General features: G+C 40.8%; 6 protein-coding genes and 1 long non-coding RNA gene across 17 annotated transcripts; 2 read left to right on the top strand and 5 right to left on the bottom strand.

Moving 5' to 3' along the window:
- Positions 1 to 79,651: 79,651 nt before the first annotated feature.
- Positions 79,652 to 89,963, bottom strand: AMER2 (APC membrane recruitment protein 2). Its single transcript, XM_071434050.1, has 2 exons — positions 89,021 to 89,963; positions 79,652 to 88,846 (listed from the first exon to the last, which is right to left on the bottom strand). The coding sequence occupies exons 1-2, from the start codon at positions 89,826 to 89,828 to the stop codon at positions 87,951 to 87,953; spliced, it is 1,704 nt and encodes a 567-aa protein (XP_071290151.1). The 5' UTR covers positions 89,829 to 89,963; the 3' UTR covers positions 79,652 to 87,950.
- A 20,028-nt stretch (positions 89,964 to 109,991) lies between these two features.
- On the bottom strand, positions 109,992 to 115,499 carry LOC139593286 (uncharacterized). Its single transcript, XR_011680240.1, has 2 exons — positions 111,514 to 115,499; positions 109,992 to 111,361 (listed from the first exon to the last, which is right to left on the bottom strand). It is a non-coding gene; the product is annotated as an uncharacterized lncRNA (long non-coding RNA).
- A 5,038-nt stretch (positions 115,500 to 120,537) lies between these two features.
- Positions 120,538 to 147,507, bottom strand: MTMR6 (myotubularin related protein 6). 2 transcript variants are annotated; one of them, XM_071434048.1, is made up of 14 exons: positions 147,367 to 147,507; positions 143,356 to 143,472; positions 141,328 to 141,490; positions 140,256 to 140,413; positions 139,423 to 139,551; positions 138,255 to 138,389; positions 136,998 to 137,130; positions 132,312 to 132,421; positions 131,167 to 131,292; positions 129,901 to 129,950; positions 128,905 to 129,105; positions 128,248 to 128,382; positions 128,043 to 128,169; positions 120,538 to 126,251 (listed from the first exon to the last, which is right to left on the bottom strand). In XM_071434048.1, the coding sequence occupies exons 1-14, from the start codon at positions 147,388 to 147,390 to the stop codon at positions 125,991 to 125,993; spliced, it is 1,869 nt and encodes a 622-aa protein (XP_071290149.1). In that variant the 5' UTR covers positions 147,391 to 147,507; the 3' UTR covers positions 120,538 to 125,990. The 2 variants fall into 2 exon arrangements, with proteins under 2 accessions (XP_071290149.1, XP_071290150.1); XM_071434049.1 differs by lacking the exon at positions 131,167 to 131,292.
- Positions 147,508 to 149,690: 2,183 nt separating this feature from the next.
- NUP58 (nucleoporin 58) lies at positions 149,691 to 186,008 on the top strand. 2 transcript variants are annotated; one of them, XM_071434046.1, is made up of 16 exons: positions 149,691 to 150,014; positions 153,660 to 153,799; positions 155,148 to 155,183; positions 156,604 to 156,756; positions 157,790 to 157,924; positions 158,439 to 158,549; positions 161,177 to 161,201; positions 161,642 to 161,707; positions 162,487 to 162,661; positions 163,950 to 164,029; positions 164,662 to 164,780; positions 166,928 to 167,010; positions 169,786 to 169,987; positions 175,854 to 175,952; positions 178,749 to 178,844; positions 184,070 to 186,008. In XM_071434046.1, the coding sequence occupies exons 1-16, from the start codon at positions 149,902 to 149,904 to the stop codon at positions 184,237 to 184,239; spliced, it is 1,803 nt and encodes a 600-aa protein (XP_071290147.1). In that variant the 5' UTR covers positions 149,691 to 149,901; the 3' UTR covers positions 184,240 to 186,008. The 2 variants fall into 2 exon arrangements, with proteins under 2 accessions (XP_071290147.1, XP_071290146.1); XM_071434045.1 differs by having other exon boundaries at positions 149,692 to 150,014; positions 155,145 to 155,183.
- Positions 186,009 to 197,141: 11,133 nt separating this feature from the next.
- Positions 197,142 to 202,897, top strand: SHISA2 (shisa family member 2). Its single transcript, XM_071434044.1, has 2 exons — positions 197,142 to 197,853; positions 199,921 to 202,897. The coding sequence occupies exons 1-2, from the start codon at positions 197,559 to 197,561 to the stop codon at positions 200,472 to 200,474; spliced, it is 849 nt and encodes a 282-aa protein (XP_071290145.1). The 5' UTR covers positions 197,142 to 197,558; the 3' UTR covers positions 200,475 to 202,897.
- A 7,829-nt stretch (positions 202,898 to 210,726) lies between these two features.
- Positions 210,727 to 530,859, bottom strand: ATP8A2 (ATPase phospholipid transporting 8A2). Of its 4 annotated transcripts, XM_071434041.1 has the most exons (38): positions 530,597 to 530,858; positions 504,628 to 504,781; positions 494,238 to 494,382; positions 482,063 to 482,162; positions 481,355 to 481,453; positions 480,434 to 480,479; positions 476,252 to 476,292; positions 474,329 to 474,402; positions 471,161 to 471,230; positions 469,639 to 469,766; positions 468,521 to 468,632; positions 467,828 to 467,993; positions 465,391 to 465,518; positions 464,103 to 464,180; positions 459,998 to 460,086; positions 459,248 to 459,292; positions 457,866 to 457,941; positions 450,024 to 450,129; positions 448,608 to 448,690; positions 446,942 to 446,991; positions 444,775 to 444,844; positions 443,008 to 443,092; positions 441,685 to 441,824; positions 438,310 to 438,448; positions 432,026 to 432,090; positions 407,742 to 407,914; positions 359,557 to 359,740; positions 355,373 to 355,483; positions 322,369 to 322,443; positions 319,642 to 319,764; positions 318,539 to 318,617; positions 314,832 to 314,893; positions 314,449 to 314,505; positions 309,953 to 310,060; positions 245,539 to 245,627; positions 239,618 to 239,722; positions 224,275 to 224,366; positions 210,727 to 217,025 (listed from the first exon to the last, which is right to left on the bottom strand). In XM_071434041.1, exons 2-38 carry the CDS (start codon positions 504,695 to 504,697, stop codon positions 216,928 to 216,930), a joined length of 3,561 nt encoding a protein of 1,186 aa, XP_071290142.1. In that variant the 5' UTR covers positions 504,698 to 504,781; positions 530,597 to 530,858; the 3' UTR covers positions 210,727 to 216,927. The 4 variants fall into 4 exon arrangements, with proteins under 4 accessions (XP_071290142.1, XP_071290141.1, XP_071290144.1 ...); XM_071434040.1 differs by lacking the exon at positions 504,628 to 504,781 and having other exon boundaries at positions 530,597 to 530,857; XM_071434043.1 differs by lacking the exons at positions 504,628 to 504,781; positions 530,597 to 530,858 and adding an exon at positions 494,519 to 494,606.
- A 13,180-nt stretch (positions 530,860 to 544,039) lies between these two features.
- On the bottom strand, positions 544,040 to 552,819 carry RNF6 (ring finger protein 6). Of its 6 annotated transcripts, none has more exons than XM_071434035.1 (5): positions 550,292 to 552,153; positions 549,664 to 549,905; positions 548,766 to 548,975; positions 548,162 to 548,269; positions 544,040 to 546,860 (listed from the first exon to the last, which is right to left on the bottom strand). In XM_071434035.1, exons 3-5 carry the CDS (start codon positions 548,953 to 548,955, stop codon positions 545,152 to 545,154), a joined length of 2,007 nt encoding a protein of 668 aa, XP_071290136.1. In that variant the 5' UTR covers positions 548,956 to 548,975; positions 549,664 to 549,905; positions 550,292 to 552,153; the 3' UTR covers positions 544,040 to 545,151. The 6 variants fall into 6 exon arrangements, with proteins under 6 accessions (XP_071290136.1, XP_071290137.1, XP_071290139.1 ...); XM_071434036.1 differs by having other exon boundaries at positions 549,664 to 549,878; XM_071434038.1 differs by lacking the exons at positions 549,664 to 549,905; positions 550,292 to 552,153 and adding an exon at positions 552,689 to 552,819.
- Positions 552,820 to 554,317: the final 1,498 nt, after the last annotated feature.

Below are 554,317 nucleotides of genomic sequence, written 5' to 3'. Positions count from 1 at the left end.
GAAAATTCAGAAGAAGAAAGGAAAAAGAGAAACTATGCATGATATCCACAATTAATAGTGTTTGACTGCATGCACAGACTGTGCTACAGGATATGGGAGATGCTACACAAGGGAAACACTATCCCCATGGGCACAGCAGATGCAGTCATCTCTCACTGACACCATCACATCGTAGCACCAACATGTAAAGAAGAGACTTAGTTTGGGTAACTTGTCTCTTATCTACATCCATCTTTTCAAAAATAGGTCTCTAGTTCATTAGTCACCTAATTTTCTCCTTTGCCAATAGAGAAACATAGGTGTGATCAACTGTCTGAAACGACCTTTTTCTCAGCGTTACTGGAAGGAGGGAGTGTATGTACTGACATTTCAGGATGCTGCGGTAACCAGAGATTAATATTGAAAACTGCTACTGAATGTTTTGACCAAGTTCAAAGATGCATTGACTTTCTCCTGCTTGCTCTGTGAGTCTGGTCTGTGGCTCTGGACAGATGTTCACTCCTGAATGAGGAGGCCATCAAAATGTCCTGAATGTGCTTCCTTCTACTAGTCAGTAACTGTGCTGTGAGTAACAATTTTGCAATATTGGAAAGAGGCCAGACTTCAAACCCTTTCTTCTTGCCAACAAATACCTACTCATCCAAAAGTTGCACTGACATTGGACAGATTAGACTCACCAAGGGGAGTCATAAGTGTATTGACAATCTGACTGGGTAAAAATTCATTTATTCCAATAATCTAAGTGCTGTGGCCAGAAAAAGCCAAGCATCATGCAAGAGGCAAGCAATGCTCCAAACCTGCAGATGACAGCATATGGCTGGATTCCTGTACATTAGTGCCTGCACTGGCAAAAATTAAGCCCACAGAGTTTACAGGGGACAAAAGCCACAGCACAAAACCATTATTAGAAATCCTAACAAAGGAACCCCATAGTTCAACTCCCAGTACCAGGATCTTTTCCAAGAAGTTCAACAAACCAAACACCCAGTGTCCAAATATCCTCAACCTGAATACAACAGGAAAATAGAATTTCATAGGGGCCTACAGATCTGATGCACATTTTTTAAGGACAGAACAATATATGCTGTCACTTCAGCCAGGTTTAACTGAACAGACAGAAGTTATCTGTTTCCTGTGATTAGGCCATAAGGGAGATTTGTTATTTTCATTTGGATAAAATAAGAATGATCTCCCTGTAAATATATACTGATAGTAACATATTTGTGTGTTTCTAAAGAGACTCATGCACAGTGAAAGGTGTTTCTTTCCGCAACTGACTTCTTACTGTCTGCTTTCATTTACTTGTGTCTTTAGGTTCTTTTAGGACTATTCAAGCACCAGCTGATGTAGGAGAGGCAAAATAAGTATCTTATTTCTTATGAAGTATCTTATTTCTATCTTTCTAATTCAGTAAAAGCTATTTTTCTTTCTTTAAAGTGTATGTTTATGGACAATCTAATGGAGAAAGTTTTCTTTGTGAGAAAAGATTGAGTTTCCAAGACTGGAAACTGTTTTCTGTGTGGTAATGATGCTGTTATTCCTATGTGATTGTTGCAGAAAATCAGGCTCAGGTTGAGACAGGTCCTCTGGTAGTTTGTGCTACAATGACAGAGCTCTGGGGATGAAAATCCATAGCACAACGATATGTGGTTTTTTGGCTGATATGGTCTCAGTGCCCACTGTGCTGCTGAGCACAGATTGGTGGCTGTTTCCAATTTTAATCAAAGCAACAGCCCCATAACTCCAGAAAATTGTCAATAGTCAGGGTATAAGGTCATTACAGATGCATAGCCACATCTAAGTAGTTCCCACTTCCCAAGAAAAAGAACACAGGGCATGTTGATCTGGTTTTTGGAAGAAGAAATCTTTGTGAGCTACTGTTACAAAGAAAAAGTAAAAGTATTTATAAATTTATAAAGAGTTTTTGACATGTAACTCATTGCCTATAGTACCTATTTTTGTAATAGTTTTCCAACCATCTTTTCCTAGATCTCAATCACACAGATTAAATCTCAGACAGGAACCACCTTCAATTTACACCTTAGCACAGCAAAATATCTAGCCCAAGATCATCACTCCTGAAAAGGGCCACTGGACATTATCATGGTATTAAAAAACAAAGAGCAAGCCCAAAATATGAGACTTCCAAAATATATATGCCCAGTCAATATACCTTTTCTTCCTTTTCACACCATTATTCTTCAGTTCCTCCCTGCTCCTTGCTCTCCTGTTACTTTATTATATATTTTTCATATCTAGTTACCATTTGTACTATAAGCTTCCCAGAGCAATACTTGATTTATTGTGCTTATATGCCCAAACTTATGCCTGAGTACTAGCAGAGTGTCATGAGAACAAGTGCATTATAAAGTAAGAAAGTCAACATAAAGAAAAGCCAGTGCTGAGATCAATCAGCCTGAACAACTGCCTGAAGGTATTTAGAAAAAGTTATTCCTCAGACACATTTTCACTGTGTGTCAATCCAAAGACATGCATAATACACATGTTTAAAACAAGTACTCTTTTAATATGCTGGAAACACTGACTTAGCAAATTGTATAGCACATTCCAAATTGAAACTTCGTGACAAATGGTATTTTATTAATTAGGAATTAATTAAACATTATTTTAAACACTCATTCAAAGCTACTCACACACTCACACAGAATGCAACACCTTCAAACAATCATCACAGATTTTCAGGCTGCTGTCAGACAAAAAAGGTATAAATGGAAGACAGGCCAAAGCAAAATAATACTTTTTCTGTTAATGTATGGAGTTTTTTGTCAAATATAAAGAGCAAACTCATAGAAGGTAGGCTATAAATGTCATGCCTCACTTTATCAATCTCATCATGAGACACAGTAAATAATTGCACATCTTCATATCACCTCGGAAAACACTCAACACATAGCCAATGCATTTTGATTGCCAGTCAGTATGGATAAGATAAACTTCAGGTTTCATTTATCCTTACAGACATTGCCATTAGCTCTCAAGTATTTCACAGGTCTGTTAGCCTAACATTTTGGAGCTGTGACCTAACGGAAAATGATAGGTTCTACACTCTCTGTGGAAAAATGTATGGGTAAACCTGCCTCAATAGATTTCCCATCTCTTTGGATCTTAAACCCTGTAAAATCAGTTTTGATTCTACAACACAGTGAATCAGAAAAAGATGCAGATCCTAAGTGAGAATCTGCTCTTTGGATTGACTTCCAAGGAAGACAGTGTGTCTGCTCTATTATTCTATTGGTTGCTCTGCTGTGCTAGGAGTTCCTGCTTTGAGGGAAAGGCTTTTTAAATTCAATAGCTCCTTCTGGTGGTGTGAAAGAAAATGCTCCATTACAGTCAGCTCACAGTAATGCAGGATCAATGCACCGTTCATTGAGTAAATCATATGTACCAGCAACAGCTAGAAGTTATGCCAGGAGTAAAACAGACATTGAATTTATGATTCAAGAAATATGTCATGCCAAGTATATTCTCCATAACTGTTGCAAAGGAGACAAAGTTTCTAGGAAATCCTCCTTTTCTCCCATTCAACCACAATATTGTTGCAAATTTTCTTCCATATGGTAACCAAGGAAACACAAAGAAAGGTGATTGAATGCAAAGTGGCAGAAGTCACAATTCTGGGCTACTGGCTCAGCAAGTTTAAGAGAAGTCCTTAATGAAGGCACATCTTGGAGCCAGTCGTTCTAATTTTGAATCAATGATCAACTTTAAAGACAGGGATTTGATCCAAACCTTGCTTGAGCAAGAGGAATATGCATGTGGTCAGGCTCAAGGACACCATCTTCAAGAGGGAAAAATGCATTGAAAAGTCTCTGATCAACAGACTTTGAGATGCTCAAGAGCTTTTCATTGTTTTCTTTCCCCCTTCAGAATGTCCAGTGTTAAGATAAATACTATCTTCTTCTAAGCTCACCTCTTAAAGTGTAACAGCCAGAGAGCATTTGCAAGGAATGCGTTCTGTGCTAGGCAGTCTCATGGCTCATTCCCCAGCTGTACAAACAAGACATTGTCTTGGGAGATAAAAGCAGCACTCCCAGCCTTGGGTCTAAACGATGCATTGTTCTTAATTAACAAAATTCACTGGCAGGGTGCTACACTGTATTTCCTATCTGATGGTCCTTTTAAGACTTATCTGGTGAGACATTCATGGCTGCTGTCAAAGAAGACCTTTCACATCCTACCTCCAGCATGGTACTCTGGATAACTCCACTCAGTTAGACCTCTGTTGCCTTTGAGTCTGCTTAAGTGAAGCATCATGCAGAGCTTCAAGTTAAACCAATGTTATTCAAAAATATAACTGAGTTACCATCTGCCCACTCTTTCACTAAATTTGATACTTGGCAAAATCCAAGATTTTATAAAAATAATAAGACAGGTGTCTAAATGAACTTTAAAACCACAACACATACCTTTCTAATACAATTTCATATGTATGATTGTAAATATAAAATATTTACAATCCAGATTTTATTCAAAGCCAATACAGTATAAACTAAAGTGAAACCAATCTATTTTTGCTTAAATACATAGTAAAAACAGTACTAATGGCAAAGAGAAAACCCAAAAATCAGATTCTAAGCAATAAAATCAATCCTTCTTATCCATATATCTTTGTAGTCAACAGCCCTCATTGATGTCAGTGTGAATTTTAGAAAACGGCCTGATTGGTACCATCACTGAGTTACCAAAGGAAACCTAATCTCACACATTAAAAAGGGGTTATTTTTTAGCTTGATATTTGGTCTAGAGCCTACTCAGAATGCTGGGGGAAAATTGGTTTGGAGTTGGCTGCTGATGCTCTACTACCAAGTGATTCAAACTCTTCTGAATGTTTCAGCATGAGCTGTTATTCAGTACAAAGGCATTTCACATTATACCATCAGCAGGAATATTCCTGGACAGGGGCACTAGAAAGAAAAAGACAGAGAAGCCATCTCTGGGAGAGCCAGGGAATGGTTCTGTGCTAGGACTTATCTTCTCCCTTCCTCCATGGCACATTGTATCTCTGGGACACTGGAAGACATGAGAGGGAGATTTTGAAGGAAAAATCTTGCAGGCAGAGTGCCTTGTGCTAGTTAGGATGTACTTTGTGGACACAGAACTGTGCAGCTCCAAGTGAGAGTCTTGTGAAAGTAGAAGTGTTAGAGGAAGGAAAAAGTGTGTCAGGATTCCATGTAAATAACTGCAGAGCTTTAGCTGAGGGATGAGCATGTCAAACTAGATTCTCTGTTTACTGTGCACATTTTCAATTGGTTCTTGCCTAACTTTTAATTATAATGTGTATGAAAGTAGCACATGAAGCCCCGGGGAACAATTAGGGACCCATCCCTCTCCATTAGAGACTGAACATCCATAGAGCAAGAGAAATCTCTGTCTCCAGCAGCTTTCAGTGAATAAACACATAAAACTAAAACCAACCAGAATACCAAAGGCCTGAGTCTGCAGTAACTGTAAGAATACAGAAACAGACACTGGAGTTCAAAAAGATCTGCCTAGCCAGCCTTTAGATTTTTAGGATAGACTTTGCTGGACACTTTGGAAAAAGATGTGGGCAAGTTTACCATAGTTTTTTCACACATTCCAAAGCCAAAATGGCGATATTGGATGGACCTTCTGACTTTGTCTATTTCATAAAGCCATTGACATTTGTGGGTGCTATGTGTCTGTGTAGTAACAAGTGCTGTAATTGAACTGTGGGACTGTATAATAAAGTACTCAGCCTTGAATATTTTCTTGTCTGCATACCTGGTAATTTCATTGGACACTAAATCATGTTTGTCTATTCCACCTCCACATGACATCCATAACTCCATACATTACTGTCACTCCCTCACTCTGTTTATTCATTTCCAGCCTAAAGTTGAACGCATTTTTCTCATAGAGACACTTCTCTATCTTAATGCACATCTAATGACACAGAGGTCTGGAGCTAAAGGGACATTCAGTAGGCCATTTCTTCAGTAAGGTGAGAGGTTATTTGCCCTCTCCTGATTATTCCAAACTATTCCAAGAGCGGTGGCCAAGCCTGAGACCGCTGGGTTTTGTTGCCCCCACTGAGACACCCTACTCCTTTTAATTTGTCATTGAAAGATGTTTAATTGGTGTCAATGACATAATTATTGTCTGATCCATCAGGTAATAAATCCAGATTATACTTACCTCTCTATCATGAAAACTGACCATTTATTCATAACTCTTTGATTCCTTAATCAGTTATTTAACCACTTTGGTCCTTAAAGAGCTTCTGGTAAGACAGGAAAATATCAAGTAACTTTTGGAAAAGTATGTTTAACTAATCAAATCATTCTTTTTCATGCAGTCATTGACTCCAGTGCCATGCTATATTTATGAAGTCTGATTTCCCATTATAAATCCACCACAGCACTTTTCTCCTATACTGAATTTACTTGTCTGTTCACCAAAGGCACACCAGAGTGCAGGGGCAAAAAGTAAAATTCTGTTTAAGAAGATCATACAAAACCAGTTATCTATATAAAAAAACAAACATGTATGACAATTCAAATGAGAGGAAACAAGCCATATGTTAACTGGGAAGCTGTTAAAGTGAGCTCAGTAATAACACACATCACAGACTACGATTTTGTTCCTCTCCCTACTGCTGACCTGGTAGAGGAGCTAAAATAAGCCATTTTGCAACTTTGTGTTTCCCTCCCACTTCTTTCTGAAACTTTTTTAGAGGTTAGGATTCTTTCTTGTACAATGCCTCTCTGCTGTCATGCTATGATGTTTAACTCAAGGCCATGAGCTTCAACAGACTGAGCAGAAAGTCTCCTGTCCATGTATTTCCAAAAGTAGGTCCATGAGCCATGCTGTCATATTGCTGAAGGGAGAGAGACCCAGTGGGAAAAAAGGATTTGGTGAGGTGTAGACTTGTGTTTTTTGACAGACTGACTTGCCTGTGGCCATAGAGGAAGTTTGTAGCAGCTATAGAGGGGAATCCAGACACCTTCCACCGCTCAGCTGAGTTCTTTGCCTGCAAGGCGTTATTCCTTCCCTGCACAGCATGTGCAAGAGGGAACCTGTGTGTCAAAACAGCTCTGTTCTGAAACCAGACATCTGGTGTCATGTTCTTAGAAGGTTAATAATTCCACTAGCAGCTGAATTAAGTAAATGACAGTATATATGTTAGAAAGATGACTGGGACCCTATGGAGAATTAATACGTCAAAGCACATTTATGTCATATCAGTGGAACTATAATCAACAGAAATGTTAACTCTTATTTGAACAAGTTATTTCTATAACGTTGGAAAAGGTTTTTATCCTGCTTGTTCTATCACTTTTTCCACTGTCAGTGGTAGAAAAGGGTCTCTGGAAAAATTTTTCAGTCAAAAAACCATTACGAATTCTAAACTCTTTTAAATAGAAATAAACAAACAAAAAAATTATGTTATTTCCTAAGACCTGATAACATTTAAAATGTATTAAGTACTATCAGGCACTGGCCTCTGGGATATGACTATGGTTTGTTCCAGCTCAAGGACTAAGTCTGGGGTGTACAATTGTTTATTACAAAAGTGTTAAAGTAGGCACTAGGCACAAGAAGCTTGTATATAGAATTGCCAAAACTGTTCAACTGAATGGCTTGGGATTGTTAATTGATAAGCAGATAAGTAATGGACTAATGATCAAGATGTCTGCAGGCCATCAAAGAACTACCAGAAGTTTACACAAGATACCTTTAGTGTAGGCTTATCTCATCCATTAAAGTGTAAGTATGATAAGGGCAACAGACCAGAAAACATATTAGAGTTCGGGTGCATAGTTAGTACATGGATAAATATGTACCACTAAAAATATACAACACACATATGTCATCAGGTAAATGATGATCTGCCTAAATATTTATAGAGAAGAAATCTGTCTCATGGTTTTCCAGATGTCCCTGGGAACGATTTGATCAGCAAAAGAAAGTTGTCTTTGCTACTTACAGGCTGAATAAAAGAACCTGAGTGGTAGCATCAGTCCCCAAACTACTACAAATTCTGAGATAGGGATGCAAGTATAAAAGATTCTGGTAGCAAATTATTGCCCATCCCTAGTCTAGAACCCCTTTGCTGGAAATGCTGAAGTGCCTGGAGTAGCCTAAACTACCCCACAAAACTACAATGACTGGGAATGAAAATCCAGTCATTATAGTTTCAACTTTACTGTCCTTACCTGATAATCAATACCTGGAAATGGAGAATTGAGGTGGTTATCTGCAAGAACTGCTGTGGCTTTTGGTCAAAGGCGTGCACAGTGTCCTCTGTGTTAGCAACAGATAGGAAATGTGTAGGTGGGATAGCATTTATTGCTGTGTAATAAGATAGTGACTGTTGTCAAAGAGTTCACTGCCCAGATATTTGGATAAACAGAGCAACATGCAAACCATGTTAAATCTTATTTCTAATTTCCCACTCTTTCCTCAGCCCAGTCTGACCCAAATTTCTTCCATCCTGCTTCACCTTTCCCGTGCTGTTCTTTGTTAATGTACACTGAGCCATCTCTTCAGGCCTCATTTACACCCCCAGCTAATTTGCTTTGTGTCTCATCCTTCTCCCTGTTTTTCTGTCTGTTTCTTCCAACTTCTCATTTTTCTTTCCTGCACACATTTTTCAGCATCAGCATGATGCTGGAAGGATCTCATCTTCACTTTTCTTATAAGCCAGAAAAACTCTCTGCCAGCTCAATTCACTTTTTATCCTCATCAGAAACCTTTCCTGTCTTGTGCCTCTTGCCATTCCTGCAGTGGTTGCATAACTACTCTTACTAGAAACAAGAAGACAGGGTTTGACTTAAAGATGATGTCCTAAATACAGCTGCACCAAACGTGGATACATGTGCTATTTTCATCCCCACTGTGCAGCTCAGCTGGTGGTGGCAGTCTCACAAGGCACAAACATAAACACACTCTCAACATTAAAGATCCTCTGATAGTCTCTGCTGCTGTTACCTTTGTTCTCACCACCTATGCACTGTGCATAGCAGACATCTCTAGATCTCTCTCCTGTACTGCATAATTCCACATACATCAGTACCTTTCCCAGGTCTCACTCCAGGGCACAAAATCTCACATGTTCCACTGCTGTGATGAAGTAAAATCACATGCTGGTACTTAGAAGTTTCAGGCAGGGCAAGACACAATAAAGACAAAACTCATATGGCTTACAGTTGGGCCAAATTAGTTTTGGAAAACCTTACTCTGCAGTCTTACACAAAGAAAGTCACTGAGCTGGTGAAAGAATTCCTGTCACAGAACCTAAGTCTGTGAAGACGTTCCTGGTACAAGACAGTGAAACTATTTAGTACATCTGCTGGATGTGAGAGTCATGCCCTTCTTCCCTCCACCAGTAGACATTTTGTACTGTTGTTTCCCAGAGCTTGTTTAAGTCATCATTACAGACATATGATGTCTGTATTGTTCTACCAACCACTGTGTTCTTTGTCTTCATTACAGGAGACAAGCTTAAGAAAGAAATTTGATAGAAAGGTTTATTATAATCCTACAGAGACAGAGAGCAGAATTCCCAAACCTGCTTAAGCCATTGCCTGTATGATTTAAATCAGACTGATTTATCTTGTTCTTGGTTTTGTAATTCTTAAAAGAGCATGGTAAAGACGTTGAGAGCAGTTTGGCAGTCTGTAGCCTGCTCTGAATCAGGCCTGGAATTTTTCCTGCTGTTGCCTACTATTGTAACTTTCCCAGAAATTTTCACACCTCTATTTCTTTGCAAAGGCAAACCAGCTGCACTACAACTCTCCACTCTGCCATCAGCTGGTAAGAATACCCTGTTTGTCCTTATGTCAATACACAGTTCTTGAAACGTCCTTGTCATGATAATAAAGCAATATATTCAAGACCAACAAGTCAGCCTTGAAAACTTGCAAGCAAGGCTGTGAGTTTGGCATGTGAACTGGTCTGTGAGAATGCTGAACTGCCTAAGCAAAAGCCAGCCCTGCAGCATCACATCCTGCTTCCACCTGCAGGACAGACAAAGAATCCTTCAGACACTCCTGTTGCTGTAAAGACACGACATCCTGGGTTTCTTGAACCTCACTGTAGGACAGAAATACAAAGACCTCTGCCGAGTGATTTCCATGCCTGTTGGAGGCATTGAATACAGCACCACTTCTCTCAAGTCATTTACTCTTCTATCAGACCACAGTTTCCCTTCAAGTGAACTGCAAAAAATTACTGTTTCGCTCTGAACATATTTAATCTATCTAAAATATAAATGTTCTTTAACTGAAAAGTTATTACTTGCTCAGGAAACATCCCCCGCACCTCCATAGAAATATATTTAGTTATAACCCTACAGCTTAAAAAGCAAACACTAGCTGCAGGATTTTGAGGTATTGGTTAGGTTGTCAATTTCTTTATATGAGAATTTATTGATTCAAAAATCCTGTAATCTGAAAAAAGCCTCAAAAGCCTTGGATTACCCAGTAGCTTCCCAGTAATTTAGATCTCTGTGTAATGCTGTAATTTTGCAGTGTGAGAAACACTGTTTCAGTTTCTAACTGATCTGCATCAAATTAATTTTTAAAGTTGTTGAATTATGCTAACAAGATCACAATAATTAAAAGAGCTTCAGGGGGAAGTGGATAGAGTTGGGAGTTAGTTCTGCCATCCCTGTGAGAGAAAAGATTTGTGCTTCCTCTTGAGTTACTCTAAGCTAGCAATACAAGTCCTCAGAGCTCACATTAATGCAAGCCTGACTGACAACCTACCATTCAGAGCAACCATCTCAGATTTCTGCAATTAGCATGTGCTCTAAAATTTCTGATTCTTTAGGCTTGGTCTCTAATTTACATTTTGAAAAGGCTCTTAAGAATGAAGATGCCAAGACTGAGCAAATTCACTGCTCTTGAGACACATTCTGCATATCTGCAAGCTCAGTAAAAGTGTGTTTCTGTTAAAATCAACAGGATAAGTATCATGGGAAAAAAAATGATTCTTCTTACCAAGCTGGGAGTACTGAAGGCTTTCATGGAGAAACTCTGGAAAGACACAAAAGAAACTAGTCAATGTACTGCAATAGGGACAGTGTATTAAATAATGCAGAAAGTTGCAGGCAGTACTTGCTAATCCCTGAAAATCTCTTCATGGCCTTAATAGCAGCTTTTTATATGGAAAACTGTATATTCAAGAGATCTACATACAACTTAATCACAGAAAAAAGAGAAAGCAGGGATATATTAGACATATCATCCCATCTGCTGCTAGTGACTGATTTTTCTCTTTGTCAAGGATTGCTTTAGAAGACCCAAAAAATCAGATTACTTATTATTTATCCAGAGAGATTATTTCACATTTTAAGAACGTTCTCCTGAAGAATAGGAGGCTTGAAAATCAATGAGATACAATCTGTAAGCATGAGTGCCTGAATAGGTCCCATATTAGAATGCTGGAGCCAGCACACAATGGGTAAAACAATATTGCTGAGATCAGTTACTGCCATTTTCATCATGGATTAGACAAATGTCACACACCTGGAGTTTCAGCAATTGTGTTCTAGTTTGTATCTAAGATACAATTTGTTTTATGTCAGCTTCTCAACAAATAAAGACATATTTTCTAGACCATTTATAATAATGATATCTTCATTGTGTGAGTTTAGGTCACTAATTATACTATTTTAAACTATCCATTTATGCTGGATGACTTGGGGATTTTGGGTGTTTTTTTTGGAAAATTAATAAAAAATTTTAAAAGGCCCATTTAAGTGGTGTTTTGCAAAACAATAACATTACCTATTCTCTTACTTCCAACTCAAAAAGCCATCAAGAATTTAACTATGTCTGAGTGAAAAACATTTGATAGTGTGCAGATGTTCACTACTCTGACATTTGCTTCGCTGTATCTGATAATAAATTTAAATGCTGGCATTTATTATTAGACTAGATGAATGCATTAACAGGATAGCATTTTCCTCATTCTGAAAATCATCTAAAATATTTACTTTTATTGCTTTCTTCTTCCTCCTCTCCTTTGCAAGAAGCTTATGTTTTAACTCTCTGATTAAAACACCTTAGAAACTGCACTGGCATGCACAGCCCCAGCAAGAGAAGGGGCCTGACTTTGGTCAAAGCCAGCTCCCACTTTCAGCACACCAAGGGGAGACAGCAGAGGAATAATGCCTGATAAGCACTGTGGATGAAGATGTCCAGGCTTGGGAGGGGGGCTGGAGAGCTTAGTTGCAGGAATGGAAGCTGAGTCTCACCAGCTGCCCTGCAGACAGAGAGCCTTGTCCCATTCCATTCACAGGTACAGATGTTGCCATCAGACCAATAAAGCCTGAGTTATGAACAGCACCTCTCAGCTTTACACTTGTGCTAACTAAAGAACCACAGCAGGATTTTTATCTCCAGGCTTTAACTCAGCACTATGCTAATTAACATTGATTTTTATCCCACATAGTGAAAATTAAGAAAATAACCTAAGAATATTGAATATGCCTTGGAGCTTTAATGAAGAAGGCATGAAAATCATCTGATACATTTAAATACAGCTTCTGCAATTCAGGGAAAGTCTCACTGAGTACAGTATAGGATCTTAGCTAGTCTGCCAGTTTATTTTTGCAGTTTTAATAATTTTGACATTAACACCACATTACCATTAAGGACTAGACAAACCTTACATAAGGTTTAGAATTATAAATACTAAATTTTTATTATAATTTTTAATATTATTTATAATAAAGTATAAATAATTTATAAATACAGAAGATCTCAATCAGAAATAAGGATTTCACTGTATCTATGATTTCACTGAATCTTCTTTAGGTTAAAGCTATCACATATATCACTGAACATTAAAACTGATGAACAGCTTTTATTCTTTTGTGTCACTATAGTTAATTTCCAGTAAAGGGACAATAGCAGAGCTGTTCTTCACTCCCTATGGCTCCCTGCCTGTAACCCGGCAGCCCAGCTTATCTGTACCAGTCACAGGCAGACTGGATTGAGACACCAATAAACAATGGAACCAGCAAAGGCAAGGGAGGGCAGAAGGAGGAAGAGAGAAAGCAATGGTTGGTTTCTATCAAGCCACTCATGAGTTTGAATAATTCAGGCCAATTCACCGCAAGCCAAACTTGGCGATCTCTGCACTGCAACCTCCCAGCTGCCATATCAGGTCTACATACAAGCTACTTTCTGGTGTTTAAGAAATAATAAAGCTACTGAAACAAGACTCTGAGCAAAAGTGTGGTCTCAGTAATTTCAGTTGGCATACACCATTTTTTTAAACCAATGATGCTTTGTATTTGTAATGCAATCTTCTTGTAGTTTGCATGTTCCAAGGATATAAACAGGACTGTGTATAAATGCAACTGATTGCCAAAGCTGAAAAACCTTAGGAACTCTCAAGCACATAAGCCTTTTGTCAGTTCTAAATCTCCAAGCAAAACCAAGACCATGAATCATTACACTGACTTTAGTGTAATTGAATTGCTACAGTTGGTAGCAAGGGAACTGAAGAGAACTTTAGCAGAAACACAGTGATAATATTTTATGCTCTGTGGGAACAGAAATCAGTAATTACTGCTTACAGAACAGTGAGCTCTTAAAAGAGGATACTGAATGGAGGAAACAAAACAAATTAGTTTTTTTACTGAGTCCATGAGTTTTACTATACACTGAAATTGTGCATTTTAGTTCCCCTGCTAATTTCTCAAGGAATTTTTCATACCTGACTTAAGTTTGAGAGCTCAAACTGTCTTTTCTTATATCTATATTTCCATACATTTCACTGAAGATTTCTGGCGCTTTTTTATCACTTAGCTATGTGAATTAATTCTGCTGCTTATTTCTTGTTTCATTTAATTTATACAATCTTAATTTGGCACTCTGGATAAGGTATATCATCATGTCCTGGGACAGAAGATCCATACATCCAGTACTGGGAAGAGAGCTGATGGGAAGCTCTGTTGCAAGGTATAGTCATCTTCCAAGGGAGTGTTGGCTAACAGTAAGATGTGATGTCATCCTGTACATAATATTATGCAATGATCTTGGGTTCAGATCTCTTATTGCAGAGAGGAGGTAATTTTTTTTATGTACAGCATACCTTATAACCTGCCAATGAGCTGAAAGAATTAGAGTTACTGTAGCAGTACTAATCTATTTCCACAGTAATTCTGAAGCTGATCTGACAGGCACTAGAACCAAGCAAGCATGCACTTGCTTTATTAGACTTTAAAGAAGTTGAATTTAACACTCTTGTGAGCTTTTCTGATATGAAAAGTTCTTTAGTCACAAGAAGGGAGATAGAAAAGTGCTAACAAGTTTAAAGGGTGCCATTTAAAATGTACCAACTTGTATTTATCTGTGGTGCACAAGGTGCATGGGCTGTGGAAAGAGCACCACCACCCTTCTTAGTACATTCTTTTTTATAAAATCAAAATTCCTAGAGGCAAGTGATTGTAACACTCCACATTATGCCCTATGGGCTTCTTCATTAACAACAGGTGTTGTGTGTCTAGGTAATGCTGCATGCTCCCATTCCTGCAATGGATTTTTCTTTTGCAAGCATGATCTGCTTTGCCACGCTCTGGAGTGGGCAAGAGGAGGCAGCAACAAATGAACTCCAGTCACATCCACTCACATCAAACTGCTCCCATGACCTTGATTGACCCCAATGGGCTCTGCATGCAAGAGAACACTTATGTAACAAGCTGAGCAGGCAGTCCCCCACCAATAATGTGTTAAATAAATCACCAAGTGCTTTGCAGCACTAGGCATATTTTCCAAGCTAGCATATAGCTAGATCCAGCTTTTAAAAGACAAGCAGTTTTCCTGAATGCCCTATGACACGGCATGCCCAGCTCCTCCCTGGAGAAGGATGAGGAATGTGCTGCCTTTTCCCCAAGCCTCCCAGCCTGCAGATCTGTCAGTCCCTTCCTGAGGTCAGGGTAAGGAGGATGCAGCTCCCAGCTAAAAAGGAGGGGGGTCAGCAGGCAGCTGGCTCCCTGCTCCCACCCCTATCACCCTGACCCTGTGTGCCAGTGGTGTGCTGGCTCTGGAGAGGAGCTCAACACTCCTCTCTCATCCCTGTGCCTGTGTGAAGCATGACATTGAGCAGAAAATGTGCCAAAATAGTTTTTGTATAAAATTTTTAGAAACCAAAAGCTTTGAATAAGGTATGTATTAATCTAAATGAATTTTGTTCAACCAATTGTAAATTAGTGTATCTTAAGCCCATTATTGCATGCCAGTTTTGCATTTCAAATTAGCCAGGATGCTAGAGACTGGATGGGAAAACTCTAGTGCTGGAGCACACCTCTGTGGTATGCAATATAGCAGCTGTAGGTGATACAAAACCTCCCTTCAGGGCAACACCTGTGGATTATACAAAAATTAGGTGCATAAATGCAATCCAGAAGTGTGTGCATGAACTAGCACCACTCAGTGGGGCTCATGGCACCGAAAATTCTTCTGGAGCAGCATGGGGGCAAACAAAATGTGTTTAACTGCTCAGGTATAAACTTGATGGTTTGGAGATGATTAGTGCATGTGTCTTTGTTTTCTCTCAAAAGAGAGTAACAGCTTCTATCAGCACATAACATAACATAACCTAACGTGTTAGGTGTTTAAAACCCTTGAGGAAAGGACAATCAGATTTTAGTCAGGTAAGAATGAACATTATTTCTCTGAATTTCCCTCTTTTTTTCCCCCTTTAAAAATATTTACAAATGAATTTTTTTTCTAAAGGTACTTTTAATTAAGATTACTTATAATCTGCTTTATCTCTGTAATAAACTGATAAAATATCTTTCAGTTACTTGTTTTTGAAACTCAGCACTAAAACAATACAACTTTTTTCCCTGACTCTTCAATACAGATTCAAAAGGTAAAAAACACAGCTGAACACACAATCTCTAAATTGTTTATCATCTGCCCCAAAGGTTTAAATCTTCCTATCTATATAAACAGTTGAGACCAAAGGAGTTGTCTCGAGGCAAATGAAAATAATAATTTGTTTTTCAAGTACTTATGGGGAAAAAATCTTCCATTTGTCTCTAGTTAGTGTACTGTGTAGTCACTGCCCATGATAAACCAGGAGAATTCAAAGAAAATTATCACAATTTTATTTGCAAGAAAAATCTCCAGTGCAATTGTTTTTGTTCACTTAGCAGTTTCTAAATTACTTTTATATAATGCATGAAAGTGTAAGAAAGAAAAACATTGTAATGTTAGATGTTGTGGTGTGTTTTATGCTTGTTCAGTTTTCCCTCCATTGTTCTCTCAGAAAGTCCTGTCCTGTTACCAGTTTGTGTCAATCCCCAAACCCCTCCCCAGTTGTCTTGGATACCAAATGTATCTTTCTTGTTCCCCACCCCTGGCAGCCTGCCTGTCACTCGACACCCCTGCCTCTTTTTCTAGAGAGTTCGGGCCAGGGTGTCGAGTGATTGGGTTAGGGGCCAGGGTCCCTCCCGCAACTGTGTTTGATGGGTTCTCCGATCATGCCAATCCTTAATGTATCCCTCTCTGATTTGCTATCTTTCACCCCTCCCACCCTCAGTAAAACCGAGGCTTTTTCCCTGCCTCGGGGCTCTCAGCTTCTTCCACCGAACCTGCACGTTTCCCTACCAATAAAACCACCCCCCCGAAGAAACTGAGGGTCGCCTCTTCATTTCATCCTGCGACTTCGGAGCTCTTTACTGCGGCCACACGTCCGCAAGGCCTGACATCGCCTTGGGCACAAAGCCCTGACTCCGGGTTGGGGAAGTGCCTTACTGGCTGGAGGTTGGCTGGACACTTATCTAGCCTGGGCGTTTCACTTTTCACCGGCCACTGCTCCAGTTTTGGCGCCCGGCGCGGGGCCCCCCCTTTTCTCGGATTCGTGGACCCCACGGACGGGATTTCGAGAATCCCAGCGGTCGCGGAACTACCCTGTGGTCGAGCAGACCTTGTGCGCGAGGTAGCGCTCCCCGGGGACCCTGGACGGCAGCTCCTTGCACCTGGGAGTCGTCCTGTCGCAGGAAACCCCTCGTTCCAGCTTTTCGTTTGTCGCCTCCGGACTTCGTGAGTATTCTGCTACTCTCCCTGTCGCCTTCCCCTCTATTGGTGTTTCGTCACCACCCTTCTTTTTCTCTAGACAGGGGCCGGGGGTGGGCACCCTTATTTTTTTTCTTTCGCGTTTACTGGAACGGGGGGGGCTTTTCCGCAGCTGCCACTTATAACATCGAGCGATGGGTGCAAAGTTTTCGCTCTCGGCAGCTCAGAAGGGGCTGTTTTACCAAGTTGTGGGTATCCTAGTTGGGGGGGGTTGTTCCGTTGATAAAAAGGAAGTTAAAAAATTAATCCGATGGCTTTTTTCTGAGTTTCCCGAAGTCTCCCCCGATCTAATTAAAGATCCTGCCTTTTGGCAGAGGGCAAATGCCAAGTTATCAAACTTGATTAGATCACGAGACACCTCGCTTTCTCCGTTAGCTTTTTGGATTTCACAAATTCGATCTATCTTGAAAGCAGGAGGAAACTCAGAAAAACCTTCGGTCAGTTTTAGTTCGTGCCCCAGTTCTCCCGCCTCTCCCTCTACCCCTAACCCTTCTTCCCGTCCCCACAAATGTAAAACCGGGATTCTGAAAGGTGCAGCGCGCTCCAGCCCCGCGCAGGGTGACCATTCGTCCCCTAGCCCCCTTCAAAATCCTCGGCCCCCCCGCCCTAAGAGTCCTGGCCAGTCTCTTAGGGGCTCCTCGTCTTCCCCTACCTCTCCTGTTCCCGCCCCCAGGTCCTCAGTTTCTAAAACCCCAAAATCCAAAACCCTAATTTCTAAGTCCCCAGTTTGCTCCCAGTCGCCTCCAATTCCCCAAAATGGCTCCTATGGGGCCCAAGATGGAGGCAACCACATGGCTGAAATGGCGGGAAAGCCCTCTTCTTCTCCCCAGAATCCCTTTTTCCCAAGCTCCAACCCTTTCCTGCCAGTCGGCCACTCCCAGTGTTCTACCCCCTCGTCCTTCCCCCCTCCTGGTCCCTCCTCCTTTCCAGAAACCTCCTCTTCAGTAGTCCCTCCCCTTTCTCCTCCCACATCCCCGCCCATAGCTCCTCCCTCGGTCCCTCCCATACCACCTCCCATCTCTCCACCCCCCGCCAGTCAAAAGGTTCCACCCCTTGTCTCCGCCTCCTGGGAGGGTCCCTCGATATCGGATCGCCCTGCTCAAGTTCCCAGCCACGCCCCTACCTCCTCCTCTCCCGGTTCCCACGCTCTCCCTGCCGGCTCCCGCGCTTTGGGTTCCGGTGGGGGGGCAGCAGTTGGGAACCGGGAACCGGGGTCTGCTGCGATACCATCCGCAGCCCCGGTTGTTTACCATCCAGAGGGAGATGGTGGGGTGCGTCGCCAGTGGGTCCCCTTACACCATTCACAAATTAAGGAGCTGTGCAAGGCACAGAAAGATTACGGCCGGGACAGCGAATACTTTCGGGGAGTGTTGCAGGCAACACTTACCGAAGCCGATGTCACCCCCTCTGACATCCGGCGCCTCTTCACGTGTCTGCTCAATCCCACCGAGCGGGCTATGTGGGAGGCAGCCTGGAAGAGGAGAGTGACGGAGGCCCTCCCGAGCCTGTGGGAACAGCCCCACACGGGGCTGGACCTAACAGGCAATGTCCTGGCCATTGATCAGCTCCTAGGGACCGGCAACTGGGCAGATGGGCACTCGCAGGCGAGTGCCATCCCCCAGGAAGCACTCCGAGAGTCAGCGCGGGCAGCCGAGAAGGCGTTCCTGGCGCTGCCGGGGGCGGCTCCTCTCCTTTCTTTTTCCAGAATCTTTCAGGGCGCCGAGGAATCTTTCCTCGATTTTGTCGAACGTCTTCGAAAAGCTGTCGAGCAGCAAGTGGCGGACGAAGTTGCCCGGGAACATATCCTGAAGGAAGTAGCATCCACGAATGCAAACTCTGCGTGTAGGGATGCCATCCTCAGCCTCCCGATGCACCCACCCCCCTCGCTGCACGATATGCTCGAAGTCTGCACCCGGAAAGTCCTAATCATGCCATCTAGGGAGGGAGAGAAGAGAAAACAGCTGCCACCCCGAGTCAGCGCTGCAGAAGAAGCGCCTGAAAACACCTTCTCTGAAGCCACCTGCCGCTCGCCTGCTCCCGGTCCTTCCGCCGCCAAATCACCCTGCCATCTGTGCGGAAAGCTCGGGCATTGGATGCCCGACTGCCCGCTGCGGCGGGAATTTTATGAATTCAAAAGGGGGCAGGGACTCCTGGGGAAAACCCAGACAAAAAACTAACATCTGAGCGCAGTTCCCCCCTGCGCCATGATAAAAATAGGGCGGGACAACTAACACCACGCAGGGAGGGGAGATCTCAGGGACCGCCGCCTGCCAAACAAGACATATTCTCACCGGACTTGTCACATGTTGCATGTCTCCAACCTAGACCCGTGCTAACTACCTTTTCTGCTTTCAGACCCTTCCGGCTGCAGCTGACGGAGCCACTACATCTTAAGAACTCCGATTTTCAACTCGTGTCAGCCAGCCCGGAATGCCCAGGAAACTGGGGGCGGATAAGGTGTAAGTACGTCGTTGTCGGAGACACTAAGCACACACCTTTAGAGGTGAACATAATCCCAGGTCTTCTGCCATCTGACCCAGGACTGTTCGCCGTGGGGCTGCACTGTGTCCAACCCCCCACTTTCCTGCCCAAGGGACAGGTGATCGCACAAGCGATCCCTGTTCCCGAAATAACTTGGGCCCTGGGGTTTCCTCCGGCTGAACTCCAAAATCCAACAGTAGCTTGGGCCCAGGTCCTGGGGCGGGAAAGGCCTCATGTCACCTGTCATATCTCAAAAGGGGGAGAGGGCAAGCCTCTTAAAGGCTTGTTGGACACAGGAGCAGATGTAACGATCATTCCTTCCCGGGAATGGCCGTCACATTGGGAATTGCAAAACGCGCCTGGCCACGTCCGAGGTGTCGGGGGTTTACAATTGGCACGTCAATCAAAGAGCGTTGTACAAATTACGGGGCCGGATGGGCAATTGGCTTCAGTGCGCCCATTCGTATTAGATTACACGGAACCCCTGTGGGGGAGAGACCTCTTAGCCCAGTGGGGAGCCCGAATTGACCTCCCAGCAGCTCCCCAGGTTTTTCGGACAGCGGTCACTGATGAGCGCCCTACCTGGAAACTGAATTGGAAATCTGATAAACCAGTACAGGTAGTGCAGTGGCCGCTCAACAAGCAAAAATTAGCGGCGCTCAATGAGCTCGTTAAGGAGCAGCTACTCAAGGGCAACCTGGTGGAGACCATGTCAGAGTGGAACTCCCCAGTGTTCGTTATCAAAAAGCCCAACAAAGATAAGTGGCGGCTCCTTCACGACCTCCGCCAAATTAACAACATCATTGAAGATATGGGGCCTCTCCAACCAGGGATGCCGTCCCCAACGATGCTCCCCCAAAATTGGAATTTGGTCGTAATTGACATAAAAGATTGCTTTTTCCAAATTCCCTTACACCCGGACGATGCTCCGCGTTTCGCCTTCACGGTTCCTGCCATCAACCGTGAAGCCCCAAGCAAGCGCTATCATTGGCGAGTTCTTCCGCAAGGCCTGAAGGCCAGCCCGATGATCTGCCAATGGTACGTCGCCTCCTTGCTGTCCCCAGTACGTGCAGCCACCAAAGACACCATCATTTACCATTATATGGATGACATCCTAGTGTGCGCTCCGACCAACGACCTACTTACCCACGCGCTTGACCTAACAATCGATGCATTGGTTGTTGCAGGGTTCGAGCTCCAGCAAGATAAGATTCAACAGATGCCACCCTGGAAGTACCTGGGCCTGGAAATAACGAAGCGGACCATTGTTCCGCAAAAATTGGCTATTAAAACTAACATCAAAAACCTGGCAGATGTCCACCAGCTGTGTGGGTCCTTGAATTGGGTAAGGCCTTGGCTAGGCATTCCAACAGAAGACCTAGCCCCCCTTTTCAATTTATTGAAAGGGGGAGAAGAGCTTAGTTCTCCAAGGTCCCTTACCCCAGAGGCCCAGACAGCGCTGGAGAAGATCCAAAACTCCATCTCGGCCAGGCAGGCCCACAGATATCACCCGGGCCTGCCATTTAAATTCATTGTTCTAGGTAAGCTGCCACACCTCCATGGGGTGATTTTCCAGTGGGACGATTCCATCAAGGGCAAGGACCGGGGCTCGGGGGATCCCCTCTTAATCATAGAGTGGGTGTTCCTCAGCCATCACAGGTCCAAAAGGATGACGCAGCCAGCCGAGCTGGTGGCAGAATTGATTAGAAAGGCTAGATCACGGATCAGAGAGTTGGCAGGTTGTGACTTTGACTGCATCCACATTCCTTTAAAATTTGATTCAGGCCATCTAAAAAGAAAGATGATTGATAACTTTCTGGAAACAAATGAGATGCTTCAACTGGCTTTGGACAGCTACACCGGCCAAATTGCAGTAGATCGGCCGGCCCACAAATTATTCAATCAGGAATTCACATTGTCTCTAAAATCAGTTCAGAGTAGAACTCCTCTGAAGGCTTTGACAGTTTTTACAGACGCGTCTGGAGCATCCCACAAGTCAGTGATGACTTGGAAGGATCCTCAGACTCAGCGGTGGGAGGCAGATGTCACAGAGGTGGAAGGTTCACCTCAAGTTGCTGAGTTGGACGCAGTCGTCAGAGCCTTTGAGAGGTTCTCTGAACCATTCAATTTGGTCACTGATTCAGCCTATGTCGCGGGTGTAGTTTCCAGAGCCGAAAATGCAATTTTACAGGAGGTATCAAACATCCCTTTGTTTAACTTGCTCTCTAAGCTTGTGAACTTAGTCTCCCACCGAGAGCAACCCTTTTATGTGATGCATGTCAGGTCACATACCGATTTGCCTGGATTTATTGCGGAAGGCAATAGGCGTGCTGACGCCCTTGCCGCTCCTGTTCAAGCTGCCCCACTCCCTGATCTGTTCAGTCAGGCCAAGATCAGCCACCAGCAATTTCATCAGAACGCCCCTGGCCTTGTTCGACAATTCCATCTTACACGCGAACAGGCCAAGGCGATCGTGGCTACATGTCCCCAATGCCAGTCCCACCAGCTCCCAACAATACCCTTGGGAGCTAACCCCAGAGGTCTATCTAGTTGCGAGGTGTGGCAGATGGATGTTACCCACATCCCTGCCTTTGGCCGTCTGCAATTCGTACATGTCTCAGTGGATACCTTCTCCGGCGCAGTCTATGCCTCTGCCCACACAGGGGAAAAGGCAGCAGATTGTGAAAAACACCTAGTTCAAGCGTTTGCTGTCCTGGGCATCCCCAAGGTCCTGAAAACAGACAATGGCCCGGCGTATAAATCCAGGGAGCTGCGAAGCTTCCTGCAACAATGGGGAATAGAGCATAAGACCGGCATCCCCTATTCCCCGACAGGCCAAGCCGTGGTAGAAAGGACCCACCAGAGCCTGAAGAGAGTTTTAGAACAACAGCGAGTGGCTGTGAAGGTGGAGTCCCCCCATATCCGTCTCGCGAAGGCGCTTTTTACCATTAACTTCCTAAACTGTTCTTTCGAAAATCTCAATCCGCCTATCGTGCGACATTTCGGGAGACATGAGCAGCTGCAGGCCAGGGTCAGGCCTCCTGTCCTGATTAAGGATCCGGAGACCTGGAAAACGGAGGGGCCTTTCGATCTAGTGACTTGGGGAAGGGGATACGCTTGCGTGTCCACCCCCTCAGGTCCGAGATGGATCCCCGCTAAGTGGGTCAAGCCCTTCCGCCCTGGGAAGACTCTGAGAGCAGAAAACGTAGAACAGGTCACGGAGGCATGTTGGCGGCGGCGGCGGAAGCTCCCAGGGATGGAGCCACTCCCAGTTTAACCCTCTCCCTGCCCCGGGCAGGACCTGATTCAGAGTCATTCCTTATGTCTGTCTCTTGTTTGTTTTTAGTTTTCCCCCAATGGAACGTGTCTACATCTTAGCCCGCTTGACAGCCGTCCTCATCTGGACCCTGATGCCATCAGTGGGCCCATGGATCGTCCCCCAGCCCAAGGCCAACGTTTGGCGCACCCTCGCGAGTGCCCTTGGCCAAGAACACATATGTTTAGATATGGGCTCAGCAGAGGACCCGATGTCGTCATGCCTTGTGGGGATCCCTCTCTCCCTTAATGAGTTTCCCTCCCCTTTCAATACTTCCCTCACCTCCCTCTTATCCAAGACCCCTCCTCTAAAAATCAATGCACAAAATGCCTGGGGAGAAGGAGTCAAGGGGCTGGTCCCTTTGAGCTCTGAACCTCCAGAGCTTGATTTGCTCGGCTCAGCCAATGCTTCCCTCTGTATTTGGTTTCAGTTCGCCCCTAACCCTTGGGACAGCAGGTACTCGTGGATCAAACCATCAAGGCCCGAGTACAAAGCTGCCCAGTGGTGTCGAATGACCATCGAGATGCCACTTGCTTCCACCCTGGGTAGCCAACCGCTGTCCCTGCCCCGAGGTATCTTTTTCATTTGCGGAGACCGAGCTTGGGCTGGCATCCCCGCTCGTCTAGCCGGAGGTATCTGCACTTTTGGGCGGCTGTCGCTGCTTACACCCAACATTACCCAAATTCGCGATTGGAAAATGAAAAGAGCACAACCGAATTCGGCCCGCTCCAAAAGAGATCTCAAAGATCTCGACCCGGATTGTGACTCCCAAATTGAACATTGGTCGAAACCAAAAACTGTAGCCCTCACCCTGCTTTTGCCCTGGGTGTCTGTGGCCAAGTCTCTAGGTGAATTGGCCCACCTGGAGTGTTGGGTAGCTAAGCAAGCCAATTTAACGTCAGCGACGCTATCAGACCTCCTCACAGACGAGGAAATTACAAGGAAGGCGACCCTCCAAAATCGCGCGGCAATTGACTTCCTGCTTTTACTGCATCACCACCGCTGCGAGGAGTTTGAGGGCCTCTGCTGCCTTAATTTGTCATCTCGGGCTGAGGACGCAAGGGTGGCCATAGATAAAATGCAAAGCCTTGTCCACCAAATAAAACAACAGACATCAGACTGGCTGGGGGACCTCTTTCAAGGATGGGGTCTGTCAAGCTGGGCTGAGTCCATCCTGAAAACTATACTTGCCACCCTTTTAGTTTTACTTATTGTTTTGATCGCCTGCTCCGTAGTCTGGGGACTCGTAAAGAGACTTATATCCAGGACCATCAATGTCCCAGACGTCAGCCGAGCGGAAGTCTCAGAAGAAGAAGGAGAAAGAGTTGACACCGCTTCATCAGAAAACTCCGATCCTGAAGACTCCAGCTCGGTTTCTAGCGACGCGGAGCAGGCTGAAACTTCATTTTGAACAGTGTTTGCCCTTACAGTTCTTTTATTTTTAAACGAAAAAGGGGGAGATGTTGTGGTGTGTTTTATGCTTGTTCAGTTTTCCCTCCATTGTTCTCTCAGAAAGTCCTGTCCTGTTACCAGTTTGTGTCAATCCCCAAACCCCTCCCCAGTTGTCTTGGATACCAAATGTATCTTTCTTGTTCCCCACCCCTGGCAGCCTGCCTGTCACTCGACACCCCTGCCTCTTTTTCTAGAGAGTTCGGGCCAGGGTGTCGAGTGATTGGGTTAGGGGCCAGGGTCCCTCCCGCAACTGTGTTTGATGGGTTCTCCGATCATGCCAATCCTTAATGTATCCCTCTCTGATTTGCTATCTTTCACCCCTCCCACCCTCAGTAAAACCGAGGCTTTTTCCCTGCCTCGGGGCTCTCAGCTTCTTCCACCGAACCTGCACGTTTCCCTACCAATAAAACCACCCCCCCGAAGAAACTGAGGGTCGCCTCTTCATTTCATCCTGCGACTTCGGAGCTCTTTACTGCGGCCACACGTCCGCAAGGCCTGACATCGCCTTGGGCACAAAGCCCTGACTCCGGGTTGGGGAAGTGCCTTACTGGCTGGAGGTTGGCTGGACACTTATCTAGCCTGGGCGTTTCACTTTTCACCGGCCACTGCTCCAGTTAGACTCTAAGACAGTGAGTGAAAATGTCACCTGACTTTCACCCTCTCTGCAATCAGAAGAAAAAAGCCACCCTTAAGTTTCTCCTCCTGCTTGGAAATTCAGGAAAGACATCAACATCAACCCCACAAATGCCAAGATATGTAATATTTACACAGAAGAACTTCTCATGGCACCTCAAGGGAAATGGAAACTGAAGTTTTCATTGCCTTATCAAATAATTACTGCAAAATATAATTTTCCAGCCAAATGAAAAGAGGTAGAAGGCAGTAAAAACTCATAATTATTCTCTGCATTTGCAGAAACCAGTAGCAAAACTTCCATTGATTCAAGCACTCATGATTTCACTACGAACGAAAGGAATGTAGAGTTGGAGGAGGAGCTTTCCCCTTTTGAATTTTTGCTAGATAATTAGTTAAGCTCCAACAATTTTCAATACAGGTCAAAATTGCTTCAAAGTGCTACACTCACGTGATCAGTGTCTTTTGCAGATAGTGTAGCACCACAGGGAATAGCCAGCATAATTATGTGGCACAGTTTGGATCGAATTAATAGTTCTGAGAGTTCAGGTTAAGAGAGATTAGATTTCCAAATTGTCTAGCTCAGGAGCCTAGAAATGCCTCTTTTTGTCTTAGCCTTTTGTAAAACAAAATAATGACCCATAAAATTATTTTGCTCATAGAGGGCTGCACACTTCCCAGCACTGCTTGGAGTTAAGTGTTCTCTGACTAACACTGCTCTGAGACATTTCAATTCGAGTAGCAAAGGCCAGAGGAGCTCTCACATGAAAATCCTTTACCCTACAGAAGTTTTCTCCACTTGGCTGCACCCGCTGCAATGGCACAAACAACACTTTTACCACAGGCAAGAGCAATGAAGCTGGCAGCTAGAATTGATGTCTGTGATACTGCCTATCCTGGGAGGCTGTTTCCAGGGCTTCAGTGTTTGCCAGCTGGTCAGCTGCTGAGGCAGAGATCCCACACAGGAGACCTGTCTTCAGCTGAAATTTTTGGTGAGAAGTTTTAATCAAAACAGTTCATTTTTTTTCTTTTTTTTTCAAATTGAGACCATGAAAAATGTTACAGTCTTCTCAAGAGCTCTCATTAAGAATCTCTTGTAGCTCTTTTTTTGAGACATACATATGAAATTCGGGGTTGGTGGATTGTCTGGCCCCAGGCGTAGGATTTTGTGATTGTATAGAAGTGAGGACACCCTTTCCTGTATTCTTACAACTTATTTTTATTGATGAACTGGGAAAAGCTGGATTTGAGCATAGAGTGATGAGAAACAAGGAGTTACAGGAACAGAATAAAATAACTGGGTTAAGGTGGCAGAGGGAGTCAAACACCCAAAGAATAAAAGGACCTATTTGCCCAGACTGGAAAGACTTAAGAAGGGGAAAAAAAAAAAAAAAAAAAAAAGGAGAAAAGTCCAAGGTGAAAACATGTCTGTAACAACCAGAAAGCTCCAAATTATAGGACTTGGAGCTGATACTCGATTTTCCTACCAGTAGTACAATGGTTTTAGACATTAATAAGCATCCCATGTTTTAAAAGCTGTTCAACAAGAGGTAGCAACATACTACCAGTATAATTTATTTCATAAACTCTGCATATGGAGGTCTGTGCACATGTTTTCAGAATCAAAGCTTAAATCACAAAGAAGAGTCAATAGAATTTCACTACGTCTCTAAGGGATAAACTAACAAAAAAAAAAAAAAAAAAAAAAAAAGAAAAAAGGAAAAAATATATGCACCCCCTCTGGATGTGCGAGTTCCTGTTTTAAAGAGCAGGAATATAGCGAAGAGATAATTTTTTAAAGCTGAGAAATGAGGGATCAAATAGAAACCATGCAACCTTGTTCTGGCACAGCAGACTCCTGAGGTGTATTGCTGACACAGAGGAAGGGAAGCCCAGGCCCAGCCTCTGGGTTGATTCCTTTCTACCACACTAACATCACTGACAAAACTCCTCAGTCTTCTTTCCCTGAACTGAACACTTTTATCTGTGTATTTTACCACAGAAACTAGGGAACTTTCTGTAAGGTTTTTTTTCTTTCTTTTCTTCCTATTATGTATTTAAGGCTATTAGTTCCAATTTTAAACTTCACTTGAATTCTCAAAGCCATTTCCTCTCAGATATTATCATTCCCATCTGCCCTTTGAGTTACCTTGTTTTCCTAGCAGCCTACATTTTTATTGATGAAATCACCATGTCAGTGGCACATCTGCTGACAAATATATACCATATGCTTCTCTTTCTCTCCAAGCAAAACAGTTACCTGAGTTTAAGCTGTGAAGTTACATTGTGCAGTATAATTTCATGAGTCTTTTGCATCAGGAAAATGTTTATGACTGCTTTCCTTACAGAATCTAGTAATTATCCTAATAGGCCTGTTTCTATCAGTAAATTAAGTCCAGTGAAAACATACAGTACATGCATGACTAGAGAGCTCTTAATTAATTTTCAGATCATTAAACCCCTTTCAGCTGATGATTAACCCAATTTTGGGATTCATACGGACAGTGTAACAAAATATGCCAGAAGGTAACAAAAACATTATGTATATTCATTCTTAAATTGTTCATCACAGATCTCTACAGAGGCCAGGAGGCATCCCACACTGTCAGTCATCCATGGGGACTTGTATTATCAAGCTTGATGAAAAGATACCTTTTAGACAATACTAAAAAACAGCCTTTTATAGGGGAAAAACAATTTTGGTATTATTCATACCACTTTCTAGTTTCTTATACTGAAGCTTTCTTTATGTTAAATGTGTACTTTTTTTTCTAAGTTTATTAAATCTAATTTGGTTCTGATGCCATCCTCCACCCAACCAGCACAGTGTAATTAGTGAGTATAATTTTAATATACAGACATTGTAACAGATGGTACACTCAGGATCTCTACTTTGAACTAGCAGAAACTATTTAATTAAAGTGTGATTTCATTCAAAACAACCCAGCCCTGGCATAATAAATCTTATTCTTGAATGGGAAGTTGATGAATGGGACACATGTACGTCACCAACAGTATTTCAACATCTTTATAGCAATTTGTCTTAAAATCTTATATCTGAAGTAAACTAAAGCTGAGTATTTCACCAAGATACACATCTTCTCCACAAGATAAGAAAATCATGAAAATATATTCAGTTCTCTTCAGGATCCACAATACAGGCTAATGAAATTCAGTCCAATAATAGGGTCACTAATGCAAGCAACCTCCTTTCCTGCAGCCTCTGTGTCTACTCAAAGCACAGTTCTGTCATCCCTGAATAAGGCACATAAATAGAGTAGAAAAAATATGAGAATAAGACTGATAAAGTCAGGTTTCAGTTGCCTCTGAAATAATTTTTACAATTCCCACTGTGCCTTTTTAATTTTTTTTTTTTTTTTAATTAACAGCACTGAAACAATGAAGCACTAAAATCATTGAAGTTCTCATGGAGTTCTCCACCTGAGGAGGGATAAATTTCCTGATCTGATATACTGAAAGCATCACTCCAGACCTAAACTAATTTCAAATTAGTGAGGAAATTACTGCTGTTTCCAGGGAAAAACAATGAGGCACAAGCTCTCTACAGCACAACAAAGTTACTGTAAGAGGCAGCAAAAGCAAAACTCAAGTGCAGATCTTGCAGTTCTATTGAAGTAAGGTGTACCAACATTCTCCCTCCAAAAATAGTGCAGTTTGGTTAATTAGTTAATAGGAAAACTCTGCTAATGTATAATGGGTATTGCTTTTCACAAGAAGCCTTGTCTAATTCAATACCAGGTAGCTAAGAAGCTGGATGTACAAGATTTCCTTTGGCCAGAAACAATGTATTTGACATATGAGATCTTCCTACGGGATGTCCATGTGATTTTAACTTCCCTAACTTCTCTAAATGAAAGGAAAAAAACACCAAAAAAAACCCCAAAAAACCCAAAAAACAAAAAACCCACCACTCTCAAAAGGAACCCCAGGCTATTATTAGTACCATGTTTAATTGCCGTCTAAGCAATGTTTCAGCTACTGTTGAGTAGCATCATACAACCAACTGTAGTTTGGCAATTACAGAGACATGGTTATCCAAGAGTTAATCAGCTATCCTGATGTGGCTATGCTGTTCTTTTCCACAGAGGAGTGCTCCTTCCCAGCACATTGCCAGGTAGTGTGGGAAAGCTCCCTCTTTGTTTCCATCAAACTCTCCTATTCTGACAAGTGGAGGATAGTTCCAGCATTTCTAATTTGATGCTTTCTAATTTCTTCAACTTATTTGAACCTGATTTTCTTTTTGTTTCAACATTATTTTCACTGCTCGCTTCCTCTGAGGATGAGTTTGACTAGGAAGATCCATATGCCCATATGCCAGGGTTTAACAGCTAAATGGAGTGGGAAAATCTTCAATTAGCTGAAAGTGATTTCAGCTGGGCAGGCTGAGAAATGTCTACTGACTGAAAAGCTGCAAAAGCTAATGTATCAGTCATTATATTTTCTAATTATTAAATTGAGCTGAACATCAAATATTTTGTAACATTAATTAAAAAATAAAACCAAACAAAACAACCAACCAAAAAAAAAACCACCAAAACCATGAGTAATAAAGGCAATTATTCAAATATTGAAATTGTTTTGGATAATAGATGTCCCAGTCTTGTAGACAATGGTAATGCATCACTGCACTAAATCATACAAACTGTCCAGCTTCAAATAACTGCTTGCATTTTGGGTGTATTTAAAGAAATACTCTTATTCTCAGTGATCACTTACAAGCAGTTTCACAAGAAGCCTTTGCAAACTTACCTTGGCATTATTAGAAAAATTACAAAGAACAGAGAAGGGAATTTTTTAAAATACATTTAGATGAACAATTAACTGATAGCCTTTTCCAAAACACAAATAATCCCCCTCAGTACAGTTTATCATTATTTCTACTGCAGTAGTGTTTAGAGATTTAGTCATGGCACAGATTCCTTTTGTGCTAGATGTACAGGAACAAAAAGAGAATGCTTATCTTGAAGAACTTACAGGCAAGCATATGGGTATTTGCTAGGCAATGCATTTTAGACCATAACTGTCTCATTTGTTTTCAACCCTGATCGTCTCTCATCTTTCTTAATGGAATCAAGGCATTGACATCACAGTTGCTGGGTACAGAGTGTGGATTTATATGTGACCATATGCACAGTTATAATGAGAGGGCTGCAGTTATTGTTGAATTCCTTATTTAGAAATCATATTATTTCTTTGTCTTTGATATACTAAGCAGTATCTGCTTTTCTCTGAAAATATTTAATAGACAAAGCTAATTCAGCTTTGCTGGCCATGAGCTTCTGTGCATTAACCCATCTGTTTTTATGTGGGAATGAGAGAGAAAAGAAAGCAGGTCAGTTGTCAGAAGATAGAAGTTAAATAAAACTCAGTTTGATTAAGTAGAATGTCAAAATATAATTGAGACAAAAGTAAATTAAAATCATTACCTACTGTCACTTCTGAAACATTATGGCTAATCATTTATGCACACCATATCTGTGCAAGAGCACCCTCAATCCCTGCCTGCAATAGCTGCACGTTGTAATTTTTATTATTGCCTCAGCGGTTTGCTAAAACTCGTCCTTGGCAAAGCAGCAGAATTTCAACAACATTATGTCTAATCACATTTCTTAACCTCAGTCAAAGATTAATTTGTCCTGTTCTGTATATCATTGCAGAAGATACAAATTTCATCTCTTAATTGTGCTTTCTTTTGTTCTCTCTACTGATTCCAGAAGCAAATGACATTCTTTTCTTAAACAGATTTGAAATTCTTTGTTTCCATTATGGTAAAGATAAGTTGTTCAGTCAGTTTCACAGAAGTCAGAATTTTCTCTCAAGCTTCAAATATGACCAATTTGTGGTTAATTCTTTACATTTTCTCTAAATCAATTTCTTCTATTTTTTTTTTCTCATTTCTCTAAATTCTTTACAGTCAAAGACAAGTTATGTTTCAACCAATCTTAGTTACAGAGAGTACATATTATTCACAAGCTAATGTCATCTCTCAGGACATTTTTACTTCACCAAGGAAATTTTTCCTTTTGTCAGTACAGAAAATACTACTCACCACTGCCCATCTTCTGCTTTACTCTATTCTTCATCAAATCATACACTCAAATAGGAGTTCTGGCACCCTCCTGTGTAATCCTTCACCTCTTGTCCTTAAAATTCTCTACTCTTGCATTTAACTGTGGAGTAGGATAAGGTCACGGTAACTTAGGTTTTATGTGATATCAGTTTAAAAACAAAGAAAAGAAAAACAAAACCCACAAAAACAGTCTACACTGCTATACTTCTAAGTCAGTTTCTGTAAGAAAAAATTCTGCTCTTTTATTGGCTTTGCAAAGGAATTAGCATGCAATTGAACGTCATCATCTTTGCCAGGCAAATAGCTGTAGAAATATATTAAACACTCCTAAGTCTCTTCAATCCCATTTAGTCTCCACCTGTCTCTCAAACTGAGCATCCCATTCAGGCAGAAGCAGAAATACCATACGGAGTACAGAGAGAATACAAATCCGTGTATTTCAAACACACAACTTCTTGCCTGGCTGTTCTCACTCTTTGCATGAAAAGTACAAAGAGAGTCAAGAGATGGCAAAACATACACCAGTCAAACACAACTGTATTTAGCTTAAGAAATAAATGGTATTCACACATTTTCCACAAGTTGTCTTGCATTTATAGTCTCAACCATATGGACAGAGCAGAGGTTGGTTGGTTATGAATACAAGTAATTATATGTATTCTTGTGCATATTTCACTGTATATACATACATATGCTGCTGCATGCCAGACAACTTTAAGAGCAGAAAACCACAACGTTCAGTACCCAATGTGGTGTGGATCTTCTTTTGAATCAGAACTAGGTTTTGAATTTGTCACTCATCATAAATACATTCTCAAACATATGTGATGCATTTGCTGCTTGAACAAGAAATATTCTACCTGAACAACAGAAGTCAGAATAACAGCTGTGGGATTGTTCATAAAATAGCTCATTATTTTACAGAAATTTTAGCCCACAACCCATATTCTCATAGTGCAAAATACATCTGAACACCTAGCTGCTAGAAAGTTCTTCCTGAAGCGTGTTACTCAGAACCACATAAACTCATGAAAATCAACACTGCAGGAAGCACCCAAAGACCATGGTTTCCCTCCTGTTCCCTGGGCTTTGCAGACAGGCCCCACCATGCTGCCAAGTCACCATTTCCAGGCCTCCATCCCTGTGCCAGCCTCACCAGGACAGAGGGGTGCCAGGCATTCCCCTTCTCCTTCTTCCCACTGACACACAGCACTATTTTTCCAGTGTTGAAAGCAATAGACCCAATTAATGGAGAGCCCCATCACCAGCACTCCTTCTGCCTTTGTTTTTGCCTAACCAACAGACAGTACACTTTCAACAACACCCTGCTTTAAAAAATTCATTATTTAAAAAAAGAAACATGATATAAAATAAAAACTACTTACCAAACACCAACAAAAACCGCTGCTCTTTGTGGCAAATTGCTTCCTTTTTGCTGGGATTACACTAAGGTGACAGGGAACCTGTGGTTACCAACAGGCCCCGTGGGACCCCCAAGGCCACTTCCCACCCACCACATTCCTGGGGCCACAAGTCCATTCCCCTCAGAGGTATCTGGTGCTGTGGGAGACCTGTCAGGCTCACCAGGACCCCCATGGCCACTTCCCACCATATTCCTGGGGCCACAAGTCCATTTCCCTCAGAGGTGTCCAGTGCTATGGGAGAGTGGCCAGGCCTCACCAGGACCCAAGGCCACGTCCCACACACATTCCCGGGGCCATGCGTCCATTCCCCTCAGGGGTTTTCAGCACTCTGGCTCGCACTGCAGAAGAGCTGCCAGGCCCTGCCCTGCCGCCCTGCAGAGCCCTGGTCCCCACCATGCCCCCGAGGTTTCCTGCTGTTATAACTTTTAGAAAAATACAACCCATATGTCTCAGAGTTGTAACTTTGCTGTGCTTTTAGTTTTCTTTCCATTAGTTAATTCCTCTGTCAATTTTCTCCTATGCTGCCCCAGTGACAGCTGTCATGAGGTCTTGCAAACCGAAGTACGTAGAGGGACTCCTTGCTCCTCGAAGTCTGAAGCCAAAGAAAGCATCTCCCAGCAATAATGATGGCTTTCCACAGAAACCCCCACTCCAGCATGCACATCAATCATGTGAGCAAGGAACTCATCAACATTTTTGCCTCATGATTGGCAGTTAAAGAAAGAAGCACATACAAATCCAGATCAATAAAATCCATCACAAAATTTAAACATTTAGGACAACATCTCTGGCAGGAACTTTCTTTCTTTCTTTTACTCTGAGACACCTAAGATCAACAAAGGAATATTTCTTGACACCTTTTTACCCACATTGTAAAAGTGATAGCTAATTTTAGTGTTACTTTGCATTTCCCTTTTATCCCTCAGATCACACTGCTTCCTATCAGCAAAGAGGTGAGGATAAAAGAAAACAAAATATCCTTGGCCAGTTATTTTTATGCCTAAACTGCAGAGCATTTAGTTATTTTCAAAATTGTTTTACCATAATCAGATGGTCCCTCAGCAGGAAGCATCTCAAGAAGTACAGTTTTTGGGGTTTGAGCTATTTCAGGTATCAAGGTTTCTATGTTTTTTGATAAAGATTTATATAAAATGAACTACACATATTTTCTGTCAGAACGATGACAGGTCTTTACCCCATATTTTCTGTCAAACAATCTTTTAAATAGCCACATTTCTCAGAAATACATTTAGAGGTTGTTATTATCATTACTGGCACATCTCTTCTTACTACAGCAATATTTATTAATAGTTTACATGCTATTTTTCCAAATTTTGTAACATCTCTTACGGGCATTAGAGTAAATGCATTTGCTGCATTTGATAGCATTGCACAAATTATATTTTGACTGTTATAGTCAATTTTTCATATATTACTGTAATAAAATTAAAATTTAATCAGAATGTCAAGATTTAAAACAACCCTGGCAAGAACTTGTTCTACAGAAGTCTCATTAATAAGCTACAGAATACCATACCTTTGACAATTACAGGGGCTTGGGGGCTTTTCTGCTTTTAAAAAAGACAACTCTAGTTCATTATTTTTAAAAGCCTTTGTTGTGGCAAGTAATAAAAATTATATTGTTCCTTTGACTTGTCTTGTATATGGAGGTGTCTTTGATCATATAAGTATCATGAATTCCCATGTCAATATTTTCCCTTTCCTATCCACAATCCCAAAGTACAAACAGTTGCTATAGGGGAATAAAAGTGACATTTTAGCTTAAGGACATCATTAGATACTGGTCCTTAAGGGCAGTTTCCTTTAAAAAAAGAATGCAGGAAAAAAAATTAAATATCTGTGACATGAGTTATAGGGAAACCACTTGTACAAAGGAAAGACAAACATTTTGTAAATTTTAAGCCTCTCAGCAAATGGACTTTCTACCGTCCCAGGGGCAAGACAATGTTTAGGAACATACTGATTTTGTAAAAATTGAAGACTCTGCTTCAGTTAGATGTAAAACTTCAGTATTTTATTAAAGCCAAAAGTAAGCATCCAATGCAAGACTGGAAAGAAGTACCTCAGCCTTATGTCTCTGCTCACTCTTCTCAAAATGGAAAGATATCCCTGATTTCCTAGACAACGTATGGTGGGATTCACCAACCTGACTTTGGGATTTCTAAATGTTACTGCCTAAACCTAAGTTAGTCATGTAGAGTCATAGCACTCTTGAATCATAAAATATCTCAGTTTGAAAGGGACACATAAAGATCATCAAGTCAAACGCCCTGCTCCTTGCAGGACTGCCTGAAACAAACTCATATCACTAAGGGTGTCATCCAGACACTCCTGGTACTCTGACAGGATTGGTGCCATGCCCACCTCCCTGGAGAGCCTGTTCCAGTGACTGACCACACTCTCAGTGACTCCTCTGCTAGTTAATGGAGAAAAACAGGCAAAAGGTGAACCATCACATCTTCCATTTGTATTACTTAGTTTGCTCAACTTCCACACTTACATGGCTAATTACATCTAGCCATCCTTATCAACAGGACAGGCATCTGAAGCATCTAAAAAGAAAAAAACTCAAGAAAGGAACTAATCCTTTTTTTTCACTAAAAGTACAGCAGCTCCCTTCTGAGCAGCTAAATTTAGGAAAGATGACATTCATTCCTTATGTCCATCTTCTGACTTTTACTTCTGAATGAAATATGAGGATGTTTAATCCCAAGCTTTCATAGCCTCAGTCCTCTTTAAAAGAGAGAATTCAGAACTCAATCTCTTATGTGATGACAAACAAACTGAAGGACCAAAGGATCCTAAATACAGAAGGAAAGAAATATGTATAAAAAACAATGTGGCTTTTTGTTGTTGTTTTTAATGTAATAAATAGAGATATGTGTAATAAGGTGAAAAGCTTTATGTAGGGCACCTAATGTTCCTTTCGTACTCTTTAAATTACTTATTTCAGGAAAAAAACACCTCATTATTCATTGCATATGATGTTTTAAATAATAGTCAAAAGCTGCAGGGATTATGGACAAAAATCTGAAACTGCTGATTGGGAAGTGCTATAGCAGGCTATACCAGACTAGTCAGAATTGATGAAGAGTATCAGAGGAAGAGCTTTAGCATTCAAAAATACTCTTAGAAGTAGACTCTTCATTTCAAATATCTATTAAATTAAGAACTACTCACATCTCCAGTAAGATGATGAATGTACAAAGCCAAGTCAGCGCTTAGAAAAAAATTAAAGGATTTTTGCAAATCAGTCACATTAATATTTATATCCACAAGAGACAATCATTTTCCAATTACCATGTAGGTAGAACAGCAGGTCATATCGAATTTCAGAATGAAAATGCACACCATGCAATTTCTCTAGCTCATCTTTCTATATGGCTAATAGAAAACCAGGTGGAAAATTGCTCATTGGAGCTAATTAGCCTTTAGTTATCACCAGTTACGTTTCCAGCTGTTCTATTTCATCCTAGACTTCTTAATTTATTCATCTGGCATATTCATATCTGTTTCCTCCATATGCTATGTTCATAATAAGAAGAAGGAAGAAATCCTGTTTCTGGGGAATTAGTCCCTCATCTGTCAGATTCCTAATTGCAACTTCATCAGCAATTGAGTGCCTGTAAGCATGCATTTGATAGGAAATATATTTCTTGCTGTTTATGGATTTATAATTCATAGAACTCATGAAAATGAATCTGTATCACTTGGGAAATATAAGGTATACATTCTTACTATTTCTTATACAATGAAGGTCAGATAAACTAAGATACACTCCAAGGCTGTAAAATTAGGTTCTTAAGCAAAAGACTAAAAGCTCACTGGTCTGCACCATAAGCATATTAATTAAGAGAATACTACTCACAGCCCTTTGCAACTAAAGAAAAGAAAAAATAAAGCTTGGGGTTTTTTTCTTTTATATAGCATTTAATTATATACCCTGTCTTTAAAAAAAAACAGAAGAGAAAATTAAGTAGTCCTCTTATGTTATGAAATGTACCTAAATAATATTAATTTTCTCAAATACGGAAATTATTTTAAGTTGCTCTATGTATGTGATTTTAACTTTTTCTTTATTGATCTTGAACACTGAAAATTTGAACAATATTTTTCCAAGCAATTACATAAGCCACTTGGTTTTTTTAATGTTTCTTAATTGGATGCCAATTTAACCATCCATTTAAGTGCAAATTCAGAATAAAGGCTTATGAAACACTACTTACTTACATGATTAATTTAACTTTCTGTGAATGTTTGTGTAAAGAAAACTCCATGGCTCAGATGTCACACAAAAATGAACATAAGAACAGCATAATATGAGGAATCATATGTAAATTATATGAACACTACTGCATTTGTCAGGAGTTGCACCCACTGCCCCAAGGGAAACCCCCACACAGCCCTTCTTCCTTCATGCTGCATGCACAGCATGATTACCAGAGGCTCTGGCATTACTTTTTTACTTTTTACTGAAGGAAGAGAGAGGTCAGCCCATTATACCACTTCATTACCACAGCTCCTCCTGGGCAAGCTGGCAAGAAACAGACTGGATGGGTGGTCTGCCAGCTGGGTAGGAAATTGGCTTCCAAAGCACTTGGAGGGCAGTGATCAATGTTTCTTACTTAGGCTGGCAGCCTGTCACATGTGAGATTGATCCCCCAGTGATTGGTACAAGGCCACACACAATGCTCAACATCTTGCTTGCAAACTCCCATCCTGCAGCCTTAGCTGTGCTTTGTTGAGTTGACTTGAATGAATTACTAAGAAGTTTTTGCAAGCATTATTTAGAATTTTCACATTGAAGAACTTAAATATATATCTGTAGATATGCAGTATTGTCAAGCGTATATTTTCCAATTCTAAACATGCAATACTTGACGAACCTGCAAGTGGTAATTACATTTCTAAAATAAGGTGCCACAGTCTTTCTTCCCCCTTCTTAGCTGAGTGTACAAAACTTAACAAGTAGTCCAATTTTCAGCATTGTTATTGTGCTAATAATCAGAAGGGGCTTTCTGGGGTCTGCACCAGTCATACTGAGTGACATCTTGGTGCCTCTCCTGCCACCTAGAACTGTTACAAAATGCCTGCCATCTGGTTTGTTGGAACTTGGCTTCCTCTTGGATTTTGTGTCCCCCTGTGACTCCTGCCCCCTTTTCTCAGTATCCTCTCAGACTCCTGCCCCCTTTTCTTGAGCTCTGCAAAGGCTCAAGAAGCTGCAACAAACTTACATGGCCAAGTCTCCAAAGAGTTCTAGAGGAGCACAGGTAGCTGCTCCACAAAGGTAGAGGAAGGGAAGTAACAGACCAACACCCATCCCTCCTTCCAAAAGAAGCATAAAGTAATGAAGATGAAAAGTCAGAATACAGACCAGCTTTGCCTTCTGTTGTATGAGACTTGTTCTTGGTCCACCTCAGCGGTTTCAGAAAAGAAATGAGAGGTATATTTATAACTTCTGCCTATGTGAGGAAAGGGGGGCAGACAGATTTTTTCCCTCCATTTGTCTTCATACCCCGTGAGAGTTGGAGTCTTGCAAGTGTCCCTCTGAAGCTAATGAGAATGATGGAAAAGGATACTGTTACATTCTCAAAGGAAGGACATCTGCAGATGGCATAATACATAACATGTGACCTTGCCTAAATATATGAAGTAATTACAATAAGGAAGAGTTGCAAAAGGTAGCCAGAATCAGAAAGGGCAGTGCATGTAATTAAGTTAGTTGGGGGCATCCATAAGCTTGATCCTAAATATTAGTGGATATCAAAACTGCTGGAAGTGAGCTAGATCAAAATCTTCTAGTTCTGCCCATGGATGGATTAGACACATCAAAGGCAGCTATCCTTAAGTCCAGAATGGATAACTAAATAATTGAGTAACACAGTACCAGTCAGTGATTTTTAGATGTGTCTGGTATGACTAGTGGCCACATAAATCTAAGAAAAGATTACTTGATTTTATGTGACTATATTTGAAATTTATTCCATTTCCATTGAATCACTTCACATTATAAAGAGATCACATTGCACTAACATTGACGTATTAAGATATGGAGTAAAGAGTGTGTTGTAATGAGGAATAAGGGACTGAAAACCATTACCAGTATTACGTGATACACATGAATAGAAAGCCAAATAATTGTGCCTGTTAGTGAAGCAGAGATGTCTCATAATGATGTGTATTCATACATTATAATCAAAGCAATGTTAATATATTCCAAGGTAAAAGGATTATAGATATCTCATCAGAGAACTCTGTCATTCAGATTTACAAATCCTATTTACACCTGGCTTACAGAATTTAAAATTAATAACAAAAACTGTGTGAACATTTGCTTGTTAATTAAAATTAAATATATGAGTCTGTGCTCAAAGCTACCTTACATGAAGGTTATAAAACTGAAATAAAGAAAATTAAATTCTTAAGCTAACAGCAACGAACCTGATTGTTGTAGGTCAGATTCTGGTCCCACTGGCTGAATATCTCTTCTGTCATCTGTGCAGACACAGAGATCAATGAAAATGTTAATTAATGTTTATTTTCAAAAGAATGCTAAAGATCAAGAGATAAGCATATCACATTAAAAATATGCAGCATTTTTTCTTGAAAAATTATATACTAAATGTGTAATATTAAAATATTGCATTATATTGAATAAAATGTATTAATTTTATAAGTGTATTTTAAACTGGCATATGTTTAATTTATGGCTTATGTGTTTAATAAAAAGGATGTTAAACAATCAAATTCATAACAACTAAGCAGCTACCTAGAAGACAATAAAATTATTACTGTCCTGATAGACACAACACTTTAACCGCCTTCTTTAATAGGTAGTTGGCTTAAATAGATAAGAAAAAAAGCAGAAGCCTCTAAACCTACAGTAAGATTATAAAGTTATTTGTACTCCCGAACACAGGCTTTGTGATATGGTCTGACATTCTCTTCCTTAAAAGTATAGATGTCAAAGAGTCCCTGTTGTTTGAAAAAAAACAGGGAGGTTTTCCACTACTTAAAAAGTACCAAAAGCTGCATCTGCTCAACCATCTTTAGCTGAGCAGTGGTCCTGCCACCCCATCCAATGGTTAGAACAGTTCAGCTGGGAAATGGGCTCCAGGTGCTCCTGGCCTGACCAGGGGCAGGAGCTGCTCTAGCATGACCACTATGAAGAGCCAGAACTCTTTGTCTACTTGTACTTGCCACAATTACATGAGAAAATCTGATTTTTACAAAGGCATTATTCTGTCATCATCTCTCGATCTTCTGCAGTATTTGCAAATGCAAATTCATTTATCACTACATATACTAAATGTGTAGATTCGCCCAGAACCTTTACATCAACTATTGTACAAATTGTTTGATAAGAAATCAGCTCTCAATGCAGAGAAGCCCCTTTCTCCACATCATGCAGTCTGCAGAAAAATTAAAATGCATTGGAAGCCCCAGTTCTGTCAAAGGACAATTTTTTCTTGAGCAACTTGTTTGATTTTGAATTCTCTTTAATGCCAAGCTTAGGTGATGACAGATTCGTGGAAGTGATTTAGAATGAAATAAAATACAGCTTCCACTAAATGACAATTAGAATGATGCCCCTGTGATGCCAGCCTACCAAAAAGGCCAATGAGATAATGTTCTCAGAAAATGGCAACAGAAAAGCTTTGTTTCAGAGAATTCCTGTGATTGCTTTCAGGTTTATTTTTAAAATAACTGCCTCTGGCATCCACCCCATGTTAATTAAGTATTTGTTACTCCTGAAAGCTATCACGCTTTAATTCAGAGGGAAACTTTCACTTCCAAACCTCCTTGTGGATTTAATTCCTCCTCAGAAAGCTGTTTTAATCAGCTGAAAAAGATACTTCTGGTTTTATTCTGGAAAACAACCTATTGAGCACCTCTGGCATTACAGTTCTTTTTTCCAAGAATTAATAACCAATAAGGAGTTGTTTTATTGTGTGCCTGACAAATGTTGTAAATTCTAATAGATCACGATATTTCTTGCAGTAATCTGCAAAAGCTTCTACTCTTTGGTTTATCAACATCTACATTACAATTACATTTAAAAAATAGTAATCACTTAAATTAAACAGGTAAGTGGCAGGAGGACCTCAACATTCCAAAAGCCAGAGCATCTCTCCAGACAGCAACAGATCAGAAAATTGGTTTTGAGTCACAGAATGTGCTAATGGCTTAAGAGAGTGCAAAAAAACCCACCCCAAGTCGACTTCCTCTTTGATTACTTGAACCCCAGTCCACACACCTTAGTGCTTTGTACCCCGAGATCTGATAGTGAAGATCCTTCTTCGATCATTCATGATGAGAATGGAAGTTCACCTGAACTCAGTAACCCTTCTCAGCCAGTGTTGTACAGATTTCTGTCCCTTCCTTTGCAGTGTAAGGGACGTTACAGAGATGTTACCCCCCCTGCACTAATGCTGAATTCCTAAGGGTCAGTGCTGCACTGTGTGGTGGTGGAAGCCAAGGTAAATCCTCAAATTTAGTGCTGACAACTGGATCTAATGCTGTGTGCCTACGACTTCTTTCCTTTTTGCCAAGTGCATGCTGAGGGCACACTAACTCTTCCATAATTTGCCTTTAGTCTAGTATTTTTAAATCTTTAGAAATCAGTGGGGAAATTCCTCATTTTTAAGATTGCTCATTTCTGTAGCAGTAAAAGTAGGACCTATAGGTCACCTAATAGGAAACCTATAGGAAAAAGAAGACATGGTATGTAATTAGACATGTTTCTCCAAGGGAAAACACTCCTCACATAATAGTATGTGCAGCTGTGATACCATGCTCCTGCATGAAAAGGTTAAAGTCAGTCCAGACAGTGCTTAATGTAATGTTTCCATCTTAAAACTTCAATCAGGTATTTTTCAAGTAACTTCAGACACAAAGTATGCCAAAGAGAAAGATTTGAACTGAAACCATACTGTTATTGAGGAATTGGAATAGGTACAATGTACCAGGAATGTACAGACCTGCACATAATGAGATCTGAATTTCATTACTTATCCACTGAATCATGTGAGGCTGGGTCATCTCATTTCAATTCTCTGTATCTGTTTTATCTTCTCCTCTTTACCTGCGCAGATCTGTAGGTCTTAGGAACAGGAACCAGCTACAAAGTGTTTCCCATGCAGTACCTTTGAGCACAAGAAGCACTAACAAAGTTCAGTCTTTTCTGTGGTCTTTAAAAGCTACAACACAAATATGTAATAATGGCATGGTTCATGAAAGGAATATAGAATATCAGTTTATTTAAAAAACAGGTGGATGCTTTTAATTATATTAAAGTAAGGTTATTCTAGCATGTTTTCAGTAGTGGGAAAATGTTGATTTGGTTGGGATCTGGTTTTGGTTAGCCAACTGCTGAACTGATTCTCTATATTTGACATACCCTTTCCTGATGTAGGAATAAAAAATGATGACAAGATTTATTTTTGATCACTGAAACAGAGACTAATTGTGCAGAGTGAAACTACCAGTTCTGCTCCATTTGGGAAAAAAAGGGCTAAAATAGAATAGCATCAACCAAGGAAATAAAAATAATTATCTTCTGAAAATGTTGTCCTCAAAGAAAAAAAAAAGAAAACAAATATTAAAAGACTGGAATAAAGAGAGTAGAACTGATATTAACAGTGGTGTTTAAAGAGGTAGAGATCTGGATTTATATCCAATCCTCAATATGTCATTCAAAATCAAAACAGGCTAGGACATGCTTAGCAGTTTGGAAGAGTGTCTCTAATAAAAGAGACAGTCTCATTTTAACGATTCTGCTGCCCACTTGAGAACAGGGGTGACTTCCACCCTTGACAGAGAGGAGGCCTGCATCCTTTGCTTTTCCAGCAGATATTTGAACATCCCACAAACTGCAGAGTTACAACTTCTTATATAACACTTAATACCTTAAAATCCAGGTTTATGCTTTACTTTTTATAATGAATATCATAGCCTCAAAAATCCTTCTGATTTCAAAGTTGTTTTTTAAGATTGGGAAAATGAAGGCAAATTAGTTCCACTTTGTCAAGCTTGAGTTATTCTAAGGCAGTTTAACAAGTCTCTTTAAGGAGAAGAAATATCCCAGTTTCACAGAGGAGCATGGCAGCTTTTCCCTGGGTCTTTTGGTGCTTGGGGACCTGCCTGTTAACTATTAATATCTACTGCAGGACATCCAGTCTGTGCCAGAGTAACACCGGCCAAGAGAAGCCCTTCCCCCTCCTTTAGTGTTTAGTCCTTTAGTGTTTCCTCATTAGCATCCTGGAAAGGAGTCGGCGTTTTAAACCCAAGGTCAAAGGAAATTCAGTTAACTCAGAAAATCACTCGTCTGCTTCGGGGCATTTGCTCAGGCCGATCGAGCCATGCAGCAAGAGGGCAGCCTGGGGCTCCTGGCAGGCTTGGGGCCCTCCCTCCACTGCTGCCCCCCAGTAACCCCAGAAACTCGCTGGTGGCCCCGCTGATGGGGTAGGGTTTCTGGCTTTCAGGCTGGCAGCGCTGCTGAAGGGTTTCCATGGCCACCACTCCACCGGCGGGCTCCTGGCAGAGCCTTTGTGCTGCAGCACAGAGCATAGGCAGGGCAGCCCCTCCCTGTGCACCTGCCACCCACCACCTTGTCATGGGCTCCCTCCCCACCTGTGCCCCAAAACCTCTAACCCTGCATGCACACAATAGGGACCTATTTCTCTGTCTTCTTCTTCTTTTTTTTTTTTTTTTTTTTCCTTTCCACAAGATCTTATCTTTCCCAGCATTTCCAGGCTGCAAGGTTGGTTTCTGGAGCGGCCACAAAGAGTTAAAAAATCACCACCCGAAGCAAGGGAACAAATGAAAAAAAGGCACTGTCCTGTGCCTGAAGCAAACCCTTTAGAGTTTTGTGGACATTCCCCTACGGAACCCCAGGCCTTGCCAGCATGGTGAGAGGACAAGGACAGATGCAGAGTGCACCGTCCCCACAGCTGTGCCCTCCAAGCACCAGCATCCCCAGACTGCAAATGCCAGCCTCTGCTTGAAGTGGGGCACACAGGAAGGGTGTTCCACAATGGGCAGCTGCCACATGCCTGTAGTCAAGGGGACTCACCAAGAACTGCTCAGAGGCAGGTTAAAAGCCTGATCTTTCACCCTCTCTCTACTGCCAGGGCTGATATGAAATGCACTGAAACGTGGAGCCAGGCTTCATCCTTATTAATCCCTTAGTGATGGGAAATCAGAGATTATTTTTGAATTAGAAATGGTGCCAACAGTCTTTTGAGGAGTTGATCTATCCCGAGCAAACACATAGGAAGTGAAAACTTTTTCTGTCCTGCCAAGGGTCTACTTTAAAGGAGATTTCATTCTAGCTGTGCTTCACTTACAAAATTGCAGTTTTCAGTGGAATACATTGTTTCAAAACAGATGTATATATGGCAAAAAAAGCCATACTTGTTTTGTATGTTTCCCTTTCATACAAAGGAGAGCTAGCTCCATGTAATTTCCCCAGCTAGCAGTACTTTTTCAATACTACTTACTATTTAAGTTGTGCTGAGACCCATGAAAAATGACCAATTTATTCCAAATTTTGTCAAAACCTGTTCCCTCATTTCTAAATATATATGGCCCCAGACTTGCAAACCACTCTTTCTGCATAAGAGACCTGTGCAAAGCAGCTTGCCGGTTCACAGCTCAAACTGGAAATCTGCTGCCACAGGGTGAACTGAATTATAAGACTGACAGACTTTAAAGTATATTTTTCATTGTCAGTGCTATTATTACTGAAGAATGCTCACACTGAGCACCATTTTACAAATAATCAGTAATGCCTGCTGTGGGGAAGTTAAACTTCAGCCTTTATCTGTGTAGCAGGTTTCATTCTGGGAACTCACTCATTTAAATATTCACAAATTTCCTCTTGCATTCACTCAGGAAGAACAGAGTCCAGCAAATTAGAGGTGCACATCACAACTCTACATTGCAGCCATGGAGAGGAGATCAGGGTCCTGGTCAACGGCAACCTGAACAAGAGTCAGCAGTGCCCTGGCAGCCATGAGGGTCACCCATGTCCTGGGGGGCATCAGACACAGCACTGGCAGCCAGGCAAAAGAGGGAATTGTCCTGCTCTGCTCTGCTCTGCTCTGCTCTGCTCTGGGGAGGCCTCACCTTGAGTGCTGGGGGCAGTTCTGGGTGCCACAGCGTAAAGAGATAAAAAGCTATTAGAGAATACCCAAAGGAGGCCTGCAAGGACAGCAAAAGGTCTGGAAGGGAAACCATACACGGAGGGGCTGTGGTCATTTGGCTTGTTTAGCCTGGAAAAGATGAGACTGAGAGAAGGCTTCATTGCAGTCTACAATGGGAAGCAGAGGGGCAGGTACTGATTTCTCCTCTCTGGTGACAGGACCCTAGGAAATGGCATGAAGCTGAGTCAGGGGAGGTATAGGTTGGATAGCTGGAAAAGGTTCTTCACCCAGAGGGTGGTTGGCCACGGGAACAGGCTCCCCAAGGAAGGGAGCACAGCACCAGCCTGACAGAGTTCAAGGAGCATTTGGACTCTGCTCTCAAGAACATGGTGTGACTCTTGGGGATGGTGCTGCTCAGGAGCCGGACTTCACTGATCTTTGTGGATCCCTTCCTACCCAGGATATTCTGTGATTCTATCACTGTGCTGAGATCTCAGGGTGTGGGACAGCAAACAGTGCCTTTCAAACACTCTTTAGGCTGGGGAGCCACACTTCCATATGGCACTTCCTCCCTGCCACACTCAAGGGACCTGCAAATTGTGCTGATTTTGGCAGCCCTTGGACAATTTTAGTGTCCAGAATCCTTCTGTAAGCAATGCAAAAAGTCACACTTTTTTGAGAACAATCTTTATCATGTTCAGATTTTGTACATTTGAAATACATCCCTGGGCAGTTTTTATTTGGTGTAAGTGGCAAGGTTTTAGTAGCAGGAAAGGTACAGGGATGACTTCTGTGATAAGAGAAGACCAAAAGCTGTCCCCATGATGGACAGAACTAGTTGCATTGGGCCCCAAGATGGACCCATTGCTGGCAACAGCTGAGTCCATTAGCAACACTTTGATAATACATTTAAGAAAAAGTAAAAAATGCTGCGTAGGAGCTGTGAGAGAGGGGTGTGAGAAAAATGTGAGAGAAACAAGCCTGTAGATGCTTAGATCAGTGAAGAAGGAGGAGGGGCATCAGGTACCAAAGCAGATTCCCCTGCAGGCTGTGGAGAAGACCATGGTGCAACAGGCTGTACTCCTGCAGCCCATGGAGGACCATGGTGATGAAGATACACTGCAGCCCACAGAGAGCCCATGGTGCAAGAGGCTCCTGGCAGGACCTGTGGCTCCACAGTGGGACCCACACTGGAGCAGCCCTTTCCTGAAGGACTGTGCCCTTTGGAAAGGACCCATGCTAAAGCAGTCTTGAAGAGCTGATTTTTCCAAAAGTGTTCCCATGCTGCTTCCCTATCATATAATGCAAACAAAATAATGATCACTATTTACAGAAATCTATCTACACTGTAGCTTCTGAAATGTGAAAAAATTTGTGGGTGGAGCGTGAGTGTGCTCCTGAAGAAAACCTTTCCATACAATGCACTCAGTGTCATAGGGCAAGCCAAGCATTTTTAAAGCATCAAAAGTGGAAGATTTTTATTTGATTCTTAAGGGGGGCACAAAAGCCTTTGCTATCCTCCCTCTGGCATTTCCACACCTACACAAAGCCAGGAGCATAAGTCACTGTGATGGGCAGTAACTCAGTATTGAATTACTCTCTGCCATTTCCAAACCTGCCTCTATGCACCAGACACTCTTTTTAGTCTTTCTGGGACAGAAACATATCAATTCTTTTAGGAGGCTGGAATCTACAACTCCCTGGATCTATGTTGTGTTAAAACTACCCCTTTCTAAAGCAGTCTTACATTTCCCATGAAATCTCCTCACTTTACAACCTCAGCAAACAAGCAAGATCTGGGAGCTTTCATCTGGTAGCCTTGCTCCACAAAGAAGTTGCTGTCAAAGCTCTCTGAACAAGTTTCACAAGTTTAAGCTATTTATAAAATTTCTCACTGTGATCTTAACAAGCAAAAAGAAAGAACATCTATAAACTTTCCCTGAAAGAAGGCACAGTGTGTCTCTGCAAGATGTTTTTGAAGAGAACAGCACACAGCAACTTCCAACTGCAGCCTTGTGAGAAGACAAATGAGAAGGTCATGGGCAGCAGTCGTTCAGATTAATAAACTCACAGGGATCATGCAATCACTGCATAGACTCATTCTGCATTTGCACAACACAGGCTTAAAGGAAAGTGCTGAGACCTTGTCCAGTTCTCAATTGTCACAGAAAACCATGCCAGTGTGAGATGGTTTTATGAACTTTAGTCTTCGAACTTGTTTGGGTTTTTGCCCTCATGACTTCTAGAAGAAGGGTCCTCTAGAGCCAGACTGCTCTAGCAGATAAAAATCATCTTATAATTTCCTGCAGTTAATACTCTCATAGGTTTTTGCCAACACTATCCCTCAGGTCAGATAGCTCTCCTCTCTCCTGTCACTTTCATAGAAGGCAATTATATCTTGCTGTAGTTCAAGAGGAAGCTGCTTCTCTGCCCTGCACCTTCTCCTGCTCCTCCTCCAGCAGTGAATGCAGATCAGAGACAAAAAAACAGTCAAGGCCACACCAATCATCCCATCTTCTTTCCTCTCACAGATTTATCACAAACAGTTGGCACATACAGTAGGCAGAAGCTTACAGCACACACACACCTACCAGCTTCCCTGAAGGAATGACAGCCACGCTAGGGTCAGCTGAATATTGCCACACTGAGCAGATGCTTGCTAGCAAAATATGGAAAAAGGGCCAACAGCTGACAAGTAAATGGTATGGAAAGTCACAGAGCTCAAGCCAGTTTCCAGGCCCTGTTGAATTTGCTAATCCAGACAGCTCCTGGGATCAAGAGGAAGCCCATGCCTTAAAACCAATCATCTTTCTTGTGATGTGGTTCTTTATCAACAAAAATGTGTTCTTATAAAAATTGGAAAGGGCACATTTCCTGCATCATGTCTATTCCATCTCTCACTGCATTTCCAGAGCAATGGAGGCATTCACTGCTTACTGCTGATCATAGCAAAAGATCTCTCTGAACGAGGGAGAGAAGCTCTGCTTGCAGATCAGAGCAGTGGATGGATGTGTGGGACTGCAGCAGTGTGTGTCAGGCACCATCCACATAGAAGCATCAAAGACTCCTAAGAGGAAGCTGCAGCATCTGACTCCCTGCTCTTTGGCTTGAGAAACATGAGCCTATGACCAGGAGTATTGATGGGTACATTAATTATTTTAATTAATAGTGGAAGCTACTACAGCTCATGTGAACAGGTTGATATTTTGCACCTAACAGGTGAAAAATATTGTTTTAAATATTGTTAAATTTTTTTTTGGAACTTACTGAATAAAAAGTTACATTGATGGTATTTTGGCATGTCTGGTGCTTTGTCTTTTATTACTTTTGCTTCTAAGACAATTTAGTGTTTATAAAAGAGAGAGGTTCACAACCAAGGAAAGATATCAATTCTCTTCATTTGCAGACCAGGTACATTGGGAGCATCTGGCTTTTGAAGATCACTATCCACTTTGAAGTTTGTCTTTTCTGTCAATGAAGCCAGCAGTTTTTCACTTCTGTCAGTGAAAACCATGAGGTACTTTGAAGTTTTCTTCTTCTGACATTTTTAGCAGCATTTTAAGTCTGCATATTATAAAACACTTTTTTTACCAAAAAAACCCATTCTTGTGATTATCTGTGAGAATATTCAGTTTGGGTGTTTATTTTATTTTTGTTTTTCAGAGTAAAGTCCATTAAAAACATGGTCTGAAAGATAGATGCCCAAAAAGCAGTTTTGAGTTTTACCCATTGGAATGCAAATACCCCTTTAAATCCATGTAGGAGCCAAATAAAGAAATTAATAATAACAACTACAACACTTAACAAGGAAATAAAAGAAACATGAACTAATATTAAAATTATAAGTAAATAGAACATCTTACCATGTGTTTTTAAACATAACATGTCATGATAATTGAGAGAATGTATTAATGCATTAATCTAAATTAGAGAAAGCAGAGAGTCAATTCTATGGCTAAACCTGAGATATCATGGCAGAAATTGACTGCAGTACATCAGATTATTCCCACGTATTCAAATTTAACAGGGATTTCTTGAGGACAAGAAAACAGGCATTTATCCTGGCTTCTAGTGATATTTAGAACATTGGGCAAATTCATGTTAGCTAAGTCAAAGGAAAAGACATTTGTCCTAGAAAAAAAAGTTAATGTAAGAGATGAGAGATTGAGAATACAGGAAATTTCATTTAAACATGCAAAACCTTCTTTTTTTAGTGTAGAGTAGCTAAACACTAAAATTGGTTGCCCAGAGAAGTCCCCATTCTTGGAGTTACCCAAACCCCTGGATAATAGTGTATCGAACAGCATACACTGATACTAAAATGATCTGGACTATTTCTTTCTTGGCACATCTACCCAAAGAGTTGAGAACCATGGCCCTTCTTTGTGGGGAAATCCATATTGCAGGAGTAAATTAGAAGCATTGCATGGTGGAGTATAGATAGATAGTATTTAGGCTATAGATTATAGGTAGGCCATAGACAGACAGTCTTTGTATCTTTAAAACAGCAAACCTCAGAGGCTGCTGCAGGCTGAGAGCAGTGCATGTCTGGCTACACGTGTGATCACATTACACTGTGCTCCATTTCAAAAGCTCTGACTGCTATTACCAGATCACATTTGCTTTGTGTTACAACTTACACACAAAAGCAGCCCAAGGATATTACAGGGTGTTGATCTGTCTGTGGAGGAGAAAAATGGGATGGCCAGTAATTCCAAGACATGAATAAAAACGGAAGGACTAGTTCAGTGCATAGGTACCCAAATTTAATGGCATATCAGGGTCACTGAAATTCTCTAGATAAGATCAGAGCAGGAAATGAATGCAAGGTTTGTGCCTGTACAAAGAGGCCATTCTTTGCAAAGATACAAGTATTACACAAAGTGAGTGGGCAAAGTTTGCCTCCCACATTTCTTTCATTACTCATACCTAACACCTGCTAGTTAACTAATATTCATTTTTCATACTGGGCTGCTCCAGTTCCACTGAACATTAATGTCAGTAAAGCAATCTCTCACTTCATGTTACCCAGCACAGATAAAAATGGTAGTGCTGCCAAAGTCATGCAACCTGAATTTAGAGGTACTTATCAAGTTTTGAAGAAGAATATACCCTGTTCTCAACCCCTGATGGGAGAACAGTGCACAGAAAGCAAACAAACCTTCAAATAGGCAGAGTGGCAATTTTCCAGTTTGGGATCTAAGTAGAACACCAGATTTCATTAGCATTACACTTCCTCATAGAACAGTTATGATAAATGCAAAACCAGTTTTGTGTCTTGCCTGGAAAACATGCAGCACCTAAGCACACCTCAGCACTGAAATGACCCTTGATAGATCAGTAACTCAGAGGGACTGTTGTCTGGTTAATTATCACCACCACTATCTACAGGAGAAGAGTATAATCAAAATCACCTGCACAATTACTGCATCAGCTTGCAATACCTTGGCAGATTGCAGCATGACCACATGTGGCTTTGGTCTGGAGACCTAACATTCTAAATCAACATTACCCTGATGATTTCAAGGAGCCTGCAGTCATTTGCATTGTCTGAGAGTATAAATACATCAGTCTAGAGAGACAGGAAATAGACTGATTGCTATATATTCTATTTTATGTGATGGCATCAGGTACTATACATCAGAAAGGAAATTACTGACAAGGAATAGAAAAAGATTCTATACATATCTGCATCTGCTGAATAGAAGAAACTGGAGGATTGTCGTAGACATCTTTTTGTGAAAATCCTTTCTTGGGATTTTTTTCCCTTCTGAGAAGCTGAAGCCTCAGAAACAAAATGTAAACAATGGTTACCTGCTGCTGTGGAATGCATCAGGTGGATTTTTGGTTGGTCCATCTTAGATGTTTATAATTAATGGCCAATCAAGGCCAAGCTATCTTGGACAGAGTCTGAGAGAGCTGCCTTTTTTTATCATTCCTTTTATTCTATTCTTAGCCAGCCTTCTGAGATGAACCTTTTCCTTCTATTTCATTTTAGTATAGTTATAATGTAATACATATATCATAAAATAATAAATCAAGCCTTCTGAACATGGAGTCAACATTCTCGTCTCTTCCCTCATCCTGAAAACCCCTGTGACCACTGTCACAAAGCATACCCTCATAACCTTTGCTTTCTAGTGTGGCCAAACAAAACGTGGTTAGACACATTTATTCTGTAGTCTCTAACCATGCTGACAAGACTCTGATGAATGAGAATTGCCTCAAGCACAATATTCTCTTTTTTTCATTGTCAGTGACTCTCCACATAAGCTGTCTTTCATGCCCTAATTCTTTATTCTGTGTGCATTCTGGGCTCTGGTGCTTTGACATGCTAATGAATTTTTCTCTGCTGTTAATAACTCAAAGCTACAGGACACCCAATGATATCATCATTACCAGCCTGTGTATGGTTGTTTTGTCTTGCCAGATTTTAGTCTAGCATTTTCATCTGGGAAAAAATAACATGCCTATCTGAGAGGACAGGTAAGGGATGTTTGGCATGATCCCTACATTATACTGACCTACATTGCTTCTGAAAACTAAGGTCCCTGACCTGCATGTTGGGATCACAAGTTTAGCAAGGGCATTGTCTTCCAGAGAAGGGATTTACCTTTTAACTATTTTCTACTGCTGTCCAAATGAACTTTGTTCAGGGTAAAAGGGAGTGGAAAAACATGCATTTGCCAAATGTGAGTAGTGCAGACACATTTAAGACAAGTATTTCCAGGTAGCAGCTTCACCAGCCTGCCCCTAACCTGGCAGAGCCAAAGGAATAGGGCAGTTTTTTTGACAGCCTTTATCTTTCCTTCAGGAACTGCCAATGACCTCTGGGCAAATTTTTATTGTTCCCCTCCAGCAGCAGGACTGAGAGCATGATTTCATTTCACATGTACCCAGACCCCCATATCAGCACTTTTATGGCAAGCCTGAACTTTCAAAACAGTGTATAATCATTAACATCATACCCTACAACTACTCACTGAGATGTTATTACCACTGTTTTCTATTAGGAAGGACATGCAAGAGACTCTGCCCAGTGCCACACAGTGACTTTGGCAGTCACGCCTCTCAGACTGTATCTTTAATGTATTAATTTTATGGCTGACTCTGACACTGGAATAATGTAAAGTACATTTAGCACAAAGGCCCTGAGAAAACTCAATGAAATGCTTTGCCTTTTCTTTGATCATTATGATTTCCAAATAGCTTTCTGATGAAGGCGGACTCTCTTCTTCTTCATTACAGGATAGGTAAAAAGAAGCACTTGAAGGGGAAGGGATTTTCAAACCCACATTTAGGAATTCAGTGGCAACATGGAGTGCATCTGGGTCTCATGGGTCCCATTCAGTTCGCTTTCCCAGGTCTCATTGTTGCTTTGTATCAGCAGCCTCTCTAGCTTCCCTCAGTACTACCAGACTGACACACTGAAGTGCCTCCTAAAATCCACCACCCCAGAGAAGTTTATGATATTCAACATCATACAGAATTAAGCTATTAGTTGTAGATTCAGAGTTTGGTCTGCATTTGCTGCTTGGTTTACTGTGCAAAGAGTATGAAAGACTCTCCCTGTATTTCCTGCACAGCTCCTTAGCTGCACAGCCAAAAGTGACCTTTTTCTGCGCAAAATACTAGAGCAAAATAACTCCTGATATTTCCTTCCTCTTCTCATATCTCTCCATTTTCCAAAAGTACAAGATGCCAATGCTTCTTGCTTCCTGAGATACAGTCACCTATCACCCCAGGCATCCCAGCCCCATACCATCTCACACCAGTTCCCATTAGAAGCCTCATCCCTTCCCTCACTGGTAAGTGGTTCCTACTTCTCTTCCAGCATTGCTGTCACATAAGTGAAGAGGAGCAAAGGAAGAAACCCAAGTTCAGGCCAGATCTTATTCTTATTTCTGATGTTATGCCATCAGAGAATGAAAAGCCAAAACAGAGTTGGCAGTGGAGGGATGGTGTTTGCCCCTCCTATTGTCTTGGAGGATGCTCAAGACACTGTCATTGTGCATATTGCTCCTAACCATCATGATACCCTCCTTAACACTTCCTTCTTCTTCTCCAGGGATGACAGCCACACAGTATGAAGAGGGATGGAAATGCCTGACTCAGATCCTCAGGCACCACACAGTCCCAGGCAGCTCATTGGGACCTTTTCCAGTGCAGGCAGTAGGAAGCTGGCTGGTGCCAGCCACCGGACAGCTCAGGCAGCAGCCGGTGTTATGGCTGGCCTTTACTGGGACAAATACTGAAGCCTTCATTCCTTGCATTGTTCTCTGTCCTTACACTCCTTTTTGTACGACATATTAGCAGTAGACCAGACATATCAAGTAGACACTATTTGTAGAACCCATGCTCTTATCTTACTCAAAGCTCTTGAATAAAATTAATGAAGAAAAAAAAAATTCTTATGTGGTCTTATACTCACTCTCTATCCTTCACAAACATGTTTTGCTGTTTTTCATTACCTGCATTATCTCACCACTGCTGATTATTTAAAATACGAGGTTTCATACTAGTTGAGACAAATAAGTAGTGAGGACACAACAATATTTCTTAATACCATGACTTTAAAAAGCCCCTGATTTTGACTATTGTAGCAACCCAGTGGTTTAGTCTTGTAAACCTGAAGAGCACCAAAACAGAAGGCAAATTAATGCTTCTGCTTATCAGTTACCTAGCAGGCATTTGTGGCATTTAGGTGCCAGAACCTGGGTTTGGCCACCCAGCCAGCTGCTGCTGTGGTCACTATCTGCTCAGTATTTCCTACAACAGGAGACAATTTCTTCTGATTTCCAATGGGTTTGCAGCTGTAAAAGTCACACTGCTGACTATGTCACTTTATTTTTTCTTATATCACTTACCACATATGGCTGAGGAGGAGCAGAGTTTTTGTGAACTCAAGATAACTTTCAGATGTTATTTTTCTTGGGATTATACCACAGTACTACTTGTAGGCTGTATAAAGTCCCTGCCCCAAAATATGCACACAATAAGATCCAGTGGTTGAAGCCTCTGGATGACAGCAACCTAAGAGTCACAGCCATTGTCATGCCTTGTCCTGGCATTACAGCCGAAAGGTGTTGCAAATATGATGAGATGTTTTCTTAACTACATATTTTAGATGCTTCTAGAATGTGTTGATTTTCCTTTTTAATAGGAAAATTGATATTGGGGGTTACAGATCAAAAAAAAAGGAAAATATTTCAACTTACAAATTTAAAATTTAAAAAAACTAATTAAGGAATAATCTGAAAAGCTGAAGAAAAATAACTGTACTACTGATTAAAGGTCTTCACTGTAATACCAGCTGTTCTGGGCTCCATATTACTTTTCAGTTCCAGGCAGAGAGGCCTTTGAGGTTTTTTTACATTAGTAAAAACAGCATATTTTCAAAAATAAATAATTCTAATGATGCAAGATATTGTTCTATCACTTTCATTATAATAAGGATAGCAACAGTAAAAATTTATTTACACCATTGAAACATACTGGTAAGTGTACTGGCTCACAATAAAGATTCAACTAGCTCATAGAAGTCAGTGTTTAAGGAAGAGTGTAAGAATAGGGCACACATTGCACCTCCCACATTTCAGCAGCCCAGAGAAGCTCCTCATCAAGAAGCTGAAACAGCTATTTCAGCTGTCAGAGGTTTTGTCTTATATAGACTTGTGGAGACAACTCATCATTCAGCATCCTAAGTATTCTATAGCATATGTTCCACTGTTTGGTTGTGCATTATATGGAACGTACATCCTTTTGACTGCTTGGAATTGAGCAGTGTTGAACGTAACAAGTTCATTTTGTATGTATGATTTTTGAATTATGAGAAATGGTGAATAACACTCCATGTTTAATTTCTTATTGTCACTCAGACTTTGTAGATCCATATGACAGCATCCCCAACCCAAGCAGTTTCACTTCTACTTTGAAGACACGTGGATGATATACTCATTCCTAATAGAGGTGCCATTCCTTTGATCTCTTCTGCTTCTATTCTTTGATTGTTCCATAGCCTTGTTTTGACAGAGTGGTTTGAAGAGACGACAGTGTTGAAGGTGTAGGTCCATTATGAATTCTTTTGGCAATGTAACGATGCTTTTTGTGTTTTCTATCTCTTTTCTAAGAATCCCTAGTTTAAAATAGTTCATTTACTTCCTGTAAAAGGAAAAATAGCTGCATTACAGGAGTCTCCAAGAAGTCTGCCATGGTGAACACTGACACAAATAATCCATTACAATTGTACTGTCTCCATGGATGATGGGATGATGCACTGTCTGAACTAATGATTAGAAGAGCTGCATTTCCCAGTTTAATGAGACACAGTGATGTAAGGAGATTTGACAGTTGTTTCCTGACAGGCTGCCTGCCCCTTGTTGAAAGGCTTCCTTGCCTAATGTTTTTGAAGGGAGAGACGTCATTTATGTGGGTGTTTTCTTGCTCTGCAGGCAGCCAATTATTGCCCATCACGTCTCACACAGCTGCTATTTTGCACACACAAACCCAGGCGGATGTCATATCGTATTTTCACAGCTCCAGCTAATGAATTGAGGCAAATGTGGAAAATGCAATATTCCAGGCCTTGCAGGCGGGGTCTGCGTTGCCACCAATTACAGGATTCTCCCCTGTGTTATGGAAAAGCCTAACCATTAACCTAAGCATGTGGCTAATGTCCTACTGAGCAACTAGGTAGGGATTACATGTGCAAATTCTTATCACTTTGAAGCTCTAGCCATATGTGGGGAAATTTGGTTTATTTCCAAATACCAAGTGTAGAAATTGGCTCAGAAGAATATTTTAAATTATTCATAGAGCTTAAAATGTACCAACTAAGGTTTTTGATCTGAGACTACCTTGGTTTGTAATCACCTCACTGTGCTCTGTAATCAAGTGCCTGCAACAGATACTTTCTTAAGGCCTGGATTATATGTCAGCTGTTCTCCAGCTTTGACTGTGGGTGGTGAAGTTCTTCCCATGTGTGCAATGCCAATAAATAACATTTCTGCAACAGTATCTCTCAGTATGAAAGATCATTTTCACAAATTGTGCAGAAATAGCAAGCCAGGCACACTACTGACAGTCTACAACAATTGTCTGATAATTGACACGGATCTCAAATGCCTTTCTTTTCCAGAGTCAGTAGCTCAACCTGAAACAAATACCAAAAGCTCAGCTTTTAGTTCCAGCCTTCCTAAGCAGTTCTTTGAGGTTTTTTCTAGTTCAGCATTTTTGTGGCTGACAGCTGATCCCACAAAGATAGCCCTTGCCTCACTGGACCCACAGTTGCACAAAGGTTTGCAGGTGTTTCCATGCATAGCATCACCTCTGGAATGGGCAGTGACATGTTCTGTGGAACAGAAGGAATTAGGGATATCAACACAGCAGCCTCCTGCTTGCATCCTGTCCCCCACAGTCAGACTGGGAACAGGCTGACTCAAGTACACCACTGGCAGATGCAGGGGTTCAGCACCCAAAGGGAGCTGGAGGGATCAAGGCCTTACAGGTTGAATGTGCACACATTGAGAAGCCAATTTGTCCACAGATTTGAACTTCTGATCCTACCACAGGGAAAATTAGAAATAAGGGTGGTTTAAGCTGTTGTAATACACCCCAGCTTGTGCTGAATAAAATACTGTCTCTGGAGGGCACTGGGATCCATTTGATATGGGAACATCTGCCCTACCTCATACAGAGTAGCTAAACAATTTTCTATTTTGAACCTCGGTGGAAGTACAACCACCTGCAGTGAAGAAAACTACTTTCTGATTAGATGCATAGGAAAAGTTCATTAATATATTTCCTTAGAGTCATGAGTAACTGAGGGTTTTGCCAGGCAATACTAAATATGTTTCTATCAAAGTTTTTACAGACATTTTTATAAATAATCTTCACATATTCTGATTTAATCAGGAAATGAAAGTTGGCACAATGATGGATTTTTAGGCACTATCAAGATAGCATCAGTGTGCAGGGATTTTATTTCATTTTTTTCCAAAAATACATTCCTTCTGCACAGGGGTTTTGCCAAGTAGCACCAATGATTCCCATGGCAAAATTAAATTAAAAGGGAGACAGATTATTTTATGGTCTGGCCCCACTGACTGAGTGATATAAAGAAAGCATTAGTTCAATTGTTATTACTGATAACAATCTTGTATTACATAAAAGCTCTCTCTACAGAGAGAATGGGATTCAAATCTTGTTTTTGAATACAGCAAAACTGGGAAGATCACTCAATCTTACCTGTAGACATGTGCAGAGCCAATGTATCTAAGGAAGATGTGTGACAGAATGGTATTTGTGGTACTGCCTACTCTGATTTCATAAATTGTCTACTCAGTCATAAACTCCATTCTCCCCAGTTCTAAGAGAATATGTCCATTCATTACCTTTGGATAGTTTTGTTCTATGAAAATTTATAGTACCAGATTAAAACACTTAGGTTTGTAAAATAAGCCCTGTAAAAAATACAGTCTCCACATTTCTGACCTAACGTGTCTTTTTCTTTCTTAAATACTAGGTCAAGGTACCTCTAAAAATCAGTTGGAAATCCAATTACTTCTCAGGATTTAAGATGGTACCAGCTTTTGAACAGCCTTTTCGCCCTCTCTTGCATGGCCAATATATTAGACAAACCACACTGGTAATTTTATATTTTATGTCACCATGATCCATTGCATCTTTATTAAAGCAAGTAATAAGCAGAGCTTTGTGAAATTAGCTGAATCACATTGTCTGAACTCTGGAGCAATTCAGTGATGGATCAGGTTACACATCTGTGTTACCCAGGAGGAATAAATGCACAGCAGGGACTTGTAGCTGCCCTCTGAAGCATCTGTGTGCTGTGGGAAGGGGCAACTCTCATCATTAGGAGCCCCAGGTCTGAGACAGGCAGAAGAATCACAACTATTCTTCTCCCTTTCTGACAACTGATGCACACCTCACAAGTTATTATTTTGACTAGATTACTTAGGTCTTACATGGATTACTAGAGGTATACAGGGTAAGACCATATTAGCTGTGGTTATTGAACAGTTAATCACATGGGATTTGATCTTCGACTGATGTCAGCCTGCTCAGGCTCATTGAAGAATTAAAAAACCCTCACTGGTAGCAGCTGAGCAGCAGAAGTGTGCTGCACAAGAGAAATAACTTCTTGTGGAAAATACTTTGTGAATATCCCAAGCTATTTCCATGACCCAGCCATGAATATAGTCAGAAGAAATCAACATTACAAAATAAAGGCAATGCTGGCATGTTGTGTATTATGCATCCATATTACGCATCCATATCCAGGGAAAACCAGAAATTACTTGCACTCCTGACCCTGTTAACTAAAGACATATGAATCCTGTCTGTCAGACTAGCCCAGGGAGAAGAGACTGTGCAGAATTCATCATTCTCAAGGGAAGGGCACACTGCAATGACACATTGCACAACCAGAGCATTTGAGGAGCTCTGCCTAGAAAAAGGCACCTGGTTCTTCAGCAGGAGCTACAGAAAGTTGCCCCAGGGGAAGTCATCCTCACTGATGTGAGGAGTGTGAGGTACATGGCTTATGGGGAAAACACTGTCATCTATGGACATATTGCACTGGTTTTATACCACAGACAGTATCACACACTGTCAAAACCAGCATCTGGTTTGCTTCACACAGGAGTGCTCCCAGAACTGTCCCCTTAAAGTGACAGAAAAGAGTAGATAGAATTGCTTCAAATCTCTCTGAAGTGAGAGTGAAATGCAATGACATTTGCAAGGATCCAGCAAAGTAAGGCAACTGGTAAGGTCAGAACTTGAAGAAGGGCAGGCCTTGTCATGCCAAGGCTCAGCAAGCATATTGACAGCCATGTCATAGAGTAAACCTTGAGAATACGGTCCAGTAACCATATTAAGTTATTGTTGCAGAAGGGGACACACACTCAGTGACAGTGCCTCATTTCTTGGATTTTCTGTCTGTGATAACAACCTCAATCAAACACACTGTCTGTTGGCATCACTGCGTCCTTTCATAGCTGACAACCTGCTAAGCTATGGGTAAAGCTGACAGACTCACAGCCAAAGCCACTGCAGACCCTTTCTGCTTTTCCTGAGCTTTAAAGAAATGGGAGAAATTCTTCCAATATGAGTAGTTTTGTTTTTTTTAATTACAAAAAAAAAAGAAATATCCTTGAATTTCAGTAAATGTTCACCCTATCACATAATTATATGTATATGAACATTTACAGAAATACGAGGGGAGTATGGCTAGGATGAAACATTATTTTTCTGAAGATATTAGGGCAACATGATTTTTCTAAAGGCTCTTACACATAGTAAGGTATATTCTGCTCTTGATGCTGGTTTCTATCAAAATGAAAGGCAGTCTTGGATTCTCCTCCATTGGAAGGACATACTTTTCCATACAGTGCTTGTCATACTTGATGGCACTGTTAAAAAACGACACCTTTTTAAAAAATCTGTCATTTTTTGGAACAAAAACATGGTTTGAAACAAAGGCTTGGGGACAAAAAAGGCCATAATCATGCTTTACTGCTGCCATCTTCTGACTTGCAGGCTAAATTGCAGGGGTTTGAAAGAAATTAGCTCAGACTGCTTTTTCCTAACGTGCTTCCCAGTAAATGTCATTACATCGGTGATAAAACAGAATCGGATTTCAAATACGTGGCTTTGGCTTACAAAGGGACCATGGCTGCACGAAGTACACTCATAGGCTCCAGATACTCCAAGACAGGAAAAGCAGAACTTGGACTTCATTCTGAACCTTGTTGGTTAGAGGTACTCCAATAGGAGCATGAAGCTGCAAGGAAAGAGGGAGTCTTATGTCCTCTTTTACAATTCTTTTTATTAATTATATTATGATCTAAGGTTATCTTATTGGTCACATTTCTTAAGGAAACTGTGAATTCTAGTTGCTTATCATCCACTCCCAAAAGCTTATTTTCCATTAGGAGCAAAATTACCTGGAAAAAGCAGCTCATCAAACAGAGAAAGATTTAAAAGAGAAGAAAAAACTGAAAAACTGAAGCCCTCCTACCACAAGGAGAGGAAAATTCCATGGACTAACTACACCCATGTACTAGAGTTCCAAGTAGTATCAACTATGTAGAGGGCTCAGATACCATTATAAGAGATGATAGGAAATCTTGAGATGGGAATAGTTGGTGTGACTTTCATATGAGTGGCATTACCTTGAAGTGTCTGTCACATTAAGATAATGCAGTGACGCCGATGGAGGCTTTCACAGTATCCACTTCCCATATCCTACTCAGACATTTGGACTCCTCATACTTAGACTCTAAGAAGATGTCAAGTGATGAATTCAGCAAAAATCTGGGCCAGAGGCTGTGGCCAGATTAGTCTCACCCCAGAATACTCCTTCCCCTCCTCAAGCAATGCTTGACTTGCAGCCACTTTGTATATGCCTGCCTTGCAGCAAGCTCAATTAATGCACAGTTCAATGCAGTCTGCACTAATACTTTCCTTTGAACCATTTGTGCTGGAGCCTTGGAAGAAAGAGTGGCTTGGGATTAATCTGTGCTTCTTAGCAAAGCAAAGCCCAAGGCACATTCCACCATAGCTGTGACCAAAAACCTATTTAGAGAAGATGGTTTCCTAAATAACCTCTAAAACATAATGTTTGCCTTGGAGATAAGAGAGGATAGCTTAGTTTTAATTTTTAAAATAATTACTTCAGATATATTGTCAATAAAGTTGTACCAGCCTCAGTAATGAGACAAGGCATCATATCAGACATCCAGCAGACTCCAGTCAGAGAGAGACAGTACTGGTCCATTTCTAATTGCTGTTCAGCCCTGTTCTCCATGGCAAAATCCAGACTTCCCACTGATTCGATGCTGTTGGGTATCAGTACATGTTTACTGGTGTTTTGCACAAATTTATTTCTCAGAGGATGTTGTTAAACATCTGTTGTCATATGGCACCAGCTACAAGCTGTGGCTGGTTTCTGGCAAGTGGTCGAGACTGAAGCCTCCCAGGGAATGTGGTTATAGGAGGATACTTCATCTGGACACCTGACTACAGCAACCATTGTTTCTGCATCATTCATCATACCCATCAGCCAGGTTATTTTAAGGACTGTTCTGACACTTCTGCTCCACTGTGTTTTTAAGCCTCTCTTTTATATCCTATTTTTTTACCATGTGTTCCTTCCTCTTCACCTCTTCCGCCTCCCTACTCTAGCATGCTAAATGCCTCTAACATGCCTCTCCTTTGTGTTCACATTCAACATCTGTATAAACAGAAAAGGAAATTTTGTAGATTAGAAATCTATTCATGTTTGATGATTTCCTATCCTTTGTATGTCATCCTATATGCATGTCATGGAGAAAAATAATCCCTTATGGAACGGTGCAGCGCTTGACAGCCCCCTGTTTGGAAACAGTGGATTTAGATCTTCATACATTGTTAATTTCACATTTAAGAACTGTGTAGAGATTTTGAAGGATTAGGGCTTAGTTTTGCTGGAGATTCCTCTTAACTCCTTTGTTTAGCAGAAATCAGTTTCTACTTTCTTTTCTTTCTGCACCAGTAAAATCTCTAGTGATAGAGTAATAATCCCACGTGATTTACTGGTACTTTGGACTGATGCCAGCTTTGTTTTAATCCCAGCTGCTGTTTTATCTTCTGGGTATTTCAGTTCATAGCAAAGTGCACAACACAGTCCCCAGAATCTCTTGTGAGCACAGATTTATTATTTTTATTCAGTCCCTTTGCTTTGTCCCTCATGGCAGAGCTCTGCTGGTCCTCAAACTTGACCAATTTGATTACATTTAAACTATCTTTAAACAGATGCATCCCCTGGGTGAAACTTCTTCCCTGATTAGTCTGGATGGAAAGCATCTGTTTTCCCTCTGGTAAAGAGAGTTCCTAAAATCAAAACACAAAGACAGGCACTGGTCATGTCTCGTGGCGTTGGCTGAAGTCCTGCAGGCATGTGGTGCAGCAGTGAAACTTGAATTTGGGCAGGTTGACCCAAAGACAATAGAACACAACCATCCTAAAAATGAAAAAAAACCCCAGGGATAACACACCTACACAGTGATCTCAAGCTGCTGCAATGCTTTTGGCCTTGGTGATGGTGTGTGCATCAACAGTGTGGTAAATGTCACAATCCAAAGCACATAAAATGTCTAAACCCAGAAGTATTATCAGTTGAGAGCTACTGCCACTATATGTACAGCAGTCCTGTGTTCCCTTCTATCCCCTTCCCTGCCTGGGGCCTGGGGAAGGCCCCCATTCCCTTCCCTTCTAGGGCTGAAATGTGCCACAGTGGGAACGGGTAGGAGGGGATGTAGCCAGGTCCCACTCCTCTCTTCCTGCCCACACTGTGCCCTGCAGGACTCCCTGGCATTTCTCCAAAGAAAGGCCAGAGCAGAGCAGAGGTGACCTGTGACCAGGAGCTATGGGAGAAGTGGGAAGGGGAGACTTGGGAGTGTTCTGCCCTCCAAGAGGGGAACAGAAGATCCTGATGCAGTGTACAGCCCTGTGCTAGGTTTGCCACCATGAGGTGATATTGCCCAGGGGCAGATCTTCTGAGGGAAACGGGTGAGTCCAGCCAACCCTTGGGGTGGGTTTCACCTTGGAGGGAACCAGCTGGCTTACTCTGGAAATGCATTTGGAATCACAATTCCTATATGTATCATGTGAACCCTCCATCATGGGGCTATACAGACATACCCTAAACCTACACAATCCACTGAAGAGAGCACTGAGCTGCAAACACTTCTTCTGACTCCAACCTGTCCTTTCAAGATCACTTTCCTCTTCACCTCTGGAAATAGGCCAGTCTTCTCTCTTTGCAGTGACTTTGTGGCCCAAAAAAATGGCTGTTTGCTCCTCAAATTCTCCTGCTGTCAGGAGTGCACCCTGTCCCTGACAACTACCCCAAAATCAGCCCAGTTAGCTGATTTGCTGGTGTGTTGCAAGCTGGTGGACACGGGGAGTGATGGAGGGAGGGTGGCCCTGCTGCTGTGCACCAGAAGCTGTGTTGCTTGTGAGGCACATGAGATAATCAGTCCATTAGCAGACTGATATCTTGATGGCCTAGTGACCTTCTAAGGACATGGACCCATGTGGCCTCATGTGCATGGTCGAAGTATCATGAGGGAGGCTCTGGAGGGGCCTGAGATACAGTTCCCTTTCACCAAGAAAAATTCAGACATTTATGGATAATGAAGTCTTGCAAGCTACAGGCTTGATTACAAACCAAATCCCTTGCTGGTTCTTGTAGCTAGGAAACTGTGAGCTGGGGATTCTCCAGCACATATGGCTCCAAGGGCTCATTTCTCCCAGGAGAGACAAGCATTGGGAGAAGAACCCACACACACATATGAAATTTCACCTGCTTTTCATTTTTCTTAATAGCAAGGTGTGTTTTGTATTTGTTACTTACTTCATGCAGATCTACTCCCATTATTGTATGATCCCTCAGAGGCCTTTTTCACTTGCAAACTATTATTGCCAGGTGTTTGTCTCCTATGCTAGTTCTTTTGGTCTCCTTTGCATCCCTTTCCCTCCAGCGCTGAAGCAGTGAAGAGACAAGGTTATCACAGACCTCAGTAAGGTGCAAATCTGGCAACCAACCAGTAATGCCTGCTCTGGTAGGAGAGTGAGCTGCAAGGAAATTTTCAATACAGCATGGTCATTTCAACATCAGAACCATTCCAGAGTGCCTCCAGAGCAAAGACTTCAAAACTCTTTCAGTGAGGCAGCATCACACTCACTTGAGAGAGAAAGTCTGTGAGCAATGAGGCAAGATGTTAATACTCATTTGCTGCAAAGCTTGGCCTCAGGGTCCTCCCCATCCTCTCAAAGCATGAGACTCTGAAATTCTAGGTGGGGTGGAAACACACTGTAGTGGAGACAAACAATTTTTGGAAAAGAAACATATTTTGTCCTTGCTGAAAGAAAGAATTTTAAAGCAGCAGCAACTGCAAAAAAATGATAAAGGGAAGCAAAAATAGTTTCAGTCAACTTAGGGAACACATCCTCTTTCTTTTTGTCTGGATTGCTTTTTACAGAATACCCTTGATATGTGGGCCACATATTAGCAGGGAAACTCTTAACATTGTCCAATGGGCATAATTTTGCTGGGCAACTCTGTGCATATTTTCCTAATTTCCAACATGCTGGAAGCTCTCATGTTTTCCTACTTGTCCTCAGCCTTATGTCCCCCTATAGCTCTTCCCACCTGAATGTAAACATCCAAAAATCAAAAATTTTTAGATTAGAAAAAAATAATCCAGCAGCATCAGGCTCTGAGGAACATGGGGAGAGTTTCCATAGTGCAAACTCATCCATGGACACATATACTGTAAGTGTCTAATTAAATGCCTGCCACAATTAACCCAGAGCCAGATGTTGCTGGGGTGGGGATAGGGCATGTGAAGCGCTCTAGACCATTTGGATCAGATACCACATGGATCTTTGTACACTCAATAAATCAAGATTATCTGGGAGAAAAACATGACAAAGTGTACAAAAAATGCCACATCACAAAGATGGGTTTGTCCAGTATTTGAAGTCTGATGGGGAAATCTGAGTGCAGAGTCAGATCTATGATGAACTAGAGCAGATCTGCTGGAGGCTGCCAGTGCTCCTGTGACAGGTAACAGAGGGCTGGATCCAGGAAGGCTGGAGCTGTGTTAGAGCTGCTGTGCTCAGACCCCTCCCCACAGCATCCCAACAAGCAGGACAGTCTCCCTTGGGGATTTCCCTGTCTGAGCTGATGGCTGCCTCTTGTTTAGCTGTTGATGAAGTCTTCAGGATGGAGAGGCCTCGAGGATTGAGGATTGAGGACCATGGGCCAGAGCCTACTCCACACTCAGAGGCAAAGAGGCACTGTGTATGGTTTCTGGACACACCAAGGAATTATCACACTGCTTCAGATGAGATCTTAGGATGAGCCAAGCACCTGTAATTCCATTTACTGATATCCATCATGTCTCAGAAACAGGCGCCACAGCTGAGAAGATGTACATAAAAGAGACACCCATTACATGACTCATACACAGAATCACATTAATTTAATCAGATGCTAAGAAAAAAAAGCCAGGAATTATGCAAGGTTATTGTCCGTGCCTTTCAGAGCAGCTCACTGATCCCATGCTCCCTGGCACCTGGGGCTCTCAGATTGGGGGACAGATGGATTATGTAGATGAGAACAAATCACATGCCGTGTAGCTGCAGGAAGACACAGACAGAATTTTCCCTGGAGCTGCTAGAATTAATAGACCCCTGACAACCATCATGGAAAACACACCAAGCAAGATTTTGAGCTGAGAGATTCCAAAATGTCTGGGGAAAACAGCATAGGACTGCAGGCATATGACCTGTTACTGGGATAGAGCCCCTGAGTTTGAAATTATTGTGGTTCCTTAAAATCAGCTTCCCTTTCATGGCTCTGAAATATTATTCAGACACTGAGTACATGATGGCTTGTGGAAACCCTCTGCAAGTATATGCTTACGTATGTATTTACCTTCATGTGAGGATGAATCACCAAAGTGTGAATATCTTCTGAAATGTTCTTCAAGGCTGCTGCCCTGGATCAGGAGTTAGGAAAGAAGAGGCAGCAGTGCTTATATGAAAGGGAATGAATGTGGATCTCCATGACACTCTGGGAGGAATGAATGTTTACATGTAATCTTTGACAGATGGGGATGTTAATGCTTTCATTTTATGGATAAAGAAGAGAGATATTAGATGATTGCTGTGTATTACAGAGTAGTAAAAGCTCTCTGATGAGGATAAAATTCTGGTCCTCCAGGGAGGAAATCTCTTTTCTCGAATTCAAGAGCAGAGCCTTTGTGAAGTGGATGATTTACAGAGGGGAGGCAATAGCAACACTGGCAGTACTCACTTTTGAGGAATAACTCAGGAGTGAAATACAGGAAGAGTATACAGAATATAAAGAATATATATCAATATTCTATGACCTGCTTTCTCTGTATTTCTGATTTAGTGAGATTCATGATTTTAAAGAAACCCAAAACCCAGGGTTTAGAGACATGGGTTAGCAAGAGCAATAAAACATCATATGCATCCCAAAACTACTTGAGATTGCTTTCTGTGGTGCAACAAAACCCTGGAACACATCCACACAAGCACATGTTGTTAAATTAATCACTGTAATGATCTATGCCTTGATCATCCATCCTTCTTCCTCTTTCACCATCATTCCTCACTTCCTATCTGAATACAGCTTGTTTCATGTTTAAATTACAAACTCTGAAAAAAAAAAAGCTATAAAAATGTCAGGGGATTTTACAGCCAGGATGTTTTTGACTGTTGTCAATGTCAATTTATTCGCCTATTCATACGTTCTCTCTCGGAGTAATCAATCCTGCAAAAATTACTGACAACAAGTGGGTCTGGAGCCCTGCTATGGGGGAAATATGGCAAATTTGCAGTGTCTGTAATAAAAAAGGAAGTCAGTTCCCAGGGCTTTCAAAAGAGCATCAATTCCCCTTGAAATAACAGGCAGAAATGTGCAGAAGAGGAAACTAACAGCAGGGAAGGTCACTGCTGTAGGCACTAAAGGTGCCCATGGGTGTTGGAAAGAGGAAATTTAAGAAAATGCAAAGAGGAAAAGAGAAGGAGAAAAGGTGTTTCTGGAGGTCACTGCTCAGGTAAAGCAATTGCTAATGCCATGGCCAACACACAGCCATGTCAGGAAGTTTATAGGATTTGATGCTGCTGTTCCAGAGTAATGAAGTATTCTTGAAAGCAGAGCCAGTGGCTGATCAGTCTGCTGGTGCTTCTCCTGCCCCTGTGGCAATCCTGGCTGAGATAACCAAAGGCAAACCAGCCTCTGAAATCAGCTTTGTCAACCTGGTTTTATTTGGGTGCTTTGAAAAGATTCCAAATCAGGTCAGGATTCAGTAGCAGTTGCTGGGATTTAAAAAAAAAAATGCTCTGTTAGCAGTGACCTACCAAGGAAAACAAATAAACAAAAAAATTGGCTTGTGCTCTTGCTTGTCCTTTTATTTCTGTATAAAAACAAGGCATAAGAGGATTTGGACTGCTTCTTATAGCTCTAAAAGAAAAATATATTTAAAATATCAACTTTGGCTTTCACTATTTTGCTGAAGAATTGGCAGGATGTCTCATATAGTGCTTGCCCATCTCTTATCTGGGCAAGATGGCAGAATTATCCAACCATTTAACATTAATATATTTTCTCCTACACATTTGAAGGCATTTCAATGAAACAGAATAAAAGTCCCCAAAGAACATGAATAGTCTTAATGAAAAACTGTTACTCCTCTCAGCAAAGCAGATTTCATATGTATCTCTATTATGCCAGTTATCCAGCAAGTCTATTAGGACAAGCCCTGGAGTTATTATAAGAGGAAAGCAAGGGGATATTATTGGATAAAGAGAGAGAAACCTCTTAGGCCTGCTCCATGCAGCATAAACAAGGGAAGAAAGCAAACATAATTCTTGTTTCCCCTTGACAGGACACCCTTAGATGGAGTTCAAGACATTTACTAAAGATGAGATATAGGGGAAAAAGTGGGTCAGAGCCTGAGAAGGAAAGAAAAAAGAGGGTAATTTCCATCATGGTCTGAATTTAGACCTCTGTTGTCTTCACTTTTTAAACATGACTGACAAAAATGATCCTATGGCCTTTTGCAGCTATTGTTGAAACAAAACAGGAGCCATAGCTGATGCACCGAGGTTGCCCAGAGTGAAATTCAACAGGATGTTGATCTTGCTGACAAATGGCAAGTAAAGCTGAATATTAAATGAAACATTCATTAAGAAACTCCCAAAGCAAACAACAAATGCTCAATACATCTAGGCTGAATGTGATCAGAGCATGACAGCTGAAAGGCCACGGCACAAAAGATAGGCTGTAAAATGGTGTGTATCAAATGACTAACAAAAGCTAAAAATGCAGAAGGCACAAAAGAAAAGAATTCAGAGGAAATCATCGATTTTAGTGTAAAATCTCTGTTCATGCATTTTAATGCTGAGAATTACATTTCAAAACATGAAATTAATGCACTTCCCCCTGATGGAACTTCCACAGCTTTCCTGCACCTCCTGTGCCAGGATACAGAGGGCCAAATTCTGCCTGTGGGTACAGGACTAGGTTACATCACTGAAATACTGCCTGGTCTATGGTGCTCCTTTAAAATGGAAATCAACAGATAATGGCCAGGCTACCCTCATTTCTCCATTTTTTTGTTTTTCAGGCAAATTTACAGCCTCTGAGCACAGCACAGGGCAGTCTGTCTGCAGCAGGCTCACTGCAGCAGGATCCCTGAAGCACTCCTTAGCTCTAAAACCAGATAACCCAGCATCTGAGGGGCAAAAGAAAAATCCCAGACAAGCTCAGCACTTCTTGGAAGACTGTCGAGATTATAGGGGAAAGAAAAATAAGTGGTCTGAGGAATAACTGGACAAGAATGACCTAAGCTGAGAGAAGAATTTGGCCCAGCATGGATATTAAGTAAAATCCATGCTTCTGCAAGCCAAGAAAGACCTGGCAGTGCCTGGGGTGCCACCAGAGAGCTGCATTCTTCTGGATTTGCATTACAATTGATTTTTCAGCATAACCCACTGATTCAAGCAGACTCTTCTTGGTGAGACACAGCACTTAGGCAGACTTACTAGCAGAGGAGAGGTAAATAGCTGTATTTCCTACACCCAATGGCCTTCCTTTGCATCCTCCTCCCCCGCACTCCTGCACTGCACCTTTGGCAATCCAGAAGGTTGCCTGTGGCTTGGCAGGGCAGTTTCCCTCCAGCAAGCTGGGGAGAAGCCACAGCACTGCAGAGCAACCAGGCAGAGCAGTCATCACATCGGGGCCCACCACTCAGCCTCCCACCTCAGCAAAGCCTCTCCCACTCATGAGGTGCTCTTGTCAGGGGGGGCAGCATGGGATGGGAGCGGCCCCCCCTCCTCTGCAGGGCTTGCAAAGCACAAACAGCCAGGCAGGATCATGGCAAATCATCCCACTGCAAGGGACAACGGGAGAGTGTCATGATTCATTCCAGACTCTTCCTCAACCGCTGCTGGAAGATAATAGCAAGACCTGCACTAATTGAAAAAACAAGTGGGAAGATTCAGCCTGAAAGATTCAGTCTCTTCCCAGCCCCATGTTCAATACTGAGCTAAACACAAAACACACTGCATGGGACTGCTACCTGTACCCAAACTGCAGGAGTGACAATTTAGCCAGAAGAGCCCCCAACTAAGGAGGATTTAACTAGATCAGCAATTTTTTTTCCATATTCAGAAACTCTTTTTCCCCATTGCAAAATCCATTATTAACTCCCCAGCGCACCTCCCTCTGCAGCCTCTGCCGGACAAGCCTTTGAACTGCTCCCCGCCCTCGGAAGGTTCCTCCTCGGCCGACACCCCTGGGCATGTGCGGGCAGGGGCTGGCTCGGCGCACAGTGCAGGCCTCGGGCAGCGGCAGCGGCATGGCCGGGCCCAGGGAGCAGCATCCGCTAGGGAGGGACCGGCTGAGCGAAGCAGGAGTCGGCAGCTTGAGCACAGAACCGGTCTGCCCTGCCTGCCATCCCTCCTGCCGTGCCAGCTGCCCAGAGCCAGCTCCCAGGCTCTGGCTCCTGGCTGCAGGCAAGGAAGGAAACGCTGCCAAAACCTTTCCCTGACACTTCCTCCTGGGCTGTGGGTGCTGCCGGCACTCTGCAGGGACACTTGTTAATAAGTGTTCAGTGCTTGAACGTGTTTAGCAAATCGGCTACAAGTCAAAATAGTTTTCTACAAAAGGATGTTTTTCTGCCTTTGACAAGGAGACACGGTGGCATGTGTGCTCTTCCTGCTCAGCTCAGAAACAGCAGCAGGAGCAGAGCTGGTGCTGGCAGCATGGCAGGGCAGCAGTGTATTTCATTAACGTGGCATTGATTAATTCTGTGTGAAATTCTGTCAAAAGTGCACTTGAAATGCATCAAAACTTAAAATGAGACTGGACAACCAGCAGACAGTTGTGTGGACAAAGAAATAATGTAGGATGTAGGACAAACTGGAGTTGTGTAGGTGCTGGTCTAGGGTTACCACTCCTAGCTCTTACAGAGGGTACAGCTACGCCAGGAGCTACTGAGTCACCTCCCTCAGGTTCTCTGGGGTGGAAGCTCCTATGGCCACAGGTCACCTCCAGCCAGATTCCTAATGCTGGCAAAGTTACTTTGTCATACAACAAGGTCCTAATACTTGAGTTTCTGTAGCCTTTACATCTAATGCAGTTGTTCTTTGATGGCTTACAAGCTGAGTGAACACAGGCTCTAAAAAAAACCAATTTTGCTTGGTGGAAATGAGAAATTGAAGACATGGCTGGCAAGTCAAACAGTGGATACCACAATTCCCTGCGTCTGTGGTGGAGCAGGTTAAATGAGGACATGTGGTTTTGCATCAATTTTTTTGTCCCAGGGCAAGTAGATTTTCCCAACAGATACTTTCCATGTCTCCCACATGGTTTGTGGAGGGTTTCTGTGGTGTTCAGGAGAATTAAGACTTGTTGGAGAAATCAGTGTGATGTCTCAGGTGACATTTATGATTTGCATTACAGGTCATCAATCACTAGATGAGAGAAAAAAGTTTAGACTGAGTCCTGCTATGGTCCTTGGCTGGCTACTGGCAGGTGCCTTGCAACAGGCAGCCTGTGTGCTGGGAGCTGCTGGGACAGACAGTGCCACCTGTAAAACCAGCAGTGAAGCCCTGAGGTCCAGCTGCTTTACACCAGCCATAGCCCTGAGTAGAAAATGAGTTTGTACAAAGGCCACAGTGTGACTCATGTGGTAGGAGGGTGTTGAAAATACCTCTGACCTGGCTGAGCAGTAACATTTATGGTGATAGAGGTGCCAAAGATGGGTGACGTCTGGCTATGAGGAGAGGTATCTGGAGAGGTAAGGCAATGTTTCACATCATCTACAGCTGGCTCTAATATTAAGGAACAGACCTATGAGAAAACACTTTCCAAACCAGTGCACTGATTCCCCTTTAGCGCTCTCACAGAGTGATTGCAGAGCTCCCAGACACAGGGGAATGGCTCACATCTTTCAAACTGCTTCTAATCCAGTCTTAAACTTCAATTTGCAGCAGCAGCAGAAGCTGTCCTGGTTTCCCTCATTTGTGAGGCTTATAGCTGTGAGTGTCATTAAGGTATTATGTCCCTGCACATATTTACCCAAACCACCTGTGAGGGATGAGAGCAAAGCGAGACATCAGAGGAGATGCTGAGGTCAGCGTGGGATGCCCAGCTGCTTCCTTATGGATGAGTTGACCCATGACAGCGGCACGAGCTGACAGGAGAGCACAGCACTGGAGATTAATTGCTTCTAATGAGAACCACTGCAGCCCACAGAGAAGGATGAACACAGGACTGCCTCAGAAAATACAGCACTTTAACCCTCTGTGGTGAGAGACCCCACATCAGGGCTTTTTGGGCACCCCATAGACAACCTGAAAGGGAGAGAGGGTTTCTGCATGGTCAGCTGCCCACAGCAAGTGAAAAGGAGGGATTCCAGCTCAGCTTGCCTGGCCACAGCACTGTGCAAAACACTGGTCCCACCACAAGCTTCTAAACCCAGCATGAATTTGTTTAAATCTCCCCTTTCAGTACAGACTTATTTTCTAATCTTGCTGCAATGTCCCTGTTCCCTCATCATTTGTCCTGCTCTACCGCAGCAGCTCTGCCAGCTAGGACTGCTTACACTCCAGGATAAATTAAGGGTAACTCCATGGAACTTCAGAAGTGCACACTGAATTTAAACCTCTGAGAAGGAGCCTGGGCTTGGATATCTGTCATCTATCTGGAAGAGCTCTATGAAGTGACTTTTTCTCTCCCCTGCCCCCCGCCCTGCTTTTTTGCTTCTCCCTTTCTGTAGCGCTTTCTTTGTCAGTACATCTTTTAATAAAAAATTAAAAAACAAAACCCAAAAATAGAGCATTCCTGCCTTCAGGCAGCTATCTGGGGCAGCCATGAAAATAGCAGCAACTACTAGGTAGCTCAGGGTTTAGATCAGGTCAGCAGCCCAAGGTCAGCTACCAGTTCTCTTGTAGGCGATTTCTGCAGGATTCATCAAGTTTGCCATTGGGTCTGTCCGGGCTCATCGGGTCAGTGCACGGAAACACACAAATTATTCCTGTGTCACCATCCCATTGAAAAAACTCAAAACTTCCAGTGGAAGCCGGGAGAGGAGACAGCATGGCTTCATACATCCAGGAGGAAAGCTGCCAGTCAGCAGGTAGCAGATCCATTTGCAGTGCCCATGCCCTGGCACATGTGTCCAAGCTGGGCTTGGCTGCCCAGGGGCTGGCACCCTGCTGCCATGCTGACTGGAGCAGGGGAAGAGCCCTACTGGCACAAAGGTGCCTGGGCTGGGAGGACCAGCCCTCTCAGGGGCTGTCCATCCATACTGGCAGGAAATAGAGGGAGAGAAGCAAATGAGCTGTAGGTTTCCTCAAAATCAGTATTTTCAGCTTCAGGGGGCAGAGGGAAAAAGAAGCAACTTGATCATTTGATCAGTCTTAGCTGGAAAAAGAAACTGTGGAAGAAAAAAATCGGTCATTGACTTGTGACAGTCTGGTGGAAAATCACTAAGGCTTTTGCAGGCTGTTTTCATGTCAGAACTGACCTAGTTTTTAAAATGCTAAAGAGGTGGGGGCGTACTGAGCTACAGAAGAACCAAACTATCCCAGGCCAAACAGAACCATAAGTTGCAGGAGTCTTTCTTAAGTCAGTCCAGACTAATTTGTTGGGAAGCTGTAGCTTTGTCTTTGGGACATGGGCAGAAGATGTTTTCTGGAGAGCAGGAATGGGTGATGATCAGGAGCCCTTGGGAGAGAGAGGCTGGGCACTGCATGAGCCACCCGACAGCTGGTTGTGGGCAGATATAGGTCACTTAGAGGCTGGTGAAAACAGAGCCCACTAATTAGGGCACCAAATCACTCACCAACCATAGAAAAGAGATCAATCTGCTTGGTGACATGAAAAAACCTGAAGGCTTGTGCTGTGCTGTTTATTTGGGCACATTCACCATCTGTATGATCAAAGACATAAGGCTGAGAAATGCTTTTCTAGAAACCCTCAAGTTAAAAGTGTTTCAAACAACTTTGCACAATTCAACAATTGCTCCATAAATCTTTCCTAAGGATTTTCATCTGGGGTAAGAGACTTGGTATTGTTATTAATGTTTTTCTGAAAACAGGAGAGGATGCTTTATTCCACCTGGCTGCTTCTGTAGTCTGAGACCATGTTTCATGGAATGACAGGAGCTATGGTTTAGCTATTCTTTAAGGGCTTCTACTGAGCAAACCCTAAACCCTATAAGCTGAAAAACTATTCCATTTGGAACATTTATTTTTAGAATAATTTAAATTGCATTTAAATAATGAAACAAGCAAAAATAAATATTTTACTTATTTTATATACTTTTTTACAAATACAGGAATCATGTTCACACATGTATAAGAACAATATTTTAATCAATTTCAATGCTTTAGTGTTAAAGTAATTAAACTCCAAGCTGTAATATATTTTTTAATAAGTAATATAAAATTATTTTTACTCAGATAAAATTATGTATAAAGCTAGTATATTAAAATAGTTGAAGTCCTTCCTCCAATGATAGAACCTGTATGTTTTTGCGTCAGTTTACAGGGTGTTGTCCTTTTTTGCAAGAAACTGCTGCTCTAGAGCATCCTAAGCTCATTCTTATTGTAGAAGGTGGTAGCAAAAACAAGGCATACTATTGCATACCATAGATTTCATTTTTAAATTTATCTTATAATACAGTTTCCAAGGGAAAAAAGGCACATGAAAATGTTACTTGTGAGAGGGGCTCTGTAACTAGATTGTTTTGGTTTGTTGGTGGTTTTTTTTTTCCCATGTATTATTGATAAAGGATTTGCTTTTAAGAAACCACCAGGCTAACTTGTGGACATGGGAAAATGTTCTCCTACAATAAATGAGAATTCTCTCATTAGCAAACTGCTTGGGTGCTACTATAAGGCCTTCGTGCAGCTGGCACAGTTCCTAAGAATAGAATTACTCATTGCCATGGTTACCCATGCTGGAAATATTACCCTTTGCAATCATTGTAAACAAAGATCCTTTCACAACAGTGTAAAAATTAGAACGCTTCAAGAAATTAAAGGAAATTATAAATTGTACAGCAGTTGAAGTTATGCCTTGTAAGCACTGTAGCTTTTCTAACACACAAGGGGTTCAAAAACCCTCTGCAGAGATCTGGTCCTCTTCTGGCCTAAGCAATGTGTGAAGATCTCACCCATCACCTCCGAGAGCAGGGTCAGAGCCTGAGAGCCATAGTGCTTGTGTAGCACAGGAGCCCTTCTGTGTGTCACAGGTCCTCACTGGAAGTGTGCTGTAAAAGCCACTCAAAAGGAGATGGCTGGGGAAGGCAACAGGTGGGAACTTATCACACACGTCACCCATGGAGCTCTCCAGATGAAGGGTACCATGGAGCTAACCTGTGTCAAACCTTCGAGTCATGGAGGAGAGCAATCCCTGGAGCTGGCACAAGCTTGGACAGAAACAGCAGCCACAGGCTGGGCTAATCTGCTTCACCACTCTTGAATAGCTGGAGCAGGAGGTATTCCAGGAAATGACACTTGCTGTCCAGATGCCCAGCAAGGAGGTGCGTTGGTTGACATGCAAACAGGCAGCAGGGGAGTGGAAGAGGCAGGACTAAAACTCAGGCATTCTTTGGTCCTGCAAGTGCCTTTTCCACCTGGACACATTTCCTCAGTGTGGGCTCAGTTTCTCCAGATGCCCATGCTTTCCTTCTGTCTGGTCTGTTGGCACTCTGGGGCTGTGGCTCCAGCACACACAACATGGAGAGGCTCTCATCCTGCTGGCAGTTCACAGCAGAGTACAAAGACATCCTAAACAAACACTTGCAGTTGTGCAAAATTTGAAGAATTTGGCCACGTGAAACCTTTCCCCTGGAAGGCTGGCAATCCCCATTTAGAGGTGGAAAAAGCAAAAGGGTGTGGTTCTGCACTGAAGGTCACAGGAGGACATCTGTGAAAGGATATCACAGCCTGACTCCAATTCTCTGCCCTGTTCTGCAGCCATTCTCCTTCCTGAGCCATGTTAAACAGCCACACAACAGTGCCAGAGAGCCTGGAGAAGCCCTCAGGAAAAGCCCTAGGGAGGAAAGAGCAGGTTCAGTGATGCAGAACAAGACAAGGAAACAAGCAGCCTACAAACCTCAGCAAAGTGGTCCTTGCCTCTGCTGGGCAGCTGGGGCACAGCAGAGCATTAGAGATCCTCACTGGGTGGGAGTGTTTCTGCAGCAGGGAGGTCTGACAGGCCACAGGAGCCGCAGGTTGGTAACCTCTGGAGGAAGCTCCTGCACGTCATCCAACGGGAAAAAAACAGATGTGACAAGATAACACTGAAATGGAATCCCAAGGGGAAAAGAGAAATTGGGGAGCTTGTTAAGAACCTTGCTGCCGCCATCTGGAAGGCAGGAAGAAGCAGGCATCTGTGAGAAAGTGGCATCTCAGGGGGGGAGCCTGGGTGCTCGCAGCTGGCACTGCATGATGGAGGGATGGGCAGTAGCTGATGGGCCTGCCCTGCCCTGGAAATTGGATCTGAAGGTGAAAGGAAGGGTGGTTTTCATTTTCCCAAGACCTCAGGGTATGTAGCAGAATCTAAAATAATCACCTCGTGCTGATTGTTGTCCTTGGCAGGAACAGTAACTTTGTGGCCCAAAGGGTTTAATTGAAGATACAAGGGGGGAAATGGGAACACATTGGGCTCTTGATTTGCTAATAGGAGCCTTTTGTGCTGTTTATTGGTTCAGAGCCATCTCCTAGGTCTTAACCCTTTACTCCTCAGTTGCCATGAAAACATGTGGTCTTCCTCAACTATGCTTCTTTTTTTCCAGAGGTAAGAACCGTTCTTTTTGAGCTTTCTCTAAGCTCCCATCATTGGTGCTAAATCTGGGGCATGGAGAGAGAAGAGAAGGCCTATGCCATGGTAACAGATGCCTTTGAATTAGTAACTGGTTTTCTAGTAACTGATATTTTCTGTAATTCAGCCCAATGAACACCAGCTTAACACTGGCCTTCTCTTATGGAAATGAAGGACAAAAGGCTTTTGCTTTTGGTTAGCCATGTAAATCCTCCGATGAAGCCTATTCTACCAGAAGGGTAGTAAAAGGCTGAGCTATAAATAGTGCTGTGTGTTTGCCTGCGCTGAGGCAGAAATGTAAGGTTTCATAGCTCGGACTGAGGACCCCAGTTATTTCAGAGCCAGGGGCTGACATTTGCCTTTCTGCTTGTGCTCTGATGTCTGTTTTGTTTTCTGATACAGTCATTTATTTCAAATGGGTCTGAATATGTTACATATTGAGAAAGAATTAAGATCTGGCATAGACAAGTTAAGTTGTCTCTGTAATCTCGTCCAACTGTTTTTCCATAAAACATGCGGATTTATGGTGTTTTCTATCAGACTCCAGGGAAAAAACACAGGGAAATTTAACAACATGTAGTGATGATAGACATAAATATGTTAAGCCCCTGAGAAGGCAGCAATAGGCAGCTCAGCAAAGGATTCAAGCACGATTTCTGCAGTTGCTGCATAGAAGCATTTCTTACTGATTTGAATGGAGCTGTTCAGATGCAGCAGCTGCGTAATCAGACACTAAATCTGGTGTGATAATGACTGGATGTGGTCTAATCGGGAAGATCAAAAACATAATTAGTTAACAGGGGGAAAAAGTCATCTCTAAGAAAAGGAGTAGCAGGGGTGATTTCTTCACTATAAATGCTGCATTTTTGTGTAATTTGTTATCTGTCAGTAAACAAAATCTATTCATGCAGAATGTGAAAGGTAGAAAGTCAGAGAAAGACAGATGTAGATTCAATATATCCCAACTGTAAAGATAGACCAAACCTAGCCAAATCCTTATCTGTTTCTATTTTTCCTTAAGAACTACTCAGAACAATCCTTTTGTTTGTTTTCAATGTTTTTCTGATCCTCTGCATTACTTTAGTAGAGCAGATGATTTTTTCACGTTCAGTTTAGATTGTGATGGGTGTCTTCACAACCATAGTCAGAAGGAGTTTTTTCCCTACTCATATTTACTAAGACATATTTGCCTTTATTTATTCAAATGTATTTCCTTGCAAAATTAGGCTGTGTTTTTGTCTTTACAGGTGAATAAATGAAGTCAGGGCAGGAATGAAACACATTTGCTTTACATGACATATATAATTTCTGTCCTTAAAATACTGTTTGGTCATGAGATTTCTGCTTTCTTTGCATACCTCATGTTACCCTGCATGTTCCCAGCTCCATGCAAGGAGCTCAGCACCATTTGTTCCCACGCTAGCCTAAAACTGAATATGCGCTTGAAGCACATTGAGCCACATCAGTGCCCTGGAGGCAACCATCTCCCTGTGAAGCAAAAGAGGACACTGCTGCCTGAGAGGCTTCTGGCTGCCCCAGGTTTACTGCCTCAACCTCTCCCATCACCACCATAATTCTACCCAGGCAACCTCTGCTCATTCAAGAACCCAGAGAATCTTTATTCAAGTCTCTCCTCTGTCCAAGGGACTTAGGAGTTTCAAGTGACACCAGCAGAAGTCTGATGAGGCCAGAGCAAGAGCCTGTCTGTGACTCCTGGGAGAGCAGACTCAGCCATGCAGTGCTTTTGAGCCTGCCCAGTGCAAGCACTTAAGTGGTAGAGAAATTGGATCATAAAACTTCAGACCACAGGTTCTGAGCAGCAGCACCATGGAGTGCAGCTGATTTTGTGGATGCTACTTTAAAATGTGGCACCTGCAGACTTCTGTGAGTTGGGAAAGGAAGCAGTGGAAGAAGGACTCTGACCTTCCTGGTCCAGGACAGTGCTCCATCACAAGCCCTCCCTCCCCTCCCTGGTGGCACCCTTTGCTCAAGGTCACCTTTCCCCTGACATTTACCTGGGAGTGCTGCACAGAGGAACTTTGTGGGGAATTTGCATAAGGATGAAGCATCAAGATAGGTCATTTGTTAGTCTTTTCAGTAGCTGCAGGGAGTTGTAATTAAGAAACTCATTGCATTTAAGCTGGAAAATAAGCTGGAAAATATACATGTAACGATCAAGGACAAGTCTTCTTCATTAGTCAGAACAGGAGATCTGTTCCCAAGGTCTAAGTGAACACCTGATCCAAGTGCTAAGGGTCTTTGCAGAGCATAAACAGTGATGTCATTGGAGATGAAGCAGTTTCTTGGTCCTCAGCTCCCATAGGAGCATCCATGGCTGCTGAAATAATCCTTTGAAGAACTTTGGAGCCTCCTCCCCAGCCCCTCAGGGCACTGTGGAATGGTTTTAATTGGAAGCAGACATGCAATGTGGTAGGTAGAGCAGGCGTCTGCTGAATGTGAGCTTCTAGTAAACAACTCCTGTACAATGACTTTGGAAGGGAAAAATACCATGATTCAAGAGAAAGATTTTAAAATTAGACTAGTACTTACTCATGGTCAGTTGACTGGTCCATTAGACTTGCCAACACTCCTTACCAATTATTCAGAGTCAAGAATATTATCTTCCCCTTGTTGCTTGATAGATTTTGGAGCATTCAGTTTCAATGTATAGGTCACAGCGAGATTTCCAGGTCATCACTCCCATTGCAAACAATTTTCCAGTAAGATGACTTTGAAAGTCATAGAGATATATTGTTGGGAATGATTGATTTTGGTTTGAATCAGGAAGGGACTTTTAGCTCAATATTAGAAACTTCATTTTGATTTAAAAAAAAAAATCTGGGCGAAGTTTTGTTTCAGAAGATTTTTCATTTTTTTTTCTATCACAGTGGATCTGCCAGGTTACTGTCATCTGGGTTTGTGGCAGGTGTCAACAGCTGCATCACACAGATCTACAGTTATCAAGGTTCACGAGGTTGCTGTACGTTTGCCCTGCACTTCATCGAAACCCCTTTGTCCCCCAGTATCCCAGTAGCTGTACTTGGACAAAAGCAAGGTAATCACCAGGCAATCTGTGTGGCAGCAAATTTAAACCACAGCTCTTCTGCTTTCAGATGCATAGGATAAAAGACAGTAACGTGCAATAGGGGACACAGACTGAGAAGGCCTGCATGTAAAAATGTTTGTGCACTAAATCACCAGAAAAACATTTCTTCAGCCTCGTTCCAACTATTAGAAAGAGGAGTTATGCTTTTGTGAGCACAGGATCAATTGTGTCACTGTGTCCTGCTCCTTACTAGCATTAACGAGCTTTTCACGCCTTTTGCTTTGTTGTTCCTCAAAAACTATTGAGCAGATTTTATTCCAGTTCTTTCTCTGGCTGGCTCAGTATATTCCATGGGAGAACCTTCAGCAAGGCAGTGCTACTTAGCTCAGCAAAGTAAATAAACCTAAGGATTAAAACTTGACTGATGTAAATGCTTTATGCACGTTCAAAATGCAAGAAATTTAGAGAAGGTTGCAAACCAGAGGTTCTAATAAATGTAATTTAATAGTCACAATAAGGAAGAGATGTTTTAAAGGTGGGAAATGTAGCTTACTGCAGACTGCATTTTCTGTCACACCAAAACTGCAACTCCAAAGTCAATTTGTGCCAAAAGAACAAGCTTCCCCACTTGCTTCTCAACCAGAAGAATCAGAAAACAAAGCTGATTTGAAAAACAAAATAAAAGCTCCGTCCATTTCATTGTGTAAGTGGTTTAAAAGGAAAAAAAAAATTTCCAAAACCAAACAAAACCCACATGCTGATGAAACAGGAGACCAGAAGACCAAAACTCTCATTTCTGAAAGTCCTCCTTTAACTAACAAATTCAGTATGATGTTATTAGTAAAACTGCTAAAGGCATTTCTACATAAAAATGAAATTGCACAGATGCCCAAGTATTCTCTTTTATGCTGTTTTGGTGACATAACTCCCCAATGTCCTGCTTTGAAAAGCCTAGTATTTTCCAGGGCACTCGATAGATTGGCTCTAACTTGAACATCAAAAAGTAACCTTCACATTCATCAATGAAAAGTGACAACTGATTTTATTGACTGTTTTCATTATAACACATGACAGTGGGAATATTTTTCACTGTTAAGATTTTTGAATGGAAGAAAAGTGCAGTTAGTCTGAGTTCCTTACATTCATTAGAAGCAAGACTATTGAAACCATCAACATTTACAATGACACATAAGCAAACACCAGAATCAGTGCCAATAAATACACAGAGTACCAAAATAAATATTTACAGAATTAAAAATATAACAAACACTGATTAGTATATCCTTGTGAACTGCCAGGGAAGTAAGACACCTATTGCTATCAGTTAGGTTGTAAATACATTAAGAATACAGTGGTTCGAGGAGACACGTACTCATAAAAGTTTGTAGAGGTGGAAAGGAGCAGAGTGTGTCTAACAGTCTGTTATAAAACAGCCTCCCGGAATGTTGTGAGCTTTCTTTAAGAAAAAGTTGGTGCACACAGGCCCACCAGATCATTACCAAACCTTTTAGATGAGAAGAGCGGGGAGTTCTGGCTTTACTCACTCATTATCTCAAATAGGTTGTACGCTACCTTACAGGAGTGGCTGACACAAAAAATATAAGGAAATATTGTAATTAACTGTAATTATTGTAATCTGTCAGCTATATCACATCTTACAGAAACAGGCTGAGTGACCTCTAACAGGACACACATGTCCCCTTCAGCAGGCAGGAAACACCAAGAGCATTGCTTTGTCTGATGCAGTCCCTGCTACCCCTTTCTCAGGCATGCCCTGATGTTTAAGCAGAGTTGGGCTGCCATTAAAGACTAAAACCATGTTGTATTTTCTGGGTTTATTGTATTTTCCATCACCCACATTCATACCTCATCTCCCATTTCAACAGGACCTCAACACCAGGCTTCAACACCAGAGCAGGGAAAATTCAGATGGAGCCAAGTTATGGGATCTTCACTCAATAAAAACCAACAGCACTTACAGATCCACCGATATCAGATAGAATACTGGTGGAATGAGTCATTGTCTAGCTGTTAAAATTTCACCCATGGTAGAGGATTTATTTTAATTTCATGAAAAAGCAACAGCTTAAGTCTTGCTCCCCCTTTAGAAAAGCAGGATAATGTTGCTTAGCACTTGGTGCTGCTGCACTGTGTCTTACACTGCCTCCCCACTTGTCCTTGGGCTGCAAGGGTGCAGCCAGAGCTCACCACTCTGACTAGGGCTTTGGGTCCTTGCATCTTCCTGGCAAAATGAGGGTGGAAGAGCAGTGAGATGCCATAGGCCAGTGCTGGGCTACAGGGGGTTTGTGGATGTTTCTGTGCTGAAACTGCCTTTAGAAATTAAGACACTGGGCACTACTCAGGTGTTGATGAGAGCAGTCACACAGCAGTCCACCTGCAGGAGCACTGGCTTCAGCACACACAAGCTCACACTGGCTTCTCACCCAGTGTGACTCATGAACCCAAGCATCAGTGCAAGAAAGAAAGGATACAGGCGTTTTAGGCATATATGTTACTCTTTTTCCACAAGGACAAGCGGTCCAGGCCTTGCTTTTAGCCCACCTCCCAGATGCCCTCTCAGTCCTCCCACCCCAGCACCATCACCCTGCCTTTTCCTGCTGCTGCCCAGGGCTGACACCTCCACATGGCAACACCTTGCACCCCTCTGCTGGCAACACAGGGCGAGGTCACACAGCAAATTCTGCTGGTGACTTGGGGTGCCTTGCAGTCCACAGGCTGCAGGTGAGTTGGGACACACCTTCTCCTCTGCTGCTATTAACCAAGAATTACATTTTAAGGTCAGCCTTAATTCAAAGCAGATACAACCAGTTTTCTTTTACAAGCACATTATGTTCAAAGCTTCAAATGCATCTGCATAAAAAGCCCATGGAAACAACCTGACACTGATTTAGCAACAGTTTTGATGCAACATCTTCCAAAATAATAAAAATCTATTAAAGATCTTACCATTTAGTCCCCACATACCTTCTCCCTAATGACACGTTAAAATGTGGCTGTGCAATAATTAAAGGGAGGCTTCATTAGTTACCATATCAAAAACATGAACAATAACAAAACAAGTGGGGGGTTTAGAGCTCTGGAAAGAAGCTGGTCCTGGTTTTGCCATCAAGAGTTAAATTAAGGAAGGCAGCGATTGTGTTAGCTGTAATTTAAACATGCTGAGCACTGGAGTTATGTGCTGGAGTGCAGCTTGTTAGGATGAAAAACAATGGAAAGACATGTTTTGCATTCAGATCAGTGAAAACACTAACACAGTAATGTAAAAGACTGCACAAACACCTGAATAATGTTAATCTTAAAAAAAAAGGAAGACTTGTTTAAGAAATACTTTTTTCCTTAGGATTAAGAGATTAAGGACTTCTGCCAGTTCTTACTGGAGTCAGTGGAAGCTTTGCCACAGCAGAACTGGATCCTGGCAGGAGATTGTCCTGTTGGCAAATGCCAGTTTCCTAACTTTGTGGCCATAGCAGGATTAGCTTTTATTGCAGAGCATTGCTTGGATGTGATGTCAAAGCAGGCAAAGCAATCTTCTTTTAGCCATTGCTACAAGAAGCCTTTCAGCCTGGCAGTTTAAATTCCTTGCCCTCTGAGGTGCTTAACCTTTTCCTCTCTGTACTGCAACTTTGGCTCTATTTATTTAAGTATGTGCAGAAAGGAAAAAGGAAAGCAAAGATAAAATCTGGGCACAGTCTGCATAACAAACAGCTCCTGGACTTTCCTTCAAGAATGACCTGCTTCCTTGCTACATTTACTAAATTGTTCACAACAGGAAAGTGGAGGAATGTATTCCATGCTATGCAAAATATCACTTAACATCCTCACCCATATGTATGAGATCACACAGCAGACATCTCCATTTTAAATATCTTTGCACTTATTCTGAGGGGGTTTAATTTTTTCAAGACCAAGAAGTAGAAACAAAGACCTCCTGAAGAGGAGGCAGAGTGGCAGCAGCTCGTCTTTTCTGCTGCTGGAAGGCTAGATCAAAAATCTGTTTCCCAAGCAACTGCAGTATGGCTGAGCTGAAATGAGAGACATACAGGAAAAAACCCCAAAACATCCTAGGCAATAGTACTCACTGTTCGGGGTGGAGAAGCCTTCTAAGGCAAGAAGAGTTTTAACAACCTGCTTTTGCAGGAATCAAGGCCCCCATGATGTGGCTCAAGTGGTTATAGCTATTATTCCTTTGCATATGACAAGTTCTTCCATTTCTCTCTACATGAAATGGACCTAGGAAACACCAAATTAGTGCTGAATGTTCCTACCCGAGATGCTCACAAGGAAGACAAGGTATGAACTAATGATGACTAAAAAATTCCTATGAGCTAAATTAAAAATAAATTGTCCCCTGAAAACAAACAGCAAGACAGACTGATACGTGCTGCTCACAGTAAACAGCACGTGGACTCAGGACAAGAGAATCCTATCATCCCATCCCTCCCATCCCTCAGTGCAAGGGAGGGATGTTCAGCAGGAACCCATCCCAGGCCACTGGGGACAACTGGCAGTGTGATCTTAGCATTGAACCTCAGAAGAGTCATTTATTGTGCAGTTTTGCTTGGACACGTGGGGTTATGTCACCATAATAAAAACATAAACAAAGGGGGGGTGGGGGGAAGAAAAGACAAAATGAAAACCAAAATCAAACCCTGCAGAAGCTGTCATGTGTGAACTCTGCCAAGACTCATTTCTGCATTGTCTTTGAGTTGGTGTCAATTTGTTTTTCAAGACAGAAGCCCCAGCCTTTCATATCAGTAACTACGAAAATACATTTTCAGGCCACCTTGCCTAGACTCCCCCGTTGTGGCTGTTGGATAACCATCTGTCTTGTAAGTGGCTATTGTTACTGTGATCTGTCCCTTTCATACCATTATCTTTCTGAAAAGCCTTTTCTGAAAGTAGTCCATTAGGGCAGGGAAAGAAAAACCTCAGTGCATGGCCACGCAGCAGAATCAATGGTTCCCTTTGATCTGCAAGCTCAGTCAGTACTACAAATTTAAGAAACAACACGGTTTTGCTTTGCTAAGCAAAGCCTGTTAATTTGGCTCATCTGCACTCATAGCATCTTACTGAAAATACCATCTGTATCGGATGTTTTAAGACTTTGGTGCAATACTCGCTTAGATAAATAATTTTGTAAGATTCATTAAAAAATAATCACTGAATTAATTATCATAGAGTACATCTATGCACGTAAATTTTAAAATTCAATCCTCTACTACCCTGAATGGTGGTGAGGATATTCACAGTGGATGAAGAAAATGCTGGTTACTGATGGAATAAGACTGATCATAGTTTTTTCTTATTCTAGGCATGGAATTTCCTCTGAAATCTACTACGAATGTTTGAGTCCTATTACCGGCAAGAGCAAAATGCATATGCACTACATGGAAAATAAAACCTTTTATGTTTGTTGCAGACCACACATTTAGTACTGGAAACTTAGCTCCTATCATGACAAAACAAGTCCACAAAAACATAATTTCATGCTGCTGAAAGGAAATCTTTTGTGCTGATATAAAGAACAGGAGTGTATACCACTGAAATCACTGTAGATAGCTATAAAACACTATGCAATATATAGAAAAACTCTAAGAACATACAAAATTTACCAGTAGGGACCTGAAAGTGCAAAGAGTACACATAACTAAATACCAAGTCCTGATCTATAAAATCCTTTATGAACCACATACAGCTGATAATTACAAAGTATCATTCAGACCACCAAATAACAAATGAAACAAATAAAGAAAAATATACTTTAGGGAAATCAAAACAATGACACCATTGGGAATGTTATCTTTGGGACTCAGAACACCATTTCTACCTCAATACCTACCAAAGCCAAGGAAAATATATGCTTGAACAGGGTAACACAAATAAGAATACAAGCTACCACAAAATGCCTCAGGACTGTTACTTCTTTATGTCTCAGCCTTTAAATCCAGCAAGCCATTAACTGTTTGTTCTTAGGCGTCTCACAGTATTTTACAGGGATCTTTCAGAAATTATATATAGATCTAAAGAAAGCCTTTGAACCCCCTTTCAATGATTGTTTTAGGCATTGTGTGGAGTTATACAAATATATTTCCATGAAAATTGAAAGCCCTGGTAAATATTAGATCTTCTATTACCTTTCAAAATAAAAAACATAGATGGCTTAAAGACAAAAGTGAATTTTAGAAGTACAAAGGTAATTTGAACATGAAATTGTATCTTTACTCTCACACAACCATTACCCTGAATCAACGTCAGCATGTCGCAATGATTCAAAACACTGACGCCCTACTACCAGCTACTTTCCCATTCTCCTTTTAAGGATATGATTGTCCTTAAAATATGTACATAGCAAGCAGCCAAACAAACTGCAGAGAGATTTGCAAAATTGCTTAGAGGGGGTATGTGACAGAAAGCTTGAGGGAGTGGCTATGGAGCACCTTGGCCTGGGCAGCTGCCTTCCCACCCACGCCCCACGCCAGCTCAGAGCTCCTCATTCCCCGGGTTAGCACCCAGGAGGAGGCTGCCCCATGCAGAGGATGGAGGAAAAAACGTGGCAGAAAACAAAGGAGGAGAGAGAAGAATGAAGGGAAGCCAAAGCATTTTAATGATGATTCGTGTTAGTGGTTATGTGAGAAGGAGTTAATCTAGTGTCACACTAATGGTTTTTCAATATAGACATGCCACAATGCAAACAAAACACATATGATAAACAATCTGACACACACAAGTCCTGTAGAGATGGCAGCTGGTATCTCCTAATGGGTTTAAAGATGCACCACTCCTACTACCTGTACTCAATGCTTCCAGTTTTTATGGTACTACCACCACATCCTCCCTCCCTCTCAACTTCCAGTACCCTATAGAATCTCTGTGCACAATTTGTCCTTAGAACAAAATGGGGAATTATGATTTTTCTGCAGAGTTGTCATGCAAGGAAAGATGCATCCCTCACAGTCAAACAAAACCAAAAGAATGGGAAAAGGAATGTCATGTTTAGGGCTGAGGAGCAGGATAATATTCTGTGTTCTGTACATACATCCTTTAGAGGTTGTTTCAGCTTTGACTTTCTAAAATGCATGAGTGGAGTCAGACCAAATGCAAATCCCTTTCACAGGCAAAGGAAACCATGGCCAGTGTGTTTGGAGGCAGATGTGGAGCACAGCCCCCAGGCTGTGAGTGTGAGTGTGCACAGGGACCTTGCCAGGGGCTGTGCCCTTACTGCACATGCATATGTACAACATGTCTGCGGGAGTGGGCACACAGGGAACCACACACCTACATGTCAGGAAGAAAACATAAAATAATCCTCTTTGAAGTGTATTAAGGTTCTTAAACCATGAAAACAGGGGCTCGTCAGGGAAGCTAACACTTTCACTGGGATGCTGCAAGTCGGTATTAAATTCTGCAGCAATTTCAAAACTGGATGCCAATTTCACCTTCATGACTCTAAGGTCATTTCCCCAGTGAACCACAAATCATGCATATACATATATACAATTCTTATTATGGTATTTCCTGGCTTTTTATGGTTTGCCTACAACCTTAATATCCTTCAAATGTATATTCTGTATATTTATTTTCCTCTTTTTTTTCCTTTTGATTTAAGAGACAATAAAACCAACTGCTATGTAAGATCAGACCCATTAGTTTCAATGATGTGAATTTAGGATTCTCTGCATAATATAGAAATGTATATTTTTAAAATGTATATTATTTTTTAGATACGCTGGAGCATATATTTTATATTTAACTGTGGTCTGATGATTAAATACTTATATCAAAATATTTTGTAAATACATAACATTTACCTTTAGACTTCAGTGATTTTTAGAGCTTTTTCAGTGTATCATAAAAATATGTCCTCAGGCACATTAAAACCCTATTATATTTCTTTGAAATGTTGCCAATGCCCATGTACAGTAGCCACTACTCAAAAATGTCATGGCCATTAATACATTTTTCCTAAGATCCAAGCTGATCAGACCATTTAATGTACCACTAGCTTACCATATTTTTTTCTCTCTTAACATAAAATTATTCTGACATTATTGAGAATGAAAATAAAAAGCAATGAGAACCCAAACTTTTTTTTAAATAGTCAAAAACTAATTTTATATATTTTAAAAAATAATACTTAAAAAACAAGTTTCTTTGCTGGGTTCCTTCTCGGTAAGGTTTAAGCCCAGAGCAACTTTTGTCTAAACCCCTGAAAATAGAGGTTTGCAGTGGCAGTGCTGTCAGAACATCTGCTCTGAGCCATGGAATGTGCCACTGGAATAAAATCAGCACTTCAGACTTACTTATCTGGGGATGCATGAGCCCATACAAACCAGAGTTTTCTCTAATTTAAGGTACTTACACAAAGTTCTATCCTTTTAGAACTGTAAAATTATCTACCTATAAAAACTAACTCTTGCTTAAACTCTAGATAATAAGGACAGGTAATTTTTTTTTAATAAAAAATCTGCTAAAACACGTATATATTTACACATGGCGAGCAAGTTATTGTATAAATGTGGACAGTGTGTATATATTGGCATTTAGTAAAATGTTTCCCTGAACCTGATTGTATGCATTATCGGACAAGTATTGATGTAAACATCTGAACCTATGTCAGGTGTCTCTGTTACCCATTTACATTAGACCAGATCAAAACCAACCAGACAGACAGACAAACGAAAATGTGTTTTCCTGTTAGACGAGTCCACCTAACTCCTTAGTTTTATCTCCTGCACACAAAGTCAATCAAGTCTGCTGCTGAGCAGTGTTCTCGTTCTTACAGCAGGCAAAATACCTGTTAGGTGGGTTGTTTTCTGCTTGGCATTTTTTCCAACATCTTGTGGAGCAAACGTCATTTCCAGAGCCAGCCAGGCACCCAGCCTCTACTCCTCCCCGAGAAACAATTAAAAGATAAATGTATAGGAGGAGAACCTCTCATGTCGCTCCTTTTGTAGCTCTGTTCCCTTGAAGAACTCATGACACTGCTTTGCACGAGGAAGGATGGTCATAATCCAAGTCCTGCTTCCAGAAAGGCATGTAAAAATGAACCTCCCCAGTGTTTAATAGCAGAAAAAAGATACAAATGTAAAAAAAGTGCTCAAAAAGAAGTTGACTTTTTGTATTCAGCCACACAGTCTAGTAAGAAGAGACTCAGAAGTGCAGGCCCACAGAGTACGGTGAAGGAAGCCTTTTAGGTGACTTTCTTCAGGTGATGCAAAACTAATTCATTATCTGTGGTCTCCTAAGCAGACTTTCCCACAAGGGGCTTCGTTCTCTGCCTTTGCCTCCAATTCTTACCCAACTACTTTTTGGCACTGTCCTGGTACGTGGCAGTTTTCACAGTTGTCCCCGTTACTGACCCCGCTGCGCCCCTGTTACTGACGCGGCGTACCAGGACTTTGGAGACGGGGATTTTTGTTCTGTGCATCTCACTTTTGGCCAGGTGATGGTGTGCGACGTGATGGCTGTTACTGGCATCTGCTCCATGGCTAGCAGGATGTGATGAGGAAAGGTGTTTAATGCTGATGGGTATCTTGGAGTCCTTGGCGGCGCTGGAGGGTGTTTTCAGTGAGCTCACGGTCGTTATGGGAGACACAGGCTTGGAGCGTGGCACACTGGGGACTTCCTCATGTGTGGGCCCCGCTGGTGGGTTCTCATCCGGCTCAGCATACAGGTCATAGAGAGCATCCCCACTGTAGCTATCCCTGGGAAGGGTTTCCTTCTGGATGCTTGTGGAACTATCTTCCTCGGGACCAGGGGTGGTGGAATCCCAGTAGCCCTCATCGCTGTTTGGGACACCCTCGTGCTGTTCCTTTTCCCTGCTCTTCTGCTCCTCTTTGTGGTTCAGGTGAATGGCAATCTGGTGGAGACCACCACGTTTCACCATCACCCTATTCTGGGCCCCCTCGGTACCTCGGCTTTCCTTCAACCCCTCGGGCTTCTTTGTCCCTCCTCCGCTTCCTCCTCCTCCTGGCGTCTTAGTCTCGTCCGTCTGTGACAGCATATCCCAGAACTCCTGCAGGCAGGTGTCATCCACCTGGTCGGGGCTGGCCATCTCCTCCCCTCCTCCCTGGTAGGCCACCATGGTGGGGTGCTTCTTGGTGGCCCCCAGCTTGCTGGGCCCGGGGGTGCTCTTCTCGCAGACGCCACTCCCGCCGCCCACATCCTCCTCATGGTCCGCAATAATATCTCCGCAGCCTGTAAGAGAGTCAAAGCTTTTCAGTGAAGTCACGTCAGCAAACATCAAACAAATACGATCAATCGATTGCTCTGAGGGTGGATCAACAGAGGAAGGGTCAGGGGCGGCTGCCGTCTCTTGACCGCTATCACAGTGAGGTTCAACAGGGGGGATAGTCGTTATTGGAATGTCACCTGTTATCGCCGCATCCTTCGCAGTCCCAACCTCTCCGGCGGCCGGCTCCGGTCGCTCGCGGCTGAGCTCCTCGGGTGGCCGCACGGCGGCGGCGGGCGGCTCCTCCCGGGCCGGGGGGCTGCTGGCCCGCGGCTCCGCGCCGCCCGCCTGGGGCTCCTCGGCCGCGGCGGGCGCCTCGCCGCTGCGCTTCTCCCGCGGCGGCTCCGGCCCGGCGACTCCCGCGCCGCTCGGGCTCTCAGACAAAGGTTTCGGCGTCTCCTCCTTGATGCACTCCAGGCTGGCGGTCAGGGAGCCCGGCATTATAAGGCCGGACGGGATGTCCGAGGTTTCCCCCCTCTCCTCCTTGCCGATTTTGTCCTTTTTGTGCCACCGCATGCTGCTGAAGATCCCCTTCAGCCCCTTCTTTTGTCTGCCGCCGGCCCGCGGCTCCGCGCCCTCCGCCTGCCTGCCGTTCTTCCTCAGCAGCGAGAAGAAGCTGTGCGACTTGGCCACCGCGCTGCCGGCGGGGCCGCCGGGGCTGCCGGCCGGCCGCTCCTGCGCCTCGCGGCTCGGCGCCTCGCCGCCGCCCGGTTCCTCCTTCTTGCTGCTCTCCAGCACGGCGTCGGCCAAGCCGTCGTGCGTCCGGCTCCGCACCATCCCCGGCTTGCCGGCGCCCTTACCCTCCCCTCCTCTGCTCCGCACCCCGAAGATGCTCGGCATGGTTCCCCCGGACTTCCTCCTCCTGAAAAGCTTGAAAGCGGTTTTGTTAATCCTCCCCGACGGCTGCTCGGCGGCCGGGGGCTCGACACAGTCGCAGTGCGAGTCCATTTCTGCCTCTGCCGCTGCAGCCGCGGCCGCCGCGGCTTCCCCTCCGCCGCGGAGCGCGGTGCGATCCCTCAGTGACAGCCCCGCCGCCGCCGCCCGCCCGTCTCCATGGCAACCCGGCGGAGGGAGGGAGGCAGGCAGGGAGGCAGGGAAGGAGGGAGGGAAGGAGGGGGATAAGCCGCTTTCCCCCGCCGCCGCCGCGGCCCCGCCGCCCGTTCCGAGCCGCCCCGCGCCGCCGCAGCGCCGCCCGCCCCGCCGCCCTTACATAACGCGGCCCCTGGCCGCCGCCCGCCGCCTCTCCCACGCACGGCCGGGCTCTCGGGTGCCCCGCGACGGTGCCGCGCCCGGGCGGGCAGAGCTCGGTTTTTATTTGTGACGGCGTTTTGCATCGCCGCCCTATCCCGGCGGCACGGTCGCAGCGCGCTCCGGACCGCGGGCGTTGCGTGGCTGAAGCCGTGGGCTGGGGGATGCAGCGAAGCGCTCGCAGCGCCGACAGAAAGAGGGGGCCGGGGTGGCCGGGGGGTGGTGGCGGTCTGCAGGTGCCAGTGCACCACACGGCAGGGACAGACGGGTGGGAAAATGGGACACGCAGACAGAACCCGGTACGTAAATACTCCTGGGGGCAGAGGAAAAGGATGCTAAGTTCTCCCCGCTCCCCTTGCTTTCCCATCTCCCACCTCACCAGGACGACTCCCACCGCCCCCGTGTCCCTCTTTCTCCGCAGTGCCTGGGGCCACATGTGCCCACTGCCGACGACCAGCAGTGGCACAAGCTGGGGCACAGCCCAGCCTTCTCCCCATTCGCCTCCCCTGCCATGGAGCGGGAGCACGGTGGCAGCCCCCACGCAAACCTTCTCCCAGCCCCTGCAGCCACTGTGCACAGTCATGGCACTCAAATAATGTCCATGTCGAATTCCCACCAGCGATGATGGCCAACGGTCCAGTCACATCAAGGTGGCTGGTGTCACCCTGAAACTCCTACCTGGCTGCAAATCTATCCCAGGTGAGAATGGAACGGAATAGAGCAGAGCAGAGCAGTTGGGAGGAACGTACACAACAGTCATCCAGCCCAACTGCCCGACCTAAAGGCCTAAAGCACCTACTGTCCAAATGCCTCTTAAACACTGACAGACTTGGGGCACCAACCACCTCTTTAGAAAGCCTGTTGGAGTGTTCACCACCCTCTCAGTAAAGAAATGCATCCTAGTGTCCAGTCCTAACCTCCCCTGGTGCAGCTTTGAATCATTGCCATGCATCCTGTCACTGGATAGCGTGGAAAAGAGCTCAACACCTCTCTCTCCACTTTGCCTTCTCAGGGTGCTGTGGAGAACAGAGGTCACCTCTCTGTGTCATTTTCTCTAATTTAGACAACCCTGACCAAAATAACCAGCCCTGGGCTCCAGACTTGCTGAATGCTCAGCTGGGTTATTTCAGCTCAGAGCAGACCTGCTCTCACCCAGAGCTGTAATAGTGCCTGTGCCCTGGCAGCCCAGCTGTGCCATACAGCACTAGTCTGGGCTCCTCAAAACAGAAACACTTGTCTGGGTTTAAGCTCTAAATGCAAGTGAGAACCACTAAAGAGAAGTTGTGTGTGGGCCTACTGGCATGGAGCTCCCTTTGAAGTCAGTAAAAGGCCTTGCCATTGACTTCACTGGCTGGAAGAATTAGTTGTAGGTTTGGGTGTTTTTCTAACATCATCAGACATTCATTGCACTCTCCCATGAGAGCAGGTTGAATTATCTGTTGTGAATAATTTATCCAGTGAATTTAGTCCTGTTCATGTATAAAAGTGCCATTTGCATTCAGAATTAGAAGTGTTCAATAAGAGCAATATGAGCGAGCACATCATTCAACTTACAGGTCTCTTCTGCCTTCTGCCAGAGACAGAGGAAAGGACAGATGAGGCAGAAGTCAAGATATTGGCTGGAGGAGGAGGAGTGAGTTACATTTTACAGAGTACAGTCTGTAAAATTGCCCAGCACCCAGAAACCACAGAGACGGAGACAGACCAGAACCTTGACCCAGAGGTGCAAGTTCCTCACCTTGACTGTGCCTCCAGCAGTGGTACCACGTCATGAGTTTCCCCATTACTTGGTCATATTTCTGCTTTTTACACAAAAGAAACTTGATAAAAGAGAGAGAATACCAAATGATCCTGAGAAAATTCAAATACAAAGAGCCAGGCATACTTTCGAAATTTGAAAGAGCAAACCCTGATCATGTATCTTGGGAAAAAAAAATGGGTAAAAATGCTAACAAGTAAGGCTTGACCACCCAACTGAAATTCTCTATTTTTGTACTTTCATTTCACCAATCCTTTGTATTTCACCAGTTCTTCTGGATTCTTCTTACAATCCTTGGGTCCAATGGAAGGAGACTCAGAGATACAAAAGGCAGAAGAGAGGTGACCTAGTGCCTCACAGCTGTATGGAACAGACAGCTTATTGTGCCTTCTTTCTTTTTGTGTCAATATGTGTGGCTATGACAGAAAGAGTGGACTGTCAGCTTGTTTTTCAGCCAGCTTAAAATCCAACTGTTAGTGGAGGAAAGTGATTTGAAATCAACCTGAAATTACTACTTGGGAAATGTTTTGACAAATTGATTTTTTTTCTATACATTTGGTTTCAATACTTTTTTGCACTTTAAAAAACATTATTTAAGAATCTTGAAGTACCTCTGGAAATGGATAGTCATTCCAAAAAGGAAATGGTACGGCACTGAATTTTGGAAGTGACTAATATTCCAATTTTTTCTTTTATCCTTTTGTTTTGACCTGAAGACATCTACGGATTCATAATGAACTTATGACATGCTTTTCAGTCCCCTGAATTACGGCAGGGATTTCTTTATGGCTTCCCTTAATCTCTGTAGGTCTGAAATGGAAGTCTGCTTCTGACAGTGAAAAATGTCATAACTCTGTATGCTTAGCAAGGAGGAAGAACGACTGACAGACACCTTGCAAAGTGAAAACAAATGAGGAGCTCTAATTTAAAAGCACAGAGAGACTTGGAGCCAGCAGGGAGCTCCTGATGACATGCAGACGCGGGGCAGCTGAGCCGCTGTTGATGGCAGAGCTGTTCCTACTGCATTCCCCCCGACCTGTTTTAGCCTGAGGGGCATCTGATGTGGTGGAAGAGCTCCCATGCTGAGCTGCATGGCACAGCCACACCAGCAGGTTTTATTCTAGCTGAAGGCGATAGCAAAAAGGGTCTGTTCTCCAAGGTGGAATTTTTTTAATGTTTAGATTGAGTATGAATGAAGAAAACCAGACAAGAAACACTATATTAAAAAATTATTCAAAAAAGGGTAATATAAAGAATGTAGCATTTATAGGTATACATTTTTTAATAGCAATTAAGGACTTTGTCATGAAAGCTTGTTTCCTGGACATATCCTACAGCTCTTTTGAGCTGCCTATCAAAGGTCACTGTCACAGACTGCTGGTCCAGCTCTCATCCTTGGCTCCAGCACTGACCTGTGCTGTGATCCTCAGGAAGCCAGGGCTTTGCTCCTTTCCGACACAGTGCCTTCTCCAGTGACCCACGGGCGCCACCGTCCTGTCCCAGCCTGGATCCCTGCGGAGGCTCAGGGGCACCCCGCAGCTGTGGAACAGCAGGATCGGCGGGAATTACAAACCTTCTGCAGAGCCTCACCCTGCCTTCTCCCCCAGGCATTACACCAGGCAAGGGCTCTCAGCTGCCCCAAAGACTGCAGGCTGTGGCACAGAATGAATACTGAATAACATCCTAGGCTTCATCAGGTATGAATCAGTGATGGGAATGACAGGTAGCAAACCATCTTGTACCTCATTTTGACAGAAGCTCCAGTTTTTGGTATTTCAAGGCTGTCTCACGTGCTGAATGGGAGCACTGGGCACAGGGTGACAGGACAGGGGTGTTTGAACATCTCTGCAGGAGTTTTTCACTTCATGCTTCATTCCTGTGAAGCTTCAGTGACTCCAGAGTCAGGAGCAGCCCTCCCAACATAAGCAGGATATGCTCAGTTTTAAGCCAGAAAACTGACACAAAACTGCTCTTTTTTCTGCTGAAGTTCTTTACCTTTTTTGTTGTTGTTGTTTTTTGTTAGCATTCTCTGTGGTTGTATTTCACCCACCACTTATACTATAGGTGCCTAGAATTGTTCAGGTCAGAAAAGACCTTTAAGACCATTTGAGTACCACTGTTAATTGTACAGATGCATATATAATTCATGGGGCTCAAAGATGCTACATCAATTTAAAACTTGTAGGTCTTCCTAATGATAAGCAGTGAATCTAAATCACTGTGAATGTGAATTGCAAGACTTTGGCTGGCACAGTGCCTGCATCTAGGCCCCAGCTGGTAATGGGAGAAAGTCAGCAGGCTTTTAGAAAGCAATAGATAATTACCTTGCCAGGATCTAGAATTAAAGGAGTGCAGGGAGGCCCAGAGCAATAATGTGTCCATAGGGAAAACAGGCCCACTACCTGAAAAGTTACTTTGAACACAGCATTTTGTTTTTACATGATTAGGTGTGCTACTGCACAGTTAAAGTCTTCAGTGCATTACAGTACCAGGAAATGGGAGAGATGCTCTTTGCTGGATTACTAAATCAATGGGCTCATTAAGAGAGACATAAGTAGTGTCAGATCTCTACTGATACCTTAAAATCTGCTTAGGGAGCCACTGGGACTAGAAAAAGAGAACAGTTAAAACCAGCAAAAAAAAAAAAAAATCAGAAAAAGAAATGGGGAATTGAAGAATCCCTCTTATTTTCCACATGAGCATTCTTGCTGTAACATGTATCAGTGGCAAGTGGCTGCTCATACAGGTAAAGGGGAAGAGTGTCTGGATTTCTAACATTTGCTACTTCTTTGCATTTGTCTCCCAATGGATCAATACCCTCTAATACCACATATTTCCTTCCTTCCTCTCCAGCCCATTCAGCAGCTGCTAACAAGTGGTGTTAGGACATTTGCTTTGTTACTCCTACCTCCATTTTCCCAGGCTAGACCATTTTCCATATCCTTTCCTCCAACCAAACTTTCCTCAGCTGCAGAGACATAAGGACCAGAGGTAGGCAGTTCAGCATGACCAGAGCCTGGCTAACTCCTGCTCACAGGCAGCTCAAATCTGGGGATGTGTCAGGGAAAAAGTTCCTAAGGGAATCTAAAAAATGCAATATATGGAAGGAAGACTAAAGAGTGGCACGTAGAAGATGAGGGATAAAGTGAGGAAACTCTATCAGACTGTCATCTCCAGACAGGCTCACCAGAAAATGCCTGAATAACACATGGAAAACTGTCACCAGCAAAATCTGGTGTCAGTGCACTGTACAGATAGCAAAGTTCACCGTGACTAGGAGATGTGCATGTCCCTGTACAGCATATCTCCAGTCTCCAGGGAGATAATAAACTGTCATTACTGTGTTTTATTGGCTGAAAAGCTGCAGTACTGGGAAGTGTTCAGTGAGCAGAACAAGACCTGTTTCTCAAAATAGAGACCTGGACTCTATTTTCAGAAAATTACGTCTAAACTCCACAAATTTATAGAATTTGGAAGTGCCCACTGCAGAGCCGTGTAATTCAAGGAAACCTGAACGTCCTCTAAATCTCCAAGAAACCACAGCAAGCAAGAGCCAGGGTACAGAATCTTGGACAGGTAACAACCATGCCCTTCCACAGCATAAATGTGGAGGAAAGAAGAAAACAGACTTTTCATATGTTTAAATCCTGGCCCAGTCCAGCCAAAAGGGGAAGTAATCTCATTTCATGAGCCTGGCAGTCTGTGTGTCAGACCTGAGACCTCCTAGTGAGGACTTACTTAATGAGAAGGAATACTTGTCCTCACTGGGAACATCCTTGCAGCAAAGGCCAACAACTTCTCTGCACGTGAAAGGAATCCTGTGGCCACTGTGGGGTTTTCTTTTATTACCATCCCTCAGCCCCAGCATCCCTTCTGGGTGCAACTTGAGAGAGAAAAAAATAAGGTCAGCAAGAAATGGATGTTCAGGTTGAACAAAACAATCACAGGGTTTCTGAAATCAAGTAAACCATCTGAACTGAGAAAGGATGAGGATACAGTAGCTCATCCAAGATTTTTGTAGAGTTTTTGTCGTCAAAACGACATTTCTGTATAAATGGCTTATATTTTGCTGTTTTGAAGAGCAAGATAGAAAATAATAGTAACCTACCCAAAATGAAGCAAAACATTATTAGACCCCAAAGAAAATTATTTAATGTATACCAGTTCAGTCAACAGATTGAAAAAAATCAATTCTCTTCATACTATCTCTGTGTTATCCAACTGTTCCTCCCAATGCAAAACAAAAGGATTACAGAGAAATAAGGAAACAACTGAGAAACTGAAAGAGGGGAAATATCCATAATTTGTCTTAAAGCTAAATACAAATTAAAAATGAAGGCAGCGCATGCAGTCCCCCAAGGGACAGATTTACTTCTAATTAATAATATGTTAGTGCCCTAGCCCTCTGCATTAAAAACCCAAAACCTTTTAATCCTGCTGGAACAGTATAGCTAGAACCTCTAAGAATTAACCCAGTCCAATCCCAGATTTACTTGCACTGTAATTACTGGAAATGTTTAGAGTTTATTTTCTTCCATATACTGGACTGAACTGAAGCAAGGAAGGTTAAAAAAAAATCATATAAATATTTTTTTAGATGGACATTCTACCATTTTTCTTTGGATGTTTGCAGTATCTGAGACATAATAAAAACTTAAATTTTATTTTTAATTCTGCATGTTAAGTTTTTCTTCTTCAAAAATAAATTAAAATAAAATCTTGTCTGTGCAGACTCAGCAGACCTGACAGACAATAGTAACACAGGAGGGATGGGTCTCCCCCACTATCTTTAATTAAAAGCCCAAACAGGAGTGTAAGCAGATTAGGGGGACCATGGGGAATACTGGATCAGAATATGTTTTTCAAACAGTTGAGATGCAGCTGAGCATGATTTTTAGAGAACAGTTCTGCTAAGACACTTGTATTGAAAGGTAAGTAAGCATTTAGAAAACTTTAATCACATAGAGGATGCCTGAGGTTTTTCCTTACCTTTGTACTATCCCTGACCTTTCCATTGACTTCAGCAGAAATACTTCTGATTAGTGTCAGCAGGTGTAAAAGTCAGAATTGGGACCTTAATTAAAGATTCAGCCTCACTAAATAGGATACCCAGATAAATGTGATTTTTTTTTAAGTAAGCTAGCTAACAAGGCTTTTGTGAGATTCAGCTGACACAGATAAATTTTTAAAAAGTCCTTCCATTACAATTATTGATAGATTCACTACTAGTTTGATTTCAGGAGTGCTCTGTCTCACTTTCCTCCTCTCCCCTTATTTCGCTTTGTATAGAGCAACCAGGCCCTGGGCAGAACATGGGTCAGAGGAGTTGGGTGCCAGCACCGTGGTAAAATGTGGAAGTCTTTGGGCTCAGATGAAAAGACTCAGAGGCCAAATGTGAAAGAGGAAAAAGGCACCTGAGCACGTGTGAAACACACAGGCTTCAAGGGAATTACTGAAAAGCTTTGGGACCAAATCTGTGTCTCGGGACATGGTGGGAAAGGAGGGAAAGAATTGTGATTTTTATTATGACAGATTTTCAAAGCTAAAGATAAAATTTACTGTCAGGAATTTTTTAGGAGCCCCAAAACTGCAAATATTCCTGTATACAGATACACACTAGGTGTTTTGCATTTGATAGAGGGTAAGCCTCAGAAGCTTCCAAAAGGGTTGGCTATAAGATGCCACCCAAAACCAGGCTGTGCCTTGCAAACCTGTAGGAATCACTGGCTCCCACCTGTCTCAAACCAAAAAGTAGGTTTTGTCTCTCCATGCTTTAACCAGCTGTAAACAGCTGCATCTCAGCTAGTTAGCTTAAAACCCCTTTCTTTTATGTGGCAAAAGGCAGGTATTCTTAGGGTGCAGTTTATTTGACATGTTTTACAGGACAGCTTATGGGTGGATGGGGTAAATCTTATTCGAAAAGCTCTGAGCTCGAGTTAAATGTTCAGAGAAAAACACCTAAGTTTGCTCAAAACAGTCCATCTCTAAATGTTTTGATTTTTGTGGTGTTTAAGTTATTTCCCCACCTTCCCAAAAATATCAACCAACATTTTTCAGTTTCTAGATTTTCTGTTTGGGGGAAAAACATTGTTGCACAGAAATAAAACATTTTCCATCACCTCTAAAGCAAGCATGTGCATTGCCCAATGTATATGCACATGGCAGTGCCTTCTCCTTGCACTGGAGGAGCTATGAAGATGGTCATGGGTTTGCAGGACTGGGACTTGGGTCAAGGTTACCCCATGAGAAAGGCTTGGTGCAGCCTGGATTTTGGTTGTGTTGGGCCCTCAGAGCTGTGAGGGTTTCTAAAGAAAGCTGACCCCACTTGCTCCTTCTGGAAACTCTGCCTTGCTGCACATCAGTGAGCTCCTTGGCAGGAGGCAGTGGAGGGGATGCTGTGGCTCATGGAGCAGCACACGGATAATTTCGTACCCCTGATCCCATTTCAGTGCTGGCCCCTGACGCACTGCTCTCACCAAGGAGCATCCTGTGGCACACACCACACAAATAACACCAGAGGTTTTTTTCCATGGGGCTATTTTTGACAAGTGCTGTTGCTTTGACAGCAGATCGCTCGATCAATTCTAGCTGAATGTCAGCTGAAGGACGGCTTTTGGGTTTTTCTCTCTTTGCTTTTTTTTTTTCACCACTAAGAAAAACGAAGCAGTGGGTGTTGATTTATGACAGTTTTACTGAAATATCTAAGGAGTACAGAGCAGTTTAAGAATAGATTCCTACTGAGAAGAATAATCACTGGGGCTTCCACTCCTACTCCTTTTTTTGCTCGGACAAAACAGGTTTCCAGAGAAGCACCATTTGAAACAGGACCATGTAAGAAACACAGGATTAGGCCCTCTGAGTTGGCTGTAAGGTACCTGGTAGGCAAAGCAAGCCCCCACCAGCCTCTTGCAACGTGAAAGTCTCTCCTCAGTGGTGTTTCCACACACAATAGCTGGATTCAGCATGTACCAAGGATGGTAACTGCAAAACTCCCACCAAACTCCACAGTCCTGGATCAGGGCCAGGTGCAAGCAAACTGGAAACCAGTAGCACCAGTTTGCCCAGTATCTCTGGCTGATTGGGAAAAGCCCATTTCTCTTGATTCCTGGCCAGGGCATATCATCTCCTGCTTCCACCAAAACCCAATGGGAAAATTATGCACCAATCCAAAAAGTGTTGTATCTATCAGATGGGACAGTCAAGATCATCCACTCATTTTTGTGGAGTTTTTCTGTGGAGAATCACAAAAATAGGCTGACAGGTGGTCACAGAGCCTTGCCTGAACTCATGGATTACCAGGACAGAAGGAAGCATCCTGTGGCTGTTAGATCTGCAGACTTGGGAAAAACAAACTGGAGAAAATGACCTGATTTTTTTTGAAAACACATGACTATGGCCTGTCTCTCTTTTGACTTTCTTGCTTCATAATATACATGTGCACACATAGATATGGACATATCTAAACACACAGAAGTCACAGAACATTTTTTTTCAGAGAGATTCCTCTCCTTTTCACGCTGGTCTTAAACATGTCTAACAGTTTTCTCATTCTCAAAGTAACTCTTGGTATTAGTTTTTTTATCTGTACTTGTATCTATGAAATAGTAAAGGGGATAAACAGACAACAATCTGCATCCTTCACTAAGACTTAGATCAATTGATAGTCTTGTAAGGCTGATTGCTGACAAAACCAGGACAAGCAAAGGCATTTTTCATTCCCACCATTGCAGCTGTTGTCTTTTTCTGTTAGCCCAATTAAGCAAAGCAAAAAGGAATAGCCCCGTATCAGAGCCAGTTGGCCTTAGGCTATAAATTGTCGTCTTTTATTTGTTCATAGCCAATGCTGCAAGAATAACAAAGCCATGCCATAAAACTCAACCACTGTGCTGAAAACACAAAGGAGCCATTTTTTCCCCTCCAACTCTTGATGGCATCCGGCCACGCTGCCCCATGGCAGGCACCAGCCCTCCCTCAGCCTGGCTGATGGCAGGGCTGTGCACAGCCTGCCCATGCTGTCTGTGGCCAGCCCTGTGTCCCCACTGCTGGGCACCAGGGCTCAGCCTCCCTCAGCTTTGCCCCCACTGTTCCAGAGCCAAGGGGTTTTGCTGGGTGCCTCCATGAAATCTGTTTCCCCTCCTCCACTGCTCCTCCACACTTGGCAGGAGAGAGCCCTACACCTTTCATCTTGGAAAGCAAGAGGGAGCCAGTAATTTTCTCTGGCACTGATAGCCAAAGCCCTCCTGGAAAGTAGCTGATGCTATTATTGTAGAAGTGTCACTGACTTATGGCAACAAATGCCAGAGAAGTGCATCACCCTTGTGGCTTGTTGTCTGCATGGCAGGACACCCTGTTGTGTGCTGGATTGTCACATGTAATCTATGCAAATGCAGTCATTAGCTTTAGCAGATGTTTTTTATTATGCTGTTTCAAAACTGAAAAAGAGATCAGGAAGCATTTTTGTTCTCTTACCTAGATTTTGAGGAACAGAATAAATTGCAATGGCCTGTTGCTAATGTGAACACACCCTTCCTGATACATAACGCTCTGTACCTACTTCCACTCTATATAAGAACATTTTAATTACTGCTTTTCGCTTTCTTGATCAAATTTTCAACAAGAATCCTCATAACAGCTTTAGGAAAGTAGGTTTGTGTTTAGTGCCTGCTTGTGACACAGGGAGACAGGAGACACATAACATAGCAAGGTATCAAAGTAGAGAATCAGCAGCAAATTTAAGTTCTTCATTCCTGGTCTTTGTTGCCAGGCAGTGCCCCTCATCACAGAATACACTTTTTGCTCTCCTTGGCCTTGTGCATCTCCATTAGTTGCCCATGGCAGCTACCAGAGCAGCAGGCAAGGTAGTTTGGACACAGCCACTGGGTCTGAGGGGCAGGATGGTTTAGTGGCATGAATGCAGGCTGTTTTGTGCCTGGTGTCTCACTACCAGACAGGATCCTGTGCAGAGAGCAGATATAACCCCTCAATGCCCCACCCTTGAGCTGGGGCCGGGCCATGAGAGCGCTGGGGACACAACCACAGCCTGACCATGGGAGATTGCAGTGGGAACTGGGACTGGAGCAGGGACCAAGGCAAGACTGACATCAAAGAGGCAAGAAAGAGGGTGAAGCTGAACTAAGAGGATTTGCTGGGGGCTGTGCCAGGAAGCCCCTGGAGCAGCCATATGGCTGCAGGCAGTGCTGGGCACCACCAGCCTCCACCTCTCCTGTGCCCATACAAGCAGCTTCCCCTCAGCAGCAGGGCAGTGGCGTGCTGGGCTGGCCCTGGGCTCCCTGCCTGCCTTCCCTACGCTCTGCAGCTGCTTGCCCGGGGCCACCAGGCGCACCAGGGGGTGGGGAGGGGGTAGAGAGGGCTAGGGAGTGGTGGGCAAGTGAAGCTGGGAGCGGGGGGCTGGAGCAGTCCACAGTCCTCCCCAGCAGCCCCCGAGCATGAGCCACCACGGGCACAGAACAGGGCATTAGGCTGTGCTGCTGTAATTAAGTGTGGATGGTGCTTGTATCTCCTGGATATTTAAATGTGGACCAGTTTAACTGAGGTTTAATTAAAGCTGTTGTGGATCGGCTTAAATGTGTGATTCTCCAGTTCTCTGGGAAGATTTTAGCTGCAGAGGTGGGATGCTGTCTCGCAGAGGCAGGAGGGTTTGAGCTGGTTCATTGTTAGAGGATGTGAACACCTAACTGTGCTGACCCAAATGCTGCTCTCAGAAAGGGCTCAGCCCAGTGCCCTTGGAAATCACTGAGTCTGTTTGTTCTGGGAATGGAGTCTCACAGGAACTGGAGACACTCAGCCTTTCCCCTCTCAGTCCCAAATACAATCTCAATCAAAATTCTCTCTCTGTTTAAGCCAATATAAATAAGTGTGTGTATCCTAAAGAAAACCAGCCCTACCAAAATACTCATCTCCGCCAACGAAAGGGAAAGGGTAAGAAAAAGACCAAATAACACCAATTAGCTCCCTTACTAAACAATTGGAAAGCACTTAGTGATAAGAAAGTGTATAAAATAATAATAATAATGAACAGATCAGAGTATCACAGAACCCTAATGTAAATTTGGTGTGATTCCAGCATCTCACTTGCCTTTTGCACTTCAAATATGGTGAAGCTTTTCTATTAATAATTTATAGTATCAATAACTTCTTTTAAGAGTCTTTTTTTTCATACACTGAGCTTTATGGATGTTCAATTATATTAAAGCATTGCAAACTATTTGCTTCTAGATAAGGAGAAAGGTTTTCAGAGAAGTTTCTCTTAGCATCAAAAGTGAAAAGTCATTTCCACAAAGGAAATACATTAACTTGCTACCAGTTAAGAGAGTATAGTATTCTCCAAAGGTCCTTGAAAATTCTAAGTAGCATCAGATGATAACTTATTATCTTGCAATACAGCATTTGTGCATAGTTGGTTGTGTTACTTTACACTCAATAAGAATTGAAAAGAACAAGAATGACACAGAACACTCCTAAAATGGCAGGAAGCAATAATGAGACACTTTTATCCACCTTCATTTCACACCAGTAACATGTTTTTCTCTCTCTGTCTTTGAAAGAGTACTACAACATGCTGCTACAAATCTCTGTTCAGTGTGTTGCTCTTTACTGGGGGTTTCCTGCTATAAGCCCTAGCTGGACAATCACACTACCAGGCTAAATGACAAAGGCAGGGCTCCAAAGTGTAGTTAGTTATTTTTGTACCACAGCTGTAGCACCAGGATCAAGCAGAACTCTGGAGTCCTGGCTGTGTAAGGCAGCACTGTCAGAGATGTAGAAAGCTGCACTTGCCAGTAATTTGCATGAGCCCATTTCCAAGTGAGAAGTACAGATCTAGACATTGTATAAACCATAACCTGAGCATCTACATTTGCATTTAAGCATCTTATTACACAGCTAAATTAAAGTACCAAAAAGCAAAGTTGTAATGCAAGAATAGAAGCTGACTTAACTCAGAGCTCAGCCAGACCCTGCAAAACCTGAGCCAAAGACCAAGCAGAGTAGTGAGGCTCCAGGTTCAGGTGTGAGGATGCTGGAGGGGGCAGCTGGATGCACTGGGGCCAGCCCTGGGGCCAGTAAAGAGTTGGTTCCCAAAATTCTGGTTCCTTGCTGCTCCCATTCCCTCGGTCTGGAGACAACTGAGAAACAGCAAGGAGATTACTCTTGCACACAGTCAGGGGAATATGGGGTTGGAGGTGTCACACAGACCCAGGAGAGGACTTCCCTTTCCCATAGGTCTCATGAGGGAGAAGAGAAAGCTTCTAATTCCAACTCCTCAGTCCTCTCCAAGGGGAGAGGAGCACCTCCTGGGGAAGCAGGCATGGAGGGAGAGGAGAACTGTGGACAGCATGGAGGGCAATGCCAAGTGCATCCTTCCTAGTTAGGCACAATGTGCCCAAGTTCCACACAGTGCCTCCAGGAGCTCCCAGGCCATGTGTGATACACCTCACACCTATCAATTTTGGATCTTCACCCCACGCTGATATTATCAGTTGGTAACAAGGACGAAGAATAGGTTTGTCTCACACATAAAGAAAGATTGGACATTACTGAATTGTAGAAGGTACTGACCTCGTATGTATCACAACATTTTTTCTCTTCATGTGTGCAGAGACATCACTATTAAAGATCTACAGGCTCCATACAGTAGAGAGTAATTGTCAAAGAGGCTTTTTTCTGTCCGGTTCGGCTGTCTGTCTCTGCCAGACACGGGTAGGATGATTCTGGGGCAGCCCGCGCTTCAAAGGACGAGTCTGGACTCTTCAGTTTTTCAGTCTTCAGATTGTTTATTATTTCTTAGCTACAGAATTTTCTTTCTGCCCAGCAGAGGTCTGACCTGCAAGGCAGCCAAAGGCACTCTGACCACCCACAGGGCAGTTGTGTCTTTTTATACTAAAAACTACGTACATAATATTTACCTTTATTTCCCAATACCTTTCACCCATATTAGCAAGTGCACCTTCACCATGAACCAATCCCCAAGTGCCAACATCACCACAGAAAATGGATGACAAGAAGAAGAAAGAAGAAGGACAAGACACGCCCTGATCCCTCCATCTTGTCTCCATAACCCCCCTGTACCAAAACCCTAAAATCTGTATTTCACCCTGTAAATACATCATTCCTGCACCATTCACTCCCAAGTGACTCTCATGTCCTCAAACAGGTGGCACATCCCTAGAGGGATCGAAGTCAAGCCACCAGAAGCTCCTGGCAACATTCCAAGATTTCCAAGCCCCCAGGGGTTCTCTCGGTAACTCTGGACATCTGGAGTGATGTGCTGAGTTCCCACATTTTTCCTGTCCCTGTGTTCATTTAAGCAGTTTCCTGTAAAATTCAACTGGGAATTTCCTAATGATACTAAAACTACCAGTTTAATCCCTTCTTGCTTTATCTGCATTTCTGAGTCTCAGAGTGATTTAATTAGTAACCAGCATTACAGCATATGTGGATTATGGTCCTATCAAGACAAAAATAGTTTTAGCAGGATTTTAAAAAAATTTGCACTTTCCTTCAGTCCTCGTTCAGCTGGACAAATGGGAGCTCATGTGTTTGTGAAACAGTTTTGGTTTTGAGCACATTTGTTGAGTTTTTGCACCAGGGAACTGCAGACTTTTGAAGCTTCTTCTGTGGTTCCTCTGGAACACAAAGTGTATCGTGGATCACTGTTATCAAAATAGAAATGGCTGTGCAGGGCCAGGAGTTGGATTTGATGCTCCTTGTGAGCTCCTTCCAACTCAGCTTATTCTTTGACTCTGTGATATTTTTTTTCTTTTTCCATAAATATGGAAATAACATTATTGAAACCTGGGGTGGACAGCAATCTCTCCTGGCATCTTGTAAAGCAGAAGGAGCTGGTGCATGCTGGGGTTGGTCCATGTGAGTGGATAAAGCCCCACACTCCAGAGAGCAGCTGGGCTAAGGAATGGAGAATTGTTTCAAAAGCAACAAGAGATGAGGACAGAAAAAATTTAAGGCCATGCCATATAGAAAACACAGAATGCAGACCTTGTCTTCTGTCTCTAACATAAAACACAGACCAGGTCAGCTGGGAAATACCCTGGGCTGCTGCAGCACAACCTGACACAGAGGCTAACACGTGTGGAGGCAATGCCCAGGAGCAGATCCCAGGCACCAGCAGATCCCAGCACTGGCATTTCTGTGATGGTGTCAGAGTATCAGCTGCACTGAAAGGCAATCTGCTGGAAAGCAAAGCTGCAGACACTGCTGGAGTGCAGGCAGGACTGGCTGAGAGCAGAGCAGCCAGCAGTCCAACACCTTGTTTCAAAGGCAGGGTCAGCCATGAGTGCTGAAACAGAAAGTCAGCCCCAAACCTGGCTGCTCTGGAGCTGTGGCACCAGAAGTGACCCAGGTGTGACCTGGTGGGGCAGACAAGGAGTGAGCAAGCCCAGATGGTCACACAGGAACCTCCTGGCTACCTCCTGGACACTGCCCATCCTCTGCTGCTTTCCAGACAGAGGAGGAACCTGCTGCATGGCTGGAGGAGAGGACCCTTCAGCCTACTTTGTCCTGTGGGAAGTGACTGAGACCCTTGCTCCACACCCATTTCTATACATGACTGGAAACCAAGAAAATTAAATATCCCTGAATTTGCAGGCAGTGTTGCATAGAGAGAAGAGGAAGGAAAAAACACGTATTCCTTTCTCTTTTGTCCTTTTCAGGAAAGGGCAGACAAATGTGGGGAAGATAGTAGTTTTATAACTGAATCAAACTTGAGAAATATACCTACTTTTGCATGAACTGAGACTATTTGTGCTCTCTCTAACACCCAAGAGGTTGCTGGGCTTGCCTGCCATGAGCCAAATTCCAGCTGGCTGGCTGGAATCCTTTTGGCTGTGTCTGACCACAACAGCATCATTACTGGTATGAGCGAGCTCAACTCACCAGTCACTGATCTTCTGGCCCTTGCAGATCTTCATCACATTGTCTCCTCCCACTGTAAAAGGGCAAGACCCTTAAGAGAGGAATGTGGCAGTGTGGGAAGTGGCTGAACTTCACAAGAAATCCCAGGTAAAACCCCTTAATCTGATTTCTGTTTCTAATCACTTATTTCCAGCCATTTCTCAGATGTGTCCTTTAAGAATTCCTTGAGGGAAACACATAGCCCATGGAATTGGAGTTATCCTTGATACCCTTCAGAGGTGGAATATTACACAGGTGATTTTTTCTCTTCTTTTCTTCCCATGCATGCAGATGAGAGACATTGTGTTCAACAGTATTTTCAGACAAACACTTCATATTCTTGTGCAGCACACACATTCAGTTCTTTATTGCTGTGAGGCAGTAAAGAAAAAACAGAAAAGGACAAGGCTTTTTGAGGACCACCTCCAGGAGCAGAGGATAAAATACAGTGCCCAAAATGGGACAGTTCTAAAAAAGAAACAAGAGCAAGGAAAAATCAGGAGTAACAAACGAAGGGCAGGGGAGAACAAGCTGGTGTGCAGCAGAAGTCTGACTAGACTTCTTGCTGGGCCTGATGAAAGGCACGCAAAACAGAGAGACTGGAAAGCCAAAAGAGAGGCCAAAACATCCACTCTGCAAGGCTGCATCCCAAGATGTCCCTGGTTGTCGGGTCCGGCTGTCTGTCTCTGCCCCGACACGGGTAGAGTGGTTCTTTGGTGGGCGCGATGCAAAGGACGAGTCTGGACTCTTCAGTTTTTCGGTCTTCAGGTTGTTTATTATTTCTTATCTACAAAATTTTCTGTCTGCCCAACAGAGGTCTGATCTGCAGGCAGTCACAGGCACTCTCTGACCACCCACGGGGCGGTCATGTCTTTTTATACTAAAACCTACGTATACAATATTTACCTTTATTTCCCAATGCTTTTCGCCCATGTTAGCAAGTGCACCTTCACCAGAAACCAATCTCTAAGTGCCAACATCATCACAGGAGATGGAGGACAAGAAGAAGAAAGAAGAAGGACAAGACACGCCCCGATCTCTCCATCTTGTCTCCATAACCCCCCTGTACCAAAAACCTTAAAGTCTATATCTCACCCTCTAAATGTGTCTCTTTTACACCTTTCACTCTAAAGTGATTCTCTTGTCCTCAGACTCTTGTTACTTCTGTGGATGGATCAAAATCAAGCCACCAAGCACTCTTGGCAACATTCCAGGGTTTTCGAGACCCCCAAGGGTTCTCCTGGCATCTCTGGACATCGGGAACGATGTGCTGAGATCCCACACCTGGTGCCACTCAAAGGAGAGGAGCCAGGATGTCTGCAGCCAAAGCCAGCACACACTCACAGAAAAGCCCCCAGCACCACCATGTCCTCGCTGCAAAGGCAGCCATGCCAGCATTCCCTGGTGCTGAGGAGGGCATCAGTGCCCCCCTGGAAAGAAATAGCTCACGTGTGACACACACAGATTCACTGATTTGTGCACCTCCCTTCTTAAAGGGACCTTGATTCAATGGACATGTGTGATTTGAGTAACTGTAGAATTCAGAGAGTCAAACTGATTGTGTTTGTGACAGACAATTTAATTTCAAAAAACTCCAAAAACCAGAATTGCTAGTTTTTCTAAGTGACAAAGACTTGGACAGACCACAAGGGATTCACAAGAATTCAGTGAAAAATGAATCCTCAAACCCAGGAGCTGCCAGCTGACTAGAGCAACCTAGAATTATTTGTCTCAATTAGTTAAATTTGTGATTGCACTTCCTCCAGGGTGGGTTTTTTTGGTATGTTTACAAATAAATTCCTCAAATCCTTAAATCTTGACACAACCGCTTAATGTCAGGACTCTCAATTTACATTGCTTTTCCTTTCACCAGTTTTGTAGGAGAACACAGGCACATCATTTTAGTAATTAGGATTCTGTTTCTCCAGCTATTCAACAGATTAGTAATACGATGAAATAATATTTTAATGTTAATTTAGATTCCCTAAATTTATGATGCTATGAAAGTGGAAAATAATTAGCAGTAGACCACCTAGTACCTACAAAACTTACTGCAATTGTGCTTGTAGAAAGTCATCAGTCTTTCTTCAATATAAAATTTGTCAATTAATGTATCAAGACCTTTTTTCTTGCTGTTATTGTTTTTATCTGAGAACTGTAAGAGGCTGTGGCAGTTTCTTGCTTTCCAAGTACAGAAATTCAGTCTGTTTCAGCAGAATTTTGGTATTTCTGTTAGTTGGTGTAAGGCTATGCCTATTTGCCCTTGATTTCATGTTTAATTAGGTCTACAATATTCCATAATTAATCTCTTAAACAAGATCTGAAATGGAGATCAGCTCTTGTTAGAATTCTCAGCTTAGTCATCTCTTTTTGCTACAAGAAAAAGCCAATGTTTATCTCAGACACTATGTTAACTCTTCATGCTGTTGCCCTAGCCCAAGTATTCCAACACTTCCAATCAATATGTACCAAAAAATGCAAAACAAACAAATAAACAAAAAACCAAAACAAACCAAACCCCCAAAAAAACCAAACTAGCATTCTGGGATGGGTTGCATTTTCCCTCTAGCCTAGCTCCCACCTATAAAATTTATTCCACCAATAAAATTTCTTTCACCAGCAGCTCTCCTGCCTGCCATTCACTCCCACTGATGCCAAAGTAAAACCAGCCTGCATGACTGCTCTGCTGCAGTTTCCCTCTTTCCACCCCAGCTCCCAGCCTGAATGTGCTTTGTCTGGGCTGCTGCTTTGATGTTGCATCAGGCAGTTTTGGAACAATAACTTGAAGACAGCATGGAAGCCAGCCAAGGGTAAAACATCCAGCCACTACTGTGCAATTGTGCAGATAATATGCTGTGGCTTTGCAGGAAACCTGGAGATGGGCACAGAAGTCCCCAAATCTGAGACCAGGGGTTGACTGGCTGCGTCTCACAATGAGCTCCACAAAAGCCAGGCCAGAGCAAAGCTCCCTCCTCCCATTTTGAACTGGTCACTAGGTTGAGTGCAAACAGGACAGACACAGCCTTGCCAGAGCTGTTGTCTTGTGTTGGTTTTGAACAATGGAGGATTGAGAGGGGGAAAAATAAGTTGTTTGTGTGTGTGTGCATCTGTCAATAAGGGAGCTTAAGTTGGGGATGAGAGACGAGTGCTGGAGAGGTACTTAGAGAGATTAAGTGCAGCAGATTTATAGTTGAAATCTGGTTAGTGTTGATGCAAAAGGTTGTGGGGGAGATTTTCAAAAGCACATGTGGGAGGAGACTGCTTGCATACTATTGATTTTCTATTTTGGTGCCTAGCTTTCATCACTGTATGACAGCCCTGTGAGGCACTGGAGCTTCTGGAGACACTGGAAGAGGTCTGTGAAGCAAGCAGGTGATGAGTCAACACTGACACCATCACCCACTGCAGAAAGGGAGGCAGGAAACCACGTGAAAGAGGCCCCCTCCCCCCATATTGCAAAGTGAAAGCAGTGCACTGGTCCCTATTCCAGTGTTTTCCAAATAACTGGTGGCACAGGCAGAGGTCAGAGAGCAGGAGCACGATACACAGCACACATTCATGAGCTGTGGGCATGTTTCCAGCTTTGTGAGCAGGAGTCATCACTGCAGAGAGGGACTGCAGGCCATGAGTCCACTTTCCCTGTGATTAACCCATCCTCATGTGGAAGCAATCCCTTCTGGTTTGTCCAGACCTGAGTGATGGCCCCCGAGCAGCAGAGATAAGATTGCAGCCAATGCCCACACTCAGGGGGCAGGGAGAGGAGGATGTGAGAACAGGAATTCAGCAAAGCTCTGGATCAGGGGCACTACAGCTCTTCACTCCCTGGCAGGAAGCAGCAGCTGCTGCTCCACCACATGCACTTTGTTTTTCCTCTGAAGGCAGAAAATAAAGTAGGTCACTATTTTATTTTCCAGAAGCCCAGATTAAGGATATTAGGAAAGGGCACAGTGTAGTGTAAGCTGCTGATGAAAACACCAGAGATTCAAGCTGCATGTGTTTACACATGACATGAATGAGAAGCTCAGTTGTTGACATGAAAAACAGAGCTCATGTGTAGATACTAGATGAAGAAGAGATGTAAGGTGCATTCATTAGAGGCTATTCAGGGAAAAATGTAAGGTTTCTGGCTCTTGAAAAAAACAGGAGACAAAGTAGAAAAAACATTAGCTGTCACATAAATTGAAGAGTACATGTTTATTTTCCTTAGGAAGGCTCAGTCTTTGTAGGTTTTATGCTGTTTTACAGCCTCTCCAAACCACTGTGGGCAACCAAGAGCATTTAAGATGATTAAACTGGTGCTGGGAGCAGCAGGACATCAGCTGTAGGACCATAGGTATAAATCTATAGCCATTAGGCACACCAAGCATTGCCACATGTGAAGAAATTGGGTGTTATTCCATTTAATCTTACACCCTGAAACAAGAATTGTTCACATTCCCATTTGCACGATTCCCAACTCAGGCATGTTCCATCCAGCAAGAAACGGGGAACATGATATCTAAGTCAAATTACAAACAATTGACAAACTCTAGGAAAGTGAGAGAACCAAAAAAGGGGGTTTTGTTTGTTTGTTTTTTAATTAAGAAAAATAATTAAGACATTCAGTGATGAACTACAGGAGATCATCTGCAGAAATTATACAATGCAACAAGAATTTGTACACAATTCTCATAACTGAATGATATATTTCAGTGAAGTGTGCAGTTTGAAACTTTGAAGTTCTCTCCACCTTAGACCCCTCTCTTGTGACTCTGCCCACAGAGATGTGTCCTTACACAAGCAAGGAGGCAGTAGTCCTTGTTAAAAGCAGTGAAGGTTTTAAGAAACACCACCTCCAGCCCAGGATGTCACTACTGGGACCTCTCCTGAGCAAGCATGTCACAGAGGAACTGAAGTTTTTGCAAGTGGTCAAAAGGCAGCAAGACTGGAACACTCACTTCTATCTGAGATAAAGCAAGAATTTTGAGATTAGACATTATTATAATGTATATTGCCTTGGAAAAAGACCACATCTGAAAGGAAGGGAAAGCAGAGACTGGGCAGATTTACCCATTATAGTCATATATGACTATATGGCTTATATTATGACTTATATTATCCATATGAATCATTATATGAGATTAGCTCTGCTGTTCAGAACACAATGCTAATAATGCCAAGGTTGTGGGTTTGATCCCTGTATGGGCCATGCACTTTGGAGTTGGTCTTGATGATCCTTGTGGGTCCCTCCCAACTCAGAGCATTCTGTGATTTCTTCCTTTTTTTTAAAATTATTTTATTTATTTCTAATTCCCCTTCCTTTCACTATATGAGGAAGGACTCCTGAGAAAAGCTAGCAATGAAGTCTCAGCCTGCATCCCTGTGTATGTTTCTGCCTAGAACTTTCCAGTGCAGATAAGGGTTTATTTGCCATGTAAACCCAAACCAGGGCTTTCACAGTGTCCAGGACTCAGCCCAGTTTCCCAGAGCTCAGATCCCCCTTGCCTTTCCCACAAACAGACAGGGAGTCCTGGGCCATGGCAGGAGTGGAAGGCTGGGGATGCTCCTGCAGGAAAAGCAAAGGAGGAATTACTGAGGCAGTCAGTCAAGGCAGGCACCAGCCCGAGCCACAGCCTGGACTTTGTGCTGCCCTGAATGTCACAGCAGAAGAGCCTGGAGCTGGTCTAGCCCCTGGGTATCCACTGGTGCCACACTTACCCTGCAGAGGGGAAGAGAAGTTATTTCAGACACGGTTGGTCCTTCCCGGTCAGGCAAGAGAAACGCGGAGTTAGAGTCTGAAACAGGACACGTGGGTGGCTGCCTGGAAACATCATTCTCTCCATTGCCAGGGACTCCAGAGGAGTTTCAAATGCTGTCACCCAACACCTGGATAAGCACTCAGGCACAGACTGTGCAGCCTTGTCCCAGCTCCTCTGTGCCACCCAGGAGGGACACCTAAAGCCATACCGACGGGTGAGGAAGGACTCAGCCCACCAGGAGGAACTGGCAGCTCCCATGAGCAGGGCAGTCAGAATTCAGAGGTTTGGACCAAAGTCTGGATCCTTGATGTCATTTATCTGAACAGCTTTATGGAATGTTTTTTGTTATTCACATCTTCATTAACCATTGCTTAATTCTGTGCTTCCCAGTTTCTCAAGGCCTCTAGATGGAACAATTTCAATTCTTCTCTTTAGAGAGGAAAGCTAATGCATTCACACAAGTCACTCCAGACTTTCATTTTGCATGTTGTTCTTAAGTTGTTCTCATTCCTCCTCAGTTTTGCCTCAGAAGCTAATGGAAAAGAAAGATTTACTGTCTTAATTTTCACTGGTGCTTATCTTTAGGCACTTTTTCTTGCCCAATAGATCTGTTGCAACTGGTAATAAGGGGAATTGCTACTGCCTGACTTCTGCAGAACTTACTTTTTCTCCTTTACAAGCTTTTATGACATTATGTAAATACCAGCCATCTCAGATTAAGAACAGCACTTTAGCATAAAATATTCAGACGGTGCCAGCACTGGGGACCTTCCTATGGCAGATTTATGCTGTTGTTCCAGTCATCTAGATATAATATTGCCATTCTGCAATTTAGTACAAGTTTTAAGCATCTGAGGAGCAATTGTTATTCAGTGTGATTTTACTGGATTCATAGATTAATTTTAGATATTTTCCAGATAACACTATTAGAAAATAGAATTATCTGTAGATCAATCCTCAAGGCCCTCAGTGAAATTGGTCCATATAAACAAGATAAGGCTAAATCTTTGACCTGAATAGATTGCAATCTAAGCAAACCAAAGGGAGAACTGATGAAAAGAGGATATTATCATCATTTTCTACAGGCAAACAGGAGTAACACTGAGATTAAATTACTTATCTGAGGTCAGAGATAGCCTGCAGCAGACCCTGCCATTCAATTCACATCCCTTAGAGTTCCACGTTTAACTATGAAGCTATCTTCCTACTCTCATATGAGACAATTTTAAAAGCTGGAGAATTAAATCTTGGTTTATTACTGTCTGGATATTATTACAATGTCTCTAAGAGAAATAAAATATTTTTCTTTGCATCATGTATCTGTTAGTAATTAGGTTTTTTTTTTCCCACAGAGCAAAGGTAAAATCAAGTTTTTTGCTTGTTCCACCTAAAGGATCTGGCATATGGAAACATTTACAAAATATCTAAGATGCCTTGGTGACAGCAAGTTGCATAATTCCCATAATCTATTTTGTTGGATTTACCACATGGAAAGGAAATATTGCCTTCTGTAGCAATTGTTACATTATTTCCCACTTAACCTTGAAGTAGATCTCCTTCAAAGAAACCAAAACTAAGAGGTAACAAATTAATATCTTCACTGTACAGCACAATTGATGACCACCTCATGGGTGGGAATTTATATCCTGTGTTTCCAACTCTGCATTTTCAAAGAGAGTCTAGAATTTTCTACATGTCCAAGGGAATAAAAACTTCACCTCTACACAACACCTGGGGCTTCATCTCCAGTGAGGATGAGGAGCACCTCACTCTATTCAGCACTACAGATCCAGCTCTTCCACTTTCTTTTCCATTTAAATGTGTTCAACTATTGGCACCACTTCTCATCCTCAGACCTTGGTATGCCCATGGTACTGTGACACACCCAGAACATGCCTTGGAAATGAGGAGGATCCAACACTAGCACAGTGAGCCCTTTGGGAAGTACAGGGGCAGGGGGAGAGCAACATTCCTTGGGACATCCCAGTTTAATCACACAAAGTACATCTCCTTCCAGCATTGCAAAGCTCTGCAGAAAGCTGCTTTCTAATCTAGGCTGGCTTTCCCAGCACCCTGCTTATAGCCCAGACCACTTCTGACATTTCCCTCTCAGATCTGACTCATCTGTTTAAAAGTCTCCTCCGGCTCATTGGGCTCAAATCTTCCCACCTGGGACAGGGACTCTGGTTCAAAGCCTTCTCCTCATCCAAGCTGATCTCAGGACAAGCTCTGAGCCCCAAGGAGTCCCAGAGCACTTGGTCAGGAAGATGAAGACCAGGGTGACAGTGATCTTAGACCTGAGTTCTGTTACACACAGAGTTGTACTCCCTCCTAAGTCTCTTTCCTTCTCTTTAATTCATGTATCTTGATTAGTTATCTGGAGGCCAGTCTTGCTTCCCTGGGGGCTAGAAAGCCCTCTGGTGCTCCATGGGAAACTTCAGTCATCCCAGAGAGGCCCCAGGAGAGACCAAAGATGAGAGGGGGATGCTCTCTCAGGGTTTCTGCTGCACTGCAATCCTGCCCAGCCCAGCATGCAGCCCAGCCATGAGTGAGAGGTGTCTGCCTGAACTCACCCAGGTTTGTCAGAAAATGAGCCTCTCCTTTCATGTGCAACTCTTAACTACTACATTAATAGCTAAAATGCAGCAGAGCAGTGGAGGATTTGGGACTTGACCTCTTTGCCTCTTTCACCAAGCACCAGCATCCCTTGCTGGCAGTCTCTTAACCAGATCCCTGCTCTTCACATCAGTGTTTTGAATCCTACTCTTCAGTGTCTCTTGCCAGCCAGGCAAACCCATCTCTGGGCTGCAGCCCAAGCTTTATGACCAGTGGGATTAGACTTCAGGCTCTGGTGTCTACAAATAGCATCCTATGAGTCCCCAGCTCCCCACAAACAGCACAGGATGCCTTGGAATGCTCCCCAGTGCTGCTCTGGAGACCACTGCCAGGAAGTGCTCCTTCCAGTAACCACTGCAGTGTTCAACCTCCAGCCTCTTGCTCCTCCATCAGCCCTTACTTTCCCAGGCTGCTCCAAATTCCAGCCCTTTAACCTGTAAAAGCAGCAGGGATGTGACTCACAGTGCCTCACTTGGCACAGCTGAGGGGGTCACCCGGGGTTCCCTGCAGTGAAATGACAGAAAGAGGCACTTGCACCATGTGGCTCCTGTGACCCATTTCAGGCCTGCACCATCCCCAGGGCAGCTGTGCACCAGAAGCAGCTGTTGCTCTGTGCAGGAAGGCAAGAGTGGCCAGCTCAGAGGTCACATCTGCACAGGAGTGGGCACAGAAAGATGGAGATGAATGCCACAAGGTGCCACTGGCATCTGGGTATGTGCCAGCAGCTTGTGATTCCTCCTGAAGGTCTGCTGGGAAGAGTGCCTGAGGATTTTGATAATTTACACGGATACTGGCTGAAGTGGGCAGAGTAATTTCATCTCTCCATTGCTTGTGCATGATTTACAGCTTTGACATGTATTCCTGCATTGCTCCTGTTTTATTAAATTAGTGCTAGGATCTCTTGAGGCAACTTTTAAATAATTTGCACAGCTTACCTAACATCACTTGCTTGCTCAGGGTCTCATATGAAATTCACTGGCACTCAACCCAGCTCTTCAAACCAGCCAAATGTATTATTCTGGAAACAACTGAGAATTCCAGGATTGGTGAATTGTTCAGCAACCTCATCATTATTCTGCAGGTTTTCAGTCCTATTTGTAGTCTTAGAGGACTTGATAAAAGTAGTAATTAGTAAGCATCTTCCCTAGGAAGTTATAGAGATGCCTTTCCTTGCTGTATTTGTGGCTTTCAATGTTAAATAAAATCTATTTTTCAAAAATTAAACTTTTCCAACTAAATAGTCTGATGAAACATAAACAACTACGTATCAATGTCTACAAAAAATAGCAGAAAGAAAGAGGGCAGCTGCTATTATCTTTGTAGTATGGAGAGGAAAAGGATAATGCTTAAAGGAGCAATAAATCAAATTATAGCTGAAAATGATAATGTCACAGCAACATAACTGCATTATGTAAGTAGCCCCAGGCTCTTTCCATAGCTCTGGCTCAGCCTGGATGGCACAGAAAAGCTCATCGGACAAGGCTGGCAGTGGCTGTGTGGCTCCAGCCACTCTGTCATTAGAATGGCAGCAAAAACAAGGAACTAAACAGCATGGAGGGCTGCCTCTCAAACCCAGGCTGACAGCAGCTGATATTCCAATTTTCAAGTCACTATAAAGACTGGTTCCAGGTATTTTAAGTTCTAATAACAAGGTGTGTTCAGCTCTGATAGACTTTTTCTGACCAAGCTGCTTCTCTCCCCCACTCCCCTGCCCTGGTTAACTTTATGTCCAGAAAGTCAAGATCCCTAAAGCAGAGCAAGCAGCTGGATGAGGATGTCATGAATGCATTTCTGTGCTGAGCCCCCCACCTTCCATCAGAGTTTAAAAATGAAACGAGGCTTTGCTTAGCTTGTCAATATGAACTGGAGTACAAAGGCTTGGTGGCTCCCTCTCCTGAACATCATAGTGTATTTGAAACAACATAGTGTATTTGAAAACTAACGCTCCCGAATGGGCAATTAAAGCACTGTGGAGTACATGCCATCATTATTTGATGGCTATTAATAAAATGTTCCACAAAGTAAAAAATATTTGGAAAAAAGATAGAGCCTATGAACACATCATTTCCTTCATCCAAAACAAGCCACTGCCTCCACAGAGTATCTGACTAGGAACATCTTCAAGACAACAGATCACTTGGAAACACTCCTTGTATGCAGGAAAACATCTTATTCCTAACAAAATGAGGAAATTATTGAGGAAATGTTGTGGTTACCAAATATCAAGGCCACAGCGCTCAAGATATTATCTTCAGAGAAACTTTACTTGCCCAATTCAGAAAGTGCAAATCCATTACAAATAAAAGAATGAAAAAATTACACCAAAAGCTCAGTATTATTTTCAGAATTAAGCCAAAAGATAGCTTCATTGCTTTGTTTTTTCCTTTCTTAAAACTATATGGATTAGAAAGATGTTTTACACAAAATCTCACCAGTTTTTAATTGCTACATTTAACTGAAAAACTATTAAACAGACACAGAAACATGCTGGATATTTTTTCCTCCTATAAAGCATACTGTAATTTTTGGCCAATACAAATAAAATTTGTTATCTAAAGTGAAAAACTCAGTTTAGCCCAAGCTCTACCAGAGAGATGTGAGGGCAACTTTTCCTTAATTTAGAAGCAGTAGACACTCAGAGGTGTATTTGTAGTTCTGTTTAATGGACCAAATGCTGCTAGAAAATCAAGTTCCCTTGACCTGGTAAGACCTGAGAGTCCTTAGCTCCTTCTAGGCTGTGATTACCAATTCTCACCACCTTGCCAGGGAAAGAGCACATCCCCAGCACACATTCTGCCTGCTTAGCCAGCACTAAAGGCATCCCCATTATCTCTTACACTAATAAGCCTACAAAGCCACGGACTGAGCATGAGCAGCACAATTTCAGAATGCCTTTTAATTGCAGAAATCAGAGCAGCTCTCTCTAATCCTCACAATGAAAGAGCACCACGCTCTTCAGATCCTCAAGTGCTGCTCAGAAGTGCTGTTCTGGCAGCACTTGCCTAATGGTCCTTTTCAGAACAGGGTCAGGCCATCAGGAAATCTGCAGACCTGCAGATACCAATACCAAATTACTGTGCTGTGCTGCAGCTCAGACCCACTGCAGTGCATTGTTGCTAGAAATCCCCAGTGGTGCTTTTCCACCTTGCTGACTTAGATAGCTGCTACCACGAGGAGCAGCTCAATAGTAAACCACTGTCCCTTGGCTGACCTCTGCAGCTACACGTGAACAGTTGTCCTCAGCCCCACTTGCCTTGGAGTCTGACTGAATATAGACAGAGAAAGGAAGAGCAAGAGAATAGCAGAAATCACCAGAAACTGAATAGCCATAAGAGCACTTAACCACAACAGAGCATGGAGGACTCAATGCAAATCTGCAGATAAAAGAGCAGTCTCTGCCAAGTTTTGCTCTTTAAATAAACTTTTGGCAGGACTTTAGGATAGCAAAGCAAGATTTTTACAAATGGATTCTCTTCCTAAAATAGAACAAGCCAAATAGAGACCCACGAATTTGAACTTTTAGAGTTATATATAAATCAGCTTTAGGGTAATAGAAATAGCTCAATTGCTCTATACATTATCAATATGTAAATATCAATACTTCAAATATCAATAAGTTAAAGTAGTTCTTATTGCTAACCCTAATCTTTTCCCTACTGCCCCACTCCAGCTGACCAGCCCTTCTCCTGCAACAGTCCAAGCAGAAATTCATCCTCTAATAACCACGTGACCCACTCTGGGTATGCAATTCCTCCACATGATCTCTGCTTGGGAAGCAGCTCTCCTTTCCATTTCTTGGCTGGTATCAGGAAATTGCCAGATATCACTTATCTCTCTTCTCCCAGGCTGTCCTTTGGCAGCATGGATGGACCTGTGTGGTATGGGATATAAGGAGCAGCAAAGGAATAACTGAGGATTAGTGCAGTTCAGCCTCAAATGTTTTTACAGCTACCAAAACCTCAGTGCTCTACTCTGCACTGCATTTTCTAAAATTCATAGGGATGCTTCCATTCAGCTGTGCTTCATGTTCCCCATTTACATCTTCCTGCCCCAAAATGCATTCACCATCCAAAGTCAACTCACCATAATGTTAAAAAGAACCCTTAGATTAGTATTTACAGAGCTGCCTTGATAAAGCACCAGGCACTAAAAGTTCTTATGCATCTCTTTTGAGACTACTGCCCATGAACCTCTGTCATTCTTGATGCATTCACATTGGAATTTAAATCACTTATGAAGTAGCATTTTCAAAACAAACCCCTCCTTAAATGTAGAGTTAACATATGCATAAACATTAATCCTTTTTCATCCACTAACCATTCCTTTCAGTATATGTCATAACAGCTGTAGGTAAGTCTCCTCTGACATTTCCTGTACCCACAGTGAGCATCTAAAAGACATTCAGATAAATGATACCATAGCAATTAGAACCATTTTTCCTGTTAGTGTTCTGTTCTTATCACATTCAAGGAAAAAAGTAATCAAAGTTATTATTCTATCTTGGCAGAACGCTTTAATCTCTTGAATATATTGTGGACTAATGGGACACATCATCAGATAAAGCAGGAAGCCAGTGTACATGCAAAGGCCAGCGACCAAGCAAAAACCGTTCGGTTTATCGAGAATCATTTCCTCTGCCAGTACGCTACTGAGAACAAGTTTACTAAAAGCTTAAAGTGGGATTAGAAGATAAAGAGGGATCCAATCACTGACAGCATTTTCCCCTCTAAAGCATTCTCACATGAATCTTAGAGCACTAAGCTGCAGCAGTCTTGTGCTTTCATAGAGGGACTCAGCTTGAGCAGTCTCAGAGCTGAGGAACACATCTGAACAACATCCACGCTGCTGAATATTCAGAACAGCCCTGGCTTTTGCCAAGCCATATTCTTGCAAGAAAGCAACTATCTTAAGTGTGTTACCCAGGGCAGCTTTAAGGATGGAAAAATAAACACAAAGCAGACAGCATTTTTAGGATCACTCAACCTTTTGTCAAATTCTGGAACTAACTCAGCCACCATTGAAGCCCTCAAGCCACTGCCGCATCAGCCCTTCCTCCTGCCACGGCCCAGCGTGGCTACCACAAAGATGAAGAATGACATATCCATGTCTATTTAGCCTTTATATAGTTTTTATGTCCTACTTGCTTCACTTGAGTCATTCTGCACAGTAGGCAGCCATACACGTTGTCAGCCCTCAGTCAGAACACGCACTCTACCAGTAATGCATGAACGCTGGCAGGCTGCAGTTACAGTGAGTGAGGCAATGGATGTGCCCTGGCCTAAGCCAGTGAAATAAATCAGCCAGCCTCCTAGTTACCCTCAGAGCAAGGTCAGCTTGGCTTTTCCCCCCAGTTGAGTATGCACATCCAGAACCAGCGCTTCCAGCACAGCCAGCAGGATCCGCACACAGGAGATGCGGATGAACACGCTCGTGCCCTTCGTGTTCTGTGCCACTGGACACAGAACCAGCTGACAGATGTTGTCATTGTCGTGGCATATGCTTAAATCATCCTGCTCTGACTTATGCAGGAGTTTTGGCATTTTCCCCTAATGGTACTAGGCAGATTCTCCCACAGTGTATTCCAACCACCCAGCCTGTGTTACCTGAAAGGAAGCCACTGAATAAAACAGATTGAGGAGAGCCCTCCAAGTTGCATGCAGGAGGGTCCCATTCTGTAATAAAGATCACATTGGCTAGAAAACACACACTCCAATGCTCCAGTGGATGAGCTGCCACCTGTACTATGCACAAAAAACATGTTTTCAGCACAGATCACAATGATGCTGGATGTGGCTTAAGTAAATATGAGCTGTAGGAAGAAGCCTGAGCACTCTGTAGCAAGTACTACTTAAGGAGAGCTTTAGGAATCATTTTTGTCACAGTACTATCTTTACTAAGTGAGGAATACAGCTGTAGACACCGTAAGAAGACTCAGAATTAAGAGTTAAGAAAACTGTTAAGAATCAATGGAAAAGTCACTGAGAAGAGAAGCTGGTATTTTCAGAAAATCGCTCCAGTTTCCTAACCAAATTTACTGTAGCTGTTGAAAACACTTACCTGGATAACCAAGTATGCAGTAATAGTAACAATTAGTAAACACAGCACTCTCCTGACAGTTAAGTCCTAAATTAAGATCAGAGAAGTGCCCGTAATTAACAGGGCAGTAATCAAGATTCAGTAACACAAAGCTGAGCCATCTCCAGTATCTAAAAGCTACAGAAGCATTCAAGAACCTAATAAATAGGTCAACTCATTTCTGTACTCTGTATCAGGTATGATTAATCCATAAAATTAAAATTTTAATGCTTACACACAGTTATTATAAATGCTTATATATGCTATTGTAAATATTTAATGTCCAGTTAGATTGGCAATATTAAGATCACTTTATTTTAAGCCTTATGGATTTTGAAAACACATACAAATAAAATACTTGTTACAAAATTCCATTTGCTAAAGTTTCTTCAGGAATATACATCAAGCATGATCCCAGCACACAGATAAATGACTTTTACAGAAAGCATTACATAGAGCAATAAATGTTAGTGAAACAGCCAGTCTTTCCAGATATTTTACAATGAAAAATTCTCTTTTCCTTTGTCACATCTATTATTTGACTAAGTTTTTAATTTCTTTATTTAAAATAGCCACATCTGAATTTAAAATGTGTAACCAAACCAACTGTGGAAGTCAACAGGCACTCAGAAGCCCCAAAGGGGAGAGTAAGCACTATTTTTCAAGTTCACTAGTTCAGGGGTAAAAATCCCTGAGAGACAGAAAAATGCTGAACCCATTTTCTTCAATGGAAAGATGCTTGTCAAGGGACATTGTCAACAGACAGCTGTAAAGATAAACTGTAAGGCTGAAGAACAATAGTAAGACAGAGCAAGAAAAGCAATCTGTAGTGCTAGGTAATGAGGAATGCTTGGTGGAGCAGCATCATGGGACTTCACCAAGGCTGCCTGCTTGCAAGAAAAGCACTCAGCAGAAATATATGCAGAGATACAAAGCACAAGATGTGTACGTGCTTTTCATTAACAAGGAAAACAGTGTGTGCCAAAACTATAATCCCACTTAGATATAAACAGTATGCAACTGACCTCAAGGGTTAAAATACAAACAAGAATAAACAAGATACTGTGCTCCAATTTCAACATCACCATCAGGACACTATTACTATTACGTGAAGCCAGTAGATTAAGAAACACAGTTCCATATACATTTTCTGCTCCTCAATGCCAGTACAGAACTACTCAGAAATATGTGATTCACAGACCAGGTCACTAAATTCTCTGGGACCTGGAAAGTGATCTCAGAAGCAGTATGCCTCTAACCTTCCACCTCAAGTCCCTGAGTTGCTGCTGGACATCAGAACAGCTTTACTGCTTCTACTTTATGAGTCATAGTCCTGCAGTGTCCTGTTCCTTGCTACATGCTGTGACACAGGTCCCCGACTACATTCCTTTCTTTAAGCCTATTGTGCATACAGAAGCTGCACTGAGTAATGATGCTGTGCTGATTTTCAGTGTTATTTAACATGGAGGCAGGTCAAGCTAGCTAGATCAAGCATGAGTTCACTCACACTGCTCACTGAGGCTGATGTGAGCCTTCAGAGCAGTGGAAGAAAGCCACAGTGTCAGGTTATTGAAACATCCAGAGCATTAAGAAGCCCATTACATCTGACTGATGTCAAGCACCACAATAAGCAACACTAGGAGAAAAGTGTGGCATAAATGGTGAAAGCAAGTCCAAGCAGACTTCAATCTAAAGATTTAATCCTAAAGGTTAATATAGGTTTCACAACCAGTACACTTAGCCTATGATCAGCCACAGGTTTAAAACTATTAGCAAATAAACAGGAGTTTTAAGAGCAACCTTTAGGTTCTGACCTAAAGATCTATAAATACCACTGGGGGGATGATCTAGTTTGAAATCAGATTACTTTAAACTAACTAGAAAGCAATCATGCTTACGAGAGGCCCTTATGCCAGTCACACTTGCTCCAGAGCAGGGCAGCACTCTAAAGAACAGATGTTGACAGCATGTGCCCTGTGCTATTTTAACATTGAGTTTCCTTATATTATTTATATCACTTCCTTAAGAGGACAGTAGATAAGCCAAGCTACCCCAGCCCCACTTCAGCCCAGCTGTGCAGCCAGTTTTGTGCTCGAGTTACCAGAATGGGAGGAGCAAGTTCTCAGAGATTTGCTGATGTGTTACATTATTAAAAGGCCTCAGGAAAACAGCAACTAGAGAGGAAGAACACATCACCTTTCCCAGCAAGGCATTCTCCACTGTGCTTACCCTGAGGAGGAGACACATAAAACTGTCACAGTTTGATTTGTGCTAGCTTTCCCTCTGCAAAACAATTCTATCAGGGCATTTGTTCCACACAGGGTTGTGTGGTTTTATGGAAGAACTGCAGTTCCAGTTCTCTAAAAGGACTCTCCAGACTTCAGGCTTCTGCCCTAGATTTAGGTCACTAGTAATTGGACATGTGTAGAAAATGCACAGGCTCAGTTCAGTGTTGCCTAATTAATTTCTTAGTCTGTCGATTTGGCAGTTGCCCTACGAAACAGAACAGTTGGATACTTAAAATTGTATTGAAGAATACCTTATGACACTAGCAAGCCTCCCAAAAAATAAGTCCATCTCTTTTGGTAGTAATGAAATAAATATTTTAAATTGCCTGTAGTACAAAAGTGAAATCAGTTTTCTCAGGTGAGACTATCAGCTTGATTCATTAAAAGAAAAAAGATCAAGCAGAGCACAGAATGTAGAAACCCAAAAACTTCACCTAAGGAGACTTCCTTAAGACAAACAGAACTGACAGGTGCCAAAGTCTTGCAACCTATGGAGCAGAATCAAATGTACCAACTTTCTGTCTGGGACATTATATTCCCAATCAACTGGTGAGCATACCGACCACAAACTAATGTCACAGCCTGAAAGAGAGAGTTCTGCACATTATTTTGATCTGTATGAGGTGCCTTTCAGTATGTAACTGCTCTTGGAGTAGCATATTCATGATGAAGAAAAAGCTCATCCACTGAAATTAGAATTCAAATTCTTTCTTGTTCCTAGGCTTCTGACACAATTTTACAGTCAACTTACTTGATTTTTTTTTTAATCCTTCTTGAAGGACACAGAACAGCCCCACTGTGCTGAGTCTTGGCCATCCTGCCAAGCTTTCTGTTGGAGCTCACTTGGCTACCAGCTATTCACTGCACCACAGGTCCCATGTGCTTTAGGTAGTTTTGGCTTAGGCCTAACAGCAAATGAGAAGAGACAGATGCCTCTCTGCAGGAACCTTCCTCACTGGTGACCCTGGGGGTTGAGCTGGCAGGGCTACCTGAACCTTACAAAGTGGTTGCTCTACAAAACAGTCTTATAAAACTATTTACATATTAACTGAAGTAAAATATTTACTTCAGATCAGGAAGTATTGTATTTTTTGATCAAGAAACAAGCTCAGTGCCTGAGCAGTTTTATGGCATTTTAAAGGTGACTTAACATGCCTACCATGATTTAAAATAAAAACACATTCCAGTTCCTTTCCCTAAGAAGTGAATTCTGCCAATAAAAAGGACCTGAAGACTGAAATAAACTCCAAGTAACAGTACTGAAAGGGAACAGATCTTCTCTCCAAAACCCCTCTATACAAGGGCACTCAGATGGCTGTTAAAGTAAAAACAACATACAACAATATTTGCAAAAAAGCTTAATATAATCTTTTGAGTCTATAAACTCTAAACAATAAATAGGAAAAGTGTACATGGCACACCAGAGCAGCTAAATATTAAAACAAGTACACTTGGTACTTGGTAACACTTACCTATATTGTCAGCAATAAGTTTGTTTCACTACTGTGATATAATACAAGCTTAATATACAACATGTTTTTACAAAGGAAAACCACAGAACAAATTTAATACAGAAGGTGAAGGAGAAGGGGAGACAATAAATAACAAGGCACAAAAACCTCTCTTGCTGCAACCCTGTAAGGCACCACTTGTGCAAACATGAAACTGTCAAAACCTGTAGTGGAGACATTCTAAATGTATTTAACTAAGTGGATAATATATTTTAATGTGACACTATGCTTATATCTTTGAAAATAAAAATGCTTAAGTTTCAAAAATCAATTAGTGAAATGAGTGAATTAATAGCCAAATACAAGAGTCACAGCTGGTTTTTCCCAGACAGCCCCACCAGTGCACCTTGATCTTGACATATACTGGCCTTGCTAAGAGTCCTGGATCCAATATGGTGCAGAGGGAAATGCTGCCAAATTATGCCAAATTGTGCACACCAGTAATTGTGACAAAACACACTTCAGGGATTAGGATGAGAATGAAATTATTGTCCTTTGAAACCAAAAATTATTTAAATCAAGATGTAAATGATCAGTAGCATTAATCTAACATAATTAGGGATCTTAATACCCAAACTTAAAATTCATACCTCTATTTAAGAACTGGGCACCAATATTTTTCTTCCTAATTCTCTTACCTGCTCAGAAAATCTATCATAAGACAAATTTCAGAAAACCTTCTCCCTTACCAGAAGGTTACAGATACATAGTTAAGCACACAAACTGTGAATTTCCCCCTTTTTTCTTATGTTCCATGATCTCTACTGCATCCTGCTAGAAGTAGTTTTGTCCTGTCTCCAAATACATAAAAATTTCCAGATACTAAAATTACTTTAAATATGCACAGGTTGGACAAGTTTTTACAAGATGAGAAGGGTTTTCACAAAAAACCAAAGTTTTCTTCTAATAAAACATTTAGGAAGCACTCGGTTTCTCATTAGCTTCAGACACGTGACTTCTTTTAACTTGGGAACAACTATTTCCAAAAGTTTTGCTTGCATTCTTGCACCTTGAACAACTCCACAGCACACAGCAAACAATCTGAATGAACCTGATTATTCAGTTATTGGCTAGTTTTGTTCTCTTATGTGGCATATCTTATTTTACACCTAAATACCTTGCCACAAATCAAAACACCTAAAGTCAGACAACCTGCAGCTTTAATGATGCTCAATCTACTGAGCTGCTAGAGAGGAAAATCAGGTCAATCTATTATATTTTAAACAACAGAGCAAATGGAAGAAAAAACACAGTCTCAAGTGATAAGTTAACATTCATATAGCTATTTGCTGAAAGGCTGTGCCAGCTTAGGCATGCTTCATTCTTTATATTCAGTCCTGTTTTAAGGATATAAAAATTTGAGCAAATACAATGTAAACAGAGCCAGGTAGACTGCAGTAGTAAAGGACAAAATCATTGATCTGACAGTTTTAAGGCCAACTATTTATGATTTGAAATATGTCATACTTTTCCATGGCACTTAATACACTGAAAGTTAGTACCGGGTGACACTAAGTAAGGGAATACGTATTCATATGAGATATATACACATAGCCTCGGTTCCTAAAATAGAAAGTTCAAGTTCTTTTGTCCAAATAAAATCAATTTGTGAAAGACCATCTGTGGTTTCCTATACTGAATAAAGTAATATTACTATTTAAATCAATTTAGTGCAAACTGACCTAAGTCCAAAGACATAACATTCCTTGATTTTCAGTCACTACTTACCAAATGCCCCTTATTTCTTTCAAAAAGACAACTACATCTTTTTTGCCCCCCCCCTTAAAAGAACAGCAAACACCTGACAACTAGCATGCTGTTCTAGTCTACATTAACAAAACTTGCTGATATACAAATCGTGCTTTGGTCATGCAGCACAGACCCATCCTGAAAATGACCCATCTCTCCATTTAATCAGTCTAGAAGAACACAGTGCCAGATGTGAATTAGCAGGTCATCCTGGCCACTCCGTACTCCAAGCTGACAACGGCAGGCTCGGCTTTGGAGAACTCGGACACCAGCTCGCTGTAGCGATTGTCTGCTGTGTTGCTGCCCTCTATGGTTCGCACGGCGTCGTTCACCGGCATCGGCGGCTGCTCCTTCTGGAAGCACGGAGGGGATTTCAGAGCCACAGGGGCAGGAGGAGCCGTCTGCTCCTGTTCCTTCACAAGGACCACATCTGACCGCCCGTTTCTCTGCTTTATTTTCTGAAATACAATGAACAGTTACTAACAGCGGGCATGACTCTTTACTGATAACACTGTGCTTTTAAAGGAACTGTATCCCCTTCTTTTGCTGGCCAACTCAGTGTCTGCAGAACTCTTACATACCCCAGCTTCTTCCCCACAGTTTACTGCTGATGCTACAAGCACTGCTGGCTTAAAATTTGCAGAAGGACAGAAGACAAAGAATGCCTATTAATATCCCCAGAGAAGGAGAGGTTATTCCAGGCTTGCCCCTTATTTGGTTGCTATCAAGATGGAAATACTTTCTGGAGTAGAAGCAGATGAAGACAGACCTTGGCACTGTAGCAAGCAGGGATCTTGCAATCTCTTAAAGACCATGAGTCTCTTAGTGATAAAGCAGCTTGATATCTAAAGCCCTTCTATCTTTCCTAAAAACCTTCTAAAAGACTTTTTCCTTTAGATCTAAAAAATGCCAATACAGTTTGTTCAAATGCATGAATACTCTAAAAAATGTTAACTAAAACACAGGAAAGGAGAAAAGGATGTCTCCTGCCAGCATGAGCACGAGAAGAGGGAAGATTAGGATGAAGGGATTTTTCAGTTACATGGTTTGGGTTGTTTGCTTACTTCATTTTTGTTTTTAATTCAAACTCACCCAGTAACTGGGAGGTTACACTAGTTAACTGAACAGATTTGTTTGTTGATCTGTTTGTATTTCATTAGAACTGAGACTAAATCCAGAAGAGTGGTGTCTCTGGATTTAGTCTCATGCTACTGCTGTTTCCATCTATAACTTTTTATAGACAGAAACAGCAGTAGCAAAGTCGACATCAGGATTTCAAACAACTATATCTCATGATCTCTCAAGTGACAAATGTAGGCTCAGGTGAAGTTAGTATCATGGAATGAGGTTCTAGAAAATTCAGAGCTGAGACTACTTTCCTCTTGCTTATTCTTTAGATTGTTTTTTGAGTTTTCTTCACCTTGCTGCTTCAATTGTATAAATTTTTTTAAATACAAAATTAAGATTTGAAACAGTATTAGATTAAGTGACCTGCATTCATTACTTTACAGTAGGATCAGTCTAATAAAATCTTTCCTCCTGGAAAAGCTGTACTTCCCCTCCCTCTCCCCTCCAACATAATACGCAGGAGTTGTGTTACCATTTCTGTCCACACACAAGTATTAAAACTGATTATCAGAAGACTTCTGCATTCCTTAAAAGGCATTATTCAGAAGTTTCAGCACCTTAACTGACTGTAACAGAAGTATCAATCAGCCTTTCCTGGCTGTTTACTGCACCACCTACAAGTCAATTATAGACATTTGGTCTCTGGATTAAGCCCTGTCTTCATAAAACCATTACAATGTACATGACCCATAATTATGATGACTTAAAACAGCATGCACCTGCATATGAAGTTAAAAGAAGAACAATACTTACTGCTTCCATTTTAGTAGCTATAATAGAAATAAAACATTTTCAATCTCCTTACTTTAGCAACACAGCAGTAGCTACATGGATACCTTGATATCCAAAATAGTTTAATGCAAGCTAAGCTTCTGTGAAACTTGCATTCAGTAAGGCTTTGATAATAGCACTTTTACATAACAGAGCTCATTATTAAAGCAGAATAAATAGTGCCTTAGAGCACTCATCATAGAAACAAGCAGTGAAAGTCCAAGTCACCATCCCACAGAGTAAGTGCTAGGCCATACAGCAGTGACATTCAGGTGAAAACCAGCAGCACTGCAACAACTATAATCTGAAGAACAGGTCACAAGGGCACACACTTATTTAGTAATACTTACAGCTTCCAGTTCTTTAATGTCTTCCTCCAGTTGTTTATTTTGCTCACTTGTATTCATGATAAGGTTGAACACAGACTGCCTGGGATGCATACTTCGATCAAATTGATGATACATATTTCTCCAAAACCTGCACAAAACACACACTTTTAGGTTTGCAAGGTAAGACAGAGCTGAAGAAAAGATAATGCATTTTATTTAAACTTACTTAAAATTGAATGATACTGTATTAGGCTCCAAAAGCGTTAGTTCTGGAGAAAAGTCCGGATTATACAGAGGATTCTGGTATTTCTTCTGTTCAGCCAACAGGAATGGCCATAAGGAATAGGTCTTCTCTTTTAGTCTTAAAACAAAAAAAGTTAGAGGTCAACACACTTGACTGCAAGCAAACAAGCAGAAGATAAATGCTTATGATGTGCAAGTTTTGCCTACTTGAAACAAATACTTTTAAAATACAATGCAAGAGGAACTGATAAAAATTTCACAGTTTTCCAGCTAAATGCATTGAAGATATCTTACTAGTACTTCTAAATGAGTAGTCTTGAACAGGCAAGAATTGTAAGGTTAGCTAAAAAGAGAGGAAATTACATGATACCTCCTAACTTCAGGTTACCTACAATTAGAGGGGGGAAAGAAAATCTCCAAAAACAGATGAGCAGGAAAACCTTAACTTTCCCTATGAAAAAGAAATGTGATTTTCTACCAGAATTAGAAAGGCTGTCTGCAGCCTTCTTCCCTGATGCAGTTCAACATAGGTTTCAGTACTACCAATCCTTCCTCTACTCAGAGTCTAAAATGAAGAAGATTCACGAAGTTCTTAGTCTGCCAGAACAAACAAAAGACACATTACAATGTGCCTGCTTACTTTAGCTCTTCTCGTTCTTTCTGACAGTTTCCAAGGAAGTTACCAAACTGGCATGAATGGACATGTTCATGGATTTGAAGGAGGAAAGCTTCATTGAACTCAAAGGCTTGTGGAAACTGCTCAGTGAGATTCCACACGCTTTCTAAAAACTGGGTGAACACTGGCGAGATCTCTTTCGGATCACCATCCAACTGACAACATCTGAAAAAGATTCCACAGACAGACTGAAACTGGTTTAAGTAAGAAATCAAGGAAGTCTTAGCTGCAATTGTTTTTAAATGACAGTACCTTGATTTGATGCTAGCTTTGATTTGGAAATTGAGCACCTAACTTCAAGAACTGGGGCAATTTTTGAATAGAAATAAGTCTATATTTGACCTGTTTTTCTGACTTATAAGTAATCACACATCTATATTAAGTACAAAATAGCAACATAAGACAGTTAAGTTTCTTTGTGTCTAATACTGTCACAGTCAATATATGGAGTCTACCAGCTAAAGCAAATTAATAAGCAGTAAATAGCAGCAAGGCTATTGTCATAGCTGATGACAGGCAGATCAAGGGAAAAAACAGAACTCTTAACATACAGGACTTCTAAAGGTAGGTGACTTCAGCATCAAAGTAAACATAAATGCAAACTTATCTTTAAAGAGACCAAAACTATGTGTTTCATATTGCCTAAATAGCTGGGACGTAGCTTTAGATTGGTCTTGCACTGTCTATACATTGGTGCAAACCTTGCTGCAGTCATCAACTTCTGCAAGCAAGCACCAGGAGCACTAAAAATTTACATCTGCAATATAAATCAATTATCCAATAGGTATAAACTGCAATACACTGTAGGCAGCAGGAGAAGTGCCGTGTGTACTGAAAACAGCTTACTCATTGCTGAACTGGTGCAGTGTGGCTAGAAATGCAACATTTACAAGCTGTCTTTTGTTTAAGAATACTTAGCCCAGTTTGCTGTATACACTTTACTATATCAGAGTGAACTACCTGTCAGAGAACTTGTGCCCAAAGGAGATCCAGTCTTTCTCTATCAAGACCTAGAGGGCAAAAAAACCAAAATCTCATGTAAAATATTACTCAATCTTACACCTACAGTGCTAACCCCACAGGTTATCAATATATTATACTTTAAATCTGAGTCAAATAAGTTACAATAGAAACAACTATTCATGACTTTGTAACTTCTTTATTTTGTTGGAAGCTTTTCACAAGATTCTCAAAGTACATTTGTAAAAAACTAGTAAAAAAAGTTAAGCAACTTGCTAATCGGGTAACTGATAATTTTAAGAAAAATGTTGCATGACTTCACTAGTAGGTTATTAACTTTCTATGGCAAAGAATAAGAAAAATGTTAGTACTGCATGCCTGCTATCATAATTTATATAAAACCACATAATATATTCTTTCTAACACTTATAACAGTAAGTTTGCTCATATCAACACTATCTTCTTTTCTCACTTTGGTCACACTATCAAGCACCAAAATGAACAAAGGACTGTCACAGAAATTTAACTGAAAGCAAGGATTAATCAAAACCCAAAAAGATTAAATTACTTCCCTAAAGATTCTCACTATTCACAACAAATTAATCCTCTTCTAATTCTTCCTCAACTTCACTTTCACTGCTTGTAATATTTGTGGCAGTTAGATCTAAACAATACACTGAACTAATTTTATCCTTAAGGAGTTCCCATAACACCTTGCCTTGTCATTGCAGAACACTGCTGATTTTCCTAGTCTAAAATTTGGAATAATCGTAATGAAATTCTTCCCTCAATATAAAAAGATGACAAATTTAGATTGCTTAGACATCTTTAAGTCTCTATCACTGTGGGAATTATCATTTTCAGATTTTAAAAATGTTGTTTTGGAGACAGACAAAAATGTTGTTTTACAGCAGCACAGAGCTGCTGTAATTTAGTATGTGTGCCACCTCACATAAGCACTTTGGAATCCTTCTATGTCATAGATAAGGGACTTGCTGGGATGCAAAAGGCAACCACTGCAACGTTTCTGCAGGGTGACTAAAGCAATTTGCTATTTTTATTTCATTCCAATTTTTCAGATTTTAAAGATTTTTTTTCATGTAGCAAAGCATATCTGTATGAAGTATTTCTCAATATACTGCAACTCCCACTTTACACTTTAAACTAAAAAAAAAAAAAATTCAGTACATTTGCTCCCTTTCACACTCAAACATTTTACAGCCTTTCTTTACCAAGGAACAATCAACATTGCAATGGTCTGCTTACCATGAATCCTTTGATTGTTCTGTAATAGGAATCTAGCAAGAGAGCTCCAAGGGAACAAACTTGGGAAGTCCTATCCCAGCCATCTGAACAGTGTACCAATACACTTGCACTCTCAACTGCTATTGCCTGCAAAACACAGTTGTTTCTTAATCAATGTTCTTTTCTAGACAGAAGTCAAAAACTAGTAAATAAATACCATAGGCCATCTTATTTAACAAAGCTAGAAAAATGTTTACTATGAGGAAAAGATTAAATAGTATCAGAAAGTATGAACTTGTCTCCATAGAAGTATAGAAAACTCCTTGAAAAGAAATTCCACTACCACTTCTGTATAAACTAACCTCTACAGGGGTTCCCAGTTCTCTCTCCCCCCCTTATAAAACTAAATTTACAAGAAAACCGAACAATAATTAGATTATACATTACTGAGTACATACTAAAAAAAACCCAAACGACATTAACTCATCATTAAAGATACCACTTGTTCATCATTATGCTACATGACAGTAAAGGCCTAGGAAATGCTCATTAGCTTCAGCTCCTGTTGGCTCAGACATTTTTGAGGGTCATCATTAGGACAATCACCCACTTTTAACTGAGATAACTCCTTTTTATTTCACCTAGCAAAAACAAAGATCCAGGTTTTTTCTTTACCCACTACCATCAGATCAAGCGCTTGGCTTCCTAAGTGCTTGGCAAAGGCAATTGTTCCTCTGAATTATTCACAGAATCCTATTTCCCTGCCAAATGAAGTCAGCATAGCCACCTTGGCTGCTTTACAATTACTGCCCCAGTTCCACTTTTCAGAGTATACTAAATAATAGTTTGCTCCATCCACCACCAAACTGGTTACACTTTTCAAAAATATCTAGAGAACCAGGAAGCATAAGAATACCTTTGTCTCCCAACAAGATGAGTGAACAGCATTCAAAAAATCCCAGAACATTGGCTGGAATGTTTAACATCTCCAATCATAAAAAAACATATAATACTTTAACCAGCATATTAGATGTACTGGTATATATACTAAACACCTATCTCCAAAAAGGTCAGCTGCAGAATTTTACACATTACATAATATTAAGCATAATTTTTCTGGTAGGAAGTCAACTTCCCACCAAAGAAAGAAGCAGCATGCAAGTTACCTTGGCTAGGAAGACAGCAGCATCCAACACAGCTTTGATGTGACGCAGCCATCCAGAACTCTCCAGACCAGACAAAAAGTCATTGACAGACAAACCTCTTGTGCCACTGACTGAAAGAAACCAAGAGTTAAAAAGCCTTAAGCAGTTGTAGCTACCTACACCCTGCAATGGAAAAGAAGAATAATTGCATGTTGTATCTAATCCCCTATGTCCTAAGTTGAATGGTGGTTTCCTTAAAGATTTCTAATCAAATGGTTAAGGGAGGAGTACTACAAAATGTTCTCCAGTCAGAATTCAACTCTGTAGAACTATATAACCATGAGCTGCAAGAGTAAGATCTTTGTGGTTTTTTGACAATATAACATTCCAAGTAAATACACTGGTTATTCCACCAGAAAGCCTTAGTCTTGTCACCAGAGAAGGCAATGCAAATGCCAAAGGCTCATTGGAAATACTTAATTAGTACTGGTAGTAGGGAAGCAGCTGCATCCAGACAATATACACAGTTCAGAGGAGCCACACTGCCAGAGTTTCATCACCTCCACCCTGCACAAGAGAATAAAGTAAGTGCAGTACAAGAACACAGGGACAAATGAAATCCACTGAAATTTTGTCTACCTTCACACTTGACACACTGCATTTCTAACTGATCTCTATCATTCTTACCTAATTTACTTGATCCTGTAACAATAATGTCAATTCAGAGAGCAAGGAAGAACTCAAGTTAAAGGAAGGATGCTTTGCAGTGTAGCATCAAGAGATGCAGAGGTAGACTGAAAGATTCTCACATAGAACCAATTCACATGTAAGACAGATAGCCTGTTTCTTGTACAATTTTGAATAATAACTCACACAATTACCTTACTATTCAAACATGACAAACTTCTGGAATTAAAAAAAATCTGCTAACATAACTTCAGCTATGTGTAATTCTAAGAAAAGACACCCAAGGCTCCTAGCTATAAAAATACCTGCCTCTTCTACAGTAGAAGCCTACTTTCCACTACACTTAACAGCTAGACTTGATGATTTAAAAGTCTTTTTCAACCTAAATGATTTAATGATTCTAGAGCATTGGGCTGTAAATCAAAATAAAAAGGTTCTGTAGATGAAAATCAGCAGTAGGGATACAACAGCTGCAAAATCATCTTTATCTCTCGCCATGGAAGGAAGTGAGTCAGCAGCAAAAGCAGAGAACAAAATTCACCAAGTAATTCTGTGATGCAGCTTCATATTCAATCAAGTCCCTTGATGTAAGGAAGGTTATGAACTCAAATCACTGCCTCCAAGAGCTTTCCTGTATCTGCACTAGATGTTTCTCAGCTCTCAGTCAAACAAGTTTTGGCACACTCCCCACTGCTCAGGAAGATTCACAGTGCCAGGTGCTGCTGAATACTAGAACAATGACAGGCTTCCAAATAAGTATTGCAGCACCTTTTCTAAAACCCACAGATCTTCATCATCCATAAAATTAACTAGCAAACCACAGCACAATGAGGTAATAGAACATCAAGAAACCCCAGGAGAGAAGACCTACTTTTAAAGGTTAGTCTGTAATATCAATAAAAGAAGTAAAAGCAAGCTAGCTTTCCCCTGCCTTTGAAGGGCACCATTAGGCAAGAGTTCTGCTTCCAAAAGATCTGGCACATGGAGAAAATAGACATAGATGAGAATGCGAGCTAGCTGAAAGGACCAAGTCATTCTCTATACCAGTGGTTCCATACACTTGATCAGTCACAACAGTACACAAACACATCCACCACTCTGTGGTAAAGGAAAGAAACTGAAAATAGTCAAGTACCAGGAAATTAAAACCTCTGTAGAGAAGGGACTGGACAGACAAGGCCATGTCTAGAGGTATGGCAGCACACCTACAGATTCTGTAACTTATGATTTACAGCACAAGCTTTCCAGCTAGAAAATAAACAGGCTTCCAGCCCTCAGTTTGTTTTCACCCAGATACTGCTGTCAAAACCTGGTTTTGATCAGAATTTTCAGCTTGGCAGAAATATTTCACAACTAGTAATTCCCTAGCTAGATTTCTATATTTTTATAAACGAAGGCAGAGATAGGAACACATATGTTAAGCCCCAAGAGTTAGCTTCCATTTCTGTGAATTAACACAGGCATTTTTTATACTAGTTGGTGATTAAATCAAATGCATTGGTACTGGTCCAAGTCTTATATGCTGAAAAAAAAAGTTATTTTCTAGTTCCTTATGGTCTTTTAAAAGGTGAAAGATGATTTATGGTACCATTTATAGTACCAGTCAGATAATTCAGCTACTTCACAATAAATAGGACTCAAGATAGTTCTGCCTATATGGATCCCACTATAAAAAACACAAGCCCTGCATGCACATGAGTCCCAAAACCTCCATGTTCCCTTGCTTGTCATTATTCACACTACTAGCAAAGCCTCAGCCAGCAGTTCAGGAGGTGACTAGACTAGGTTGCAGGCAGGCTTTTTTTTAACAAATAAAAAAACCAAGATAATCCCTTGCCCTATACAGAAAACTCTACATAACTCACAAAACCCACTCAGTTTACACACTTCCACCATCAAAATATATGTAACAGATTGCAACATCTGTTGAGCCTTTTCCCCAAACATTTTCTGCAGAAATGCTCCCTTCTTGACATACCCAAAACCCTTTTGCTTATCAGAGTTCACGCCTTTCTGTTATGTAACATTTTAATTTAAATATATAAAAACTGAACTTTGTATTTAGTGTTACAGCTACAAACTTAGTCTATGTGAAGTTTCTCCCATGAGTGTTGTAGTCTGCTCATTGATAGAGTCATCACATTCACACTGAAAAGTTTTGAACCACTGCATGCAAGATATTTAATTAACAGCTGAATCCAAAATGAAGACTACATTTTGAATCCCCCTAGCATGCTCCATGGTGTAGTCCCATTACAAAAGGATGTTGGGAAGGATTTTGTCTCACATTCGGCTTGCCAGTGGAATTTGCAGATTCTGAAGGAAATCAGGCAGACAGACACAGAGCTAAGGAGCAGGACACACACCAAACAATGAGTAACAGTTGTTTGTTATAAAAAGCCCAAAGAACTGAGGGCAGTCCCAGTTAGAGTGGTGCTTGAACAAACAGCGTCATTGGTATCACGCTCTGATTTGAGAACATTCAGTCCAGCACATTCAGGGAAAGTGAGTACACAGAAGCTAAATGGCATTTTCTTCATTTTAAGTTGTGAACCATTTTCATGGCATTTTATTCCTGATCATCCCACTGACAGCACATTTCTACAAGGGGCTGAAGAGTAAATTATTGCAGACATCCCTACATTTTAAGGGTCCTTTCTATCCCTGAAGGTGCTCCTACTTCTAAAGTGGCATTCAGGAAAACTCTAAGAAAACATACAGAATGAACAGAGGTAAAACAACTGTATTCATTTACCAAAAAAACTTATGTGGAAAACAAACAAGAGAGATTATTCATTATTTTGTTCAACAGTGTTTAAACAAACCAATTCTTCACACAAGGAAAAACTAAAACATATTCCATATCCTTAAATAAAGTTACAGTTACAATACTATTTAGTAAGTATTGCTGGTGGGATGCCAACTCAAATGGAAGGAATATGAAGTCTGTGAAGCTGAACTGTGTGATGCACACACTTCTGCATCAGACATTATTACACAGGAGCAGGCCTCTTAAAAAATTAAAACGATCAAGTTTTATTAGATAGTTTCCTAGAATTGAATGTATTAGTAAGAGAAAGGGGGATTATGAAAAATCTAAAAGCTCAAGCTTAGGATCATGCTTCTCATCTTTTCTTTAAGAAAAACACATGCAGGAATAATTGGAAAGATCCATATTATCAAAGCTCAGCAGGATTCCATGCACAGTGCCTGAAGAATAGGTTAGCAGCACATCCAGGATCAATGAAAATAAAGATTACACCACGAGTCTGTAAGATTTCTTGATCAATGTAACAGCATGTCTTCATCAAAACAGGCTTCCATACAAGTGTAAACTTTCTCTGTCTCTGGAAATACTTGCATAATTCCAGAAGCCAAGCACTTACACATGTATTGTGTGTCAGGTGTGGAAGCCTCACTTCTGCCACTGTATTCTAATCTCAGAATCCACAAAATGTCTTAAATTTTCTCTCAGCTGCCTACCTAAAAAATATTAACAGAATTATGAACACAGTTCTGCCTCTCCATTTTCTCCACCAGGAGGCAGGCAGTGGTACGGTGAAGTGGCTCACCTTTCCCCCTGCCCCCTTCTCTACAAACACCTACAAGCACACAAGGGGCTCACCAAGTCCTCAAAAAACTCAAGTTTTGTACAGACCATATGCTCACTGTGAATTCTGTGGAACAAAGCGCCCCTTGTAGAACTGATATTCTGTAAATGAAAATGTATCTACAGGCACACACTTGGAAAACACAGGAGTCTCTCACTGACATACTAACAAAGCTCACTGAAGACATATTTGCCATTCAATTCTCTCAGAGTAACTCCATTCAGTTGGGTTTAAGTTTGAAGGTCAAGGTTTAAGGTAATTCATCACCACAAAGCACATCAAATTGGTACTAAACACAGAGCTGGAATAAACCATAGAAATGCCAATGCAGTTTGTGTAACCTATCATTAAAGACTTCAGAAAAACACCCTGTGTTCAAATACACTATTTTAGTACAGTTAAAACATACCTTCCAGGAGTTTCTGCAAGCTAGACCTCATTACATGAATATTTTCAATGCCAACAAACTGGAACCTAATGTTTGAGTAGTTGTCTTCATTCTCATAGCCCTTCCCAGCAGCTCTATTAGCCATTGCATTAAGCTAAAAAGAGGAAAATAAAAACACAGAAAAACATTATTGGAATAAAGATCAAATTAAGAAACAAAAGTCAAGCAATTTCAATTGAACACATTGGGAAAAAACCACAAGAGCACATAGTATAAACAGATTCTAATATAGTTTGTGGCAAATCAGCTTGAAAGCACTGAAGTATAAGAAAAGGACAGTATATAGATATTGAAAAAAAAGCAGTCTATATTTAGAGCTGACATATCTGAATAATGCATTTAGTAATTCCCATTCTCCTCTCCAGATTCGTAACTAATAAGCCTTTTTTTGTGTCCAAATATTTCTGAGTAAAGACACTACAAACATCTCACATACAAAGGAAAGAGTAAGAGCCAGACATTTTCAGCTCCTGTATTGAGTGAAATTAATACTAATTGAAATGAAGATGAGTCTAAAGAGTGGTAATCAGCCATACATTGTAACAGGTAATAACATAACTTAATAAAATAACAGAATTCAGTTTAACTAGACAGTGATGAAGAATGGTGGTGAGGTACTGGAAAACATTGCCCAGAGAAGCTGTGGATCCTGGAAGTGTTCGAAGCCAGATTGGACAGAGCTCTGAACAACCTCATCAGAGGCTGGAGATGATGTTTAAGACTTCTTCTAACTCAAGCCATTTTATGATGACCTCAAAATGCCAAAACAGAATTTCCTCCACTTCCTCACTTTTGAGACAGTTTGTACAGATCATTTACACAGAACATAGTACTCTCCCATTCCAAAAGAAACCACATCACAGCTCACCATTTCCTGAATTTCATTTTAAACAATCAAAATTATCTGGATCCCACTCAACTGTTCACTTCTTAACTATGATTTAAGTATATTTTTAAATGCCTCTCTCAAAGTGTAGCAGCATATTCAGAGAATTCTAGCTGACTACTGGGATAGGTTCAACTGTCCAGCTGAACCTTAAACCCTCTTTAAGAAAGCAAGTAATCAAAACACCAGAACAGAGAGGCATAACCTCATTTTTACAACATTTTTGCTCAAGATGGACTCCTACTTGGCTCCAAAGTTTTCAAAATTACATCGTATTCCTGCACTCTAATATTCAGGAGGAGAGGCTTGTCTGCAGCATCAGAAGTATGTACCTTGGGCCTGGTGTCCATGACGTACATGTAGCGATTTGAAGGATTTGCTTTACTGATGGCTTGCAACATGTGCTCATCTTCCAGGCACCTGGCACTGAAACCTGAGAGAGGTTGACTGCATCTGCAAATTGCAGCCTGCCAGAAACAACAAAGAACAAATCAGCATCATTTTAATATGTGTACTTGAAGTGCTTAGCAAAATCTCAAAACACACTGAAACCAATTGTTTCATTCAGCAGACAGCACCAGCAAACTGAATAAAGTTCAGGTGTTCCAACTTTTTAAGCACATTCCTTGGAAACCCTGAAACACAGTAGCTACAACTTAAATCTAAATATTCATCAAAACAGTTTTTCAGGTTTATCTTTATGGGCAAGGTATCAGTTTACATAATTGACATAAAAACTCACAAAAGTACAGACTGGAAAAATTATACTTTAGGAAAGCAAGCTACTCCCTTAATACAGCATTAATTATGTGTGGTTTTACTAAAGCAGGCATGATTTTATTATTGCAAGTGCAATTTGTTATCATCTAATGTAATTTTTGTAATGTCATTTCAATGATATGTTGTATTTCAGAAGGTATCAGGTACATCTTCCAATATTCAAATAATGACATAATTATGTTCAAATCTAGTAACTTCACATTCGTGGAAAAATTCTTTAACTCAGCAAGGTGACAGTATGCTCCTTCCACAGCTGAGACAGGTGCATGCTGCTTTACACCACCCACTGCAAAATCTTATTTCCTACCCTGTAGAGTTTTTTTACCTTGCAAATAACTCCTTGAAGAACCAACGTTTTTATTTTGTTGATTTATCTGTTTGGGGTTTTTTCCCTACCATTTTGACCTAACATATTTTATTTCTGATGTATCAAGAAGACAGATCCCTGAAGAGAAAGCTATCCTCAGTTACCTTAATGTTAGTTTCTGGAAACTTCAGTAGAGTCAACAGATTACTTAAGGATTTATTTTAAACTGGCTAGGCTTACTCCACATCCTGTTAGGCACCACTCCTGTCAGCTGTATTCAGGGTTATCCTGAGTCACACCCTTGCCATACAAGTCACTGTACTTGAACCTCCTCACCAACCCTTGAACTACTGTCAAATACTGTTGAGAAATACTTTTCAGAACTTTTACAGCAAAAAGAAGTCACACTATACCTCTTTATTTTTATGATAATATGACAACACTGGGAATCTTCCTTTGCTTCTGAACTTGGAGCTACCAACAATTATGGGCTTGCTTGCAGTTCTGGGAACATAAAGTTCTCTAGGATAGGTTTCACAAATCTGAAAGACAGAGAGAGACAGAAAGGATTTTATAGGCAAGACACAAAGCCTAACCTAGTTTTATATTGTATTCAATTTGAAAGATGTAAGGTGAATTAAGATACAAAAGATAAACACTACCATGTTTCTTTATACAAATGTAAACAACTCAAAGGAGACAAGCCATGGATGAAAGTAGTACAAACTGGTATCCAAGTTACACATCCAAGCATCACCATACCAGCATTCACTCTAAAGAATGCAACTCTGCAGTAGAATGTGTTTCAAATAAAATACTGAAATTATTTCCCTCATTTTTAATACTTGCAGACTACAAAGTAAGATGAAATCTAATCTCAGAATCAGCCACACCACCACAACCAGCACTGCAAAATGCTGAAGTAGAATCCTGCTCAGTTGAGAGAGACATCACAAAGCTGCAGAGCACCAGAATCAGTGGGGCTGGGCTTCCAACAGGTAAGCATCTCTCAAAACAATCCCAAAGAACCCATGCATCCATACACACGCGCTCTCCCAATGAGGCCTTGGGAAAACCTTCAATCAGGAAGTTGTGAGATTGCACATTAAGGAGTTAACTCTCTCTACCTGCTTAGAGATAAGTTCTTGCTTATATAGCAAGCCAAGTGATTTGGCAGTAAGCTCTTTTCTATAGGCCTCACCAGAAACAGATGCAGAGCAGAACATTCTTCCATTACAACACTTACCTTGTAATCACGATTTGCATCGGACAACTGCCAGTAATCATTTGGCACTCCCATTCTCTTATATTCTTCTGCTAGATCAATAAGCTGCCAACCTTTGACTTGCTCAGATTCATTTTGTTTAGGATTATAAGAAAAGGCATACAGGTCTTCGTATTTTGCTAAAAGGTAAAGAATATGTAATGGAGAGAAAGTCTCAGGCTTCAAGATCCACAGAAGCAAGACTAAATAATAGATAGTTGACATGCCTGAAATATCTATTCTGCAACTATCCTACAGTTAACTGATAATTACAGATACCTAGTCAGAAGTAGGTTATGAAAGTTTTCCTGAGTGTGCTTGACCTATTTCAGAACAGACGTTTCTAAAGCCATAAGGGTCACAAAATGAAGACTGACAAACTTAAGGCAAAAGGCAGAATTATTAAAAGACTTCACAGGATCTGAAAGAACAAACTGTTTTGGGAAGCAAGAACTAAAATTTATATCTACTGACCTTAAAAAAAAGGAAGTTTTAAAGTTTCCCTTAAAAAATAAAAGCTTTCAAAAACTTTGTTTTTCCTAGTAGGCTATTTACTTATGACAGATGACATTTTGCACTGTTCTAAACACAAGGCAGAAAAAGGAAAAGACTGTACTGACAGAAGTCTCTTGTAAAGCTGAACTGGTAATGTTATTCTAACATCAAATTTCAGCTTTTTTTTTGAAACTGCATGAAATTAGTAACAACTGATTTGCTCAGTGGGTTTTTAATTGATGGAACACACAATTAAGAGAGACTATACACATTTATATTCACAATTTCAGGAACACCACTAGAAATGCAAAAAACCACATAGGAATCTCTCATTCTGTTAAGGAGTATCACTGATATACAAAAGCCAGACAATGCAGCTTCTGAATTTTTATGCAGATTAATATTTAATCAAAAAACCTATTTATTACCAAACCCACATGAGACTTCATATAATGTGTGTTTAAAAAAAAATAAATAAAAGATAATTGGTTTACACACACACACCCCAGCTTGTTATCCATTCATATACTGCAAAGTCTTTTACAGCTACAAGAATTACCTGTTCTTGAGAGCTGAAGCAAAGAATTATAAATGTCATGACAATCTCTCTCTCTGGGTACAACAAAGTGAACTATCCTGAAGTTCTTGCACTGGATGACAAGGGGGCAGCCAGAAGTAGTCAAAGGAAGTTTTTCCACCGCAGCAATGTGATGATGTAGTATCTGTGACATACAAAAACTCACAGAGTAAGCATGCTGAGGAAAAATAAGAATAACATACTACTTAGATCAGCAGATGCAAGACAGCACACTAAGCAATGCTGAATATGGATTTTGACTAATTTTGTCAGCCAGTTATAAAAAGAAATACATTTAGAAGCAGAAATCCAAGAATGCCATTTTGATCAGGATACTAAATGTATAAAACTTTTGTTATTCTCCTCTATCATTTTGAAGTGTTCCTCTAAGTGCAAAACTGAGATGTAAAACTCCACTGTAGTTGTTCAGTTTTCTTTTAACTTTGTTAACTGATAGGCTTATATCTCATTAGGCAATGTCCAGACAGGATACCTATATTTTTTAAGGATCTACAGAAATATACTTCAGAATTTTCAAACAAAATAAAGGAAGTAAGGGAAAATAATTCAATGTACTGAAGATTTCAAAATTCCAGTATTTAACAGATAGAATAAAGAAAAACATCTCCTATATTACCGACTGTATTAGATAAACATGACAGTTTCTCAGCTAAATGTTTATGACCACTTTAACAGCACTGTCACAGCAATGGACATACAGAAGCCTCCACAGATTTATTATGTGTGGCAAATCTACACAAGATTTAGGTAAATACATAGAAAGTAACAGCGGTTCAACTCTGGGAAGAAAGGCACAGATACATTACCTCAACTGAACAAGATGTTCTTGACAGAATTTCAATTACCTCACTGAAGCAATCAAATCCTCTTAAACACTGATCAGAATTTGACTGACAACTGAAAACTGTGCTGCCAAATATGCATTTCCTAAGAGACTATCTTGAAGACATTATGATAATAATACCTGGTACTTGCATTATCATCAGAAATGCAGTACTTGGAGTATGGGTTCAATTTCCCCAAAACGAAACCTCTTAATGCAGTGCATGGGAGACACAAGCAAGTAATGCTTCTGAATCATGCTGTCCCCAAAAACCCATTTTGTATGAAAGGGTAACAGTTTGGTTTGTACAAAGGTGTACCTTGTATCCGAGAACAAATAATAGAAAAATGAATTTTCTTGAAAGCACCATGAGTCACTTAGATAACCAGGATACAGGATTAAGGGTAATCAAGGAAAATACACCTACAGGAAAAAAAATTAACAACAGCCAGGGAGATGCTATTTCATCCTGGAGGATGGAAGACTTAAGGCACTTACTCAAGTCAGGTGGCTGGACTCCAGTGGGAGCCACAGCTTGATGTCCGTATGTGTGCCACCAGGGCAGTAAGCACAAAAACTAATGTACTAGCCAGCTTTGATTGCACAACATTGGTACTGGTCAACAAGAAGCTGCTGCCCCATCTGAAACCCTTTATTTCAGAGATGAATACTTGTGAAGAAACAGCTGCTTACTGCTCTAAAAAAGTGCATGTTATCATCAATATTGCCCAAACCTGAGATCTTAGCATTTTTGCTATCTCATTTAACCAAGACAGAATCTAATTACAAGGTAACTTAACTCTGAAATTTTAAACCTGATGCTTAAACTATGTATCAGTCTCCCACTCCTGCCTCAGAATCATGGTGTAAGTCAGTTATTTAAAGAAAACCACCACACATGCATTCAGAAATACCAGTGAAAGCTACAGAAGAAATTACAGCAGCCTGAGGAAAAGTCAAAACTTTCAACATGACCTGATTTCAACTGCAGCAGCGTCATGCAAGAGCATAACCTGTGAATTATTAACTTATTATGATACCACGAAGGAGGAGAGTAGAAAGAACAGCTAAGAACATTTTAGTAAACAAATTCAACCTTAGATCAGGAAGAAGAAATGTATCTGGAGGACCCATGCCTTTGAGCCACAAGCATTCATTATCCTTACCCAGGTCTCTCTCTGGCTTGAATCTATGAATAACAGATGAGTTGCTGTAAGGTACAGAGTTCCCGTCAGTGACTTATTGCTTGTGCTGAACCTATCCAGTAATTTCACTTGCTCTACCTGTAACAAAAAAGGGGAGGGGGGAATAAAAGTTAAGTTTGAATTTCTGAAGAATTTAAATTACAACTTAGCAAAGGCTTTGTCAGTTGGTGCAATAATTTTGAAAATGGTAGGAAACATAAGACAGTATACACAAGGCTATTCAGGCCAAACTAGAGTGGTCACAAGCTTTGAGACCAACTAGTTCAAATATCCTGTTTCAATAAAAAGCATTGAGCTATTTTTTGTTCCAGTTTTTTCTAAAATAAGAATTAATAATTACTAAGCTTTTAGGCTGCTTCCCCAAAACACAGCAAACACGCACTAACAGTTTCCTGGTATTGAGATGCCAGCACTGAATTAACAGCTGATCTCAGCAATATGCTTTATTAGCTGTCTGCACACTCAATGCCATAAACCTGACTTCCATTTTAGCTCTGTACTGTCTTTTATAAATTCCCCAACTTCAAAAATCAGTATTATTATAACCTTGCCTCATAGTCAAAATGCATTCTTAATGAAATGTAAGCATTCTACTAATAATTACAAAAAAACCTCCTAGAAATTCAAGGACTGTGCTGGCATTTGAAGCAGATAATTCATACTTGAGCCTCACAAGGGCCAACAACTCCTTCTGGCATTCTATCAACACTGTTATCTCAATCCTATGGAAAAATTTCAAAATAATAACTATTTCTAGATAGCCTGTATTTTATCTGCCCCTCCTAACTCTGGGCTCCACAGAGTGCTCTATTTGAAACAAGCATTACTCGATTCTTTGTGTGCAAGAACAGGAAAGGAGTGTGGCAAATGGCTTATCTCCACGCATTCCTCTATTTCTTGGCAGCACTGTCTCATTAATGCCAAGTTAAAGCTCTGTGCTACCATTAAATGCATGGCAGAACTCCAAAAACTTCCACACCAGCAAGACCAGCACCCAGAGGAGGCGACAAGGAGAACCCATATCTTCTGTGCTGATGTTAAGCCTTTTTTAACTCTTATGTACAGATGTATTTACCTACTAAAAGCACATACAAAACAGAAAAAAAAATCAGGTATTTAGGATCTAGAAAGGCCCAATTTTGCTTTCAAAAGCTGAAAAAACAACAATGAATACAAAACAGAATGAAGGAAATACAAATATATACTAGAAGTCAGCACTATGATAATATTCCAGATTTCAGTTTAGAAAGCAAAATATTGGAAACTAGATGCATCAGTACACCAAAGTACATCATGCTGAAACCACCAAGTCCTCAGGTTTAGAGCAGCATAAGTGAATACACCACAGCCAAAACACAGAATCCATACTGGGCAGATCTGCAGCAATAACTGCTCCAGTACCTGGCACTGCACCTCCCCAGCAAGTTGAAAAGTGCACAGAAACTGCCCCAGCTTTGCTCCAGTAACACAACCCACAAAATCCTGGCATGTGAGGTTTCCTTCTCCTCCATGTAATAAGGCAGCTTTCCTCAAAGCTGCATTTCTACATTAGATGAGGACAGGCATTAGTGCTCCAACTTCCACTTACCTAGGTAAAGTCTACAAGAATTCTGAAAGCCAAGTCACAGATAAACTTTTATTAAAGACAACTGAGTTAGATTCAGCCTCCACAGATGAAACGTTCATTTAAACTTGACTCAAACCAGATTAAATGGGTACTCAGCTTATGATACACTTTTTCCTTTTGCTGTTTGATTTGATTTAGCAGTCAAACTAAGCAAAACTTTGCATATCCAGGAGAAAAAATCCAGCAGTATTTTCACTAATTCACATTTGACTTCAAATATGCAAACAGGTTTGACTGAAGAATTTTCAGCCTTTTCTACCAGATTTTGCTTTAAAATATCCTTAAGGATACTATCAAGATTCATTGAAAAAACACATATTCTTTACTTCACCACCACATTTAATAAACTGAATTTGATCATTTGTTGCTACTTAAACATAAAACTCTCAGAAGTGATTTTTAAGTTGACCTCACTTCCTTATTCAACATAAAATCTGTTGGACAGTTTAATTTCACAAAAAGCTACACTCAATTTCAGATAGCTGTGTGGATAGTTGTAAAGAAATTTTAATTTCAACATTCCCAGTAAACTGAAGTTGGAGGAGCTACAAAACCAATTCCATCACCTTCTCCTGGGGATAATAGCTGCCCTGCACAGCAGTTCATCTGTGCAAGACTGCACTCTTGTTTCAAGTTTATTTCACTATGACTTAACTAAACTGAAAAAACAGGAATGCTGTCAGATTAGAAAAAGCAGGGATGTCTCAGAACAGCTGGCATGAGATCCAGCTTGAACCTACACACAAAGTGAATCTTCAAGACCCACAGTGCAGGTTGTACTTTACTTTTCTTGCTCCTATACCTCTAATGCTTGCCAATACACATTTTAATCTGTCTGGATATTCGATAAACCAACAGTTTGCAGAAAGCTAAGCGAGCAACACAGCTGTAACAAAAGAAATCTCACTCTATTTATTTCTTCCCATGACACTGTTTTTTTAGAATGCATAATTTTTTTTCATATGAATTATAAAAATAATCACTTCAAGTAGTAAGTCTTGTATCTTACAAATTGTGTTCAGGGCTCATTTCTCTCTTCACTTCTATTGTTATATGAATTATTTTTTCCCCAGCAGTGCCCCAAAAACACAATGCAGAAATACAATCATCTGCAGACACAAAGAAATCAGCAACCTGCAGCCTTTCTAGTGTCAATTTCAGGTCTGAAACTTAAACAGATACTCTGATCATCAAGACTCGTTGGCTTTAGTATAGCTTTCATTTTGGAATCAGCTACTGACTGTAACAATACAACATTAAATTTCCAAACAAGGACTTTCATGTTTGTAAATAAACAGCTGATAAAGAAACTTTATCTCAAATCTGTCAGCATGATGCACTAATAAAGTGCATCTAATTTCAGACTAATAAAGTGTCACTAATGGTAGTTTCATCAAAGACCTTCTTTCTGTTTCACATATACACATGTATATGAAAAATAAAAGCAGCTATAAACAGTTATATAAAAGTTATATAAGTTATTACTCAAAAAATTTAAAAGCCCTTTCCTTTATGTAATTATTGGTTGTGAATCTAGTACTAGGACAGGAACTATGAACGCTCCTTTTTTAAAAATATCTATAAATCAACTTTAAAGTCAGACTACCAGGTTCAGGATTAATCACAATTCCCAGGACCCAACAGACAGGGGGAGTCTTTTCAGCAACCTTTGCAGTCAGTGATGATGAGCAAGGTGAGAAAAGTACTGTTAGAAATTTAATTCTATAGAAGCTGTGACTTAGTATTCACTTAAAGATTAGCCACAACAAGAGAGACCTTCCTTTCGCATCTTCATTATACAAAGAAGACTAACACAATAATAATGGGAAATAAAAGCCACGGAAGTCCAAAATGCCAGCTACAGCTTAGCTGACACATTTTTAATAGCCTAACACATTACACAGGCACTGACGGCCTGCGTATTTAACAGCACACACTGGAATATTCAAAAAGGAGAAAACAAATAGGTTGTTTTCACAATAGATTTGCCTCCAAAACTAGAAAAAGCTGCACGGAACCATATCCAGAGCACACAAAACAAATGCAATCCCCTCCCAGCTCGCTTATCCTGTTCCCCACTCCACCACAAGAACCCCCACACCGGGATTTTTAGCGTCTTCCCCTTATTACAGACACGGGGCCACACTGGAGCAGCACGCCCAGAGCCCTCCACCACTTCCAGCGGCCCGGGCCGCTCCAGAGCCCCGCGCGGGGCGGCACCAGCCACAAAACAGCAGGAGGCAGCGAAAACAACAACGCCCTCGCCCGCAGCGGGCGCGCCGGGCTGGGCGGGCCCTCCCGACCGCACAGTTACCGCAGCTCCCGAGCCGCAGCACCAGCAGTACCTTGGTGGTGCGGATGTGCTCCATGGCGGTGCCCGCTCGGCCGCGGCCGCCTCCCTCCCGCTCCCACCGCCGCCGCCACGGAGCCGGACCGGCGGCCGCTCCGGCTGCGCTTCCGGGGCGGGGCCGCGCCGGCTGCGGGGCGGGGCCAGCGCCGCGCGCTCCGCAGCGCCCCCGCGCGGCGGGAATGGCTGAGGGGAGGGAGCGGCTGAGGGGCGGGAATGGCTGGAGGGCGGCGTGGGAAAATGACGAAGGATAAACAGGTAACTGTGAGAAACTTGTCACGGAAAACACGTTTCTTATTCCCGGGTGGAACGCGGTCGGCGCACCCGACCTCACACGCAACACAAACTAAAGGGGACTAAACGGAGGGTGGAGCAGAGGGGAGACCCCGCGGCCAGGCTCAGTCGAAACCCTTGCAGAAGTAGGAGGAATTCGGTGGCGCTTTCCCGTTGAAAATCCACACAACAGATGAAAACTAAGGGAGATAAAGGAAGATGTGCTGCTGTTGAATCAGCAACCACGGCGAAATCACTCTCCTTGGACTGACACATGATCCCATCACCAGGTTATTTCAGATACTATCCTGAGATACCTGCCTGCTGAAGTACGACCGCCCCTCACTGAATAAGATGCATAACTAAAGTCACTCAGTGTCCACCTAGACGTAAAAAAATAATGTAAAGTGAGTTAAGAATGAGGAGAAGTTAGGGAAGACTCTGTTATACCTTCTGGGATCGGTCGATGGGCTGAACAAGTCTTCTCCCCCATGGGGATGCCCAAGAACCATACCCATGGATCCCATAACGTTGAAAGGAATAAGATAAATGTGTCTTTACAAACACACCATATTAATCTGCTTGTAGATAGGGCTAGGAACTTATAGATAGGGAAGTAACAGAAGAAAATATTAGTTCTAGAAAATGTTACTAATCAACACAGGCTGTTGGTCAGCCAAGGCCGTGTTATACTCTTGAACCTAGAAAAAAGGAACAAAGGCTTAATAGAATTATGAATAGTTTCTTTTTCTTTCTTTATATGACAAAAGAAGGGTGCACATTAAACAGGGGCATAGAGTAGGTATGAAAAAGGCGTATTTTATGATTGGCTTTTTGCAAATATTAAAATGAATTTTATATGTGTTATGTTAGAAAGTTTAGCTGTATTAATTTTCTTAAGTAGTGTGTTAAATATAGTTCTAGGTTATAACATAATGTTAAAATAGAAACTATGCTATGTAAGATACTTTCTTTAAAGAAAGGACTCGCAACAAGATAGCAGTCACAGGACACCTAAATCTTTCCGAGAAAGAATTTATTGCTCTCTTATCAGAAGAAATGAACTTCTTCCCACCTCGCTCAGCCATGACAATGCCATCAGGATTAAGAGGAAGAAGTTGACGATGATCTGACAGAATCCTTTGTTTGAATGGAATTTATGCATCATGTAGGAGATGTAGGAATATGCAACAGGTTATTGTTTTTAAGAGTTAATCCTCTGTAACATGTGTCCTTTTTCAGGCTTATGTTGCCCAGAAAAAGGTACCCGGACGTCCATAACTCTTGGTTTCTGTTGTCTCATATTGTCCTAACCCAAATTGTCCAAATTATCATTACTCTAATTATATTGCTATTTTTATAACCATTTTATTATCATTAAACTTTTAAAATTTTAAAAAACAAGTGATTGGCATTTTTCACAGTAGGTGTCTTGGGAAGTCTGTACCTTCTGAGTACCTCAGCCAGTTAGGAAAAAGAAGAGGGTGATTGGGAACTTAGCATAAAAGGGGGCTGCGTTCCCCAACAATTTTAGAGACCCCCATGAGAAATGCCCCACAGCCTTTCCCTTTATTTTAATAAAATTACAGGACTCCTTTTTTGACATAAACCTCTGGCATCTTGGATTAATTTTCCTAACAAGGGGATGACAGTAGATGTGTGAGAAATGAGCTGTTCCCTGGTCACGCAGGCCTCTGCTTCAGTCTGTGAGTCTCGCACATGGCGATATTCCTAGAAGACGGTTCTTTCTACTGTCCCTGGAGGTGCTTAGTAGCCTCCACGTGCTTGAGGGCCACTCGGAGCCACTTGCCCAATACCACGTCCAGGCAGCCTTTAAAAATCATTAGAGACCCCACAACTTATTTGGGCAACCTGATGAGCGCTCGGTCACTCTAGCAGTGTTTCCTGACGTTGAGATGGACCCTGCCATATTTCAATCTGTGCCATGGGCCAGCCGCCCTGGTGCTGCCGGGGCACAGGCGGGACGCGGCGCTCTCTCCCAGCGCGGCTCCCGCGCGTCGCTGTCGCTTTAAGGGCCGCCGGGCCGTCCCGTGGTGCACCGCGGCGGGCGCGCGGAGGGCAGCGTGGCCGGCGTCCGTCCGCGCGCTCGGTGTCGCCGCTCGCTGCGCAGGTGGCGGCGGGCGCGATGCGGGGCTGAGGGGCCGCGACCGCAGCACCGACCCGCTCACCCAGCGACCCGGCACTCGCCGCCGGCTCCCGGCCCCGCTCTCTGGCTCTTCCCGCCGCCGCCGTCGTCGCCATGTCTACGGGCTTCTCCTTCGGCGCGGGCACCCTGGGCTCCACGGCGGCCGCCGGGGCAGGAGGAGGAGGAGCAGCAGTCGGGGGTTTTTCCTTCGGAACCGCCACGCCGAGGTAACTCGGCTCCCCGCTCCTCTCGGGTCGGCCGTGCCTGCAGCCCCCGCGGCCCGAGGCTGCCACGTGGGCCTGGGCCCAGCCTGAACACGGGCCGCGGGGGGCGGGGGCGGCCCGTGCGTGTGTGAGTGAGCGAGGCACTGCTCGGGGCTCGGCGCCTCGCCCGCCCCCGAAGGGGCCCGGGGCTCCGGCAGTCCCGGCCGCAGGGCCCTTGGTGCGCCGTGTCTGCCCCGGCCTCCCTCCCCTTGTCTTTTTCTGTGCCTGTAGAGAGCGATCTGTTCAGCCGCTAACAATTAAGGGAGTTGCTGTTCTTATTGTGCTTTGCTTTGGCTTTGGATGCTTCCCTCTACGGTTCTGCCTGCCGCTCTGAACGCAGGATGTGAATCAGATGTGCATCCAGGTTTCTCTCAGAAGTCAGCCCGCGTTTGTGTCCGCGGCGTGGAGCATGTTGATGCCAGAGCCCACATGTTCAGTGTCCAAAAGATGTTCTGTATATGTTTTGGAAGTTAGGTTCGAGCTAACCCTTTCTAACAAAAAGAACCTTGTATTCGGTATATAGTATCTTGGAGTAAAAGGAGAACTTTGTGCATGTGATGTACAGCAGGCTCTGTACTCCAAGCGTTATGGTTTAGGTTTCTCAGAATAATCGGTAAGTCTTTCTTGTTAGTGGTTTGGGGTTTTTTTCCCCCATTTTCTGTTTCTTTGCACACAACTGGACTGGCAGAGCCTCTTTATTCTGACCTGCTTGCTGTTGTACCTCTGTTGAAGATCAAGGTTGTTGTGTCAGAGACTTTCCCAAATGTATTTAGAATTGATCACTGTAGTGTAAACTAAATGCACAAGGGTCGTCACTCAAGGGAGCTTCGCTTAAGGTGCAACATTTGGAAATACCTGTTAGAACCGTCAGGAAATAGCACTGTGAGATGGAGAGAACAGAACATCTGGATCTGAAAGACATCCATTTAATTCTTGGGTTAAATGGCAGTATTGCTTCTTTGGGAGCCCATAGGAGAGGGGAATAAGATTTCTGAGTTTGTTGTAATAATGTAAATGTTGTGGTTGTGACAGATTGATGACTTTCTTGTGTTATTTCTGCTTGGTTTTGGAGGAAGGGGATTGTTTGGGGGTTTTGAGTTATCTTGTGGTGGTGGTTTTCTGGGGTTTTTTTTGTTTTTTGTTTGCTTGGTTTTTTAACTTCTACAGTAAAGCTAATGTAGACTTGATAGAGTTTTTCCGCCTTTGCTTCATGCCTTCTTAATGTTGGTTTCCTGTGATTCAACTGAGCAAGTTAAAATACTATTTGTTAATTCAAAACCATTCTTCTAAATGTACTGAAATAAGAGAAACTCTTTTGTCTTGTTGATCTGCGCTTTTAAAAACTGTGTATTGAACTTAAATGTTTTTGTTTGGTGGGCTTTTTTTATGTTCCAGCTGGCTTTTTTATCACTTAAAAAAAGTTTAATACGTGCTAAGTAATAGCAGTATGGGTCTCTGTATTTTTATTCATTTCTTTATTTTTCCAAGCAGGACCAGTCTTCAGGGCTGTTGGTTAAAGAATTTCATAGAGGAAGGGGCCTTCTTACTGGTTCTTGAGCATCTCTCTGAGATAATTTGCTTGTGAACATGTTTAAGACTGTAAGAAGCTGTTCTTCTGAGCTGGGTCTAAGATGATATTGCCAGGTGTTGGGAGAAAAAGAATTTCATTGTCTGGTCCAAGCATAAATGTCACATGAGCAAGGATTGTATTCTGGCAGCTGAAAGCATCTGTGACATGTAAGCCTATCTAATTCGTACTTTGCACCAGCAGACTTTCAGGTGCTTGCACTCTTTTCTAGTTGTTGTTTGCTTATTGTATTCTTCAGCCAGGGGCAGTGCTTCATTCTAGTTCTAGAATTAGAGTTCAGACCTGACTTCCCTGACCTGACCTTCCATCTGTGTTCTTCCGGTCCATGCTTTCTCCTGCTGGTGAGAATGCTGCCATTACTTTGTTCCTACATTTTGGATTCTTTCTACCTTGAAAAAAAGGCCACTTCATTTTATTTGTGTTGGTTTGGGGTTTTTTTTGTCCTCCTGTAGTGCCAAATATCACAGTTTGTACCTTAGCTTTCTTCTACGGGAATGCTGTAACACAAAAAACTCGCACAGAAGAGTCATCTACTGGAAAAATGAGACTTGAAAAATGTAAGCTCTTGACTAGTGAGAGAAGCACCATGTTTAAGTTTTCAAGTCATTAGGTCATGGTGCTGCAGTTTGGTGTGTTGAAATTTTGGGAGCAAAGACAGCTGAAAGGCTGTGCATCCTGTGTGACAGTTTGCGCGTCTTTGTCCTTCTAAACTTCTTGGCCACTCTGCTTCCCAAATTACTGCCTAAAAAACAACTCACACCTAGTTCTGAACTTGCAGACAGGTGGGCTTGCCATGATCGGTTTTATTGATAGCTTGAAAAGTTCTAATTCAACAACTAATTGTACCTTTTTTGGTATGGATTTACTTTTGTGTTTGACTTGTTATTTTAGGAGCTGCCCTCATACACAAAGAGAGAGGAGATGAGGGAGAAATGAGAGAATACTGAACATCTAAAAGATAACAGTCCTTGGTGAAGTCTAAATTTTATTTCAGTGTTGCTGTTGTACTTAAGCAAAATGTTAGTGAAAACTGAACCTGGTTTCTAAAAAGGCTCACAAATGGGACCAGGAAGTTACTACAAATTATTCATCTGATCTTTCATCAAATAAGAAGAAAATTTTTAAAACCACAGACTCATCTGGGTGCTAGTAGCTGTAATTTCATTGGCTGGAGGTAACCATGATTATTCTCCAGTGTTCAGTGCTAATTGTAAAGCTTGTTTTCTGTTTGGCATGAAGTCTAAAATGTATAGTCACCCAAAAAAAGTATTAATGCCTTCATTTTCCTAGTGATGACTGGTCTGATTATCTCTGTTCTTTCTCTTCCCCTTCATCTGTAATAGTAGATCTGAAAGTTGATTTTCTTTAACTTTCTGACAGGTAGACAGTCTGAAAAAATACAGTAGGCATGTGGTTGGAATCTGTGCAAAAGGATAGCATTTTGGTTAGAAAATTAATTCATGCTTCAGTGTGTTTTGATAGTAAGATAGGGTGAAGCTGTGGTGTTGATGTGAATGGTTCTGTATCTCTGCTTATCACTTAAGAATGAAAGAAAGCAACTCTGGTTGAAATTTCTGGTCAGAGAACTAACTGGACTTGTAACCTGCTTTGAAAAGATCATACAGATTTGTTTTCATCTCTGTGCTTTCTCTAGCATTTGTTCTCTCATTTCAGTAGCATGGGGAGAACAATTAGGCAGAATGAATGAGATATCTGGCAGAGAAAAGTTTAAATTTCTAAGTGGTCTAGTAAGGTCAATCAGCTCAGCACTGGCTGAACAAATGCTGGAGTTATTGCCAGGGAAGCAATGGGAGTTACAGAGCTGTGGAAGGAAAGGGGGGAACGGCTCCTTCTTTCTGTTCAGTAGCAGTGAGCTTGGACTCTGTCTTGCCCAGCTGGGTTGTTTGTGATGAATGATGTTTGTGGGAAAGTGAATGATGGCATCTGAAAGAAATTGATATAAGGGGGGAGTGTTTTCATTTTGAAATAGAATTGCTGCTAATAGTCTTATTTTGTAATAGCTCAACAGGAGGACTTAATTTTGGAACTCTGGGCTCTTCCACTGCTACAGCAACTACATCGGCTCCTTCATTGGGTTTTGGGAGTGGACTTTTTGGATCAAAATCAACCACTGGCTTTACACTAGGAAGCACCAGTACAGGTAGAAAAGAATTCTTGTACTGCAAGTTTTGGATTCAGCAGTGAACATATAAATTATATTTACTCAAACTGGGTCATACTAAAATGTTTACTCTTTTACAGTCATTCTGTAGCTTAGAATATTACTTACAGTTTTATATTAGAATAATATTACAGTTTTATAAAGCTGCTTCTTTGAGTAGCTTGAAAGATCATGAATTAAGGATTAAGTGGTACCGGTGCAGCAGAAAGACAACTGCAATTACCAGAAAACTTCCTGGGCTATGTGTAAATTGTTTTGTAGTTTGAATCCTGGTGTATTTTAAAAATCTTAACTTTTCATCCAGGATGCATCCAGAATTAATTTAAAATTGAGGTATATTAAGATTTTAGAAGTAGTTTAAAACTTTGTGAGATTGTTTGCATTTGTAAAGCAATACTTGTAATTCTGCAGTAGTGAATATTTCTGAGTTTGTTATTTGGGGGTATTTAATGCAATATGCCTGAAGGAATTGAATATTTTCTTAGGTCTCTAATTCAGCCTATTAACACACAGCTTCTTATAGCAGTAATGGAGTACAAAATTATAAAGCTTTCCTGACTGGGTGGGGTTTTTTTCAGCTGTCAAGCAAACATAAAAATAAATTTTACTTTGCTGCAATATTGCTTGATAAAATGGTCTTTTTCTTCTTGTATGCTTATATGAGTAGATGGGGAAAGTTCTAAGGACCAATCTACTAAAAATAAAATCAGCAATAGACTGAAAGCTTGTATTACTGTGTTTGGCTACATTGGGGTAATTTTATTTCAGTGATTCTTTTGATAATGTAATCAGATGGTTTTTAAAATAGGAAGTGGCCTAACACTGTGTCCAGAATAGTCTCTTTAAATTACCAGTGGGCCAGAAACCCTAAACCAAGATAGGATTTTACAAGGACTTTAGACTCTATAATCCTTTTCATTGTACTGTAAATCTGCTGGTTTGCATGCTGATGTTATGTACTACCGTGTGGCTAAAAAAATACATGGTAGAATTACTAGTTTTCATCTTTTTTCTTTACGTTATTTGAAATTTCAGATAATATACTGCTGTGTTAACATCAGCTTCACTGTTAGCAGCATCTTACAAAGACAAGTTACATTTTTTGAAATCAGTTGTGCTTTAATTTCTGCTGCTGGTGTTTACCCATACTGTTTTCTGTTTTAGTATATTTTTTTTCAACACACTACAGAAAAAGAACTTGTGTAATAGTTGTCTCATAATGTTGTATTAGTTCAGGATTTTGTTTCATGTTTTTTACTGTCACAGCTTCTCTGTGGCCTTCTATTTCTGTTCTTACCCTGTTCATTTGTTCTTATTCTTAAAGCAGGAACAGCAACAACTATTGCTACAGGACTGACATTAGGTAAGGACCTAATTTGGATTTTAATATTACATAGACAGAAATCCCCAAGAGTTAAATCTTTCTTGTAATGTATGGAGCTAGTGATCAACTGTGAGCTTTTTCCCCCATAACTAATTGCTGTTTGCTTTGCTTTCCAAATGTTAAGGCTGTAAATCAGAATGGAGCCCTGAAGTTCTGGGCATTCTTACTTGTTAAAGGATTCAGTTCTTGTACAACAATGACAGTTGGAGGTTGGACTTTGTATTTATGTTCCCCTAATGAGTTTCATCCTTTAGCAGAGGGAAGGGAGATCTGTTACCAAAGAATTATTCATACAGAATCTCTTGGTCTAGTGAATCCTGTGTGAACATGCTTGTTTGGTAATTATCTCTTTAAGAAGAATAAAGAGGGTTGAACTGGGAACAGACTTTGAGAATATTTTTTGTTTCTCTGATCCATCTATGGTGAGTATTTTGTAGGTGTCATTAGAAACACAGGAGTATATGGGTTGCTGTTAGCTTGGTTTTGGTTTTGTTTTCTTTTTAAACAGCAGCTGAGGTCTGAGGAATAACTGAGTTTGGTTATCACTAATGTTAAGGGTGGAGGTGCTACAAGACACAATGCAGTCAAAGAACTTACGAAGCCATACTATGAATAAATAGGTAAAAATAGTGTTGAATAAAGAAGGAAATCAAAGGGGCAGAAGGGAGAAGCAACAGCTAACCCAGGAGAGACTGTGTGATACATAGTCATGTGGAAGTAGTACTGTGCAGATGAACATTAATTCTTTTCACTAGCTGGATGAAATTATGTCATCCAAAACAGCAGTTACTGAGAATACAAAGTATGTGTTTGCTGTTGTGGTTTGAGTATGTTCGTGCACACTCCTTTACTTTGTAATAGGGATTCTAGAACGTGAAATGTGTTCTTACTATGAAAACAGCATGAATTAGAAATTGTTTTGCTTCAAAAATATATAAAAGCTTTGAGGGAGTAACATTTCAACATACTTTTCTTGTTTACAAATTGAAAGGGTATGTGCATTCATTTTGGTGTGCCTATCTAATTGAGAATTTGTAGTCTGTATTTTGAGCAGTATTGTTTTTAGCTCCATTTTCCAATGTTTGTGTCATCTACTAGATGCTTTTGGTGGAAGTAGGTTTTTTTAATACAGTTTTAGGATTCTAGTAGGTATAATTGCCAGTCCAGAATTAAAGCCCACTGGATCCCTAGGATTTCTGGAGCAAAAATGCCTGTGCAATTGATGTAAACCACTGAAATTCATTAGAAAGTTCTGTGGGAATATTTTACTTGATGCAAGTGATCTTTTGTGCTGTGTCACTCAGGCTGGTTAAGTGAGATGCAGAAGAGGTGGTGAGTTTAGCTTTCATTCTCAAACAGAATGTTTCACGAGTGATAACTGGTTTTGGATTTCTTCTAGGCACACCTGCCACCACATCAGCAGCGACCACAGGCTTTAGTTTAGGTTTCAGCAAACCTGCAGGTTCAGCCACGCCATTTGCTTTACCTGCTACTTCTACCTCAGCGGGTGGCCTGTCATTATCATCTGCTCTTACATCAACTCCTGCAGCAGGTAGGAAAATGTTCAGGGGTATGGGGCTATTTTTGGTTTGCTTGTTAACAATAAAATTTTATTGTATAACAGTTCCACATCTGTTTTTCTATTATTTACGTAATCTTGTGGTCCATGAATAAAGGGGTTCGTTGGACTTCTCGAGTTCTAAATTTGGGTACCCTAATACAGACAGAATTATGGTCAGAGAACCTAGTGCTATAGACAGCATATAATCCAAGTCATTAGAACTGTAGCAAGAGCTGGTTTGTCATGTACAATTATTTTTCTTATTGTTAACCTCACTAAAGATTGAAAGCTTCCTTCTTACGCAGCTGCAAATTTGGGAAATGTCTACCTGTTGCAGATGGCCTGAAATGGTTAACTAGCATTGGAAATAATGTTTTTAAACATTTTAAATTACTTCGCATATTATCATACCTGTCATCATATTTAATTCAGCTGAACTGCACCATGCATGATGGTATTTGAGACTCTTATTTTTCTTAACCTTCGTAGTCTGCATTTGAGTTCATCTCTCCAAGCTCAGTGTCCTCTGTTCACTGTCCCTTTATGCTTGTGGTCTTTCTCTACTCAGTTCTTCCCTTTATTACTAATAACTTTTAATTGGTATTCCAGAAGGCAGCTCAAACCACCATGGAAATGTTACTGTATAATGTGTCTTGTGTAAATATTTTAATGTTAAAACATTGAAATGTCAGCATTTTAATAAAAAAATCAGTGTCATTTACTAGTTCAATTATGCTCTAAACTAAAATCTGTCCTAAGTTCTAGAATCTGTAATGTTGTTGGCGACTGCCACGATTTTTTTATAGTTGCGGGTAAATATGGACTAATTAGGGTTATGAGCTTGCAAAGCAAAATAACATGTAATTCAAAAGGCTATGGCTTTGTGTGAAAACTCTGCAGGAAATAAAATCACTTATTATCCAGTTATGATAAAGATGCTGTTCAGACCTTTCAGTTATTTTAGATTGTGTATGGAAGTATTTGAAGGCAGTGTCTGCATTAATCTGGTTTCCTTTCTCTACAGGAACTACTGGCTTTACATTAAATTTGGGTGGCACAACTGCTCCGACTACAACTGCTTCCACCGGCCTTTCCTTAGGAGGAGCCTTAGCAGGCTTAGGAGGTTCACTCTTCCAAAATACAAGCACAGCAGCAACAGGTGAAAGTTATTTTAGTTTTTTCTCTTGTCTCAGAACAATGACATTTAATGTATGATTGTACAATGTAAGGTTTATTTTATACAAAGTGTTAACACTGTGGAAGTGTAGTTTTTAACAGTGTTACAGTTAAGAACAGTGTTGATATCAATGGACAATAAAAATTAACCTGAAATAATTGTCTCTTTTCTTACTCTTAAATTAATTTTTACTTAACACTTTTGAAAAAGTGAAAATATAAGGGAATCTTTGTCATTCCCACAATTGGCTCAAGGAAGTTGATGATATATGGGGAGAGGACAGTGATACATGACTATCTATAGAGAAATGGAAAGCTCCTTATTTTTGGTGGGTTTTGGTCTGAATAAAAGATTTCATTGTCAGTGTTGTCGTCAGTGTCAGTGACATCACTGTCATTTCATATCTTCCTTTTTTAGCTCTAGAGGAAGAATTTGTGCTGTGTTGTAGTCTTGATAACAGTGCAAAAGGTGAAAATACTGTTTGGATTTTTTGTAGGACTTGGGCAGAATGCTTTGGGTTTGTCTCTGGGGACAACTGCAGCTCCTTCAACTACTGCCAGTGAAGGGCTTGGTGGCATTGATTTTAGCAGTTCTTCAGACAAAAAGAGTAAGTTTGTTTTTAAACATTTTTTAAATTGAGAGAATTATCAGAACACTGCAGCAAAGACTATTTTATTGGGTTAGGAGTGTGGCATTAAAGTTGACAACTATAACTTCCCTCTTTCAAAGGCATTTCAGTTGATTTCATTCTTAGATATTGTGCTTGTATGGAGGAACAAGATTGTGTTTGCAAATGCAATGTAATACTAATTAATTAATTTAAAAATATGTGTAAGCTTGAGAAGCAGGATTTAAATCCTTGAGCTTATTGGGAGTGAAGACTGAGGGCTGCTTGCAGAGATGCCATCACAGGTTTCTGCTCTGTGTAGATTGTCACTAGAGGGAGGAGCAGAGCTATGTTTAAGTAGTGTGTTACAAGTGTGAAGAGCACTGGTTTGAAATTACTGTTGTCCAGCTGTAGCAGATCTTAAACTTGTTTTTTTTTCTTTTGAAAGCTTGCACAACTAAAGTGTCCTAATTTTTAGATATTACTCTTCCAAACTGTTTCTGGTGGTGTGTAGTTATATATGAGATATTCTATCAGGTTATTAAAAGCAGTTATAAAAACTTTATTTCTGTGATAGCTTTAAAGTACTTAAGTGAGGGAATAGTGAGCACTAACATATGGACACTTGTTAATTTGCCTTGCTTTTGCTGGGGAATCTGTTAATGTAATATCTTTTATTTCATTCAGGACTGAAATTTTGAATTAGGTATGCCAATAGCTAAAAGAGAAGACAATATATAAGCTCCATGAAACCAGCTTAGAGAGTAGCATAATTTGTGAAGAGTTCTTACTTGTAAAAGAGAGGACACATTGACTGTCAAAATTGGAGTACTCTGGATGATGTTCATTGTATTTGGAATTTATTACTGAAACTTGGGGTAATGAAAAAGCTCTGATGCATGGGGGATTTCCATTACTATAATATTTGGATATCACAATACTTCCATAACATACAAGTATCATAAAATAAGGACCAGAGAGCCACAGAGTGAAAATCAACTTTGGTAGTAGTGTTGTTTAGTTCACCTCTTAGGGTGGAAACTTAAATGAGTAACCTGAATTCCCCTGTATGTTGTATAGTGGAACTGCTGAGTTGGACTACTGCTATGGGGTAAGCAGTGGGAAATGTCAAAGGAGACTTTTTTTGAGATGTTAATTCAGAAGTGTTTCCCTTAATGGCTTGGCAAGCAGCCCTTAAGCAGCCCTTATAAATATCCCTACCTGTGCGAGTGGTGGCACCATGATTTTGAGGGTTTTATTTCCCTTTTCCTCATGAAGCAAAGGAAGGAGGTGATAAGGCTATGAAAGAAAAGTGCCCTAGCAATCCCAAGACTAGCCTGTGTTCTCTCTTCTGTAACTGGTAATAAAAATTTTTGCTTCTTACCATCTAGTATTTCTTTAAAATATGGCTGCAGGGAATAAAAACCTTTTCCAAGAGATAATTTCTTCTTGTATTGCTAAGAGAGTGTTAAAAAGATAAAATCTGAAGCACTTACTTGCCTAGAAAGTAGCAAAATCTGATGTCAAATTTGTGTCTTCTAAGTATTGTGACATACAGCAACAACTTCAACAGAAAGAAGTGTCTGGAGAACAAAAGTAAAGTGTGCATATCTTTCTGCCTATTTTTTAGATCATCATTTAGATGAAGTCCTAAATTCTGCTGTTTGTCCATCATGCTTTTTTTTTCCCCTTAATTTCATGTAGATATTTTTCCTGTTAGTAGAAGCCATAGGGAATGGTTGTGAGTGCAATCAGTCTAAATTCCTGGGTGACAGTCTGCCAACAGTTTAAATAGATGTTGCTTCTAAAACTAGTACTTTCTGCTGGCAGGAGCACTGACTTGTGCAGCTTCAGACGTCTGTGGTACTAGCATTAGCTGTGTAGCTGCTTTCTGCCTTTGTGGCACTGACAGGATGTGAATTAGATTCAGCTGAAGAAGATGAAGCCCTTTTCTTGGGCTGAGTGGGTGCTCTTCCTAGCAGACTGCTGCGGGATGGAAGGCAATTACTGCCACAGCCATAACTAGAAATAGTTGTGCCCTGTTATGCATGATGCTGTTTTCAGTTCTGTTCTGTCACTCAGAGGCATTTGGCATCTTGATCCACAGATGTGCAGTTTAGAGTGTGTAGGTGGCAGGTAAGCAGTAATATTTTCAGTTCTGTAAAATCTCACTCACTTCTGGACTTAATGCATTAGCAGAATTCTTTGAGGAAGCTCAGTGGGCAGGTGTTCATTGCCTTCATAGCTGAGAGGAGTCTGCCATTGCTGAATTTTAACACTTGAATGTTTTGTGGGTTCAGGTCAAAGTGAGTTGAGGTTGCATAAGCAGAAACAGGTTTCGTATGCAACTGCAGTTGTTCATGTGTTTGTAGTGACTTGTGTAGGTTGTTACTCCGAGTGCCAGGAAGTTAGCACTTCAACTGTTGAGCCATTGTTCCTGAAAATATAGTTACCTCTGAAGGGGTTGTAAATTAAAACCCACTTTCTCTTACAGCTAGCCTAGTCTGTTCCGCTTATCATGAGAAATCAAGTAGATTGTAGTCATTAGTTCTTCCTTAAAATCTCATTAAGATTCTTTTGTTTCTTCTTCAAAGCTTTATTTATGACCTACAGTTTTTATCTTCTAGGTGACAAAACAGGAACAAGACCAGAGTAAGTGTCAGATTTTCATTATGTTCCATGTTGTAATAGAAAAAAACTAAACAAATATTTTCACTTTTCTGCTGATTTGATACTGAAAAAAGATCTGTATAACCAACATTTGCCATATAGGTAATTTACTAATGTTTGGTCATGATTTTAAGCAATTCTTCCTTCAAATGCAATACGTACAGCTTATCTGGCATCTGCTGTAGACCGACCATCTGATCCGAAAAGTGGTTTCTGCAAACTTGCAAAGTTCTCACACTGCAGGCTTGAACCCTGGCATAGGATCTGTGTGTGTTAATCCAGGTCACTCCTAGTTGCAATATTCATGCAATGAGTGCAAAACTGTGTAATCACTCACCTGAATGTTTTAGTGATATTTACTAGACAAGCAAAAATGTTTGGCAGTATTGAAGGACCACCTAAACATTCATTGTCTCTCGTAGAGATAGCAAAGCGCTGAAGGATGAAAATCTACCTCCAGTCATATGTCAAGATGTAGAAAATCTACAGTGAGTAGTGATTTTTATTTATGATGGTTGTTCAGCTAAAGTATTGTATACTGTTGATGATCTGTGACAAGAAGAACACATTCCTGCAGGCTGCATGAAGGATAAGTTACTAGCCCAGGGCCTCTCAACAGGTCAGTTTTGGGAACAGAATGAATGAATAGTTCTAGTAGCTGAAGTCTTAGCATGGTTTTTTTGAGTCTCACTTTTTCATGTATTTATGGAAATGGGTCTGCCCAAAAATATGCTTGTACCCTTCTCTCTCAGAGTATTAAGCCTGTTGCACATGCATAGTGAGCATTGAACCTTATATCCATATTGCATGTGCATCATGGATCTTGTATGGAATAGAGAATTATAAAAGTCTTCCCTTGGGCAGGAAGGAAATGGTTTGTAGACTGGGCTGCATGCCTTGCATTTGTGAGTTCAAAGTGGTAATTGCTTTTTCACAGATGCTTATGTATTACTGTATATATAAAATGTTCTCTATATCTTAGTTTGTCAGGGGTCAACATAACATTTTTAAACCCTTGCTATTTAAAACTGAGGAATTTGGGGAAGGGGGATTGCTTTTGTTTTGGTTTGGTTATTTGCAGTATTAGCATGCTAGGACTTAAGATAGTACTATGCCATATGATAATTTTACTGTTCAGTACTTGGTTTTGGAAAAATAAATTTAATAGCTATTTAAATAATGTGACCAAGAGGTAAACACGTGGGTACTTCAGGTTCATTATATTATGTTTCTTTCCTCCCCACTCCCATTTTTTTACCTTCCCCAGGAAATTTGTGAAAGAACAAAAACAAGTTCAGGAAGAAATTAGTAGAATGTCCTCTAAAGCGATGCTTAAAGTTCAAGAAGACATTAAAGCTTTGAAACAGCTTCTCTCTGTGGTTGCCAGTGGGTTACAGAGAAACATTCTTAATATTGACAAGCTGAAAGTTGAAACTGCACAGGTATAATTGAATATAACCTTTGTTATGTAGAGTTTATGTGCTGATTATTTCATATAGGATAGCTAGCCTTTTTTATCAGTCAACATATGTCCCAACTAAACAGCTGTTAAAACAGAATGAAAAATTGAATCACTTCTGATCTCTTTGAAGTTACTGGGGGAAACTGAAATTTGTGCTGTCAGTATTTTCAGATAAGTACCATAGCAGTAAAATGACTTCTATTCAGGAAAGCAGTCCTACAAAGCAAAGGCAATAGACAGGAATGTGTGTGCACTTCAGTTCAGTTTTAGTAATACATTCAGCTGCTAGTGAAGACACATTTGTAACAACATAATAGACTCTGGAGCAGCAAAAATACGAAGACATGGTCTTCTGATAGCTTTGGTGGAAAAAAATACCAGATTACCCTATAATGTTTCAGGGACCAAAATTTCTTGATTAGCACTACTATTCATTTAGGGAACTTGAGTCACTTCTCTGTCCACCAATCTGTGTCTGAACTGTGCAGACAGTTTGATCTCAAGTTCTGATGCAGATGTTTTTCAAGTTCTGTACCACCTTTATTTCAACTAGCATGTCAAGGCTGCTTGCTATATAAATAAGTGATAATTTATTCTCAAGTCAAAAATTTGATGTTTTTCTTTATTCTATAGTTGCCCCTTTTCAACAGTTTTTTGTGAAAACAAAAGCTAGTTAATGATATTTTTATATTTCTGTACATAATGCAGTTGAGTATAATCACAGAACCAGGCACTGAGAAATTCTTAATGGTGAAATTATTAGGAAGTATTAAGCAGAAGTGTATGCTGTAATTATCATGTATAACATTATAATTTCCATAGAGAGGCATTTATCTAAAGTGATTTATGTTTTTTAAAAAGTCAAAATAATCTTTTTTTTCCTATTTTTTCTCTTTTAGGTATGTTACTTCCTTGTACTTGACTATTGCTTTTTTCCTCCTCTACCCCTCAATAATTACAATATTTCTGAAGTAAAATAAAAAAAATTGTCTCTGACAGTTTACTGTAGTATTTTCTCAACTTCTGAGCAGTTGATGTGCTTTCAGTATGTGCTATCTTTTGTTCTGTCCCCAAACTTTTGTTGGTATTTATGGTTCTCCAACTTTCTGATAGCCAGTTCTTTGGATAAATTCTGATCATATTTTACACAGTGTTAAATACATGAAGAAAATATTTTATGTGAGTGAAGAGTAGAGTCCTAGCATTTTTATTTTTGAACACTTTGTGCAGAAGCTTATATTTTATTAATTTTTCTCTTGTTTATTTAGGAGCTAAAGAATGCAGAAATAGCATTGCGAACACAGAAAACTCCTCCTGGTCTTCAGCATGAAAATACAGCCCCAGCAGAGTAAGTTACTGTTACTCATAGAAAATAGTCAATAGTACAACTTGGAGAAGAGGAGAATTGAGGAGACCTTATTGCAGCCTTTCAGTACTTAACAGGGGCTTGTACAAAAGGCAGGGACAGAGTTTTTAGTAGGGCCTATTATGATGGGGATGATGATTTTAAACTGAAGAAGGCAGATTCAAGGAAGAAACTTTTTCGGTGAGCCTGGTAAAAGTGGAGAAAGTTGCCCAGTGACATGTTGGATGCCCTGTCCCTGGAAGCATTCAAGGTCAGGATGTCTTTGCTTATGGCAGGGGATTTGGAAGGGACCTTTCAAGGTCATCTAGTCCAACCCAACTGTTTAAAGATTGTATGAACTTCATAATATGATTTTTTTCCCTTGCTTCTTGTAACATTTATATGGAATGCTTCATAGAATCGGTGTTTTATTTCTTCACTTAAATTATCTTTGTGTCTTCCACATGAAAAATACCCTTTGCTCTCGTTGCGATTGTAGAGTGACATCAACAATGTTATACAACCTCACTGTGCAATTAATTGAACAAAAATTTGCAGCTAACAGAGATCAGGTTAAAAAGTTCAGACAAATTAGTAAAATTTAATCATACAATTTCACTGTATTACTCATCTAGCTACTTCAGAATCCTGGTCGAACAGTTTGAAGTACAGCTGCAGCAGTACAGGCAACAAATTGAAGAACTGGAAAATCATCTTGCTACTCAAGCAAATAATTCACACATAACTCCACAAGGTAAATGTTTCAGTTCTAATCTTTTGTACACAAAGAATTTAGCAACTTATAATGAAAACTTAGTAATTAAACTTTCCCCTCTTTCTTTGTTGGGTTTTCTCATTTAATGTACTGAACAAATTAGTGTTCAGATGAATTCTGTAGTTGTTCAAGGTAAAGATTTGGAATTAAAAGTTCCATTCATAAGGGTTCTTGAACTATTTAACATGGATCCATTTCCTGAGTTGTGATTTTTAAGCCTGGTTTGTTTTTACATCTGCATCTCCCTCCCTTCACCATCTAGCTGATATCTGGCACCTTCTGTTTTGCAGTGGCCTTCTGGCCAGACAAATCTGGGTACCTGATCTGTTAGCACCAGATCAAAATGAGAGCTTTTCCTTAGTTTGGAACCTGTTGGCATTGCCTTCAACTCTGACCAGCTGAGAACATTTTGTTTTGTTTGCTGCCACATCATTCAATCTTGAGAAAATCTCTCTGGTCAAAGAATGCTGACCTCTGGGCAGTAGTCTTCTGGTTGTTTACCATTCCTGTGGTCATAGACAGCTTTATCTTCTGGGCCATTTTAGATACAGGTCCTGCAATAAGTAATGATTTCAAGTGCTTGTCTTTTTGTGCTAAGTGCTACTTGAACATCTTGCCATCACAGAATGGTGCACAAATTTTATATGGACTTTATATGTCAAAAAGCAAGAGGACTGTCTAGATCTAGCTTCCATAGTAAAAGATCTGCTGAATCTTGAGGGTTCTCTATCTTTGTGTGACCTTCTTGTCTATCAAGAATATGAGAAGGATGCCTTCACAGGTTTTCCTAAGGTTTTCAGCAGTTTCTACTATAATCGAAAGGTTCCTTGCTTGTGTAGGCAAGGGTCAATCTGTTGTGTCAGAGCATATTGTCAGCAGTATCTGGTGATCTTGTCAACACGATTGCATATGTAGCTGTTACTGTACAGAAAAAACTTCATTTGCCATGCAGATTTCCATGACTCTGAATGTCCTGAAAATTTTGCAATATCTAGTAGTCAGTATCAGCAAATTGTCTCCAGACTAATTTAAAACTTGTGACCAGTCTTCCTGGATACTGCTGCCTCCACAACCCTGTGGGCTGGCATGAATTGATTCTACAGCTTTCCTGTTTTTCAGGGGTGAAATTCCTCTATGGATAGGCAAACATTTTCAGTTCAAGAATCATTGCTAGATCTATGCATCTTCAAGAACTTGATAGCTACTAAATGCATTTCAGTGTACATGTATCTAAATATATTTGTGTTCAGTCTATGTGCATCATTCAGAGGAAACACAATAGCTGATCTTTTCACAATGAAAGAACAACTTCAGTACTTTTATGTCCTCCACTTTGGTACATTGTTTCAGTGCTTCTATGAGAACAGCATTTTTTTGTGAGCAGATACCTCATTCTGCCAAAATCCTTGAGATTTTCCCTTTGGTGCTAAGGTTTTGCCTTAGTGTTCAGTCAATGCCCTGAAAATACTTTTATATCTCTGTGGGAAATAGGATATCTGAAATAAAAGGCAAGAAGCTCCCTGTTGGTGTTTCTCTTGATTATGATATCCTTGTTGGTAGAGCCAGATTAAGAGATCCTGTGATGCTTATTAATTATGTCTTTAAAATGTAAATAAAGCTTTCATTCTACTACTTCTGACAAAATCAGCTGAACACTTAAGTATGTTTTAAGTCAGAAAGAGTGGAAAATATATACAAAGGCAAGCAAATCTGATTTAATGTATCTAGATAAAAGCCAGTGAGGTAAAAAATGTTCCTATGTAATTAGGTTAAAATTAGTTTAAATAATGCTTTTTCTAAATAATAGAATCATAGGAAGCTTTTTGCCATGTATATAAAAATAAATCTGAGAAAACAGTACCTTTCAAAATAAAGTTGGAAGCCCTGTTGGAAAGTTATTAATGATAATTAATTTAAATTTATTAATTATTATTAATTAATTATCCAAATCCTTGGATAATTTGTGGCACCCAGTTTCTGGGTCAAATCTCGTATTTCATTAAATGGTTTTTGTGTTTTGTGTGCTGTATGGGTTTTAGGTGATCTTCTTACTTTGGTATAAACACTGAATCTTTTCTTCTGATAATGAGATTGTTACTTACCAATATTTTATGTGCATCTTACAGATTTGTCTATGGCTATGCAGAAAATCTATCAAACATTTGTAGCTTTAGCTGCACAACTTCAGTCAATACATGAAAATGTAAAGGTATGTTTTGATGTGTTCCTGTGTATTTCCTGTATGACTGTAAAGGATCATCTTCAGGTGGTTTTGTTTTGGGTTTGTTTGTTTGGTGGTTTTGTTTTTGTTTTTGTTTTTTTTTTTTGTCCTTCTGTTAAATTGGCTGCTTTTAAAAATTTTCAAACTGTCCCAGAGAAGTGCTTTGATTAAAAAACTAGCTTTTGTTCAACTGAAGTTGCATTTAAAGTATTTACTAATGGGGATGACAGCAACTGACCACAATCATTTGTGTTAGAAAATGTTTTTCATTTAACTCCTTTCCTTCTAATTGTTGATTTTTAAAATGTCTGTTTTCAAGATCATGCTTGTATGTTTTGATTTTTGCCCAATGACCTCTTGATCTCAGGCAAAGATGATCTAAATCTGCTCTTGCTCAAATAGGTAACAGGAGAAAAAAGTGACTTTCCATATGTAAGATTTTTCAGCATATCAAAGAATGTTGTTTAAAGTTGTGTGCTGTTCATTTATTGTTTTTAAACCTGGCTTTCAGGGTAAGTAGTATTTGTAGAAAGAAAAATAAAAGTATCAAAGCTTAGGTATCCAAGGTCCTAATTAGGCCTATTTTTTCCATCACGGACTATGGCTCATTCCATTTCCATTTTCCCATTTACTGTTCTGGATATGTTGACAAAATGTCACTGTCCTCCAATCCTTTCAATTCATGATTTTTCTTGAAAACATCAGAATCCTTCAAAAAACCTACAAAAAACCAAACCAAAACAAACCAACTTGAAGAAGAGTACAAATGTTTGAAATTGTTTCTGCTAAGTGACTTCCTTAATGGAAATAGCTGTGTTAAAACTTCTGCTGGTTTCCCTCTCTGAGCTTCTTCTGCACAGCATTGCTAGTTCTCTAAACATCTGAAATTTTTTACTTTTTCTGAATAAAGTTCAGAAATACTGAGGATCTTGTATGATCTTGATCCATTGCATTGCTTCTGTCAGCATAGATACTCACTGGTTTACAAATACCTGCCAGCAGGTATTTGTGCTGCTCTTAATTCATTCAGCCAGGTGTAGAATGCATCAGTTCATCCATATTTTCAGCAGAATTACCCGAAAGGTTTCCCAAATGTTTTCAGGGCTTGTGGCTTCTGAGATCTGAGTGTAGCCTGAATTTGTGCAGTGGTCCTTGTGATGATACATTTTTGTTGTTCTTATGTATGAACAGCTGGATTAGTGTGCAGATGTAAGCCATAGCTTCTTCAGTACTTGTCAGTGTGACTGAACAGGAAAGACTTTAGTTTAGAGTAGAATTCTATTGCCTGAAATTAAGGGAGTGGTTTGAAGATTTTTCTTCTGGGAAATTTTTTTTTGAGGTTTAATCTAGTGGGTGAATATGGATGCTGGTATTTTGGAAGGCATTTTATAAATAGAGCTTCAAAAAACAGAAAGATGCGTACTGCTTAAGTGAATCTGTCATTATAACCATCTGTTTTAGTTTCTCGGCTACAAGATGCTAGAAGGGGAGAGCAGTTTTGAAACTGGTCTCTGCCTAACCTGATGGTTATGATATGGTTTGTGGAAGGCAGAGCTGTGATCATAGTTCATATCTTTGCCTGATGAAAAGTAAGTGTGCTTGGGCACAATTTGAGTAGGTAATGTTACTAAATCATTCAGCATAGCATAGCCTTAAAAACTGCTTTATGATTTCTAATGGAATTTGTCAACTCTTAGGGCAGTCAGTATGCTATTGTATTAAATTCCATCAGAATTTTACAATTGTCTTTTCTCTCCAAAGACAGCACTTGTGATGTGATAATGAGGGCATTCTTTGTGTGGTTCCTGCTGTTGCTGGTTGATCTGGAATTACAGGGGTTCAAATCCTGAGTGAGAATTTTTGGACTGCAAACTCCTCTTACGCCTTCTATAAACTGGAAACTGTTGTCCTTTAATAAATCTATTTCATTTAAAGATTGCCTGTTATAAAATGGAAATAATTATCAGTTATCTAGTTAAAGCTTTTTATTCCATTTTTGTTATGCAAGATACCTGTAGTTTCCTCATGTATGACAGACAGAAATTGCTCATGATGAGCAAGCCAAGCTGGGCTATTGCCAAAGGTGGTGGAGTTTTGAGGGGGGGAAAGGGCAGAGGCAAGGGAAGGTGTGGCATCATGACACAAGAGATTTGGGCTTCCTGTTACCCTAAGGCAGAATGATCTGTTGCATTTGCTCTGTGTTACATTGCTAATGAAATGCATCAGAAACAAGAGTGAATTCAAAAATTTAGCTTTTTGGTAAGAAGAAATGCAAGAGTGAAAGGAAGGAAAGAAGGTGAAGGTGATAGGGAGCAAAAGCAGACTCTATGGTGGAAAGGTAGCACTGAAGAAGAGTGTGTTATTTTATAAGCTAGTAATGTGGCTTTATTTTTCCTCTTGGATCAGCTAAGTGCAGTGATTCAAATTGAATTGTGGTGATTTGCTCCAACATTGAAAGACTCAGGCTGACATACTGAATGGTATCAGTTATCCTCAATGGCTTTGCAGAATTTAAGTATGCAGCGTGTTCTGGCTGTGGCTGTTGCAAACCAGTTCTTTCTATCTCATAACCTGACAAGGTTTTTTGGGTTTTGGAGGGAGCTTCTCATTTGTTTTGGTGGTGGTGTTTGTTGGTTTGGTTTTTTGTGGGTTTTTCTTTGTTCTTTTAGGAAATTATTTATAACTCAGCGTCTCTTTCCTTATTAAGTTAAGGGTTTATGTCTGATACATGGAACTAAAATGGCTTCCTCCCATCCCCTTCAGATGCTCAAAGACCAATACCTTGGCTACAGGAAAAGCTTTCTGGGAGATGCCATGGATGTGTTTGAAGCAAGACGAACAGAAGCAAAGAAGTGGCAAAGCGCACCACGCGTTACCACTGGACCGACCCCTTTCAGCAACATACCAAATGCAGCAGCCGTTGCAATGGCTGCAACACTTACTCAGCAGCAACAGCCTGCTACAGGTCTGAGTGCATTCAAGTTATAGATTATTAGTGTTATGACAATAGTAAATTCGTGTAACATTTTCTATGAGGTCTTCCTTTGTGTTAGACTGAAAATCTAAACGTTGTGATGAGCGAAGTTACTGATACATAGCCAATAGAAAAATGCAGGGTAGACTTAGCAATAATTATACAACAGATACTTAATCTTGTGGATTTACTTGTATTAGTGATACTTACTGTATTGTTCTAACTTACCCCTTGGAATGTGAGTCTTCACTCTTAAGTAACATCTCTGAATACACGTAGTATAGCCTCTTTCCAGAAATTGTATCATTACAGTAAATTATTTTAAATTGGAGAGGAGAGAATATCTAAATGCATACTATCTTTTCTTTATGTAAAATTAATAATGCTTTTTTATATAGCACTTTGGAACTGTAAAATGAAAAATGCTGTAGAACAAGAAGGATAGTGAAGCAAATCTCTGTAGAATAGGAAGTCAAATGTCTGGCTTATTTTGCAGCCAACTCTTTTGTCAGTATGACGTCGGAGCATTTTGCTGGCCATTCTACTATTGTGAATAATTAGTAGAGAAAGTAGAGTGGGTCACTGGTTCTGCCTGTGCATGTGAGTAAGAGGAAGACCAAAACAAAGGAAATGCATGACCCACTGCAAATAAATAGTGGATACATGTGGCAAAGGAAATAATTTAAGGCACCTTAATTGAGGTTGTTATACTAACCAACCGTCTCTGAGGAATTTCAGAATACAGACAACTGAATTTGTATGTAATCAGGGAACAGAAATAAGGTCAATTCCATTTAATTTTACTTGAACAGATATATATATCTGTGTCAGCAAATTATGAAGAGTATTGGTAGCTTCATTCTACCTTTAATTTCCTAAAATATTATTCACATAGGTGTACTGAAAGCGATAGTGCTTTCTCTGGTCTTGTAACAGCAGTGATATTTTGAATGATGCTAATTAGAGACATATGCAGCAACCATGTTAAGTTCGACACATTACTCAATTGTCATTGCCTTTTCATAAGAGAAATACAATATGCTTCCAGCCCTCACCCTTCTAAACAGCAGGGAGATGGGTTTAAATTATAGGTATGCCAAATTACTTTGAACAGAACCCAAAATCTTTGTGAAATACTACTTTTCAGAATTTCAGTCATAGACCACAGTCTTTCTATTGTTGCTATGTTAATTCATTGAAATTTTCTTGAGGTGGCATCTTCAAAAGAGTTTGGTTTTAAACAGAAAACATGAGTTAATGTAATATTATGCTTCAGAGGTTTTAATCCAGATAGTAGTATTGTTGCACAGTGTTTGTGCAGCCTAATATTGCCAAAGTAATTTACTCTTCATCTTTTTCCTTATCTTACATTTGGTTTTTTTAAAGGATTAGTTGTTTATGAAAGTCATACACTCGGGATGTCACATTTAAAATCATTCCTGCACTTTTATGAAATGAAGTGAGGGATTTGAAGTTCCTGAACTTCCTAGTCCAGATTCAAGGGAACTGCTAATAACTTCAGTGAACTTATGCCACTTACGGCATGACTTTGTGAATATTCTCTTAGTAATAGGAACGAAGAGAGGAGGGGGAAAAAAAAATCAAATGGCAGAATTGGCCTGTACCAACATAACTGAGGTAATGTGACTCTGTACCTTGAGATACTTTGTAACATTTTGTAGTGAAAGGAGCAAATGGGAGTGTGTGAAGTTTGGTTTGTGGTTTGTCTCTTTTTTTCGTAGTTGTTTTGACAGAGTATTTCAGAACCCAAAATTGTGCCAACTACAAGCGTGATGCAGATAGAACAAAGCCATTAACTTATATCAAACATGTCAGCAGAAGTAGACAACAATATTTTTACTACTTACTCAGTTGGAATACTTTTACCCTCTGTGCAACTCACTGGAGGACCTGAAGAAATAGAAATAGATTGATGTTCTGAGTGGCACTTTAAGAATACTTGAAACTCTTTAGGGTTAGATGAAAGAAAAAGGTACTCAGAATTCTCTCTAGATCAACAGTAGAATTAGTCAGGCCTAAACTATTTCAAAGATACCTTGAAGCCCTAAAAGTTTGTTAAATGGGAACATTTCATAGCTTTCCTAAGTGACTCATTTCAGAGCTTGACTTTTTCCTAGTTTCAGATTAAGGCCACTTTTTGTTTTGGAGAAAGAGAAGAATCTGTTCTTTCAGTTTTGCAGGAATCTTTAAGGACTGCCTCATCTTCATTTCCTTTTTATTGCTTGAGTTTTTAGATGGCCATTTGCTGTAGTAATGCAAATGCTGCATGTTTTAGTTTTGTATTATGTTGTCGTGAATTGCATATACTATCTGCTAGAAGTTAAAATCATACATATTTCTTTGCAAGATCTGGATCTTGAAGGGTGGGATAGATGAGGGATGGGAAAAGGTTCTGAGAAAAAAGGCTGTGAAAAGAGGTGTATATAAAGGGAGGGGTAGAGGATGTCTGTGTAATACCTGATCTGCTATTGCTGTTTTTGCAAATGAGAATTAAACAAGAAAATTAATCTGGCCTTTATAAAGTTCTTGATGAAAAATGTAATATATAATACTCTAGTATTGAGGGATCAGAATGCTTAGTCTCTTTTAAAAAATATTTGATGTTTACAATGTTAAGTATTTAGTAAGATTAACTTAGAGTTAGTTACTGTTCTTTCTCTGAAAAAAGATAAATAATAATTTATTTTACATTTCTTTTCAGAAGTCAAAAGTTTAGTAGCTACATCTAAGCTGTGGGATCAGGGAATGTTTTCCCAGTTCCTGGGTGTAGATATGCACCCTGTGTTCTCTCTGTATGCCCAGACCTTTCTGGCTTCTATTGAAATAAATAAAGCCAGTGAGTCCTGGCCATATGAAAGAAAGGGAGCAAAAATGCACTCCACCACTCACCTGAGATGGATAATCACAACATCAGGACTGTGGTGTGCACATTAAAGCACAATTTTTGTGCAGTTTTTTAAGCTAGAATTACTGAAATTATGCTTAAGTTTTGGCTGTACACAACCTTTCTCCCTAGTTTGGCACTTTCATTCTGAGCACAGCTTTTTTGGTAGCAGTGAGGCTGGTCATGCTTTTTTGCAGTAGCAGATAAAATTTTAAACACTGCCTCATCTGCACCCTCCCTGAGCAATCTTGAACAACGTGGAAGTTACAATGATGGTGGCTATGCTACCTATTTATGTTGATGGGATCACAATATAAGATTTCAAAGGAAGTGAAAGCCTAGTGCACCAAGACCTGTAAATGCATGAGGCTGCAACTGATGTTTTTTGGGTAAGACTAAACTGTCTTAAAGAAATGCTTTTCTTTAGGCTCACCTTTTGTCATATAGAAATAACCCCCTAAGAAACTCACTCTCTCCTTTACTGGTGAAGTACAAAATTAGTCGAAGCATTATGCAGCTGTTAGCACACTTTGTTTTGACTTAACTCACTGTGAGACTGAAGTTCTAATTGGAAAGGATACTCAAATTTTATAGCACTTAAACTTCTTATTATGTGGTTTGATATTGACTTTGGTTAAAATTAACCAGTGTATGACTTCATCATAATCAGATCTAAATTGTAATGCTAAATTTACTCACTGTTTAGACCAGCTGTAATTTAAAAAATTGCAGAACATCAGTAGGAAATCTGTCTGACCTGTCTGGCTCTCTGTAATGGGTCCTATTCATTAAACTGAAGTGCTCTACAGGGCAAATACATCAAGTTCTAAAATGTTAAAACACTTTGTTATGAAGAATTTGTCTTGTTCCTGTAATAGCCGGAAGTGCCATTTTTTTCTTGCTAATACTCTCGGCTTCAAGGAGTCTTACTAGTCTTTTGCTATTGAAAATTATGTTTACTTACAAGAAGTATAAGCAGTGATGATACCTTCAGAACATTATGGTACAAAGTCAACAAATATCATATGCTGTTGCTCAATAAAAAGTTTGTTAGCCTAAGGCATAAGCCTGTTTTATATGATCTGAGGTGTTTTAGTATAATGTTTTTTACTGGCTTTAAAAACGCATGTTGCATTTGGTAAAAAGCTTGGCCTGGAGGACTGTAGTGTTTTGTTTATAAGGTCTTCCACTAACAGTGCCTCCTACTGAGATAGAAACCTGTGTACTTGAGAAGGAACTGGATATGTGTTTTTGGGTTCTTTCAGTTAATTAGCTCACTGACTTGTGTAGGGGGTTTTGGTTTTTTGTCATTTTTCTTATTTTTTAAGAGCTGCTAGGTAGATGTATCAGTATTTAAACTGGATGTAAACAAGTTTAGTTTGAAATCTGTGGAAATTTGTAATTGCAACATCTGATATACTTTTTTTAAAATGGAAGAAATAGCTTGGGTTTTCCAACTATTCCCTGCTAAGCAGAATCTGAAGGCTAACAACTTTAGTTGGCCTTAAAATTTAGTTTTAACACTACTTGGTGTATACAGATGTTATTCAGCTTGGATCACGTAAGAATTTTGTGTTCCTAGCAAAAGTTGTTACTTTTCAACATACAGTGCCTTTCACTTGATTCAAAATGATTTTCCATTTAAATCTTGAAATACTGAAATTATTTTTAAGAGCTTGAAATATTCACATTTTAAAACTATATATAGATATTTGTAATGGGAAATTTTGAATGAAAATAGCCCAGATGTCATAATGGTTTAGGAAAAAGGTCAAAATCATCTGAGCTTTATAGTAATATTTGAATAAATCATCACTTTCACAGATACAGGATGTCAAGTATGTTCAAAGATGGAGAAGGCCATCTTGAGCAGAGGTGCGGATGTCTGTGGATTAAGAGTTTGGCACTGTATTTTATCTTTAATGGTTAAACTTTTTAAATAGTGCACTGAAAACTGTTTGAAAAAGACAGGAATAGAAGATTGTACTGTGAAAACTGTCAAAATATATTATTTATCAGAATTAATTATTTTAAAATGTGTTAGTGATGGGCTAGCAAGTTGATTCTTTATTCCCCAAGGTTAAGGTAAAATCAAAAAAGGAACTGAGACTGTAAATTTCATCTTGGCAGACTGAAATTGTTTTTTGACAGTCCTGCATCTTAATGTGGATATGCAGGGAAAGTACTGTCAACTTTTTTAAATTATGGAACAAACTCTGAAATTTTGAATGTATCTAATTCATTAAGGTACACTGAACTGTGCCTTTTGTAAATGATTATTTGAACAGGTGGTTTGACTAGTTTACCTTATTGAATGGTGTTATGTAGCAGAGCTTAACAGAACTCAGTTATCACTTGTGTGGAAAAAAAATGAATTGTCATGTTACTGTGTAATTGACTTGCTTAAAAATGAACAATAAATTTAATAAAATTAAGTCATTGTCTTGTTTTTTATCTTAGTGTTCTGTTTAAATTTGGATGGAATACTTGAGTAGTTTTGAAGACTCCTATTGATTAAATTAATTTTAGGTAATACAGTTTTAGTTACTTTAGTGTCAGTTCTTATGTTTCTAATTTGAAAGCTCTCCCTTACTCTGATTCCATTAATACAGGTGGCAAAATGTTGTTACCTATGAGTTCTCTCAAGGTTTTGATTAACATTTTAAAGCTTACGGTGAGACTGGGTAACTTTTAAAAGTACTAAATTATGTTTTTATGTTATTAGTTTTGGTTAGTTTCACCTTACTGCAATCAGTATTTTCTTAGATTTTTGGTAAATGAATGTAGAGGCAGACAGTTAAGTGAGAAATTTTGATGAGGTAAAATCTGGGTTCTTAATGGGGTTTGTTGAAAGCAATGATGTTCACATTATCAAGTACTTGAATAAGTAAATAAAGGACCTCTTTACTGTCAAAGAGTAAGGCAAGTTTGTTCTCATTTTTTTTGTACCAGGGCCACAGCCATCTCTGGGAGTTAGTTTTGGAACGCCATTCGGCTCAGGTATTGGCACTGGCTTGCAATCAAGTGGCTTAGGTTCTTCAAGCCTTGGAGGTACACTTTAACTTTTCTAATCTTTCATTGAATTATTATACCGCACAGCTGAATCTCTTGCAAACCTTGCACTCCACTAAGAGGATGATCTTTTTCAGGGAAAGACTTTACAGTTTGGCAGGTCTGTGCTTTCCAGGCTTCTTCCTGCCTAGCAGAAGGAGTTGCTAGGGCTAAGCCATTGTAGTGAAACCCCAAGATAAACAGGATTAGGTAATCACAGAGAGGTTGTGCTCTAAAAGCTAGGGAAGGACATCAAGTGTGTTAGAACTACAACTTGACTGAATATTACCTATATGAAAGTTAGGCACCTGAGACATTAGATCACATTGTAGATAATCCATGGAAGTTTTTCAGCATTTAACTGTGGGGACCTTCTGCTTGTATTAAGATGAGAAAAGTTACTGCCATTCTGTGATCCTGAAATCTGTTTGCTTTAGCACTCACTCTGTGCCTCAGTGCTGAGGTGGAGAAAAAAAATCTCTCCCCCAGCTGAAAAAGCAACATGTGAAAGTGAGGGCAAAATACTTATTGAAATGTTAACAGTGCTGGTGAGGACTGTATTCCAGGAGGACACATGACTGTGAAAAAGTAGGCAATATTAAAAAAAAAAAAAATTTCAAGTTAATGTAGACTTTTTATTTTACATGTAATGTGTTCTTAGCACTAGAGCTACAGATAGAATTTAAGTGAGTACCAGAATCTAATGGGCATGTAAATTTCCTGTCTATATAGGTTGGGGTTCCTACAGATACTAATGTTTTCTGGAGCTTTTATAAGATCTGCAAAGAAAGTTGTTACATCTGCTGAGCACGAACATAACATGGTTTTTCTTGTTACATCCTCCCTTCTCTGCAGCCTCAGTCCCCATTCCTACATTTTACCTGTGAGCTGAACATATGAGTCAGTGTCGTAATGTATTGAAAATAATTAAGTGTCACTCAGTATTGGAAAGATGATGTGACCTGGACATTACATGAGCTTTACCTTTAATAAACATCTTAAAATACCTTTCTACCTACCAGTGTCCCTTCTCATCAGATTTTAAGTGTTTTCAGATAAAAGAAAATCTGTATACCTAAACAAGGAAAAAGTGAAAATAATGTGCTAAAAGGAAATTACTTTCGAATTACCAGTTTTTCCTGCAATGTTTTAAATGCCTTAAAAAAAAAAAAATTCTTCCATTTCTGCTGAAAAGGTTGTAGACTAAAGATTGTTCACCAGTCTTACATATGTAAATAAATGAACATTCCAATTGCTTTTAGTTTTGTCCAAAATCCTGACTTGTATTCTCTTTTTTTTCCTAGCTCTCTGCCTAGGAAGGTATTTGTTTGCATCATTAATTTGCAAAATGTCTTAACAAATCCATAAGACTCTGATAGAAGCAAATGTAGAAGAATAAACACATACCTGCAAAATAGCCTGTAGGTGTGTTCTTGGAAACAAATTGGCTGAATGATTACATAAGTTTGTTTGGGATTTTAATCTTAGGGATTTGGGTTTTTGAACAGGACAGTTTCTTGTGTATGCTCTGGAAGTTCTATTTTAATTGGGGAAATTTGCTCTCTTTCCTTGATTAATGTTCAGTTTACATTGACAGTGATAAACAGAGGCTTTTACATTTAAGTGTATAAATTATTAGCATAGATCCTATGCTTTGTTAAATATTTACAGACACCTTGCCTGATCATTGGTTATGAATTTCAACTTAGAAAAGACAAAAGAGTGTGTCATTTAAATGAACTGTCTTACATGGAAATGATTCTTGTCATTACCTACCCTTAATTTGATTTTAAAATCTTAGAAAACTTGAGAACACTGCTCCAGATAGTGTGTTCAGTCCTTACTTGTTTTAAAATCTCAAAAATACTTCTGTAAAGGAATGATAAAGGCTCAGTTTGCAGTAAATAAAAGGATTTTTCCTCTCTTGAAACTTAAGATGGGAGCATGATTTCCTCAAACATAAATACAAAAACTATTTTCTTTTTGAAAACCTGAGACAGCCAAAATCAGAGTATACAGTGTTCTTATAGTTCCTATTGTCTGGCCTCTATTTCACGTTTCAAATAACAATTTAGTTTTTCTTCAGAGTGACCTCATATTAATAACACAATTTGAAACCTTAAAAAATTTGTATTATGAAACATGAATGTCAGTTGCAAAATCAACAGCATTAAATTTTGTCACAGCTATACATTTAAGGTTGCCCTTTAATGGTGATTTTTCACATTAAATATTGTGAAATTTGTTTCTATTCTGTATTTAAACTATTTTGTAGTTTCCTAGATAAAGCTGATCCCTAATAACCTGGGAAGGGAACGACTCCAAAATAAGCCAAGTGTAAACTGAAGAAAATGCTTTTACTCTGTTTTAAGCATATTTCTTTTTTCTAGAGTTATAGATGAAGATTGTGACTTTCTGTGATAAGTCATGTAACTTGTATCTGAAATTTCTTCATTTCGGCTCATTTGGTTACCATTTCCTGCCAGTTTAATAGCAATTCAATAGATAGTTTTTAAACTCTGATAGTTCACACCACCTGTTTTTATAATTTTTTCTTTACTCAGTTTTGGATTTTGAAGGTAGTATTTTTCTCGATGCTTTCCAGTTTGCACTGTTTTCTTAACACAATGCTGTGTCAAGGATAAATACTCTTCAGACAATAATCTTAGGAGTATTTGTTTACAAATAATGCTTAGCATTATGTTTGGGTTTAGAATACTCACCTAAAACCTATATGTCTTTAATTGCTGTGTCTGTAATTTTTTTTGTTGTATGTCTTTACTATTATTCTACTAGGATTTGGAAGTAGCTCTGCCTTTGGAAGTAGTGCCACAGGAGCGTCATCATTTGGGTTTGGAAGTACAAGTAAACCATCAGGAAGTCTAAGTGCAGGTTGGTTTGTTTCTTTTGAATTCAAAAATCTAGTTTATTTTAAAGCAAGATTGATTATAAAACTGCTGCACTCGCTCCAAGAAATTGATTGTTTAAAGTTGCATGTGTATATCACTATTAACATAACTATTTACTTGCTAGAGACACATTTTCAGATAAGTTTCTGGGTTCTGTTGGAGGTCCTATGTAGACAGTATTGATTGAGCATTAATGTTTCCCATTTCATGGTGTCTGTCCTAGTTAAGAGTGGAAGCAGGAGGTCAGATACAGCCTCATACAGAGAAGAGCAGTTGTGACTTGAATGCATGGTATGAGTTACTGATTGAAATTCGTGCATAAATTAGTGACAAATATACTAGTAATTTGACTTACTATATTTACTAATAAGGTTAAAATTATTTTCTGGAAGCCCAGAGGTTTCCTTAAAAATATATAAGTGCTTACTCTGAGTAGTGATTTATATGTGTTGTATCTTTGTATATATTTATAATTCATTATATCAACTACTTTGAAAACATTTCTGTGGCAATTGAACTACACAGTACTCATTTAGCTATTTTGGTTTTGTTTTTTGGGGGGTGATAAAATATGGATGTTATTGTGCCTTAACTCAGAAGTCTGAAATTTAGCTGGCACTTCTATTTACCTTTTAAATAGGAATAATAGGTTACTAAGTTATTACTAAGCAAATAGCTTCTGTAGTCTGTCTTGAAGTCTTTTTTCAATGGCACATTGAAGGAGGATCGTGTCTCAAAAAAAACATTTGATCAACTGCAATTAAAAGAAAACAGCATTTTGCTGTTATTTACTAGGAAGCGCTATGATTTGTATTCTGGATTCTCCTTGGTTAGTGATGAGTTGCTAGGCCTGTAAAGTACTTTAAGCTTTGCATTATAAGGTGGAAATGGCTCCCTGAGTTGGCTGTGTAACATTTATGAATACTAACAACCTAGCAGGTTCTTGGTGGAACTCTTTACAGTATCTGGTGTCCAAGCATCAGCCTTCTTTTACTTAGTTCTTAACATGAGAAACAATTGGAAACTTACACTGCTTATGGTTTTATCTTGTAGCCTATTGTTCCTGAGTCTATATTAAATAATATTGCAGCATTTAAAGCTGCTGGATTACAAAGTTAATAGTTTAGTTTTTAGCATACTAAAAATAGAATTACAAAACTACTTGTATGGATCAGTTGTCCATCACTAAATAAGTATCAAGCCAAAATAAATACCAAGTCTGTCTTTGCTATGTTGGTGGTGTGCAGAGGCAATTTAGATACCATTTCCCTCAAACCAGACTTTGTCATGGAGTCAATGCCATCAGTCTCTTTTGCAAATGAAGGGATTGCACCCAATGAAATTAAGATTGTCAGTTATCTCAAAGGAGTCTCAGCTACAGAAAGTAGCTGAATAAAACCAAGTGAAATGTAATTTCTGACTTTTTTTGCTTTGAAAATCAGGTGGTCATGAAATCCTTATCTAGACGGGTTATGGAATAGAAACCACTATTAAAAATTTGGGAGCCCAGAAACACACTAACTTTTACCTTCTATATCCAAAACCTTATGTCATACAGCACCTGGATTGTGTATGATCTTTAATTTTATTGAGGGTGTATAAATGTGTATAAATTGGTTTGAATGATACCTGAGGCTAGCTAGGTTATATTTACTTCTGTTAAATTAGTTGTGTCCTGTTTCTTAGGTATCTTAGGTATCATTTACAGGATGCTGAAAGCATATTATGGTTTATCTTACAGTATAATGGTTGCATCTTGTTTCTGAATGTGTTTCTTTGAAAAAGCTAAGAAAGTGGGGTGAATATGGGTTATGGAATTCACTGTTGGGGCTGCTTGGGTTTAGATATGAGCAGTTAAGTATTTTCCCAGACAAATGTGTCTGGGAACATGAGGTAAGTGTGTGTTCCAGCACACACTGTTCAGGCTGCTTAGGGTGCCCTAGCTCTCCTCCACAGATTTTTGATAAGTTTGATCTTATCTTAAAACTATAATTATAGATCCCCAAATTAGTTCTGTCAGGAGTTTGATTTTTATAAGTTTGGTTTAATTGCTTTAAAAGATGCAAAAATATTTGTAGTGGTATTACTGCTCTTCTCAGTTTCACTTTGTGTTTGAGGAGAAAATTCTGAGTCCTCTAAGAGTCTTTGAGCATCTTCTAATAGTAAATTTGGCTTGGTTCAGGAATGGTTGTTGTGTTCATCAGCAGATGAAAAGCAGAGCAGCTTCAGTGTGCTTGCAGTTTCTTTAGTGGACACAGTTGTGAGATGGAACAGTGAATCAGGTGTCCCTCTGAAACACACAGAGACACTCCAGAAAGCTGACTCCAAAACAAGTCCCATTTAATTGCTAATCTTACTCGTGTAATGGCAACCAAAAGCCTGATGTTAGTGGGCTATTGTAAAGGACATCAGACTCTCCAAGTAATGGGAAAAGGAAAAAAATCACCATTGAATTTATTTAACAATTTATTGCTAAGAGGAAGGCAAGTGTTCAAACACACTTTTTGTGAAAACAGATGGTAAATATACTTTGAAGATCTGAGTTGAAAACTCTTGTTGGAGACTTATTTTTATTGAAGAATTGCAGCCTCAGTAAACTAGATAAGAGATAACAAGTGGGATCATGGCTGTATGGACTCATACTGCTGAAAATCAGACCTTAATACAATCTATGAGCAGCTTTTAGATAGAGAGACTATAATAAATCAGTCAAAACTGTTCTTGAAATACTTTTTGATCTAGAGCACCCATTGTGGTATGGGAGATGAAAGCAGGAATGGATTGCCATCTGATGAACTGCTGTTTCTCCCTGTAGTATTAAAATTACCCAAAAAATGCTGTTATGGGGAGGTACTCACCTTTGGCTTACCAAGCTAAAGGGCTGACAGAAGATGCACAAGCCCAGTGAATAAAGTGTGATCATAACACCGTTTGGGGAGATGTGAAACTGTGTCCTTGAAGGGCAGGTTGTCATTTACTTCCTGAAAATCACTGTTCACACATAAATAATTCTAATTTCAGCAAGGACATTGTTGATCGCATTATACCTATGGTTCAAGACTTTGTGAGTCTTCCATCTAAACTGAGCTGTTCTGTCACTGATTGTCTTTTCTTGCAACAGAAATGAGATTCAATGTGTATCTTGTTTAAGTTTTTTATCTTGAAGATTTTTCATTTGAGTGTTCAGCTTTAGGGTTTGGTTTACTTCTGATGAAACTTGGTACCTTGGCCTTGTTATGCTGCCATGGCAGGAGAAACCATACAGATGAATTTCACATCTACTTTTGTATACTTTTATGGCTGCCCTTAATGCCACTTCTAACATAACAGCTATTACTTTCCAGGCCGTATCTAAATTAACAAGCATGTTCTCAGTCTTTCATCCCATATTTTATGCATCTCTTACTGTAATACTACTCAAGTAAACTGTAGCCTGCCTTCCCTGCAGGCTTCAAAATAATCCCTGCATCTAGAAGCAGCAAGGTGGAGGTAATTGATGAAACACTTTACTCTTGCCTACTGGACTCCTGACACTACAGGTCACATGCAGCTTTATTATGAATGGCATTCATGATATTTTCTGTGGGAAGCAATGCTTGCCTGTTATCTCACATACATGAAGTAGAAAGGTAACTTTTTTTCATTCATGAGACTCCCTGATCAATCTTAGCTGGGATTCAGAGTTATCAGGGAAATGGAGTAATAATTGATGTGTTTCACCCCTTACATCCTAGGATGAGAGACAAATTAGCCCACAAAATTTAGACAAGACCCAAATGACCACTATCAGTCACTCTCATTAGTCACACTCCAGATCTGCACAACCATTACACTGACAATGAGTTCTATGCAGGCAACTGCATGCTGTAGGACTGTGAGTTACTGGAATGTTGATAATGAATTTTCTTGACAAGATGATGTGTGTAACCCAAGTCCAGACATTGCGGGAGGAAGAGTTTAATGTTATATTTTGAAGTATTTCTTAATGCAGAGTGTCAGTAACAACTGAGAGAACAGAAGACATCAGGCTTGTGAGAGCTGCTTTAGGATTCTGATGAGACAACCAGTTGGGCTTTTATTTCTGTACTCCAGAAATATTTTATGCATCGAGTTGAAGATACTGATGTGACCAAAGGATTACTTCAGCTCTCTGCTAGAGAACTAATGAAGCAATATAAAGTAATGCATATTGAAAATATACTTTTCTTGATTGTGAACCAGTCCCATTTTTCTTATTATCTTAATTGATTGCAGGTTTTCATATACAACTTGTATTAAGCTCTTTGTTAAAATCTGAACTTGCTTGTGTCTTACTTATTATTTTGTGGTCTCTTGAGACAACAAAAAGTGAAGTTGTGAAGTTCTGCTTCTTAAAGAAATCTTTGAGATATTTCTAGCATTCTCTAATAGTTGCAATTATTATCTAAGTTGATGATGCATAATTGATACAAATTTATAACAGAAAGTGAAATGAGTTAGTGTTACTGTTGGTGGAAACTGTAGGGGGGCTTTTTCCAACTGACCTGGTTTCACAGCTGCATATGTTCAGTTTGTTTACCATGATAGAAGAGGGTAGAGGAGTTAAAATAGCACAATTTGCTCAGCCAGTCATGCAGTTTTTCCAAAGCTTTGTTTCTAGTGCTGTTTTTGGTTTGTCATAAGTTTTGACTGTTTTCAAATACAAACAGTCTGGCAAGGATTTTTTTGAGCCTTTTCTGCCTCACATGTAAGGTGTGGTATGTGCCACGTGTGTAAGAAGAAGACTGAGCACTCCAACTCCAGCTTTGCCATTTCTCTGCTGTGAGTGAAGTGAATGGTCCATGGTCCACCTGTGCCTGCTGCCTTCCCTCCCACCTTAGGAGTGCACCGCATGTTTATGCTGAGAACTTGAGGAATTGTGGTTCTTCTGTTGTATGATTTCAGTGGGACTTTTGTGTGCTACTCTTGTATGGGTAATGGTATCACAGCTTGTGATTTAGGTTATGATTGTTGGCATTCACTGAGGTAGTCTCTGTTAGTGCTGCATTATCCAAGTTGCCATGGCAAGTCCAAGTGCTCTAGCAATGTGATTTACCATTGTTGATCTACGTTGGTATAAAGTGTTACAGCTGCTGGTAATAAAGTGGCTGCTGGTGAAAACTTCAAGGAGAATGAATTTACAATCCTGATATAACTGATGTTTTAAAATATTTTTCCCTCCCCCATAAGGCTTTGGGACCTCGACTACATCTGGGTTTAACTTCAGCAATCCTGGCATCACAGCATCAGCTGGCCTGACGTTCGGGGTGTCTAATCCTGCATCTGCAGGCTTTGGGACAGGAGGGCAACTTCTTCAGCTGAAGAAACCTCCAGCAGGAAACAAGCGAGGGAAAAGATAGGCACCCCTTTTAGGGAGGGGGAAGCACATCAACTTTCTTCATCTGAAAAGTCTATTTTTGTAGATTGATTAATTAAATTGCATCCCAGGAGATTTATAAAAATTTTGCTACTTTTCCCTAGTGAAATCATATTGAACAGCTATTTTCTTGTGAATAGAAACCCGTTTATGTATTTTTATTTTGGGCCCTAGTTTTAGAAATGTTCTATACTGCATTATTATTAAAGAATCTTGTAAAATCATCTATTTAACCTAATGTTAGTAGCAGAATATTTTTTGTTAATAAGCTTTATACCATATGAATATATGCATATTTGTTTTTTTTGTACAGATAAAATATATTCTAGTACAAATACTAGAGTTCATATCTTCTGTTCCTGGATATGGCCTTTAAATCTACTTCAGGGTGTTTTTGTGTATATGGATGTAAATATATACAGTACAGTGCACACATCTGTGTGTATGTATGTGTATATATATATATGTATAAAACACAGATGTGCATACCTTCCCCCATAGACAGATCTCTTTTTCTTTGTGTGTTCTGTTTCTCCATGTTGTCCTGTGGTCCCATATCTGGATGTTCCTAGGAATCATTGCTCCTGTGTCTTGTTGTTTAAAACCAGCTGAAATACAATGTTTACTAAGTCATAAAGTTTGGTTAATAGTGGTTAGTACCTGTTTTGGTTTTGCTTTGGTTTTTTTAACCTTTTTCTTGGCCCATTTAGCAGCCAACTCTAAAGAAGAATCTGGGATTTTGACACACATTTCATAGATAATGTTCCCAAACTGTTGGATTTTGTTTTTCTCCTGAGCTGAAGAGTAGGGCACTGCCGGATTTCAGCTGAAAGCTCAGGATGCCTCAAGGTCTGTGTGCAAACAGGGGTTGTCAGGCTGGATGAGCTTTTCCCTGAATGTGAGAGAGATGAGATGCACTGTCCTATTGAAAACCAAAATGAAGTGTTACAAACCCAAGTTGCTTCATGAGCTTCTCTTCAGCACTGCCTTAAAAGCAGTTGGGCATCTGCTTTTAAGAAAGGTGTAGTACAGTAACTTGCTGTTCAAAAACAGAGGAGGAATATTATGTAATTTGAAGGTTAAAGCTATTGCAGCAGTAGTTTATGAATCTTACATACTGTAACATCATAGCTTGTTTTTCTGCATCTCCAATTTGGTGTGCACTAGGAATATCCCGGAAAATATCTTAAGAAGGAAATAATAGAACAATTGATTCTTTGCAAATAATGATACTAGGTTGATGTGTGAGCATGAAACTTTGGAGCCAAGTTGATTTTATGTAGAGGTTTTGTCATTGGCTTTCTATTGTTAAAGTATTACTACCATTTTGTATGTTTTGGAAGTGTCTGCATTCAGCAGCGATTGCTCTTTGACAAATGTTTGGTTTGTCACTTAATCTGATAAAATTAAGGGAAACTGAGCACAGAATTCTTCACTTTTGTACTTGTATGTTATTGCATCTTTGTGAGCAGTCTCTTAGGAAGGGATATGTGTTTTTTTAATGTCACAGAAAAATAAAGCTTATGGTTTGTTTTGATTTCAACCTGTTTTTAAACTTTTACTGGGCTGCAGTCAAAACTGTAATGTTTGTATTTCTTTGTTACTGCTTTTTTTAATAGTTAATATGTTAAACCACTGGACTCTTATAATGTATTAATTTGTGAAACTAATTCTAAATGTGTACTGTTTGTCCATATGTGCAACTTACCATTGTGCAAACAATAAAACAATAATGCTGTGATCCTTGTAATACATACTTGCTTATCTGAGAGATCATTTCCTGTCATTCTCCTGCATTACAGGAGAAACAAAAACTTGATTGGCTAATATGTAGAACTGTTCTTCCTAGAATTCATATAGTGCAGAATTGTTCTTGCTGAAGTTAGAGCCTTGATCCTGGATTGAAAGTGCAGAGGGAGAGGGGGTAAATGAAGGTATTGTATTGTGGGCTGTCTAGAATTTCTTCACTGCACAATGTAAGCCTGGATCATGGTGTAATAAAACACAGCGCTAGGAATGGCTTTGTAAATTGGGAAAGAGTCTGAGCCTCCTGGGTACCTGTGCTCTGCTTCTTTTCCGATTAAACAGCAGTTATGTCCTTAATTTAGCCTAAGTGAAAAGTGATTATATAGTAGAGTAATCACATATAGTAGTACAAACTAAAGTCAAAATGGGATTTGAAATAATTCTATTCCTAGACTGTTACTTGAGTGGTTGAATTTAGCCATGATTTTTGGATATCAGCACTGTAGACTTTGTTTCAAATTATCTTTCACCCCAATTTAAAGACATATTAATATGATTAGAGTGTAATATACATATGCATTCAAGGTTTGGCTTGGTTTTCTTCAAAGCAGGTTAAGAGGCTGACCTATATTTAAACACCATGAAATTAAATCAAATCTAGATTATCTGTTCTGTAAAGAAAGAAAAGTCTGGTCTGGAAGAAGGTTCAAGTCCACGTGCAAGATATGGTTTTCTCTTAGTTTGTACCTTGTTGTACAGCTGTGGTATGAACTTACTTATGTGACCTCTTTCTTTTACTAGAAGTAACTTTGCTTTTCCTTCAGTGTTCTCCCTGGGATGAAGACAGCAGAAGGGAAAGAGCTGTGCCTTAGATTACTTGGTTCAGGAACCTCTTTCTTTGTGCTTGTGTGTGTCTCTGTTTCTGTCAAATCATTTAGGTAGATCCTACACTTAGCTGCTTATTTCTTGTGGATTGTCAGGTTGGAGATTGAAATAAAGTGGAGTGGGTCAGAGTTTATGCATCTTCCTCACCACAAAAAATCCAAATTCAGCTACATTCCTTCCATCTACATGTTCCTAACATAACTGCATTTTGGATCATGATTTCATTTATAGCATCATTTTATTAAAAATTTGAAATAAGGCTCAGGAATACAGCTTTAGTGGCCTTTCCCCCCCTGTTTGATGTCAGTGGTATTTCCACTCCACTACTTATGAGGACAGTAGAAGTAATCCAGTCATTCATGTGAGCTCAGTTATGTTACTGGTTATACCTGGAATATGTCAGGAGAAGCACCTTGTAGATTCTTAATGGGAAATTAAGAGTATCTATCAGTACCATAAGAGTGTGTCTTATGCTCTACAAAAAGCTTGTTTCCCTAAAACTTTTTCAAGTTTCTAAGAACAAAGAACTATCTAAGTGCAAATTTTTCCAGCAATTAATTATGTAGTTTTGGGATTGTGCTGTCAGGCTGTTTCTCTGTTCCCTCTCATTCAGTAGCTTCCAGCACTGTGGCTGCTGTCTCCAGACGCTGATGGATGGTTAAAGTATCATGGGCATTGACTGGTATGGATTCTCATGGAAATGGGCACCTGGGTTTGGGGAGGAGTGACACGGAGTTGATGCCTGCAGCGGCTCTGGAAGACAGCAGTTACCCACTGTGACAGTGTCCATGGAGCTCCAGCACAGCTGTGACATTCCATCTCCCCTCAGCCAGGCTGGTAGGTTCCTTCAAAGGAGGATGGAGGTGTGACGGGGATGAAGTGTGGGGAGAGGTGAGGGGATGTAGGGCACAAACTTTGTGCTGTGAATGGCACAACTCTTTAATCCAATTCAGGATCATTTCTTCTGGGCTCAATGTTGAATGTTCATCAGGTGGCAAGAGGCTGCCAGTTATGTACTGCCACCACAGGACCCTTGTGGGGGTAGCTGTCATGCAGCATGTGCAGTGAAATGGTCTGTGACCTGCTGTGCCACTGAAAGAGCTGCAAGTCTGTGGTGTTGGTTGGGGTCCACCCAAGGATACTGACTGAAAGAGCTGGTGGAAGAACTGGCTGAGCTACTTTCAATCATTTACCAGCAGTCCTGGCTAACCAGGGAGGTCCTGGTTAACTGGAGGTCAGCAAATGGAGCACCTGTCTGCAAGAAGGGTCAGAAGGAAGATCCAAGGAACTACAGGCCTGTCAGCATGATCTCAGTGTTGGGGAAGGTCACGGAGCAAATCATCTGAAGTGCTATCATGTGGCATGTGCAGGACAACCAAGGAATCAAGTCCAGCCAGCAGGTGTGGCTGTGAAGGGCAGGTCCTGCTTGACCAATCTGATTCTCCTTCTGTGACAAGGTGACAAGCTCAGTGGATGCAGGAAAGGTTGTGTTTTCCGCTTGGACTATTGTAAAGCCTTTGACGTTCTCCCACAGTGTCCTCCTGGAGAAACTGGCTACTCATGCCTTGGACAGGTGCATTTGTATCAGTAGTAGTGTGGCCAGCAGGAGCAGGGCAGTGACTGTCCCCCTGTACCCAGCACTGCTGAGGCCACAGCTCCAATGCTGTGCTCAGTTCTGGGCCCCTCAGTGCAAGAGAGACATTGAGGGGCTGGAGCGTGTCCAGGGAAGGGCAACGGAGCTGGGGAAGGCTCTGGAGCACAAGGGCTGTGAGGAGCAGCTGAGGGAGCTGGGGGTGTTCAGCCTGGAGAAAAGGAGGCTCAGGGGGACCTCATCACTCTCTGCAACTGCCTGACAGGAGGGTGCAGCCAGGTGTGTGTCAGTCTCTTCTCCCAGTCAACAAGAGACAGAACAAGAAGAAATGTTGTCCTAGTTTGGATATTGGGGAAAAATTCTTAACTGAAAGGCTTGTTGTTAAGCACTGGAACAGGCTGCCTAGAAAAGTGGTGGAGTCACTATCCCTGGAAGTGTTCAGAAACAATGTGGGCTTGCTACTTAGGGACAGGGGTTAGTGGTGAATGTGGCTATAGTAGGTTAATGGTCAGACTGGATCTTTTCAATCTAAACAATTCTATGACAAGATATGTCACCCTTTGTTTCCTCGTTGTAAACATTTTCTGACACACTTTTTTTTAAGGTAGTAGAATTTTGTTGAACTTCAATATTTGAACAATCCTTCTGACCCATTTGACTCCTGTTGCTAGGAGGTTTATAACTTAATGCTTTTTTCACTCCACCTCAGGAATTTAATCTTTATAACCCATGGCTGCTGTTAAATGCCACAGTGAGGAGGTGAGTAGGCTGCATGTTTCGTTAGCTTTGTTTGCTGTTTTCTCATCCTTTAGAAGTAAGGCAATTCTTAATAATTCTTAAGAATTAAGTTTGGAAGCTTCTACAAACTAGAAGAGCTTCTGGTTTGATTTTACTTTTGAGTACAGACCAGCCCCCACCAGGATATTGGGTCATGTCTGTTGAACAGTTGTATGGAAAACTTGAAATACTCCTGTCCTAAATAGGTCAATAGCTGAAGAAGCAAAATATATGTATGTTCAATTAATGTTTCCTAGACTGATGGATTTCTCTTTTTTTCTTTTTGATACAGGGATCACTGTACGGCGTATGCTTGGGTACCAGCAGGACAGCACTTCATTAGAAAGTCATGTAATTGCTTCCAAAATAAAGTTCTGATTAGAAGCTGGCATATAGCTCCTGTCTGTGCATTTAATATGGCACTTTGTGGTAACAGGATATGCTTCTGGGGTGATGATGATCCTGGCCACAAAAGAAAGCTAGGAGGATGAGGTTTTGATCAGTCACGGTGCTCTACTAAAAAGGGAAAGAAACACACACTTGATGAATATTCAAAGTCAAGGATTTAAAATCAAACTTATTATTATATGAAATTTGAAAAATACCATGTCCTCTTATTAAGGGGAGAAGGGGATAAATTCTCATGGGGGGAAAAAAAGGTGACAGGCAGCTTGAGTAGACTTCAAATTGAGTGAAACCTTGGGGAAAAAAGTATGCAGAAGCTGTGCAGAGTTGGGTAATCTATTAACTCCATGGTTAAACACCTAAGCAGAAGCTACCCCTAAAGTGAAAAAACACCCAAACCTTGTCATCCTGTTAATGGTGTTAGCATTCCTTGGCTGTTTGAGCTACCCTTATTTCTTTACTAACATACACATAAAGGAATCTAACCTTTGAGCGTAAACACTTTCACTGTGGCTCTGTCTGGGGGTAAGATAGATGTGATAAAGGTGTCCTTACTGGGAAAAAAAGTCCATCTTTCAAAACAAAGTTTGCAGTGTGTGGGCCCAAATGCTAAATGGAATCAATGGCAGTGAGCAGTTAGTCCTTAGCAGTGTGGGGACATCTCTCCATCTCTGCTGGAGAACACTCGTTTTGTGACAATGTGTGGAGCAGTGATGGTGAGCATACCTGTATGTTACCACTGTGCTGCCTTTGTTTGGTGCAGCTGTGTGTGGCACAGCTCTCCAGAGTGTTGCCTCCTTTAACAACTGTGGGGATTCTAATCTAGCACTGGGTCAAAGTGAATGGACAGAAGTGATAAGGAAGGTGCCAGCCTTAATGCCATGGAAACCAGTCTTAGTAATGCATATTATATCCGTCTCAAATAGGAATTGTCTTTTATCTTATTTTGTTTAGTGGCTGACTAAGGAGAAGGCAGATGTTCACATACCTCCAGCAGCCAAACCAGAAGCAATTCTTATTCCCAGGGATGGGAAGATCTTTGGCTGCTAGCTAAGCTCATGTAGTATGCACCACAGAGCAAAGTTCTTACCTGATCCCGTGGTGGCAAAGAGAAGTTGATGCTGAGCACTGCTCTGAGACCAAAGAGGGAAGGCTTTCAACATTGCTTATGCTGGCTTTGGGTGAGATGAGATGCTGTCAGTGCCAATAGCAACCTCCCACGTGTATTGGGGATGTGAAAAAGAGGCTGGGACTGCAGAAAGACTGGCAGCTTGTCGAAATTTAATTTCTATGGTGGAGATGCAGGTCTAATACAAAGGCATATTAGGTTCAATTTATACTTTATTAGTAAAAATATTTAGCTTGAAATGCTCCTCTGAGTAATTTGTCATTTTACACTTGAGAATTGTCACCTTCATCATCACCTCTCCCCATGACTTATTTCTAGTGCTGCAGCAGCTGGTGCTTGTTGCTCTGTCATGGTGATACCCACATTGGGGTGGCATCAGGGCTTGCCAGGCTGTGGAGCTGCTGGAAAATACAGGGGCAGACGGCATATGGGGGTAAGATTCTGGTCTCAGATAGATGGATGGTAATATCAGTCCACCAGTGACAGAAATAGTAGTCTAAAAATCCTAACAGTGCTGCAGAGTGCTGGATGTATCATTTTAAGTGCCCTGGGAAGTGGAGGGAAGGGCAAAATTCCAAAGCCTCTTTGCCAGGCTAGATAATTGTAGAGTAAAATAGCAATGATTCAAGCAAATACAGTCTTCTTTACTTCTTTTCTAAGCAGTGTAAAAAATGTCCTGATCTAGAAAATATTATCATAAATATTGTTAATTTTCCACAACAAGTTGCTGCTTCTTGCCTGTCTGCAGTAATAATCCCTATATAAACCCCCAAACTGCAAATTTAGGTGCACTAAGACCTGTTGAGAAGAAGTGCCTTTTTTTTTTTTCTGGAACCTCACTGATTTCACTGCACAGGCAAAAAGTGCACTAAAAGGCAACAGCTGTGTCGTGATGCTATTCCTGCCATATGATGCCCAAATCTTTGTCTTGCACTAAGGCATTAGGAGGTAAAGAACAGTAAATTTCTGGTTTTAAATATCCTTAGTTTTCTCTTCCTGCATTTGATAAATGCTCATGCTTTGTGCTCTGCATGGCATAACCTAAAGTATGAATGTAGAAAATTCCTGTACTTTCCTGGGGTTTTCTTTTTTTAGTTTTAAATAACTTTTTAATAACTATGCCTTTTCAAATTGGCTGGCCTCACTGTGAGGGCAGACAGTGGGATGATGGATTTAGTCCACAAGTAAGTCTTCCTCTGGTTTTTGTCTGAGGAGCAGAAAAAAAAGACTAAATTCTTTCCTTTTCTTGCTAGTGGCTGGAGTGGTTGGTTGGAGCAGAAGTAATAAATCAATTAGGAAACAGCATCCCTTTCAATTTGAAGCTGTGCACATCAGCTTTGTATCCAGGCTTTTATATATTGTACAGCAATCTGTTGTGTCTGCAGCAAGTGGAAGCTCCAAAAATCAATGCATTAAGACTCGAGGGAGAAGAGCCTGACATTTGTATTAATCAAGGCTGTCTGAGTAGTTGGACAACGCTAACAAGCTCCCTAAAGCTCTGCTCCGACTGGGCTGTGTTGAAACCGGGGGACGTTTTCTGAGTGACAGCCTCCTCCTGCACTCGGGAATTTGTAGGGAAACGTCCCCCAGCGCTCGGAGGTACTGTCACCGGCTCACCTCCCTTCAGCTGCATCCCCCAGCCCCTTATCAGGAGAGCGGTGCATTTTGGAGCCAGACGGGCGATAGGGGAGGTGTCTGTGCCGGCTGTGATAAGGTGGTGCCAGCCCTGATTGCTGCTGTCACTGCGGCGTGTGCTGAGAGCGAGCACTCGCAGCAGGAGCTGAGCTGTGCCTCCCGATGTGCTCGGTGCCGGTGCAGCCACTGCAGAGTCACAGCCCAGCCCCTGAGGAGAGTGCTAACTTCATATGCCTTCATTCAAAGCTATTTTTACAGTCCTTTGCCTCATCCTGTGACTGGGTGTTTTTTTATTCCCTTGGGTCATCTTGATCTAATTATTCTCCAGGAAATGAGAGCCAATAAAAGAAAGCCTTTTGCTATGAGTACACGTGTATTTTAAAATGCAGATATTAAACATGTTCCCTGAGCAGAAATAAAAACCAGTCCAGCTTATGCAACCAATACCACAATTGGAGTGGCTGTTTCCACCCTTAAGTGTACCTAGTGTACCTGTAGCAAGTATCAGTAGATGGTGTTTAAGTTATACTTGCTACAGGTACACTAGTGTAAAAGGTACCGAAAAACCAGGTTGGGAAGAAAAGGAAAGGCTACTAAAGTAAGTTCATATATTCTAGTAACTATCCTCACCTGGGAAATGGTGTTGGTATAACCTGTCAGTATGGATTGCAATCTCAAATTCAACAGTTCTCCATACTAACTGCACAGTGGAGTTTCAGTCACGCTACTCTTCTCACTAACTTCACACGGGGGCAGCAAGGCATTGCTTTAGCAGTGGGAAACACAGTTTTGCCTGAGAAGTGACTTTGCTGGGATAAGTGGACAAGATGCAGGGATTTCAACTCCAAGGTGATTTATTTCTATGTTTAAAAACCTACAAGCAATAAAACAAACTGTTTTTAAACTAACCCTCTGCATGATCAGAATGAATTCCTTTATTTTGTGTTACCAGAAAGAGAAATCTCTTTTGTTGAATTGTACAAAAAGCAATAAAATCCATCTCTCGTGGTAAGCATGGCCTGACTTTTACATGCCAAGTCATCTAAACAATAGTACCATGATGATGAGTTCTAGCTGAAGACTTCAGGCTATGTTTAATTTACAATTCTAATGTTGTGGACACAACAGTAGAACCAAAGTAATTCCAGAATCCAGATTTTCAAGATTCCTGATATGGTTGCAAAATTGTTTGACAATAATGATGTAACAGTAGGTATGTGAGCTAAATGGAATGGGAAAGTACATATATGCCTGTTTGGCATCCAGGGCTGGGCAATGGAAAGCAGATAATCTCACTTGTGCCCAAGTGACAAGACTATCAAGAGTGAAACTGGAAATTCCAAAGGGGAAAAGAGGACAGTATCCATCTACCATCTAAACTTTATCACCAATGGGTCAAAAAGAAAGAGAATAGGAGTTGCTACCAGTTTTGTGTTCTCTCCCATATCAAGGGAATGTGACAAGCTACAACAGCATGGGTTGAAAATACCAAAGGGAAAACAAAACATCCGTAACGGTGAGAGCCACTTACACACCCACAGAAGCACATGGCAGCTTGGAGAGTCGTGTCACAGGGTTTTCCTTTTCCTAGCCCTAGGAGAGATTCCAACCAAAACAGACAGATACAGAATAAGGGTGAGAGATCTGTGTTCCTGTGTTATCTTGGAGAATTTCTAGGACAGACACCCAAAGGGGAGGATAGCAACTGTTGTTTCTTACTTATTGTTATGGTTTTCACTTAGTTGTCCTTTCTCCTCTTTCCTTCCTGTCCAGTGTGTGCTGGCACAGCCAACCCTGACAAATGTTTGTGGTACCTTGCTGTGAATGGCTCAGCAGCTCAGACTCAAGGTGGGGTGTCCTCATTTTCCCCTCTCTTGAACTGGGAGCTGTTCAGAATGAGATGTGCTTTTGTATTATCTATCTTTTCATGCCTTTCTTATTTCCATTGTCTTTTTTTGAAGTAGGAGCTGGTGTATTTGTGAAGAACTTCAGCACACGAGGCATGCCAGCCCTAGGAAAGCAAAGTACTGTGCTCTGAAAGCACAGAAATACTTTTGAAAAATTTCCATCTGGAGGGAGACTGTAATATGGAGAGAGACAGCTGGAGAGAGCGAGCAAAAATGCCCATGTTACAATAAGGAGCATGCCTGTCAATGCAGTGACTGGGTGAATTTACAAGGTAAGCAGATACCGGTGTTAGAGAGCCACTTAAACAGATGGTGGCCATTATCCCACAGCAGCTCTGCCTTCAAGGATCAGCATCCAGGCTGGACAGTGGCACAGGCAGCTGTGCCACAGCTCTGTGCCCGGGCATGCAGGGCTGCAGGTACTGCTCTCACACAGCCAGTGCCACAGCTGCATGTTGGCTCCTACAGATGCTGAAATGTGCTGTAGATGGACTCAGCCCCTACACTGCTGCACAGGCAGTTCACAGCTCAGAGTGTTAAAAATTACGTGGAAAAGGCACTTCACCTCTTTCAGACAACTAGCAGAAGTGCTTTTAAGTCTTATTTTCACTGCTCTAAGAGAAACAATTTTTCAGGACTAGCAGAACAGCAGGTGAGTTCTTCAAATTCCCAAAATAAAACATTTATTTGCTTTCCTGATATCATGCATTTGGCTGAAAAATGACAAAGAACATTTCTACTGATCCTAAGGCCTCAGAAAACTAAACCTGGTAGTAGTATTACAAATTCAGAGACTGGTAGGGAAAAAAAAAGAAAAAGAAAGGTTAAGCAGATAATAGAGATTTGTAGATTATGTGATCATTACTGAATACAGTAGGATTTTAAAATCTTTTCCCACTCCACCATCTATATGTTATTTTAATTATATCTAAAAGCTGCACTATGCTTAATTCGATGGGATATGATATGTTTGGTGTCCTACAAAATCTGTGATAGGTTTATTTTACATTGAAATAGATTGAACTAATATAATGAGATTGCTTGACATGAGAAAGCAAGTGAAAAAGTCACAGAGTAGGAAAGACTTGCTATATTTATGTGTTTCCACATATTTTGGTTCTGGATTTTTGTGTGCTTTTAAATTTAAATCACAGGGATATTACCTGATCAGCTTGTAAAGACAGTGAAAAAACCACCCCAAACTCCACTAATTAGTCTATTGCTAAACAGGATCTAAAGCATTTTGCAAAGTGCCAAATGTTTTAAGTTTCACAAAAGCATAATGAGGTACACTATTATCTCTGCTGTTATCCAGGCAAGTTGAGACAAATCCTGAGCTTGAATATATAAAGTACCTGCTACAGATAATCTCTGCAGGGAATCTGGTGCTGGTATTTTGTTATGATCAGGACTCCTAACTTGGAGTGCAGATTAGATTAGATAGTCTGCTTTTCACCTCTCTTCTCATAGTCTGGTTTTGCTATTGAAAGAGAGCCACCTTACTGAGTATCAGTGAACCATCAACTCAAAGGATGGGACTGGGAAAGTATTTTGCTTGCCACGTATAAAAGAGTCAAGAAGCTGCTTTTCTTATTATGAAAATGTGTGTCTAACCCAGATTTAAGGAAAATGATCTCGTAGGAAGACCTCTGTGAATGTAGGCATTTAACAGCTGCTGTGCTGTCACTTGTGGCTGCCAGACATCCAAAGACAGGTCACTGGCAGGAGCTCATGGTTCTAATTCCTTTCCCAGGCAATCCCCTTCCCTCCCTGTGGCCCATTGCTGATGGGGCAATGGGTGCTGTGGGGGACACGGGCTGAGTGTATGAAATCTGTTACTGTCCAGGACTGTCTGTGGTGGGCTCCTCGTGCTGGAGCTGACAGCTCTGGGGAGCTGCTACTCAGGATTTGAGATGGAGCATCTCAGACCTCATCAGTCGAATCACTGCAAGTTTCTTCTCATTCACCCAGCTGGGCTGATTGGGTGATGTAAAACCTGTGGTGCTGCCGCCCCATTTCCATCTTGGTAAGTGCAAACTTTTCCAAAGGTTAGCTGCTCCGGATAACTAATCCTCTCTGAGGTAAGTACGACATGAGGTGTGTGGGACCACCTCTGCACCCTGCCCTTGCAGCAGCACAGCTCCGGCCATGGGCTGAGCTGCAGAAGGGCCACGGCTGGAAAAGAACTCCCTGGGGGCAGCAGCAAAGCTGAAGGGGCAGAATGCATTTACCTGGTCCCGAATTTGACCAGAATCTGGTGCTCCACAGCAGCAGTTCAGTGAAAGCCCGTAGCTGTCAAACACTGGCTGAAATGAGAACAAAAGAGGGGATCAAGATGGAGGGAGAAGGGAATAACTAAATTGAAGAAAAGCTTGAAAGAATGAGAGAAATACACAACGCTTTGCAGTCACCTTCCTCCCAGTGATCTGCCTTTACAGCGGAATTTAGAACCACTGCCACTTATCAGAGCTTCCGTGTTTGTGCCTTTTTCTTAAAAGAAGTACTTTTTTACTTGATGCAATGCATTGTAAGCCAGAGTTGTGGTTGGTGTCACGACAGCTGTCTCACAGGGAACGAGAAACCACAGACTTTATTGACACTTCAGCAGCTGAAGGTGCATCCTCGTGCCCAGCCTCCGGCTGCCACTGACTTTTAACAAGCCGTGAGGCAGGTACACGTTGCCGGGCTGTTTCGGGTGCCGGTGCCCGGCGGGACGGCGGCTGCTGCCCCCCGCGCTCCGGCCACTGCCGCCACCGCCGCCCGCGCGCTGGTACCGCCCCGTCGGGCGGGGCGGGGCGGGCGCATGCGCGCTGCACCGCCCCCACCGCCTTTAAGTGCGGGCGCGGCGCCCCCCGCGCCGAGCGGGCGCGGCGCCGGACGGGGCGCACCGGGAGCAGCGCGGTGCGGGCTCGGCGCGCCCGACCCGCTCCGTCCGTGGGAGGATCGCGGGCTCCCGCCGTCCCTCGCCCATGGGCGCGGAGGAGGGCGCGGGCCGGGTGGGGGCGGCGACGCGGCGGGGAGCGAGAGCGGAGTAGCGGCGCCCCCGGCTCCGCCGGTGCGCCCCGGGCGGCGGCTCCGCACCCTGCGGGCCGGCCCCGGGCATGCGGCGGCGGCGGGACCCGCGGCCAGAGTCCCCGCAGCGCGGCGGCTGCCTGCCCCGGGGGGCCGGGCGGCGCTGCCCCGGCGCGGGGGGGCCCTGACGGAGCGGCCGCCCCCCCGGCGGCGCCATGCGGGGCTGGCTGCTGCTGGCGGCGCTGGGCTGGCTGCTGCCGGCGGGGGCCGCGGCCAGCGGCGAGTACTGCCACGGCTGGCTGGACGGGCAGGGCGGCTGGCGGGACGGCTTCCAGTGCCCCGAGCGCTTCGACGGCGGCGACGCCACCATCTGCTGCGGCAGCTGCGCGCTCCGGTACTGCTGCTCCAGCGCCGAGGCGCGCCTCGACCAGGGCGCCTGCGACAACGACCGGCGGCAGGGCGGCGGCGAGCCGGGCCGCCCCGGCAAGGACGGCCCCGACGGCGCGGCAGGTGAGGCGGCCCTGGCTCGGCGAGGATGGCCCCGCGGTGTCTCCGGCTCGGCGGCTCCGCGGGAGCCGTCGCGGGTTTGCGGCGATCTTCTTGCCCGCCCCTTCCCCCCTTGCCGCCGGTTCCCCTCCATCGAGTCGTGGGGCAGCACGGACGGAGCCGGCATGGCCGGGCTCTTACACGGGGAGGAGTGCCCAGCTGAAGGCCTGCCTTTCCCGCCCTTGCTGCTGGAAATCCCAGCCACGTCTCTGTCAGAGCAGGTGACACCACCCCCCCGAGTCCCGGGCCAGCCGTCTCGGCCTGGCACGGCTCTGCCGCCACTTTGAACGGGCTCCTCAGCCGTGGCTGAGCTCCCTATTGAAAAGGCAAGGAAAAATGAGACAACCCCCATGAACAGATCAGAAAAAGTAACAGGATATTTCAAAAGGACTCTGGCTGGTCCCCACTGTAATTGTGTATGTTCTTTCAGCTCTGATATCCCCACTTAGGACTGGTTTTACAAGATTGAATTTCAAGGATAAACTCAAGCCTTTCTACTGCTGTTTAAAAAAGCCCCGGTGGCTCCCCAGCACCCTTGCTGCCATCCACACGTGCTGAGTGCGGGAGAAGTAGCCTGAAGTGATGTTATAATTAGGACAGATTTACTCCTGGAAAACTTGCACATTACAGTATGGAGCAAGTGTGTGCACCTGCTCAAGAGCTGCTGTAGCGCCAAGTGCAGAAGTGGAGATGATGTTTTACAGCCTTTTGTTTAAAAGTACTAAAGTGATGGAAGAGAAGTGGCCTTTTGGTTATAACTCGCTTCATCTAATCAGCTGTGCCAGGAAGTATTCTGACTTGAGCAGACAGATAACCCCCCCACCCTTGCAGTTCTGAGAACAATGCATTTTTGTAACAATTTTTTTATTTAAAATTTATTGCTTTGCAGGTTTGGGAGCCATTGCCCTGTGCTGGCACTGATTAACTTGCAGGTCATTAGCAGTGGCTGCCTTAGCAGGGTCAGACAGGGTCAAGCAGGGATCCGTAGCCCTGCCTGAGTCTTGGAGCTGCCAGGTTTTGGTGGAAATGATGAACTCCAGGCATGTTGCTGAGAGCATTCACAAGCACTGAAGGGAGACACCTTCCCTTTGTTATTTGTGGATATATCCATACAGATTTATTACTGAGACAGAGAAAAAAGCTTTTTCCCTGGGACTGCAGAATGGATTATCTCAGTTGGATAGAGTATGGCTCTTGTATAACACCATTGTGGGTCTGATCCCTGTATGGGCCATTCACTTAAGAGTTGCTCTCAATGATTTTATGTGTCCTTTCCAACTCAGGTGTATTCTGTGAAATCTGTACATGTAGCCCAGATTCTTCCAAGGATGTTGCTTACCATCCTTGGTGGCTCCTGATTCCACCAATGAGCATCATCCATACTTTCTGCTCCTACCCCTTGCCCACCCGCAGTCCTCCTGCCCTGATGTCCCATTATTAGGCCTCACAAGGAGGAATGCTGCCCCTTTGGAGCATGGTGCTGTCTCTGCACTGCCTGCTCTGTGGTGTCTCCCTAAACCTGGGGCTGAAGTGCAGAGCAGGTGGACATTCATCCCCAGGGTTGTGGGGTGCCAGAGGCCCTGTGACTACTCTCTGGTCACTGCCTGCTGTCACCCTGCCCCAGTGGGCTGACAACAGCCAGAGTTGGCTGGTGATGGAGAGGGATGTCGTGTGGCACCAGGGTTTCACTACGCCGTGATCCTGAGCCCTCAGCAGGGATCCTGCCCCAAAATGTCTCCTAAGGCACTGTTGGAAACCAGCTGTATCTTGCCTTATTGTTCTAGTAGGACATATTGGAGACATCATTTGATGAATGTGGAGCAGTGGTTGCTGTGAACTAGACCATCACCAACAGGAGAGAAATAAAAGCCAATAGAAGCCAAGGGTTTAACAGCCCTTTTCATCATTCTGGTATAAAATGCTGTGCTTGTATTGACCTGTGCTGGGAGGAAGTGGGCTCTGCTTGGATGAGGGGGGATTGCTGAGGTTTGTCCTTGGCCCGTGGTGACAATGTTTTCCTTGCTGTTGCAGTGCCCATCTACGTGCCGTTCCTTATTGTGGGATCTGTATTTGTCGCCTTCATCATCCTGGGGTCACTGGTGGCAGCTTGCTGCTGCAGGTGCCTGCGGCCCAAGCAGGAGCCCCAGCAGAGCCGAGCCCCTGCGGGCACCCGACTGATGGAGACGATCCCCATGATCCCAAGTGCCAGCACCTCCCGGGGCTCCTCCTCCCGCCAGTCGAGCACGGCTGCCAGCTCCAGCTCCAGCGCCAACTCGGGGGCCAGAGCTCCACCGACGAGGTCCCAGACCAACTGCTGCCTGCCAGAAGGGACCATGAATAATGTCTACGTCAACATGCCCACGAACTTCTCGGTGCTGAACTGCCAGCAGGCCACGCAGATCGTGCCGCACCAGGGCCAGTACCTGCACCCGCAGTACGTGGGCTACGCCATGCAGCACGACCCCATGCCGCTGACCCCGGTACCCCCCTTCCTGGATGGCCTGCAGAGCGGCTACAGGCAGATCCAGTCTCCCTTCCCACACACCAACAGCGAGCAGAAGATGTACCCGGCTGTGACTGTGTAACGCTGATGCCCTCCCCTCCCCATCCCCACCCAGCCAATTTTAATATCTGAACTGAACGGAGGAGAAATGCTTCCTTGGAACAAAGCTTCCAGAACACCACTTGTAAATAATTTTGAAAGGCTCATGCATGTCAGACAGTGTTTATAAACCATTTATTTTCATCGGGGTCTGTTGCCAGGAACTGTAAGGATGATATCTCGGAATTAACGTTGCCAGATACGCTCTCATTCCAGCGCGTGATTTACGGCAGCGAAGGATTACGCTGGAAATGCATATGTATTTCAGATCACTGTGCTCATGAGATAAATGTTGGAGCCGTAAAGTGCCCTTCAGGTATGACATGGTCACAAGTATTTGCCTAATTAATTCTAGAAAGAGTTTTGTTCCACTGTACAAGACGGCAGTACTTCAGAAACCTCTCTGCTTCCAGCTCTGTAATGATGTTTCCCGTTACTTTACAGACAATCACAACTGAGAGCCGAGCAGTGCAATCCCTGTGTGCCCAGCCACCATGGCTTCTTACACACACCCACTTTGGGCTGAAATGCCACCAGAAGCTCGGTCTTGCAAAGACCAATTTTCCTTGTATTTTGTAGGAATTGGAAGAGTGAATTATTCTGCTCTCCTTTACAGTGCACTTGAAACCCTTCTTGATTTGGTTTTGTGTCAAGATCAGGACCCAGTAGTGGTTTGCACAGACTTTATCTTTGTGAATGTTTTACTAAAACCAGGGTATGAGGTGCTTGCTCTTTGTGACACTCAGCAAAGCTCTTGGTACAGCTGGCAGTGTCTGAACTGAACCTGCCTTGGCAGAGGGAGGTCAGACTGTGATTCCAAACATGCCTGATTTAACCTCACTTCCCATGAAACAGGAAACCCGTGTGAATGCCCGCGAAGGTGTCAGCCCCAAAGCCTGCTTGCATTGGAGTCTGCCTGTAGGAAAATGGAGTTTATCTTGTCCCCATGAGCCCATTCTGAATCCCCTCTCCCACTGCATGGGAGTGGGAGAGGGTTAAACAAAGCCGAGTTGGGATGTGAATGGGTTGGTGGAGGTTTGAAATCCATCCTCTTTTTCTTCTTTACCCGTGGCAGGAGACTACGGAGGCACAGCTGTATTTAAAAATAAGAAAAAGGCTCAACCAAGGGACAAAGGTGCTTGTGGTGTCACAAGGGTCATGGAGGTAGTGAGATGCAGACAGGAGGGACACTTTACACTGGAGCTCTTGGCTCTGTCCTGCTTTGCTTCATCTCTCTCTGAAAACACCTCTCCAGGTTGAAGAGGCAACAAACAGTCAGATCATTCTAATTATATCACCCCAAATGCAGCAAAGTAAGGCTGGTTTTGTCTCTTAAAAAATGTAGCCTCTGCATCTCCATCCATTTGCTCCTCAGCCAAAACAGTGCAGCAGAAGACTTGAGGCCCTGTACAAAACCCAAGCAATTACTGTAGCCAGACCAGTGATGACAAAAGGTTTCTTATTGTCTGATACTGTATCAATATGTAGCAATAACTGTGATGCTATGTTTTGTATGCCTGTTTTTTAAATGACACAGAAGGTGCAGATGCCTTGCCAAACCCAATGGTTTACTCATAAACGCGCCACACACAGGCAGTCTGCAGCAGGCAGCCATGGTTTGGCCACTGGCACGGGGAAATGAATAGGTAATTTATCCCAGATCTGTTGTTCCTGGCTGTGATCTCCCAGTCAGTGTGCAGGATCTGGACAGAAAGATTGGTTTGTGAGGCCTGGCTTCCTCTCCAGCCAGGCTGGGTGTCTTTGGGAAGCGGCGCCTGGCTGCAGGCAATGTTGGATGCTGCACAACTCGGTGCTCGGGGATCTTCAGGGCAGTGGGTGCTCCAGAGCTGGGTGCTGCCAGGCTCCTGAAGGACCCCCTGCACTCTCTGGTCTCTGGGGGTGTAGGTTTCCACCTGCCCACGTTGCAGTGGGGTCACACAGAGCTGGCATCAGGCACAGGGGCAGCTCTGTGTGCTTCCCTGGGAGCAGGAGGTGCTTGGCCCTGGGTGAGCCCTGGTCCTGTGCTCCTGACCGTGCCCAGCTGTGAACCAAGTCAGCTTCCCTCCACTGCCTGCCTTGCACAGGCCCTGGCAAGGACACCTCCTCTGACCTACGGAATTCAGGTGAATCTTTGTATATTGTTTACTTGTTTAAAAAAAAAAAAAAGAATAAGTTAAATTTAAGTCTGTAGAAATTAATTTACAGCTGAAGGCAGAGAAACCCGAGCTCTAATAAAAGGAATTTTGTGAGATGTGGCTTTTTTTTAATGTCATGTACAATAATGTAAAACCAATGTTACCATTTGATATAGCTTTTAAATCTCTGAAAGAGCACTTGCTTTAAAGTGTTTCTTACAACTGAAGAAAAAAGCCCCCTTTGTTTCTTAATAAATACTTTATGGTGTGACTTTGGTTTGGTTTGCTTTGTCATAGGGTTAATTCTTTAGTTAATGCTTTGCTTTCCTGTGTCTCCAAAAGAACATCTGACCAGCCCCCCTCCAGAATGGCAAAACCAAAAGTTTGAATTTTTGCTGTGTTCTTAAAGAATAACAGTAAATCCAGTAACTTACATGTCTGATGCCATGGGGCATGTGAGGGGATGTGTTTGGGGAGAAGGGGTGCAGGGAGATGGCATCTGAGCATCAGCTGAGTTGGGGATCCCTCACCTCTCGGGTGGCTGGGGAGGAGTGGTGGGAGCAGGATGGGCCAGAGCCTGTGGGCTTATCAAGTTCCCTCTTGTCAAAGAATGCCAAATACTCTGCATCAAATGGCATTTTCTGAGAATTTTGGTTTCAGTTGGATTCACAGTTACCAGCTGAGCATTTATTTTGAGTGTGTAACTCTCAGTAAGTGGCTGTGCTGTCCCCACTGTCCTCTGCATGGGGACCCTTCTTGCTAGAGCAAACTCTGTCCTCAGAAGTGAGACCAGAACCAAAGCCTCGTAGTGCCAGGAGCCATAGGTCAGTCTGGGACAAGGCCACTTTCCTTTCCTGGTGTTTGCTCCCTCTTGCTGCTGGAGATGCTGGCATTGCACTCTGAGAAGGTGGGTGGCTGGAGGAGCCTAAAGGGCATGGAGGGGAAATTGGGTGATTGTTGGATCTGCATGTTTATGACTCAAAAAAGTAGGGAAGAACAGTCTGGGAAGAACAGCGCCTTGGTCAGGCTCTACACAGCACATTCCAAAATGCCACAGCTTCCTGGTGTCTGGGGGAGGTGAGGTAGCAAGGCTGGCAGGGAAGGAGGGGGTCAGCCATGGCTCAGAGCAGATGTGCTGAGGTGATGAGTCCTGCGCAGCAGGGCAGGCCAACAACTTGTGTTGAAGCTTTTTCTTGTGTTTTTATCTGCAGAGTTGCTTCGCCCTTGGCAGATGTTTTCTTTTTGTGCCGTGCCGGAGTTGGTGTGCACAGCAGGCAGTGGTGAGGGTGGGGAAATGTGGGAACTCAGCACATCGTTCCCGATGTCCAGAGATGCCAGGAGAACCCTTGGGGGTCTCGGAAACCCTGGAATGTTGCCAAGAGTGCTTGGTGGCTTGATTTTGATCCATCCACAGAAGTGACAGCAGTTTGAAGACTTGAGAATCACTTTAGAGTGAAAGGTGTAAAAGGGACACATTTATAGAGTGAAATATAAACTTTAAGGTTTTTAGTACAGGAGGGTTATGGAGACAAGATGGAGGGATCAGGGCGTGTCTCGTCCTTCTTCTTTCTTCTTCTTGTCTTCCATCTCCTGTGGTGATGTTGGCACTTAGAGATTGGTTTATGGTGAAAGTGCACTTGCCAACATGGGTGAAAAGTATTGGAAAATAAAGGTAAATATCATGTACGTAGATTTTAGTATAAAAAGACATGACCGCCCCGTAGGTGGTCACGAGTGCCCTTGGCTGCCTTGCAGGTCAGACCTCTGTTGGGCAGAAAGAAAATTTTGTAGATAAGAAATAATAAACAATCTGAAGACCGAAAAGCTGAAGAGTCCAGACTCGTCCTTTGAATCGCGTGCCACCCAAGAACCACCCTACCCGTGTCCGGGCAGAGACAGACAGCCGGACCCAACAGGGAAAAGCCAGCAAACCCCCCACAGGCTGGGCTGGTGCTGCTTGGCCCTGAGCGCACCAGGCTGGTGGTGTCCTCACAAAGGGACCTCTGGGCACAGTGGTGCCCTGAAGTGGCTGTAGGCAATCCTGGGCCCAAAATCCTGTGCCCAAACCACTGAGCCACGCAGAGAAGAGCAGGAAAGCATCGCCAGTGACAGGATCCCCTCCCAGCACACACGTGGAGAAACACTCTGGAATGTCTCCCCTGTGAGCTGGGCACGGCAGGGGACAGAGCCCCTTAGCAGGGGCTTCTGTGGCCCTGTACAGCTGCCACCAGCTGTGCCACGGTCATCAGGGGACAGTGGAGGTTGTGCAATTCAGGGCCAGTGCTCACATGTGGCCCACGATGCCCAAGGGGAGCAAGCCAGGGAGCAGGTCTCAGCTCAGCACATTAACCTCAGCACCTCCCTTGCAAAATGTCTCATTTGCTGCTCACTTTTGATCTTCCTGGAGCTCTCCTCCCTCCAGATTTTCTGCTTTTCTACTCTTTTCCTCCCACTGAAGTTATTACTAAATATTATTCCCTACATGTATTCCCTTCTATTTTTCCAAGCTGAATCTCATTTTATTGTTTCCTCCTCATATTTCCTGCTTCTCAGTAGGTCCCTTTGTAATATTTCTCTGTCCTCGGTGGGGTTTGCAGCATTTTCCCGCCCAGGATCACTTGCAAATGGACTGAACAAATCACATAAACCTGTGCCATCCTTTCTCCCCTTCCCCATCTACACTGAGTGGAGCCAGTTCCATGAGATCCTGGCCATCCTGGAGGCTCAGTGTCCCCTGTCCCATAGGAGAGCATTTAATCCTTGTGACAGTATTTCTGTGCCACCTGAATGGGCAGGTAACAGCAGTCACTGGTGCTGTAACAGCCTCCCTCGCCTCAGCAATGGGGATAAGCCCATTGTGCTGGGTTGTGTGCCACAGAACACCACTGTGGGCTCCAGTGAGAAGGCCTCAGGTGAGCCAGGCACTGTGGTGTGGCTGCTCTGCATCAAACACTACAGAGTGCTGGCCTGTCTGCAGCAAGCCCTGGAGGTGTGGGTGGCACAGGCCGTGTCTCAGCAGCCTGGGGTGTGCCAGTTCCCCCATCTCCTGGGGGACACAGCTTCCCCCCAGCCCATCCCTGGGAAGCCACTGGCACAGGGATGGATTTTCTCCTCCTGCTGCAGAATTCCCCCTTCCTGTGCCAACACTTACTGGTTTTGTGATTTGCTCACAGAAATGATGTCTTAATTTGTCCTTTATACCTGGAAAATCCCAGTACACTGACCCGAGATGCAAGTGAGCATCATGACCTGATCCCAGGCCTTTTTCACCTGGCTAGTGACCCTGCATCTCTCACCTTCTCCAGATTCTCCATGCTGGCTTGTTTGCAATGTTTTCCCTGGCCCTCATGTCATTTCCATCTCCTGCTTGTCCCTGCTGAGCCAGACCTCTTGTGGGGGCAGCTGGGGTGGATGGGAACACCTCTGCCCATCTAGTTCATGGGCAGAGGCACAACTTCATTTGGAAAACACCTTCCCACTTGACATCAAAGGTGACATCTTCCAAATACTGAGAGCAAGGCAGCAAACATTCCACTAGGCATGGCTGAGAAGTTGCTAAGTGTGCAAGAGGCCAAGTATCCTCTTACTCCCTGATTTTCATTAGAAGAGGGGAGACAAACCTCTCTGGAGTGTAACATGAGTCACAGCTCTCAGATTCCAAGTGCCTCCAGCATTGTACTGGCTGCTGTCTTTGTCAAAAGAAAGTTAGTTTGCTTTATTTTTAATATTAATCAATTTCAGTGGCTATTTCTGATGAGATGAAGCCATGCAGGTAACAACTCAAAGCAGTCACTTTCTGCACTGGGCACATCCAGCTCACCAAGGACACATGTTCCTTTCTGTTTGCATTGTCCATAACACATCAGGAAATATGAAAGAAAACTCACCTGAAACCTTGAAATCTTGTCTGCCATCACTGCCATCTTGTCACTGCTGTTGCAGTGACACCGTTTAGGCTTATAATAGCAAAAAGAGATTTCAAACATTCAAGAAAGAATAGCTGTAACATTTTTCTCCTAAACGTGATAATCCTTTACTTTCAAGTAAATAGTCTCTCATTGCTAGTTATCAGTCCTCCAAAAAACCTCCAGCAAAATCAAGGCAAACAGTGATGAATCAAGCTGAAAAATGTTTAATTCAACAGGTAAGTTGCTTTCCATCAAACCTTCCTCATGTTTAGTGCTGAACCAGCTCAGGGCACGGCCCACCCTGGTTTGCCTCTCTAGGTTAATTTGAAAAAAAAATATAGCAAGAAGGCACTACTTTGGATCCTATCACTGCTATTAAGCCAGGGCAAGTGAGCATCATGTCAGAAAACAGTAATAATGTAGTGTGCAGGGATAGAATGCAAGAAAATAAATATAGTGCAGAAGGTAGTCTCACACCTGAGGAGTTGCAGCTGTACTAACCACCAAAGATTAGGAACAGGCCACAGCTGTGTCCAATAATGATGAGAGCTACAGAAGAGTGGGTTAGCTGGGTGAGAAGAGAGTTGGAGTTTGTTGGTTGTGCTGTGAAGAAGAAGGAGTCAGTGCTGTGAGGAGTTGTCCACGAGAAATCACCAAAAAGGTATGAAACTTTTGCAATAAGATGACAACAATGCAGCAATAAACTAAAAATACTTCTCTATCTCCCTTCCAAGATATAGAGTAGCTTCACAGGATTATAAAAAATTGGCTGTATTGGAGGAGACCCTAAAGATAGTCTAGTTCTCAGTGTACCATCCAGCCTGGCCTTGAACACCTCCAGGGGTGGGCTACTTAAATTTCCTTCCATCAGGTTTAGGAAGAGCTTTGAAAGCTGATGGGGACAACGTGGTAGTGTTTGATTCTTCTGGGTGCAGAGCCCAGTTTAGCTGGGCCACAAACTTCCCAGAGCTTGCTGGTGCTGCAGCAGGTCTGACTTGTTGCAGGACAAGATGAGGATGTTGGTGTGTTGTGCAGTCTCTGCTATGATTCAGTACCCAAATGGTAAATATTGGCTTATGCAGCTGCTAATTCCCTCAATGTTTGCTTTTGAGAGACAGAATCCTATTGACTTCACACAATCAGACAGTCTATGCATGATTGTAAATATCTCATTATGGGGGGAAAAATAATTCTAATTTACATTGCTGCAAACCAAAAGCAACTGCTGTAGATTTACTGAGCAGTCAGAATCAGGCTCTCAGTTTAACAGCTGAAGCTGAAGCCCACCCTCACTGTGGATAGGCAAATGCACACAGTCATTGCACAGGATTTAGTCAGCTGTATGAGAGCAGTAGGCAGCTCAAGTTCTGATACCTGGCACATCCAAATGAGCTGGCACTAGGATCACACTGGGGTTTTTCATGGACTAAGGCATGTTTTCAGGAGCTTACAGGCAGTTCATTCCACAGTGTGGAGAAAGGAAGGAGTGAGATGGAGCAGCACAGTTACAAACCCAGCACAATATACAAACTCAGAATCCCTTTTCTCCTGAGGGACTGGGGTGGGGGTGCTCCTGCTGCCTGTACTCGATACCAGCAGCTCCACAGGACCAACAAAGCAGTCTTGGTTTACTGTGACAGCTGTGCTGCACATTTTTGATGAGGCTGTAGGCCAGTGCCAGCTGAGCCATCAGACAAGGTGGCTGTGAGAGCTGAGGCTCCCAGACTCGCCACTGCAGGATTTAAGTGCCAATCTGCCCTGAAAGGTTGGAGCTTCTCCACTCGAGGGCTGCTTTGTGTGACCCAGGAAGCTCTGCCCTCACCACTCTGACATGGCACCCTCACAGGGACAGCACCAAACACCAAGGGAAATACAGAGGGGAACCATGACCACCTCTTCGACTGTCACCCCACTGTCCTTAGAGAGTCATGGCAAGAAAAATGCAACATGAGCTCCCTCCCTTCAAGCTTCCTCATGGTGACTGTCCTGGCTGGGCATGGCCACTGCAGCAAGGTCTCACCAGCACTGTTCATCATTCCCTTACCTGGGACACAGCCCACTCCTCATCTGCCCTTGAGCTCCTTGCTCAGTGTGGACAGCCAAAAACCAGCTGTGTCTTTCAGGGGTTTCTAAAGCCTTGTTTCTCTGCAGTCCTGTATTTCTGCTGAGGAGGGAACTCACTGCTCCTTCCAGGTTTCTGAGGACTTGCTGCACCCCAAATGCTGAGGGAACTCAAAGAGGCACGGGGCTGTGCTGGCGGGAGTGCTGGTCACCGGGTACTGCCACAGCAGCACTCACTAAAAGGGATTATGTTTCTGAAATCTTCTTGCTTAACATTCCTCAGCCAGACCTTTCTCAGTTACACTTCTATTTTTTAATGCTCCCATTTCAGACTTGAGCATTAATCTACAGGTTTAGGGACTTTGATTCCTCTTTGTTCTGGTATGAGGCACTGAAGACTGCCGTCAACAGACTTAGCAGCTGCTCCGAATATTTGGCTCTGGGACCTGAGCACTAGGCTCTCTCACAGCCTTGCCTGTCAGACTGTTAGAGGGAAAGTCTCTGAGGTGATTAGTCAACTAATATATCTAATAAGGGATTTAAGCAGCAATCCATTATGTTTAACAATTCTGAGAATCATTTCCCTTTTAGTGTGCTGTACAAGAGATGACAGTGCAGGGAGCAGTTGGCTGAGCATCCAGTTCTCCCACCACCAACTGAATAAGGCTTACTTAAGTTTATCATCAATTTTACTTTGGCATAATTGATTGGCCAGATGTGTGAGAAGCTTTTACAAACAGCACAGTTCCTGCTGCTACATGCTTGCAGGCTGGGCTGCAGCGATGCAGGCCCAGGGAAGGAGCAGGCACTTACTCCAGCAAAACAGGGATACACAAGTTCATCACTCTCTTTTAATTTCCCTGCAAAGGAAAAGCAGATACTGGTCTGGCTTTTGGGGTGAAAATATTTTGAAATGTACTCAAGCAATGACTTGTTAAGGGAAGATGGGAGATTTGGCTTACACCTTCTTTCTGTTCCATAATTTAAAAAAGAAAATCCAAAAATAATTTGTTGTAAAAAAGTCCCTCTACACTTTTAAAAGTGGTTCTGTCAGCAATCTATTAGGAAAAATTCTGTTCTTCAAGTTATAGCACCCTAAGGGGGAAGAGTTTTAGCCAAACTATATATAAATATGCACTTTGTTCCTGATAAAATCTGTTTACTTCCAGCATCTATTAATATTTGTACAAAGGGATCTCTTTGTTAAAGCTTATACCCTTTCATTTTCTAGAAGGATCTGACAGTGCATGTTCTCCATGGTCACCAAAAATCAAGTAAGGCCAACCTTTTCTGCAAAGTTAACTTCAGCCATAACTTGAGTCCCATTCCTGAGTCGGTGCCAGGCGTCCCCCGGCGCGTGCGGATGCAGCACTACCAGGAACACGAGAGCCTTGGGTGGTGCTTCCTGCTGCTGCCCCTGCTCGAGGCCAGGGAGCTCCAGAGTCACTTCTCCAGGTCTGGCCACACCAGCGAGCTTGGCAGTGTCAGCTGAGCAGCAGCAGCAGCAGAGAGATGTGGCATTCCTGAGCAGGCAGAAGCAGGAGAGAGCCTGGCCCTGTGCTCTGGAGGAAAGCGGCTGCCATGGTCTCACCTCACATCTCGCTGCACCATCAGACCATGCTCCTCCTCACACTCGGAGCCTGAAGGGCCCATGGTAAAATTGCAAATTTAGCTGCAAGTAAGGAGGCAAGGGAAGGTTTTTAGGGCTTAATTTTCCCCTGCTGTGTCTACATGACCTAACTGGGACAAAAGACTTCTAAGCTTTATTTTGGTGAAGCCTTGGTGAGATCAAGTGTATCATTTGTAGAAGAATCTCTCTCCACCTAGCTTATATAAAAAGATAGTTTTCCCCCTGAAGACACTACTCAAATACCAGTATCTGCTGTCAGCTCATCAGTACCATTCTTATTTTGCCATATTAGCCTTGCATTTGGGGCCTGATTTGAGACTTATTGAAGGAACTCAAGCCTTGCTCTAATGAGCAGGCCCTTAAAACACACCCAAAAGGCCATGAAAAAATAGAAATAATCCATTCAACAGCTTTGCAGACTAAATCTCAAATGTATTTAACACTGAACTCTTGCTGCAAAGCTTGTGGGGGAATAAAACAAACAAGCCTCGGTCTGCTGGATTGCTTTAATAAAAGGTTTATTGGAAATATTTTTGTGAAGACATACAACAGTCAACAATGCTGTTCAAAGCTACAAATTGTCTAAGTTTTCTGAACCTTCTAAAAATACAAGTAAATGACCTTCATTTGTATTCAGTCTGAGAGGGAAACAAACTCCACTGTAATGCAATGCTGTATTTAAACTACCAGAGGACATTAATAGGACCTGAAAATGGTAACACTTCTAGAGGAAAAAACCCACACACCACTACTGCTCTGCTGGGAGCCAATTAAACATCCCCCCACAGCATCACTCCTCTCTGCATATCCAGATTGAAACATCCCCATCTGAAACAATATTTAAGCAATTCGAGTACAGGTATGACAGACAAGCGGGCACATGACTTGGCTCGCTGATGAAAAAGATGCTGTTAAAGATCCTGTCACTCAAGACCCTGAATATTTGACCTCCCCTTGCAATGGGCTGCACTTTGGGGGCAGGAGGAGGGACAGGGGGAGGTTTTCAAGTTAAACATCTCTTCCAGCACACACATGTACACAGTCCCATAGGGCTTGGCTGCCTCACTACTTCATAACTGGAGCCCTTAAAAAAAAAAAAAAAAAAAAGAGTTGAGCAACAACTTTGAGCAACTTTCCAGTCTATGAACTCTTGACAGTAAGAACAGCAAGTACCCTCATTCCCCTTCTGAATCAACATATCAACCAGAAGGGCAGAGGAGAGCACAAGCACTGTCTGGTAAACTCCATGTTTTCTAAGAAACCCAGCAGATGTTTTGAAATTGATTAATTTATGCCAAGACGACATCTGGAACATCTTCGCAGGAAAACCACCCAGTAAGGTAGTTAGAATTTAAAACAATCGTGTCTTTCTGTTAATGTTGGCTTTTTCCCTTGGCTTCATTGCTCCATAATTACAAGGGTGCTGACCTTCCAGCTATGCACAGTGACAGTTTGGCAATATATTAACACTTTTCTTCATTGTTAGACTTCTGAGTGATTGCCCAGAGCTGAGATTGCCCACACAGAATTTGTAATTTACTAACTTCTGTTTCTCTTTAGAAGCTACCAAGAGGCTGAACAAGAACAGACCTCTTGTGGCAGATTTCAGGAGAACTTATCTCACCTTCTTCATACATAAAGGAAGGCTTTGGATAAACACCAGTACTCAGCCACTTTACCTTCTGTCCACACCACACACGAGCAGGCCATGAATCCAAATGAAACAACCCCGGGGTTTCTCACACTATCACAAAGACATCCAGAGATTAATGAGCCTCTTGCACCGGCCTGAGGGACAGGAACCTGCCCAGGAGCACACCTGAGCAGAAATCCCACTAACTCTCCATGAGGGGGTGTCAGCCAGGACTGAAATAATTCCAGTGCTCAGTTCTGGTGAGTCCATGAGGGAAAGAGGAACCAGTAAATAATTTAGCAATCTTCATAACCCAGGAAACAACCTGCTAGAGCCAAAACATGCCAAACAGGGAACACCTCTGGCAGGGATTCATTCTAAGTTCAGGACTCAGCTTGGTACCAGACAAACTCAGCTTCAGGAGGTAACAGTGCTTCAGAAATTCTCAGCTCTGCTCCCTTCCTAGAGCCACAAGAAGGAACCAAAGAAATCAGCTTTATCACAGCTCTTCATAGATGCCTGAGGAATCGCTCCCCTCACTAACCTCTAACAGCAGCACTGGTCTTGGCCAATCTATTTTGTTTCCCTTCACCTCTCCAGACAGCCCATCCAAAAGCACACTCTTGGCCAGATAAACTCAGTCAGGCTGGCTAAGTTTCCAGCAGGTCATTGAGAAGTGATCACCTTTGGGATTCACTTGTGTGGCCAAGCAGTGCAGGGCACTTTCTGGTTTTCATTTGCCAACAAAGCTCAAAGCCTCCATTAATCTTACTGTTACATATGAAAAAAGCAGCCATATGGATTTATTTTGTTGTCACCTATTGTACTGACCTATGCCTGGCCTTCTCCAGACACAAAGCTCTGGTCACAGATGCTGAAAGGCAGTGAAGCCTCTCTTGGCTATCTACAGGATACTGGGAAGAGGTGAGTGTAAGAATCCCTCCTCACAGGACAGAAGGGGTCCAGCTGTCTGGAGGCTGAGGAACATGCATGGTCAGTGCCATATTTTAGATGCAGACTGCTACCCAGATACACCATAGCCAAATTCTCCTCTCCAACCCCTCAGGTATTTCATACCATCACCACTTCTTGTTAGACTCAACAGGACACAAAGAGCTCTTCTGCAACCTGATTGAAGTTTAAGGCATTGATACTGTGTGATGATTCAAAACAAAGGTAAAATACCCTCCGTGCTTAACAGTAATGAGAAATCTGATAAACCCAACGTGCTTCTCAGGGCCAAGCACCCATTCAATGCCTGCTCTGCTTCAAACCTGAGCTGTGAGAAGTACACTCCTCAAAGCATTTAAAGATTAATTTAAGTCATTAGTTATAAAACTAAGGGAGAATGTAAATAGAGTATCACTAGCCTTCACTGATGACTGGAGGCAATGTGAAAGCAGAAGATTTAGTGAGTTAGCCCAAAAGGGCAAACTGCAGGACAGGGACAGTGTAAGGACTGCACACCTCTTGGGTTCTTGGGCTGTCCATAGAGGGCCAAGTTGCACCCTGTGTGCATTTCACATATTCACATAAATAAAGCTTTCTCTGCTTTATTTACAACTTTATTATTATGACTGTCTCCCAGCGAACACACTCCAGTACATGCTGTAAAAAATAATGTAATCTTGGTAAGAGAGACTTCCCTGTAGCATCTGCTATGAGCTGCTGGCTGAGGTAGGGGAAGAGACTGCACAGTTTTGGCCATGCACTATGGGGTGTGTAGTCTAGTAAACTGCAGATTAGCGAGGCTTGACTGTTATCTTAATTTACAGCCCATAGAGTTCATGTTAACTCTACACACATTTTTATGTATATTAGCAGCTTAGTTTGACCCAGATACTTTTATTGGTTATTTGCCATTTCTCCTTGACAGGTTATTACTGACTTCCCCTTCCAGCTCCCTACAGCAAGACCTGAAGCCCTGTCAAGGAGAAGAAAATGTCAACAGACTCCTCAGCAGTGCTCAGAGCAGCTCGGGCTCCTGCTCGCCAGCTTTGAATTGCTACTAGGCAATCATTAAAGGAGCAGCAGCTTCTATGCAAGCTGTGATTATGGTGCTATAAAAAGCAGCAACATGGCCAACTCTAATTCAGGAAAATCACCGCTTCCATCTGAATATCCAAACCCATCTCCCTTTGGTCAGTGCAGAGAGCCACTCAGGAAGGCCTTTTCTGATCAAGGCTGGGTAGTTAAGTCTGGACAGTCACGCAGAAATGCCCCATTCCTTCTGCTCCGATACCCTGTCTAGTCGATAACATTTTCACACAGCACTTTCAAAGGCTGCTGTTACTGCTCCGTGCATTTGCCCTAATGAACAAGGAATTCTGTTGATGCAGAGCAGCTGTCATTCTCCTTCTGCTAACACAGCACCCGAATGCACCTCATCATTGCTCATCAAGACAAGCAACTCCAACACCCAGTCTGCGGCACATTACAATACATTAATTCCTGTAATGACTCCAAAGAACAAGAAGAATGCCAGGTCTTGACCTGGGTGGGTTCTACAGAATTAACTCAGCTAGAGATTAAGGCCATACAGTGATGATAAAGTCTGACCCACTAGCCCCAGTGTCACATACTGTATAGCCCTGTGACAAATCCCATGTGCAATTCCCATTGAGCTGACAACCAACACACGTAGCTCAGTCTAAACCACCATTCACTCTAGGGAAGGTTTTTGTTTGTGACACACACTGACCTCAATTTACAGGGAGGTCAAAATGATACAGCTCATAGTCTGCACTAATAAAATAAATCACATCAGATGACAGCTGCTCCTCCCCAGCATCTTTCATTATGTTCTGCAAAATTTTGTTGCCCTAAGTTAAGAACAGAAAAAACTCCAGGATCCCTTCTATTCTCTGCTTAACACATTTACTTGCCATTCTTCATTATCCAAAGGCTTTTAAAAGTTTTTTTTCTGCAGCGTCATTAAAAGCCTCCAAATTGTTTACATGCCAATGTTTGGTGTGTAGCTTAGAGTACAAAGACTAAACTGATCTCATTTTGCCTTGGTGGGAAGTTAATTTTCCTTGTGTTTTTACAAAAGGAAGAAACAATTAGCAGTTTTGAGGAGAGGCTTACACCACACATTTCCTAAACAGATTTGGTTTCTAAATAAAAGGAAGTGTTTAACGGGTTATATCAGCATTAAGATTTAAAAACTCCTGGGATCAGGTTTACTCTCCCCTTATTTATTCTCAGCACTAGTATTTGTGCCTTTAAACAAAATTCCTCTCCCAGAAAATACATACATCCACACTTGGCCCCTTGACATTCATGCCTATGGCAAAATTATTTGTACGTTTTCCTTATTGCATAATTGTCTCATTAGCACGGCAAAAAGAAGGTGATGACTTTTCCCTCTGTGCCATCAGCCTAATCCAAGAGCAATCCTGACTGGTGCTGCAGGAGCAAAATTTGCCTTTTCTAAAAGAGAAGGGGACTCTGAACCTCTGAGGTGGCACTGGAAATTGAATTATAGCATTTGAGCGCTTGCATTTACTCACAACCCTTAAGGAAGATTAAACCAGTAGGCCAGGCTGGAACTTTCCTCTCCTATGCTAAACATAAACATTCATATTCAAATTGCTTTCGGATATATTTAAATCAATAAAAAACTCTGGATGATGGTCAATAAGGCAAAAAACAACGCCAACTTTTTAAATATACAGATGTAGAATATACATTAACCACGAAGCCTGGCTTAAACACAGCAGTATTTACTTTATACTGTTCAGAAACGTGGCTTGGTGACTAAAATTAATAGAACTTGTCTGGACGACAGCATAAACTTTCTAAGAGCTCTTTCAGCTTTAACTTATGCCCCAGTTTTTGCCTTTTTTTTTTTTCTTCAAAATCCCAATCTATGCAGCAGCACGCCTGTCCCAGTGGCACAGCAAGGCCATGGAGCCAGCATTCCTTCCAGGGCTCATGGGTCTGGGTGTGTTGGGAAGCCTGTTGATGGATCAGATCTAGAAGAGGGACTGGTTTGGCTGAACAAACAAACAGCAGGTCTCCTCTTCACAATGGCCAGCTCTGTGTGTGTCCATGTGTGTGCACGCACGTGTGCAATCCCCTCCAGCCCTCTTCTGCAAACCTCTCTTACCTGGCACAGGGAAAGCTTCTTTAGGGTTACACTATCAGCCCCCCATGCACATGTACATCTTATCAACATATCTGACCAGATGGTACCTATAAATTGAAATTCTCACTGTTTTATTCTACTGTTAAACTGGGAATGGGGTCATGGAGGGAAGTCCCAGGCTACACTTGAAGTGCACATCCAAATACATCATGAAGCGTTATGAGGAGGCACCTAGTTGAGTTCATCTTGGTGTACAATGCCATGCACTCAAGACAGCTGCTCTGCCAAGCTCTGACTTCCACATCCTGGCTCTGTGAGTAAGCTATTATTTGGGTTTCAGAAAGCTAAGATAGAACCCTAATAAATCCTGTAAGAGGGCAAATAGTCTAAGTAATTGATTGCTATCTTGTGTTATTCTGTCATAAGAAGGCAAATAAGCATTTTTAGCTACAAACTGTGTTGCAATCAAAAATTTTACACCAAATGGTCTGTTGAAAATTTCAGCCAAATTAATTAACAGTGAATACAAGAAGGACTAAAGTCTGCATGCAGTCGTGTGCACTTGGTCTGTGTGTAATGAAACAGGAAATCTCAGCACCCCATTCCAATTAAGCAAAGGCTGATTTCTCATGGAACATAAATTTTCTACTTTTCCCCCAGAACAACCTTATGCCGATGTTTTAAATAGTGGTAAAACATTGTTTTTAATTTCACACCTCACATAGCACAGTCAAATGCTTCATAACAACATAAACAAAACTTTAGGCAGAGCTTTGCGACTGAAGTCAAACAATGATTTCCCCCCCACAATATGCACTCAAGATTTGCAGGGAGAATACAGAAACTTGTTGGCTAAGGCCACGGAAATGAGTTCTCTGGTGTTTTGGCTGCTGCTGCCAAACCTAGTCATGAAGGTGTTAACAGTGGATGCATTGATCCAAATCCCATTATTCCCATCACCCATCAAGTAAAGAATAATTTATTCTATTTCTGTTCTCCTTTTGGTTGTATCGTAGGATCGAACGACTTGCGACTGGGAAACAACACCGTGTTCTTCTTGAGAAAATGCATACCCATCTGAAAAAGCAGAAGAAGGAAAAAGAAATCAGTCACTGGAGTTGAGCTCAAGAGCACAGACCTCTTTTAGAAACAGTTTTAGGCATCACTGAAATTATGTGACTGAGACTACAGCAACCTTAATTTCTGTGCTGTGCTTCTGATGCTCAGAGCTGCTCACTGCATTGCCCATGTGGCACAGGAAGGGTGTCTGCTGCCTGCTCTGTCCCTCTGCTCCCCTCCCCAGGCCAGGACAGTGCACACAGCCACCAAGGCCCTCTGAGTCAACCTAATAAGCTACAGATTGATTTGAACACACTCCCATAGTACTCCCATAGTGGCAGAGCTTCTCTAAAGACTTAAGAGAGAAGTAGATTTGCATTTCAGCTTGACTCCTCTGCAGTCCGCTTGATACCAGCAGCTTCTCTGGAGAAAGGTGGGAATGTCTAGCCCACAACCAGATTTTTCTCACATCTTCCTCTTTACTCCCCTCAGGATTATTTTTTTAAACAATTTTTCAAGTGGAATCAGACGAATGACACTGAAACTTTTGATTCTCTCAGCCAGTCACTTATATTTTGCATAGAGAAAACACATGTTCTGGAGGTGTCTATTTGGTTAATCCTGCTGGCTAGCACAATCCTGTGGTCTCCCTAGAAACTGTTCAGATGAAAATAACCATGTGCCTGATTTCTTTTAAAGTATTGTGGACAGGCAAGTGACATTTATTGATAGCATCTGCAGAACACCACAATGCTGGTAAAACAGTCACAAATAGCTAATGGGCAAACATGATGAAACAGCAGACAGGCTTGCAGACGTGGTCTTATAGAAAGTTCTGAATGGAAAACTGTAGCAAAGGACAGGAGATTTTTTGACACCCCGAGTCACAAGCACAGCAGGAAATCTTTGCCAGTAAGTGGAGGGGATTCAAACAGGAATACATTGCTCCAGTCACATATCCCTCATGGAAGTGATTGCAGGACAGCAGGAACCTTGATTTGATTACATGACCAATCATCCCAGCATCCCATTTCATTTTCCCTGAGCAGTTCCATGCCAATATACATACTGCTACAGAGGCACAGGTTCGTTTTTCCTGCCTGTAGCTGAAGGTTCACAGAATACATTCATGAAGTGCAAACAGCCTTTTGGAAAAAAGTGTGTCCATCCTGGATCATTGCAAAGGAAGTACGATGCACAAAACAGGCTTTCATTTAAAAAAGGGTAGATTCACACTTAAACAAACACCTCCACTAGGTTTGTTCCATGTGAAGGGCCAGCATCCTGTTAGCATTTTTGGCTAAATTCTCCATGGATAAGTCAACTTGGTCAAAGACCACAAGCTTAAGCCCTAGAAGACTGAAGCCCATGTCCCATTGCCTGATTTGCATCGAGGTGGCTTTGCCATATTTACTTATCCATGAGATCATTCGGCGTAACGGAGTCTTCAACTGCTATAACTGCTGCAAATCCAGCACTGACCACACAAGTCAGTCCTGGGTGTCATCTTCCCATGACCTGCTTATTCCCAGTGCTGCCACAGGCCTGCAGACAGCCAGGCAGCCCAACCACTCCGCAATGCCAATGCAAAATTCAGTCAAAGGAACCTGTTCACTACTCTCACACCAATAGGAAACACCTTAATACAGCAAGAAACTTCAGACTAAGATGATCTGTGATTAAGAATACCAGGGGTATCCTCACATGTTCATGTCCCTCATCCATCCTGGAATATCAGCAACAAGGGTTTTGTGTGCATGTCATGGGAAAGGCTGTGACCCCCAAGCTTCTCAGCCGAAGCTCAACATTTGGCAGCTCATGTAAGACTTTTCCTGTAGATCTCTATACAGGAAGATGAGTTCATATTACATTTTTCTATTCACATTACAATTAAAATTGAACTTCAAGCTGTTTAGGCAGCTGACTGTGCCTTGTGGAATCAAAATGCTGCAAATGCTTGAGTCCCATCCATACTCCCCAAGCAGCTCTACATTTCCACTGCTTCCCGACCCCGTCCAAAACCAATGAAAGTTTCCATCTGTCAGTTACTAGGGAACTTTCCGGAAGTTTGAACTTTTCCCTCAACTCCAGTTTTAAAACCACACCTATGAGCCTGCCTTGGGAACAAGGCCCTTATTGTTCAGCTGTCCTGCAGCAGCCCAAGGAAAGAGCACATTTCTTTGGGGCTTTCTGGGCACAACCCACTCACCCTCACAGAAGGAAGGACCTTTATACTCCGAGACTTTCTATTAATGGAGGAAAGTGGGACTTTTGAATATCTGTCAATGGGGCTCATTTGTTAAGAAGAGATTCACATTCTCATCAAATCTAAGGTTTCACTGGTACCAGATATCAGACAATCTACTGAATTTTAAAAGCATCCTGTTGGGTTTTCTTAAAGCTTTGATATTCTATGAGTAGATCTGAATCTAGTCTCCCATTAGGTCTCTCATTTAACACTCTTTTTCTGTTCACTGCAATGGCTGCTCTGGTCTGTGCAAGCTCAACAGCACTCTCATGGCAACAGCTTCCAAGACCAGGACCAAAAAGTGTCCAGAGGGCTCTTTTTATTCCAGAAGACCTCCTCATGGAAGGACTGCTTACAGTTTTTGTCACTTCAGGGATTTATTTTAGAGGCCTTCTACTCCTTGCACTCTCCTCTGACACACCCAAATTGTCTGCCCCAGGATTTGTTTAGGCCAGCCAGCAAGAGGGCACTTGTCACTGGCAGCCCATCAGAACTCTCACCTGCTGCAGCATTTCACTAGTTCATACTGCAGTGGTATTATGGTTTACTACAGCCCAAAGTATAAAATGCATCCTTTTGTTTACCTTTGGAGAAAAATGCCCAGATTCAAATCCACTAAAACTTTTAGGGGGTTGGGGAGATGTGAGAGACCTTTTTTTTTTTTTTTTTTAAATCTCTTCTAGGAAATATTGCTTCTTGGATAGCAAAACTCTCTCTGACACAATGAAAATCAACATTGTGGTATCACTTGACCAGCCAAATTCTGTCTCAGGCGAAACATTTTGTTCTGCAGAGTTTTTAAGGAGATTTGCTGTGATGTCACAGCGCATGTTTACCAGTTAAAAAGTGAAAGCTAACTCAGCTTTGACTCAGCGACCATCTTCTATTTAACCTGGGAAAGGGAAAGCTGCCTAAAATCTTGAACAGTTTGACTAATGCTTACTGAAGTAAATAATTTCTCTTCTGATAAACCATGCCTGTGTTTTCTTAAGGACCCAAGAGGAATTCCTGACAAATGGTCCCATCTCTTTAGTCTCAGATACCAACTTACTGGTATTTGCAAGTAGAAAATAAGAGTCAGATGCCACAGCATCAAATTCTAAACCAATTATTCCTATTTCTTTTCCCAAAATTTATATTAAAATATTGCAACTCCACTTAACAGTCAACAAACATGTAGCTTGGAAAAAATACAGAATGTATATTATATTTCAAACACAAGCAAGATAAGAGGAAAAAAAAGTTTAAAAAGCATCTCAAGTAGCTCCCCTGTTGTTTTTCAAATAAAAATGCACTAGCAGAAAAGTGAAAGGAAGAAGGTGTCTGCTAGTGGAGAATAAATGGTGGGATTAGAACCCTCAGCATGAACACATTATTATTATTTATTATTTGTCAGCCCCCATACTGTGAAACGAACCTCAGATGACAGGTGCTTTTTCTCCACTGATTAATAAGGTGTAAACCATATGCTCTGCATTCAGATTTACTCTATGAAATCACCATATTCTGTCAAAGGAAGAAGGATTTTCTTGGCTAGCATAGGAAGCCTGGGCCAAGTGCAGTAATCCTGACTCAGGCATGGCTGTTGGCGTTTCAGAGGGAGCTCTGCCAAAGCCGTGCTTAATGGAAGCAGACTCAGCTCTCTTTTTAAAGAGCACATTGAGACAAATGATAACTGAACACCAGCAGGGGCATTGCAGGAGGGAAACCACCCTAGAAGGATGCTGTGGAACTTTCCTTATGGATGAAGGGTACCCTTCCCATCCTCTGGGGGAACAGGTGATACAAGTCAGTCACACAGGAGGAAAGGGGAGGTCAAGAGCCATCTTTTATATCTACAGAGTTTGTCTAAAAGAGGTGCTGCTCTCACAAAGTCACAGCAGTAAAAAAGAGAAGAACCTGGATGGAGACCTGGGGAAAACCTCACAGCCAGCAAACCCTTTTTGGAAATCATTATTGCTCCTTCCCTCAAGGGAGAGCCACACAACAAGCTAAAGGGAAGGGTCCAAAGTCACATCTGAGAGGAGCCTAGTAGCATTTCCTGCTCATTCTTAAGAGATTTCAGAAAGCAGATGGCAGCGGGGAATGACCAATTTCACCAGGCACCTTCACCAGGAGGTGAGCACAGCCTGGGGAGCAGTGTTGTCAGCACTGCCTACAAGGCTGCACTGAGATGGTTTTATTTTAGCACCTGAGCTTGACAACCATATGCAACTCTTCCACTAAAGTCAGGAGCTTCAGACTTCCTTTTTTTATTTAAACTTTTCACAAATGTCCCAGAAAGGAAACACATGATCTTTGATAGCACAGCCAGCAGATAGATTTTCTTCATGCTTCTGGCAGCTCTTCACAATTCAGGAACACAAAAACAAAGAGCAAGTAAAACAGCCATGAAGGTTTCACCTTAAGGACATTCCTTCCAAATGGACAGGGCTACTCTCCAAGACAGCCACTCTGAGCCAGTTTCTTTAATGAGAGGAGGTGTTTGAGAGACTAATCCTGGCTGGCACTCCCATATGGCACTGCCATGGCACTGGCTGTGTGGCTCTGTTGCCCACTTCGGGTGCTGGACCCACAGGAGCCTGGTGCTGTATGGGAGCACCCCTGACACACATCATGCCTTAAGGTCTTGTGCTGTGCCAGTGCTTTAGGAGAAGGGCTGTCTCACCAACAGAGAGCTAAGGAAACACACAGAGCGAGCTTCTGCCTCTTGTACAGAGCTGTGTAGCCTCACCTCAGTAAGCTCTTTGCCACCACCATTGACCACCAGTAGTAGCCCAGAAACTCCCTGTGAGGTTTTTTTCCTTTCCATGTAGCTGGAAACAAAGCTGTTTAGGCATTGCTTCCTCCCAAAGCATTTGGAAATGGTTGCTGTCAAAAATAAACTAATTTCCAACCCAGTACTGCACCTTTACAATCTGTGCTACCAAATTTAATCCCATTTTCATTCCTTGTTGGGACCAAGGCAATCCATTTGCTTAAGCTTTTGTCAGCTCTAACTAAACAAACCATTTTCCTCCTTTATATGTAAGCAACAGATTCTGAGTTGAAGTCACAAAAGCAATTTTTGGTCTTCACAGCCTGGGAATTTAGGGCCTGGTGGAAACACATGAACAGTTCAAGACTTCAAACAGAGTGCTTGTAGTGTGATTTAAGATACTGGCCTGGCATGTCAAGGCTACTGCCCTATTCATCAACTCTTTGCTTTGAAGATTTCTAGCATTTAGTAAACACTTGTACAATCCAGGGTTGTGAAAACAGCACATATGTTCCCTGGATTTTACATGGCCTTGTACATATAGCAGTTATGCAACACTGGAAAATAATATTTGACAACAGATGACAGAAGTCATGGATACATCACAAAAATCATCTTTCAATCCTAACAGCTTCACAGTCAAAATTTATGTTCATGTGAAAAACAGATTGCTGATTGTAACCTGTCCTGACTGGCCTGACTCATTTAGCACTTAATCATTTGCATTTATAGGGAAGCTGGTTATCCAAATTAGGGTTTATTTTGATCTCATTTTTCTTTCCCCATAACTGTTTGCCTACTAACAACCTGATGATGTGTTCTTTGAGACTAAAAGCACATTTTAAGTCTGACTAGTTACCCCCTGGTATAGCTCCTTTCTGCACTCCTTCACAGGTTTCAGATTGTGGTTCAGTCTGCACAGCAGACTATTTTGACAGCCATTTATTTGTGCATTTTATGGATTTCTTCTGCCAATCATTGCTTTTGGAATCTCAGAGCATGTTTGCATGCCCAAAGCCATGTTGCTATCAGCATCCCTGGCTCCTTTGTACAAAGGATTAAATCCTTGCAGAAATGTGGTCCACAGGGCTGCTCTGCTCACTGACCTCTCTTCCCAGACATAGTGGGATTGATTGCGAAAGACCCCACATCCCTTGACAGTGATGGCAGCCTTCCAATGGCTCTATCAAGGACAAACACTATCAGATCTATCACTGTCCCACCCTTCTAGTCAAATTTCCCATGGAAAACAAGAATACCTCAGGTATTATCCCAGCCCTGCCTCCATGGCCTGAGCCGTAACAGTTCTGCTACAGAAGGAGATACAGGCAGCAATGAAATTTGACTCCTCTGTGATTCTTGGGCAGTCAGGGGTGTCACTTCCTACTGCAATTGCAATACAAACCCCAAATCCTGAGTGTCTGCCCCTTGCCCTGGGTGCAGCAGCACTACACAATGAGGGAGTTACTTTCTTTAATAAATAAGCCTATTGATACCAATCACAAGAGAGACTGCATATGCTCACTAGAAAGGGCTGACTGGACTCCCTGGTCCCTCAAGACAGCTTGGTCCTTTGGTGCATCTGGCCTGCAGAGCTGCTAGAGATGATTTTAAATACTGTGGAAGCCTTTAAAACACTGACAAAAGCCCATCAGGTCCAGCAGACACAGGAAGACAAATAAATGGATGACTTCTACATCAACAAGAAATGCCACTGATTTGAAGCAGCAGTAGTAGCCAGTTGTGATGTTGTTTCTCTTCTCCCAGCAGCGGACAAAGAGGGAGAGGAGAGGGAGAGAAGCAGATCTGCAGGCCATGGCTTTCCTCACCAGCAACACACAGAACCCTAATGGCATCCCTGAAACATCTCTGTATTCTCAGCTAACCACAGCTAACATGACATTTCATACAGAAATAATTTCTATTAAAGCTAGGCTCTACCACAATGTTTACTTTATGCAGAGTTTTTGATTTTTAGACTATTCTTAAGACTATCAGAATTCTACCTTTAGAGAACCTGCATACTGGGATTCTATCATTTGGGCCTGGTGATTGAATCCCAGGGAATTAACCACATTTGAGCTCCCCTTGCCTAGGGCCAGATACACTAATTCCACTTCCAAATGTACGTGTCTTGCTTGGCAGCTCAGCCTCGGCGCTAGATTATCTCTACCTACAATTTAATTAAAAAATAATCACCCTTGGCTTCCCTGACGTGGGGCTAGGCTGTGAAACAGAGGCGGACGTGAGCCGCTACTTACGTGACACGCTTTGCTGGACAGAATGAGCACGGAAAAGGCTCGGAGGAGTTTTCCTGCCGAGCCTTTTTAACAAATGGTCACGTTCGTTCACGCTAAGGGAGACAGAAAGAGAGAAAACACACCAGTGAGTAACCAGATCATTTCAAGGTAAGAGTCAACTGTATTTAAAGTACTTATCAGCTTTGACTTTGTCAGTGCTAAAGGTGGTAGCATGAAAAAGAATTTTCTCTTTCTTTAAACTGCACATTATCAAGAGAACTCTTCCTTTCTAAGGACACTGTATAAATCTACTTTTGGTCAGTTCATCCCTAATATCACCATCATTGTGATTTCTGAATGTGTGATGCCTCTAAATTACTACGAACCGTATCAGAAGTCTGACATCGAGTGATATGGAACATTAAGAAGATTTCTCTTTAGTATTATGCACATGAATCACAGCATACACACACTGCCTTAGAGAGAAGGAGCAAAGCATTGTCGCTTAGCACAGGTAGAAGGCTTCTATCACACCTGCAAAATGGCCTGAAGCAACCAAAGGTAGGACCCATAGTTAATTCTGCCTTCTAAAGAATGGTCTCACTTTAACCAACCTCCCATATGGAAAGAAAACTTTCTATCCAGTTTCCTTTATTAAAAACCTCTTTGGTTTACACAGTTCTTGTCAGAGGCCTGAAAAAATTACTGCTGAATTTACAAAACGAGAAAATACCAACTTAAGATGAAAAACACAGTACGCTTACAATAGGTGTAACATACCAACAAGAATTATTAGAGGCACTCTCCACTTCGATTTTTATGAAAAAACAACACTTGCTTCATCAAGAACTTGATGCCCAGAGTTAAAAAATTACGACTAAGATCCTGACCTTTCAAAGCACTTAATTACGTACATGAGTCCCACTAAGTTCAATGGGGTTTTAAAATAACGTAGGCCTTCAAATCTCATTGCACTGGAGCCTCAAGTAACTTAAGTATCAGATTATTTTCAGAAAGGTATTAGAGTCTACTTTGTTCGAAGTTCTCCACAATTGGTCTGTTTATTCCTCCTTGCCCTTGTTCCTGACACTGAGATGGAGCTAGTGCATAGAAGGGATCTCTTTGCTGGTACAGCTCCTTGCAGTGCCTTTGTCCCATTTGCCCCACATTTACACCATGTCTCCGTTTTCCCAGTCTGCTTTTTCTTTCACATCTTTATTCACAAGGAGCAATTGCACTGATTATGCTGCAAACATGGATACACACCTGAATGCCAATGCTGGTATCTTCCTTGGGTTAGATTACAAATTCACATGCATTTGGTGTATGAAATGGAAATCCCAGCAAGCGCAGCTGCTGCTGTCGACATGCTAACAACAGCTTTAAACAAACAACTCCCTTTCCCTGAAGCAGTTTGCTAACTTCAATCAGGAAAGTAACTGAAGAATTTCTGAGATGCCTGTAATATGTAATCCAGCCATGCAGGCTTATATTCCACTTAATAGTCCATTAGGGCAATACCCAGGCTCACAGTCCTCTGTTCAGTGCATAATGAGGTGTCCACAAAGGACAAGGTGGAATCCTTCTCATTTTCCTGTGATCCCTAAGCTCACACATCTGAACTAGAAGCTTGTAAAACCTATGGACTCCTCCTCAAAATCTTTACAATCTCTAAACATTTTCAGACACTTGGTCTCTTCCCCTCCTTCCCCTGGCACCACAGAATCACACCTGCAATGAGTATGGCAGGTTGCTTTCCCTGCTTGCAGTCAGTAGTATTCCCTCAACATAAAATAGAAGTTGATAATAAATTTTGAAGCAAAAGTATTGATTCCAACTGAGTTTGTCAAACAAACTCTAACAATTCTTGGCTCAGGAGACCTGCATGTGTTCAAAGAAGAAAGGATCAGAGGTTTCCATTAAAACTAGGGTTACAGCATGAAAGCTTCTAAAAATCTTGGAGGACCCAAGTGATTAAAAAAAACTAAGATCAGTTTCTGGCTATAAGAAAATCTAGTACATACAGAAAGAAGTTTATACCTGTTCCAAGGAGGCAGCATGGTGGAAAACACATACTACAAAGAATCACCAGGTAAGGGTGATGCAATGGAAGGCACAAAAGCAAGACATGAGACTTCTCTAACCTTTAACCTCCCTTGCTTAGGAAGTTGACAACCTGCAGAACCAGCCACTATCAGTGATGCTGTACTGCACAACCTCCTGCAGACTGCAGGAGACTGCTGGGTAACTTGTTAGTTTAGTGAAACACTGTCTGAACACACTGCTGTCCTGTGAATGACAGAAGTGCAATACCTGTTCATGTTCTGCAGGCAAAGAACATGTAAGAAGACGAGGGTGCTTTAAAAAAGTATGAGGGTGATTTAAAAAAGGAAACTTAAACCAATCAAAAATACTTGTTGTAAGGGACAAATAAGCTATATTTTCCACAAAATTTCTTACATTGAGAATGGAATTAACCACAGCAGAAAAGCTCACAAGGAAAAATTCTTTTTCTGCTTGTCTACCATGCAGCAACAGATGAAGTGTAGACCAGTAATGCTTAGCCCCCCAGGCTTCTGCATTCAATATGTGGAGGAAAGCCTGCTGTCAAGGGATCTCTGAACAGGAGTGACACATTGCAGCTCTAAGAATGCCAAAGCTACACTATCTCTGATATTGCTAATTATAATCAACAAATTCAAAACTGAAGTCACATCTGATCTTCCCGTTTGGGAAATGATACTGGATTGCATCTATGCAGAGAAAGAAAAGCTCACAGCAGTATTAGAAATTTGTGGTTTAAGTATGAGGGATGACTAAATAGACTGCAAGTCAAGACTAGTCAAGTACTATAAAACAAACCTTTAATACACAGAAGGTAATGCAACACAGTTCTTCTGAACTGGATGAGTATTTTATTTACTTACAGGTATTAGATCTCCCAATAAAATCCCTGAAAGGAAAGTGAAGTGGCTTTCTTAACTAGTACGTGTTTGCACTCATACAAGTCCCTGCTTTCAGAAAAAGTTTCTGCCCTGCTGCTAACAGGTAACAAAGTGAAGACTTCTCTCTCTGCCTCACACTTTGATGCAAAAGTAACAACACTGGGCTCACATGCAACAGGTTAGGCCTTGCTCAGAGAAATACTGCTTGTAAATCAATCCCAAGCATTAGCCATGATTTTCAGGTTTAATTCTGCTTTCTAGTGACTCCGAGCCAGGGCCTAAACACTCCCATGGGGTCTAAGGACGGCATCTTCAGATGCATTGAGACAAAAGGATAAGAGATCATGAGATCACACTCTGATTATTGGACAGTGGTGTTCATATTCAGGAACTCAAAAATCTTGTCAGAATGGAAGAAGTCACAAACCTAGACGTTCTTATGGAAGTCAGTGACATGGAAAGTAACAGTGAAATATGCTTTAGCTGGTTAGTCAGTGACCTCTGAGGGGGTAAGGGAGAGGCACCATCTATCTCTAATTATATGAAGGACAAAGGACACAGACAAAATGCTTTGAACTAAATATATACTTGACTAGAACAAAAACTGTCAAAAGGTCCCAATTCTGAGACTTTCTATGAAAAAAAAAAGATTTTAAAAAAATCATTAGTCAAGTCAGCCAAAATCAGATTTAGTTGCTATCAATAATGCAGAATACCTTAGGCCAGGAATACCTTTGTGATGGCTTCATAAGAGAGTCAAGATGACTTCTGCCTGCCTAGAATTCTGTGCTAGCAACATCACACAAATTCATTAAGTGAATGACAAATCAAAAGGTAAACTAAAGGCAACATGTTATTTCATAACAATGCTTTCAATTCCATGAATAAAACAACTCTTCCATCTTCCTATCTGAATTGCTCTAAGGTGTCAACGGAGACCTTCATTTTATTTTTGTATTCTCTTCTTCTTATCCCTCACAAAAGCAAACAGCCCTTAAATCCAGGCAACAAACATCTGGCTTTACACATTCAAATGAGATGCATCAAAACAAACAGAATAATTCAAAGCTGACCACAAGGTCCTGCTGTCTCATTTGCTCAAGTAATTAAAAAAAGATGAGCTTCGCCACCAATTAATCTACTGAGCACTAATTAGCGCTAATGAGGATTTGGGGTATTTGGTATAGTTTGACCCAGAATGTCCTCCTGAGTCCATTAATTGACTGGTGGCAAAAGCAGGGATCACAAAGACCGGAAGGTTAAAGTAGATGCAGGTGTCTCTTAAAATTGGATCTTCCCTTTGAAAACACATGCATATCCCAGTTAAAAAAGAAAAAATAGAAATTCAGAGCCCTCCTTCTCTTACAAAAACTGAATTCTTGTTTGTGTTTTGTTACAATTTGCCAGAGGAGATACAGAGCAGAAGCACACCAAACAGGCAAATACACTCAGTTGCCACTGGTTTTAATTCACTGCCCTTCTGGATTATGAAGAATTCGGTCAGATACAGACATTAGAAATTATTTGGTTTGTTTCTGCTTTTCCCCTTTCCAGAAGGAAGAAGGGTGCCTAGTGAAGCCTTACCAGGGCTGCTGGAAATGACACAACTGAAGCACACAAGCACATTTCCCAGCTGCCACCCCGTGCCAAAAACATGCCAGGAACTCAGGGCAGAACCTTGGCTCTCCAGTGCAAGATACTCAGGGTCCATGGGTAAGCCCAGAGGACAAGAAAGCTGTAGCTGTTTTCTCTATCATCTGAACACCTACAAAGCCCTCACTACACTGCCTGCAGGTGCAACATCACTGGTTCTTCCACCCTATAGTGGTGCTGCAGCAGACAGCCACAGGTAAATAATTGTTCAGCTTGGTTTAAACCAGAAAATCTAAACCTCCAAGGCTTAGGCTGAAGTTCTGTCCTTAATTCCACAGCCTCCCTCCTACCCATAAGTATTTCCAAAAGAAATAGCAGGTAAACCCTTGTTCAGTCTCTTTGCTTCCAGTGGCACACACTCTGCTAAAGACAGCCTGAGAAACTCTGGCTGGCTTGCATTATTCTCCTGTTGGAGGAAACATCTTGCAACGTGTTGCCCTCTCACTGTGACAGCAGGGACAGGAAAGAATGAGGGAGGGAAGAAGTTTTAGTTAAATATCCCATGTGGCTAAACAGAAGGTAAAAGACTAGCAAGTTTCTGTCCTTGTCATCTTGGCCTGTGTATTGAATTTTGAGGGGAAAAGAGGGTATTCTTCTCTCTCTTTTTAAATTTTAGAATTAAAACATAATACTTGATCTTTTCCACACATCTCAAACAATAACTTACAAAAAAGTTGCTGTTTCTTGCTGACATGCTTCTGTCACTGAAAATCACATCAACATAAAATAAAAAGAGCAAGAAGAAAGGTCTGAAGCAGACCTCTCCAGCTTTGATCAATTATAATCACCAAATCCTTTACAAGCAGACTGTTCATTTTCATTTCAGTCTCTTGGCTCTCAAACTCCCTTACGTGTCTTCTGAAGAAGAATCAGAGGTTCAAGCACAATGGCTTCTCCCCAAGTACACCTGGCAGAGAGGCCTCGCAGATCCCTCTCTGGCTGCTAGGACATGGCATGTATTCCTGAGGATTTATTCACAAGTTCCATCTCTCACCTTTCATGCAACATAACACTGCTTAAAGGCTTACAGCATCGATCACAGTGCTGGCAGACATAGAGCAAGAACTGTACACCAGGCAGAGGCTGTGGCCACACCTCTGTAATTGGCCAGAGGAAACTATTGTTCTTCCTCAGATAGTCCTTGCTGGATGAGGGCACCCCCCCAGAACCACCCCAGGCCTTGGTTTAACGTGGGTTTTTTTAGTTTAGAATTGTTAGAAGTTATACAGTGGGCAGAGACATAACTAGCATAGGCTCAGCATAAGGAGAACATTAAAAACAACATTATTTCAGATCAGGAATTCAAAATTAAAGCACGCAAATAATCACAAATGCAAGTTACACTAAGGCTGAGGGCTCAGCAAAACTCTATGCTCAAACACCTAGAGTATCCCAGGGCTGGGGAAGAAAGGCCCAGCTGGCTCAGAGAGCAATTGTATCTCCATCCTCTGGTTTCAGAGACATCACATCGAGGATTCACCCTCCTACACAACTGCCAAAGTGGCAACGAGGGGCTTCTGCTGGCTTCCCTCTCTCGATCCACAAAGAGGAGATGTTATTTTTGGTTATCTACATTTGATTGCAGGAATGTTTTACTCTGAGGTCAGAGTAGGAGGTCTTTTTAATTTAAAAGGCAAACAGGCATTACTGATAATGAAGCGGCAATGTAATCAAAGGAAATCTCTGGAGCATTTCACAAGGAAGTGTCTGAGGCATATAAACAGTCAAACAACAAAAAAAACCCCAGCATTTTCTTTGCAGAGTCAGCGTCTACAAACACTGCTCCTTAATCACTCTGGATCCAGCTGAAATAGAAATCTCAAACCATGCTTCTTTTGCATTTTACTGTAAATACTCAGCACACCATTAATAAAAACCCACCACTAGGACACCAAAGGGTCACCAGGCGAAAACCACAGAGGAATGAAGACAGAAGTGCTGCCTGTGCCACTAGCAGGCTGGGAGGTGCCAGAAGTTACCTGTCAGAGGTGACTCTTGCAGCAGCCAGCCAGGATTTAAGGAGTACCAAGTCCTTGCTGAGGGCTCAGCAACAGCCAGCTTTCCAGAGAAGCTGAGCTCTTACCCTCTGCCAGGGTGTAGCACTTCCAGGACTTCTTAGTGCAACAAGCTCCCCTCCAGGTACTTCCAAAGCACATGTGAAAGCCACAGAGCAACCTTCCCTCTTTATAAATTGTATTTGACATTATCCAGCCAAAATGCCTGATAAGCATCAAATGTATCTGGATGTGTGGCCCTGCAAGGCTGATTTGGAGCATATTGAGAGCAGCCAGCTCTCCAGTCCATGAGAACATGGAGTATTGAGCTCAGCACACATGCAGCTGCAAGTTTTTTATCCTGCCTGGATGTGAAATGGTTAAAAGAGTGTTAAATACCTTCAGCAGCAGCCCCATGGATGTCCTGGTGGTGATGGATGGCTAAAGCAGCTCCTGCCCTCACCAGTCAGTGACCTGACAGTGCTCCCCACATCACCCCACTTCTTTCAGCTCAGACATCACATGGATCCAAACAGTGGAGCTGATTCAGCTGAGCAGCTGGGGCAAAGATGGGCAGGATGACCACGGCTGGCAATGAGTGGCTTGGGAAACTGCTAAGCCAGTCTAGCAGCCCCATCAACAGGAACCCAAGGATGCATGGCCCTCACCAAAGCCCTGAAGAAACACTGCTGTTCCAGGCTGTGACTTGGCTTGGCAGCAGGCTACTCCAGCCAAACAGCAGCTCTCCCTCTGTGTCCCAGAGGTCTGCATGGAGGAGCATCTGCAGCAGCAGCACTCAGGGCAGGTGCTCCCAGGTCTGCCCATGTTGCCACACCAGACTGTACCCATGGCAGAATCACCCTGCAGCAGCAGATGGAGGCCAGGACATGTTGTGAGCTTCAGTCAGCCCCCATTTGCACCACACAGATCATATACAGAGTTCTGGGGTCAAATTCTCCACTCTAAATCCACAGAATCCTCTTCAAGGTGGTCCTTAAAGTAATATGGCTAAAAGCAGGACAAAGTTTTTCCTTTTCATGATAAGCAAAGATGATTTACATTTTTTTTTCAATAACAATGTCTTAAGGCAGAAAAGTCAGATCCTTTTTTGATTCCTAAAATCACTTGGACAATCCATTCTAGCCTTCATTTTTGAGACTGTTATTCCTAAACTTCTTTCAAAGACTACTTAGAATGATATTGGGTTTGCATAGCAAGGTTTTGGTAGTGGGAGGCTATGGGGGTGGCCTCTAAGAGAAGCTGCCAGAAGCTAACCCTAACCCAATGCCAGCCAGCTCCAAGAAGGAATAACAGTGCAGGTTTGATGGGCACCCAATGTGCAGTCAAGGTGAGCCCACTGTAAAAAGACCAAGCACCTTTAAAAAATACCATCTAAAAATATCAGTGCTAAACATCACATGCCTGTCTGAAATGCAGCAATCCTAAAACAATAATGGAGGTCTCTCTCTGCTTAAAGTACCTTTCATTTCCAAGCACTGCAAACACTAAGCACTTGTATATGCATTTCTCTGGGGGGGGTGGAAGGCAGACATCATTGTCAGATGTCCTAAAGTCAACTAACTTAAATCAAAACTTGAAGCTGCCCAGTTTTGCCATCAGCCTTCTCAAAACAGGGGAACTGACCCAATTTAAACGTCTGAGAAGCAGAAAAGGCTAAGAGTGGCTTGTTGCTTTCCAGCTACCCTCCTTTTGGTATCAGTGCTGTTGACTTCTTGTCCCTAAGTGCCTCACTTTGCACTTACTCTACTGGGTGCTTGGTCATATCCTTTACAGATAAGGTGGCAATACGGTTGCAATCACAACATTCTTTTCCTACTCACTCATTTTTTTCAGAAGTAGTCACCTTGGAGGGTGAAGTCTTCCATGCTTGGTCTCTGTGTACAGATTTTTTCTGGTTTGGGGTTTTTGTGTGTGGATTTTTAAAAAAATCTAAACGTATTGGTTTACTAGAAGTTCACTTATATACTTTTACTGAAGTTAAGATTACTTCTGTCTTTAAAAACTCTAAACTCCTCCTATCAGCTTTTTTTCTTACTTTTCTTTACAGAAAAGCTAAAGAACAGCTCAGGGCAACAACAAAAAATGAACCTTGAAAGTTTCATGAACACAGTTTAGAGCACAGCCCAGGACATTTGGTTGAACTGGAAAACAAAAAGCAACCCAAATTGCTTTTTTTTAAGCTTTTAAGTATTTTGTAATTGTCCACTAAATATTTAACACCTAGCACAACTTGTGTTTTCTTGTTCTTGCTACGCTTAACTTGGCACTTTATTCTTTACTGCAAATCAGTGAGGAGAATGCAGACTGTCCTGCCTCTCTTCAGAGACTGGGTTAGCCAGCAGAGGAGTCAGGGTCTAGGCAGACTGCTGAAGCCATTAGGCTGGAACAGTTGTTATGGAGCAGTTCTCCTGCTGTGCAGCCTGGAGGGAAGATTTCTTCCTCCCTCCCCTGTGGAGATCCTCAGTGCCCAACCCAGTAAGTCAGGATTAGGCATCAGAGAGATTGGCCCCTTAATCAGTTTTAACTCTCATCTTGTAATGTTCCTTTTTCCTAATCTTTCTTTTCAATTTACAACTTCATTCTGGCCTTTGTTCTAATACTGTACCTCCATCAACTTTGACTTTGATAGCAGATTTGATCACAGCTCTAAATCCTTCTCCGGGTCACCAGGTTTTAACCCTATTTGTGCACTGGATCTCCCTCAAGGTTACATGATAGCTACAACCAGGATGGCAAATAATTAATTGCACTGGAGAAGGGGAATGTCAACTCTAACTGGTTTGCACTAGCAAGCAGGCCCTTGGGTCCCCAGTGCCAGTGGGAACATGGTAAATCCCCCTTCAGACCTCTGGCCATGTTACGAATCCTTTTCTGTCTTCTGCCCCACAGCATCCCCAAAGTGGAATCAAACCTGGTAATTTCAAGTGCCTCACACATGGGTTAGAAATGTCAGAAATAAATGGTACATATTAAAATGAGGAAATAATGTGATGAATCCTTACTGATAGGGGACAGAAGGGAGAGAGATAAAGGGCTAGCATGGAATAAAAGAAAATTATGCTTTTCCACCTTCCATACATGAATGTTTACCATATGGAATCAAAGAATTAAAAAAAAAAACCCCACTGATATAATTTTATGTGCTTTTTGCTAGTAAAAGGAGTCTAATATCTTTTTACTAGAAAAGCTGCAAGGAAAAATCATAAATATGCCAGTCACTTTCTTGTGTATGCTGGTGGAGAAATCTTGCCTTTCCTTCCCAGAAATGGTGCGAAGAACATCTGGAAAAATTGATAAAAAGGATGCTGAGACCTCAAAACCCAAAATACACCTCTCCCCTCTTCAACCTCATTTTATGCTCAGCTGCAGTGTATGGGCTGGATTCAGATCACAGTCATGCACATCCTGAGTAAATACATCGAAGTCAACATGTTCATGAAACAAGAATTTGGGCTCCAAACATCCCATGCTGTTTAACCAGCTGAAAGCACAAGACTGAGTTTGATCCAAGTAAGATTCACTGCACCTGCTGATGCAAAGGAGCCTCAATGGCATGGTCTCCCTATTCCAGTAGATGTAACTTGGGGTGCATCAATAGAGAGACAGAGTACTTTGAAATACAATGAGCCCAAGCCTCACTCTTCTTAATCCTAATGAAAAAGCCCACCTCTTCCTCAGGAGGTCCTCACCTCATTCATTTATTTCTTAAAAGTTAGGTCTGTTTCACCATTTCTGCCTCTGCCAGTGAGAGGCTGGGCCTCTGCCACTCAGTTCTCTGCACGGCCACAAGTCCAAGGCAAGTTTCCCGTGTTGCCCTCTTGCTCCTCCCCAGGGACCTGTGGAGCAGGGAAATTTCCACCGATGCCTGTGTCAGCTCACTGATTGCCTACCATGTTACACAGCTATTGAAATGAGACAGGCACCTGCCCTCCCACACCAAATAAAACCAAGGCCAAGATAGATAATACAACTTGCTCTCAGGGTGAGAGCTGGTCATGAACTTTTCACCAAAGAAACTGGGTTAGATTTGGTGAGAAGTACTAAAATGAAAGAGAATCTACACCAGAATGTCTCCTTGTTGAAGACAGACAAAGGAGAGACTGTGGGGAGCTGCTGTTTTAGGTGCACTGGAAAAAACAGTATTTGTTTTATGATACGGAGATGAAAGTGGCACCACAGCCATCACCAATGGGTGTCTGAGAGCAGCCAGAGTAAAGGGGCATATAGAAAATGCTGTGCAAACACACACTGCAGCTATACCTTGCTAGGTCTGTAGTCACTTCCCTTCACCTTTGTTCAAGGCAAGACTCTGCCCTCCAGATCTCTGACTCATTAGAAGAAATTCTTCCCAACACTTGAGCGATGTGGGCACTTTTCTGCAACAGCCCAGAGAGGTCCTTCAGCTCCTTGTAAAGTATGCAAATCATGAAAGCCACATTGTTCTTCAGTATCAAACAATCTAATCCTGCCCACCAACCAATTAATAACAGGACAGAAAAACAACCAAAAAGCCACTTTCAAAGGGAGCTCTCTGGCAATTCCAAGACAGAGAAACCCTCTGGAACAGGAAACTTACTGTCACAAAGAGGGTGCTGCACAGCTTTGCTCACTTTCCATTAGTTGGCCAGTGGAGCAATAAAGTGACATGGGTTTCCAAAGCAAAGTTTGCTTTGGTGCCTAATCAGGCTCTACTCCACCTGAACTCTTGCTGACTTCAATGAGAGGGTAGATGGAGTGAAAAATGAATGAGGACTTGAAGGTTTGGCCCTTTACGAGCCAAGATTTAAGTTGTAAACTTATTTAAAGACACAAAAATCTCTGCAGCTGAACTCAATGCTGCTTTTGAACACAAACCTTGTTTGTTTTCTTTGTGTAAATCTTTACATGTTAACATGATTAAATCTGCTGGGCAGGTGTCTCCTCATGTCCATGTTTGCTTTGGCTCATGAGCTGCCCCTCTCACCTCTCCAAATTCATGAAAATTTAGCGTTAAATCCTGCTTTTTGTTACATGAGAGTGCCAGGGAGCCCCTCTCCCTTCCTAACCAAAGTGTGCTCATGTCACAGCTGGGCTGGAGTCCAGCCCAGCACTGCCATGTGCCCAGGTTGGGGAGGGCAAGTGTGGGTACTCATCTTCCACAGGTAGGCAAGCATGGCATGGGATCCACCATAGACCCTCACTGCACACTCACTCTCCCACTTCTCAAGCTATTTCTGGAGTTGCCAGTTTTCCAGCTACATGTTCACCCTGATTAATTCCCTGCTTTTGGAATTATCTGACTTTTCAGCATCCCAGCCTCCACCAAACTTAAGTTTTCAGCTGTCCTGATGAGACATATAAAGGAATAAGAGCATGACCTGTTAAAGCTCAAGATTATACACTTGCTATAATTTCCAAGCATCACTCTAATGCTCTTTGCAAGGTTTCTGGGACCCAGCTGTAGTGCCCAGGGTGCTGACATTCTGCCCTGCACAAACCAAACAGTTCCTCATCAACCACTTGCCTTGTTCATTCCCAGCCACAGCAAAAATGTGCACCTGCTTTTTTAGAGCAATACAAGCAAATTCAATTTTAGAAACTGTTCAAAGGGCCTAAGATTCAGAAAGATATAACTAGTGAGGACATTTTTTATTACTCCAGAAGAATGTGCCTAGCAAGAACAGCTGTCTGGGTGAAGATCCTCTGAGACAGGATATGAATATATAGGTATCGAGTGGCACACACAGCTCACCTAGAACTCCTTCCCCAAGCACAGCAAGGACCCAGGTGATATCTGCCATATTTAACAGCAATTCAGCTGAGTCACAGGAAACTGTTGGCATCCTCTTGTGCAAGTCTAGATGCACTCACTGCTTTCCAGGGTTTGCAAGCTGCTTTTTGTTTAGCAGACTAGTTCTGAACACTCAGATCTTGCACCTCATTTTTTGTCTAAGATCTAGGAAATGAAAAAAGCAATTAGCTCCCTAAATCCTGCTCTTATCTATGATTGGGTGTGAGTTTTTTTGTTGTTTGTTTGTGAAAAACATTGAACAAAACCAGTGTCCACCATGTAGGCCAGGAAAATAGACCCCGATGACAGCCAGCTTATCTTCCACAGCTGCCTGAACAAACCAGCACCTAATGGGCATGTTCTCAGGAGCACTTCCAGCCAAGGACTGAGGTGACAGATGGACTCGTGCAGTTTTTACAAAGCTCTCTATTTCCTATAGGAAATGAGAGGAATCCTGTTACTTTCCCTTCCTGCACAGAGTTACATTGCCAGAAATACCCCAAGAGCAATGGGGCTGTGGGCAGGAGGGGAGAGCAGAGCATGCACCTTAGCACACGTTTCCACCAGCTTCAAGGAAATATTTTAAAAATAAGGAACATGAACCAGAGAGTCTAACTGAAGAAAGCTCCCACTCTATTTCTTTCCCACCCTCACCCTTCACTTTGGACAAGCTCACGATTTCTAGCAGGTGTGAAAGAGCCATGAGACAAACAAAAGAGATAAAAGACAGAACAACTCTGAAGAGGAGTGGGGAGGCCACAACACAAGCACAGCACACCAGCTCCAAGCAGGCAGAGGCACTCTACCATTATCTAGTTCACAGATGGACCACCCAGAAAATCTGGGAGCAATTAGGAATGAGAACAAACAAATGCATGGAAAGAAGGGGGGAGGGAAAATGGGAAGGAGGGCCAGAAGGGATTCCTTACATCATCTCCATGCAAGCGTTTCGAGAATGAAGTGAAGCTATATGGAGGAGGAATGCAGATGAAAGAGTTTGCAGTGAGAATGCAATAAAGTAAAAGGCTATGAAAACATGGAGTGTATGAATGAATTACAACATGGCCATGAAATTTAGAGAAAGTCAGGACAGTGTGTAAACAGAGAAGAAACCCATCAAGCTCTTGGAGACACAGACATGCACATATAAACAGATCAAATGCTGACTGTCTCTCTCTCACTGTTAACAGCAATTCAACCCACCCTGCAACCCAGGGATGCACCAGGCACAAAACTGACTCATGCTTCCCTCTGACTATCAGTAACAGGCATTAAATACTGGCAGGAAAACACAAATGCTTCGAACCAGCACCAGTATAACCTCACATAAATGCACAGATAGGAGCCACAGCAACATCCAGGCAACTCACAGAGCTCATACCAGAGCCATGTGCCTGGGAACAATCAGTTTTCTGCTGGTCTGGTTTCCACTTACCTGGCATCTAATCACACTATCAGTCAGCACTTCACAACACCAGGTTACACCTTTCTTGTCCTGGGAGACTGACCTGGTTTTGGTACTAAGTGCTTTGGCTTCAACTGACTTCAAAATGACTGCTCAGCCTTCTAAGAACAAGGGCCATTATATAATTAAATGCCTGGTATTAAGTGTCTTTGTTGGTTATAATTGTGGCATAGAAGGTTGCCTTTGTTGCTGCAAAGTTTGTTTTCTCTTCTTAAATAATTTGATGTGCAGTTTGTGACTTTTGCTAGCGAGCAGAATTTATAAACTCTGTTTTGCTGGATCCAAGAGTTGCAGCAGAAAAATTACTCAAAAACTGAAGATACCAAGTGTTTTGAAGTGATCTTAATCAATAACACGGTGTTTACTTTGTCTTGGCCTCTGAGAAGCAAACTCTGGTCCCTAAGGACATCTTATAAACACATTAAAGTTCACACAAGCTTTTTTAAAAGCTTTTCAGTTTACCATAATCTCAGTAAATCACTGCCTGATAATTTTCCCTAAAACCAGTCCTTATTAACACACAAATTCAGTTGAAAAAAATCTACTATCTGCTTGTCTTAGCAGCAGCTAAAATATGGCAATTAGCTTACCTTAGACTAGACATCAAAGGCTCAAAGGATGACCCTGCCCCAGAAGAACAAAATCTTTTAAAAGCCCCATTCCACTCAGTTTGCTAGTTTATAAGGTTTGCTAAAATCCAGTTTAATGATCATGTAGTTTCTTAGCAAGTCATGTGGTGCCATATTGTGTAAGGAACAGAAGAGCTTGTTCTAAAACCTTTTTGAACTTGGGGAGCTTTTCCGACCAGCTGATGCAGAACCACATTCTGAGATGGTAAATGAAACTGTTGGATGGAAAAGCCTCACCAGGATTTTCTTTAGCTTCTTTCAGAATAGACAGAAGTTCCCACACAACACATACTCTCTCTATACAATGAAAGGTTCAATAATAGCAATATATTCAAGTCCATATGGTGTGGTTATAAGGGAGAGGCACAACGAGAAACTGAGAACCCTGAAGGCAAGAGACCTGCAAGCTGTGGTGAAAAAAGCAAAAGCATAAAAAAAAACTCCTTAAGGTGAAACTGAACAAAGTAGTAGGGCACAATGGATTAAGCCAGTTCTCCTTTTAGCTACAGTCCTAATATCCTGAGCTGCTGACAGTTCCCTCCCCTGACATGGTTATATTTTTGTTTTGTTTTTTTTTGATGACATAACAAAGTGTTTTCAAAACCAGCCTGCCTCAGTGGCCAGGTAAGAGCATTACATGTTACCATGCAGGAGACTGAGCAGCAGTTTCCAATAGAGCCTCACAGCAATAATGCAGGAGAAATGAAAATGGAAGGGCTGGTTTCTGTGGGGGGGAACAGACACATATGAAAGGGAACAGCAAAACATAAATAATATAGGAGAAGAAGCCTTATTAGCCTGTTTGCAATCAGATTTTAATAGTGAATGAGAAATAGGGAGGGGAGAAGAAAAGAAGGGTCTGGTTTAAACATTTAGCATAGACTTGCCTCTTTCCATTACTATCACGAAGCATGGCTTTTCCCAGTTCTCTTGTCTTCGTTTCCAACTCCTTAACTTGCTCCAGCAAAGTTTTATGGTAGGTATGCTTCGCCCTATACCGCAAGGAAAGGACAAAAAACAAAACAAAAAAGCCATGTGAATATTTGTTTTGCTACAAACCCCCAGTTTTACCTCTCAGGTGAGAGGCACAGGGCCCTCCCTTGAAGGATTTGGGAAATAAAGCACAATGTATGCATGTTAGTTCAGGTTTACAATGACTGGGAAAAAATACATACAAAATGAGAAATCAGGACAACTTCAAATTAAACAGAGCTCAGCCACTTCAACACAACACTCAAAACCTAGCCAAGCAGCAATGCTATGGGACCACAGAGACCTGACCCTGCTGCCGTGGGACTGCTCAGGACCCGGGTACTCAGACAAAAGAGCTGGGATTCATTGAATATTCATGGCAGTAAAACATGAATCCACTCTGTCTTTTGAGCTACGCGTGGCACCGCTCTGAAAACCAGAGCAGAGTCTCAGCTAATAATTGCCATTCAAGCCCCTTGATTTTCATTTATCAGCCTCACGTGACTGGAAAGGCACTTCTTTCCTCAATGAACTTCCAAACTGACAGTAACAAGACTGGCTGTGTCCTCCTACTTTTTCAGCCTGAGGATTCAAAGAGTAATCCATGCACCACACATGCAATCAAAATTTAGAGTGCAATTTAGAGTTCCCCATGAAGAGACTTGGACCTTTTCCCCCTCCAGGTTCACTGACTGCTCCAGGGCTATTATACCTAAATTACATTGACACAGGGGAGACAATCAAGTCCCCTTTTTCTTGACCTATACAAAGCAAGAACACAAAACGCAGGGATCTTTCTCACATGGGCAGTTTTTGATCAGCTTCCTCTTTTGCGCCAGTTAAAGGAGGACAAGTGTCCCATGAGGATTTATTGATTTGCATGTGACTGCACAATAAGCCTAAAAACAAGATGGAGCCAAGTGGGCTGAGACACTACTTGCTTCATAGCATTAAATTAATATTCTTCAGCTCAAAGGTGGCAAAAATTTCTTTGCAAGTTTTATAAAACATGCAGACATTAAAATCTTTAGCCAATGATATAAAACAATGCAAATCTCCCTCTAACAGAAAAATAATAACTGGTGTGTATGTAATTAAAAATAATGAAGATGCATTTATTTTTAAAAAGTATGATACTATTGCTCCTTCCACAGGGAATAAGAAACAAAGACCACAAAATCTTTGCTGGCTCTGTTTATAATGACAGTGCCTTGATACTAACACTGGGATATCTAAGTCCTCTGGTCTTTGTGTTGCTGAATTACGCTCCAAATACCTAAAAATGAGAAGTTAAAATGAAAACTACTTTCAAAACACATCTGCAGTTAAGAGAAAACAAACAAAAAACCCCAGAAGATGAAGCACACCAAAATCTGAAGTTAAAGATTATCAGGATGTACTTAGAATGGCATATTGTTAAAACAAACCACCAAAGGTGTATGATTTGTAACACCAACATACTGTGTCAAAAGAATGAGTAGCAAGGGTATTTTTAAAATGCATAATGCTTCTGCAATGTGAGATTACCAACAGCTGCACAGAAATTAATTAGATTCATGTTGCTATAACTAGTTAGGCTAATGATTAGACTGGTCTCCTCTTTGAGGAAGGGAAAGTATAGCTATTAAAATGAGAAAGCTTTGAGGCTATTAATTTTTATAATCTTTTCAGTTGAATTCACTTTTACAGTCTTTAATTTAAATAAATACATTGAAATTTTGACCTTGAAATTTTGACCTTCATCTCTTCCCTTTTAAAGAGGTCATACCTACTGCAAACTTCAAGACTGATCATGTTTAGAATTTTTCAAATCCTTCATAACCAGTTTTTCCCCACTGACAAGGACATAAAAATGTACATGTTATTCAATCTCTTCCAAAGTTCCATGTTTATTTTGCCATAAGCCATAAGAGATGTTTTTCTTTTCCCTTAGAGTTAATACTGAATTCAAAATTTGATCAACAAGTCCAGTTTGTGCAGCACAGCACCAGGAGGCATGACATTGATATGATACAACATGGAAGAAACACTGTTGGCCAGAAACTGGGAATAATGAAGTGTTTTGTAAGTAGTGTGAAACGATGAAACACATGGGCTCTTCTGGGGCTGGTAGTTGCTATGCATTGAGTCACTCCTTCACTTGGAAGCAAGAGCACCCATGGAATGGTCAGTAATCAAGTATTATCACTAAATATAAGAATATGAAAAAGGCCTGAGGAACCTATCCACATGTTCCTTCAAAAAAAAAAAAACTAAAATATGGTATTACAGTTGCCTCAGAGTCTGGGCTTGCTCCTATCAAAGTCAACTGCAAATATTCCACAGACTGCTGGCAACAGGACTGGATACTACTTCATGACTTTTTCCCTACAGCACTTTACAAACTTTTGATGCACAGAAATACAGGTAGGATTCTGAGCTTTTAGGTTAGTACTCCACAAGTGACCCTGGATGCACAATCAGTCCTCAGTGAACAATGAGATTTTGTGTTTGCTGTTACTGTTCAGCCAAAATTTGATGCATTACATAAAGACAAACTCACCTTTCCCTCACATGCTGGGATTTTAAGATCAGGGACTGCAAGAACAGGCAAAAGGCCATCTTTGTATTTTGTGTGGCCCTTCCCCTTTGAAGCCAGGGAAGTGCATCATTTCACTGGCCTAGGATATTTAGGGGGTTCAGGAGGCCAGAATCTGCCAGGGAGAAGCATGGTGACACTCATAAATGTTTCTCAAACATGACACTATCTCTACTCTGGCTTATCGTCCTCAGTATACCATTTTATGAGTCTTGTATTTCAGGGACTGCAAGTATATGCAAAGATGGGAAGAGCTCCTTGTATCTTCTTCTCTTACTTACACTGCAGAACTGGCAAGCGCAAACTGCTTCTTCCCCGTGGTAAAAAAAAAAAAAAAAGTTCATGAACATTTTGGTAATGATTTGAAGGCTCAGGAAAATTTTCACTGTAAAATAAGCACTGAGACACCAATTAGGAATAAATTCTTGCACTCTTGCCTGATATTGCTGGAATACATGCTGTGTTTTTATGATTCCCACATACCTCTGTGAGTCAGCTATTCCAAGATTTCCTAGAGCCAGTGACATGTATTCAAGTGACATGTGCCAGCTGGGAGGGAGCACTCACCTTACAAAGCTCTGTTCATTGCAATGGTGGCACAAATAGGATTTTTACAAGGCAAACCAAGGCACTGAATTCAGGGTAGTGGACCAAAGTTAACAACATATTGCAACCAAGAATTAAAAATAAGCTTCCTTCTCTTTAAAAAGAGTTTTCCACATTTCCTTGATTCATTTAAAAGGGGAAAAAGAAAAAGAAAATAAAAAAGCCTGGAGCCACAGAGAACATGGGAGGTAAGTGATGTGTTGACAACTGAAGCCTGTGTAACAATGGAAACACGTTCTTGCTTCCAGCATTAGAAATTTTGATAGTAGATGCAGCACAGCAGTTTATAAGCAAAAGATTTGTATGTGTCTGAAACAGACTTTCCCATCAACCTTGTTCCAGACTAAAATTCTGTACTGTGTTTATGGCTTTCTGGCAGTATTTTGTACTGAAATTAGGCATGTACCTTTTGGGTCATACGGATGTTCTGTCTGTGGACATGTGCTTCATGTCCAAAAGAAACTGAAAGGGATAAATTCCATGATCATGAGCAGGCAGAGTTGCTGGAATTTTATGGCCAAAACCATATTCTGCTGAATTACAGAGAGCAATGTGGTGTAACCACTGCTGTGGAAATGTGCCAGCTGATTTCCAGAGGCCTTAGGCTCCAGTTTTAAATGGCAAGCCTCTTGGAAAGGAAATAGACCTTTACTCCTTCCATATGGCAGTACTGATAGCTGTGTCATTTCATTTATCCTAGTTAAAATGTTAATAATGTTAATTTTTCAGTGATGGCTTAGTTTAAAAAAAGAAAAAAATAATAAGGTCCTGGTCAGAGAAGAGATTTTTGGCTTAATATTGTTAGGAGCCTCCTGTTTAAAATCTTTTGGGAAAATATCTGGCCTATCAATCATACACGTTTGTCTTGAGAGCTTCACAGTCTCTATGCATTCTCAGTCTGAATGACTGAAAGGATTATGTTGCTGAGATTTCTTTAAGAAATATTAAAGAACAGGCTCAGTCAGTAACAGAGTTTGAAATGACTAATAGCTGAGGATGAGACTGCCATGGTCTAGCCTGTTTTACAATTCATGAGTTATTTTGCCAAGAACTGATAAGAAAAGAGGACAACTTCAGGACACTCAACTATTATGAAAACATTAAAAAAGCTAAAGATTTTTTTCAGAGTTTTAACAAGCAGGTCACAGACACAGTTAAGTATCTAAATTTAAACATTTTGGCCTCAGTTTTAGAATTTTAAAATCATTTACAATTGCAGAAGTTTAGTGAGTGCAAAAAAAAAACCAACCCAAAAACCCAGACCTCTGATGTGCTGGACTATTAAATCATGGCTGAAATTTCACATTACATTATCTAGATTTAATTTGAGCAGTCTAGCTTGTGAAAATTAAGCTGAGGGACAAAATTTAAGAAGTACTTACTGAGTGCTGATTTGCCTACTACCAGTTTAATTTCACTGTGCTATCAACCCCATATGAAATAACCAGATTTTCTGATCCGTGCATATGATTTACCTTTCATGAATGTGTTTGAAATGTGCCTGTGCTTGGGAAACTTTCTGGTTTTTTTTAGTATTTTCTGCATGTTTCTGTAAAGCAAACTGGTGGACTTAGCAGTGTTAGTTTTACAGCTGGACTCAATGATCCCACTGGTCTTTTCCAACCTAAATGGTTGTATGATTCCAAGAATCTTCCCTGACTGACCAACTCCCATTCTGGGAGCAAAGTGTTATGTGTCATGATGCTTCACTGTGAGCCTTTCTGACAAGTTACAAGCTAACCTGTATTTCCTCTTCATTCCAGGCAGGATTCTGCCTTCTTGCCCCCGAGTTGGAATGTCCGGGGTCCCCCTTGCACAAAGTTATTATGTATCCATGTAACAAAACCTTCTTAATTGTAACACATCCTTCCAAGGGAAAAGATGGAAGGTTTGGTGCATAAGACACTTAAAAGTAAGCTGAAAAAAGGCCACAAATTCTAAATTAAAATTATTACTTCTGTATTTCAAATTGCAGTGGCAGAGAAGGTAAATTGCTTCCCTTTAAATCCAAGTTCTTGAAATTGTTTGCCTTCTGCAATGCTTTGAAACCCCAAAATTTTGAGGGAAGGGAATTACACAGGCTTGTATTTCACCAGTTTGTTCCTCCTCTCTGGGCAGTGAAGGTACCATTAAGACTTCACTTCAAACATAAAGAGGAGAGTATTGCTATTCTCCCAGTTCAGTCTTCAAAGACTCAGCTGCTGAAGGAGCTGAAGGAGAACCTAAAAAGCAGCTGACAAAGAGGTGAGAGCTTCCTGGCTATGGATTAGAGTGCCACATTTCTACTTTCTACCTAACCTTAGTCAGATTCAACAAATTATTTGCTCCATTTTCAGGAAGTCTCAGACATTCAATTTAAATTTGCCTTTAACTAAAGCACAGACAACACAAGTAATCCTAGAGTGACACACCCTCACTACTCAGACAAGGCCACCTCCTCCAGATTTAGTCCCAGCCATTCATTCTCTCACATTGCTGGGTGCCATGGCAGGTGAGGAATCACCCCCTTCACCTTTTTTCCCTTCCAAATGAGTACCACCATTTTGCAATCACTGAGAGACTTCAGGGTTCTTTACAGAAGAATACTGGACTGGACAACACGTGCATAGAGAATAATTCCTACAACACCAAGAGGACTGGTTTGGGACTTACGCTGTCCATGCCACGTCTTTAACAAGGCACGCAGTGGGCACAAGAAACAAGCCAAACCAGAAGTATCCACATCTTAACACCATTCCAGCCTGTGAAGAAAACAAACAAATAACTCATGAGTGTTTTCAAGCTGTTACATGTTAAGTGGCTGTTTACAAGCAAAAAGGTAGAGTGATGGCATCAAACCAGTACTGCATCCATGGTCTGGGTGATGTTGAAATTGAATGGTGAGGTAATAATTAACAAACAGTGATGGCTTTTTTCAATAATTCCTTATGACCTCAAATTTCTTAAACATTTCTGAAAAATTATGCATTTTGACCAAATCCTCCAACAATATTAAATTGTGGATCCAGGCAGACACATTTTTAGTCATGGAGAAGAGCACTCTAAGTATATTCTGCTTGCACTTTTGACTACCTTTTGAACCCTTTGCTTACTCTCTTCCCATCTACTGTCTTAAATCTCTGAGCAGCATCAAACTGACATGAAAAAAAATGTATTTCTCACTAAGATGTTTCAGTCATATTCCACTTAAATACAACTTCCTGCTCAAGCTACTGCTGCCTGAAACCCAGGGTGGGAAAGATTCACTCCCGTCCCACAAATGGCTTTTTTTACAAACAAAGAGCTCAAAGTTTATATTCACGTTTTTCTCATTGTTGTAATGCTTGAAGAAAAAGCTTGGTGGGATTTGAGAAGGAAGATATTTGGAAGCCCTGCATATTCCAGTATATACGAATAGTTTAGGAATTAAGTTGAAATATAGCACTATTCACAGAAATGCTACTTTAGATCACTAGAACCTTTTGCAGATAAATTAATGGTGATTAAAGTTTGAGACTACCTCATCACCCCTTCCATGGAATACACATATTTCCCATCAGCATTGTTAAGTTCTGCTACACATTAGAAAGGACTTTTTCCCCCCCTGTAACTACTTGTGTGCACCACAAAACAGAAATAGAGGCTGAAAGGTTTCAACAGCATTTCCAGTGTCTAGACAGATTTTGCTCTCTCCTCAGTTATGGACACTGCTCTATCTCTTTTCCAAAATTTTCTCAGTAGTTTTTATGCCACACACATGCACCTACTGATATGTCAGCAGTGCAACACAGCCTTGGCTGGCTCAGCTTTGTCTCACACACAAGCACTGCAATGCTGAAGTGTCAGGCCATGGTACAGGTAAAGACACAGCTGAGCTACAGAGGAAATGGAACTACATGAAACACCTACCTAGCCTTTAAATATACTGGAGATAAAATTTGTAGTTATACACCTCCTAAGATGAGAATGATTGCTCACATGATGATCACTCACTACAGTAAAGCTCTTAAACTGAGAGAAGCCATCACAGAGCTCTGCCAGGATGTTCACCAGTGGCATCCAGCACCTTCTCCCAGTGTCAATCTCTGTCTAGAGTTGTTCATCTAACAACTCAGTCATATTTAGCAGCAACTTGCCCCCACTACTGGGTTGCCCAGTAGTGAGTACATCCACAAGTGGTTTTCACCTTTAAATGTTAAATCCTCCATGTCACTGCTGGACTGACGGATCAGTGGTAAATCTTGTACTGAAACCAAGAGCAAGCTAGACTGTGCTAAAACATTCATGGACACTTTGCCACCCACACAGACAGTAAGCAAACACATTCCAGTCACAGAATCAGCTCTCCGTTATTTGGGAGCCCTCATACCCACATTCACATGAGAATGCCAGAAGCACACAGACAGTTTTGGTCTATGCTTGTTTAAGGAAAAGGATGTACAGGAATAAGAGGGAATTAATAACTTTATTGGTAGCCAAGACGTTGAACTGTAATAGCAGTGGTAAAACATAATAAGATTTATCCTCATGCTTTGCTTTTCTTTGGCCATGACCCTGCCAGTGTTAGGAGTCACAGAATCACATCAGCATTTCCATTCACCATCCCTCCTCTGTCTATGCTAATAAAGGCTAAAAAAGTGACACAGTATTCTATATGCATTTTCTGGTATTTTTAATTGAAATATTTTACGTTCCGCTTCTTGCTTTTCTAGCCGAAAGCAACTTAACACACTTTCATAGTGCAAAGCATTCTGAATATGTGTACAATAGAAGTTAAAATGCTATTATTTTTGTTACAAATGCTGACATCTCAATCAATGGCTATGAATTTGGACATGTGGCATGTTGGAAAAAACCTCAAAGCCAAATACTTTTTGCCTGCAATTATGTATTTTACTCAAGTATTATTCTGTCCAAAAACTTCACCATAACAGTAAAACTATTCATCTCATTGGAACGCTGTCAGACACTCATTTTACTACTAGGAAGGCTTTTCCCACACAATCCTCATCAAGGTCGTACTCCATTCCTCAGCTCATCTGGAAGGTTTCTTTCCTGCTCATGGCTAGTTTCCTCTTGGAGTTACAGGACTGCTGTGCTTCACAACAGTCTGGTCTGTCTTGCATGCACAGCTCTGCCTCTGAGCACAGCCTCCTCCCTTGCAGGGTTACACCCTCTTCTCACACGATGGGAGCTCCTCAGCAGAACATTCACAGCAAATCACCCAATGTGCTCTGGGGACATCCATAGACAGCACTTTTAGGTTAGTCCCTAACTTGTAGGACAGAGAGCTGCGTTATGAACAGAAGCTGCAATAAGAGCACCTATTTATCCCTACAAAGATTTCCTCACACTTTCCAGCTGTTGCTGTGCTCCATTTCAGTTGCTCAACCAGTCATGACTACAGTGAAGACAGTACTGCATTACATATTCAGTGAAACATGGCATTTCTATACCCAGTTCCTGTGAATAACACTCTTCAGCTATCAGTTATCACCCCAAGATAAAAAAAAAAGCAGAGATACCAAACAGGAACCACTACAATTCTCCTTTTGTCAAGATCATCACACAAAGCAGGAGTAGAAATAGGTTGTTTTTTAAACAAATTCTAAATATTGACCATCTCTGTCATCACAGAGGCCCCATGATATGTAACTAACTAGTTTTTGTTCTGTCTACTGATGTAAACATTAGTGACTATCACACCCAAGGTGAATTGCCAGAGACCATTAATCACAATGCACCCCCCAAAACCACTTGAGACTAATGCAAGTCCTCCTTCCGAGAGCACTGCAACTTAAACTGCTGCCACCAGTAACTGCCTTTCAAACACTGATTAATCTGCCACAGACAAAGCATTTATTTTAGAGAATTGATAACATTTGTTAAAAATAAAGAATAGGAACAAGAAAAGAAAGAAAAAGAAGTTAGCTCCAGTTATTTCACAACTGAGGAGGAAATAATTTAGGTCCCAACGCCTTTAACATCTTCTAAATAGCATTTTTAAGGGTGGACAATTTAGTTCTTTTCATTTTAAAAACATTAAAAGAAGTAATAGCACTGACCACTCAGAAGGACCAAGAAGATTTTCTTTTTACTATTATTTTAGAAAGCATAGGTTAAGGTGGGCTTTTACATTTGTTGGTTGGAGTTTTTGTTTCTTTGCTTATTTTAACTCAAGGACATGTTATGCACAAGCATATGAAATAGAGATTAGATTGTTTTTAAAAAAAACACCTTAAATTGCAATACAATCTGGAGTACATGTCAAGCTCTCTTCTCCATTTTACTATTCTTAGTATGTTCATAAGCATTATTCCTCGTTGTACTGTTTTACCAATAGGTGGTGTCACTATTTTCAACAACTTCCATGGAGAACAAGGCCAAAAGTGCCCAGGGATGGGAAGTCAATATACACACTGTTCTGGTATTCTTATCACAGCATGGTTAGACAGCTGGGGACCAGTAAATGATTCAGAAAAAGCAAGCAAGGATCTCAATCATATCACTCAAGAAAAACGAGACAAAATTAAAATTCCTATTTTGAATAACTTAAGTTTTTATGATTTCATTTCCTCATATATCTACGTATCTTAACTTCGACAAAAAATGGACAGCAGAAGTATAAGATCATGATGAAACAGCTGGCTTTATATTTCCAGCACAAAAAAAAAATTATTCCTGGAAGTGTGCCTGGAGCCTGATCACAGCTCTCTCCATGAGACATGGATAAGGACCCAATAAGTCGCTCAACTGCAGTTTCATACTCATTCAATTCCAGCTTTGTGCACTAGGGATTCAAGTGCAACCTGCAGTTGATGGCACATCACTGGGTCCCCAGTGGTCAAATGTGGATGATAGCACGGCACTGCCTTTGGCAGCACTTGGGAAAGGAGGAGTGAGGGAGAGGATGGCCACATGATTATTGTGAGGGACAAGAAATATTCACTGCCATCACTGAGGTACTCTTGATCTGGACTTGGCAGACACTGATGACACTAGTGGCTAGATCTGCAAGTGCAGCTCTGCCTGGGTAGCCAAAGCAGGAAGCAGTGAATGCCCAGCTGCACCAACACAGCTGGAGGCAGCCAACTGAGATGCACCAGGTGGACTTGTCTGCCAGTGCCTCCCCTCCAGCAGTTCTAGACCAGTGGCTTGGTCTGAGCGCACCACTTCAGAAGGGCGAGAGCTGGGGCAGGGGAAGCCCAGTTGGTCACTCTGCTCCCATTCCATGTTAGGCAATTCACATGGAAGCATGTCAGTCACTTTTCAGTCACTGACGGCAGCTTCTTCAAAGCCTGCCCCTGGCCCATCGACCTGAGGTGCCATTCCTGGGCCCTCAGAAACAGACATTTTCCTTCCACTGGTGCTGCTAGCTTGGGCAAGCAGTCCTGCTTCACTTAAATTCCAGTGCCCCATCTGAAGGCATGGGGTATGGACAAACATATTACTCTCTTTGAGAAGTTCAACCATTAGCACTGAGACACATTGCAGCAATGCTCTGAAAACTCTCAGATTCCTGCAAAAGATGGCCTTTCTTCTGCTCTATAGACTCAATAGGACTAATTCAAACACTGCTTTAAATGTCTAGAAAATAGATGCAGTAGAAAGTAAAACACCTTCTGCCCCAATCTTGAAATTGTTGCACTTTTAGTGATGTTCCAACTTTGACATCTTTACTGCATGTTTGTTCTTTTCTCTTTTTTTTCTGATTTTTAAAATGCTTCTCACAAGTAAATTTGATCCCTAACTTCAGTAGGAAGAGAAACAGATTCCATGCACAAAAAAATCCTATTGCATATTATGAACAATATAATTGAGCAAGCACCTCAGCAAATATATATTTACAGTTTGCAGACTATTACCCACCCGTTTTCCTTTAGAGAACTGCACTGTGCACGGTCTGCACGTTTTGGGTCCTCCTAAGCCTGAATGTTTCAGTGCTAGCACTGGGTAGTTTTCTTTCAAAAGGCCTGGAAGTTTTACCTCAAATGGATAGAAGTATTAATTCTTTAGCAATCAAATGACTGAAAAGGTCTTAAGGAGACACAAGACTTGCCACAAACTAACACTCTAAGCAGTCCATGCCATGTAACAACTGGTAGATACTGTGTCATAAACAAACACATTTTTCATAAATTATTCTCAAGGCATCAGCTAGCAATGGCTTTCTCACACTTCAAATGATAAAAAAACTTTGTTACATTAAATCAAAACCTCCTACTATTTCTATTATAGCTTGTGTGGAATGGTCATTATCTCCACCCCATGCTGTTAACACTATAGAAAATACAGAGATAGTTTTAAAATTCCTGTATTATACAAGATCCTCAAGGTGCTACAGACATCAGGCCCTAGACCTTAGAGATCACATACATTAAAATGTAAGTGCAGAGAGATGACAGGACTAGCTCATGGTCACACAAACTGACTGCAGAGCTGGGCAGATTGCCCAAGTCCCCCAATTAAATCATACTAGATGGAGAATGAGCCTACTGGAGCCCAAGTATGAAATATAACCAATATCCAAGAATGCAGTCTTGAGGATTTTCCCTGTGCACACAAACACAGTCTAGTCTCAACCTGAGTTGGTGCTTAAGAACTTTTCCCTGCAACATAACTGCAGCCAGCTCCAGGCTGGACAGATCTGTAGATTCAGGGCTGACAGGTGCAATCAACAGATTTACTAGCTCCCTCTTCAACAAATACCTAGGCTGGAAAAGTACCTGAAGAATAGGCCCTTTGGGTTAGTGGCAAAGTTTTAAGAAATGAGGCAGAAGAATTTGATTTCCCCTCCTGCTTACACCACTGGGAGTCAGGAGTACCTCAGATGAAATCAGCAGAGCTCTGCCACTGAAAGGCTGGCTGGATATTTCCATATCAGAAATAAAGATGTGCAATGTTTTCCATAATGTAAGAGTTTTCACTCTAAAATGACTCAGATGAAAACAATGACCTCACTGGCTGGCTGCATTTAACACAATGACGCACTGGTCCAGTCTCAAAACTATTTCCTCCCTTTCCCAGTCTCTGCTCATACCAACACATCCCCTTGAGACCAGCAGAAGGAGGAAAGGAGAAAAAAAAAATCAGACACCTCACTCAAATATTTTACCCTTTTCTCTTAATTTTGCCAGTCATACTTGAAGGCACATGGGAGCCTAGAGTAAGAAATCTATCCACTGTCTAGCTCCCTAGCTATGAAGCTTGTTGATATTTTTAATATAGCACCTGGATATAAATGTAGGGAGGGACAAAAGGAGCTGCACTTTGAGTAAAAAGAAAATTGCCAACACCAGCACAAAGGCATGAATTTGGCATTCCTAGTAAAGACCAAGGTGTTTTGAGGTCCAGGCATCAGGCAAGAAGCTTTTCATTAATGAAGCTGCTGGTTATGACAGATAAAAGAAAGCAGGAAAATACAAATTAAAGTACAGAAGACCAAGAAAAATATAATGTCAACTCAAAAAAGACAAATTGCTTGCTTTAAGTTATTTCATGATCAGGAATTAGCAGTACAAAGTTACAAATCAAAAATCAAAACCTTCAAGGGGAAGAAAACACCCACCAAAACTAACTTCACATACACAGCCATGGTTTTGAAAGGACTAGATAGCACCATAAAACCATAGGAGCACAGTGAAAGGATCTTCTAGATCCTTTTATTTTCTTATCAGGAACTCTTTTTCCATAATGGAGGAACACAGCAAGTTAAAAACCTATTTTTATTCTATTTCTTCATGTAACTTAGATACATGAACATATCATTGGCCAAATATATCCCACAGGATGCTAAAATAAGCTCTGTTTTGTGTTAACTAAAGATACATTCTACATCCTGCTTAAGGAAGAAATTACTTTATCTCATTTATTAAATAGTATACAACAGTACCAATTAAACAAGGAGCCTGCCCATGCTACCCTCCATTATTACTCTGATAGCAGAGAATTAAGAAAATTAATCAGATAGTGCTTTAATTTGATTTTATGGTTCACTAGCAGTGTAAACTCTGATTCAATTCCACACAGCCTGTATTTTTTTCATTATTCATTATGCTAAGCTAAAAAAAAGTAAATTTATGTTTCTTCATAGTTATTTGGAGAAAACTGTTGGTTAAAAGTTAGTGGCAAAATTATGTTCCATGTAAATGGCTAAGTGGATTCCTGATATTTTTTTAGAAAGCACACACCTCATTAACCAAAGGACCTTCTCCTCATAGTGGATGAAACATCTCAGTAAATTTTTACCTAAATAGCACCAGGTGCTAATTATTTTTTCACATTAAAAAAAAAAAATACCCTTCTGTATTAGCATGAGCCTCTCCAGCACAAATTAAAACCATGAACAACTTGGAAAAAAAATGTTTATGTCATCCAAGATTCATTTTTCCTCACCTTAGTCAGGCTTGGTATTATTCTGAATTATACGATAGTTTGAGTTTTCTGAGATGTGTCCACAATCACACAGTTGTGCAACACAGTATAATTCTCTTTTACACTCCAACTAAAGATGAACTTTCCCTGCAGAGTCTGGCAGAGCAGGCCCATGAGCAGCTACAGCTGCTGGGCAGTGACCTGCCATGATTCCAGAACTCCACTGAGCCAATGTGAAACATGGAAGGAAGTGAAGCCAGGTTGAAAGCAAAGTCACACCTATACATACTTCTTTAAGAATTCTTTTTTTTTTTTTTTTGCCCTCCTCCTCCCCTCAAATTGCACCAACAAAGGCATGAAATCTGAAAGAGTAATTTGGACAGACTCGACAATGTAACAGTTTGTCCTGTTCACTGCTTCATGCACTTTAGGATAAACTTCTACTCTGCATAGAAGAAATTTATACTTTACATTCTCCTTCTGAAGTCATGTTCAGCATGTAACCACTCTTGTTTGGTGTCTCTAAGTTTCTGTAAAGGTTTTAAGAGGAACGACTCTTGTAGAGTAGCTGCCCTTATTTAATAACTGTGCCTTCATCATGAAGGCTGCAGGGGGGAAAAAAAAATTACAGAAACCACCTTTGAATTTCAAACTCCAGGGGAGTAATTATGTTTAGAAGAAGCTGCTCCTTGCCAGAAAAGATACAGGATATTTGTACAACTTGCTAAGTTACATCTACAAAAAGATTCAGAACCTTCAAATTTGCTAGCTTTGTGTGCTGAAAATTTCCCAACTCTGCTACTGCAACAACACTGGCTTCCTCACATAAAATACATTTGTTTCAAGATATTCCCTCCTTCTCAGTATTAGCATTCCTAAGTAAAAGGATCCTCTGTCAGGAGTGGAAAGATCACTTCACTTTTGCCATGGTTTTGCAGTATGAATTTGGGTATATGCTCTATCCTCAGAAAACACAAAGTATAAAACCACCCTCAGTGGAGTGTTTTGAAAGTAAGCTTTCAAACAAACAAATATTTAATTGGAAAATAGCATTTTTATATTAGTATGGAATAATACTTGCCCCATCTCACATGATTGTTTTACTAACTTAAACAAGAAGAATCTTTGAAATCTGCATTTATTCCTTTACTATTTGTTTTGCTACTGTGTGTGTCTTCATGCTAAACTTTTTTGTGCTTTTATAGATCATGTTAAGAGAGTCCATTAAAAAACCCCAAGATTAAGTTGGGGTTTAACATTATTAAATTAACACTATTAAATATTTCAGGTAAGTATAATCAGGTATCTATCCACATGCCTGAGCCACCTAAACAATTCTAGGTCCTAACTGAAGCTGCTGACCGAAACTGAAGTTCTACAACACATATTAAGATCTAAAATGGCCTGTGGCAACACTTCCATGAGTATTAGCTCAAATTAGATTCAGCATTTTGTCCCCAAATCTGGCAAATGAGCTGATGTCAGCAAGACTGCTGCTGCTCTCCAAAGTCCTGATGTAGCAATTTAAATGGGGCAGGCTGACACCTGCTCTTGCAGGCAGCTTGTTGGAGAGTACTGCAACTCCACATGTGGTTTGCTGCCTGCAGTGAATTACAGCACTGAAACCCACAAATGGAAAACACTGTTGTTGATCTTCTGTTTTTAACTTACTTATTCCCTAATATGGTTTGACATTGCATTTACCAGGATAACACTATTCCCCATGTCTCACATCCTATAGATTCCTTCATAGCTCAAGAATTTCAGAAAATGGCTAATAATCATACAGCAAGAATTACATCTCGTAACTGCAAGGCCAAGAGAAGTAGATCTTTTCCAAGTTTCTGAAATTGGGACATAGGTTTATAAATTGATAAGCATGTTGAATTCTTACCAAAGTCAACAGCAGCTGAAAGTACACCACTTCCATAGAGGGAGTTCTGCATTCTGGAAAAGTGTGTCCTTTAAACTCAGCTTTAGAGATCTTAATCTCTTACAGCAATGGTTGATTTGCATCAGATAACAGCCATTACTTCCCCACATTTTATTTCTCCAGGAAGAGTAATTTACTAGCTCAGTCACCACATATTCTCATGGATTTTATCTTCATTCAGTGGTTACGTTCTTAAAGCATATTCTGAATGCAGTTAGCTCAAAGTTTTCTTTACTGTCATACTGCTTCTCCTGGAGGCCCTAAAAGGCTTTGGGTTATTTTAGCATGACTGCAATTCAACTCAGATCCATGGAGCCTTACACAAATAAATAGTTTTTCCTATAAAACCTTACTCCTTTCCTTTGTTTTCATTCCCAGAGTAATTTATGCCATTGCTTGAGCACATACAACTTTTTCACAGAGCCACCATGTCTCTGTGCCTTGTACTGTCACGTATGAAGTACATCTGCAGCAATTCCCACTGCACTTTCCTGTCTCTTGCCAAAGCCTGGAGATGCACTCTGTGTCTCTATCTCGCCCTTCCTTTCACCCTTTACTGAAATCTTCACAACAGCATCACAACATTGTAACAATTTATGCAATTTTCTTTCCATATTACAAATCACAGCTACAGGTGCCTGCTCTGATTCCATAACTTAATGAATTGCTGCCAAACGTTAGCTTCCAACTCAGTGAGATGCCTGACAAACCTCCCAGTAAGGTGGGGCAGTATTCAATGTCTGTCGGGGACACTTAGTGCCATGCACTGCTCAGTCTTGGTCACCTTGCGCTACCCCTATGTTTCCACATATGGTTGATTTCCGAGCACAGAATGTTCCAAACACAAGGGCCATCAATAAACCCAACAGCTGAAGACAAGCAGTCCCACAGGAAACATTCCCTTAAGCATAAAACACTGACAAAATGACAAATTGACCATGAGTCCCGGTCCAAGGTACAGAAGCTTTGCTGGCTGCCTGACCCCAGGTCAGGCACAGCCACCTCCTCTCTCACAGGAGGACAGCCTTTCCATCCACAGCGTGACTCTCAGAACACCACATCTCCAGCTCTTTGCTGGGAAGAACACTGGAGAAATAAAATACACTTGGCGCACTAACTTTATCTCATTGAATTGATTTACGCTTCCCTTTAATTAAAAGGCACAAGGAAAACATTTGGTTTTGATTCAGATACACAAAACCACCCATTCTGGGCGACCCCTCAGAACAGGCCCATTCTGGGCGACCCCTCAGAACAGGCCCAGCAGCCCCGTCCACGTCTCCACAACAAATGACTCCAATGAACGACTCCACAATGAATGACTCCAATGAATGACTCCAATGAACGACTCCACAATGAATGACTTCCACCACTGCGCAGCCTCAGAGCCTCCCCAGATCCTTCCCCCTAATCCCCGACATCTGTTCTGCGTCCCGGCCGGGCAGCGGGGCCACTAGGGCCTGCTGTCAGCATGGCCACAGATGGGTAAACACACCAGCCCGCATCAGGCTGTGTGTGATTGCAGCTGAGAGCCCCGGACACGCAGCATGGCTCTCAGTTAAAGCCTTCGGAGCCTTGAGGAAACACCTGTTAAGAAACCATCCAAAATAAATTCACCATGAGTCTTTCAAGCAAGAGAAAACCCGTGATCGACAGCAGCAACGCAAGATCCGACAGCAGCGGAATTCAAAGCCCCACTGCAAACCCTGACCAATTAAACACATAAACAGCACCATTTTTCACTTCAGGGTAACAGTTACTATATCATTTCTCATCTTCCACTTAAAATAGATGCTTTTCTCACTGGAAGACTGAAGTTTGACCTATGCTGACCTAGTTTATTTCCTTCTCTGTGAAAAAATCCTACAATGCCATGTTGTGTGTGGTTTTAAAAGAAACACTTCCATACGGCTACTCTTTAAAACTGTGTCAGCCCCATATAATCAGGAACAGTTTTGAAATAGCCTCTGCCTGACTACTAAAAAAGCTGGATTTATATTCTGCTTAAAGCCTGCAAGGTACAGTAGATGAAGATCAGTAATTTTAGAATTTTCGTGAAAATAGTTGAAGCATTATTTTCCAAAGCTGTGACACTGGAAATAAATCCCAAAGTCTTTAAGCCTTGGAGTAATAAACAACTAGCATTTTTAAAAAGCTTGCCAGAAATCTTTAAATTTAAGCCATTGTTTCCCCCCTTTAGGGACTCTGGAGGTTTACCTTGGCCCATGGTGGGTACCTCCCCCTCCTCCCTGTGTACACATCTGACCAGCAATCAACACTGCAAGCTGCTTACTAATGATTATGGTATTTTTCAAGAACACTTAAGTGACTTTGGACCATGGGTAATGCTAATGCTCAAGTAGAGTCAGATTAAATATTTAAAATACTTTGCATTTCCCTGTTTCTTTCTGTTTGGGGCTGTCCAGCAAGAACTATGTTGCTTACTAATTTGAGCTGCACACCATATCTGTGTGGTAGAAAACTTTATTTCTCAGATTACAGTGTGCTGGCTTTTGCTGGGGTAGAGTTAATTTTGTTCACAGTGGCTGGAATAGGCTGTCTTTTGGATTTGTGCTGAACACCAGGTTGATAACACAGAGATGTTTTGGTTATTACTGAGCAGGGCTTACACAGGGCCAAGGCCTTTTCTGATTTCCATACTGTCATGCTGGAGGTGGGGGGCTAGGAATACAAGGGAGGTTGGGAGGAAACACAGCCAGGTGACCCCAATGGACCAAAGGGATATTCCAGACCATCTGACATCATGCTCAGTGTATAAAATGGGGGGAAGGAGGAGGAAGAGGGGGACCTCTGAAGTGATAGTGTTTGTCTTCCTGAGTAACCAATACACCTGATAGGGCCCTGCTCTCCTGGACATGGCTGAACACCTGCCTGCCCATGGGAAGCAGTGAATTAATTCCTGGTTTTGCTTCTTGTGTGTGCAGTTTTTGCTTTCCTTATTAAACTATCTTTATCTCAACCCATGAGTTTTCCATCTTTTACCCTTCTAATTCTCTCCCTGATACAGCTGGTGGGAGAGGGAGCAAGTGGCTCTGTGCAGATGGTAATATTTTGCAAAATAATAAAATTCAATGTGTTTCAGTAAAAAGCAATAGACATGGGGGGAACTTGTATCAGGAACAGCCAGCTGAAGGCCTAAGAATGCAATCCTGTTGTCCAGGAGTCCAGAAAAGCAAATTCAGTGTTAGGACTTACTAGAAATGGGATTGAAGAAACATAAATATTTTGCTGCTACAAAAAAATCCCAAGCAATCAGCTGTGCTTCTTCTATGTGCTGTCTTCATTCCAAAAAGGACATCAGAGAATTAGAAAAGGTTGAGGGGAAAGGCAACAGAAGTGACCACAGTATGGCATGGCTTCACTGTGAGTAATGACTAGTGCAAGGATTTTCATTGAAGGAGAGAGAGAGAGAAAGACTACATAAAGGCCTGGAAAGGCAAGAATGGCAGAAAGCAGGTAAAAAGAGTAATTGTTCCTTTCTTTTTCCAGTACAGGAACTTGGAACACCAGAGCAGACAGGCAGTGGTAGGTTCAAAACCACATGGAGGTAATATGCTTTCCCATTTATAGCATAGGATTCAGGACATTGCTGTGGACCAGAGAGTGATCACACTACATAAAACTGAAGATATTCCTCAATGTTGAAATTCCTGACCTGCTTAGAGGTAGGAGACTACACCACAGAAGCACCATTACATCCCTTCCTGTTCTTATACTCTTCCTAATCATCTGCCACTGGGCATTGTCATGGCCAAGACAGTAAGAAACATGTACTGGCACCAAATATGCATTATTCAGACTGCATCAGCTGGAGGCTGCAGATGAAGGAGACACTGAGAGCTCCAGAAACTAAGGACCTGTGCACACAGGAGCTGGAATCTGACTTATTTCTCTCACAGCAAGGAAAAGCAGCCAGCTGGTTCAGTGATACTTAAATCCATTGCAGAAGCTCTTCAAAGCTTTTAGTTTAGCTTAACAGAGAAGTAAACTAAACTGTTAATAAAGCCATGTAGATTTCAATCAAAAAGAGAAAGGGAGAAAGATACCTCAGTGAAGATGTGTTATGCAGAGATCCCTAAAGAATATTTTTAACAGAGGAAAAACAAAACCACAGTGCCGGGTTCTGGGGTTCAGCTCCTTCAAAAGTGACAAGCTTTCTGCCCACAAAGCCACATGTTGTGGCCAGCTTGTGTCTTCCTTTTAAATTTCACTGCTAACTGGGGCTTTGCAATCCCTTCTAGGGAGCTCTTTTCTAAGGCCTCAGCATGGAACACAGCTGCACAGACAGAGTCTCAGGTATATAATCCAATGAGGACCACTGTATCTCCTTCACCCTACAAATACTTTCCCGCATGTCTGCAGGTGGCCTGAGAGGAAAAAGGGTTACAGGGAGGACATTTTAAGCCCCCAAATCGTAACCTTAAGTTCCTTCCTCTCCTTTTTCAGAGACTGACACACACGCACAGTGAAAGAGAAGGATGCTGAGAATTTGCACTGTGCAGGAAAATGCTCACAAAACAAATCCCACAACCAATTACTCATTGGAATTGAGTAATCCAGACTTTGGCTTACTCACATTTATGTGAACCAAACCAGCATTTTAAATTCTTATTTCTGTTTTCCTTTAAGTTTAATTAAGCTTGCCTTAGGCTCACAAGCCTATTGAATTTGAGCCATTTTTAAGGTAACTGACCTGCAGAGTTTTCCTGTGTGCTCTGCCCTTAAAGTACATGCCAAGATCATTCATTCTTTTACCACAAGCCTGACAGCAACATCAAAATCATATCAGAGGAAAAGAGGTTTTTGGTTTGGGTTTTTTTTTTCATATTAGATGCTAAACATTAGCCACACTGAATAGTTTCAACCTCACTGGTAGCCTCAAGTGGTTCTCCTGCAAGACTCAAGATTAGATGAGAGGAGATTTACTTAAAGGTTGTGCTCTCCTGTTTCTCTCTCAGCTCTGAAATTGGGGCTTTCTGAAAGGGTTCCTGGCTTCCCACAATAGGCTCATTTGCTACAGGCCACAGAAGCATTATCGAAGACCTCATTACAGTTGTCATAAGCCAGAGCTATTCTGCAACTGCAGGAAAAATATGGGTTTGCAACACTAACAAATGCATCCAATAGCTTCTCCAGTCTCAAAACAGGCCATCAATTTGCCTGGAAAAAATAATCCAGAATATTTACGTTAAGCCTCCTCCCTCCCCCTCCCAAAACTCCCTTAAGTCAGTAAGGAAGAATGGCTGAGTAAGAAAAAGATTGCAAAACTCAGTACAGTGACAAGGTAGCACCATGCTAATGAAGTCATTCTGCTTTTGCACAGGCAAAAAGGATTATAAGGCTGTGTAGCAGGGAAAGGGAGAAAAAAACAAACCAGGAAATAAAAACAGAAAAAAAAAAGATATAAATATAGCTCTGAAGCCAAATATTTCAAAGAGGGATGAAACTGAAAGCTATTTTTTGTGTGCTGGTATTACTTTCTAGATCTTTAACAAAACAATCCAAGAGGAAAAAATAAAGGCAGTGCAGTGTGGAAAGGAGGATATAGCTAGAGGAAAATTCATAGTGCCAATTCCCTGTTAATGGTTCAGATTAATTCAGATGGGGTATGGTCATAAAGCTCTAGGGATTCACACATCCCTGCCTCAATTCAAGGCACTAATAACCAATCAGTATTTTAGATAAGACTCTATAAATATTTAAAATTTTTAATCTTTTGAGGGCCAAAAATAACATTTCCCATCGTGTCCTTGTCTTTCCCACAGCAACAAGGATGAGATTTCTCAGCTGGCATTGCTGGCACCAGCATGACGTCAGGTGGCTTCAGTAGTGGCACTCAATTAACTTAGAAAGTTCCATCTAATTGATCCATTTCCTGCACTGATAAACAAGTGTAAACAAACACTTCTCTTCAAAGGAGCGGCTTTGTTCACAAATTAGAAAAGGAAAGGGGCCATCTGAATTACAGCAGTCATGGCTGTGTCAGGGGTTTTATTATAAACACTATTTTTAGGGCTTTAAATGAGTGATGTGACATTAAATACCATGAGCCAAATTCTTCCCCAAGTTAATGTGACAGTGGTGCTTCCTCACAAAACAATCTTTGCCTTTTCTTAAACTCTTCTGTGTTACTGACAGCACTGTCTGTGTATCATTACACTGTTTTGATTTTCCTAACCCATATTCAGCCTTTCCAATACATGCTCATTTTTGGCACAGGAAGCTCACTACCCCCCTTCACTTACACTTTCATCAAGCCCAGTGTCCGATTTCTGTGTCTCAGTGGAACAACAGGCAGAGCAGTAAAACAAAAGCCAAATCCCTTCTGTTTCTGTTTGCAGCTCCCCTTATAGTCAGACACCCACCCCCACCATTTTGATAAGCATTCATTTTGTGGTCCTTTTTGCAAACCTATCAAAATGTAGTCAGGAACAATTTCAGCATAAACTTTATGCCGATTTGAAAGAGGCCATAACGCTACAGTTACTTATAGTCGACTCCTCCACAACCTTTACTTAAGAGTCTGCTACTATAGCTGTCCTTAACCTTGCCAATTCCCCCAACTGTAATTTTGTTTCCTTATCCACTGGAAGAAAATTATACAGTTACAGAAGTGTTAGAGTTGGGAGGGACCACCAGTGGGCTGACCTGGTCCAACCTCCCTGCTTAAACAGAGTTTTCCTAGAGCCCATTGCACAATGATCATGGAGATATCAGCTTGCCTCTAAATGATTTCAGATCCAAAGTAAAAGCATGCTACAGAAATGCCTAATTATTTTTGCCACTACTATATTCTCCTTTGGCAGTGAGTCAGAGATTCTTAAATATGGGGGATTAAAATTGCTACTGTCATTTCATTAGCCTAAGTATTTATTAATTAGGAAATGGAAGTCTGTGCATTTTAAATTTTGGTATGGTCACATATTAATCGAGGAGTTCAAGCCTACTTTTATTATGGTATAGACTTCACATATCACTGAAGCAAAGAGAGCAAGTGATTGATTTCTGCACACTGTCAGCTGCCTATGTCTGTTTTGACAGATTCAGGGTGTTACCACATCCAATTGCCCTGACTAAAATGATTACAACCTAAGACAGATATTAGCATGCCAATAAGGTTTCTGAAAATAACTGTGGCACCATATACTGATTATGTATTTTCAGGAGTTAGGTGCCTTCTGTTAACTTTCCCATCCAGACAATTGTGGTTTACCTGAAATACTTTAAAGACAGGAAATCAAACCCAAATGTGAATTGGCAAACTGAAACAATCCAACCCCGTGTGCCACTCGGCAATCAAATTCCAGGGCATGCTCATAGGCACGAGGTGTTGACAAGACCAGAAAAGACCATATCTAAAATATTTTACCAAGCAGCAAAGGAGCTGCATTTTATATACTAACCCAAGAGTTTTAGCATGATATTCCAGGGCTGTCTGAAACTTCAAGTTCAGATTTATGAGTATTGAATGTCTAGAAGAAACAAAACAAAACAGCTGCTTGCAAAATAAGTGATTCTCTGCACAGTGAATTCAAGGCACCAGACTAAAGATATACATATATATATAGTGTTTCTGCCCACAGCAGGGTGTGTGTTGGGGGAAGGAATTTGGGGTTTGTGAAATGACTTTCAAGGTTCCTTCCATTCCAAATGATTCTACAAGTTTTTGCAAGATATATACATACCTGCACCCAGAATCAATTATGAAACATTATGAAAATAGAGAAGAAATGAAACATTACAATAATTAGGAAAGGTCAGTCAGCTCCAGGAAACTAATATAGTAACACGACTCAGTGATTTTTGAGTGACAGTGTTAGTCAAGTGCAAACAAGAAGACTCCCTGTCAGGTCAGAGAAGGTAGGTTAGTCTCATGCCATTACTATTACAATAGTAATGCTCCTTAGAAATTAAACAGGAAACTCTGTTGTAGTGGAGCTCAGGTACTGAAAGGAACAAACTGAAGACAAGTGAACCAGGAGCTCTCCAAGGCTAAACCAAACATGAAACACCCAGAAGACAGCTGCTTTAACCTCCTTCAGAGACATCACTGCTTTTAATCCCTGGCCAAGATTCTGCTGTTCAAAACACATCAGTCTTGAGGTCAGTCCCACTGGTGGAATCCAGGTTTCCTTAACCTCTCCTCGCTCGGAGCAGACTCCAGTGCTTACTTAGATGTCAGCTTGACCCTGACAGACTTTCTGGTTAGGTCTGTCTACAACACAATTATTTGTGTCAGAGCCCTTCCATACGAGAAGATCCAAATTAGCACATTCCAGCAGTAGAAGCTGATCAAGTAAATGTTCATGTGTCCAGTGAGTTTGCTGTACCTGGAAGCAGGAGAGGTCCTAAGAAACCTAAGGTCCTAAGAAACTGCCTAGGGAAGCCACACTCCCTGCCACATTCATAGCTCAGCAATCTAGAAGAAAGTTCCCTCTCTGACAGGCCTTTCTCCAGAGCGCCTCTCTTCACTGATGTCAGACATATCATTATTCCCCCAAGATCACCTTAACTCCTAGAGGATTCAGAGAACAACTTCACATATTGGAAATAAAAGATTAAAAAAAAAAGTGGAAATAGGTAAGTTATAAATGGAAAAACAAATACCAAACAGAACAGCCCTATTTTCAGCTAAGAGCATTATCCCCTTCTGACTCAAGACACCACAAGAACTCATAGATCTAGTTCATCAAATCCACAAAGACTCCAGACCAAGAGATAAGGCAGCCCAGCAGTACTACTGTCAGTATCAGCACATTTAACAGAAATAAGGTGAAGTTCTGAACTGCTGTGGATTTTCCTGTTTTCAGAAATCTTACTGACCCTGGCAGTCTCAAACCACCAAAGTGTTCACAGAACAAAAAGTACTACCCTCAGTTCTTAGGAAGAGGTAATGGAAATATCCATGCTGGCTTTTAATGGATCATCTTTTAAATACATTGGGTCCAAAGGAGGGGTGTGTGTGTGTATGTGTGTGCATATACAAGTTTATGAAAATTAGGTCTGTAAATTCAGATTGAATGGAAAGAGAGAGACATCTACAAATTAAAACACAAGTGAGTACCTGCACCTGAATGCTGGTGCAAGGATGCCATTAAGCTTGAGAGTGTGACTGGGCCATCTTCCAAGTCCACTAGGGGAAAGATATAAATGTGCAGGTGACATTTCCTACATTGTGGTTTTCAGGGGAAGAAAATGCTGGTGCGTGGGCTGGAATGGAAGTGTAGCTTATTTCAACATGTTTCAGACCTGGACAGATAGGGTTCCCTGCAGACCATTCCCAAGAGTCTGCTTTGATGTAGCCAGTGAAACCAAAAAATAGTGGAAATTCACACTACTGAATTCTGTTTAAACTGCAGTACCTCCCACTGTTTTAACTCATGAATTCCTGCTTTGGATTTTACATAACAGAAACAGACTGAAAGGTTTCCTAATGTAGGATAAAATTTAATTTAAATGTTGTTAAGGCAGAAAATAAATTCTATTTTGATTGTAATGATAAAGACTGAAATCTAAAAACACCACCTAAAATATGACAGTAGAAATATAATATGGAAAAATGACCCAAAGGGAAAAAAATAAAAGGAAACTATAAAAGAAATTAACACAGACTATCAAATATCTGGAAGAGCTGCATAAAAGAACTGGTCTAGAAGGATGTTTATAAATTACTTCCCTTTCTCAGAGGGCAACTAAATGCTTCTGAAAGAAATGAAAAAGCAGTCAGATGCTGAAACAGATGTGTTATAAAGAGAACTAAAACTAATAAACTCCTCATCTACAGCTTAACAGAACAGAAACAAGTGAATTACAGGTATTAAAATTGCAAAACCAGAAGTTTAGTATAAAAGCCAGAGAAAATGCTGGATATAACTGGATAGCAGGGCTGGGGGAGTTCCAGACAAGCCCGGATGCTTCCTGGTACAAAGATCCTGTGGAGAGATATCACTGAGGCTAAGAGCCTGCAGAGCTTGAAAGGCCAGCAGAGGAAGAGGGGTCAAAGAAGCAATTAAACTAATGCAAACACAAAAAGGCCCAAGACCACACAGGTTCTCAGCATAGCTTTATAGCAGAAAACCCGACATTCAAGGTACACAATCTCTACTCACTCTATCTGACATATCTACCAAGCACAGTTCCCAAAACCAAAAGTGAGGCCAGGTCAGCAGCACAGAAATAAACAGACTACTATGAGTATTGCACAGGTCAATCTTCTCTCTGAGGAGGGAGAAAAATCCTCCCCAGAAGAACAAAAAACCATCCATCCTCAGTCTATATGGTTTTAGTAGAGAGGCTTCCTATGGAATAAACCCTTGACGCTGCGGCACAGGCAGGCAGGAGCTACACAAGCACAGACATGGACTGGCAGCATGGCAGGTGCAGTGTGGAACTAAATATACCAACACATCCTAGTCTGCTTCCAGACCGGTGCTGGCTTCTAAGCCTATGTTTAGCTGCTGAACCCACAGCTGCTCTACCCAATCTTACATGCACATGGTGAGTGAGGATAACGCACAAACCACAGTAATGACAACATGTGGCTGCTGTCTGTCAATGGTTTTTGTGGGTCCCTTCCAACTCAGAATATTTTTTGATTCTGGGATTTGGCTTAGAGCACTGTCTTTTGAAAATCTCTGTTTTTGAGGATGGGGCTTAAAAGTGACATGAAGATTTGTGTAACCTTACTTGAAACCCATCACCTCCATCTCCCAAAGTGCAGTAAAATCTGTAACACCTGAACTACAGAAAAGGAAGACATGTAAGTCCCTGTTTTCCTTTTTTGTTATTCACATTAAATTAATTCCTGTTCCAAAAGAACAACAACCCAGCCCCTCAAAGTCTCGATTCCAATGTAACAGAATGTACAACTAACGTGACAGAACATAAACTTGTTCTCTCATCACATAATCTGATACTCATGGCTAAGCACTTTCTCTGACTTGTATTATGAAATATGTGGATGAATTTTAGTAACACCAAGTTTTATGCTTTCCAGTTTTACCATAATTTTAAGTACCATGCTGAAAGAATCTGTAATTAAGCAGCTCCAAGACAAACTAGAGTTTGTGTGGTCTGAACTAATCAAGTATTTATTGCTCCTAACCTCAGTCAGCTATATGAAATTAGTTTTCCTCTTATTATTTTGAGAAGATTTGCAAGATAAAAAACCCCTACATTTTTCTTGGCTATACACTACAGTAGTGTTTAAAGGAAAAGGATTGCTAAAAATTGCTTTTCTGATTTGGTATATATCAACACAGTTATCAAAAGGCATTTTAGATGTCACTCTAAATGGAATAATTAGATTCTGCCCTAATAGCAAATAAACTCCTAAAACCAATTATGGCACCTGACGGTCTCCTTTGGAAAGACAGGGTAACAATGCATACCGAGAGGTAATCAAAATTGTACCAGCCAGTCACAAACTCCTGGGAATCTTGCTGATCATTGAGCTTTGAAGTAGGATCAATAATAGGATATAACATATCCTATTATTGAGTTGAGTTGATGCAAAAAGGCAATCAACTCACCAGAGAATACACATCCTTCTCAGGTAGGATTTGTTATAAGTAAGAGATGGCTTGGGTCTGCTAAAGGCAGAAGAGCCCACTCTTGTCATCATTTGACTTGGGTATATAATGCACAGGAGAGAGTGTAGAACTCTAAGCCAACTCTTGTCCAGTGGTAAAACATAAAAAATAAAACATACAAAAAATAATACCAAATATAATATTAAAATAGCAAATTGACTTGTCAGTAACTGAAAATTTATGACAGATTAATGGGAATTTCCAACAGGAAGCTATCTTGTTGGTCACCGAACTCACATGGGCAGCAGTGTCATTTCAAGTACACGTTTACAAAGTTCTGCCTTAGTGCTGTGCTACAACTCCTGCAGCTCCTGGTGCACCACTTCAAATGCACAAAACATCTGTTGGTGTTTTTTTCAAAACACAATTAGTTTGTCACCTCCTGAAAACACTACTCTGCTCCTTAAAAAGCAATTTTTTTTCCTCTTGCTCTGCTACTGCAACTATTATTGGAAAGCTCTACTGGAATTTCCTCACCCTAGAAAGCAGCTCTTCAGAAGTACTCTTCAACTGAGATTACACAGGGCTTGTTTAGATCCCTTTGCATCAACACTGCCCTTGGGCATTAATAACATGTTTGCTTATTCGGTGCCCCTTCTCCACATACCTATATATATTTTAAGTAGAACTAGTAATAGCACAACTGTCTTTTAAGCAGTGTTTCCCACTGTGTTTGCACCCTTGCAAAGTACAAGGCAAATTCTTAGTCTCTCCTGCCTTCTGTAAGATTGGACAGCTCAGAAATGTGAACAGAACCAGGAACAGGATTAAGTGAAAAAGTTGATACTTTGTTCTGGAAAAATTTTTGCTCCAATTTTTCAAACTTAGAGTTATCTGGATGATGACAGCATTGGATGTGACATTTTCATTCAAGGGCAAGATGCTTATTGGACAGTTTGTTTTATCGTAAAAAGAGTGAATCAGCAGCAAAAGTGATCCCGTTCTTTGGTGGAAATCTACAGCACGAAGTAGCTTTACTCCCTACTTCTCCCTATCATCTTGACTGAAAACCAGCAAGACTGACCAAGAACACCACTTCCTCAGAAAAGCTGAGGAAGCAAATGATGATATTCAGAAGATGGGCACATCACAGATATCAGCACTGAGTTAGGATCTTACAGAGAAGAAGCAAAGAGGAAATATTAAGGGGCTCAGTAAACATCAACCTGTCAGTGAGGCAGAAAGCAGAGACCTTCCTTTCTGTGGATGCAAAGCCCACAGAGCCACTAGCAGCACTCTCACCTTAACTGAGAAATAGAATCTCCAACTTCAGTGAGAGGCATTACCGAAAAGGCAGGATGAAAATCCAGCCCACTGAGCTACATTAATGTACTCAGTGGAGCTCTTTTGACTGGGGAGTATGGGAGTATTCTCTATTGCCAAAAATCCTGGAAATTTCCATCTTGACAAACATATAGCTGTCAACTGTATAATGAAGTAAAATGGAGATGAGGCTTGAGTGACAGGCTTGAATGTGAATTTGTCATCATAAGAGGGTCTGAGAACAGAAGCAGGATCCTTCACTCTTTCCAGGGTGTCTGAAAACAGAATGGGCTCATCTCCAGCCAGCAACGCCACCAGCCTTGTGTTTCCCATTGCTAATTACCCTTGGCAGGAGGAAAGAAAGGACATGGGATGTTCCAAGTCAAGGAGAGAGCAGATTTAAAAGTGCAAATCCATACCACAGAGCCTGAAGAATGCCCTGCAACAAGATCTCTTTGAAGCCAACAACCTACCCAACTGTGAGGAACCCTTCTGCCTCCACTGGCTCTCCTGGTATGAGACCGTGGAGCACAAGTGAACCCTCAGATTTCCTACGGGAATGCACCGTGCAGTCACATGGACCTTTCAAAGGGGACAGGTCCTCCCATTCGTAACTCTGTGATGACTTTCTACAACCACCCAGTTGCTTTCATGGCAGTGCAGTATTAGGAAAATATCTGATGTATTTTTAGCTTTCTTCTATTGTAGCTTAGCAGCTGGATTCAAAGAGAGCCAACACCCTGCGATCGACCTGACCCGTGTATGGATCAGTAACATACGCTCTACCAACCAGCCATGAATCCTCTAAAACATGACAAAAAAGACCAAGGCAGGGATTACAGTTTTTAGGGTATAAATCCTCATGGATCAGGCAATCAGTTGCACCTCACTGTCATCCAGATTACTATGGTTAATTAGCAGCTTTTCATGTCTCAGTCAAACCTTGATGGTTCAATTCCTGTTTTTTAAAAAATACTACTACTACATGTAACCTGAGAGAAGACAGAGGACTAAATGGATTAGTGACCTGATACAGCAACAATTTGTATGGCTTGGCTTGCCATAAATCCTGTTTAAACACTATCCTATTGCTTAAAGCTGGACAGTCAGTGATCCTCAGCCTGCTTGGCCTCTTATGGAAGTGACCAGAGCAAACCACTTCTGAGTAACCAAACCCCTGCCTGTTGGAGACATGCCTTCACTGGGCAAGGTTGAGAAGGGCAGTGCAGAACATGGCTGTGCTTTAGGTAGAAATTTAATCTGTCCTGGGGATATTACCAACTGGAAATATTTGACTTAAAGTGTTATGTGTTTCCATATATTAACATACTTCCCACACTTGCTCACATCTGCCCAAATAAGCTATGAAATAAATATTTTCCACATTGTAAATATAGCAGATATTTATAATGCTCAGTGACACATCACTTAGCTGCAAAAGCTAGCTTCTGGATTAAGTCTTTCATGGTACACATCAGCAAGCAAGTAAACAAGTTGAAGAAAATTTTGCAGTTTACCTACATTTCAGTTTCCACTTCTCTTGTACCTAGAATTTAATTTATTTACAAAAAATAGTTTAACAGATTAACATCCAGTATAATTTTCTTTTACCAGAGTACCTTGTGACAAGAAGAGCAGCTTCCTCACTCTTATCTGCTTTCTGAGTATCAATCCAGTGTCTGATGCACAGAATTAGTGATAGAATAGAGATAGAATATAAGTATAAAAGGTTCCTTGCAGAGCAATTAGCCTCTTTGTTTAATTATACAGTATTTTTATTATCTCAGTTTATCCCATTACATAATACCTTTCTGTCAAGTCTATGTGCAACCTTTTACTTTTGATATGAGTACCTCAGATAGATTTGTTTAGTGAATTTTAAATCAAGATATTCTTTCTCCAAAGCATTTAGTTGAATTTTAGTTCAATCAATCAGTGGGTTTTCTTTTCTGAATTTTACCATTTTTAACCCAATAAATACTAGGTTTAACTGGATATATCCAGAACACTAAAGATGCAGTGAGTGAAACAAAGATACCCTTTCATTAAAAGTTTTAGTCTGGTAACATAATAAAATAGGTGTTAAAAAGGCTGATTAAAAAAGCTAGAACACATTCAGAACACATTTTAGAGCTCTTCTGTTTTGCCAAGACTTCAGAAGCTAACCTGCCTACCAAGGTAGCCAAGTAATGAAATTAGCATTTGAAAAAAAAACTAACCCAAACCTTTTTCACCTGGCAGAAAACTTGAATGGAACATTGTAAACAAATAGTATGGAAAACCCCTCAAAACCACAGGATGTTAACCAAATTACATTTACATTAAGACAACCATAATAAAGAACCTGCATAATAATTCAGTCTTTTTTCTAGTATTTTCAGCTTTATGTAGTATTAAAGTGAAAAAGGCATTTGCTAGAAAAAAAACAATAGTAGAAAGACGAAGCAACATCTTCCACACTTTGTACAATGATTATATGTGATTGAATGATGACTACTTGTCCTCCGTTTAAATAAAAATTCTAATCACACTTTTCTGAAAACAGCTATCACAAAAACTGCTGGAAGTTTGAAGTCTATTACAGATATTGTCTAAAATAAGTACTAGAGTATTTGTGCAGCTTGTAAGAAAGGAAAAGGAAAAACTGAGGTAAGTGCTTTTTGGAAACAGGTCAAAGACTGTGAAAGGACTGATGGCTGTAGAACTCCTCTGCTACAACTGAAGCCAAGCACTAGGCCAGGATTTCTGTAAACATGACCATAATATATGTTATAACTGCCACACTATAGCTTAGCTAGCTTTGTTAGCAGGGGAAAAAACAGAATAAACTGAACTCCTTCACTGATTATAGAATCAATTCTTGAAAGGTTTTTTGCAGGGGGGTGTTGGGTTTTTATGTTGTTTTTATTTTGTTGTTTGGGTTTTCTTCTTGACAGAAAAATATTCATCCTCACAAGAATTTGCAGACGTTGCTTTCTTAGTGTTAGTACGTACACTATTTTACTAAGTTAACGGCAATTCACTACAAATTTATTGCAGTAGGATTAAATCCTAACAGACCAGTCTCCAAACTAAACCAACAAAAATTATGTTTCCTCATCAGCTAAGTGGTGACAGATACTCAGATACAGTATCAGAGACACTGGTACTTCTTGCAGAAGTCTTTAGGGAGCTGAAATGTTACTCTAAGCAGTCTCAAACTACATGTATTTTCACAATTTACATTGTAGTACTGCTTCAATGTGCTATTATTGAAGATCAGTTTATTTTATTTATTGATAATGTCTCTCAGTGCAGCACATGATTTGGGATAGTTTGATCACTTCACAGGAAAGGGACCGGTCATTAGTGTTTTGATCTCACCAAACACCCCCATGTTTTTGCAGGCTAAGATAAGCAGAAGACTGCTCAGCTCTTCTCTCACGCTATAGAGTGTGGTATTTGCTTGCCAAATGCTCTTAAAAGCTTTCTTCTGGGTCAAATCACCTCACTCCTCCAAGCAATTTCCAATGCCTTGATTCAGGTATTATTTTATGCTTCAACATTCAACATGAATTTACCTAGAACCCGCCTGCTTTCAACCACACATCACTGTCTGCTCATCTGACAGTTCCTCCTGAGCAGCCCTTGACAAACTGCTGCTCACCCTTCTCCCCCATTCCTTAGTTTCTGCATCATAGAGAGCCACAAGTTAACTCCTCACTAATTTTGTCTGCCTCTGCACCAGTCTCAAGAATAGGTTTTTCTATTCTAACATTTTCTACAGCAGCCTCCCCTCTGGATAAACTTGACAGAAACTTTTCTCCATTTTTTTCCTCCATCTTCTGTCTTCTTTGCCTTAAAGCACCACTCACTTAGCTCACTTCACTAACCTTGCACACACCTGCTTGAACAGTTTTTAATCCACACCAGCACTTTGCCTTGGATTACACGGCTATTCGTTTTCCCCAAGAAACTCTTAGGAGGAACTTTTTGGAAAACTTTTAGAAAAGCCAACTAATTTGCCTCATCTATGTTTCCTTCATCCTCCATCAACTTCTTCAGTAACGCTGATAATATAAAGCACTACAATTTCCTCACCAAAGCCATGTAATTTTGACTTAAGTTACATTAACCTAATTTTCCCCTTATGCTCTTCATGTATGAAATCTCTGTGGGATGAACTCCATATTCACTTACATAAAACCGTATCAGGAAAAATTTAAAAGATAATTGATGGAGTTATTCATGGCTATTGCTGCTCTAATAGGAAAATTCATTCCTCAATTTCATTTCCGAGAGCTGAAGTAAAATTAAGTTATATCTAATTCTTATGCTTTCCCTTGAAGACAATCTTAATTTGCATACCCTTCAAGGTTTTCAGGAGCACTTGTTATAAAAGAAGAAGAAAGGATTTTGAAAGTGCTTACTATGTTCCATTCATACAATAACTGTTTTATCAAGAAATTTACAGGGTACAGATTTACTGTTCTAACTTGTCATTATCTCCACTATAGTATTTGAGTGATTTACTACTCCTGAATTTTCAACAGATCTCCTAACTTTCTCCTAAAACATTAAGATTTGCTAAGGTCACACACTGATTTCCATTAAAAAAATGCCCTTGGAATAGTAATTTCCCCTTCATCTTCTACAATGAAAATAGATGTAAAATAATTCATAACTTCCCTGCCACCTCATCATCTACTTTAGCTATCACTCAAGTCCTGGTCGCTTTAGAGCGACCAGCCCTGCAGTCACAGATAAAAGGAGGACAATGATCAGCTGATTCTGCCTACAAAGCACAATGGAAGATAAAGCTTTATAATACTGATCTCCTTAACTCATCATGAGAGCCATCTCATGCAGGCATGCCAGTCTCTCTCACTGCTTCAAGACCCAATGAAAAAAAAAAAAAAAGAGCTTTAGGGAAGCTACAATGGGATGACATCCTCAATTTATTTGAAGCTGCTTCTTGGTAAGTGGTTTTAAAGCTATTTCACTCTCTCCCTTCACATCAGTATGGCCCTTTCTGGCCAAATCTGTGCACTTACTTCAGTACTATATAGACAACTCTCACACTGGGCAATATTGCATATTGTCTTTGATTCTCCTGTTTCTCTGGTGCTGAATATACACAGCACACTGTAGGGACAGAGACTTTTTCTTAACAGGTCTAAGCCTCCTGAAGCCTCTCAGGAGTTTCAGCAGTAGGAGTAAGTGTGGAGTTCAGAGAGCAAGTGAAAGGGTCAAAGGGGAAGGATGCTCTCAAGATTTCTCAGGTGTATGGTACTAGCCTAAACTCTCTATTAAGAAAACATGCAGCCTCAGTAGGAGTTTAATGCAACCTGAAAGTCCAGCTTAAACTTGGTTTCCACTACAGAAAGTATTTGTGTCTGTTGATCATGTGATGAAGTACAACTAGCCCCTGAGTTCACTCCTGCTGCTGGGCTGCCAACACATCTTGATCTGAATGCCTCTGCAGAGGAGAGTGAGCTCTTCCAAAGGGTTTGGGTGGGTTTACCAGGCAAAATTTATCCTCAGGCTTGCTCCTCACTCCTTCTCTAATGCTCTGAAAATGTTGAGTCTGAGTGACAGGTAAGGACAGATTAGAAGGAACAGTGAAGAGCGCATTTAAATGGAAAGAGCTTAATATGACTTATGTGTAATTAATCTACAACATTCATTTTCCATTCATACTCTGCTTATCAGCCTTCAACTGAAATATTTCTTCTGTTATGCTAAACCTCCTCTGGACATCCATAATGTTAGTTAAGGAGCATGCAAAACAAAAAGTGTCTACTTAAAAGAGCATCACATTGGAAACATCTTTGAACTAGAATATATTTTCTTCAGAATACTGATGTACCATACATCACAAAAAATACACCCATGAGAAAACACAGTGGATAAACGGAAATGAAATTCAGCACGAGGCAATTCCATCAGACTTTCTGGTGACCTTATAAACACAACAAAAAGTGCTATTCATATATCACCTAGCCAAGTCAATATTTATTTTCTTGCTTTGCGCATGCTTTGCAGGAGTGATCTTAATCATAAAAGCAAGGCACTAAAACGCATGCTTTGGTCCGAAACTTGTTTTGGCAGGCAATATGCAGATCTCCCCAATAAGCTCTGCCAACATATCTCAAGCCAAACTTGCAATAGTCTGACCTAAAAGGACAAGAAGACTGGCAGAAATGAGACTACAAACATTTCCCTCAGGAGTGTGCTGTGTGCACAGACTCTTTCCATGTTTGTAAGGGGGAGGGGAAGGGATTTTCCATGTCTGAATGTGTTTTCCACATATATTTGCCAATAGTTCCTAGATTATCCCCAGAGCCTACTTTGAACACCAGGATAACTGCTCGACTGTAGGCAGTATTTCCTTTATGAACATGGAGACTTCAGAAAAGCAGGCCGGATCTTGATTTCTGAGTTATTCTGGGCACACTAACAAAATAAATGAACCCTGGCTATACCTCAGTGTCACTGAGAACAGGTCTAAACCCTCCAGTCTGCAGCACCTCCTGAGATTCCGCAGTTGAAAAGTAAGGCAAGCATAAGAGCAGGAGTAGAGGTAAAACCACACTGGATTTCTTTCTTTCCATTAAAAAAAAAAGCTAAAAATTCACATGTATCAATTTCTTGTTTCTAATAATGTCATTTTATTCTTGTGCAAGTACAGTGAATATAATGAGTGCTGAGACAGAGATATAAATTAGGTTAAGGCAGTAATCCCCCTCTTACTCTCCCCCAATAGTCCTGATAGAAACATGCTCTTAAAGACACCACAGAGCAGAAGTAGCTGCGCAAGGCTTGACTGTCTGTTTCATCAGTGCGACATTCCCTCCATGTAAGCTGCCAAACTACCAACCCAATCCTTTTTATTTCCTCCTTTGTCATCATAAGGATAAGTCTAAAAGCTTTTAGTGCATTTCCTCTCAGTTAAACTCAAATTAGTCCCCTCTGCTGGACTCCTACTGGGATGCCTTGGTCTATCCCAGAGCCCTTGCTGAGAAAAGCCCTTTTCAGTCCAGCAAATCACCTCGGTACCTGCTACTCTGACAAGGCTGATGCCATTATTTATTACATAATAAGCTCTCGCTGTTGAGGGTCAATTATTCCATTGACTGGGCATTACAATAATTCTTGGTAATTAAAAGAGGTACTTATGTGAATCTAGATGCATATTGAAAGAAACATTAGTCCTTTTGTTATCTTGGCAAGCCCTTGTTCCTAGTCGGCCCAAGCAATTAGCATCTTTTGGCAATCCCTGTCAGCTGGGGTTTGGAAAGCCTGAAAAGAGGGTCACTCAGATGCTAATTTAGATACAATTGTGACAGCAGAGTTTAGAGGGAGCTGCTCCAAAGGCACCATCAGGGTTTAATAAAGCAAACAGCTTGGGTCCCAGTGACCCTGCTGAGGTAATTAAAAAGACTGCTCTATGTTGCTGTGCCAAATGGGAGAGTGGCATCATGAAGCCGATCCACAAAAACCATTTTTAAAAGACATATAATCACCCATTTAATCTGCTCATTAAACAAATCTCTCATGCGGACTTAACAGGAATTAGCACTTTCTAAAAGGAAAAAATTGACAGAAAGCAGACTGTTCAAATGATTCTAAAGGTCGTGATTCCTAAACGTTTTCCCATTATTACTACTATTATAAGCTCATTTAATGCGAATGTATAATATTTGGGGTTATCGGTGTTCAAGACTATTCTTTTAATGCTGTCTTTATGGGAGAAATATGAACATCCACTTCTCAAAGCTAAGAGGGTGCAATGACATCAGCTATAACAACAGTAGGATAGCCAGTGCTACAAATTTCGTGTAAATAACCCCACACTCAACTCACAGCAAATTCTGTGGGGGTACTGCTGACACTTTGTTTCTCAGAATTCATCCCAGTAAGACAGCTCTTGCACACAACTATTGGCTCAAACTCCAACACACAAGTAACATTAGGTACTTTGTAATGTCCACCTCTTGTGATCCTCCAGGAGTGTTAAAGAGAACCATCACTACTGACAAAGCAAAATTACCTTTTCCTGCTTCAGAAAAAAAAAGTAGAACAAAAAAAGTTCCTCCTCTTTTGTACAAACCAAAATTAAAGTTCCAGGGGTTGTAGGGCACTGAGTAAAGACTGAGGAAAATGTCTTTTGGTGTGACAACGACCTGATGTGTATCACAGGCAAGCTGTCCTACTCCATGCAGAACGTAAGATTTTTCTTTTTGAAAAGCTAATCTGCTTTGGGTTGGGGTAAGAAGAAAAAAGGAGGAGGAAAGCATAGAAGACAGAAGGTAATTCCAGCTGATTTTTTTTTTCCAGCTTTAATTCAGTACTGAAAAAATAATCTCTGTACAATGTCTGAGAGAGAATGCAGCTGGTAAGTCATTGCAGAGGTTAAGCAATGATACTGCTCTGTGAGTATTTCCTATTTCACTGTGCTGCATTCAAATACAGCCTCCAAGACTCCAGTTTTCTTCACCCTCCTGATAATGAGAGACTAAAATACCAGGGAGGCAAACTTGTCCCCAAAAAAATATATAAAGTCATTAGGCATTGTAGCATGCTCAGCCCAGCTACTAAACTTTCTCAGACTCATGAGGTTCAATACTGTATGACCTCATCATTGACAAGCTAATATTCTACTGAAAGCTGTTAATTAAAGACTCTAGAGATGTTGCCAGCATGCTTAACATCTCTAGATATAACTGATGCATGCACATCTTTCACAAGGCAGTGTGCTGAGCTGGAATGACAACCTCAATACTTGTCATGTCCACCTTATTTGAAAATGAAAAGCCAAAATAAGATTAGAGCTCTACATGCATGTAATTTGCTAGATCAGTGTTTCTCATTTTGTGATCTATGGACTGTTAAACCATTAAATAAGTGTATAATTCCTTTTAGCTCTCAGAGTAACACGAACAAGATCCTTGTTGTACAGACAGACACAAACTTATGACTTCTCCAATGGAGACTACAGAGCAGAGACTGGCAAACAAGGCAAAGACAGCCACCACTGCGGTCATTGTCAGAGAGCTGATTCAGTTGAACCACAGAACTGCAAACATGAGTTGTTCTCAATTCTAAAGATCACCAATTTGCTGCAGTCATATGTCTGGTCAGTACTAATGACCTGACAACATCTGAGTGCTTTTTTCTTCAGCCCTAAAACATTTCAAAGTAGGAAAAAACCCCCATAACTTCCCCAGAGGTTGCTTAAGACAGGTGACAAGGGAAGTAATATCCTACCTTAGGAAATTCATCTGTGTATAAAGAAATACTAATGACACAAGGGTGCTTTTTTCCTCCCTCCAAGGGGCAGCACACAGGATGGATCAAACCACAGCAGGAATTCAGAGAAAAAAACCAGCCACCACCTACAGTTTGCAGGAACTGGTGCAGTACAGTAGGAACAACCATAACCTTGGAAGAGGAACTCAGTATCATACCTGAATATGTGCAGAAGTCCCCAGGAAATCACCTACAGAAACTCCTAATCTATATTCTATAGGAATACACCCAAGTTAATTAGGCTAAGGAGCAATGATGACATATGTGGTAATTCTTATGCGAATTCCATCTATTTCTATCTATATCTGGTTATCAGTGCATGCTACTTAACTTGCCTTGGCTTGTTCCTAAATCAATCCATCTATACCTGGAACAAAGCTCTTAAAAGTGAAAAGAACTTCAGCACCAAAACAGCAAAGCTCACACAGGCAGGGGCAGAAACAGTCTTTTACTATGAAACAAAAGCTGAAACAAGTGTAGGACGGGGTGAACTACTGGTTTTGACCAGCTTCTTAAATACTTTATTTTACTATTTTACTTTACAGGTTTTTTTCTTCTTAACTCAGTGTGGGCAAGAAGGGGATCAGGAAGATGACAATAATGCGAAAAGGATGGAGAACATAAGGAACAGCAGAAAAAGAATGAAGCAGGAGGAAATAAATCATCAAAACTTTATAACCCTAGACTGCCTCACAGGGGAGCAGAGGAAAAAAAATCAGACCATTCATCTTCAGCATGTTTGCTTATTATCTCTTGGGAGAGTTTAAGATGTTATACTTGACACCATTATATGTATGTGCAGTTAACCTCAACCTGTATTATTTCTTTGTACCTTTGCAGTCTTATACATGCACACAAGTCTCTTTATTGTACTGATAAACCATGCTCAGTTTCTCTGTATTGTACAGAGAATAATTCTTAGAGCAAATGATTACAACTCTTTGCCTTAAAGTACACTTTGATACAGACATTTGAAAAGGGCTCTGTCTAGCTCCAATAACTACACACTCTGTCTGTATTCTCTACTATCAAGGATACTTCCTAACACACTTGAAAAAGTAATTCAATAGCTGAACAACCACAACTACACTTTCAGGTCTATTTAAAACTGCAAAAACAATGTGTTCTTTCTCTTGGGAGAGCTATGCTACCATTTGGTCAGACAGCAACACATTTTGGACACACTTCAGAAGTAGTTGCATGCATTGTGAAGATTTATAGTTGGACAGGAATCAAGGCAGGGGTGCAACTCCCTGGAAAACAGGGAAATCCATCCACAGATGAACCATCACAGAAAGTCACAGATGCAGTTTCCTGACCAGTTTGGCTGTGCAAGGAGATGGGAAAATTCAATCAACATTTAGTACATTTATTTTCTTGAAATGACTCTCCATGCCACAAGTGAATGTGTTGTTTTGCTGCAATATGTAATACTGTGCTTACCTCTGCTTCTCTACCAGCATATGTGACAGTCATTCCAGGCATTCCTTCTGCAGCTTTTTTGTTTATTTTGGGGAATGTTTAGAATGCTTTTGTGTTGAAAAAAAAATAAAAAAAAATTTACAAGTCCTATTCTAAAAAAAAGCCCTCCAAACTGAAGGAATCATCTACAGAAGAGCTTCTAAAAGAATAAACACAGCTGCTAACAAATGAGTAAAAATTTATAGGAAAAAACACTAGTAGGTGCCAGTTCAATTTTCTAATAAATCTTAAGGCAGAGGCTGTCCTTTGATTCTTGTGAATTTTAGTATTCTATGTCAAATGTATAGTTGGGGTTTTTTCTCCAAAAAGTTATTTTAAGTAATGATGAAAAGCCAACTTTCCACTAGCCGCTATTTGTAGTAATAAACATATAAACTATTAATATGAGCAAAAGTTGAGTTATTAAAAGCATACTTCAGAGGAGCAGCATTAGTTACGCTTCAAGCTCTCAAACAGAATTGACAGATTGAAGACAATTTAGCACACAGGTCAATTTATCCTCAACAATGAATATTCATTTATTTCTGGTCACTGCCTAAATCTGCTTTTCCAATTCCTTTATTTAACTGTCTGAGGTTATAAAGATATAAACCCAAGATCATCTTATTATTAGGCCCATAGCTAAAACAAAAAAAACTCACAATAGGGATACAACTAGTTTAAGAACATATGTGCCCTATGTTTACTTCTGTCTGGTAAAACAACAGCGTCAACTGGAATTTGAAATGTTTTCTTTATTTAGATCTTGTAGGCTGAACAATAAGCCCTGACAGCTCTGTCTCAGCCCTCTCAAGGCTCGTACCAAATGAAGCCTAAACTCACTATTCAGCAACTGCACCGGCCATGGGATGTCTGGAATTTGTTATGTGCACTCATCCTTAAAATGGAACAGCTGCTATGAAAGGCTGTTACAAGACACCCAAAGGGGCAAAAGGTTCCTGTGACACCCTTATCTACAACCTGATATGAACAGCTTTTGCTGCTACCCTGCTCCCATCTCTAGGTATAAAGTTACATGATAGAACGCCCAAAACACTCCCTTCAGTAAAAGAGAAAACTTGTATGGCTTCTGTTCCTTTTCATGCCATTGACTGTGCAGAGGATTAGATCACCTTTAAAATGTACTTATTTAGTGTAACACATCTGTATGCCAATTTTAAAGATATGCATTTTAGAAAACTACATTTCTACAGCCCTACCACCCCCCACACACCTTTTTATTAAAAGCAGCAAGACAGTCCTTGGCCATGCCATGCTTGCCTTGCTGTCTTGATTGACTATATAGCCTATAAGCCCACAGACTAGTTAGTTGCATGAGGGGCTCAACCAGGATTTTGCTGTTAAGGATCAAAAAGCAATAGCAATATAGCAAAAATAGCTCTCAGGGGATATATATCTTGTTACTGCCAGAAAGAGTATTTTTGTAAGAGAAGCATTTCTGTAATTCTTATTAGTTAAATAAAAGACTGGAAATAACCAGAAGCATGAAGACTCAAGGGTCTGAGCTCCCATCAGAGTCAATGGCAGATTTCCCACTAAATTCACTGGATACACAATGAAGACCAAATGTGGAATACAGAAAGGAAATGATCAGAGGAAGGACTCTTGTGCACAAACGCATTCTGCATCTGTGAAGTTTGTACCTGTGACTGAGTTCATAAATGAGACTAGCATCCACACACAATACAACTGTGATGAGTTCAAGCTCTGGTGGGAAAATCCTAAGAACTACTTCTATTTTAAAATAGAAAAGACAGCTTCATTTTTACAGATGCACTGCACTGGGCAAAGCCTAATGTCATTAGAGGGTGTACTTTTCCAGACTTACCCCCTCCCATCCCCACAGCCTCTGCTTTCTCTGGTGCTTGCTGAGGTAACCCAGGGACCTGCCACAACCTGCAACCAACTTCCCCCTTCCACCAAAGGAAGGTACTATTTCTTGCTAAAGTTCCTTTGATATATCAAATCCTCTTTCTAAATTTTATATGGCAGAGATAAACAGGTCTGTAAAAAGACAGACTTGCCCCAAACCCTTTTATGCCTACATAAACACTGCTATAATTGCAACAGATAATCAGCTCCACTTCAGCCAAAGCTCAATACCAGCTTGTAGATGCATCTTTTAACCAAACCACAATTTATTTGGCTGTGGGAATGAAATCCTATTCCCTATCTCTTTACAGCCACCTTTGGGATTTTGGTTTGCCAAATTTCCTTCCACTCCTCTTCAAAAGAGCCATGATTCCCAGCATCACACAATCCCACCCTCTATCAATGCTCGGGCCCAGGGTTTATATCCTGAAGTTTATATCCTATATATGCTCTCTAGTGGGACAAAAGCCTTACCTTCCCAAGATCATGAATAACCTACTCTTTCAGATTAAGTCAGAAATTAAAATCCCAGAGCAATAATATACCCAAGAACATGTCAGGAAGTGAGGAAGAAAGAAAAATCAGGGGAAGATGAGACAAATAGACTAACACGGAATAAAACATGGCCAGGCAGACAGAGCAGTAGTATTTGTTGCAACAGGGACAAGGATAAAGTGAACCTGGTTCAGATGCATCAAGAGACAGGTAAATGCAAGAAATGCAAGCCATAGACTACACACAGTTCTCCTGCAGATCTTGGCTTTTCTCTCCACCTCAAGATTATTTACCTGTACCAAAAGAGACAATCCCAACGCAAAAATCCCTCTCCCTCTTTCAGAGTCTTTTCAGGAACCATTCCACTTGCCATAATTCTAAGATAGGTAGGTCAGCTCTGAGTAAAGGGGGGATGAATCAAAACTCCTTTTTCATCAGCTACTACAGTACATGTTGGCCATCTACCATTCGAACAGAAGCTGCCTGCTTTGGGCATGTCTGGAAGCATGGCTCTGCATCTCACATGGCTGAGTCTCATGTCTTCCTTCCCTGTCACAGACTACTAAAGTAATACATTAAATACTCATTCAGTATTAATATACACATTTTTGATACCCTAAAATTGGTCTTCCACCTTAGGTTTACCATATTAAAGTTATCTTGGACTAGGCACCTTCTCACAGACTTGTCCAATTGAGTATTTGCTTCACACTTCCAGCTCCCCTTCCTTGATGCTTGTGATGCCATTTGAACTTGAATTCTTTAGGGCAAAGTCTTGTCATTGGAAATCATACTACAAACAATGAAATGGCAACAATGAAAAACCTTCCCGTTTGACCCCCAGCACACTCTTTTACTTCCTACTGTTGAGCCTTCGATTGATTTCGTATTTCTGCCGCTGTTCTAAGCATTCTGTTACTCTATCACCCTGAGGAAACATTCACTGGGATCCACTTCAGCCTCTCCTTTTTAAGGTCCTCCTGGTATTGTTTTCATAGTTCAGAATTACTAAGTCGAAGGTTCAAAACAGGAAGAAAAAACACTCACCAAAATAAAACCCAAACCACCTGCCTAGAGCTCTTCTTCCTCATTAAAAAATGGATGACTTGGACTCCAGGTGTTCCTTCAGCCCAACCACACTGAAACCCCTACTGAAACAAAGCCCTTGAGACAAATCCTGTGAGCTCACTCTTGGAGGTTTTTTTAGCTGCATGTGTGTCATCTGACTGCAATCTGCCTTTCCTGTGATCCAGCAACACACTGTACAATCAGATTTGTACTGCACTTTCCACTTTCTCTCTCTCTCTTAGCATTAATCCCCTCCTCTGACTTTCTCCTGCACAGCTATACCGGGCTTGTATTCCCAGCTAGACAGATGTGAAGTATACCCTAATTTTGTGTCTGGTCAGGGAACCTCATGACTGTTCTGTTTAATGCATACTCTGTTTTTTGTGGCTGCCACTAGACTCATTGTTTTACATCTGTTTGCATTAAAGCACGTTTTCCACTGAATGACTCAGACACTTAAAGATCCCAAATCCCTCTGAATAGGGTTACATAAATTCTGAAATGTTTGCTATTCCCTTCCTCTAAATTCAGTATAATCAGCTAACATTTACTACAATCTTAGATCTGATATTCTCATTCAAATTATTTATATATGTATTATTAAAAAGATCAGTCCCCTTGAGTATGCCACTAGTAACCTATTTGCAGCTAGAGAAATTATCATTTGCAGACACTGTATGTAACCTGCTTTGAGACACTTTTAAAGCCAACAGACCATTTTTGCTCCACAGACCATGACTCTGTGGTTTAACCAGTAAGCTCCTTTATGAAACCTTGTAATTTGTTAAAGTGTCATTAATTCACATGGTTTCAATTTTTCACAGTGTATTTTTCTCATAACATGAAAAAAAAAATAGAACAGTATCAAGATGAATCTGGAAAGCCAGAATTCAGAGCAAAGAACATGTGCTTATTTCTCAAGATTCCAAATTTTCTGTTTATAACATCCTTATTCTGATAACAATGGCAAAGATACAAATAAGCTATTCAAGGGAATTTCAAGCACACAAATACCACAATCTTGAATTTAGTTCTTCAGCCCTTTTTGTCTAGGGTCTTACTCACTTTTCCTTAAAAATCATCAGTATTTCTCTGTCTGACAGTTGGCAAGCAAGAAGGGAAATGGTTTTAAAGATCAAATTAAGCAAACCTGATTGAATAATTCAGATTTGCCATGGGACTCAATTATTTCTATTAGAAATCCTTATTTTTAAAAGGAAAGAAGTTATTTTCTTTGGCCTCCAAATAATTATTTCTTTTACTTCTGGAAACGTTGAAGAAGTGGTTTCCTGAGGTTTTACATGTTAACTCTTTCATATTTTTCCTGAGGTTTTACCTGTTTACTCTAGCCTGAACCAACAACAGATGACGTAAGAGATATTTTCCTCTTTGCCATGAAAAGCATGATAGAAATCAATTCGCAAACCAAAAAACACTACAGTATAAAAAAAAAGTGAAAAAAGGCATGGGTTCTCTTACAGTAGAGCTATTTCTCCCACTTGTGTAGCTGCATTTATGGATACAATCAGCCCTACTGCAGAAGACCTACACAACCTTATGCAATGTCAGTGCATCACCCAGCTGGAGGTCACTGCTATCCCCATGTCTCTCCAGAGCATAGCATCAGGGATAACGGTGACAAATGCCAAGCAAGGCAAGCACCATGCTTAACCACAAAAATTCCAGAGCCACAGTAGCACAGAACCACCTCCAGGTGATAGGTGCACTCACCCACCACAGCACCACTGAGGAACTGCTCGGCCCTGCACCAAGGGCTGCAGTTCCTCAATCCTAGGCAGCCTGCAGGGCTGAGTCAATCAGGCATTAGGACTGCACTGCCTTTCTCAGCTCTGACTCTGAACACCAGAAAAAGAAATGGGTCCCCCCATTCAGGGTCTTATTCGTTTGGGTGACATGCAGTCAGAGAGGACTTCAACTGAAGGCACTCGAGAAGAACGGAAGGCTCGTTACAAACCACAATCGACACTACACAATGTGCAAACTATCTGGAAGAGCATCCCCTGCATCAAAATTCACTGCAAACCAACTGTATTAGACTTGATAGTTCATATCGCAGGAAAAGAAAACCCAACACCAAAAAACGCCAATCAAACACAACACCCCCTCACCACGTTTCATTTAAAGCCAGCCCTGAAGGTGCAAACTTCCTGTGTAGAAGCCTGCTTGTGACTGCAAAGACAGACACATGGCTATTGGCCTGCTGTCCTTATCCCACCTCTGCTCTTGTTCTATTTCCCTTCTCTTCCAGGGCAAGATGTCAGCTAGGTGATATGGAGCCTCTGGGAAGTTACACCTAAAGTGCAGAGTACAGAGAGGAAAGGGTTACTGACTTTGCAGTCAATAGGTCTGTGTCCTTTCACAATACGCCAGTTAAATCCTTTCTTTCTCAGTTATTTGCATTTATACAAAGGATTTTTTTAAAATAAGAATCTTTACATGACTTTAATTAGGTCATGTCTGCAGAAGGATAAGGCAGAAAAAGGCCCTCAGAGTTTTAATTTTTGGAGCAGAAATGATATAACTTTTAAAATATATTTGAAAGTATTTCCAGGTTTTACAAAGAATGATAAAACTAAGCATAAGATGTTTTTTCCAATTCAAAATTAACATAGACTTTCTTATAGTTAAATACAGCCCAAAAAGGACAGCTGCAGCTAGAGTAAAGCTTCTGCAAGAAAAAGTGCCATTAAATCACTACACTTAACAACTGTCAGTAAAAATCTCACATGAAAAATCAAATGTTCAAGAAGTTTTTGGACAAGGTTCTCAGGCTCTTGGTGTGATTCTTGGGGTTGTCCTGTGCAAGGCCCAAGAGCTGGACTCGATAATCTCTGTGGGTCCCTTCCAGCTCAGGGTATTACAGGATACCATGAAATGGCTATATAGGATTCAAAACTACAAGTAATGAACAGAAAGATGTACTATTCTGCACAAAGTGGAGCAGTAGGCATTCTGACCCCCCAGTCAAACTGATCCTGCTGCCAAGGAGTAAGCTCCTATCTATCACTATGATTTTACAAGTGTGCCGGAGACTTGATTTCAAGTATAACACGTTCCTCTTTGTATTGTACTGCTCTTACCACCACTGAGAAAGAAGTGCTTCCCCAATTTGGGGCACCATTAGCAGATTCAGTAACTATATTCTCCAATACTGCCCTTACTCTGCAATACAGAACAGAGAACACCTCTACTTGAGAAGCACCTGAGCTAAGCCAAATGTATGGAAGCAAATAGGTGGAATGATTCTGTCAAGCTATCAAAACACAGTAACACTCTTAAGCACAGCCTGTGACCTACAAGAGAACCTCCTATTTTGAGGTAATGGCCGTGTCTAAGCTGCACAGAAAGAACAGGCTCAGCAATTTGTCTAGGTTTGTAAAACTTGATGACCTGCTTGCTTACTTTCTGCACCACAGGCTACTGACTTGTCTTTATGCTTCTCTTAATCATGCTGGAAATTCACAGATTTCATGCACCTCGCAGGAGTCTGGGCTGCAATACATTCAGCCCAATCCAGAGTTTGTACAATGGCACAAATTCAGGCTCAGAGATAGTGACTGTCCCTCTCCAGAGGGTTCTTAGTCTGGCCCAATTTCTCACCAATATATTTATTTGTAAACAATATGAAGATTGATAGGAGGACCACGACACAAGAGGCCAAGAATCCCTTAAGGCATTGTGCACTTACTGCAATTGAGCTTCTGAACCCATCAAAAGTATCAATAAATTGATCTAGCATGTGTAAAAGCCAGGTATTTATCTCTTTTTCAAATCCTGGTCTGAAAAGATGATGAAAACAGTAAAAACAAGGCATGCTGAGGTCAGCAGCATGTCCTAGCAATGGGTGAAAGATGATTCATTACCAGGGATGCAGTATTGTTCTTCTGGCAGACTTCTTACCACTCATCATACCGTCTTGATATAACAAAGTGACTTTTAAAGTATTCTATCATTCCAGTCTCAAATCCTAACAGCAGTCCTCTTAAACTTTGGAATATATGGGCTAAACTCAAAGAAGTTTGGCAAGAGATCCCATCTTGGCAGTAGTTCAGGTTCACTCACATTTTGCTGAACTAAGAAGGCAGACAGAGATGTTCCAAATGCCCCTTCAGGTGCCCTTGGAAGAAAAAGGCTGCAGGGTAAATTCATGTGTGAGACAAATAATCAACAGAAGAGTGACTCAAACACAAAGTAAGGGTTTGACCACAGTGGAAATGATATTCCATAAATAAACTGCTCCAGGACATGAAGGTCGAATAAGGTGTACCCCCGATAAACAAGGACTTGGGGGTGCAAGTATCCAGCAATGTGCTCTTGCAGCCCAGCAAGCCAATGGTGTCCTGGACTGTATCCAATGGTGGGCAGCAGGGCCAGGGAGGGGATTCTGCCCCTCTGCTCTGCTCAGACCCCACCTGCAGGGCTGCACCAGCTCTGGGGCACCAGCACAGGGAGGACAGGGACCTGTTGGAGCGAGGCCAGAGGACAGACATCAGGATGATCAGAGAGATGGAACACTTCTACAAGGAAAGGCTGAGAAGTGGGATTGTTCAGCCTGGAAAAGAGAAGGCTTCAGGGTGACCTAACTGAAGCCTTCCAGCCTCTCAAGGGAGCCTACAAGAAAGACAGAGAGAGACTACTTACAAGAGCTTGTAGTGACAGGGCAAGGAGGAATGGCTTCAAAATGAAAGAAGGCAGGTTTAAATTAGAGGTTAGGATTCTTTACAGAAATTATTTACTGTGAGGGTGGTGAGGCACTGGAACAGGTTGTTGAGAGGGGCTGTGGATGCTCCATTCCTGTTTAAGGTCAGGTTGGATGAGGCTCTGAGGAACCTGGTTTAGTGAAAGGTGTCTCCGTCCTCATCTGAGGGGGTTGGAACTAGATAACCTTAAAGGTTCCTTCAATGGCCATTCCATGATTCTGGGATTATTTCAAAACACCTGAGACACCTTGTGTATTATGGCATAAACCTTGTTGGCTACTGGAGTTTCTTCTGACTCTGGAAACACCCACTGAAAAGAAAATCTTTGTAGTGCAGATTATTTGTCTTAAAAACATTTATTAATTGGCAACACAGTGAGAACACGCACTAGCCTTTTCCTCCTTCAAATAAAAGGTCAGATCTCACCTTGGTTTGACTCCACAGGAGACAACTCCTGATTACTGGCAGTCAAAGTGCTTCTTCCTGAGTTAACATTTCCCCTGATTTAACACCACTTCAGGTTCAGTCAGACTTTAAATTGCCTTGTACAAATTTACATGGACTATGTGACCATGCAGGAGAGCAAGTGAAAAAAAAACCCCAACCGCCTAGAAGAAGTCAAAGTTCAAAGAACATGCAATATTATTTGGAGTCAATACAGAACCCAAATGACTGAGCAAAGGAGAAGCTTATCTGACACCTACATAAACTGAAAATTACAACACACTTCAGGAGCAAAGACAAAAGTAGAAATCTACATTCATGATTGTATTTTATTAAACTGTGTTTCAATTGGAAAGTTGGCAAGATCTAGAGTGAAAATGAAGAAAAAAATCAGTAGTGTAGCCATCTCTGGACTATTCACAAAACCTCAGAAACAGAGCATCAGTAACTTATGACATTGGTGGTGAACTGCAAGAAATAAAAAGGTAGCCAATACTGATAGATTTCTTATAAACCATCATTCAATTCAATGACAAAATTTAAGTAGTGTGTGTTCTCGTTTTGGACTCTCTCCTGGAGACACCCAAACAACACTGACAAATTTTATCACATACAGCAATATGTTCTGCAATTCTGCTCTGCTGCAGAATTGCCTAGGAGAAGACCTAACCCAAACCAGGACTTGACAGTGCCAGAAGGTTAACACCAAGCATCCTGTCTGCCTTCTGTAACATGAAAGGGAGCTCAAGAAAAAGAAACTGGGAACCTGGCAAACTGATAGGCCTGCCACAGAAGGTGGAAGTAGATGGCAAAGTTTCACCCATGTTGCTAAATCAGAGTGGCACTAAGCTTGAAGTACCCTCCTCCATTGCTTCAGTCACTTCATCTCCTATGTCAGGTATATGGCACCAAGTAACTCTGGGAGCACAGGCAGGGTGTTCTGTACTGACATGACCAGGGAGTGAAACAAAACACAACAGTACTTGATGTGATACACTAGAGAGGCCAAAGTGGGCTTCTGCACTGGCATGGAGACATCAGCACTAACTGTAAGCCATCTCATGTGTAGGTGGATGCAAAGCCCTTTGACACTGGGGGGGTAATTAAGCCTACAGCATAGACTGCTTTGTAGGCTCTATGGCAAAGAACAACAGATATTCTCTATATTTACACAAAAAGTTTTTATTATTAGCATGGCCTGAAGCTACCCTTAAAAGATGAATTGTCTTACGTGTTAAATGGGTCATCTGTCCAAAATAACATCAAATAACAGAAAAGGGGCACATATATTCAATGACCATCACTAACAACTGTGAAGATATGGGATCCTTGCCTGATGAACAGAGCAACTTCCTTCATGCTACAGTACACCAGGTGGAGAGTTACTCAGTTTCCAAAGTGTACGAAAGCAGAGGAGGTATACTGCAAATTTTCTCATATTCCTACAGGCTCCTGAGCAAAGGCAAGGCTCATGTTGCTTATAATAAAATGGCAGCAGTTGCCAACACTAGAAACAGTACATGAGGAGCTTGAGGAGGAATTCCAAATGATGCAGGCTCAAAATAATGGGATAAAATGAGAATTTTTGGATGCTGAAGCTTGGAAAGATTACAAGTATGATTTGGGACTAAGCGATATCAAAACAGTGGAGCTTGGACTAATCAAGGAAGGAGATAATTAACATAGAAAGAGCACAGCTTTGAGCAGCAGACACAAGGGCATACAAAAAAAACTCATTATCTCCAAGATGCATTTGCAAATTTGAGTTTAAACCCTATTTTTCCTCAGGGAATAATGGCCTGAAACCCCCTTTAAAATTAATCCTTTCCATTTTACTGTTTCAGAATGAATAGGTGCAGCAAGCTATTCAGAGTAGACACGGGCAGCTGGGTGCCACACTACATCCTTGCTCTTGAATTGATTCTGAGTTGGAATGAGGGAAATTTTGGCACCCAAAATGGTGGCAGAGTTCAGCCCACACAAGTAGAGACTCAGGATGGCTCCAGTCAGACCAGCAAGCTGCTTTTGTACCTGTTCTGGGAAGGAAAGGGGATTCTTTGCCAGGTCAAGAAACACTTCAGAAAGAGGCTGGCACCTCAGATGGAGGGAGGATTGTAGTTTTATAGGAGAGAAGGATGATGTGAGTTCCAGAACCTCTTCCACAGCTCCACAGAAGGCCCCTTGATTTGCTCGCAATTCCTGATATAGATCCTTAGTGCCAGACTCAAAGGATTCAGCACTAAGAAAAGAACATGTTACAAACTGTTCCTGGAAAAGTGATATTGATCCACTCTAGTGCTCCACTCCAATCTGTACACCAGGGCAGTTTCAGCAAAACTATAAAGGCATGCATTAAAGTATGAACTTGTTCTCCAACTCTTTACTCTGCACCACTGCTTCCCACACTACACTTTGCTGCACTAAGACACCCATCAAAGCTCATCACAGCCTGCAAGCTTCAGTAATGGGCTGGCCTCTGCCTTGTTCTTTTTAGACCAGCAAGCATGGTGGGAAATGGCAACCTGTTTCCTGATCTCTTCTGAGCAAAGGAATGAAGGCACTGAAAGAAGCAGGTAGGCACTGAGGGCAGAGGAAAGATAATGGGTAGAGAAGGGAAAAATCAAGTTGGGGGGAAATTATTTCCAAAAAGCAAGTCTAAGCCCTTTGGGTATTCACACTCCCCTGCTTCTACCTGCATCTCTCAGCTTACTCCAGTGTACCTGTGAGAAGACTGACAACTGTATGAACACCATTCTGTGCATCTAGCATTACTGTGCTGAGCTTGCATGCTGCCTGTTAAGTGTCAGTCCAGGTGTCTGCTTGGTACAAGCCGTGCAAAGGGAGATCCAGTGACATGGTACTGAGGAGATTACCTTCCAAAAAAAGAAAAAGCAAAGTGCTTAGTCAGAGCAGAAGCCTCTCCTCTGAAGTTATTTACTATCCTCCAGACTGGAAGCTTATTCACAATAACACCCAGTGTTCCCACTCCCCTGTCCTTTCTCTTCTCATGATCTTCCTGTGGTTTGTAACCATTTGGAAAACTTCAGGGGCGTTCCTAAGTAGTTACAGATGTGTAAAGGATGCACACTACAGGCCACTTCACCAAGAAGATGACATAACCCTGCATGCCAGCTTCAAAAGTAGCTCATTTAATATTGAACTCGGAGACACAATTGTCCCAGACTTGCTTTGTGCCTGTTGAGAGTGATGGGATTATAACAGCAGCTGGCAGTGCTCTGTTCCAAGAAAGCTCACAGCATTATTCAGTTTTGAGTTCCCTCTTCCTCTGTGGAGCCATTTGATCCTTAATCTCTTATGGATTCTTAACCCTTTTGATGTATTTCTCCCCTTGACAAAGTTTTACAACACATCTTTATGCCAAAATGTGGGTGAAGACTATTAGTAAGATGTTACAGCTGTGCATCTATTTTGAATACTACTTACAAATACTTGTCAATCTTGCATTTGAATGAAGAATTGCCTAGCATGTATTTTATGAAATGAAGTACCGAGAAATAATATTTTAAATTCCACTGCACTGCTTTTCTTGAATCCAAGTGTGTAACTGGAAAACACTGTCATGATGTTGCATGGCATCTGTGACCCCAGGCTACCAATGCAGCCTCTCTGGCAGCAGTGTCTGCCAGCTGCCTCTCACACAGCACAAAACACTACTGCTTAAAAACACTCTAAGTTAATAGCTGTTATGAAACTTCTGCTCTGTCTTTTACTTTGTTCCTGTTCTGCTGGGACACTCTTTCAGGACCTGCTTCACTTTCTCTCAGCAGTGTCTTGTAGAATTAAAGGATAACTTCAACTTGCTGTTTATGATCAGGTTTCTTTCCCATATGAACTGAGGTGGTAAGACACTGACATGATAGCTTGGGACAAGTGGTGGCTTCTACAAAGATGATGATCAGAATTGTCATAAAACAGAGACCAAAAAAAGCCAGTGGCTTCAGAATTAGTCAAGATCTGTGATAAGCAGATGACAGAACTGGACAGAAGATGGTTCTGGTTGAAGAGAAGGGGAAACTGCACAAAGGGTCACCAACATTACAGTGAATAAACAATAGGAAAAAAGGACAAGAGAGAGTGGTGCAGTGTGGTTTGATAAATGTCAGATGAAATCAATAACATGGAATAGAAGAGAGTAATGGTCTACAAAAGAACTTGGGACACAGAAAACAACGTGTTTAGGGCAGAACTGCTGGAAAAAACCAGAAGAGGAAAATAATGCTGGATATGGCAAGAAAGTATATAGGGTGGCTATATCAGATCTTGATTTCACCTTCTTTAAATATCTTGAATAAAGTGGAAAAGAATACATGGAAATCAACACTGACAAATGTAGACAACAGATGGATGGGAAAATGACAAAACTGGAGCAGTAGTTCAAGGCTGGGAAATGGCATAGCCAGGTTAAAAAAATGACCTTGAACTAGCACTGGTGAAGTTCCTAAGAGTATTATACAGCTGAAGTACAGTATTTCAGTACTGTCATTAAAATGTTATGTATATACTACTTAAATAGAAATATTATTCATTACATGGGTTTCTTTTTCACCACCTGATCACTGGTATACATCCCTCTCTAATTCCCCCCTCCATCTCCCCCATTCTTGTCTATTTACTCAGTTCCTACCATCAAAAAATCCAATAAATCTTTATTGAGTTAGACTTATACATGAACATATCTCCTCTCCAAGGAACACATTTTAATAATTTAGATGGTGGCTCTGTACTGCATCATTTCTTTGACTTCAGGGGATGATGTGGTGAGCTAGAAAGCTAATTTAGACAGGCTTAAAAATTACTGTATTTCCATGATTATCTTATGTTCTGGTATTCAGTCTGACACATTTGGTGTGTATGAATGGTTACTGTATTCCACACCCCCACACCCCTCCCCAAAAGATTTCAAGGAATATATCATCTTGCACACAGCACAGAGACACATGGACCCAAGAAATGAAAAAAAATTACAGAGCACTGCAAGCTATTGTTTGAAGGCCAATATGCAATTACAGTAGCAGTCATATTGTAAAGCACACATTAATGGTAGAATTAAAGTCATATTAAAACCCATCCAAGCCTTACAGTGACACTGCTCAAGCCCAAAACAAGATTGTCTCTATAGGAAAGCTAAGAGCTACTTGGGATATTTTTACCATAAGAATTCAACAATAGGAAATTTTGATTACTGCAAAGGGGGAAATTCCCAGCTTTCCAGTGAGAGGCACAGAAAGGTCACAACCTATGAGTCTATAAAATCACAGCAATAATTACTTCAACATACTAAAATTCCCATCCTCTCATCCTTCTAGCCTTGGGCTCCAACAACAAAAGCCTCCACTTTCCTTAGTAGATATGAAAACTATTCTTAATAGATTAATTTGATTAAAAGCATCCCTGTCAAGTGTTTTAAATGGCATGCATGAAAACACTACCTGGTTGAAAGCATGTACTGTCTCATGTCCAAAATAAGAATTGATGAATCCTTCTCCCCTGCTATCAAATTCACCTTCTTTCTTTATAACCTAAAGACAGGTTTCAAACACATTACTGGCTTGCAGCTAAAAAAAAACACTTAATTTGAAATGCTGGTCAATATAAAGAGAAAGTTCCACATTTGAAAAAATACAGAGAAAACGTCTTTGGATATCCGATTTAATAAATAAAAACCCCCAAAACAGGCAGACCATGGAGGCAGAACAGGAGGCTTACTGGACTTTGGAATGCTGAATGCTAACTGCAGAGCACAGCTGTGGTGAAGAAGTGCTCTGCATGTCACCATGCTGACCAAAGCACAGCAGTGCAGCCACACTTCTGACTATCATATTAATTTTTTCAGTTTAGGACAGCACTAGCTATTTTTTTATGTTTCATAGCTCAGTTCTGGCACAAAGTTTAAAACTTTCCAAACTGTTTAACAGATTACACAAATGGCCAGCAGTACCTAAGCAGGGAGAAAGAACTCTAACTCAGTAATGTATTCTACTGTGATAAATTCTGTTTCAGCCAGACTCTGATTCCTGTCCTAGTTAAGTCCCACCGGAAGAAAAAGCAAAAAGGAAGGAATCAAATGTAAAGCAAAGAACTCGCTGAAATGACTCTTCAGGGCCTTCCCTGCAGTGCCAGCACTCAAAGTTATACCTGGGCTCCAGTAAGTTTTTAGCCAAAGCAACACTAATTAATTGAGGGCACTTTGGAAAATGCCCTTCAATCCCCTGCTGTGACTGCTGGATGGCTCACAAAATTTCTCCCTCAAGTCCTTTCTGCTCTTTTGAAGCTCTGCTGGAGAAAGCAGTGCACAGTTTGGGGGGAAGGAGCAGCTTGCAGTGGATGGGATGCTCCTGGAGGTGGTTCACCGAGCAGGTGTGAGGGGCCCAGGGGTGAGCAGGGAGCAGGACTGTGGCTGCCAGCCCTGCACAGCACGGGGGCCCTGCAAGGAGCCAGCCAGGGAGCAGGCAAACCTGACACTGCCAAAGTGTCACTTGCTCCTCATCTGTCTCTGAGCAGCAAGAGAGAAAACAGTGTAAATCCAGGACATGAGAGAAACAAAGAGCAAATCTTACCTACAAAACAGTGCAGGTATGTTAGTAGAAATTAATTACCATATGCATCCAAATGTACACAAAATTTGTGGGGCAAGGCGACAACCACGGTGACCTGAGATGATTGTGGCCCACCTGTGTGGGGATAACACAGCAGGGTGCTGGGCAACAGTGGGTAAAGAAGAAGGAGGAAAACAACCATGCCAGTGAGGCTGTGCTGTGTGCAGATTTTAAACACTGGATGCCTCTCTGTATATCAGCAGAGAAGCCCACAAGAGGCAGAATACAAATCACAACTGATTTTATTCCAGCCAAAACTAGCAGCAAGCAGAGACTTCCAGGGGACTTGGACTCAGACTCACTGTACTGAAACTGATGAAAGAGTGTGCCTTATGCTGCTCTTGACAGGAGCAAATGATTAAAATTCAAGTTTCTCAAGAATGGCAAAGCCAGCCAGAGGCTACTGACCCAGAGGCAGCTATTGAAAGACATCAGGTGTGAGCAGATCTTGCTGCTCTTCTATTGCTAAATCACACATCAGATGATGTTTGAAGCTAGCAGTGTCAAGGGTGAGCTGGGCTGAAAGGGGCAAGAACAACACTGGATGTAAACAACAGCTAAAAATAGAGGGGAGCATAAAATAACATACTAAGTGTCTCAGCAGTTTGCCCTGAGTTTTGACCACCGCTTCTCCAGCAGATACTTTCCACAGTAAAAGAAACAGATTTATGACAAGCTTAAAATGAAATTGTCTGAAAGACCGTTCAACTTCTGCATATTGCCGCTTTCAACAAAATAATGCCAGTGTTATGTATGACGGGGTCTATCCTTGCTTGACTGTTGGGCTGCCTTTTTCCAGTTCCCTGTTTCTATGACCTATATTTCCAAATGTCCATCAATACCCCCCAAATTCAAAGGCACAAAACCTCTGGTCTGTTTACCCTTGAAGAGCAGTAAGAAAAACTTACAATGTCAATGTATTGCATGTAGCTCTGCTTCTGCTACAGAGACAGCTATTTAACAAAATAGCTGCCAGTTCGGAATCCGAATAATTAATCTGATCATTTGTGACATCCCCTGGGTGCCTCCTGGCTTATCATCTGCCAGACATAGGTGCCTGCACTACAGAAAAAGACAGTGGCACAGTCACAGTACATAAATATTTCAAAGTGCTATTTAGGAAACGTATTTTGAAAGTGTTATTGACAAACTTTGTTACATGAAGAGAGTTACAATTAAATACATCATTACCTTTGTTTGCACTAATTTATCTAATGTGCAAAGCAAAGCAGCTATTCTAAAACCCAATGAACATTCAAATACAAAGCATTATTATTATTATTATTGCTAAGGTCAAGTTCTTCCATTTGCAGCTTTTGCTCTATAATTCTGACCTTATTAGACCTTGTTTTCACACAAACTCCCTTGCCAGCACACTTTTAACAAAATTAAATTTTCTGATATGCAAATATCTGAAGACAATGGAATTGAGATTAAAAAGAAGAACTATCCTAGAAGCTGGTTTCCATTTGAGGAAAAAATCTTGCTTTTTTATAGATCACAAAAGTAACTTTCAAATTTTAAGTATATGGTAAAATATAATCAATTAATAGTTACCTCTAATACTACCACTAAAACCTGCATCTCAGTGCCTTTAAAACCACTTTGGCTTTGGGTGACATTGTTATTTAAACTTCTAGGCTAAAGCAGGAAAACTCTCCTTTGGTCACAGACTGTTTACATTGTTTGGTTGGTTTTTTTCACTTTTTAAATTCTTTTAAAAATTAAAGCTGATATATCAAGCTCATATTCAAATCAGCTTCAGCCAAATCGCAACTACTACAACTTAAAAAAACAGAACTTAAAAATCCACTTGTTAACTGTTGCAGAACCATCCTTCTCCCCATCCTGAGCTCTGCAGCACCCCTTGAGGGATCTGTCCTCTGAATATTTTGGTGGGGGAGCAGGGGGAGCACACATTCTTGGACCACGTGAAGTGATGGGAATGCTCTTCCAGGCACTCCTGGGGATCCAGAATCAGACAGAGCACCAAAGCCTAAACTCCCTGGGACACAAGCTCACTTCACTTAATGTGGTCAGCACGTCTGACTTTCAGTACATGGCACAAACAGCTCACTACCTGCAGAAAATTGCTGGTGAATATCCAGACTCAGGTTACTCTGAAGACACCTAATGTTACAGCTAGAGTTTTCCTGCTCCATTTTGAGGCTGAATATTTGGAACATGAATAATGCCATTAACCCAAGAGAATTAGGTAAGCCCCATGGTTTTCCAATGATTTAGTTTTTGTCTGCACTAATTTTACCTCTAAATCTGCATGTCTGAAACTCCACACTCTTCAAGTCTGTTTAAAGTGATTACGTCTTCTCAGTAAATCTTAGATTGTTCTTTCTTCTGGCTGCAGAGCTGTCTGCCTGCAATTTCTCAAAAGAGAGCCAGGATTTCATATCCATTGGCCCCTGCATTCCTGCCAAAGCCCTGCAGAAATGAGAGCTGCTGCAGCTGCCAGGGTTTATTTACACACATTCCTGCCTCAAATTGAATTAATGAGCATAATATAACTCAGGCAATGTCCTCCACAGCTCTTGTTTCTCTTTGCCCCTCTTGACATTTCTTTCTCTCACACAACCCCTCTTGTAGTCTGTCTTAAAGCAGTATCTAAAGTGATCTTGGTGTAAAAAAGGAATTGCAGACACATTCAGGCTGATAAACGTGTACATACCTTGCTTACAGCCTGGTCTGTGGAAAGCCCATGATCACCTTAATGAGTATCCAGAAGGCTACATTGAACTTACTTGCTCTGTTCACTCTAAGTTTGTCTGTTTAGCAACAGACTTCGATGTTTAATCACTCAAAGACCCAGCCTTGCAAAGAGCTCTGATGCAACAGATGAGAGCAGCTGATGTTACAACATATCTCCAGTCGTTAATGTTCACACGCTATATTTAGTAAGCCATTCCTACAGGTGTCTCCAGCCCATTTCCGTCTTCAGAAATCTGAAATTCTGCACTCACAGCATAAGGGGTCCCACCATTAACAAGCCATTTAGGCACAGCATGGACACAGCACATACAGGAAAGCTGCTCTTATGCTGCTAAGAAGACCAAAGCAGTGTTTCCAATATGTTATGGCACAGACAGAGCCCAAAAATGTTTGTCCAAACATTCACATCCATGTGACTACTGAAGTTCATTCTCCCCTATATTATCACCCCATAAAAATGTATCTCTCACAAACTGTATGAAACATGTGAGGCTTGAAAAGCTTAGAACAAAAGCCATATACTTCTACTGGAAAAGTGCTAAGAGAAAATGAATAAAATCTTTAGTGATACATACATTTGCTACAACAGCACTTAATCAACACATTCACAAGAACATGGCTGGCAACAGACAGGGTCCACCTGTCTCACAGGGGAAAAGGATCTTTGCACAAGAATTAGCAGATGTCACTGAAAGAGCTTCAAACTAGATCTGAAGGGTGAAAGGGATAAAACCAGGCTTACCAGATATAAGCCTGGGGGTGGCACTCCATAAGGGATGGTGTGAGATTCTTTGGTTTGATATCTCAGTGGAGGTAGGGGAGGGAGATCCATGCAGCAGCAAAGATGCAAGGGTTACCAATGTGTCAGAAACTGTGGAAGCTCCTGAGTATAGTCACTTAGGAATTAGGGCTTCTCCCCAAAAAAGCCCAAGAGAAATGGATTTACTCCAATGCCCATAGCATGGGCAACAAAGAGGAAGAGCTGGAAACCACTGCAGAGGAGGAAGGCTAATGATGCATTAATGGGAATATGGTAGGATGACTCACACAACTGGAGTGCTGCAGTGAGTAGAACCTCTGCAGATGGGACGGGCAAGGAAGGTCAGGTGGTGGGGTAACCTTGTAAGTTAAGGAGCCTTATGAGTATCTAGAGCTTGATAGTAGTGATGACAGGGTTGAGGGTTTATGTGTAAGAATCAGGGGAAAGGTCAACAAGCCAAATATCCTGGTGAGAGTCTAAAGATAAAGAGGCAGAAAAAATATTTCATAAGCAGATGGGAGAAGTCTCAGGATCACTGGCCCTTGTTCTTGTGGGGGAGTTCAACTCACTAAATGTCTACTGAAATACAATACAGAGGAAACAGTCTAGGTGACCTGCTTAGTGGAAAAAGGAAAGTCTGTGGACCTTGTCTATTTGGACTTTGGTAAAGCCTTTGACACTAATTCCCACACCATTCTCCTGGAGAAACTGACTCCTCATGGCTTGGATGGTTGCACTGTTTCCTGGGTAAAAATCTGGCTGGATGGCTGTGCCAAGAAAGTGGTGGGGAATGGAGTTAACTCCACGGGTGGCTGGTCACTGGTGGTGTTCCCTAGGGGTCAGTATTGGAGCCAATCACATTTAATATCTTCTCATTTATCTGGATGAGGGGGTCAAGTGCAATGACACCAAGCTGGAGGGCAGGAAGGCTCTCCAGAGGGACCTGGACAGCATGGATCCATGGGCTGAGGCCAACTGTATGAGGTTTAACAAGGCCAAGTGCTAGATCCTGCACTTGAGTCACAACAACCCCAGGCAGCACTACAGGCAGAGGCAGTGTCTGGAAAGCTGCCAAGGAGAAAAGGACCTGGAGGTGCTGGTCAATAACTGGCTGAATGTGATCCAGGGTGTGCCCAGGTGGCCAAGAAGGCCGATGGCATCCTGGCCTGGATCAGCCAGGTGTGGCCAGCAGGAGCAGGGCAGTGACCGTCCCCCTGTACCCAGCACTGCTGAGGCCACAGCTCCAATGCTGTGCTCAGTTCTGGGCCCCTCAGTGCAAGAGAGACATTGAGGGGCTGGAGCGTGTCCAGGGAAGGGCAACGGAGCTGGGGAAGGGTCTGGAGCACAAGTGCTGTGAGGAACAGCTGAGGGAGCTGGGCTGTTTAGCCTAGGCAAAAGGTGGACCTTAATGCTCTCCCTACAGCTACCCAAAATGAGGTTATAGCCACGTGGGGGTAAGTTTCTCACCCCAGAAAAAAAGTGATAAGAACAAGAGGAAATGGCCTCAAGTTGTGCTAAGGGAGGTTTAGATTGGATATTAGAACAAGTTTTTTCATTGAAAGGGTCCTCAGGCATTGGAACATGCTACCCAGGGAAGTGGTAGAGTCACCGTGCCTAAAGGTATTTAAAAGACATGCAGATGTGCACTTGGGGAGACTTGGCAGTGCTGGGTTAATGGTTGGACTTGACAACCTTAGAGGTCTTTCCCAACCTTATGGTTTTATGATTCTGTTAAAGCTTGATGGCAGCAAAGAACTGGGGCATGGTGTGTGTGCAACTTTCAGTGTCTTTACTTAGAAGCTTCCTCTCAGTTCCCTCTTTTTCCAACTTTTCAATATAATTCCATGCTCCTCATTAACACTTTCTTCCTTACACACAACTGAAATCAAATACACTTGTCACTAAACTTTTATTGGGTCTTTGGAAAACATTTTGCATTTTGTGGCTGCCTTTCATATGCCTTTTGGTCTGTGTGAGGATGCCAGTGATTCAAGAGTTCAACTGCTCTTCCCATCTGTTCTGAATAAACAGTAACACTGAGACCCATTAGCTAAATGAGATTTTGCCTAGCCCCAAATAACAGCACTTTGTATAGGTACCTGATTGACAGAGCCTTATTTTCAGTTGTTCTGCTCCCCACCAGATACCTATCTGGTTATTCCATATATTCACTTCTCCCTCCTCCATGTTTTAAAATTTCTTGTTATATATATCCAATTTTACAGAAGCACAATAAAAGTCAACTAAGTAAAATTATCAAAGAAATTCCTCTGATTTCTCTTTCAGAGTGGACAAACTTCACTTGAATTGGGAAAGGCTTTGCCTGAATGCAGCTTCTTTTAAAGCAAAGCTTGAAGTAATTACTTTTCATACTTCTCTGAAATAGAATTAGCCTAAAAACATCCCTTTTGGTATATCTCTCATACAAATTCTTTCAGAACCCCACAACAAGATTACTCTATAGCTGAAAATAAAATGCCTAACACTGGTGGTTCTACTGAATGTACACAGACTGCTGGATAACATGCTAACATACTGGAATGCGAGTACTAATGATGAAGTGCCAAAAGAAAACCCTTTAGATATTTACTAGAACAGATGGCTACTCCAAAACATTGCACAAAAGAGGTCCTCGCAAAGGTGATAGCCATTTTTGTAAAATATAAAATGACACTCTGAAAACCATGGCATCTTCTCTTTGAGCCATGCACACATTTTTTACACCCATGCAATGGCAAGCAATGAATTGAGTATGGTGTGGAAACTCTAATTCCCTCAGCATGTCCTTTGTTCAGTAGCGGGTACAGCTCACAGTTTATTACGGGAGCACCTGATGGCTGGTAGGTCTTCATCCTTTTCCTTCTCAGAAATCTAACATGAGATATAAACCACTTCAATCCAAATGAGAACGAGATGATGAAAGTAAGTTTGCATATAATATTGTTCTAGCTCATTTCTTTTAAAAGGATCTGCCAGTCCCAAATACTAAACAGGGTAAGAAGTGGTAAGTAGTACTTGCAGAGAAATACTGTTTAACACCTTGCATTTGGGATAATTTATTGAAAACAGAAAAGCCATGTTGGGTCTAACTTTCATTCTACATTTCAGCCACTGTACTGAATCCTCACCCAGCATCCTCCATAAAGCACTCCATGGTACAGAGAAACAATGTTTATACTTGCTTATCCTCCCTCTTTTGTGTGTGACAACACTACTGTCCAAGGTTTCTCTGCACTGGCTTGCTGACTTTGCCACAAGCATGAAACTGTCTTATCTAAGCCATATCTCGGAAAGGGGAGATGTGTCCAGAGCTGCAAGATGTAGCTCTGCAAGATGCTCAGCATGAGGCTGCAGCTCCTAATAGTGAAAGAAACTTCTTTTCCAACATCAGCCTACTGAGAGGTACCATTGCTGGGTTTTATGTTACAGAGACCAGTGGTGGCACATGTAAACATAACTAATCCCTCCACACTTTAGGCATTATATTATGGACAGCACCTGTATAATTTTCTCTTTTTCTCCTTTCAATCCTATTGAATCCAAAGAAAACACAGCTCCCTGGAGACGCTCCTTCCTACACCTTCTGACAAGAGTACTGGTATAAAAACACCAGCTCAAGTGCTGCAAATACCCAAATGAGGAATTACACTCCACAAGGCAAATGGGTGCAGCAGTCTGACTTCCTGCACAGACTCAAAACTCCAAAGGCATTCTCAGAAGTGGCTGCACTCAGTTGCTTTTTGCCTGCCACATTTGCCAATAGAGAGGCACCATGAGATACCATCATTGCTGTCAGCTCTTGAGTTACCAGGAAAGCCATGGGGGCCAGGCTGCTCTGGCTGACCCACACCAGCAGCCCAGGGCACTTGGAGGGGCTGTACTCCTTCCAGCCTCACTACTCCTGTGTACCTATGCTTGCCTTAGAACAATATAAGAGAGATCATTTCTACTCCTCAGGGCTTTTTGGATCAAATTTTGACATAATACAATTGGGAGGAAAAAAATGATCTCATGAAACATATACTTTAGGGAGGAAAGGGAATAAAGGTATGCTTCGAATTGATCTGGAAATATTTTCCCATGTGACATAGTTACGCTTGTCTCTTACAAAAATGAAATCTGCTAGTGAAGGAAAGAAACAGTGGCACGGAGCACAAATTCAGCTAAACAAACAAAAATCTTCCACAAACAAAACTCCTTTATAATATGTAAATTCAAATAAAAACATAACATGACCCTTCTGTCCCCAAGGAACGAAGGTAAAAACAACATCCCAACCAACCCCCAAATATCTGCTATCAGGGCTTCCCTGCATTCATCAAAAAACCAAATAACTTAAGTGTGACCAAAGCAAGCCATAAAACCACTAATTCCAACTCACAGACAGTCACCTCCTGCCCTCTGGAATAGATCCCATCTGCTGCTCCTCTTACTTTCTAAAGGATTCACAGCTTCATTGCTATGAGTTTAAAAACACTTTTAAAAACCATCTTCTCTAGACAAGCCACCTTCCTTTCTGTCCTATCAATTATGGGAATGGCAGCATGCTGGTCCACTTTCACATCCTCTCTGCCGTGGCCTTCCTCATCATGCCAGATTGTTTAGGCAACAACATTCATACAGGAACAGGATATTGCTTGATGTCTTCACAGCAGCTGGAAATGCATCTGGTTTGCACACCTGGCAAGCTGGCAGAGCAGTGCTCAGCAGTGACCACCTGTTGAGGCAGACCCACTCCTCCTGGCTACCAAGCCTCTCGTGCTGCCACAGCCCAGCCTGTGCAGCACACTGCTAACCTACAAACTTCATCTGCTAAAGATGCTGCAGAGGCTGAGTGCTGCTCCATGAGAGGCATAAAAACTGCTTGGCTGCTTTCCACTTTTCCAACAGAAGAACAGCTTTCTCTTTTACTGAGATGCACACAAACTGTTGTCATACATGACAAACACACACTGTAGAGCTGCTTGGTTTTCCTCCTTAAGGAATGCAGAACACAGCTTACATCAGGAACGCTCTGATCCAGGAGACGAGTCATATGTTCTTAGTTTGTCCTTGCTTGTCAACAGGGCTCAAAACACAGACTTTTTTTGTAGACATGAGCATTAGTAAACACTGCCTCTGGTACAATACAGTAGCTGCCCTTGTATATTTAAAAGGCAGCTGTTTCTAATTGAGAAAATATGGATTAGGATATCTTCCAAACATATTTCCGAACTTGCAACAAGGCTTTGCTACTTCTAAATATACGAATAAAGCTATTTGTGAAAATTTTGAGGGACATGAAGCAATGCTGAACTCCAAATTGAGAAAAGATGCAACTTCTGAAGCACAGTCCATTACTACAGAATGGTAATTCCATCCTGAGTGAAGGAACTTTGTTCCTGGACACTACTTTTCCCCACTCCTAAACCAATAAATTGGGATAACGGGCAATTAGACTAAAGTGTAAATGCTCTGTATTTTCATTTAAGCTACTGAGCAGCATTTGCTTGTTAAAGCTACCTGATCGCTAAACCAGCATTGACCAGACAGCATGGCTAGAGTCCCAGGTTACACCCTAACACTGAAAAAAAACCAGCTGACCACCTCTGCACCATCTGTACAACCTGCAGGGAACCATTCACAACCTCTCCCTTTCCTATTGCTCCCCCATCTAATGCACTCACCTGCCAGCCACATTTCTTCTGCAGAGCAGGGACCAAGAAGTGAAGGTGAGCGCAGCAACACTTGGGAGAAGTTTGAAGCCAGCTGACTGCCTTGCTCTGCACTGCCAGTTCCCAAACCTGAACGAGTATTTATGCTTCTGGCTTAATGCTATTTTCACATGGCTCTATATAGGAAATGCCAGCACAGTGCTGGGCACAGCTGCATATACAGTCCTGTTTTAAAGCCTTCGTAAAATATTTCCTAAGGAGAAATTAAGTCTGGGACATCTTTCAGAAATATTTAGAACAGGTTTGTGTCAAAGTTGCCAAATAGGTAAAGGAGCATGTTTTGGGCGATTAGCCTGCGTTAAAATAAGCATGCTTAATATATTAGTTTCACATTCATAACTTATAAAAATATTAATTTATCTCAATTTTTTCATCTTTGTGGTGTATGACACAGTACAACACAATGCCAGAGATCTAGAAATGAGAGATTAATTTCTGAAAGCCATGTGTGGCTCATAAAAACAACAAACCCACTCCTTCAACAGATGCTTAAAAATATATGCACGCTTCGTTAGTCTAATTTGTCCGCTCAGAGCCTAGTCCAAAACTGCAGAAAATGTTCCAAAACCACATCAAGTGCCACAGAGACCTCTGTGCATAATAACAAAAACAAACATAATCAGCAGGCATTAAGGACCTCAATCTGCAGGCCAAGTCTGATTTGTGTATAACAGCTGGATGAAGCTTTTTCACCAACCAAAGCATTGACACCACAATGTAATGTGCAACTGATTGCAGACAAAAAAACCACAATCAGAACAGCCAATTTTCTAACTAGCACCAAACTGTGGAAATATGAGAAGCCAGAGAGAACAACAACAGAGACCTCTGGAAAACAATTCAAATGTAGAGAGTAAGACGAAAGTATTCTGGAAAACACAAAAATGTACATTAAGCTGTCAGCTTTGCAGTGTGGATTTGGAAGGGCAGTAATGTGAAACCTGTTTATTACACCGCAATAATGATTATTATCTTGCCTCCAGGATTTTTGGGGGGTGTTTTGTGTTGTTTCCAAGTCTTGAAAACCATGAAGTTTTCTCACATGCTTTGGTAAGAGCTCAATCAGCAAGATCTCAGAGAGTTTCAGATTGAAGGCCAACTACAAAACCAACTGTGCAACCCAAGTCCATCACACCCTTTATCTACATCACCTCCCTCCCTCAAAAGCCAACAACAGTGCAATAGTCAAGGCAAGCCCATCTTGCTAATGTCATACACACAGATGAATGGGAAGCTTTGCTAAAAAAGGCACAGATGTCTTCTTAACAAGCTATTAGAACAAGCAAGTCCTGCTACTGTCAGATTACATGGGGTCAATCAGAGATCTCCATTACTGGGATCTTTAAAAAACATCTTTAATCCAGGTAAACTCCGTGTCAGCTTCTTTGAAAGTCTTCATAAATATATGATAACCTAGCAAGAATCTGACAGTTCAACTGGACAAGAAATAAGTATCTTCTGTCAAGGATGCGCAGAGCATTGGAAAATAAAAGCACACCTGCAATTACAGCTATGAAAGTGGCTCTTACATGGAGCTGTTTCAGCTATGCTGGCGATAAAAGTATTTGAACTGTGATTCAAGAAGTCTTTCAAATGCAGCTGTATAAAGGTAACTGGGAAGTACAGCAGCCCCAATAATTTCAAAACATCCAGCCATGAGGTTTTGATGAGATGGGCCTCCTAATGACATCCTAAGATCAAGATGATTGTTAAACCCCAGTTCCGCAACATGACCACATACAGCACAAAGCAGAAGTCTAAAAAATTAGAAACACCAACCTGCACTTTAAAATAACCACAGCACATGTCTCTCTCGAAACCAGATTAAAACCCTTTCCTTCAGGCAGAAACCATGAGACTGATACTCATCTTCCTAAAGGTATTTCCTTAATGGTAACAACAACAAATGAAGCAGACACAAAATACAACACATATTAAGGTAAATAAACTGGAAGAAAGAAATCACAGCTACATAGTAGTTCTTTCATCATCAATGAGCAGATGCTTCAGAGGGGTGATAGGAATACTCCTTTTCCTGCCAACCCTACTCTCCCTTAAAACACTAAAAATTTCAGCTCCAGGTGGGGAAAGAAGATACCTGTTTTTCTTCATCTTAGATAATGTCTACATCAAGACTCAAAGCATGATCACTTTCAAAGCATCCTTTTGTACACATATGCATGCTTTCAGGTACAGGTATTTAGACGTGTGGGGATGGGAATACCTGCACACAGACTTTAATTCCATACACTGCAATAGTATTCCCATGAACCTAAAGTATGCTTCAATTCCAATGAAGAAATCAATACAAGAACAGAGCATTAGCAGCACAGTTCTTACACCATATGTATGACTCATATAAGAAATAAGCACAAATGCTAGCACTCACTGCTCCCTTTGGGGCATCGAATCTCCATCCCCAGGCAAACAAACAAAATACCCAAGACTGCATGAGGGCAGGATGGTGGCTAATGTGCTCATCAACAAAATACCACTGGGTTATGAGCTACAAGCCCTGTAAGTTCTGGGACATGATAATTAAATAGGAGCTCACATCCTCAGAGTGGCACATTTCTGTACCACTTCTTCCAGATAATGAGTATCAAACTAGATAGCTCTTTTTAAAAACACAAACATCTACTTGCTTTCAAAAATCTGTGATGGTAAGTCATACCTTCCCCAGAGGCAGGAAAGGACTCATATATTGTACAAAATACTGTTATCTGGAAGTGACCATTCAAAAGCAATCAGTTCCTATCAAAGCATCTTGGCTTTTGTAATTTTTTGTCTTTGGCAAGACAAAAAAAAGGCACCAACTCTTCTAGTGTCACTGTTCTCATAAATATTTAAAAAAAACCCCAAACTTAAAAATATACAGAAATTCAGGAAAGCCAAGAGAGCTACTGTTGTAGTGTGTTTTTATATTTTGTAATACTCTGAAGTAATTTTGTTTTGTATTTCCATATTTTTCCCAAATGGTTTATCCCAAACTGCGCCCCCCTCCCTTTACCTGTGTTATCCCTCTCCCTGGATGAGATCATCCCCAAACCCCCACCCTGGCTCTCTGTCAGTCACTCAGCATCCCATCCCCTGCATCCAGAAGCTTTGGTCCAGTTCGTCGAGTGATTAGCCAGAGGCCAGGGGTCAGCCCCCCAAGCCTTGCCCCATACGCTGTCCTAAATGTTGATCCCTCAGCATCCATCCCTTAGGGTCACTCATTGTTGGTAAAATGTTATCTACTTTGGGTTTCCACCTCCCTTTAAATGTGACCTTGGCACAGCTCCTGGGGCTCTGGGCAGGAGGCCCCTGAGGTGCAGGAGCTCCTTTGGGACTCCTAATAAAACCTTGGATTAACCCCTGCTAAGAGTCAGCCCTTTCTCTTCTACCGATGTCCCTGGTGTCTCTTGTGCTGCAAAGGAACCCAGCCCAGGTGCCCTCAGTACCCTCGGGGCACACACAGAGAGTGTCTCCCCCCAGCCCAGGTGCCCTCAGCACCCTCGGGGCACACACAGAGAGTGTCTCCCTGCCAGCCCAGGTGCCCTCAGCACCCTCGGGGCACACACAGAGAGTGTCTCCCTGCCAGCCCAGGTGCCCTCAGTACCCTCGGGGCACAGAGAGTGTCTCCCTGCCAGCCCAGGTGCCCTCAGTACCCTCGGGGCACACACAGACAGTGTCTCCCTGCCAGCCCAGGTGCCCTCAGCACCCTCGGGGCACACACAGACAGTGTCTCCCTGCCAGCCCAGGTGCCCTCAGCACCCTCGGGGCACACACAGAGAGTGTCTCCCTGCCAGCCCAGGTGCCCTCAGTACCCTCGGGGCACACACAGACAGTGTCTCCCTGCTGTCGGCCGTGTCGGGGCTGCCCCCCGGTGTCTGCCAACTCGGGACTGGCCCAGGGTTCCTGAGAGGCTCGCAGAGGGACTGAGACAAGCTACCAGAGAGTTTTCTTACATTATTCTCACATTATTATTTCTGATACTATTTAAGAGAAATTGTGTGCCTGAAAAGGTTCCCCCAAAGCAGAAAGAGTTTCTTCCCAAAGTACCAGACACATACTATTGGAAGATTTCTGTTAAGGACAATTGAGATTTTAATCACGGCTCTGTCTTAAGATGTCACAAGTATTTAATTGTTAATATCGTAGTGAAAACAGAAGAAATATGTTGACTCTGACAAGAGAGAATAAGTAAGTCGCTTTCCTTTCCCTCCAAGGATGAAAAATGGTATTATATCCCTGTGAAAATGCTCAAGATATTATGGGCAAGAGAAAGAAATACTTAGTGCAAACAATTTAACAAACCCCAGCAGAAACAAAGCATCACATATTTGACGTCTGCCAGGCTTCATGTTGACATTTGGTGAAACAACACAATAAAATGTTTTGCACCTCCTGTGCTTTCTACTGATGGCACAAAGTCCTGGCTGGCAAAATGCTAATGACTATTCTAGCTAAAATCAGCTTCCTTCAAATGCCATTAGATTTACATAGTATGAGGATCTAAAATGTCCTGGAGTTCAGTTTATTTGAAGATAAACACACTAGCAAGATCTGAAACAAGAACAACACTTTTAAGATGCCGTATTATCTATAAATGAACAAAAGAATACAGCAAGAGTAAAGAAATTGTTAATGTCTAGGCAGCAAGGCAACTCATTTTACTGACTAGAGCCTAACACAGTCCCAGCTCATTTCACCATGAGCTGGTTTCATGACAGCAACCGATTACTCGAGAGACTCTGTGGGAGTTAATGCGAGTGGTAAACAAGCTCCCTTCACCTTGGGAGCTTTCCTTGATTTTACAAAAGGATAAAAGTGAAAAAAAAAAGAAAAAAACCCCACGTTCTTCAACGGCTACTCCTTCTCTCAAAAATACAAGAAAACTGGTAGAATGATATTGATCCCCTCTAGCACACATTGAAAGCCTTAAGACAGCTTGTTTCTGACTGCTTGAATTCAAAAATCATCTCTATAGAATGATCACCTATCCTTAACATTTTAGGTTGATAATTACTGATCCAGGTACACAGCTCCACAAGCATTGACTGGATACTCTACTAGCCAAGGTAAACGTGTTCTCCATTAAAAAATAAAAAAAGGAGAATAGATTATTTTCATTTTGGCAAGATATTAGTACCACTTCTCAAGTTGTAATGTCAGAAAATCAGAGCATAAAACCAAAGGTTAAATACAAACACTTTCTAAAAACATAGTCAAAAAAAACCAAAGCCTTATTAATATGAAGGTTTTGTTCCAAGACCTGTGGTTTTATATGCTGCAGCAAACGTTGATGACCAGCACAACATGAATTTTGCTAAAGTTGCAATAAAAAATAAGAGTCCTTTTGGGAAAAAAAGAAAGGCAAGAGCAAGCTAAAGCCCAGAGCTTTTCCCCTTGCGTGTGAAGCAACATTTTGCCGTATTGTCTATATTTTAGAAGGCTGACATGTTAATGGCAGCACTAAAGTCTGCTGTGGAGGACAAGTTGTTCTTGACTCTGCATGATACTGAAGTCAAATTATTGCCTGATATATGAAAATGTGAGTTAGAGCTACTGATGCTGTATGTGCTGTGAAACACGCCAAGATCACCATGAAATACTACCAGAGGACTGAGGCTTTGTCTGTCAGTCACTCACCTGCTCAGTCACTCACCAGCCTGTCAGCTGTCAGTCTCAGCCGTAAAAGCTGTCCATGAAAATGTCTCATAGCCTCCATTATCCTGAGTGTTTTAGAGCATAATACTAAAATATGTATTAAGCCAGAACAGCAACAAAATCATGCCTGACTGCTCTTGTTGAATACAAACATGGGAGTAATCTCAAAAATCTAATTGGCCTGCCAACACTTGAGTTTTTTATTATAATTTTCTAGTACATAAGGGTAGCAATCTAAGAACATAATTTCTTGAAATTATTAGACAGATAGCTTTTCTTCTTTCTGTATCCCATCTTTGCACGGAAGTCTAAACTTATAACCCAATACATTTTTCAGGTAAAGCTGAAAGCCATTACAACCTCTACAAAATAACTTTTTATCATAAAATTACAAAACCCTTAATTGTTACAATTGTTAATTGCTATCCCCCTATTTTAAATATGCATTAATCTCTTGAGTGGTTTTGACAGGCCTGCTGTTTGATCTTCTCACCAGGGGTTGAAATAACAACACTGAAGGGAAAATCTTACTACCTGGAGCTCAGCTGACATGGAAGGAACAAATCCAGAATTCCTCCAGTACCATAATCAGCAATGTATCAGCTCTCCTGCTTCTGACCATCTCATTCTATTCTCAAGGAAATTCTGTTTGTTTAGAATGGATGATGGTAAAAAGCAACAATACGAAACCAAACATATGGAAAAGAACAAACCCATGACAAAATGAAATCCCAAACCAAATACAACATTTTGTCAAACACACAAAATCTTGCCAGGACTAGATACTAACAAAAGAGCCAGTCCTACTGCCATCACAGTAAATTGGGAATTGTCATGCAGTACCCACAGTGCATGTAATCATGGATGATGTCAGTTTGGGGGACAAAGAGAGCTCTTCTCATGAGGAGATTAAGCTAAATGAATACAAGGATTAAGAAAAGGTTAAAATGAAGTCCAAGTACTCTGACCAGAGTAGCAGTGCTTTGCTGGCACTATGTGAGCTCTGAGGGTGACAGCAGGGTGCTGTGCTGGGCCGTGTCCCCAGAGCCAGGTGTTGGTACTGACCTGCCCCAGCATGTCGGGCGCGATGGGGAACGTGGGCCAGATGGCTGAGTACACGCCGAAGAACACGAGCCAGAGCAACATGCTTCCCCAGACGGCCAGGTGACTGAACTGCCAAGAACAGGGAGAGAGACAGAGTCAACACACGGCACTTCCTCCATCCACCCAGCCCAGAAGTGTTTCCCTGTTCAGGTCTCTGTCGGTCTCACTCAGGCCCGTCTACTGCTCTTGGTTTGGGGCCAGTAGCACAGGTTGTTCAAACAGCACAAACCACTTCTCTTTAATCTTTGCTTCATAGCAGGGCAGACAGATACTCTTCTCAGCCAATCTGTCTTATTTGGATCTCCAGAAACTGGTCAGATTTTCCTTGGAACCATAATTTCTCTCATCTAGTTCCTGTATCCTGTCACGCACATTCCAGATTCAACATGTAAATCAAGGTAGGAATTTTCAAAGGCACAGGTTAAAGTTCACATGGACAAATCCCCTATGGCCGTGTACACATACTAGCCATATATATCACCTTCTCTGGAGGAAGATTCAGTTTTGTGTACTACCAAAATCAACATCTACTGGTCAACTTTGCCTTTTTTTTTGTTTTAAAGGTGTTCTAACTGATTTACACACATGCAATGCAGTTTACATCTTTACTGGTTCTTTAGTCTGTCGACTCACTAAGAGAAAATAAGAACTATTAAATGACCAAGAGCACATCCAGCAAAAACTTCTTCTCAGTGGCATTAAAGTCATTTTTCCTACACACCCAAACTGTTTTTCTGCTCAGATGATTTAAGTTGTTTTACTTTTACACCACAGTGGATGGAACCAGTAATTTCAGTTGTAACAAGCAACTGAGCTCATTATTGGCTCCAACTTTTCTGGATGCCAACAACTCCTGTGGCTGATGACTTTGGCTCCAATTCAGAGAAGTATCTGCATAAATCTTAATTACTAATTACATATGAGTTCAGGAACACGGGAATGTATTCACATACTGGGTGCTGGTGGACACGGCGTGTTTGTTCAGCTCTCAGCTTTATATTTCCTACTGGATGACTGTGTCTGTTGACTTTTTGAACAGTATGTCTGAGAATCAAAGAAGTGTCTGATATTGTGTTCTGCTACCTGTGAGATAAATAAAAACTTCTGGAAGAAGATTGCCCCTAATCTGCAACCGCTGGACATGCTCAGAAAGGACAGCTTTCTCCAGCACAGGCGGTGAAAACAAACAAGCAAGGAGTCTGCAGCACCAGTGCAGACTGGCAGATAGTTGGGATCAACTAGAGACTACCTTACACTAGAAGCATTCATACAAAATGTCAGAGGCAATGGAAAGAAGACTCTTCTAGGCACTCTCAGAAAGCTGGAATTTTGTGTAACCCTGAAAGTTGCTAGGCTAATAATAAGCAAGACATGGAATAGGCCCCTTCCTGGAGAGACACAGTGGGTAAGATTTGTTTTCAAACTTTGCTATTTATTCTGTTTGACCCAGGAGATCTGACCTCAGTAAATAAACAACTCCTTATGTAAAACAAACAAACAAGAAACAGACTAACCAAAAAACCCCAGCCCCAAACCCCCACATAACCGAAAAAACCCTCCAAAATACCCACAATATGTGCACAATTCCATTTAAATGTGAAGAAAAGAAGGATATTGAAGGATTTTTTTTTAAACACTTGGAGGACAAGAGGGATTTTATCCTCTCAGTGTACTTGCTTTTCTGAAAACTGAGCACAGTTCATGTCAAGATTCTGACTAGAAGCCCTGCCTTAGTGAGCAACTGTAATGCTCAGCTCCCAAAGATCAAGTACTGCAAGACTGCTGCAAGAACTCATCCTTATGAAAAGTCAGCCCCATGCAATGGCAGAATAGCACCATCACTGCTTTCTGAAAAGGATGTGATACCATGTGATACCTTCTCTTGAGCCACAGCCTTCCTCTCAGACAAGTGGACAGAAGGCTCAGGATAGCTGGGACTGGTGCTTCCCTAGCTCCTGTACTTGATGACTAAAACCAGTAAAAATAAAAGCAAGCAGAGAACCCAATCTCAGATGTAGACTTATTTTGTAGGAAGTGTATTTATGCTAGTGAAATGACATCAGGTTTTTTTTGTCTCACTCAAGTTTTCTTTCCATTCTGCTGCTAGGACACTTTTCAACTTTGGCAGATCTTCACCCTTTTCAGCTGAGCAGACTTCTGCTCATTTTATGTTGTCTTTACCTTCTTCTAATGGTTGTCCTAATCATCTCATTATCTCAGACTTATATCTGCCCAAACTCCTCCTTTGCCTTTAAAAGAGCTCCTGCATTCTGGAAGAGCCCTCCTTGGCCTGCTTGAAAATGTTCCTTACACAAGGAAAATGTTCCTTACACAAGTCACCCCACAAACCTTTGCACTGGTGATTCTCCACTGATAATCTGCATTTACCCCCGGAGACTTGATGTGCAAAACCAGAAGTGAGCCCATCTGGTGTGTTAAATGAATGACAGAAAACAAGAAATCAAGATTATTGCATAAGAACAAGACAGAGTGTGTGGCTCTCCCATGTACCCTGCTTATCTGAAACAGTTCCTACAGTGTGGTAAAGCAGTGATGAAAAAAGCTCTGTGTGTTTGGGAAAAAGCCTACTGCAGTGTTCCACATAGGCCCCAAGTAACATGAAGCTACTCCACTCAACTTCAATGTGTGGATTTTATTATGCATTATGTTGCCACTTTTATCAGAGCCTTTCTTTCCACACTACCTACTGGATATACCAAGCTCCCAAAACTTTGACTGTGTTTTTTATTTAAAGTTTTCTGCTGAAACCACCTTGCTCTCCCAAGTGGCACTGTCCCTCTCACTCTCTAGAACAAATTGCCTGTAACCAATCCACTTGATGATGGAGAAGAGGTTTAACTCAGTGTTGTAAATTTAATACTCTTCAAATAACCTGAAGATTCTCTGTGTGTTGATTCACTCACAGCTGAAACTACAACCAACATCAGATTTTGCTATGAGAGTCATTGTTCCAAGCAATGGGGCAGGATTTAGAAGTATATATAGAAAAAATGGATTCTAAACACAACTGCTGTGTGAGTAACAATAATTTATCTGTAAAATGCCAGAGTTACAGAACTCCAATATCTACTAAACATTATGGTATCTTTTAAAAAAGAAGTTTAGAAATGAGGGGCCCACGATTATCCTCAAGTGGCTGAAAAGACACCCATTACCTATCCAGGGAAAAGGAGAGAACAGAAACCATCAAAAAATTCACAACAAAACAGGATCTAAACAAGCTCACATGCATTCAATGCTGATTTTTTATATTATATGCTTTCTGGTTCACAAGGGATTAATTTAAGGATTTTTGCATTTTAAAATGTTGATACACAACACAGAACTGATGCATAAGCAACAGTAAAAATACTCAGATTTTATTTTCAGATGAGAGAACGGGGCAGAAAATATTAACATCTCCCTAACAATTAAATAACCCATACAGACAGCATTTCATCTTTAAAATTCAGAACAGATGTCAGCTCATTGATCTTCACAATTCCTCTGGGAGGAACGAAATAAAACATTTTACAACTAACAGAAGCAATGAGGTTAACAAGACCTAAGCCAAACCCTTGAAGAAATTGGTAGAATAAGAATGTGTGTCCTGAAAACATCTTAGCCTTGAGGGCAGAGTTTCTTTGTATGTCATGAAAACTGGATTCCCATAAAGTATCTTACTGGTATGGAGAAAAAGAGACTCCATCAAAATTTAAAAAATTAGTGTTTCAGAGGGGCTAGGGGAAAGAAAGGGAGAAAGGTGTTGAAGGTTCATCAACACAGGAGCCCTTCCCTCCCTGTCTCTCACACTCTTTGGAGCTGACTGCCCTGCTGGATTCTGTCACCTACCTGTAACAGAGCATTCGCCCTGTTACAGGTTACTGGCATTTCAAGCCAGTAACTCAAATCAAGGAAACAACATAACTATTCAACTATCATCCTAATTACACTAGGTTTCAAAAAGACAAACAAAAAAACCAAAACAATTCAACCAATGTGGAGTCACCACTAGTTCTTTTTACCTGGGCCAAAGATGTTTTCAAAGCCTAGTTGTTTATCTGTGGGCAGACACCTTTCATTCCCTATTGCATTAATTTTGAAGGAGCTACAGACTACAAAGGATAATTTTCTTGATGCATTTTCTTAAGCAATTTCAGTAGTATGTTGATTTCATGCAAAATTTTCCTCATTTTTAAGTAGAGATGTTGACAATACGCTTTTAGTATACTCTTCCCTCTTCTGCCAGGCTGTCCTTTTTCATCACAGATATCATGTGATTTACGAGTTCATTCCTCTCACATTCTGTACTTAGAGAGCTTAGCAGCCTATCCTTACATGAAAGGCCTAATTAGAACTCAGAAGTCCCAAATGATTTTTAGTACTTCTTATCTGTATCAATACTCATTAGGGAGGAAGGTGTGCTAATAAAATAAAAGATACTGGAAAGTACTTACTCTAGTCCATGCAGTTGTTTCCAAGCCGGCTTTCAGACAAACAGTGACTACAACATACTGCAAGGAAAAATAAGAAAGAAGACAACTTCATTACTAACACTCTCAAATCCCAATCTCCCCTTTACACCTAAAAAAGCTACCACCATTTAGGCAGCAACCCAGGAACTTGGTAGGGGATGTGGAAAGGACAGAGCAGAAACTATTGTTGGTGCATGTCTGGGAAAAAAAATTAAAAGGAAGAGGGAAAATCATGCACACAGCATCAGGTTGATTTTTTTTTTAAACTTACATATTTTCTTCAGGTTTACACCATTTTCTTGTGGTGAAAAAAAAGCTGGAAAGAAATTCTACCATTCAAAGATTGCTAGGATACACAAACTTACAGTGTAAACTATGTTTCCAACAAATAAATAGTCAACTCCCTGTCCATTTGTGAATACTGCATCTGAAAGAAGAAGATAAAGAAGATCACCTTTGTTGTCAGTTTATCAACAGAATGGACAAAAGAACAAGGAGATTTTCAGGAGAGAATAACTGGTCCCAACCTTTCCTTTTTGAACACCCAAAAGCACTCCTAGAGACCATGAGGTAATGGTAATGCAGAAGTTGTGTTCAGCTGGGCCTCAGACACGGTGTATGGATAGAGCATCCATCCATCCATAGCTCCAGCTGCCTGAAGCTGGCCTAGGAAAGGGGCAATGTTCACCAGACCCTAACATCTAATTTGCCTGTAAGAGCTGAGGTATGCCCCTGCCACTTTTTCTGCTGCTATCTGTCCTGTACTGTCACCTCTAACAATATTTATTATTTGTATGCCTGTGATGAAAAAGCAGTAAAACACCAGCTGACTTGCGGTGAAAGAGAGCTGAGCTAAGAGCAGGGAGAGTTTAATTTGTAAAGGACATATATCAACATGTACAATACCTCACTGGAGGTTAGTTCCATAACCGAGCAGTATTCAGTCTCTGGCCACCCGTTCTCTATCAGCTGTGCACAAGGGTGAGTACATACATGCTAATCTATCATTTGGAAGTGCCAAGCTTGGCAATACTTCAAATGTCATTTAGTCTCTCAGCCCTTGCTGAATCAAACTGGAACACCATGAAAATGCATTCAACCACCACATGAATGCCAATTGAACTTGTACTCACAGGAGTTTTCAAGCATTACTCAAGCATGATAAGTATTGCTATTTTCACATGTTTTAAGACAACTGCTAGGGAAATACATGAACAGCAGGGACAAAAAGGCTTAACATAAAACCTTGAATTCATTCCTAAATACATACTGCCTAGCACAGTGAGCAGTTCTACCATGATGATGCCCTAAGTTTTAGCTTTCATATCATCCAGATTCTGTACTGCATTAGTATATAACTCTGAACTTCAAATAAAGTGTTAGCAAGTTCTCCTCACAGTTTAGTCAGACAAAACAATCCTTTTCCAGCCCAAGAACACTGTTGCAGCTTCAGGCTCAAAAAGTATAAACAACAGCAAATTGAGGAGAGCAGTCTGGGAGAATGGGACTTCATAACCTGAAGCTGTAATTGGACAATGAACCCCAATATGTAAATGGACCAAAACTTATACAAGTGTGAAAACTTGTGACCCATTGTCCAGCTTGGGTGTAGTCTCAGCCAGGCTCTCGTAGTGCCCAAGATGCATCCCTTGAAGGTCTTTCAATAAATACCTACTTTATTCCTTTAACACTGTCTAGCCTCCATTCTAGGTAGCCTCAAGGCATCAGTAACAGTAACATTTTGTTAGATTTATTTGGAAAACTGGATCTGCCATTCTTAAACAAAGGTTGTGTGCTCCAGGATCAGTAAATATTTAAGCCTATAAAGAAGAATTCCTGGCCCCCTGATCTCTGTGATGAAGACCCTGTCTAGCTTACACCTAAAAAACCCCTATATATTTATACAGTACAATTAACCCAAGCTTACTTGTTTTGTTTTCCTTCTACCATGCTGCACGTGGCTGTCTCCAAAGAGCTGACAGGCTCTGAATATTTCCCAAAAGTTTCTGGCTCTGTATCTCTGCTTTCTTTTCAATATTAACTACTAAGAAACAGCAGCAGAGTGACTAACACTGCAACTGGAGCTAAAGCCTGAGACAGCTAGGTTAGGAGCTGGCATGGTTTCTAGCCACTGGCATACTCCTCAGCTCAGCTCCTCTGCAGTGGCTTCAGGCATTTACCACATCATTCAGGGACACACCAAGATTTTACAGTCACCCTGCTCTTTCCCCTGGTGCCCATGAAATAGGTGGAGAGCACTAGGGAACTTAGTCTCCCATGCCAGTTGAATCCTGTTGGTGCCAAAAGGCTCAGTTTATTGAGAAAAAGGCATGCCTAAACTCATCAGTTTTGTGAGAATAAGCTGACATGACACAGCCATGCTCTAGTGTAACATCATAGTGAACATTTAAATAATTGAATACATTTTCCTGTGAGTCTCAACTTCTTTAGAGTTATTTATTTTAATGCAGTAAATTAATGTCTTTATTTTTCAGTATTTTCTATGACCTTTCACTTTGGGAGGCTATACAGTCCTGAAAGGAATGATATTTGTGCTAATGAGAACAGCAGGATGCTCAATGAACATTCATTTCTGAAGCTATACAAGTGCCCATTCCTGGACTACATGTACTTCACATCCTAAGGAACTCAAACGGTTAAGAACCATCCCAGTGTGAATGGCACATTTTTGTCTCTGGCACTGAAATCCTTCTTGCACTTGGAAATGCAAAGAAACTTGAAAATTCAATATTCATTCCTCTCTGGAAAAAAAAACCTGAGCAACTTATTCAAAGGAAGTCAGAAAGTTAGCCTCTGAGCTGGTATTTCTGTCTTATAATTCTAATTGTTGAAATGAAAAGCACATTATCTATTTGGGAACTACAAAAACCTCTATGGAAGACTATGTAATTTTAACTATAAACACTACAGATTTTAACCTAAAATTTCTGCAGTTGAATTTTAAAAAGAGCTATTCAAGATTAACATTTGTCATAAAAACAGTGTAACAGAACAACAAAACTCCTCAAATCAAAACAAAAACCAACCAACCATAAAAGCTCCTCTCCCATGAAATGGAACCTTCTTTTAGCCCATGTACAGATGAAAGGCGAGTCCCTTTTTTATATGGTCCATCAGCCATCAAAGTTCCGACTGAGGATATGATAGTGACATTTTGATCAGCCAAGTAGAGTAGCATGAACCTAATCCCCACAAGTATCTTTACTATCATGCCTCTAACACGAGTGTTCATCTTCCCTCCCTTTTTATTTCTTTCACCTCCTCCCCAATTAATCCATTCTGGAGCTGAGAAGGTTTTCTTAAAATCAGTGTTTTCCAGGAAGCAGTTTCACTTGTGAAAAATTAATGATTTTAGATAAATATTCTCTTCACCAGCCCTAAATTCCTCATTTGATGTAATGCTATTTCTTACCACAATCAAAGAACAGATTTCCAGTGGTTTTTCCCACCCACACAGCTATACTGGAAAGCTAGGTAGGAACCATGTGGGATTTACTGGTCCGTGAAATACCATGTAGCTGCATTACCCTCAAAAGCAAGACTTAATAATAATCCTAATTTGTACACCAAAGAGTCTCATTTCCCCAGTATCTCTGACTCTTGATCTGGTTTACTTCCATTCCAGCCAGTTCTTTTTCACAGTACTGCCTTATTGAATGGGGGAGTTCCAACAAGATATAAAGCAAATGGTTCTAAGGCAGTTGCTGTAAGAACATTATTCAATCAAATGCTGAGATCTCAACACATTACCATAAAAAAAAAAAAAAGAAAAGGCATTTCATAAAACATCACTCAGTATTTGGGTAAGACTTCTTAGCAAAGCAGTAGTTTCATTTTTCACCTATTAAAGTCACTATATGAACAATAATTATGTTAGATTAGAATAATTTCTGAAAGCCACTAGACAACCTGCCAAGCTCAGCAGCTAAAGACTATTGAACTGTCTGGCAGCATTACTTCTTGGGACTTATCACGACCTCCCTTCTGCAAACACACTGCTTCTGTAAGACTGAACATCAGTTACTCACATAAGAAATAATGAAGCCCTTACCATGCTCCAGCACTTTCAGTGGAAACCAGAAAAGAATGATGGAATGGATGAGGGCATTGATGCAGTGACCCCAGAAAACCTGAGGGAAAACAAACCAAGCCATCAGTAAAGTCAAAAACTCTTGACCTCTCTCTAACTCCTAACAAACACTTCATTGTGTAGTTTAGAGTCAAAAAATGTTTGTCCTGAAGTGAAATACTCAAACTTCTGCAGGATCTATTTTCTCCTACAATTTCTGCTCTTTCACATGAAAACACTGGTCCAATTTGATCATTTTATTCTACCAACTTGAAGCATAATAGGCAAGCCTGCTTCAGCTTAAGATCTTTATTTAAATAAGGCAGACAGCTTGAGTCAACTTTGTTTAATTACCTCAATGAATGATTTTAAAAGAGTGATTCAGTATTATGAAATGTTCTATTTTCTTTAAATGGATAAATACTTTGTGCCCCACAGTTTTTACTAGCAGATAATATAATTTTGCACAAACTAAAGCTTTATGTACTCTACAATTTCCTCTCCAAACAAAGCAATCATACAGCTTCCTTGATTCAGAAGTACATTTAGATGTGCTCATTATGGAAAAGATAAAATATCAAATGCTGGCATTTTCCAGCATTTAAATAGCAAAATGAAGTAAAATGTGTTCTTCAAAACTCAGAAGTCCAAATAAGCCAATTCAAATTCTATTTTCCAAAAGAACTACTGGAACAGAGCTATGCTAACTATGAAAAAGCATCCTAGCAGAGAGTGCTGTGACAAGACATATGTTAAATAAATCCAGGCAATGTCATTGTGGCTTTTCAGTAGCCGTGAATTGAAAAATCATACTTGGATATGAATCTAACATTGAATCTAAGTTTATGGATATTTCAGGAGCAGTTTCAGGTGAAGTCACAGCAGAAAATCCTTATTTATAAACAAGGATGTTCTTTATTTAAATAAAAAATAATCCCTTGAAAAGAACTGGAAGGCTGAACAATCACTCTCAGTGGTTAGCATAAAGCAGAAGTAACATCAGGAAATAGGTTATTTTCTGACATGAAAAATCTGGAATATCAGAATGCCTATGTTTTTTCTTAGAGTAACAGGGTTTTCCTTACCCTTGTGTTGAAACCATCTGCATTTTGAGTGATTTTGTATAGCTGTGGAAATCTAAGCATGCTATCTTGAGTACACGACCGTTCAAAAATTCCCAGAGTAAAGGGTGGCAGTGCTGTGAAAATCTGCAAGGAAAGCAAATACTAATTGAAAGCAGCTCTTAGTTTTAAGTTTATCTCATATAATGTTTCCTTATCTAGGCAAAAGCAAAATTCTCACAGACTTCAGTGAAGACTTACTACTACCTAGCATGTCATTTGGCATCATTTTCAATGGTCCAAACATTCATTTGTAACTCTCAAATATTGATTTGTGAACAGTAGAAACATGAAAGAAAATTAGTACTATTAACCAATAATTTAAACCCAAGAAGTTAAGCAAGAAGTTAAGTTTCTGAGGTACCAGCTAATCCAGCAAGGGTCAGACACATTGTACTGCAATGGAAAGACAGTATGAATTTTTAAAAAATAGCCTTGTGGGAATAGGTTCCAATATAGCGGCAGTTGTAGCCATAATTAGATATGCAATGTGTTTAACCACTGCTAAGTTTACAGACAGAGTAAATGTGGAAATCACATTAAAAAAAAAATCTACTGAGCAACAAAGGCCATTCTGCATTATGGTACTTTGGGGATTCCCCTGGCAGGCATGAACTGATAGGAACAAATTAACTGCAGTGTGTGTCTGTGCTACGGGCAGACGCTTGGATGACCAAGCCTCGGAAGCCTTCCAAGACAGGCAGCAGGACACTCTGCCAGAAGCAGAGTAAATTAGCCTCCACTGACTTTAACATTGCTGCTCTTGAAGTGTTTCCAGGATCTGAGGCAGCTCATTTAAAGCCAGCTTGGGTATCCATGTCTCTTGTGGTCCACAGTGCAGGCACAGAGGGAAAGTTACACCAGGGTGCAAGTCTGAACACTAAACTTCATTCACTTCCTTTTACATCAACAGTTTATATCAGAAACATCCCTTTAAATCCTATACGTACATGTATTTTTACCAGTTTGCGAAGTGCTCTTGAAGTTAAGAAGCAGGTTGGAGTTATGAACTGTTTCTAGGGTGTGTGCACATTTGGAGAAGGTGGGATGTGATTCCCACCAGCAGCACGCTGGCAGCAGGGGAGCAGACAAAGAACAATGGGGAGGAACAGAGATGAGTGAGAATCAATAATTACAGCCCTCAGTCCAGTGGGAATTGTGTGTCTTCATCCATGAAGTGATAAACCAGATGGCTAAAATGGCAGCAGGCTGAGGGTAGAGAACTGAAACTGAGAGCACTGGTCCAATATATTCCAAAGAAGACCATGCTCTCAATACAGCTTTAACGTACTTCCCCTAGTTTCCTGTGTTTATTGGGGCATTTACATTCTCGCTCGAAGTAAATCTTCCAGTGGTTTTGATCACCAAGGCAAACTTCCAGTGTGAACTAGTGCAAAATCAGGAATTACAAAGCCATTATGATTTCCTACACTTCATATTTTAATAAGACTACTAATGAAAGAAAGGGTTAATCTGCAAAGAAGAGAATGACTTAGCTAAAAGCACTTCAAAATCTCAGCCCAACAAATTGTGGAAGTCCCCAATATCTTACAAGCACTTGATTCTCCACGAGTCCACACAACCAGTTCTAATTTTAGAAAATACTGACCTCAAAAAACAAGGTTTAGTTTCTGATTACAGAAGATGAGTTTTATCCAGAAGCTTTAGTCAGAGTAGATAGATTCATCAAATGAGGTTTAAAGATAATAGATGCAAATATCTAAACATGAATGACAGAGACTGCATAACAGTCAGGAAATTAGGGTGAAGGGAATCAAGGGAATCATAAATCCTTGAATAAGTATCTTCAACTAAGAGTATGAAATCTTATGGAATATGGGGGCTTGTGCCATCATTTTTAAAATTAATGTGACAGAAGTTAAGTGGTTCCATTAATACTATTCAGTGATAATTTGCTGGCTTTTTCTGTATTAGCATATATTTGGAATTAGTTTTTTTTAACGAAAAAATTTAAATTCTCTCCCTGGGAAGAGACTCTTTAACACTAACAGTGTCCTAGCGGTTTATAAATCCAGGCACTGGGCCACTCGTAACATTGCAAAGGTAACACTCTCAAAAACACCAACACAGGTCTATGGTATGCTACAGAACTTGGTTCCAGAGATCCTTCTGGCTTTCATCTATGTGACTGATTAAATAAGATTACTGATTTAAGTAATAAAGTCATATGACACAGTGTGGCACCCTGCAGGCCACTCCCAGACTGCTGATGACACAGTGATGCAGCTTCTCTTTCTGTACCTAAGGGAGCACAAGTCAACCCAAAGTAACTCCTCTCAGCATCTAACTCTACAGGGTCTGAAGGGAAAAAAATCATCAAAACTCAGAGATTAGGAGTATTTTGAGCATGATCTGTCACAAAAATATTCAGTACAAAACACTGAATGCTTTCAAAGAGGAAATTAAACTCTATGTAAAATCTGCAGAGCTTTATGCAGGTTATATTAGGTTAAACATTTATTTTCAAGGTGTTCTCCCAAATTTTCATTTTGCAATAAAAATGTAATTTTTAAATTTTATTTTCCCTACCTCAGAGTGGATTCAAAGTGGCTTTTACAAATGAACTCACCTTTCCTGACATACACCTAGGACAGTTACCTGTGAAAAATGGGACACAACAAAATAACACAGTAGTCCCAAGCACTATCAAGTCAAACATGCAGCACTTACCACATTATACAGACCGATGCACCATCGCTCAAATAAGATCTGCCCGGAAAATCCATTAACGAAAGCAAACCAAAGCTGAAAAAGAAACAAGTTACAAAAAACTTTAGATTACTCCTGCAGTCCATCCTTCCATTCACAGTAGAGGAGAAGGATGTGGAATACAGACCACCATCTGGAGACAGATGCTTGTCATGCTCTAAAAATAATTATCAGCAGTGCCAGGCAGTTACTTTCAAGTCTTACATTTTAAATACTGGCCAAGTACTCCTTGTATAAAATAAAGTACTCAGGCTATGAAGCAATTAGCTGTATTTACATCATTGCTCTAAAAAATAGATGGCATCAAACTATTACAAAATCCTTATCACTGGCAAATTAATATGCTTGCAGCCAGAAGCCAGCCTCATTTCCATCATGTTTGCTAAAGATCAGAATTTTCAAGATAACTGCTTTGATGGATGTTCTGCTTAACTTGTATTGACTTTTACAGTCCCAGAATTACAATGATATCTGCTTGTCAGTTACATGATCATGATTATATTGTAATTTTATTGTTTAAATTATGCAAACATTATTATTTATTAAACTACCTATTTAATCATTAAAATTGGAAGAGGTTGCAAAACAGGCTGCAGAGTCTTCATCCTTTATCAAGTTTACAAATGCAACTGGGCAAGCCCTGAGCAACCAATTTGCATTTAATGTTCACCCTGCTTTAAACAGAAGATTGGACTAGATGGACTTCAAGCTGTTTTCCAACTGAGGGGATTCTGTAATGACACAATCCCAGGAAACAGCTTTAAGCTTCAGTGCAAAGGTAAACTCTTTTCAGCATTTCCATGGATGCAGCTTCTTTGAGCCTATTAATCTTGCTTAAGCACCTTTTTGAAGCACAAACTGCTGTACTGGGTTGGAACAAAGTTTCTAAGTGGACATTGAAAGAAGCTTAGGGAAACAACATAAAGAAGGGGAAGAATTATTATTTTCCAAGTAAATTGGAAACTGAAAGAACAATAGCAGTTTAAGAGCAGCCTGAAACAGTCTGCATGTGAAATCATTACACTTATTAGATAACAAAAGATTTCTGAGAATTTCTGGCAACAGTCCCTTTCAAAATCCACAGTACACCATATTACTTTGTTCAAAATTATTTCAATATTGCGTGTGAGAATACTCCCTCTAACCACCCTGTTTCAACATATTTTGTGTTGCATTTACTTCACAAGTCCATGTTGCACTGGATGCACTACGTATTGCAGATCAGTCAAGTGCTAACCATGCCCATTCCCTTCCTGCTCCCTGAGAACCTGTGGCACTTAGTGCCAGGTACCTTTTCTGACACCATTCTGTCACTCATTGTGCAGCACTCTCCTACCAGCATCATTTATTCTCTGGCTCACTTGTGCAGTATTAGTGGCCTAGCAGAATATTTCAGATAACAAGCAGTTAGCTGTACATCATCTGATCTCTCCTTGCTCCCACCCAAAATGAATACAGAATAATCAGGGAAAACCCTCCCCCCCAAAAAAAAAACAAGTAGAAAAGGAGACTGCATCAAGACCTATCACTGTTTTCATAGATGCAATATCAAAACAGACCAGGACTCTAACATGGGACAGAGGCAACTTCATGCAATATTAAAGTATTTACAGGGTTGGAAAGAATAACAAATAGCTGTCCAAATAGGCACTGCTGCACAACATGAAATTCACATGCTACACAAAAGGCGAAAGTGAAACTTTTTCACACAATATATGGCTGGTCTATGGAAATGTCTCCCAGATGATGCTGTAGATGCAAAAGGCAATTTGAAAAAAAAAATCACAGAAGGAAAGCTGGAGACCAGATGAGCCTGCCAGAGAACTACCACTGTTCACAACCACAGACCAGGTTAGTTGAGCTCTTATTTCCCTAATTCTTACAGCTATTATATCACCATTCTTGTTTGAAATTAATCATCGGTTCTAATGAACTCTCATTGTTCAAGTAAGAAACAATGACACTGATTCCAACTCATCTGTTTATAGCTATGTTTTTCACAGTTGATAATCTGTTTAAAATTACTTCCTGTAATTTTTTAAACCATCAGCTGCTCTTTCAAGTAGCGAGTTTCTATTTATTTCTCACTATATTACTCTGAAGCTTGCACTTTTCAATACCTGCTGCCCCTCTTGCAGCTTGTAGTTTACAAAGTGTCCTTGTAAATTTTCTTAAGGGCCAACAGGTTCATTCCTCTGCCACTTAACTGAAATGCACCAGCCTAGTATAAACTGCAAAATATTTCTTGGGTTTGCTAAAAAAAGTGATTCTTTCTTTCCCATTGCCAAACATGCATTCAATTAAAAGAGCCTTTAAAGATTCACCTCACCAGTTCTGTCCAGAAGAAAGAGAGAAGACACACTCTACATCCCAACTTTTTATCATCAGTTCTATTGCATTGCTACCTTGAAGGAATACTCTCTAAACCTCACTCTAATGACACAGTTAATGGCCCAAAGCAGCACACTGGCCAGTCACACTCTCACTCTCAGTGTTCCAGCCACTTCTACACATCAGCTCTTCAAAAGAAACATATGAAACCTCTTTGGTATAAAGCCTGAGGTCCCAAAAAGAAACCACAATTTATTTGGGATGCTCAAGTTAGGAACTTGAGGGTTTATTCTAGGAGGAATCTGAGCTCTAAAATAGCATGCTCCCAGATATTTAGCAATAATGATCTAGGCATTTATCATCTCCAGGCTTGTTGCAATTAATTGCAACAATGAATGAGGGCAGCAATTCTAGAAACAATAAATAGCTCACAAATCAGAAGCCTGTCTGGCTTAGTTGGCAACCTGACTGTGCTCTGCTCAGTTTTCTAGATCCCACTGGGCAAAGCAAACTTCAAAGGTTTGGTAGCAAATGATGAGGCCTTTTATAACATTGGCTCGTGCTGCTTAGGAAACAACTGCTTTCTGAAACCATAGCTTCCCACAACCAGTCCTCCAGCAACAGACATAGCTGATTATCCATCAAGAGGGTAAAACAAAGCAGCCAGAATGTCTGTAGCTAGCCCATGGCTAGAAGAAAAGCCCTAAAGCAGGCAAATTTAACATCTTGGATTCTTCGATTTACATTTCTCAACAAAAACATTAGCAATAATGATAACAGAATCACATAAAATTTGGGAAGAGCAGAGCTGTTAGGATGCCTTACAAAGCAGCAGACAGGTTGTCAAAGCACAAGTGAGAAACACTCACTCAATAGACCAATTCCTTCTACTCAGGATGTACCAGAACTGCATGGTGCAGAATCCACTAAAGACCCAATGTGCTAACACCACATTGAGATGAATGAGTCAATATAAAAGAATACTGAGATGTCTGACTGCAGTAAATACTGTCTTGAGTCCTCTGCAGCATCTTTCAACATTGAAAGAATTTTTTTTCTACAGAAAAATTTTCCCCCTATTTCAAAGGCTGATATAATTTGGATAGGCAAGAACTAACATTTAGAAAGTTCAGTGTCTGGCCAATCCAAAAGTCCAAGTTAAACTCTTTTTCTTTCAGCAGTATCCACACAGGTAAAAATTAGAGGTAAGAGCATTTCCAACACTTAAAAGTCTTCATGCACAACAGGCTCCTAACAGAGGGGAAAAGTTATCGCTGTCACAATGCACTGGAAAGTAACAGCTCTGCTTGTTTTCTCCACAGATTCATACTACCAAAAGCTGACTGACAGAAAGACTGTGGGATACTGTCTCATACTTCCTCAATATCTTCATGTCAAGAGTAAATCAGATACTCTAAATAAAATGCACATTCATTTTGAATTTAACACAAGCCATAAACTGCTATGCATGGTTTAAGGACCAACTGCTTGTAGAGAGAGCATAATGAACCTTAAGGTAAACAAAGGAAAAAAACAAACCCAAACTCTCCACCTTAATGTTCATGTTAACAAAATGTACTAAATATATTTGAAGTTGCAACAAGCCACGCTTGACTCAGACTCAGTAAGCTGGTAGGAAAACTTGCCAAGTCTGCCTGGCTTGCCAAGCTCCAGGGGTTTGTAGGGCTCAGCTCCAGCACTGCTATGAACAAATGGACCCACAGTTATTAAACCTCTTTTCTGGCTGGAAAAAAGAAATCTTTTCACTTTAACTATTACCTAGCTGCCAAAAAGCTGGAAAAGCTTATTTGTAACTCAGCTACAAAATATATACCTTTCTCCCAAGAAACGAGAGGTCCAATTTAAATGTAAAGAGATTCAGACCTAAGGCTGAAATCTGGGCTGATACATTGCTGTGCTTTATTATAACAGATATTGCAAAGATGTGAAACTAGTAGGTACTGTGCAAAAAGAAACTAGAACATTGCAAACTGAAAGCTAGCCCATGTTTCCTGCCTTGAAGGAATTGCATTCTTTAAATAAGAAGTTGCATTCTTTAAATAAGAAACCCCACTGCAGAAGCACTCGATGTGGGCACTCAGCTGTGATGTGGGCACTTTGCCACTAGAGAAAGGGGAGAAGGGAATAAACCAGAGGTCAGCAAAAGCCAACAGATGGTAATACTTGGTTAATATTGACTTCAGCTGCAGGCAAACTGAGGATCTCAAGGTAGAACAGTCCTACACTGCTGTTTGGAGCTACACAGCACATCCACCTGCTCTAGAGTGTATTTTGATAAAAGATCAAGTATTATTTTCAGAAAGTGTTCCCACTTGAGGAAGTTGGAAGGCAATTTTAATTGCATTATTGCTTCATGCATAATTACTGCAAAATTAATGCCTGAAATAGTAGGAACTAATTTATTTAAGCGCTGTAAGGCACTGGGATAGCAAATCATCTCTATTCTAAATGTGTATATTTATGAAGGCTTGATAATAGACAGCTTAACGAGTACTAGAAATGTTTTTCCAATTCTGCTAAAGGGCACAGAAAGCTAATGTAGTCAGGGTACCAACAATTGCCACAGGCACCAATTATAGCCAGACTGGATGCCTTTACTATTCAGAAATTAGTTAAATTCTCAAAATACCCTCTCTCAGCACACACACATTTTGCATGTTCTTACCAAACAGGCTCATTTACAGTTTGCCCAATAAAGCAGGTTTGTGTGTCTCCCATGCAGTTCATTAATAATGTATCCTGATTTAAGATCTCTCATTACAGATGTCTCTCTCAACACCAGCCTCTTATTCCTACCCAAATGCTCACAGCCTTAAAATAATCCCTTCATTAGAGAATGTACAGCACCAATTTTATAATGTAGGCAAAGTGTGTTAGTAATAAGATTTGACAGGGTAGGCATGGCTGTCTGAGACTCACTTCATTTGCTGAGGAATATTTCCCTTGCTCCTTTTATTCCCCCCAGTGTTTAATAATTCTTTGCTGAAAACAGATCGATATTTTACAACTGAAAAGAATTTGCTCTAGGCCTGTGCACTCCAAACAAGTGCCTATTCAAGGTTAAAAATCATCTCCAGTCTTAACAATTATTTTCAAAGTTTCACGCTGCTTTTGTCTCATTAAAAACACCCTATGCACTGACTGCAATGCTTTGTCAGATAGATACTAGAGCAACCACTACAACAGAGATTCCCTGGCTTTAAACACTGATTTATTAAATAAGCTTGAAAAATAATCTTGAACATTTATTATTTTTCCTATTGTATTTTTTCTATTCTTGACTTCATATAGTTCATATTTCAGCATACTAAAGAGCACAGATTTTATCAGCTTCGTTTTTCACTGTTTACAGAAGAGGCATATGCAGAAAATTTTACTTCTTCCTTATAAAAACAGTTTTTGTGCTCCTCCTCTCTAACTGATCAGCTGCTAACATCCTTCCTGCAAAGCACAAGTAACATTCAATAGGAGAGAGGCAAACACAGAGCAGAATGGAAGGGGTAGAGGACAAGAGGAGCCTTACCCCACACTTGGACTCACAATTCTTTCCATTTCAGTCCTCAGAATAATTCTGAAGACTTGAAAATAAAGTAAGAACTAGCAAAGATCTGGGTTTTTTCTTCAGTGGTTTCCACTTGAGAACAATTATGCTGCTTATCCCAGGAGTTTTGAACATTGTGATAAGATACCACACCTTCAAATGACAATGCAGCATACATCAAAAGACCTTGCCACTAAGACCTAAAAGATTGCCTCTTCCAGCAACATTTGGCCCCAAATACACACTAATAACTGCATTTAAAAACATGAAAAAACATAGCATGCCCTGCCAATGCCTTTTTTTGGGTAATGGTTTTACTTTTTTTTTTGTTCCTGGAGTTACATGAACATCTGATCAGTGTGCTAAATTATCCTATCCATGTTTACGTCACTGGTTAAATGAAGGCACAGTCCATTAGAGCACGTTGTTCAGAGCTCTAATACAACTTTGTTTTAAGACCTTATGAAATCACATAGAGAAAAGGCAGGCTATTTCTCCACCTCTCTTGGCGTGAAGTATTACAGGGACTTAATATTTGTCTAGCACACTAATTGCTGCAGAAGCATGCCTATGATAATGTGATTATAAATGGCCTGCCCTGCCAAAAGGCAGATGTACTTGTCAAAAGATGTAGTTAAATTTAGCAACTCTTCATAACATTTCCCTTTTACAAATATAGGCAGCTCTACTCTGAGGTTATTCTTCATCCTTCCTTAAGTTTTCTGAAGAAAGCTGACACTGCTACACTAGGATTTTTGTACATATATATGGGACACCCTTGAAGTCACAGGACTCACATAGTAGCTTGTCAAAAAAAAAAAAATTAATACCCAGCATGGTTCAGTCAAGCCCTACCACGATGCAGAGTTTCAGTCTATCTGCTTGGCCAAAGGGGTCTAAACCCATAGCTAGAGCAAAGCTGCCAGGACTGATGATGCTGGCAATTTGCATCATTATTCTACAAAGCAACCAGGGTATCATGCTCTGGCTGGGAGTCAGGCTGAGAGGAAGAAACAAGGCAGGAGCTTGTTGTCCACATCCTCCTCCCACTCCCAGCCTGGGGACTGAGGAGAGCTCAGCTGCTTGGTTGGCAAGCTGGGAACGTCCCACCAGGCCACACTGTCTGCTGCTGAGCAATGGAAACTCTGCTATGGACTCCCAGCGCCATCAGCCTTCCTTTACAAAGCAAACAACCATAAAGACAGGTTTCCACTGACATGGACATTATGCTTATGCACACAGCAGCAGTGACTACAGGGCTGCAGTCAAATCAGGCACATTAACATGTCTTTGGGGGGGCTTATTTGGTGGGGTTTTTGCCTCTTGGATTTACCTAATCAACTTCTTTAACTGCCCTTGAGTACTAGCACATCACTGTGGAACTGAGAGGTACAATATGACTATTAATAGCTTATGGTATATCCTCAGCACATAATCATGACAGACTGGTCTTGATACAAGTCTCACAACTGTGTAATTGACCCATATCACACACACAAGATAAGGACATGCTACTATATGGTTTTAAATTATCTGCTGGCTTTTCTGAAGCTATGTGGTATCTTTAACCACTGATAACATAACAGAAGTGCCTTGGATTTGTTATTCCTAATTTGTTCTCTAGTGCTGAAATAAACAAATGAAAGAAAGAAGTTTAACTGTTTACATTGATAGGTGAGAAAACATCAGCATTTTCAGGTAACTTATCCAGCTGAAATTCTGCTAAGCACTTGGAGTCCACTAAGAAAATACATGTCAAATAGCAAGAAAAGCAGTATTGGAAATAGAAGATTAGGGAATTGTGGAAGAAAAGATGCTAAAACTATAACCCAAGTAAGGGCAATGGAAAGAAAGCACAGAAACAGCTACAAAAACCATCAACCAGTCTGGTACTGATGTAGAAGCAGAAAGCAAGCCAACAAAACACACAGCATTCCATGAGTGAAGCCTGATAATACCATGAGTCAAAAGTGAGGCTGAACACACCAATGCTCGTCACACCTGGGATATGCACTAGGGCTCACTGCAACCTGAATAAAACACATCATTACAGAATGCAGCAACAAATATTTCCACATCTCTCATCCCAAAGCAAAAACAGACTGAGGCCAGGAGCTATGACATGATCTAACTCCAGAAATAAGCACAGAAAATGCAGCACATGCACCTACTATCAAATATTCTGTGTATTTGGGAAGGGGAGAGAGGAAATGGAGTAAAGATTTTTATGAATGTAGAAGCATTAACCCCTTAGGGGTAAAGGGTATCAGGATGGAGCAGGATAGGTATTGAATTAGAGAAAGAAACGTATAGAATGGTATAATTCATTAAGAAAATGGTACTACTTTTGCTCTTGGTTTCTTTCATTTCATAGCATTGTGTAGCTGGCAGTTTCCATTAACCTATATGTAACTTAATAGAGTTACCAACCCACACTCAAATGCATTCACTTATACCTGCATATGACACAATGAGCAACAGGATAAAAAGTAATAAGGAAATTAATATTAATTTATTGTAGTTAAAATATAGTTGTGCATGCTTATTTCCCGGATTTCAACCTATGCAATGTGTTAGGTAATCAAAATTATTTTAAGATTTCCAAGGAAGAGATGCAATTTGCACTGACTGAATAAAACTGAGAGTGACCAAGACCCTGACTGTTATTATTCAGCTCCTATTTTATAGGACATTTCACTTCAATTCTTTCCCTTCTTACTTTTATTTGCAGAAGTCCCTTATGTTACAGTTATAAATGCAGGTTCACAGACTTTGCTTTTCTTGTCACCACATAAAGGAATCCTTCTGCAGAGCTGCTGAATTAAATGTAATAGGAGCAGTTCTGTAGCAAGGTCATTTTAGGTCTGCGACTGCAGTCCCCCTAGGATTCCCTGTTATGGCTACGTGAAGGGCCAGGTTTCCCTTGCAAGTCGGTTTTCCCCCCCTTCCTCCCTATGAAATAAAATTCACTCTCTGTAAGACCTTGAATTAAGCTACTTTTATCCAGGAAGTTTATATGAAGTTTCCTGACAGCTTGGAACCCAAGAAAAATAGCAAAATTGGCAACAGAAAAGCCAGACCACTATAGAAACTGTAGCTCATCTTCTGTCATATTGACAAGAGTAAAACCTTTACAGGGTAATCCCAGGAGCAGCCCATGTTTCTCATTACCCACAACCCTATTAGCATTTCAGCACAGAGACAATATTCTAACCCAAAACCACCATGACACACAATGCAATCTGAAAAGCTTCCCAGTACTTTCATTGCATTTGTTCCATTTTTATTAATACATCCATTTTCTTGGATGTCAATGGGACAATCTAATAACAGACAGGACCTAACATTTTGTTTTGTACACAGCTGCTTTTAAACATGCTACCCCTTCCCTTAAACTTCCAAACTAGTACAACAAAAAAAAAATCTGTCCCCTGGTCTCCTTGTGTCTCCTCTCATGTAGAAAATACATACAATATTGGTAACTAAAGTCTACATTTATTGCTTTATGTGCTGGCAAAAGCTAAAAGAATTGGGTCCTAATCATCTTTTGCCAAAATACACAGCACATTGTAAACACGTGCAATCACTTCACTAGTAAATTACCTATTGATGTACTTCTCACTACAGAAATAATGTTTGAACTTCTTCAGGAAAGCAACTAGCTTGCTCTCCCTGCACAACGTACAAAGAAATTCTTGCGGTGTCTTTAAAGCATTTGCTGTATCTTCTGAACGAGACATGTACAAAGAAAACCAAAGCTTTTCTTTGCTGGAAAAAATACGTTAGAGAAGAAAAACCTATAAGCTCAAAAACAGGAGCAAAGCATTCACGTGATTCCCAAATTCAGTCTAAGATTTCATGACGTGGCTTTAGGAAGGCATTGCGCATTCACTCATAACATCAAGCATGCAGAAAAGACTACTTATTTTTATAAATGTCTCTCCTTCAAAAGCTGGGTAATACAGGAGAGACTATGGCAGACTGATGATGTTTGGTACACACTAGTTCTTAGTTTCACAGTATTCTGCAGATTTTTAACCAGAGAGAATTAACTTGCACCATCACCTTCTTGCTAGGTGACAAGACAAATGATCACCAAATTGCCCCCAAACATGGGCCAGAGATATACATCTGCTTTCTCTTTTTAACGAGTGCCTCAAAACCACAGGAAGATTACACACAATGAAAATCTGAGATGACATTCACAGGAATGAAGTCCATAAATGAGGTTTGAGCTTTGGCAATGCTCTAAGGAGCAACTCTGAGAATGAAGATGCATTTGTCATCTTTTACACAACACAAAAAAGAAATACAATGAAAGACTAGCTACAAGCTTATTTTAAAATTAGCAAATACATATAAATCATAAAACACTATTTGTACAAGACCCCAAAGCTATTTTGGACACCAAATGAATTTATAATCCAAGTAGAACTTCCACAAGCTACCTAGTGTAAAGACAACAAGTGCTGCTATCTTCTAATAGAGCAGAAAATGGGAGACAGGGACATGTGTACAGGAAGCACTCATACCATGATCCCCGTGGTCTAGCTGCAGTACACATCCTCTTCTACTGCTCCAACAGCAGCTGCGCTTCAGAACTAGAATCAGGTGCATAAAAGCACCTGAAGAGTACAAAAAGGAATAAACAGATGTGATCAATTTCCAAGCCAGATGAATTAAATGCAGGGGAGATATATATTTATTCCCTCTTAACAAATTATTGGGACAGTGAATTCTTCAGAGCACAGCAGAGGCTCTAAAAGACATTCTTCTGTATGGAAACCGTGTATCATGCAAAAACTTGTCCAACTAAATCATAGTTACGGTTTCCCCCTTCTTGCCTTCTCCCTTCACTCTAGGTAGGGGCAGAATACATCTCTAGAAAAGTAGCTCTCCCAGGTGCAGAATGTAGCCATTCAACACCTGAATGAAGACGCAATAAGACCATTAAAAAAACCCCAAAGGAACCCCAATAATAAAAACACCCTCACAGCACTTAATGTAAACTGAATGTAACCAGAGAATAGGAGCAATCAGCTGGATGGGGAAAGTCCTGTTTATGTCATACACGATACAGAATCTTTTCTCCTTGGAAGCGTCTATCAGTGTTCCTAAGATCTCGGTGACTGGGGAAAGGGCTCAGCTCCCTGAAGGAGCATCTCAGTTCCACCAAGAACTGCAAATGCTAACTTGGCGTAAGAGCATCAAGAAAGTCACAGCCATTCAAATGAATGAGCTGATCCCACCCACGTGCCTATTTTTAAAAGCACAGACATACACTCCAAGCCCTAGGAAGGAGTATGAACCACACAGTCTCCAGGTACTCAGTATCTGCAAATATCCAGCTCTGTAGATTTTCCAAGTCTCCTGTGCCTTGCCTATGCAGTAACCTTCACAGTTCTATTCCTTTGTGATTTTCTTGTTTCCTCTTAAGCCCCTGTAAACATCCTGCAACAGTTCCTTGTTTTAAATATTATTTAAGCTGCAGGTCTATCCAAGAGAATGAATGTGAGTTGATGTTACATGTGCCATACTGTGAACTTGCCACATCAAATGAATGCTCTTTATTTGCTGAACACGTGCTTTGTGCTTCCTTTTTATAATCATGGGACACTCAGAGTTGCCAGTACTCAAAAGGAGTCATAGAAACTGATTTCTTCAGCACCGTGTTCTATAAAAATTGCCCAAAAGTAGACCTGGCAGTTCCTCACTTCTGGTTGGATCCCCCTTACATCTCTGGTTTCATCTCTTAACAGTAGACAGAAGGGAAAAGCTTGTATGAGATTCCATAGAATCCAAGTACAGGTTTTCTTGCTGGTGGTCTCTTTCCTGGTATCTGAACTTGAAGTCTGGAAACATGTGAAATGATTGCATTGTACTTCTGGGGGCAGGGGGTGATTTCAGCTGGAAGTTGAAATAACTTTTGCTCTGTTTCAGAAGCATAAAAAATATTTTGACCCTGAAGAGGGCATGTTGACTGTGAGGTAATTTAGATGATTAAACCCAAGCTGCTGTAGCCTTTACATTGGGAAATATTTCCTAACCTGTCAAATCCTCTTTCCCTCAAGAGGAAAATATTGAGTAGTATTCAATTAGGACACTGTTGTATCTGAATAAAAGGAACATGTGTTCATGCTAGAATCTGATACTAGTAAGACAAACAAGACAGAAGATAACTCCCCAGGAATGATGGAAGGCACCAAGGGCGAAACATTTGTATGTCAGCACCTTGCAAAGGTCTGCCAGCCTCATGCAGCCCAAGAATTAGCAGTGTCATACACACAGTGCCTCTAAGGTTGGGGCTTTTCCTCAATGAGTTATTTTCAGGGGAATAAAACCTCAACTTTGAATGGCAACTTCTGAATGACAAGATCACTAATGCAAGTAACCACTTGCCATCTTAAAATGATCTGAAGACCTAACATTACAGCAGTGAAAATGGATTAGCTACTATTTCTGGGGATTAAGCAAGATGAAAAGAAAAGTTTTGGGTAAAAGACATTAATTGTATTTATAATTTACCTGAAAAACACATAGTTTACTAAGGGAAGAGAGTCTGACGTGAATTCTGGATGTATTTCTCCACAAGTGGTTGGATGTGGTTGCATGAAGTGGTACATTCTCTATTGTTAAAATTGAGTGACTGAGACACAACCCAATGTAAAGTGGTTTAAAGTTGCTTCTAATATTTGAGCAGTGCAAGTATAATAACAAGCTTTTCCCCCTACCTTTCAACTTTCAGAGCTAAAATCCCCAAACAGTGAAGTGAAGGCTATTTCTGACATCCTCTTTCCCCTCATATAGTCATCCAAACTATAAACAAATGTTCCTTTGCCTGCCATACAGGCTTGTCTACACAAGGAAGTTACAGTGGTTTAACTGTGATGTGATTGTAAATCCACTTAAATTGGTTCCAAATGTTCTGTGAAAGCTCTAAGCCTGATTTAAACTGAAATGATAGCCCAGATAGTTTGTTTCACAGATTTAAAACCTGCATTTAAAATTGAATTGGTTTTTGTGCTGCAGTATGGAAGACAAACTTGAATGAAACATCAAGTCTGTTGTGATACTCTATTTAGAGTTGAAACGACTCTTTCTGAGAAAATGCTCCTGAGAGACTGGAAGCTGGGAGAGTCCTATGCAATACAAGGCTGGCTTACTTTGTTCAGTTCTAGGTGGGTCTCTGGTGTCTTTTGAGGAAGCAATAGCTATGCTGTGTTTTTCAGTTCTTCCAGAGAGCTGACTGCTAGTCTCATAGACACCAACAGGCTTGTGTCCACATTGCCCAGTGTCAGCACCTGGAGGAACAGCATGTTGACTGTCTTGTGGTCCTTTGTGCTTGTGCTGAGTAGGCCAACAGTGCGGAGTTTTTTTACAAAACTTAAAAGGCCTGGAAAGAATGAGGTTTATGTTTATAGCATTAGTGAGGTCTCGTGTTGTGGATAGAGTGCAAGATAAGAGGGTATTTAAGATAAGAGGGTATTTAAGGGTACTAAGCCTACCAACATGATTTAAAGGCCTACACATATTGAGGGTGACAGTTCTCAGACTAGCTGTGGGCCATATGCAGTGAGAAACATTTCATACCTTAAATGCTTTTGCCTCTGGATAATCTTTCTTATGTTTAGATTAAAAGACTACTTCTCTTACCTCTTAGCACCACTGTTTAGCAAAAATATTTTTCCCCCATCCTGGCCCCAAAAGATCTGGGATACCACTCTATTTCATATATATTGGTTACCAGCCCTATTTTCTAGGTAGAGTTGACAAAAATCTTTTGTTACACCGAAGTATTTCATATTGCCAACTAAATCAGCTTTTTGACATGTTGAAATTTGTGGAGAGGCAAACCCTCAACTTTGACTCACTGGTGTCCTGTTCATAATGTTCTTTTCCCATCTTAGCCAGGTAGTAATAAACCACTTCACTATCAACTGCTGCTCTACCTTCTGCTTCATGTGAAGGCTTGCACTTCAGCCCAGTGTTTTAAACCCACCTAAAACTCATAGTCAAAAGTTCTGGGCTGCCCCCAGAAGTAAGTGCAATCATTTTACATGTTTCCAGACTTCAAGTTCAGATACCAAGAAACAGACCACCAGCAAGAAAACACATAGTTGGATTCCATAGAAGCTCATACAAGCTTTTTCCCTTTTGTCCACTGTCAGAGATACAACCAGAGATGTAAGGGAAGATGCAACCAGAAGTGAGGAACTGCCAGGTCTACTTTTGGGCAATTTTTCACAGAACACGGTGCTTCTCTGAAAAAATCAGTTTCTATGACTCCTTTTCAGTATTAGCAACTCTGAGTGTCCCATGATTATAAAAAGGAAGAACAAAGCACGTGTTCAGCAAATAAAGAGCATTCATTTGATGTGGCAAGTTCACAGTATGGCACATGTAACATCAACTCACATTCATTCTCTTGGATAGACCTGCAGCTTAAATAATATTTAAAACAAGATACTGTACTCAAAACTGCTGTGTCCGATTTCCCCCAAAGAACAACAAAAGAGGAAACAGAATATTGGTAGTTATAGATTTTAACTGCACTCAGTGTTAAGGTCTCTCACATAAGATGTAGCACACAAACCTCAGAAAATTTCTTTTTCATTTGTATGGACATTTTAAAACCTTTCAAGTTTACTTCTAATACAGCAAAATTATTTTTCTCAACACAGTACTAGATTTAGAATTATAACCAACAATTTCAATGTTTTATAAAGCAGAACCATATATTGTGAATAAGTCCACTGCCGCAAAGGAATTTGTACTTTGGCTAATTAAAAAAACCATAAAAACCAACACACAAAAGTACATCACAAAAGCATACTGCAAGCTATTTCTCACAACTGAGAGATCTCCTTCTTGCCATAGCCATTATAGACATACTTTACTTAGCCTGCTCTGCATGCTTTACCATCAACATGACAGAGAGGTTACAAGCAAATTATAAAGATTCCAGTGTTCCAAAAAGCCACCAAAGACAGTTGTATCATAGCAAAGCAAGTAACTCACCTTTTCACAAGTATATTTTTAGCAATTCCTTCCATACCTTATACCAAATTAAGACAAAACAAAACCTTTGATAAACTGATAACACTTACCTAGTTGACACTGCAGTATAGTAATGTGATCAAGTTACTTATTTTTATGGAAATCTTAAAGTAACCTCTTTGCTACACACGGCTTACTTGTTGGCATTTGAAGGCAAAACCAAACCTTGCTCATGAAGACTGTCGTCTAAGAAGTAGTTAATTAGATCATCTTCCTCACTATTAAGAATACTTTTTAATATTAAGGTTTGAAGGTTCTAAAAAGTGTTACTAAGCTCACTATCTTCCTGTCAGCATCAAAATACAAAAGACAGGGAAACAGCAGGGTTTGCACCTCAGAAAAGATGTGTTTTTTTTCCAGTCCTGGCACCTGGACTCTATAGAAATTCACCTGAGATAAAGGAACCAGCCAACAGAAAGCACTTCCTCTATTCCACAAAAATTAGGATCCAAACATTCAGATGGGTACCCTGTGAGAATTTCTGAGAAAGACTAAAAAAAACATTTGAAAAGTTTTCAAGGGGAAAAAATGTTAAAATACTTTAAAAGGAAAAGGGCCTTGTGCTTAGCAGTGGTTGCTGCTGAGAGTGAAGTGTGAACAGAAGCTTTTGGCTTTTTATTTCTTTGTTTTTTAAGTAAAGCCGACTCATAAGCCTTCTGCTAAGAGTGCTATAGTTGAATAATTTAGCCCATGGATGATGCTTTATTAATGGCATGCTTCAGACATTATCACCGGAAAACTGGATAGAAGCCCAGATGTCTGGTTTAAGACCATTTTTATTTCCTGCATTTTCAAAACATTGCATGGGGCTTTAGCTGCACGATTCAGACAAACTTAATGAGACTCATGCAGCTATGCCTGCATATGTTGCTTTGAAAATAGAGAAGCACTGGTTTGGGTTGTGCTCTTCTGAAGCTCTCCCTGGAGTGATTTAAAGGTGTTTTTTCCTCTCAGTCTTTTCTCTAAAGGTCTTCTACCCTTTACCTCACCATGTCTGACAGATAAAGAGCTGAAACTTTGGACACCTCATCTTTTTGAAGACTTCAGTATTCTGGTCTTGTGTGGTACCATGAAACCAAACAGCAAACTGTCAGGCAATTAAATTTAGCCCAGTGTGTCACTGTGCTCAATTTAATGGCGATGGGTTACTTCAAATCAGAACAATGCTGTGGGTACTGAGCAAGAGTTACAGCTTTGTATCAACATATGCCATTTATTATGATTGATTACTACTTATTGTAAACCATTTTAATACCCACACATGATCAAACTTAATATAGGTTATTCAGGTTCAAATCAAAACTTCAGTATATATATTGTATTACACACCACACATCTCTATTGGAAAGCCATGACGTAAATCATACATTAAGGAAAAAGAGAACCATACATATATATAATTTACAAGCTATTTAATAAAATAATTTTGCTATATTGCTGTTGATAAGCTATAAGAATAATTTTACTGCTTTCTCACTTTTTCAAATAGCTGAAAATACAGATTTTCTGATTTTCTTTTATTTTCTTTAAGCATGAGTGTTAATCTTCCCCTTTCTGAGTTTATGAATTGGCTGGTAAAGCAAAGGTTTGCCCCAGTCAGCTGGCAGCTGGAAATCTGCCTTCAGGTCCAAACAGATTAAATTTGATAAAGAATTAGGACTTCACTCTAACCTCTCAATTCTGCAGTGACATTGCAACAGAAGAGTAAAGTGGAATATGAAGACTCACTTTGACATTTTCAGTGCTCATATTTTATAGAAAAAAAGATACAAGACACCATGTAAATACTTAACTTTGCAACAAGTTCTGAGAGAAAGAGAAAGCAGCACAAGTGAAATTGCTTCAGGGAAGCCTTGACGAGAAAACACATAAATATTGTGAAGAAATAAGATCACCTGTGGTAGGCCAGCAGGAATAACCTCAGAGAACAAACAGCTGCAGCACAAGGCTCCCTTTGCTTCTTCTAGGAAAGACTGACATGTACACCAACAGTAATGATGCATAAGCTACACTTCTGAGTTGTATTCATAACCTGTGTGATAATTACAAAAGCCATGACCCCCTAGAAAACATCCTCCAGAAGTTCAGAGATCCTCCTGATCCTGATCAGTGGTAACATGATAGAGACTATCACAGGCATGACAGTGAGCCTGTAGGGTTCACTACCTTCTTGTAGGCTTTAGCTGGAATGGTACCTTTTAAGTTTCCTGCATTTCCTAAGACCTCCTGCCCCAGACTCTAGAGAGAATCATTCTTACTAAAAATGCACACACAGTACATCTTGTGTCACCCTAATAACAATCTGTCATCCTTCAGGAATTCCCTAGATGCCAGTTTTGGATATTATTGATTATATTCTTTAGCGCACTGAAAAACGATGGAATAAGATCTTTCTATATTCAGGTGCATTAGGCTTTGGTATTCTTTATGAAAGAGACTGGGTTCAAGCACATATCCAAAAACAGAGTAGAAAGACAGGCAAACAGCCTTGAGAGACAGTTGTCACCAGTGCACACAAATTTGAAAAAAGTACGAAACTGCCCTCCCAATTTAAGTGACTACAGAAAACAAACCATACTGAAGGTCAGTTTTCTACTGTCTACCAACAAGACGGCCTTTCGACAAAACAGTCTTCCAACATCAAATCAATATCATCTCAAAAACACGCACATTTCCTAGAAAAAAAACCAAAATGCAGTATCTTCAAGCTCTTCTTCACCTGTATATCAGTAATTTATTTAAACTTTATATTACTATGTAAAGCAGGTGTCAGTACAACAGGGAAGTGACCATAAGTGACTTGTTGTTGCAAAAAATGTCATTCTAGGAAAAAAGGAAAGAGTGAGACAGCTGAATCTTTTAACTTTCTTTTCAGCAACACCAAGTTGGAACATATTATACTCATACCACAGAGGCAATTTATTTAGCCGCATCAGATTAATTTTCCTTAGGCTACAGATATAATTTACAAGATTTTATTAATATAATAATTCTTGTTTCATATTTTGGGAAATAACTACCACATATTGAAATACTGAAAATATTAATAGTAATATGCTTGTTCCACTCTATTCCTTTTTAATTTTCATTAGCAACTAATTTCTTTTAAAGATGAGGAATACTGGGAATTACCAAGTCTGACACACTGCAACTATAGTCTCCTGTTGTACATACAATGGGGATTTCAAAATAGTTTGGGAGCAGGTTTAAGCAAGAGTAATGCAAACATAGAAATAGCTCCTCTTTAGAAATACATCAAGGACACAAAGAGACATGTGCATCCAAGGGATTCAATTCAAAATGCTTTTCGGGAAATAGCTGAAATTCACTAATCATTGATAGAGTATGCTAAGCCACTAATTCTCAGATGGAACTGTACTGGACTTCCAGCTGTTTGAAGCACCAAACAAAGACCTGTAAATCTGTTTAAATTTTAGTACTACTATGACTACAACTTGCTTGTTTTTTTTTCCCCTGCTCCTCTTCCCCAACATAGTTAAACAGGTGTGACTGACAACTTTTATAAAGGTACCTTTCTTCTTTACAGCAGACATTAAACATTTGTATGGCTGGTAAAGCAAGACACCTTCAGGTGGTGCACACACAAACATGCATATTAAATTCAGAAGGAAGCCTTTTATGATTTCGAAGGAAAAAACCCTACGACTGCAACAGAACAAGGCATATATTTCTATGACAATGCTTTAAACCTCCAACTCTCTGATGTAGTTGCTATCAGTCTCAGAGGATAGAGCAGTGTTCACCTGAACAGTGCTGTTATTACCCCAAATTATTTTTCAGGACTTCCTAGAACAGTCTGGCAAAAACTTCAGGTACTTCATGATTTTGAGGACACTGCTGCACGAGCCAGGCACTCAGTGGGGAAAGTGTACCCTCAAAATTTACACCAGTTCTGCAAGTGTTAACAAGAGATACTAAGACTTTTTAAATTTTATTTTTGCAGTGTTTATCTCACAAGATTGCTCTCTGTACTAAACTCCACAAGACAAGGTCAGGACAATTTAATATTTGCAATGGAAGCAGGAACTATTTAAATGAAATACAACAGCCATTTTGTAGGATATCATTCTTCATATACTGTTAAGCAGGCAGTCAACTGCCAAAGCTGCTTTTTGAAATGAGATACATACTCACTACAGGAATATGTGACTGATGCCAGTGGGGGAGGGGGAAATAAATGAAGCCTGGCAGGTGAAGTTCTGTTTGTCCCCATTTATTAGAATTAAATAGTAATTGCCTCTGTTCAAACAGAAGAGAGCAGACATTTGCTGCCCACCAGAGTGGCTTCCAGCTATACCTCCAAATGGAGAAATATGATAATTAAAGTTTTATCTATCTTCATTATTTTTTAACATGACAGCAGATGTAGGAGTACTGCTAGACTTTGTGTTATAGAAATGTATGCAGCAGCAACTTTCCTTACAAATGAGAAACTTAACCATGGGCTCACAACCCCAAATGGAGTTTATTGTACCCAGCACTTGTATCATTTATTGCTGCTTTGGAGCTGTAATAAAAATGTGCAGATTTGCATTTTCATGGAAAGCAATAACAAATTTACTAATGAATCTCAAGATACCAGTGTGGGTAAAGGGAGCACCTGAAACGTCTCATGACGTGATTCCCCACTGACACATCAGTAAAACAAATAGGAAGACAGAATCAGTCAACACAACCAAAACACCCACCCAAGAAACCAGAGTCAGTCACCAACACTCAGATTCTGATGAAGTCAGCCACATGGAGAGTGTCAGGCAATGACCAGGGAATTCTGCTGAGTTTCTCAAGAGGAGAGCTCTCAGGACACCATAATTTACTGATCTGGCAATCTGCTCTACAGGGAACAGAGTGATACTAAAAAATAAAAAAATTGAAATAAAGCTTTTGGGCAGACAGACTTCCATGCTCATGGGTAGTTCTCAGTGAGCATGGTTATCCTAATAGTGAGCAGGAATAAGTCTCAGTCACCAGAAACAATGGACGTACCAGCAGTGTATTTGGGTGCCAAAATCAACATGCTAAAAGTTGCATTATTCTGTGTGTTATCCTTTTAAAAATGTGAATGAGGTAAAGGTTTCATTGCTCAAGACACAACAGTTGTTCTCCTTAGGAAGGGAGGAAAGTTAAATGGGAGAGCTTTGTGCCTATCCAAATGCCACCTCCCCTCCCCCCAACCAAACTGGGCTTTACAAACCCACAGAGACCCTTCACAGACCACCAACACACACTCCCCTTCCTTCACCAAGTCCAAGAAAGGAAGGTTTGCCAGGCTTACTTGTAACTTTTTACATTCCCCAAAGCCAAATATGTAAGGATATCCAATCCTAATCCATATTTTAAAATGTTCCACTTTCATTCTCATGCCTTCCCTACAATGCTTTCTCAGCAGTATCAGTCAGATTGAGGAGAACAGCAACTCTCCTGTCTGGCATCCCTTGAAGCACTGTCCTGGTTTTAGGTAACATTACTGCTTCTTCCCCTAGATTTACTGCTCCTAACTTATTTCAACTCAGCATAAATCAGGGGCTGCTTAAAAAGTAGCAGTAACTGCTTCCAGAGAAATGAAGTCTGCCAGAACTTTCTCTGCTATCATGTTATCACTCCTCCATGGCAGAAATAGCTTGTACTTCAGCACAAAGCAGCTCCTCCTTGTTGTCCAGATGGCCTAACACACATTCTTAAAGATTTCCATGTACATACAACCCCACAAATCACCCACCACGAAATCTAGTTATCATGCATACATTTTGCTAAAATGACAGTCTCTGATGCATTCTCAGTTTTGAAAGACCACAGCTTCTTTATGGACATCAACAACATGTGACTGACATAGGGAAAGGTTTTTTTGTTCAGATATGTCCTTGGGATCAACTGCCACTTTTCAACTTCCTTCCCTCCTCTTCCCCAGGTCTGTGTTTGGAATGACTTTGAGTAAAAGATACCCTGACAGCCCAAAAGGGAAAATTGGTACATTTTAAGTTCCCAAGCAGTTGTACCATGGCGATTACTAGGGATATAATGAAAACCAATTCATGCCCTTCATTTGCACCACCTCTCCAAATTTTTTGTGTTTTCTGCAGCTATACATAAGCAAAGGCTCTCAGCTTACTAAAATAACATGTAAAGTTTGACAAAAGTCTATACCTCTGTCAGAAAAGCTGGTCCTTTGAGCTCTCTTGTCCAAGGGCTCCTGTGTACATCAGGAAGGTCATCAGGCTGAATTCTAGCCTTAAAGAGCCCATCCTGCAGCTGTGCAAACACCAATGCCTTGGCAAGGAAGAGAGGAAAGAACACACCCCTAGGGAGACATGAAGACCAGACTGCCCTTTTTAATGGCAGTGGAGCTCATGTTGGATTAAAGCACAGCCCAGTTGTGGATTCAAGTGATGGTGAAAGCAGAGCCCTGTGACAGGTACAGCAACATCCATGACACAGCAGGAGGGACTGGGACTTTATAAGGCAAGTGGCACCTTAAGAGGTGAGCACTGCACAAAGCTCCCAGTGGACAAAGCTGCTGGATCCACTGCAAGAACACGGCGTGGCGCCACCAACACGGACTGCAGCAGACAAACAAGGGCTAATAATGCCACTACAGAGGCCACAGCTTGTTTACAACAACAGTAAACAAAAGAAAAACAGGAGAAAGTGGAGCAACTCAACAGTCTATCCCTATACTGTCCATGAATCAGGACATACTAATGGGCATAAACACATTTCCAAGTAGTACAAACCCATATGTCATTTTTAAAGCTAATGAATACGAGTTGACACAAAGCTGAGTGTCACATTGCTTTGCTGCTCCAGACACCTGTCATTCCTTGGCAACAAAAGGGCGAAAGGGTCAAGACACTGTTAGCAAAATGAAAAGGGAGACTAACTTTTCTACCAAAATTGAACTTGACAGGAACCATCATCACAAATACTGCTGAGTGGTTCAGGTGTTACTGCCTACTGAAGGTTTAAGCTTATGCTGCTATTGAGCTGTCTATGTATTTTAGTCAGTTACCACTAATAAAATCAATCTGCATTGTCAATTAATAACAAAGATAGCATTATTTAGGGTTGGATGAGTATTGGATTTCTTTTTCTAACATACAGTATTTATGCAGTTCATAATACATACTTTTTCTGAAACTCTGCAGAAGCTAGATACAGCTAAGGTTAATATATTCCATCTCCTCCCTTTCCAAATGCATTCATGCAAAAGCAATTAAGGAAAGAAATCCAGCAAGAAGAAAGAAAGCAAAATAATCTTGTCATGTTTAAAAGCTGGCAGACCAAGTTTTGACCTTCTTTACTCTTTTGACAGCAGGAAGCCACCAGTGGTTCTTCATAGCTTTGTCTTGATGGAACAGGAATAGATTGTAACATACACCCAAACATGCATCAAGAAGGCTTAGCTCTTGTTTTGCCACAGAATGGGCGCCTCTGCCTTTTGGGGTATAGTTTTGGGGTTTTAGCTTAAGCCCATGATTACTGACATTTATATTCCACATTTAAGTATACCCACAAACATGTGTTAAGAAGATGGTTGTCTCAGTCTTCAAGTATTAGTTCTGAATCTTCTCTCCTTTGTCTGGCACAGACCTCATTACAGTGGGCTGTGAATCCTGGCTCAAAAAACCCCAAAAACCCCACTGGTCCAGGATGCCTTTATTTCACAGCAGTTACACTGAAATTGCAATAGCTCATGAAAGGAATCAGGTTAAAAATAGTGAGGAAGAGGAGAAGTACAAAACAACATTATGAATTATCAACAGAGTATTGGGGCAGGAGCTACAACTGACTAATTTTTGACACCTTGGTAAAGAAAAGTGGATAACTCAAAAGTAATATTATCAGTAAATAGTGTAATTTGCTATTTCTAATGCATTTTAACATGTTCTAAATGAATTTGTTGAAAAGAGATAGAGGAGGTGTAAGGAGTTACAAAAAGCAATTACTCTCTAGAGCACAGAAATAACCAGAAGCATATCAACAGTCACAGCTAAGGACCCAACATCTCAGTACAGAGGGGAAAGATAACATGTTTTGGGCAGGTTACTCAAAGCTTTCACTCCTGCTGTGGGCTGTCACAAAGGCCAATGCCTCCTAATGCCTATTCAGTTAAGTGACACAGGATCCCCACATTGGAAGGGAGACTCCCAAGGGCACTGAGTGACAACACCTTTTTTTAATGTCCCTAGCCACAGAGCTCTCTCTCCTGACTGGGCATATATCCCTTGGGTCAAATACAGTCAAACCACTGAACTGGTTTTACAGGAGAAGAGGCTGTAAAAGCACATTTGAAAGCACCACCTGTGCTGCTCTAGATTTACTCTGCATACTGATCATGGGTGATATAGTATAGTTTTTACCTCTGACCCTGCTACAGTAAAAAAACTTCATTCAAGAACGTGAACTTGGGCAAACAAACACTCCAAAGCCATACTCTAGATTTTTTTTCTTTGACAAACTAAGATATATTTTATTCTAAATCCTTCATATGCGTTTAAACTAGGTTACAGATGCCTTTTATGCATCCCAAGATAAAACAGTCTCTAGTGGTTAATTAGTGAAACTGGATAGAGGTATTTTTATCATTAGTGCTCATCCAAGTAAAATGGCAAAATTATTTGCTAGCAGCATTTAAAAATGGAATCTGTATTCAGTTAAATTTGTTCTCTGCCCTAACTTCTTTGGGTCATGAGCATATAAACCCAAGAAACCTCAAAATAATCAGAACCAGCTCAGTTCATGATACATATACTGGAAAGAAATTCTATATTCCAAAAATTTGGTGACCCTACACTCCTGAGCTAGCATTCAGAAGGATTTTGGAGTTGTCTATGAAGTAGTATTAAGACACCAGGAGTTATTAATTCATTGATTGCATGCATCTGTACTAAAAGGACTCCCTAGAAAATCTGATCTTTAGAAACATACTCCAGCAGTGCCTCCAAAGATGCCAGAAAAATGCCCTTATCAACAATCAGAAAGGAAAGTTGCCAATGAGACTGCTGTTGGAGCACAGGTAAAATTAGCTTTTTTGCTTAACTTGCCAAGAACAAAGAGGCAAAGTATGAGCAAAATGCTTCAAGATGATAAAACTGAACACAAAACAGAATGTTTCAGTGTTTTGATCAAATCTCTTACACTGAAAAAATCCCAACTGTAGCTGGACCTTACTGCTGGCAAGCAGCTGGCAGCCAGGCAGACTTGAGTCCAGGCAAGGGAAATGCAGCCCACACAGACCAGCACTTCTTGGGCTCCCACAACAATATCCTAGCACGTGGCTTGGAACAAACAAACTCATTTTATTTCCAAACAACCTCCCGGAAAGCAGAAAATGCAAATACTATTCAGTCACTTCAGTGAGACTGCTCACAGCCTAGCCACCATGCATTTCCAAAAGTGGGCTCCAAGCTGAATTCCACACTGTGAAATTGCACAAAAGCATGACTTGTGAATCAGTATTGTACTTTGTTTGCAGCATTTCCAAACCCTCTGTAACTCTGAAAACTGTTTTACATAGAGCTGTGCAAAAAGAACTGCAGCAACCTTCTTTTCACACTTAGGCTAAACAGTGTTTTTAAATACCAGGATAACATCTGAGTTTAACTGCAGCAGATACAGCTAATTAAGCAGAAGTAATTCTGTTTTTCTCTCCCCTGGAAGACTGAAACCTTCCAAGGTGTATTTAATAAAAGAACACACACACTTACATGGCCATTTTAATGCCATTGCCTCAAAGCTAAACAGGAGAATTAGACTCACTGTTCCAAACTGTCAGCAGTCACTGGCACCAGAGCAAGTCCTCCTCAGCTTCCTTCCTAAGCACTGTGTATTAGCATTCTCAAAAACACTGATCTCTCTGGTGACCAGCAACGGGACCCCAGGGAATGACATGGAACTGTCCCAGGGGATTTGTAGGTTGGATATCAGGAAAAGGTTCTTCACCCAGAGGGTGGCTGGGCCCTAGCACAGGCTCCCCAGGGAAGTGAGCACAGCACCAGCCTGACAGAGCTCAAAAAGTGTTTGGACAATGCTCCCAGGCACATGGTGTGACTCTTCTGGGGATGGTGCTATGCAGGGCCAGGAGTTGGACTTTGATGGTCCCTGAGGGTTCCTTCCAACTCAGCTTATTCTATGATTCTATGAAAGGCAAGTAAATTGCTGTAGAAATGTATTTTGAAGATTGCTATTTAGAGCAATGAGGTACAGGTAGAAATGGAGAAGTCTCACACCATCAGCATGACAGACCCATGGCTTATCTAGCAAGAAGACAAACAGACAAAAAACCCTGCTCCACATGCACAATATGCACAGGACCTTACTTTGCTCTCAGTTACTCCCATGCTGATGAGGAATGTCTCTACAAAAGGAAGTACATTTATGGGGTATAGGCCAGAAAGAAAACCAGCACAGGCCCAAAGGATATACTTGTGAATAGATGTATTACCATATATGCATTGATGCATCTGTAGTGTTGGATTTTTAAAAAAACTCCCTCAAAATCATGCCTTCAGTGCAGAACAGCATTGCTAAACTCAGCATTCAAGTGCTAAGCACAAGTAATTCCATTATAAGGTTTATCTACACTTTCAACACCAACACAAATTTGAAATTTAGCCTTTTCTGTATCAACAAGTAATGTCATGTGCACTGAATTAGCCTAGATGAAAGTTTTTTTTATTAGAAAAATATTTTTTATTAAAACAATGGGTTATCCAATACTGAGTCAGAGCAGTCAATGTTTTTCAATTCCATGCTCAAGGCCATAAGAGGAGTTATATTTTATGTGAGAACTTTGAGCTTTTGGAAAGAAAGTTGGTCTGAAATGATCAACAATGAACTCTTGAATTTCAAAGCCCGTTTTGTGATGAAAAAAACCTCGGCTTGGATTTTCCTAACTTGCAATATAGGTTTATCTTCCCTAGAAAAAGCTTCTTCATATTAGGCTATCTCTCTTCTAAACATGAACTTGTATTTTTATTGGTTAGTTAAAGTGAAAAAATGTTTACTGATTAAAGGATTCTGGCTTTGAAGAACACACTGTTCTGGAGTTGGCTATATGTTTCACATTGAATGGCCTCAAATTTAGAGAACAATATTATCATTGCTTTAGTATAAACCCACCAGATTATGAATTTAAGATTTTTCACACCAAATTAAGCATACATTTTACCAAAGGGGGGGAACAATCATTGTGTCATTCATATTCCTCTTATGTAAATGTACACAACAAATTGATTCAGGCACTCAACGTATTCTGTGTCCAATAAAATATCAGAGTAGATCTCTTCTATTGCAATATGTACTGAACCTGATGGGCATTTCATCTAGAGATTTTGAGACCATGCAAAGGAACCCAATTTATCATTTATAATATCTGGAATGTTAAAAAATTTACAGGTTCTGTTAGCTGCAGGGTGTTATCAAGGCACTACTCATAAATTCAGAGCAATGCTGATAGTTTCCATCATTCTTGGGAAAAAAATCAAACCCAGTGGTTACGTAGCTGGGCCAATTTGGTTTTCTGGGAAGATGGACTGCTCTCTAATGATTCACTGTGCAGTGCATAACACTACGAAAAGAAAGGAAAATTAGCATGGGTTTATCTTCATGACCGATTCCTTGGAAACTTTTGGGATTAACATGCTCAATTAGGAAGCTGAAAAACAAGAAGTCAGTCACGGATTAAAGTTGATGAGATCAACCCATACACAATGCTGAATTTCTTCAGACAAGAGAGGGGTGAAAACAAAACAAATTGTCAGTAGCAGCACATAAACCAGGTACTGTAAAGAATTCAGATATATTTTTAGGAACAAAAAACAAAGTGATATCTGGAAAATTATGGATAGGTTGGAAAACTGCATTTTACAATATTGTAGGAACTTTGGCAGGCTCCTTGTAGAATCTGTTTCCTGTAACTATTGCTACTAAAGAATACTTCCTTGAATTGGAGCCTGCAATCAGCTTTTTTGGTGGGCAGGAAGGGGATAGTGTTCTGTGTTGCCCTAGGTCTTTTCCATGTTAAACCTGTGTACAAGGCTGATGGACAGTGCAAGAGAAAAATAAGCACATATATAAGACCTGTTTTTCCACAAATTATCAAAATAAAATGCTTTGTTCCTCACACTGTGTTCATTCCTACATTTTTCATGTCTTCCACGTTCTGTCCTATACCCTCCATAAATATTCAGCACTTTTTTAACTGATTAACATTACCTAAGCTAAGAGGTATGGAATTCTTTTCTTTTACATGTTTCAAAAACAAATAATAACAGAACAAAAAAGATTTTCCATCTGGATAGGATTCAGTTACCTTAAGGCAGACCTCTCAGTACTGCTGCTTTAGACAGGTTTGTCACAGGTCCTGTGACATACCTGCCAGTCCCATACTGCTCTCCATGAGCTCAGAGCATCCACAAAGGTTATCTACATGGACACTACAGACATTTCTCTCAGGCATCGAATTTAAACCTGATACCAATCTTAAGGACACTGAATCCCACCTTTTTGTCCATCTGAAAGCACCCATCTACAAAGAGTAAATTATATATTCAGGATATGTATCCATTTATGAGAATCCAAATCTAGATTCCCAAATAATACAAAATGTAAGTCACACACACACATTCCTCCTTTGCTTCATCATGATAGGAACATTGTGCTAAGCTTACCACACCAACTGAGTATATGCACAGAAGTAATGATTATTAAATGCCCACTGGCATTTGAAGTATTTGAACAGGCAACTGAATAATTTAAATAAGAAGACAAGACAGCTAGCTACCTTCATTCTTGTTATCCTTGTTAGAAAGTTTTGCAACCATATATTCTTATCCTTAATTTAACACTGCAGCAAAAGACTGCTCTTATTTTTTTAGGAAGTTGCTTTATATGACAACAGTTATAGCACTTCAGTCCTCAACTCACTGCAAAAATGCCCATGCTTAAGGTTTTCTATTGCCTGGCTGTAACTTAAGAATGGCAAAGTCAATTGGAAACAGAAAGCACAGAGATGTAGGTAAAGTCAGATCATATAAATCAGGAATAAGCACAAAGAAGCATTGTAGCTGTATATTTTTAGTACCATAACATATACATTCATTTCTGCCTACCATTTGGAGAAAAGAGTTGAAATTCCCATCCCTGCTTTCCATATTTTTAAAATACCTGTTGTGTTTGATGGAAAAGCAAGAAAACAGGAAAAACAAATGCAAAGTCTCATGCTGCAACACTTCATGTGTGCTTTGGCAGCCTGAGCTATCAGCTTGTCTGAAGTGGTGACCACTAAGAGTGCACTTCACAGCTCTCATTGTCAGACCTTGCTGACTCACAAAATCACCTCTTGTTTAAAAGCATGTTTATCTAGGTATTGTGTTTGCTCAGAGCTTTTGAAACTTGGAAATTCAGCTCTGGAATAAAAATTATGATCTTAGTGGTTTGTTGTTCAGTATGTTTCTCTTGTTTATTTAACACCGCTCAGATATTAGACTTAACTTTCAGCAGCAACAAAGAAACAGCTTTCTAATCTAGGCTTACAATTTATCTCTGGATTCTTAAAGTAGAAATTAAAATTATGCAGCAACCAAGGTATGTACATTATACTCTCTCCTTCCCCCTTGCCATTCAGTTCTCTGTCATGGCCCTACACTGCCAGACTTGACCCTGGGGCCATCTATTCCCGCCCCTGACTCATTCTGCAATATACAATACAAAAGTGCTTCATATTAAGTATGTTTCAAAAAACCCACATTCTCCAGTGAAGAACTGAGCACATTTTTCCTGCACACTGAGTTGGCCTGAAAGCTATCTTCCATGCTACTGTTTCCACAGAACCATTCCCAAAGGCCTTGAACTCTTACCTGATATTTCTGATACCACCTTTGATCTTGCTGTGTTTCTACTTCTCCAAGCATGACATGAAAGCAACATTCCTGTATTCTTTTACATTTGAAATCAGCTATATTTCAAAGCTCTGATGTCAACAGGATAACTTTATATCATCTCCAGTTAAACATAACTGCTCAACAGATGTGAAACACATCTTCTGTTTCACTACTCAGTTTGAAGCCAGCTACATAAGTAATTGAACAAAATGGTATTTTTTGAGTATGCCCAGCTACTTGTTTGTCAAATCTTTAACAGTTGAAACCTTGTTACTGGTCTTCTGCCTCAGGATGATGCTGAATGGTTAGCTTTCCTTAGAAACAGATTTAGTGCACACTGCTAGTACATGCAGATATGGGAAATACAGGAATGGGCACCAAAGAGAGGGCTTTATATTTGCATTTCATCCCTACGGCCATCTTGGTAGTTTTCCAAGCAGATTCCCCTGCTCCTCTTAGGACAGACCCAGCATGGATAGTCAAGGATAGGGAAGAAGCAGCAATTAATCTGCCAACCAGCTCTGTGGATGAAAGGTTAGATTCTGCACCTCTTTTGATAGGTGAGTCCATAAGTAAGAGAACCTCAACTTCATACCCTGAAGCACCTTGGCAACAGTGATATACAAGGCTTCAGGAATTGGGCTAACAATCCCACCAAAAGGACTTGAATTTCCAGGATCTGCTTCTCTTTGTGCTTTTTAGTTATACTTCACTTAGTTTTGTATTTTCAAAAATTAAGGGGAGAAATCAAGAGAGTGGCAGGAGGACAGTGATAAAGAAATGGTAAAGGAGAGACCAGGCTAGAGAAAGAAGAGGAACATAGAGTTTCCAGTTGTTAAGCCAAGACAAAATCTTTTCAGATTTCACTAAACTTTTGATGACTTAAAATTCACCTCTTGAAAAATACTAGGAGGGCATTTTCAAGAGAGAGGGAAAATACACTCTCAGCTCCATTGCCCCTGCAATCACTAAACCACAAGGCCTCCTGTCTGCTGTACCACCTCTCTAGCTGCATGGAACTATCTCAATACAGGCACACATTTTAATCATCAAAGTAGCCGAAAACAGTTTCTAGGTCCCTGTCTCTCCACAAAGAATTAGCCATTGCAGAAAGGTAAGCACCAACCTTAACCCCACAGCACCTCCTAGGAGTGAAGCCCATGATGACAATTATCTAAGTATACTTTTCACAAAACCCCAAATTGCGTATTTTAACCTAGAACCTGAAAAAGCTGGTAAATTTAATGTTTCAGGGATGCAATACTTTGGATCCTCCAGGCTTAAGTGTACATAACTGGTATCAAGATGAACTTCTAATGTATGAGGAGTTTTAGCATTCTAGCATTGGGATGCTAGGAAAACAGATGGCAATACGCTTTTCTCAAGCATTTACCATTGTTTAATTAAGTTAAATCTTAATGCTTTAACTTGCATGCCTCTGCAAGATCTGTCCAGATGTTCTGTGTGCCAAGCTGGACCACCACCTTTTCCTTCCCCGTGGTATTTGCAAAGTATCAGGGAATAAAAGTTATGATAGCCCCAGTGCCTCTCTGCTGCAAAAGCCATTTATATAAGGCTTACTATATCTATTCCTCAGGTGTTAAAACTCCACTGAAATAAAACAGATACAGTAACAAAGGTAGAACTGGCAGTCATATTCATGATGTGCTTTTTCATTCAACTGTATAAATATTTACTTAGTACAATCCTTCTGAAGATACTTACAAAGTAGCTCAAGTTCAAATCCCTGTTTCTTTACAATGCTAAAAGGATATTCCCCATACACCACATATCCAAGCAGAAGTATGGGTAAATATTAAACTTGTCCAGAGCACCAGGAAACAATCAGGAACACACCATAGACATAAGCAACAGTGCAGAAGTGCCAGGCATTTAACTACCAGTCTCTTAAGTTGAAGGATTTATTCCCTCGTGGAGCATCTCTTTCATGAGCATCATTTCATACCACAAACTGATCAACACTGCCAAGCCTCACAGCACATACACAAAACAACCTCTCTTTCTTTGTGTAAAGCTAAGGAGGGAATTAAAGATCTCTTCTCTCTACCCTGTATCCCTAGGATACCAAAACTCTTGGTGTCTCTTGGGTTTCCAGGCAATTTGGCTAGTTTACACAGTTTTGGAGGGGAAGTTCCTTAAGGCTACTAGTAAAAGGAACTCACCAGGGAAAACCAAATTGAACTCTTCCCATTGCTGCAGGACAACAATGTCTGTCACTTCATCTCCCTTAAAGCCTTACACTTGCTCCCAACTACTATGCAGCACAAGCACAGAGAGGTAACCGAGGTGCAGAGCTGCATCTTGTAAGACATTTTTCAGTGCTCAGGTGTTGGTGAAACTGACTCCTCCTAAGTCATGGATATGAGGAGACATAAAAGCTCATTTGGCTCAGGACAGCATGCAGAAAGAACTGAACATGGCCTAAGACAGTGGAGAAAACCTCTGACCTCATATTCTCAGAGCAGACTTGGATTTTATATATCATGTAGAGATATCTGGTGAATAAAATTCTACCCTAGGGTAAAATAATTGAGCTACCTCAGGATGGAGGTCCCAGAGAACTCCTGTATTCAACTCCTTGCACAGTTGCTTATAAGGGAAGGCACAGTTTTGCCATACAACATTTGATGCAGAACTTAATTTACTTGTCAGACTATGTTAAAAGAAAAAAAGACACATGGTGCTATAATAAGCTAGAAGCAGGACTTCCAAAACTAATTTTCAAATAGAGAAAAAAATCTAGCAGAAGATCATGAAGCTACTAAGCATTTTCTGAAAAGTTCAGGCAAAACCCCAGCAACAGCCAGCTATGCTCAGTAAGAAATAAAATAGAAGAGCTCTTTTTAAAGTTATTTATATTTTCTTTGCACAAATATTGTTATTATCTCCAACAGCATGTAAAAACCTTTACTAAAAACATGATGTATAGGATAACTCCTTGCAGTAGACTATTAAGTGTTGAAATTTTAACAGATAACAGCTAATTCAGAAATAGCACTAGAAAAGTGTAACAAGTTAGTGGACAATATTTGTTCTCAAACATCATACAAAGAAAACGAAAAAACCCTGATGGAGTCAGGAATACTGACCATACTGATCATTATATGACTTACTGAATAGCAAAATATTACTCACCCACTATCTGCTCTGATATAATTACCTGCCTAATTATAAATATTGCAATTTTCTGTTAACCTCATTCATGGCTGCTCAACTGTACAAAGAAATAGAAAATCTAACCTATATGCACATATAATAATAAAACTGATCAACACTGTGGAAATTGCTGTAGCAAGTGATCACTTGATACTCAACTGATCAAACTACTGACTCCAAGTTCCTTGAGTATTTCTAGCTAGGCAACAACACATAAAAACCCCTTCCTGACACATCCTGAATTCAAGATGATATTCTGCAGCATGAGAACTACACTCCTATCTTAAGCATGTTGAAATGGAATGGTAGTAACAGTATTCAGCCCTCTTTATAAACCAGTTTCAGTACTTGATACCTTCCAGCAAATTATTTTCAAAATACAGTTATATTTTAATTATATCAAATCAAATAACCTGATTCATTTTGTAAATGAATGTCATTTGCAAAATTATGTCATCTCTTTTCAAAAAGCAAAGCAAACTAATTTCAGTTCCAGCTAAACTGTGGTCTTGGTAAATTGGAAGGTAAAGCTACAGTTTTGAATAGTTTATTATTTGCCTATTAAATGCTATTAAATGAATTTTTGATTTAAATTTAGCTCCCAAATTCCAGTTTTTATAAATACAAGCACTAATTGAAATATTTCCATGAATACAAAGATACTTTCAATAAGAGTGTTTGCACAGAAGGAATGAACTTTGCCTCTGACATCTCATATCCAAAGCTTCGCAGTACTGAAAACCTTTGGTCTTCCTTTATAAACATTAAAAGCAAAGTGATTTGAGGATGAAAACAGAATTTTAAATTGTTAAACATGGAAAAAAAAATGGCAGTCCTTCTTGCTCAATCCATTTGGGTGAGCTTTTCTAGTTACAAGAGATGATATAAGGAATAAGGAATGAGCACCAGTAAGACCCATCCATTTAGTTTCTCTTACCTCAATAATATACAAAACCACATTTTTGTAGAAGCAGTACAGTATGCATTTGGTAACTCGATTGTAACTCCAAGCACCGTGGACCAACAATAGCTTCTCCAAGTAGGAAAACTGAAAGACAGAAAAGAAGTATTTACATATATGAAGAATTGCTAAAAAAAAAAAAGGTTGAAAGTAAACACATGTCCTCAATGAAAAAGAAAAATCCTCAAATCAGCCCTGGAAGCAGTTGAAGTGCAGTATTTAAACAACTAAACTGAAGATATATGCAAAAACCAATTCTTAAAATACTGAAAGCTAAAATCTTTTCTGTAGCAAAACTTCTGAAGGTTCTAAAAAGTGGTTTTAAATGGCAAAAAGTCTTCAATTGTTATTACCATTCTGATGGTAAAATCAATGTTTGAGGGCTTACAACGTTCAGAACCTCCTTTCCCTCTGTAAAATGAACAACCTAATAAACAAAATTGTCTTGAGCTGATACAAAATACACAAGAGGGGAACGAAAGTGGAAAAATAGATGCATTTATAGAGAATAGATATTAACATTTATGCCCCCAAGATACATGTGATTCTGTGTTATATAAAATATTGTATACAGCAAGGTGCATTTGCCAAAAAGGGAAAGTAAACTAATCTTGTATGATTGCATACCTTTTAATGCTAGTTTGAGCTCCCAGATGGAGCTCAAATTCTTAACTTCTGAAAATGGACTTTTATGGAGTCAGTGTTGTAATCCAGACTACTGGGAAATAGATAATTTTCTTGTCTTGGCTTTGTTAGCGAACCTTCTTATGACCTGCAGCATTCCTCTTTTGCCCACAGCTCAAAGGGATGACTGTGTTTACTGTTTAGCATGTATGTACCTGAAGGGACCTTGGACACTAAGGTAATTATTTGCTTTGCTTCCTTTTCCACAAATGACTTGACAGAAAAACCCTGACTTCTAAATTTAGATTCCAGATCATTTATTTTAACCAAAATTTATCTGAAATTGAAAGCTACAGTAATGAGTTAAGGCTGTTGTGAGGCAGCTCTGCTCCCATGCTTTCCAGCAATGAAATCACTGAACCACAAATCCTGTAAGGACAGCCTCTCTCCCATGCATCAGCAACTCAGATTTGTTAGGATATGCCAGCAGAGAAGGAGAGAAAACAAAAGTGAACCAGGCTTTACTGTTCTCTGCTTAACTTGAGCTAGAGCTATAACTGGGACACTCCCAAGGGAGTAGCTGACCTGTTAGACCCCTAAATGCCTCAAGTTAATTTGCAGGAGAGCTACAACTTTCCTCATCAAAATCACTAACAAAACACCACCAAGGCGATGGGAAACTTGCCACAATGTCCTTACAAACCATCCCAGAGCTCCTGTGAACAATAGTCAGAAACAGCCTGAGAACCTCTCTGCTGAATCTAACAACCATGTTGGATGTGGTCTTCTTGAAAGCTCAAGGCAACAAAAAATTCAACCATTGGTTGCTCTTGTCTGTGCTCTCATGAAAATGAGTGTACTACAGAGCATAGCAAGGAAGATACTCAGAGCCTAAAGAACACAGAGAGCCTGCTCACACCAGCGAAGAGTCCCATTAAGACATGGCAAAGAACTAAATCTGCTTTGATGCACAGCTACTGGCACAGAGCAGTGCAGACAGGGGCTCTACCAAGACGTTGTCCTTGTTTGGCTGCTCCTGTATTTACAGCATTTTAAATCAGCAGGAAACATTATCACCATCTGGTCAGCATACCTGTGAAACAGTGTGTGAGTTTTTACAGTCGTCTCTGTATCAACCCTAGCATAACTTCTTTTATACAGAGATTATCTTCGAGAATCTGTCTTGACTAAGGGATGAGGTGATGGCATGTTGGGAGTTTTAAGACAGTGAAAAGGCATCCACAAAACAAGCTAATTTTTCCAAAGAAGAAAACTAAAACAAGAAATGTGTTGAAGAAAAAAGCTTCCTTAATTAAGAAAAGGAAATAGTCCCTAGACACCAGATGTTCTCTGGATTAAGATGACAAAGCTATTTACTGAGGAAAAAAAAAGTTATTAAAGTCTACTACTGTCTCTCTAACTAGTTAGGTCATTTGATTTGGGAATTCTCTAAATAGAGGTCACTGGTGCAATATCATTTCAAGGGAAAAGGATGATTCAAACAGATGCTCCTTGCACCTGTGGAAGCTATTTCAAGTGGAGTCAGACACAAGCTGGTTTTTATTTTTGTTTGGTTTATGCTTTGATTCTCCCTGGAATCCCAAATGAGCCTATATAGAGACTCTCTCTTCTCCAAGTGCCTACTTCTGGCAGCACTGCATTTGAAATAGCATTTGAACATGAGATGCTACATTACAGTGGTCGTCTTAAATTACTCAATAAGAACATACTCTGCCTTCAAGGCATGCACATACAGTAATGTTTTAGTGGGAGTTCCATGTCTTTGCTGAAAGAAATATACTCCACGGAGATCAAGTTTTTCTTTTGAACACTAATTTATTTTTTTTTAAGCACATACTACCACACTGTATTAGTCTCCTCTACTACAGGGATTTTTAAATATGTTTTCTGATTTAATCAGTACAGATTCTTCTACACAATCACCAAAAAAAAAAACCAGTTCCACGGTGTTTCACTAATTTTTGAATGCTGCAACTCTGTGCTGGTGTCACCAGCTTTTATTTCATATTGAATGAAAAAGATTCATCGTTATTGTCAGTAACTTGCTGACTGGAATTTAAACGAAGAGCAGCTTCCATGTTCTAACACTAAACTGGAATACAGGGGTTCTTTTAGTGCAAAAGCAACATGTGAACATGGAATTACTTCCCCAGATTTAGCATTACTATGACACAAAAGAAATAACATATATAGGGCCTTTTACAGACAAAACCCTTGCTGCTTATGCTTAGTTAGCAAAGCAGAAGTAATAAATGATCTGAGGAAGTCCGGGTAAAGAGTATTCCATTAAGTTATACAGCAGAAGCTGTATATAATCCACTGAAATTAAAAATGCAAAACTCATTACGAGATACCAGAGACAATGGCTGTGGAAGTTCCTATACTGGTATATATTTGGAATATGCTACTGCTTATGACAGAAAAACTTGGTAAAACTGCCTAAAATTCTCAAGATAGATTTTGTGAAAGGTCTCAGTTATTCAAACCTGAAACTTCAGGTTCTTCAGTGTTCTTCATCAGAGGTAACAACAGAGCAGCAAACAAGACTGACACTTAGCTTCTCAGCAGGGTTACCACAATGAACAGTTATCTGTGCATACAGCAGCATTATCCCTGCCTTTTCAAAACCTCACCTCCTACTGGGAGCTATCAAAAGATGGAAATATTTCACGTCATTTGGTAGAACAAATCTGACTACACCCTGCCAGAAGGGAACATCAGCTGAAAATCTGGCCACTGAGGAGACAAGGGATTGTCTCCTCTTCCTGTCAGCTCGATCTGGTTTTGCCCTGCATCAGCCTCAAACATATAGAGCATCTCAGGTCTAAAGAGTATTCAGAGGATATCCAGCAACTGAAGCATCTTCTTCCTTTCTGATTTTTCTTTCAAAATCTTGATTCTAAATTGTGTTTTTTTCAGCAAAACAAACCAAAAAAGGCTTTTAACTCCTCTTTTTAGCTTCAGAAATCAGTTCTGAATTTGATAAACTAGTTTAGGAGCACTCACTCAAATAATGTTCAAAATAACACGTGTAAAATGAAAATGCTGGCCAGCTCTCTAGAACTGTTATCTTGGATGCAACACAGGGGGCAAGGGGAAATAAAGATAGAGGAGACACCTCAAATTAAGAACTGCCAAACAGCCAAATTCTCACATGCCTGGTTATAGTACCTACTCATAGTAAGAGAAGAGTTTGCACCAAGACAGGTCAGTTACTTAAAAGCATATTAACACAAGCATTCCAGAAATTGCTTCCCCCTGATTACTGAAGAACCAAGATATTGCACAGTTGTAAGGAGGAAACAAAAACTTTGAAGAGAAGTGGGGCTTTGCCCTAAAGAATACAAAATCAAAACAAATACCCAAAAATATATCCAAAATATGTTCTAGACAGCTGCCTGGAAAAAGAAACAATCAGAGATGCTTCTAGCTTAGAAGAAGCCAATCGAACACTACATGGCTGCACAGTGCATTTCCCAAAGATGATATGGCAGTTGTTCATTCTTGCATCTGACCTGTGCAATGGCATAATCCGAGCAATTGGTTGCCTGCATGCCCTCATTGCCACTGATCCCCACTCCAACGTGAGCTGTCTGGATCATTCCTACGTCATTGGCACCATCCCCAATGGCAAGTGTTATGGCATTGACGTGTTTCTTGACCATGTCTACTATTTCGGACTTCTGTAGAGGAGATACTCTGAAAAGGAGAGAAAAAGGTGTCAGTTTCTCACATGCTGAGCTGTGTGCCTTTCCCAAAAGGACAGCTGTAGCCTACATTTAGAAGTAATCAAAGGCAGTTGCTGGAAAGTTCCTTTATTCAACAACTGAGCTTCAGAACCTGTGCCAAACTATTTCAGAAGAAAAAAGTAGCTTTAAAAATAGTTTCACATTTACCTAATTGCTGATAGTTCATGCAAAAGAGACCAAATCTCTATGAAAGCTTTCAAAGCTTTGCTTTCCTTACCCAGCCCCTCCTAACTGGCATAACACTGGTGATGTTATATTGGGAACATCGAAGTGAGTTTTCTCTTCAACTATGACAGTTTACAGATTAGAAGTGCAGGCTTCCCTGCCTCCTGTCATCACCATCCAGAAGGAGAAAGACCACAAATATATTCAGAGACACTTTCAATTGTTTGCAAAAGATATTGCAGGCTTACTTTATTATTAAACCATCTCTTTTTAACATCTTTATCAATGAGCTCAATGAGAGGATTTGGTATAGTCTAAGTCAGTTTGCAGATGACACCAAGTTGGGTGAGAATATTGATCAGCTGAAAGGCAGGAAGGCCCTGCAGAGGGATTGGACAGGCTGGACTGATGGACCAAGGGCAGTTGTATGAAGTTCAGGAAGGTCAAGTGCTGGATCCCGCACTGAGGTCACAACTCCAGGCAGCATTACTGGCAGAGAAACTGCCTGGCAGAAAAGGACCTGGGGGTGCTGGTCAACGGCAGCTGAACATGATCCAGGGTGTGCCCAGGTGGCCAAGAAGGCCGATGGCATCCTGGCCTGGATCAGCCAGGTGTGGCCAGCAGGAGCAGGGCAGTGACCGTCCCCCTGTACTTGGTACTGATGAGGCCACACCTTGAGTTCAGTTTTGGGTCCCTCAATTCAGGAAAAAACAAGTGAGGTGCTGGAGCATGTCCAGGGAAGGGCAATGGAGCTGGAGAAGGGTCTGGAGCACAATTCTTATGAGGAGCAGCTGGGGGAGCTCTGATTGTTCACCCTGGAGAAGAAGGCAGAGGTACATACCTAATGACCCTCCACAACCACCACAAAGGAGATGGTACTGAAGGAGGGATGTCTTGCCCCAGGTAAAAGATGGTAAGAACAAGAGGAAAGGGCTTCAAGTTGTGCCAAGGGAGGTTTAGATTGGATATGAGGAAAAAATTAAGAGAAAAGGTTGACCAGTATTGAAACAGGCTGCCCAGGGAAGTGATGGAGTCACAATCCCCAGCGGTATTTAAAAGTCATGTAGATGCAGCACTGAAGTTTAGTGGTGGACTTGTCAGTTATAATTATCCTGAAGGACTTTCCCAACCTTAATGATGCTCTTCCCTCCTCCAGCTGACCTCCCTATTTTCCAGGCCATCTTTCCAATCTCAGACTATGCAGGCCAGATCAGAAAGCACAAAGGCTGCTTCCTGATCTCACATACGTCTTGTAAATGCAGCTCTGACCTCAGAAAAGATGTTACTCAATTCCAACTCCAAAACAAAAGACTGACTCCATTATATCTTAATATCCTTATCAGATTTATTGGCAGTTACTTTAACTTGATTCTTCTCTCATTTTATATCAGTTTCAAGTAAATAAAAATTCACAGAATTCAGAGTTGATCTAGTCTAAATCAGGCAAGACCGGAAAAATACTCAGGACTAGGTTTCTAAATTGGATAAGACACCCAAAATGCCCTTTTGTCATGGAAAATCATGGAAAAGGTAGATCAGGTTACCAAATCATATGAGGTATTTTGGAAATACCTACATGTAGATTAAATATTTCCATTCTAACCCCATCTGTACAAACAACCCTAATTCCTTTCCCCATCAGTTTTAGTTAAAGTTCCAAATTATTTGGTATTTCCTTAAATAAAGCTTTAGACAAAACTTTTCCACATCTCAAGTCAGCCACATATCACTCAAAAAAAAAGTAACTGATAGCTAAAAGCTTTACTATTAAAATACGAGGAGAAGAGGGAGCTTTGGGAATAGGGGAGACAGAGGATTTTTACTTGGCTTTTTTTTCCAGAGTTTACAACCTGTGAGAGCAACTTAAATGGCCATTTAATACATCCATCTGGATCACTGCTGATCAAAAAAAAAGGCAGAGTTATCTTGTTCACCATTATGCTTTATGGCCTTGGTTTTGTTTAGTAAATACCTAAATAGGTGTTTTATTAGTAAATCACTCTTAAAATAACTTGATTAATAATTTGGGGAAAAAGAAACTTGCTAAACTCAAGCTTCATATGTGAAGTAAACCACCTGAGAAGTCTAGCAGCTGTCCTGTTCCTAAAAGCCAAATACAGGAAAAAGTTGACAAAACCATAAAATTTACTAATACCATTGGATAGATCTATTAAGCACTCCACTACCTGGCAGTGAAAACACCACTTGGTATTTAACTGGGCCTCTACAGTGCCAACACAGAACCCCAACACCCCAACCACCTATGGAGCACAAAAGCTATTGGGTTTTTCATTATAAATCAGCTCTGAGAATCATCTACACCAATTTTTAACTTTTCTCTCATACATGCACACAGTCCTCCCTCTGCCCCAGTACTCACATAATAAAATACTCAAGCACAGAACAAGGAGTCAAAGGGATGTCAAGCCATAAAATGGAAACTCCAGAGGGACTTGGGGCCAGCTGTGGCAGGTTTGGATTGATAAGTGCACAGACCTTCATTACCAGCCCCAGGGGCACCTTCAGTACACAGGACCATATACTTTTGGCAGTCCTCTCATGCAATTATTTCTTCACAGCAAAGTCATGCACATATCTTCTAACAGCCTTCCCAGACATACACTTGTGTTATAATTTCAACTTATGTTCAATTACTTTTCAGTTACCTAGTGATAGAAATATTGAAGAAGCACCCTGTTTTCAAATATGCTTAAAAAGAGCAAGGGAAGCTAAAAAGACAAAATGTGAACAGCATCTCTGACTCTGTAGTTTAAACTAGCAGCTTGTCCACAGACACTTCAGACATGACCAGAATGTGGCAGAGATGCTCAAGCTTCTTCTAGTGCAGTTTAGCTGGGACATGTCAAGCAAGCTAAAGCAGCCTGTGTTCACTTCTGTGCCTACAGTGTAGATGTAGTTTCAGGTTAGTGACCCATTATTTGGCAAGTCAAGGGAATGTGTCTATAAAAGTGCATTTATCAGCTACATAATGTACATAGAGTATGCTTTTACTGTCTTGACCAAATGAAGTTAATTATATCCACAGTTATGTAGCACCCAGCTAATGTTTAACATCCCCATATGCTTACTAAGGTTAAACGAACTACCAGAAATGCTACACACTCATTTTAAACACCACAAATATTTATGGACTTGGTTTAAGAAGATGAAATCTAAGAGAAGATAACATGCTCTATAACATGCATCCTCTCTGACACTTGAACAGCAAGTACAGCCCACAACTCCAGAGAACACATTTTGTTGCACACAGTACATTAGCTACAAAAACTGCAAATTGAGATGATTACTGATTTCCTGAGGGGTTTTACACCTCTCCTCCTCCAAGTCACTGACTCAGCCTCCAAACCTCTTTTGCTCCTTGTAATCTGTTTGGTACCAACACACTGCATTGGGTGACATTAATCCCCTTAGCCAGATATCAGAGCTTTGGTACAATTCTGCACATTTGATAAGCTGCCTACAGGGAGAAATGAAGATTATAGCACAGGATACTATTAAACTGCAGCTCCCCCAGGTATGGCCAAGTTCACAAAGATTATGGATAAATGCATGAGTTCAAAGGAAAAAGCACAAGGAAAAAACTAACTTCTTTGAAAAAAAAATCTGTGGTAACGGAATTGGTATGCATCATTTGATGGAAGATCCTGACTTTCACTGCAGAGCTCACTGCAACAGTATCAGGATGTAAGCCTTGCCTGGATATACATCCAAATAAGAATTAAGAAATGAATAAAGCATCAGTTGCATAAAAATCTTCTGCTTACTCTTGTATTCATTCTCTGATCAGACAGCAGTGCTTCTTATAAAGATTCTTTGAGTGCCACTCAAGAGTTCACTAAAACATTTTCATTTTTACAGAATTTATTTTTATTGCCTCTGCTCAAAAATGTCTTGGACAACAGATTGATTCGCTCCTTCACACATACTTGAGGAAAAAAAGAAGTCAGGTTTCAAGTACCACAACTGTAGCAATGGCTACAATCTGATAAGATTAAGTCTTCAGATTCTTGCTCAAACTCTTCCCCTGACAATCTGAATTTAGCCTACACAGGCTACAAGAGAGCCTAAGGTCAAGACTTCACCTTTATCAAGTGCCTATCATTCAGTATCTGGCTGTGCAATACAAAGTGTCCATGGATGATGGCAGGGATATATGAAGTTAAGTGCCAGTCATGCAGCAGAGCTGCTCCTTGCCCACCTCTGGGACTTCCTTCTGGTAGCCTTGCTCTCAAGAAAACAAAAGCTAATATGGAAAACAGAAGGTTCTTGTCAGTCTCAAACCTGCATAGTCCTTATCAGTATCTTTAACAGATTAGGGCAGAAAGGGCTTTTCATCCTGAAGAAGATGACTGCTGCCATCATACCACGTTGCTTCCTCTCTAATGGGATGGGTAGAAGCAAGATAGGCCACAAATTATTACAGACCTAATTATCTGTAGGTTACTTAAATTCATAAAGAAACAGTGGAAGGAAGCAGGGGGTGAGTATTTTTCAGGCAACAACATACTGCATTGTTTTATCAGTAAATACTTTAAGGTCCCTCTTGAACTTTAGGAGGCTCATGAAAAAGCAGCACAGGGCACAGCAAAGAGCAGTAACACAGATGGTTTCCAACGAGGATATCAGTGGCTTCCCACTGACTTCTGCAGATCAGTCTCAATGGCTTTAAATATTTAGCTTGCATTTGCTTCTTTAGCCTGAATACATTTTTACAAGCAAAATTCCTATCTGTATGTTTTGTCTGTTCAGAAGAGTTCTACTTGTATGATCTTGTCTTAGGTGCAAGGAGCAGGGAGATGGACTTACAGGCCCTTTCAAACTTGAGATATTCTACAATTCCACACATCATTTCACTAGGAGGTTTGTTCAGGCTTACTTCATTTTTTAAGAGACTTTAAGATAAAATATCTTTCAGTTCAAATTTTTTCACCAGGAATACTTTATGGGCCAACCAGAGCATTTAACAAATTCTGTCATAATTTGGTGAAAAGTTTCACAAAAAAAACCCACATAAATGCCAACCACTAAAAAAAAAAAAAAAAAAAAACAAAAAAACCCATCAAAAAAAACCAAAAAAACAAAAACCAAACCAAAAACCAACAGTGATATTGTGAAGCAGTGATATTTTAAAATCAAGATCAAACATTTTATTTAGAAACTCATTTTGGTACCAAACTTTTTTTAAAACCTCAAAAGTAGAAACACGAAACCATCCATTTTAACCAAGCAAAGCAATGCAACAGAACTTAAATTTTTAATGTACTTCAACTGATTTTAAACAATCAATTCCTTTACCACACACTTTGTGCAATCTACAAGGCTATCCCTAGAGTCCATCTAATATATCAAGATGGATGCAGTCACAAATACAACAGGATGGACACAATCAGCACAAGCATCCCTGTGTCACACCAGTCAGCTACACTCCGTAAGATCCTGTCAGTAGGAAGTGATAAACAGCTTTCTTAATTCTGACCCTATGCATACCTGCATTTATTGCAGTTACAGATGTATGACAGCAACTGCTGGCAACTGTAAATAATAATTCTCACACAAGGCCCTTAAACTACAGCTGTGTCACTGCAGATGCTTCAAAGTATAAGCCCAGATGGGAAATAAAAGTGCAGTATTTCAGAAAATAATTAGTTTTATTTATTGCATTTGAGTCTAAAGGACCAAATAAAGACAGGGTTCTGCTACAGAACTAACAAATGAGATTATCAGTTGTTCATAAATAGATAGATGATCAATAAAACTAAAGTAAGTAAATCCTACTGGAGTCCTTTTATTTGTAAGATATATATATAGAGAAAAAGATTAGGTAATTTTTAAGAGATCAGTTTATATCCAGACCATCTTACAAGGCCATGAAAAGAGGCAGTCCCACAAGCTCTTCCACACCTGTGCAAGGCCCAGTTTGATACTGATTGTCAGCCATCTCCTGTATTTTGCCACATGTTGGGTTTTCTGGGGATTTTTTTTGTGGGTCCCTTCTACAAACACAAGGAGACTGGAGCATTTCTCTTGCGGGTTGCATACTTTCCACACTCTCAAATTGATACAAAATACTCTGAAGGCACTCTAACCCATGCTTTAAATTTTTTAAATTTTCATTTGTGAAAAGAGTAAGGCAAGGAAGGAAGCTGTTTCAAGTATTACCTTTTTCTGCTTCCATGCCATAACAGGCATAAACACAAAGACATTAATGTCTTTAACATGAAACATGAAATTGATATCCTACTTCCTTGAAATGCCTTGTTAATGCAACACAAAAGGCCCTTAAGAGTTTACCTTTACTGCAGTGAACATGATTTTACCCTGTTCTATCATAAAATATACTAGTACTTCAAAAAAGCTCAGTGACCTCATCTGCAGAAAAGGCAGATGAGAGAGCCCATAAAGCTGAGAGCTATGAATAACATTGTCAAAAGTGTATGCATTGGTTCCCAGCAAAAAAGCAAGATAAATTAACACACCACTAAAAGTAATGCTCGGAAAAGAAGGAACATTACAATTACGTTGTGTTCAGGAGTTCTTAATTATGCAGCTGATTTTCTCCTGACACACACCAGCCTCCAGATTTCAAGCATGTGTAATCCAAACAAGGATTAGGCCTAAGTTGCAGCCATGATGCCCTGAGATATCTTGGATAATCTTTCATATATAAAGTGAAGAAAAACACTCATCATGTTGACTCAAAATGTGCTTTGCATTGAATGCCTTACATTTTGCAATTTCTCTGAACTTCCTTCCCCTGCTGACAACATTCACAGGACTGGCTGTGGTGCAGTACTTACGTTTTTGGAGTCAGCACTGAGTGAACTGATGGGATAATTTAATGTTCCGAGAAAGCACCAAAGGAATTCACCCAATTCACCCAACTACATACAAATGTCTTCAATGGAGACATCCCTATCTGCACTAATCACACCACACTCCTTTTATAGTCAGAGAGAAACAGGCATTTCTGGAGTGCAATTCATCTGGCTTTAGACATGTACTTTTAAGGTTGTAGTTCATCTCCTCTCAAAACTGCTGCTTTCTTTCAATCAAGGTAAAGGGAGCTGAACATAAGTGGTTCACATGAAAAAGTCCTAAAATTTCACAGGATGAAGCCCTTCTTTTACATTATAGCAGGTCCAAATACCTTTAATTTAATCAAGTGCACAGGCTTTTGCTCTCCTGTTTTCTGGTAAGGTAGACTGCCTGCTTCCCTCCTGACATGCTGAACTGACACACCTTCCCTTCTTCTAAAATCCTCACTTCTTGACTCTGCTCCCAGCTCTTGCTAATACTGGTCTGTAGTCGCACCCCTTTTGAACAGGCAACCAGAAGCATTACCAAACCTCTACTGGTTTCTGTATGAACAATCTCAGCTTCATCATCACTTCATTTGCAGTCTCACTTGTCCATACTTAAGTTTTTTCCTGAGCAGACAGTCCTTCAAACTGCTTCACTCATCCAAATTTATCAGACTGGTTAAAGTCTGTTTTTTTAATTTTAAAGAGTTTAACATCCTATTTCACCTATCATCAAGAGTCTCATTTCATCTTAAAATAAATACAAAAAAAATCTTCCTTTAATTTTTCAGTCCCACTGGTGTGCCAGTTGCACACTTGACTTTCTGAGCAACATATATTACCTCTAAATTTCAGGTTATCCAGAGGAGGGTATTTTTGATGCCCAGCAGGGATCTATGTCAAAATACATGTGCACTTCTACATGCTCACAGGACATGGGGCAATTTTTTAAATTTAATGGTTACCAAAGCAGTTCCTTCTGCATCACTCTAGATAGATTAGATATGCCTTCTTAATGTAAAGCTCTCTTTGTAGTTATAAAGGCCCTGAACTACATAGTCTTCTGAACAGGAAAAACACAAATTATTTTAGTATCTTTTTACCACCAAAAAAAAAAAAAAAAAGGTTTTGTTAATTATATGGGGTGGGGTTTTTTTTAACATATGTTTCACTAGAGAATTTCTCACTTGCATTTCATACTTCAATAACTCATTTGCCTTTCACAGTTGCCACTGAAATGATCTTCAGAGGATAAGGGCTAGGAAATAATCTCTTTATGAGTTGGATTCGAGGTATTAAGCAGTGTAACATAAACACAATGTTCCAGGGAACACAGGGTTAAGTTTCAAGTCAGCATCTTCTTCCTCTTTGATATCCCTCCCTGCATGTTTCTGTCTTGATTGCCCTTCCCCCAGTCTGCTTTATAGGACAAAGATTAAATACAGAAAATCTAGTTTGGAAAACAAATTATTTGAAAAGTGATGAGTTGGCATAAACACCATGTCGAATGAAAGACTATTTTGCATTTTAAACTATAATGGTCACTAGTGGTAGCAGCTATATGTTTTTAAAATGAAGCCAATATATGAAATTAATTTTGAGCTTCCCTCACCCCAAGCTGATTAAGGCACATACATTCATTTCCATGCTAATCAGCCTGATTAGCTGTTCTCACGCAGTTCTCACGCAATCAGCAGTTCTCACGCAACACAGAAACCATTCTTTTTCTAATGACAGAGCAAAAAAATCTCAGTCTGCAAAACATACAGATTAGTCTTTTTATAACCTTGAGGATATGCACACAGAGCCAGCAGCCATGTATTTCACATAGCAGAGCTGTTTACAAAATTTTGCAACACATGATGAAATTAAGTGATGATTAACACTATGTCAATCAATAAGCACATCAGCCCATTTAGTGAGCCTCTACCTGTGGTGAAGCCAAAAGATTAACTGGAAGAGCCAGGGTGAGCACCCACCTCTAGAAACAAAGCAGCAATACTGTGAGAGCATCAGTCACACCACATACATGGCCATCATGGAATCATAGAATCATTGAAGTAGTTGGAAAAGACATCCAAGATCATCAAGTCCAACCATTAGCCCAACACTGCCAAGTCCACCACTAAACCATGTCCCAAAGTGCCACATCTGCACATCTTCTAAATAATTCCAGGGATGGTAACTCAACCACTTCCCTGGGCAGCCTCTTCCAATGCCTAGCCACAGTTTCAGTGATTTTTTTTTTCCTAATGTCCAATCTAAACTTCCTTGTGCAACTCAAGGCCACTTTCTCATGTCCTGTCACTTACCACCTGTGAGAAGAGAATGAGCTGCTTCTCCTGGTAACCTCCTCTCAGAAGCCTGATAGGTGCTGTGCTCCTCCACTCAACTACAGCTCAGAAATATAAAATAAAGCAGCTTTGGACATCATTACTGTTGTAAACTACTGCTGCTTTCAGGATCAAATATGTAAGAAACAAACTACAAACACTGACATGGAAGGAAGATGAAGGGATACGTAGCCAGTAGATTTGAGTGAGTTTGCTATTTCAGTAGCTCTAGAAGGGCTGACAATTTTTTTTCTTCCTTCTGAATTCTAGTAACTCTGCATGATTTTTCTCCCTCTCTATGAAATGTTTCCTGGAATTTACTATAAAAATGCATATAAATGATCAACTCTCAACTACATGTTATAGTTCAAAAGCCTAGCATCTCTGAATTATATGCTCCTGGAACAGACAAGACAGACACAATCTGGAGCAGGGCATTTACAAAAAAAAAAAAAAAATTAGACCACTTTTATATAGGAACACCACTGACCACTGAAAGTCTGACTAGGATTGGCTCACTCTTGGTCAACTATTAAATCTGTGCTCTGTACAAAGACAGGTTAGGCATTAACTTACAGCAGAACATTCACAGCATTCTCACTACTCCCAAACACAACCTGAAAGAAAGGAACTTGACATTAACCTCTAACCTCAGACTAAATACAAGCAACACTATTTTAAAATATTATTCCTTTATTTTTCTTCCTTCCCCTCCTCACTCTTTTCTTAGCAAGGTCATTTATTTACTAAGCCCATGGTTAAATCACAGCATTAAAATACAGCATCCAGGGCAAGGAGGTGATTTTTACAGTCTTCATCCACAACCTATACTCTAAGTTCTTAGTACCAAATTTACAACCACATTCTAGGGCAATCTGTTAGCCTCAAACACATGGTTCAATATATACACAGATCTTGTTTAAGACACAGAAGTGTCCTGTGGTTTGTGAAAACAACACTGATACAGAGCAGCTGTTTCTGTAAGAGCAAAACAGAAGAACAGATGGCAGAGTGAACACAACACATATTGGTCCCTGCACCCATGACTGCCAAGCACCTTCCAAGGATGAGGACTCTGCTGCAGAGAAGAGCACGTGAAACCCAAGCCATGCATCACAGGCTGTCACAGGAGGCATGAGCACACCACTTGCTGTAATGATGGGGGCAACTGCTGGGCAAGAGGAGGCCAACCTAGTCCAGTCTCATCCCTGCCATACTGCCTGAGCAGGCTGTCCTCAGAAGCTTCTGCAGGCATTTTGGTGCAGTCAGGGAGTACTTCAACAGCCCAGGATGAACACACACAGTCCAGTGTAAATACCTGCTCCTTAGAGCTCTTATTAACAGTGTATACATACACAGCCTGAAATGCTTAACACACAAGGAAAAGCCTCACAAAACTCAATTCCCTCTTCTTTTCCCAAACTTGTGTTGACTTCAGAATATGTCTCTTGAAATCTCCAAGCTGGCTGGCTACCTTGCAGTTATTGAAAGGGATCTTCAAGAGTTTTGACAAAAAATTCATCAAAGAAATTGCAGCTTTGATTTCCTGAATGTGTCTCATCTGCTCTTCTTTTCCACATATGACTTTTAGTTTCTTATCCATATTCCTAACCACAGGATCACCCATACCAGTACAGACAGAGCTTAACACAGGGCTGTGCTCCATGGAGTACAAACAGTTTAAAAAAGCAGAAATGTTTTGCTTAATATAAGAAACTAGGCCAACTATTTTGCTTCCTGAGTTAGGCTAAGAATACAGAACTAGGAGCCAGATCTTCAGATTGTCAAACATTTTCATCTTTACAGAAAGAACACCAAACGCTGCAGTTTGGTAACATACATGTCAACCTCTCACAGGACAGGCTTAATTAGTACTAAGTTGCCAAGAGGAATCATGCCTTCCACCACTCTTTTTACTTAAGGGAATAAAGATAGATACAGGAATAATCATACATAAGGATCTTTGAAAGAGCATAGAGAAAACAGGTGCATTTATGTCAACTTTCTCCTGAAAGCTGGCAGAAGGACTTTGCCTGAAGGACCTTCTTTGCTGGACAGAAAACCAGCTTTGAAACATTTCAGCAGACATTATAATGAGCCATTGCCTATTAACTTGTGGTCTTTTAAGGTGAACCATTGGGCAACTGATAGGCAGTGTGAAGTAGCAGCACATTACTGGGTCCAGAGGACAGCACATTTCTTCTATATACACTACTTTACCATATCAGCCTTAGAAGAGAGTTGTTCTCCCACTGCTACAATGATTTTTAAGCACTGGGCTTCTTCAGACCATTAGTGCCACAGCAGTACTGAATTTGACCACATCCAAGCCACAAGCATCAATGGCATTAAAGTATCAGACAGAGCTACCTTATTATTTATTGCTAATATAACATCTAGGTGACCCATAGCCTCAGCTACAAATTGAAGAGCTAAATAAGCCAGACCACATGAAACATCTCTTTAAAAAGACACCATAAAAATTGAGACAAAAAAGGAATTGCTTGAAGTTGAACTGTACTCACTGACGCTCTTCATGACTTAAGCAAGATTAAAAGCAAAAAACCTGGGAGAAAAAATGATGAGTTCCCCATGCTGAAAAACTCATGAGCTCGAAAGGAAACAGAAAAGCAGCTTTTGTGAGTTAGATAGGATACTCTCCATGTGTACCAGAGCATATCAGTACAGCTAAGCTGATGCTTTCTTTTTTAAATCCAGCCATGAAAAGCAGGTCAGCTTACAGTAACTTCTGTCTAGAGAACAGCTTTAAGCCTATGCATGCACACATGACTTCATAATATGGCTTTTGTAGCAGCATGCAGTCAACGGTCAATTTACACAGGACATTTTGTTTTATTGTCTAGTTTAAAGCTAAGATTTGGAAGCCAAAGTTCACTAAAATCTCTTCAGGATATATCAGAAGTTGATAAGGTTTTATGTTTCACATACTGGCAAAATTCAAATACAACACACTGAAAAATCCTACAGCCAAACAGCTATGGAGGTAAAAAAAGAGCCTCATGTTCAAATATGACCTGGCAACTGGAAAGCAAGATCTCAAGATACACTGCAGAAGTGGAACACAGATGTGACAATGTGAAAAGTGCTCAAATTCACAGACCCAGCAGACATATAATGAATGCCTCCTACAAGCTGGTCTACACTGCAGGATAGAAGGTATGCACATAATACCTTTAAACAAACTATGCCTGAGCGCCTGGGGGGAAGAGGGGGACGGATGGAGGCAATGCACAAGGGGCTGATCTCAAGTCTCCTAAAATCAGATGTGCCAATGTATTGGTAATGACAGCTGTATATGAAAATCCACTGTAAGAGTTTGCTTGGCACAGCCAAAGAGGCTTTGCTGTCTTGCTGGGCTACTAGCACACACCTTCAGGGCACTACCTTTTCTTAAACTAAGATTTTTCAAGTGATTAAATTTTGTACACATCTATACAATTTTCTATACCCCATTTCTCCAAACAGGGTCAGAGTAGCCTTGCCAGGAGTTTGCTGGCAGTGATGTTCAAGGTATAATCAAAACCACAAAACTCCAGGAGGTCACAGCTACTCTAATCTAACATGAAAGTGTTCAAAACACTCATTTTATGAAGATTGAGAGAGATTATATGAGCAACTCTCCCATGAGCATAATGGAAAACCATCAAATCACAAAATACTAATTACCTTTAAACTCATACTTGACTTAAAAATCAAAGTTAGCAATTTGGATTAAAAAAACCTGTAAAAACAAATTGAATGCCAAAAAAAGTAAATTCCTAAATTTTCTGAATGTAAAAATAATACAAATAATTTACATAGAGCAGAAAATCTGCTTATTCTCTACATGCACTCGGGCATAATAGTACTGTAGATGCCCTGCCATTTAATTTCTAGGTGTACAGATTTTACTCATGTTCACCTTGTTCAGTAAAAATAACACCCCAAACATAACAAACCAACACGTTGGTGCAGGGCAGAGCAATTAGCCTGAGGACCCAACAATTTTAACATATTAGAGACATAACTAATACATCATAGCTCATCTAGGATAAAGTTCACAGGATAAGAACAAACATTCAGTGTCAAAGTGGCAATGGTCTGAAGTACCATGAGGTTCCATCCTGCACAACTTCATCAGTAACACAGATGCTGACAAAAGGGATACCCTCAACAAGTCTGAAGATGGTTCTGAACTAGGGAGACTGGATTACAAGGAATCAAAGGACTTTTAGTAAAAGGAACATTCAGAAAATCAGGGACTGAGCTAACGAGCCTCACAGATTTCAGACAGAGAAGGACTAAGCTCCATATCTTGGAAAATAATAACCCCATGTACTAATGCAGGCTTGAAAATGGTCAGCCCATGATCTGGTTATGGTGGGCATTGGGTTCTGTGTGAGCCAGAAAAACACCTTTAGTGTGATCAAGGCCCACCATGCACTAGAAGTGAACCAGGACACAAGTGTGATGACGACAGACACAAGTTATTATCAGTTTTCTCCTCAGCACAGGTGAGGTAAAATCTGTAGAACTGTAAAGAGCTCAGCAGAGAATTACTAAGATGGACTGAGGTCTAAAATACATAACATGTAAGAGGAGGTTGTGTCACCTGGGCTTGTGCTTCTGTTTAACAACAACATTGTACTACTGTATAACCCAGAGTTACCTCAAGAGTTTCCTGTCACATCAAACAATGAAACACGGGCCAATGCCACAGATTGAAAAGAGCTAGACCTACACCTGAAATCTCAGTTTAGTGACAATAGAGGCTCTTCCCTATAAAAGACTAGAACAGTTCTTGAAGAGGGCTCCCATGTGATTCTGTTACACAGGGAGGCCTAGGTTCCAAAGAGACTCCCTTAACACACATGTGCTTTGTGTGCTGAAGGTCTCCAGTGAGACACAGCATAACTGGGCACTGCAGTAGAGAAGTGATCTCATCTCGTTCCCCTGCATGTAGTCATCATCCCATGCTATTGGAGCATCTTCCCAGGATAAACAGTCTTCTCCTTCAAGCCTTGCCCTTTCCTCATCCATCAGCACCATCACATCACTCCCTTTCTCTTGCCTGAATAACCCACTGGTATTGAAGTAATATAAATAACTTTGTGCATAAGTTCTTTAACTTGAAATTTCTATGTTTTAGCAGTGCATCCAATAGACTTGGCAACTTTTAAGTTAACAGCTCTTTGGGTAGACACTACAAAATTTCTTGGTTATTTTTATGCCATAGACTTTTCAGTTTAAAAAAACCTAAAGCATCTGGCATAAAAGCCAATCCATCAGAAGAAATAAACATATCTCTTGAGAAAGCTAAACAGCCGGTGTAGACTCAACAGAAACTGCTCTGATCCAGCAAGAAGTTCCACATGGTCAAAATTGTTTCCAAGATGGTCAGCTCTCAAGCACTGACATTTTTAGCACTCTTCACATTACTATTTCCAAACTGAGCAAAAATTAACATCTTAATCTCATAAGTTCATGATGTCTGATCATAACCTACTTCTCAAAGAAAGACCTTGTAGTAATAGACATTTCTAGTTTCTTTCCCTTATCTTTGCTAGATAAAGGAAAATGAGAACTAGACCTAATTCTTGCAATTTAAGAAAAATTAGCATGAATAAGTATGAGAAGTGAAAACTGACTTAGCCTTATTTTTCTACAAAACTTAAGCATATATATATTTGAGTTGGAATCTTCCTAAATGCAATGTCTCGTATGTTTACAAGTAAGGCTGACCAAAATACCGAGGGTTCAAGAAGAACAAAACCTTTTTTAATTACATTGGGCCATAATTATCATAGTCAATGCTAACTTCTACAGTAAGATTTCCCAGTCTCTTATATCTCAAACACACTTTTATTAATTTCTATCCCTTCCTGTGCTTCACTACTTATCTGTGACATTTAAAAACAGCATTAAGTGAGACATTAGAAGAGGCACAAATGCATTTTAAGTGGCTCTTTACTCAATTTAGTAGCTGACAGTAATCACTACAAACCCAGTCAAAAAACTAATTCTTCATGGAATTTAATGAGGCTTGAAAAAGGTCCAGACGATTAGTCAGTCCTCTGTAGAACTGGGTTTTCCCAGTAAGTTCATGTGAAAAAGTTTCCAAGGGAAGTCACATCCACATGTCATGCACAAATTATGAATATTCAGCATTACCAACTGTCTTAGCATTATTATTCCCAGTAGATTGTGCAGCAGGAGATAAAGAAGTCAACTCAGTTGTGCATGCTAATCAATGAATGAAGCAAACCACCACAAGAGCAACTGAGAGTCCTTTCCCCATCTGTAGCATTCATGCAGTTGCTAAAGACTAAAGGAATTGAAAATTCAAAAAGAGGGGGGAGAAGAGGGACCCTTTCACGATGTGGTCCAAAACTGGAATAATTGCTAGTACAAACAGGCTGGCTTTCAAATACATGTGGGTCAGAAGTAACAGCACAGCTCAAAGCAGCAGCAGTCATACTGTTTACTCTCCTTTTGACATAAAAGCCTTTCCTCTGTGAACAGCTCTTAATGCAGAAATATCTGAACGTATGCTAATGCCCAACAGAGCAATAACTTCCTCTGATTGATTCAACAGTACTCAAAGTACCACGAAAAAAGATCAAACCAAGTATTATACAAACAACCCATGTCTTCAATATGGTATGTGTCAGCATGAAAGCTGAAAGGAGCTGAACAAGCCAGCTACTAATGTCTTGCATGGTTCTGAAAGTGGCAGTGTTCTTAAGTGCTTGCAGATAAAAGTGTTTTTCTCAAGTTGTGACATCAATTTATAGAGCTCTGTCATATAATGAAAGCTCTTTGATTTAACTTGATTTATGAAGCAAAAGCACTTGTAGTGTCTTCGGAAAAAGCATAAGAGTTTACAATAAACACAAGATAATTGACTAATTTTGCAGCCAGTTACTCTCCTGAAATCATAATTAGAGAAAACAAACATGACCTCCCACTTCCTGTTTTATGCTACTTAAAATTCCTTCTTCTTTCTTCCATTTCACTGACCCACCTTTCTTTCAACAACCTTTCACTGGAGAGATTCCAGTGACAAACTTCTCTGGCATTACTTTAGGGAAGACATTTTCAACTTCCCACAGCTAGTTCTAGTACTCTGTTTCTCTACTCAGCTGCTACAGTGTTCACAGAAGAACACTAAGACATACACACAAAAATAAACCTGAACCAAAGGTGTATGACTTTTTCAAGTGTGCCAGAAGTAGTACAAATCTGGCTGAAATGCATTATGTTCTACCCTTCCAGGGTTCAGCACAATCTCTCTTTTTTTTTCCTTCCCTGATGCGTACGCTCTAATTGGAAGTTATTTAAGTGCTAGGAAAACAAAACTCTGGTTATATTAACTGACCATGTCCCAAATTAATAAAACACAAAAGGATAAATGAACTGTTTCTTTAGGTGCAGACAGATGACTAAATCTACTTCAGGGGACAGGCATAAAGCTAGAGGAGAGGAAGACATTTTTCTCTCTGGATAACTGATATACACAACAATGGGAATAGGATTTAGAAATCAAGATCCACTGTTCTGTCTGCTTCAAGTGGCACAATGGGAGATGAACAGCATACCTTACCTAAACCTGATTCCAGGCAGGCAGGAGAAGGGGAGAAGGGCTATAGTTTTTAACTCTCACAGTCTGAAGAGGACACTTAGCTTAAGCCTGCTTCATGTGGTGCCTTCAGTATGCAGAGCAAAGCCATTCCTTAAAAGCATTTACACATGTGGAGGCCTATTTCACGCATCTCAGACAAATTCAGGAGTAACAGCTACTCATTAATCTCCGTCCCAGTCTCACCTTGGAGGAGACCAGCTAGAAGCCATATGTTTACAGGCCTTCAGCACATCAGTTGTTATGCAGGCTTTGGAATGAATCATATTTCTGATCTAGAAATCTCTGCTCTTTATAAGGAAATTGCTCACCCAAGTCCATAAAGGCAACTTTATAAATCCACAAAATAGAAATGAAAAAACTCTCCATTATGCAAATGTATAAATCCACTGTGTCCTACTCTTTAGTGACAGCCCCTTTCTCTCAATCAGATAAAATGAACCAGAAGTAAAAAAAGAAAGATAAAAACCAAAACCCCTAACCAACAAACAAGAAAGAAAGTGAGGCAGGGAAGAACAAAATTGTGAAAGTCCTTCCAAACAAGGACCCTCTGTCTGAAAAAGTTAACTAAAAGCTGATATACTGAATGAATATATATATTCATTGGAGAGGAAGAGGGGAAGAAAAGCAGTCAAAGTATGATTATTCTTAACTTCTTCAAATGCAAGAACTTGGTGGCATCCAATGAAATTACCAGGGAGACTTAAAAGGAAAATACTTCCTCTACACTGTACATAACACCCTCTGTCCAGGGTGAGATTACAGACTAATCTCTAATTGAGATTAAACACATTCAGAGAAAGAGATTGAAAATTTATGAATGAAAAAAGATCACTGAAGGATTGTGAAAACAAGATGCAGATACAACTGCTGGCAACAGAGGTTTCATTCACTAATTATACACACATTCCCAAGACAGTCACTACTAGTCACTGTTTAAAACCAAGAACTGGATTAAATTGGGTCTGGTCCAACACTGACATTCACATAGGAAAACAGGCTTAAGATCATTAGCTGACAACTACAGCAAATGTAAGTTTCTATATGGATTTACCACTAGTTAAAGAACAGCTGTGCTATAATGTCATCCATTGAGTTTGGAGTTAGCCTATTAAAAACCTCTTGGAAGAGAAAAGCTCACCTTCTACTTCTAGAACTGCAATGAACTGCAGTGATAGCAATTTGTACAGTGAATTATAGAACTGCAGTGGACTGGATAGCAGTTTGTGAGTGAAACATAATGCACTGTCATGACCCCTTACCACTTTGAACCGAAATCCTGACAGTGATAAACCTACTTTTCTACATGTTTTTCTCCTAGGCAAAAAGAAATCAGTTACCACTGACAGCATATAGCAACTTGAAAAAAATACAGAATAACTTATAAGGAATTTTGAAAAGTTGCAGTATTTTTGAACACTGTCTTCTTGTACTCTCATTGTCTACGTCTTCCTCAAAAAAGGGGAGTTCACAATAGAGAAAACTCAGCCTTTTCACAAAATTTCTAGATTCATATGCTTGATCTATCATCCCCTTACCTCATATTTTGCCTCTTCCATATCTGGCAGAGAGCAGGTCAGTTATGAAACTTCTGTGTTGCAGGGTCCCTTTTGCTACTGTTCTGTTCTAGGCTTAAGCAACTCCTCAGTTGTAAAGAAGACACTTGAAGGCTGCAGCAACTTTTAATAATCCAATCTTATGACAATATAATATAGATGTTAACAAAAATATCCCAAGACAACTAACTCTAATTGAATAATCGGCTACAAAGAAAATGAAAATACCTAATTCCATTTCACTGCATGTATGCTACAGGTACTGCTTTAATTCAACAGTGAGAGACAAGGTGGTCATGCAACAGCAATGGAACATTTTAAAAAGAATACTCAGCCTTTAACAGACTTCTGCCATTAGTACTAAGGAAACCCTCTTGAGAAATGAAAAGCATAACAGAAAAATAATAAAGCACAGCTATCACTACTCCTGAAACTTCAGACAGCTAACAAGGAGCATTAAATTCTTCTTCCATGTACTTAGATATTTACTGATACTTTTGATCCTTTGCTTCTTGGGTGGCAGTTGTCTTAAATACCTATTTGAGCTAACACACTTCCAGAAGGCAAAGTAAACAGGAAACACAAAGGGACAGAGAGCAAAATCCCAAGGAGCTCTCAACAGGAGAAGATAACAAAGATCTAATCACACCAAGATTTTCCCCTGCAAGGACTCAGTCAGACATCATGTACATGCAAAAAGAGACCAAATATTTCTCCTTAACCATTCTTGACTTATCCTTTAACATAAAAGCAATCTTAAAATCAGCAAAAACATTAAAACAGTATTTTACCAATTATCCCAGATAATATCTTTATTCTTCCTTGAAGTGAATGCTAACAGCAAATACATTGTGTAGTTCAAATCCATGGTTTCACCTGATCAGATAAGGGGTAAGAGTCACCACTCACAGGAGAGGAGAATGAGAGGGCAGCAGTTTTGGTACAAGGCAGAGGATACTCAGGACACGTGGCCTGCAAGTGTCCCTTTATAAACTGTTCTGGAAGTATTCTATAACAAAATGTTGGGCACCACTACAGAACTGAAAGATTTCGAGGTGAGTGTAGCTACATTGGTTTGAATAGTCATTGCTCCATCTGAATAGATGTCAAAGGGCTCTTCAATCTACACCTGGTACAACAAAATTTACATCAGAAAAACTAGATTTTCCTGCTACATAAAATTCCCTATTTGTGTCCTTTGCTATTGTTTTGCTTGACAGAAGTTCCTCAGCTTTATTACCAACTTTCTAAAAAAGAATACATGGTGGAAACAACCAATTACTCCACTGCAGGATATTTTTCCTTCTGCTATGCATATTTGTTAAAAGGGAAAGGAACCTGTGAGAAGCTTTGCTTTCAACACAGCACTATGGAAAGCAGACAAAAAGCTTACTGCTTCCTGAATATAGGAAACAAATACTCTTCTCAGTGCACCAAAATCCCAAGGAAGCTTCCAGCTGTGAAATAAGGGAGCTTGATGAGTTCTGGAAGAAATCTACCAACTAACACCACATTTCATCAAGTACAACATAAAATGTCGAGGATCAGTTTTGTCCAGATCATTTTTCTCCTATTCTGGAAAGAGAACTACAAAGTTTATTTAAACCAAGTTGTTAGCACAAAAGACAACTTTTTAAAAGGGCAATACATCTAACGCCACAGCAAGCCTGGAAAGTGCTTCAGCACATCCATGTTCCAGTTATGTTTGCTGTCTACTGAAATCTCATCCTATTCCCACTAAAACTCCTGACTTTTAAAACAAAGAAATTGATAGAAATCAAAGTTTCTTGAAAGTTTGAGTAAAGGAAACCACACTAGTCACAAAGGAATTAAAATATGGAGAAGTCAGTTTGATCCACAGAATTGAATGATCACAAAACAAAGTGATTATTTCCATTGTAATGTTTACACCAGACATTGGCTGGATTCCTGCTCACATTTCTTTAATTATGCCTGTATAAACAGAACAATTACACATCTAATCCAGCATCATCTACAGTTTAGGGAAGAGATGTTTGTAAAAAAAATATTTCTCATTAATGAAACGGCATTTTAGAAAGGGTCACTGAAAGAATGAGAAGTCATCTCCAGCAACAGCTGAACCTCACAGAGCTGCAGGGTTCGGTGAGAATGACCTAAGCTGCAAGCACGTTAATACACACTCTGCTTCCTTCTCAGCATCCTGTCAATACCACCAGGGGCTGGTCTTATTTCATTTACATATGCCATAAAAAAATCTTTCCTGGAGAAGAATATTACATTACCGTGTGCAGATTTTCAACCAGGAAACTGAACTTGAGGACAGCACTCATGAGACTCAGCTCTCTTAAAAAAAAATCCCCACAATGTATCTTGTAAGGAAAGAAAAAGGAATAAAGCAGACAGTAAATTAGCACACATTTCCTTGGCACTTTTTTTTTTTACATTTTCTGATCATAAAGATAGTAAATTTCTGTACCAAAAAGAAAAAAAATATGCAGAAGTGCAGCAGTGCCATCTTTTCATTCTGATACATGAAGGAATAAATTAACACCAGCATTCCTCACTGCACCAGCATCCTGTCAGACAGCTGCCCTGCCAGGAGCCTCCATTCTCAATGTCTGAAAAGCTAAGGCTGATATCCTGGCCAGTTTAGCCCTTGGGCCCCTCCTAGAAGATCCTGTTCATTATGCCAAGGTCTGTTAAAGTTATGTACAGGGTTTTCTCAATATATGTCTACTCAGCTAAGACTAACAGTCCCCCAATACTTTAGTTTGTCAGGACTCCAAATGAAAGAAATGAAAACCAGTGGAGAGATACCAAGTGTCCCTTCAGCAATGGATTTAACACCACTGAATTACTGAACAGAATGCCACAAGGAAATACAGGCTTTCCACTTCCTAATGCACAGCACCACTGCATGCCCATCCTGCCTGGTCAAATTCATATGACCATCTCCCATATGCTCCTACTGACTTGACACTACTGCCTACAACAGAGATTTATGCAGCTGGTGTCAAGGAGTTCATTATCCCCAGAGATGGAGCAGCAGGCTTTCAGACTACCAGAAACCTGTATCCCAGGGCTGAAGTGGATGCGAGAAAATGAGTAGTTCAGAAGAGTACAGCATGATATGAAAAGAAAGGCAAAGGGAAAGGCCGAAGAAGGTGAGAAAGTAGGCACGGGAAGCCTCTAAGATACATGTACCCAAAAGCAGGAACTGAAATATCTATAGCTTCCACTGCTCAGTAAAAACCCAAGGACAAGCTGAGAGGCCTTCGTGAGAAGGAAAATAAGGGAAAACTGGGATAGGGGGAGAAAAGGAACAAACTACTAAAAGGTCATGACATGAGACGTTGCAGGATTTAAACACAGACTGAAGCTATTTCCTGTTTTAAAACTGAGAGAAAGTATTGATTAGTATCAAGGAGACTGATTTCGGATAACATAAATCACACTTTTCAAGAGTTAAAATGTCAAGAATGTCTTAGATTTTGGAAAAGGATGGGGTTTTGGTTTTTTGGTGTTTCCTCAGTAAAAGCTAAATAACAAACTAATGGAGTAGTACAAAACAGTTGTGAGGGTTGTTTTTTTTTCCTGAAGAGCAAAATGAGATCTTGGTGGCAAACATAGTTTGAGACTTTTGGATCACAGTGAGCACAAAGATAGTTTTCAGTGAAATGGCAAAAAACCCCCAAACCTAAACACACATCTTTTCCATGCAAGAAGTGCTCTATTTGTTACATTTGGCCTTTTTCTTTGATTTAGGTGCATTGGTATGTGAAAAATAAGAAAGAATTAAACAAATAGCTTTGCATTGAAATTTTTTTAACACTTGTTTTCATCGCTGAGTTCATATGGTTGTTTGCTTTCCGTCCCTTTCCTTAGGAGTTTTTTAAAAGAATGTGGTGCCTATTGTCTACCTTTCACCTCTGCCACTCCTCTCCATGAAACAATGCTAGTGCCCATTTATTCCAGCAAAAATAATTTCCTCTGACTTAAGTGCACTGTACTTGTAAAGACTTTCCTCAATCACAAGTTACCACCACACATTTAACAACTGCATCCTTTCAGCCCAATGTATTTGCCACATCACCCCACACATACACAGAGAGAGATGGGTTTTGTCAATTATGAGTACCCCTCATCAATTTAAAAAGAATTTGATCACTGCCTGTTAATATAAAGTTACAGAAACAAAAAACTGAAAAGGCCCAAAGTAGTCAGAGGTTTGAGCAATAGCTAGTGATTCCACACAATAAAACAAAACTATACTTCCATATTTTAGCATGGTCTCCAATCTGATACACAACAGCAGTTAACTCTCCTCAGACAAGTCCTCCTTCTGTTATTTACTCTGTGTAAAACACTGGCCTTGAGGCAAATTACCCCAATGTGTTCACAGCCCTCCTTGCAGCTGCCTGAAGTGTCTTCCGTTCACTGCAGCTCACAGCGAGACACAAGCCACTTTCATTGTCATTAAATCTCCCTGCGCTCACCTAAGTTCTTTTAGAACAAAATCATTACAGGTACTGGACATGTAAAAAGGGCAAGTTTCCAATTCCTTAAATACCTTGGTTCCAGTCTTCGCATCTACACTTCCCATACTAGAAAGCAACAAGTTCTGGTAAAGCAATGCTTGTTCCTTGCAAGATTAAATTCATGGTTCTTACTTAACAAAAAAAAAAAAACCAAACCAAAGGAAAAAAAAAAAAACCAAAAAAAAAAACCAAACCAACAAAAGCCCCACCAAAATCCAAAACAAAAAGTCCCCAAAAAACCCACAAACCAAAACCAAACCAGTAAACTAAAAAAAACAAAATAAAACACAAAAAAACCCAACCAAAACCAAACTGCAAACAAAAAAAAACCCAAACAAAAAAACTCACACAACAAAACAGCAACATTCAAAAAGCAACCAGTTAAAACTAAAAGTCCCACAATCCCTGCTTCCACCACTGAAGTATCCTCCCTACATTTTTATAAGAATTACTTACAACTCATAAAAGACCTTCTCTTTGTTCTACAGTTCTCATGCAGGTATTTTTCACACATATGAAGGTATTTGGATCTCTAAATATTTCAACCAAGCCTTCTGTTCTGTGGACTAAAGGAGCATTGTTGAAAACAAAAAATTAAATCTCTGATATTTTTATAGTTAGGCAAATTCCAAAGTGATGCAAGTTTCCTGAAGCAAGTAATCTTCCAGCAGTACATCCAGCTTTCCTTTTGACACAAATATAATTGGGAATCAAAAGCCTACTCCATTGAAACACTTCCTGGTTCAAAGGCTTATGTTTCATCAGACCCAATGTCTTTGGAATGTGGCCCACTAAATACATTTTTTCCCCCCTGCTTTGCTGCAATTATTCTGTTTTCATTTCTTTTATTGATTTGGCTGCTCCACAACTTTTGATCTCCACCTTTGTGCAAGGCTTGGAAGCACCAGTTATATGAACAGTTCCCCAGTGATCTGAAATGTATCTCCTGATTTGCAGCACTTGTACCCAGTGGCATAAGCCCTTACCAGCATCATTTAACCCTTCAGTACAACTTGGAAGAGCCATCAGATTGCATCCACCTGCAGCTCCAGGGCCTTTCATGAAAGAGTCTTTCAAGAAGCATGTTGCATGGCTACCCAGTCCAATCCTACACTATCCCAAAACTACAAAGAGCACTGCACAATCATCTGGTGAAGCCACATCTATGTTAACAACCAGCCAAGCTGGACTGGAACAAGAAGTGGTGAAAATTTGGTTGGGGCCCCTCCACTGCCTGCATACACACTCACCCTCCAGATCCCATCTATTACACATGATATGAAGAATTTAATTAAATGGGAAAGTGGTGGTAAACATATTCTAGAAGAGCTATTTCTGGTTCTATGCTATAAAACTATGACAAGGGCTGGGTCCATGGGGCCCCTGCTAAGCTTCCTTCCACCTCCAATGAGAAAATTCATATGACCAAAATATTTAGACTAATCTCTAATGCCTTCCCAGCTCAGAAGCATATTCTCTTTTAACCAGTTACAGACCTGTCTTGATCATGGTTGACTAACTCAGTCTATGACAATATGAAGCAAAATAGAAACATGCACTTTTTTAAAACAGAAAAACAAACAAACAAAAAACCCCACACAAAAACTTATAACTAAAGCTGGTAAATATTTTGGCTGGAAGGGGAAGTAATGGTGAGGGATGGGCCAGATACCTGTAATACACCAAGTGCAAAACCTATATAAATGAAATAAATACTGGAAGAACCAATGGAATAACCAAAGAACTTGGTTTGATCCACAGAGTTGATTAGAAAAGTGTTAGGAAGAAAACAGTATCCAGCTTAGCAAAGGCTTTCTTTCGCTTGTGTTCTCAAGCCATATTTGTAGCCAGCTGTTCCTGTACCACAACACATTCCCCTGCTGAGTCCCACAGAGGACTGCTCTGTGTGTGACACTTTGGGAAGACGTGTCTCAGACAGATGTCAGTTCTCACATTTCTCAGTACTTGAAGATGGCACTGAGCATCTCTCCCCTTGCCCAGCTGCCTCCTCTCCCCTTGCTGGTGGGATCTTCTGTGTCTGAGAATGCAAGTGTCAAAGCAAGGGCAAAAGATACATAAATTGATTTGTGTAAATTAGTCAAATTAGGAAATAAAAACATTTCTGCTGAGGGCTATTTCCCTCCAGATAAGAGAGCATTGTTTACTCACTAGTAATAATTCAATTCCATCTCGGTCATCTCTGGAGTACAGACACTGTTTTGTTTTACTAACGCAGACAGCAATGGAGGGGGAGCCTCTTGGAGGGGGAGCCTCTTGGGGGATGAAGTTTTGGGTGATGGAGGGCAGTGGAAGAAAGGGAGACTGGAATTGTACCTTGTGCTTTCACTGCTTTACACTGTGCACTGCAACTTCCAGGTGAAAGAAAACCACCCCCCTGCTATTCCTTCTCACTGCTGCAATAAATTTCAGGCAAGTGCACTGCATTTCATCCTGCAATGCATACCTACCCATACTACATGTAAAGGGAGTTCAGTGCCTTCCTTCCCAAAAAATCCATGCAGACTTCATGAGTCTTTCTCCTTGTGGGTATGAGAAGAGCTATATGCTTTTTCATTATACTGTAAGCAAAGATATTTTCACCTTCATCCTGAAGGAACAGGCAAAAGCACAATGTTTTTGTGCTTACACAGAACGGAGTAAGCTGTAGCAAAATCTTCTGTAATGCCCCTGTAACTCAATACAATAGCCAAGTTCAGTAAAAGGTAACTAACAGCAGAAAGGCAGAAATTTTATGTCATATTCTACCTTATTAATTATTGATTTGCTATTAATAAAGCTGCACCCATGAAAAATCATTCCATTATTAGAACCCAGAAAGTAAAATCATCTTCAACAGCTCTCAAAGCACTTGTACACAAATAATTTCAGGAACTCAGCCAATACTACAACAGAATATGATGAATTTATCATAATTCATTAGAAGAGTAAAGCATGAAGTCCTGAAGGTCCATTCACACAACAAAAATGCCTGAGATCCATTTATTTTAATTCCTAGCCCTAAAGGAACAGCAGTATAGTTAAGTCCAGAAAATACACAATGCAAGTAATTTTGCAAATAAATACCACGTAAACAGCAAGTATTCTCAAAGACTTTCTCGGAGTTTTCGCTTTTAAAAGCTATTACACTATCAGCTTTCAAATGGATGAGCTTTAGAAAAAGTTTCTAAGACTGTTCAAGATGGTTAAATAAGTCAAAAGACCATTAGAAAGACCATCAGCTGTGCCCAATCTTAAACAGAGAAACAGATTCAAGCCTGCAGATAAGCACCACTTTGCCATTTCAGACATTCTACACATCCTTTCACCATTAGCTGTTATAAATAACAGCATGACTGCACAAACTTGATTTAAAATTCTAATCCCACATTGCATCAAGCACTCAGCATCTAATAGGAGATATTTAAAAACTCACAGAATCAAGCTGCAATGAGAATTTTATTATTGAGTCTTTAAACTCCACAGCCAAACTTATAACCCCAGATGACACAATTTGACACCTGGTAAAGAACGGAGAATGAAGGGGAAAACACTGAAAAATACCGGGGAGAGCTGGAAAGGGCAAAGGCACAGTGGTGCCTGCCTGGCAATCTGCTAGTTCCTTCCTCCTTCTTTTGACATGGCTCAGAACAGGAAGGGCTTTTACTGCTCTGTAACAGCCCAAGTCCCCTGTCAGACCAGCACTCACGTAGCCCTTTCCCCAACGCATTACCACACAAATTGAGCACTACCCCCATGTCATCAAGTGAAATCAAGTGAGGGGCAGAGCCTTGGCTGTTTCTAAGAGCTTTATTATTGCAAAGATCAAGGAAATTTGAAACATTCCCAAAGAGGACACCACAGCCCTTTCCTGAGCAGGCATTTTACTCTGATTTGTAGTCGTTGAGCAGAAGAAAAAACAAATGTTCACTTACTCCTCATATTTATGTGGTATCAGTTACCTTAAGGGAATCACCTTGATCAAGGGTCCAGGATCCTCTAGACCCTAGTAGCTGTCGATTGTAGCTGCAAATCCATGTCTGTGGTTAGGTATCAGTGGCTGCATTCACACTGGAGTGCAGACTCTCTTGAGTTCATAAAAAACTGCCCCATCTCTACCTTATTTTAAAATTTGTGGCAAGACAAAACTTAATAAAGCAACACTTGCTTCACAGCTTTTCAAACCACTTTGTTAAATCACAGCATTCGGGTATCAAACCTATCAGAGCTTTATACAACTTCTAAAACTGAATAGTTGCTACTGTTGAAATATATTTGGGAAACAGAATTAGACTGTTAGCATTAAATAAGAAGACAGATATGCAACCTAATCTTTTAAGTCATTATTCATCAGGGTTAACGACAAGGTAGATTTGCATTTGTTTCTCCTATATAGAAGATATTTAACACAATTATTCTGAAAGACACAGCACATAGGGAAAAAATATTATTGGTACAGCTCAAGAGATCCTAATTAAAAAACAAACAAAAGCAAAGATGTGGCCACAGAAAGGGAGAGGCTAATTCTCACCTGTAACATCACTTTCAGTAAATAGTATGCCTGATAATTCAGTGTACATGATGAGGCTGCCATCCTCAGGGAATCGGGAAGGTATTGCAGCTGACTTCCAGAGAGGATTTATGCCTGGACCTCCAGAGAATAACTCATGTAAATTAATTCCTCAAGAATCTGCTAATAAGACAAATATTGGAACACCTAAAATTGTCTTCAATGTTATCTTCCATAATCCCAGTCATTCCCAAATGTTAGACTAAAACTGTATTACAGGGTCATTCAAGTCTCCTACCCCTAGTGCTGTTCAGAAAATTCTCCAGTACATTTCAGAACAAAAGGCTTCTTTAACATGCTGTCTGACAATTATGCACACAACTCAACTAGCAGTACAACCAAAAGAAAGAAATGGAAGCTTTTTAACTTTTAAATGAATACCTAATTATTTCCCTTTCAACTACCACAAAGAGGACTAGAATAATTTAATCCTATCAGGGTTAAAATGTTACATATAAAATGGGAGACAGGCCACAAGAAATAGAATCATTACCACACTTTTGATTTTCAGTTGAACTTTCATGGTTTTTAAGTTTAAGAATACAGGGATAGCTTCCATGCCACTTAAACTATTGCTCCTTGTGGTGAAGGAGAGGGAAGTCAGAAAATCCCACAAACTTGATTTAAAAATTCTGTTATGCTACTTTTCTTCCATGCTGTACAAGTAGCACAAAGACTCTGAAAAACACATGAAAAAAACAGAACCCCTAAAATAAACTGTTTAAAAGAAAAAAATGCATGTTTGTGCACAGTAGCAGTATACAGTCTGTTCAGAAGCATTCAACATTCTGAATTCCAGATAATGGTACCATTTGTAAGAGAGAAATGATTAGTGAAATCAAGTTTAAAAAGGCATTCAACACTGGATTGCTGCCAGATGCCCATCAGAAGATAACCAGTTTAATCACAGATAGGTCTGGGTTAAATAAATATGTAAGTTAATTCAGAGTATCTTAAGAGAAAGGTTACTACAAAAAAAAAAGTTTTCCCACCTGTACTAAGCTCTGAAGCAATTGATACTCAGAATTGTCTATTGATGCACCTAAACTCCAGTCATCACCAAAACAAACAAACCCACCCCAATTTACAACTTGTGATTTTACTAGCTAGCGAAACCCAGCCACCAGATCTGAATGCAATCATAAAACTGATAATCCATTAACTGCAGACAAAGTATTTTCAAAAGGCATGTGTTATTGTGCTAAAAGGAATTAATGATTCAGTGAAAAATGCCCAAGTCATAGCAGAGGAAAATCTGTAGAGAGGTTTCCTTACAGTAAGATACTTAAGGAGCTCAGTTAAATGCATCAAGGTTCATTCAGTTCCAGTCTTTATATAACAGGACAAGTTCTCTTTGCTACTGTATAAGGTCACCACTTTTTTATCTTGCCAGGCAAATGTCACAGAAGAGTCATTGGCTGGTAAAGCTGGGTAAGATTTTTTCTTTCTAAGAACAGTAAAACAAGAACCTACTAGAAAGACTTGTTTAAAGTTGTGGTAGATCCACTTTTTCAAACTGTATTTTTTCCAATAAGCTTTCTAACTCAGCAGACTCAGTAATTACTCACCACCTCAATATTGTGCATAAATAAAATTATCAAGATTTTGGCAATAAATTAATGTTCAAACCTCGCTTTTTTTGCACTTCCAACCTAAAAGCGTTTTTATTGGGCACAAGTCTTATTCTACAAGTCAAGAAAATGGTGGTGTCTGTTCTCCACATCTGACCAGAGAGAAGCTGTCTGCTGTACAATTCACACTTGATGTTTCCCCTGTTGCTTCCAGCACAGGAAGTTCCAGTACAACTATGACAGAGCCCAGACTACAGAAACTGGATCTCCCCAGCAGATCACAGGCACAAGAAATACTCCACACCACTGTATGAGATTGCTCAATTTCCTTTTTAAACCCCTGCCCACTCTATGAGTATATAAGCTATGTGCAGAACTGTGGAAACCTTTTGAAGAACAACTTGTTTGTTCATCATGAAGAGGTTACTAAACTGTAACCTGGGATTCTTCAGTACAAATCTACTCTGGATTCTCAAGATGGAGCCATACTTCATACCTGCAAGTCTGAAAACAAAACTGGAATCTCTGCTTCCATCCTAATAATCTTCCAACAGCTACTGCAATTCTTTTCACTTCCGCCAATGCTCCTTTTTCACACAACAAAATAAAATGCTGCTTCCAAGAGAGCAGCATTCACCATCAAACTCTGACCTCATTTAAGTCTTGATTTTCAATATTCTTCCTGGCTTGACTATTAAACCTTACAGACCAAGTGGCCCATCCTTTACACTTCAGCAGTTCATCACTAATCTCTCAAGCTCCCCAAATACCACTTTTCGCAAGCTTATTCCCTTTCTGCTCTCTATACTTCCCATAAGTATCTCTGTAGGGACTTCATTCACCAGATTCTCTTTTTCAGTACAACAACCCCCCTGTGATAAAACACACAGAAATTATTAGTGATTAAGCATGCAGTAACTGGGGCTCACAGTGACATTCAGAGTCATCCTGTAACAACTGCAAGCAGCACAAACTCCATCACATTCACCGGCTGTCTTTCGTATGACTGGCTTCTTGGCAGAAGTTTATGAACTGCCTGATGCAAAATTTCCTGCTGGAGCCCACCCAAGTTCCATCCTTTGTTAGTCGACAGTTTACTCCTTTTTTCAGTACTGGCACAACTCAATATTAGAGCACTTCTGAAATTATTGCATAGTTTGTCAAATGCAAGACATGAAGAGATATTTTGAGTTAATGTAAGGCATACTTGATGGCATTAGGACTTAACTCGAACCAGAAATTTGAAAGGTTTAATAGTAATAAATCCTCAAAATACTTGAATTATTTGACAGAAAAAGTGGAAGGCTTTGAAAAAAATCTATAGAGAGTCATTTTTCAAAAGATTAAAAGTAAACATTAAATACTTTGTGTCAGGTTTGTCTGTCTTGATTACCTACGTTAAATCAGGCAGAATATAACAGTTCTCCAAACAGACATTTTGGAGAAAACCATCAAATGTTTTCTATTAGAGTGTTTAAACTTACCTTTACAATGTGCATGATCAATTTTAAAATTGCTAACATTGGATTTCCTCAGAATTACATGTTTTATTAATGTCATTTATAAAACAATGCATTCCCCTAGTTGTAATAACATCAAGCATCAGTTGAAACAGCAACTAGTAAAATGTTTTTGGCAAGACTGACAAGTATAGCACCAGCAGATCCAGAAGTGTTCTGTTCCCTGAAAGCTAATGAAGTTCTGAATTGGGACCCAATGAAAGTGTATCAGTGCTCTTGACTCCACACAGCAGAGCACAGAAAGCGAAGTCACCGCTTCTTGCCTACACAACTAAAGGGTGTTATAATGTAAAAATACACTGGAGATCATTTGCTGGCTTCTCTGAAATACCCCACAGGCACTGTGCACACACCCACATAGACTGGGGAGGGGAGAACAATTGGTGTCTCCCCTCTTCTCCAGTGAGTGCCCTGTAAAGAGAATAGGAGAGGAAAAAAAACATGAGACATGAGCCACTCACTAAGAAATATTTTGAAACAGTAGTTTGCATAAACACCAAGTAACAATAGGCTGAACTGCAGTTTAGCTCAGGGCATAAAATGTGATAACTACCTCTTTCTGAAAGAAACTTAAAAATGAGTTGGGTTTCTGAAGTATTAAATGTCCTCATTTGTTTTAAGTCCTAAGGGATATGGCCCCTCAGCGTCTCTGCAGAATCAGACTGCTGTTTGGAGTAGCACAGTCTTATTAACAATAGCCTTGGATTTGTTGCAGTATTTATGACCCAATTTTAATTCTCAGACATAGTCTTCAACAGGAATAAAAATTCAACACTAATTACAGCTGCCAAAGCACGTCTCTGAACCAGTACAGCCAAGGCAGACACACAGCCAGGTAAAACATGCTGAACAAACTTCTCCCATATAAAAGATGCCAGCTCTCTCTCTTCACTAAAACACACTTTTTCAAAAGCTTGTTTTTATACTGTCTTCTAAGATTCAACCACTCCATACTTAGTACTTCTTTTCATTCTATCTGAGCTTGCAAAAAAATCCCCATTTAGTATCAAATTCTGAATTTAACTGATGAGCTGTTTCACGTCCTCTTTTAAATCATTAGTAAGACACTTAATCTGAGCTTGGTATTTATCCTGCAAGCACAGTTCTCTGCCCTGTAGCTCAAATTACTGCCACATTTCCTATTTTTGCTTTCAGTCCTTCAGCAAATTTCTAGTCCATGCAATATTTAGGCCAATAAAGTTGGGGGTTTTTTCCCCAAGTTTTACGAGGAAATGCTTCCAAATGGCTTGCCTGAAGTATTTGCCACATGCAGCATACTTCTCAACCGGCAAAATATTGTAATTTGAATTTTTTAGAAGAAGTACGCTTTTTCATTTACTCATACCAGCAGTTCATCTGTCACAGCTCTATTAGTTTCAAGTCTACTCGAGATGTACCTTCCAGTGCTGGTGTTAATAAAATGTAAGGAAGGATGCAGAATTAACACTGAGGACTCTTACTGTCAACATACATACAGAGAGCCAATTTCTTTGCAGCAGATGCTGGCAAGCACATACTCACAGCCTGGCTGGAGAAGCCTAGACTTCACACTATGCAGTTCATCCTGTTGAAGAAGGTGGTGGCAGCTGCAGCTCAACCACTTTCAGCACCTAAGCCAGCTAGATATCTTACTAATTTCAGAGCCAAACAACAGCTTGCTCTTGTACTTTAAGTTATTGCTGCATTTCTTTATCCTATCTGTTGCCATCATCAGCCTTTCAAAACCCTCTTGCTAATTTTGTAAATTAGGTTGCTAATCCCTTTATATTTAAAAACAAAGCTACTCTTCATTTACAGATGTCCTTTCACCATTATTGTGAAACAGATTCCCACCCACATATCTGCAGAACCACTCTATTTCTTGAAGCTGTTCTGGAACAAACAAGATATTCATACAGTCTCTCACTGTGCACAGCCTGCAGGAACAGGCATCATCACACCCCCTGATTTTGCACTGAGCTGAGGAAGGCCAGGTGTCTCAAGTCACCATAGCAAATTGGTAGCACAAATCAGGTATTCAGTCTTCTGAGACAAGCACCACAGACACAGAGCCATCCAGTTACTTTTACTGCTCCTTATAAAGTCTTTGGAATGGGAAAGGCAAGAAGCTGAAATAGATTCTCAGCTATCTTTAGCCAGAGACAGCATTTCTGCCTCTGTATCTGAGTTTCTGCAACTTCAGCATTACAACTTGACTTCCATAACATCGCTGAGATGCTTTTTCTAATTGAGGTGTGACTAAGCCACTTGCAGACTCCACCTTTGCATGTTTGTGTTAAATTGGAAGAGACATGACAATTCCATTGACCTAAAGAGTGAAATCCATATGATTCATGTGCCTATAACACATTACACTATATAATGCATATAACAGCCTTTTTGCTGTTGGCACTTCATGTTTAACATTCCAACAGGATCTTCTCATAACCAGGAATGAGATATCTTCACCAGAAGATGTGGTCCCAGAGCTCTGGTTTCATTGCTAAAGAGCCCCAGGTAAAATATTTATTCACATCACTGTCCCTACTGCATGAACAGTAAGACAAAAGCTCACAGTATAGGAATTCCTAACAAACCATCCTACAGACCATCTTTACTAAAAAGAATTACTTAGCACTCATATCTCTTATTTTTCCCCCTCCTTACACTTAAAAGAGTTGAAAAAAGAATTATCAATAGTTTGTATGCAGTTTGTAGGTTTCTTTAAGACCACCAGAATACAGATGAATAAAAATCCTCTTTTGTTCAGCAGCTTCCCACTCAATAAAATTCCCCATTTGTCTTTCCTTTCCTAGGCTTCTTTCCTCTTGCTAATTACTAGCCTCCAATTAGAATTGACAATAGAAGAAAGTCTTTTTATGCTTTTCAGTCATCACCACATAAGACACCGCACTATACTCCATTCTCCACTCAGTTCCTTCTTCTTCTCAGAAAAAAAAAAAATCAACAACTTATTCTAAGTTTAGTGGTTTTAATCCTTTTCTTGTTCTCAGGCCAAAACCAAAATTCTTTCCAACCCTCCCATTCTGGACTTGGGAGTGTGAATACTGAGCATGAGCTGGGCTTGCTTGCTGCACCTTCAGCTAAATTGCTGCTGCCACCACTGTTCCTGCTCTCTACCATCTTGTAAAATATTGGGTTTTACTGCACATATCCAATAAAAGAAAAAAAATTTTCCCCTAGACATAACCAACTGGCAACATCATCACAGATCAGCCTGTTAGCCTGGTTTTCAAGACTAAAATCCAAAAATGAACTGAAGGCCCAATGTGAAGAAGGTGGAAGGCATATGAGGAAAAAAGAATGCAAACAGTGATTTTTGAAGAGGAAAATCAAATTAAAAAAGGATATTATTATTGTGAAAGATGCAGTTTGTAACATCTAGATGCTGTCATCCTATTACACTGCTGTGTTTGTATAAAATGGCTGCAGAAATTAAAATATCAGCACAGCTTGAGAACCCATGCCAGAATCCCACAATAAAAACACCTCTGTTCTTTGAACACAAAAACACAGGCAAAACTGTACAGAGGCATCATGTGTGACACATTAATGAAATGGATTTAGAACAGCAACAAAACTGAGTAAAGTCTCCTAGGCAGGCTGAAGGAATCCCTTCTCCCCCACGCCTTGCAGTGTCCACTCTTGTAGCAATTTGTATTTCTTCAGCAAAGCTCTCCAGGCTCTCTGCAACTCTCTGTAAGTTAAGAGGGCCCAGAAAAAATTGCACTGCTGTGGAGAACAGTGAAATGTCAGACCTGCCCCCATTACACCATGGCACACCTGGGACTGAGACAAAATGCTCAATTCTTTCCTGTTTTCACAAACTGCATCTTGATCCTAGTGTGCCAAAGTACAGAAATTGTTACTATGCTTTACATACTTTAAAATATGCCTCTTCCAAGCTGCCAGTCTCCGAAAGAGCAACAAGTCTGACCCCTTTGTACCACTTGGGGTCCTTCACACGACCCATCTCTAAGCAAAGAACTGCAGAGACCAAGCACTGGCTTTACCCCAAGAGATGCCTGCAAAAAAAGCCAGAACTCCTGGAACACCTCTTCCCCTCTCACTAGAGCCATGAGCTGCACATGAGGAGCCAACCTTCGATAAGAGGCACAAATACCATTAAAACAGAGCTCTAAATCAGTGGAGCTTTTTATATCCTATAATAGATCCCAACTGTAACAAAACATGAATATTAAGCTCTAAGGACTAAGGATATGGTACTGGGTCCAGGACACATGCTTTTAAAAGGTCCCTAAATGCTTATTCATTTAATAAAGCACAAAACCTCTAAAGAAGCTGTTGCCATCTGTTTTTTGGACTTAGACATTTCTATATTATCCTCTCCCTATTCCCACCAATTGTTATTTGGAGATAAAAGAAGAAACTACAACCAGAACAACTAACACTAGGACTGCATTATTGAATCACAACCCTCCTTTTGAGCAGTGAAAGGATCTCCAAAAGTTTGCATCATGGGAAGAGTTGAAGATTTAACTCACCATTTCTTTATTTCTTACATTTAAATCAGACTCAATTTTATTTTGCATGTAGTTCTTTGGAGTTTAATGCGAATATTTTTATTATCTGAAATTTGAGTTAAACATATTTGTTTTAAACCAACAACTTGAAAGTAGTAGTTGAGGAAGAAAATATAGTTAAGTACCAGCTCTCCTTTGATCCAAAGATCTTTACAGTTGAGGCAGGCAGAGACCCCACTAACCATACCATAGATTAGGTTCAGAGCACTTTTTGCCTACATCATATAAAACATCAGGTTTTTTTGATAAGCAAAAAAAACCCTCAATAATACCAGCAGTAATTACATCAGGTTTACTCTTCAAAAATCAAGTAATGTTTAAGCAGTTCTTTACTTTTCTATTTTCAGATAGAATCAGGTGCAGATCTTGCTTTGGGGAGGGCTACAACTATGATATGCTTAAAGGGCCGCCAAACAATGCCTGTTACTTGTTACTTACAAAATCAACCTCCACCTCCACCCTTTATTTTACTTTAGATTATCACCTCAGGCAGAGACAGTCCACACTATCTAAAAAAAAAAAAAAGGTGAGGTAAAAAGCCATTAGGTGACAGTGGGCACTGATGCCCAAGCAGCACATACAGTACCTGAAGGTCAATTCCTCCCCAGCCATGGACATGAACTGGATTAAGCAGCCTCTTCTCTGCAGGGAGTACTCTGATGGCTGATCAGAATCCACAACATTGAAGATTCATATACTTCCTCAAAACAACTCATTACACATTCAAAACTGTGCAGAGAGGCAGAGATGGGATTCAGCTTCTCCAAGCACACATTTTCTCACAGCCCAGGAGCTCCACAAGCACAGCACACTCACAGCAGTACACTGCACAGCAGCTGCTGGGTCCAACAGCCTCCACTGGGACATGCCCTGCTTCTGTGAGTATGCCAGCCCTAATGGGATGCCTGTGTTCTGTCCATATTGATCTTCTGGTTAAGCACACCACTAAAAAAAAACCCAAAAAGAAAAATCACAAGAACAAAAGATACCTGCAGTTTCCTGTTCACACAACCTGCAAGAACCTTGCATATACTTGTATAGATATATCAGCTTATAGACCAGAGAACCATGTGTGGTCATTGTTTTTAAAATAGCCATACAATATTTACTCTCTTAATGTGAAGGCACTTGATATTTTCAAACTCTTAAGTTCCAAATGTGAGTAAAAGTCACCTTGTGGTGGAGAAAATCTCTCAACGAAGCATTGCCTGCCATACAGCAAGGTATTGAACCCTTCACAAAGGCAGTGTGCAGTTTTCAGAGTAGCTATTCAGTAGTTTAAGATTACTTCACCACAATTTTGGCTTATCAAAATGAAAAAAGTACTAGTGGCAATACCACACAATAAAAGGACAGCAGGTACCACAGGTACCATCATTCTGCAAGAGACAGAGCACTGGAAGAGGCTGCCCAGAGAAACTGTGGAGTCTCCCTCATTGAAATACATCTTCAAGAGCCATCTGGATGCAATCCTGCCATTAGAACAGTTGAACAGGGTTTTAGCTCACCAGGTACAGCAGAACAGTCTCCCAGAGTAACTATTATTGTAAACAAGCATGAAGTGGGCTCCTCAGACATTTTTTCTTAAAACCCCACTAGTTACTACACCCATTCAACTAGTCAGACAAAACCAGCAAATCCCATTAATGTGCTAAGAACGCCTGAGCTCAGCAATTTAAGTAAAAATATTCATTAGATTTTTACACTTGGGCAGAATAAAACACAGCTCTATGTTGCCTTTAAAAGTCTACCCTAACAAAACATCCCTGAACAGCTTAGATTTCCAGCCCACACATGTTGGTTATCAAAAGAAACAGACATGAGAAACAATGAAGAAGAAAGCTTGCACACATTTCTTCCTTAGATTCCTAAAACCAGCTGTACTGAAAAAATAAAGCTAAGTCAACCACCTAGCACCAGGGGTTAAAAGCAATCGTGCCTGATACCCTGAAGGGAACTGCTTACAAGTGTTGCTTGATTTTATCCTTCCAAGATGAAGTTGGAACTTCTTAACCAAGAGTAATGCGGCCGCAAAAAACATCTTGCAAAGCTGCAAAACAATCCTGCAGTTCCTTGTTTCTCTGGAGGTCATCCCCAATTCTAAGTTTAACTCAGTCACAGTTCTTGCTCCTGCTATTACCAACCAGTACTCAGAGGGTTACAAAGACCCAATCTGAGCAGCAGAAAATCCCACAGTGCAGCTACTTTCTATTTATAAAAAATAGGGCCAAATCAGGTCTCAAAATATGGCTATATAAACTCTGATGGTATTATGATTTAGTTGCTAGTTTTGACAGTTTTAAGGACACTTGTTGGAGGATTGTAGAATAACACACAAAAGTCCCTCAAACAACCCTCAACAGAGCCAAGAGATGCACACACACACCCATGGGCAGAGATCTCAACATCACCTAGTCCTGGACACACTGATACCACTATGGCAGTGTACAGAGTCACTCCATCTCCTGACAAAACCACTGACCCACTGTTCCAAGAGACCCATCACACCATGAAGACTATATTTAAATGATGACCTATCTGTACAACCCAGTACCAAGGCATATGGAAGCACCTCACTTGGAGGACAAGGAATGTAGAGATAGAAAGTTTTGGAGAAACTGGGGCACTGACTTGGACACTGAATATACCATATGCAAAAATGACCTTTCACCTTCTGCATACAGACAGTTCTGAGCTTAACTTTTCACCAGAAAAAAGACTAAAGCCAAGGGAAAGATTTCAGAAGAGTGAACCACACCAAAGGATTTGACAAACATAGCAGCCATTCTTGAGCTGCAGAGAAGTTCTTAAGACTTTTCAACCTCCACAGAGACTATGAAATCCTGCCTCCCCACTCATAAGGATCAGTTCAGCCAGCAACCTCTGAATGCTCAGCACACACTTTCAAACAAGAAGCTCTTTTGCAGAAAGATGACAAGCACTTGGCTTCTCAAACAGATGTCTTCAGCCCAGCTTTATTGAGTTCATAGCTCATCTTCATTTCAGCACCTCAACACATTATTTCATGTTTTGGGCTCCTTTTAGGACTCCTTGGTTCTCCCTATGAGGGCCCACAAGTAACAGTTCCTTCAAGACCACATGCTGGCAAACAGCCATAGGTAACACCCTACACAGGTTTAGAAGCTCTGATCAAAGTGCTCCCTGTAGGAACTTGAATTTGTGTGTTTATGTAGAGCATAAATAAAACAATCCTAGGAATGCACAAAGACCACATATTATACAAAGTGAGATGAGACAGAAGACCTGTGAGAAAGAGCAATTTAAAAGTATAAGTGTACCATGGTATGGAAAACAGTAAGAGAAGGGAGATATGAAAGAGCAAGATTTAAAAGAGATCATAATTTTCAATGTCTATCACTTATCTATTCTAGACACTATTGACGAAGCAAGTTTGAAAGAGTAGAAGCAAAATGCATTCAACACACATGCCAAAACAAGATATCAAAGCAGCCTTCCCAGAACAGGAAGAAGTTTTTAAACCTCCTTTTTCAGAAAAAGCGTAAGAATGGCCTACTGGTGAATACAGAATCAAAGTCTCTACCATTTTAACCCTGCCAGTGGTGTTCAAAATGCAGAGCCCTTAAGCTGAATAGTAGTTATGATAAAGCAGAAAATCAGTTTTCTTCAAGTTCTCGAGTATATCTCTGCAAGTACAGGTATTCCTCACACATTTTCTCACTTGCCTTTTCTTAGAAGTACTAAGGAGAATTATTAGCCCAGAGATAAGATTTTTATTTTTTAAAAGGATGAGTTTAGTATTGCTCTGCATAAGCAGGTGAGCATCCCTTACAGAGTGCAAAACACAGAGGATTCTGCAAAGAATTCTTTCCACTGTCTGTGGGCAACTGTGCAAAGGAAAGTCTAAGCCCCAAAAAAGCTATTACACCACGAACATGGCTACTTTGTTAAATGGCTTCCAACTGGGCAGCCTTGTTTGCCCTGCAGAATATGGTGGTACTTACTCACACAGTTAAAGATCTACTGATCTACACATTTCAAGCACATAAGCAGGCCAAAAACTGCATAGCCCACTGGAGCAAGAGCCTCTTCATTTTTCTACTCATGTGAACAAACTTAAAGAGGTTGCTTCCTAGTCTAGCCTGTTGAATCAAATCAGGTTTACTCTGTTTCCCTCAAGCATAATTTTGGCTTTATTATCATGACTTCAAGGATATGAATAGCAGAGAAATACATTTAAGCCTAGCCATTCTTTTCAGTGTAAGGTCAAATTTTTCCAAATATCTAGTATGGATTCAGCTGTGCACCTACTCGACTTAGACACACTCTAGAGTCAGCTTCCACCAACACTAAGCACTTTTGGAAACTCTGACCAGAGCTGTTTTACCAGTTCAGTGTCCCACATATTACTACAGTGCCCTAAAGCCCAGAGCCCTCATGAAGGTAATTCCCTGCAGTACAAGAAGCTTGCAGAACAGAGTGTTCCTGCCTCTGTAATTTTATATCTGTACTTTTAACAATGGAAAATACAATATTTGAGCTGGTCCTGTGGGATAGAGCACGAGACTCTGTTGGAACTTATGAAAGGAGTAAGATTACAGTTGGTTTGAGTCTTGTTTCTGAATGCAGTGCAGCACCACATATTCTTTAGAGGCCTTTGTCTTCTGCACCTTCATGCATCAGGTTTTTACTGAAATTCAAATATTAAACTTGCAAGACAAAAATAAATATTTCAATAAAAGCAAAGAGAATGCTCAAATCCTTTCCTAGGAAAAGTTTTGAGATCTTTAAAACTACCCGATATTTAGAGAAGAAAGTACAGCATAGTAAGGAATGATCAAGATTAGGCTACCTACTCCTTCGTAACATCTTCAAACCATTAAAAGAAACAGAAAATGTAAACTATTTCCTTTCAATTGCAACCTGGTGAGCAAGGAATTAAGGAACTTTTCTGCACAGCCAGAAACCTTTACAAACCAGTCACAAGGTTGCAGAAAGGCACCAGACCCTTGGCCTCCATCCAGCCTTATGGACCAGCAGGGAATTCTGTAAGAGGAAACATTCAGTCACTCCCTTAGCAGACAACACTCAGCACTGCTCCAGGAACTCAGGAAAAGGGTATTTGGCACAACAGACAAGTGGTAGGAAATAAGGACAACTGTGTCAAGAGTTCAGTTGTGCCAGAATGCCGAAACAGGAAAAAACTGGCAGTACTGAAGCCTTGCCTTAACAGGAAAAAACTGGCATTACTGAAGCCTAATGGAGAAGCAGAGTGTCTGACATCATTGGCTTGGGAAGAAGCTTTATTTGAGACAGGACAGTGAGCTGCAGTTAGCCTACACACCTCATCATACTGAGAACCTGTTCTTACCAGACACAAGTGCATACACCAATGAATGTTTCTGTGCACTGTGTCAGAGACCACGTATTACATATGCCACACAAGCCACCTTGAAAGAGTTCAAACATTCTGCTGTCAGCTAAGACAGAAAGTTACTTTACACTTGCACTGGAAAACTGGAGGAACCTGGGTAAGCACAGAGTAAAACATGCACCACCCCCTAACCATAAAAAAGACATAAGAAAAACACCAAATAAACACCTCCCCTCCCAAAATAAGAGACCCTACATATTTTGCTTAAAGAGATTAGGGGTAACACTTATACTTCCAATACCATTCCTACAAAACAGATGCTTAAAATGAAGGGATGGAAATAGTTAGAGGTGGGTTCACAAGCAGAACTTTGCTGTAGGACCTTTGAATTAAAACCTGGTGACCTTTAGCATTCACACCATCACCCTCAACAGCTTTGCATAGGAAGTGAAGAAGATTATATTCAATAAAGGTGGCAGGGGAATTTCAGTGAGAAGAGAGTAATTGTTCCATTTGGAACTCAACCAGAAGACAGGGGTTAACACACTAACACTAGTGGAAAGAAAAATATACCAGTACTATGAATTTCTCATGGAACAGAAGGTATTCCAAACCACAGTTTTATCTTTCTTCTAAAATAGCATACATTCCAGCAGCCTAGTTTTTTTCTCATGTGCAGTATCTATGGAATGTTTATTTTCCAGTTTGGGAAGTGTAGCGCTAAACATAGCACTGCTGGCTGCTCCTGCTCAGAAGCTGAAGAGACCAGGAGCAATTTGGACAAGATACTGCAGTGTGGTGAAGAAACAGGCACTGATACCGTTTGGAAGTGTTTGTGAGTATTATCACCCCATTGCTCAAGAGAAAAATTTCACTTACATTTGACGAGATGGATCAACTGAACTGCTAAGCTTTTAGTCACCTAAATATTAGGCTCACGATGAAAAATGGTAACAAGTTAATTTTAAAAATAAGAACTAGCATAAACACTACTTGAAGGAGAAACTTACTAAGTTTTTTGTCAGGACATGCAGTATTTTTCCTACAAAATTGTTTCCAATGAAAAAGGTTGATTTTAGCTGTATTCCTGCCTTTCCTCCAACCTTTTTCAATAACTTAGTGGTAAGTAAATTTCCTAGTAAGAATAGTAACAGAAACAGGAAATAGAGGTGAAGCAGAATATTTCAGGAAAAGGTTTTTATTCCTAATCAGTTATGAGCATGAGAACTCACTCAGCTAGTCCTCCAGTAGAAACAGAAATTGAACACTAAAACAGATACCAGATCTGAACACACATATGCAAGTTTAAAGCACAATACAAACTTAGTCTATGAGCTAAGTATTTTTCTTTAATAAATTCAAAAAGGCAAACATTTTGTGAAATTGTGAATAGCAGTGGAAACTGGAACACTGATTCAACTTAGGGATTATTTCATTTGAATTATTTCCTCATTTGAACAAATAAAGTAAAATAATTGCTAAGAATAGGAACAGTCACAATAATGGGATGAAGTTAAGCAGTAAGAAATGTTTGGCTACTTAGCATGAATCATTTAAATTCAGGCTGTCAGGCAGTTAATAGTTACCCAAGGGAAACATGCTTCACCTGTGTCATTTAAAAAACAAACAATGCCAGTTAAAACAGTATCTTTAAGTACTGTTTAAGTGTAAACAGTACTTTTTTTCCCCCCTTTAAACATTAGCTAAGCATTTGAATGATTTGAACTATGAAAGTGAGGTTCAGGAACTGTCATAGCTCAGAACACCTATTAAAAAGAACGGAAGTCAAAACATGCTGCAGCAACTCACTTTGCCATTCAGAGGACAACATAATTACCAAAATTTGTAAGACCAAGCTCTCCTAAAGTTTTCCCATATTAGCTTTCCAGCACAGAACTGGTGACATTTTCCAAGTTTACTTAGCTCTTGCAAAGCAGCCAACAGGCTTTTAAGAAAAATAATCGTAAGTCCCAGGATTGTTTTATACATCCTTACATACACACTGAACAGTTTAGGTGATCATTTCTAATCATCTGTGAGTATTCTTTATTCAAGAGTGCAGAGAGCACCATGTAATGCTGCAACTCCAAATCTTCCTCCCACTTCAATTATCTACAAACACTAAAGCTGTCAGAATGGTTCTTCCCTCATGGTTTTCAAAGTCATAAGATGAATGTTGCTGTCATCAGTTGGCAGAAATAGAATATGAGAATGAGCATTGATTATTTAGTAGGTGACAGATGAGGGGAAACACAAGATGTACATACAGGAAAATATAACACATCCACAATTTTCTTTGGGACCAATTAATATTAGAATTGGCTATCATACTCTTAATCAGAATTGAGTTGCAATTTTTTGTCATGAAAATGGGGGTCTTATCTAATGAAAGCCAGCAAGACACTTTTTTGATTCAATAAATAAATACACACTGAACTACGGGACAGAAGAATCATTTTGTCAAATACTAGCACCAGCAACAATATGCGAGTTGGGGGAATAAATATTTAAGAAGTATTCCAGATGTTCATTTTGTCAGCTATGTTATTAATGTCTCCTCCAAATCATGATGGAAGACCAGAAGCACCCCAGCTATGGCCTTACAACCTGGAGTGCTGAGACAACTTTTCTCTTGTCTCCTCATCTCTCTTCTCTCCTTAGCTGATGAAGTGACTCTAACAGTTAGCAACATGTACTCTTCACAAGCTGCTTTTTGCCTTCCCTTCTCCAACCTTCTGCTTTCAATTCATTAAACCCCTTCCCTTTCCACACCCTAGCAGACACACTCTAGTCAAAGGGCATGTTCATTTCAGAACATTTAGTGTCTGTTCTCAGAGTGATACCTGTGGGCTCCTGTCTTTACCCCAGCCTCCCTGCATGCTACCTGCAGTAGAAACACAGAACAGAGTTTTCCTGTTGCTTGTTTAAAAAACATACATTTTCTCCTCTTGTTTCTTTTTTTACTTAGCTCCTAACCATTATCACTACACCTCCAATATTGCTCAAGGTACTGAAAGCAACAGTTTGTGCCACTATCACCTAAAGTTAGCTGGTGAGGTTGGGCAGAAGCCCTCCAAAAGTCAGTGTTCAGATGCTAAGCAACAACTGCACACACCTTCCACACCTAAAAGCAAGCAAAAACATCCTGATGTAGAAGCCATGACATGGCAAGTGCCCTTGTGGAAACAGCAGATAGTCCATAGAAATTGCTGTTGCTGGATTTTCTCAATTTTTGTTCATGCTGCACCACTTTATAGACACCTCTCCAGAACAGGACATAGGATCAAAAGTATGGCAGAAAAGTTGATGGACTGTACAGCAATTGAAACATTTTAATTATTTTCCTATTACCTGAAACCCCTCCTACATGGGCATCAACTCACTGTTCACTCAGCTAAAAAGCTGCAGGATCTAAGTACATGTAAGGAAAAGAAACAACATCCCAGCATCATCACCTCAGGAAGTATGGCAGAAATGGTCAATAATACAAGCAAAAGAGAAAAGAATCACACTGAGGCAGCCCAGTGTGGGATGGGTTCCCAGCCTTATGCTACACATCTCTCTGGAGATGCTTGTTTTGTTGTGCTTACATCTGTGAAAGAAATTATACAAAGGACTATTTCTGCTGTCCAGCAATTAATTTTAAGTACTGAAGTACTTACAAACTGCTTAGAATTCTTTAATCTCTTAAATGCTGATGGATTGCTTCTTCCTGATGGACATCTTGTTAATATGGCATTAAACCCATACAAAGGCAGAGTCACTGCCACCTGCAAAGAAGTTCTATTCAACAACAAAAACAAAAAGTTCCCAAAGCACGGTCATAAAAATGTGTTTCTGAAACATTGCATTAATTCAACTACAAAAATACTTCCACTTCAAGGCAGGCTTTTCAGTAGAGAATTAAATATGAATTTAAAATTATACTGAATTTTAAAAATATTAAATAATTAAATATTAAATGCCATAACACCCCAGTTATATAATTCTCAGCTACTTTTATATTCAGAGCCAAATGCAGCAATATGCTGTACCTACCAGCTAAACACTAGATGAATGAAAACACTCTATTTTGTTATTAAAAGAATAACCTCACTTCTACCCAAACCTTAACATTTTGTGTCTCACAAAACATCACTAAAAACAGGTCTGTTAAAGGAACATTTGAAAACCAGAGACAGCCAATCATCAGCTCAGATCTCAAATGAAGTCACGAGTTCAACTGCCTTCCAAACAACATTTACTTCCACTGAAAAGTATGTTTTGCTTGCTTTTGACATCCTGACATCACAGTCAGTGTGAAGAAAGATAATAAGGTCTGTCAGTCCCTGGAAAAACTTTTAACAAACATGGCTTTTTCTTCAGGAATTGTTTGATTTGATTTTGCTGGCTTTACCAAGTCTCCCGAGGGGTATATTTTTCTCCACTGTGCCAGTGGCCTGCTAGAGACACTGTAACAGTGGAAGACTTAACCCCATCAGGAGATACCATCTCTCCCTCTTAATGCAAAAAGGAGCCAGGTTTACTACAGTTTCATTTTAAGAGATTACCCCTGAGAATCAAGTTCAACTACAGTTTATGCCTAAAGCCCAGAAAATGAATATACAGTATGTCTTAACTATATTTAAAAAAAATTTTGAATGGCAAATGCAGCTGAAACTCCCCAGAGGAGATGAAAATGTTTTAGTAAATTTATGAAATATTAAGCCCCATGAATTTATGCAATGTTGAGAATAGCAAGGCAACTCCTACTATGGTTAACCATCATACCACTAAGTTCAAGAGCCACATCCCCCTCCCAATTAACATTTTCGTTTGAAGACTAATTCTAATTTGAAATGTCCTCTTTCTCAATTCCATTTCAAAACTTCTTCCTGTGAAGTATAAGTGCACTGCCTAATTTGACACACAAAGTACCATTGAAAACAACTCAGAGCATTAAAAAAAAAAATGTTTTTCTTGCTTCAGTATCAAGCACCTGGCAAGTGACTGGAAGGTTCTTGAAAAGCCTTAAAGGTTATTAAAAGCATTCCTCTTTTTCCCTGGGGACTTAAAACTCAATTATTTTCATTCCTCCTTTTAAGCTATGAAATTACATCATCTCTTCCCCTTTGATTTATACTTTAAAGTATTTTTCCTGCATTGTTCCTCAATTTGCTAATTCACTAATAAATAAAACTCCTGTTGGCTCCCCTCATGAAATAATGAAAGAGGAAATGTCCAGTATTGCACGTCTCCTGGCAAAACTGGACCATTCATTATATTTAGCTTATTATATATATTTTATGTGTAATTTTAATAATTTGCAATTTATTATTTGTTTCAGCTACGTAGGTCTTTGGCTTAACTTGTCAAATCTTCAAGCAATAAACTAACAGTGCCTTGGAAGGATCTCTCCAAAGCACTGTGATAGAGTAGGAAAGCAGGAGCTTTCCATCTGCTCTGTTTTTTAACTCCCCCTCAAACAGAGCACAAGACAGGGTCAGTTCCAAGTGCCCTTCCTTGGCACTTGTTGCTCTCGAAGCCCAAGGTACCTTCACTCTGGCCCTCCACTGGGGCCTGCTGCATTCCAAAGATGGCTACACTTGTGTTAGCTCCCTCTTGTAAAACACTTCCCACTCCACGAAACAGCTGCGGAAATGAGACCTCTGCTCTAAGGCTTTGTGCCTTGTTCCTCTAGCCCCCTGCCCAACTTAAAAAAAAAAAATATGTCAACAGAAGAAAAACTGCTGTCATTGAACATGACAGGGAAGAGCCTGTCTCCCTCATCTTTCATTCCCTTCTATTGCATGTTCATACAAATTGATACAAACCCCTCTGAGCCTCCTCTTCTCTAGGCTGAACACTTGCAGCTCTCAGATTCTCACTGTATGAGAGACGCTCCAGCCCCTTTATGATCTTCATGGTCCTGCACTGGATTCTCTCCATTAAACCTGTTATATTAAGGATCCCAGAACTGGACACAACATTCCAGAAGTTACCTCACCAGTGTGGAGAAGAAGGATCACCTCCTTCAACCTTTACCAATGCTCCTTACACCTCAGCCCAGGATAACACCAGTCTTTGCTTTGCCACTAGGATTCATTGCTGGCTCATGGTCAGCTTGTCCACCAAGAATCCAAAGGTCCTTCTGGACAAAGGTGCTTTCTAGTTCAGCAACCCCCACAGCTTACTGGTGTAAGGGGTTGTAACTCCTTAGGCATAGGACTTAGTATTTCCTCTTCTTGAGCTTCATGAGATTTCGCTGCTCAATTCTTCAGCCTATTTAAGTCCCTCAGGACAGCCAAGCCCTCAGTGTTACCACTCACTCCTCAGTCTTGTATCATTTGTAAACTTGCTGAGCTCATACTCCACCTAATCATCAGGTAATTAACAAACACTTTGAACGTTTTAGCCCCAGTAACATGCAGGACAGCAGTCCAGAAAACAAATGGAAAGAAACTAGTCAGATAAAAAGCCCAAGGGTTCAGCTATTTCAGGTACATGGACAGCACTCCTTTTGCCATGCGATACTTGTACCAAAGTGCACACATAAAAGTAAGTAAGACTGCAAAAAAAAGTAGTACAAGGTCTCCATACAGTCACTTCCCACAAAGCAGGTCTTGCTTCTAGAATGCAAATAAAACTTCCTGCCTGCCTAAATCAACAACCTCCACTAGGTCACAGTTCTCCCCAAATACCAGCAACGAGCACAAACACACACAATCCTCAAAGCCACATAATCTTTCAAAGTTAAAAATGATGCAGCCTTCCTGCTACACAAAAAGTAAAGTAAGCCAGCTTTTGGTTTTCATTTTCTTGGGGCTCTTACTTCCTTCCTTCTGAAGTAGTCATGACATAGGACCCTATCTGTGTGTGGCTCTATCCACAAACAGCAACAAACCCTGCAGTGACTTAGCAAAGCCAGCAGTAGTCTAACATTTTAACAGGGCAAATCACACTTATCACAGGCTCACATAATACACAACCAGAAGTCAAGACCAACTTAAATTCTTGCAGTGACTTTCTCTAGAGCTGAGCTGAACAGTCACACAAACATTTTGATTACAAATGACATCCATACCACTGCTTCTCATCAGTGTGTACTATAATCATGCAATCAGGCACAATGTTTTCTCATGATCTTTCATCACTTTATAGAAGAGATCAGACTCAGCTGGGACTGACACTGGCAGAAGGAATTGTACTATTTGATGACACAATTTTAATGAAGAAACACACCTCCTACGCCATAGGAGGAAGAAAGACACTACTAAGCAAGCTGCTCTCCAGCATACTTAAGTGTGGCTGTGTGCATATGAGGTTGAATTTCACAGGCTTCATGCCGATTTTGTTACCCAAAAGAAACACAGAATTCCTTACCTGCAACAAATGACTGCTTTACAGGAGAGTGCCAAGTCCAGAAAGCTCTGCCTGACTTCAAATGAAAGGGCATACTTCAGTGTGTGGCCATCAATAATCAGGGCAATATCATTTTCCTTGCCCAGTGACTCCCCCAGACTGGTACAATGTTGAGTCAGAGAAGCTCTTGTTGCCTGAAGGAAAAACAGAAAGAAAATGTTTCTTCCTAATACAAGGAAAGTGCATTCAAACTAGAGCAAGTTATCTCCAGACCACACAGCAGAGCACAGTACACGTGCACTCAAATTGGCACTGACATGAGCTAGTGTGTTATCAGCACCTTGTGCAGACATAGTGACTGGTGTCACAAATTGGCAAAAGCTGCCTCTGCTTGTCAAGGAACTAGTCTTGTTTCAGAGCAGACTCCAGCATCTTTACTATGTACTCCTGTATGATGGATGTGCCCAAAGCAGTTGTGATACAGCTTTCCCAACTGTAGCCCAAATACATCAACTTTCCAAACAGGTAGGAAAAGAATCAGGCCATTTTCACAAAAAGGTGAAGTGTGGGAGGAAAGAGGAAAATTTCCTTTGCAATTCATTTTCTCTCATCTCACTCATTAGTACGGTAATCGAGACAAACTCACTCTGATCCACTAGAAAACTAGCCCCAAACTGGAGGCAAATTTACAGATTAAGTTAATGAGTGGGACAGAGAGCACAGTGCAGCCACTTCAGACACAGATTACCTTTTGCACCTTCTTCTTTAAAAGAATGACTGCATAATTCCCTGTTTCCCCATTAAAATGTGAGGGATTAGATTTATGACTTCATGGCATGCTTTATCTACACTGTACCTGAAAATCTAACACAAAGTAGATGACTGTGCTTAAACCATTAGAGACCAGTGCTGGGAAAACAAGGGTAAGTCTTGTGGGAAGAAAGCTGTTTTATCTAGTTCAACACTACTGTGCAGTGACAACATTCACAGAAACTCCAAGGATGGTATAATGGATACAGTTTGGGTAATGTTATCAATAATAAAATTTTATCCCAAGAGCCTCTGCCCCTGGGATCTTTGAGTGTCATTTCTTTTTCTTTACTGCTTCCTCTCAGTCTTGCTCAAACATTTTTCTTGCTCTCAAGAGCAGAATTAACCCCTGTCCTTCTCCTGAATGCACACAGCTTCTCTGCCTATTTGAAACCAAGGGAGAACTCCCTGCCCTTATTCCCTGTCCAGCACTTGGGGCACTTCAGAGGGAACACCCTCGCTTTTCACCTGACCCAAAGGAGGGTGAAGGCCAGGGCCCAACCATTCCCCCCTACAGAGACAGAGGAGAATCTGAGGGCAAGTTCAGGAGGGTTACTGAATATCCATCATCTATTGCTCAAAAGACAAAGCCACAAGAAAACTTATAAAAGGTCATATTTCTCATCAGTTGAGGATACTAGTCCCTCCATTGCTTATTATCATGGGTATGGATAAGCCTCATCCAATTCACGTCCTGGTCATGGAACTTACTCATCTTACATGTAAGGTGACACAGAATTAGTAACCCTGTTAATAATACCCCCAAACACTATAAATCAAGGATTACAAATGAGACACTTCATTTTATCAGCACTTTGTACAACTCTCAATATGCAGACGCTTTGTACAACTCTCACTCCTCCATATGCAGGACTAACTTACAACCTAACAGCTTTATACAGTAAAAAACCATGAATTATTATTTCTGTTTCTTCCAACTACTTAAAATTGCTGTGTTTTAAAAAAGAAAACCAACTATTGCTCCGATAGGCCAGTGCAAATGAGCCACATAAACCAGACCCCATTCTCACTGGGTATATAATGAGGACCTTCTAAGCAAGCAGGGGAACAAACATTTGGAAACCATGGGGAACTATATCCTTCTGTGGGCAACTAGAGTAAAAATCCCTACTTTGATCCCCAGCTTTTACGCTGTGCTTGATTTTTATTAAGGGATACTTGATTTTTATTAAGGGCTAAGTTTCTTTGAGTCACATCAAGCAAGACTAAGTCAATCCTTTACTAGAACAAGCATAATGGAGCAGAAATCAATAATAATCCTAAGAAGGTATCCCACATCTGTGGAATACCCCTGCCTTTTTTACTGAGTATCCATAAAGCCTAAATGCTAAGTTTGTCAGGGCATCTGACAGAAATAGAGTATTAAAAACAAATAAAGCAAGCCTTTCACTTAGCCATAATAAACTTGGTTTTCCTTCCCAGGCACAGAGCATCCAGCTGCTCTGGGGAAACCCAGAGAGGCGCCTGCCAATCAAACCTTATGGTAGTGGCATATTGATTTCCATCAAATATTAAAAATATAGAGCTTTACTTGAAAGTCAGAAGGTGCAAAAACTGAAAAGTCCATCTTCTTAGTAGCCTTGATTCAGTGGGTTTTTCTAATAAATATAGACATTTCGTAAGCCAGTAGAGGACATGTGCACATGCTTAAGCGGTCAGTTGAATCAGAGTAACATTATCAGTTTAGAGCTTTACAAGGGCTTAAAAACTCATTCATAAGACCACCAAGTGTCAGAGAACAACTATGAAAAGAAAAAAAAAATATTGTAAAAAGTCAACTACAGAGTTCAAACTGAAAAAGCTAAGGAAATGAGGTTTCAATTTATTTTTATTCTACTTTTAGACCTTTGACATGATGAGGGGATTTGTTTCTAAAAACATGAACAATTCTGACATAAATGCATTTAAGGGTTAAAGCTGTTACGGTCTCTGTGCTTGAGTTAAATTTAAGACATAGTGCTACATTCCATAATAAACCTATCCCACCTGCTTTTCCTGTTTGTTTTTCCATTTCTGTTTTAACAAGTTGCAACCACAAATACAAACCCTCAGCAGAGCATTTACTTGCATTACTGCCTTAAAATAAACTTTCAGATTTTACTGTTCTGTGTGCATAGTTTCCATACAGAACATGAAGTAACATCATTAATTCACTATTATAAATCTTCATAGCAGACCAAATTTGTTGACAGGCAGAAAACAAAAACATCCTGAAGAAGAGTTTGTGTGATCTTCTCTGGACTATATGCTCAGGATCTTTAACAAACCTTGTGATAGTATGCCTGCATATTCTCACTTCCTAAAACCTAAGGAAAATCCCTGCTGTGCCCAGCTTTATGAATTACAATACTGACAAACATTCTGGGATTTACCAGGCTATTATTTTGTAGGTTAACAGAGCACATATTAATACTTTTTACATGATGCTTCAAGTCAACTGGAAAGTCAATGCAATCAGAGTTAATGTAATCAGAAACTCTCTCATTTCACTAAAAACAAGAGCAGTCTCCTCATGCTGTAATAAGAAACATTAGGAATGTTGCATAGGTTATTTAATTAGAAGTTAAGCATTTTTTTTGTGTACACCATGTGCCTTTGAGTGGCGTTTGTTGTTGTTGTTGCTCTTGGGGGATTTTTTGCTTGGTTTTGGTTGGGTTTTTCTAGAAGAGGTGCACCATACTGCCCATTCCCTCCCACCAGAGCTTTGGACACCACAGCAAGAAATTTTGGTGTTTGAGGCAGTGCAGTATCCAACACAGAATGACAGTATCAGATACTCTCCAAGAAAAAAACTTCAGAAGGACTTGCAAAACCTGAGTGCAGAAGACTTCAGCAGGATAATAGCCATTCCCTAAGCTTATCTTACAAAACCGCTGATACCCAGAGAAGAACTGGACAATTATTATAAGGCAATCTGTTCCAAATCTCCTTTTTCCTGCCCTGCATTTCCCTGGAAAGGCTCACAAACTCACTGAAGTTACAGCAGGAGATAGAAAGGACAAAATTTTTTGCAAGCACTACACTCATGGTTCATTTTAAGCATACAGCCATCCATGGCCCATAAGGAAAGACATCTCAGGAAGAGAAGTCAGTGGCTTGTAGCATCAGGTAGGCCAGAAGGCATCTTTAGCTGAAGAGAGCCACTCAGCCCGGGATCTGCAACCTCTGATAGACATACCCCAACACAGCCAAAATCAGCCTTACATTCTGGCTGCCCACATTTCATGCCCTCTTGGCTGGAGCATGGTGCTCATCATGCCATGATCATGGGTATGGCCTTCATATGGGCCATTCACTGTAGAGCTGGACTCAGTGGTCCTTCTGGGTCCCTTCCAACTCAGAATATTCAGTGTTTCAGCTTTCTTGAACAGCCGTTCCTCCATCTCAGAAGACCTAAAATGACCCTAACAAAACAAGCTCCTGCAAAAAGAGATGTTAAACTTACACATTGGTTTAACTATAAGCTAAGTCCAGCAGTTTAACTATAAGCTAAGTCAATCACACGTACTATTTGCTTCTGTAGTTATCTAGAAAGTACTGCTAGCTACAGCAGCCTGAAGGGTTTTCCAAGTTAACTTCTTCCATCACCCTATAAAAAATTTCCAAACCACTAGTTCTGGTATAAATGAGGTTAAATAAATTACACAATCTGCTAACTCACTAGAGTGCACTGAAGTGCCAGCTCAATTTGTTTTACCAATCCACGAATTTACTTTTTACAGCTGCTGTTTTCCTTCCCATCCACGGATAATCTGAATCGTCAGATGTAATAATTCCTTCACTGTGCTGAAAAAAGTGGTTTCAATCAAAATACCAGCTATATCCCCTTCCCCCAGTGTTAAGTGAAAACTATTCCAAGGAGAACTTAACAATTAAGCAAGGAATCCATTGCATAATCCCAATCAAGATAACACTGGCCAACCATACTTCATGGGAAATTTTCCAATCTTCATTGCAACCTATAAGTTTCACCACGTTAAGTGAAATCTTTGACTTCAATCTGCCTGGCTGCTGTGCCAAAGAGATCTGTAAAGACTTCTGGCAGAAGCAAATTTACAGGAAAATAGGAATAACCAACATAAAAGCAAGAAAAACCAATGCTTAAACCAAAGCTGGCAAAACTATTAGAACTATTTAAAGCAACACCCCTTGGGCAGAAGAGTCGCTGAAAGTGCTTACCACAATTAATAGCACATAAGCAGGAGCTAACCTTGAAACCTGTCCTGGAACCTAGAAAAAAATACCACTTTCAGAACAGATCCTCACTTTCGCCAATCTTCCAAGTTTGGTACCAAACTTGACTAGGTCAGCAAACTACTTCAGCTTCCAAAAGCAAACAGGGAACTTCCAAAGACCTAGTTATAAGGAAGGGTGCAAGCATATAGCCACAAACCCTAGTGAAGATTACTTCATGTTTATGGCAGTAGTCCAGCTACAGGACTTGTCAGTTCCTCTGTTCCTTGTCTTCTGTGATTCCTATAACTGATCAGGCTTCAAACAGTTGGTTATTTAACTGCTTCTGTGTACTCTCATAATTTGGCTGGGGATGGAAATACCAATTCAAACACAATTGCGTTTTCTAGGTGCAATGTGTCATTTGCTTATACAAACTGATACAAAAGCCATGGCCCATAAAATGGATACTCAAAACATCAAGAGAATTGAAAATACTTAGTTACTAATATTGGAATATGTATGGTGTAATATAATCAACTCTACAACAACATGGACCTCCCCATTCAACTCACAAAAAATTTCAGAGAAGCATTTGCACACTTTCTCAACAATAAGGAAATTCTTAAGAGTAGCCACAAAACCACTCTGGCTTTCTTCTACTCTTAAAACCATATAACAATGCTAAAAAAAATAAAATCAAACTTGACAGCAGTATGGGCATTAATCTTGCTAGATGTGCAACAGATGAGGCAGTGCATGGGGAACAGAGCAGGCTGCATTCCTGAAAATACATCACCTGTAAGGTTCTTGTAAAACCAGAAATAGAAATATTAGCAGGGAGGTTGTTCTGTTTACTGAAAATAGCACTATGGACAGATGACCCTGAGAATTACACGTTTCTGAAGCCAAATTTTAAGAGTTCATCCCTTCCCTAGCTTTACAGAAGAAGAGGATATAAGGACACTCTAGTTGAGAGCCAGGAAAACCCTTAAGAGCCAAAGACTAACTGTGAATACTTCACTACTTCACATTTAAAAATAAATACTACCAACATTTCCCAGTTTAGAGGAAGTCTGAATACTTCTACAATACAGGATTCACTTCAAATTCAACCTGTACACACAAAACTATTTAGCAAATGGATCGTGGAAGATCAGATCCCAGCTGCATACCTTCAATTTACTCTTTTAAGTAAGATCAAAACTAAGAGGAAAAACTAACAAACAGACCCATCAATAGCTGTTTGCTCAGTATTAGTGCAGTACTCAGCCTGCATCATATACTGGATTTAGATACATACAAGCACACAGTGTGTGACTACTCCAATATCACCTTACAGCCATTCTTAAAACATGTCAATCAAATGACTGTCACAGATCTGACACAGCAGAAGTTTATTATTAAATAACACTGATAGTGGGGCCCTGGAAAATGTTAAGGATAGACTCTGAAAATGTTAGGCTTTGTGTTCTGCCAGATCACTGCATCTGCATAAGCAGTATCATAAATGATATACTTGTTAGATGTGATGATTGTTTAGTAATTAAATATAATTATTGTATTATCATAAAAAGAATCATGAGAAACTATGTTAGAAATTTAAGGGGGGGGCCATGAGAAGCCATGCTTGGCTGAAATCTATGTACACAATAGAACAATATAAGTTTAATAATAAACATGAAAGTTATATAACGATAGAATATAAAAACATGTTCATCTCAAATGTATGGTGGGAGTCAGATTTGCGTTGAATACCCGACACCCAGAGCTCTTAATAAAAGCACCGACATATGATCATTTTTGTGATTATATGTTTCCAAACGCTAACAGCACCATGATTCTGCTTGATGAATATGATCTCCTACCATGCCAAGAAAAACATCATATGGAGGACCCAGAGAAATTAGATGGGCTCACTCAAATCATTTTCATAGCTTTGAATTTAACTCGAACCTGAAATTCCTTCAGTTAGCCAAGTAATTTAAAATGTCTCAATACAAAGAGTCCTTAATCTGCATAGCAAGTCTCAGGTTATCACATATTCAGACCAGATCTTGCATTCAGATATAAGATAAATAGATCATACCAGAATTTTTCTGTCCAGGGGCAGCTGAAAGCCCTGATGAATTTGCCCATCAAGAGCTGTAGCAAGTGCTGTGGAGAATGATTCAAGGATGTTTCCAGTTCTGCAACAAACTTATTATGCAGGAACCAATAAACTTGGTTAAATAGGAAAAAAAAATACACCCTGAAGGAACATCTGTCCTGTCATCTGTACATTTATCTCCAAGCATGTTCTACATAGTTTAAAAAAAAAAAAAGAAACAAACTTCATCTGATCACAGAAAAATAATCTCCAGAAGTGTCAGTCAGATATACCATCTCAAACACATATGCTGTGAAAAGGGCTGCAGGTATTTCCAGTACCTGCAAGATCAGTTCAAGGTCATGGCAAGGAAGAACAAAGAGCTGACTATTCAAAAAGTGAAGTACTCAAGAAAACTTAGCACATCAGGTGGTTGCATACTAAACTTCAGGCTCTCAGTGAAGAAAAGCAGCATCTTTAATGTGGAACATATATGAAGTCTCCCCTGCAACTCCAGAGCTGGAGAGGCTTTGGGGTGGGGGGAGAAGGAGGGAAGAATTAGGAGCAAAGAAAGGCTTCTGCCAAATTAAGAAGTAAAACCAATTTGTTCAAGACTTCACTAACTAGTCATCTCCCACCCTGCAGAATAAATAACATGGCAGTGCATGCTGCCAGAAGTGGAGATCCTCATATCTTAGCCTTTTGAAATAAAACCTGAAGTTTTCTGCAGCATTACTTCTTCCTCACATTAAAGAGAGAAATGCTGATTATAGCAGTGGCATCTTAAAAGTGCCACTCTTTACTGTAATCTTGACTAAAATACTGATTAACTAAAGAAAAAAAAATCAAGAAAAGTGACAAAAGTCTCAGCATTCTCAGACAAAAGAACTGGCATCCTAAGTAGTTATCCAGTGCAACACTGTTGCCCCAAAGGCACCATCTTGAAAGCCACGAGTCTTTTGCAATCCTCCTTTCAGTTCCACGAGGGCAAAGCTGGCAGCATAAGAAACAATTGTAGAAACAACTCCAGTCAAAAGGGCAATTCATCAAAGGTTCTTCAAATGCTATGGAAGACAATAACACATTTGTTCAGTTTGACTTTTTTTATATTTCTAACTTTAGCAAGAAGCATGTGTATCCTGGGACAAAAAAGGATTTCAAACATTATAGCCACAACCCTGTTCTCTTCACACTCAGAACAGCATTAGGCTTATTACACAATTTTCATTTACTCCAGAACTGCTCTATGTAGGTGACTCTTTTTATTGCTTTCAATATATAGTAGATATTTGACCACAGAACAGTTTATGGTGCACATTAAGGAAGTTTATATCTCATACCACAGAAAGCTCAAAGAAGAAATGCTTGTTCTGGACCCTAAAACATCTGTACGATTACTAAAATCAACTGTACTCTGCCAAGAGGAAGCAGCCTGTTAGTTTTGCTAGTAAGCTAGAATGATTCAGTCTTTATATTATGATATTTTAGCTTTATTAAATTCATTTCAAAAGAATGGACTTTTTCTCTTTGGAACATAATCCAGCTTTTCCTGGAAGCAAACAAAACAGAAGCCCACTCTTGAAGACACTAACTCACTGATTCTGCCAAGTCATTTCTCAGAGGTAACAGCCCACTTCTCAACCTGATGGATTAACCTTCAGATCAAGGAGACACCACAACCTCCTGCTTTAGATCATGAAGATACAGGATTCTCTGTTACACTGTCTGAACCACAGGCTTCTGTGTTGCTCTGTTTTAAGCTGTCAGTACATATCAATGCCCCCAAACAACTGAAGAGAATTCAACCAAGAAAATAACACTTGTATGCAGACATACAAGTCAGTCTATAATTTATGCCCCACTGCCTCAAAAAAAGAGGGTATTTTCTCCTTATATGAAATCACTGGATGTTTTGGGTTGGAGGGACCTTAAAGATCATCTAGTTCCAACCCCATCCCTAGACTAGGTTAAAAGAGCTCCATCCAGCTGGGCTTTGAACACTTCCAGGCATGGGGCACCCGCAACTTCTCTGGGCAACCTGTTTCAGTGTCTCACCACCCTCAGAGTAAGGAATTTTTTCTTAACATGTAATCTAAACCTACTATTTTACAGCTCGAAGCCATTCCCCCTTATCCTGTCACTATATGTTCATGTAAAAAGTCCCTCTCCAACTTTGTTTCAGGCTCCTCCTTTCGGGTACAGGAAGGCAATTAGGTCACCCCTAAGCCTTCAGGTAGAATGCTTTAAAGATTCAGATCTCTGCTACAGATACTGGCTTTTTCATATATTTATACCTCTATCTGTGTATGGGTTTTCTTTGTATACAAAAAGTGTAAATTATAAATTATCACTATTATTATTATTATTGACCACTTTGCTCAATATAAATAAAATTCAGCCATCCTGACTCAGTGAGATTAGAACTTTGCTGAGACAAAGAGCAGCCCCCAGTGCAGCCAGGACTACACTGAAGGAGTTCTACCACTGCTAGCAAGTAAGGAATCCATGTTTATTAATGGATAAAAGACTGAACACTAGTCACAATCAAATACAGATGAGATGACAGAGCTCATCTCTCCTCCAGACAAATGCTATACATAAGCAACACATAATATTGAGTAGATTGATTTGTACAAAACAGGACTGACTCACGATGATTTTCTCATTATGCAGTTACCTTTCCAGCACAGACATATGTATGTGTCAAAACTACTGTTTACAATGACAAAATTATTTTATATTTTCAAGTCACATTACATGTGTAGTCCGGAAAAGAGAAAGTTTTGGTTTTATCCTTTGATGTAAGGTAACATCAATTTGTAAGACATCAAAATAAAGCTGGAAGGACAGAATTTCCCTCTCTAAAGACTAATAAAATTTAAATGGGGCTAGAGAAAACTATAGCTTCAATTATTTGTACTCTTCCACTCTTAATTTCCTCTCCAAAATCCCCCTTTAAAAAAAGACCCCAACTGCTGTTAGCATCTGTGCAGTTAATAGCTCAGTGGAATGGTAGTGTAAGTAACAGAGGCCATACCACTGTCAGAGTTCATAGCCAAAGTTATTTCTGCACTTCAGTAAAAGGAAACTGCTTTGAGAATAAAGCCAAACAGCAAACTCTAAGCTACTCAAGACAGTCCCAACATACAACAACCCAACCTGTCACATTAGTCTCCCTTTCAAGTGTTTGTGTACTATCAAATCTGTTTATCAAGAAAGTTCCAGAGCCACTGATTAGGACAAGCAAGCTCCATAATAAAAGTGACTTTTAAGAAGCAGATTGCTTTTAACCCATGTTGTTTGCTTAAAGCCCTGGTTTTGATTTAGAAACAATAGATGTATTGAGCAGAAATATGAGAGAACTCACAGTTCCTGAAATACCCTTTGAGATTTTAATTCTACACTGACAGCATGACAAGCATCAGAAGTTACTCATACTCCTTGGAATATGTATTTTTCCCTTTTACCCAGGGCTGACTAGGCAATAAAGCAACACACAAAGGGGTTTCCAGAAGGATCTGATATAAGCTGTACTCCCATGACCTTACCTATTCCCCAACAGCCTCTCAAAAATGAAGAACAAGTACATTCATCAATTGTTTCCATCCAACCAGGATCACTTTGACTCATTAAAGAGTTAGGTCAGGCTTCCTGCCCTTTGGCAGCTGCTCAGTGGTAGGCAGGGTGCAACAGTCCATCCTGGACACTTCATTGCTGGCTTCAGTCCCATCTGTGCCCTCTCAGGACTTCTAATGAAGCAGAGCCTAGCAAGCAGAAAGCAAGGCTGCATTCTCCTGCTTGGGTCGGCCCCTTTGGCAAGCTACTGGAAAGGGGTGCTCAAACCTGACCATGCTTCTGTTTAAGACAAAACCTGAAGTTTAAACCTAAAGTTTTAAAGCTTCTGTTTAAGACAGCACCTAAATTGCCCCACAAGGGCAGATGAAGGATATGGAACACACTGTGCAAGGAAACCACTACATGTGCCCTGAAGGACAAGGGCATGGACACTCCCACACTTGGGAAACACAGACTGTCAGAGAAAGAAGCAGAGATCAAAAAGCTGGAACAGCAAGGATACAGGGAAACTGGATTTTCCCTTGTGTCCCAAAACTAAAAGTAAGAGCTCTATAACTCTGCATCCAAGCAGAGGACAGTAGCAGAACTAAAATCGCTAAACTTAGACCACAGGTTTTTAAATCCATAAATCACAGTGCTAAAATACAGGTACGTATCAGGGAAAGGGAGAAACACTATTGGGTTACAAAGCAAGATGCTAGGAAACATTCAAGCTGGATCACAGAGATCTTCATTATCTGAACACTTCTAGATCTGTAGGATCAAATAGCTCTCATTTAACAACTGGAGAAAAGTAACAGAAGAGCTATCCAAAGTGCAAGCACTGGCACCACACATAAATTATAAAAATGAAAGAATTTAGTGTTTTAGTATCGGAATACCAGAAATCCAGATAGCTATGTATTTGTTCAGCTGATACATGACCCATAACCAAACTATCTACAAAGCATTAGATCATGAAATGAGAAAAGCATGACAAAACTATCAAAATGGTTTTATGCCTGCCAGCCTGTTGAATCTACTTACTAGTTTTGCTCAAGTAAGATTTGTCATGATGTAAATTCTTCTGCTGCACTTTGATTACAAAATTAGTACTTCACAACAGTAACATCAGGTAAATGCCTCACAATTGTCCAGCTTGAACACTTTTGTCAGAGGAAGTCTGAAGATTATATTTGCTAATTGAACTCTACCAAGATCAATTCATGCTCAATGCTACTTACCTTCAAAACACCAAAAGGAACGCAATCCTTCTGTCTTGCAATTTGAGCACAGCAGATTACAGTGACAAAAGGACAAAAATTGCTGCCCAGAGAGCTTGTGGAAACCCCATCCCCAGATATGTTCAATAAAGGCCAGGTTGGATGGGGCCCCGAGCAACCTGATCTAGGGAATGGAACCCCTGCCCATGGCAGAAGGGGTTGAAACTAGATCTTTAAGGTCCCTTCCAACTCACACCACTCTACAGTTATATGAAAAATAAAAAGGTCTAAAAAAGCAAATATAAATAAGCTTTCTTTGAACAATTAAGTTAAAATTAACTGGCAGCAGATATGTGAGCAATGACAAACTAGATGTGGCACAGACCCAAATTCTCCCTCCTGCCCTCAGTTCCACCCTTGAATTTACACAGGGCATTGAAATTCCATATGGGAAATAGGGATTTAGCCACAATGACAATGCTCCTGCAGCCCATCCTTCACCACATGGCACATGAAGAGCCAGCAGTAGGATACAGCCTCCCCTCACCTTCTCAAGTATCTGGAGAAGTGGGACCTGGGTCAATGGACCACCTCCCCACAGGCAGTCCAGAAGTTGCCATACAACTGTCACTTTTTATACTGAATTTTACTTCAATTCTAAAGCCAAATTAATTTTTGTGCCTATCTTATAAAAAAGGTTTGTTCCTACACCACAGCTTCAACTACTCAGAAGAGACCAGGTTCAATGATAAAATGGAATGGCTGGAGGCTCCTAAAGAGCCTGAAGCCTATCTAGAGGGTTTTAAAAACAGGACTATAACATGATAGCAAGGAAACACGAAAACATGATAAAACATGAAAAGCTAAGGGTTTATATGAGATGATGGTACATGGCATCGAGATCTTTCTAAATATCAGCCAACAGCCCAAGATTATTTTAGGTTACTTTTCTCCTGTAAGTAGCATTACCTTCTCGGCACAGGCTGTACCCTTATGGAAGGGTGATGTACATGAACAAGCACACATCTCCTGACAGCAGCTTCAGAGAGGCACTGCTTGGTCATGCTCTGGCCTTGCATCACTCTTAGGTAGTGGTGGAAAAGGAAACAAGCAGGAACAAGGGCAGCTTTGCCACTGGCCTCCTTGAAGATCAAAGGACGCAAAAGCCTCCACTCAGCTGTTCCCTAGTCATTTTCTTAGCTAAGATTATTTGGAAAAAAAAAAAGTCTTGAGCATTTAAAGCACTTCCAAGTTGCACAGGAGTAGAAAAATGGCCTTTGCTAAACACAGTCCTATTTAATACTACATGAGGTGACATTAAAAGGCTACTTGCCCTTGCCATCACATCACAAGTTTAAGGCAGTTTCTTCACCCAGCCATAGTTCAGACAGAACTGAAATTCCAGACACCCTGCAAATCTGAAAGATTACGTGTGTTCAGTGGACAGTTTAGTGCCTTCATACTTTCAAAGCTCCACAGGAGACAACAATCCCAGGTAGAACTTTTGAAAGAAATGGAGGAGAGATGTATTCACTTGGCTCAGTGACTGATGAGTTATATCCAAGGACAATCTCTAAGAGCTGTCCTGATGCTGGACACTAAGGACAGCTTTCAAGTAACTTCATACAACTGTTTTAATAATCTTGAAGTTCCAATATTGTATGTAATCTATGGGAGAGTTACCAAACAAAGAATTACTCATTGAAACAGTATTAATGTTATATCATCTTAAGGTCATGTAACAACTGGTTTTGGCAATTTAGCACTTTAGATATAAAACAAATTCCATAAAAACCCTCTCCCAACCAAGGCAACAAATGCTTTACTTGGGGCAATGAATTCTAACAAGAATCAGAAATACCAAAAAGAAGTCGTTTTTCAGACTGTATACAAGACCCCTGAAACTGAGAGATGCTGAGCCCCATTTATCCCAGCCTCTCAAGTACCCAGATGCTGCATTCCTCCCAAAACTTATTCCATTAGCTGACAAGATGCGCATGCTAACCTACTAAAAAAATTCTATACAAATACACTATTTCAAAAGACAGCACCATAAAGATTTTCAGAGCTCCAATGCCATTGCAGAGAAACACACAGTTAAGGTAACAATATTCACAACTCCCAGACCAAAATATTCATTCTTATATCCCACAGGCTGCCTTTCTGACTATGTGAACTGAAATTCCACATGGGAAATAGGGATTTAGCCACAATGACTTTGGACATTGAAATCAGTCAGGGCAGAACACCATCTTTTGGAAGACGCTAGGAGAGTTGAACACAAAGGGTATATCTTTAAATAATATGTGGCAGTAATTGTCCTGGGCTTGGCCAGTGGTCTTCTTTGTTACAAACACATCTGTACTTTGCTGCTCCAAGCTTCCTTCAGGCCCTAGTTAACCTTTGCTCATAAAGCAAGATATGTTCCTAAAATGCTTAATGGAAAAGAATATTGTAACCAGCCAACTGCACATGTGAACCCAAACTTGAGACTACTGAAATTGCATAACAAGGCAGCAGACATGGTCTTAAAACCACACTGGTCATTTTTACAGCAGACTGTATTCAATGTCCTATAAGAATAAAAAAACCCCACACCCACAAAACTACCAACCAAACAAAAAAAAAGAAAACCCCGCATCAAACATTTCTCTTGCTAGTTTAGTCCATGTTATTTAGCCTGTTTAGTTCTTAAAATATGCAGTTTACTGTACTTCATATTAACATCAGGCTTCTGTTGAGCACACATATGTAACAAGCTTTGCTGCATTAAAAAAAAAAACAAAAAGCAAAACAAAACAAAAAACCAAAACACTCTGACAGCAATAATGACAGTGTGACAATTAATAGTCAAAACCCAAAACCCAAGAAACCAGGCAATTTAGCACAGGCTTTCTGTGATGAAAACTAGAGGCTCTCCAGGACTTTATGTTCACTGATTTAGAGAATGCACAGCAATTAGGGCAGTGGATAGGCAAGGTAACAAATTCCAAGTGCAGAGATAAAGGCAGTCTAAGTAGGAATGTTTTGTCTCCTACAAAATTAAAAGACGTACTAGAAGCATGCTTGGTCCTACATGACTATCATTGTTTTGAATAATATTTAATTTGAGAATTTCTTCCAGGTGACCACCACAAGAAGTTATACTGAAGATTTATGCTCATGGGCGGTAGCTCTACTACACTCCTGTACAACATCTACAGCAACAACTTTTTATTGCCTTTGGCACAGCACATTAGCTCCCAGTCTATTGACAAATAGCAATGATTCCTTATTGGCAAACATATTTTCTAACACCTTCTGCAAGAATAATCTCTCTGATTTGCAGATTTCCTTACTGAAGTTTCATGTGGCTCCTGGATGCTGGACAAGCATGACTCAAATGATCTGTCACAAGATCTACTTTATTTGTAATCTCAAGTAACTAAATGATTTCTTTTTCTTAAGAAGCGTCACATATTTCCTTCATACAAAAAATCCTACTCAACAAACTAAACAACCTGCTGCTTTCTCTCCCTCCAAAACCATCACACTGGATTTCTCCACTGTCCCTACTCGACTTTTCAAAAATACTGTCTACCTGCATTAAAGGTTTCAATAAAATTGCAAATATCAGGTAGTCAACCACAGAGGAAAGTAAAGCTTCCTCCAGCTACTCTATACTTTTCCAGACTCCCAGAGGTAACCCATTTTATCCCTTCCCCTAGTAGGAGGCTTGCTTATTCCTTGCAGATTTAAAGGAACAAAAGATTAAAATTGACATGAATTTGTTGGCAATTGCCACTGTCAGGAATGACTGCATAGCAAAATGCATCTAGAGGCCACAGGGCGGCCCATACATAAACAGGTTGGTTTTGACTTGAAATTCTCTATAATGTATTAGAAACTAGGGCTGTAAACACCATTTCAGATATGTATCATTTACAATTCATCTCTACGTTAAAATTGACAAAGTTTTAATTTGGTTGATCCTAGTCCTTACAACTTAAATGTTCTATTCTCATATACAGTTGGTGCAGACATTTCCTAGACATCCACAGGCAGCTCAGGAAGCAAGAGTACCTCTGCTGCTGCACCACTCATGTCTTGCTGCTTCTAGTTCTAGAAAGAACTGGAAACAAATCTTACTTTTGTGGCATTAACTGTTGCCCAGCAAAGATATTGGTATCCACTCAACTGAGAAGCTGGACACAAGACCCAATTTGCTTTCATCGTGACAGCTTCCGGCATTTTTACTTTTTTTTAAAAGATCAAAATATAAAGAAAGCCCTAGGCAAGCTTCTCTTTTCTAGTCAAACAAACACCATTCCCTGAAGTGAACAGTAACTTTTCAAAGACCTCTTTTTCCTTGAGTTTTAAAAACACACTTAGTTTCCTATCAGTTTACTCAATACATCTGAAGTTTTTAAAAAAGTTTATCTAATAAATATGATACCCACTTCAATTACTAAAAATAATTGTAGTAAGAAAACTCCACAAAATCATCAAGATTATGTTTCTTTTTAAACCACCATAGTAATTTCCCTAAAGATTTAGTTATACAATAGATTTCTTTTATTAATATTTACTAAACCTATTAACTCTGTCTATTCAACTGCAGATTTTGTCTCTCAAGCCCTGGACAGAACTAGAAATCCCTTGAGAACCTGACAGTAATAAAGCTACTATAGACAGACAAATTAAGTTTTAATAACTTGAAAAGAAAGCACAAGTTTTCAAAAAAGTCACCCAGTTAAGCTGTGAACCCATCCCCCTTTTCCTTACATTATGGGCAGCTAAGTTGTGAAATATTAATTCTATAATCCAGACAAATATTACTGTACCAGTCTAGATCTTACAAAGCCCCTTAACCATTAATTGGCTTTATTCATCCACATTTTCCCATAGTTCTACTAAACTCCATATCCAAAAGCACATGCTCTGCTGACTTTCCCCCCCCTGCACCCCAAGGACACAGAATTCTTGAAGCCAGACAACTTCAGTCACCATTAGCCAAGTAAAGGAGCCAGGTTATACCACAGAATTTGATACCTTTTCTTTCTAAAAATAGCTGAATCTTCTTGTTTCATTGAATTCTATACTCTAGCTACAAGAATTTGAATTAATAACAAACACCAAATTCCTCAACATTTCAAACCAGAGGGAAGATTCACTGTGGCTAGCTTGAAAATCTGAAGCACACAACAAGCATACATAGATACCACCAAAACTCAGCATGATGGAAGCTTCAAGAGGACCTTGAATCACCTCAGCTTGGACTGACACTCATTCCCAAAGCTCTCCAAGAAACCATTATATTCTAGCACTTCAGCACTATGATTTTTAGGCCCAGTTAGAACATACATTATGATAACTGAGGATTTGGGAATTAGTGATAATTCAAGATATCCAAATCAGAGTTGTCTTGAACACATGGAGAGGAGAGATTGCAAACACTACTTAAGATGTGTAGAGGGTAAGCTAATTAGAAACGCTTAGTGAATATGAAAGAGCAACACTAATCCTCTAATATCACTATGTCAGTTAAACAACCAGAGATAGTGAGAAAATGCACTTGGACACCTTCTCCCATTAAAAAAAGGCTTACAACATTGTGAAAAAGTTGCATAAACAGCTTAGAGATTTCCACAAGGATCCTCTGATTAGTTCTACTCTATGCAGAAGGTTAAAAAGCAGAGGGAACACATACTTAGGTATTAAATTCATACAGCTGCAGAACTGCTTAATTCTAGTTTCTGACAGACCAATCAACTCAGAAATTCTGTGGGACGTTTTCTAGTTTCAACCAGATGTAAAACATCTTTTTTCTCCTTAATTCCCCTGTGAAGGAAATGTATTCCTTTATGTGACTGATGAGAAGGCTCGGAGCAATCAAGCTCCAGTTGCAAGAATGATTCTCTATTATGAAAAAGGAAAGAATCTTTAAATAATTGTTTAACAAAGTAGTAGTAAGTGAGTATTATGGGAACCACAGAAGTAAGATCACAGATATCTGTATCTCTCTGTTTGCCAAATACATGATCACAATATACCCTGTCACCCTGAAGAAGTTAGTTCTCTACTATCCTCATTAAGTTAACACTGCAGATTAATAAATCCTATTGCTTTAGGCTGGCTCCACACCAAGAAAGGAAGACTGCTTATTCTTAAAACCCCCAGACAAACTTGCATGAGCAAGGAACCCCTCCAATGGAAGCAGAAGATCAGATAGGAAAGTATCTTGAAGAAGAAAGGACTATTTAGTTCCTGCCCTTCAATACAAAAGACAAATCTGAATTCTTTCTACAGATGTGCAGTATTAACCATGTCAATCAAGAGGATTAGTATCCATAACTCATCTATACATCAGACACCAGCTTCATCTTTTTCCCCCAAAAACACACCATCATGCTTTAATACCAGAAAAACCCACATTTCATGGGTAGTGTCTCATTAAAAAAAATTGTTTAACACTTGATTACACATCCTTATGTTTCCATGGTCTCTTGTGCTTAACAGAAATAAGCACATCAGTATGCTGCAGAGAATCCCATCTTCAAAGCCAACAGATACTTCCTTCACCACCCATCTGAAGCCGTGCTTCTATTGTTACACACACAACAGAAAATAAATCTGGATAATACTCTGATCATCTCTTGATATAAGCCCTCACATATGTGAAGATCATTAGCAATTTTAAGAGACATAGTGTTTGTTTCCAGTAATTTGCCTCTAACATATGAGAACTCTTACAAAGGAGACAGCAAATTTTAGCTGGAATTCAGGGAACATGCTCTTCCTTTCTATTTGTATGTAATATGATCTATTCTGTCCTATAGCATGGACAAGGCATTAGCCTGCATCTGCTAAATACCAGCTGCCTAAAATTAGCTCTTGTCAGAAATGACAACTATTACAACTTAAAATATGAAAGGCAAAGTAACTTTGAAAACAGTGTGTTTGTGTTTTTTAAAGCATTCCCCAGCCTTCCCATCCCAGTTTCCAATTATAGAAAGAAGAGTTATTTAGTAACTTTTTCTTAGCACTCCTAAGGGTCCTCGCATTCCTTCAGGTCCAAGTACCCCCCACTTCATCCAAACCAACTATCACAGTGCCAGAAAACACTAACAGAAAAAACAGAGGCATAGATAAGCAAGAACAGCCATTAATGAATTCTTAAAAGTGAAAAGCAGGATGAAACAAAAATACCAGCCCAACTCATTCACCACTCACAGCTCAAACCTATTAGTATTACTTCCTGAAAAAGTGGTAATTTAATACTTAAGTTACATAGTCCTGTGTGTACTTAAACCTACAGGTCTAGGTAACACCTATATTCTTTCACTTATAATTCTACATAGTACACGCAAATCAAAGCAGCTTTTCACACACAGAGCTGCATATTTGCCACATCCATACAATTAACTTTCTATGCAGATTAGCAAATGCCTGGAGTTATGAAAGATCCAATTTGTTCCTCAAAAACAAACAAAAAAAACACTAAAATCCTTCTACCTAACATTTTTGAAGGCTTATCTGATTACTAGACTCTGTTCCTTATGTAACTACTTATTAGCTCGATGTGTATTTCTAGACTAAGAAAAACAGAAATTTGAGCAATAGTAAAAAGCTTTGCACAACAGAAAATGTATTCTATCCCTAGTTTTCCTAATTAGCTTCCTTTGCAAATCCCCAGTGGTAGACAGAAGAGCCGATTACAATTCCAGGCTGAGTGGAGACTGGAGTAACTTACTAGCCACAAGGCACTAGAGAACTGTTGCAGATGCCCCTCTGAAGGGAGCTGATCCCTGGTCCAACTGAGCTTGCTCACATTGACCAGTTTTCCAGAATATTAACTTTGTCTGAATGCACGTGGGCAGGTGATAGCAGGGGAGATAAAATCCCCAGCTTCCTCTCTAGTGCAACACACAAGATGTAACCATCAAAGCATCTACATGGCATTAGCAGTACCAGGCTTGTTCTTGTCTTCCCAGCAGTACCTGCATACCTTATTATCTTTTATGTGTATGTTATCTTTTATGTGTATGCTGAAGCATACACAATACCAATGCTTTGGAGCATCTGGAGTTTTAGGTAACTTTTGTTTTAGTCTGAAAAGCTGACAGTACCTTTAGCCCATTTTCGGGGAGTAATCAGCATGACATGACTGACGAGGTATAGACATTCCTTCTTCTGCAAGAGAATCAGGATCCCAAAAAGCAACACCTTCAAAATCTGTAATTGTGCTTGAGAGTTTGAAACACAGATTTACATAAAAAACTCACACAGCGCATATGCTGAGGGAAATTCTGTAGGTGAAGGTAACCCTTTCTGTGTAAGTCATAATGCATGCAAATCTTTCTGAGAAGTTTAATACAGAGGACACTACTGGAACCATATTCTTTGCTCAAATACAAATGTGCTGATAAACAATTTACTTTTAATGTCCTTCTGCTCATGTTGCTCTCCTTTACACAGTCAGAATTCTCAACGGTTATTAGAAAAAGTTTTAGACAATAACCCAACAAAACCTGCTATTTCTAGCATATGGCTAAGTCCAATGACCAGGTCAGAGCTTTACTTCTTAAGAGATCCATGATTCCCAGATAACATGAGATCTACAGGTGCATCAGAATTTAAATACAATGGATAATGATGCCTGTCAAAGATCTCCCTAATTTTTTTAACTCTTAAGAAGTGTGGGAAGGAAATGTGCCAATTAAGAACGAAGACCATGAAAGACATTGGATAAATCTAATATTCTCAAGGTTAACAGATCCTTCTAGAACCTTGTCAGCAATGTTACCCTACAGAATAGCTAAAATTAACTAACAACAAAATAAGCAAGTTTTCCAGGTCACCACTCTTCACTGCCAGAATATAAAACATAACCATACGTAAAGCTTCCCTGCGGATACTAAGACTATTTGGGAAGTCTAGACATTGACAACAGATGACAAATTCCACTGTGAAACTATGCTTGTTTTTTAAGAATGGTACATCCCAACAGGGAAACATGCAAAAGGGATACCTGAAGAAGTGGAAGAGCAAGGAGGGCCAGCTTCTGCTTACACTTTCAGGCATATCTTATCAAGACACACAAGCATTGAGGTTTCTTACACAGGAATATCCATTTGCTTTTACTCACACATCTGTGTATAACCCAGGACTGTCACTCCTAGCATATAAGCTCTGTAGAACACACTCACAACTCCCTTTACATCAACAGGATTGCTTTACAGCAATAATACTATCCACAGCTTCAGAACTGGTTGCCTCCAATGTTGTCCCTCCACTACTGTTAAATACAATCCCATGTGATAAACAACTGATACAATTCCCACCTTTTCTTTTTACAGGATTTATGGGTAGGAACACACACAACATTTCTTGGCTGTAATATCCACTCTCTCATTAGATGTTTTTCTGCCAGGGCCTCTCTGGTCATCCAACCTCCCTTCTTCAGGTACCCTATTTACTGCTCCCACAACTCAAAATTCTCCAAGATGCCAATGAAAGAAATTTTTCCAGGTTAAGAGCTGCACAATAAGACTTTATGGTGTTCCAATTTAATTAAACAGAAACTGAGTCCAAGAATTACACTCAAAGTAAATCTCATGCTCAAAATATTCTCATTTCAAAAAGCTTTATTAGGAAAAGAAAAAACAAGTAAGTATATGTTGTATGCATGTGGTAAAGTCTATAAGGGATAGACATTTGCAGGTTATTATGCTAAGTTTCAAAAATTCAGCTGAATCAAGCTAGAGATTAGTCTTTCCTATTCCCAGGAGTTCCCTGAAGAGAACAGAAATGATTGATTTTTCCCCTGAAGTGCATGATTTAGAAAAAAACTTATCTCTGAAAACCAAGCAAAGACAGTTGTTCGATCACATCTCACCTACTGCTGCATGCCAAGGAGCAGAAGTGGGATGGAAAAGTCACACAGGGACTGCACAAAGGGGGAAGTATATCAATATTTCAAAGCTCTAAGCTCAACTTGGATCCTGTAAAAACTCATTTTTAGTATTAATAGATTTCAAAGGTGGAATATATTAAATATAATGCTACAGAATTTCAGTGTGAGAACCTTCAATTTTAGGCTCAGTTGAACAGAAGTCAAAATTTCTGTTAGAGGTGCAACACAAAATAAATATTACTGTGGAGATCCCATACTGAAAAATTGGCAATAAAAGTACTTAAAGACACCTTAGAGTGAAACAACTAGAGGCAATTATTAACAAAACATAAGTTTTGTATTCAAACATCTATAAAATCAAATTCTACATTAAAAATGGCAGTTAGAGTACTTTAGAGAAAACCCATAGACTTAATTTAGATGGAAAGCAAGATTAATACAAAGCATTTCTGATGTACCAGTCCAGAAGCTCCACAAGTTTGTATTCATGCTTTAGAAAAAATGTAGGTTATCTGAGCTAAAGTATCAGTCACCTTCAATATTCATGAGGTATCATATGATAACATTTTCTTCACTTGAAAGGCCAGCAACTACATAAGGGGTTTCTTTTCTCATCTGACATGCCATGGTTCTCCATTTCCTTTTTTTCTTCCATAGAACCACAGAAAAGTTAAGAGTTGAAATGGACCTTAAAGATAATGTCACTTCAACCCCCCTGCCATGGGCAGGGACACCTTCCACTTGACGACGTTGCTTAAAGCCCCATCCAGCCCAGTCCTGAACACCTGCAGGCATAAGGAGTCTACAGCCTCTCTGGGCAACCCGTTCCAGTGTCTCACCACCCTCACAACAAAGAATTCATTGCTGACATCTAATCTAAACCTGCCCTCTTGCACCTTAAGGCCACTCCCCCTTGTCCTATCACTACATGCCCTTGTAAACTCTCCCCCTCTAGCCTCCTTGTAGGTCTCCTTTGGATACTCTGCAAGGTGCTATAAGGTCTCTCCAAATCCTTCTCTTCTCTAGGCTGAACAGCCCTAAATCTCTCAGCCTGTCTTCTTAGCCGAGGTGCTTCAGACCTCTGGTCAACTTAGGGGCACTACTCTGGACTCATTCCAAAAGGTCCACATGTTTCTTGTGTTGGGAGCACCAGAACTGAACACAGCACTCCAGGTCAGGTGTCATGAGAGCAGAGTAGAGGGGGAAAACCATCTCCCTCAACCTGCTAGCTGTGATGCTTTGGATGCAGCCTTTGGATGCAGCCCAGGATGCCTTTGGCTTTCTTAGCTGTGGGTGCATATTGCTGGGTCAAATGGAGCTTTTTGTCCGAACAGCCAGAAGTCTTTTTTCTCAGGGCTGCTCTCAATCCATTCTTCTCCCAGCCTGGATTTGTGCTTGAGACTGCCCCAACTGCCCCAACCAAAGTTTAGCTTGAGACCACCCCAACTGCCCCAACCAAAGTTTAGCACTTTGCATTTGGCATTGTTGAACTCCATGAAGTTCACACAGACCCATCTCTCAAGCCTGTCCAGATCCCTCTGGATGGCATCTCTTCCCTCCAGTGTGCTGACTGCACCACACACAGCTTGGTGTCCCAGGCAAACAAGCTGGGGGTGCAAGTTCATGCTCTGGAAGCTTCCACTAATTTTTGTGTTTACTAACAGATTTCCAATACTGTCTATAACTGGATTCTGTAACCAAAGTTTTCTACACACAAAGTTGTTGGAATCACATCAAGGCAACTGGAAAATAACACTTAGCTGGTGATAATTTTGGCACAGCAGTAATACCCTCTTCAACCAGATTTGCAGATATCCAGTAACTCCTCTGGTACTCCAAGGCTTTGCATTTCCCCCCCAATCCCAACCTGCCAATTCTAAATGCAAATTTCAGGTGCTGCGTGTCACAGCATCTGTATACTTTCATCTGTCCTACAAATATCTCTAATAGAAATCAGATATTGAAGTGATATCCAATACTGATATAGGCATTGAAACACACAAAATGGAAAGATACCTCCTGGGAAGATTCATGTACAAATATATGATTTTTCTATTTAATTTTGGCATATAGATGCAGAGCATAGCAACCATTTGCAGAACATTTTTGATTTTACATCTCAAAAGCTACTGTACATAGACAAGCTCACAATGCAGGTGTGGTTAGAGCTGTTCCATGGAATAATGAAGACAGAAAAAAACCAAAAAACAAGTTTTCTTCAAACATTACTCCTATATTTATACCTCAAAACTTAACTATATTCCTGATGGCATGCTGTAGATTTTTCCAGTTTGCAGCAGAACCAAACCCATTCACCTAAGAATTTGCTCATTCTGAGACTTCAGTTTGATTTGCACAGTTTGTGACTGAAGACCTCTGGAGTACACTTTACACAATACACCTGTGTTTTGTCATGAACTGTTTGTCCTGCTACCCCTAAGGGTAAGCAAGAGAAACTTAATGTGAAAGCCTGACAACTTGCCATCTTGTTAGCAACACCTCCCTCTGTCAAGAATTACATCAGAATTTGCTTACTTACATCTAGTGAGTCTTCATTGACCAGGATGAGAGACATACTCTGTGAAATGAGTCTGCAAGAATACCCTGCAAGAGGGAAAAAAAAACACAATAAAACACAAAGACTTACTTTTTGGAAGGCTATTTAAGGTTCAAGTTCAGCCCTAAGATAAGCATTTATAAGGTCAAATGACAATCTATTTTTTGAGCAGGTACTCCTATCAGGCACTCTGCTGGAAACTTTGGTGTATAGGACACACTCCAACATGACAGATTTACTAGAATGGGCTGCATTCTATCTGCATTTTCAAATACATCACTTGAGATGTTTTAATTAAAGAAAACACTGTATGAACTGGATGCAGTAAATATAGCCTATAGCCCTACATCAATTTTTTTTTTTTTTAATGTCTACAAGAAGGCAGGTTTGCCTTCAGCACATTACAGGAACAGATCCGAATGCACGGTTGCATCTATGCCAGATGACTGGAAGTGCACACATGTTTTCAGTTGATGCTACTCAGTTTCCTTAGCCCACACAAAGCTTACTGAGCATTTTTTACTCCTGAGTGTTCAGTGTGGAAGGTTCTGAGCTCCTTCATCAAGAAGTATAGATCAATCATACTCACAGAGCCCCTACCAACTCCTACAGACACAAGGTAATGGACTACATTGTTCTTAGTGCGGGACTGAGACATCAAAGAACAAGAGCACACAGAAGGCAATTCTGTACATTTCCCAGCACACCAAAATTAAAACAAAAACTCTCAAGACAGAAGAAAATCTCTTATTTTTATAAAAGTTTAATCATTTACAAAATAAACAGATTAATTCCACTCATATTAACAGCAAGAGACAAATGCAAACTTGCATCAGACTGACCTCACTACATTATCCTAAAAGCTCGTGCAAGTTCACTTGGGATTGGCATAGTGATGTCAGCTTCATAAAATAGCAGAGAATTAATTTATTTGAAGCACACACCTTTTATTGCTCATCTAAGCTACATGGGAAAAGGAAATTCAATACAAATATTTTTTATTTCTATTTTTTTACTAGAAATTAATTACAGCAGTTTAAAAAATTGCTATCAAATAAAATGGAGTCTTGGGAAGTCTCTTTGTTAAATGGAGACTGGAGGGTATTGCAGTATAACAAAAATGTCCAAGTAAAGAACCACTGCAAGGCTGACAGATTCAAAAGCTGAACACCACAGTCACCATAAAAAGATGAAGTGCCTCTTTCCATATCTTACAACACCAAGAGAACAGCTGAGGCATGAATCGTCTCTGGGATTCTTGGTTCCTTAGAAAGGCCATACTGGGTCATCAATTGCAATGCAAATCATTTCCTCAGGCTACAAAGTTTTTATAATTGGGCTAGTTTTGTAGTATAATCCAGGGTTAACATGTCTGCATGTGTGACTTCTGTAAAGAAAGTAAATCCCTCTCCTTCCTTTGAGGAAGACATACTTGTATCATATACAGGAACTCTTAGGCAGCAGGTCGGATTACCTGCAGAAGTTCAGTCTCTCCTCCATTTTTTCAGCTGTGTGGACTATGAATATCAAGTAGAGTCTTACTAATACGTGTTAACAAGCCTAGGTTTAATTTCTGCTTCAGAGAACAAAACAGTACAACACTGAACTCACACCTGTTGGGAAAAGGTTGAAATATATTCTAATGATGTGCAGCCTACAACATGAAAGCTTTGCAGACAAACTCTGATTCTGCCTGTGATCAAATCTTAGATGGTAGTAGAAAACCTCCAACAGTTACAGGAAAAACACTGACTTTTTTCTCAAGTCAGTTTGCCATTTTAAAAAGTTAGTTTCAAGCTAAAAAATGCTTCCTTATTTTTACTGAGAAAAAGAGAATATTACAAATTTAAGTACTTCCCTCCATAACAAGGTTGTTCTTTCCCTAGGCTAAAGCAGTCTTGTGCAAGAGGCTGTTACAAATTCAGCATAACTAATTCAAAAGGATTTTCTAGTAGCATTTGATTAGAACAGCAGCTGCAACAGTGACCTGTAATTTCTAAACCACTGCTCACTGCTTCACTTTACCTCTTCCAAAATGAGCAAGATGGCATTCTAGAAGTCAAGCTGGAAGAAAAAAAATACTGTGGAAAACAGTTGCTCTGCTGTGCATCTGGGAAATCAGGGACTTAGAACATGTTATCCTGCAACTGAAACTATTTTGCATCACCATCACATCAAACAGAAAGATCAAGATTGGAATAGGAGAATGTAAGTCAACCCTAACAAGAGTTTATAGGGGATCTATATATTATGTACAATTTCAGGACTAAGATGATATTAAAATCTAGCAAAGTAGCTGGCAACTATAGGAGTCCAAGTAGTAACTTTAAAGTATTACTAGAAATGTCTAAAGTTTTATAATGGCTTTGTAATAGTTATTACTGGCAATAATAACATGGCAAGCAAAAATGGTCTTGAAGATAAGTATTTTTGTCAATGCTTCTGAGTAAAAGAAGATCAACTGCTGGTTCAAAGCCAGGTATAAAATGTCAACCCACATCTGAAAGTTGATATCTAGCTCTTTAATTTAAAAGTCTGACTAAAAGTCCATGAAGCAGATGAATCAGGTGCTTCTGGGACTTATTTTCCTTTAAGTGTCCTGGGAGAAAGATTACTTGAACTAGAGTTCAAGATCATAGCCCACAGGCACATTCATACTGCAGGCATACAGAATCCAGCATCTGATGGAAGAACGATTATCCTCTGTGTTTAGAGAGGGCACAAATGCCCTGTTCAAACTTTGCATAGTGATACAGGCAAGTGTGCTGGCATGGCTTGTCTCCTGAACTGAAACAAAGCACAGCTCACCAAGAAGTGTTCTTATCTGAGCTGGAATGACAGGGGTCTCATGGATGTACTGTTAGATGGGTAGGGAACCAGCTGGATGCCTGCATCCAGAGAGTTACAGTCAATGTTCCACACACACATGAAAACCAGTAATGAGCAGTGGCCCTCAGACCAGTCCTGAGACTGGTCCTTTGCTATCTACACCAGGGACAGATGGGGATCAAGTACACCCTCAGCAAGCCTTGAGAGAACATGAAGCTGAATAGTGCACCTAAATAACACTGGAGAGAAGTGATGCCAGCCAGAGGGACTTCTATCTGCTTGAGGAGCAGGCCTGTGAGAATCTAATCAAGTTCCGCAGGGCCAAGTGCAAGGTCCTCCACCTGTACTGCAACAATCAAAAATATCCATCAGGACAGACTGAAAGCAACCCTACTGAGAAGCACCTAAGTGATGAAAGGTTGAATGACTCCACCTGGAATATCGTATCCAACCCTGGGGCCCCCAGCACAAGATAGATGTGAACCTGTTAGAGTGAGTACAAAAGAGGGCCACAAAAGCCATCAGAGGGCTGAACATATCTCATCTGAAAACAGCCTGAGTGTTGGGACTGTTTAACTGGGAGAAAAGAAGGTTCTGGAGACATATTTCAATATACAAGGGGGAATTACAATAAAGAATGAGAAAGACTTTTTACCAAGGCCTGTAGTGGCAGGTCAAGAGCAGTCATTTCAAACTGGAAGAAGGTAGGTTTAGACTGGACATAAGGAAGACATTTATTATGATGGGGGGGGTAACAAGACTGGAACAGGCTGCCCAGAGAAGTTACTGATGCTCCGTCCCTGGAATTGTTCAAGGCCAGGCTGGATGGAGCTTTAAGCAACCTGATTTATGAACGATGTCCCTGTCAGGAAGGGAGCAGGAGGACTGTATCTTCAAAGGGTCATTTTCAACCTCAAACCCAAACAACTGTAAGGCAGTGCTTGCAGGCAGCTATCAATGCCCTAGGTAAGAGCATTCAGCTCAACTATAGGGACTGATTCATGCTTCAGAGGGACACACTTGAGTTAACACTATACTCCCATTCCCAGAAAACAAATCTCTTCCTAGGGAAGTTACTGGCTGGAAATACAGCAGTTCTGGTGTTCTGTCGAGCACAAGGATGATGGCAAATAGAAATCTATTATGGGTGGTTTTGTCTCACTGAAAGGCAAAGATGATCCAGAGTCTGTAGACTGATGAAAAGGATGAAGCTGCAAGAACACAGTTAAGCCTTCTAAAGTTGTTTGCAGGTCATGCTTAAAGATGCTTCTGTACCTGGAAGTCCCATTTTCAAGAGCTAGAATTCAAATGACTGATCAGTATTAAAGCTTATCATGAACACTCTCCTCACTTGCAGAACTACTGACTAGCACCTGTCTGAGTGAAAGGCATACAGCCACCCCACAGAAGGTCAACCATTACTCTCCAGAGAAGTTCAAAAATGCAATCCAGAAACAAAGACTTATGCAAATTCTGAAAACCAAAGAATCAAGAGGAAGATGGAAGAACAAAGTACTCCAGCTCCTTGACAGAGCTGCCAAGAGCTGAAATATCCCTCAATACACATGCACCTCCATATAGCAAGCAAGAGTCAATAAGCATAACCTCCAAACACAATGAGAAAGTAAAAACACTTTTTACTCCCCAGATAGCACAACCATACCTGAAACATCTAGTGCACACATGGATTGGGTTTTAAGTTGAAGGTTTATTGCAGTTTTATTGGATTACACACAAAAATGGGAAGAGTGCCACATGTTTATACTTTCAAGCCAACTTAAACATGAAGCTAATTAAGTTACAGTTTTACTACCAAACTGTACCTTAAACTAAGGGATAATTTAGAAGTTTTAAGCGAGATTATTCTTCTCAAGTTGCTATAATAAAAGAAACAAACCAACAGTTTTAGAGAAAGCTGGAAGTTAGTCTCCTTCACAGTCTTCAGAATAAGCTTATTTACTGGTGTTCAAGTAGCTGCTGTTGGTTAATATATCAACTTAATTCAGGTACTTACATCAAAATGTGTAGCTACATTTTTTTTAACTAGTCAAAATATGGTGTTTCCCTTCTGAAGTTATCTACTACTTGTCAAGTAAGGAAAATCTGCAGATTGTGATTCAAACCAGATAACTACCCTTTAAACAAGTTGTCTACCTAGGCCATCCACTGTATTTCTACTACAGCTGTATCAGTTCAGCAAGTTATTCCACCTCTTGGTACCACCTTCAACATATGAAGATATATGAAATTTAATTTGAAGCACACAAAAATTCCGGTCAGTCAAGTAGATTGCATAATGAAATTTCACTGAGTCAACCAAAATAGAAGTTTAAAAAAACACAAGACAAACCAGACCAAAAAAGTGGAAATGCCCAAAACTTTCCTGAAAATAATTTAAGTTCATTTACAGAGCATCATTGATAGAGAATGCTGAATGAGTTTGAGAAAGCAAACTCAAATTAAAGTTGAGTTAAAGTTCCCTTTAACCTACATCTGTACATCTAAACAGACTAATCTGCAAATGTAAATGCAGTTGTGATACCCTAACAGCATATGTTGCCTTCTGCTAAAGGAGCTATTTATTCAGTCTTTGAGTTCATATTGACTTTAGGACTCCCTAATTACATGAATAATGCGACCAATTTTATGTTTAGAACTGCACACAGAAGGTCTGGGTGTATTTCCGGCTATTCCTGGGAGAACTAAAATGCTCTTTCATTGAACTTTCTTAGGTGAGAAGTCAGATTACAGGACTGCAACTCCATCTCTTCCCCTCTCTGGGCAGATTTACAAGTGATAGGGAGAAAAAGAACACGAGAGCATCGTGGTATTCTATTGCCAAAGATGAGACATTTGGGAGGGGTGGCATGACAAGGGGTATGCCTACATCAGGATATGTCCCTTGACCAAGTCCTTACTATATACTAATAGATGTGCTCTAAGGGGACAGCAGGGTCAGTTATTTAAGCTTGAATAATCCACCTACACTCACAGACATTGTTTGGAAGATGCTGTAAACTATACATGCTTTGCATTATCATATTTCCCATTGTATCCCAAACTTGATTCGAAGGCAGTCAGTAAGAAAAGAAAAGAAAAAAAAACATCTCTAAAACCATTTCTGAAACATTAGTCTGGTAGAGTTCTCCTGTTACCACCATAAAGCAGAGTTACATACACTCATTCAATTAGAACTGCATTTAACCAAGGGCAGATGGGTCCCTTCTGCCTCAAAACAATATTAAAAAAAAATATATATAAGCCTGACACAAATAGCAAAGACCTCACTACAAAATCTCTTCTCCAACACTGTGCCCTGATGCCAAGGAACCATTCTATAACAGCAAGCCCAATTCTATTTAAAAACATACTCAGCACATCTTGCATATGACCTGCTACATACCAGACAAATTCAGAGTAACCAGAATGATGGATACCTATATTGAGAGCCGTTTCCTGTTTGTCACCTGTCAGAATCCATATCTTAATTTCTGCTTTTATTAGTGTGGCTATTGTTTCTGGAACACCTGCTTGCAGGCGGTCTTCAATGGCCGTAGCTCCAAGAAGCAGCAAATCCTGGAGAAAAAAAAGGAAAACAAACCCTCAAATTCTTTTAAGATAAATCTCTGTTTGGCATATACTCAAAAAATGAATTAAGACAGCATGTTGCATCTCACTGCTAATATTGCACTTTGACAAGCAATATACACCACAGTAAGTTTGTAGTGTGGCTATTCTACTTCCTCTGCATACAATTTACATTTCAAGAGGTACAGAACGGAACAGAGTGTTTTTAATCAGAAAGATGGCAACATTTCAAGAATAATTGATTGAAGTTATAAAAACCAAAGTTAGCCTATAGATGACCATGTATACTAGACCATTCACTAATCACCATAGCAACATGATGAGTAGTCAGTTTATATATTTAAGCTCACAAAACAAAAATTTGGCATTACATCATTTAAACTAATTTCTGCCTATAAAATGTACATACAGACTGGATACAATCACTCAAAACAAAAATTATTGCAACTATTTATGGATCTAATCATTACATTTGTGTAATACAAGTGGTATGAACATTAATCAATCCAAGTATCTTTAATCAACATACAGATGTCTGCCAGAAATACATATCTCATACAGTGCATTTAATACTACAGAGTTATCTGTATTCTTAGGCAATTCTAAAACAATTGCTTGAGGAGATTTGGCTACATTACACTAAAAAAAAAAAGGACAGGCAAAAAATACCTAAGAAATAAACCTTGTCAAAAGGTACAGCCTACTCAGATTTTACCTCTAAAAGCATTTTAATGATTCTTTACATATGCAAAGATGCTCAACTTAAAACAAATTGATAATAACTTTAGGCATACCATATAATTTTAGAGATTGCACAGAAAAAGGTAGCATTTTCTATTCTTTGTAGGGACTAAAATCATTCAACAGAAATGAAGACAAAGGAACAGGAGTACAAGTTGCTGTTGTTCAGCCTGGGAATGATGGGGCTTCAGTGTGATCTTCCCATAAAGACCTTTCTATATAAAAAGTGGACTTATAAGAAAAATTAATAAAGACTGTTTACCAAGGCCAGCAGTGGCAGGACAAGGGGTGATGGTTTTAAACCGACAGAGGGTGTATTTAGTCCAGGCATAAAGGAGTGACTTGCTTATGATGGGAGTGGTGAGACACTGGAACAGGTTTGCCCACAGAAGTGGTGGACCCATCCCTGGAAGTGTTCCAGGCCAGGCTGGATTGAGATTTGAGTATCATGATCTAGTGAAAGGCATCCCCATCCTTGGTTGGGAGGCAGGGGTACAAGGATGTGATCTTGAAAGGCCCCTTCCAACCCAAACCTTTCCATGGTTCCATGGAGAGGACATTAAAAGCAGCTCCCACTTGAATGAATCTAAGTGGAATTCCATACAGTGTGTAAACTGACATTAGTTACAGGCCTTGACAGAGTTTCCTTTTTGCTATGAGAGAGTCAGTTGGCAAAGGTGGCAGAAGTGACTCATGCAAGTCACTAAGCCTCTCAATGACTCATCAGCTCTCTCAATGCTAGCAACATTTGAAGGTTACAAACATAATCCAAGTGCACGATTGCAGATGGTCTTTTTTCCCCAAAATCACTTGTTAAGAAGTTACACATGACAGCACAGGGATCAGCATGGCTGAGCTACCTGAGCAGGGGAGCTACCACTGCACCTGCTGAAGCCCTCTGAGCCAGCATATGGCTGCAGAAGGAAGTCAGTTCAACTTTGTCGCCACAGGTGCACCTCTACTGTGATCCAGCAATCTCAGCACTCAGACTGAAAAAGTAGTTCTCTTGGTCTCATTTGAGCCCTTAGATGAAAAAAAAAAAACAGTCTGCAGAAATACATGATATTTTGTGTTACAGTCAAATGCCAGTTTATCTCTAAGGCCTACTTCTTGGCATGACCAGCAAACATTAACAGTAAGGCATACAGTGGATAGCTCCTAACTCCAATTCTACAAGCCACTCATGGATTCCTCCTTTTTTCTTAAACAAGATCCTAAATTGTAAAACAAGCAGAAAGTACATGACCAAAAATGACCTAAAGTTTGAAAACACATTTTGAAGTACAGCAAAAAGAAAAATGTTCATTTTTCACCTCAGTGAAAACAGATGAGTGTGAGAGCACAGTGAAAGAAGCAGAAAGCTGAAAGGAGCTACCCAAACCTACAGAACCAAGGATGAGATAACCACACTGTTACTGATACACGATAAACACGAAGGACCACTTCAGGCATTACTTGGAAAACAAAGACCCAATCTTTAGCTCTTACTGAAAGAGTTCCTGGAGCTTTTCTCTTACCCCCTGAAAGTTAGCTGCTATCCTAGTCCCAACCTCTTTGTGGATGCCCCATCCCTGGAAGTATTCAAGGCAAGGTTGGATGGAGCTCTAGAAACCTGGCCTAGTGAAAGGTGTCCCAGCCACAGCAGGGGGATTGGAAGTCAATGATTTTAATGGTTCCTTTCAAACCAGGCCATTCTATAATTCTACAATTTACCCAAACTAACTTAAATAAAAAACAGTGCTCCAGAACCTAAGCAGTATTTTAATATTAATTTTAAAAGATATTGAAGTTCAAAATATGTTTTAAAGAAACCACTATATAAAATTAAATACCTGGGGCAAGAGGGAAGAGCATGAACCTGTGCAGGTGAGGAATGCAACTACCAGCACTTATGAAAGCAGCAAGACCAACAAGGCTCAGAGAAACACTGGCCCCTAGCGTTGGCATTTTAACATTTCATTCACTGTAGGATTAGCGTTTCAAATGGGTTCTCCAATACCTACTTTCCCCTTCTAAAATTAAGAGTTCTGCAATTTGCATGGAATGCAGGTTTTCATCCTTTTTTTAGCTCACACGCCTATAAGGTTTTGGTGAGCCCTACACTGTGCCTGCAACAGCCTTCAAAAACCTTGAATTTGACTGCTGTATGAAAAGGAACACATCTCTTCCTACCCTAGTACATGGGAACTTGGTGCGACACAACAGTCTACATATATTATCTTCATCAAGTTACAACAACCTTACACAAAACATAAGATTTAAAAAGTGTGAGAAAAGCAGTTTTAAGTAGAAATTTTTTTATCTGTAAATTTATCTCAGATTTACAATTTAAAACCGTGGACTGAACATGTTACCATCTACTTACCTTTCCAGTTTCTCATCTATGAAATTAAGAGTTTATTTCATTGTGTAAAGCCCAAATTCCACTGGAAAATACACATGTAAGGTAATCTGCAGCTGATCATCAAGAAAGTATGTTTTACCTTTTCAATGATCTCATAGCACTCCTCCAGCTTCTGAGTTCTGTCTTTCAGAACCGTACTGGATTCATTGTAGACATTCAACCACTCTCTGTAAGACTTCTCTGACAAATCAGCATAAGCAATGCACAATGTCCTTAGACCTGCCAAACAGAAGACAGCCATTACCCACAGTAAAATTACATTGAATATCATCAAATCATTCACATGTAACGAATGCTAAATTCTAATCCTCATGCTGGAACAACAAAAGCTTCTAACACACATTGTTCAAAAATCTCCCTCTACATTTTTTTAAGCACTTAGACTTCCACAAATGTAAACCACAAATCTGGTTCATTCTGGCTACTAACGTTGGTGCAGATCAAGAGAGCATTGAACAAAAACTTTTTGCTAAGTATGAAAGCAACCTTGCCTTTCATGTACTTTTAAAAACATCTTATTAAAGAACGGGCTACATGCTGTGATTGGTGATATTACTTAGTCAAACATCCTCCACAGCTTGTGCTTCCTTTTAGCAAGACTGTGTTCTCCTTCAGTGTACCAATGTAACTCACACAAATAATGGGAGTTACACATGCACAATAGAGCGAAGAGGGTCCATGAAGTATGAAAACCAATTTATTAGACCGCTGGCAAAAATTAATATAGAGAAGTAACAATTCCTTTTTCTGTCACAAATCAATCAAAAAGGAGTGTGTGCCATAAAATACAAAAGTTCCAGTACAGGGAATTTTTGGGAGTCTGCAAAAACATAGTGTTTTAAAAAGCTGACTGGTATTTTCAGATTTTGGAAGAAAAACACTGGTTCATGGTTTTATTATAACTCAGGTATCTTAGGCTATCACAGAAGAGGGAACAAAGCCAGCTTCCCAGTGAACAGAGGTGTTACATCAGTCAAAGGCCTTACAGAACATTTCAGATCATCTTTGATGTCTCAGTCTACCAGGCTTCCCAGCACATTGAGGTTATCACTCTGCTTCATAAAAAGATGCTGGTATCCAACTTCTACCCTGGTAAAAACACCTCCAACTCCAATGTAATTGAGTTATTCTGGGCAATACAGCTCATGCCCTTTTCCCTTCATCATGGACACACAGAACACTGTCTTTTCCTTCCAAATTCCACTTCCCTACTAAAATCACACAGAAGTTGGACAAAAACCTCTTTACAGCTGAAGTCAACCTACAGTTGTTAATTTGCTGATCACACACCCCATCTTTATCTTCACAATCATCTTAGTTGACACCACAGAGCTTAGACAATGCAGAAGATGCTGCAAATAATTTAATGAACTGAATTCTCATGGCATGCTGTTACTCTTACCTTCCGTTGCGAAGTATTCAAGATGGCACAGTGTTTGTTCCATATACTGGGAATCTTTTGAAAGCCTCTCAAAAATTACATTATCCTAGTAAAACCAAATTCATGACAACAGAGTAAGTCTACATATGAAGTTGCCATTTGTGTATTTACAAGCTCAAGAGAAGCAACCTGAATGGACTTGCTAATATCAAAAACAAAACTCTATTTACAATATATTTGGGGTTTAGAGACTGATTTGAGTCATCTGGATTGTGCCCAATGACAGAGATACTGCATCCACTACAAATAGTGGGGAGAGAAGCACACTCTGCCCTCCTCCCCTCTTTCCATAACGAGGTCCCCATTACCAGGCAGTACAGAACGCTGCTCTATAAATTACCAAGCCAATATATTGACTTTCAGACAACACAAATATCTGATCTTATTCAATGTATATAAAACAGTCCTGTGCAGTAGACTTTGCTGCAATCCTTTCCAGAAAAGATTCCTTTTCATGTTTGAAAAAAAAGGCAGAAACACTAATCATGTTCTACCACAACATCCTCTCAGAAACAACCTTCTTCCTGCAGCAGCTTTCTTTATCAGTAAATTAAAAGACAATTGAAAAGGCCCCATTAACAGCTGAAATCAAAATATAGCATCGCCTACATATCTAGAGTCTCTGGATTTTATTTGTAACTACCAGAACAAGTTTACAAACACATGGAATACAGAAACCCTACTCAGACATCTGCTCTTAAGCTAAGTAAGCAGACCTACATCTAGAGCTGATTAGAGACAGGCATACAAACCTAATTGTTATGGAAGCAAGAGGCAGAAGATGACTACCAGAATGTGGAAGAGTTAATGCAGAATAATCAGTTAACTTACAGTTACATGAGTGGCAGATGCAGCACATTAGTACATCTAGGTCTGCTCATATGGAAAATAGCAAGAATTTGTACCACAAACTCTCCTGTTCTCCATCCCTTTCAGTGCCATGCTCCAAAGAACAGTGTGAACTCAGGCATGGCATGAACAAGCAAGTTTGAAGTCTGTGTGGTCCCATCAGGCATAGGACTGTGAACTACCACACAATGGCAGCAGGCTTCATTCACTTCCACCACACCAGAGTGAAGCCAGCACATCTTTATCAAATCAGGGGAGGTAAATGGAAGCAACAGAGCAGTGAACACTAACCTATATGTCATGACAAATTCAAGCAAACAGGATCCTCACAGAGGTCAGAAAGAGTTTTTTCCCTGTTGCAAAAAGCCAGCTCCATAGTTTTCCACTGAAATTAGACCCACTCTCTTGCTGTGGACAATGCTAGTTTTGGAGCCTTTGTACTGTGCTAAATTATTGCTCTTGTCAGTGAAGACAGAAGCACAACATGGTGCAAGTCATGATGACAAATAACAGCAGGTGCAGAGATGCAAGAAAGCCAGATCAAGAGCCAACCACTTGAGAACAAATTTTAGTGTTATAAATTCAGACAACAGCATTTACTCCAGCTCCTGAACTTCTGCTACACGGCTGGGTGAAGCCCTGGCTTTGCAGTAAGGGGACTGCTCCCATGAGTTTCAGGATTTCAACCGGGCAGTATAAAGCCTAGCAGTCTTCCAGCCTGCAAAAGGAGTCAGAGGAGGAATGACAGCTCTCTTAAATCACTTGGCCCTAAACAGAAAGCCAACAGGTATTATGTATGAGACATGAAATGTCAGCATCAGCCACAGCTGTTGAAACAATAACTGGCAGTGTTCTCCATTAGGCAGCATAATTACTTACAGCCCCTTTGCAGTAGAGACGTAGCTGTCCTGCCGGAGTTCGAACAATCACTGACATTCTCTTCCTGTTGCTATTGAAATAAAAATATTTGCTTTCATTAGTTAAAGTGGTAAAGACTAATTCCTGTTCTAGCCAGCAGATTTTCTCAGAAGTGCTTCGTGCATCTGAGATTAAATGGGATATAGCAGCAGTAACTTAAGATCCCACAACCCTTGACCACAAGGAGATATATTAAATTGCCTACTTCCAGCTTCAGCCCTATGCCTCCCATTGGCAAGCACTCCAGACTTAGACCCATATGCAAGCAAGAATTTGAAAAAGAGCAAGATAGTATAAAATCATATTGAAAGAAGGGGATGCACATTTATTCTCATTATTCTGTGGCAGTTTTTCCTTATTCCTCAAGCAAAATGGCTTCGGGGACTCTAGAAATGGAATCATTAAGGCTGATTACATCTTTAGTACAGGCATAACAGACATTGAAACAACCATCCACTTACAAGAGCAGTTATTTAACTTACTAACTTAAAAGAAAGTAAAAACATAATAGAAAATTATTATGGTATAGATCAGTTCTTGGCCTCTATCAATTCTTCATATTGGTCTAATCAGACTCACACAGTTGGAACTAAGTAGAAGGAAGTCAGGCCCCCTGCACAAGGACAGGACAGTCAAATTTGTCATATATCTTAAAAAAATGCAGACAGTAGCATAGTGTACACCAACATTTGACAAAGGAAGGCAGGCAAGGATAATTTTTTTTTAAGAAATTTTGATATTTTACTTATGAATCTCTCCTTCAAAAGAGCCACCAGAAAAAAAACCACAACTTCCAAGGGGCAAATGCAAACGAATCCACTTTCAGTAAGGGAGCCCTAAGAACGTGTGATTTCAAGCAAATATTTTCCTCAGCAAAAGGACCAACCTGGAAGCATCCTCCTTACTCATTATGTTTTTGCCAATGTGTACAAATAGAGCGTAGAGCAATCTTCCTTCTCCTCTTGAGGTTGCTTTGAGAAATGTAGTCACTTTTCAGAGCTCAAGAACCATGTGTACTAAAGTAAGCTCTTGGCACATATCATCAGACAAAACAAATCCTTTCTGAGGCTTTCGGAAGAGGGGTTTGAAGGGCAGCAGTTACCTGTGCTCAGAATTTCTGCAGCATCCTAAGGACACTGGGAAGCTTCTGTGTGCTTTTCAAAAACTAATCACAGAGCACTCCCTCAGTGGTTAGGAGGGAAGGTGCTACACCGAGGAGAACTAAGACAGCTTTTTTTCTGCTGCATGCAAGCTACAACTACTCCTGCCTACAGACACCAAGGTGCTGGTCAACTTGTCCCAAACCCTCCAAGAGTCTTCCAGTGCCTTTTCAGATACTTCCCACAAGTAGCTTAAATAGCCACATTCTGACTGGAAAGAGGGAAGTACTTAGGAAAAATCTTCAAAGCAAGTAAGGACACAAGAAAAGCCCCCTACCCAAATCATCCCTACCTTTAGTTTTACACAATCCTTGAGCACAACCAGCCAACTCAAAGACAGCAGAGAACAAGAGTTCAAGGTTTTAATCCCCAGCAAGAGAAAAAAACAACAGCAACAGAAAAAAAAGTATACTGACTAGCACCATCCAAACTGACATAACTTTATCAACTGACAAAGAGAAAGCACCTTGTTATTTCCAGTCACTTCAGGGATTCAACAAAGCTTCTTGCTACCCAAGCAATGCCCATCCTAATGAGCCAGACAAATTAGGAGTGCTTGCAATGTTTATATTTTCACAGCTGGCATGGTTCTTAAGAAGAGGCACTTGCAGGTGCAGTTTCCATATACTCAAAAAGTAATTTGCAGAAGCACTATAAAAGTGCAATCTCAAAGTATGTTCTTGAAGTAGACAAGGGACAAATAAGGATTTCTATGAGTCATAGCAAGATGCTTCCAGGCCAGCAACTTCTTAATAAATGAACAGAGCTGCAGTGGCAGGAAAAAGTTTAACAGCCACCAGTTCATAACTCATTCATAGTACATCAGAAATAAGATGAAGGGGAGGACAAAAACTTAAGGAAGTCCTGCTTTTCTACTGTATCAGCTGTAACATTTTATTCTAAACAACATTTTTTATAAGAAGAGTTTTCTTATTAACCTGAATTTGACATATTAGAGGAAAACTTACCTGGAAAACTCCAGCACATTAAGAATTTCAAAGGTTTTCTCTTTCCCCAGCTACAAAAGAAAACAAAAGAAAGAGTGTAGTATTCTAAACACAATTTACATTATATTCTTACACGTGCAATCACCCGAGCTGAGCTCAGGTGCCTTTATCACACGTCCCAGTGTAAATAAATGTGACAATGGCTCCCTCCGCTGGTTAAAGGATGCAGAGCCCTATTTAATGTACTTAACTGAACATCCTGTATTGTGGCATCCTTCATTCACTACTGCTACACCATTACAAGGAGTTAATGGCCTTGCTGATTAGGCATGCTCTGAAAGTTAAGCTGCATATTTAGTCTCAACAGTCATCCATTAAGAGACGTATTACAGGCTGTAGGCATTTTTCCAAGTTAAAATAAGCATGCCCTCCTGGTTTAGTATCACAATAACTTTTGACTGACCTCCATTAGTATTTCTTTTATTTTAATTCACAAAAATATGAATTAGATTTTTCACGGCCAAAAAAAAAGATTAGCTGAGGATAAATTCCTGTTATCACCAGCCACTCTCTGCTGGGGCTGAGCAGGAACAACCTGAAGCAGGAAAAAGATTTTAAAACATGGATCATTGCTGTTGTAAAATGCACAGAGGGAGCAGTAGGAGTTACAGTCACAGAACTCTGGTGGCATTTGTAGCATGCAGTTAAATAAAGTGCAGCAGTAAAGTCTAATTGCAGTGTAGACTTGTCCAAGGCAAATATCAATTCAGCAACATCCCCAAGATTAAAAAGCAACTCCAAACCACTTTCTAATGCTGCCACTAATGTAGGCAATCAGGAGAGATGGGAATCTCTGGGAATGACAGCTTTTATTGCTGGCTATAGATTAACAATGCCCCCAGCTTGGCATTATGAGTATACAACTATGAGTATATAACTGGCTGCTCCTGGAGAGGAGAGAAGCATTTAGGTGGCTCTAGATGACACTATTCATCCTAAGCTCTTCCCCTTCAACTAAGAAGCAGTTTGAGAATTTGTAAGAAGTTTTTCACAAAGTCCTAGAAGATATGTTTCAAGTGCTTAGCTTGGCAGTGTACCAAGAAATTTGAAAGGGAACATACCTGAAGGGAAGGACAAAAAAGATTCATTATTCTTAATAAGCACCCTACTAGCTGCATCTGTGTAAATCTGGAGCCACTTCAGCTTAGACTGAAACTTGAGTATGAATGTGCCCCATGAGTCTGAGGCTGCCTGTGCCAACTGCAATCCAGTAACTATGCACCCCTGTGTACACAGCTACATCTTCTATTGCAGATTTTACTCAAGAAAAAAATGAAACATTTAGAAGAACAGCATTAAACATAACAGTCAGAAAACCTCCCAGACACATTAATTTCCCTCTAATGTGAGTGTTCCCATCTGTGCTTCCTGGACAAAGGAAATATTTTTCAGGCACAGCTGCTGTCATTTCCCAAGTAAGGTTGCAACTTCCTATCACCCATGCCACATAGAGGGGCAAAGGACTCTGCATCTTTAAATAGATTAAGGCAACTTTTCTCAGTGTGCATAAGCCCTTTGCATGTAGGATCCTAAAGGCCCTGGAAAAGGGCCTTCACAGGGACCAGAGAGGACACCTGTATGCTCTGCAAGAGCTTGGCAGCCAGTGCCGTGCACACCCACCACTTACCGCATCGATGATAACGGAGTGGGGAGTCCGTCCTGTGAAGACATAACCAAGTTTTTTTGCTCCTTTTACTAATGCTCCTTCATCTGCCAAAATAAAACACAAAAAGCTTGAACTTAACCTGGTATATTAGAGGCCTCCAAAACCCATACTTCAATATGGAAGATTGCCAAAACAGAATCCCTTTTCCTATGTACTCCCATTCATAGGGATGTTCAGAGTAGTTCTGCACAGCCCTCCACAAAAAAAAACTCAACACTTTAGTCGTACAAAGGCCATGCAATATCAACTACATAAACCTAGTACTTAATCTGTGTAAGACATCCTGTAACTATTGAAGCATTGAGCTCTATTCTTGTGGAGGTGTCATACTTGTCCACATGAAAAAGGTGAAATTCCTGTTCTGAAAGCAAGATCAAAGCTCTGTTATTTTAAATTCCTACAGTATGTGTTTGATCCATTTTCTGCTGGGAAGGCACTAAGTTCAGGTACTATAGAAATACAGCACTGTTTTCCAGAGACTCAACGGGGCAGTGTTATTAAGAGCTCAAATAACAGAGCTGCAATCAGAGCCAACACCTGTGCCTCCTGTAGATAATTACAGAGCCTCCTTAAGGAGCAAGCATCATTAAGCACAACCATTATATAGGTGGATTTACTGCCTAATTCAAGCAACCCTCATGTCTCAACAGCTCCCTTACTCTTCTCATAGCTCATCATGTTGACCAGAACTTCCTTATATGAGCTCTTTATCCTACTTTTCAGACACTCTATTAAGACATAAATAAGAAATGAGGCTGCTTCATCACTCAGTACACCACTACAACAATTCTAGAAATATCTTCACTGACAGAGATAAATTCAAGGGAGAGCAACGTTCCCCAATCTGGCCCCACCTAGCTCTGTCTGTGCTAACTGAAAGGGATAAAAATGTGGGTGAAGGACAGGCCTGAATAATGCCAAGACTCTGAAAGTTTTGGTTGTATTGTGTCATGTATCAGCACTTGATAGCTTCCTATCTTACTCTAAGCAGATACTAGATCAAGAAAGACAGTCTGTAGTCAGGCCAATAAAGTAACTGCTCATGCAGAAACAAATCATTTCTTCCTACACACCCACATCTTTTACTTTCACCCCTGCAGAAAGAGTACACAGTCTCATAAGCACAGAAAGGATTCTAAGCCCAGCCTATCTCTAAAGAAACATCACGGACTAAGTGGTTCTGTAGGAAGCATTCAAAACCAGTGTGTGCTGATTACAGAAGATGCCAGATCTACTGCTAGCATCATGGGGGAACATTTTGCTTTCAAAATCAATGACCTTTGAAATGACCTAGAGGTTTATGGACCTTCCTTCTACCTACCTCCACTCCTTCAACTCATTGCCCCCTCCCTCCCAAAAAAGAAAGCAACAACCAACCTGGAGAGGAGGCCTGGTAGATTATTGTATTTCCTTGTCTCTCAGGAACAACAGTATGACACACGGCCAGCAGTGTGAGGAACTCCTGTATGTGCACAGCTGTGGGCTAGACAGGACACCAGGAGAGTGAGGTTTAGCACTGCACACAGACTGAGGAACCTGCTCACTAAACTGACATGATCTCTTAGGTACCACCGACAAAAAAAACCCCAAAACATAGTCTGTTCTCTATTTATAGCAATTGTTTTGACCTCAGAACACCAAGACAGCACAGTTCAGAGTCAGCACTGATGCACTAGAGGGCTATTGGTAAAGACCCCGTTCAAGCTGCAGAGCTGAGAAGGCTCTGAGAGCACTCCAGGGTCTCAGAAGGCTGAGCATTCCATCACCCCCCACCCATAAAGGCATTACTTCTTTAGCACCCCAAGCTTCATATGGGCAAAGACACCTGCCACAAGATGATGACAATCCAGCAACAGGAAATACTACTAATGGCAGCTTCCAACAGATTGACAGCAACCACACCAGAATTAAACTTGCAGCAACTGCACCTTTAGTGATGAACATCCAGAGCTAAGAGCAGCTGAACAGCCAGTAGAAGGCTAAGTCACATGTCCTTCCAAAGGAATACAGCACCCAGTCAAGCATAAAATTAATCTATGGTCCCTACACATTCAGCATCAAGAGAACATGCAACATAAACCACTGTTTCAAAGTGCTTAAACACACACCAGGTCTGCAACTCAGCAAAGTTAGCACTTAAATCACATGCCCCTGATCAGCCAACTGTGGCAACTGCAACCTTTAGTGATGTGAAATTAAGTCCCTCATCTCATTCTTCCCTCCTTTCCATCCCTGCCTCTGGCACAGGATTTATAGTCTCGCAGCAGTCAGGAAGAGCAGAGCAGCCATTTGCTCAGTGACTCAGACATGAACTTAAGTAGTTCTACCTTTGCAGAATGCCCTACTTGACTTTGCAAACTCTCAAAGAATTTTTGCATACAAAAATATCATCTAGGTTCCAAAGCTTTCATTAGCACAGCATATGCATTGGCAATATGAATGTTTAATTAGCAGAAAGTAAACTACTATAAAAGCAACAAAACCATGGCAGCTGGCAAACACTGTGGCAATGTGTGTAAACAAAGTAAGCATATCAGAAAGGAACGTAATAAAAAGACTGAAAATCCAAGCCCTATATTCTTAGCCCTATATTCAAAGCACTTCATGTACTTTGCCATGAACATTTTCAAAGTAACTGTTTCACACAGGACCTTTACCTTTGCATACTGAAACTTCCAAATTGTATGGTCACATGCTACTAAAATAACAAGAGTTGTTCCTTTCGACATGCTGGGGCGCAGAGGCTGTGCTCAGGAAAACAAACATATATTTACACACTACTATCTGAAAAAGTCCACAGCAAATTACAGTCAAGAGGTTATTGCTGTTCCATCATTTGCAGTCAAAGTAATGAAAGTTTTATCTCTGTGTCAAAAGGCACAGCCTGCCAGATTCATATTTCAGCATCTGTTGCTGCAGACCTTTGATGTCTGTCTTACACTTTTATCACCTAGCCCCTTAACAAGCTTTTATAGTATGTGTTCTATCAGCTGGAAACAACCTGTCTCTGGTAGTGACATAAATTTTAATCCTTCCTAAGTATGTATTTATGTTTTCAAGCCAACAACATAATTTGCTGCTGTCTTGGTATTTTCACAGCTCACAATGTATTACAGGGCAATCTTCCAATTCTGTTTCAACAGATCACCAGAGGCCCAGCTTATCACACCGGCTCCTCCACACAGCTGTCATTTGTTTCCTTTCTGTATTGTTCCAGCACTGACAATATTTGTTGCACAGACATGAATCAGGGTAGAGCGTTTAAATACCTGCTTTGGACCTGTGAACAGAAAATCTGTTAATGGCTTCTGTGGCAATGTATCCCTTCCAAGATGCTGAACTGAATCCCAGCACAGGGCAGAAGTCCCACAGCTTAAGCAATTCTGCTTTATTACTTATTTTCCTCTATCAAGTCTTTGACAGTATTCTTACTGATGATCTCTAAGAGATGTTTCTTGCCTGCTCATGTGTGGTTTGACAGGAAATATGTATTCTGGGATGCTGTGGTCAAGCCAATTGGTGCACAGATTTTAATATTGGCACCTAATGTGGCCATTGGGACATTGGATCCACCCCTGAGAACACGGGGTTAAAGCAGGGCTCTGCCCTGGGAGGCTCCCTTGGGTTCCGGTCAGGGAAAGGTTCAGAGCTCCCCTGCCTGGCTGTGGGCTGGGCGGGGCAGGGGCAGCCATGCGGCCGGCTGAGGTAGGCCCAGGGGCAGCCATGCAGCCGGGTGAGGTAGGCCGGGCCCTGGACAGAAGGGAGGGGAAGGCCCCTGCAGGATGGAAGGGTGGAGGAGCACTGAGAGGCATCGGGCAGCCACCCCCACCCCTCCAGGAGAGACAGAGAGAGAGCCTGTGCCTGTGCTGGAGCCACCTTGAAATTGAATAGTGGCCAGCCGAGAAGGAGAAGGGGGAGGCGGCAAGAAGGTGCCCAGCTGGGCAGCCGTGGGAGTTCTGGACAGACAGAGCCTCAGATTTTTAACCCTTTTCTTGGATGATGGAAACCTTACAAATGCTAATCCTCCTGGAGCTGAATGAGAAGAGAGATAGAGATGAGATAAAAGGAAATGGGCCACGAGAGAAATAGAGAAGAACTCAGGTGGAAGAGATGATGGAGTAGCTTATGCTGGACTCTTTTTGTGTAGCCATGGACAGAGCCATGTCTCCTTGTGATACAGGGACTGCATTCTAGGGGGAGGCAATGCCCCAGGACCGAAAGGGTTCAGTGTGGGTACCCCTCAGCCCCAGGGGGTGAAAAATATGGGGGGGACAGATGTCCCAAAGTTGAGACTGTGCCTTTTTGGAGTGGGACAAAGCATCCTTAAAAGTCGACCCTAGAAGCAGCTCTGGTCCGTGTTCAGTGGTGAGAGCACTGGACATGAAAGGAAGAGGTCACCACTGGCACAAGAAGGACTCCTTCTCCTCTTGATGAACTGAGGATTGAGTATTCTGAAGGGTGGTGCCGGACTGAGAGTCAATGATTTGGGGGATGTATTGTATTGGGAATTTGGTGGGGAGGAGGAGGAGATGTATTTGTCAAGTTTTCATTTTCCTTGTGTGTTTCTGTTTCTTTTTTTTTTCCTTTCCCTTGTAGTTCAGTTAATTTTTTTTTTTCCTAAGTGGGAGCCTGCTTTGCTTATTCCTGGTCACATCTCACAGCAGAAACCAGGGAGAGGGTATTCTCATGGGTGCAGTGGCATTGTGCCAGTGTCAAACCATGACTTACCGCTGTTAAAGTCAGTGTTATTTCTTCCTGCCTCACTTTTTAGTTCTCTATTTATCTGTAGTTAGAACAAAGTTTGCATGTTTTAGTCTCTTATTCATCAGTCCACAGGTAGTTCTCATTTTAAGTGCCTTCTTGCCTCATTTTTCTTCTAGTGTGCCAACAACTTTGGGTGAAAGCCATTGCTTCTTCCCTTTTTTCCCCCCTAAAAATCCATGAAGAAACCAGTCTCCAAACATCTATACAAGAAATACACTCCACTGGGTGAATTATTTCATTTGCTGTCCCTACCAGCTGAGAACCACATACACATTGCAATGGTCTCCTACTTCTGGAAGCAGATTCAGGATTGTCATCTACAAAGCACTATCCTCAGGGAAAGCAAAGCTCAGCTATCTAGTAGGCACAGCACTATCCATTATCAAGCAAACCAGTGGGCAGAAAGCAAGTTTTCATCCCTTCATGGTTCCTATATTTAGAGAAACAAAACACTGAGACAAGCCTCAGTCTTTTGGGGAGCAAACTGCCCTGTGCAGAGCTTCCTATCTGCACATGTTACACATGTCCTTATCTGGACTCTTCACTCTGAAGACACTATTCTTCTCAACTGTTAAGAGTCTCATAAAATTACAAGGCATCTGCATGTGAAGTTAAAGATACCTTTCATCTTTCCTTTAGGTGTAGCAGTATCAGATTAGTGCCCTCATTCACAGTATTTCCAGGTGAGCAGGACTGACAGCTTTTTGAGCAAATGGTCTAGAAATGGCCAGTGGGATACCAAAGCACAGTCTAACAACCTGAACTTACTACTTTGCATTTAAGTGGCACATTCTGCCAAGGAAAACTGTGAAAATGTTTATGTACTTAATTGCCACGGAGAATTACATGGTAATTATCAACATCTTAAAAATATATTAACTTCCTACCATTTAGTTCACTAAAGTATCTGGACAACAGTGTGAGGATCCAGCCATGCTGAGCACCCCCAGAACAGTGAAGCTGGCAGGACTGGAGGAGACCAAGATACTTCAGGCACAGACTGAAAGAAAACATTAACCAGCTTTTGAATAATCAAGAGAATGAAATTCAAGTGTATCTTGCCCAAAACCAATGAGATATGACCTATAATTAAAGACACTGCCTTGTACTTGAACAAAAGTACTGAAGTCCCACGCACAATAAGAACAAAAGCAGATAAGAGAAAAATATATCTCACCAAGTTCTAACAATTTAATTGTGAGCTATAAAATGATGTGTTTGGACACTTTTCCAGCAATCTGAACTAAAGCCTCCCATAGGCTTTCATCACCTGAATATGTTTTTTCCCCCTACTGTATTTCAAATCTCAGTTTTCCATCCCAGTTAGCCGTGATATGTTTTTCTGGGTCTGGTTTCCTATGGAATTAAGAATCAGCTGATGATAGCTGTCATTTCAACAAAGCTTGATGGGATAATAGCCTCAGTTCCCACACACTCACAAGAATAAGCAGACCTGTTGGTGAGGTTTAAACAAACACTTTCAGTGTGGTAAAGGCTCAATGTGAGCACAACAATTGTCTGCTCTGCCTGGCCAGCTGTTAAAGTACTCATCACATGTACTCACTGAGCTAATTCATGCATCTGCAGCTACACCATGTTTGCTGCTTCTTGGCCAAGAGATAATTTGGGGGACACAGAAGAAAGTTCATATGCAAATTGAAATTCACAGATGAGGTTCAGAGAGAATCCTGGGAGATACAGGAGTCAAGGATGAGAACCAAGTCTGTCAGTTCCTTCTTGACCTCCTTCCCTGCTTTCTTATCATCAGCGTAAAACATCACCCCACATCAAACAGGCTTGCATCTCTGTGCTGAGCTCATTCACAGGGCATATGCAACTAGCAAGCACCAAGATAAAGACCATCTACGATATTCACCAAAAATTCCTTCCAGTATTAGGAAAAAACAGATCTTTCCTTATTAGAGTAAGAGTTGATGCCATTTTCTCTAGAAAAAGAACCAAGACAGCATCATACACTTGGTACAGCTGCACAGTTCATCCAACAGAAGCCGATACAAAGAAAAAGCGCAGGCAGACAAAGCTTGGTACTTTCTCCCACATTTAAATAGCAGAGCAGCCAAGAGAAACCTCCACAGGTTTTCAAGGCAATTTATTTTTCCCTGGAACAATTCCTACAGGGCAATAATTCTTTAACTGCTGCTCAAAAGTGGACTTGGCTATCAGTCAGCCCTTACACACCAGTGCCCCAGAAAAGCTATGAAATTTAGAGGTGATGCAGGATGCTAGAAATCTTCCTAGCAGATGGAAGACAGTCTCATGAGTACAAGTGCATAATTTTTTATTTGCAACCTGGAAAGAAAATTACTTGGCACTGAGACAGTTCTAAACTAACACTTGTGACTGAACTGAAAAAAAAAGAAATCTTGAAGAGCAGAGCAATGAACACTTAATGACAGCCTGTAAGAGATCACACTTACACCTTCAGCTGCAGAAGGGCAAATGTTCAGAGGGAATTAATTGCCCGAGTACAGCACCATCTAACTTCACTAGGTAGCTTATGCTAGAACACTTCAGTTTTTCACCACAGTTCACTAAATGAGTAGAAATTGACAGACATTTGCAAATAGCATGTGCAGCTATCTATCAGCTGTAAAAATTAAGATAATAGAGATTTTTAGATAGAAAGAAGCAGTTTATGCACCTCAGCAGCTGACCAAATGCAAAAAAAAGTCAGAATGACCCTTCCCTCTACCACTATCCTGGAATTCAGCCCCTCCTCTCACCCACAGCCTGAAAAATACACCCAAACATGCTCAGCAAACTGTCATAAGCAGTCCTTGCATTCTCATGCCTTGTGCTAAATCACCGCTTGCCAGAGGGTGGCACCCATTCCTCCAGTACAGTCAGGCTCTGAAAAGTATCTTTGGCCAGTAATTTCCCCACTCATTGTCTGAGGGCTGAGTTCACACAATATGCTCAGCCCAACAGCCAGCTGCACAATGACATCAATATTTGTCTGTTTAAGTAACCAGCAAAAAGGAGACTGGAAAAGGGCTCAGCGTAGAAGACTTCTGAGCTGTCTAGACTAAATGACACTTAGGGAAGCTACCAAAATCCCTTATTTGCCTGCTACAACAGCATATATTTCTTCTATCCCTCAAAGTAGAAGCCACCCAGAGAAGATCAAATTATAACTTAGCCCTAAAATAAGAGGCCATCTCAAGGCTGGGGTGAGAAATTCCATCTCACAGCTCATTTGAGATACATCTCTTCTGCTGAGTCTATTAAAATACACCAAAGCATTTTTCTCTATGCATACGTCAAGCAACAGCAGCCAGAAAGAGCTCAAAGACATTTTACCTGCAGTCTACACCTAAACCAGAATGAATACCTTGAGTCAGCAAGTGCCATAAACCATAACTGTAGCCATAAATGAACAAACAGGACACAAAGGAACAGGATATGCACAAATCTTGGTTTCAAGTCATGTCCAGTGTGAAATTTTTCCAGAGTATATGAGTACAAAAGCCACGTGGGAAACCGGGGCACTGTCCTGAGTGGGTCACCTTGCTGGAGGTTAGGGCACAGGAGGCACCTTTAGGCTCTATCACCCTGCAGAATACATAGTGTCACACCAAGTAATTATTCCCTTGTAGCATTCACACCATGCTGCAGTTCTTAAGTACTGCACAGCAGAACAGAAAGCAAAGCTTTCCCGCACACAAACTGCATATGGCAAGTATATTTTAGATGCTCATACTAAACCAGCCCAGTTGCAGAACCTACACTAAGGAAAGCAATCACCTGATTGAGTTTGTGCTTGCCAATGCTCAGACCCCATACTGTGAGACAGCCTGCAGAGAACAAGGGTCATGCTTTTTGGCAGGTGAATTAATTGTCTGGTGTCCAGTCAGACGCTTGATAGCCACGTGATTTCCAAATAAACAACGAACTGACACTGCAAAGAATAGGTCCCTTTAGGACTCAACAGCTAGCTAAGACTACTAATCATTAAGGCTCATGCCAAACTTGAATTTGCAATTAACTCCCATCTCTTACATCCTTTACACAACTAGAACTCCAACCCCTTGCAATATTTAAGGCTCATTCCAGAACCACCTTGTAATGCTACAGATTACAGTTAAAAGTGGTATAGATATTTCAACACTCCAAGTAGTTTTTCTTTTAAAGAATTTTAATTTCTATCATAACTTGTTACAAAGCATTATCTTCCATATACAACAGAATATAAGAAGCTGCCTTAGAGGTAGCTAGAATCTGTATCAATGCCATTGCTTCTTTAATTCAATTGTAAGACAAGTAGGCAGAAAGGCGTTGGAGGGAGCTATTTTGATTCCAATTTACCCCTTCTGTGCTTGCATAACACACTCACAGAGCAGACTTAATCACACAAATAGATTTGTTCAGCATTCAATTCCAGACAAGCCCAGAATAGGGCATTTAAGAGGCGTGATATTCAAAGAGCAGACTTACATGATCATTTTCAATGTTTTGCAGCAGTCTTGGGTCATCAAATTCACACGATTCACTGGTGGAAGGAGGTAGCTGGCTGCAGAGCAAAACAAGCATATTCAAACAAGTGGCAACATTGCCAATCTTAGTACTTCATCTAGTTTCTTGGGAAACAAATTTAAAAAGCAAAGTAAAACTCCAGTGTCCTTGAAAGCAGTGTGAAAAGATCATATGAGTAATGCAGCAAGTGCTGAAAATGAACACCAGCAAGAAACCCAAAATGGTTATGGCTGACAGTGTATTTCAGAAGATTCAAGTATCAATGCAGCTCCTGGGACAGATGTAGCAACAGCAGTTTTTAAGCATATTTAAGCTAAATGGATTTCAGAGTGGCTTGCTCATAAAATAGATCAACACTCAATATCTTAAAGTTCCCTCCCTAGTCAGAGCATTCTGCTTCAAGCTGACTCCTGGAGGATTTTAAGTCTCCAAGAAAGTACCTAGAAAAAACTCTCACAGAACTGAATAGAAAAGAAAGCTACAAGGAAAGAAAACACAGCAATGAAGAAAATAGCAATATATTGGAAGAAAAGAGGGATCCATCAAAATTGCCTCTCAGCAGACAAAACATCCTTTTATCACCTTCCTAAAATATGATCATAGAAATGAGCTGGACCAGTGCAGAAGCCCAGCTTAGCTCATCACCCAGTGCTTTTCTAACAGCATTTAGTGTTCATCTGTTTCTTGGGTGGGAATTTACTTCTTCCCTGTATTTGCCATCCAAATCCATGTCAGCCCTCCCTGGCTTTTCCCCTCCTTCCCAATAATCAAAACATGTTTCACTCATACCTTGTAACACCTCTGGGTCTTCACTAGTTTCTGTGGAATGGGACAGACCCATCACACCTTTATTCATTAAAGTTCCCAATAAAAACAAGAAGGATTCTCTGGACAGGGCGGGCCTACATATTAAGCTCTCTCCCACTTTAATTACTAAAACACAGCATTTTAATAAATAAGTCCTTTTCTTCTCATTCTCTTCAGGCCTGAACTCAGTGATCATAAAGAGCAATATTCAGTCTCTAGCTAGGGGTAAGGTTCTTGCAAAGCAGGTTAATTTTAGCTTTTAACTTGACTGTCTGCAATTATAAATAAGCACTGCATTAGCATCCCAGCCACCCCAGCCACTGCCTATTCCTCACCCCCCTCACATATGAAATCTATATGCAGAAGAATATATCCATCACCACCCACCAGCTCTGCATTAGTCTCCCACTGGAAGACCATTTTACTCAAATGCATTCCTCCCTTGGGCTTCTTCCAGTCCCAATTTGGAAAGCAGTCTTTATATAGATTGTACCCACTCTGCTATACAGAACATAAACATCTTGGAATGTATTTACCTGAAGTCTTCTGATGAACGTTCTCTTTCCAACTCAGGAAAGTGACTGAGGAGTAGAAAAAGGAAAAAAGAACATTTATTCCACTTTAGTAACAAAAAAAATAGGTAGCAGGCGAAGATCAATGAGTCATCCCACAAAAACATATGCTGGAACCATGGGTTCAGCTGTTCATACATTTGAATCAAATTTTCTGCCTTTGAGATACCTAATTTAGCTAACATGAAATTCAAAGGTTAACTTGAGATCTTAAGACTACCCATTTAACATGAAGCAAATACAAAGATGTAGATGACTCAAAGGGATCCTTTTGACAGAACAGAATAAAACCAGTAAGCAGGTATCCATCCCGCTTGTTCAAGGAATATTAAGCTCTATAACTACAACTACACTGTTCTAAAAAAATTCTGGTTCTTCTCAAGTCACAGAAATATGACTGATAATTGCTACCCTTGGACTGCAACTTCTTCCCTCTTGAAAGGCCAGAGCTTATTTATCACTTCTGGTTTTGTTTAAATCATGATCAGGTAAGTTAGGAATCAAGTTTCTTTGCTTCATATGAAGTACTCCCCAGGTTTGACTTTCATAATTTGTGCTGCAGGACAGGAAAATGAAAACTACTAATTAAAGACCACAAAACATGCTAGAATAAAAACAGAAGAACAGAATGTTCTAATCCTTTTTCAATATAAAATTTTGTACCATTAGTACGCACGCATTAAGCTACAGAGTTTTTTTTAAAGTCATACCTACCCATATGTCACTCCAGCAATACTGCATTTCTTAAAGTTCATGATATTGCATGTTAGAGTACCTGTTTTATCAGAAAACAGGTATTTCACCTGGAAGGGAAAAAACAAGTCTGATTTTCAACTTGAATAGGAATAAAACTCAAAGCAGAAAACAGGAAGATACTCAGAGACATACTGCTCAAATGTCACAATATTGGCCAATGCAGGCTTATTACAGCTTGATTTGTCTACCAGATCTACAGAACAAAAATCAGGCAAATTATTTAATTGCATTAATTCTTTATCTTTAAATGTGGAAAGGCTCAAATAGTAAGTATCAATTGCCAAGGCTTTAGTGTGATCACTACAGATGTACTTGGTTGCACTACTTGGACATTTACCAAATCTTTCAACTGTACTAATCTCAAAGAGTGATTAGAAATGAAAACAAAGACTCTTGAGATTGTTAAAGGCTCACTGGAATTTTACACACTGAAGACAGTCTGTGTTTCAAAGATCACCAGGAATGTTTGGGGATTTTTTCCCCCTACCTATAAGCACACAATATGCTAGAGTACGTCCAACCGGCACTCTGCAGGCAAAAAAAATCTGTTTTATCTCATGTCCACTCATGAGCAGTCCCACACAACACACAGCCACAGTAAGCACTGCCCAAAGTAATAATCCCTTAATGGAAACAGTGATTTTAAGGTAGAACTTGGAGGCAACCCCATCAAAGCAACTTCTTGGGAGCATTAGCAGATTCAAAATTCCCACCTTCGAAGGGCCATAACAGACCAAAGCTAATTGCAAGTTAATGATACCACTGTCGTACCTCTGCACCAGGTAAGAATTTCAACCAGGAAGGGATGATGATAGCATGAAAGAGTTAGACAACTCAAAGACAAAAATAATTTGACTATAGTTAGAAGAAGCTTTTCCTCAATAATTGCCATTCAGCTCAAGACACTGTACTACACCTCTTGTAACATGATCCTTTAGTTGTGCACTGTACTGCTACTGAATACAGCATTGGAAATGGAGCCTTTGCAAGCCAGAAGTCAAAGTGGGTACCCACACTTCTGAGGAATTTTAAGTCATTAATAATTTCACCATAAAACAAAAACATCAAGGGCATCTGTGAACATGTAATTCAATTAAAGAATCAAAAGATTCAGTCTAGTTACACAGAATCACTAGTAAGCCATTCCTGAAAATAACATATGGGCCACCAACATACATTATGCCACACATCCTTTACTTCAGGGAAAAATAACACCATAATTTGGAGGTTGATAACTTCACATCAAAGTGATTTAAACAGAAACCAAATTTCAGCATTCATAAGAAAAATGATCAGATTAAGCAGGAACAATATTGACTACCCCCTACTGAGCAGGATATTATTATCCTTCAATAAAATACATATGTTTAAATACATAATGTTGTCTCCAATACTAAAATCATGCCTGTTATGAAGTTCACGTAGTTCAGTTACAAACCTGTTGCCATCTTATTGTGAAGCTCCCATATGTTCTCGGTGATTTCTCATGGGCAGCTCCTTGCAGCACTGACCCCTTCTTCCTCACTGCACTACCAACAAACTCCAGCTCTCTCTTCACAGCACAGCCAACAAACTGCAACTCTCTCCTCAACCAGCTAACCCACTCTTCTGTAGCACTCATTACTGGACAGAGCTGTGGCTTATTAAGTTCAGGCCTGTTCTCAATCTTTGGGGATTAGTACAGCTGCAATTCCTCAGGGGTGAAACCACCTTCTGCACTATTTTCTTACATTCTATCCCTCCACAATTCCCCCTTTTTTAATTACAAAGTTGCAGCATCTCTGGAAAGATATGTTTGAGTAAATTGATATTATAACATTCACATATCTCACTTAGGATTAACAATATACAAATGTTCAGGCAACACATCACAGCAGGAACATCAACCTAAGGCTTTTCATAAACTAATGTTGTGTTTACTATCTTTTACAGGGCCCTTTTGTCTAATTTCCATTTAACTTTGGAATGTGTCTGTGTGCTGACCTTAATTCACTACCCAAATTTACATTACATATTATCCGAAACTCGTACACTTCTAGAACATTGACAATATCAATAGCTGTACAACTTTATAAGGCAACTCACAAGAATAAGTTAAAGGCCATATATTAGGATAGTAACAAATCAACGGTTACATAATTTTATCAATAGCTATAGAACTTGAACAACATCAATCCAGTATATGTCAAGTGTACTTATCCTCATGGAATATAAACTTTTACGCTTATGCCTAATCAAGGATTAATAGCTGCAATTCACAAACAAAATGCACATTTCATCAGCAAACAAATACACCATATTGAATGATAGAGCTACTCTGTCCCCACTCCAACTGCTGTTTTAATAATGCTCTTCTTCCTTTCAACGTTTTGTTGTATTAGTTGGTCACTGTAAGCCCTGCTCTGTTTTCCATGTAGATGAAGCAATCTGTTCTTCACTTGATATGTTATTTCCCATTGTGTCCCCAGCGGCTCATCCAGGTGTCAAAATCTGTCAGGTCCAGACCAGGCAGCATCCCCTGCTGCTCTCAGTGCTACGCTGGGCTCCATCTCCGGCTGCACTTTGCCCTACAGCCCATCCCGAATCACAGTGGGTTACTGTGGATTTCCCACTATACAGTTTTAGAGGGCTTCTCTTACATATTGTCTGTGCAGCTCTCCATTTGCCACTTCTATCACGCCACTCCTGTGTCCTGCTGCACACACTGCCATTCAGGGGGAACCCAGCACTGTCCTGGGTCCCCTCTGGACTGCAGCCATACCTTGGCAGGGGCATGGGGCTCGCTCCAATGCACTAAATAAGCCAAGTGTGTAGCATCCGCTCCTCATACCCAGCACTCTTCTTCTTGGGGGTGGTATCTCATACATTGTCCCAACTTCTAGGCTCCCAGATCTGCCTGGCTATAGCTCATCTGGATTTTTAGGCTCTTAGGCTCTTGGTCTGCCTGACTCCACCATCTTATTTCTCTTAGGTCTGCAATCATCTTCCTGAATCACCTTGGGATGACATTGCTTAATGTTTAAGTCCTTTTTCACAAACCACCACAGTCACGTCCTTACTGCTCTCTCTACAGTTCTCTACCCAAATCACCATGGGATCATGTCAGGCTCACCAACTGTTATCATCATATTGCAAAAGTTCCATACCTTCTCAGTGATTTCTCATGGGCATCTCCTTGCAGCACTGACTCCTTCTTCCTCACAGCACTACCAACAAACTCCAGCTCTCTTCACAGCACAGCCAACAAACTCCAGCTCTCTCCTCAACCAGCTAACCCACTCTTCTATAGCACTCACCATTATTAGACAGAGCTGTGGCTTATTAAGTTCAGGCCTGTTCTTAATCTTTGGTGATTAGTACAGCTACAACTCCTCAGGAGTGAGACTACCTTCTGCACCATCTTTATTTTCTTACATTCTATACCTCCAGACAGACCTATAACCTTGGTGGTCAAGGAAATAGCTACCATTTCTCAACAGTATTACAAAATTCCAATAGCAAAGCCATATTATCCAGTAAGCTTGTTCTGGGAAGCCCTTCCAGTTTGAAGAAATGTTATATGCAGAATTAACAAACCTACAACAATTAGAAGTTAATATGCAGTTATCCTTATCTGAATTGAAAATAGAAATGCTTGAAGGATCACAATATCTAAATTAGGAATACAACTGCATTTTTTTTACTTGCATCTCCAGTGAAGTAGTCAGAAACATCAAAACCTAATAAGTCTAGCCCTGGATGTTCCGTTCTGGTATAGACAGCCAAAATCACAGAGCATCTCTCCAAGACTTTTGAGAATAAAGTTTAGAGTGAACATAAGAAATAGTTTCAATTCCCGAACATAAAACTGCCTATATGACATTACATTTAATCCTGTGATATCTCATTATTTCACTTGTAAGACTCAGACTAGAGAAAATAAAAAAGTCCCATTAACTCAAGCCACAGAGCAACAAAATAAAGCTGATTTGTACATCTTGTACAATCCTGCCATGCTGCTCTCATACCTTTGCTCTTGAGAGAGTATATCACAATCATGACACTTCAGAAAATGTTATCTTACCTGCCCAAGTTCCTCATTAAGGTTTGAGGTTCTGGCCATTGCAGGTGTATCTGTTTCAGGGTAATACATATCTATGTCCTGAAATGAGAGCAAAATTAAGACTTATGTTATGCAAATTAAACACTAAAGTCTCTGTTCTTCTTTTATTCAGCTCCAACTTGGCTTGATTGTCTTAATGCTATGAGCACGCATTCTGAATGCTTGAGACAAACATCATCCCCAGATGAATATGGGCGCCTCCTTTCCAAAGTATATCTCCATCCTACAGGGACATGAGAAAAGACAGATTCAACTATAGGTACTTAATAAACTAAAGATGCAACAGAAAAAAAAAACAAACTCAGTACAGTAGAAAGAAGTCCATGCATTAGCCATGCTAATCATAGGTGGTCAGTTAGAACAATCAGTTGCTCTGGCCACATCTATGAGAGACAATTTTAGTGGATCCATGAAATCAACTTCATCTGTTACTACAAAGAAACAGCTGCTACACAAACCCAACCAACTGCTCTGATATTCATATCTACTACATTACAAGCATCTCAAGGAACAGACATATTAAACTTTGCTTACATGTGTTTTACAGGAACCTACTACATTACTCAAAGTCCAAGGATTAATGCATACCAACAAAAGGTATCCCTCTTGGTTTTGCCCAGCTTAAGAGCCACTAGCAGATTATTTTTGGCCCACAACTTAAGATATTTTGAAGTCAAAACTTCCCTGAATAGAGGGATCACTGTTTGGTTGCGTGAGGCAACATCAACTCATCTCCTTATAAAAACATTATGGTCTATTCCAGAGGTGACCTTAAGGCCAGCCTCAAGATGTAAAAACAAAACAAAAAAAAACCCCAAAATCCAAACAAACAAACAACCAAAAAACCCAACAAGAACAACAACAAAACAACCCCACACCTTCAAACAAGTCTCGTCTTGCCCTCTGCTGTGTCTCAGGGAAGCTGTAAGATACCAAAGAGGTTTCAAAAGATAATTACTGAATGTGAGTCAGCCAAGAGAGAGACCTCCTTCAACCAAGAGCTGAGGCTTCCTTCTCATCCTAAAAGCCTAAAATACAAGTGATGATTTGCACAGGGGACCTTCCTGTGACTAGATATTTTAATTTCCTGTGAAACACAGAACTGATATAGAATAAAAACTGAGTTTCCCCCTGCCTTTCCCAGAAGTTGCATCAGAAAGTAATTAGAAAATCTCACTAAGATGTTAAGTGGGTTTTTATATTAAATGTCAACATCCAGAACTGAGATACATTCATTCTTGCTACTTACCCAATTTATAAAAAGAGCCTGAGTAAACTTGACAACTTCCAATGTCACCAGAAGGCTGATTGGAATAAGGTTGTTGTACAAGATTATAAACGTCAGCAGATTGTATCCAAAGTTGACAGACAGCATTTCTGTGGATCAAAAGACACAGGACATTAGCAGACAAGTCTGAGTGGTATAAGGGTTATCAACTTTATGCAGTTCACCTAATCAGATTTAACAAAGCCAAAATAATAAGCTACTGTGTTGATGTCTAGTGTAAGGGCCATTTTAATATTGATTTCAACAGAAGATAGATAAAACACCCACACCATACCAGGTGAAGAACGGCAAGGTTGGTGAGGCTATATATAAAAGAATAGAACACTTTATGAACAATTTTTGCTAGACAGATGGTGGGAAGTACAGTATTCCCCACTATAACCCAATTCAGACATTTATCTAGTGTGTCAACTGCCCAATTAAGAGCTCCCAATGTCACTAGTAATATAACCATCTTTCAGAGAGTGCCTACTTGCTTCAGTGGAGTTAGGAAACAAAAAATAAACACTGAAATTAGTTATAAAATCTGACATTGTTAGAATTTAGAATTTTTTCTTATAAAAGAAATCAACAAGAACAAGTTGACTGTTAAACACTTGCCTAGTATATGAACTAAGGCACCCTGCTTAATCAACCTAGTATATGAACTAAGGCACCCTGCTTAATCAAAGAAGCTGTGACTAATGGTGACAACACTGGGCAACTTGCCCAAATAAGTCTACCATCACAACTGGTCCTAAAGGGAAGGGGAAGCACTTATAGACAGCCAGCAGGAAAGTACAAGTCTCAGCAGAGACACAGGATGAAGGCTCCTGGTCACAGTGCTGCCCACAGCCTCTCTTTACAATCAAAGTCTCCACATTTGTATGCTCTCCGCTTCCCTAGAAACTTAGAGAGGCACTTCAGTCAGCACACAGAACACCCAGAACAACACGGTCAGAGTCCACAACTAAGGGCTTTCAGCATCATAAGTTAATTAGAAGTCAGGGGAGCAAACTAGGAGGAGACAGAATCCAGAGAAAATTGCTGAAGCCTAATAAAGATCAGAGTTTGGACAAAGGCACCTCGAAGTGTGAGTACACCCTAATTCCATTTCTTTGATAAGTTTACAGAAAACAGAAGCATGCTTGGTATTGGAACATTTTCCAATACAATTTTTACAGAGATGAGACATTTAAACAAAATTTAACATCTACCTGCCAAACCTGAAAAAGTGTCTTTCCTGTGTGTGGCAGTTACAGAAGGCATAGAAATTGTGCATTCAATTTACAAAAAGGCATCTGCACAGACTATAATGTCATCTTAAGTCTGCTGCAAGTTGCACCTGCTCTATATTGCAAGTTCAAGAGTTCATTCCATTCATCTTTTCCAGTACTGCTTCTGTCATTGGAAGGCACAAATTTAAACTTTCTCATTAAAAACAAGGGGAGAGCAGGCAAGAAATTCTGAAAAGTGCTGACACTGCTACAAGAATACATTACAACTAACAAAACCCAGAGTCAAATATGGGGCATTTCCATGCTATTCCTATGTGATTTTTTTCATTACTACCACAACTGCAATTCTTAAACTGCAGAAGATACACTTGCCATCTGTTTTGCATCATCAGCAGACAAGCCATTTGCAGTTTGTGATAACTGCTTTAAGATCTGCATCTCAAAATGCTTTTAACACCACACTTTATAGCTAATGTAACCTCCTCAAAAGTCCGCTGAGGAGTACTTCATTGCTCATGTCATTCTTTGATAACGAACTAAAAAATTTGAGGACTAAGAAAAATGAACTAAAACCCTTCAAATAATTATGCTAAGAAATCAGTTTTCTCACAACAAGGTAACAGAAGCTAAAGACAGAAATTTTACCCAATAAATAAGAATTGTGACATTCACCATTTCAATTTTCTCTAAAAGAGCAGATCAGCATTTCTAACTGAAAGAAGTAAAGAGAAATCCTTTGCATCTCTATATAAGCATAAAGCTGAAGTAGGCATCAGATTGATGCTCCCCATCCTGCAGTCAAATACTGTCAGACACACATAAGGCTGCAGTACATGACCCCCCTTGAGAAAAAATTAATGTATGGTATCTCCACAGAGATGAAAAAAGTGAACACCAGTTGTCCAAGAGTAACTCTTGCCCCTCTTCTGTTTCTGCCCTGCTCCTTGGGTGCTAGCCTAGTGATATTTACCTAATCTTTAGAAGCCTCACAGGGAAGCTCACTTATTTCAGCCTATTCTCAAAAAAAAAAAAAAAAATTAGGTCATCAAAAAACTAGCGAGATGTGGGTTTTTTTGTGTTTTTTTTATTTCTTTCTTATTTAATGTATTAATTCAGTGAAGGTAAGAGCCTGGCTGCCCCTGCAGTCTGATACATCACCGGCCCAGTGCCTGCATACTCACTGTTGGAGCCAAGGTACCAGACAACTTCGCCGTGTGTTCTGTTCCATAATAAGGCACCTACAGAACTCACAAGGGCCATTACCAGGAGGATACAGAACAAAACCAGGATCTGCATGTTGGTCACTTTCTCCACATTTGATCTCTTCAGAGGTGCTTTGGTTGAATTCTAAACAGCAGCAGGGAAAAAAAAAAAGGGAAAGAACCTGGCAATGGCTTTTACAAGACAAAAATCCAGAAGCAAACCCAGTCTTTACTTTCAGAATCCTTTAGAGCACCTGCTGTCCATCCCATTGATGCTCAGCAGCAGTGATCAACATACACGTTCCCAGTCTCACCAGGCACTCCCCGACATCAAGGAAATACAGGAGTGTTGTCTTAGTCATAATCATGAAGATAATTAGGTTATGTCCTCAGCTGTTAAGCCTCAGTTTTAAATGCCATCCAGCTACCAGATAAATTAAGATGCAAGTTAGTTCCCCTTACATATTGAACTGCTTCCACTTCAGTGTGCGCTTGCACATGTGCACATGCCAACTGGAGTACAATGGACCCTTCTATTCCTTGAGGCCTCCAAGCCTTAAACAACTATAATCAGTCAAACCATTTCATAAAATCAAGACAATGACAATGAGAATACAGGAAATATGACCAACCTCTATCAAAACATAGCCTTAATCCCCTTAAAACCATTACCTGCATGAGTTTTGTATCATGTCCTGTATACACAACAATACCCAAGACCCACTGAGTGTTTCTCAGTTGTGCACCTCTCAGCAAGATCTGGTCTGGACCAACAGGAACTGGGCTGCAAAAGAAGAAGTTCATGGATCTTGCAGTTCTTGGTAACACTTTACAGAAGATAGTTCTACTCCCAGCCTCGCTCCCCAGTTAATAATAAAAACAACCCCAACCCAAGAGGAGAAGAATGCAATAGCAATATAATGAGCTTAGATTGTTCACACAACTAAGTAAGCACTGAAACCTCTGTAAGTCTAATTCCTGCTAAAGCACAGTAGGGCAAAGCTGCTCCAGTAATCCAGAACTTGAGAAATTATGTGGCAGCCATAAATAAGCTTATTCTACACTTGACCTTGGGTAGTACATTCACATCAAGGACAGAGAAGCATTGAACTTGCAAAGAGACCATCCATTTCAAGCACACTATATCAAATACACAATTAAACAAGTATTTGAGAAAGCCTATATCAACCACATTACTTCCATGTGAGATGCAATGATCATCTGCTATTCTTGCACTGAGCTGCCCAAGTAATATACATTTGGTGAAGGAAAACAGGTACAGCCAAATATAACATATATGTTCCTAGCAACCTGTCACAATCTGTTAATTTGAGTACTAAAACTACATACTTTTCTTTCAAGAGTTATAGAAATTGAAGTCACACTGACAAAGCCTCCAGGTTCTGGGATCACTTTTCTCTACAAATCTGACCTTGGTGCAGCCTTTGGCTCTTGTTGAAAGGGAAAGGTCTCTATTTCCTCTGTGTATCTTGTGTAACAAGAAGGCCCTAAAAACCCCAACCATTTTCTTGAGTCCTTCTCTTTAGATGTACCTTTTAATAAAATATCACCATTAATTACAAAGAAATCAATACTCCCATAACAAGGAGAAGGATCCATGCAAAGACAGAACTGTGTTATCTTATACTGGCAGATGCTCTGATTAATAAACATTAATTATTACCCTCCTCTTCTCCAGCAAAAACATGCACATGCTCAGAGTCCCAGACTAAAAGAACACAGGAAACATTTATCCTGACTAAACGAATTCATGGCTTTGTTGTCAATACCTTTGGCCATCTAAGCGCAAGTTTCCAGTGAAGTCATAGAGATGGCGGTTGGGTCCTTCACATTCTATCCTCCCAGACACTTTCATCAATTCTTCCCTGGACTGGAGACTAGCAGTTTGAGACAAACCCTGCACAGAACAATTCAAAGGAAATTCTTGACAAAAAACTGCTATTAGAAGGCAACCTAGGAAAGTGTTGCTTGCTTTTTACATCTATGAACCAAAATATAATTAAATCTGTGGAGGTCTGTTAGTCCAGGCCCTGTTTTGCTTTGGTGGATTTTTTTTTTTGGGGGGGTTGGTTTTCATTATGTTTTGGGGTTTTAATTTTTTATTTGATATTGAATATCTCTTTCCTGCAAGGAGAACTCATTATGGGCACAAAGGAAACTACTAACAAGACTGAAACTCTCTACACAGATCTTCACATTACCTACATGATCCCTCCTTAACCAAGAGGAAAGTAACGTCCACAAAACACGAAGTTGGATACATGTAGGAGGAAGTAGGAGAAAAGCAGTATAAATAGACTTGGCTTTTTTCTCAAAGTACAGCTGCCCTGATGTGTTATGGCTGCCAAATATGGTCATTCTTAAATGTAGTCTCTCTTGGGCCACTGCAACTAATATGCTCTGATCCGGCTTAAGGTCAATGATTAGCCTGTCACACAACTGCAACATAAAATATTGGTACTCTACATCTGAGCACATGCACAGCACCCCACTGCCTTTCTATTAAAAGAGGAATCCATTTCATGTTTCTTTTGGCAGAATTTGACTGCAGCACTGCAAGCCAGAGCAAGGCCATATTTTTGTATTTTAAGCATGTCCTGAAGCAAATAAAATCCTACAAGAGCTCAAGACCTCACTTAGTAGCCTGATCTGGAACAGTAAGTCACATTTCTACAAATGTAGCAAAGAAGAACCAAGTGTAGCTTTTTAAAAACAAATTATCTGTGTTTCAAAATCCTAGTCTAAATACTTTTTTTTAATTAAAGAAGCCAAAGTTTCTAAACTATTTCTAAACACTATAAGCAACAGTACTTCTTTAAAAAAATCAGAAAGATTCAAATAAATTCTTCTGCTTAGCACAGAGATAACAAATCAACTTATACATATAAAGATACTTTTCAGCTTCTGCCTCTGCATAATGCTCATAAAATAGTACTTGTGACAGGAGACACTGCAACTCTCATCACAAGCATAGCTGTTTTTTTTTTTTTTATGTACAGCACTTAAATTCCACTAACTAGACCTTCAGCAAAACACATCCAAGGTCTGTTTGATTTGTCTCTCTGGGCTTAAAATACTTGCTCCAGGTTAGTTCCTTACACTTCCACATGATGCATTACTGCTTGGGTTTGTATCTGTTGAAAAGGCAAATTACAGCCACTTGAAGAAATATGCTTTTTTAAAAAACAACAACGAAAAAAATCACTTGTATTGTTGTCATGCAAGCTAGATGCTGCTTCATAACTAATATTAAATAGCTAAAAGAAAAAAAATTAAATTAGTTTTTTTTACCTGTCGTATTTTAAGATTCGTCTCCCCATCAAGATTAGCTGTTTCAATATAGCACATGGCTTGTGGTTCACTGTAAGGAGTGTAAGATTTTCAATATTAAAACTCAGTACTTTTTTGTACAATACTTTTTGCACTAATACAGTCCACCATAGACGACTTCAATGCACTGCAGAAGACAGAAAACCATACTGGTGGTATACCACCATGAAAGCTCAAAGTACATATATAACAGAGATGTCTTTGGATATAGTCATACAACAAACTACAAAAAAAGACGAGTCTAAATCAAAAAACAGTAAGAATTTAACAAGTCATTATAAACTCAGATGCCTAAAGTGGATTATTTTGAATTACAAACCATTATATTGCTTCCAATTATAAGAGCTTTGGATGAAAGAGCAAATATTGAACAGTATAAAAAGGGGACATGTTTGGATGAAGACAGCAATGCTCTCTGCTATTGAATTCTGTCTGTGAACTGAACACACAAAATCATGTCTGCAAGGTCCCCTTAATAAGGAAGTACACCCAAAGTCACTGCTAAACAGCTCTTTTTCAAGCATGAGAAAAGGATTTGTTAGGATTGTAAGCTGTCACCACCATCTTCCAGATGTGTTTCTGCCCTTAGCAATAGGGACAAAAATCTTCTTCCTAAAACTGAACTTTCTATTAGTCAAGCTCTTATCTATATCTAACAGAGGAGCTCAGCATAGGTGGTACCTGTGATAAGGAGGGGTACTTTTACCAGATCTTTTCCTGACATGCCACTCAAGATTCAAAACCTCTGTATAGCACCACCAAAATGATTTTTCTGCCCACTGTCTTCTCAGGCTGCTAAGGAATATCAGTTTCCCACCTGGACTTAAGCAAGTGCTTCTTCAGCATATCACTTCTCATACTCTTGATAAATGGCTAGGTTTTTTCCAAAGTAACCAATTGTTCTAACAGCAAAGGTACTCAATCAACAGAACAGACAGTAATAAAGGCCCCTTAAGAAAACAATAATTAAGAAATGGACAGGTACATTTATAACACAGTAAGAAGCCAGATTATTCTCTCCAATAATTTTGCTTTGAAAAGAAAAAATGGTTGAGTCTATTCTTTGTCCCCTCCTACACAGTAAATTTGAATCTGAACCCAAGAAAGACACTGATGAGAGTCCAGCTTGATTCCAATTTTACCTATGTCAAACACCTTACCTACTACAACTGAAGTGGTTAGCTCAGGAAGGAGACCTTTTGCAATACAATTCCTCTAATTTCCACAGAAATGGCATGAACTGTGGAAATGAGAAATGTGGACATGTTTCCATGCAAAGTTGTGTTTGAATTAAAATATTTTTCCTTCATGTTAATTCATTCTTTATGTAAAATTTGATATCACCTTCTTGCTGTACAGGAAAAGTGAGTCAAGATAAAAACAACTGTCGATTTTACCTCTGACAATCACCTCAGACACAGAAAAATCAACATATACAAGCAAAAGAATCCACCCCCTTCAGAACATGCAGAGCTTTCTGGTGAACTGAGGACACGTAGTATTGACATTTAAAGGAATCATGGGAATAATACCAATTATAAAGCAGAACTGCCATAGAAATTGCTATTTATTTCAAGCAAAGCTTCTCCCAAATCAACATGCTTTGGGTTAAATTTTCTATTTATTATGTAGTTATCAAAGACAGCAGGTTAGTAGAATAATGTAGAACAAAAAGCTGGCTCACACAGTTAAGAAATAAGTCAGAAGGGGTTTTTAGTATAATACATTAGAGAAGTTCTTAAGTAAAAAATTCTTCAATGCTGAAACAAAATTATTGATGTCCACGTTCAGCCTAACTGCATATTAAGTTGACAACCACTTATTTAAGGTTTGAGGCTTGTTTTGAAAAATACAATACTGTATACCATGGAATGGAGGTAACCTCTATGCTTCATTGTGCAGTAATTCAAAAAGACTGAGCTTCAGCATATAGCTTAGAAAACATTGAAACCTCTCAGAAACAGCACAGACAAGAAGGATGGAGCAGAAAATACAGGAGCTTGAAAAAACCAAGTTCCCTTAAAAGTTGGATCATGTAAGAGAACTGAATCCCGGAGACCAGAGCAATCTGCAGTCACCATTGAAAAGCACACACACAGGAGGGAATTATGGAGGTGTTGTAAGGTCTGGCTATTACAAGCGTATTTATGAACAGGAGTTGTGCTGTTGTCTCTTGTTTACACCTCATCTGTCTAAGCAAACTGTGGTCTTGATTCAGCCTCAAGTTGCTCTACACAATCCAGAACCTAGACTAGCAGTCAAGTACCTCTCAAATGCTTTTAGGAACTATGAGACCTTGATAAACGAGAGGGCTGGGCAACTACCAACCATACGAAGTTTAACAAAGGTAAGTGCTGGATTCTCCACCTGGGACAGGGCAACCCTGGATGTGTGTACAGACTGGAGAATGGGATGAGGGAGAGTAGTCCCATGGTAAGGGACCTGAGGGTCCTGGTCAACGGCAAGTTCAACATGAGTCCACAGTGCCCTAGCAGCCAGAGGGCAAAATGTGTCCTGGGAGGCATCAGGAAGTTGTCCCATTCTTGAAACTAACCCAAGAAGGACTCAACAGGTCCCTCCCATGCTAGAGACGGGCCATACAAGCGCTGTATCCAAGAGAAGTAGTGAACAAATGAAGTCCAAAAGCTATTTTGTTGTTTCATGCCAACAGAGCTCGCCTTTAGGACTTAATATTTGAAAGAGAAATCTTCCTGGGGGAGCACAGGAAAATATGCTGAATACTCAGGGGAATTAACTGGAAGAAAACTTAAGCTTCCTTATTTAAGTGGAGGGATTCTCAGAAGGGCAAAGAACCACTGACTGCACGAAGCTCATGTTAAGGCCCTTCAGTCTTCCAACAAACTCATCAATACAGAGTATTATGTACCTGCAATTCATAAAGTGAAGTCTTGGAAATGCCTTGCTTTAGAAGAGCCTATCTACAACGACACATGAATCAAAGCCTAATAAAGCCATATTTTGTCATTGAATTTTGTTGAAATTTGATTTTAGATGTGGAATAGAATTAGTGCTATCTGATGTCTGGTTTTACTAATAGCAAATACAGAGATTCAAGTCCTCTGCACCTCAGTTCATCAGACACATCACTTCCACACCCATTCAGGATACCTGGTAGATATTATGATCATGTCTGCTGGAAGATGTTGCCCATTGGTGACCTTCACAATATCGCCTACTGCTACCTGTGGTGGCCAGGAGTACAGTAGCATGGAAGAGAAAAACAAACAGTTCGCTTGTCTGGAATGTTAGTTTGTTATTTTCTTTCACCCAGTCAGAAGAACAGCATCATGCACAGAACAGCTAGATAGTTTTTCTGAAAGTCAGAGTACTTTTCACTGCAAGTTTGGAAATATCAAAGCCTTCCCTTTTCTGAATGCAAAGCATAAAATTCTATAGAGAAAAAAGGTACACTCAATTAGATAGATTAGATACACTCAATTAGAAATTGTGAACTTCTATGGCTTGCATTTAATAAAAATTACTTTTTTTCTATAATTCTGCCATTATGCAAATTCAGGGGTTTTCTTAAGTCATTTTTTCCCCTAGTAAGTATATTTAAACTTTACCTTCATCTTTACACTTCCCCTTCATTAAGTATCAAGAGTTTTCTTCTATTCCTTACCTGTATTACTTACCTACCCAATCATCACTATCATTTTCCCTCAATTCTCCTTAGATGCACTGCTTGTACTAGTCACTAGCAAATAGTATCATCTCTATGAATCCTGTCCTTCCTTGACTGAGATATGCAGAGTTCTGAATTCTGGAATACTGTGTCTCCTCCTACACAGGCCTAAGACTTTCCAGCACCTTGAGTTAGTCACACATGCATGGGACTTTCATTCTCAAAAGAGTCAAGTAGCACTCTCAAAACAGTAAACCAGGTTTGCCCAATAAAGATGAGGCTGCTTAATGCCAATGCAGCACTGAGAGTCTGAAATGGGCTTAAAATACTTTCAAGATATTAATTTATGAAAATGGAAACAGATGGTATGTTTGAACAAGCAGATTCATTAGTTTTCTCAGATACCACTAAAAATAAATTCCCTACCACTTACAGCACAAAAAAACAAACGGAAAAAGTCAGGAGTCTGCCTTCAAGTGATCAAGGTGGATAATACAGAATTGTTATTCCTTAACAATAAACGCAAACCTGGACAACATGCAGTTACAGACACAAGTCAATTCACGAAATGCCTGAGGGTATAAAAAAACCCAGATTCCAGGCTTGACCTTAAACTTTGAATTCACTGTCCTTTCTACAAAAATAGGACTTGGAACAGCATAAACAGGAACCAACATTAGCCATCTGAATCCCTGGCAATCTTGAGCTTCTACTATAGCCTAACACTTCAGCAGAATAGCTTTTAGGTGTCTTGAAACTGATCTCATTCCTCAGAGGTTTTAAAAGGGTGTACTTTTTCCTCAATTACTAGATAAGAGGGCTAATTTTATCCTTTAAAAGGCACTAAGAGCCACAACTAGATCGATACTTCCTAAGGCATTTCAGCAACTTCCAGGTCTTAGAAATAAAGCTCACCAGACCCTGGCCAAGGGCCTCACAGAACATGGGTCCCAAGTGCCTCAGGTAGCAGCAGGGCTTGTGTTTCTTACTTGAGCAAGCAGCTTACTAATTAGTCTCAAAGCCCAGGGACTTTCCAGCACAGGCAGCAAAGTGAGTCTCTGTTAGACTTACAGGGGAGGTACAGCATTGCAGTGAAAATTACTCTTCTAGGAAGACTACAAACAAAATACTGTTTACAGTTTACCTATTAACTGCACAAGGAAAAACAAAACAGTCCATTAGCATTTGACTGTAACACAGTACAAGGATTTAAAAATGGGTAGTCAGGTGCCTTGCTCAGGGCAATTTTGACTACTGGAACCAAAAGAATCCCTCCCACCCCCTCAACTCAAGTGACAGAGAAGTCTCATGTAGTATACATTATTTCTAAGCCTCCTAATTAATTCTGGCTAGAGTAATTCTTGAACACTTGCTTTCCCTCCCTCCCATCCTCAGGTTTTATTTACCTCTTTCCACATAATGTTCTGCCACATCCCATTTCTTAGAACTGGAAAGAAAGCTTAAAATTAGATTACAGAAAAAATAGCCATAATTCAGACAAATTTCAAAACAACTGTATCAGCAGTAGCAAACACAATAGGAACTAACACAAAAATCAGAAATTTATTTTTCAGAAGCTGGAACTTTTGTGCACAGCTGTGGGCATGTGAATCCAAGAAAGAGGAAGAATCTGCCCTTCATATTTATATAGTTCTTATCTCCTGCCAGACAACAGTTGGTGGCCTGATTTCTTCATGGCATCACTTCATACTAACATGCAAATAGGCAGCATTGTTTCTTGTTTGGGAAATGACCTTCCTTAAAACAAAAGGCATCACTGCCCACTGTCAATCAGTACCAAGAAGCACCTTTACTCTGTGTATGACTTACCACAGAATTTTCACTTCTCATCTTTTTCCCTGCATTTTATTCATTAAGTTCTGACACTGGCACATCCAACTTTATTACCATTACCCATGGCCCATATAAATCTTAAGTGACAAGCTTTAACTGACAAGCAGGCTCAAAGCCCTGCTGAAAAGCAACCATCAGCTTTGTCAGACAGGGAATCCTTACCTCTGAAATTCAGAGTGAAACAAGAAAACAAGGTTCTAAAACAGACCTCAGTTTCTGTAGGGCTCCAGCTCTACACTGCCATCTTAACACACTCATTAGTCATTTAACCCACAGCATGTCTTTCCACCTAAGCACCTCCTATGTGATTCTACACATACTTAAGACTACTCCAGCCAAAACAGTAAGGTCAAATATGCCCAATTACTGCTGAGTAACCCAGTCCAGTCCAGGTCCAAGCACAGCAAGTTCACCTTCACTGAAAGCAGCTGCAGCCAGTTTTCAAAGGTGTTTAAAAAGTGCAGTGTGCAACACATCAGAGTTGAATGGGTCAGTCCCCTACTTTTGAATATGAACAATCTTCTCAGCTCTATGCATTTCATACATGTGGCTCATTTGAAAATAATACCACACTCTCAGAAAAATATTCTGCTGAATACAGCCTTGACCATCCTACCTAGGATATGTCACTCCACAAACAGGAATGCAAGACTTGTCAGAATAGATGAAGCAGAAGAAGTTTCTTGACTCCTGTTCTCAGGCCACACACACTGAAGTACTGAATCCTGATATTTACTATTGTAGTGAATGGACTGCAGTGAACTAAACTATTTATCAAAAAATGGGCAGGCAGCAACAGAAGCAGTGCCAGTGATGTGTTAAAAAACAGCTGAGCTTTCAACCAAACAAATAAAGCAGTTCAGGGGAAGAACATTTTTGGTGCACCCCTTCCATCCCTCATATACACTGCTGCTGAATGGAGCTCTGCTGAGTTCAGAACTCAGAAGGCTTGAATCCAGAATCTCAAGGGGAAAGCCAAATACCTGCAGCCTTGACTCAAAACTCAAACCTTCAGAGAGGAGTTGCAACACTGAGAATCTCCTGTGCCATGGTTTAGCCAGCTCTCTATTCCACTAGAAAGTTTTGGAGATGTTTCAGCAAACATTCTGTTGACATTTGTATGCTCACACGCAAAGGTATTTTGCAGCATCAAGTGCTACAGACCTGGTCTGGAAGGCAATTTACTTCAGAGAACAATTTCACTTGCAATGATTACTGAAATCAATTTAGTGATTAAAATTAAATACCCAAGCAAATTACTGAAGCTATTTTCTATTACTCAACTATTTCCTTTTAAACTCATAATCCCACAGTCTAAAGAGAAAGCTGCCATTAGACATAAAACAGTTCAGAAATTCTGGGGTTGCAATTTCACACCTCCTACTCTGCTCAACCCAGTTTTATGGGAGTACTCCAAAGGACAGAAAAGGACATGTCTTCTCTAGAATATTTATAGTAGGTTAAAATTGATGAATTATTCGTTGTCAAAAGGTACTTGGTTAAAGCAACAAAGGACAAGTACCTAGAAAGACTGCTTCAACTTAAAAAGAGAGTTTCAATATAAACCTTCTATCTAGGGCTTTCTATGACCAAAACCCAGTTCTATATCTAGGACTTAATGCTGACATTCACATCCAGCCATGCAAGGCCATTTGAAGTAAGGCTACTGAAGGGGAAGCATCTCCCATCAGTCTTGTTCCAGAGTTTGCTAGACCTGTGCTTGTCTAATATTTGAGCTCATCCCATGCAATATTAAATGCTCATTACTTATTCTATTATATGACAATGGGAGGATCAATACATCAGAAAAATTATTACTGAGCTCTCTGTACCTATGCAATACACTGCTAAGGGGCTTCACTTAGAATTATATGGAGTCTGGTCCCTAGATTTAATGTCATCACCACAGATATCATGTGAAGCCATGCAAGACAAAAAACACTGGCTCAGAGCCTAAACAACACACTCCATCTCCTAATGCAAATGCTCACCTGGGGCAGAACTTCAATTTTAGTTTGCTCCAAAGGGAATTTAATTCCTACATACCAAAGCCACTCTGCAAAGCAAACTGGTATTTTCTATGGTAAATTTAAAACAGGAAAAGCTCTTTGAAGATACACAACTGCTCTAAAAACCTAAACAAGATAAATGCAAAGCCTACATGACTGCTGCTGCAGTAAGCAACCAGCCATTGCAGGCAGTGGAGTTCAGGACACAGCCGAGTAGACAGCAGTGAGCTCAAATGCTCTCCACACTGAATGCATTGATTAGACACCACTCAGCTATAAGAGCAACCTAAAGGCACACAGAGAACCTAAATTTATTTCATCTTAATCCCACTCTGAGCCTAAGTTATCTTTTCACTCTGGTAATACGTGTCTCAAGAATAAGCCTCTTTAGCCTTCGCTTAAGAAGTAGGAGGATACAGTTTTAAGTATCAGACTGAAAATTTATTTAGAGTATTCAAAGGTAAAAAATAAAATCTGAACTCAAATAATTTTTCAAGTGCTAAGTTCCACTTAGGTCCATTAGAACACCTTGCGTTCTTTAAGGTTGTCTCTCCACAATTACTGTGACAAACGTCCCTTGAAGTGTTTGTTGGCACACCTCTACCTACAAATGAATTCTAACTGCCTCTCTGACCTCTGAAAGGGCCATCCTTCATATCACCAATAACAAGGCCTGTTGTGCTACAGCCACTTAATTGCCAATTGCTTATGACTAATACAGTGTTCTTGTACTCAAAATATCTTCCCAGACTCATGCAGAAACATCACCTAGGAGAACCAATAAAGCAATGCCTTTTGATGTGTATTAATAAACAATCTTAATGATCAACCCAAATTTTCAAGCACAAACTCAGTGAAAAAACCTGGCATAGTTTTTGCAGGACTATCTGAAGCATGGAGCTAGCAGGTTGCTCACTTCCCTATGTTCCTTTAAGTGTTCCTCTAGCTTTTTGACACTTGAGGTATTTGTGCTTGGGAGGAAGGGGCTCTTCTTGGAGCTCAAGTCCCTGTGTTCCCATTTCACTTGTACATTTGCACAGAGGAGCAGAAGAGGAGCTGTCCAACACAGGAACATCGAGCTGCCATAACTACAGCACAGGACAATCACAGGGTGGCCTTTGACAAGTTCTTCCTATTTTCTGCACAGGTTTTCAGTTAAGGGAGGTGAAGAAAATGACAGCAATGTCTTCAGGCATACAGTGACAAGTATGGCCATACCTCAGGGATAGATGTAGGCATTCAGTGGATATCAGTGTTAGATTCTCTTTCAGTGACACTTCAGGAAAGCAAAGCTAAAAAATCCACATACTTACTATATTTAAAGGGCAGCAGCAATTCCAAAAATGACACTAAATTCTTCTGACAGCAGCTTTTAACGTTTCAGGGGGTTGTTGGCTTTTTTAGTTCAGGATGTTTTGGTGGAGTTTGGTAAGGAAAAAAATTGCTTGGTTTTCTTGGAGGAGCTGAGAACTATGTGACTTTGGACAACCTTGAAATTACATGAACTTATAAATTCCAGTAATCCTCCCAATGCCTCACCCTTAAGTGTCAGGCCACCAATCATCAGTCTGAAACCTTTAGCAAAGTAAAATCCTAAATTAGTGGTAAGTATCTAGTGCACAAGATATGCATTCCTCACCATCACGACCATTAAAGAAACAGAATTGCTCAAAAGTAAGCATTCACTATTTGCGTTTTAAATACTTAAAGACTGTTTAGTCTTACCTACTGTTTTCTTTTTATTCACTGCACTGTCTGCCTTATGCCTTTTCTGTAAGGAAACAAAACATTTCATTACACCTCATTACACTTCATCACAAATTTGAGAACGATTAGAGCTAAAAATACAACAAACTGCAAGATGATACATTGGGTTCTTTTTGCCTTTACAGGTTTTTTTTTTTCTGTTTTTTTAAAAAGTCACAGATCATCTAAATTCAAATGGTTTGTAAAAAAGTATAAAGAGTATAATTATAAACTTCAAAGTCAAAGTCACTGTGTTGGAAGTCAGGCTGAAACCTTTATCAGAGGTAAAAAAAAAAAGTCGCCAAAGGTGGGTTTTTTTGAAGAAAAACAAAAGGAACAATAAGGACCACAATATTTAGATAAATATCCACGTGCATAAATTCCACATGCTGTTGTTTAGACTGATATCCAAATGATTTCTCTCATCAGTACTTTGCAAAGCAGAAAGACCTTGTTCTCATGTAAAGTATACAAGCAAGTTAGAGCAGATTTTCCCCAAAACAGTCTTCTCTGTTCTTAAGCTTCTTGCCTCCCCCCAACCCCCATATTCAGGACCATCTGAAAAGGTCACATATTTGCCAGGATTCTACACTGTCTTTCCAATAAAAGCATTAATAAGCAAGCTTGAAGAGGAAGAAACAAATGTCCTAACTTCTACTGTTTTCTTGTTCACCAACTATAATGAAAATACTTATTGATTTCAGTGCATTTTCAGTATTTATAACAGAAATTCAAGTCAAGCACTTTGAAAGTCAAAACAATATTTTGCTGCTGTTGAACAATGACTCAAGAGACTTCAGAGATGCATGGCTTTGTGGCATTTTATAACTTTTGAGACATTTGGTCTTAAGCACAGCCTTCCCCATCATACTCATCCCCATCCTCATCAATCATACTCACATAGTCTTCTATGATTTCTTTGATGCCAGCAACTGTTAAAATAAATAGCAATGGCACCAAGGTGGTATATCTTCCTGTTGGAGAGACATCTGGAATTTGCTGTGAACAGAGGGAAAAGAGACCCTATATAAGAGACTCCTTTTGTATTTGTATTTAAAATTAATTTCTGGTACATTTAGAATTTTATGCAAAGCTCTCAGAAGACAGAACACAAAGCTCTCTGATTTACTGTGCGATCTGTGCCTCACAGATATCCCATTTCTGTGGGCAAACTAGCCTACAGTCCAAGTAGGTTTGAAGAAACAATAACAAAGTTAGAAGACTGTTTTTGTACATGCCTTTCATTCTATTTCTCTTCTCTTTACAAGAAAATTATACTGCTTCACATGGAAGCAGAGATAATCTGAACTAATTAAGCAGAAGTTTCACAAGAAAGTCACACATTCTTTTCTCACAATGGTCAATAGCTCCATGTTTTATGACACCATTTATTTTTACTTATTAAGAATAAAAGAGGTTCGACTTTACAAACTACATGGAAAGAAGTCTCCAAGCTGTCTTGCAATTTCAATTAGCAACTACATACCCCATTAAAATTACTATTAAAGTAAATTTAATAATTGCTTTGCAGTTAAGCATAACAACAGAAATAACTTTTACTACATTACCATTTCATTTTAAAAACAAGGGAAAGCAATAAAAGAATACCTGCAGTAAGGCAATGAAGAGGAAGAATGCATTTGCAGCTTTTCTTATCTGCTCATACAGGAATCGAGGTAGAAATGTCACCACGCTGTACTTGGCTGTGCTGCAGGGTAGAAGATTTTCATCTTAGTACTTCATCAGAATATCAGGTGGAGATCATGACCAAAAAAGTCTAAGAGCCAGTGTTAGAAAGCAGTTCAAAGATAACAAAGTAAAGACATATTTAGAATATGGAGGAAGTAGTTGCTCTGGTTATGATAAGGAGCTGTACCAAACAATAAAGGTATCACACAGACCCAGAAGGCTGCCAGGTCCACTTCTATCACTGGAACCTTTGTTATTGGATGAACTATCAGACAATTTACCACCATCCAAACTTCAGCACTGTGAACAGGCAAGCTTTCATTTCAGTTCCAATTGCTTACCTCTCAATTTAAATGTTGGGGGAGACAGAGTTGAATGAGAGAAATTAGAAATTTTGCAAGGCATTTTTAAAATGCCTCATTTCCTACCTCAGAATAACTTACATTCAGCTATGAATAACCCTCCAGAACAATATACACTTTTTCAGACTAATGGCTCTTGGCTTTTCTCCTATTTTATATATATAAATACTGTAAGTAACACATATATGCAACTGAATTATAACTACTATTTCTTCCACCTCAAAACAAAAACATACTGCACTAACTAGCCTTATGTAATTTCTTGTCATCTTCACATCAAATCTATAATGGGCATGAGTACAGCTTCAGGAAAAAAGTAATTAGACATGATAATTTAACCATTAGCATAGAACCTTCACCTTCTGAACTACTGGCCATCAGCATGAGTTGGAGTTTTAACAACTGAGCACCTGCAGCTCAGTATGCCTTGGAAAGGCCCAACAAGCAAACCTAGAAATTTTGAGGCATCAGTTTTGTTTGGGTGTTGTGATTCCGGTTTCATTTTGAGGTTTTTTGTTTGTGCTTTTTTCCAGTTTGGGTTGTTTTGGATGTTTATTGGGTATTTTTTTAACAAGTCTTGTATTTCCAAGGAACTGAGAACGCTAAGATACTTGGCTCTCAAGAAAAAAAGAAAAATTGTTTCCCAATTCCTGTTTTACTGACATTTCCTAGCAGTGCCAAGACCACCTCTCCATTATGTCTATTTTCTGGCTTATTCCTTTAAACACCTTCTTTTCCTTCTTATCTGCCCCATCCCCAACTCCAAGCCATCTACCAGACACTGCTGCATCTTTCAAAATGAAAGAGTAACTAGAAGTAACAAGGCACATCCTGTTTTAAAAGGCTCTATTTTGAACAGTAAGAAAAATTAGTGGGGCAAATAAAAAAAAAGACCAAATAAAAAACAATTAAGATGAATCTTATCTTAGGAACTTGCCTTGTTTCCTCTTCAAGCAACAACAAAATCCATTTCTATTGCTACTACTGCTCACCAGAATCAAGTATTTAAATACTCAATATTTTACAGAAATTTCAAATGGTTGTACTTAATCATGGCTCATATCTACCAAGCCAAATCATGAGAGAAATCATATATCCAGGCTTAAAGCAAGTCCAGTCTTTATTTATATAAAGTTACTTCCTTCAAAGGCCGTTAAATCCTTCCAGCTCTAAGTATTTCTTTTGTTTTAAGCCACATTTGCTTGGTCTCATGTGTAATAACTTTCCTTTAATACAGAACACAATTAAACACACATCTCAGAATTACATTGTGACTTAAAAGTATGGGCTAATGAAGTTCACAGTTCAGACCCAGAAGCAATATCTCCAAGCAGCACTAATTAGACATCAAGCAATGGCATATTTTACATGAGAATAGTATTCCTCTAGGTATCACATTGCTATGATTATAAGAACACAAGAATTTGACTGCAACCAAGCTGAAACATTTATTAACACCATTCTACCACCTACCAACTTCACAGCTAGCTAGCTCAAACATGATTCTTACTCTAACAATTATGTTAATGCCAACACAATAAGGCTCTTTTGAAAGAGGTTTGTACATAGTAAGGCACTCCATGTATTCTGTTGCTTAAGTAACTTGACAGATGCCCACAGAAAATGGGTACAGCTCTAATTAGAGGCAGGCACAGTCAGCTGTTACCACACAGGTCAGAACAGCAACTACTAGTATGAATAAAGAGCAGATACATGTTATTATTCCAAAAGAAAACTTCTTATGGAAACCTAACTAGCAGTCTAAGCTGGGCAAGAGCATGCAATTGACTTAACTCTGAAGAGCAGTTCTTGAAATGATAAATACAATGCTTATTTTTAAATAACAAAAACCTCTTGTGCTCCTTCAAAAGAGATAGATGTGTTACAACTTCAGGATAACCAAAGCTCAGGAAAGTTAAAATCTACAGATGAACAGGTAGAAACTTCAGTCAGCTCACTCATAGCACAGTTTTGGCCACCAAAAATAAAAAAAACTGGAAGGTTAGCTCTCTGACCAGCCCCAGTCAGAGCCATGTTAACTCAGAGAATACAAGGCCTGCAGCTCACAGAACAGGTTGAGGCAGGTAGAGGAGGGAAGCACAAGGGGGAAAACAAACAACAAACTGGTTTCTCCTAAAGCAACAGCTGCTACCTATGCAAATCTCGCTTAACTACACAAGTTCAAATGTTGAACAGGTGTGCAAACATTAGAAGAGCTGTCTACTCCACACCTGCAAGTTAATTCACATAAGTCATGTTTCAAGTTACACCACTGTGCAAGACAGGAGGAACAATACCAAACCCTACTAAACAAGTGAATTTAGATACACCTGACTACAGCTGGCTCTGGCCCCACTGTTCCTAAGGCAGTGCAGAGATTTTTTTTAAAGCAATTGCTGTATCATTTGCAAAACATTAGCGTCATTCACATACTTTAACTCATTACCATATTACTAAAGTACCAAGGATTACCTAGGAATGTTTATAACAGTCAACTCAAAAGTAGCAAACAGTGCACTGAGAAACTCAGTAGCAGTTCAGTATGGTTCCTCTATTTATTCACAGGTAACTTCTGCACAACCACTCCCATTGTTGCCTTTTTTCCTGTTTCCCAAAAACATTTCATAAAGTCAGGTTTTACTTTACTGACTAATGATTGAAGAGGCAAAGGCTGTCAGTAACAGAGGCAGAGCAGTTACTCTCTTGAAACACGTGTGTGCTGGCAATATGCAGATGAACACAGTCTGCACTTTTCCAGTCAGCCATCTAAAGCACTTCCACCCCTTCCTTTAGAATGGCAACTCTGAGATGAACTCCACCTTCAGGATGATCAGGATTAAGAAAACAGGTCCTCCTTGAGATACGTGGGCCCCATTTCCAGGGGTCACAAGTACAACAAACTGTCCTTTCCTAGACAGCATTCACACAAACCTACTCATGCCACAGTTCACATACTTGAAATACTCTCCAAGAGCTGAAGAATAAGTATCACTTGATGTCAGTGGTTTTAACACACATCAATTTGCAGGAACAATTACTAAGAAGCCCAGGCACAGACACCTGAACCACAGCAAAAGGGCTGGGTAATTAAAGTGAACGTTACAGACTTGAACCCTTCTCTCACCAAACAAGCTTTGTGTCCATCAACACCTACAAAAGGTCAGACGCCCAGTAAAAGAGAAGGAAAAGAAACACCCCAGAAACCCAGGCTGATCTGCTTGACTAAAGAACTCAAATACTGTCTTTAGTGGGATGGTGTTTGCATGCTAAGGTCCTGCCAGGCACACGACACTTAAAAGCAAGACTGACATCAGCATCTGAGGTTCTGCTAAAGCTCTCATGTACAGAGGCAGCAGACAAGCCAGTTCCAGGCAGTCACCACTGCAGCAGGAGGCACAGCAGCAAGCTTTACATATTTCAAGAGACATCAACAGAAAAAAACAACATTCAGCTATTACATTGAGTACAGAGAACGCACATTTATAGGTACATCTCATCAACAAGCTGCTGCCATGTAGAATACTGAGAAGGTTGTTCTAAACCCAAGTGTCACAAACAAGGTTTTCAGCAGTTGCATGCATATGACAGTGAAAGGTCATCTACCTCCTTGCACATAGGGAAGATGGTGTACTTTCCTCAAACTTGTTAAAGAGACAAAAATCAATGTTTACAAGTTCCCAAAAAATATATCATGCGGGCTTATAAGAAGAAATTACTCATATTCCTATGAAATGATTATTGGTTGACTGAAAATTAGGTCCTAGGTACCCTGGTTTTATAATAGGGAGCCTGAACAAATGCAGCTCCCTATTCAATTGAAGGGCCTTGTCCTATCAGATGAATCCTTGAGACTACAGTTCTTACACAGGAAGATTCAACCAGAAAGGGTTTCACTGCCCTGTTTATGGCTGTACACTTGTAGCAGCCAAAAAAAGCATATGCGGTGCTTAAATACCTGAGACAGTCCCTGAGCTCAGGGCAGAACAGATGAGCATGAAAGGAGTAGGACTTGCTCTTGCATAGCAAAAAGTGCAACAACTTGAATATTGCAAGACATTATTGCTTAAAGCTTGCCAGACCAAGACAAAAAAAAAAAAAAAAATCAAGAATTACCACATTGTATCTGTCATTCAGCTCTGGAACAACCACTGCCCACAGTCTAAGTGCCTATTTTGTTTCAATCTTTCCCTGCACTCTGCTACAGTTCCTCCATAATACCAAAGCTATTTTATATATACAAATTCCTACGTTGACAAAAGAGGAAATGGGTGTAAGGGACATTCTTGTGCTTAGCTACTGAAACATCAAACCCTGAAACATTTCCCAAAAAAGCCACAGTGAAGCTGTAGAAGATGAATCTGTTGTCTGAAATTATCCACACAGACAATGAAATTGATTGAGAGTATTCAAATGTATTAGAATTAATCAATTTCAACTTTGACTGAAAACAATTCTAGCAGCTTCCAGCTGAAGAAAACTTATCAGTGGGATAGGATTCATCTCAAGCACCTCACCACTTCCCCATATTTCTTATTTCTTTATTTATAGTATGGGCTCCCACCAGAAGCAACTAAAGGTACCACTGTTTGGAAAACACCACTTCCCCTTGTTTGTTACAGGTGGAACTGATCACATCTCAAAATCCCTGAGCCCTCTTTCGTCAAATCATATGATTTAGAGAAAAAATATTGTTTCATACAAGTTTAAAAGAGTCAGGACATACAAACGCAGCCCACTAATTTCTCTGCAAGTCAAGTACCATTAGAACTTGCTTTATGGGGACCACCATGATTTGGGTCTGCTGCAATAAGAAAACAAAACTCTTCAGAAAAACAGTTTATTCAAGTTAAAGTAAAGGTCTCGTAAGGGAAAGAAAAAAAAGCAGACAGCTTTCAGCTAGACAACCAGCCACTCATGTTGAGAAGTATTTTACACAAGGGAAAAATCTAAATTAGCACAGACATTTCAGATCATTCTTACATCACTATTGTCTAGTCATGCACATCCTGAGTGTTGCATCCTACATCAACACCTAATAAAAAGGTAGGGGGCTAAATGCAATACTCAGTGGTTACCAGTGCCTGAGCAGGCAAGCAGTGTTATCTACCCTTGTGCACAAACTCCATTTCAGGAGCAAGATGATCAGGCAGACAAACCCAGCCTGGCTGAGCTACCTGCACTTCCTCCAAAGCTGCATCAGCAACAAGCTCATGTTCAAGAGCTTCAATTCAGCTCCTACCCTGACACAGGCAGACCACTGCTAAGACAAAAGGACATGAAAACGCACTATGAACTCCTGTCCACTGAAGCACAACGATCCCATTACTTTCTAGTTCATTAGGATCACCTCCTAACCATGTAAGGATTTTTTCAGAACTTCTAACCTGAATTATCTTATTCCAAACTGCCCATTATCAGCAGCCCTACTGCCATACGTAAGTACTAAAAGACTGCAACAACTAATGTAATTGATGTTAATTACCAAAGCAAATACTATTTCCACTAGCAAAGTCTCCTATAGTAGGCACTGCCACAACTGCTTACACTCAGTTTAACCCGAAAACCAGACCACGTGTCACATTTAATAGAAGCAAGTGCACCTCTGCTTCAAAATCCAGTACCCTGGAGGCTTTTCCTAAAGCAGGCAAACAGAAAAGGCCTTCCCATGAGTTCTCTATTCAATAAATCCCTACAAAAAGGGGAACAGATTCCTGGCTGTTTTTCAGTAACAAATACCTTAAACAAAGACTGTTTAGAAACAGTACTAGAAGCTCTGAAGGCATGATATTGTTTCAGCATGAGTGGAGGTCATCACTACAGTAATATATACTTGCTTTGCAGTAACCCTGCTGGCAAGTACAACTCAATAAAAACAGCTGACCAGCACAGTTAACCTCAAAATTCCACTGTCTAATAAAGTAAGTTTAGTACCACATTTAGTTATTGTGCAAACACAGGATAGCCTCCACTTAAATGCACAGCACTGATATGAAGATAACTGGGAAAAAAAGAATAAAAATCAAACAAGTCACATAAGCTAGCTAGCTGTCTAAAAGCCAATGTGCTAGCTTCAGTTTTAAAGCAAATTTTTAACTCTAAATGTCACCACAACTAAAGCAGTGTTTATTTTAGTGACAGGCAGGGGGCTGGCAGAAGAAATTAATATTTAGTCTTGAGAGAAATGTAATTATCTTCACAACCCACAGTTGTGAAGAATGTGGAATGCAGTTATTACACATCTTAAACTCTACTTAGGTCCACTTAAGATAATTTATTCTCTTCTACCTTTTTCTACAGACCACTAGCAGTCAGGGAGATCTAAAAACAAAAAAAGGGACCCAGTTTAATTCACCTGCTGTGTTGCTGCTGATGTATGAAATGCATTGTGCCACAAACCACCAGAACAATTTCAGGATACCAGAGAGCTCAGCATGCAGCAGGTGAAAGGGCACTAGAACTTCCCCATCTGTGGTTTTTTTATCCAGATATTTCATCTGAGCAAAATTCAACAATTTAACTGTCCAGGGGTTCTTGCCCTAGGAATAGCCCAAGACCAAAGATGCAGCAGCTTCAAATACACTGGTATAATCTCTACACACAACACCAGACATACAATAACAGAATTTTAATGGCTAAAAGAATCATTCTATAGCTGTACCCAAGCCTTTTCCATTGTGGCAGATTGCAGTACCATCAACAGCTGCACTACAGGAAACAAGTTTTTCTTTATTTAAAAAGTATGCTACACTAAGTATTTTTCTTCACTTAAAAACACTATCTACCTAAAACTAAAAAGAGTTAGAGGATTAGTTTAACACATGATTAGACTTGTACCATTCAGATTAAAATAATACATCCTTTCTTTGAACAATTTCAAAATCTTGTTCTGCAGTCAGGCAAGCAATCTGTTCACATGACAACAGAAGAGTATTTCAAATCTAACACAAACACAATAAAACAAATGGCCAGTGCCTGAACTCTATTAAGAATAAACTGAACAGAAAATGAGGCATTTTAACCTAAGAACATGGTAAAACATTTTGGTGCAAGATGAATGCTGGGCTATACCATTAAGTGAAGAGAAATTCACCTGCACATAGCAGACTACAATCCACATTTCCACAGATCATAGAGAACACTACTCAGGTTTCAAGGGTCAATACTAATTGGTTAGTGATACCAGCAACTCTTGTTTCACCAGTGAGAACCTGCCCACACATTCAAAAAGCATGAACACCTCTAAATCACAATTGATTTCTACAGTACCTACACACAAGCCAATAAAGCAATACACTTGGCTTAATTTAATGCAACACATATGAAATAAAAGGAAGATTAAATATTGTGTCTACAGTTTTGTCACCAGCAAGCATCGTGCAAACACTGATAGGACAGTCTGGAACCATAGATAAACAGTAGTCTGTTTAATACAGGACTTATCATTCCACTAGAAACCTACAGTCTACAGGGCGAAATTCCCCATGCAAAGTGCTTCTGCCTTATGAGACAAGAAATTGATTCTCACCTGTTTACTTGAGTTTTAAGGCTCTGTACAACTTAAAATAAACACTGAAGGCTTTTTGTTCATTACCTATTAGAACTTGATTTTTGTCTGTATGGAAGACAAGTTTCTGAACTGAGTATTTTCTGGATATTATAATGCAAATTTTGGGACCTCCTTAAGAGATCAATCCACCAAAGTCCACTTTGATAAGACAACTTCTGAACAAGACTTCTGGCATCAAGATCCATTAAAAAAAACAAGCTGAATTTTGTCCTTCCTGATTGCTGCACTGTCCAACCTAGCACTCAAGCCACAAACCGAGACTGCACTTGGGGTCCTGATTCAGATGCAAGTCAGATTTGCACCAGGATGCACTACCAGGCCTGGCATAGAAGAATATTACCTAGAGCAACATTTACAAAGCAACTCCACCATCTTCAAAAATTTGGAGACCATTTCTAATGTCCTTGAAGTTATCTCAGCACACTTGTTCCTCCAGGACTAATAAACCACAAGTCCAACTCTTTTGCATCAACATTAACACATGCAACAAGTGAAGGGCTCAAATCACTTTACTGGTGATTTTTACTAAATGGACTACAAGAAATTCCTATTACAGTACTATTATACATTCAGAACAAGCCACTGATATCAGAGTAGATTCTTGTATTACTATGAGACATCAAGGAACTGTATTTCCAAGAAAACAAAATGCATAGAACATTCTAACTTCAAGTACAATATCCAGTCTTCATTGAGGATACATTTGGAAAATTGTTCATGCCATTATTTTGGTCATGTCAGAAGTATTAACAGAGCATTCAAGCCCCTAGCACCATACTCCATCTGTATTCCTTTGGTCTTACAAGGCGATAGGGAAGCTTATTTGCCATCTTGTTGTGGGCTGACCTTGGCTGGGCACTTTGTACTCCCTGATCTGTTCTATCATTTCTCTTCTCAGCAGGACAAGAGACAGAAAATACCATGGAAAAAAAAATCATGGGTTAAGATAAAGGCAGTTTAATAAAGCAAAGGTCATGTAGAGAAGCAAAGGACAACAAAAAACTTACTCCCTACTTCCCACTGGCAGACATGTCCAGCCACCTCCCAGGAAGTAGGGCTTCAGTACACAGAATGTTGTTCCAGAGCACAAATGTCACAGTAAGTGGCACAAAGCTCTGTGGAGAGACTGGAAATTTCCTCAACATACATCTTTCATTTCTTACTGGACTTAAAAGTACAGAAATGTTCTGGTTAAACAGACAAGTGTTTAAGTTTTGTATGCTGGATATGTCAAAACAGGTACTAGTTGGTTTTCACAAAAACAAACATTTAATGATGCAGTACAGCTGTGTTGGACAAAGCAATAGCATTTATTCATTTTTTACATTTTTTCAGAGCTTCTAAAATGCTTCAGCTTTTAAAATGTTTCACCTGAAAATGGAACATAATTTACCTTTTAATTAAAAAGCCCAAAATGTAAGACAAACGAAGTTTTTCAAACAATAGAGCAGGACTGAAGACAGGTAGAAGAGGTGTTTCTACAGATGAATCACTGCTGCTACAGTATAATAAACAACAGTGACAGCCATATTTATGCACATGCCAAGGGCCAAGCTAAACCTAGTCTGTAACACACAGCACTATGTTTTGAAATAGTTTGCTACAAAGTTCCAAGAACACAAAAGTCAGCCATTAGAGAAACCTTCTCCTAGTCTGAATTATGCCAGAGAGCCTGGGGAAAGAAGAAACGTTTCTTCTTTTTACATCCTCACACTCCAAGACTTCTGGAAGTGTTAGTGCCATCTTGCCATCCACTTAACTTTTGCAATAGCACTACATACTACTTCGAAGTGGGATCAAGACAATTAACCATTTTTATTAACTTATCCAAAATCAGTCTGTCTTTATGCTCCCACAAACATTGGAATTCACTTTTAACAGTGCTTCTCTACCCACAGAAAGTCAAGCAGCTCAAGGTGTTTAGAACATCTTACACAAAAAGCAATACCACTAACCTACCCTCCTCCATGCTCTGCACTTCCATTTCTTGCTGTATTTTAGTTTTGAGCAAGCTTTCCACACTATCCTTAATTTAGAAAACTTCCTATGAACATTCACAAATTCCCACTGTTATTCAGAGAATCTTTAATGACTACCAAAAATATGACAGTCTGAACTCACAAAAATTAAAACAAGCTGGTTTATCATTTTCAGTTAATTTTCCACAAGGCCTTACATGCAGGTGTTCACATGCTTACCCAGCACCTTGCTTTGTGGTACACTGATGCTTCCTAGGGAGACAAAACATCTGCAAATCCATCAGTACAGAGAAATCCAGTGCTGAATGAATTTCTGAAGCTGAATACAGTTAAGTAAGAAAGTCCAAAGGCAACAGAGAACTTCAGTTCCTCAGGAGAAACTCCAATACACTTCAGTAACTGAAGCCTCCTTACTCAGGCATTACAAACTCAGGTCACCTTTGCCTTCAGTCCCACCAGGCTGAGGGAAGAAAATTAATCCAGAGGATGGAAAGAGTACAGGCAATGTCTATCACCCTTTAAAAGTCAAGAGATCAAAGCTTTCTTACTAAGCAGCAGTAAATCATTACAAAGTCAACTTAATTTCCAAGTGACACTAAGGAGCTAAGGTTCCTGATCAGGTAATGAAAGTACCCCTATGGTAATTTGCTATTACACTACCTACACTTTGTCCTATCCCTCACACACCAGTATTTCTTATGACTCAAAATTTACCTGTCACAAGGCAAAGACGTGAAAAGGTATTGAGAAACTTGTACATCTATGTACAAGGGGATGGCTTCCAGACAGCAAATTGGACACAGCTGCTCTTAAGTAATAGCACTGTCAGGAACAAGTTCTTGGTAGCAGATTAACACACTACTTTTCTATAATATTTAGCCAGATCAGAACAGAATCCCTTCTGAAAAACCTAAACTACAGATTCTGCCAACCCTCTATTCTGTGCTTTTCCTTCTTAAAGCATGGAAAGCACAAATAGTCTATGCCTAGGAAACTGTTAAACTCATCCCTCAATTAGTCAAGGAAAAATAAAGCAAGAAAACCTTCACTGTTGCTACCCACATAGAATAAGGAAAATACTGAGAAAATGTGTCATTTTAACTCCTCCTAAACCATTTCCCAGACAAATATGTAAGAAGTTAAAGTTGAGGAGAAAACCACCTATAAATAAGTTGCTGTGGTGCCCAGAACATCAGCACCCTTCCAGAAGATATTCTTAGAACTGCCCTTGATAATGCACACAATAAACCAGAAAATGTAAATCATCACTTCAGCAGGATATAAAACTCCTCTCTTTTCATAAAGGTACTCATTGTGTAAACTGTTCTTTGAACAATAACCCAAACATCTGCATTAACGAACAGAAGCCTGCTAAACAATGCCCCTCCTTAGTCATGACAGGAGCCATCTGTTCATCCAGCTAACCCCAGGCAAGCATCACCACAACTTGCTCACGTTATGCATCCTTGTACTCCATGTTTCAGTCCATGCTATTTGTGTTTCCAAACTGCAATGACACTGGTGGCATTAATCATACCACCAGAAGTACTAACACACACACTCCTACTTTAAAACAGTTTAAAAAATTACCTCTGGTCTTCAATTAAAAGACACAAGTGGACCATAGCCTTTTATGCATAGGGATGCCAGCATGTAGTTTCTGTAGTCATTCTTGTTCTGTTGGATGCACTTTCTCTGTTCTTTCTTCCTATACATTTTTAATATACTTAGCCTAGCTGCTCTTTCAACCAAGCGCTACTTTTTAAGGGGACACTTCATGGAGTTTACTGGATTCTACTCAAAACTCCCACTAAATTTTCACGGGTTAACCCTTGCATCCAGAAATACTCGAGTAGGTCCCGTTATTCCAAAATTCGGCACCCTACTGAAGTGAATACCTTTTCATGCATCTTGCCCACGCAGCTCTACAAGCTCCCTGCTCTCACTACTGCCGAGGTTAGCAGCTCATCACTTGCTGCTGCTGGATTCGCCCATGCACTGGCCAGACCCTGGTACCCAGCACAGACAACAAAACCAGCCGCCCCGGCGGACACGCGTTTTACCGTATTGAAACCTGGCGTGGGCAGGGCCGAGGGGCAAGGGAGAGGGACCCGAGCCCTCCCAGCCCACGGCTGCGGGGTGTGCGGCTGCCGCCTGTAAAGAGAGAAGCGGGGACTGCTCCGTACCTGACCCAGTTGTCGCGGAACTTGCTCTGCTGGGGCTGGTTCAAGTAAATGGTGCGGGCTGGTGCCTCGTCCAGATCCGCCGCGGACGTGGCTCCGGACATCTCATCATCCGCCTTCTTGTAGCCCGAGGTGGAACAGACAGGTCCTGCAAGGAGAGCGCGGCGGGGAGGCGGTCAGCGAGGGGCCGCGCCCAGCCGAGCCGGGCCGGCAGCTCCGGGGCCGCGCCGCGGGGAAGGGCCGCGGTGGGCGGCGGCTGCGAGCGCGCCCTGCCCGCTGTTTACCGCGGCGGCGGCTGTAAATAACGCGGGTCCGGGGAGGGGGCGGCGGGGCGGCCGCAGCCAGCTGGCGGCGGGGACAGCGCGGGGCCCGCGCCCCCCGCCCGCGGGGATGGGCCGGGCCCCGCCCCGGGAGCGCCGCCCCCGCTCCCGCCGGGAAGCGCCGGGCAGCCCCCCCGCGCCCCGTATCCACCGCCTCCAGCCTCCCAGGCTCCGTGCGAGGGAGGGAGGGAGGCAGCCAGCATCCTGCGCACCGCCGCGGGCTCCGCGGCCCCTCGGCTCCTTGGCGCTGCCCGCCCGCTCCCAGCGCGTCCCGAGCCCCAAGCCGCGCTCAGGGAGCGGCGCAGCATCTCCGCCAGAGCCCTCCCAGACCCACACGGGCGGACCGAGCTGCCTTCCCCCGGCCCGGGCACCGAACGGGGCTACGGCCGAGCATCTGGGGAGTCCGTCCCTAAAGCTAAGGCTCGGACTGAATTGATTAAAAAAAAAATACTGCCTTGCTTTACACCTGCAACTTCAAAGCTTTGACTTTAAGCGGCAGAAGCATAAGGTAATTTTCATTTCCCACTGGGTCTGGAGTGAATTGAGTTCCATAAGCATTGTTTACTTTTACATTAAAAGAACGCAAAAATATAAGGGAAAGGAGCTAGCTATTCCCTCTGTCAAGCCTCAAAACATTACCGAAGTTGTGGAGACAGATTTATTGCTTTCCCCTTCCCTCCTGAGCCATGGAGATATCTTATATATTTACAGCTCAACTAAATGAAAGTAAGAATTTATCAGTTTATTTAATAAGCCATGGACTTACAAGCTAGCACAGGTAGCTCTAGACAAGTGTATGACAACTTGTTTCATAAAAATCTAGTACAGGTGTTATGTTAGCATTATTTGAGAACTTCATTCAAAGGTTAACAGAAGCAATAAACTGTCCTGTGAAACTGTAAAGCAGTAAACCTACTGTAAAGCCAAATCTGTTTCTGATTGCTGTATGAAGCTAAGATGATACTGCAACAAGCTGATCTGATCAGATAGCGGTTACAAAGGACTCCTGCAATGAATGGGAGAGGCCCCTGAAATTACATCCTCCTTAACTAAAGTTGAAGGGAAAATTTTCAGTCCTATACAACCTTAGCATATTGAACACGTAGGTATTTGTACAGTGTGAAAACCTGTCCTGTTTAACAGAACACCCTTTTAAACTAACTCGCCCTTTTAAATCCCACTCACCTCAGACCTTCCCAAGCCTTGGCTCTGTTATTGCCAGTGCAAACAGGCTCGGGATTCTCCAGGCGTCAGCCACTGGAGGGCAACGTTACCCATTGCTCGTACACCACGGTCATGCACACAACCTTTCCGGGACGACAAAGCCGATGTAATTAACAGACTGATGTGCTTTCAACAGCACCGCCTCTTGCCCAAGGCAAGTGTTGCACACTGTGAAATCATACTTTGGTGACATTAAGCTGACTTGCAAGTTCGAGGCTAAATAATTGATTTTCTTTCATTACAGTTGATATCAATTCAGACAGCAAAAATATGCCAGCTCGATCATTTTTACTTTGTGAAAAGAGACAAATTCAGAAAGTGAAATAGGAAGACTGTAGACTATGCAAGGCTATGCCATTATGATACTATATTAAGTTACTCAGCCTGAAGAACCTTGCCATGACACAGAAGACCACTCAGCCTTGCTGAATGGATATTTTCCCCTTCAGAAAAACAGAACTAAATGCACTACTGGATATTTGTTGTCCTTTCCCATTGATTTCATGTTGTGTAACTGCAAAGGAGATCCAACAACAATACTCTTAAGAGCATTAAGTGCAAGGAAGCAGCTTTCATCGGTTTTCCTAATCAAGTGCCAGAACAGAAGTGCAATTATTCTAGAACAAACATGCTGTAAAAATTGTTGGTTTTTTCCAGAGACCTCACTTATTTGGGGTTTTTTTTTCATAACATTCTCTGATGATTGAAATCTTCCTGCTGACTAGTTCTCCTTGCTGCAAAGTATTATGAAGCTGTCCCACAACTTTAAGGATTAACTGAGCCAATACAGCCGATGAAGTTCAGAGGTATTTAGGTTTAATGAACGTACTATCCTTTTGGCTGCTCTCTTCAGGACAGGTGCCTCAGGGACAATTGGTCTCATTCTTTAGATTGCACTGAAATATTTTCAAAGCAGACTTACAAGTGTGTAGAAACAGCTGTAATAAGGCTTTGGGTTTTGAAAGTGGCTCAAGGCAGCTGCTTCAACTCTTAGTGGAATAATGCTCATTTTGGAAGATTATCCAATAATCCTGCCCATCAGGAATGCCTTCCACCTCCCTCCCCTGTTACGAAGCAGATCACATCCAAAAGCCTGCAGAGAGTGGCCTTTACTACTGGCTGTAGATCCTCTCCTTTCCCTGCATTTCCAAAAAAGTTAAGGAGCCCTGAGCTTCTGAGGGCCTCCTGGTAGGTAACAATCCCAGAGGTTACACCCCCTGTAGAAGTATCCCCCTCAAGGACACCTGACCACATGCAGATCATCACTTCAGCCACGCAAAAGTAACTGCACCTCTGTTTTTTGTTTCAGAAAGGCTGTGGGAGAACACAGCAGACTTGACCACCTCCAACACTTGTGGAACTTGAAACTGAAGGCTCAGCAGCTCTTATTCACAGTAGCGTTTGCTTCCCTGTATCCAGAGGAATAAGATTCATTGGCTTCACTTAAGGGCATGCCAACTTGTCACTCTATTCCACAAGACCTGGACCTTTCCTGTTATTCACCCTAGGACTTGCAACACTGCTATGCAATTTATTTTGCATCAAACTATTCATGCTTCAATTAGCAGTATTAATACCAGACCACTGTCTCATAGGCTCTTCATTGTGAAGAGCTACATCCGATTTAGCTTACGTGTTCAGCTACATCAAATTTTGAATGCCCTAATCACATTGATCTGAAGCCTGCATCACAGAATTGTTTAGGTTGGAAAAGATCTTTAAGATCCTCAAGTCCAACCATGAACCCAGCACTTCCCAGTCCGCTGCTAAACCATGTTCCAAAGACACAACTACCTGTTAAACATCTTCAAAGACGACAATTCAACTACTTAGATCCTTGTGGAATTTAAACATTGTCTAATACACCTTGCTTCAATTCTGAGACACTTTCTGCAAGAGTTTAATACTGCTTCCCACTGTACTTGACAAGTTCAATGAGTCAGACTTGAGTTATAAACTCCCTTATAAAAAGTCCATTCATTTCTTCAAGGCTCTTACTTCACACTATTTAACGAGGTTTCTTCTAAAAATAGATGGGATTAAAGCTTGACAAAAATAAAGAGATTTTATAGCTTTCTCTCATCATTAAGAGAAACCAGACTTGATGCCCTGACAAATTCATATGGCATTTATTATCACTTGAAAAGCAATGAATTATGGTTTAATACTCTTGAATCACTGGCCCTGCAAAGATGACTTTTCTGCATGTATCTGCCTCCTTAATGTCTGCTCACCAACAGTCATAGCTTCTGCATGATTGAGTAAATAAAGTGTTGTGAATTCCGTAATGTTTTGAAAGATGAGTCACTTGGGATGCTTGTCAACTGTCAGAAGTCACAAGAGAACTCATGCCAAAATTTTATCACTTTTCACTTAAGTAGATCAGCCAGCTAGTTACTACCTCTAGCTCACTGAAGTGCTTGATTGCTCTAACAGGTGTTCCATTTTTAAGAACAAATTATTTTAGATCAGTTAAGCCCTTCACCAAAACATCAGAACCACAAGCTATGAGAAACAGCTGGTTTGTAAAGGAGAAGTTCACCAAAGGCCTCATGCCATTTAGTATTAAAGCAATGTTAAGAGTGTTTACAGCCAAGAATCATACTTCTGATTCTGCACACTGCTTGCAGGACTAGGATCTAGTACAAGAAAGAGCTAAAGTACACTGAGGTAAAGAAGCTACTCCTATTTGAGAGCAGAGTTGGACTACAATTTCCAGGGGTCCTCTTACCTCAAGCACTCTGTGATTCTAAGCTCAGACACTCACCTCACAAGTTAAACTTGAAGTAGCCATACAATGTTCCCTGTATGCTCCCAACTGTACTAAGTGACAGTTTTGAATTGAGACAAATGAAAGACAGCTTTCCTCAGAGTGAAAGAGAGCCTCACCAAAAGACCCCAAACTTTCTCATTTACAAAAAACATGGCATTTTTGTTATTGGTTAAGCCTCAAAGAAAGTTATCAAAGCGAATACCTGAACAGCCAAAAGCTGTATTTAGAGAGCTGGCAGACAAGATTAGACTTTTCCTTGCACTGAAAAGTAAATTTGGCTCTCAACAAGCTACCCAGATTCAGTAACGCTCACTTTCTTGGGACAACATTTTTTCACAGCATCACCATCACAAACAGAGTACCAAAAATGACACCAAATGAGGAGTTCTGCACTTCAGAATTGTCAACAAGTTAATACACAATTACTTTGAAGTGTGACTAAATGAGTTTGTTTTACCTGAAATATCTTATTTCTTGCACTATTCCCCTAGCTGCTTTCACCATTCAACAGAAATGCAGCTGAAAGTTAATCTAGACACACATAAGGTAGGAGTTCAAAGAGGCAGAGCACAGCATGCTGGCAACAGGAGATACAGGGCATGAACTTCAGCTACCAGGTCCTCAGAGAGAGCTTTGTTCCACAGGACTGGGCTATCTTGACCTTGAGTTATAACCAGTTCATGTGAAAAAAACTCCTGATGAACAGTGCTATGGTTTTATTTTTTAAGAATTTAGAAAACTGCCACAGTATTCAACAGCATAACACTGTAGGTAAACATTCTGACATACTCATGTCCAAACAAAGGAAGATCTGGCAAATTTCACAGTGGAACTTTTATTTTCTAGTTTTTCTATTACCAGAAATAATTTTAAATATGCTTCCTTCACTGCAGATCCATGTCCTGCAAATTAAGAGGTCTTTAGATCATCTGCATGCAAGTACCAGAGTTCATAATAGCAGCAGCCTTGAAGTTAATACAGAGTTGCAAAACACCTCTTAGCTCTCTCAAGAACCAAGCAAGAACTGTTCTGCTTTAAGTTTCTGGAAATGATGTGGCTCTTTCATTTTCTAAAGGAGAAGCAAATAGGATACAGGATTCCTGCCCAAATGACACCCTAAATCTTAGGAGTAAAGCAAGTTGCATCAAGAAATGAAGCTATTATTTTCTTTTAAAAGTTTTATTTAGTAGATGGGGTTTTAGAAGTGTTATACTGCAAACTGTTTCAGTTCTGTAAACAGCACCATGGATATTACTAATATTTATCTTTTAAGAACTTAAAGCTTTCAGCAGGTACAGTTAGCATGTGTGGTACCAAATTGACTTAGATGGAAGTATGAAAATATGAACAAATGCTGTCAATTTTAATAGGCAGTTATAAAACTTGCTTCATCTTTCCCAAGCGAGTGCCTAGCAGTGAGGCCAACCAGAACTTCCCTTTACTAAAAACAATCTTTTATACATGACAGTAACAAGTGGAGGATTTCCATGGGAATACAAAAGCTGAGTAGCAAAAAGGAGCAAAGTACTGTACATTTTCACCCAGAACTTCACTGGCACTGAGCTTCTGAGCCAGTAGCACCTCATCAGCTTAGAGGGTTAAGAGTGCTTCCATCTAGGATCACAAGGAGGCCATGACAATTTCTAGTGACAGAAAATGGTTGTTAGCTTCAACATACACAGTACATGAGAACACATGCACAGCAACCTTCAGACTATCATCAGGGAAAGCCTCCCAGGCTGGACCATGAGCTCTCTGTCCACCTCCATAATTCCAGCCATTAGGAGCCCTACAACAGGTCTTGTACACTAATGGGCTCAAGTGCTGCCATCATGCAACACCAGAAGTGGACAATAAATCAGTGCAGTTACTGACTGAAATGCTACTGCAGATATCCAAGGGACTACTCAGTTCAAGCCCCTGCACTTACCAGTTTGTGCAGCAAGGCACAAACAGCATTATGGGCACTTTCAGGGAAGGTTCTGTTTTTCGTACAGACTAAAGACAATATGAAACAGAAAAGCTGATTTTCAACTGGTAGGTACATTCTCCAAGTGCCTTTATTACTGGTTTGGATTTTCAGGGGTTCTAAGGGTTTGGGGGTATTTTTGCTTTTTGGCTTGTTTTGGGTTTTTTTTTTTAAATAGTTGCATGCAGAAAACCTGAAAGCATAGTAAGTGAGCAAAAAACCAGATTAGAGTTCTTCAAACAAGATTTTATTCTTTAAAGTTACCCTGAATTTGTATCTGCCAACAGCTAAACTTAGCAAAAAAACCTTGTGTTCAGCTCAAACAACTTGACTACTGTGAGTCAAACTTAGGACAGTGGGAGTTAAAGCTCTTGGATAACTCCCCTGTTCAAGTCAGAACACAAAAAGACATCCATGTCTTTACAGCAGATGTTTTAGAGATGCACAGCAAGAAAGAACAGCTATTTTATGCACAGCAGTGAATCAGTTTTGAAGATAAGATTTTTTTTCTATGTGAGATACAGACCAATAAACAAATGGATGGAGACAGTAGCTCCAAAGGATATTAAAAGCAAATGAAGCTTCAGAGGCACCAGAGAAGACCAAAGGAACATTATTCTCTGGATTCCAGGATGCAAGGAGGAAGTTGTCATCAATCAAGCTAACAGATATTGCACAAGAAAGTAAACAGACACAGGTCTGTAACTTCCCTCCTCCTCTTGACAGCTACGCAATGTGTTGTTTATCAAAATTAACAAGACTAAGAAGGCTACTGTTGGACAGGAAAGTTAGCCACTGGGATAATGCTCATGGACTTCTAACATCTCACAGTGAACTTCAGGGATGCAAAGAATGCTGCTATGCCATGGGAACTCAGCTAAGCCAGGAGATAAGCTTGGATATACACTGGTCAATCCAAGGAGGACCAGTCTGCCTGTGGGATGGAGCTGCAGAAGAACTGCTTTGTTCTAATAAATGCACAGATAATCTCAGTATAGGTGGATCAGTAGCTCATACATGATTGTGTTAACAGACACACAGCATCAGTAGCTCTCACTTCATTTAACTGCACACACATATGCAAGACTTCTTGTAGCTTCAGCTGATGCAAAAGCAACCACTGAGGTTAAAGAAACCAGAAGAACCAGCACTCCATTTTCTTGGCCCTGCTAATGTTAAGCATGAACAGAGTATGTTCCTTGTGAAGTTTAGTCACTTTCCTTGTGTTTATCCCAGATTTAAGCTAAATTTGACAACACTAAAAAAAGATCTTTTTGAATAATTTTAAATTACTAACTAGGAAGTTGTTAGTTCGAAGAAATTCAAGGCAGAAAACACTGCTGCTTTTGAAGAGCAGCCTCCAATTGTAAATGGAATTGCATGCCACAGAGACAGCTGGAGCCTGGATTTTTTTTGCATATGCTCAAATTCACTTGAATGAAGTAGCTAAATGTTATCACAAACAAACAAAACTAATTCCTAGCAGAATATTAGAGACTTCAGAGAACTAAACAGCAGCAACCAGAATTATGCTACCTCAGGAGTTCAGCAGAAACTGTATACAAAGAGAATCCAGATGCACTCACACACAAATACTGCATATTTCTAGAGACGGAACAGAACTCTTACTGAGGGAAGGGATAAGAAGCAGATCCACACAATAAAATTCACCTATCTCTGTATGAATAACAGACATTATTCAAAGCAAAAAAATCAACTGGCTAAATACTCAGGTATGGGAAAGCAAAGGTGCCTAGAGTTACTCATAGTTTCAAGTCTCCTTGGTGCATTTCTTTTTGCTTCTTGAAGTGACAAAATAAAGGCATAATGTTTCTATTCCCTCTAACAATCCTCATATGCAACCTTGGCAAGACCACAAGAAGAATATTGGCCTAAAATAGCTCTTCTCCATCTCACAAGTAATTTTGTACCTTCTCACTTAATGTCAAAGCCAAGTAGTTTCTGCTGATAATGCTGAACTAATAACACTGTACATGATCTATTCTTATTCTGCCTCAAGCTTCATAGCCACAACTGTCACCTCAACTCCAAGAATGAAGAGGTATCACTAGTGAGTAGAGAAGTTAATTCCCTTTTTTTCCCACCCCAGTTTCCTAACTAACATTACAAAATTATTAGTGGGACTGGTAATTGACACCAGTTCAACCAAGTGGTTTGTTGTTAGTTGAAGAGTTCCCATATTGCATTGAACAAAAATGGTCTTTCTAGAAGCTTCACTCTTATCCAAACTCACTTGTGTATTTACAAGCAGTTTGTCACCAGAACTTGGACTTCAAGAAGGGGTTTTTGGTATATACAACATGTGTTTGATTTATAAGAAGCAACAGCATAGCTGATGCCTGAAAAAATAAATTTCAGGCAGCATATAAATTAGATCTAATAGCCTGACACAAAGTTGAATACTCAGCTACAGCAGAGTTTAAACTGTTCAACACCAGAATTTTAAATAGGCAAACACTGCAGTTCCAGTAAGCTCAAGGAGCCTCCCAAGCTGTCACTAAAATCCCTCAAGTTCAAATCCAAACACTTCCTGTGAAATAGATTTTTTCAAAGCTGTTCAGACAATTTGCACTTCTCAGACTCAGATTCAACTCTGAAAATTGAGTTCCATATGTTCCACGTTTCCAACAACTTCACAGATACTATAAAGGCATGAAGGCATCCAAAAAAAAGTCATCAATTTTTTCCAACCAACAGTACATGAACAAGTCCCATAAGAAATACCAGTTAAGGCAACTTTAAAGGAGATAACAGAGGCATTGGTTCAGTGAGAACTCAATATATCAGGCACTACCGTTCTCTCTTTGGGGTTACCTGGTTTTGACACTGTGGGGAACAAGGCTTCTGCTATTGGCAATGCCACGTGTCACCACTCCACTGCTCTTTCCAGAATTTATTATTATTTTTAACTCCTGGATAGCATGGGCCTACCATACCAACTGTCAGCTGAGTTCAAAACACATGCATGTATTAGAAAACAATGAACAAGTCTACAGCACTTGAGACAGTGTGGAGGGCATTTGATTAGATTTATATTTACATTTAACTTAAGAATTTTGACATACAAGGTGACAGTGCAAATGCAGGTTCATTGGGCAAACACATGAAAACATATTGTGCTCATTCTGTGTGCACTCCCAGCCTCTGAGATAAAATCCTTTGTGTTTCTTTTGAATTTTCTGCTAAAGAAAAAAATCTTTCAATACAAAGGAAAAAACTTTAAACACAAACCATTGCATTTGACAATGCACAACACTAATTCTACTCCCACCTTACTTACAGGGACTGCAATAATAATGAGACTGGATCAGACATGTGGCTGTTGAAACAGTTTCTAGAAAGTGAACATGAGGTGGCAGAAGCTACAGCTACATTGCATTCTTATACTTCAAACAAGAATAAGAACCCCTCCTGTGAATAATCCCACTGCCCAAGGAGGATCCTGTAGTCCTAGCACTTTTGTCAGACACACCTTGGATAACCATGACTAGTAATCCCATTTGTGGGCCATGTACACAACTATCAAGTACAGCATATCTGTTGTGTGATTAGTGGAATATTTAAAAAACAGACATCAGAATCTGCTTAGCACAACTGACAGCCAAAGCTAATCCTGTGAAGAAAGCAGCTACAGCCTTCTTGCCTCACACCTTTGAGGCTTGTTTCCCTGTATTAATATTGGTTGAAGCTAAAAATATCTTTGGCGCATCATAATTCTGTTAGCATTCTGACACCCAAGTGCTTTTTCCTTTCTGTTCTACTACACTGCATCTGTTCTATAACAATTTATTAACAGCTTTAAGCATATCAGCTGCAAGCACAGCTGATCTTGATTTCTAAGAGAACAATTTAAACAAGAAAAATAAATGGTTTTCCATTATATGCTCATGATTTAAAGCTGTTTTCTTCTACTAAAAGCCCAGAGACCTATAACACTGGCTTCTAGCCAACAGTAGCTTACAAAGATTTACTGCATACATAGTAACCTTTTGCTCTAAAGCACTCCCAAAGCTGTTGTTCTTAATTCTGCTCGCCCCAGTCCAGTGTAATGCACAACAAAAGCAGCTGCCCATCGTATACAGTTACCTAGAGAGAAGCATCTCTTCCAGCAGTGGCACAGAGACATGATGTTCATTCCTTCTTGCACTGGCTGCATGGAGATGAAAACAGCAGTAGTCCTCCAAAGATCTCTACAGCATTAGCAGGTCTCAAAGCTGATTAAAGTGATCCCCACGGTAATCTGTGAAATATATGTTTGCACTTTCAAACTGCTCCGCACTGGATTCACAGAAGGCAAGTGTGCACTAGGTGCCTGTGTATACCCATGCAGAAAGAGACAGCTGTGTCTTTCACTGAAACAGTCTAATAATTTCAACCAGAAAAAAAAAAGGGAAAATTCAACATCATCCTGGATTTCAGCACTTGAAACAATGACCTGTCCAATTCCTGGACTCTGACCCCTCCTCCCCACCTCTACCAGGTTTCAAAGCACAATTTCTCAAGTGAAATCCTAGTAGAAAGATGTTCTGTTCCTACCAGAGATGCTATCTGTGATGTTACAGGTCATGAGACCCATTCACCTCTGCAGGTATAAAGGGTTATTTTTAACTTACTTTTCTTTGCTACAGAACAAGGTTAATAGCAAAGTATTTTGGCTGTCAAATGAAAAGGTTAGAAATTGTTTCAGCTATCAATATAGGCAATAAAAACCCCTCTCCCTTGAGAAAAGAAAGAGCAGTTTTCACTTTATTTTCACCCAGAGTAAACTCATCATTATGTGCCTCTCTTTAAAGTCATATCTAATTATGTTGGATACATCTTGGATAACCATGATCATTAGTCCTTTTTGCGGGTCATGTATATAACTATGAAGCACTAAAAACAGCTTTCCAGGGTCCTTCCTCCCTGGCAGTCCGTCTCCCTTCTCCCCATCACTCCATCCAAACTACTTGCTTGCTTTCTGGATAGGGAATAAAAAAGAAAACATCAGCAGCTTGTTTAAAGCCTCAGAAGACAGCCATAGGAGGAAGCAAGGACTTGGCTTCTTGAACTGTACCAGGAGTGACCATCCCAACAAAGCACTGGATCTGTAGATTTCCCTGGGGCCATGAGGCCCACTGGAGTGATACATATTCTATTTTTATCAAGGCAGTACAGTTATGGTAGGACAGCTGTGTGCTCTGAGAAGGCCAGCCCACATTAGCAAGGGGAAATGTGAAGAACCAGCATTGGCTGTTAATTGCCAACAGCAGCACCTTGGCCAGTTCAGCCTTTCTAAAGCTACCAGCACACAAATGTTGGTGACACCATCAGCTGTGGGGTTCAGTTCTGCTTATGCCTGTGCAGAGCCAGGCTCCAGATATGAGGGATGTATCAAGCCCATCTCTTTCCACCAACAGGAAGCTGCATGCACCACCTGACAACTGGCACATCAAAGGCTAGCAAGAGATAATCAAATATTTATGAGCAACATAATGACAGGAAACCATGGAAGACACTGCTAGCTACAAGTAAGTGCTTTTCCCTCAGGAGAGGAAGGTAACTCTAAAATTTTAGGTGCTCTTATCCAGCTTTCATTAGGGAAGCATGTTGCATAATGCATGAGGAAAACATCAGAGAACAATGTTTGAGAACATTATCTATTGCCTACACAGATGCATCCATGAGCAGATAATGTTGTATCTGTTTGTCCTCTGTATATACTTGTGCTTTAATTTCCTTACTAAAAATATGGTAGAAGCTCACCAGCTGACTACACCAGCCTAGCTTGCCTAAGATATAACTATATCCCTATATATATATATATATATATATATCCTATATAAGATATAAGGACCTAAGATAAGGTCTCATTGTAGGGAACTGCTATCTTGAACCCAAACTTCTTATCTCACCTTTTCCAGGCTGGTGGGGTCTGACAGACTGCAGAGGCACCTCCAACACGTCTAGAGAAGAGTATAGCAATAGCACTACAAGGGCCAGGCCCAAAATCAGCCAGGTAGGGTGTTGACTGCTTCCTGTCCTGGGCTCCCACTTGCACCCTACAGCCTCATCCCAGCCATCATAGCCACACTCAAGCTACCTTTTTTCAAAGTTTCCTAGATCTCCTTACATCCTTCATTGGCTTGTATGCTCTGTGAGCTTCTCTCAGAGCAACTAGAACATCCATAAGCCATATACAGGATACTCAAGAACCATCAGAATGCAGTTTAAGCTGGTACTGTTGGCATATTTACCATCACTGCCTTGCATCAGTACTGCTTTTTATTATTGGAAATCCCTTCCATGCATAATGCTGAGTACCACTGACTCAGTGCTGGCAGCTCCAGGCATTGACAAAAATGAGTCAGACATCAAAACATGACAAAAGCTTTTTTTAGACATCATAATGTTCAGAGTTTTGGAGTTTCAGGCTTGGTTTTGGTCCTTCAAAAAAAAAAAAGTACTTCCCTGACCCTTTACAGTAAACACATCACATGTTCAGGATTGCCTGCAATTACGGCTTGATTGTTCTGCAATGCAGGCTCCTCTCCCCACACACTGCTTGAACGTGAGCTAGAAGCTTGACATAATGCTGATCAGAAGTATCATCAAAGCTGGAAGGACTTGCATTTTGCTTTAATGCTGAAGACAAAGTTCATCTCTGATGTAATAGATGTGCTTGCATCTTGCTGGGTCCAACAATTATTCTAGTAAAACAGACTTGAATGTAAGTTTCTTTTTTGTGTGCACTTCCCTAACGGGGTTTTGCTTGTTTAGTATACCTAGCATGCATATGAAAGGACTAGATTAAAAACAGAAGCTTACAAACAGAATAGAAAGTTGGATAACTCCTTAATGCATTTCTCCCTCAAGGAAACTGTTCACACTTCAGCAAACTTATTAACAATCACAGTGAATGACTAAATATCAGATCAGTTTATTACATATCCACTTGTATCTGCTCCTAAAGTCACCTTGTGATTGTCATGCTGTTTATCCTGACAATCAGAACTACATGCTAGGGGATAAGCCAGGAATGCCTAGCTAAAATGATTCACTAAGGAATGATTCACCAGCAAACAGCAAATATTTTAGACATATACCAACATAAGCACGTGAAAACGAAATCTCTAATTCACAAGTGTTGACCCAGTCTCAACACGTGCATCCCCACCACAGGTTTCCTGTTTGTAGCCAAGGCACCAGGCACAGCAGGCTAAGGTAAGAGTCAGACCTGTGCAGCACTTGGGCAGCACAAGTGAACTTCTTCATGCAACAGGAACTGGACTCTTGCCACTTGTTTCCAGTATCCCTGTCTTCAAGATCCAAGTGCATCACAGACAGGTACCAAGACCTACTGAGCTATTCTTCATCCCACAGATACCATTACACATTTTATTACTGAAGGAGCCTTCAGAGTTGACCACAAGCACTGAACATTCTGGGTCCAGAAACCTAGCCGGAAAAATTTATGTAAGTTTTAACCTTTTCCTGGCCTTTGTACCTCACAAATCCAACCATGTCCTTTGTTTAATAATCAGTCCAGTCCTTTGTTTAATAATCAGTCCATACCCTTGTGGAATACATTAATTTCTGAAAATCCCTTTTACCACAAGATTACAGACCAGAACAAATTTTTGAAGGGTCATCAGGCAGAACACAAGCTTCTTTCCCATTCTCTGTCTCCCACATTTTGATCACAAAGGTAGCCTACACCCCTCCAAGAGCCTGCATCAGCTCCTTTTTGGCCCACACCTGCAGCAGCAGGCATCACTGCCCCCATTAGTACTGCTGCCCCTACTTCTGCATTCAGACTTCAACTCAACCAGCTGTACTGACAGCTGACTGCATCCAAACATGAAGCACAGTAGGCTTGCTGCCATCCTCTGCTGTCACTGCAGTCACTCTATGTTGCAATTGTAACCTCACAGAAGAGCACAGAGCTGGAAATGACCAGTGATCAAATCATTGAACAGTATTAAACAATGATTTTCAAAGCTTTGAAGTTGTCCTTATTATAAAATAATTAGAAATCATTACAGAATTTCTATCAGTCTTGCATAAATTCCAGATTTTCAAATCTGGATCTACTTTCCTCCTAAAGTTCCAAATCTCTAAGGGAGAAAATTTGTTAAAGAAATGCAAAGCAGAACTTCAGTCCAACTGCAAATACATATATAGCCAGTTAACACTGCTTTTTTGGGTTTGATTGTTTGGGGGTCTTTTTGTGTGTTTTTGTTTTGGTTTGGTTTTTTATTATTTCTTGTTTGGTTGGGGGTTTTTTTGTTTGTTTGTTTGGAGGTTTTTCGGTTTTTTGTTTGTTTTTGTTTTTTTTTCTAAAAAAAAAACCTTGAAAGCAATTTTATCTTACTTGCTCAATTTAAGTTTTTTGTGAAGGCTACTACAGGACATTCTCTCCATGCTGGAACATCTCCAAGGGCATGGAATATTAGGAAGGTACCTAAACATGCCAGCCCACAGTGAAATAGTGGCCTGAAATAGTGCTGGTCACAACACTTATGAGCAAAACTGAGGCTGTTTGTTGGAGACCCTGGAATAGAAGCTCATCCAGACAATACCCCACCCTAGCAGTTAATCCTGTCCCTTCCCCAGTATACACACTGCTCAGGAATGAAGTGGATAAATGATTTTGAGTGGTTTGCTGCAGAAGTTCTTCAGTTTAAAGATGAAGTTGAGGTCTAAATCTTTTAAGTCCTGACAGGTCACTACATATCTAGCCAGAGCACAGATCAGAGCTGAACAGAATTTTTAAAGTTAATTTTATGCAAGTCTCTTTCAGAGCATATTGTCCAATCACCAAAAACTCCCTTTAGCAGTCTACTTTCAATATAATACAGTTTTGCTACAATTAAGTTGAAGTTTCTTTCCTAGTAACTAATCAAGCTAGCAAAGTTAAGGACTAGAAGCTGAACATATCCTAGAGATGATGGCTTCAGAGACACATCTGAAGACACAGGCTGAGCATCAAGATGTCAACTTTTTTTATAAAGTTTTCTACTCCTTTATGGTTTGATCCTTATTGGTGAAATGCAAATACTTTTGGGGGCCAGAAATATATTTTTGATACAGTTCAACATCACATTAACTGTTGGGAGTCCTAGCAAAACCAGCTTTTCCTTCTGCAGGGAGTGAGTGATCTGTGCTCCTTGAAAAAGACTACCCTGTAGACAAGTTTAAACTGCTTAACAGTATTGAAGTTCAGACTTCAAGCCTCTCCTCTGCCTATAGCCTCAAATACATGATCACAACATGCTGAGCCCCTGCAGCACCTTCATTCCACACAAACTGACTACTGGAGTGTGTATCTAGCACTCAAAGCCAACAAAGCGCCCACAGCCACAAGTACAGCTCAGAATGCTGCAAGCTGTTAAAAACCAAGTTTCACCCAATTAATAACTTGCAATAAAGCAAATATCTCTTCATTCTGTGTACTTCAGAGTAGAAAGAGAGTCAATACATTGGCCATGTTCCTGGCAAGCCAATGAGAAGGATTACAAGCAAGAAACCAAATACCACAGCTGGCTTAAGTGCATTTGTTCCTATTCTGGTGACTTCATCAGTACTGGCCACAAACCACACTAATTAGCAATTACTCAAGTATTGTAGCAGCTAATTATTTCTCAAGCCTAGAATGTACTTCTCTGCTGTAATTTTTAGACAAATTGTATTTGTTATGTAACAAATTGGATTCTCAGCATCTTGCAACTGAAATATGACATTTTGTTTAAATATTACATTAGAAAGCCCACATTCCAATAATTTCAAAATAGATTTGGTATCACCAATATTTATAGGATTTTTGTGGGGATGAACTGACAAGTTTTCCATTCATTATACTTCACCATCCCACCCACTATTAGCTTAACTTCTATTGCATTCTAAAAGGTTAAAAATCTTTAGCATGCTGACTTCAAAACAGATCAGATTGGTAGGGGTAGCATCTAATTACAAGATGTAATCCCTTCTGCCTGAGGCTGCTGGTTAGAGAACAGAGTGGCTGAAACATTGGAAAAATAGTTCTTTTAGCATCTGTTTGTCAGTGGAGTCAAGCGACTTAAGATAACAATACTGTTGTATCAAACCCCACTAGTTCAAGCTCAATTTTCCCAGTCAGGAAGCCAACTTTTCAAAGGCAGGTAATGAGCAGGGTAATAACTACTACTGCCACTTGCATGTGAGAGTATTTTACAGCCAAAAGTTCAGGTATAACCAATTAACATTCCTTTGTCCTTTGCTGGATTCTTGTCAAGTTCAAAAACCTGCTTTTTGCCCTCCTCCAGGATTTATCCCTTCAAGATTTTTATAAAGCATCTGTTCAAAAGAGTCCTAAAGTAACACTTGCATTGAGCACCAGTTTTATGCTTTCATATGGCAAACATTGACAGATGTGCATAGAACTGCCTACGAGGTCAGAAAGACCATCTTTCCAACAGGCATTTGTTAATAATGAAAGAGTAGCTGTAGGTTCTCTTTTAAATGTAATTCCCTAGCTTATACAATCAAAGATTCATGTTCCCTATCACAGACTGGGAAGGGAATTAATTCTCAGAGCAGCTCAGATCTATGGAGACCTCAAATAACTTAGTATTCAAGAGTGTAACCTCAAATAATTTAGTAAGAGAATTTTCAGTTTTAAATTTATTTTTACCAGATCATCTCCAAGCTGTTGATTTGATGCTTTAAATTAGGAAATAGTAAGGACTTTCATGCAAATGCATGGAGTACAAACAAGAAAAATCAGTTTCCAGTATTACTCCATTATGCTATTATGTTGTTTGAGTAAGATTAAAGTCTCTTAATCCTGATGAGATTAGTAATGAGTCAGCCAATTCATGTTTATGGAATTTTAATGGAGAAAAGTAAAACAATTCTGATTTCATGATGGGACACAAAAGCCTATATTGCCATAAGATCTACAGACAACTCAGCTTTTCACATATCTATTCTGTTTATTTAAATATATATTAAAAATCAATAAATATGAGATTTATCACAAGTCAGTAACCTGCTAAAGGAAGCCTTTCTATATTCCCTTTCTCTGAAAAAAATTACATCAAATATTTCCTTTTCAAAAGGTGAAGGGAAGAAAGGAAATTCCAATTGTCCTTTCCAGAGCCAAAAGGGAGCATGAAAATACAGCCAGGTTATGCTACCTTCTGTTTTGCAAGGCATCCTTTGACTAACAGTGAAGGTACTGGGTCCTATCTGCCACCAGTCTTCGTCCTACAGCAGCCAGCAAGTTTCAAAACTTAAATAAATTTATAAAATAATAAAAAAATGCAGCTTGGAGAAGTTTTCTACTTTCCATAACTTAGTTCTCCAAGTTGTTGACATTTCTCATCAGAAATCCAGCAAGATACTAAAACATTAAATCATTGCAAGAATTTGACTTCAAGCCTCAATCTATCTCAAGGCTCATGGCAAAGAAGCACACTAAGTCCCACAATAGAGAGAGTATGGTGGCCTGAAGCCCCCACAACTTACTGAAAGAAAAGCATCTTGAAGTTGGATCTTGCACTACTATTCACAGATAAACAGAAGTGCACCATAAAATTAGGCACACTCTGAAAATAAGAATTATATACACATTTCACCAGCAGAACTTCTTGCCTATCACTCACTCCATAATTGTACCTCCTTGGAGGCTTCTTATGGTTCAGCTCTAACCATTGTCCCATCTATACATACTCAAGTGCAGCTTTTCCCTTTTTAAAAAATGCATTTTTTAAGATACCTGGCATACAAAGGAAGAGCGAACAAGCATTCCATAAAGCTACCTTTCTTTCTAGATTATCTTAGTGCTACCTAGAGAAAGTGCACTTCACATGTACAAAGTGCTTTTGTGTCCATAAACAATTATTCACCAAGCAATCACAGTCAAAACCAAAGACAAACCATCAACTTTGTTATCCTCTTTTGTATTTTCTGCAAAGATAATCACTAATATGCCTGTTCTAGTGGCTAGAAAAACTCAGAGGCAAACATTAACAGATATCACAGGATGAGTCTCTGATTTCAAAGCACTCCAGAGCAGTCTTCCAGTACTGAAATGCAGGAGATGCCAGATCACCTCTATTCCCACTGTAAACACACCCACAACTGCAGTGTTGCCAGCACAGTGTTATGACAAGGCAGAGGAGCCAACTGCACTTCCAAAGACACTCTTGCACAGGGATGCCAGACCGTCCCTGCCATGTACAGTAGGAATGCAGCACTGTCAGCTGAAGTCATTGCTGACTTCCATGAAGACATTCAGGACTAACAGAACATCGTTCTTAAAAAAAAAACAACCTTGCACCAGGAGCAAATTACATTGTAAATTTCACTAGCAAGATAACCAACTTCTTACTCACCCTCATCCCAACTGGATCACCTCTTCACAAAATGCACAGAAACCCAGCCTTTCAATAAAAAGGAGCAATGCCTATTATACATCTATTCTCTAAAGATAATACTGAATCATCATAGTGAACTATTTTCAGTTTTGTGAACTCATGTCCTCTCACCTAGCTTGTGCTTTACTAACTTGGGCCACCAAACCAAAGCAGAATGCCTATAATAAATAGTCCTTACAATCCAGCTAACAGTGCTTTTGTCTCACTCTTATCAATGCAGTTGCTTCCACATTAAGTAGGCCTTCTACTTTAGAAAGTTAAAATATTGATGTCAATAAAGAAGACTAAGTACTTGCAAATAGTGTAATACTATCAATAAAGAGAATAGGTATTTTTATTTAATCCTTTTAATATCCTCTCAAGTAAACACCAAGAAAAGCCAAATATTCACTACGTTAAGATAACTCTAGCTTGCTCTAAGTAGCCTGAAGCCACTACATCTTCTTGCATTTATTTGCACTTACATTAAGCCAGCATTAAAAATGCTATAGAGCTCATTTACCTTTTTTTTTTCTTTCTAGGGGCAAGAATGCTAAATATCTGTAATGGGAAAAATAAAAACATTTAACAATATCTTCTTGAAGCGACAAAGTGAAACAAAGAAATGCATTCTTCACACCCTGTGGCAGTACGGTACAAAAATGCCTTTTAAAATGAAAGGCCACACACGCACGAATCCAAAAGCAAACTGCCTCACTTACCAATTCTTGCCTAACAAAGCCCTACAGCCTAACTTCTGGTGACTGGCCAAAGTCTAACAGACATGAAAGATTCAGAGGTAACACACTGAATCTCTGTGCTTTTAAACTTAGAGAGACCAAGCACAGTCTTTCCCCTACAGGTTCTCAAGGTTTAATGCAGCCCCAACACTCTTCTCATAAAAATGTTCTAATGATGAGTGGATCCATAGGAACTCCCTTATAGGCAATCCTCATCACACATAAAAATTTTTATTTAAAAAAAAAAAAAAGCCACCACCACCAACAAAGACCTCAAAGGAACCCATAGCAGGCAAGCAGGCTATAGGGTAGAGATAGCTCTGTTCTAGCAACTGCAGATAAGCAGTCTGATCAAGACTTGGGGAAAACTGGCTTTAGCTACCACAGGGAGATCTAGAACAGCTCTACCCAAATCCAGATTTGCATCAGATGAAAAACCTGTAGTGGGCATCTTCTGCCATCATTCAACTTCAGGTTACCCACTCTAACTAGACTTGCCTGAAACCTTTAAGCCCTATGTATTATTTACACAGCAGCTCTGCTCCAAACACTCAGGACATTAGCAGGTACCCTCAGTGCTGACCAAGAGGCAGCAGGGGAGGAAGAGGAAAGGCAGCATGCAAAATGCACCACTAGCAATGCTAATATGGCAGTATTCACTGTTCAGGCATGGTTAATGAACTAGGCTGCAGATAATGAACTGAATTTGTCAGAGGCAGCTTAGACAAGCCATTTACTTGCTATGCAGTACCTCACAACAGCTACGTATGGACAGAGCTGCTCCTACCCTTAATGGAGTAAGGTGAGTGATGAGTAGGGCTGCTAAACTTTCTTCAGCCAATAGCAATCAGACCACAAAGACAATCCCACTGCTTTATTAAAATGTAAAAGCACTGTAAAAACAATTTATTCAGGAAGTCAGGTTTTTTCTCATGTCTGCACATGTGTACAGGTATGGTGGAAGAGCTCAGCAGAAGGAAAACACACATTGGGAAAGCCCTGTTTCTTCAAAGCATCTTCTTTTATGCAGGCACAAGGATGAATATTTTTCCTTGATCAGGTATGGGTTGATAAAAGTATCAAGGCATATTTTAACACTTAAGAACAAAACATGGCAGACTGCAGCTCTACTACCAACCCAATCAATGCTGGCCCCTCTACAGTTTGTGACAGATCCTACTGCAAAAGCCCAACAAATCCAACACCATGTCTTCATCTCACCACCAACTTCTCCTCTCACTGGGAAGGGCTCAGCCAGCAGCAAGCCAGCTATGTCTCAGGGAGCACCATTTCCTCACTAGTGCTGCTGACAGCTTAGACATCCTGAAGGCTGATCTGAGGTAAGGCATTGTGAGAGAGTGGCCCTGCAAAGTAGAGCCAGCTTTGAAACAATGGGGCTCCCCCAGCACCCTTGAGGACAACTCACAATTCACACTTAATAAATCCCCCAAAAGTCTCATCTTTTAAACCCAAATTTGTCCAAAACAGCAACATTACATCCCCAAACCCAGAAGTCCACACTCTAGAGGATCTTAGCAGAACACCAATTTTCAGGAAGACATTTAAATACATGACCATATGGGCATACCCTGAGCACACCTATATGCCATACAGGACAGCTGAAACTATCTTTGCAAGAAGACATTCAATTACAAAGTAGGGAACTAGAGTTTAAGCCAACTCCCTTAAACCTCCAGGTCTCAAACCCATATATCTCTTTTATTGCATGGGAGGAACAAAGATTGATCTAGAAGCAATTTTTATCATCAAGGACCAACTGATGGATACAGTCAAGCATAAAGTTCACTCCCAGCATTTCTTCAAACCCCTGCTCTCTGCTTTATAGCAACAAGACACGTGGTTTAGAAGACAACAGGGAAGGATGACTTGGAGGAAGAAGTGACTAGGCTACTGCAGAAGCAAGGCCTAATCTTACCTCATCCTGACTCCCATAGATGAAGGTCCTGCTGCTCAGCACAGGCATACACATCCAAGCACTCACCTTAGACACACCTTTGAATTGGCATGGAGCAGATCCCATCTGCATTGCTAAGGGCTTGCACAAGCCACCAAAATTAGCCTACCCAAGAGGGTACCCCAGCATTATACTAAAAGTTCTAAGGATTGAGTGTTAAACTAAGAGCAGCACATTATTAATCAACTATATCCTTGCTACACTGCTATTTTTGCCTTTCTCCAAATGTGTTTAACATAGAACAAAGCAGATATGAAAAAGATAACGCAAGTAAATTCAATTATAGTCCATTCTCTCCACTGAGTCAACTTTTAAATAAAAATCATATCAAGTTGTTGATTAAGTACTTAGAAAATATGACTGCAAGGTACTATTATAGTATACAGAACCTATCATGTACCAAGCCATGCAGGCTCATATGGGTTATGTGGCTTATTGTATTCATTAAAGGTTCACTACAACTGTTAGTGGGTCTGTTAATGGAAGCATTCAAGAGAGGAAATTGGCAACCAATTAATTCTCTCTAATTGCAAAATACTTTCAGATGTCTCATGCAGCATCTAAATGCCCTGCAGAAAACAGCATGTAACTGCATAGTGTAGTAACTAATAAAATTAGTCTATTGTGTCCTTATTTATCTTTTAGTAATTTGTCTAATTTAATATCTGCTAGCTACATTGAAGTCTGACATAATACAGGAACAAAATTAATACTGTCTTGTTAAACAAAAAGAAAATTTTAGCCCTCCTCCTTCAGAACAAGGACTGTTCAGCAGTCCCACATGATGAAGGGAACACTTCATAACCATGTAGAAGACTGCACTGAATCTCAGAAATATGAGCATAACCCACACAAACTCATCACACAGCTTCCATGAGAGCAACAAGAAATGCCATCCTCAATACAGAGTGGACATCATGAAGTTGCCTGTCACTAGCAGAAAGTCAACATAAACCTGAGAGTAACTATTTCCAGAGCTCTTGGAATAACAGATACATGGCAGAGGGACTCTGCTGTCCTCTATCGCCCTCACGGCACAGGGCATGCAGAGAGGCAGCACATTGCTCAGTCATTTTCTGGCTCTAAAAGACATTCTTCTTCTGTTTAAGGCACCTTCAAACAGGAGCAAATATGCTGGTGTGAGAATTAGCAGCCCTCCCAGAGGACTGCTCCCTGGCAATTTCCAGGGGACTTGGAATACCAGACAGAAATTCCCACCTGTCCAAGAGAAGAGCTGCAGCAAAGGGGATGGAAGAATGGGCACCTGCATTTCAGGTTTTTTATATTTGGACCTAGAAGGGTAGTTACTGCACTCCCAGCCTTTACCACCAAATGAAGGATCTAGTGCAGAACCTCTTATATTGATTACAACTGATCTGAATCACCAAGGGCTACCAAAACCAGAACACAGCTAATTATGTTTAGGGCAGCTTAACAAAGACATATCTGCACTAAGCTCAGAACAGACTTGTGAACTTAATGAATATCTTCCATGTAGGACAAGTTTATTTTCAGAGTAATGGATGTATAAACAGACCTACAAAACAGAAAATTCAACAGCAGTTCTATGTTTAACCAAGGACAAGGAGAAAAACTGCCATCGCACGCCTCTGCCTGTCCCTGTCAGGAAGAAAGCACTACTGACAGATAAGAGAGGCTTACAGGTTTGCAGTATCAGCCAGTCTTATCTCTGCTCTGCAGCCTTAGCCAAAACACCAGACCAAGGATGAGAATAAAGCTGATCGAACTACAACCTCATGTGGTTTCTTCCTTTTTCCTTTGAAGCACATTATATGAAAAATATAATTACCAGTTATTTTAATGCTGCAGCCACCTGCTACTATTATGCCAAAGTCCTATACTATAAGCATAGCTGGAGATGTTTTCCCCAAGAAAGTATTTTTATTTTAAAAATCCCAGCCTTCTTATGCGGGTTGTTCTTCCTGGAACAGCTATGTTGTCTGCAGCATCTGTACTGGATCATTTTTAAAAATATTCTCTCCTCTCACCCACCACCCCCAAAGAGAGATAATAGCTTCAGTGGCTTGATCTCTAGAAGATATATTATTATGCTTTGACAGATTTTTCTGGTAATCCTATAGCTCAGACCCTGAACTGCTGCAGACTGGTGACAGTGAATTTGATTTAGGCAGAGTTATGCTGACCTGACATGCTGAGCCCACAACCTTACAGGTCTCCTGCTGGGGTCCACACAAAGCTTGTCATTGCCAAAACATTAAGTGCTTCCTTTCCATTGGATCAGGAATCAGCTTGACCTATTGCATCATTTCTGAGACTTTAAGTACATTTGTACTGTATCCATCTGTCACTTTTGAGACATTCCAATACCTGTCTGCAATAGGGAGAGTTTTATTGCAATTGCTTCTAGAATGAGCAAAGACAAGAATCACAGACCTTCTCAATATTTAATTATCTAGTATTGCATAGGCTGCTGCAAATTTAGAGGAAATTATGTTTATGACTCATGTGCTGGTACTGGAGGAGTTTTTCGTTAAAAAGTGGCCCTAGGGAGGAGAAGGGGAAAAAAAAAGCCTAAACCAACCAACCACTGCTTAAAGCTGAATATCACTACCTGGCTGACTCAATTTCCAGTGACAGTGCAACCACTGAGGCACAGCAAGCACTGGTGTTTCACTCCTAGGAAAGGCTTATCAGCTAGACTTCAGATGATGAATCCAAGAGGTACTACACATTCTTCAGGACAGAACTTCAGACAGTCCTAACCTCTAGCCATTCCTGGATTTTATACCCATTGTTTAAGTCTTTTTGTGAAAGAGGAGACACCTTTTGAAAGCGAAATAGTCATTCTCGCCCCTAATCTAGGTTTCATACCCACTCCCTTTTTTAAAAAAAATATGAAAGCAAATACTTAGTTCTATGAAGTAACTACTGGAGACAAATTCCATATAGCAGTTTTTTCTGGAAGACTGCAAGCCTTATTGCTCTTCACTCGACAGACTATTACAGAAATTATTTGGTCACATATGAGCAGAAGTCCCAAACTAATAAGCATTAATTCGCTATTCCACATTCAGAGGTCATTAGAAATATTACTGAAACACTATTTCCACACAGCTGTTCTATTTTGCCATGAAGAGCAGAAGTACTCAGTGGAGAGAAATCCCTCCCATTCAGTTACTGTCTTAATACTGAGCTCCTCATCAAAACAACAGTTCCTTGCCAGTAATGAGCCCTACATCCCAAGAAATTTGAAGGAGTCTCTTGCATTAAGCAAGTATACCTTTCATCTTTAACATAAATCCTACAATGGAGCTGTTGAGAGCCATCACTGTAGTGCTCATGTCATACAGGAACACAGAATTACAGGAAAGAATTATGAATTTCTAAGTGTTTCCTCTCAGGGTTTAGGTTTTGACTATGCCTTTACCAAGGAATATCTAATCAGAAATAAATGAACAAAGTCATTACAATAAAAGCAGACATAGGTCTTGCTTACTAGTAGATCATTACCTTAGCTCTTATCTTACCTTCCTATCAAAAAAACAGGTCTTCAGCTTTTCCATGTAGAAAATTGAAGAAAAGATAAGTCAGTATCTACCTCAGAGCATTAGAGTTGAACACATCAAAAATAAATTTTTTAAATAAGCACAACCCTCCCTCCTTTGAAACCAACTTACCTGACTGGAATTCAAAGCTACAAGAAAGTACAAGTTTCCTAAACACTACAGCTTATCTTACCAAAATCTCTACAGACATGACCTTTTTCTACTTTTCCCCCTTTTAAAGTCTTCCTATCTGTGTGCATTAGCTTCTCTCCCCTACTAATTATGCATCTAGGACTCGTTAGTGTAAACAGAGCTGTAATAATTGTCATCAGGTAGAACTTGTTACCTAGCTAAGCCTTTTTTCTGGGGAGGAGTTAAAGCACAACCTATTGAGTTTGACTTGTCACTCTGTTACCCACCTCAATGAAAGTGTCTAATGGTATTTTTACTGTTTCTTTTTGTAAGTGTTGGTATTACCACAGCTCTCTTTTACAAGTTTTTTTTTTTTTTGTAAGTTTATTTGTACTACCATGCACGTTAAAGCCTGTACAAACAATCAGAAGAAGTTGTTGTTATTTTTTTCTGCCCATTTTTAAGCTTAGATCTTCTTAATTAACTTATTATTTGAGTCATTTTTCACAGTGCCTCTTATGGTAAGTTGATTTTTCCATTATAGGTGCATATAATAGGAAAACTCCTTAAATATCTCTTCATATTTTTTGGTGCATGAGGTAATTCTAAAGCATCTATTTCTGCTTTGACCTTAGTTTTATCTACTTGCCTTTCTTCTGTTAATCCAATTCTATTTTTGGCTATAGCCTCAGTCACAGCATAGTCTTCTAGTTGAAGCACTGCCAATCTTCTTAATGTAGAACTTCCCTTCCCCCTTTCTTCAGGTTGTTAATCACTCTTTGCAAATTTTAGTCTACTAAACTGGATATATCAATTTTCCTATTAGAATTGTTTATGTCAATATAGAATCATTGTTAATAGACAACTTAGACAATAAAAAATAATGCCAAAAAACCTAAAGGTATATCGTTTATAAAATTACCTTGTAAAAATAAACCTTTCTAAGAAGCAGGGGATTAAATAAATTGTCATGTTCTGTTTATTTTGTCCAGAATATCCAGGTGTACTTAGTTTCATGAGGTCTGACACCACCAAAGCCAGATGACAACAAGTAAACCTAATGGCTGTAAGCTTACCTGACTAAAGAAATATTTTTGTGTATGACCCTCTGCTTCTGAGCACTATACGTACACTGCGTAGCTGTCTGTGATCTTCATCTTGCCCTCTGAAGTAGGTAACTAAAATTATTCCCTTGCTCTGGAGCCACTGATGACAAAACAATTGAAACTGCAGTGAAATAGCTTTAGCTCCTCACAAAGACAGGAGCTACCACATCAATGCTACTTTTCTCTACCTCAGTAAATTTTGTGGCTTCTGCTTAGGATACTAACGTTTTATTACTGAACACTAGTTTGTGTACAAGTTGTGATGGAAATAAAAAATATGGTTGGTTGCAGTTGCTGAGTCCCAAATTAATGACAATGTACTCTTCAATAGTACCATCTGCCCTGACAAGATGTGAACTGGTACACAGAAATATAAATGTTTTCATCTCATCAGAGGGCAAAACTGTTCTGATTTGATTTGAAGCCTGTAAAAGATTCAGCAAGATGCTTGTGTCTGTAAAGTGCTGGGTGTCTTAAGAAGGGACCTTAATTTAAAAAAAAGGGAGGAGATTTCTGGTAGGAAGATCGAAGATTAACTCTTGTCCTTGGTTGTCAGGATTTCTGTATATAGAAGATGACAGTGATAAAAGAGTTTAATGTCTCTGTAAACAACAATGTTCCTAGCAGGAATGGCAAGTACACGCACCCTGGGAATCTGGCTGTCTAATGAACCAAAAAGTACCAAAATGAATACTAAATTATTTAAATCCCCTGCTATTTAGCACTAACACAAATTGCATTGTCTCAACCAGATCATATCAGATTTATTATTACAGCTATTTTATTCCCTATTTTTCTCTTTGGGGTCCTGCCAGAAAGCCCTCAAAGAAAATGGTTTAGGTAATTAGCTGGCAGGCCAAAACTTCAACAAAACCATCCAGTGTTGAGGACTGCAGAAATTTCTTTGCAGCCCAGTCTTTCTTAATGGTGAAAGTTTAGGACTGCTGAAGTCTCTCACTTGAACTCCTACCAGAAACAACATGGCTAAGAACAGTTGAGGGAGAATAGTATGGAGTCAGGGGTGGAAATGGCCAGAGATTTAAAGCAGGTGCATCTACAGTGACACAAACCAGACTTCTTGTTTTCAGTGGAGATCCTGAAGCTAAAGAGACCTTCTTGGGTCTGCTGTGGGATTTTGGATTTGGAATTTTGCACGTGTCCCACTCTGTCACAAGAGTGGTAATGGTATTGGGGCCATGCTGTGTGTGGAAGATACTGTCTTCACAGTCCCAATTAAGAGACCCATGACAGAAGGGCCACCTGGAAGGCACTAGGGAAAGTTTCATCTGTGTTCACTGGACAGCTTTAGTGACAGTATACATTGCAACTCACAGCAGGAAGCTCACCTTCTCCAGAAAATGTATCTTTAATTCTTCCTATTATGGGGGCTCAGCACTATACAGAAAGACCTGAAAAAATATGTCGTGGTTTAACCCCAGCTGGAAAGTAAGTACCATGCAGCTGCTCACTGCTAAATCCCAGCTGAAACTCAATGTCCAACTCCAATTTCACAAGAGGGAATGGATCCAAAATAACTACAGTAATGACTGATACTTGCACTTTCCCAAAGTGTCTTAATTTGGGACCCAGACCAAATTAAGGTTGTTGGGGTTTTTTTTCTGTAAGAAGTGAACTCTTTCTCCTCAGATATTTCAGATCTTTCTAGCCACTCCTTTCTCCTTCTGAAGACTGATCACCCCATTTTGTTACCATAATGATGACTAGTAGGGTTTAAAAACTTTTCAAAGACAAATTTCAGATTTGTAAATAAAATTACTTTGATAAGAAAGAGGGTATTAACTTTATTTCTTTTTTTTTTACTGAAGATTGTGGGAAAACTTCAGCAGGGATCAGGATTTTAGTTAAGGACTGATAGCGAATGCTTCCTCCTCTTTAGGCAGTGCAGGATTAGGATAAATTTGGTGGGGGCAGGGCTAGCATTCTCTCCTCCTGTCTGTCTGCTAGGCTCTTGTTGAAAGCTCCTTTTTTCCCCTATGACCAGTCAGGTAAATGGCACAAGGATGGCTTCCAGATGCAGACTTGTCTTAGTGAAACTCTGGGAAGAAGATTTGACTGTTAATCTGTAAAGCGGAGGTGGTGCCCTCCCCAGCCTGGGCAGCACCTGCATACCTTAGTTCCCCTGTCTCTTCGTCCCAGTTCAGAACAAGGCACCAGAATTGATGTCAATGATGTCAATTGATGTATTTCAGTTCAGTAGCCATGGGACCACTGAAGCAATAACTATGCTGAGCCTTCCCAGTGATCCAGAAATGTTGACTAAATGTCATCTGGAATTCAGATTCAAGCTTCCAGGTTAAATGCTGATTCCCAGCTGTGTAACTGATATGACAAATGCAGATGTAACCTCTGTATCTGTTTCAGAGTTCTGACGGCTGATGTTGACTTTGCACATACCCTTTCAGCATCTTTTGTCTTCTATTTACAAATAAACACCATCTGTTAAGTAGGGTGATGTATGCTTAGAGTATTTGAAGGCACAAAAAAGCCTGGGGAACTTGTTTCATGTATCCTTTGTATAAGCATTGGGCTGAATGTTCCCCAATCTCACGGGCACAGAATCTTAGAATGCCTTTACTGTGTTTTGTACAAATAGGCAGAACAGTGCTGGGTTGACAAGAGATAACACCTGAGCCCTCCTTCTGTTCAAAGTAGAAAAATTTATCAGGGTGATGTTATTATAAGGAGATAAAGACTTTGCTTTCACTCTTTCTGACTACCTCCTCATTTGATAAAATCGAATGGGTTTGGTCACCTGCATTCAAGAAATCAGGAATTAAAAATCATGACCTCACAATCCGTTTTAAACAAGATGTCAGGCTGCCTTCTCTCCTTTATAGAACCTATACGCTAATTAAATGTGTGTTAATCCTGATTTCCAGCACTCTAAAAGAAGGCAGATTCATCAAACCAAACCCTTAGCTAAAACAAACTGACACATTTTGTTGGATCCATTATGAACTGATACAATCATGGCTCTTCCATTTTAGTCAAGTGGAAGACAAGTTCTCATTTACCTTCTTTTTGCACTAATACCCCAAGGCAAGAGTTTTCAAACTGTTAATTAGAACTAGAATTAACAAAAACACCCTATGTAAGGGGTGTGAAATATATTTAAAATCCATGGTATGTCTTGTGATCCTTCATCATAACATGAGAATATTGAGACTAATTTACTGACACTTCATGTTCATTTAAACTGGATTTAGTGCTCACTAAAAGGTGTAGGTAACTACATCTGTAGCTGTCAGGAAAACCTCCTGTGAATGTCATGTACATGGATGTGTTATTGTAACTATACAGATTGTGTCACTTCTGTGAGGAGTCCAAATAGGTGGTTGGATTGGGTCACCCATTAAAATCAGCATCATGTCAGCTTTGCCTTATCACACCTTGGCTTGAAATACAAAGCTCTGCATCTTCTGTTTTTAGGTCTTTTTGCTCCATTGTATCTTCCAGTAATTTTACTGTCATGTAATTACCACTCAGCCAGCAGTCTGACAACTAAGAACTTCAAAGCAGACAGGCATATAGCCACTCCTGGGGCTGGAAAGAAACTCTCCAGGAACTTTTGTAGTGGGCAAGATTCATTATGAAAAGCTGGCAATAATACTAATCAAAAATCTGAGAGCTTTCCTAACAAATACTGGAATAACTGAAAATAATATATTTTCAATATTGATAATTAGTTTTTTGCACTAAAAATAAACCCTCGAACTGTGTAAAATCTGGGGGTTTTTTCCCAATCCTCAACTGTGTCAGTGATCTTTCCCAAATTATCCTTTGAGTGCACCAGCTGAGAATCAGTTATCTAAAGCTCTCAGATGCCATGTCTTACATACCTGCAACTGCTCCAAAAGGCTTAAGTAGCTTAGCTGGAAAAGATAAGAGACTGAAAGGAAAATATTTGTGGCAAGCCACACTTAAAAGCTGTCCCAGAAGCAGAAAGATGTTGCTGCAGAGATACTCAACTGCCTTTTCAAAATCCAGTATATTGCTCTGCTCTACCAGGTATATGTGCAAGAAAGACTTTGGGATTAACTATCCCTTAAAAGAACATGTTGACAATCAGTCTCTGCAGATACTGCCTGTAACAGATATTCCAGTATTTGTACTACTACAGACATAATTAAAATGTGTCACAATACAACATGGTACAGGAAAACAAGCCTGGGACACCTCCCTGTTGCAGAAAAAAGGTAACATAGGTGCTTAGGATATTGCTTCACAAGTAGTGAATCAGTCAGATTCAAAGATTATTTAAAGGCCATACTTGACAGCTCAAAAAAGACTAGCCAAAGGAAAATGAAACAGCCAAGAGTCTTGCCCTGTAGCAAAATCTACAGAGCATCACTTGACAACCTTCCAGAAGAACAGAAACAGGTGACCTGGTTGTTCCATAGGGCCCTCAGCAAGGCTTCACTACAATAAAAATGCCTTGTGAATTGCTAATTGGAGAGTGATCGCTTTTAGATGCTGATATCAGCTTTCAAGTGATCATCCAAAATACCATCTCAAGTCAATGGGAGCTATCAGCTTAAAACTTCTTGTAGAGGGAAGGGGGTTAATGGTAACAAAAAAAGGGAATGTTTTAGAGCAACATCACTCACAAAGCCATAGATTCCCAGGTTAAAAAAAAAACCCTGCAGAGTTGGCAGAGATCAAGACTGCACTCAAACCTTGTGGCAGTGGAAATGCAATACTAAATGACTATTCTTTCTTTGCTCAGTGAGTTCCATAAGGAAGTACACCCAGCAGTTCCATCATCTTGGTGATATTCTAGGACCCTGAACAGACAAGCAGACTTCCTTGCAGTCATTTCACTGTTAGATATTTTAATCCTTCATGGAACTAGAGTGGCATTTCTGCCAAATCACACTAGTAGGGCAGTGCTTTTAGGTCTGCCCAGAAAAGGAGAAAACTGACTCACCCAGCACAGGGAAGTACACTAAAAGCAGATACTGCTGGAAAACTAAAATCTGAAACAAGAGTCCTGTGGAGAGAGTGGCACAGAGAAGGAATAAAACAGTTTCTATAAATAGGCAATACATGTGTCTGTTTCAATGGAGTTATGAATACTCAAGTAGAATAAGAGAGTTCATATATTGGCTATACAGCAAGTGGAATTTTAAACTTTTATTAAATACATTCATTTCATTTGATCCTAGAAACAGAAGGGTAGTTAAATCTCTTATGTCCTCAATTAACTCCTAAATAACGTATTCCTTATCATCTGAGTGCTTTGATCTTTAATGAATTTATTAATAGTGTCACCTCCCCCATCAGAGTAGGGAAAAAATGTTTCTTCTGCCACTCTACTTAGGATCTTGGTTATTTATGAAGTTGCTCCACAGTAACTGTGCTTAAGTCACCTTTTTCTAATTGAGTGTCCTAAGCAGAGGTATTTTAAATTCCCTCCGATTCTAATGCAAACCAACTCTCACAGCCAAACAAGCTTTAAGCAAAGGCAGCAGAAGTTCAGGTCGGCCTCCAGTTAGCCCTGTTGCTGTCACCACCTCACTTTATAGTCGTGCAAGATCCCAAACAGCTTGAGAAGGTTCCCCTTTGTGCTACTACAGAAACATAGTAACGTAGAGCATGGGGTTTATTGGGATGAGCGCATTGTCAAAAGGCGTAATTGTCACTGGTGTTTATAATTGTCCCCGGTGTTTATAATTGTCACTGGTGTTTACATAAATAGGATGGGGCCTTTGATGTGATAAAATGAGCTGCACATTATACTGCACTGTGTGCCAGTTAAACATGGATGAAAAGCAATGGGAGGTCTGTAACACACTGAATTACCACCACACAGTTTGAGTGTGTGCATGAACAAACATGGACTAAAGCAGTCTGTCCATTCAGTACTAACTTCTGCCACTAAACTGGTAGCAGTTCAGTCTTACCCTGGAAAAGTTCCCCATCACAGTGCAGAATTTCTGTGTGCCAACACTATGGTTGCAATCGTCCTGCTCAATGTTTCAGTGACTCTTGGTGATGCTAATGGGTGGTTAAAGCACTTGCTGAGGAAGTACACCGCCCTGGTCAGTCCCCACTGTCACTACTCCTGCCAGGTACATTTCTCTCAGCAGAATAGGGCTTTTATTCTTACTTAAACAGTTTTAATAATAGTTTTTAAAGAATTTGTTAGCTCAGCACTTTGCTGATCCCTTCATAGGGGTTGTTTGCTTAAAAATGCATCCAAGGCAACTGCTGATCCTCCTGCAAAATAGGATGTACATATCCTGTGAGTAGAGGTGATGAGAGTGAGCTTCAAGGTTAAAGCTTTGTAGCCTTCACCATGCTTCTTACACCACCTGAACCTGCCTCCACAAAACCAAATCACACCTCATTTGAAGCAGCAACAGCCATATGTAAATCACGCAGAGCTGATGACATATTTCACCTGTAGCTCCAGGGCATTTTATCTGTATCTATAGGGATTATGTCTAACCTGTATATGACTACAGATAAAATCAAAGAATCATTACAGTTGGAAAAGACCTCTGAGATCACCAGGTCCACCCTTTGACTGAATACCACCATGCCCCCTAAACCTTACAGCAAAGAGCCATGTCTACTCATTTTTGGACACTTCCAGGCATGGTGACCCAATCACTTCCCTGAGGAGCCTGTTCCAATGCTTTAACCATCTTTGCTCAAGGATAAAAGCTTTGACCAAAGTACAAGTGCCTGTGTAGGGTTTTAACTGCTCTGTATGATGCTTCCCAACAGTTGCAATCATGATAATTATATCACAGCACAAAAATAGCACAAAGAAATTCTTGCATAGACATTTCTCTGAAAAATGGAAGAGATAGATACTTTACAAGGAAAGGACTAAGACTCTAAAATCAAAAACACAGCATAAACTATAAGCAAGTATTTCACAGGAAAAGTAGATGGAAAACCATGTCCTGAGAGAAGATCCTGTTACTACCTTTACACTAAAAATACTTTTCTTGCTGATGTGTATCACTGAGCAATTGAAAAAGACCACAGTAAATAATATAGAGATCGGTTGTACCTTTAATCCATTATAAAGCTGAAATTCGATTTTTTTCCCTAAAAATAAAAATGCCATTGTAATCCAATGTCTTATTGACAGTTTCTTATTTTTAGTGATTTTAAGGAGGCAGGAAGGAGAAGAAGAAGTTAGTCTTTGATGTCTGTGGTTACAACAGTAAGGAGCTAGAGACTTTGAGAATAATTTAAATCTAATCAATTTAGCTCAGTTGGTACAACATTACAGCAATAAAAAGGTTTACTTGTACAAGGAAAAAAATCGATTAATGAGCAAATGCATAAAAAAGAAGCGCAGTGATCATCTGAGTGGCAGAAGGTGACTTCCCATCTCTAAATTCTCCTTTTCACGTCATCTGCTTTTCTGGCAAGTGCTTTATACCAGTGTTAACCAGGTTTAAAACTCTATCAAATATTCCAGATGCACTTTATACTGTATTAGCACATATGGAAGTCACACTACCAAGTGCAGGAGGGTTGAAAATCTGAGACGAAAAGGTATTGTTAGACCATCACAGAGGCAGTGTTCTTCTTGACTAAAGAGGAATTTCTGTAAGCTACTGAAATGCTTTACATGGTATGAAAATAAATCTCAGTGACCCAAACTAAAACCTAATACTTTAGATTACCAAAACTCCCTCAAAAGTAAACAAAACTAGCAAATAAACTAAAAGACTTCAGAGCAGGAAAGATCTTCTCTTCTAAAAAGGAAAGGAGAGAGAACATTTTGATACATGGATGCCAAAAAACCTGCAATGGATAGAGAGTTACCTGACCCTAACTAAGGATGACAATAGGGTGACCAGCTCCCCCTCCACACCATTCAGCTCAGAAGGATCTTGAGATTTTGCAGTGCCACCACACAACCACATCTGAACTGCCTGTCAGTGGACTGTGGCTCAGTCTCCAAATGTAGGCTCTTACAGTTGGGTTCACACAGCCCAGAGCCCCTCACGTGAACCTGTTTGGCCCCCACAGACAGCAGGTCTGCACGTCAAGCCACAACATGCTGTGAAAAACAGAGCTACTGCCTTTCTGTGTCTGGTCCCTGCTGGGATTCAGATCATACAGGCTGGTAGTGAGCCACATCAGCACTGATCCCAGTGAACAGGTAACCATCTAATGGCTATTGCTGACACAAGCAAGGCAGTGGGAATGCACACGACTGGGGAAGGCAGGACTTTCTGGGTGGCAGAGAGATTGGTTCTGGTTGTCTTAAGTCACCAGAGCTGGCTCTGGTGTACTAAACCAACTACAATCAACTTAATACTAGATATTACTCTTGTTACCCTTGAAAATATTCTATATAGGAAATACATTGTTCAAGAGCTAGAAATTGATCTTAATGCTAACCAGCAACCCCCACCTTTCTTCAAAGTATCATCTAATTTGGATTCTTCTTATGTGACACGCAGGGAACATGTAAAAGTCTGAGTCTGTGTAAAGATAAATCTCAGCTAGAAGATCTGGGAGCCCCAACCACCCAGCGCATCGAGGCACAACTTAACCCACCTAGATCCATGAGTACGATTGTGGATTGTGGGTGACCAAGCACTGGAAATATTGAACCAGAACCCTCTGGACACAATCCCATCCAATGTGCTCTAGGATGACCCTGCTTGAGCAGGGAGGTTGGACTCTCTGTGGTCCCTTCCAAACCATTGTATGTGATTCTGTCATTGACAAAAGCTGAAGCTTAAACTCCTTATGTATGCTACGCTGAAGCTAAACATTCTCCAAGTGCCAAGCACTGAAAGGAGCCTAGGTTTGGATTCCAAAGGTTAAGTCACAAAAAGATCTACCAAACTGCAGTTCTGGGAAAGGAGCCTCCCTATCAAAGGCAGGGTTTCAGATCGGACTGCAGAAGTGGACATATCCCCAAACACTGGAAAGTGGAATCTGCTTAACTGCAACTGTTTCATCTGAATGACTTAGGCTGAAGGTAAGTAGAGAGGGTAATATGCTAAATCCTACCCTGAAACCTTACCATTTCCTCTGAGCAGGCATTACACACCTCTTTGCTCAGCATCCCACTTACTTCTTCTGCTATGCAGAAGTCCCTGATGTTCTGTCCTTGCTACCAAGCAGTGAGACCAAACAGGAAAATGTTACTAGAGTGACCAGGTTGTGCAGAGGAGCCAAAAGGAAGGTGGCTTTCTTCTTTCAGCTAGCTCTAGCCTGGTTCCATGAGCTGAACAGCCATGAGTGGCTAAAGGACATCTTCAAATACAGCACCATCCAAAAGCAATCCAGCAAATGCTCTCCAAGGTGCTCTGAGATTTAACCCAAAGCAGATCTGATCAGGAAATGTGCACATTTCTCATTGAAACAAAAAGAGCTAAAACAGCATTATACTACAGTTTTACTCACCACAGAAACTGTACTAGGCACCTAAATAATTTGCACAGGAAAGGGTGTCTGTAGGTCACCAGCAATGTCACTGATGCTTCATCTATGCCCAAGCAGAACATACCAGAGATAAAATCTGAATGCACCTTGGTCCTACAGAAGTCAGTCTTTTGTGAGGAGAATCCTACCTTCAAAGTCTTCCATTTCTGTCTACTTCTTTTTATGAACTAGTTGGAAAACAGTTTCCTAAACGCACCTCTTAAGAAACCCTGTAATTGACCTCTCCGCAGGCTCACTGCAGTGCCTGATGCTCTCCGCACTCCTGGTCACGGGACAGAGGCCCCTGACCGGCGGGGTGGGTTGGGGGACCCCTGTCTCCCCTGCACCGGCGGTACTGCCCTCTGACCAGGAGAAATGTCCCTGTCAGTAACTGTCAGAGCCAAGAGGGCGAGGGGTTCCTCACGCGGCGGGCTGAGGGTGCCGGGGGGCCCTGGTGGGACGGACGGGAGGTGCGGCAGCGCCGGGCCGGGGTCTGCAAGCGGGGGCGCGGTGCCCTTGGGGCCGGGGAGCGGGGGGGCAGCGCCTCGCCCGGGCCCCGCCGGAGGCACCTCCTCGCCCAGGGGAGCCCCCGGGGGCGGGGAAGCCACTGCGGGATCCCCGAGCGCCTTGGCCGGCGGGGCGGCAGGGCCGGGCGGCCGCGCCATGGAGGCGCCGCTGCTCTCCCTTCCCTTCCCTTCCTTTCCGCCGCGCCTTCCTTCCTCCGCCGCGGCGCCTCCTCCCAGCCCGCCTCGCCTCGCCCTTTCCTCACCGGCCGAGGAGTGGATCTTGGAGGATTTCCGCCGCAGGGACATCTTCAGCGCGGTGTCCAGGCCGGCCCTGTTCGGCATGGTGCGGCCGGCCGGGGCGCGCTGGCCATGGGCCCCCCCGCACGCAGACGCCGCGCTGCGGCCGCCGGCTCCGTCGCTCCCGGGCTGCGGGGGCGGGCGAGGCGCTCAGCCCCGGCCAGGCCCGGGGATGCCCTCCCGGAGAGCCGCTCACGGCTCCGTGCGCCCGCCGTGAGCCATCGCGTGAGGTGCCATGAAGCCAGGGCCTGGGTTTGGTGGGGGTTTTTGAGGTGTCTCTCTGGAGCTAGTATTTTACTGGACATTTGGGGCGCATAAAGCATCCCAAGAAAGCTCCCGCTGGGATCAGGATCCCTAACCGGGCTTCTTTGTTCCGGTTACAAGGACATCTTTCATCAATGTGGCATGCTGCCAGCCTCATCACAAAAGATACCATTCCTTCTCAAAACGTCCGGTAATTCAAGGATAATAAAAGAAATAGAGGAAAGATTAATCAATGTAGCACTTACAGCACATCACCTTTCTGTGCAAAACATTTGCAGCCATGCGAATTTACCTACTAAGGACAGGCAAAGAAGGAATGTAACTTAATAGAAAAAAAAAAATAGATAAGATAGCACCTCTGAATCTTTACAGATCCTGGTCTTAACCAGGCATAGCTAGCAGCAGTTGCCACATCTTAAGGGGTTGCTTTTTCTACCAGATGAGCTTCAAGGTGGAATGGTTTCAATGAGGCAGAATCACCACAGGACGAGGATACATTGAATTTTGGGAAGATCTGCTGCATAAGAAATGGCCCCCTGTATCTTGAAGGTCTGTGACAAACAGCCTTAAGTCTGTATCTCAATCCAGACCCCACAGAGTTGGCTACCACACATAATGGGTAACTTGGGTTTTATTTCAAAGATCATAAATAATGCTAAACCTCTGAGTCTTGCTGTACTTTGGTATCCTCATATATAGCATGGAAAGTGATACTTTCTAGCTATGACTCCACAAAATAGAAGTAGAAATAGAATTTAGAAATAGAAATATTGTTGACAAACCACTTTGAACTTCCTAAACTCAAAGTAATCCAGAACTGTGGCATTTTACACTGACTGCACTGAATACATCCAGCCCACTGGAGATGTGTGCTTTGTGAGAGGGCTGCTGCCAACAGATATTTGCCTGTGAGAGGCTTTTACTCATGGATTTTATCACTCTGGGAGAAGTGGCCCAAGAGCTCTTGTGAGTGAAATCATCCTGTTAGGACAATTCCCAGAGCTGGCATTCCTTTCCCATTTTAAGACCATGACATAGAGCTGGTTATTTTCATGAACATCATTTTCTCCCTCAGCTTGCTCTTTCTCCTCTCCACAAATTATTTTCTGTTGTGGTCTGTATCTTTGTACCAGAACAAATGGCCTGGGGAAGAGGGAATCACTTCACATATATTGTTAGCTAGTAGACAAATTAAAGTGAAGTTCACTTTGGGTTCAAACTGTCAGCTCAAAGTCAAAGAAAGTGCTCCCAAAAAAGGACCAAAAAATGAATGGCAACTCCTGGATTCATGTTTACTCTTTCATCAGAAATTAGCCCTCAGGTGAACTGTGTTTCCAGTACACTTAAAGTATTGTGGACTGTCAGCCTGTGAGCCCATGTAGCAGCTGAGTGCACTCATTCCTTCACATTCACTGCACTTGCTTTCACCTCTGCACGCTCAGTGTTCTCAAAGAGTGCTCCAGCTAGAACACCATCTGCCTTACAGCCTTTACAAGGGCTACTCACTCACCTAAACTTGACTACTTGAGTGCCTCAAGGAGATTTAATTACCCAGCCCACACTTACCTGGACAAGCCTGAGCTGTATCCCCATGGAAGGCATGCCCCAAGCATTAATGACCAGGCATTTCAGTAAAGCTTACTGGTGTGGAAAAAACAAAACACATCTTTGCCTCTGCTCAGAATTAGGACCTCAGAGGAGACCTGCCTGTAAAATCTGTCTCAAGTCATAAGTTGATATAATCATACAATGCAGTCTAGTGGAACACTGAGAGGAGAAAGTGGACTGCAAAAGTGTTCAAGGACACTAAGTGTGCAGGATAATCTCAGTAACTGAGAAAGAACCTGAGTCCTGCTCAGCAGGTTTAATAGTGAGGCCTGCAGGAAAACTAAGGTGTGCAGTCCAGAGCAGTTGGTTGTGTTTCTGAAAGCTCATGTTCATTAGTAACCAGCTGACAACCTGTGGGTAAGCCCTGAGCTTTGAGGAAAGAAACAGCTCATTCCGCTGTGCAGGACTCACCTTTGTTATTTTGTTATGCAATGCCTGTCTTTGTCATCATGCTGATTTGCACTAAATTGTGTATTATCGGACCATGAGTCATGGCAGTATTATTCCCTGGGGTCTGTCATAATGGCTCCATGGTTTGAATGATGTACTGAAAAAAAAAGGAGTTGGTATTTTTCAAATTACAACGTGCTCACTTTTCTATTTATTTATAGTATTTATAGCAATGTACTTTCAAAGAGCTCAGTATGCATAATAATTATTTCAATGTAATAAATAAAGCAAAGGCAGGAAGAATGGTCCTGTAGTTAATGTGCCAGACTGGTAGACAGGATATCTTTTTTCTATTTTTGACTGTGCCAGATGCCGTCTGGGACCTTAGAGAGATTGTTAAGCCCAAATTTCCAAAAAGATGCATCCTTTGCTCCAATTACTAATGTTATACACAGAGACTGGTTCTGGAAAAAAAAAAGAGGAAAGAAACCCACATTACTCAAGATTTATTAGTGTAGTGGAAAATGTAACAGTCTAATCAAAGGTGAGAGCTAATTATTACTAAAAAAAAGAAAAAGGAAAGAAATTAAAGACTACTAATACTAAGAAATATGCTAATAAATAATGCTACTACTAAGAAATTAGGAATGCTACTACTTTTGAAAGAAAAAAAAAAAGAAATAATAAACCACTTCAATTTTTTGTAGTCACACTCTTTCTGTCTGCCTTTTTTTTGGTGTGATGCTTACCCTTCCACTGCCCCTCTGAGACCAATGATCAACAGTGCTGGCCTTTGTAAAGCAGTGGGTGTCGGGGCTGCAGCTGGTCATCAGTGTCTTACCAACAAAATATTTGCTGAGAAAAACAACTGTTATGGGGCTATTTTTGTGTGGTATTTGGGATGCCTTCACACCTTGCTCTTTATCCATTTGTCTACTGCTCCACTTCCAATTGTATTATATGGGATGCCATTTATGTATGGTACATACTTGTTCTTTGTGTAATCCCTCAGCTATCTTTGTCCACTCCCCAGGTCTGCACTGCTTTAGCTGACTGCTGATGAGCTCTTTGTAGCCCCAAGTTCTCCAGTGCCAAGGCTGTGCTCCTTTTTTCATCATCCGCTGCCTCTTCTACAGTGTCCTGTGAGTCCACTCTCAGGGGACTCTGCTGTCATACCAGGCCTGTATTCCTCTACATATTATTATGTTATGCATCATTATGTTAGTTATAAATGATGTTATACATCATCATGTTAGTTTTAAGTATCTCATTGTCCACAGCAGAACTTCTTGTCACTCTCCATGTAAAAACCACAATGGCGCCATACAAAGTTAAACAAAAGTAAGACAGTTAGACATAGCTACCTTCCCATTAGAGATATTGCTGTTGCAACAACTAAGTGAAAGAAAACTACAGACAGGTCAATAAAAGCTCAGACAAAATGAGGCTCAGTCCTGAGGCCTTGCAAAGTCAGTACAAAGCCTGTGGCCTCCTGCCAGCAGTGGTGGTAGGCTACAGGCTGAGAGTAATTGCATGTAAGTTCTGCTTGTCTAACTCTGCTTGTCTTAAAAAACAAACAAACAAACAAATAAACCCCAACATAATGGACTCTCTTGGTCTTAAACCAAATCTTTGTGCTGTGGTGCTTTGCCCTTGTTTATATGCACAGGATCAAAATGAGCATGATGCAGATAATATGCTGAGCTACAGGGGAGGTATCTGTCACTCATCATTACATTTTTTAAAAGGTTAAAAAAAAGTAAAAAATCCAGGACTTGCTGTTTCTAGATTGATAGAGAAAGTGTGCTTGGCATCACCCAGCTTAAGAAAATAAGTGAAATAGCTTAAGGATCTTCTTTGCAGAGATGCTGGTATCTATAGACAGATACAGGATGTGACCTTACATATGTGAACATGTGTCAATGCATGCAAGGCCAGCCTGGAATCTCTTAAAGGAGCTGGAGTCTCCTGTGCTTTATAGAGCAGAAGGGGCTCAACAATAACACTTCTCTTACAGTTCACCACAATCCACAGATAGATTTAACTTGAAGGTGAAAAAAAATATGATGAATTGCACATTGAGTGGGAGCATAGGAGAGGGGGGGAGGGGTAGAGAAAGGGTAAACCATTACCTCTAAGTGAAATGGGGGGAAAATATAAAAGATTTGGAAATGCAGGCATCTTCATTGTTTACATGCCATTCAGGTTTTTCAGATTTTTGAATAATGACGTATGTAAATAATATAAAAAATGAATAGAATAATCATATTGATATGTTGGAAACTGAAATTTATACTCATTTTATAGCAGGAGGTGATCTGTGATTTGCCTGAAAATTACTGAAAAACTTCAAATTTGCATGGTTTTAAAGATGCATTCAAAATACAGTAAGCTGAATTGGAACAAGTAATTTTTATTCCACAATAATGGTGTCAACAGAAAGAATTTGTCAGGCTGGAAATTGATGGAAAGCTCTGTGTAAAACAACCCCCTACAAGTGCTTTGCACAGGAAAGACATATGGTAGAGTAGACCATAGTTTTGATCTTAGCTTATATGGAGCCAAGTTAGCAATTAGCTAGTAATTAAGAAAATATATATTCTTAAGCAAAGAAGACTAATACTGAAGAAATTAAAAGTTTAATGAAAAACCATGGAATCTTAAAATGGCTTGGATTGGAAGGGGCCTTACAGATCATCTCGTTCCAACCCCCTGCCATGGGCAGAGACACCTTCCACTAGACCAGGTTGTTCAAACCCTGTGTAACCTGGCCTTGAACACTTCCAAGGATGAGGCATCCCAGCTTCTCTGGGCAGCGTGTTCCAGTGCCTCACCAGCATCACAGTAAAGAGTTTCTTCCTTGTATCTAATCTAAGCCTGCCCTCTGTCAGTTTAAAGCCATTCTGCCTTGCCCTGTCACTCCATGCCCTTGTAACAAGTCCCTCCCCAGCTCCCTGGTCAGCCCCCTTTGGGTACTGGAAGGTGCTTTAAGGTGTCCCTGGAGCCTTCTCTTCTCCAGGCTGAACAGCCCTCTCAGCCTGTCTTCATAGGAAACATTTAAGATGGGATTGATTTCCAGAATGTAAATAGTTCTCAAAATGCATGAGGTGCATTTTCATTATTTTGATTCACTTCCCTCTCCCACAGCTAGGTTGCTGGCTAATGCGAGTCCAATATTCTCTGGCTTTCTAATCAATGAGATTGGTGCAAAGGGAATCCAAGGCAGGCATGAAATACTGCCATACTGATTTGGTGGCACTCACTTTGTACAGTTGTAAACAAATGCAGAAAAGCAAAAGTTAGTCCCAAGAAAATGTTCTCAGACTGAAAAGAAGCTTGAGAGAGTGGACACACTTGTTAAGGTAAAACATACACTGGAGCATGTGTGTAAATTTCTGAAACATGTTTTGAACCAACTGCTATGGCCAAGGCACCACATGATTTAAAATATGATGGAATTAACTATATAGTTTATGTGTGACCTGGACTTTGCTCTAAATACCAGAAAAAAATTTACTTACTATGTAAAAAACCACACTTACTTTTACTATGTAAAAAAACCACACTTACTATGTGCACAACATAGTAAGTAAAAAAATAATTAAACTCACTGAAATCCCATTTAGTATAAATAGGGGGACTTTTTACAAGAGCATGTAGGAGGGACTTTTTACAAGAGTATGTAGAGACGGGGGAATGGCTTTGAACTGTCAGTAGTTTTCAATTATGTATTAGGAGGAAGTTCTTTGCTGTGAAGGTGGTGAGGCACTGGAACAGGTTGCCCAGAGAAGCTGTGGATGCCCATTCCTGGAAGTGTTCAGGGCCAGGTTGGATGGGGCTCTGAGCACCTGGTCTAGTGGAAGGTGTCTCTGCCCATGGCAGGGGTAATGGATTTAAGGCCCTTTCCAACCCGAGGCATTCAGAAGAATAGAATTCTGTGATTCTATGATATTCCATACCCTAGAGACCAGCACCCACGGCTCTGCTTGTTTGCAGTGCTTTGGCAGGGACGCTGGAATAGGATAAAATAGCCCTAGGGTAAAAGGCACGCTGGTTTCTGCCCCGCTGCTGTTCAGAAAACAGGTCCAGCTTGTGCCCTGCTAACTGAGGTTGCTTCCTTTGCTGGGAGCCCTTCCTGCAGGCTGGAAATCTGCTTCTCGGTCTCCAGGGAGCTTGCAGAGAGGCAGTGTCATCACATCCCCATTTCCCCCGGGCGGAGGAGGGACAGGGAGCGGCGGTGGCTCCCGTCGGGGCATCTGGAGAAGCAGCGCTCCGAGGGATGTCCTGAGCGCAGGCTGGCGGTGTCCCTGCCCTGGGGAGGATGGTGGGAGCCGCTCCAGCACCTCGGAGAGCTCCCGGGGCCGGGCCGCGCCGCCCGGCGCCGCCTCCTCCGCCCCGGCGGGGCACAAGCGGAGCAGCAGTCACCGCCCTCGGCAGCCGCTTTCCTCGCCGTGATTTCAAACCGAGCTAATTCGTTTTGTTTCGAAACCAGCACTGGTTCAAGGTCGCGTTAGTATCTCCACACGCGGAGAAACAAAGGCCACGGGCGCAATGTCCAAGGAGCTACTGCCCTGCCCTCCCTCCCAGGGCAGATCCGGCCCCGCGGAGCACGAAGGAAAACCGGTTTTCCCCCAATCCTGGGTTTTTTCCTCCCTCTCAGAGGAAGCTGGGGCTCGGCAGCGTGTGTCCCCTCGCCTCCCGGGTTCACGGTGTGTAGAGCCCCAGAGAAGCTGACTTTAGTCGTACCCCCCTCCCTGCTCAGGTTGCTCTATCATATGACAAGTGCTCATGAGGTCTTGGCCTTGACAAGCTGCACCTGGACAAAGCTCCTCTCCAGCTTATCAGAAACACTGTTTGTTCCCAGGAAATAGTGTTGTCTAATGAGCATTTGTTTTTTAACAAGCAGCCTCGGAAATTTATTTTTCTTGCCTGACTAGAAACCCAAGTGGAATAATATTTCTGTTGATGAACCTTCAAATAAAGTTACTTACTCGAATTGTGGCCAGTATGAAAAATAATTATGACTAAACCCCATTTTCTTATAACCCTGTGGACAGTGGTCTAAAGGGAGATACTTTTGAGCTCTCAGTTCCCAAAAGATAAGGGGCTGATGTGTATGTCTCAAATACCGATGACCGGATGGCTGTGGAGCCAGCCAAGGACTGTTTCTAATAACAGATCAGAATTGTTGGTAATAACCAAGGACTACTGGCACTAGGATGCTGTGAGAAAGAACAAGTTTTGGCTGGAGAAGGTGGGGGCAGGTGGAGAGAGGGCAGCACTTCTCCATGAGAAAGAACCACAGCGCAGTACAGCAGAGTGCAGGAATGATTGGCAGGAAGTAGACATGGTCTATAAGGTGGGATTGGCAGCTGGCCTTCCTCAGTGTTATTTCAAATCAACCACCACTCCTGAAGCCCTCTGACCCATTTCCAGAAAGGCCTAAAAGAACAGACTTCATGGTAATTAATTAACATGGGAAATGAGAAATATGTCTTTGGGGTGGAGAAACTTGTCAATAAAAGGGCATTTCCAAGTCCAGGTGGTGTCCCCAGAGCCTGGACATCTCATCAGCTGAACTGGCTCCACTGGACCACCACTTATCAGCTGGATTGATGCTGAAACAAGCATAGGCATCTGTAGGAACGTTGGGGGGTAGGACAGTCAGGACAGACGGAGACAAGAGATGTCTGAAGCCAGGTAGTGAACTTGGGGTTTATTGCAGAGGGCGTGGGTGCCAGGGCCCTGCTTGGAGCTGCCAGAACAGCTCGGAGTAGGCCCAAAAGAAGAGAGGGGTAGAGAGGATGAGAGGGTAAGAGAGTAAGAGAGGCAAGAGTGTAAGGGAGTAAAAGGGGTAAGAGAGTGAAGTTCCTGTTACAATACAATAAATCTTCTTCTGTGTTGAATATTCTGATTCTCACTAACCAATCTAATACCATATACAAATCTTATAGCATTTACATACAGCCTATAAGAATCACGACATTACCATACTGTGTTGCATTTTAAACCCTAAAAACTACTCTTTGGACCCCTTCTGCCAAGCTAGTAGGGTCTGCTCTGACCCTTGGACCTGTCTGCAAGCAGAGGGTATTGTTTCATCAAAAGGGGATTATTACCTTCAGTTGGCCACACCATTGTTTTCTAGTTGTTCAGTAACTAAGGTATCTCAAAGCTTGCTTTCATTTCAATCTCGCTTATTGTTTTTATATTCTCAAAATCTTTTGCCAGACAATCATATTTATAAGGCTTTCCTGTTTCATCTTCTCCAACAGGCATCTTTTTAGCTGGATCGATGCTGGAACAAGGGCTGATAATGTCTTTCATCTCTCTTTTCCTCTTTCTTTCCCTTTCTTTTTTCTCTTTTCCTTTTAAAGACTAATCTTACCTTTTTAAATTAACTTCTTAAATTTCCCTTTTCCCTGCCACCCTGCCACCCTCCCCCTTTATCCAAAACCCACTGCCATATGCCTTATTTTTCTCTTCCCTTCACCCCAGCCCTTTACCGAAAACCCAGTGCTGTGTGCCTGTATCTCAGGTCTAGGACTAACATACCAATTTCCACATCAAGTGTGTAATGTGCCAGTAAAACTCTCTGTTTGTGGACCCTCGGATTTTGTCGCTCCTTTCGACCAATGAGCATTTTCGAAGCTGAAGTGCTCCCTTCCCCTTAAAGGGAGGGTTGTCACACGGTGCCCTATTGTCGCACGGTCACCTTCCCCTTCGGAGGCAAGTCTGCGCTCCCAGACGCACCGCCAAGCCACCACTTGCTCCTTGTTGTCTGGCGCCCTCTCCTGCTGTGAGACACGTCCTCTTGGAAGCCGAAGTTTCAGACGGATTCAGCTGGTCCAGGCAGCGCACGGGGATGTGCCGTGGGATGCTCTGGGGCCCCGTGCACGGGGGCTCTGCACGGGCTCTTGCCCACAGTGTGCTTCTGTCCAAAACAGTCCGGGTTATTCAAGTGTTCTGCCTTCCCCAATTCTACCACCATCAATGTGAGAAGGAATCTTGTCATGGTACTTCCAGGAGTTTTGGATGCCTCAAATTGCATTACTCACATCTCACAGCCTAGATCATAGAGAAAGGAGCTATAGCTTGATTGATGTCAGAGCACAGTGGATGCAGGGGAATAATGAGTGATTGAAATCAGCTGGGGGGCCAGAATCATAGTTTGAGATTCATGTAACAAGGAAAAAAAATTGGAGTCTAGTCTTGGAGATACCTTAAAATGAAGGGGGGAGAGGGCTAAATTTTAGAGACCTTTTGCTGAAATAATATGATTCTTTACGCTCACTATGTACATTCAAGTTAACTGCTACACATTATGTAGGTTAACTACAGTGTGTGCTCATACACTCACTGGCAATTCCTACTCTTTCAGTGTTTATATGTATTTGAACAAATACATCGAACAAATTGAATAAACTGTATGTAAAATGTGTTTTAGAACACAGTAAAAGAAATTGTACTAGCAGCCAAAGTGGTCTATTCATGCATTACTCAGTCAGAAAAGGGCAAGACCTCTGTATTAAAATAGCAACATGATATGCTTTCCTGGGCACGCATGCCTGAAGGTAAAGAGTGAGCCATTATTAATGTAGCTCAAATGTGTCCGAACTGCAAAAATAGCTCACAGGCTCTGCAAGGTATGTCAGATGCTCAGCACTGTGGAAACAGTGCTGTGAAAGGAAATACATCACAATGGAACTGGCCAAGTTGAAGTCTTAATATTACTGATGAGATGGAAAAGTTCAACATACAATCCAAGTGCTTTTCTTGGAAGTACAAGCAATACAATTTATCTGTCCCATGTTACTCAGGACAAGAGCCACTGTGGTTATAAATGCCTGAAGTTCAGCCTTCAAAAGGACTGCTTAAAATAATGGGACAAAGTGATCCCACATATCCCATTTTAGCTTTCAACCTGTAAAACAAAATCAAAGCTGTATTTGTTTTGTTTTAGTGTGTATATGTTTCATTTTTGCACTTCAGGCAATTTACATTACACTAAAGATAAATTTAGTGCTGGAATAAACACCCTCTGGAATAAGTGTGAATGCCAAAGAGCAATGTGCACCAAGTATCTGGTGAACCTGCTCCAGGTCTCTTCCAGACTAGTCGAAGTCTAGTGTAAGCCCAGGGGGAAAAAAAGAAATTGAAGAAATTTTGCTGTGAGGTACCTTGTGTGTCCAAAAGGTGGGCTTAACCCCATTCCGCCTGTAAACATGAGCAGGCTGAAGGAAGTCTGCAGTGTGCTGGGCAGTGCTTGCCTGTTGTTGATGCTTTCTGTGTGCAGGCTGAAATCAGATTAGCTGCATAGGATCTCAGGAGAGCTAATTATATTTTTAATTTTAAAGACTCATCACTGAGTGCTGCACTGTCAGCATGGCCGTGTCTTTTGTTCTGAATGCTGCTCTGACCACAGCTGGGTATGCACAGCTCCAGTTATAACCACGGTATATGACTGGAGAACAATAATCCTGAGCTTTCTGACATTTGCCCCCTCTCTCCCATGAAATCCTGCAGACTGCACTGATGTATGGTCAGTGCATTCAAAAGGAAAGTCAGGTCTCAAAGCCTCTTCAGGAACTGGCAAATCCTACAGCCCACATTCAAATTAATGTGTCTCATTTGTGAAACAATAATCCAGAGATGATCTGGACTGTTTGTCTGAAGAAGATCTCTGCATCTTTTTCTGAACAGGTGGTCTGTAGCACACAGCTACCACAACAGGACCATGCTGGTCTGCCTACTACTTGTGACCTGACTCTCAGCTGGCTCCTCATCCATTCTGAGAGAGCTCATGCATTCCTGCTGCTCTCCCCTCAAAAGGCAGCTCCTCCCCATCGCTGTCCTTCCAAAAGGGCCTGTATCCATCTATTGCAGCACTCCAGCTGTGTGAGCTATCCCCCCAGGTCTCTGTGATCCTGATGAGATCACAGCCTTTGAACTGCAAACAGACCTGATTTCTCCTGCTTCTTCCCCATGCTTTCTGCAGACCAGCACTTGAGATGCTGAGTTCTTAGAGAAAGAAAAGTATCTGCCCCACCTTACTGACCTGCAGGGCCAGCTTTATTTGTGTGAACAGACCTGGAGTGAGTCCACTGCAATTCTCTTCTGTTATGAGGTTTCTTCTGCCCACATCACCTCGCAGACTCAGATTACCAGCTTGGCCCAACATATCCTCACACAGTTGCAGGATGTCCTGCCTGCCCCACATCATTCCTAGTTGGCCTGGTGGGCAGCTTGGTTGGGCTCTGATCAGTCACTTGGTACTTACCAGATAACTGCACAGGGTTACTTCACCAAGGAGCTTGGGCATGGTGAAGTGGCATCTGCTTTTAAAAGCAGAATAGTTATTTCCCATCAAGGCAAAAGCATGAAGTGACAGGACATAATCTGCTATCATTTACTGCTTCCTTTTATAGTTCCACATTTGCACATGTTGCTAATTGTTGTGTGTTACTTGGCAACACAGGAAACCACTCCTATGTGATGTATTATTAAAGAAGAGACTATTAGGGAGACATACAGAGCCATAATATCAGCTAGAAAGTCACTGATAGCATCACACATAAAAGAAATAGAAAAATCTATTAGTTCAGCCTGATATTTCTCTTTATCTTTGCAGGCATCACGTTTAAGGCAGCTCTCTTGGTCATCTTCAACATTAAGGCTTTCTACAGGCTTTGGATTAGCGCTACCAGTTCAGCTTCATTTAATATTTCATTTTAAATGAACTAATTTGTAAAAATTCTGCCAACAATTTTTATTTATTTGTGTATAAATAAATTACGTTTCTTAATGTCACCAAAGGACAAGGTAAAAAAAAGTGTTTGGAGGGTGGGGGTGGCAGAGAACTGCAGTTTTATCACAGAAAGAGAGATAACAGAAGCCAATACCAAACTGAATCACTATAATTTAATTGGTGCCATTAACACAGTATCTTGGGAAAGCTGAGTAACAAATTACATACTTCTCAATGGAGGGGAAATACTTGGCAACTCTCACGTGACAGGGCAGGAATATAGTAGTGGAGGCTTAATGTTTCTTTTCCCATAGCCTTCAATTTCTACAGAAAGCTCTCACTGTGCTTTGGGATATTCCGCTTAGCAGCTCAGTTAAACATACCCTGTCACAGATGATCTCATCTTGAGCCATGTAACCAACTGTGTTCTTACACACAGCAAAATTCCTACTAGAATAGAAAAAAGGCACAGGCAAGCTCTCTTCATCAGTGCATTAGTGTAGCAGTTGTAAGGATCAGAGTTAAAATGGACCTTGAAGGAAGGACCTGACCAGCAAGGCAGTAGTGAGCCATAGGTAGGTTTCTATGTATGTGTCTTTTCAATCAGGCACATTTCAAATATTAAAGGAAGTCATAAAGAAACAAGGAAGCAACAGAAGACATGTATGTATTTAAATACTGTCAGTCTCAGCAGCTAACAGAAGTAAAAGGAAAAAAAAAAGTCAAAATAAAAAAGCTAGCTCTTACAATCACATTTAAATCTCCTCACTCTTTACTGCAGCTAAAGAAGCACTCAAGGGAGGGGACAACAACCTCTGCAGTAATTAACAGCACAAATTACATCAGAAGAGATCTTAATCATATCCTTAAATCATCTAAATCTCATAACAGAGTTCCTTAGAACTACTTTCAGGAATGAAAAGAAGCCCTTCTGTTGAATTTATGACACAAGTTTTCCACTTGCAGAACTGAAGTAGACATCCAATCACATGGGATTTTATAGCTACTCTTGAAGGATATCATGAGCAGATGTTCTAAGTGACACACCTGGCACAGAAGCACATTTGTCAAGGCCACTATGTGCAGGCAGAGAAAGGCAGTTCGCTTCAAGTACCCTACTGCTCAGAATACACACAGCAGATTAGTGCACAATTCTACATTTCTCCAGGGACTGAGATGTAGGTTGCTCAGAAGACAAGCTTTGTAACATCCAGCGTCTCCTAGAAACCCCTGGAGCACTTTTAGTTGGGCTTTTATGTACCATAGTGACTAAAAGGCCAGGAACAGAGCTGGGGAAAAGTGGGGAAAAAAGTGAAAACTGAGACTGAACATTAAGAATAGTAAGTTTTCTTATTAATCTACAGGATATGGCTCAACAGTAATTCACATAAAGCCTCAATTATTTAACTTGCAACTTTATTTCAGTGTAAGTCATTGGTATAAAGTTTAATATCTAATTATACAGATACTGGGGATTTTCAGGGAAGTTTATTTCGTCCTTTTTAGTGTCTGTCTTTTGCCACTTGGTCCTCAGGCGTGTTTCAAGAGGACTAACACTACATGTGTACCTTAAATTTCTATACAAAAGCACTTCAAGTCTTTGTTTTGTTCTTCTGAGTAGGATGCCCAAAACATGCATATTATAGACAATATAACGGTCAAGGAAATGTTTCCCCTCTTTAAACTAAGGCAGTTAAAACCCCAGGAATATCGATTGAGTAATTTGGAAGAGTAAAAAGGCTTCCTTAGTGCTCATTTATTCTTTGAGCAAGTAAGACACACCCTCTCGGAATTATCAGATTTGATTGCTGTCTGCACTAAAAAGACAAAGATTGTCAAAGACAGCATTTAATTATATACATTTCATAATGCCACTAACTCATCCACTTCTGAATAAGAACTCATCAACGTTAAGAACTGTGTAAACCCACATGCAAAAATTGCCATAGAATTTTTTAAATAGAACCAAATTGGCAAGTTTTTGGAAAGGATATTTCAATGTTTAAAAAAAAAAAATTAAAAAATGAGCACTTCAAGTAACTTAAATATCTTCAGCAAACATGTCCAGCAAGAGACTCTCAGTAAAAGAAATTGTTCTTAGAACAAAAAGCTAACAAATGGCTATTTAGCCACTATTTTTTCAACACAGTGGTGGGTCTGTGTGAAACATTTTGTAATCTAAATAAAGCGAGTCCATTACAATGTTAAAAAACATACATTAAGCAGGACTGATTAACTATTGCATTTCTGTATTTACAAAAGTGCTTAGCATAACAAAATTATCTAAAAAAATATAAACTTTACCAATATCATTTGGTTCTATGTGTGCTCCTAGATCTGCACTTGGAAAAAATAGTATTTACATTGTTAGATTTAGATAAGTTTCTATAATTTTTGAAGAAATTTAACAAAACTGCCCCCACAAATGGACCCATATCTAAGTCAATGAATTTCATCTGGCTCATAACAGAGCAGGAGCAAATCCTTGAGTGCTGAGGAGTACAAACAATTCTAGCCATTATCTGTGGCATTAGACCCCAGAACTGGCTGCCGACAAATTGGGCAGGTGGAGTTTTCAGAAAGCCAGCGATCAATACAATGAATATGAAACTCATGCGTACAAGGTAACTGCCTTAGCTTATTCCCTGTTGCATATTCATTAATGCAAACACTGCACGTTTTACTCCATTCATTTTCGGTGTGAACATCCCCATAGTTCCGTGTAGAAAGATTGTCAATCTGCTCTTTGGTTAAACCTCTTAAACGATCATCATCCTCATCCTCATTCAGCAGGAAGAAGTGGGCAAGTCGAAGGATGGGCAGCGTTCCATTCTCCACTAGGTTGTTTGCATCTTGAGACTGCCTGCTGTCTTGGCTCTCATGATTGCGCCCGGCGCGTTGACTGCCCCTCTGTCCACTTCTTTCCCTGCTGCCATCTACTGCGTGTCCATTTCTAGACAAAACCCCACTGGGATCACTGCCATTCGCTGAACTTGAGTTATTCTGTGCATCCGCTAAGTGATGGCCGCCTCTTTGCACTTCTGAATTAGATTCAGTTTCTGTTAAAGAACTCAGTTCTCCAAAGCCTGTCATTATCTGTCTAAGGATTGATCGAAGTGCCACTGATGAAGGTTCCCCAAGCCCAGTTTCTGAAATCCGACGAAGAGGTATCCGTATAGTGCTAATGTAGGTCCGAATACCTGCGCGTTCTGAGCGGGATATCGTGCGCCGAAACCCTCCACTGTCACTTTCAAAGGTAACTGTGTTTTCTGACATTCCTACTCTAGAACGAGTTCTACTGGCAATGCTGTCCCGGTCTCTGTTTTCTCCAGGACGAATTCTTCTCACCTGAAGATCTAGTGTAATTGTTGGGTGCCTTCTGGCAGCAGCTACTGGCCTACCAGGTTCTTCCTCTTCTGAAGTTGTTCGCAAGGATGGGGCTACACTGGAAAGCTGGGAAGCCTGAGCGTTACCTCTTGCTTGCTCTTCAGTAGGCTGTGGAGAAGCCTGAGCCGTTTGTCTCCTACTTCTGTTGACCTGCTGTGCATTTCTATCCTGCCTCTGACCACGTTCCTCAGAATGAGCAGCATCACCTTGCCTTTGCAGCGGGGAGCGGCTTCGACTACTTAGAGTAGACCTCAGCCGCAAAATTTCTAGTCTTTGGTTTGTATTCATCCGGACATTAGTTCTAGCTCTACCCCTTCTGACCCCTGCAGAAGTACCTCTTTCTGGCATTTCTCTTGGTTCATCAGCAGCCATGGAATTGCTTCGTGTAGTATTATTTGTCTGGCCTGTCAGCTCTCTCGTTCTACTCCTGAGCCTCCCTGAGACCGCATGAGAGACTATTTCTGACCTTAATGCCATGGCACGTCTTAAAAGCCTGGTCCTTGCAGCTTCGTTGTTTGCCTCTCTTGCAGCCATGCTCCTTGTCCGTGAGGCTACTGAACTGGCAACTAGCTGACGTCTTCTTTCTACATACAGTCTGGTAGCATCTATATCAACATACTCCTCACCAGAAGTTTCAAAACTGTTATGATCATGATTTATATTGATTTCGAGACTAAAGCGAAACTCCCCACTGTTTGGATTCGTTCGACTCACTGCTCTCCAGGTTTGGTTCCCACTCTGCCCACTGCGGGTGGCATTTCCTGTGCGACGAAATGCATTAAGCCATTCAAGCAAAGAGTCGCCGGTGGAGTTTTCCCCAAGAACTTCAGAATCTGAGAGAAACAAAGAATTGCAAACATTCATACAACTGCATGCTCTGCATATGACAATGCACTCCAAATCCTCTTCACTTGCTAGGCTCTGACTTCAGACACCATACAGGAGCAGGGCACCTAACTTGCTATGCTAATGTACAAAAATGTGCTCTATGTAAAAATGTCATCAAAACTTACCAGTTTAACCTAGAATTTTGTCTCACCAGCAGACTCAGAGAGAAATTAATACACCCAGATTGTCTCTTCTGAGCCAGTGTTCAGATCCAGGTGGTCCAAAGACAGTTGTATTTGTCCAATACCTGCCACTTGCTGAAGTTACCGGTTTGGGAATATTTTAAGAACTCATTTTGATACGACAGGAAAAGGAATACCAAGTCTTGTCTTCTTTTGGAAAATATTTTTAAAAAATGTTTCCTATAAGCAGTAGAATAAATGATCACAGAATCATTAAGGTCAGAAGGAACCTCTGGAGATAATGTAGTTCAACTCTCCTGCCAAGGCAAGGTCACCTAGAGCAGCTTACACAGGAATGTGTCTGGGTGGGATGCATGGTTTGAACAGATTTTCTCCTTTTGTGCAAATATACTCTTTTCCTATTACAGTACCCACAGCTCCACTTTCAAGTCTTCTCCAACTACACACTCAGGAACAGATACACGTGCTGTGGTTAGGGCTAACTATGTGTATAAAGCTGGCCAGTTGTCATGATCACAGTGAAGATTTTCCCTTTAAGGGATCAGATTAAGTTCTCCCTACTCCATCATCTCAGTGTCCAGGAAACCTCCCCTCCAAGAACTTCGGTATCTTCATTTCTGAGCTGCCAATTCTTCTCCCAAATCTGACTGTAACTGGCCAAATGAGTAAGCCAGTATTTCTGGTGAATTGAAGACAGTGCATAAAACACAAGCCTCACTTGACTAAAACAAATGGAAATGAAACAACAAAAGTGTCAAAACAGTGGAGAGATTAACTGTTTTCCAATTAACTTCATTTCCAACTGCTCTAATACATGATAAAAACCTCTAAGAACTGAAAAATAGTATTTTTGTGCTATCACATTTACTAGCAGGGGACAATGAGGGAAAAAGGAGCAAGTAATTTGTGATTAACATAAACGAGTTCTCATCAAGTATTTCAAGTTTGGTTTTGCATCCTTAGGAAATCTCTCCTAAACAATCCCCACAGGCACATTGAAAAAAAAAAAAAGAAAGAAATGAGACTCTCTTTAAATATCTTTACAGAACACTACTTATGCACCACATACTATGTGTCTACATATATGAATGAAGAATATTTACCTCCAACAGTTCTACCTTCACCTTCTCTGTTATCCAGATCAGACTGTGATGTCAGACGCTCCTTAGCCCCCTCCAAACGTTGCTGCAACTCTTCTGCTGTTATTTCTCCTGAATTAATTTACATTTTGATAACACTGTTAGATAAGACACTATTATTGCCTCTACATAGCCATGCAGAAATAACATTTTCTATCTTGAATGAAAATCTTCAGAAGACAGACAAAACTGATGAAACCATAAAGAAAACAGCACTCATGTGAGATCACAATGCAGATATCAGAGGAAGTAGGTAGTGGAGTGGAAGAAAAAGATCCTGAATGTGTTGACAGTATGCCAGCTTCCAGTAACACTTCAGAGGCCCCCAAAATTGCCACACATAAACAGATATACTTGAATGTACCAAATGTTAATTATCTGGGTTTGGACATTCAAATGCAGCATCTTGGTATACAGGTGAAGTGTTATCCTTGTGTTCCATATGGAGGATTTTTCCCTTTCTACAAAGCCACAGAAGTCAGGCTGCTTGAGTCACAGTACCCCCTGTGGTGCCTAACAGCAGGAGAGTTACTCCACTACACTTCTATTGAAGGTATGCAGATCTTACCAGGAGTGCCAAGCAGGTTTCGGTCCCTCATTAACCTGTAGTCCTCCTCGTTGAGCTCGTTAATGAACTGGTAATAGGCCTCCTCCCTGCTGAGGCGCTCCAGCTGCCGCTGTCTCTCACCTTCACCGCTGCGCTCCCGTGAAGGCGCCTGCTCATTGCCATTTCCCGCACGGTGCCGGGAGCGATCCATAATGATAATGCCAAGCTGTCCTGAATAAAACCAGAAGATTAGACTACACAGGAATTACAGGAAGTATTTACCTGATTTGCAGTCAAACATCCCCAGCATTTTCAAAGAAATTAGTTTATTAATAGCTAAAGATGATTAAAGTGAACCAAGCTCCATGTTATTTGCCAAGACAACAGGGTAGTTTATAATTCAAATATATAAATACTTGTAGCTTGCTGAAAAATAGTTTCAGGCCCCCTTCCTCACTGAAAGGGCATACTAGTTGGTATGGCAACTTTAAAATAAAAATGCAATGACAGGTTGGGGGTTTTTTTTAGCTAAATAATGATATTTTAGAAATTTAAAGGAATTAACATAAAATTTATGTTCTTTCTCTCAAGTAAAATACAACAGCAGTGGGGAGTATTTCAGAAGCTGCAGTATAGCTAAAACCATGGTTTTCTGATTATTGTACTGCAATTACTGTGCAGACTTGTTACAACCCCAACACATAAGACTACATTAGTATTTTCATTGGTAATATCATACACATAGTGTACAGCGTACAGATTTCTTTTTGGTGGAATGACTCTTCTGACATTCTTACATTATTGGTATATTTTACTTGCATTCTCTAATCCAAGGATTAGCTAGCAACGAGACATCCATCTCCAGAATATGGGGTAAAAGGGACGGGCTGTACTTTTGCCATAGTTCTTCATCACTTACCAAATATTGAACCAGTGGGACCACACTGTTAGAAGGCAAGAATAACCTTCCACTGTCCAAGAGGCATCATCTCCATTGATTTTTGTGTCATTACCACCTCCCTCTGGTTAGGACTCAATCCTCAGACCACTCCTCAACTTTGCTATTTTCTAAAGGAAACCTGTTCTTCCACTCTCTATTTGAAAGACGATAAAGTGTCCTCTCAATTGTACTTCCTGTTTAACAAAAGGCACCTGTAACACCTGCTGAGGCAGACACCAGAAAAAAGAGATCACTTCTCTACAGAGATCATCAGGCTAGAGAAGCCCCAGACTCACTGCACCAATCTGCTTGCCTGTGGGTAAATGCCTGTTTGTTTTTTCTCAATTTACACACATATAAAAGTCACTTCAAGTTTAGATGACAGGGAAAACACGGAAAACAGCATTCTAAGCACACTCCTGATCAATAATTAGTCTTCACAGGACAGGTGATGAGACAACAAACAGACCATACCAACTATTAGAAATACATCAAAAAAAAAAAAAAAAAAAAAGAAGCAAATCTTTATCAATACTGCAAACAGATACAAAAAAAAAATCAGAAAATGTATTTGTCAACAGCAGAAGCTGGCATACATTTAATATACCTTTTTTACATTCTTTGCAGGATCCATTCTGATGTATCCTTGGTTTCACTATTTCCACACTTCATGTTACTTCCCCTTACCAGCCCCTGTCCCAGGTAACTGCATTTCCAAACACACTTCTTCCAAATCAACCATCTTCCTCCTGTGTCCTACACTACATTTTGGTGCATTTAAAATCTTGTCTCCCTCTCCCTTAAATGAGCTCTAACTCATTTGACTTCAAAAAAATTAAATCTTGAGTATCTTTCCTTCAAGACATTTTCCATTCCCATAATATTTTTTCTCTTTAATCAATGTTGTCCTCTTGGCTCAGTCTCACAAGCTGTAGATAACTGCTGACTTCAATTTCCTACAAGGGCTATGTTCAAATCAGGTTACTTCCCTATCATACTTCCTAACACAAATTTCTCATCCAGCTCTTCCTCTTACTACCCCGGTTTCCTCACAACAAAAGCGGTTCCCACCCAACCCCCAGCCAGCACTATCATTAGCTTGGCAACACCCATCGTGAAAATTACCTAATTAACACTATTACCATGAAAATCCCCAATCCAGACTGCACTGAATACTGAAGTGCCTCTGTCCCAGGGGACTTACAACTTGACACAGGTGTAGCGGGGACAGGGGGAAGGAGGAATGATAAAATTAATTCAGTTTCACGTGAGGTTGTCATTTAGACAAATGCCTTAAAACAACATGTGGCTGCTTGCCCGACAATGACCATTCTAAGTTAACCGACTTCTCAGGTACACCACTGTACTGCTGCACACAAGAAAATTCCACATATATTCTTAAGATAAGAAGTCCATCACATGTAGTCCCCATCAATCTAAATTTTAAGTGTTGTTCAAAAGATAGGTTCTTTAGTTATCAGTTATCCACAGAAAATCTGGAAATCTCTTTGATTTTGTGGGTAGTTAAGGAAAAAAATAAAATACTCTTTTGTTGACAACTGTATGGTAGGATGATTAGTCACACTCCTTGAATGACTCACTTAGAAACAGTAAGGAGTGCGAAGTGCTCCGTTGTCCTATCTGTTTAACGCAATTCCATGGATGACAACTACTATCCCTATTAATCAAATGCCATTAAAACTAAGTACTTTGACACCTAAAATGTTTTAGAGTAGTTAACGTTGAAGGGTATTAACTGTATCAAAAATTAAGTACATTGCACTAGAATATTTCTGGGTATTGAAAAGTTGAAAGGCATTAACTAGTAAAATGCAAAAAACTGAAACTGAAATCCAGTTATAACTTGGATTACTCTTCCTTTGCAAAGAAGTAAACAGGTAGGGGTCGCATGCTAACAGCTTGTTTTCTAGCCTTTTCAACCTAAGACTTACTCCTTTAGACCTTCATTCATGATTACTCTAGCCTATTCTTTAAGGTTTACAACTATTTTTTAATACATACCTTATGCTTTTAAGTTTCAGCCTGTTTCCCTGAAGTACTACCCCCGATTCAATTAGGTATTCATTTTCTGAAAGTCTACCACCTGATTGCAAGGCGACCACGGAGTTGAACTGAGGAAACCTCCCCGAGCTAGAGGGCTATTTAGCATTTCTGTCACACCACAGCCTCCAGGCAGGATGATCTCACCGACTTCGGGAATAAAAAAAAAAAAAAAAAAAAAAAAAAAAACCAAAAAAAAAAAAAACCAACCAAAAAAACCCCACAAAACCAAAAAACAACCCCCAAACCAAACGCAGAAATCCCCACGCATGAAGCCTGGGGAAGGAGAGGAGGAAGGAGACAAAAAGGGAGAGTCAGAAGGTAATGAAAACACCGCCCCCAGGACATCCAGCGCGACCCAAACCGAGGGCCCGAGAGTGGCCGCCCGCCCCCGCCCCAGGCCGGCAGCAGGGCCCGCAGCCGCCAGAGCTGAGCCAGGCCCGGGACAGGGCAGGGCTGGCGCCGCGACCCCAGGCCGTGGAGCCGCGAGGGCTCCGGGGATTGATGGAGCTCTGGGGCCGGGTCCTGCCCCGCCCTCGCCTGTTGCCGGGGGACGAGAGCGCCGTGACTGACGGGGCTCCCGCCCAATGTCCCGGCCGGCCCGCGGCCGCCGGCCAATGGCAGCAGCGCCGGCCAGCCCGTGCCCTCCCGCCCCGCGACCCCCGGGCTGCCCGGCTCGGCCCCGACACCCACCGCCCCGGCCGGACTACGCTCTCCGCCGCTGCCCGAGCCCACGGCTCCCCTGGCCGCGGCGGGCCGCGTCACCCGCTGCGGCAAACCGTGCCGCCGCCTGGCCCATTGGGGGGAAGCCCGCCGAGAGCGCGGCCGGCAAAGCCCGACAGCCCATCCCTGCCTGCTGCCGGCGGCGGTGCGGGCCGGCTGAGCGGCGCTGCACCCCCTCCCTACCGGCGGCAGCGGCAGCCGCCTCCGCCGGGACACCGACCCTGCGTGTGCGAGCGGGGCGCGCTCCAGCTCCTATTGCCGTCCGGGTGCCAGCTCCAGCACCGATTGCGGTCCGGGTGACTACCGCCGCCGCCGGCGCAGGTTCCGTGCACGAGAGAGGGGGCGGCCCCCGCCGCGAGCCCCGCCCCCCGGCGCGCAGGCGCGTTGGGCTCTGTGTGCTGCCTTACGTAAGGAACGAGATTGATCGTGGAACCGCTTTTCTCTCCGCTCCCTCCTCCCCAGGCTGCCCGCGATTTTAAATGGGACGCTTTTCCTTCTTCCGTCACTTTGCCTCCCTTTCTTCCCTTTTTGTTTATGTTTCTTTCTGCAGGAATCTCCCACTGAACTTTTTCTAAAACGTTCAAAAAATAATTGCTGGGTGTCGTCACCGCAAGCCACGATTTTAGTGACTTCATTTGCAGAGCCTTGGGTAGAAGTTCTCCCACGCGAGACGCGGAACCTCCTACAAGATTTTGCCGGTTTTAGTGGCGGACACCGCGAGGGCACCCACAGTGTGGGGCCCGAGCTGCTCGTGCGGGTTTGTCTCCACACACCTTGCACAAACTCTCTGAATCGGCTAAATGAGGGGATTTCCCCAGTAGGGTGCTTCTGTGTGAAACCTCTGCCTCATCCCTCTCACGTCCAAACTGCTCTTGTGTTCAAACTAAAATAAACAAGAGTTTGGGTATTTTTTGTACAGCTGGTCTCGTACAAAGGAGCGCCCTCGGTAATGGATGAGGTGCGAGGAAAGGCTCAGGGCCGCTCTCCGGGAAGGTTCTTCCACAACACACCCAGGATTTCTCTATTCTGCTTAAGGAAAAGAGTTTGCACAAATGTTATATTTACGTTTGGTGGTAGTTTACATTCCTGTTCTGCCATTAGGTGGTTTCCATGGGACAAACTGACGGCTGGTACAGATTCTTAACACTGAGGCCAGATCAGGAACTACTCTTTGCTCACTGCATTCAGAAAATGGCAACCTCTTTGTTTTTCATGTGCCTTGGCACAGTGCAAATAATTAGTATTCTATTATGATTCACCTTGCCTGAAGATCCAATTTATTTTCATAATAAATGTCAGAGTATATATACTATATATATATATATATAGTTTTAGTTATGTTTTTTTAATCTTTTCCTCTCACAGCCCACTTTTACTAATCCATAGTCAAACACAACATCTTCTCTGGTATCAAGCCCACATACAGACTGTTCATCCAGAAGGAAGTTATGATTTAGATGGGTGAACAAACACATGTTTCCATACCAAAACCTTTTACTAAATTAGTTTATTTTCCACTGGCCCGTTCTCCAGCACAGAATTTGGTGTCCATGTCCTGTTCATAGTGATGTTTCACAACAGCACACTATAACTAAGTAAAGTACTTGTTCATTTTATGTTGTGTTGTTAATACAAAATGACAAGAGTAGATCTTAAAATATTATTGCACTGTAGCAGTGCTGTCCACAGTGTAACTGTCTCTTTGCAACTATAATAAAAATAGCCTCTGGAGGGCAGCAAACCTCAGGCAATTACTAAGTTTTGTAATATAGAATTTGAGAACATGGATTTAATTTGATTGTTGTCTTTTAGGTTCTTTAGAAAGTAGCTCTATTCTCAGCATCCAGGG

The sequence above is a fragment of the Agelaius tricolor genome, unplaced genomic scaffold (genome assembly GCF_023055355.1).
Source record: "Agelaius tricolor isolate 1412-34295 unplaced genomic scaffold, bAgeTri1.0.p SCAF_9, whole genome shotgun sequence".
Classification (NCBI taxonomy): domain Eukaryota; kingdom Metazoa; phylum Chordata; class Aves; order Passeriformes; family Icteridae; genus Agelaius; species Agelaius tricolor.
This window is presented reverse-complemented; position numbering and strand designations above follow the sequence as displayed.

Coding starts and splice junctions, on each gene's coding strand:
- AMER2 (XM_071434050.1), bottom strand. CDS start 89,828: ATGGACTCGCACTGCGACTGTGTCGAGCCCCCGGCCGCCGAGCAGCCG. Junction 88,847..89,020: donor GAAGGATGCGGCGATAACAG/GTGACATTCCAA, acceptor ACTCTCTTACAG/GCTGCGGAGATATTATTGCG.
- MTMR6 (XM_071434048.1), bottom strand. CDS start 147,390: ATGGAGCACATCCGCACCACCAAG. Junction 138,390..139,422: donor ATTATCATAAAAATAAAGAG/GTATAGTGTGAC, acceptor TGTTTCTGGCAG/GCTGCAATTTGCAGATGCAG. Junction 132,422..136,997: donor CTTGCAGAAACTCCTGGAAG/GTATGTTTTAAC, acceptor GGTTTCTTTCAG/TCAGTGGCACAAGAGGTTTG.
- NUP58 (XM_071434045.1), top strand. CDS start 149,902: ATGTCTACGGGCTTCTCCTTCGGCGCGGGCACCCTGGGCTCCACGGCG. Junction 153,800..155,144: donor ACTAGGAAGCACCAGTACAG/GTAGAAAAGAAT, acceptor TTATTCTTAAAG/CAGGAACAGCAACAACTATT. Junction 156,757..157,789: donor TACATCAACTCCTGCAGCAG/GTAGGAAAATGT, acceptor CTTTCTCTACAG/GAACTACTGGCTTTACATTA.
- SHISA2 (XM_071434044.1), top strand. CDS start 197,559: ATGCGGGGCTGGCTGCTGCTGGCGGCGCTGGGCTGGCTGCTGCCGGCG. Junction 197,854..199,920: donor CGGCCCCGACGGCGCGGCAG/GTGAGGCGGCCC, acceptor TTGCTGTTGCAG/TGCCCATCTACGTGCCGTTC.
- ATP8A2 (XM_071434040.1), bottom strand. CDS start 530,675: ATGCCGAACAGGGCCGGCCTGGACACCGCGCTGAAGATGTCCCTGCGG. Junction 474,403..476,251: donor AGAACATTATGTGGAAAGAG/GTAAATAAAACC, acceptor TGGCCACCACAG/GTAGCAGTAGGCGATATTGT. Junction 450,130..457,865: donor AAAACATTGAAAATGATCAT/GTAAGTCTGCTC, acceptor TGTCCTGTCTAG/CCCACAGCTGTGCACATACA.
- RNF6 (XM_071434038.1), bottom strand. CDS start 548,955: ATGGATCGCTCCCGGCACCGTGCGGGAAATGGCAATGAGCAGGCGCCT. Junction 548,270..548,765: donor AAACCTGCTTGGCACTCCTG/GTAAGATCTGCA, acceptor AAATTAATTCAG/GAGAAATAACAGCAGAAGAG. Junction 546,861..548,161: donor TGAAGGTAGAACTGTTGGAG/GTAAATATTCTT, acceptor TGTTTCTCTCAG/ATTCTGAAGTTCTTGGGGAA.